At 41.8% G+C, this 519,745-nt stretch overlaps 6 protein-coding genes, 1 long non-coding RNA gene, 1 other non-coding gene and 2 pseudogenes across 33 annotated transcripts; 5 read left to right on the top strand and 5 right to left on the bottom strand.

Moving 5' to 3' along the window:
- Window positions 1-929: 929 nt before the first annotated feature.
- Window positions 930-10,867, bottom strand: KPNA2 (karyopherin subunit alpha 2). Its single transcript, XM_004275624.3, has 11 exons — window positions 10,710-10,867; window positions 9,275-9,372; window positions 8,985-9,122; window positions 7,072-7,160; window positions 5,905-6,173; window positions 5,544-5,638; window positions 5,184-5,447; window positions 4,759-4,992; window positions 4,335-4,517; window positions 2,695-2,844; window positions 930-1,281 (listed from the first exon to the last, which is right to left on the bottom strand). The coding sequence occupies exons 2-11, from the start codon at window positions 9,347-9,349 to the stop codon at window positions 1,189-1,191; spliced, it is 1,590 nt and encodes a 529-aa protein (XP_004275672.1). The 5' UTR covers window positions 9,350-9,372; window positions 10,710-10,867; the 3' UTR covers window positions 930-1,188.
- A 3,815-nt stretch (window positions 10,868-14,682) lies between these two features.
- TRNAR-CCG (transfer RNA arginine (anticodon CCG)) lies at window positions 14,683-14,755 on the top strand. The gene has a single exon. It is a non-coding gene; the product is annotated as a tRNA-Arg (tRNA).
- Window positions 14,756-18,960: 4,205 nt separating this feature from the next.
- C19H17orf58 (chromosome 19 C17orf58 homolog) lies at window positions 18,961-34,666 on the top strand. Of its 3 annotated transcripts, none has more exons than XM_049701855.1 (6): window positions 18,961-19,120; window positions 28,651-28,757; window positions 29,457-29,756; window positions 32,047-32,583; window positions 32,834-33,025; window positions 33,690-34,666. In XM_049701855.1, the coding sequence occupies exons 3-6, from the start codon at window positions 29,681-29,683 to the stop codon at window positions 33,878-33,880; spliced, it is 996 nt and encodes a 331-aa protein (XP_049557812.1). In that variant the 5' UTR covers window positions 18,961-19,120; window positions 28,651-28,757; window positions 29,457-29,680; the 3' UTR covers window positions 33,881-34,666. The 3 variants fall into 3 exon arrangements, with proteins under 3 accessions (XP_049557812.1, XP_049557814.1, XP_049557813.1); XM_049701856.1 differs by lacking the exon at window positions 18,961-19,120 and adding an exon at window positions 19,174-21,021; XM_049701857.1 differs by lacking the exon at window positions 32,834-33,025.
- A 4,189-nt stretch (window positions 34,667-38,855) lies between these two features.
- Window positions 38,856-178,040, bottom strand: BPTF (bromodomain PHD finger transcription factor). Of its 19 annotated transcripts, none has more exons than XM_049701830.1 (32): window positions 177,221-178,033; window positions 143,827-144,649; window positions 130,717-130,940; window positions 128,491-128,694; window positions 127,749-127,937; window positions 117,388-117,576; window positions 113,355-113,542; window positions 111,251-111,606; window positions 110,624-110,755; window positions 98,444-98,573; window positions 97,893-98,031; window positions 95,531-95,710; window positions 92,135-94,448; window positions 87,812-87,936; window positions 86,929-87,057; window positions 84,998-85,148; window positions 84,067-84,190; window positions 79,338-79,584; window positions 78,817-78,978; window positions 78,449-78,600; window positions 77,446-77,554; window positions 73,399-73,616; window positions 70,445-70,667; window positions 68,823-69,715; window positions 59,998-60,080; window positions 59,452-59,677; window positions 55,549-55,877; window positions 52,556-52,729; window positions 51,605-51,797; window positions 50,593-50,677; window positions 44,885-45,071; window positions 38,856-40,609 (listed from the first exon to the last, which is right to left on the bottom strand). In XM_049701830.1, the coding sequence occupies exons 1-32, from the start codon at window positions 177,831-177,833 to the stop codon at window positions 40,603-40,605; spliced, it is 9,498 nt and encodes a 3,165-aa protein (XP_049557787.1). In that variant the 5' UTR covers window positions 177,834-178,033; the 3' UTR covers window positions 38,856-40,602. The 19 variants fall into 19 exon arrangements, with proteins under 19 accessions (XP_049557787.1, XP_049557786.1, XP_049557785.1 ...); XM_049701829.1 differs by having other exon boundaries at window positions 38,856-39,756; window positions 117,388-117,573; XM_049701828.1 differs by having other exon boundaries at window positions 38,856-39,756; window positions 177,221-178,032.
- A 39,383-nt stretch (window positions 178,041-217,423) lies between these two features.
- NOL11 (nucleolar protein 11) lies at window positions 217,424-236,812 on the bottom strand. Of its 4 annotated transcripts, none has more exons than XM_033438848.2 (18): window positions 236,638-236,812; window positions 234,255-234,368; window positions 234,082-234,138; window positions 232,393-232,541; window positions 231,193-231,250; window positions 230,732-230,876; window positions 229,167-229,355; window positions 225,422-225,498; window positions 224,133-224,256; window positions 223,551-223,639; window positions 222,657-222,731; window positions 222,019-222,203; window positions 221,724-221,849; window positions 221,339-221,554; window positions 220,812-220,890; window positions 220,200-220,292; window positions 217,998-218,105; window positions 217,424-217,838 (listed from the first exon to the last, which is right to left on the bottom strand). In XM_033438848.2, the coding sequence occupies exons 1-18, from the start codon at window positions 236,776-236,778 to the stop codon at window positions 217,722-217,724; spliced, it is 2,142 nt and encodes a 713-aa protein (XP_033294739.1). In that variant the 5' UTR covers window positions 236,779-236,812; the 3' UTR covers window positions 217,424-217,721. The 4 variants fall into 4 exon arrangements, with proteins under 4 accessions (XP_033294739.1, XP_004275666.1, XP_033294740.1 ...); XM_004275618.4 differs by having other exon boundaries at window positions 221,339-221,569; window positions 236,638-236,809; XM_033438849.2 differs by lacking the exon at window positions 220,200-220,292 and having other exon boundaries at window positions 221,339-221,569; window positions 236,638-236,810.
- A 16,399-nt stretch (window positions 236,813-253,211) lies between these two features.
- Window positions 253,212-516,463, bottom strand: PITPNC1 (phosphatidylinositol transfer protein cytoplasmic 1). 3 transcript variants are annotated; one of them, XM_049701886.1, is made up of 9 exons: window positions 516,323-516,463; window positions 382,847-382,995; window positions 369,082-369,170; window positions 346,260-346,331; window positions 299,111-299,206; window positions 273,866-274,021; window positions 271,010-271,073; window positions 261,817-261,935; window positions 253,212-257,830 (listed from the first exon to the last, which is right to left on the bottom strand). In XM_049701886.1, the coding sequence occupies exons 2-9, from the start codon at window positions 382,887-382,889 to the stop codon at window positions 257,825-257,827; spliced, it is 645 nt and encodes a 214-aa protein (XP_049557843.1). In that variant the 5' UTR covers window positions 382,890-382,995; window positions 516,323-516,463; the 3' UTR covers window positions 253,212-257,824. The 3 variants fall into 3 exon arrangements, with proteins under 3 accessions (XP_049557843.1, XP_049557841.1, XP_049557842.1); XM_049701884.1 differs by lacking the exon at window positions 261,817-261,935; XM_049701885.1 differs by lacking the exons at window positions 261,817-261,935; window positions 369,082-369,170; window positions 382,847-382,995; window positions 516,323-516,463 and adding an exon at window positions 356,314-356,394.
- On the bottom strand, window positions 455,947-463,569 carry LOC125962068 (RNA-binding protein 4B-like; annotated as a pseudogene).
- On the top strand, window positions 472,539-478,039 carry LOC125962073 (uncharacterized). Its single transcript, XR_007473444.1, has 2 exons — window positions 472,539-472,604; window positions 476,956-478,039. It is a non-coding gene; the product is annotated as an uncharacterized LOC125962073 (long non-coding RNA).
- LOC117203608 (uncharacterized) lies at window positions 494,652-494,770 on the top strand (annotated as a pseudogene).
- On the top strand, window positions 506,015-516,668 carry LOC125962182 (translation initiation factor IF-2-like). Its single transcript, XM_049702515.1, has 3 exons — window positions 506,015-506,023; window positions 515,456-515,749; window positions 516,192-516,668. The coding sequence occupies exons 1-3, from the start codon at window positions 506,015-506,017 to the stop codon at window positions 516,666-516,668; spliced, it is 780 nt and encodes a 259-aa protein (XP_049558472.1).
- Window positions 516,669-519,745: the final 3,077 nt, after the last annotated feature.

Here is a 519,745-nt window from a genome sequence, read left to right as displayed (position 1 = left end):
AAGCTCAGTAGTTGTGGTGCACGGGCTTAGTTGCTCCGCGGCATGTGGGATCTTCCCCAACCAGGGATCGAAGCCATGTCCCCTGCATTGGCAGGCAGATTCTTAACCACTGTGCCACCAGGCAAGTCCCAGCTTTTATCTTCGGTGGTGGAAAAAGGCAGTGGAGGCTTTGCTCATCACTTTTCCACCAGTCAAAAAAGCAGCCAAAAATAAATTTAAAAAAAAAAAGGCAGAAACTAACAGTTGTACTTTAAAGATGCATTTTCCTGAGACTTCTCGGATACTGTAGCTAACACTCCACCCCCCAACCCCTTCCTTTTCTGCTAACAGCATAGCAACTCTTTCAAGTAGTGGCTTTCACAACCCAGGCTGCACAGATGGAGCACCTGGGGATTAAATTAAAAACTTAAGTACACTATTTCAACCCCACCCCTTACCAATTAAACTTTCCCAGTTGTTGATGCCAAGGTGCAGCCTTGAAACCACTTTCAGCCTTGAAATTTCAGAGGAATGAATTCCACTTGTAGCTCCAGGAGAAATTTATGATTAAATTTAAGATTTTTATCCCATCTCCCTGGCCAGTAAGCCTTGAGAAGACATTGGCTCAGGGCTTCTGCGAAATTTTATTTGTTCTTTGGTGAAAACTTGTGAAAAAAATTTTTCTTACTGGTGTGAAATGGATGTGAAGACTGGAAGTGCCAATGGCCATTTTCACCAACCAAGAGGGGAAGCAGCCTGGAGCAAAGCCAGAATTCAGAAGTGGGCAGGAAGTTATCAATCTTGTATCCTTGATGACATAACAAACCTTACATTAAATGATGTCTGCAACCAAAACTACACCCCTGGTTAGAGTCACATCCGTTCAATTCAGCTCCCCTTCATTTGCAGCCTTTAAGAGCTCTAAATTAGAAAGTAACACATCGGCATGGTGAAGTAAAGAAAAGGGTGGAATTTAATCTTTATTTACAGGACACTGCAAGATATGAAATTCCACAAAGAAATAAGAAACCCATTGAGAGGAGAAGCTTCATACAGTATGTACAGTTTGGAACTGTTCAAGTATAGTTTCTTTGTAAAAAGTGCTACAATGACAAACCACGTGTAAAGAGTTCTTAGTAGAGAAACAGTAAGACAAACTTCTACCAAACATAGTACACAACAAACAACTTTATGCCTCAGATGTACAATCTAAAAGTTGAAGGTCCCAGCAGTGCCATCCTGAACTTGGAATGTATACCCTTCAGAGGTAGTTTCTGGCACAACATTTTGATCTTCCTCTTCCTGGAAGTATTTAAAAACAAACAATATAATCCCATAAATATGGCACATTTCTAAGAGGTAGCTGCCTAGAAGTCTATATTTACTTTTTTCTTCTTTTATCTCAATTTATTTAGGCTAAAAACAAAAATAAAAAAAAGTTTACACATTTCTCCCACCTCTGGCAACCACCAATCTGTTCTCCATATCTATGAGCTTGTGTGTGTGTTTTTTAACATTCCACATATAAGAGAGATCTTATGGTATTTGTCTTCCTCTGTCTGACTCATTTCACTTAGCATAATGCCTATAAGGTATTCACTCTTAAAGTCTTCATTTGTGTATTTCACCTTTAATCCTGAAACACACTTCAATATCTCAAATAGCAGAGGGAGGGATACTGAACTTGCCTGAGAGGGGAAGATTCTGAATGGGTTAAGAAATGCTACTACAACATGGATACAACTAGAGATTATCATACTAAGTGAAATAAGTCAGAAAGACAAATACTGTATATTACTTACATGTGGAATCTAAACTACAACACAAATGAACCTATCTGTGAAACAGAATCACAGACATCAAGAACAGACTGGCGGTTGCCAAGAGGGAGGGGGATAGGGGAAGGATGGAGTGAGAGGCTGGCGTTAAATGTAAGCTATTATACATAGAATGGATAAACAAGTTCTTACTGTACAGCACAGAGAACTATAGTCAATATCCTATGATAAACCATAGTGGAAAATAATATATACAAAAAAGAATATATATGTATGTATAACTGAATCACTTTGCTGTACAGCAATAATTAACACAACATTGTAAATCAACAATACTTCAATAAAAAATTATAATACTAAAAGAAAAAAATTTTTAAAGAAAGTTTCTACAATTAACAGAAAAATAGAGATTTTTTTAACCTGTCACTTTGCAGTAGGCAAGAGCAAAACGGATTAGGCCAGAGAATGGCTGTGGGGTCGGCCTACTTCTCCAACTCCTACACAAACTTAGTCTCAAGATTCCAAGATTCATGGGACTTCCCTGGTAGCACAGTGGTTAAGACTCCGCGATCCCAGTGCAGGGGGCCCAGGTTCGATCCCTGCTCAGGGAACTGGAGCCCACAAGCATGCCGCAACTAAGACCCAGCACAACCAAATAAATAAATTAAACAACAACAACAAAAAAGATATTCTAAGATTCGTGAGGCTTTTCATTCGAAAGTAAATTGGTGACTTTTTAATATCTCAAGTTACAAAGATGGTATTGTCATCAAGCCAAACATTAAAGGTGCAAATATGTATGTCATCTCCTACTTACACTAATATTTTACTGTATTTATCAGGGCTCATTAAAGAAGTATGAGGAAAAAAAAATCTTACGGGCTTAATCCTAAGTGTGTATTTTCCCAGTGCTTATTAACATTACCAGCTTACTCACCTCCACAGAGAAATACTTCTCAATCAAGCTTAATGAAGCTTTGTACACAGACTCATTTTCATGGTTTTGTAGAGCTTCAATTTTGTCCAAACCTCCACATTCTTCAATCATTATACTAAGTTTCTCAGTTTCACCTAGTTTCTCAGCAGCCTAAAAAAAAATTTCCAAGTTTAGTAGCTTAAACTTTGAATGTTCTGTTTTAATGAAGAAAACAATGTCTATGTTTGACTATCAATATATATCAGACAGAAATAAACACAACAGTTCCTTCCATAATCCTATGAGATAAAACTATCTCCATTTTTATCTACATTTTACATTTTTTAAAAATTCAAGGGAATCAGACCTGTACTTGCTCTTAGCAACTACTTCTGTAGCCTTCAGCCACAACGATCATAGTATAGTTCTCAATCTTTTCTGTGCATCAAAATCACCTCGGCAACTTTAAAAATGACGGTATATCCAGGTTCAATTGGTCTGTGATGGGAATTGGAAACTACTAGTGTAAAAGCACCCCAGATAATCCCAAAATGTATGTAGTCAAGGAAGAGAACCATTGTCCAAGTGTAAAGAGGGCCTACGGTATGTAAAAACAAATTCCCTGGACTAGATTATTTGATGATATCAAGAACCTATTAGGTGTAAGAATGACATTGTGGCTAAATATGTTTTAAAGTTCTCAACTTTTAGAAGAAACATAAATTTTTAAAAATGAAATTACTTACTTGCTTCAAAATAAAATTTTAGGGCTTCCCTGGTGGCGCAGCGGTTAAGAATCCGCCTGCCAACGCAGGGGACACGGGTTTAAGCCCTGGTCTGGGAAGATCCCACATGCCGTGCAGCAGCTAAGCCCGTGCACAACTGCTGAGCCTACGCTCTAGAGCCCGTGAGCAACAACTACTGAGCCCACATGCCACAACTACTGAAGCCCATGTGCCTAGAGCCTGTGCCCCACAACGAGAAGCCACCGCAATGAGATGCCCGCGCGCACCGCAACGAAGAGTAGCCCCCACTCGCCGCAACTAGAGAAAGCCCGCACGCAGCAACGAAGACCCAATGCAGCCAAAAATAAATTAATTTAAAAAAAATAAAATTTTAGGTAAGGTGAGTAGAAAAAGAGGCCAAATGTTGACAATTATTTATGCTAGGTGATGGATACACTAGGGATCATTATTCTAAACTCAACTTTGATATGTACAAATTTCCATAATCTGAAGTTTAAAGTTGTTGAGTAAGACCTACCTACCACCAAGCACTATGACAAGTGCCCTGTGCTAGCATGCTTGGATCAATTAGGAACGGAACCAGAAGAAAAATATAATTAACTAGGTCATTCAAATTTAATTTCACCAAAATTCAGTATGAAACTGGGGAATTAAAAACTCTTGACAAAATAAATAGGTATGAATAGTGTCCACATATGTACCTGACCTCAATTCAGGTGACATCATTCACCTGTCATCTCCTTTATCTCTCTTACAATCCGTTGTCACACCTTTTATCAAGAGTGTGGCCCCCATAAATGTCTCTCTGATTCTGTGGCCCCCTGAGTAAGCTCAGCTGCCCCCACCCCAGTCACCTTCATAGCAAACCAATTATCAAGTCCAAATTCAAACACATGCCACCTTCTTAAGACTTACCTGAAAGATATTTGAGATGGCATCCAGAATAACCAGAATAATTTTAGTGTCTTTCGCAGTTAGGAGGTTCATCAACGGTTCTATTATGCCACAATGAACAAGGTATACAATCTGCTCAACTGTTCCGCCGCTTGTGTAGTTGGTCACAGCCCATACAGCTTCCTTTTGTGTCTTAAAGTCGGCCTAATTAACATAAGGAAACAGGTTTATTTCAGAATGGTCATAAAAATAAGATTCCAAAAGTACTGTTTTAGAAAAACGGTGACTAAAACTACCAACTGGTTCTATCCAAGCTTAAGTAAAAGAAATGACTATTATTTAGCAAAAGCAGTTAAGTACAACTTTACATTAGTACATTAAGAATCTACCAAGTGCCTGTCCATAAACACTAACAATCCCTTATTAAGTCCTAAGACTTCATTACCTTAGAGAGAACGCCAACAAGGAATGGAACTAATCCATGATTTACAACTTGCTGTATCTGGTCCTGGCGGCCAGCCGTGATGTTTGACATTGTCCACGTAGCTTCCTTCTGAATATTAGTTTTGGAGTTCGTAAGCAGGCTGGGAAAGATGGCAAGTGCTCCTGCATCTATTACAACCTGAGTCTGTTCATCTGTCCCAGTGACAATATTCCCTATGGCTCTTAGCGCGGGAGTCTGAAAAGGAAAAAAATGTTGACGCTGGCGGTTATCCTTTATCTTTTCCAGCACTGCTCAAAATCTCTATACCCTAAAAGTTTTGACAAGTAAGAAGCTCATTATATGGCCTAAAATAGACAATATGTCAATATTAGTACCAATTGATTATGCTCCTTAGAGTTTATATTCTCACCTGAAAGTTAACTTACCACAATTGGCAATTCAGTAGCTCCTAAAAGCTTCACAAGTTGGGGTACAACCCCAGTTTTCACAACCATTTCAATCCGTTCATTTGGACCATCGGTAAGGTAGGAAATAGCCCAGCAGGTATCAGCTAAAACTTCTGGATCATCGTGATGCAGGAGACGAACTAAAGTAGGAAGAATTTGCTCAACAGCATCTAAGGGGGGTGCAGGATTCTTGTTGCGACAAAGATTTGAAAGTGTCCAGGTAAGATTACGTAAGTAACCACACTAGGGGAAAAGAAAAATGCAATGAAGTGCTCTGTTTTTTGAGAAGGTGGGAAAATTAGAATCAATGAATAACTTGATGTATGTTAAGTAACTTACCGCTAAAGATGACAAATCAGGAACCGCCAAAAGTGCCAACAGCGGGTCAACTGCACCATACTTGATAACCAAGTCTCGGAAAACTGAGCCATCACCTTTAAAAAAAAAAAAAAGGCAAAAGTTAACCGTAACTGCTTGTTTAGCACCATCAATTTCAGTGACTGAGTGCACCAGTGTCTTGAAGCAAAGAAAACACTCTCAGAAATTCCTTAAATTAGATGCCACTTCCACCCCTTATATGCACTGGAAGCAAGTAAGTTCAAAACCCAACACAGACGTCACTATTACTTATGACAAGGCACTTCTACTAACCTCAGTATGACTGAAGACACTCAGTCAAAAGAATCTTAAATCCAAGTACCTGCAATGTTTCCTAGAGCCCATACAGCTTGTTCACTGATGTGAGTGTGGGGAGATGCCAACAGAGAAATGAATGCTGGGATAGCACCTCCATCTACCACAGCCTTTGTCTGTTCTGATGTCCCGGAAGCAATGTTAGTGAGGGCCCAAGCAGATTCAAACTGAATGGGACTACAATCAGTTCTGCCCAAGAAGGACACAAATTTTGGAATCAAACCAGCCCGGATTATGCTGTCTATAGGGGGCTGTTTTTCCCTGGAAAGCAGCTTCCTAAGGATAAGCAAAAAGAGAAACAAAAATTGAAGGTGATTATCAAAACACATTCATATAAAAAAAACAATTTAAAAAAAAAAAAAAAACAATTTAAAATGCAACTCAAGAGTTTAGAACTTTAAACAACCTTTTACAGTAAAGCACTAAATGCTGAGACATTCTGGAATTTAAGAGGAGCTGAGCAGACTGGCTGCATGGCGCTACCATAAGTTGCGTCGTAAACTACTTTTTTTCCAAAACTGAGATATTACCAATAATGTAGAACCTTCTCTCTGCATCTCTGCAGAAATCTACTTTAGATCTTATCACTTTTTAAAAACTTTGACAATCTGATAGCATTGCACTCTCATTGTTAATTTGCATTTCTCTGACCACTAATGAAGCTAAACATCTTTTCCATGATCATTTGTCAACTGGATTTGCTTTTCCCCACGCTGTCAAGCTACAGAAATTATTAATCCTTTCTATTATGGATATCACAAATATTTGTGTATGGTGGAAGATAAGAGTCTACATATATTTATTTCCTAAATGGATGGACCATTCTAAATAAATGGGATAGCACCTCCTTCCCATTAGCTATTAGGGATAGCTAATCCCACTTCCTGAATAATTCCTCCTTTCCCTGACAGACTTGAAATGCCACTCCGACAAAAACTTTGTAATTTTGTTAAAAAGTACACCAAAAGGTTAACAGTGATTATCACTAGAGGTAGATGGAATTTAGGCAATTACAGAAAAATTTACATCCTCCTAAGGGAAGATTCTAATGAAAATAGGCCTAGGCCTGGCTTAAACTTTACTTTACCCACACCACCTGCTCATCACTTTCCCACCAAAAAATGTAAAAAGGCTGATTTCTTAGGTTACCCATGCTATAGCAGACAAGGCTTACCTAGCAGCTTGAGTAGCTTGGAGCTGGCTTTCCAAATTGTTGCTATTTATGCCTTTGACAATGTCATCAACAGACCAATTTACAGTGCCCTACAAGAAAATGGAATTAATTTTGCAAATTATCATTTTCAAGATTAAATATAGGACTTCCCTGGTGGCGTAGCAGTTAAGAATCCACCTGCCAATGCAGGGGACACGGGTTCAAGCCCTGGTCCGGGAAGATCCCACATGCCGCGAAGCAACTAAGCCTGTGCACCACAACTACTGAGCCTGTGCTCTAGAGCCCGTGAGCCACAACTACTGAGCCTGTGTGCCACAACTACTGAAGTCCACGCGCCTAGAGCCCGTGCTCCACAACAAGAGAAGCCATTGCAGTGAAAAGTCCGAGCACCGCTAATGAAGGGTAGCCCCTGTTCACTGCAACCACAGAAAAGCCCATGTGTAGCAACGAAGACCCAACGCAGCCAAAAATAAAGTAAATAAAATAAAATAAATTTATTTAAAAAAAAGGATTAAATACAAACAATAAAATCCCAACCCTAAGTTTATAATCAGTTACTAAGAGTTTAGCCCTACATTAAAATTTGCCTGTTAATGAAATATTCATTTTTAATATGTAGAACAATTCTCAAACTTGGTGTCATGATTAAACAAAGTCTCAAGTAATGGAGTATCCCAGCATTTAGTCACTAGATAAAGTATCTGTGAACAACTTTAAAAAAATGAATTAGAGCACTGTGAAGGTTATTCCTACCTTAGTCTAAATCACTTGTATTTAGATATGCTGGGATTTTTCATATCTAAGTTTGTTATCTATTCATTTCCATAGTAGTGTTACAAATATAAATGTATAGGTTGTGATCATAGGTTTGAGTTAACTGTAGCATTGCTTTGAGAACCAATGCTACAGTTAGCTCAAAAAGACAGTGTCCCTTTCTCCCTATAGGCTTACAACTTAACAAGGAAAATGTGACAAGCAAACAACCATATAATAAATGGCTATATGTATAACACTATATATATATATATATATATATATATATATGGTGTTATATGTATATAGTGTTATACAGAATTTACTCTCCTTTTTTGGTGCAGAATGGGGTGCTACAGGAATTCTGAGAAGGGAGCATTTTTCCTGTTAGGCTAACCAAAGAGTGCTATAAGGAGAAGATGGGATTTGAGTATAAAACTCGAGAAATAGCGCATAGGTGGAATTCAATTAAAAAAAAAACTGATAAAATACGGAGCGCTAAACTAAAGCATAACATGAAAAAAAGTAGGAAAGTGCCCAATATCTTTGAAAGATGAAATACATAAATTTGAAAATCTAAGATGGGTCTAATTTACAAAAAACCTTCAAAAAATAAGGATTTAAAACCATAAAGTTTCTAAGATGTTTAAAGCAGAATTTTAGGAAAATTTTTAGGTAAGTAGTATGTGGCACAGAATGAAGGGAAAGATAAAATTAGGAGACTACTGAAAGTATTTCAGTACTGAGGAAAAAGACCTGAATAAAGCTGGTGACAAGTATAAAAAATAGAGAACGAAGGAAGGAAGGAAGGGAAAGAGAAAGAGAAAGAAAGAGGTAGAAATAAGATGGTTCTGGACATGATTAACTTTCAATTAACAGTTAAATGGCCAGGTCAAGGTATGAGCTGGCAACTGAAAATGCAGGGAAACTTGAAGGGAGATCAGAGCTAAAGACAACCTTAGGATCAGCTTCAGTAGATTTCGGAGGGTGGGCAGGAAAAAGACAACCCATCAGAATTACTGCCGGGGAGCACACAAAAACAGATCTTCACATTTGATAGTTAAAACCACAAAGCTAGGAATGTTAATTTAAATTTCTAAGAAAAGCCCCATATTGATTTTTCTGGGTTTACCGAAATTCATAAGCTAAAATATCCTTACCTGGTTGTTGCGGTTTTCCTGCAGTGGAGAAGCAGTATCATCTGGAAAAGAGCTGACATTTCTCCTTTTCAGCATCTGGTCATCCTTCTTAGCTTTCCTGAGCTCCACATTAACTTCTATTCGGCGCCGCCTCATTTCCTTGAGAAAAGACAACATATTATCTCACCTATTACAATCAGTTTTTGTTGCCAAGTGAGGGTACTTTTTCAAATTCGCTCAAAATTTTGACCCCCTTTCCAAATATATTCCCGTTTAAAAAACATCATAGGAAAGCAACAGAAGGTACTCACTGTACTGTCTTTCCCCTTGTTCTTGAATCTGTTAAGGCGGGCAGCTGGTGAATTAGCATTCTCATTGGTGGACATGGTTATGAGACAAAGGGAGAAAGCTGTAAGATGAGGGAGAGAAAAAAATTTCCCTTTTATCATTTTGTTGTGCAATAAGATGAGCATTAATGGAATTATCAAACACATATTGAGTCTACATTTCTATATGAGAGGAAGAACTTCCTTTTTCAGCACTATTAAACAGCTTTGGCCAAATGATCTTCGGCCCCTCCCCTCTGAAGGGCTGATAACTTCCTGGAGCAGTACTGTCCACCAGAAATATAATGCAGGCTGCATAAATTTAAGTTTCCTAGTAGCCACATTTTTAAAAAAGCAAAAAGGAACAAAATGAAATTAACTTCAATAACATATTTTATTTAACCCAACATATATTTTCTCATTTCAACACGTTACATCAAAAAATTACTGAGATATTTTACATTCTTTTTTCTTCGAGATCTTGCAGGGACTTTAAGCTTACAGCATAACTCAATTCAGACTAGCCACATGCGTTTGGGGACTACCACACCGGACAGTGTGCCTCCAAACTCTATATGGGATCTATAAATAGTTAATTGAAGACAAAGTAGGGGAAATGAGGTTACAGTTAAAATCTATGTCTTAGGGGCCATAAATTCCGATCCTCTGGAGCCTCTACTGTCTTTAAAAGGCCCAAACAGGTACATTCTCCACGTCTGAAAATTTTTTTAAAATCGGATTCATCATTACATTGTGGAGTCTTTCATAAAATTTCCTGCCCACCCACCCTGAACACCTGCGACGCAGTTCTGCATCTTCAGCATCTCGCATACATTTTCATTTCCAGAAATTCTGAGCGAATCCACTAAATTAGGCTGATTATCAGCTGTGCTTCACTCAAACTCAGCTACTTAAGAGCATTCTCCAAGAGAGCACAAAAGTAAGTCTTCCTTACAAGTGGCTATCTTTAATTCCATTCTGTTCTTTTACGAAATTGTGACACAACCAAACCTGGGCCTACGTGTTAAGAGACAGAACTTGCAACTGCCACCTCCATCTCCAGTCCCTTCCCCTGCCCCACGCCCCCAGCCCCGACCCCATTTCGGGGAAGCAGCAGCGGGAACGGGCGGAGGAGGAGCCAGAGGCGCTGGGCCCCCTACCGAGGCTTTCCTCTTCGGGCCTCACTCTGATTCTCTCTCAAAGACAATCGCGGCTGTTCGGAGGGCCTCGAGACCTACAGCCAAGCATCGTGCAACGCCCGTCTCGCCAACGAACTACGCCCCCGAGGCCTCGTTAACCAGAGAGGCCAAAGCCAGGCCCGGCACCTACCCCGGGCCTCCCCTCCCGCCGCCTGCAATCCGAGCGCGGCCTTGCGGGCCAGCCGTTGCCGCTCGGGCCGGGCTGCGGCCTCAGTTCCTACCTACACAGCCGGCTCAAGCTTCCACAGGAGGCGGTGCGGGGCGCACAGGCTGCGGATCGACTGCGCTCAAGACGTCCACCACGGTCAGCCAGAGGACGGTGTGGCTCGAGCAGCCGGCCGGCGCGATTTAAATTTCCCGGTGGCCCCGCATTCCGATTGGCTGGTTCGAGCTTACGCTATGCGCCCATTGGTGGATTTGAAAAACACGTTGGGGCGGGGGTCAGAGGGCCCCGAAGAAGAGAGGATAGCATCGCGAGATAAGGGAGAGGCCGGGCTATCCCAGAGCGCCTTGCAGTTCGGAGGAGAAAGACTCCAGATCCCGGCATGCAGCGCGAAGGGCCAGTTCCCAGTCAGCCATGGCTGGAGCGTTGGCTTTTAGCAGTGGGTTTATGCCTGTATGGTGAATGGTAGTTTCCCTAGATGTTTGCCTTAAACAAGTACCACAAATGATTCCCAAAATAATTCTCTTTCAAAATCTTGATATAGAAATATATTGCTATGCATTTTTCCCCTGATAGGACTCAGAAGGAACTTGGCCGGGGTTTCTGGCCATCAAGGAGGGGAGGGGTAAGGCAGATATGTGCTGCATTTTTTAGGTGGTGTTGATGTTGTTGTTTAACTTGCGTCATGCAAAAGACTGCATAGAAGGCATACATATGGTAACAAAAGATTTATTATGCCTGTTTCTCCAGTCTTATTTTTAATAATTTCAAATACAGTAGAGCTGCAAATCTTTATCCATATTTGCCAAATGTTAACATCTGCCACATTTACTATTTCTTTCTCTATGTAAATATATATACACACGGCTTTTACATATTACTTTTTGAACCATTTGAGAGCAAGTCTGAGACATCATGTCCCTTTACCCCTAAATATTTCGGCTTATATCTTGTAAGAATTCTATTATATAACCACACCACAATCATCAAATTCAAGACAACTGAACTTTGATGCGATTACTTATTTATAGTCTGTGTTCAAATTTTGTCAATTGTTATAGTAATGATCTATGCTATATTTTATACATTTCTGAATGAAATGTTTGTATTTTCTTGTACTTTTTAAAAAAGCATCAATGATGGTTATCAGAACCTCAGGATTATGGGCCACTTTGTTGTCTTTTTGCAACTTTTCTGTATTCTGAAAAGGGTATTTTTAAGAAAAGCTGTATTGGCTTATTTTTTACTATAGATAAATTCAAACAATTATCTTCATCCCTTCTCGCAGGCACTTTTGCCAGCCTCACTCATTGTGTAGCAGCTATGAGAGTCATAGGAGGTTGATTCTACTCCCACCTAACCAATCAGCACAATCCTATCTCCCTAAATGCAAAAATGTGGAAGGATTTCACCTCCAAACCAGTCACTACAAGGCATTCTCTTGGCTACTGTGAATGGTTCTGGGGAAGTCATGTGACCTAAATTCATCCAGTTGGGAAGCCTGTGCCTTTTGTTTAATGATTAGAGGTTGGAAAGCAGGCTCTGTTCTTCTGAACGGAGAGATGTGAGTCCTAGAAATCTGAATTAGACAGTTGTAGAGAAACCAGGATCAACAGCCTGCCTTACCTCAGAAAGCTGCTTATATGACTTTGAAATTACATCATCCAATACATTTCCTTTGTTGTTTAAGCTCGTTAAATTGGGTTTTCTTTTTTTTTTTTAATTTATTTTTTGGCTGCGTTGGGTCTTTGTTGCTGTGCGTGGGCTTTCTCTAGTTGCGGCTAGGGGGGCTACTCTGTTGCGGTGCGCAGGCTTCTCTTGTTGCAGAGCACGGGCTGTAGGCGCGCGGGCTTAGTAGTTGTGGCGCACGGGCTTAGTTGTTCTGCAGCATGTGGGATCTTCCCGGAGGAGGGTTCGAACCCATGTCCCCTGCGTTGGCACGTGGATTCTTAGCGGTTGGATTCTTAACACTGCGCCACCAGGGAATCCCCAAATTGGGTTTTCTTTTGCTTGCAAGTATTGGGTACTATGTGCCCAGAATTGTTCTAAGTGTTTTACCTTTATGAATACATTTAATCTTCACAACACTGTGAGGTAGTATTATTACTTGTTCCATTTCACAGAAGAGTGGGTGGTTAAGTAACTTGTACAGGTTCGCACAGGAGTAAATGGCAGACAGGATTCAAACCCCGGCCATCTCATTCCAGGATCCGTGCTCTCTGACCACTATTCTGTGCTTGCACCTGAAAATAACCTGAAACAGAAGTAAAATGTCAAAAGTGAAAGTTGCCTTTGAAAGATACAACCTTGTCCTGGGAAAGCATACACCCCCAACTGTTCCTATTGTAGTTTGGATGGAGATTCAGGAGAGGGTCTGTCTGGCCTAAGCCAATCAGTACATTCCATCTCCCAGACACAGGAATTTGGTGATAAAGATGTAACACAATGCAGTAAAATATTTACTGAGACTTTTGTGAGATATCCCCTCTCTTCCAGTGGACTGCGTGCTCTGATGATGTGAGCCTGAGAGTGAAGCTGCTCCAGAGAAGCAAACCCAAGTGTGCCCAAGTCTGAATAATTATAGTTTTACCTGTCAGTCATTCTTTCAAGAACTATGTTCCACTGAAAAAGCAGCCAGTTTAGCCTGCAACTCAAACACTGAACAAATGTTTTCCTCAAGAGAAAACCATTGAATTCTGTGGTAAAAGTGATTTATGCATAATTCCCATTTTGTCACACAAAATATTAAAAAGATGTGTACTCAAGGGTCGAGATTTAAATTAATAATTCTTATAGTGTCATCAAGGATGTTCTTAAGTGAAGCTGGCCCAAATTCCCTCCCCTCCCTCCACTGCACAAAGGTGAAGAATAACGATTATTGCTTAGTGTCACTGCCTTGATTCGCTGTGTCAGTTTTACCCACCATTGCTTCTGCACCATCGTTGCTATATGATTATTTATTATTCACTAATAATGTCCTAGTTTTTGTGAAAAGCATTTCCTGGATGACTCAGGATCCACAGGTAATAAAACTGACACATAACACACTGACACATAAGATTTGAAAGATGCACACCAAAATGTTAATAGTGGTTAACTCTGAATGGTAAAATTATAATCAATTTCAATTTTTGTTTGGCTTACCCCCATTTTATACAATTTTTTAAACGAACAGGTATTATGTGTCTAAGAAGAAAACGAAATCGTGTATTTTTAAAAATAACAAATGCAGCACCTTTATATGCAACAAGCATACAGATACTATGCATGGAACCAGAAAATCTCTAAATCTTTATCGAAGACCTAGCTTTAGGATAAAAACAAAACAAAATTCGTATTATTTTGTATTTAGGGACCTCGTTATATTTATTTTCCCTTCAATTCGGAGGGAAAGAAGAGATGGGGAGAAAAATGTTTGTAGGTGAGTGGGGGAGAAGGGCAGATTTGAAGAAAAGCCTGTTCACCCTGCAAACTCCCAACAGCTTCCAGCACATAATGTTATCCAATTAACGTACTTTGAATAAATGCAGGGGAAAAAAGGGAAGGAGGGAGCTGTTAGGGACGGGAAGGTTGGGGGGATGCGGTAGGACCTCACCCCAGAAGAAGGTCGCAGGAACTCTGCAAAATGCAGAGGCCCGGGACCGCCCTGGTAAATAGAATTAGAACGGGGAGAGTCCAAGCATTGGAATTTTGTTTAGAGTTCCCCCGCCCACCAAGTGCGCCTAGTATACTGCCAGGACTGAGACCCTTCCGAAAACCCAAGAGGAAACAGCTCCCCCAGAGACACCCAAAGCCGCCCGCGTGCGGGCCACGCAGTACCAGGGCAATGGGGTGGGGCAGATCCTGCGCATGCGCGCGGAGGCTCTGGCGGCGGGACGGGTCGAGGGCGCAGGAGTGCGCAGGCGCATGCTGCAGGCACTGGGGGCGGCTCCCAAATCACACACCGCCGGAAGGGAGGCCACAGAGCGCGAGGGCGGTGCGCGATGATGGCATTGCGTAAGGGGATGGTGTGAGAACGCGGATCCCGTGGTGACCCAGTGGCCTAATGGATAAGGCATCAGCCTCCGGAGCTGGGGATTGTGGGTTCGAGTCCCATCTGGGTCGCACGGAGATTAATTTTGATGGAGAGAAACGCCCTGATGAGCTCAAAAGTAGATTTTGAAATGTCGTAATTTCGCTTTCTCTACAGCGATCTCGAGGGCTATCCTATTTACAAATTAGGAAATGCATCTCCGAGTTCTAACAGCACTGGAATTGAGACCTTGCAAGTGAAAGCTAAAATCTGACCCAAAAGGGGAGCATTTACTCTTGCTTAGTTTATACTGATCTTTAAAAGAGAAAAGCCTTAGGAAACAGCAACTGCCAACTGGACAGATGGCATCATTTCTTTTTCTATCTTTTAAAAATGGGTTTCATCATGGGCAGCCACACGTGCAAAACTTCCTCCCCATTCTTATCCCAAGGGGTGTGTGAGCAGATTCAACTGTGCTGGGTCCAAACATTTATTTCCAGTACTAAGGAGAATATATAAGCAACTGTGTTTTTATCTGTGCTAAAACATACAAATACAATAAATATAATTTATGGTTTCTGCCCCTAAAGTATAATGAACAACAAATTGTAGTTGGAACATAAGGTTTGTATGTGTGTGTGTGTGTATTTAATTTGCAAATTACTGTAATAAAAGAAATACAATCAGAGTTTAAGTTTGTCAGACTGGTTCAGTTGACTAGCTTGAAAAGTTTAAACTCTTCTTCTAAAACTTGTACAAGAGGAATATCGAGGAATAAGTCCTACTTCTGAAAAACAACTTAAATACTAAGTGCGATGTGGTATCCTGGATTTGAGTCTGAAAAAGATAAAGGACGTTAGTGGAAAAACCAGTGGAATCTGAATACATTCTGGAGTTTAGTTACCAAGAGAAGAGTATGCCAATGTTGATTTCTTAGTTGTAACAAGTGTACATGGTAATATAAGATGTTAGCATCAGGGGAAACTGAGTGAAGGGTATATGGGAGCCCTCTGTTCTATCTTTGCAACTGCCATGTAAATCTGAAATTATTCCAAAATTAAAATTTATTAGAGAAAGAACCCCTAAACAATCAATGGGGAAATTTAGCTGATACCTTTACCCCCAACCCTTCTTTTTTCTTTTTTGGCCACACCGTGCAGGATCTTAGTTCCCCAGACCACCCATCAAACCCGTGCCCCCTGCATTGGGAGCGCAGAGTCTTAACTACTGGATCGCCAGGGAAGCTCCCCCCACCTTTTTTAAGATTAGGAATGTAGGGCTGAATTTAAAAACCGGAACACATTAACAAATAAATAAGCCCAGGACATAATTTCCAGCTGCATTCTTGGTACCTCAGCGCTGACGGCCACATTAGGTCCTTGCTACAGTAGGTGCTCAAAAAATCGGAGCTGCATTGTCTCCTGCCTCCTACCTGTAGGCAGCATCTGGGGACAACGGAGAGTGACAATGTCTCTGTGGTCCAAAGGCAAGATTGCTCTCGTACACAATACTCAGCCTGAGGACTGGGCAGGACAAACTCCTCACACGTCCTCCCCTCTCTGGGCTTCTGACTGGCCTGCTCAGCCTCCAGCAAGCTCACTCTCCCACCTCATTTCTCTCCTACAGCCTCTCCTCTCAGCCCAGCTCCTTCTCTCTGGCAGATGTTTTGTGACTCATTCACCATAGTTCATTTGGCTGAAGTCAATGCCTACTGAACACCCCACATTCAAGTCATTCCATGCAAATTCCACATTTTCCTCTTCCCTCACCTCCATCATCTCCTCCGTGTTTTCCCTCTTCTGTCTCACATGAAGAGATGTCTCTCCTCCAGTCCCAGGCCAGTCCCTCCCTCTGATTTTGCTTTGAACCCCTCTCTCCTCAGGAAACTTGTCTGACACTTAGTAAACACTCAGAAGGTGGAAGCCCGTTAATTCCCCCCCTTGACTATGTCTTTCGTTTGCCTCTACTGGCTGTTTCCTTTGAGCCTCAAACATTCTACAGATTCTCCAGTCCTTAAAAGCTCACCCTTGGTCCTGGGCACCTGGCATGAGTCCTGGGCACCTCCCTCCATGCATTCAGCTTGCCTCAAGGGCGGCTCCTGAGTCCCCAGGGTCTCCTTCCCTCCACCTGCCATGTTCTCTTCATTCCTCTGTCGCCGGCCACACTCCTCCTGGAGAGGGACCTCTTAATTGGCAAATTTAAGAAATACCTTTCAGTCATTTTCTTGCTTGACTTTGACCTGAAGTTTGAAATTCATTTTATTTTTTATTTATTTATTGTTTATTTTTGGCTGCGTTGGGTCTTCGTTGCTGTGCACAGGCTTCCTCTAGTTGCGGCAAGCAGGGGCTACTCTTCATCACGGTTTGCGGTCTTCTCATTGTGGTGGCTTCTACTGTGGCAGAGCACGGGCTCTAGGCACGCGGGCTTCAGTAGTTGTGGCATGTGGGCTCAGTAGTTGTGGCTTGCAGGCTCTAGAGCACAGGCTCAGCAGTTGTGGCGCACGGGCTTAGTTGCTCCACGGCACGTGGGATCTTCCTGGATCAGGGCTTGAACCCATATGCCCTGCATTGGCAGGCGGCTTCTTAACCAATGCGCCACCAGGGAAGCCTCCGGCCCTTTCTTCTTGAAACACACCCTTTTCCCAGGCTTCCAGAAGAATGTGTTTTTTCTCAGTTCTCCAGTCAATTTCTCAATCTCCTTTGCTAGTTCCGTCTTGTTTCCAACAATGGAAACAAACCAGCCCAACCCAAGCAAAGCAAATGAGAATTCATTGGAAAGACATGGGGAAGGGAAGTGCTTACTAAACAGGGGGGCAAAACCGGAGGACCAGTCGTGGGAACCAGCCAGAATAAGGACACACCAATGGACCCCCAAAAGCAAGAAGCTGGAAGCACAGTGACTCTCAGAGCCAGGGACAATTGTCAGGAGGCCACCACTGCTGCCATCATTGCCCCTTGTCACGCAGCTAGACCTGCAGTAAGTGCCTCTGATAGTTTTCTTCATCCTAGGGTCACTTGCTCCAGAGTCAAGTTTCCCAGGAAAAGCTTACAATTGGCCCAACTTTCTCCCGTTGATTCATGGGGCCACAAAGGAATCACCCTCCCACCAATTCTTCCCTAAAAGGGGAAGAGGTAATTCCGTAAAAAGAAAAAGAGGCATGAATGCTAACTAGCCATGCAAAACACCGGCACCTATCCTCAGCACAAACGTTGTACATTTTATTTTGAGTATTCCATATTAATTGTTCCACCATGACTGTTGATTTTAGGTGATGTAGACTGGTTGTTTTTTTTTTCTCATTCAACTTTGTTTTAATGAGTCTCAAAATCCTCTGACACATTTTTGGTCCAGTTGCTTCCATTAAAAAGTTCTGATTTTAAGAACTAATAACTTAAAATTGCCACAGACACACACACACACACACACACACACACACACACGGTCCACAAAACGTTCTCCCTTCCGTCTGAAAGTTTTACGATGCATTGTTATCATCAACCAGGCTCATACTATTAAACTTAAATGGCCCACTGAGACAGTTCTGAGACCGTTCTTCCACCACTGATTAAGACTGGGGTGGCAGGTATTGGGGATAACACTCGTTTAGCCTTCTGCACTTCTGGGCAGACCTGGTAACCTTGCCATCCTACAATGCACAGGTTAGCCCCATAACAAAGAATCATCTGGCCCCTTGTCTAGGAACTGCCTTAGAAGCTTGACAAACAGGGATGGTATGACTATATTATTGATGGACCTCATGAAAAACATTTTAGGGCCTTACTAATTGTCCCCTTTTTTATCATTTTTCCTTTGTCCCCAAGCAATCTCAGGGGCAACGTGAGGAGTGGGTCAAAGGGTACAATATTAGTATTGTATTAGTCCAATTTTTCAAAACTCATTTAAGAATGTCAGAAAGTACACCAGAATTAATATTAAAATACAAGCCAATGATATTAACATTCAGAGTGATCATACGTTTAAATTTTACCAGATTTCAGTATTAAAAACTACAGTAAAGTTGCCATTTTTCTCCACTCCTCTCGAAAAGTCCTACAAAAGCACAAGGGGAATGAGAAGCAGAACCACAAACAACACCATCAATGAAACTAGGAGATATCTGCAACTCCTCAAATAAAAGGAGAAGAAAGGGCTACCAAAAGCAGTGAGGAACCAACACGGATAGATACCAATTAGAAGAGGATGCTCATGGACGCAGATCTTAGGAAATGCCAGCAGAGGGCGCTTCTCCAAGGGGAGGGTCGCACCCTGACAGGCAAAACAATAATCCCTTGTTTGCAGTAAGACTGGGATGTGCGGACAGCGTCCCGTCCTCACAGGGACAGACACGTGTTCTGGGTATGGATTTGTCTTCTTTGCCTGCAAGGCTTCTGCTAGCACGACCATTCCTGGACTTAGACACTGCCAGAATGCACAGGTCCAGGAACCAAGGAGAGGAGGTAGGGGTGGCTTCTCCCACTATGACCCCTAATAATTCCCTGGAAGAATCTTTTTGCTTTCCTTGACAGTGATCTGAGACTCAGTGGGTCTAGAGGTTCTAGTGCCCGGTGGAGAGATCTTTAGGCCAGGAAATACTATCATGGCCCCATTCAATTGGATCTGAGGCTGCCCCTTGGCCATCTGGGACTCCTCAGGCTGCTGAATCAATAGGCAGAGAAGGGGGGCAGTCACTGTTATGAGCTGAATGTTTATGTTACCCCCAAATCGATGGGTAGAAGCCACAGTGTTATGGTATCAGGAGGTGAGGCTTTTAGATGAGGTCAGGAGGGTGGAGCCCCAGGATGGGATTAGTGTCCTTATAAAACGAAGAAGGGTCCAGAGCCCTTTCTATGTCTCTGTCTCTCTCTGTCTCTCTGTTGCACTCTGTCTGTCTGTCTCTCTCTCTCTGACGTGTGAGGAGACAGCAAGAAGGCAGCCATCTGGGAGCCAGGAAGAGAGCTCTCACCAGAGCCCAACCATACTGATACCCTGATCTCAGCCTTCCAGCCCCAGAACTATGAGAAATGAATGTTTGTGGTTTAAGCCATGCAGGCTGTGGTACTTTGTTATAGCAGCCCCAGGTATGACAGTCCCTGAACTAAGCCTTGGTGAACGATGTGATTACCAACGGGAAAACGGTCTGCTACTTAGTGGAGGAAAGAGGAAATGTCTGGAATCCAAGGATTCACTGGGGGGCACATCTTAGTGTGCCCTTGTCCCAAAGACCCAGTTAATGGGAGAGTACAGCAATCCAATAAAGACAGGACCACCAAGAACTCAGGTCCTACAGGAGAAAAGTTTTGAGTCTCCTTACCAGGCATAGACCCCTGCCCAGCTGAGGGTAGGAGGAACAGGGAATAAATGATGGAAGAAGGCAGTTAAGATGATCAACTTAGACCTCATGGCCATTTGCAGAGGAACCTTCTAACAGCTACATTTATGTGAATTGGATCTTTTCCCTTCTCTTTAATTTCTACCTTATATAAATAGCACTGGTAGTAGCTAATAGCTTTGGAATCCATTAATTACTAGCTGTATAACCTTGGGCAAGTTACTTAACCTTTCTCTTATCCCTAAACTGGGATAATAAAAGTATAAGCTCATATGTTTATACAAAGATTTAATACTTGGAACGTGCTCAGTAGATGGCAGCTATTATTATTTTTATTAACAATAGATTTTCCTTTACATTTCATTGTAATATTAGACAAGGCAGTTCCCAAATTAAGAAGGGAGAGATTTCCCGATTTTATTATTCATTTCAGAGATGATTTATTGAACTACAATTGCATATTTATATGGAACGTTCCAAAATTTGTAATTATAATTTTTAAACCCCTCAACATTAATTTATAAGATATCTTTTTACCATAGTTGACAAAATCATAGTAGGAAAAACATCCAGGAGAATGGTAGAGACCCCAAGTTCAGCATAATGATTACCTCTGGGAAGGAAAAGAAATTGGATGAGGGAGGAGCCTAAGGGGCCTTCAACTGTGTGTTAGTTATTTATTGCCACAAAACGAATTACCCCAAAATTTAGCAGCTTAAAACAATGAACATTATTACTCACACTTTCTCTGGGCCAGGAATCTGGGAGAGGTTTACCGGGTGGTTCAGGTGTCTCAGGGGGAGGTTTCAGTCAAGCTCTGCACTGGGGCTGCAGTCTTATCTGGAGGCTCAACTGGGAGAGGATCTGCCTTCAGGCTCACTTACTAGCTGTTGGTAGACCTCAGCTTCTCACTGACTGTTGGATGAAGACTTCAGTTGCTTCCTTGCTGTGGGCCTCTCACAGACTGCCTGAGTGTTCTCCCAACACGGCAGCTGGCTTCCCCCAGAGGAAACGATCTAAAAGAAAGAGGTGAGAGTTCAGTCTTTTTGTAACCTAGTCTTGGAAGTGTATATTATCACTTTTTCCATATGCTATTGGTCACTCTGACCAGTCCTGCTGCAACTACAGGGGACTTGTAGTAGGAAGGAACTACACGAGGTGTGAATACCAGGAAGTAGGGATCACCGGGGACCAGTCATCCTGGAGACTGGCTACCACTAACTATATCTGTAATATTTTAACATTAAAAAAACATGAAGCAAATATGGAAAAAATTATTAACAGTTGATAAAACTGGGAAACTGGGTCATGCTTATGCACGTATTCATTATATTATTTTCAATAGCTTTCTCTTTTTTCTTTATTATTTTTTGGCCACCCTTTGCGGCTTGTGGGATCTTAGTTCCTTGACCAGGGGTTGAACCCAGGCCCACAGCAGTGAAAGTGCTGAGTCCTAACCACTGGACCGCCAGGGAAGTCCCTCAATAGCTTTCTGAATGTTATTTTCCCCTTAAAAATGCTCAGAGGAAGACAAAGCTCAAATAATGATGACAAAGATTCCCGAAGACAATTTCAAGAAACAGACATTTTCACAAAAGCATAAGAAATGGTCCTTGTGAATCAGGAAATTATAAGCAGGGAGTAGACTCAGATGAAAGAACAATAGGATGAACAACAAAAAAGAACTAACTAATAATAATTTCTTAGGATTAAATTCCTTATTGGAAGGAGCCAAATGCATAGTTGATGCTACTGAAAATGAAATCAGGATGAAAAGGAAAAAGATAAATTGATAAAAATGATGAGTGAGAAGATAAAATACGTGGAAGACACAATCAAAAGATCAGTATTGGGCTTCCCTGGTGGGGCAGTGGCTGAGAGTCCGCCTACTGATGTAGGGGACATGGGTTCATTACCCCGGTCCGGTAAGATCCCACATGCTGTGGAGCGACTGGGCCCATGAGCCATGGCCGCTGGGCCTGCGCATCCAGAGCCTGTGCTCCGCAATGGGAGAGGCCACAACAGTGAAAGGCCCGCGTTCCACAAAAAAAAAAAAAAAAAAAAAAAAAAAAAATCAGTATTAAGAAAGTAACAAAAGAATAGTAATATTTGTCAGATTCCCAGGATGAAATGTGGATGTATCTGAAACAAAATGAAGTCTTATTCATTTGAAAGTGAAACATTTGAAGTGTTCCCTGTAAATGAAAAATACCTATAAAGCAAAGATGATGACTATGATTGATGATATTCAACAATTTGTAAAGTTCTCATCAATGCAATACAAAAGTTTTATAAATATTCGAGAGGAAGAGGTAAAATATCATTATTTATAAATTATACAGTTTTCTACTGGGAAAACCCAAGGGAATCTATGGACAATATTTGAAATGTTATTGTATATACACATATTGGGATATAAGCAATAAATATGGGTATACACAAATCAGTACCTATTCTATACACCTTCCAAAACCAGTTAGAAAATATAAAGGAAAAAAAGATAGGGCTTCCCTGGTGGCGCAGTGGTTGAGAGTCCGCCTGCCGATGCAGGGGACATGGGTTCGTGCCCCGGCCCGGGGAAGATCCCACATGCTGCGGAGCGGCTGGGCCCGTGAGCCATGGCCGCTGAGCCTGCGCGTCCGGAGCCTGTGCTCCGCAACAGGAGAGGCCACAACAGTGAGAGGCCCGCGTACCGCAAAAAAAAAAAAAAAAAAAAAAGATTGATGGATTTTACTATACAAAATTTAAAATTTATATGGCCAAAAAATCACTAAAAAGCTTAAAATCAAATGAAATTCTGTGAAGAAATATTTCCAATATATATAATGGACAAAGGGTTAAAATTCTGAAGCTATAAATAGCTCTTAAAATCATAAAGGAAAATCTGATCATTCATAATAAATAGACAAAGAATATGAAGAGGCTATTAACAAAAGAAATCCAAATGGCTAATAAATCTATGAAAAAATGTACAATGTCACCAGCAATCAAAGAAATGTAAATTTTTAGAAAAGAGAAATCTTAAAAAAAAAAAAACAACTCTTCAGAACAGAAAGAATATCAAATAATGATGCTTTGATATTCTAATGTGGAGAAATACTCATTATTACATACCTACACTGATTGATGGTCAGTGTAAACTGATACATATCTGGGGAACAATTCAGCAATACATAGTAAAAAGATTGAAATTATCATATCTTTTGACTCAGCAATGTAATAGTCTAGGAATTCAGCCATTAAAAATCATCATGGAAGCCTATATTTATTGAAATGAAAAGACGTTACCATATCATTAAAAAATTTAAAACCGTGTCATAAAATATGTATATACCATGTTCCCTTTTTTATATAAAGAAGTTATATAACACATTTACATGTACATATATGTATAGGAGAAAAGTCTGGAAAGTTTCTGAGCTTTATTATTTTTTTGGCTGCAACACACTGCTTGCCGGATTTTTTTTCCTGATCAGTGAACCAGGACCTCAGTAGTGAAAGTGAGGAGTCCTAACCACTGGACTGCCACGGAATTCCCAAAAGTCTGGAAATTGATCCTTAAAAATATTTATAGTAGTTTTTTTTAGACAATAGGATTATAGTTGATTTTTTTCTTTTTTCTTAACTGTAATATCTAATTATTCTGCTATGAATATGCATTACTCATATACATTTTAAAAGCTTTTATAAATGGATGGAAGACATCACAAAAAAATAACCAATAGATTCAACCATATAAACAGTAACATTTCTCTTTTTTTTTTAAGAACAATTTGTTCTTTTTTTAAATGTTTAAACATTTTAAAATTTATTTATGGCATGTGGGATCTTAATTCTCCGACCAGGGATTGAACCCTTGCCCTTTGCAGTGGAAGCGGGGAACCCTAACCAGTGGACCACCACGGAAGTCCCAACAGTAACATTTCTTATTTAAGATATCAAAAATTAATAGATCAGGGACTTCCCTGTTGGCACAGTGGTTAAAAATCCACCTGCCAATGCAGCGGACATGGGTTTGATCCCTGGTCTGGGGAGATTCCACAGGCCTCAGAGCAACTGAGCCCATGAGCCACAACTACTGAGTCTGCATGCCACAACTACTGAAGCCTGAGAGCCTAGAGCCTGTGCACTCTGCAATAAGAAGTCCGTGCACCACAAGGAAGTGTAGCCCCTGCTCGAGGCAACTAGAGAAACCCATGAGCATCAGTGAAGACCCAACGCAGCCAAAAATAAATTTTTAAAAAAATTTAGTAGATCAAACTATACAACACTTCAACACCACAGAACACCTCCCCGTCTGTATTCTTTCCAGTCACTACCCATCCCCAGGATAACCATAACCTGACTTTTAACTCCATAGATTAATTTTGTCTATTTGTGAATTTATAGAAATGAAATTACATAGTATATAGTCTTTTGTGTCGGACTTCTTTTACTTGATATCATGTTTATGAGATTCATGTTTACTTTGCTTTTGTAATTGTAGCTCATTTAATTTCATTGCTGTCTAGCAATGATTATGGTTCACGATTTTGTCCCCAGGAGACATCGCAATGTCTGGAGACAGTTTAGATCGTCACAACTGGAGGTGGGGGGCGCTACTGGTATCCAGTAGATAAAGGCAGAGATATCGGTTAACAATGCATGACAAAGAATTATCTTGCCCAAAATGTCAATAGTGCCAAGGTGGAGAAACCCTGCTCTAGAGTATTTCAGTATGTCTCAATACGTTCATTCCTTTGTTAACGGCGACATGGAATGTTTTACAACAGCAAAAATTGAAAACAGCCTAAAATGTTCACAAATGATGGTTTGTCTAAATGAGAACATATTATGGACTTATGAGATTCCGTATCTACAAAGAGTTTGTTATAATATTTTAATTTTCATTGAATACAAAATTGTATACATGACAGGTGAAATGGGGAAGTGCCCTTGTCATGGTGTCATGTGAACAACACAGGATCCAAAATAGTGTTGGTCCTCTGATGGCGTCTGTGTGAAATGGTATCTAAGAAAGAGCCTGGAAGGAAAAACATGGGAACATTGCAGTGATTGATGTTTTTTTTCTTTTCCTTTACTTAATTAATTAAGGCTGCGTTGGGTCTTGGTTGCTGCAGGAGGGCTTTCTCTAGTTGCGGTGAGCGGGGGCTACTCTTCGTTGCAGTGCACGGGCTTCTAGGCACGCGGGCTTCAGTAGTTGTGGCACGTGGGCTCAGTAGTTGAGGCCCGCGGGCTCTAGAGTGCAGGCTCAGTAGTTGTGGCGCATGGGCTTAGTTGCTCCGCACATGTGGGATCTTCCCAGACCAGGGATCGAACCCGTGTCCCCTGCATTGGCAGGCAGATTCTTAACCACTGTGCCACCATGGAAGTGATTGATGGAGGTAGTTCTTGTGTCTACTTTATTTTTATTTTCCAAATTTTTCATTACAGTAACGTAGAGTGATAGGAAAACAAAATCAAGAATTAAAAAGCAGCTACTTAGGGAATTCCCTCGAGGTCCGGTGGTTAGAACTCGGTGCTTTCACTGCCAAGGGCCTGGGTTCGACCCCTGGTCGGGGAACTAAGATCCCACAAGACGAGTGGCATGGCCAATAAATTTTTAAAAGTTAAATAAATAAAATTAAAAAATAAAAAGCAGCTACTTACCATTGTCCATCTATAGGGCATCGAGGCTCTCAGCATCTTCCCCCATTGGGGCTCCTTCCCTAGTGTGCCGTCATGCTTCCCGGGCCTGGGTAGATGCACATGCTCTCTTGTACCCTGGTGCCACTGCATGTGCTGTTGTCTCAGCCTGCAATGCCTGCCCTCCTTGGTCTATCTGGTGCGTCCCAGTCATTCTTCAAACCAGAGTTTATGTGATGTCTCCTGTAGCCTTTTAATATTGCACTTAACACTATAACGGAACGTTATTCCCCACAGCAGTCTGTCAGCCACTTGAGGGGAGGATTTATGTCCCAGTATTCCAGGACCTAGCCTGGTGCCTGTAGGAGTAAACCCAGCAGCTATCTGTGAAAGCCTGAAGAATCTGGGGAGACCTCGGCCCCAATCAGGATGGTCCTGAACTCGAACTAGAACATGACCCTAATTTACCTAATGGGAACCAGAGCAACAGTATAGTACTCTTTTTGAAGAAAGATGATGACGACAGGTATTTCCAGCTTCTAAAACGCCTGGCACATGGTGTTTCTTTGTTTTTGTTTTTCCTTGGCCGTGCTGCGCAGCTTGTGGGATCTTAGTTCCCCAGCTAGGGATTGAACCTGGGCTCTGGCGGTGAAAGCACCAAGTCCTAACCACTGGACCGCCAGGGAATTCCCGGGGCACATAGTGTTTTGATACCAAGTGGTGGGCTGCAATTCAATTCTGACAGTAACCATCCAGAGTTAGCGCAGGCCTCACTAGTTAAAGGGCAGATGACCCAGAACAAGACTGCCCTCATTTCAGACAGCTGGGTATAAATCTAGGGGGTTCTCAAGATTCCTCTCAGGCTTGATAATTCTCTACAACAACTCACAAAACTCAGGAAAGTGCTCTACTTACGATCAAAGTTTTATTATACAAATCAGACCCAGCCAAATGAAGAGACACATAGGGCAAGATCTGGGAGGGTCCCAGATGCGTCAGGGTTTTCTCTCCATGGATCACAGCGCATCACCCTTCTAGCACATCAATGTGGTCACTGACCAGGAAGCTCCACTGACCAGGAAGCTGTCAATGGGTTTCATTAAGCAGGCATGGTGGATTAAATCATTGACCATCTGATTGAACCCAATCTCCAGCCTCTCTCCGCCCCCTGGAGGTCAGACAGGCTCAAAGTCCCAACCCTCTAATTACATGGTTGGTCTTTCTGATGACCAGCTCCCAGCCCTAAGCTATCGAGGGGCCCTCCAAGAGTCACTGCATTAGCATAAACTCAGGTGTGATCCAGGAAGCTCGTGAATCATTAAGACGCTTCCATCACTTGGGAGATTCCAAGAGTTAGAAGCTCCATGCCAGGAACCTGGCACAAATCCTTTACTATACAACACACAGTAGATGCTCAACAATTATTTGTAAAGCAGAAAGATACACTCAAAATGCCAGAAATTGGCAGGGGAGAGGAAGGCAATTAGGCTCTTAGGTTCTTCCACCTAACATGTGGAAGATAGGCATGTAAAGGTGGACATATTAGGTTATGAGAAACAAATACCTTTAAACATTCCAATTGTAGGACGAACTCCCTGTGCTCTGGCTTATATTACCAAGCACTCTGACGGTAATTTGGCTTCCCAGGTGACTTGTTTTTAGAAAGAGAACGCTAGCCAGGCTGACACAAGCCTGCAGGTGTGCCTGAGTCGATTTCTTGTTGTAAATTAATAAAGTGGCATTCTGACTTACATAGTTCAGTCTCTTCGAGCTCTCTGTGCTTTCCACCATGAATATGGCTTCTGCTCCTGCAAGCCATGTGCTGCCCAAGATGCAGCCTTGGACCCTGGCAAGTTCTTCCAGGCTGGTGCCACCCTGGAAGCCTCTAGGAGCCTTCCAGTCAGCTCTCTGCCTCTACATTTCAGGGTGTGGGCTTCAGGGCATTCACAACATTCCTGCAACAGAAGAGTTTTGGGAACACCCCAAACTGGATCTGGGTGACTTGAATATTATCTCAGGCACTATGTCTGAGATCCGGTTGTAACTGAGAAAGCTTAAGCCTAGTTAATTTTATTCCACTTGACTTAAAGAGTATGTGAAAGAAGGGGATCTAAGGACATCTATAAATTATAAACCCCAAAGCACGAATTTCACAGTGTTTTTTGGTCTTGGCCAGAATCTGGAGACACTGATTCTGGTGTACCCAAGCCTTGCAGTGACTGAAGAGATATACTCTTTTGGAGGAAACAGAGAATTCGCTCCTCTAAAACTCAAATGAGGGAAAATTAGCCCACCTTCAACAGCAATTTGATTTAGTGCTCAACAGGCAATCTCCTGATTAATAATTAGACCTCTGAATCACCTTTGCTATATCCTATTACAAATTAATAAGTGACATTCTGGTTTATACATCTTCTTTTTATGAGTTTGGTTAACGTGAGTTGGTCCCACAAATCTAATCCATTGACAAAATGGAGTTTCAAGCTGAGGAAAGTTGAGAACCAGACTACAGACATAGTGACCCCCTCCAACATATTGTCAGCCTGTGACTAGACAGCCAACTCCTCCCTAGAACACATTTATCTCACCACATCCCTCAAACCAACACACACTGAATTCAGGAACCTGTTCTACGGTATCCCCAAGTCACGTTCTCTTTGGATACCCCCAATGGCCAGAACCTCATTGTCACAACACCTCAAAGCAGCCTGCTTTCTTGGAGATCTCAGTTGTTAGAATATTGTTTCTTAAACTGAAATTAAATCTGTCACTTCATAACTTCTACTTACTGGTTCTTTCCCAAAATATAACAAATGTTTTTCTGTGCCTAGGCTGCCTATTCGCAGTTCCTCCAAAAGAACTTGACCATGATGGATTCCAGCCCTCTCACCACCCAGTCGTTTTCCTTCTAGCTTTCCAGTGTCTTTCTTGAAAACATGATCCCCCCACCGCCCCAAAACTGATCGGTCCACTAGCACTATTATCTTTGAGACATAAGATATTAGTGCAGCAAAAGTTTGTTCTTTCTTTTAGCAGTTGCATCTCACTGTTGGCTCATGTGCTTCAGATAAAAATGCCTTCATCTCAATGCATTTCCCCTTCCTTCTGGATTTGAAGCTGTTGAAATGAGATACATGTCGGTAAGGCTGTGGGTTTACTATGGTGAGCTTACTTCCCCCTTTGGTGAATGCTGTTTCTGTTCAGTCTGAGGGACAGTGTCCTTAGCTCAAGACAAATATACAGAGCCATTTCAAGAATTCAGACCTAAGTAGTGAATGAGTTTTTCTTAGAAAGAAAAAAAATCCACCTTTCTTGAGGAAATGAGCCATCATTAGAGAGCTGGGAAGGATTTTTACTTTTTTATTCTCTAGCTCCTGGTGGGTAAAAGGCACTCGCCTGGGCTTAATGAATCTAGCCAACCTGCTACCAATTTCAACTGGGGACAGGGGGAGGGAAAAGAAAAGCTATTTTACTGAGGCTTTTTTCCTTTCTGATTCTAGAATATAAATATTGTATATATAGTAAAACAGTGTAACCAGACCTAGGATGTAGTGACTTGGTTCCTCTCAGAATCTCTGAGACAATCTGGGATGAATTTTCTGTCATCTGGAATCTCCTCCTTTCCACAAGCCCAAACTGTCTTAAGCTCTAATTTGCCTATTTGTTGTTGACTTAATCTAGACAAATCTCCCTATCACTCACACTCCTCCACCCTGTCCCTCAGCCCCTCAACATCCTTCTTCTCTCCACTGGCCACCCCACCCTCTCCTCCACCCAACCCCAGCCCGCAAACCCATACGGGTTTAAAGTGTAGGTTTTGATGCTTTCATTGCCCACAGATCGCAGGACAGACGTTCCCAGGGACAACTTTGAGAGGCCACGTGCTCATCCCCCTAAGGAGGTGGGAGAAATCCCTGCAGCTCGGTTTTGTTCCAATGGTCTGTTCAGTGAGTGATTCCCGTTTCCCCAAAGGCTGCCCCTCATTAGCATGAACGGGGGTGGGGGGAGAGAAAGAGCAAAAGCCCAGGCTCAGTTTTAGAGCCTGGGAACCGTGTCTACAAACATGACAGCTAGAGCTTTCTGGCTCCTCTGTTTGATCGTTGGATCATCTCCCGAAGCCCCAGTGGCGGAGAGAAAAGGTAAGATCGATGAAACGCTGAGCCCTGGGAGAGGGCTGGGATCCGGGGGCGAGCTGGGGAGAGGGCGCGATGAAGAGCGGGACGAGAAAGGGGTCAGGGCTTGCCAGAGAGGAGATTCCAGGTCCGTGTTCCTGTTCGAAAGGAGCAAAATGTGTCCCCAAGATTGTGTGTGTCTTGGCAGCCTTTATCGGAATGAAGCCAGTTGTTCAGCTACTGAAATGATCTCGAGCGAGCCGGGCAGGCTGGAGAAACTTTGCATGTTAAGTAGTTGCTCCATCACAGAGGAGGGAAAGTGTCAAAAGGGGTCGTGGCGCGCCTTTCGGGAGCCGTGCGGGCCGGGCTCGCGGGACGCGGCGGGCGGCGGGCGCCCGGAGGAGCGCGGGGTCCGCCCAGCGCCCGGGTCCCCGTCCCGCCGGCGATCCGAGGAGCTGGGTGCGCCCCGCAGGGGCTGGGAGCGGAGGGAGCCGAAATCGTACCTTTCTCCCCTCTCCCTGCAGCCGCAACCAATGGCCTTGGGACACCTGAGTCTTTAAAACACACACACACACACACACACACACACACACAATTTCATGCCTGAGATGAAAATTACTGAGGGAATGAAGAAATAAGAGGTTCTCTGCGGGGAGGTGTTTTTGTCTGGCTTTTATTTGGATGTTCTGTTTGATTCACTATCTCTGGGAAAAATAGCTTCCGCACCTTACAGGGTAATTTACTTTGGGTTATTTTTCCACATGGAAATGGAATGACTTCAGTGGCATTTAACCCAAATATCAGACAATCTTTCCCATGACAACAGATGGTGATATCAATGGGGAAGCAGTTGTGAGGTCAACAGTTGACAGTCAGGAATTGGATATCCACCAGAACTTTATTCAGCTGTGTATGGGCAACCTTGAACATAATGAGCCAGAATCAACCTCTCTGCAAAAACATGAACTATAACCAGCTATTATTGCTGGGTGAAAGCTGATTTTAAAGGAGACTGTCAATTTGGCAAGATAAATCACTTTAAATGAAGTGTTGCAAGAACTGCAAATGGGCAGACCAAGCTCTTCGATGCCAGAGAGAAATGCTGAAAACCAGCCGTTAAAATAATAGGAAAAAAAAAAAAAAAAAAGATGGGCTCTTGTGCCCGTCTGGAGGGCACTGGGACCCAGGCAAACGGGGAGGTGATATTGTGTAACTGGGCATGGAAACTGGCCCAGCTTCTAAGCTTGCTGAAGTTTGCTCACCAACCTGCCTGCAGAGCTGGGGAAAATCACTAACAATTTCAAAAATTTGTTTTCATGCCGTTTGCCATTTAGGAGCTTTTCCTCCACCATGGGAAGGGGTGGGGGTCGGGCAGGGTAAGCGATGCGGGTGCTTTTACACTTAACCAGGGGCCTCTGCGCCCAGCCACGCTTTAAACCTCCTTCTAAGCTGTGGTTTACTACTAAGTGGTGTCCAAGAAGCCAGATAAAAATCCACTCACAGATGCTCGACTCTGCACAGACCAAGATGACAGTGTAAACACGGATGGGAAAACCAAATAGTTCTGTTGTCAGGGGCGCTTAAACAATTAGGAGAACCTGTAATAGGAGACCTTTCCCCCTGGGGTTTGCTCTTGGTACTTTCTCAACAAACTGTACATAGCAAAAAGGCGGATGTTTACATATATATTAAAGAAAGGGCAAAAGAGTTTGTTATTTAACCAAAGTTGTCAGTTATCTTTAGTCCTAGAACAAATAGGTGGTTGTAATTTGAAAAGCTATTGATTTGCAAAGCTTCCTTAACAAAATGAAATGTTCCCATGTGGTGAGAAAAATATTCTTAGTTGCCCTCATTCTTAGAGGGCAAGACCCTCATCTCCGTCTTCTTGGGGCCTAGGAAACCTGTGCTCACCACAAGCCGGGGCGCCTTCCTCTTCCCCCTCCCGTTCTCTTTCCTTCACTTCCATGTCTGCTGCCCTCTCCACGTCGCCTCTCGCAGGTGTACGCTACGTTTACATTGTCCCCCATCTCCTCTCCCCTCCCAGAGCCATTTCTTCTTACCCCCTGTCGGCCTCTCCTCCCCTCCACAGCCTCATCTCTACCCGCCTTCCCTCCTCTCTCAGCCTCCCCGGCCTCCCCTCCCCTCCCCGCCTCTCGGCCTCCCTCCCCTCTCTTCTCTGCCTCTCCCATTCCCCCCACCCCCGTCCCCTTCCCTCCCCTCTCAGTCTCCCCTTTCCCCACCCCTCCCTCTCCTCTCAGCCTCCCCGGCCTCTCCTACCCTGACGGCCTCCCCGGCCTCTCCTCTTCTCTCCCTACAGCCTCGCCGCCCCACAACCGGAAGCCCGACCCCGGCGGCGGCCCGAGTGCGGAGACGCCTGGGCCCCGGCCGCAGCCGGTCCCCGAGACTCCGCGGCGGCCGCGCGCAGCCGAGGCCGCTCCCCGCGCCTGGTCCGACCTGCGGCGCCGGAAGCCCCAGCCTGCCGCCGAGAACCGGGCCGGCTTCCGGGAGGCCGCGCGCGCGCCCGCCGGCCCGCCGAGCCCGCGCCTCTCGCAGGCCGAGAACCGTGCGTCGCCGCGCCGCGTGCCCGCGCTGGAGGACTCCCCGCGGCGCGCGCGCGCCCGGGCCCTGCGCCTCCCGGCCGCGCGGCCTTCCACGCGCGCCGCCGAGGCCCCCGCCGGTCCCGCCCACCCCAACCGGCCGCGCGCCGCCGCGCCGCCCCCGGGACCCGCGCCCGCGCCGCCGCCGCGCCTCAGCCCCCAGCGGAGGGAGGATGCGGAGCTCGGCGCCGAGCCCTGCGCCCGCGCCTGCAGGGCGGACTTGGACGAGCGCGAGTCCTACTGCGCCAGCGAGTTCGGTGAGCCCCGCCCGCAGCTCCTCCCGGGCCCGGGCGGCCGAGCCCAGGCCGCGGGGCGAGCCTTTCCGAGCCGAGAGCGCCGGGCTGTGCTTCGGGACCCTTAAACCAAACCCTAGAGAAACCCACCCACTCGGTCCTGCAGGCCCCAGAGCCGTGTGGACTATTTCGTGATTTGTTAGAAACGCACTGGGGAGAGAAAGAGGATGTGAGTGCTATGCATTTCTCCAAACTCTTTGTTTTTTGAAAGCAGCAGTCAACGGAATCGTGCATGATGTGGACGTCCTCGGTACAGGGATCCGGCTGGTGACTCTGCTGGTGGACCGGGACGGGCTGTACAAGATGAACCGCCTGTACATCACTCCGGACGGGTTTTTCTTCCGAGTCCACATATTAGCCCTAGACTCCTCTAGTTGCAATAAGCCATGCCCAGAATTTAAACCTGGTATTAAAACTGATCTAAGTGATCATTTTATATATGTTCTTTATGTCACCATTGTAACTTTGACATGCCACAGCCCGGTCTCTATCGGTTACCCCAGTACCTTTTTTTTTGGGGGGGGGCTATTCTAAAATGAATAGAATTTAGAAGACAGGTATTATTTCGGCCACTCTGTGATTTAAATTCCATCAGCGCCTCCGGTTAAAGATGGCAACTGAGTGGATTGGCACAAAGCAAACACTCAATATTTGTTGACAAGTGGAGTGAATGACGAAACGCCGTTGCCAGACAGGATGCCTAAGGGGCTTTTTAAACTGAGTTTAGAGACGTCTTTTGCTGGGCGTGTGTGTTTGGGGCGGGCGGGTAATGCCCACTCCCACGTCTTTCTAGAGATGTGCTCTGTAAAATCCTGCTGGCACTGTTGTGATTAGGACCTTTGTTTCTAGTGCTGGCTGTTTACAGGCTGAGTAATCTGATTATCTTATAAAGGTCACTAGGCTATTTCCACCTGCTGTCTGAGGTTTAAATGTCTGAGATTCAACATGTGCAGCAAGATAAGAGATTCAAGCTTAGGCATTTCTTAAAAGCCTTACATTTTCTTATTGTTACGTGGTATTTGAAAGATAACTATGAATTTATATTTTGGCTTTTTTTTTTTTTTTTCCAGGCAGCAGGTATATTGTGATGGGCCACATCTACCATAAGAGAAGGCAGCTACCTACAGCTCTGCTTCAGGTCCTGAGAGGGCGCCTCCGACCAGGAGATGGACTTCTCAGGAGCAGCAGCAGCTATGTGAAAAGATTTAACCGGAAAAGGGATGGGCAAGTGCAAGGGGCAATTCACACCCAGTGCATTTGAAACATACCAGCCTGGCATTTCTGGATCCTAAGAGACTTGGAATTCAGCAGCAAGACGGGAAAGGCCTATCATTAAGCAATCGGATTTTCCTTTAGAACAGGGCACACAGCTCCTTTAGGAACTAGTTGCAAAGTGCCAACTCTCATCTTCAAGTTGTCACTTTTTTACAACATGCTTCTTAAATGGTTATGCTTCTGAGCTCTGTGGTGAAGTTATTCAACTGGTGTGCCAGTTACTCACACAAGCTCAGATAACTGACCTGTCCAGATAACAGATCACTGCTTCATGTTGATTATTTTTAATTATTTTAATTTAAATACATTCTTCAGTAGAAATAGTTCACAAAAACATTTCCTTGATTTTAAATATACAATTTTGAATAGTTTATATCATGTATCAAACCAAATTTTATACTAAAACCATCACATTTTAAATTCTGTACATAACAGTAAGTGCACTAGTCAGACGTATGAAATGTCATTTAGATCACATTTAGATCAAACACTAAAGTCAGAGCCCGAGACAAGTATTAAAGTTTTACATTTAGAGTACTGAAGGGCTTATTCAAGCAAACAAATGTTTGTTCAAACAAGTGTTCCTGATGTACCAAAATATAAGATACAGTTTATTTTCATGCCTCCCTGCTTCTAAAATCCTATGTTTTGTGCCATACTGGCAGCTATTCCAATACCAAACATATTCTGGGTGTATCTGATGTCATTTTTCTATTAAGACCAAGTATCATGTTTGTGTTTGTAAAGCAGTAAATCTTTCTGTGAAATCAGATCTTGGATGCACCTGGTTTTTTCAGCCTCACTGAGCCCCCAAAAGGTTTGGGAAAAAGCATTTCTCAAACTTACGCCAAAAACCCTGGAACCAATATTTAATGACAGTTTGCAAGCACGTGAATTTTAAACGTTTCCCAGTTGGCTTGAAAAAGATTTAATCACGAACTGAATTTATTATTGATTTTATACCTCAGCCCACAAAGACATTAACAATTTTTTTTCAGAAGACCAAGCTGTGCTTTAATTTGAAACGCTGTGAATAGAGACACTGATAATCCATGGTTGAAGATTACTGCGCAGAACTCCACTGAAGAGACAAAAACAGTCCATTTGGTCTCAGATGAGATTCACTCTGGAGCTCAGGATGTGTCATTAGTCTGTAATGGCACAGTCTTTAAAGGCCTCACAGAAGCACTGTATACACACAGGATGTCAGGACAGCACAGAGAGACTGTAAGACGTAACAACTGATTGTGACGGGAGATACTGTTACCTTATTTGTCCCAAACAGGGGGCAAAGAGGTAAAATAAAAGTTGAGAGGTTCTGACTATGCCGTGGTAAAGCACTAACTGAGGGATTTTTTAGAGTATTTGCCAAGAATGAGTTGTGCCCAAGCTTATTAAAAATTATCTTAGAATTGCTTCTTGGGAATCCACTGCATTACTACACAAACCATTGGCAGTAGATTAGAGTATGCAGTGAATGAAGAGCTTCTGTGTTAGTTTTCTTTAGGATAAAAATTAACGAAGACAGAAGTAGCACCGGTCACAAAAACCAAAGCCGAATTTTTAAAAGTCAAATGGCTAAGTGGTGATCCTGAGTAACATGGTGGGGAAAATTACAAAACGGCCAAATAGATAAATTATTAGTTGGATGGTCAGATGTTAGAGCATAAAGAGAAGTGTTATAAATAGCTCTGGTTTAAAAGATAGAAAAAAAATCACTTTGATATAAGCCTGAGGGTTAGGGTTTGATTAGATTGCTTTGATAATACTCAGTTTCTGAGATGTTTTGGAATCACACAAAAAGTGCCAAAACTGTGATCTGTGTGATACTTGGAGGTCACACGGTTAGTATGTACACTTTGGCAAACACAAGCAGGCCAGTTTCTTAGAAACGTTGTTAAACTTCAGGCCATCATTCAAGACCAGCTTTGCAATGAAAGATGAGCGAGGCTCGGGGACTTCCCTGGCGGTCCAGTGGTTAAGACTCCGTGAACTCCCACTGGAGGGGGGTTCCGGTTCAATCCTTGGTCGGGGAACTAAGATCCTGCATTCCAAGAGGCACCGCCAAAAAAAAAAAAAAAAAAAAAAGATAGTGATTGAGGCTCAAATGAGGTAGAACAGTGGTGCATATGGGGATATATGCACGGGAGGCGGTGCACAACAGACTGGGAATTCCAGGTTAGGCAAAAAAGTTTGAGGAGAATCTTCTCAATATTCAATCAGTACCTTCGGTACAATCTTTTAATTTTATGGAAAAATTTAATTCCCAAATTCACTGTAGTTCTGAATCCTTTTCTCCTGTTGATATACTTTCCTTAGCACATGGTTTGTGTTCCAAAGACTAAAGGATCACGGGCACAATAAAATACCCTGTTGCCTTCAAGAGGAGCTCAACACATCCCTCCTTCCATCAAGCTGTTGGAACTCAAGCAGAAAAAAGTGTTTTTCTTTTGGTAGGGAAAGGTCTATAAAACATACATTTTTTTTTGTACTAGCTTTTAACTGTCTTTGAGAGGTATCACTTAGCACTGTTTGTTTCTCTTAAAATCATTTTTAAGGTTGATCAAACACAGGTATATGCAAACACCTAAAAACTGACCCACTACCTACAAATGAGTAACTTCAATTTTGGGTACAGGACTTTATCATTTAAAAAATACAGCACTTATTTCCTTTAGTTGAATTTGGTCCAAACTAGATCAAGCAGGGTGTTATCTAGGAAATGTCTTTTTCGGTATCTTGTTCCAAGTATCCAGAAGTACTTCAGAATATTTCAGTTTATTAAAAATCCTTCCCCCAAGACATTACTTTGCTCATGAGAGATCACCATTCTCATTTTACGGACAAGAAATCTGACACTTGTGGGTAATGGCCTCAGTCGTGAGGCTAAGTGTGTAGATTTAAAAGGTCACCACACTGGCTCTTTAGTATCAGAAACACACAAAGATGCAGGGAGTTTGCCTAACAAATGAACAGAAATAGGGAAAGAACTTTTATTTGCAGATTCCAGGAAGGTAGATTACAAACAGCAGCAAATCTCAGAGTCTCTTAATAACACTCCAGGCCACTTGAAATATAAAAAGGTAATTGTTTTACTTTAGAAAATATCTCTGAAAGTTCACAATTTTTAAAAACTACTGCAGGACATTAACTAAAGTGCAAATCCTGCAGAATTTGGGTAGGAGAAAAAAGCCTTACCAATATTATGAAAATACGTTTTATGAAATGGTTTCAAGGATTGTGAACCTGGCAGATGAAATATAACAAGCATTGAAAATACTTTTAGCAAAGGAAATCTGTTGATGCAAATTAAACATATATACAAGCCCAAAGACTGTGTAGAAAAATCAAAACAGTATAACAAATGTGCATTCTACTACTTGGATTATTGAAAGCAAAATAGCTGTAATATGTATATTTTACTGAGTAGCAGAAGCTTGTCAAATACTCGTAGAAAAGCAGCTTTTGAAACTCAGTATAAGAATGCATGTTTTTCCAAAAATTACTTTTGAAACACTAAAGCTCTGTAGTTGATAAAACCATAAAATGTCTATGTATTTATACGGTGATAGAAACTGCAAAAGGCTTTATACTATTAAATACATATATGAAATTAACATATTCCTGGCCCACAAAATTTACCTTTTTTGTACAATCTGGCAATGCCAACATCTACAGAAAATATGTTAACCAACCAACCACTGTTTCATTAGAAACCGCACCAAATCCAATGTCAAAAACATTACTTTATTTTTCTAGGATGAAATGTCCTATTACGTACAAAAAGAACTGCTGTTTAAATTTGCCACAATCTCTTAAAAACATAGCAATCTATTGCCTACAGGTAGGAAAGTTCTTGCTGCAACAAGTTTTAAATGATTAAGCCCATCTATATCTATATATATATATATGAATAAATAGTACAGAAATACTGTGACATGATGAGATGCAGAATAATTTTATAATTCATTAAAATGTAGGATTCTTGCATCAGCACAGTGCATACAATATGTAACATTTTTTAAAAGTTAAAGGACAAAATAACCTATATTTGACTACTTCCATGTTAGTATTTTAAGCAAAAACTGTTTCCATGTTTTCAATATTGAGCAATTAGTCTCTTTAGTTTGTAAGCATAAGTTTAAGTGATATTTTTATGTACAAAAAGGAATGGGCTTCATTAGATAAAATTAACCCAGAATAACTTGTACACCTGAGCCTGTAAGAAGAAAGAACTGGGAACTGTTAGCAACGTCTTTCTTTTAAGAAACTACGGTCCGGGAAAGGTTTTGCATAGCAGGGTGATATTAAACAGAAAGAAACTTTTAAAAAACAATAATGGGATAAATTCCAGAACTTGGTAGGACAAAGCTAATACGAATTAGTGCAAAATCTAGTAACATTTTTGCAAAGCTGCATAAACCAACTATGGCAGATCTCACAGAAGCTATTATTACAATGAAGAAATACAACATGTAAGATTAGAACACTGAAAGGAAAAACATGCAAAATACGCCTTCCTCTGCTGCTTCCATTTTTTTCCCCTACCGCTTACACAACTTCTTCTTATGTGGGAAAAAAACCCAAAAAAACTCAACCAACAAACAAATACAAAAAGGATGAAGTCATTTTAAAAAATGCCCTTCATAAAATACAAGCAGTGGCCTGTAACTGATAATTTGCCTGGTATCATATAACGTACAGATGAAGGCGATGTGTATTTTGTCACATTACCTTTTTATTAGTCCGATCAATTGATGCAACAGGATTAGCACCCCTGAATATTTTTCTTCGATGTGATGACAGTGGGCTGGGAATTATAAAATGAAGGACCACTACTACCCTGGAGAAATCCAGGTACAATCAGATCCTTCTGCCTTTTATTTATTTACCTTGCAGCCCTCCCTTTCCCCTCAATGGCTTACAGAGAATCATTAGCGCACATTCAAAGACACCGTCTGTGGGAGAAAAATTATCTCCATTTATTTTGTTTCATATACATCCATAATTGAATTTTAATACAAAAAGAAAAAAAATTAGAATCTGACAAATGTTTACAAACAAGATACCTTCAAATAGATTTTACTCATTTTAACCTGGTGCAGAGTAAATGACAAATTGTACTGTTATATTCAAGGCAACAGAGTCTGTAGTCCAGGACCACTAGCCCAACCTTTATGCAAGCTTAATTTTTATCTACTATGAACAATAAACTCATTGTTGATTCCCAGTTGTGTGTGTGTGCACATGTGTACATAGCAGCTCCTTTCATAGAAAGAAAAGACATCTAGAGGTCGTCTTGTACTTTTACCTACAGGAATCATGATAAGATACAGAATGGATTACATGTAACCGGGCTGGATTTTATAAGAAAAAATAATTAGCTGACAAATGAGGGCAGCAATAAAAAAGCGTCTTTTTTGCAACAATAAATAAATACAGTTGAAAGTTTTCTGTGAGACTCTAAACCAGCTTCTTCACTGAAGAGCAGACGTGGCATTTCCATGGAGTTACACTTGACCCCATATTATCTTTTTTTCTTTCTTTCTTTCTTTTTTTTTTTCTTCAATAAACAAAGTTTTCCCGCTTCTGCCACAATAGTAAAACCAGTTGATCTTGACAAGATAATGGTGTCGTTGACTTTGCTTTTCCCTTGTCCGTTGGACAAAATTGGCCAAGAATATAATTGGACTGTTATGACCAATAAAAACGAAGTTTAGGTCAAGTCTTGTCAGGATAACCTGACTAAAAACATCTGGCTCCTTAATTTAAAACAGTTCAACCAGATTCTTGCTGTGTTTTATGTTAGGTTAACACGCTGAACTTTAAGAAGCTGTAGACTGCAGTTTGTTGTTATGAGACCTACAGAATACAGAAAAAAGGGAACAATTAAGCACCCTTCATTTTTGAAAACAGTGATGCTTTATGCGGATGCCAAGGTCAGTCTGTCTGGGGAAAGCAGCCATGTTCTTTCATTCACCCTTGGCAAGCAAATATATGAGAACAAGTAAGAAATTTTTACCCTATAAAATTAAAAATTTTCATTGTACACTAAACGTGGTAATTCATTGGAAAAAGCCAATATTAAAAAAAAGAAATATACATATATATACATATATATATATATATATCCAATACAACATTTTTAGCCAAAGGAACAAATAGAGACATTTACAGAAGCATTACCATTGTGGTAGAAGGGGTGTGTGTGTGTGTGTGTGTGTGTGTGTGTGTGTGTGTGTGTGTGTGTGTGTGTGTGTGTGTGTGTGTGTGTGTGTGTGTACGTACGCACGCATTTATTTACATTGAGTTGGGGAATATGAAGGAAAAAAATATTAAAAGGAGAAAAATAACAGTATTAAAATCACATTTTTCTATTAAATTTCAGAAAGTGTCCTTTCTAGTTTCACAGTTTTATTAACAACTTTTGTTAGTAAACCAAGTTACTGTACAGTTATCAAGTATGTTCTATTGCAATAGTGTATATAAATACAGTCTTCTCGGAGTTTACAATTCTTAAATACATTGTTCAACATGGCTGCTAGAATAAATTGTTTACTACTATACATCTTTTTTTAAACATTAAAAAATTATATTAACTCATCTGAACTCTGGGGGGCAATTTTGAATTAGGTAATCAAGTGGTACAATAAAAGAGTGACCCCAACATCCAGTTCTGATTCCAGTTAAAAATTCAGACTAAAGATATCACAATCTGTAAGAAAAGAAAGAACATGGATGATATAAATGATGAATTATAACAAAGAACAGTTATGAAAATAATGCTGGAGATCACAAATTAAAAATGGGGAAAGTACGGCAAAGGAAACCCTGGAAATCCATAAAAAATAGCATTTCAGTGACTGGCTACATATATGTTTCATTCTGCCCTAAATCTGGAAATCAACAAAAATCCCCTAATATCTCTTCACATATCATTTTATTTACATCAGCAGACTTGAGCAAACTTCTCAGTTGGCTCCCATGTTCTTTAATAAAAATTACATAAGCCAGAATATAATAAAAAGCTACATGAAACCACCAAATGGCAAGCTCTCCCGAGCGGCCCCTTCACCATGCAGACCCCGCCTCTGGGCCTCCTCTCCTTCCCCCAGTCCCTTGGTTTTGCAGCAGGCCCACCTCAGCAGCTGCCGCCACCATACCCCTCTGCGTCCTGCCTGCAAGCCTGGCAGCAGGGTGGGATTCAAATCCCCCAGCTTCCACTTCCACCAAAGGCTAAAGCCTTTTCAGCTGAAAGAAGCAGTTCTAGAAATTTAACTGGAGTAATGACTACACGAGGCACGAAGCAGGAAGCAAAAGAGCACGGAGGGCTTGTACGAAGCTGTGGTCCTCGGTCCTATCTTCACTCACCCTGAAAACCAGGCTCTCCAGGATGAGTTACCTGGAACTTTCAGTTCTTAGGTAGGTAGATTTCTTACACTGCTATTTCTTATTTTATCAACTTTATATTGTTTAAATCCTGCTATGGCAAACGAGAACTGAGCTCGTGGAACCATTTTCCCTCCTCCCTTCTTGAGTACAAGTTCTATTTCTCCGTAATTTAAAATTAAATCTTTCCATGCTTTGTCTGCAGACATTCCAAAAGTTGAAAATCAATGTACTGTTTACATGACTATGTAAATATTTTTCTCTGTAGCACCTAATCTTTTGCTAGGAGGGCATTCTTAGTAACCTATACAACTTTTTGCCTTTCATGGAGTTTCTAATTGACTTTCATTCCCCCCTTACATTCTTAAGTTATCTAATGTATGAATCAATTTTTCCCCTCCAGACGCATCCCTCTTGGGAGTGCTCCATTCTCCTGCTCCAATTTGAACTGCCTGCTGCATGGGCCTGCTGTACAAATGTCACTCTGGGTCAGAGTCGTTCTCTTTGCTTTCTTGAAATTCAAGGTCTTTTGTTTTCTTGACTTGCTTCTTTATTTTGCTAGTGCACATCTTAAAATAACTTGCTAAGAAAGTATGCAAGGAAAAGAAGCCCTTTCTGATCCTTATATGACTTGAAAATGTACTTATGCTGCCTCTACGTTTGACTGGCTAGACACAGACTTCATGTTTCCTCAAACTTTTGGATTTATTCTTCCATAATCCTCTAGCATTCCATGTTGCTACAGAAAAGTCTGATACCAGTCTAATTCCTGTTAATTTATAAGTTGTTTTATCCTCTTTACAAGCTTTCAGAAGAGCTTCTTCCATCCTTAGCCTCTCTGGAGGTTTTACAGTGATGCATATGTGCGGTGGACCTTTTCCCACTTGTCCAGACTGGCTTAGACGTTTGTTTATCCACTCCACTCCACGACCCCGGCCCCGGCCCCAGTCCATCTCCCTATCCCACAGGAACAAGAGCTCCGTGGAGAGCGGGAACTTGGTTTGATCTGCTGCTATAGTCAATTCTGACACACAGCCGGGGCTCAATAACCATTTTTTGAATGAATAGTTTTGCTTGGATTTGAAGTTGTGTGCCTCTCACTGGTTTGGAAATATTTCTTATATTAAAGTAGTCTTTTGATAATTTCCTCTCCTCTGTCTTCTCTGTTCTTTCTTTCTGGAATTTCCATGAAATGAATACTGGATACTTTATAACATTTTTTTCTTTCCTATTTTTCATCCCCTTGTCGTTCTGCTCTTTCCACTGAGAGTTCCTTGATTTTAACTTTCAATGTGTGCAATAAGTTTAAAAAATTTCCAGTTACTCTTTTTCTCAGATTGTTCTTTATTTCTAATATCCTGTTCACTATTTTGCAGATGCAGTATCTTCTAAAATTTCTCTCAGGACATGACTTAGAGGCTTGTTTTGTTTTTTCAAAGCTCTCTCTTGTTCTCTCTGGAATCTATTTTTCGGTTACACCTTGACCTTTTTCTCCTTTACACTGCAGGCTTTCCTTACCTATCCGTCCGTCCCTGTCTGTTCCCACTTATGAAAAGTAAGTTAACAGCCTAGATGGGTGCCTGGAGAACCCTGTGTGTGTGTGTGTGGCTTACTGACTGGCAGGCTTTGCTTTAGATCAGAGTTTTCAGTCTCAACACAACTGACATTTTGGAGTTGGATAATTCTTTGCTTTAAGGCTATCCTACGCACTGTGGGACGTTTAGCACCATCTCTGGCCTCTACTGATTAGATGCCAGTACCACTAACCACCTCCAAGTGTGACAAACAGCAATGTCTCTAGGCATCGCTAAATATCCCTTACGGGGTGGGGGTGAGTAAATTATCCTGTTGAGAGCCCCAGCGTTAGAATGAGGGAGCTGATCCTGCAGAGATCAGGGGATTTTCCTCTGGGTCCATTCTCTTCTGTCTACTCTAGTTCTCTGCAGACGGTTTATTCTCCTTCTTTGGAGAAGAACCCTGTGTTCTTCCAGTTCTTTGGGCATCCTACGCAGGCTGCACACTGGGGTTAAAGGAGGGTGTGACCAGCCCAGATTTAGATCTTCAGTTAACCGCTCTCTCCTCCTACTCTCTAGAGCCTTCGATTCTATTTCAGAGTCTCCGTGTTGGAGGCTGTCTGGGGTCCTACTGGTCGGCGGGAGCCCGCGAGGAGTCATCTGGCTGCGCGTGCCCGCCTTCACCGGTCAGCCGCCTTCCATCTGCTGTCCCTCACAATCTGCTGAAATCTCATCAGCTAACTAATTTCTACCATATTCCTTTCACCACTCTGAGTTTACCCCTCTTTATTCCTTTACTATTATTTTCCTGGGGACTCTGTCATATTAAGTAAGTCCTCTTCCATTTTAAGTTTTACAGCTAACGGGTTAACAGATAGGCAACGATAAAAATGGGAAAGTTTTAGAGATTCTCTGAAGTCTCTCGGTTGGTGGTCTACACAGCCTGCCTGCCCACCGGCTTTCCTTCCCTCCTTGCCTATAGTTTTTGACTCCTTCGCTGAGAAGGTGATTGGATACTTCAGTTGTGCTTGTCCTTCACTTTTAGTTTACGCAAACTGACTCTGAAGTACAGTTCTTGATCTACCTTGTTACAGGAGAGGGAGAGAAAATACCCTGAAGATTTTCCTCCGAGAAAAACGACTAGGTAGAGCACTGATTCTTATGCTTTGGTATGCAGAGTCCCGTGGGAGTTCATTAGGTAATACAGATGCCCAGACCCCAGCCCAGCCAAGATCTACCCAATCTGACTAGGGAGGATCAAGCTTGCGGGCTGGAGGATGGGGGATGGTGAACAATGTATCTCAGGGCTACAGAGCGGTGGCAGCTCTCAAAGAAAAGGGAAACAGGCTTCCGTTGAAAGGAAGAAAGTCATGGGCTTGGGGAGGAGCAGGTGCGGAAGGTCAGAAACAGAAGGCGCGAAGGTCACAGTACCTGAATAGCATGCAAAGCTGCTCAATGTTTTTATGCTACGAGAGGTTCAAAGAAAAGGTCTGTGGACTTGGATTAAAGTTTAGTTTTGTCCACAGATAAAATCCATTAGAATAAAACAATTTATGATTTCAAAGATACAGCAAACGCAAATGAAAGAGAAAGCGCTTAAATCCCCACTTGGTGGTCTTCCCCTTACTCTACCCTACAGAACAGTCTTTTTTTTTAAACATTATTTTGTTGAATTCTACCAGTCTTTGAGCATTTCACCTACTATATGCTGTGTTGAGTATTAGTCTCATAGTTTTAAAAAACTATTTTTTTGGCTGCGTGGCTTGCGGGATCTTAGTTGCCTGACCAGGGATCGAACCGCGGCCCCCTACAGTGAAAGCGTGGAGTCCTAACCGCTGGACCGCCAGGGTAGTCCCAGGACAGTCATTTTTATACTTCTGTAAACTCAGTGAGAGCAAGAACTCTTACTACTACTATCTTTGTATGTGCCCCATGGCATTTAAGACAGCATCTTACATTCTGTAAGCATCTGATAAATGCTTTTTGAATTTTAAAAAGTGACTATAATTTTAAGCAGATCATAAACAAACCCAGCAATTTCTCGTTAGGAGCTGAATTAGTTCAGAGCGCTGAACACATCTGCTTACCTGCTGGCCTTGAATCCTTTCAATTTCTGTACAAAGAATGATTCAAGAACTTCTGCACACTGGTAAAAAGGAGAATCACTTGGATTGTAGTAACGACAATTATCAAAAATTTTGGTCATATCTGCTACAAATTCTGTCAGCTTTTCATAATATCTTCTTTGTACTCTTTCTTCCATGGTGGCGAGGTCTTAAAAACAAAATGTAAAAGATTTTCAAAGCTTTAAGGTTGTTCCAGTGTGGATACTGCCTGCAGTTCTGACAAATAAGAATACATAACATCTTGCCCAAGCAGTCCTGGAACCAGGCTGGTTTACCAGTGAAGACTACGTAGCAATTCTTGAAGAAAACAGCAGCACTTTTCCAATTTTGTTTTTGATTCGGGGTCTAAAAGATAAATCTTGGCTACCGTTAAGAAGGGTCTTTTACTTTCAATAAACTACAGAGAATAGCTCTTTATTCAACTGGTTTGAAACAAAGCAAACACTACACCAACATGAATACGTACCTAAGTATAACACATTTTCACATGCAAACAATTGATTAAATACCTTACATGTACAAAGAGAAGGAGTCCAGAATTAAGAATAAAATCTCTGTGGTTTTGTGATCCTTCTATTAGACTTTAATAATATAATTTTGTTTCCTTTTAAATTTTTATTGTTACCTTTTATTGGTGACAAGTGATACTGACCGATTATGTTGGTAATGATATAAAGTGTCTACTTAAAATAAACTTAAGGGAAAAATATTAGCTGATATGAATAAAAATAGCAGTATGTAATAGTAGAGGTAGTGTGCAGAATTGGAAAAAATTACTAGGGTGGTACACAGGTAACTGCTGTGGAATACTGAGCTAAATCCACCCAAAGTAACAGTGGGTCCCAGGAGACAGTTGTGCTTGAAGGAAAATTCCATATACAACATGACATAAAAACCTGGGAGAGTAAAAGGTCAGTGATCTCAAATCAATCTAGGATTCATAGATAACACAATTCCTAACTAAATCTCAATAATTATTTTAGAATTTGAGAAAATAATTTTAAAGTACATTCAAAAAATAAAAGTGTAGGAATATCTAAGAAACATTTGAAAAATAAAAGTAAAGGGAGAAAATTTAATCTATGAGACATTAAAAAAAATTACAGGGACTTCCCTGGTGGCGTAGTGGTTAAGAATCCGCCTGCCAATGCAGGGGACATGGGTTCGAGCCCTGGTCCGGGAAGATCCCACAGCCTGCGGAGCAACGAAGCCCATGTGCCACAACTACTGAGCCTGCATGCCTAAAGCCCACAGGTCTGCAACAAGAGAAGCCACCGCAATGAGAAGCCCGCGCACCGCAATGAAGACCCAATGCAACCAAAAATAAATAAATAAAATAAATTTATATAAAAAAATTTATAAAGCTGTGATAACAAAACGTGTGGCATTGCACAACATGATACAAACATTAATGGAACTGAATTCAAAACAGGAACAGACATAACTGTATTCAGCGTAAGAATTTCACCTATGTTGAGGATGTCATTTCAAATAAGCAGAGACAGGAAGAATTTATTAATAAATTGGGTTGAGGCAACTGCCTACCTATATCTGAAGAAAAATTCTACCTCACACTATATGCCAAAGTAATCCGAGGTGAATTAAAATTTAGGGACAAAAATGAATGTAGTTAATCACTGAATTGTGCGTATAAAAGTAGTTAAAAATGGCAATTTTATGTTATACATATAATATTTTAACACACAAACACGTCTTTGATAGTTCCAGTTTACGCAGGTAGGGGAAAAACGTGTAAACAAGAACAACTGCAAAAACGTACCCAGCCTGATTAAATTCCGAACAAGACTTGGGCGCATCCATTCTGTGTAGGTCACATAAGCTGTACAGGTAGGCAGAAAGCTTAACACAGCCCGCCCGAATATCACCATATTCAGACTTAAGTTCTGGGCACTTCCTGACTAACTGTAATAAAGTATGTGAGTAGTGTTTGGACATTTAATGATTTCAACTTAATTAGTATCCCTTAAAAAAAAAAAGTACTAGGAGAACATACACGTAAGTATTTATATATCTGGGGTAGGGAAAAAGGCTAAAAATACAACTCTAAAGGTAGAAGTCATAATGATTAATAGATCTGAATTTAAAAAATGTTAAAAACTATCACATGACCAAAAAATTGCCATAAAACATTAAAATATCCTTAGTTTATAAATAACCCTTAAGTAACACTGACAACAGTATGAATATATCAAGAGCAAAATGGCAAAATACATAAATAGGGAACTCATGCAGAAGTACAAACAGTAATAAGCACATCACTAGTTACTGAAGACAGGCAAAGCCAAAGAGTCACTTCCTTTGCCCAAATTAGCAGAAATTAAAAATTAAATAACATCAGCCTATTAACAGGGGCTACCTCTAAAGGTGGATGAAAGTGGTGGTAAATTTTACATTTTACTCCCTATATCTCTGTAACATCTGCATTTATACATCAAACATATTCTTTCGAAATAAGTATTTACAAAGAAAACTTTTTCTCCTCGAAAGAATGATAATGCTCAGGGTTTTCAAGTGTGCAGAGAAAAGGGTACAGATATATGCTATCAGTGGAAACTGGTTCAATCTGCTGAAGTGCAATTTGAAAATACTTACCAAAAGCCTAAAAAGTATACACACCCTTTGGCACAGAAATTCTATTTCTAGAAATTTTTCCTAAGAAAACAAACAAGAACAGGGCAGATGCACAAGGATGTTCACAGAAGTGTCATTTATAGCAGCAAAAACTGCAGACAGCCAAAAAATCCATTATGGAGGGGTGATTAAATAAATTACCTTAACGTCATACAATTAAAAACGATGTAGGGGGGACGTCCCTGGTGGTGCAGTGGTTAAGAATCTGCCTGCCAATGCAGGGGACAGGGGTTCGAGCCCTGGTCCGGAAGACCCCACATGCCACTGAGCACCTACGCCGTGTGCCACAACTACTGAGCCTGTGCTCTAGAGCCCATGAGCCACAACTACTGACCCCCATGCCACAACTACTGAAGCCCACGCGCCTAAAGCCCGTGCTCCGCAACGAGATGCCACCGCAATGAGAAGCCTGCACACCGCAACAAAGAGTAGCCCTGCTCACCGCAACTAGAGAAAGCCCACGCACAGCAATGAAGACCCAACGCAGCCAAAAGTAAAATAAATTTATAATCAATCAATCAATCACGTTAGTAACTTTCCAGACATTTGCTATGCATCTCTAAACACATGTACATACCCTTAGAAAACATACAACTGTTTACTGCTTAAAACCCAGGGATTGCTCTGTAACTTTCCTATTTCTTTCAACAGTATGCTTGGGAGACCTGTATTATCTGTATGTACATACCCACATAAAATGCTGTTTATCTTGGTGGTATTAAAAAAAGAAAAGAAAAAGACAGGAAAACATTCTAGCTCTTCAAGAAAAGAATTTAGGCTAAATAAGTTAAGGCATATTCAATTTACAGACTATACAAAGCCATTAATATCATGTTATTGAAGATTAATGACACAGGAAAATGACTGCCAGACACAAACATTTACTATATGATCTCAATATTTAAAAAAAAAAAAAAGTTTTCAATTTCTACACACACACACACACACACACACACACACACACACGAACACACCAAAATGTGATAGCACTCAGTGAGAAAAAGATCAAAAGTGCATTTATCTTTTCTTACTTTTTTTATTTCTTAAATTTTCTATAATCAAGTTATTTTTAGAAGCAAAAGACATCTATTTATTTAAATAAACACCCCAGGTACTTTCTCAAAGGAGATTATTCAAATCTGAAATGTGTACAATGATTAATTCCTTCTATCTTAGACATGAGGAGGATAGAGGTAACGGCTACTTAACGTATTTATGGTTTTTCTTCCCGAAGATAAGCCCTCATTTATCTCTTCTTCATGTTTCTGCATCTTTGAAGTTGCTGTCAATACAACCCCTGTCTTTTTTTTTTCTTAAAAACCTGTTTGAACTTTAATTCCTTTAATTTTTTCCTTTTATTTTTAAACTGAGGTATAATTGACATTGAACACTGTGGTACCTTTATGTATACAATGCGATGATTTTTTTTTTAAATTTATATATTTTTGGCTGTGTTGGGTCTTCGTTGTTGTGCGGGCTTTCTCTAGTTGCAGTGAGTGGGGGCTACTCTTCGTTGCGGTACACGGGCTTCTCATTGCGGTGGCTCCTCTTGTTGCGGAGCACGGGCTCTAGGCACACGGGTTTCAGTAGTTGCAGCATGCAGGCTCAATAGTTGTGGCACACGGGCTTAGTTGCTCCGCGGCATGTGGGATCTTCCCGGACCAGGGATCGAACCCATGTCCCCTGCATTGGCAGGCGGATTCTTAACCACTGCACCACCAGGGAAGTCCCAATGGGATGATTTGTTGTTTGTATATATTGAGAAATGATCACCACAATACTTTTATTTAACATCCGTCACCGCATATAGTTACAAACTTTTTTTTTTTTGGTGATGAGAACTTTTAAGATCCACTCTCCTGGCAACTTTCAAATATACAATAAAACCATACCCATTTAAAAAATGCTTAGCTGGCCGTTTGGAATATTTTCATCAGCTAGAGCTAATTTGGGGGCAGTTTTGGAAGCTTTTAGCTATGTTTTAATTTCTATAACTTCTTTCGTAGATAAAGTATTTTTAATATAATCACCGGTAGCTGTTCATCTTAATACAGTAAATCCCCTACATATGAATGAGTTCTGTTCCGAGAGCATGTTCGTAAGTCTGACAAAGTTAGCCCAGGTACCCAACTAACACAATCAGCTATATAGTACTGTACTATAATAGGTTTGTAATACTTTTCAAACAAATACTACACAGAAAACATTTTTAATCTTACAGTACAGTATAGTACTGTATACTTGAAAAGTATACAGTAGTACCAGCCACATCACCGATGCTTTTACACTTGCTTCCAGACATCCTGGGCTTGAAATAAAGATACTGTACTACTGTACTCTATACAGTACTGTACAGTAAAGTACACAAAAGCACAACCACTTGTAGAGGATGCACACATGTGACAATGTACACCAGACACGTGAACTAACTTACATGACTGGACATGCGAATGCACGTTCGCATTTTCGAAAGTTCGCAACTTGAAGGTTTGTTATGTAGGGGACTTACTGTACAGTTACTTGTAGCTGTTATTTAGTACCACTTTTATTTTCTGGGCAATGAGGCTATATTCTCTTGAATTTCTACCTTTGCTCTCCTTCAGGAAAAGATGAAGAAGAGGTGACAGGAAAGAGGAGAGGCTCACAAGGACCCCAATCCGTTCACTGATTTCACTCATTATACAGTAGAGAATACTCTGCTCATCCTTTGATTTAGCTACTCCTCTACTGATGGCTATTTATTTCATTTTCAGTATTTCTGCAATTATGAACACTGCTGTGATGAACAACATACCTGTGCACATGTAAATCCTAAGAGATGCAACTGCTGGGTCCAAAGGTACACACACTTGAACTTTAATACGTGCTCCCAGTTTATCCTACAAATGACCGTATACCAGTTTGGACTCTCACCAGTCTTGCTCAGCATATGTTCATGATATATCAATTTTTTGGATGATAAATGAAGTAGCTGCTGAGACTTCTGAAAAAACTCCATGTTCAACTCAAGCACTTACCCATAGGTTCCTTAATCACACCGTAATAATCTGGCGCATCATTAGGATCCACTGGTTCAAGGAAAGGCCAGGCCATCTTATGGGCCTATAATGAAAAAAAAAAAAAAGGCATCATACTGTCAGGTTATTGTCAGGTGGAAATGACAATTTCACTTAAGTTTCCCATTTGAGTTCTTGCATCCATCGACCTTTAAACTGGAAGAGTCAGTTTTAAACTTGAGAGATGAAATTATTTATACTTAGATGATTTTTGCTGTAGTCACAGATTATCTCAGACGAGCATGCTCTGTAATAATGGTTCTCAAAGAGAGGTCTGGAACCTCGGCCTGGAGCGGGGATGGTGGAGCACTAGCTTAGGGGTCAAGGAATCTGTACTCTGGTCCCTTCACGATGACCTGCCAACTGAGCGATGTTGGCACTGCAATCACACCAATTAAACTGGAGTGGGATGGGTTCCAAGTGTGGAATGGTTACCTCTGCAGGCTAATGATGTGGCAGAGGTGTGACGGTGATGTTAAATAACATTTAACCACATATTGAGACTATTGTTCTCGTTTCAGTTCTTTCAACGCTTCTAATTATGATTACAACAGGAGGAAGTGTCAATCTAGCACTCCTATGCCTGGAATACATCTCTAATGCTTGCTAATCTTAGAAGCCACCCCCACCTTCCTTCTTGTTTTTAATAAGGGAGGGAAGGCTTTGGCTCAGAGCCTTAGATAAGCATTTGTATCTCACTAGAATTTAATCAAATTGCTTTTCAATCAATGGTGGTAAGATAGTTTTCTTTAAAAATAAAATTTAGGTTAAAAATAATGAGTCATTTTAAACATGAGCATTAGCTAAACAACAACAGTCGGCACAGGACGGACTGAAGTCTGTGGAGCACTTCAGCTGGGAGTCACTAAATAGTCAGGTGCTCTAAGATTGTAAAGGTCAAACCCCAGGCGTGTTTCCAAGGTCACGCTGATTGATTTCATCTTTAAATGCTGCACAGAGCGTGGTTTCTCACCTGTAAAGAACGCAGCACCCTCTTCAAACCCTCATAATCTTTCTCTGTTAGCGGCGTGAGCACTGTCATGGCATCCTCTGTTGACTGGCACTGTGGACAGACATACTCGTCAATGAGTTCTGCCTCACTTTGCAAGATGCCAACGCAGCGCCCATGGTACCAATTCTGACACCGATCACAGCCAATATAAAATCTGCAAGATCCGAAATGGAAATGTGAATTCAAAACAGATGGGATCACATTACTTATAATTTACTTTAAAAAGTAATAAAACATGCATTGAATATATTCTAACCCTGGGATATAAAATAGTTTTAGTATTATAATTGTTTTAATACTTTTGAAGATTGACATTCCAATGAGTTACTTTAGTATTTCTGATGTTACGAACAAGCATTAAAGGTTTAAGAACACTGTCAAAATTGGAGAACCAATATGAAGAAAAATGTAAAACATTTAATTGACTTCAAAGCTCAAAACAAAATAAAGACAAAAATCTTTCAACTAATACCATATCAAATGGGAAGCTGATATTGGCCACCCAACTGGGAGTTCAAAATCCTAAAAGCTGTTTAACAGAGTCTCGGAGCTTGTACCCAAATTAGTGTTTTTCTAACCTGCAATAAAGCACCATTTCAAAACACTGATAAAGTCCAAACAAGTCAGGCCATTTTAATCTCATTAATTTCTATGTTACATATTGAAGAATCAAGTCTACCATTAAACCACATTTTCCCCAATGCATCTCAAACATTCACTATGAAGCAACATAAATTTTGAAGGGGAGGCAAAGAGGGAAGAAGAGAAAAAAAAATTGGAAAAGAATTTGTAATGTAAGTGTATAATATATGCAGAAAAATACCTTGCTTTTTATTTTAAAACAAATAAGTAACCAGTCAGAGCAATTTGGCTTCCTAAATTATTAAATATGATGCTCTTATCAGAACTCACTGTGACTCATCATAAGGTGTTCTGCAGATACAGTACAATTCCTCACTGTTGCCCTCTTGTGCCCGTTTACAATCATTACAGATGTACACATCCATTTTCTTAGCCTCCTTTTCTGTGATGCCAACACATTCTCCATGATACCAGTTAGTACAAAGATCACAGCCAATATAGAACCTAAAAGCATTCACAATGAAAATGACAATGTAATTGTCATTTTGAGCTGCATGGTACGTAAGTCTGTCTTCCCTGTCCTGATTCACGTTCTTACAGGATAACTTTCTGCAATGAGTCAGCTAAACATCCTGAATCCAACCATTCTAACCCTGACAAACTACAGCATCTGATGCTATATCAAGTGTGGGGACATAGAGTCGCTCACATCTATTTCAACAAATACACTGTTTAGTGAAATGTGGGTCTTTAAAAACACACTGGAATTTGAAAAAATAAACAACACACTGATGGTAATGTCTCCCTCTTAATGAATGTGTGTAAAACTGTAACAGGCACAAAAACCAAAGCCAAAGAATCAAAGACTTACATCTGTCAAACCTATGCCACAGAAGCCATTTCAAAATCAGGGCTATTTCTTAGATAGGTTTGAAAATGTATCTCACGATTTAAATTTGAAAACAAAGCAAAGCGCAAACACCAAGTAGAAGTTACACTACAAGGAACATGCAGGAGGTCAGCCAGTTGTAGAAGAAAAATGGTCAAAACATGGTATGAAGAAGAAAACTAAAAAAGGTACATGTAGTAATTCAGTTTCTACCAAGTTTTCTAAGTAAATATTGGAATTTAATCTAATTTTAACAGACTATGACATGGGCCAGTTTTTCAGTTAGTAGAATGTGTGTGACAATGTGGAGTGGCCAGTTTAATTAGCTGGTGAAGAACTACTTCAATTCAAAAACAGGGACACACGGAGTGGAGAGTGATGTAAGGATAGTTAATCTAAAACCACAAGATGGGGCTGTATGAGTGTGTAACCGTGGGTTATCAGTTAATTAATCCTCAAGTCTTTTGTAATGTAAGATCCCAAACGGTAAAGTGAAAAGCATCTCTATGACAAACACACAGTGTATCAAAGTGTTGACGAATGCTCCGGAGGAACGCCTCGTCAAAGTCATGGCAAGAATAAGCGTGAATTGCAGGGAACCAGACTGGCCTTGCTGATACCATTGGTTCTACCAAGGTGTTTCTTGGCAGATTCGCCTACAGGAATCGAAATAGTCCTCAAGCTTCCACCTAACCTGCTTTTGAACGTAAAGGAATAATGGTTGTGTGGTGTATCCTATTGCCACTAACTTTTTTCTTTTGAATTATGGCTCCCGCATGATTTTCACTGCCGCACGTGGAGGCCTTCAGGGCATTTTGGTATGTTGCCTTCACCAGGTGGTGGGCTGTGTGTTCTGGAAGTGAGTTCAGGACTTGAATTTCAGGTTTTAGTCACTCTCACTACATTCCCAAAGGAGCCTACTTTGGAACAAGAGATCACTAAATACTCCTTAAAAACCACTAACTCTTCCCAACTAGAATAGGGAATGAATGAAGCCGGTATACTGAAATGTGAATAATGAAAAACTAAAAAATATGAAATATCCCCAAAATAATGAGGCAAACTCAATAGAATGAGCATACGTACACGTGTGCTGCATTTTATGCAATTTAGGTGTTAAAAAAAGTTGTGTGTGAAATGAATTTCTATGATCTGAATATTTTAAATAGGCCAAAATGTCTTGTTATTTAAGGAAATTCCATAAGCAGATCTTTCTGTAAAGAAAGAAAATCTTTTGTAAAGAAAGTAAATTTACAAAAATTGCATTGGACTTGTACTGGACTAAGGGGAAAATCAATCAATAGGGTTCTACTTTTAATATCATGTCTAATTTCTCATAAAGTAAGACAACGAAAAGTGCAGATGCCTACACTGATCTGTGTTTGATTCAACACATAGCTAAATCTACCAACAAAAAGTTTTGATTTAGCACTTGCAAACAGACTGTAATTTAAATAGCACCACTAAAGCAGCTTCAATGTTACAGCTTAAACATCATTAAACAATTTTATTTTATAAATTGATTAGGCATCCACTTACAGTAGACATTAAGCATTCCTAATTCTAAATGATCATACTTTTTTATCACAATCAAATAAACTTTTGGGTACTGTAAAATTAACACTGTGGTTAATTTTGGCTTTAAAAACTTGGCCTGCATTTGAATGTTGAAAATGGAAGCTAAATACCTAGCTAAGTGATAATAATGATAGGAAAAAAAAAAGTGTAACCATGTTTATGGATTACTGTCTCTAAAATCTTGTATATATCACCAAATACAAGTTACAACTGTCAAAAGCAGCTTCCAGCTGCCATGCTTATCAAATTTTTGAGTGTAGTACTTGAGGAATGAGTGAAAGAATCACTTTTTGTATTTTTCTGACTTTTGTCCCCAATAAGAAAGTGGGAACTTTGACAAAAATATTAGGTTACAGTATTCTAATACAAAATCCATAGAATTACTTAAAATTACATGATAAAAATCCAAAACCACTCAAACTCAAAAGCCCCTTGGCACCATTCGTATGTAGGTCGTCTTTAGGATTGGATGTAATCGTGGGGTTGGGAAGATTCCAGAACAGATGATCTCAACTTTGGGCGGTGACAGTAATACACCTTTCTCCAGACAGCATTACTAATTGATCTGGAGTTGATCCAGAGAGAAGAGGAGACAGCAAAGGAGCAACAGAAAGCTTATCTGACAGAAAATATGATGAAGGACAAACACGAATCATGAACACGTGGAAAAAGAACCAAACTTTTATTCTAGTGTCAACGTTAAAAATATCAGCTGCAAAACCACAGATGAAATATTATTACCCTTATTTTTAACTGTTTTTATTTACATTGCTACTGATATACTCATTTTCTTCAAAACTGGAAACTGAGCTAAACTTTTAAGAAAATAAACTAGAGCTCAAAAAGATCTACTCACTTAGATTCATCGTAAGGCGTTTTACAAATACAGTAAAGCTTTGTGTCCTTCTTCGTTTCCTTTGAGGTAGTAGAGATCATTTTCTTCTTCTTCGACTTGGAGCTTGAGTCTCTTTCCTCTTCTCGCTTCCTCTTCTGGGAAGCCACAGGCAGCGTGGCCGTGGCCGTGGCCGTGGCTAGGGGGCCTGAGTGCTGTGGCGGGGGTGGAGCTGGTGGGGAAGGTGGAGGGGCTGGAGGTGCCGGTGCTGCGGCGGGGGAGGTGGCAGCGACAGCTGTGGCCTGCATCATGTCTTTTTCCTTCTTAATTTTCAGGTCCCTCTTGAGCTCTTCCTGTTGTCAATCAAAGAATATAAGACCATCAACTGACTTATGTAACGTTCTGGCCAGAGGACGTTACATCACCTCCCTTGTCTGAGTAGCTCCACAGTTCACTCTAAAGTGAGGGAGTCTTGTTAACTCCAAACAAGAGGGTTCTTACTACACCTTAAACCCAATTAAAACAACTAGAAATAGAAGATGAAGATTACACAACAACTAGAAAACTGCTAGCTCTCTTCAAAGGAGGTCTGACAGAAAGATGAGCAAGTGTGTAGAAAGAACGGCCCCTCCCGCATGCCAGGGTCCTGCCCTGGTCATTGCAGTCATCACTCAGGACATGATTTCAAGTGTCCTCGCTCGCTGGCTGCTTTCTTCCGGCAAATCTCCTCGTGTCTCCTTAGAGTGAGTCTCGACATGAACTGGACGTGATACTCCAGATGTGGCCTGACCAGCCCAGAGCAAAGTAAGACAGATGTGCCTTATTTACTGTGCTCCTGTGGCTAGAATTTAAGACTGCAAGGAGAGCTATTTTCTCAATACAAATTTTGCATAAATTAAAATACTTTTTCCCATGTGAGGTATTTTACAGACACACCTCTGCTACCTAGTGCTACAACTTATTCTGAGAAATGATGATGAAAGAACTTTTATTTCCCTTGGACTTCCCTGGTGGTGCAGTGGCTAAGAATCTGCCTGCCAATGCAGGGCACATGGGTTCGAGCCCTGACCCAGGAAGATCCCACATGCCACGGAGCAACTAAGCCCGTGCGCCACAACTACTGAGCCTGCGCTCTAGAGCCCGCGAGCCACAACTACTGAAGCCCATGTGCCTAGAGCCCGAGCTCTGCAACAAGAGAAGCCACCGCAACGAGAAGCCTGCACACTGCAACGAAGAGTAGCCCCTGCTCGCTGCAACTAGAGAAAGCCCACGTGCAGCGACAATGACCCAACACAGCCAAAAGTAAATAATAAAAAAAAAAAAAAAAAAAAAAAAAAAAAGAACTTTTATTTCCTTAGAGAAAATCACTGTGATTGGCATTCATGAACAAGCTTGGTGTAATTAAACCAGAGCTATGACCAAGTTTTTAAACATCAAAAAAATTCTAACAAATAAACCAGAATGATCCTGGTTTAATGAACCTCTTTCCTCTATCTGGAGTCTAAATAGTCTTATAACTGAGAATATATGCTGTGTGACAATTCTACAGTCCTTCTCTATTTAAAAACAAAGTCTGAACTTTTTCCTAGGGAAGAAAGTAAATCTTGAGTTTCATATTCCTAATAGTATGATGTGTTTATAGCCTAAAGAGATGGATTTTAGGAAAATCAAGATCGTCAAGACAGTGTAGTAGGTACATACTTTGACATACCTCTTCAAGAACATTCCCATGGTAGTAAGATATAAAAAAGAGAAAACTGAAAAGACGGCCATGCTTGAATAAGATATAAATGTCTCTATGGAACGGAAACACAAAACCATGACCAGGGCTAAAACTGCAGGCCTCCTGGGCTCCAGATTCAGAACTGGGAAGTGCAGGCTCCCTGCTGGATGTTAAAGGCTGGCTGTGCTACACTAGGCTTCTGGAGGAAGGAAACAAAAACAAAACTCCTCTCACTTAAAATTCCAAATGCAAAATCAAATGAAAAACAATAAAAACATGTAATGTAAAAAAAAAAAAGAAAAAAAAAGAAAAAGCAACCAACAAAAATCAATAACCGAATCTGAATTCACTCCAAGTGAATTTTTATGTTTTATAGAACAATCTGACAAAAAACTTTATAATATGTATGAGACATTCAAAGAGTTAAATGAAGGCATAAGTTCTATTAAAAATGAGTAAGAAATATTGAAAAGACAAGCAGAGGGGGATGGAGGAGGGAGGAAAAGGTAGAAGACAACACATTTTTAGGACAGTGAAACTATTCTGTATGATACTGTAATATGATTCTGTATTCTGTTATGTAACATGATTATATGACATCACTCATTTGTCAAATGCACAGAACTATACAACACAAAGAGTGAAACTTAATGTAAACTATGGACTTTAGTTAATAATAATGTATCAATACTGGCTTATGAATTGTACAAATATGCCACCCTAATGCAAGATGTTAATTATAGGAGAAACTGGGGTTGGGGGTAGTATACAAGAACTCTGCTTTCTGCATAATTTTTATGTAAATTTAAAACTGCTCTTAAAAATGAAGTCTATTTTCTAAAAAGGCAAGCATAAATGATATAAGAACAGGTAGATATAAAGGACCAATCACATATGCTGAAAATAAAAAAATCTTTATAATTAAAAATAAATTTTAAAATATGCTAGTACATATACGTTTGAATGTTGTTCCTCAAACTAAATCATCTTAGCAATAAATTCTATAGTTAAAATAATGCTGAACGTTTCCTTTAAGTATAATTTTTCTTCCTCATTGGATAAGCGATACACTGTCAGAAGCAACACCACGACTGTATACTAGAATATTTGCAGTAGTTGTTAACATTTTTAAATGGCTGCATAGTATGTACAGTGCAGAAAAAGAAAAATGTTCAGTGTATGTTGTCTCCAGCGTGATTCTGATTTTGTTTAAAATGTTTTTATATGTGAATACATTTATTAAAAGTAATATATGTAAGCTATATCCTAAAATTATTTTAAAATGGTCATCTTTGGAGGGGGGATGATCAAAGATTACCGAACCTTATTTTTGTTTACTTGGACAATGGTCGCGATCTCAGTATTTATCTAGCAGTGACTACCTTACTGAACTCTCTCTTAGATCTTAATAATTTTTCTTTGGGGTTTTGATATAATAATCATATATACACAATAACAAATTTTATCTCCTTTCTTTCTTTGGCTTAACCTTAGCTAGAATTTCTAGAGATGCTAAGCAATAATGTTGATTCTGGGCACTACTATCTGGTTTCTGACTTCAGTGGGAAGATGTCTAATGTCTCACAGTTATGTACAGTGTTTGTTAGTAGGATGATCAGTGTTGTCTTAACATCTCTCACCTTCTTAAAATGTACAAGGCACTTCTAGGGATGCTTTATATAGCCCACTTCTCTTTTAAAAAACTGTTTAAATATGTATGAATAGATGTCTTCTTTCAATTTTCAACAAATTCCCTAAGTAAGCAGAGGATTAGCCATGCCTGCAGATCATTTACAAGTCAAGAAAGAAATCTGGTCTTATTTAATAAGCACACTTTATTTTCTTTCAACATTATTTTGCAGTTTCTCTGTCTACCTTTCTCCAGAAACGTAGCTCCTGATAACTTTTGGCAAAGACTGCGTCGCAGACAATAAGGGCTGTTGCCAAGAGGGTCCTCAAATGTTTTAATCAAAAGACTAACCTCCCCGAGTGGCTAGTTTAGAGATTACAATATACATGTAGATACAAAAATCTCTGTCATGCTTTAAAAGACATATGTCCCACTGCTTCTCATTCTAGGGACAAAAATGTAAAATCTAGAAAACAAGCTCAAATTTTAAGCTTAATGGAAATTTCAAGGGGAAAAGAAGAATAAAATTTGATGCTAAACACTGAACACAGGAGGATAGAAAATACCTTCTTACCTGCACTTCAATTTGTAGGTCTTTGTCTAGCAGTGCTCTCTTCTTCAGTATTTCGGCTTTGAGTTGCTCTTTGTGCTTGAAGAGCAGTGCAGAGAGCTTGCTGGCATTCTGTTTGCTACGTTTCTGTTCCACGCTCTCCTCTCGCTTCCGTTTTTTTGCTGCCTGTTTTTCTTCTTTATCTATCTTATCCAAAATATACTTCATCACCTGGTTACAGACAATCATTCTAGAGAGAAATACACAATCTATGTAATACTGGGCATTTCCTTCTGAAAGACTTAAGACAAAATTTTTCTACGTCTTTACAGTTGGTACAAACTTTCTGTGACTGGAAAGCTTCAGAGCGATTGGAACCAGTTATGAGTATCTGTTAGTACTGAGTGTTCTCATTTAATAAACTTCAATCAAGGTAAAAACCATATAAACTCAGAACAACTGTGTGTGTGTGTGTGTGTGTGTGTGTGTGTGTGTGTGTGTGTGTGTTAAAGAGAAGAGACTGATATACAGTGAGACCCAGTGTAATGGGTTATAAACATTTCTCCCTACCTTTGATTCTCTTCTCTTTCAGCTGGAGTCATGGTCTTTTTCTGTTTTAAATGTTCTATTACAGCATTATGCTTCATCACCACCTTCAGGACAGAACAAAATCCAAAAATGCATATTTTATAATGACTACAAGTTGGTACACAGGTAACAACAGTAGAAATCTGAGCACATGTATGTGTTTCCCAAAGAAACTAAGAATTTTATATCGTAATACAAATAAAATGAGAGCTACTGTCTGGCCCGGGTGCTTATCACATACCCGGCACTGTGCCCAGGGAAGCAGCTGACATTACCTTGTTTATTCACCGTAACGACGCTGAAAGGTAGGGAAACTTTTATAAATGAGATAGTGAGACATAAAGAACTTACTAACTTGTTTGAGATTAAAGAATTAATACAGCTCTAATTTTAACCCAGCTATCATCCTTCAATAACCATGTTTTTAACATCATGCTCTCCGTCCCAGGCATTCATTTTAAAGATCACCCCACCCCCGCCCCATTGCCACCTTGTGCAGAGATTAGGGTAAAGACAGACATTGTAATAATTCTCAGTTCATGGACCATACAGTGCTAAAAGCTGGATAATAATGCATTTTAACACATTATATATGACGTTAATTTTTTAAGAATATTACTATACATCTTCAAATTCCCTCTGCTGGGGCTTCCCTGGTGGCGCAGTGGTTGAGAGTCCGCCTGCCGATGCAGGGGACGCGGGTTCGTGCCCCGGTCCGGGAAGATCCCACATGCCGCGGAGCGGCTGGGCCCGTGAGCCATGGCCGCTGAGCCTGTGCGTCCGGAGCCTGTGCTCCGCAACGGGAGAGGCCACAACAGTGAGAGGCCCGCGTACCGCAAAAAAAAAAAAAAAATCCTCTGCTGCTTAAAACACTTCTAACGGGAACACCTTGGGACTTCCGGGAAGATGGCGGAAGAGTAAGACTCGGAGATCGCCTTCCTCCCCACAGATACACCAGAAATACATCTACGCGTGGAGCGGCTCCTGCGGAGCACCTACTGAACGCTGGCAGAAGACCTCGGACCTCCCAGGGGGCAAGGAACCCCCCACGTACCTGGTTAGGGCAAAAGAAAAAAATAAACAGAGACAAAAGGATAGGGACGGGTCCTGCACCAGCGGGAGGGAGCTGTGAAGGAGGAGAGGTGTCCACACGCTGGGAGGCCCCTTCGCAGGCGGAGACTGCGGGTGGCGGAGTGGGGAAGCTTCGGAGGCGGAGACTACGGGTGGCGGAGTGGGGGAGCTTCAGCGCCGCGGAGGAGAGCACGGCAACGGGGGTGCGGGGGGCAAGGCGGAGAGATTCCAGTGCAGAGGATCGGGGCCGACCGGCACTCGCCAGCCGAGGGGCTTGTCTGCTCGCCGGATGGGGCGGGCGGGGCTGGGAGCTGAGGCTCCGGCTTCTGTCGGAGCGCCGGGAGAGGACTGGGGTTGGCGGCGTGAACACAGCCTGCGGGGCGTTGGTGCACCGCGGCTAGCCGGGAGGGAGTCCGGGGAAAGGTCTGGACCTGCCGAAGAGGCAGGAGACTTTTTCTTCCCTCTTTGTTTCCTGGTGCGCGAGTAGAGGGGATTAAGAACGCTGCTTGGGAGAGCTCCGGGGACGGGCGCGGGACGGGCGCGAGCCGCGGCTGAAAGTGCGGAGCCCAGAGACGGACATGAGACGCTAAGGCCGCTGCTGCCGCCACCAGGAAGCCTGTGTGCGAACACAGGTCACTGTCCACACCCCCTTCCGGGGAGCTCCGCCACTGCCGGGGTCCCGGGATCCAGGGACAGCTCCCCCAGGAGAGTGCACGGCGCGCCTCAGGCTAGCAACGACACGCCGGCCTCTGCCGCCGCGGGCCCGCCCCACACTCCGCGACCCTCCCTACCCCCCCCGCCCCCGCCCTCGCCCCCGCCCTGAGTGAGCCAGAGCCTCCGAATCAGCGGCTTCTTTAACCCCGTCCTGTCTGAACAAAGAACAGACGCCCTCCGGCAACCTACACGCACAGGCGGGGCCAAATCCAAAGCTGAGCCCCTGGGAGCTGTGAGAACAAAGAAGAGAAAGGGAAATCTCTCCCAGCAGCCTCAGAAGCAGCAGATGAAAGCTCCACAATCAACTTGATGTACCCTGCATCTGTGGAATACATGAATAGACAACGAATCATCCCAAATTAAGGAGCGGTGTGGATGAAAGGCTCTTGGTGCTGCAGCCAGGAGTTAGTGCTGTGCCTCTGAGGTGGGAGAGCCAACTTCAGGACACTGGTCCACAAGAGGCCTCCCAGCTGCACATAATATCAAACGGCGAAAATCTCCCAGAGATCTCCATCTTAACGCCAGCACCCAGCTTCACTCAACGACCAGCAAGCTACAGTGCTGGACATCCTATGCCAAACAACTAGCAAGACAGGAACACAACCCCACCCATTAGCAGAGAGGCTGCCCAAAATCATAATAAGTCTACAGACACCCCAAAACACACCACCAGATGTGGACCTGCCCACCAGAAAGACAAGATCCAGCCTCATCCACCAGAACACAGGCACTAGTACCCTCCACCAGGAAGCCTACACAACCCACTGAACCAACCTTAGCCACTGGGGACAGACACAAAAAACAACAGGAACTACGAACCTTCAGCCTGCAAAAAGGAGACCCCAAACACAGTAAGATAAGCAAAATGAAAAGACAGAAAAACACACAGCAGATGAAGGAGCAAGATAAAAACCCACCATACCTAACAAATGAAGAGGAAATAGGCAGTCTACCTGAAAAAGAATTCAGAATAATGATAGTAAAGATGATCCAAAATCTTGGAAATAGAATAGACAAAATGAAAGAATCGGTTAACAAGGACCTAGAAGAACTAAAGATGAAACAAACAATGATGAACACCACAATAAATGAAATGAAAAATACTCTAGATGGGATCAGTAGCAGAATAACTGAGGCAGAAGAACGGATAAGTGACCTGGAAGATAAAATAGTGGAAATAACTACTGCAGAGCAGAATAAAGAAAAAAGAATGAAAAGAACTGAGGACAGTCTCAGAGACCTCTGGGACAATATTAAACGCACCAACATTCGAATTATAGGGGTTCCAGAAGAAGAAGAGAAAAAGAAAGGGACTGAGAAAATATTTGAAGAGATTATAGTTGAAAACTTCCCTAATATGGGAAAGGAAATAGTTAATCAAGTCCAGGAAGCACAGAGAGTCCCATACAGGATAAATACAAGGAGAAATACGCCAAGACACATATTAATCAAGCTGTCAAAAATTAAATACAAAGAAAACATATTAAAAGCAGCAAGGGAAAAACAACAAATAACACACAAGGGAATCCCCATAAGGTTAACAGCTGATCTTTCAGCAGAAACTCTGCAAGCCAGAAGGGAGTGGCAGGACATATTGAAAGTGTTGAAGGAGAAAAACCTGCAACCAAGATTACTCTACCCAGCAAGGATCTCATTCAGATTTGATGGAGAAATTAAAACCTTTACAGACAAGCAAAAGCTGAGAGAGTTCAGCACCACCAAACCAGCTTTATAACAACTGCTAAAGGAACTTCTCTAGGCAAGAAACACAAAAGAAGGAGAAGACCTACAATAACGAACCCAAAACAATTAAGAAAATGGGAATGGGAACACACATATCGATAATTACCTTAAATATAAATGGACTAAATGCTCCCACCAAAAGACACAGATTGACTGAATGGATACAAAAACAAGACGCATATATTTGCTGTCTACAAGAGACCCACTTCAGACCTAGAGACACATACAGACTGAAAGTAAGGGGATGGAAAAAGGTATTTCATACAAATGGAAACCAAAAGAAAGGTGGAGTAGCAATTCTCATATCAGACAAAATAGACTTTAAAACAAAGACTATTAGAAGAGACAAAGAAGGACACTACATAATGATCAAGGGATCGATCCAAGAAGAAGATATAACAATTGTAAATATTTATGCACCCAACATAGGAGCACCTCAATACATAAGGCAAATACTGACAGCCATAAAAGGGGAAATCGACAGTAACACATTCATAGTAGGGGACTTTAACACCCCACTTTCACCAATGGACAGATCATCCAAAATGAAAATAAATAAGGAAACACAAGCTTTAAATGATACATTAAACAAGATGGACTTAATTGATATTTATAGGACATTCCATCCAAAAACAACAGAATACACATTTTTCTCAAGTGCTCATGGAACATTCTCCAGGATAGATCATATCTTGGGTCACAAATCAAGCCTTAGTAAATTTAAGAAAATTGAAATTGTATCAAGTATCTTTTCCGACCACAACTCTATGAGACTCGATATCAATTACAGGAAAAGATCTGTAAAAAATACAAACACATGGAGGCTAAACAATACACTACTTAATAACGAAGTGATCACTGAAGAAATCAAAGAGGAAATCAAAAAATACCTAGAAACAAATGACAATGGAGACACGACGACTCAAAATCTATGGGATGCAGCAAAAGCAGTTCTAAGAGGGAAGTTTATAGCAATACAATCCTACCTTAAGAAGCAGGAAACATCTCGAATAAACCACCTAACCTTGCACCTAAAGCAATTAGAGAAAGAAAAACAAAAAAACCCCAAAGTTAGCAGAAGGAAAGAAATCATAAAAATCAGATCAGAAATAAATGAAAAAGAAATGAAGGAAACGATAGCAAAGATCAATAAAACTAAAAGCTGGTTCTTTGAAAGGATAAACAAAATTGATAAACCATTAGCCAGACTCATCAAGAAAAAAAGGGAGAAGACTCAAATCAAGAGAATTAGAAATGAAGAAGGAGAAGTAACAACTGACACTGAAGAAATACAAAAGATCATGAGAGATTACTACAAGCAGCTCTATGCCAATAAAATGGACAACCTGGAAGAAATGGACAAATTCTTAGAAAGGCACAACCTGCCAAGACTGAATCAGGAAGAAATAGAAAATATGAACAGACCAATCACAAGCACTGAAATTGAAACTGTGATTAAAAATCTTCCAACAAGCAAAAGCCCAGGACCAGATGGCTTCACAGGCGAATTCTATCAAACATTTAGAGAAGAGCTATCACCTATCCTTCTCAAACTCTTCCAACATATAGCAGAGGGAGGAACACTCCCCAACTCATTCGAGGCCACCATCACCCTGATACCAAAACCAGACAAGGATGTCACAAAGAAAGAAAACTACAGGCCAATATCACTGATGAACATAGATGCAAAAATCCTCAACAAAATACTAGCAAACAGAATCCAACAGCACATTAAACGGATCATACACCATGATCAAGTGGGGTTTATTCCAGGAAGGCAAGGATTCTTCAATATACGCAAATCAATCAATGTGATACACCATATTAACAAATTGAAGGAGAAAAACCATATGATCATCTCAATAGATGCAGAGAAAGCTTTTGACAAAATTCAACACCCATTTATGATAAAAACCCTGCAGAAAGTAGGCATAGAGGGAACTTTCCTCAACATAATAAAGGCCATATATGACAAACCCACAGCCAACATCGCCCTCAATGGTGAAAAACTGAAAGCATTTCCACTAAGATCAGGAACAAGACAAGGTTGCCCACTCTCACCACTCTTATTCAACATAGTTTTGGAAGTTTTAGCCACAGCAATCAGAGAAGAAAAGGAAATAAAAGGAATCCAAATCGGAAAAGAAGTAAAGCTGTCACTCTTTGCAGATGACATGATACTATACATAGAGAATCCTAGAGATGCCACCAGAAAACTACTAGAGCTAATCAATGAATTTGGTAAAGTAGCAGGATACAAAATTAATGCACAGAAATCTCTGGCATTCCTATATACTAATGATGAAAAATCTGAAAGTGAAATCAAGAAAACACTCCCATTTACCATTGCAACAAAAAGAATAAAATATCTAGGAATAAACCTACCTAAGGAGACAAAAGACCTGTATGCAGAAAATTATAAGACACTGATGAAAGAAATTAAAGATGATACAAATAGATGGAGAGATATACCATATTCTTGGATTGGAAGAATCAACATTGTGAAAATGACTCTACTACCCAAAGCAATCTACAGATTCAGTGCAATCTCTATCAAACTGCCAATGGCATTTTTCACAGAACTAGAACAAAAAATTTCACAATTTGTATGGAAACACAAAAGACCCAGAATAGCCAAAGCAATCTTGAGAACGTAAAACGGAGCTGGAGGAATCAGGCTTCCTGACTTCAGACTATACTACAAAGCTACAGTAGTCAAGACAGTATGGTACTAGCACAAAAACAGAAATATAGATCAATGGAACAGGATAGAAAGCCCAGAGATAAACCCACGCACATATGGTCACCTTATCTTTGACAAAGGAGGCAGGAATGTACAGTGGAGAAAGGACAGCCTCTTCAATAAGTGGTGCTGGGAAAACTGGACAGCTACATGTAAAAGTATGAGATTAGATCACTCCCTAACACCATACACAAAAATAAGTTCAAAATGGATTAAAGACCTAAATGTAAGGCCAGAAACTATCAAACTCTTAGAGGAAAACATAGGTAGGACACTCTATGACATAAATCACAGCAAGGTCCTTTTTGACCCACCTCCTAGAGAAATGGAAATAAAAACAAAAGTAAACAAATGGGACCTAATGAAACTTAAAAGCTTTTGCGCAGCAAAGGAAACCATAAACAAGATGAAAAGACAACCCTCAGAATGGGAGAAAATAGTTGCAAATGAAGCAACTGACAAAGGATTAATCTCCAAAATTTATAAGCGGCTCATGCAGCTTAATAACAAAAAAACAAACAACCCAATCCAAAAATGGGCAGAAGACCTAAATAGACATTTCTCCAAAGAAGATATACAGATTGCCAACAAACACATGAAAGAATGCTCAACATCATTAATCATTAGAGAAATGCAAATCAAAACGACAATGAGATATCATCTCACACCAGTCAGAATGGCCATCATCAAAAAAATCTAGAAATAATAAATGCTGGAGAGGGTGTGGAGAAAAGGGAACCCTCTTACACTGTTGGTGGGAATGTAAATTGATACAGCCACTGTGGAGAACAGTATGGAGGTTCCTTAAAAAACTACAAATAGAACTACCATATGACCCAGCAATCCCACTACTGGGCATATACCCTGAGAAAACCATAATTCAAAAAGAGTCATGTACCAAAATGTTCATTGCAGCTCTATTTACAATAGCCCGGAGATGGAAACAACCTAAGTGTCCATCATCGGATGAATGGATAAAGAAGATGTGGCACATATATACAATGAAATATTACTCAGCCATAAAAAGAAACGAAATTGAGCTATTTGTAATGAGGTGGATAGACCTAGAGTCTGTCATACAGACTGAAGTAAGTCAGAAAGAGAGAGACAAATACCGTATGCTAACACATATATATGGAATTTAAGAAAAAAAAATGTCATGAAAAACCTAGGGGTGAAACAGGAATAAAGACACAGACTTACTAGAGAATGGACTTGAGGCTCTGGGGAGGGGGAAGGGTAAACGGTGACAAAGCGAGAGAGGCATGGACATATATACACTACCAAACGTAAGGTAGATAGCTAGTGGGAAGCAGCCGCATAGCACAGGGAGATCAGCTTGGTGCTTTGTGACCGCCTGGAGGGGTGGGATAGGGAGGGTGGGAGGGAGGGAGACGCAAGCGGGAAGAGATATGGGAACATATGTATATATATAACTGATTCATTTTGTTGTGAAGCTGAAACTAACATACCATTGTAAAGCAATTATACTCCAATAAAGATGTTAAAATGAGAAAAAAAAAACACTTCTAACAACATTACAATCATCAAAGTTGCTAAGAGACTAGATCTTAATTATTCCAACCACTAAAAGGAAATGAAAATTATGTGACATGATAGGGGAGTTAATTATTGCTACAATGGCAGTCATATTACAAGATGTGAATGTATAAAATCAATAAGACATATACCTTAAATTAAATTTATACAATGTTATATGTCAAATATATTTCAATAAAAAATAAAATAAAAAGTGCTTCTACATACATGACCTCACTTAATCATTACAGTAACCCTGTGTGGCTGAAAGGGAGAGAGTTTTAATGAGGATATAGCTCAGGGGAGATCAGTGGGTTTCACAGACTGTAAACGGGAGACCCAGGAACTGGGTTCTCCTGACTTGGGAACACTTGAAACCCACACAAACTCCTGACTAGTGCGGAACGCTGCACATTCTCCCGCAATGCTATAGAGGATGTCACTATACATGTGGCTTTGTTTCAAGCAGAATAATTCTAACTCATCTAAATTGCCTTACTTCACTACAAAGCTACTGCACAATGCCACTTTTTATTTATGCTATGGAGTAATACTATTTAAATCTTTTTTTTACGAAGGTGTGGCTGGAAACACAAATGAGTTTAATCTGTCTATAAAATTTGCTTAGTCTACGTGCAAACTAAGGAATGACAACTGCAAAGAAATTGCTATGATGCCTGAAGTGGCTTCCAAACTTAGTTAAACCTTCAGGTTTCATATCAATGATACTTAAACTTCCTAAGTCCACTCTTTCCAACTTAGTTCTCCCAAAATACACGTCGTTTTTCCAGTAAGCACTGACTGTTTATATCCAACAGAGTTCCAAACCATAACAGTCATTCAGTACGTTTTGGTCAATCCAGTGCTGCTTCTAACTTGAAGCATCAATGACTTTTGTGTCTTATTTAAGGAAAGCTAACACAACCAAACACTAAGTCTAATGCACAGCACAATAATTCAAGCTACTGAACATGCTGCTTTTACTTAATAACTTTACCTGTTTCTGAATGATTTCACTTTGATTAGAAGCTTGGAGGGTGTGTTCCCGCTTAATTTCTATCTGTTGCTGCTTCTTCTTTTGCTGCTGATCCCTGAGTTGCTGAACCCTTTGCAACTGCTCTTGCACACTGGCTGCCTGCACTGTAACCACATTCTGAATCTGATGAGTCTGCACAGGGCTGCTTTGCTGCATCTGAATGGGGACCTGGAGTTTGATCTGCTGGGGCACACCACCTTGCTGAGCCTGTATCTGAGCCACAACCTGTGACTGGATCTGGGAGAGAACCTGGACTTGTTGCAGCTGCGGCACAGCAAGGACTTGGGGCTGAGGCTGCCGTACTTGGAGCAGAGGACGGGATGGGGACGAAACAGTAACTTGGCTTAACGTTTGTCCTGATGAAAGAGTTTGAGTTGAAGACTGTACCTGGGGTTGTGACTGTGGCTGGCCCTGGGAAGGTGGCTGAAGAGATGTGTGTGGCTGAATTGGAATCGGCTGTGAGGCTGTAGTCTGACCCTGGGACTGCTGTCCAGGAGACACTTGGGATGGAGTTGATGGACGCATTCGAGTCTGTGGTGGACTCTGGACACGAGCAGGAGACTGTCCTTGGACATTACTCTGAGGCTGACACTGTCCTGCACCTTGGGGTTTGGAGGACTGTGCTTGGGTGGGCTGTGCTTCAGGAGGGACGTGGGAGGCAGAAGTTGCTTGGGTCTGGGCTTCAGGCTGAGCTGGGGACGGGGGTTGGGTTGGGGGCTGGGGCTGTGCGGGCTGAGCAGTCTGAGGCTGGGCTTCTGCAGGACTCATGCTCGACGGCTGAACTGGAGGCAGGCTCTTGGCTGGCTGCACCTGTGTCAGGGGCGATAATTTACTCTGTCTTTGTTCACTTGTACCTGTGAAAAGGAAAGACCAAATATTTCTTACTCTAGAACATGAGACTGTGGTTTAAGAAGAATTTGAAGGGGATTTTCTAAAGGTGAGAATTCTGCATTTCAGTACAGAAGATTGATGCCCTAGAAATGCTCCATCTAGAAACACCTAGGTCAGGACTCTCCTAAATTGGGGAACACGGGCCCTGTTCATGGCTGCCCTCTGCACATTTTGCTAAGTCTCCAGAGGGCTGGCTTCCAAAGCAAGGCACAGTCTCTGGAAATCAGCCAGGTCTTCTGGCCCAGGCTAAGGCCAGCCCACATTCCTCTCCTATGGCGTGACGCCAGTGAGTGACGGCCGCTTGCAGCAGGAGGCTCACCAAGTGCTCTGGTCCTGAAGCTCCCAATCATAGGTTATGAGCTGGAAATACCCACCTGCCCTGAGAGCACGTCATGACTCAATCAGTTCCTACAGGCTTGGTGAGGAGTTAGGAGTGGGCACAGTCACCACGATACTTTACTATTTTGTGCCAACCCCCCGCTTTCTATAGTTTTTAACAGGGGATGGTGGTGACAGGGAGGCTGTCAGAGCAAGAGATCTGGTCAAGCTCTTGTGAGGCTGACCAGTCAGCTGTGACACTCACCAGCTTGAGGCACATCCTCCCAAAGATAAAGACCGGCCCTCTGGCCCCCTCTGTCACCTAGCAACCCATGACACTAACAAGCAGCATTTCCGACAAGCCCAGGTTCTACCTGCTGCTGTAGTGGAAACAGTGGTGGTGGTGCTGCTGGTTGCCGTGGCCGTTGTTGCCAGTGGGGTGAAGAGGAATCGCTGGACGGTACCGTTTGGCATTGCGGCTTGCATCAGCTGCTGTCCTGGACCGGGAAGTATAGTCACCCCTTGAGGTATCAACTGCAACTGTCCAGTAGTTTGGCCTTGTCCTTGAATCACTACTGTCAAACCTTGATTGCCACCCTACGGAAAAAACACACAACATGTAAACCGTGTTCAAAGGATCGATCTGCAAGTATACCATTTTTATGTTGAACAGATCCTTTAAAATAATGAACATATGTATTTGAATGTCTATGGAATGGTACCAAGAAAAATTCAGATAAGCTAAAATAAGAATATTTATTTTAAAAGATTGATGGTGTTTAGTGGAAAAAGCATGAACTAACAATCCAGAGTTCCAGTCTGAGTTCTCCAAATGGACAGCCAGGTTATCTATCTGTAAGTAACATCGCTGCTCTGGATCTAAATTTCCCAATCTATAAAATAAGGGTGTGAAGTGAATAACTAAGGTCTGCACAAAATTCTGATTTTAAATCATCTTATTTTATAACTTTCAAAGCATCTTTAGACATACTTTAGACATGCCTCATTTGATTCTCACAATAGACTTGTGACTTTGTGGATTAGGGAGAGAAAATATTACTACAATCTTTCTACCAATTAGGAAACTCAAGTTAGAAAGTTCAAGTCTCCTACCCAGAGTGAGACGGCAAGTTCAAGGTGAGATATAATGAGAAGCCCAGGTCTCCTAGTTTCAGTTTTTTCACTATGTACCAAATGACCTATGGAGTGTGTTGGTGTGTGCCAACGTATAGAAAGCTTAGGGTTCTAGATGTGGAATGCAAACACCATGTGAGGAAGGTCACTAATGTCTGAGTAATCATTCAAATGGGGACTAGGAACTAAAAACTCCATCTGCACTGCCTCTTCTGTCCAGGACTTCTTAATCCTCAACCATCAGGAACATGGTGGAGAATTAGAAAGCAAACGTAAAAACAAGCCACCCTAAGTTCCCAACAGCCAAAACGGATGCTACAAAGTTCCTACAGTGATGCTAAGCTCCATGCACTTTACTCAGGAGTCCCTTACTACAGCAGTCCCCAGCCTTTTGTGCACCAGGGACTGGTTTCGTGGAAGACAATTTTTCCACGGACGGGGTGGGTGGGTGGGTGACGGTGCAGGCGGTGACGCGCGGGACGGGGAGGGACGGGGAGCGGCAGATGAAGCTTCGCTCGCTCGCCCACCCCTCACCTCCTGCCATGTGGCCTGGTTCCTAACAGGCCACAAACCGGTTAAGAACCCCTGCCTTATTCACTATTGCTTTTCTAAAACATTTTTGTGCACAGTCAAAACTACATACAATACCAAGTATAGTTTAATGAATAATTATAAAGTGAACGTCTATAAAACCAGCATTCAGGTCATCACTGCCAGTATCCAAGAAGGCCCCCATGTGACCTGCTCTGGTCTTAATTCCCCTCCTTTGCCCTAGAGGTAAGCACTACTCTCACTGTTACAATAACTGCAGTTCTTCATAGTGCGACCACTTAGGTATAGCTCTCTAAGGGCCACAGACTCACAACTTCAGGAGCACCATTCAGGAAGAATGCAAATGGTGTCCCCTCCAGGTAGGCAATGCAGCAGGCCCATAACCCTACACATGTAGCTAGTTTTGCCTGTTTCTGAATCTTATGCAAATAGATCATACTGTAATTCTGTTTGTTACTTGCTTTTTTATTTAGCTCAGCAATGTAGTTCTATGTGGCTGTTGTTTGTTCACTTCCATTGCTGGAGGAAGGCAACTTATTTATCTAATTGACTGCAGATTGACATTTGGGTTGTTCCCAGTTTTTGACTCTTATGAACAATGCTGCTGTATATATTCATGTCCATCGCCCTGGTGCTCAGACGAACAAGAACTTCTCCAGGAAACATACCTAGAAGGAGAACTACTATGACGTGGGGCATGTGTCTTCAGCTTTGCTACATAGTGTCTACAGTTTTTCAAGGTGGCTAAAGCAATTTATAATACTACCAGGTGTGTATGAGAGTTCATTCTGCTCCATGTCTTTGCTGTCTCTTGATTTTGTCTGACATTTTAGTTTATACCAATCTCTTAGATATATGGTTTTAATATGCATTTCCCTCATTACTAACAAAATTCAGCAGTTTTTTGGATTTATGGACGTTTAGATTTCCTCTTTTCTCGACTAGTTTGTTTGCTCTTTTTTTCCTACCGAACTATCTGGATTTTTTTCCTTCTTAATTTGTAGTAGTAATTCTTCATGTATTCTGCAGAATAGTCCTTGGCTGGTTATAGTTATACCTTCCCTCGTTCTTTTCACTCTTTTATAATGTTTGATGAACTGAAGTTCTTATTTCTAAGGTTGTTGAATTTATAAATCTTTTCCTTTATGGCTAGTATTTTCTGTCTTTAAGAAAGCCTTTCCTGGGCTTCGCTGGTGGTGCAGTGGTTAAGAATCCGCCTGTCAATGCAGGGGGCATGGGTTCGAGCCCTGGTCTGGGAAGATCTCACATGCCACGGAGCAACTAAGCCTGTGTGCCACAACTACTGAGCCTGTGAGCCACAACTACTGAAGCCCGCATGCCTAGAGCCCATGCTCCACAACAAGAGAAGCCACCACAATGAGAAGCCCAGGCACCACAACAAAGAGTGGTCCCGCTCGCCACAACTAGAGAAAGCCCACGCACAGCAACGAAGACCCAACGCAGCCAAAAATAAATAAATAAATATTTTTTTAAAAAAGTATTTTTGTTTGACTCTAGGAACCAGACATTTAAAAAAGTAAGTAGATTTTTAAACGTCCAAAGATTAAGTACGTGTTTTAAAGCTTATAGCAAGAGTAAGTAAGATCACTTGTAAAGTTAAAATGGAAGTCACATTACTTACGTGGCCCTGTGTTAACTGGGTGAGTTGAGCCATGGTAAGCTTCACCTGTCCTTGCTGGGGGCGAGGGGGCTGTGAGGTTGAAGGCTGTAGACTTGCAGTGGGTGCTCCTGAAGTTAGTCCTTTCTGTGCAGGTGTTGAGGAAACTGTACTAGGGGCAGAGATCGCAGTGGAAACAGGCTGCCCTCTGATGATCTGCGTCACAACCTGTTGAGGAGTACCTATGCAAAGAGCAAAACATTAGAATGCTTCTATGCCCTAAGCAATACTCTGAGTTGAAATGTCGTTTAACGCTTCAGATGAATGTATTCTTCTCAATTTTCAAAAAGACTTACGGGATGCTGACATACTGATGCATTCAGCCATATACCCACACCCAAAGGACCCACCTGGTTGTCAGTGAGCCTGTTTCCACTCAGCTCACTAACAACCACTCTCCCATTCCTGCTCTCTGCAGTAGTCAAAAAATAAAATAAAATAAAAAATAATAATAATGCTCTTCCTATGAATCTAAAGCCAAAATGACAATAGGGAAGATAGAAGAGCCTATGTAAAATGTGCCATTAGGCTGCCTTTCCTTAGGAATATAAATGAAAAGATAATAATTAATTTATGTGATTTTTAAACAAAACATATAGAATCTGGAATATTCTGGGACAATTATATTTATAAATGAGTTTTTCTTACAGCTATCTGCTACTTAGTTGGGAGGAACCAAGAGGGCAAGAACCCCTGTATCCTCAATACTAGAGCAAGGTGCTCAAGTGCTTCCATAGTTACTGCTGAATAAACATCTATAGAATGAATGAAGTTTAACTGAAATGGCTCCATAGTCTTCTAAAAACTTCTGTTTCTCATTTAACCTGATGAAACTAGAAGAAAAAGCAGGTGGTAATTATTTGGCAGCTAATTTTACACTTATAAAATCTGAATTCATTATTAATTCGTAAATATTATATTTCTGAAATTTTGTATTCACTTCCTGTTTTTCCTCATATGTCTACATATATATTTCTGTGTATATTTTTTAAAATGACCGGTGCTTAATATTATTGCATTATGTATAAAATTAAACCTATTTTGACATTTAGAACACTTTCCCTTTTTCTTTTTTTAAATAATACCCTGGTGAAATCCTTGCTTATAAATTTTTATGTGCTTCTAATTATTTCCTTAGAATATACTCCTCCCAAAATTACTGGATTCATAGCAGGAACATAGTATTAAATTGAATTTAGAAAGGTTATACCCATTCATACTCCCATCACCACTGGGTGCCCATTTCACTGAACCCTTTCCAACCCTATCACTAAAGTATCACATTCCAGCAATCAGAAATAGTATGATAGCGTCACAGTGTCTGCATGACTTCAGTTGGTCTACTTTCCTTTGGTATCATGCTCCTAAATTCTGATGGCTTGTAAATATGCTATAGATACTGGCAGTGTAAGTTTTTCATCATTACTCTTTCTTCTCAACTTTACTTGGTTATTGTCCACTTATTCTTCAAGATGAATCAAAAAACAGTGCAGTACATATAGACAAGTGCTTGAAGTTGAGAACTTCTGGACCCCAACACTCTGTCCTTGTACTGCAGTTTGAGGAACAGTTAATGAAAAGTTACTTTCGTTTATCACCTTGTATTTTCTTTTTTCTATCTTTATTGGACTATAATTGCTTTTCAATGTGTTAGTTTCTGCTGTACAACAAAGTGAATCAGCTATATGTATACATACATCCTTATATCACCTTGTATTGATACGGTGTCATCATAAACACAGATGGATAAAAGGGCTGGTATTGACTGATTATATGATGGTCATTCAGATGATTCCCAATATGTACATGTTCAATTATGTTTAGATTATCATCAAAATTCAAAAATTAAAACACTTTTTATTACAACCTGGGAGCGTTCAACTTTGGGAAAGGCTAGCGTGGTGGTAGGAATAGGGATAAGTTGACCTGCACACACTCAGACACACACTACACACATCCATCCACCCTCGACCTCTCTGACCACAACTCCTAAGACTCTTACTGTCTTCACTGGGCCCCACCAGCCTCACTGGCCACCTTGCTTTTCATACGACACACCAGACACACTCATATGTGAAGCTATATATTCACATATGCAAGTCTAAGTATATTACCATTTATCATCCATAAACTTTTCTTCTTTACATTAGTTTTATCTTTCCTTTTAGTTGGCTGCCTAACTGACAGCTATTTTTAAACATGAATAGATACTGAATTTTACCAATTGTCTCTGTAGCATTAACTGAAATAAGGAATCATACTTTCTTCTCTGGGGTAAATTTTGCTTAGGCATTAGGATATTTCCTTTAAAAAAATACTATGCTATGTTTCATATTAGAATTATGCTAATTTGTAAAATGAATGGGAAAGAATTTATCTACCCCTTTCCCCTTATGGCCTGCAACTATTTTTTATAAGAAGGAAATTGTTTCCTAACCATTTCAAAGAATTTTATCCATAAAACCATGAGGTCTGGAATTCTTTTTTGTAGGTAACACTATGGCAACTTTCCAAATTTCTTTCCTTGATGTGAGTCATTAAGACTTGAAATTTATAAGCATAGTATATAATTATGCCTTGTTATTCAAACAGATTTAGTTCCTTCTATTTTTATTGCACTTTCTCATTCCTACTTTTTGTAAACTAGCATTTTGTTCCCCTTTCTCTAGACTTGCAAAAAGAAAATGGTTTAATATTTGCCTTTTCTGTCTTATAATCATTACTTATACTTTACTTCCTTCTTCCTGTTTTCATTTAAGACTTGTTTTATATATTTTTCTAACTTCTGGTTAAGATTTAATATGGGTTTTTTTTTTGTCTGTTTTGTTCACCAATGTGTTTCAACTGCCTAGAGTAGGTGCTCAAAAATATTTGTTGAATGAATGAATTTGCCTCTCAGTTCAGCTTTGCAGCCTGGCTTAGCTGCTACTTGATAATCTGTTTGTGATGACACATCTGATGTTTCTTTAACATAAAAGTTACTTTTGAGAACATACGTTTTTAAATTCCAAGCAAGTAAGCATTCTTAGTATACTACCTTAATGTTAATTTCTAGCTTTACTACAAAAAATGTAGCCTATACACATTCTACTTTTCGGAATTCATCAAGGTTTTACCTGTGGCTCATTATAAGACCATTTTCATACAAATAGTTCATAAATATTTAAAACTAATGTGTATTCCTAAAGGTACAGAAGTTGATACAGTCTGTTTCTGGTCTACTATGCTTCTGTTAATCCCTCCTTGATCTCAAATAGTTTTTGCTTTATACACTTCAATGACATCTCATTTAAAGATCCAAGATTGCACCTTCACTGCAATCTATATCTTTAAGCCAAATATAAAGTGACTTTCTTTGTCCTAGTTATTGTTTCTTTAAAATACTGAATTCGACTCTGTTCAGTATTAGTAGGATTATGCATGTCTTCCCTCTGCCTATCGCTTCTTTCTTTCTTTTTTTGTCCTTTATTTCATGTGTCTTTGACCATCTTTTTATGTTTTACATTCTCTGGTGATTTGCTTTTAGGAATGTTTCTCATAAATGCACAGTTCGATTTCTTTTTTCACTCAATCTTTACAGGCTTCAACTTTTAATATGGGAGCTTTAACTTATTTACATTAAAAAGGGCAGGCACTGCCTCTGTAATCTTGTTTTATGCTTTCCATTTAAATGCTTCTTAGCCATTTCCTTGATTTTATCTTTTGCCACACAGACTGTTTTCTTTGCTCATTCTCTTTACTCCAATGATCTGAATGTATCTATCTCATTTACTAGAGGTTTTAAGAACATTTTTAACAAGCATACTTGGACCTGCTTTTCTCTTATTGACAATGCCAGAAATGAAACAAAATCTTATGGGTGTATCCCATGATGAATCAGAAATTTAGTATGCTTCGAAATCTTAATTCATATTGGTATTTTCCAGTATGTAGAGTGCCAAATACAGAATATTATAGATTTCCTAGACTGACTGTTTAGATGTAAAATGATAATACTGGATGGATGAATACCTGGCTGTACCATCACAGGTGTTCGAATAATTGCCTTTCCTAGTGTTGACTGTTGGAGTGGTGTTCTAATCACCGTCATACCAGGGCGGATCTGAGGCCCTGTGATTACCTACAAATAACACAAAGGACAATGAATTAAAATGTTTTTAAAAGACTAAAGCATGATGGACTTAGAACAGATATCTTTAAACATTCCATATTGATAAACATGTCTACAGAAATTACAGAAGCTCTTGGACATTACATATTAAATTATATTAAGCATCAGAATAAAGATAGAACTTTGAGGGGAAAAAAAGTAATTTAAATGAGATCGCAAGAAATTCCTTGTCACTGATACCAAGAATAGCCTACAGACTAAAAGGAAGGATACAAGACCCAAGAAAGCTCTGCTCTATAACCACCACAGTTGCTCACAGGAAAATGATGAGTCCCATTTTCCCTGAGCTCCAATCCTTATCTGTAACCTGGAGAACACAGGGGCAAGATCAGAGACCAGAAGTTCTTTCCTAATTTAAAGGAGAGACTACACAGCATATTATTTTCAGTGTTAGGTTTAGAACATTCTCAAGTCTGCAAAACATTAAACTTTTTCCATAATACTAGTGCCAAGGAAATGATGTATCTAATATGTGTGCATATCAGCTGATAGACTAGTTAATGCTGTGCATTATGTTTTCACTCTACTTCTTAGCTGCACAGCACGTCGTTTTCCTGGGTGATCCAGTATTGCCCATTGTTTTCAATAAAGACATTTTCTTTGTAAAATCCTGGAAAGCAATTCTTATGATTCATAAACTATACTAATGTGCTATTAACTAAATGTTAAAAATTAACAGTTCACTTGAAATGTAAGTAACAGATTTTTTTTAAAATCAGTACTTTGTCACAGATTAAGTAAAAGGTAAAGAAAAATTAAAAGCTGGATTAATCCTGGAAGAGGCCATTCTAAAAACTTCAACCAATGTGGTTAACACCAAATAAACCTGTAAAGAACTCTTACTTGGGAAGTGCTTGCAGTTCCTCCAGAGCTTGAGGTATTGGGCCTAATCGTGACTGTTGCTGTCCTGGGCTGGAATGAAGTAAAGGTTTGCTGACTTGTACCTGTACTGGATGGAATGATACCCAGGACTTTCTGCTGTACTTGAACAACGCCTTGAAAAAAAGATGAAGAAGTAATTGATAACTGCCCCTTTCATAAAACATTAGGTATTGCTTGGTTCCTGAGGAGAAACCAGGTGTGGCGGGGGTTTATAGTGGGCTACATAAAATGTGAGATCCGAAGACTGAAATCAGTGAAAAGGAAATGAAAAATAATGGCAACAGTATGATCTGGCAAATGTGAATTAAAACTCTTCACATTTCCCTTACCTCCTTGCGTTGCTGGCACATTTACAGCGACAATCTTGCTGTTTGCAGGAAGTGGCAGTTTGGTAATTACTTTTCCTGCCATAGTGACTGGATTGCCTGTAATTTGGAACGTCTGACCTGTGCTGGCAATGGTTGTAGCAGATGTGGCAGCTGTGCTGGTGGCTAATGGGGTATAAGACATTTAATAAGCTTCAGATTTAAAATAACCAGCAACGTAGTGACTTCTAGGAAGGCACCAATGCATGAAATGTGGCTCATTTTGTATTTTTAAGAAAACATTCCTCTCCACTCAAAGTAAGTGAACCATGTAAATGCTGAAAGTGAAATAATGTAAGAGAGGAGTTTTGCTAATGTAATATTATGAATATTATCTGTAACAAACCTACTGTTACAGTTTGTTTGCTCAATCAGCTGCAGAAGAAAAATACTTTTCTAAAGAAACATTTCATTTCAGTAGGTAAAGGACTGAAATTTCTTTTTCTTGAATGAAAGCAATCTTTTATTTAATCACAGTTGTGTACCTGAATTTGACTGGCCTTGCTTAACCCAGGTAGCAAAGGTCTGATGAAAGTTCTTGTTCTGCTGGAATGTTACTGTAGCTGGAGATCCAACTTTAGTAGTTAGTACCATTTTAGTGCCAGTTGTAACTGAGCCACTTATGGGGGCCACCATAACTTTCTGTGCTGGAGAGATGGTACTAGTTGTACTGTTTGTTGGGGAAGTAGTGGAAGCTGCAATTACTGTAGGCTTCTGCTGTTCCAATCGTTTCTAGAAAAGTCAGGGAGAGAAATCATGAACCAAAATCGTTCCAAATAAAAACACCATTCTGCATGAAGTCCAGCCACATTTCCTCTCAATCTAAGAAAGTGCACCAAATTTCTAAAATATTTAACTTCTGAAAATATGCCCGTACAAATTTACACTTGAATTTAATTTCTCGAGGGAGGCAACATTTTTATGACTCTAAATCACATATACTTTATTAAAAGCAGTAAGTTTTTGGTAACATAAATTTGAAATGATCAAGTTTTTCCAGTCTGTGCAAAGGTCCAAGCTTTCAGACTGAAAGTGCAAGAGACGTGGGTGATCTTACTGGAGATAGGGATACCTTGCGATTCAGCTGTGGGGTTTAGAACAGACAGACAGCAAATGATGGGACCTGTCATGTTAATTTACCCAATCATAAAGAACATGTCAATATTTAAGTATCACTATTCAAGTTGGCAAACCTGCAATCAAACAAGCTGAAAATAATAAATAATTTTACTAGATTTATATTTTTCAGTTCAAGTATTTTTACAGAAAAATCCTTTAGACTATTTTATACAGAACGGTATAATCGGATCTTTCAGACTATAGTGTTATTAAAGACGATTTGCGTTTCTTTACCCAGAGATTGCTGCCTTTTCCTGACAGCTTATCGACATGACAGTTTAAGCTTACACATGTAAAAACTACAACTTGACCTTTTTGAATTATGGTTTCCTCAGTGTATATGCCCAGTAGTGGGATTGCTGGGTCGTATGGTAGTTCTATTTTTACTTTTTTAAGGAACCTCCATGCTGTTCTCCATAGTGACTGTACCAATTCACATTCCCACCAGCAGTGCAAGAGTGTTCCCTTTTCTCCACACCCTCTCCAGCATTTATTGTTTCTAGATTTTTTGATGATGGCCATTCTGACTGGTGTGAAGTGATACCTCATTGTCGTTTTGGTTTGCATTTCTCTAATGATTAGTGATGTTGAGCATCCTTTCATGTGTTTGTTGGCAATCTGTAGATCTTCTTTGGAGAAATGTCTATTTAGGTCTTCTGCCCATTTTTGGATTGGGTTGTTTATATTTTTGATATTGAGCTGCATGAGCTGCTTGTAAATTTTGGAGATTAATCCTTTGTCAGTTGCTTCGTTTGCAAATATTTTCTCCCATTCTGAGGGTTGTCTTTTCGCCTTGTTTATGGTTTCCTTTGCTGTGCAAAAGCTTTTAAGTTTCATTAGGTCCCATTTGTTTACTTTTGTTTTTATTTCCATTTCTCTAGGAGGTGGGTCAAAAAGGATCTTGCTGTGATTTATGTCACAGGGTGTTCTGCCTATGTTTTCCTCTAAGAGTTTTATAGTGTCTGGCTTTACATTTAGGTCTTTAATCCATTTTGAGTTTATTTTTGTGTATGGTGTTATGGAGTGTTCTAATTTCATTCTTTTACATGTAGCTGTCCAGTTTTCCTGGTTCTGAAGAACCTAGGGGAAGGACAGGAATTAAGATGCAGACATAGAGAATGGACTTGAGGACACGGGGAGGGGGAAGGGTAAGCTGGGACGAAGTGAGAGAGTGGCATGCACATATATATATATACACTACCAAATGTAAAATAGACAGCTAGTGGGAAGCAGCCACACAGCACAGGGAGATCAGCTCAGTGCTTTGTGACCACCTAGAGGGGTGTGATAGGGAGGGTGGGAGGGAGATGCAAGAGGGAGGAGATATGGGATATATGTACATGTATAGCTGGTTCACTTTGTTATAAAGCAGAAACTAACACACCATTGTAAAGCAATTATACTCCAATAAAGATGTTAAAACAAACAAACAAAAAAAAACCGACAGCTGGCACTGACTACAAACCTGGTGGCAAACCCTTTACCCCTTCATTATCTTATTTAATTCTTGGACCAACCCAATAAAGTTGCTGGTACTGCGATTTAAAGATGAGGAAACTGAGACTTAGAGAGGTTGTAAAACTAGCCCAAGGTCACAGAGCTAGTAAATGCTGGAGCTGAGTTGTGTACGAAGATCAAATTCCAATGCTGAACAATTTCTTGCCATCAAACACTGCTCACCAAAGACAGCATACCTAGTCTTTTTACTGTTACTTTTGTATATGTCCTCTATGCCTTAAAATAATGTGAGGTATTTTACATAATTTCTCATTCCTCAGAAGAAAATGAGGGCTTCCCTGGTGGCGCAGTGGTTGAGAATCTGCCTGCCAATGCAGGGGACACGGGTTCGAGCCCTGGTCTGGGAAGATCCCACATGCTGCGGAGCAACTAAGCCCATGTGCCACAACTACTGAGCCTGCACTCTAGAGCCCACAAGCCACAACTACTGAAGCCCGTGCGCCTAGAGCCCGTGCTCCGCAACAAGAGAAGCCACCGCAATGAGAAGCTCGCGCAGCGCAACGAAGAGTAGCCCCCACTAGCTGCAAGTAGAGAAAACCTGCACGCAGCAACAAAGACCCAACGTAGTCAAAAATAAATAAATAAATAAATAAATTTATATTTAAAAAAAAAAAGAAGAAAAGGAGCTTAGTTTTGGATTCTTGGAAATGTCATCCAATTGGATCAGTTAAAAAATAAAGGAGGTGGGCTTCCCTGGTGGCGCAGTGGTTGAGAGTCTGCCTGCCGATGCAGGGGACGCGGGTTCGTGCCCCGGTCCGGGAAGATCCCACATGCCGCGGAGCGGCTGGGCCCGTGAGCCATGGCCGCTAAGCCTACGCGTCCGGAGCCTGTGCTCCGCAACGGGAGAGGCCACAACAGTGAGAGGTCCGCGTACCGCAAAAAAAAAAAAAAAAAAGAAAAATAAATAAAAATAAAGGAGGCAAGAAAAACAAAACAGCTAAACCCATAGTTATTTTCTGGGGCTATGCCTTCAAAAATTGGAAATGTTGACTATGGGAAATATAGCCAATATTTTGTAATAACTGTAAATGGAGTACAACCTTTAAAAATTGTATAAAAATTTTTAAAAAATTACAGGGGGAAAAAATCACAGGTTTGACATGTCCACAAAATCTGCTGGGTTTGTACACATGTTCAAAACAGCAAGTTTGTCATTAAACTCTAGCTGTCATTATTTCTCAATTTTTGCATGGAAAAAAAAGTTTCGATCATCTTCATTGCTAAATTTGGAAAACATTAAAATGAAGATTGACTTGTTTTGAGAAAGATATTTTAAATAAATTTTTTTGTTTGTTTGTTTTTTGTTTTTGTACGCGGGCCTCTCACTGTTGTGGCCTCTCCCATTGCGGAGCACAGGCTCCGGACGTGCAGGCTCAGCGGCCATGGCTCACGCGCCCAGCCACTCCGCGACATGCTGGATCTTCCCGGACCGGGGCACAAACCCATGTCCCCTGCATCGGCAGGCGGACTCTCAACCACTGCACCACCAGGGAAGCCCCTAAATAAAAATTCTGAAGTAATATATAGATTAAGTATATACTGCTCTGTTCAATTAAGCTATATACAGGTGCATGTCCATCACCTCAGAAACTGACACACATAGGAAAAGCAAAGAATACAATGTTCTTGGGGGACTCAGAGAGGTAATACATCACCAAGTTCAGGTTCTGACTTTCAACTGCCAGAGAAAAGCTCATTATCAAATTAAAGAAATTGACCCCCTGGCCCCCCCAAAAAGTAATACCTTGGATTACATTGTAGAGATGACAAAACACATCCATAAAATGAAAAACAAAACAACTAGCCAGTCTTTCTATGAGTGGAGAGATAGACATGACAAAATCCAGAAGTGCTGTTATCTCAAACTTTGATCTAAGTGAAGATGACCTATAGTAACCACTGTAAAATATACAAGAACTTGAAAAAATATTTATAAAATATGAGGAAAAAGGTAAAACATGAGGAAATGAGTCTGATTTATTTATGTAATATGTAATTTTTAAGTAAGTTATGTGTAACTAAGTTAATGATACCTATTTTATCTATTTCTATTTTATCAAAATCCTGAAAGTTTATATATTCAAGTTTGGCTAAAAACTTTCATAGTATCTTCTTATTAGAAGGAAGGGGTAATTATCTTTTATTTGGGTCCCTAAATAGTCAGGCACATATGATACATCACAGTATGGAAATACTAAGAGACCACAGTAGCCTGATGACCACCAATTACAACAAACTTATACTTTTAGTAGAACTCACTTTTTCATAGACTACAGAGATTTTACGGATTGGAATTTTACAGGAAAAAATTATCTTTAGAAACTACCCTTTGAATTATAAATATAATAAATAAGAGAAATTATACTTCAAACATTGTTCTTGAAATGTGTACACTTTTTACAAAACCAAAGCTTGGTATATCCACAGAGCTATTTTCAAGTACTGAAATTAAGATATATATGAGATACATGTAAAAATAAAACCACATGAATATAAAATTACTGTGCTTTTAGTGTGCACAAATTTGGCTAAAAATGTCAATTCGCTGCCAGGTGGGACTGGTACCAACTCCCCCACCTGCTGGGCAGCCAATCGCTGCTGTTTGAGATGAGCCTCCATTTGGGCCTTGAAGTCCTCTGCCTTCTTCTGTTCACTAACCTTAGCCTGTTGCTCAACTGCTTGTGCCTTTTCTTTCTCCACTCTGCAGGGAAAGAAAGGAGGAATTTATCAGAAACTACAGGCATACCTCATAGATATTGTGGGTTTGGTTCCAGATCACTGCAATAAAGCAAATGTCGCAATAAAGTGAGTCACATGATTTTTCTGGTTTCCCAGTGCATATAAAAGTGATGCTTACACTATACTGTAGTCTACTAAGTGTGCAATAACATCATGTCTAAAAAAAAAAAGTACACACCTTAATTTAAAAAATACTTTATTGCTAAAAAATGCTAATAATCATCTGAGCTTTCAGTGAGTCGTAGTAGTAACATCAAAGATCACTGATCATAGATCATCATAACAAATATAATAATAATGAAAAGTTTTGAAATACTGTGAGAATTACCAAAATGTGACACACAGACACAAAGTAAGCAAATGCTGTTGGGGAAATGGTGCCTACAGACTTTCTCAATGCAGAGTTGCCACAAGTCTTCAGCTTGTAAAAACCGCAGTATTTGCGAAGCACGATAAAATGAGTATGCCTGTATCCTACTAGGCATCTGGCATCTAATATTAAGTGAAATCTGGTTAAGTTCCACATCATACAAAAAGTATAAAATTATTTCAATTTAAAAATAAAATATTTAAATTAAGGTAATTCAAAATTGACAAGTAGATAACTCATAAAAATTAGAAAGAGGACGTTAATAAACGATACACAGGTAGAGAATCAAAAGGTGGAGCAAAATTAGGACATATCGAATAAACTATTAAAGGGGTAATTCTTTAATTCTGAAGTGATAAAAATCTTCAGCATCTGATCACATATAAACCATTTCCTTACCTCTCAGCAAACGCCCTGATCTCCCATAATTCCAACTCTTCCTCTGCTACCCAGGTTTCAATAATAACAGGGCCAGTTTGCTTGGGTGTTTCTGGTCTCTTTGGCCGCAATGCACTCGATCGAAGGCCTTTCCTCTGAGGTGTAGGTGTTTCTTTGGAAAAGAAATCGGAGTATTTTAAGCAATATAGCTTCTAAATTATAGTACTTCTGGCATCTTCTCTTATATCATGAAAAGCAGGGACTGGCAAACATTTTCTTAAAGGGCCAGATGGTAAATACTTTAGACTATGCAGGCCAGATGGTCTCTACTACAACTCCTCAACTCTGTATCATAAAAGGAGCCAAAGACAATACATAAGTCAGAAAGTGTGGCTGTGTTCCAATCAAACTTTATTAACAAAAGCAGATGGTGGGTCAAAGCTCATGGTTTGCTGGCCCCTGATATAAAAGCCCTATTAGCCTTTCCACAGCCTGTTCCCTCTGCCTGGAACACTACTCCTAGCCTCCTTCCCCCTCATTTGACTGGTGCCTAATTCATCCTTCAGACCGCAATGTGGATACAACCTCCTTCAAGAAGCGTAGCGTGTTCCTCCCAGCTGGGCTGGGTGTCCTTGAAATGTACAACTCTGGCAATCTGTATTTCCCTATCAGGGCACCGAGAAGAGGGACTGGAGACTTACTAATGTAAAGGAGGGATCGGAAACTATTAAGAATAGATATAATCTCCAGTGATAAGATTCTAAAAATAAAAAGTAGGGACAGACAAGCATTGAACCTTCCCGTATGTTCAGGGAAGAGGGAAGCAGTAGAATCACAGGCAAGCAACAGAAGGAAACTGAAACAGCAGCAGGACCTGGATTGTATGAAGTGGTACAAGAAAAGAAAAGTGATTCAAGGAGACAGCAGTGGTTTGCATCAACGGCTGTGGAGTCAAGACTGACGACTGGTCAGGAACGCCTTCTTCCATCTGTGTGTCTTTGCCTATCAACTGAGCTGTCTATTCCTGTTCCAGGACATTGTGTTAGTTATACTAATATTTCATCATCTATTAGGGCAGCTACCCCCTTATTGTTACTCTTTTCAAAAAAGCCATTCTCATTTATTCTCCAAGATGAGCTTTTGAGTTGATTCAATCAAGATTCAAAAAATTAAATTTATCCATTTGGGGACAATTAACTTCTATAAAATAGTAAGCTTCTATTTATAGACAGCATCTTCTTTTTACACGTTTCTTCATAGTTGTTCCCCTAAGTATTTTTACTACACAGGTAAAATAAAATTATTTATTTTTGTCTAATTATTTATCTTGAATCTGGACACCTTACTGGACTCTTCTTAGTGTTAATAATTTTGATTCTCAAGTATAGAATTATTATACCTTTTCTTTGCTTCCTTTAGAATAGGGTCTGGATTCCATTGTTCTATGTATTTGCCACCTAAGGCCTATCATGTAGGTGTCTATAAATGTTTCCTGAGTAACTCTTTATGCCTCTTAGGTTACTTCTACCCTGAGCACTGAAGTATTACACAATAGCTTGAACCCTTGAGTCAACAAATCTTCACTGACCACTTATGTGTCAGATTCTACAGCAGGTTCCAGGACTACAACCAGACAGACTCAAAGGCTTGAGTCTTGGAGCTGACGGTCTGGTGTCAACCACTGCTCCATATCTTTAATTACTGATAAAAGAGGTATTTGTACCCTTCCTCTGCCTGGTACCATGACTGTAGGCATCACTGTGTGTCTAGTGGAATTTTGCTATGTTTACTGATTAAATATCATTTTAAAAACAGAATAGTTTGTGATGAAAAAGTATTGTTTTCAAAAGTTGAATAAAGAGTTAAAGAAACAATTATAATCAAACTTCAATTCATAAAAGATATGGCTAACAGGTAAATAATAAAAGAAAAGAATTCTTTCTACTCCTTACCTTTTGGTGCTTCTGGAACTCCAATGGGGCAGATGATTTTCCTGATACAATATTCAGATCGAATGCCATAAGGACCAACATCTCGCCTCTTAATTATTTCTGTTGTTGTGATTTCAGTTTCAGATGTTTCTATGGTGATTTAATTCACATAGTATTAATAACCACCCCAAATATTCAGAGAATAAAAAGGTACAACATCTGGTACTTTAAAAAAGAGACTAGGGGCTTCCCTGGTGGTGCAGTGGTTGAGAGTCCGCCTGCCGATGCAGGGGATACGGGTTTGTGCCCCGGCCCGGGAGGATCCCACATGCTGCAGAGCGGCTGGGCCCGTGAGCCATGGCCGCTGAGCCTGTGCGTCCGGAGCCTGTGCTCCGCAACAGGAGAGGCCCGCGTACCGCAAAAAAAAAAAAAAAAAAAAGACTAAACCTTTGGAAACATTTGCTTAATGAACAGTTGCAGGACCATCACTAGATTGCAACAATACTGAGTTTCTTCGTCACTGAAAATTTCTCAACTGAGCAAAATACTGTTTGGGCACAGCTTAGTTCCTGGTGGCAAAATTCGGTCAAAATAATAAAAACCCTAGGAGAGCAGCAGCAAGCACAGGGTTCCAGATGTCCCAATTTAAATGATTTATACTGTGCGGTAAGAAATATCTTTTAAAAATTCACACTGGTTCACACATTAGTGACTACCCTTATAATGTGAAACGCCCCTGCCCGGCCCCCAGGATTTTATAGCATGTGTTGCTAAACTTGACCAAAGCCTTGTTTTTAAAATACTAGCACTATATTTTAATAAATAACAGACATGCTTAAAATGAAGTGAACTGTGAAGAGATTTTTCTCTTTTAAACTTAAATTCGAAAATAAAAAACCGCTACCTGTCCGTGTAGTCCCTCCTCCTGGAGGAGCCTTGGCTGCCATGTCATCCCATCTCAGACTTGCCCACAGTAACCGCAACATAAGACTCACTCCAGCTAAGGACTTCACAGTCTGAAGTCTATACCTGAAAGAAAAACCCAAGAAAAACGATGTATGTATACACACACACACACACACACACTCACACACACACTCTCTCTCTCTCTCTCTCTACTAAACTGAAGGATTGTTTTTTGTCCTCATTGTGACTTCAATATTTATCATATGGCTTTATAAGCACTTTGGTTATTATATGTCCCTTAATAAAAGAACTTTTTTGTTCCCAGGCATGACATGCATCTAACAATTCACAAAGGGGCTGTAGTTACCTCAAATGCCATATAAATATGTAAAACAAAGCATATTTCATTGTAAGACTGATATGGCAACAATTTACAAAGATTTTATAAATTTAGCCTAATTCTAAAATATGTGTTAGAAAAATTCTGAATGAGAGCATATATGGAGAAATAAATAATTGTGTGACAATGTGATAAGTGATCTGAAGAAGAATAAAATCTTAACTGATTTTTGCTGAAACAAACTGAAAATGTTTCAATTTTCTCAAAAAGCAAAACAAAAAGACCTCACAAATCCAATAAGACCTTTCCAGATGGACAGAAATTTTGTACTGAAATGGTGGTTCTGCAAAACACAAAGTACTGGATGATGAATGCTGCTAATACTAACGTTACTTTAACAACATTGGTGTAGTTTTAGAATCCTATGATACAATGAATAATACTAGTCAGGAGACAAAGGAATCTCTGTGTTCAGGTTTTTTCTAAACACTGTATACAAAGTTATTGAACGTATTAGATATTCTTTTAAAAATAATATTAAAAACACATTTCAGAATGAATTTACAACTGCAATGAACATCATGTCTTAAAATGGAGTTAACCATAGAACATTTTAAAGCAGCCCTAGGCTGTCAATTCTCTATTAGTGGTTTTGTATAATTAAATATTTTATTGACGTTTCCACATACTTAAATGAATATACTGATTGATTGTACTATAGGGAAAGCCTATGAAACGAAATAATTTCCTCCTCTAATAGAGGTATACAACGTAAGTCTTAGACAATTTATATTTGAAAAGCAATGCTTTCTATTCTTAACGTTAAGTTAGAAAAGCAAACAACGTGAGAAAGAGAAAGCTCTAGCCAAAAAGTTGCTGCAACTTCTTAATTTCCCCTCTCCAGCTGTGACACCATTATTTTCTTTGTTGTGCTATCACCCTGTGAATCCTCTGACCTGGACAAAGGGTTCTTAAATTAGAGGGCAAATGTTAATCAGTGCAAGGATGTCCTTAGAGGGGGAAAGTGTCTGTCACTTTCAGATCACACCCTAAAGAAATGCCTAGGGAACTTTGGACTCATGGGAGAAAACAAATGAATATTTATTTGGAAAGAGAGTTGTTTCTCATTCTCTCTCTTCTTCCTCCAATCACTCTCAACAAACAACAACTTGAAAGCTTCTCCATTTTACAATGGAAACACCACCAGGTGGGGAACACATCTCATGCATTAGAGCGTGTCCATTCATTTATTCATTCAAAAAATACTTGAGTTTCTTCTATGTGTTAAACTAAGTGAAAGGAGCTGGGGACACAGAAGTGAATTATAATGTCTTCCTGCATCCTCAGGAGCTGTAACAGAGGAAAGCACAAGGGAGTGGTACCTGATTGGGCCCAGGGATGGGGATGAGAGCTTTGCTGGAGCCTCAGAGGACAAGGGTGAGGGGGCGGCTGACCAAAGGCAAGGGGGCACACATGCGCTGAGGAGGAAGGTGTACAAAAGCACACACTTCTTCCTGAAAACCACATCCGGTGTATTCTGGCTGGAGGGAAGGGGTGTGAAGGTGCAGCGAGAGATGAAGCTGGCACGAGAGAAGAAGGCAGAAGCCAAAATGTGCTGCACCGAATGGAAGGATTAGAGTGTCAGCGGCCATCTATACGGAGATCTCTGCAATGCAGCCAGTTCTGCATGGGTTATAAAGGGGAGTACTTCTCATAGACGTGGTGGACAGGTGACAAACGCTTTCCCCTTCCCAGCCCTGTGGTGGTTAACACATCCGCTTTAAATGCCTGCTCAGCTCAGTCAGAACATTCACAGGATAGATCTGCATTTTAGGAGGATCCTTCTGACAGCACCATGGAGAAAACTACTGGTTCAAAGTGATCATGAAACACAGAATCAGGGCCTGGGGAAAAGGGAGTAAGGGAATGGACAGTGTGGAGGGAAAAAGAGGCCCTAATGAGTCAATGAGACAAGTTTCACTTTTTCAATACTGCTCAGCCTTAATGTTAAATTTAATAAAGACCAAACATGCGCCTTTGGCATTCTTAGCACCTATTCTAAGCATCAGACATATTTTATTCAAGTGTGAGTAGAAAAATGCATTTCACATGCATGGTTTTTATAGCGATACCTTTTTTAAAAATGCATTCTAAAGTCAAGAATAATTTACATTTTTACCCATGCCTCCGTTAGATAGAAGGGATTATGTTTCTCTCAACCTCAGCAAATTAAGACGTTAGCATATATCTGAAGGCAGTATCTGTTTAAAACATACAGGAAGGTACTTCCTTCCATTAAAAAATGAGAAATTAACTAAACAGATAAAAACTGTGCCCCCAGTGCATATTAAAACATAACAATACAAGGTTTCTGAAACCCAGCCGTGCAGAAAAGGGCCCTGGGCAACACGTGAACAGAACTGGTTCAGAGAAAAGTGCTTCGCAGTCAAGCCTACCTTCCATTTACAGAATAGAAAAGAGCAGAAAGGTCGGCCTCCACAACTGCCAGGTCACTTTAATTAAAGTATTTGTACATAGTAACTTTTCCAGTGGGAAAGAAGTTACCTGCAGGACAGTCAAGGATACATTTTGGGACCGCTCTCAATGAAGAAAGCAGAAAAGTGCAGAGTAATCCTACAAATCCATGAACTGTAATGAAGAGTTCCTTGATTCCCTGCAGGATTCTGCAAATCCTTCATTGCAGGCCCTGCAGAGAAATTGTACTTTTCAGCTGTCTCTATTGAATGTGTAATGGAGTGATGATATTTTAATTCAAATCAAAAGATGAGTTATTAAAAACTTGGTCAAACCAACTATGACTGGTCATATTAATTAATTCCTTTATAGAGAGTACTCATTTACAGTCTTTTTTTTTTTAATACTAGCTAATTGTAATATAAAGAAAACAAGAAAAGTAAGATTTCAACTTAAAGGAACCATACTAAAGACACACAGAAATGAAGCCTGAAGTGAAATGGAGTCTGCTCAGGAACCTGCTGACATCATGAACTTGAGGATCCTAGCGAAATCTCACTGCAAACAAGACCGTTCCTAGTTTCTGAGCATGTCCCACAGAACTCTTATGTTTTCAATGTTCATGTTCCATCCTTTTCAATTTTAAGGGTGAAAAGATAAAAAGACAAGGACATGGAAAAGCACAAAGCAAGGACAAATACGTGAAATGTGATATAGAAGATAAAGTACTGGACTGGGATTTAGGAAAACCAGGCACTATTCCTAACTCAGTCCCTCTGGGACCAGAGGCAAATTATTATGCATCTAAAAAAGATATGAATTTCTAAGATCCTTTCCCAATTTAAAACTACATGATCTTACAACTGCCAACTCTACGTACTTATAATTTATCCCCAAAGCTTAATGCCCAGAAACTTTTAAATTAAGACTATTTCTGGGTTTAAAGAAACTCCCTAAGACATCTCAGACTACCTTTTCTCACATAAATAACAGAGAACTCCAAAACAAATGCCTATCATGCAAACAAATTACATGAAGAAGATTTCCTACATTACGATGAACCTTGTGTGATTTACAGGCATGTTTCCTATGTCTTATGTTTTTATGAATTACCTAATAGAAATAAAATACAAACATTCCAGAAAGTTGGTGATTATCCAATTCTGTGATTATCTCACTCCCAAAGCAAACACATGGCAATAACTTGGGAGGTTAGACCAACAACTATGTTTGACACATTTCTTTTGTCTTGTGAAAAGTGAAGCTGAATTTCATTTTAAAGGATTCCCTTACATTTTCAGTCTTTAAACATTTTTCCCTAAGTAAACTTTAGTACCCACCAGCTGGCCGAGTTAAAACCTCTCTGTATCTTATTTCCATTACTAACTTTGCCCATTAAATATATATTTCCCTGTCTTATTTCTGTTATCTCATAAATGAGATATTTTTATTAGATAATTCTTTAAAAACTTTCTCCCTCCCCCAAATGCATTTTAAAGTACATACCTCCAAGTGATACCAAAGGTTGGTCTAGGAGAAGGATATGGCCATATATCCAAGGCAGGTTTTGCATTATAATTAAAATAAGGGACTTCTCGGATTCCTCCTTTTCTGGCCAATTTTTTTAGGTCATCATTGGGCAAAACAAATATGCTCTTCTTGCTGCTCTTGGTGATGAACTTTCTGTACGATGGCAGAGCTGTACCTGAACGAGTCTTCTTGGGTCTTGAAAACTTCATGAGTTTCACTTTGTCTCTTGTGGAATATTCTTTGCTCACGGTCATAGATGTTACCAGAGTGCCTCCTGCGGTGGTCAGTGAGTCTGTCACTGTCGTGGTGACCACAGTTTTGCTCTGCTCCTTCACAGAGATTATGTCCACACTGCTGCCTGTGGAGGGCGTGGAAAGCTTTGTTACCGTTGTAGTGGTGGTTGTGACAGTGGACTTGGCACAATTTTCTGTGGAAGAGACCACAGTCTGCTTATCAACTTTTGCTACCTTAATTACGGTTTTTGATTCTGTGGCTACTGTGGACGTCATGGTGGTGACTTCTGTGATGACTGTTTTTCTTTTAGATTCTCCATTGACATTTTCATCTTTGTTGGTGGGCGGGCCATTTTCATCAATAAAATCATTACTGAAGTTAGAGTCCTCTCCAGAAGTAACAGGAGACGAAGTAACTTTCTTAACTTCGCAGGTTTCAATTTCCATGTCTTCTTCCTGATTGGCTGAACTGCTGCTTTCTGGACAAGATGGTAGAGGCGTGGTAGCTTGGGTACCCTCAGACTGTTTGGTTGATGGCAGGGTCTCTAGGCGATCTTGGTAGTCGCCTTCAGTATCCGAAGACCTCAGTAAACATGATTTTGTTTCCAAGTTGTTCTTTTCATTAAAATCTTCCATGATGACATCACCATTCATGAATGGCTTTACAGCAGATTCTTTAACAGTCAAAGACTTAATATCATTTTCAGGAATTATTTTATTTATATTATTAACCTTTGGTTCAATGTCACAACTTCCTACTTTACTCTCAGAAATGTCTTTCAAGCATTCACCTTTCAAATATACTTTAGGTTTATTATCTTTTCCATTTATTTGAAAGGTACTTGCTTTCTGTCCTTTCTTTTCAGACTCTCGGTTTTCATTATTCTTTTTGTCAGTGACACTTTTCAGATTGATTTGATCGATACATTTATTAAGTGGTCTCTCCTCTAATTTCTGATCTTGACTTGTTTTTTTACCATTTGCTTCATTTACCTTAGCCTGCAGCCTGTCGCCACAGTTTCCAGTGGTCTTATCTGAAACAAACTCATGTTTCAATGGTTCTAAGCCTTCACTACCTTGTTCTTGAGTTATTAACTGTTCAGAAATACTTTCATTGCTATTCTGAACAATCATATCTTCTTCACTGCTGTCTTGAATAGACATAGTATCAGAACTATTTTCCAAAGTGCTATTATATTCAGAATCACATCCCAATTTTCCTTCAAAGTCTATTGCTTTTGACAGAGATGGTATATCTCTATCATCAGTACTTTTAGGTACTGATGGAAGTAAAGGGCTCTGGGAAGGAGACACAATGGTGTCATTATCTTCCTGTATGAGCGGTTTTTTGTTCTTATAGATCAAAGTACCAATTTCACCTGCACTGGCTAGTTTAGCGTCATCAATGAGAAAATCACTTCCTTTTGTTTTAATCTTACTGGGCTCCTGGCCTTTACTGGCAGGGTCAGAGAGACTCTCATTTACGTCATTTCGAACAGAATTTTGTTTCTGACAGTTTGTCTCTGCGCTCTGAATGGAGGCATCATCTAGCATTTGATCTTTTGAATAAAGTTTGTTTGTTGTATGATCAGGATCACTGATTCCAAGAATTGAGGAATCATTTTGTGAACATCCCCGAATCAAGTCTTCAGATTTATCGTTACTTGCATTAGAGCTCTGTTCTTGTGTAAGCAAGTCACTTTGACACCCTTCTTTTACTTTTGTTATTACTGGTGATTCAGACAGACTTTTCGAAGAACTTGTGCAGGTCTTTCCTATACCCTTAATTCCACCCTCCAACTTCATTTTCTCGTGGCGTTGTTTTTCTTCCAGTGTAAACTGTTTAATTCTCCTTTCAAGAAGTCCATCTAGTTTGGATGATTTGATTTTCTTTTTATAACTAGTCCTTAGATGAAAACCCTCACTGACATTGACCACATCTACTTGAGAACTTTCCTGACAATTTATATGTGACTCTGTTTTCACATCATCATCTATTTCCATTGGTTCTTCCTTAAAGGATTTATCATTGTCAGAGTCTAAAACTTCTTTTACATCTGTGAAACAAAGACATTTATATAAATGTAATTTTTAGTCTGAAATGTGGAATTCATGATAATATTTTCACTTTAAAAAATACCAGTTTTTATGATTTTTACTCAAAACCTTAACTATAAATAGCTATATATTTAAAAGTTCCTGATATGATTAAAATAGGTCAATGGACAGGGCTAAACTTTATAAAAGGTTAAAAAACACATACATTTCAAATATTTAAATATTCTGATTCCTAGTATCTAAAAATGATGGAATGCCACAAGGAAAAATAACTTAGTATGTGATAGCTATTGCATATACCAGTACCTTCACATAAGACTTTGTACAGAGTATTTTATGGTTATTTTATGGTTATAAAACATGTTAAGCCTCATGCATTATCTAACTTATCTAGTTTTTAAAAAAACAACTTTTCACAAAAGTCAATGTAAGTTCCTCAAAAGGCTGAACATAGAGTTATCTCTTGATCCAGCAATTCCACCCCTACGTATTTACCCAAGAGAAATGAAAACATATGTCCATATAAAAACTTGTACATGAATGTTCACATTTCCATTATTCTTAATAGCCAAAAAGAAACAACCCAAATGTCCACCATGAATGGATAAACACAACATGACGTATCCATACAATAGAATATCATTTGTAAATAAAAAGGAATGAAGTATTGATACATGCTACAACATGGATGAAACCTGAAAACATGCTAAGTGAAAGAAGCCAGACACAAAGGACCACATACTACCTGATTCCATTTACATGGAATGTCCAAAACAGGCAAATCCATAGAGACAGAAAGTAGATTGGGATTTAGGGAGGACTGACTGCTAGTGGGTACGAGGTTTCTTTTTGGGTGATGAAAAATGTTCTAAAATTGAGTATGGTGATAGATGAACAACTCTGTGAATATAGTAAAAACTACTGAATTGTACACTATAAGTGGGTGAGTTATATGGCATATGAATCATGTTTCAATAATGCTATTATCAAAGAGACATTGCAGTACCTTTCCTGCTGTGCGAACTAGATCCAGTGCTTTCTTATCACCCCCAGGCTGCCCTCCACACTTTTCTCTCCTTACCTTGGTCCTTCTTCTCAGTAACCTTTGAAATGTCCATTTCACTTTGGTCTGCTCCTTTTGTAGCATCTGAATCTTTTACCTCGCCTTTCTCAGAATCAGACTCTGTTTTTATTTTTTTTGGACTTCGTGGACTTTTTCTTCTATCTGATTCATCCATATTTTCATCCATATTATTTTTAGCTAAAAAAACCCCCAAGTATATAGTAATTACAAGTATGTCAAATATTAGCAATTTACTTTAATACACCTAGTTTAGTGGAAATTATCATGTATATTCCAGCAATTTATACTTTTTTTAATTCAAAAAACCCAAAATACAAAAGTTGAAGCTATTACATTCTTTCTTATATGCTCAGCTGACCTAAAGCATAGAAGTAATGACTACAGTTTAGATGTACTTCAGAAGCCTTCACATATGAGACTATTTCAACCTGTTCACTGACTTCAGAAAGTCTGCATCAGTGGTTTCTAACATACTTTGTATTACAGAACCATATTAGAATTGGATAAATGCTATGATCCCCTACCCAGAAAAAAAGTACATACACAAACTTTTGTAATAAATTTCAATGGCATTTGAAATTTGAATACAGTTGAAGTTTATCTATAGATTCCAAGTTAAGAATACTTAAGTCTGTATCACAGAAAAGAGAAATAACCAAATGCAATGCGTAGCCTTGTTTGGGCCTGATTTACTACTGGTTTCTTCCCTGCTGCCAACTGGGAGGAAAAGACTCAAAAGATGCTCCAAGACCAACTTGGTACCTGCTAGATAAAGGCCCAGCATTTGGACAATAGAAAACCCCATGCTAAGGAAAGTGGACACAAAATAAATTTGCAAAAGCCTAAATATTTTGCATATTGATAATCTGGATTTTATTACATAGGTCAAACACAATTAAAGAAAAGCTCTCTATAATTCTTTCTAAGTGCTACACAGGTAACTGGAACAATGAAATAGTAATAAAAATTATAACAATCTTTTAGAATTTATTATAATGGACATTTAGCTTGAATATAATCAGATAATGTAAATGAATACTGAATATTTCTATTTAGCAAATAGAAAGTTATTGAACATCTGCTATATGCAAGACACTCCTAGTCCCTAAAATATAAATTCCAGTGAGCTCTATAAAATACATGTTTTTTTTTTTTTTTAAAATACATGTTTTTTTTTCTGTTAAAAGGTAATTCAGTGACAACTTTCCCACATTAACAGTTTCAAAAATCTACTGGTTCAGGTTTCATGAGAACCATTCACAAGGAAGCCAAATCAGTTAGCTAGGTGTGTACATAGCACTTATTTGGCACTACAGCATGGGCTTCACAGGAAAGACCATATCACACCATAAATTAGCAAATATGCTGCAAAGTGAACAGAACTGCTTTTGAAAATTGCTTAGATAACAAAGGAGAGACAACGTGGTAGAGTGCAAAAAGGGCAACGGAAGCGCCATCTGTGTGACCTTCAGTATGGCACTTAACACCTTCATGAAATAATTTGTTTATTTAACATGAGTTTCAAAATATTTACCTCCTAAAAGGGCAGTTCACCTCTAGAGTTCTGTGATTCTAAACACTAAAGTTGGGACTTCCCAGGTGGCGCAGTGGTTAAGAATCCGCCTGCCAATGCAGGGGACACAGGTTCGAGCCCTGGTCCGGGAAGATCCCACATGCCACGGAGCAACTACGCCCATGCACCACAACTACTGAGGTTGTGCTCTAGAGCCCACAAGCCACAACTACTGAGCCTGCGAGCTGCAACTACTGAAGCCTGCGCACCTAGAGCCCGTGCTCCACAACAAGAGAAGCCACCACAATGAGAAGCCCACGCACCGCAACAAAGAGTAGCCCCCACTCGCCACAACTAGAGAAAGCTCAGGCGCAGCAACGAAGACCAAATGCAGCCAAAAAATAAATAAATAAAGTCATTAGCCAGTAGCATAAACTGAGTTACTATCTCCTTTATGTGATAGTGTTATGGAAGCCTCTATCGCTTTCTTTCTGGTTTTGTTAAACGTTACAATGCTGAGGTCACCAGACTGTGTTTCCTCAAGAAGTCAGGCAGTACTGAATTTAATATTTTAGAAAAACAGTTAGGTAGCTGAGGCCTTCTTTCTTTTAACAAGTTTTATTCTATCATCTTTTTAAGCTAAAATCCTAGATACCAAAATCCCATGAATAAAGGTAATTTTAAAAACTTTAGAGTTTATAATTATTAAACTACATTAGTAATTTTTCACATTCTAGTAAGAATTGCAGAAAAACACTTTCATCCAAAATATAGTCAATATACTACAAATTTTTAAGAATACAAATCAGAAACAATTATGCAGGAAAAACAGCTTAAGTTACTTACTTTCTTCTAATGACTTTCTGTAATTCACATTAGTATTGCCTGGCAATTTAGGAACAAACCTATAAACATGAGTTTTACTAATCCAGCTCCAACCACCATATCCTGTTACTCTGTATTCCTCTCCTTTTTGTTTCCAAACCTGGTGTAAGTGAAAACATGCTGATTAAACAAGGATGAGAATGTTTTATAAAGCACATGTGGTTTTACACATTTTTACTAAATAAAATCAATGGTCAGGCAAATTAATCTACCAGTCCATTTTATTTTCACTGAGAATCAAAGATTTATGAAGAAACTTAATATTCCTTTCTAATATGAAAAATATAGAACAATTTTACATTTATAACAATTTCTACAAATTGGTCTAATGACTCACCTATAGTCTACTAACATAAACCTATGCTTATAAAATTGCCAGAAAGAATTACTTCATTCCAACTACGTTAATTAAAAGTGTGTCAAAAGTAAAAATAAATTACTAAGTATTCAAAACTGCAGAATCAAAGTCTCAGAAATGGCTAACACAATTTAAAAGATCATACCAAAATTACCTGATGTTTAACTGGAAACGTATATTTTACCCATGTAGCTTGTTGCATTGTTTCTTCCTCTTCTTGTTTTTTCTCTTTTTTTTTGACTTTCTCCTTTTCTTCTCTTTCAATTGATGTCATTCTATGTAACCTAAGAATATATGGATAGAAAGACAGAATTACACTCAACTATAAAATATAAACAAAAAAGATAAAAATATAGTACTGAAAATTAGGAAGACAAAAACAAAGAATGGTTAGCTATAATCCCACAGCCCAGAAAACCCAGACTCATAAAAATAAGTAGATGTACAATTCTCTAATAGGAAAAAAATCAAATAGTACAAAAAGGAAAAAAACAGAACATGCTATCCTTCTCATATGCCTCTCCATAAGAAATATACTCACTTATGACTTATTTATGCATACATCAACACTGTAATATAATATCCTTTTTGTGTAATTATAAATACAATTACACAGTCTTTAATCAATGAAAAACTACACTAGATCTTTCCATACCAGAAGATACATATCTTCTTTCCTTCCCCCCAAAAGACCAACAAATCCCAAAACTCTTATTTTATCAACCAATATTCCTATTTCTACTAGTACTTGGGATTTTTAAATCTTCAGAGGGTCCACTAACATAGAACTCAGGTTTCCTACAACCACAGAGAAAGGGACCCACAGGGCTCCTGCTTCTGGATGACAGGAAGGGTTGGGCAGGAAGGACCACATGGACTGGGCATTAATCATTAGGCCTAGGGCACAGCCCACACTCTTTTTCCAGGTAAGAAAATAGATATCACTGCACCTACCAGTAAGGAGATGGGCAGGTCTGTGGTGAGGTTCTACTTTAAGGTGATCAGATTTTCATGAATGGGAATATTTCCCATAATGAAGAACATTAACCAAAATCTACAAAGAAAGGAGCTCCGGTCTCTAAGAGCCCTAGTGGTAGAAGAATTGCTTTTATCATACCCTACCCAGATGTAGCCAATTTCAAATGCACAGCTATGTGAAAAGAATAAAGAGATCTTTTGTTAACCTGGGGGAGCAGAAGAAAGATGTGAGAGGGGATTTAATTCTTTTCACCTCTGTCCCTCCACCAAAAACTTCCTATTTATCTATCTCCACTTTGAATAGAGTTTTGTGTCCTTGTGATTACAGCACCCTAGAATCTAGTGTCCCCCAGGCCAAGAGCTCATGCCTGTTAACTGCACACAACTAGTATAGCAAAGATTCATCTCTCACTACTGATGGGAGAGGAAAGGGAGTGGATTCTCACTGGGGACTAATTTAGTCTCAGATACCATAGTTTGCAACCAGGGAGTGGGCAAAACTCTGGAGGCACAACATAGTGGATAACCTGCCAGCCTCAGCTCTCCAGAGTAAAGAAGTAGTGACTGAGCTACGACCAAGTAGTATTTCTCAACAGGGTTTTTGTGGGTTCAGCTTTAAACACCTATAAAGGGCCAGGTCTGGCACAGCAACTGAGCCATCTTCGCAGATGGTGGCCAGGAATGGAGCACTGTCTGGGGAGAACACCAGTACAGTGACACTCTGGGAACGCACGGTTAAGCTGGGCACTCAGCTTGTGCTCTTGGTGTTCACATGGGGAACAGGTCCATCTTCATCATCAAAGACAGGCTTCATCTTGCTGACGCCAGGCCAGTGAGGTAGTATTGTAGCTAAACTGTGATGTCCGCTCCCCCAGAATAGATTCTACAGTTCTCACTATCTCCAACACAATCCTTACGGGAAAAGGCAGCAGGAAAGGTGAGCTCTGCAGGGGTTCAATTCCATTTAGTTGGGCAGAAATCTTGGCTACTGCTGGCAGCCTGACGCTGGTACTACGAGCCTCCAGACACCACTCTGTACTGGCAGGTGCACTGGGGGCAGGGGCTCCCTCCACACATCCTCGGTTCAGAGAGCCGGGCCAGGAGTGTGGACTGAGCCTCAACTCCGTTCCCCACCTCCACAGGGTTTTGTTGCGTTTCTCTTCCTATTACAAACAAAGCTACAGGAAACCATGTTTTACGTGTTTCTTAGCAAACTTGAGGAATATCCCTTTATGTTTCCCACTGGTAGAATGGCTGAGTCCAAAGAGTATTATATTTAAAGTGCTGACAGATGGTGCCCAATTGCTCTTCAGATTTGTACGCTCCACACTGCCATCAATTATAAAGCAACCCTGCTTTCCCGCACCTTCACTCAAGTTGGTACCAAACTTCTCAATTACTAGCCCAATTGAGAGAGAAGAAATACTATCCCACTGTTTTTATTTACATTTCTTTAATTATGAGAGAAGTAACCACTTTTTTATGAGAGAAGTAACCACTTTTTTATGTCTACTGGCCTTTTATATTTATTTTTCTGCCAAATGCCTGTTCAAATCCTGTGTCTTATCTGTAATGGGCTTTTCATTTATAAAAGGTCTTTTTCATTTATAAAAGGAAAGTTTCCATTTGTGGTGCACATATTTTTCCTCAGTGTGTCATCTGTCTTTTGGATTTGATTATAATATTTTTCCACTCAGAACTTTAAATACATATATCCACTTTTTCATCTATGGCATCTGGGTTTTATAGCTGTTTGAAAAGAAAGTACCACAACAGAAACATAAATTAATCCACACGCTCTTAAGTTTTTTGTTATAGTTTTTAACAATATATTGGGTATTTTTCAATCCTCATTTGTCTGAATGTTTTTGCTGAGGCAGGAATCTGGGTGATATTTTCCCCAAACACGCCCTCTTCTCCTTCTCTGACAGGCAAAGCTATCACAGTGGATTCCCACATGTGTTTAGGTCTATTTCTGGATTCTCTGTTTGATTCCACTGCTCTACTTCTTCTGTAGTACAAATTATTCTGATTATCATAGCTTCAAGATACATTCTAAATATCTATTCTCTTTTTTTGAAATACCTACTTCCCTTTTCTTACACATTTTCTAGAGGAAATATTTGTATCATTTTGGTCATGCCTCCCTCTCCCTCCAGGAAGAAAACTCCTATTCACAATGCAAATGAATATTAAATTTGATAGATTAAAGTCAATATAATTAATATACTGCATGGCATCTTTAGAAAAATGCAACATACATATGTAAGCATATGATGTATCTTTTCATTTACTCAAAGTATCCTTTGTATCTTTTTTTTTTTTTTTTTTTTGGCCACTGCACGGCAAGTGGATCCTAGTTCCTCAACCAGGGATTGAACCCGCAGTGGAAGTGCAAAGTCCTAACTATTGGACTGCCAAGGAAGTCCCAAAGTATCCTTTATATCCTTAGTAAAGTTTTAACGATTTCTTTACATGCTCCTAAATATTTATTAAATATATTCCTGGTTTGAGGTGTTTTGTCATTGCTGGATGTTTTCTTCATTGTAATTTTTAGAAATATGTAAACTGTAACCAAGTTAAGAAACAGAACCTTATCAATAACCACTACATCCAAAACTAGTGTGTCCCACCCCCAGGCAGCCACTATCCTGACTTTCGTGTTATCATTTCCCTTGCTTTTCTTTATAGTTTTACCACCACCTATGTGTGTATCCCAAACAATATAAAGTTTGGCTTTTGAAAACTCAGCAAGAAGAAAACTAGCTGCATGAGCAAGAACAATATTGTCACTATTAAAAGAACGTTCCCAGGAAAAAATGAATTTGTCTCCAGGTCACCTTTCACAAGTTAAGAGCCTCTTGTGGTGCAATCAGAGGGCACAGTCATAAGCAACGCCTAGAAGACAGTGCGCTCACCACACTCAGGGTACCTGGCAGGACCATGTGTAAACAGGTGCACTGCAGAGACAGAATCATGCATTGCTCTGCTCTTCCTGCTTTTGTGCCTTTTGAGGATTCTATGGCGTGACGGGTGAAAATTCTCAGTTCTCCCCCACTGACTTGGGATTTGGCTTTCCTGGGTAGGGTACCACTCATCCTCTGGCAATACTGCTTGCAGTTTTACTGGTGCTGTCTTCTCCGTTGTTCCCCTTGTCCCTTGTGGGTTTATGCTTTGAAAAAATCCCTTTGCCATAGTTTTGGTGGAGTTCAGTGGGGAGCAAAATTAGATGTGCTCATTCAATTTGTTATTTTAACTCAGAACTCTCGCTTTTCTTCATGGTTACTATCTGCATATATAAAACCGACTGTTCAGTATGGGGGTCACCTTAATTAATTTTCATATTGTTTTATAGTTTTTCAGTCAATTAAGTATATAATGAGATCAACTATATATAACTGTCCCTACATTTACCTATTTATGTAATGCAGTAAATTGCATTAATACTTTAAAGAAAAGTTAAAAGATAACAGCAACAGTGGGGATCTCTGTTTTGTTCCACCTAAATGTTAACGGGAATACTTCAAGGGTTTCTTCAAAAAACATGACGGTTTGGTCTGAAATACATTTTTACAAAAAAGGGGAGGGGGCATTCATCTATTTCTACTTACCCAAGTTTTTTTATAAACCAAGAATTAATAATGAACTTATATCTTCTTAATAAACAAATACCTTCTTGACATCTAATGAGAAAATCAAAGTTTTCTTTCTTTGACTTCTTAAAATAGCAAGGTATTAATAATCTCCTAAGAACAGACAAATCTTCCATACCTAGAGGAAGTCAAATTAGTCATGATTTATTATTCTTTTAATTTACTCTTGACTATATTTGCTAATGCTCTAAGATTTCTTGCATACACTTCTATTTGCTATTAATTATTAATCAATGGTAAATATTAATAAATGAGACAGGGCCATGATTTTCTATTTATCTATTTAACAAGTTTTAGAACAGTTTTGTACTAACAGAAATAATACTGAACCGGATTTCCTTCTTTTTCTATTTTATGGAACAGTTTAAACAGAATTACCCGTTTCCTAAAATTTGAAGAACTTCCTTATGAAATCATCTGGTCCTGCCCATCTCCTTACTGATAGGTGCAGTGATATCCTTCAAACTGAACCAGAAATCCTTTTCTTGCCCAAGAGTGTGGCCTCTGCCCTACTATCCAATGATTCAGATCAGTGGGACTCTTCCTCCCCAACCCTTCCCCCACCCAAAAGGAGGAGTCCAGTCGGGCACTTTCTCTATAGATGTAGGAAGCCTGAATGCTATGTTAGTGGACTCTGTGAAGGTTTGAAATCCAAAGTATCAGTGAGAGAGATTCAGAAATATTGTTTGTTACGACCTCTTTTTCATTCTTGATATTGGTTATTTGTTCTTTATCCGCCCCCCCGCCGCCCCGTTCCTGATAATCTCATCAGAGGTTTGTAAATATAATAGTATCTAAGGTACACATCTGTTTCCTATTTCATCAAATATTGACATATTTCCCATCTTTGGTTTGACTCATTGAGGCGCATGCCTAGCTAGTTAATTTGCAGTTTTTCTTGTTTAGTGTAAGCACTGAAGGCTACCCATTTCCCCTAGGTACTCTTTAGCTGTTTCCCACAAATTTCAATTTATGTTGTATTCTCATGAACATTCAATTCATAATGTTTTCTAGTTTCCATTATGATTTTTTTACCATTTGTTATTTATTTAGAAGCATATTTCTTAAGTGTCAAGCATATAAGCCTTACACTTCTTTAAACTTTTACCACAAATATCTACATCCCTAAACAATACAGCATTATATTAGCATACATTCTTTTAATCTTTACATAAATAGAATCACACTACATACATTTTCAGGCGAAGAATTATTTCACTCTGCTGTACATTTTTTTTTTTTTTTTTTTGCCGTACACAGGCCTCTCACTGCTGTGGCCTCTCCCGTTGCGGAGCACAGGCTCTGGGCGCACAGGCTCAGTGGCCATGGTTCACAGGCCTAGCCACTCCGCGGCATGTGGGATCTTCCCAGACCGGGGCATGAACCCATGTCCCATGCATCGGCAGGCGGACTCTCAACCACTGTGCCACCAGGGAAGCCCCTATTTTTAGTTTTTTAAGGAACCTCCATACTGTTCTCCACAGTGGCTGTATCAATTTACATTCCCACCAACAGTGCAAAAGGATTCCCTTTTCTCCACACGCTCTCCAGCATTTATTGGTTGTAGATTTTTCTTTTTACATCTTTATTGGAGTATAACTGCTTTCCAATGGTGTGTTAGTTTCTGCTTTATAACAAAGTGAATCAGTTATACATATACATATATTCCCATATCTCCTCCCTCTTGCGTCTCCCTCTCTCCCAACCTCCCTATCCCACCCCTCCAGGCGGGCACAAAAGCACTGAGCTGATCTCCCTGTGCTATGCGGCTGCTTCCCACTAGCTATCTACCTTACGTTTGGTAGTGTATATATGTCCATGCCTCTCTCTTTGTCACAGCTTACCCTTCCACCTCCCCATATCCTCAAGTCCGTTCTCTAGTAGGTCTGTGTCTTTATTCCTGTCTTACCCCTAGGTTCTTCATGACATTTTTTTCCCTTAAATTCCATATATATGTGTTAGCATACGGTATTTGTCTTTCTCTTTCTGACTTACTTCACTCTGTATGACAGACTCTAGGTCTATCCACCTCATTACAAATAGCTCAATTTCGTTTCTTTTTATGGCTGAGTAATATTCCATTGTAGATATGTGCCACATCTTCTTTATCCATTCATCCGATGATGGACACTTAGGTTGTTTCCATCTCCAGGCTATTGTAAATAGAGCTGCAATGAACATTTTGGTACATGACTCTTTTTGAATTATGGTTTTCTCAGGGTATATGCCCAGTAGTGGGATTGCTGGGTCATATGGTAGTTCTATTTGTAGTTTTTTAAGGAACCTCCATTCTGTTCTCCATAGTGGCTGTACCAATTCACATTCCCACCAGCAGTGCAAGAGTGTTCCCTTTTCTCCACACCCTCTCCAGCATTTAATTGTTTCTAGATTTTTTGATGATGGCCATTCTGACTGGTGTGAGGTGATACCTCACTGTAGTTTTGATTTGCATTTCTCTAATGATTAGTGATGTTGAGCATCCTTTCATGTGTTTGTTGGCCATTTGTATATCTTCTTTGGAGAAATGTCTATTTAGGTCTTCTGCCCATTTTTGTATTGGGTTGTTTAATTTTTTGATATTGAGCTGCATGAGCTGCTTGTATATTTTGGAGATTAATCCTTTGTCAGTTGCTTCATTTGCAACTATTTTCTCCCATTCTGAGGGTTGTCTTTTCATCTTGTTTATGGTTTCCTTTGTTGTGCCAAAGCTTTTAAGTTTCATTAGGTCCCATTTGCTTACTCTTTACTTCCATTTCTCTAGGAGGTGGGTCAAAAAGGATCTTGCTGTGATTTATGTCATAGAGTGTTTTGCCCATGTTTTCCTCTAAGAGTTTTATAGTGTCTGGCCTTACATTTAGGTCTTTAATCCATTTTGAGTTTATTTTTGTGTATGGTGTTAGGGAGTGTTCTAATTTCATTCTTTTACATGTAGCTGTCCAGCTTTCCCAGCACCACTTATTGAAGAGGTTTTCTTTTCTCCACTGTACATTCTTGTCTCCTTTAGCAAAGATAAGGTGACCATATGTGCATGGGTTTATCTCTGGGCTTTCTATCCTGTTCCATTGATCTATATTTCTGTTTTTGTGCCAGTACCATACTGTCTTCATTACTGTAGCTTTGTAGTATAGTCTGAAGACAGGGAGCCTGACTCCTCCAGCTCCGTTTTTCTTTCTCAAGACTGCTTTGACTATTCGGGGTCTTTTGTGTTTCCATACAAGTTGTGAAATTTTTTGTTCTAGTTCTGTGAAAAATGCCATTGGCAGTTTGATAGAGATTGCACTGAATCTGTAGATTGCTTTGGGTAGTAGAGTCATTTTCACACTGTTGATTCTTCCAATCCAAGAATATGGTATATCTCTCCATCTGTTTGTATCATCTTTAATTTCTTTCATCAGTGTCTTATAGTTTTCTGCATACAGGTCTTTTGTCTCCTTAGGTAGGTTTATTCCTAGGTGTTTTATTCTTCTTGTTGCAATGGTAAATGGGAGTGTTTCCTTAATTTCTCTTTCAGATTTTTCATCATTAGTGTATAGGAATGCAAGAGATTTCTGTGCATTAATTTTGTATCCTGCTACTTTACCCAATTCATTGATTAGCTCTAGTAGTTTTCTGGTAATATCTTCAGGATTCTCTATGTATAGTATCATGTCATCTGCAAACAGTGACAGTTTTACTTCTTCTTTTCCAATTTGGATTACTTTTAATTCTTTTTCTTCTCTGATTGCTGTGGCTAAAGCTTCCAAAACTATGTCGAATAATAGTGGTGAGAGTGGACAACCTTATCTTGTTCCTGATCTTAGCAGAAATGGTTTCAGTTTTTCATCATTGAAAACGATGTTGGCCCAACCTCTAGTTTTAATGTGCTTTTTCCCCAACTTACTAGGGAGGTTAAGCATCTTTTCACGTTTCTTGGCTATTTGTGTCTCCTCATCCCTAAATTATGTTTGTACCTCTGGCCTTTTTTTCTACTAAATAGTTTGATTTTTTTTGTTACTGAACTGTAGAAGTTCTTGAATATACTGTGTATACTAACCCTTTTTTGATTATAGTATAATAAAACAATAAAAACACCTTCAACCAGTCTAGGATTCAGTCTTTTAGGATGACACATTACTATAAAACTCAAACCACAGAAAACCATTGTTTACTGCTATATACATATGTGATAAAACTACACAGTAAAAGGAAGGGTGTAACAAAACACAAATGTAAAAATGATGGTTATCTCTCAGGAAAGGCAAGGTAATATGAATGCAAAGTAAATGCAATAATAATGTTCTTATTTTTAAATTGGGTGGTGAATTCACAGGTGTTCATTTTATTATTACCCATTATAGCTTATGTATTTCACACAATCTTATGTACATATCACATAATAAATGTGAAGAAGGAAAGTCACTTTTAGTACGTGCACACACACAGGCATACACATGCACACTCATTCAAATCTGACAGACAGCACTCTTACAAATGAAATAAATAAAGCCTGCCTTAGCTATGTTAGGGGAGATACTGAATGAATCAAGAAGGAAATAAAACAATCAGAAGAGAAAAGGAAGGAAGTATGGCAGGAAGAAAAGCAGGAAGAAGGAACGAGTGAAAGCAAAGAGAGGCAAAGAAGGGAGGAAAAAGGGAAGGAAATGGAGAAGGAGAGAGGGAGGGAGGAAGAAGAGAACTTTTTTTGCTCCAGAGTCACAAAGATAATCTCTTATATTCTCTTCTTAGAGTTTTAACGTCTGCTTTTCTCATTTAGAATTTACTCTACCTGGAACTGACTACTATGTATAATATAAAGAATGAAGTTCAATTTACCACTGTACGGACAACTAATTTCCTCCTCATCTTCTATTAGACAGTTCATCCTTTCCAATGCTACTTCCAACACATACTGTATTTCCATATATGGGTTGGTCTCTTTCTGGACTGTTTATTCTGTACCACTGGTCTATTTGTTTATACCACAGTATTATAGCTACCAAGTAAGTTTTGTTACATGAGAGGGCAAGTCCTTCCACCTCGGCCCTCAAATTTACCTTTTCTATTGTTGCCCCTTTCCATAAAAACTTTTTAACCATCTTGTGAAATTCTACAGAAAGCCCAACTATAATTATTAATGTGTTTGAACTTAATCTGTATATTAAGGTGAGAAAAATTGACGTTGTCAAGACACTGAGTCTTCCTATATGTGAACAGGAGATATATTTTCATTTATTTAGGTGTTCTTTAATGTTTTTCAACCAAGACTTCATAAACTTTTTCAAAAAAGATCCTGCCTCCAAACCTTTACTATTGAATATCATAATAAACAAACATTTTATAATAAAATATTTGGTTGAATTTCTAGATACTGCCTTAGGATCAAGTCTTAGAAGTCTGTCACCTAAACATTTGTGACCATACTACTGCCAAAGTGTAAATCCTATTATTAATTTCTAATTTTCATGAATCATGGTCTCTAATTTTTTAAAAATTCAGAGTATGCTATTTTATACCACCTCATCAAAATTAAAAAAAAAGTTCTTTCATATATATTACCAGATGTGTCATACTAATACAATTCATGATACAATTTTATAACTCTAGTTACAGGTTTAAAAGACTAGTCATGGGAACTCCCTGGCTGTCCAAAGTTTAGGACTCCACGATCTCACTGCCGAGGGCCTGGGTTCAATCCCTGGTCAGGGAAAGAAGATCCCACATGCCACGCAGTGCACCAAAAAAAATTAAAAAAATAAAATAAAACAGGATAAAAGACTAGTCATAATGACATACCAGGAGGGGAAAAAAACCTAACTAAAAAAAAAAAATGAATTGCATTTTCATTAGAATGTTTAATATTTAGAAACGAATTTATAAAAGCTTTGACTTAGTCTTTTTTTTTTTTTCGGTACGCAGGCCTCTCACTGTTGTGGTCTCTCCCATTGCGGAGCACAGGCTCCGGACGTGCAGGCTCAGCAGCCATGGCTCACGGGCCCAGCCGCTCCACGGCAAGTGGGATCTTCCCGGACCGGGGCACGAACCCATGTCCCCTGCATCAGCAGGCGGACTCTCAACAACTGAGCCACCAGGGAAGCCCTGACTTAGTCATTTTAAGTTACATTTGAGTACTGAAGTTCTCTTTAGCAACATTTAGCTTAGCTTTAGTTCTCAAAATATTGGTCTCTGCCACCAGAGACCACCAACACAAGTTTCAGGATGAGCACTGAATAGGAGACTGTTGGGACAGAAGAGTTTGGGGAAAGCCTGGAAGTAAATGCAAGAAGGAAAAACAGAAGTATAGGCCTCACAATTGCCTCTGACTTTCCCCTTGCTCTCCCTGACCCGAGAAAAGGCGGCAGTGAGAAAAATACAGGCACACCACCCATTTAGCTCTCCTCTCCTGGGCTGCACCGTTCGTAGCACCTTAACTTAACCCTGTTGTTTTTTTCTTTTTTTAATCCTAGGAAGAATTAAGTCCATTTCATTTGTGGAAGCTTCTACCAGTAGCAGCAATTACAATCAAAATAGGAGGGAGAGAGGAAAGAGTATCCATAAGAGTTATGGGGGGGAAACACTACAGAAAACTGAAAGCAACCCTTAGCAAATGAAAAATATTTAGTAGGCATATTTATTTTTCTTAAAATTTTTCATTATACGATAAAACACAGGGAGCTTCCCTGGTGGTGCAGTGGTTAAGAATCCATCTGCCAATGCAGGGGACACGGGTTTCAGTCCTGGTCCACGAAGATTCCACATGCCACAGAGCAACTAAGCCCATGTGCCACAACTACTGAGCCTGAGCTCTAGAGCGCGCGAGCCACAACTACTGAGCCCGCATGCCACAGCTACTGGAGCCCGAACACCTAGAGCCTGGGCTCCGCAACAAGAGAAGCCACCACAATGAAAAGCCCACGCACCGCAACAAAGAGTAGCCCCCACTCGCTGCAACTAAAGAAAGCCCGCGCGCAGCAACAAAGACCCAACGCAGCCAATAAATAAATAAATAAATAAATAAATAAATAAATTTATTTTTTAAAAAAAGATAAAACACAGGTGTAGAAAGCAACACAAAATATATTTAAATTTTTTAAAAATACAGCATTATACCTTTGGAGTGGGCCCTGTAGAGGGGCAGGGAAGGTAGAAGGAGCCTTACTTTTTACATTGAATAATAATTTACATTTTTTACCATAAGCTTATATTAGGTTTATAATAAGAATTTTTTAAAAATTAAAGTTAAAAAAATAAATAAATAAATAAATCCATTAGGGCTAAAAAGTAGATTCAAGTCACAAAATTTATCTTTTTTGTTAACCGTCTGCTAAAGTCACACAACTCTGGGTCTACTTAGGAGCTACATGATCTCTGGCCAGATACTCAACTCTAAATAAATCAAGATGCCTAGCACACTCCAGAATAAATATTCAAAAAATATAAGCATTCCTTCTATTCAATAAAAACACTTTTCACTTTAGAACATATTTTTAATTTTCATATACCTGATCTCTTCTCATCTTCATTATAATCCTATATCCTAAATAAGAACTAATGTTTATTCAGGTTTACATCTTACATGTTTTCCTCCATCTTATAGGAGGAAAATGAGGTCAAGAAGAGCTAAGTCTTTATTATGGCCTTTTCAACACATTAACTTTCATTATTAATAGACTAATATTCCAAAAGGGAGACTAACACACCATTCACAAGGCTCAGAATTCACTTACCTGGTATGTCCTAAAGATTCCCGCCAGATTGGGAGCATCACAACTGGTTTAACTGCACACTCCAAAATAGCTAAAGCCAACGCAAATTCTCTGGGTTTGCTACACATCTGAACGGCCTTGATCCAATTTGCCCTAAATTTCAGAAGGGAAAAAAAAAGGAAAAAACAAAATTTCATCTTGTTGATCTTAAATTAAAAGCACGAGAGCTGTAATTTATGAAGACTTCATCTTATAGGGCATATGCTTCTAGGCTAAGCAGGTATAAAATACACTGCTACTGGAAGTTTCTACCTCACAGAATCATAGGTTTTAAACACTGGAGGAATCTCAGAGGTCAATTCGTCCTCCAAATCTTTAAACCTGGAACTCTGGTTCTGGAACTCTGTCTGGACTCCACTTGGTTCCGGGAATAAAGACTCTGCTTTCCAGAAATCTTTCCAATGTTAGTGTTGGATCAGTAACTTTAGAAGTAAAGTTACTCATATTCCTAACATCCTCAGTGTTCTGCTGACTAAAATGACTTCATTCAATTCATTAATAATGACAGTTTAAAGTATGCAACTGCAATAATCATTTTGTAAATATTTACTATATTTACAGCAATAAATAAACCTTAGTTTCCTTTACCTGTGTGAAGCCCAGTTGGGATGAAGAAAGGAGGAAGGGATATTGTTTTCCAACTGGGTGATAGTCAGTCTCAGAGTAGATATGGTAAGAACTTTGGATCCATGGACAGAACCATTCCATTTGAACTCTCCAGCTGGAGTCAGACAGAATTTATGTGCAAGATGCCTTCTCTTATCATGGTCTTCTCTGTGCTGGTGCTTATTCAAAGCAAATGAATTGGTGGAGTACTGATTGTGGTAGACGCGATACTTTCCCTCTTGACCCAACTTAAAATAATTGTTGATATTTCCCTTCATGACCACTTCCTTTTTGGTGCTCAACCGTGAAATTTCTCCTTGAGAATTAACTACCAGTACCTGACCAAGAAAATAAGAAGATTCCATTATTTATGTCAAATATGTAAATTTGATCAATTGTCTTTCAATAATTTGTAATTTATCATTCAAAATAAGTTAAGATACATCTTATGACTGAACTTTTGAAGTTTAAAGATTTTTTTGATGTGGACCATTTTTTAAAGTCTTTTATTGAATTTGTTACAATACTGCTTCTGTTTTTCTCTGCTTTGGTTTTTTGGCCGAGAGGCATGTGGGATCTTAGCTCTCCGATCAGGGATCGAACCCGCACCCCCTGCATTGGAAGGCGAAGTCTTAACCACTGGATGGCCAGGGAAGTCCCTAAACTTCTGAAGTTTAAAAGTTGAGTTAAAAGCTAAAGCTAATTGTTTATAATTAAACAACCAAGATATGCCTGCAAAAAGAAAGAAAGCTAAGCTCTATTAAAGTGCCTATTATATGTTGGACATTATTAAGTACTTTCATGTATCTCAAATATACACATGAAACTAAATGTGTGATATATAAATCATTCACCAATCATTTTCTCAAGCTTACAATATACAGGGGTTAGAGACAAAAGAGGGCATGAGGGCATTACATGTACTATTCCCGCAAATATATATTCCTAAAAATACCTTTTCTTCTGCTCCTTTTATCATTTCAGCTTTAGATAAGAGCCCATGGATACGTTAAAATAGTGTTTCAAATAGTTGATTCCAATCCTTTAGTGGACTGTGAAATCAATAGTGGGGCTTATTCAGCTTTAAAAAAAATGAAATATAATACAATAGACTAGAAAAGAAAATACCAGAATGCTTCCCACATGGTAAAATACTACTTCAGGAAACTTTTTTTTTTTTTTTTTTTGCAGTACGCAGGCCTCTCACTGTTGTGGCCTCTCCCGTTGCAGAGCATAGGCTCCGGACGTGCAGGCTCAGCGGCCATGGCTCACGGGCCCAGCCGCTCCGCGGCATGTGGGATCTTCCCGGACCGGGGCACGAACCCGCGTCCCCTGCATCAGCAGGCAGACTCTCAACCACTGTGCCACCAGGGAAGCCCTACTTCAGGAAACTTTTGAACGTACTGGGTTGCTATGAAAAATGTCTTAGTGAGGGTCAGAGTAAAAAGAAGCCTGAAAGCCACTGCCTTAAAGCCATTTCTTTGATGTTAAAAACACTGCATTAAAAAACAAAACAAAACAAAACACTGCATAATCTTGCATATCTACCCTGCAAATAATTCTCAAATCTGAGAGACACAGCTGTGGCCCTTATTCTATCATCACGGCTTGCTGGGAGACAGAAATACTGAGTCCTAGCTTCAATCTTTTTGTTCACAGTCACAGTTGAGATGCTGTGCTGTTCTATACACTGTGCTCTGCTATCAAGGGGTAAGTCTTATCTTTTAGCTGCAGGTTCATCTAAAATGACTACAGCCAGAATTGAGTATTAAATCTTTAATAAAGCCCACAAATAGCCTACCTGTTCCCACATGTGAAGAAGCAGCCTCTATCTCTTTAGAATTATATACAATAAAACTAACCATATAGTAAGAAAGAATACTACCCATTTACAGCATTTCTATGCATGGATTGAAATTTGGGTGTACAGCTATACTTATCATAATACAAACCTAACACTTTTAATCTCGTTACACTCTTGGAAGTGAGGAAAATAAAGTTCAAAAGTACCTCTACAAACTTCCTGCCCCTATTTTAAAAATTATTTTACATTCCAGAGATTTTTGTTTTAAACAGGAAAACCCACCTCTTTCCCCTCCTTAAATAATTTATTTGCTTCGTGGGCTGCGGCTGCCACCTGTTGGCTCTTCAGCTGACTCAGTTTGCTGTCTGGATTCCGTAACCTGGTGATAATCCGAGTTGAACCAGACGCTCCTCTTCCACCTCCAGGAGACTCACTTATTTCCCCATTAGACTTCTCTGATTTGAAATCACCTGTTATCAAATAAAAAGCCAAAAGTAATTGCTAACAGTAAGTAAATTACATATAGTAATAACACCTTACTTATCCAAAACTTCTATCTGGTAGACAACTAAGATCCAGAAAATAAAAAGTCCTTGAACAGCCAAAGCAAATGCATTAATTCTTAAAGTTTTACTCCAAAGAAAGTATGTCAGAACTTTACTGTGAGTCATTTATTATTTTACAGAAAATTCAAACATGCCAGGTTATGTTTTAAAGCTCAGCTACTAGAAAAGAGGAAGGGCTGCTACAGATTTAACAAACATAACTCAAAATGCACACTAATAAAATATTGCCTTATATATTCGACATGGATTTCTATATTAAAAGTAAAGGATATAATTAATTTTAGAAAGATTTCCACTGAAGTTCTGTTTAAATACCTAATAATTTAAAGCTTATAAACATAAATGTCAAGTGAATTCTTTCCTAAAGAATCTAGACAATTATCTGTGTATGCAGATAACTGTACATGTGAAAATCAACTACATTAGCTTTTTTAGATACAATAAAGGCCTCTCACATTTTCATAATATCTTAATTTTTTAAAGTGACAGATGTAACTGCCAAGGAGCAATTTCTGCTTTTCCAAAAATCTCACTTCAGCTGAAAATTTCTATACGTTCTAAAATGACTGCATCACTATCCAATTTCCACTGGCCAGACAGTTGAACAAGATCTCATGTTTCTTTCTTAATTTAAAGCTTTTAAAAACTAAGACAGTGTGGCACTGGCAAATGAAAAACCAAGCAGAAAATATGGCACTAACTAAATCAAGATGGGGTAGGGGTACTGGGTATCTTGCCATCTCAGGCTGGAAAGCTAGTAACCTTCAATGTGTGGTAGCAAAGCAGTTGGTTAGTTAGACTATCCACGATTTTCTCTCGGCTCTCAGACCATGATTCTACCCATGCTAGAGTTCTGTGCCAACATGATGAACTATAGCAGCAACTTTTTTTTTTTTTTGGCCACATCACATGGCTTGAGGGATTTTAACTTCCCAACCAGCAACTGAACCCGGGCCCTCAGCAGTGAGAGTGTGGAGTCCCAACCACTGAACTGCCAGAGAATTCCCTACAGTGGCTACTTCTTGGGACTGTCTTTGAAGTTCTACAATAAAGACTTTTTAGACATCATTTAGTCAAGGCCAGACTTCCTAAAAGCAGAAAGGGAATGGCACAGCACTTTTTAAATTAAGCGCCTCAATTTAGAGCCAATAATCCAACAGGTGAGAGTCAATCCTTTGCCACTTGCTAAGTTTAGTGCAAATAAGGGAAAGGAGGCAGAAAATTCATCCCTGGGGGTACGACTTGAAGGAGCAGAGAGAGGGAACGAGGCTAAGAGTGGAGGTCACTGTCTAGCACACCCTGCCCAAAGGCCACATTCCTGTTTAAAGGAGTGGATCACTGTGATGCAGCCTGGAGGCTGAGTACAGAGCTGCCTGGCCCTAGCCTCCCTAACTCACTGTTTAATGAGTCAAGAGGCAGGAGCCTAGACAGACTTCGCTCACCTGGGGGCTGGGGCAGACAAACTGGGCAAGTAGAAGGGGTTTACCCTCAGAGACTCTGAGCCAAGTTTCTGGGCATTAGATACTAGCTGGGTATTCAGGCAATCTATAAGGGGGTGTTACTGCCAGAAAAAACCCCAAACCTGTCACACTGGGATGTATAATTATTCAAACCTACAGCAATTTCCAGCAGGCCATCCCTGACAGAAGTCAGCTGGATCTAGCCTGTTAAAGAAGAATGGCCTCCAGAAGGGGGACCTTCCCGTATGCTTCTCACTTCTCATCCATATCCATTCTCCCAGAAAACCTCCCAGAAAAGGGCAGCCAGGTTTATCAGAGAACACCATCCACCATCAGGTTAATGAGTGTTACAGGTAGCTAAGTTCATAATTTGGCTCATGGATTGTAAGATCAAGATAAGCCACAACCACACATAATCAAAATAATACACACAATACACAGAAATCCTAGATACAGTTAAAATTACCAGATGTTCATTTTGGGAGAGAAGTTTTTGAAAAAATTTTCAGTTGTGGGTGAGATCTTTCCATTATGTTAGGCAGAGGCTTTTTTAAATTTGAATACACACGTTTGTACTGAGCTAGGGTGGAACTGTGGATATTTGCTGTTTCCTATCTTCACAGCATCTCTCCTTCTTTGGAAAACCATTCCTACCCCACTCCAATTATATACTTTTGCTGGAGCCATCAATCATAATACCTTGCCTGCCCTGGCCACAGGAGTAGGAACAATATGTCCAAGATAGGCCACTCAAATTCCTTCCTCAAGGACTTTTGATTTGGAGCAGGAGTAGGGGCCTTGCCTTTGGGTCACAGACCTTGGAAAGATATGAATACAAACCGCTGATGCCATCTTCCCTGCCACTTGGGGAAAGCCTGTCTGTATTAGGAGAGAATGAGGTTAACACACAAACATATGCAGATCCAAAAGGTGAGACAGAAAGAGGAAAATGGAAAGAGTTTTGATACCTGGAGGTCCAGTTATGCCTGGTGATGGCTTGGACTTCCCAATTATATGAGCTAATTAAATTCCCTTTTCGCTTAAGCTAGTTTAAGCTGGTTTGGTCACTTGCAATTGAAAAGGTTCTAATTAAGACAGATCTCCATCTCATATCATACACAAAATTATACACCAGAAGGATTAAAAACAAAGTTATAGAAGTATTATGTGAAATTATTGTAAAATATATGTATGTTCTTGGGATAGGGATGGTCTTCCTTAGTAAGACACAAAATCCAGAGAAATCCTAAAGAAAAAGACTGATAAATTTAACTGCATAAAAAATGTAAAAATTTCTTTATAAAACAACAGAAAGGGTTAAAAACAAGCAATGACTATATAAATATATAGGTAAAATCAAAAATTAATACCCACAATACATAAAGCATTCCTAAAACTCATTTGGGAAAAATATCAAAATTCAGTAGGAACAAATCAGCAAAAAATATGAATAAGCAATTCACAGAAAGTTCAGCAAACACATGAAAAGAAAGTCAACCACATTAGTAAGCAGGGATATGCAACTTTTAAAATGAAATACTTTTCACCATTGTCAAAAATGTAACAGATAGATGATGTCAAATTTAGTGAGAATATGAAGAAATACACATACATGTAAATGATTAGTATAAATTCCTTTTAACGTACAATTAAGCAGTAGCCATCACTATTTTTTAAATGTACCTACCATATGATCCAGCAATTCCATTTACTGTATCTATACTGCCAGAAATACAAGTACACGGAGATACATGGTGAGGATGTTAAAAAGCACCACTAGTTGTAATAATGAAAAAACTGTTAGCCTAAATGTCCATTAATAGAGAAATAGTAAATGAATTATGGTTCATCTGTACTGTGGAGTACCATGCAGCAGTTAAAAAAGAATAAATTCAATTCATTACATGAAAAGAACCCCTACATGTATTACTGAGTGAAAAAAGCAAGATGCAGAACAACACATGCAGAATGATCCCGTTTATATTAAAAAAAAAAACTTTTTGTAAACATACATACATTAATGTAACTGCACGGAGAAAGATATAAAACGTTACACACCAAATAATGGTGGTTACCTTTGGGGAGGGGGTGTGAAAAAGATGTATTTTTTCCCAAGTGCTTTTTTATTTTTTTAACACAAAAACACTGAGTGCAAGTGTCACTTGTGTTTAAAAAAAAAAAAAAGGAAAACAAAATCCAAATCTTCCCACCCCCATCAAACTTTTATTTAAAAAATTAAAAATTAAAAAAATAAAAAAGCTCCTTTCAATGTATGAAGTGTATTCTTACCTATCTCTTCTTGAATAGAGACAGGTGTATGAGATTCTCTTTCTCCATTTTCAGGATCATCAGCTGCCTTAGCAGATTCACTCTGGGAAGAATTTAGTTCACTGCTGCTGTTACTGTTTTCCAGATTAGGCTGGGTGGAGGTAGTGGTAGCACTAGTGTTACTGCTGTCACATGTCTTGTTAGGTTCTTCTAGAAAAACAGAATATCTGATTTTTAAATTGGAAATCACATCAAAAACAACTAATTGTCAGAAAAGACATTTAATTGTTTTAGGGTTGCATTACAAAGCTAGATTTTAAAAAGCTGCTCATGTATGAATAATGCAATGTATGAAAAAAATTGCAAACAACATCCTATGAATTGTTTTTTAAGTCTCCCAGTATTAACTCAGGCTCTTATCACCTTAGTGTGTAGTACAAAGCAGACAATCTTTCAGAATAATAAAGTGATATAACAATCTCACAAAATTTATGATGTGCCAGATACTGCAGAAGTGATTTTGTGAAGAAAATCCCTCAAAATCTGAAGTTTATATTCTTACTTTTCATAAAGTATTCAAACAGTATTCGAAACAGAATTAAACAGGATTATTTATCTCTAAGGTTTTCTGCCTGAATTCTATACCCCCAAATTTAACTAGAAGGTAATGCCTAAGTGATTGTTAATTTTAAGACCAATATAATAGTATCACTAAGAGTATAGTTCCTAAAAGTATATCAAAATGAATACTACCATGAACTGAAAGCCTAGGTCTTTCCTCGGCAGTTCAGAAATCTAGAGCCTCCCTGTGCATTTCATTTTGCCACTATTAAGATACCTTTTAAATCAATTCCCTAAATTAAAAGTCGTCGACAGTATATCACAAAGGCTATCTGTAATGCATCATGAGCTCCTAAATTTTTTTTTGAGTAAAAAACCAACATCCTGATAGAAAAATGGGAAAAATATATGAACAGTGACGAAAGAAATGAAAATGGCGGGAATTCCCTGGCGGTCCAATGGTTCAGACTCCGTGCTTCCACTGCCAAGGGCCCCGGTTCAATCCCTAGTCAGCGAACTGAAATCTCACAAGCCATGCGATTCAGCCACAAAAAAGAAAAAGAAAAAGAAAAATGGCCTTTAAACATGGAAATATGCTCACTTAATTCAAAGTAAGAGAAATGCAAAGTAAAATCGTATAGAGAAACTACCTCTCAGCTACCAGACTGGCCAAAAATCCAAGTCTCATGATACACTCAGGTAGAGAGGTGGTGGGTTAAAGAGGTACTGCCACACATTGTAGGACTGTAAAATGGTGCAAACTGGATAAAAGGGAACTGACAATAGCTAGAAAAATTACAGATGCATTTACTCTTAACCTAGCAATCTACCCTGAAATACACTGGCAAAAATACTAAATTACTTACTGATATTTACAGAGGTATTCACCGTAGCACTATTTATAATGGCAAAAGACCAGAAAAAACAAAATGCCCATCAATACGGCACTGGCTGAATAAAAGGTGGTACATACAATAAAATATCATGCACCATAACAAGGACTGAGGAAATCATTATATCCACATATGAAATGATCTCAAGATTAAATGTAAAAAGAAAGATGCAGAACAGTACTTAGAGTATGCTAATTTCATGTAAGAAAGGGAGAGAAATGTGAATTTATGCACATATTTTGCTTTTCTATACAAAAAAAAAATAACACTAGAAGAATAACCAAAACTTAATAAAAATAGCTACCTGTAAGGGAAAGGAAGGAAATGGTTACCTAGAGAACGAAGGGATGAAAGTGGAAATTCTCTGAATAGATAACAGTTACAAAGTTTGACTTTGGAATCATGTAAATGTTTTACATTTTTTAAAATTTCAAGTTAGAAATGCAGCCCCTAAAAACTGAAAGAAAACAGCCTAATCGTGTATCAAGTTGTTGGCATAACCACACAGAGAAAAAGATTATTTCAAGTGACTTTGGAACACAGAATTTTGACTATACATTCTTACTGGAAATATGGTATAAAGATAAAGAGCTGCAAAAAAATCTTAAATGCGGTTCAGTACTCTTACTGTGAGCAATAATATTGGTATTATGAAATTACTATGCTATTTAAATCATTTCTTATTACTGTTATTAATGCACATCAGGATATTAACAATAATTAAAAATAATCTATATTATTAATGGACATCTATAACAGGATAAAGCAAGTATATAATTAAGTTACTGTTGTTAGGAACTAAGGCATTCAGTATAAAGGAAAAGAGATACAAGTGTAAAAAAAGAAACTAAGTATGCAATCCTCAATCTGAATTTGAAATGTCAACATGAATTGGTTTTTTTCTTTTCCAAAATACCTATTTCCTAACACTACCCAATAAAAAAGCCTAGAGGCAGTGAGAGCCCAAGAGCAGTAAATATTCTTGGGCCCAGATGACAGTCTCTAAATATCATTTCCCACAAAAAGGAACCAGGGCTTCTTGCAGGAATTACTGATTCCAGGTCTGGGGTAAGAAATGTATAAGATAAGCCACATACATCTTATTCTGCCAAAAAGCAAAAAAGCAAAAGAGACTACTGGGGTTATACACAGCAAAAAGGACTCAAAATCCAACATAAAGGGCCTCCTGAAAATCAATATAACCAAATTAATGATAACTACAACTGACTGAAACAAACTGCATACATAAAGACCCATGAGTTCAAACAGATACTTAAAATGAGAAAATCATGCCCCTCCCCCCAAAGTTCATAACTCAAAAATCACCACTGAAGGTAACTAGACACCAACTCCTGACTCTGAAAATCAGATTTTAAGAGAAATAATTAAGCATTTATTTCTGCTCTAATTATATTTCAAGGTATTCAAATAGACTTAGTTAATGAGGGAAAATTCTTTACAGAAGAATTCCAGTTAAAAAAATACTGAAAAAAATTATAGAATTAGAAATCATATACTATAACTTCCAAATAGACAGCTGATTTTGAACTCACTGATCAATCTTAGAATTTGTAAAGGTAAAACATACAGACATCACAATGAGCCTTTTGATGCAATATGATGTGAAATACCCAGAACACAGCTTATGAAGTATTCTTGCCAAAAGTCGTTGAAAATGAATTTAATCGAGCCTTTAGAACAAATTAAACACTAAGAAGGAAAGAAAATCCTGGATGTGGGATATTCCATAGTAGGATATACTAAGATTCTTTAAAAAGTCAGGGAAGGGGAGAATGCTCTAGATTAAGAGACTCAGTAGATATAAAACCAAATGTCATGTCACGAGGGGATCTTATTTGGAGTTATTTAAAACACAGCCAATGTTTAAAAAAAATTTTTTAAGTGAGGAAATTTAAATTGACTGGATAGTAGATGACAGTAAGGAATTGCTGTCAATTTTATTAAAATGATAATGGCACTGTAATTATACAAGAAAATGTCCATATTCTTTAGAAATGTATGTAGGACTGATATAACATGAGGTCTGGGATTTGCTTTAGAATACTGCAGTAAGGAAACAACCCAAATTCACATCATCAGGAAAGGGGATAAACTGTGGTATAGTTACACAGAGGAGTATTGTAATACAGTTAATATGAAAGAACTCCAGCAACATAAAACATTATATTAGTAATATAAAGCGAAAAGATTAAGTTCCCCGAAGTTATACTTAACACATACACTTAATAAGACATACTTAACACAACACACTTGCTACACAGTTTAAAACAACCGAGGGCTTTCCTGGTGGCGCAGTGGTTGAGAGTCCGCCTGCCGATGCAAGGGACATGGGTTCGTGCCCTGGTCTGGAAAGATCCCACATGCCGCGGAGCAGCTGGGCCCGTGGGCCATGGCCACTGAGCCTGCGCGTCGGAGCCTGTTGCTCTGCAACAGGAGAGGCCACAGCATTGAGAGGCCCGCATACCGCAAAAATAAAATAAAATAAAATAAACAGAAATACATAGTTTTTAGCAAACCATGTAGATCAACTCAATGAAGCAACAGTTATGTGGGCTATACATCACTTTGACCTCTAGTATCAATAGTCTTAATTCTACTGGATTTCTGTTATAAAAAGGAAAGAAAATATTAGTGAACACAGGATTCAGGGTGACAATCACTTCAGGTAGGGTAGAAGGATGCAGGCGATGAGAACAGGGAGATGGCTCGATACAGGTGAGTTTCAAAGCAGGACTTAGACTTCTGTTTTGGGTGATAGGTTCCTAGGTGTTTATTTCATTAATAAAGATCATTTCAAACGTGAATGAATAAATTAAGGGGGAATATGTAATGACCAATGATGAGTGCAATTAACTGAGGATTATGATTTATCTAATAGTGTACACATGGGGTCAAAGGGGGGCGATTTTTAAAAATTTGAGTCCTCCGCACTCAAAAAAGCAGTTTAAAAAAAAAAGCATGAGTAAAACTAGTATGACAAAATATTGATGATTTTCTAATCTAAGTGTTAAAATATGGGGGAGGGGTCACTATACTATTCTCTTAACTTTCATGCATGTTCATAATAAGAAAATTCTACATGAAAGACAGAAATGGCAAACTTAAAATCTGACAGCTGCAAACCAGTAATATAATCAACTAACTCATGTTGGAAAATGCATATATTTGGAAGAGAAGTCTCACATGAATAGCATCAAATTCCTCACTAATCATTCCTTTCACATCTGTAGATCTAGTTTTGAAATGTGCTGTATTCTTAATTTATAATTGTCTAAAAATCATCTTCTCGAATAATGAAACAGTATATAGACATGCCCTCATTTATGAGCTCAGAATTCAGAGTGCATTTTCTCACAGAAGTATAATAAAAAGTGATTGGGTTCTACACTAGCCCACAAAAAACTATTTCAGCATACAATACACCCCAAGTATGGTTTTAACCAAGACAATAACTCTGGGATAGGACTTAAGAGATTCCACCTAATCGTATCTTAAAATACTTCATAGAAAGTGCTCTCTGCTATTAGGAAGATGATGGTACTTCATAAAAGAATAGGCAATCAATCCCATCCCAAGGTATTTTGATCTTAAAAAAAACCATTACCCCACTGAAAGCAAACTGAATTCAGAATCTGTCCATTTAAACTTTCAAGGTGCTAACAAGCTGAGGACTATCATAACTCATAATACATAGCTTTTTTGTTGACTTGTCCCAAGTTAATTTGCCTTAAGTTTTCGTCCATTTCAGTTGAGAGGAATTGCTCTAGAACTCTTTACATCCTTACTTCATTAGGATTAAAGAAATCTCAAGCATTTGCTTTAAAACACCACAAAGAAGATATCACCTACCAATAGTCCTCACAGTTCAAATATTCTACACTAGAAGCTAAAACCAAACACATTTAAAAGAATAAGAAGGGCTTCCCTGGTGGCGCAATGGTTGGGAGTCTGCCTGCCGATGCAGGGGACGTGGGTTCGTGCCCCGGTCCAGGAGGATCCCATGTGCCACGGAGCGGCTGGGCCCATGGGCCATGGCTGCTGGGCCTGCGCATCTGGAGCCTGTGCTCCGCGACGGGAGGGGCCCCAGCGGTGAGAGGCCCTCATACCGCAAAAAAAAAAAAAAAAAGAATAAGAAACAAAAGAGTAATATTTAGCTGCAGAACCTCTAAAAGCCATTATCAATCAACTCAATGAGGTAAAAGTAAACGGGAAGCACATCAGTTCAGCATCCAGTATCAGCAGCCTCTTAACCTCCACTTAATTTCCTTACAATAAAATCCAAACCTAAAGCAAAGTACTATCTTTTAAGATGTCGTTATCCCAAAAAGTTAAGAAAAAGGTTAAATTAATATGTTCTTATAGTTCAACTTTACAGATGTTAGACTTTCAATATGTCCATGGAAACACTTTCAAAGCAATTATAAATAGTTATGGAAATAAAGCCAGTTTTATCTACTGCTGCTATTTTCTTAGTCCCAGTCATTAAATCTAGAAGCATAACTTTAATAAAACAAATGCTGTCTTCATTATATGTTTGAATACAAATTCTCATAGTACATTTGAGGTTAAGATGCTAGAAAGACACATGCCCCTGTCTCTCCTTATATACTGAAAAACTGGCAATCTGGTACAAAAGTTTCTAATCTAAAATCCAGAACGAAAGTGTAATTCTGAAATTGAGCTATTTGTTAACTACAAAGAAGTTATACTGAATAATAAACAGTACACTTGCTATAAGGGGTCGTTTTTGGCAACATAACCATTTTCATGAACTGAAGTGAAATGTCTGGAATACAGATGCAGCGGTGGAAAATCTCAGGAACAGATATTCAGAAATTAACTTTTTTTTTTTTTTTTTTTTTTCCGATACGCGGGTCTCCCACTGCCGTGGCCTCTCCCGTTGCGGAGCACAGGCTCCGGACGCGCAGGTCCAGCGGCCATGGCCCACGGGCCCAGCCGCTCCGCGGCATGTGGGATCCTACTGCACCGGGGCACGAACCCGCGTCCCCTGCATCGGCAGGTGGACGCTCAACCACTGCGCCACCAGGGAAGCCCCAGAGATTAACTTTTTTAAGTGATGTCTACCAACATTTCCCAAAATATGGCCCAACTTTTCAGTTTAAACTTCAATCTCAGCCACATAAAATCTTTCTGAATCATACCCAATTTGAAATCATGAAATCTACCCATTTTTCTTATGTTCTCACTCCTTTAGATTTTTAGACCACAGACTTATAATTTTTCTTTTGCATAATGTCGTCTATCATAAGAAAATGATAGTGCTCTCTGACAGGACTTGACAAAATACAGCTTGAAATAAATAAATATGCATATCCATATATATGTATACATATGTGTGTATATATTTCTAAGGAAATTCTAAAGTAGATGTATTTTGAAAGAGATTTTAAATTCTCGGGTTATTTTTAAGTATCTTTCCATTCCAGAAAAGATATAAAATACAAACGCTAATCAAAAGAAAGCTTCTGTAGTTTAGTAGTATTATTAAAGATAAAGGACATTTCACAAAGATACAGTTAATTCAACAATATAAAAATTATGTGCACCTACTAACACAGGCTCAAAATATATAATGCAAAAGCTAAAAATATTTAAAAGATAAAAAGGCAACCCCACAGTAAATAGAAATAACTTAAAAGTATCTTGCATATGTTATAAAGTAGAAACTAACACACCATTATAAAGCAATTATACTCCAATAAAGATGTTAAAAAAAATTATCTTCCATAGAGAGGAAAAAAAATAGCAAACATATAGATTTCAACAACACAATTAAAACCCTGACCTAGTTGTTCTGTACTGCACCCCAAAACTAAAAATAGACATCCTCTTCAAGTGTATATGAGACAGTTCATCAACATTAACCAAATGCTGGACCACAAAACAAGCCTCAACAAATCTTAAAGGACATAAATCACGTACAGAATGTTCTCTGACTACAGTGTGTTAAACTAGAAATCAATAAAAAAGATAACTAGAAATCTCTAGGACTTCCCTGGTGGCACAGTGGTTAAGAATCCGCCTGCCAATGCACGGGACATGGGTTCGAGCCCTAGTCCGGGAAGATCCCACACACTGCAGAGCAACTAAGCCCATGTGCCACAACTACTGAGCCTGAGCTCTACAGCCTGAGAGTCACAACTACTGAGCAGCATGCCACAACTACTGAGGCCCACGTGCCTAGAGCCTGTGCTCCACAACAAGAGAAGCCACTGGCTGCAAGGAAGAGTAGCCCCCACTCACCACAACTAGAGAAAGCCTGTGCACAGCAATGAAGACCCAAAGCAGCCAAAAATTAATTAATTAAAAAAAAAAGAAAATCTCTAAATGAGTATTAAACAATATATTTCTAAATAAGCAATGGGTTAAAAAAAAACCACATCATAATAGAATTTAAAAAGTATTTTAAACTGAATGATAAAGACAAAATAACATATTAAAGTTTGTGAGATGCAGCTACATAGAGGGAAATAGAGGGAAATTTATAGCCTTGACAACAGACATAGAAAAAATAAAAAATAATCAAAGCATCCATCTTAAGAAGCTAGAAGAAAAAAATAATAAAGAGGGTATGAGATATATGTATATGTATAACTGATTCACGTTGTTATAAAGCAGAAACTAGCACACCATTGTAAAGCAATTATACTCCAATAAAGATGTTTAAAAAAAAAGTGTATGAGAGGGACTTCCCTGGCGGTCCAGTGGTTAGGACTTTGCCTTCCAGTGCAGGGGAGGAAGGTTCAATCCCTGGGCAGGGAGCTAAGATCCCACATGCCTCACGGCCAAAAAACCAAAACATAAAACAGAAGCAATACTGTGACAAATTCAATAAAGACTTTAAAAATGGTCCACAACCAAAAAAAAAAAAAAAAAAGAGGGTATGGGAAACTTCTGGAGGTGATGGATATGTTTATGTCATAGATTGTGGTGATGGTTTCACAGGTATATATTTATCTCCAAACTCATCAAGTTGTACATATTAAATATGTACAGCTTTTTGTATATTAATTATACCTCAATAGAGTGGTTTTGAAAAAAAAAAGACAGGGAAGAAAAATTCACAAAAATGAAAAAATATAAAAGGAATGAAATAAAAATAAGATAAAAACCTAGAAAAAATATAGAGAGGATAAACAAAGCCCAAAGTTATTTTTTTAAAGACTCATAAAAATTGTTAATAGTCTTATGAAATGATTAAGAGAAAACAGATAACCAATTTCTCGACTGAAAAAAGAGATCACTACAGATGCTATAGACATTTAAAAAATAGGATGTTATTATGTCAATAAAATCTTAAATTTAAATGAAATGGTAGATTCCTAGAAAAATAAAATTTACTAAAACTGACACAAGAAAACAACAGAAAATATGAATAGCCTACTATCTACCAAAGAAATGAAATCTACAATTAATAACTTTCCCACAATGAAAACTCCAGGACCAGAAGACTTTAGCAAACATTTAAGGAATAAATAACACCAACCCACAGAAACTCTTGCAGACAAAAGGAAAAGTGGGAACTTGTACCAACTCATTTTATGAGGCCAGCATAATCTAGGCATCAAATCCTGACATAGACATTATCACAGAAAGAAAATTGCAAGTCAATCTCATTCATGAAAGTTGACGCAAAAATCCTAAACAAAATATTAAAAAATGAAATTCAACAATACATAAGAGCAAGAACATATCACAACCAAGTTGTATTTATTCCAGGAATATGATGAGATTGGGTTAACATTTTTTAAAATATCAATGGAGAAACTTTTGCTTCCAGTCAGGATGGAGTAGAGGGACTGGACTTAGCCCAGCCAATGAAACATCCACACACAAAAAAAAGAGACCACTTGATAGAAAATGAACAAAAGAACTGACAGGCAATTCTCAAAAGAAGTTATCCAAATGTCTAATATATATATATATACACACACACACACACACACACACACACACACACACACACAGGCGCACGCACGCGCACACACACACACACACACACACGAAAGGTGCTCAACATCCTTAGTCACCAGGGAACTACAAGTTCAAATCACAGTAAGATATCCTTACATTCCTACCAGAATGGCTAAAATAAAGAGAGGCGGGGAAAAAAAAAGGAAAGAACTACATGACATTCTTATAATACACAGAAAAACTCTTTAAGGATTTCCAATACAGTATTAACTATAATTATTGACTTTTGATAGGATTACCAGTATTTTTTTTCTTGTTTTGCTCATCTAAATTTTCTGATTTGTTTTTCAAAAATATACACACAGCTCCTATAATAAAAAAATTTTTTTTCATTTTTAAAAAAGGCAAAAGGAAAGGCATAATAACATTCTTGGTGTGATATAACTTATTTTGAATTTAATTTTAAAAAGCTTAAAATTTATTACTGGTTAATTTACATTTTCATGTGAAAATATATTGTGACAATGGTTTTCTATTGTAACATTATGGTTTGAGATGTTGTTAAAAAAAAACTTACATGACCACATGCAAACATAAAATTAATCTGTTAGTACATACAGAATTGGAATGGTCAAATCATTCAACACTGAGCCATTAGTATGTGAGTACTTAAAACCAAAATATCTGCCACTATGGTCTGGTGATAAAATATAAAAATAAGTCTATTAGACAAAAACAGCTAAATGAACTTTAAAAAGCATGAAGATTATGATGAGTTTCAAGCACTAAATGCAAGAACATCTGTCAAACTCCAAATGTTAGGTGACAACTTAGCAATCAGGGATGGCACTTACGTAAGCAAGCAGCATGAATGAACACATACTTTAAAGTTTTAGGTGACATTCAGCTTTTACTACTAAAGGGAAGGATCTCCCCCCCATTACAGAGGCATTGATACACTGCCCTCTGTACCTGGCACATCCTGGGGGAGCTCAGATGCCACCTTCTTCTCTGCCATGTTGCTGCTATCATGGGTTTCTGAGAGACACCCCACGGGACTCCTCCCTTCAGAGGGACTAGTCTCTTCTGAAGAAGCATTTGTTGTGTTGTCGCCAAGATTTGCTGACACAGAGTTACCTTTATCCCCAACTTCTGTTGGCTCTACAGTAAAATGCACAACAAAACTTTAAAGATATTCTTTAAAATTGCTTTAGGACAAATGGCCACATTCAGTCAACTACTAAAAATGAATGATCACCAAAAAACCTGGCTTCTATTCGATGGCCATTTTGAAGCAATTAGATTCTGGGATAATTTTGCAGCAGGTAATCCAAAGGGTATTTAAGAATATTTGATATATTAAGAATGTTTAAGTAGTTAACATAAAAAGGAACGTATTATATCACATACAAAAGTGTATATTCTGGTATAAAAAGTGATTTTCACCAAAAAATCTTATAGGGAAATGGCACCTTATTAAGAAGTATAAATAGAGATATGGGTATAACATTATAGTAAATCCACCAATATATAAAACTCATTACAATGACTGTACATGTTATATATGGAGGAAGGGTATCCTAATCTCTTCAGAAATGTAAAATTAAATAGTTGTTTGCAATAAAAAAGATTCATTTTCATTTTGCAAGTAAAACTGGAGTTTTCGTAAGTAACACTGATGAAATATTTCTTTTTAACCAAATAATGTTTTTACCCTCAGATTTTCCTTGCTCAGGATCATCTGGTGTTTTGTCATCACTGTCTTTTTCAAGACTCTGGTCTTCAAACTCCTCTCTGCTTTTCTCAGCATCTTTGGAGTTATTATTCTCAGTCTCATTCTTCTCCTTTTCTATTTCTTCTGGACTTTTAACAATATCAATGTCTCCTTTTTTGGCTCTTATAGATTCCAAAATTTCTTCTATAATAAAACAAATAAAATTATGTTTCCATATATACCAAGTATAAAAGTACTACAAATGCCACTTAAGAGTTTCAATACAAGTTATTAAAGATAAATTTGCTAAAAGCATTAAGAACTATGAAATAAGGATCAAGATTACCAGTAACATTTTGATGTTTAGAGAACTCAAATCGATTTGGTTATCTTCACTTCTAGAAAATACATGATAATATAGGCTCTAATTTCTTTTTAAAAAAAGAAAGAAAAATTAGTCTATCTTTTAAAATTGAGATTGATATAGATTACTGTGATATCCTCTGCCATAGGAGAAAATCTGTTAAGCTGACACAGACCCACAGTCTGGGCACTGTGGTACAGTAACAAAAACCTAGAGACCCAGGACCTAGCACAGATCTGACCTGAATTAACTACGTGAGCCTGGGGGTAGGCTACTAAATCTTCAGGCCTCCACTGTAAAATGAGAAAACAGAGGCCCATTTGGAAACATTTCTCTCTGAAGTCCCATAACTTTCTGGAAGTCACTAAATCCCTAATGGCTCTAATTTTCTTTCAACTAGGGTGGAGTGATACTACGGCATGGGTGCAGACCACAAGTTATATCAGCATAGACTCCTGTATATTAATAATGTTCTTTGGGTTATGATCCAATACTATCATTTTTACTTTGTTGCTCAAATCGGTCAGCTTTTGGCCATTGGGAGCTTTTCCAGGTAAGTCCTGTATCCTTTAAACACATGAGTCCTGTAACCTTTAAACACACTTCCTTCCCACCTTCCTTCCTTCTGTGCTTCCTCACTTTCCAGCACTGCAAGATGTTCCAGACTCACCTTGTATTTTCTTTGCCCCAGCCCTAGAATTCTCAAGGAGTCTTGATTCTTTTTTTAATTGGAGAATGAGATTTTATTTTATTTTTTATTTTTTTGCGGTACGCGGGCCTCTCACTGCTGTGGCTTCTCCCGCTGCGGAGCATAGGCTCCGGACGCACAGGGTCAGCGGCCATGGCTCACGGGCCCAGCTGCTCCACAGCACGTGGGATCTTCCCGGAACGGGGCACGAACCCGCGTCCCCTGCATCGGCTGGCAGACTCCCAACCACTGTGCCACCAGGGAACCCCTGGAGAATGAAATTTAGAAGTCATGATCTGGGGCTTCCCTGGTGGCGTAGTGGTTGAGAATCTGCCTGCTAATGCAGGGCACACAGGTTCGAGCCCTGGTCTGGGAGGATCCCACATGCCGCGGAGCAACTAGGCCCGCGAGCCACAACTACTGAGCCTGCGCGTCTGGAGCCTGTGCTCAGCAACAAGAGAGGCTGCGATAGTGAGAGGCCCACGCACCATGATGAAGAGTGGCCCCCATGGGCTTCCCTGGTGGCGCATTGGTTGAGAGTCCGCCTGCCGATGCAGGGGACATGGGTTCGTGCCCTGGTCTGGGAAGATCCCACATGCCGCGGAGTGGTTGGGCCCGTGGGCCGTGGCCGCTGAGCCTGCGCGTCCGGAGCCTATGCTCCGCAGCAGGAGAGGCCACAGCAGTGAGAGGCCCCAGCAGTGAGAGGCCCGCGTACCGCAAAAAAAAAAAAAAAAAAAGATGTTACAATAGGGGAAGAATGCTGCAGCGTACGTGAAACCCTCTGTGTTATCTTAGCAACTTTTCTGTAACTCTAAAACTATTCTAAAATTAAAACTTTATTAGAAAAAAAGAAAGCAAAGAGTAAATTTTAAAGGAATACCATTTCTCATAATTAAAAATAGGACTCCCTAAAAGGTTTATTAATAAAATTCTTGAATTAAAGAAAGAAACAAATATAATTTGGGGAACATCAGTAATGAGCAAGGCAAGGTACAAAACACTAAAATGCACAGGATCCCCAATTTATGTTAGGATGAACAAGTTCCTCTTGAGAAAATGAAATATAGAGAATTAAAATAATCATACTTGAAAATTTTAATATATTTTCATATTTTGTAGTGATTTCATACCAGGAAATGTAACAAAAAGTAAAATAAGAAAATTTCCCTCTCACCATTAGCTGCCGCCAGAAAGGATTTATTACTGCCCCGAGCCTTATTGGTCAGGTCTTCAGTTATGTCCATGTGCCGGTGGATTTCTTCACGCATTTCTTCTAGGATTTTGCAGAGTTCTGCTTCCCAGTAATCTTTGTCTAGACAGTCAATTAATTCTGCAAGCTGGACCTTTGTGCTGTAGTACCAAATTTTCTTTTCATTTTCATTTTCCGTATCTTCTTCTCTGTTTAAAAAAAGCACAAAAACACTTTGATGTTAGACAAAATGGCACTTACCTGACAATTTTATCTATCCAGTGGAAGTTAAAACACACAAAGATTGTGCACTAAAGCTCAGTATATTTGCTCATAAGGGATCCTATCAAGTCTCATTCAAACTCAAGGTACTCATTTTATTTGAACCTCTAATTATTTTGATTTCCTAGCCCATAGCAGCTTAGGATAAAATAATTTGCTTGTAGTAGTGGGAAGAGAGGAATTAGTATAGCAGCAAAGAAAGATATCTAAAAACATGACATGCAGAAACATGATCTTAAAATTCAGAGCGTGTGAGTACTTGGTGGAGGACAGTCTTGGTTACACTTCAACTTTAAGATCATCACTGTAACAATGTGAGGAGCAGAATAACCAGAAATATTTAAACTATGTTCAGTACTTGGCAGGTACAGAGCAGGTTCACATTACAGTATAGTTTAGAAACATTTCCATCCAAATGGTGTAAATGCTCTGCTAAATTCTGGTCCCTGAAGGAGTCATCTCAATCAAGTAACAATGCCTCATCCCTCTTTCTTAACGGACAATCAAAGCTCAAACTGGAGAGAAGAGCACAGCAGCTTCTTTTCCTGCTTAAATCTCTCTAAAGATGCCAGTCACTTGTAATGGAGGTGGAGACTTCAACACTAATAACTAAAAACACAAGGCAAATTAATGTCTAGGACCAGACTTCAAGAAACATATGTGACTTAGTTCTTCTCTCATTCAGAAGAATTCAGGAGTATGTGTGAGGTACCTAACAAGAAAGAGTCTAACATTCCTGTCTGCTCAAAGGCAAACTCACAAAGCTGAAAGAAGAGCACTTTAAGAAAGATATGGCTTTAAATGAGATATGTGAACGGGGACAAGACACAACTCCTCTGAGCCTCTGAGACATTTTATTCACCTCACTGGTAAAATGAGGACAACAGTACCTGTCTTGAGGGACACTGTAAGATACTATACGGTAAATAAAGGTATTATAATAAGGCATCTATCATAGTACCTGGAAAACATCATTAGCGATCAATAAATAGAAAATATTATTGTTACTAGTAAGGTAGTAAATAAATTAAAATGTAGCAGAATTCCAGGAATGAGACATTCAATAATTCTGAACAAAGAAGGGATATATTAAATCATGGATAAATAAAAGGATATCAAAATTATCAAAAATTTTAAAGAAAAAGATTAATAAAGGGTTCCTGTTTTCCCTCTTTCAAATCAGCATCTGCTGACATATGATATTAATATATATCTGTTAGAAGCTTTTTACAAAAATTTCTGAAAATCATTTTTTTAAGCTGCTCTAGATTTCACTCTACAGTGGGTATTTCTACTGACTTTTTATGACTGAGTGAGAACAATGGTCTACTCCAATTTAAAATGTTAAAGATGTCAGAATCCTCTAAATAAAAAGATTAATAGGGGGCTTCCCTGCTGGTGCAGTGGTTAAGAATCCGCCTGCCAATGCAGGGGACACAGGTTCGAGCCCTGGTCCGGGAAGATCCCAAATGCCGTGGAGTGGCTGAGCCCGTGTGCCACAAGTACTGAGCCTTCATTCTAGAGCCCACGAGCCACAACTACTGAGCCCACGTACCACAACTACTGAAGCCCATGCGCCTAGAGCCTGAGCTCTGCAACAAGAGAAGCCACTGCAATGAGAAGCCCGCGCACCGCAACGAAGAGTAGCCTACCCTCGCCTCAACTAGAGAAAGCCCACGCAGCAACAAAGACCCAATGCCGCCAAAAATAAATAATAAATAAATAAAAAGTACATAGTGAGCTTTGACGGAGCACAAGAGTTACAGGACAGCCTAATTCTTTGTTTTCTAAGATTTCAATCTTAAGGATTTTCCCTCTGTTTAATGATATCAAATTCTTTCCTTGTTTGCTTTTTTCCTCTTGATTCGGAAATATCTACAAATTTCAATGGAACAAGAAAAACATTCTACATAAAAACTTTTTTGGGGTAGAAAACAATTTATAAGCATAAGATTTCTACATGAAAGTGAGATGCTATGGGAACAAATTTAATTAAATGGACATTCTGTCCAATTTTTCAAGCAACTCACAGGCTACTAAAAGGGTCCTTATCAGTTGACTGACTTAGCCCATGCTGGCATCTGCATAATTTCCATCTTAACGGAGAACACTTAATTTTAATCTTAATTTTCATCTTAACAGAGAATTCACAACTTTATATGGTGGCAGTCTATTCTAGATTGGAACTGCTCTGTTAGAAAGTTTTTTCCTTTTAAGAGATGACACACACCTAGTGTTTCCACCAATCCATCCTGATTCTGCCTGCTAGAATTCTCTGAAATAAACCTAACGCCTCCTCAACACACAGTCCATCAACTCTTTCACAACATCTATAATTTTACCTCGTTTTTTTTCTTTTCAGGCCAAACATACTCAAATACTTTATTCCTCATACAGCATGTTTTCCAGTCATCACTACCCTGATATTCTTCCCCTAAGTGTACAGTTTTGTCAATGTCCCTCTAAAAACAGCTCTATTGGGGGACTTCCCTGGTGGTCCAGTGGTTAAGAATCCGCCTTCCAATGCAAGGGACACGGGTTCAATCCCTGGTTGGGGAACTAAGATCCCACATGAAGCGGGGCAACTAAGCCCACACCCACAACTACTGAGCCCGCATGCCGCAGCTACAGAGCCATGCGCTCTGGAGCCAGCATGCCACAACTAGAGAGAAGCCCACAAGATGCAACGAAAGATCCCACATGCCGCAACTAAGACCCGATGCAGCCAAAAATATATATTAAAAAAAAATACAAAGTAAAAATAGCTCTATTTTTCATTCTGCTCATCAAAGATAATACTCAACAATGACCATTTATTTTCTTCTTGAAGCTACAGAAGGATAAATTCATCAAAAGCATAAAGTAGCAAAACTGAGTGAACAATAACAGCTAATGCTTTCAAAGAAGTTTTAATATTGATGTACTTGGGCACGTTTACACAGTTTATATAACCAAGATTATCTGTTCTAATTGTAAAAGTGACAACTGCTTTCCTAGATGAATATACATCAATTTGTAAGTACCTTTGTTTATGGGGTTAGAATTTGGTTTCTACAGAAGCCCTGTCTCTACAACGTTCCTTCTGCACACCCAAACTGGCCTGGCTTCCCTGAAGTCACAGGGGAGGAAAGAATGGAATGAAAATATGGGCCAAAAATACAATTAATAGCAAACTTACAGATTATATGCCTACATTTTAAAGTCTGTTTGGCTTTTACTTAGCCAAGATAAGTAAGAGGTTAATGACTAACAGTATGTTTTGAGTTTCATTTCTGAACAAACCCACAGAAACTAATAAGAGTGAGGAACGCTAGTGTGGTGGGTTGACAAAAAGGTATGTCCACCTGAAACTGTAGAATGTGACCTTACTTGGAAATATGGTCTTTGCAGATGTAATTAGCTAAGGATCTTGAGATGAAATCATTCTGGATTTAGGGTGAGCCCTAAATCAAATGACTGCTATCCTTACAAGCAGAGGAGAGGATTCAAAGAGACACGTGGAGAAGGTGATGTGAAGATGGAGGCAGAGATTCGAGTCATGTGCCCTTGCCTATGAGCCAGGAGACACCAAGGAAGGCCAGCAGCCACCAGAAGCTAGGAGACAGGCATGGAACAGAGTCTCCCTGAGCCTCCAGAAAGAAACAATCCTGCTGACGCTGGTTTCAAACTTCTAGCCGCCAGAATCGCGAGAGAATAAATTCCTGTTGCTTTAAACAACTCATTTTATGGTCAATTTGTTATGGCAGCCCTAGGAAACTAAAACAGATTTTGATTTCATGCTTTTTTTTTTATGATTTAATTTTTTAACTTATTTTTTTGGCTGCATTGGGTCTTTGTTGCTGCGCGTGGGCTTTCTCTAGTTGCAGCAAGCGGGGGCTACTCTTCATTGTGGTGCGTGGGCTTCTCACTGCAGTGGCTTCTCTTTGTTGCGGAGCATGGGCTCTAGGTGCGCGGGCTTCAGTAGTTGTGGCTCGCGGGCTCTAGAGCACAGGCTCAGTAGTTGTGGCATGAGGGCTTCAGTAGTTGTGGCACACGGGCTCAGTAGTTGTGGCTCACAGGCTCTAGAGCACAGGCTCAGTAGTTGTGGCATGCAGGCTTCGTAGTTGTGGCACGCGGGCTCAGCAGTTGTGGTCCACAGGCTCTAGAGCGCGGGCTCAGTAGTTGTGGCATGCGGGCTCAGCAGTTGTGGCTCACGGGCTCTAGAGTGCAGGCTCAGTAGTTGTGGCATGTGGGCTTCAGTAATTGTGGCACGCGGGCTCAGCAGTTGTGGCTCACAGGCTCTAGAGTGTGGGCTCAGTAGCTGTGGCATGCGGGCTTTGTAGCTGTGGCACGAGGGCTCAGTAGTTGTGGCTTGCAGGCTCTAGAGCGCAGGCTCAGCAGTTGTGGCATGCGGCCTTCAGTAGTTGTGGCACGCAGGCTCAGTAGTTGTGGCTTGTGGGCTCTAGACTGCAGGCTCAGTAGTTGTGGCACACAGGCTTAGTTGCTCCACGGCACGTGGGATCTTCCCAGACCAGGCTCGAACCCGTGTCCCCTGCATTGGCAGGCAGATTCTTAACCACTGCGCCACCAGGGAAGTCCCCTAAAACAGATTTTGATACTGGGAAAGGAAGTGCTGCTATAACAGATACTTAAAAACGTGGGAGTGGCTTAGGAACTGGAAATGGGAAAAGGCTGGAAGAATTTTGAGGCACTTGACAGAAAAGGCCTAGACTTTCTTGAAGAGACAGAGGTTGGCAGAGATTGGAATTATGCTGCCAGCAAGCCAAGGAACACTTGGGGCACTAGAAGCTGTAAAGGGCAAGAAAAGAATTCTTTCCTAGAGCCTTTGGAGGGAGTGGGCCCACTGACACCTTGATTTTTTACTTCTAGCCTCCAGAACTGTGAGAAAATTAATCTCTCACTTTGCCTTGTTACAGCAGCCACAGGAAGCTAATGCGGTTCAGGAGTCAGAGATTAAAGGCAGCCCAAGGAGGTTAAAAGCACACATTCTGGAGTCACAATGCCTGGGACTGAATTCTGATTCTGCCACTTACTAGTTGTATGATACTGGATAAATTACTTAACCTCTCTCTTGCCTCAACTTCTCCCTCTGAAAAATGGGGTGACAGTACTTACATCAAAATGCTGTTGTGAGGATAAAACACATAAAGTGCTTCGAACACTGACAGCACGTGGTGGGTGCAATCTGCAGGGTTGCTATTATGTTCTTCACCTGATGAAGTATATGATATTTACCTTAAAACAAATAATTACAAGTTTAATAGGTGTATTAAAAAAAAAAGATGTGTTTCATGGTGCAAGAGGGAGAGAAATTCAGGGGAAAAAGCCCTAGGAAATGGCATAAATAGGCTGACTTGAAGGATAAGTTAGTCGAAAGGCTTTGCGGGTTTTTAGTTTGCTTTTTATTGATTTTGTTTTGGGTGGTGGGAAGCAAAAGAAATAAATACACAAAATTAGGGATCTGTGAACTTTCTGTTAAGAGCAAATGGAAGTATGTAATTGAAAGGTTTTTCAACTTGGGGGGAAAAGACCTGATCAGAATGGCTGTTTTAAAAATAATCCAGCTATGGGGATTTCCCTGGTGGTCCAGTGGCTAAGACTCCACGCTCCCAATGCAGAGGGCCCAGGCTCAATCCCTGGTCGGGGAACTAGATCCCACATGCTGCAACTAAGAGTCCGCATGCCGCAACTCAATGATCCCGTGTGCCACAACAAAGACCTGATGCAGCCAAAATAAATAAATAAATATTAAAAAAAAAAAATCATCCAGCTACGGAACAGAGAAGAGAATTGGGGAATTACACATACACCAGTTTGGAGACTACTAAACTAGTCTAATCAAGATGATGTTGACAGTGAGAATGGAGAGAAATGGATTCAATATTTAAGAGGTAATTAAAAGATATAACAAACAACATAGGACAAAAGACTATTCCCAGGTTTCTAGCCTGAGCAGCCAGTAGGATGGTGATCCCATTTACTAAGATGGCAACACTGAATGAAGGGTAGGTAATGGGGGCAAGTGATGCATGCAGTTTTAGACATGTTGTATCTGAGGTGCCTGCTATGTGGACTTGTCCAGGAGGCTGCTGGTATGCAGAACTGGACACAGGCAGAAGGATTACAGGCGTAGGTCTGATGGCAACTGAGTCAGCAAGTAAATAGGTGGCTTATGGCTAGAACGTGGAGGTGCAGGTGGAAAGCTGTACAGGTTAAAAAGCATAAATTAGTTCATCTGGAAAATGAAAAAATGCAGAGTTTTAAAATGCTGTGTTCAAGGTAATTTTATTCAGAACAGACAGTGACAGGAAACAGTGCTAGTCTAATCTGGCAGTTCCTATTTTACTAGAAGTCCCAATTTGAGAGCAAAGGATTGATAGAATGAAAGCAATATTTAAGAAAGACTGGCCCTCTTACATAACAGATTGAAATTGATCTCTAAATTGTTTGCTCAGTAAGTATCTTGGTTCCTCAGGTAGACTATAAACTGATGTTTAAGAACTTTTCTTTTATTCCCTAACCTATTCAAATAACATATTTTTAAATGAGTATTAAACAAATAAAAGCAATAAGAGGAAAATAGTTTCTATAAACTATTGGTATCACAATTAAAGTGTTCACTGCCCCAGACTTTGTTTTAGACATAACCCCCTTGGGCAATAAGTCCACTGATTTATCATTTTAAGCTTCTGGACTTCCAGGGAAAACATATACCAGATCTCCACATAACATAAGCTGAGCAATTTACAATGGTTTCAAAACTTTCATCAGTAGTCCACATATCATCTACCACAAGGGGGCGTGTAAACGGAAATTGTTTTGATCTAAGTTTTAAAATGATGTAAAATCTCACATTTACTCAAATTATTCACAAGGAACAATTATTATTAACAATGATATTTAGGGACTTTCTGGTGGTGCTCCAAATGCAGGGGGCCTGGGTTCGATCGCAGGTCAGGGAACTAGATCCCACACACATGCTGCAACTAAGAGTTCACATACCACAAATAAGGAGCCCACGTACTGCAACTAAAGAGCTGGTGAGCCACAACTAAGACCCAGCGCAACCAAATAAATAAATAAATATTTTAAAAAATCTTTGTATCTGACTTTTTACAAAGAAAATAGTCAAAATGTCACAACACATGAAAAAAAGTATCATACTTGTTCATCTGAGATTTTCATTAAATTCTGTGTACTTTATTATGCAATAAGAAAGGCAGTTTGAGAGATTATGACTAAAGCTTTTAAAGCAAATAAATGTAAGTGAATAGTTTCCCTGACAAACATGTAATTTAAAGAATTTGTTCTATTTAGAAAAGTAGATTATTTCATTTCATTGGTAATGTACCACAAGTCCATGCATGGGTACCTTCTTAAGTCCTTTCATTGCTGTAATTTTAAAGCTTTGCACCTATTTAACCACATTCAAAGGGTCTTCTACTTGTCTGAGTGTTGTTTTATATACTGATATTGAATTATCAAGAAACAGGACTTTTTTGAAACATCACTTAATTTATGTCATATTTTCTAAAAATGCCTGTGTTTCAAATTTATAAGATCTCAGAAAAACCCAGTCCCAACAGAGCCAAAACGATTATACTATCTTTCTCCCCCCAGTTATGAGCATTGCTTTTAACAGCTAAAACAAGGCAAATTGCCGACTTCTCAAGATGATGGCTTGGAAACTAGACTACAGTATAAAATTAGCTATTGAAAATATTCTTGGGAGTTCCCTGGCGGTCCACTGGTTAGGACTCCACGCTTTCACTGCCTTGGCCCGGATTCAATCCCTGGTCGGGGAACTAAGATCCTGCAAGCTGCATAGTGTGGTCAAAAAAAAGAAAAGAAGAAACAAGAAAAGAGAATATTCTTATAAATAGGTCCTGAAAAAATAATTCTAGGTCCTACTTCCTAATAGCCATAGAGTCTTGGGCAAGTCCTAGAGCAAGTTATTTAACTTCTCTGAGTTTAGTTCTTCATCTATAAAATGTACAAAAATAGTACCCACATTACTGGGTGGTTGTAAGGGTTAATGAAAAAAAGTATATACAAAATGCTTATTAGAAAACTGTAAGGCACACATTATTCTAAGTGAAAGAACTGAGATACAAAATAATATTATATGTTTCTTTTTATATGAAATGTTTAGAAAAAGCAAATGTATACAAACAGCAGAGTGATTTTCTAAGGCTGAGAATGGGAGTAAGATTAACTGTAAACAGATATGAGATCACTTTCAGAATGACTGAAATGTGGAGTAACCAACCACTTGGATTTGTCTCAGAAGAAAATGTTTCCTGGGATGTGGGACTTTCAGTGCTAATTTACTAAAATTATAGAATTGTATATCTACAACAATAGAATTTTATAATACATAAATTAATAAACAGCTCAGGGAATTCTCTGGTGGTCCAGGGGTTAGGACCCTGTGCTTCCACTGCAGGGGGTACAGGTTTGATCCCTGGTCGGGGAACTAAGATCCCGCAAGCAGCACAGCGCGGCCAAAAACAAAAAAACAAAAACAAACCCAACTCAATAAAGCTGTTAAAGTAAGTAACAGAATAATAAAAATACTAGGTATACTTCGCAAATAGTGTCTTGATTACTAAAGTAAACATACAGGGGCTTCCCTGGTGGCGCAGGGGTTGGGAATCCACGTGCCAATGCAGGGGACACGGGCTCGAGCCCTGGCCCAGGAGGATCCCACATGCCGTGGAGCAACTGGGCCTGTGTGCCACAACTGCTGAGCCTGCGCTCTGGAGCCTACGAGCCACAGCTGCTAAGCCCACCTGCCACAGCTGCTGAGGCCCACGTGCCTAGAGCCTGTGCTCTGCAACAAGAGAAGCCACCACAATGAGAAGCCTGCGCACCGCAACAAAGAGTAGCCCCCGCTCCTCGCAACTAGAGAAAGCCCGCGTGCAGCAACAAAGACCCAATGTGGCCAAAAATAAATAAATAAATAAATTTTATAAATAAATAAACATACAAGCATTCACAATTCATGAAGCAATGACAATTCTCATTTTATAGGTGAAAAAAATCAGGCTTAGAAGGGTTGCAGGTGCTTTAATATGACACAGAACTTGTAATTAACAAGGCCAGGAATGCAAACCAGGGCTAGTTTCAGAGCTTTAATATTTAACCACTCTGTATGACAACTGTCTAGTAATAAATGGCCTGGATAAAGACAAAAAAAAAAAGTAAACATACAAATTTAAGATATATATTGTGAAACTGTAAATGTCAAAAAGAAAGTAAAAGGTTCTTATATACTGACATAACAAAAATTTATAAACATAATTTGATTTTTTATTGTCATTTTTGAAGGTTATAAAATTGTGTATAAAATTTTCAGAGAAAAGGCAAATTTACTATTTAGGTTATATAAAAATAAAAATGAACTTTTCAATCCAATGATAAATTAAACCTGTTACTGTCCGTAGGGCAAGTTGACAGTTTAATAAACTCCTTGAGGATCTCTCTAGATTTACCCATTTTCCTGGCTGGGGATATACTTTTTGTTTAAAAAAAAAAAAAGCTGTTGAAATTTTAACTTCCTTTTTTTCTACGTAAATATAATATGTAAAAAACAAACAAAAAAACTGTACAGCATATATTAAGTGCTGAATAAATGTTGATGTTGGCTATTGTTATTACTAACCCATCAGCAACTAGTTCCACCTATAGGTCCCTAACACCAAGGCCTACACCATTGATTATTGTGTGATAAGCCTTACATTACAGATGTCAAGGCCTACCTATATGTGGACAAAGCACCTTTGGGATGTCTGGGGCCCAAAACAGCAGCACAGGGAAGGAAGTGAGAGGCAGTGAGAATGAACATCCAAAAAGGGTGAAGAAAGGCAGGATAGGGAAGGGAACAAAAGAATGGGAGAACAGGAGCACAGAATAGATTTCACTTACTTCCTGATTTGTTCACAGCAATCCTGATGACTCTGAGACCTTCCGGGAAGGCACATGAGACTGAGTGGATAGGGTCTGTAAACTGCTGTGCTGAACATCTAGAGAGCACAAGCACCAGGCTCCCTGAAAGGCAGTCTCACTGACTTTTCACATAGAATGAAAGACTGCATTAAACTTCAAACCAAAGTGTGGTTACAGTTATCTTTCCCTTTGTACTGACCTCGCCAACACAAGTTTCCATGCTACATCTCCATAGCATGACATGAGAAAGGTGGCACAATACACACCACAACCAGATATTTGGGAGATACGGGGGCAAAAAACAAAAAAAATTATACAAAATTTTAAAATAACTGATCCAAACCAAATCATACAGAATATACTTTGTATATTTAAAACTTTTAAAACTTCATACACTGTTTCTCATATCAGTTTCTGGATTAAGGTAAAAGACTGAATCCACACATCTCAGTTTGCTCCCTCTTGAAACCCTCTTAAAACCACTAAAGAAATATTTTTAAAGATTTAAACTTACAAGATTAGAGAAAATAAGAGAGACAACAAAAAAATTTTTGGAAGCAGGAAAGCAAATGGACAAGTGATAACCGCCTTTAACCAGAGCCAAGAAAGCCCAATCCGAAACGTAAAGGGTGGAGCTGAGAACCAACAATCACCAAAATGAGGAGAGGAGTATCGACAGCAGAGAAGTGCTTGAAAGCTGTTTTAGGAGCAGATCCCAAGGCCACCTATCTATCCACTTCAAGCCACTAAAGGTTTAGTCTCTACAGGAGGTAAAAGTGAGGTTCTCTGGCCCAGGGGACACCAGGCGCAGGTGTGAACAAAGGTACTGTACAGAAAACCAAGGTACTGAGTGGCTATGTACACAGTAAATGCGGTGTGCATAGTAAATGCAGCCCGCCTCCACCACCCAGCCAGCCAAACCCTCATGCTCCAAGCAGAACACCAGAGAAGGCCTCTCTGGGTCACCTGACCAGCTCAGAAGGAAGGACTAAAGATAGTGAGTGACATCAGGGACCACCAAGAAAAAAGATTAAGAAAATCACCCAACGATTAAGCTCAAAATTGATATGGCCTACACACTTGCTCAGAACTTCCAATCAGCTGTATAATCCCGCAGTGCTAATCAGGAGCAGAAAATTAAGGATTAACAGACATCTGAGGATGGAAGAGACAGACCAATATACACAGCAGGAAGAAGCAGCATGGAAGAAACACAGACCATTCACTGTGGGGAAAAACATGAAAAAACTATCAATAACATCCTCGAAAGTAAGAGAAATTATTATTTCCAGAAAACAAAAAACTAAGATTTGATTTTATTTTTTAAAAAGGAGGATGATTTTAAGAACAAAAGAGCTCTTAGAAAATAAAAATGTGATAGAATATAAAAAATAAATAGTAGGGCTTGAAGACCAAGATAAGGAAATCTAGAAAAATTGAGTAACACACGCGCACACACACACATTCCAAAGAGGACGAAGACAAAGAGGAAAACTGGAGTGAAAAGATAAAATCAGAAGACCAAAATAGGAAGCCCAACATTCAATAAAGTAATAGTTCAAGATAAATACAACAGGCAAAAGGAGAGGAGGAAGTCCTCAAGGGAAGTTCTCAGAACTGACTCAACTGTCAGATTGCAAGTGCCCACCACACACACAATGGATGAAAACAGACCCACACAAGGCCCTATCACTCGAAAACTGCAGAAAACTCTGAAGGCAAAGAGAAGATTCTACAAGTTTCCAGGTAAGTCCAAAGTGGTTATATACAAAGAATCAATGAATGGATTCAGGTTTCTCAACAGCAACACTACAAGAAGACAACTGTACAAAATTCTGAAATTCGCTGTTTACTCTGTACCATCTTTAAAAACTAAGGGTAGACCTGGCTAAGATACTTCTCTGTACCTGGCTTGGCCTGACCATGTGCTGATGAAGTTCCTTCTCTCCTCTCTATGCCTGCTCTTTCATTTCATCTCACCACAAATTTTCTGATTTGACCTAATTCTGAGAGCTTGAAGAAGGCTTTGAAAACTTTAGAAGCTGAGGACTTCCCTGGTGGTCCAGTGGTCAAGACACCGCGCTTCCACTGCAGGGTGTACAGGGTGTTCGATCCCTAGTCGGGGAACTAAGATCCCACATGTCACACAGCGCAGCCAAAAGAAAATAAATAAATGAACGAATGAATGAATGAATAAACAAAATATTTTAAAAAGAAAAGCTTTAGAAGCTGAAAATACAAAGTAACCCACTCCCTCTGACCATACTTCTACAGGATGTCCAAAACCAAGTCCACACTACAACCCTGCCAAGCACCCTCACTTCCCCAGACTTCCTCCCGCCCTTCCCACTGTTGCCTGGAAGAATCTCGTGAAAACCCTCAGGTTGGGCTTCTCCTGGGAGGCTGCAACCAATCATGGCAGCACTGATCTTTCCTTAGACAGTTTCTTTGTTCTTGCTGCTCCATTTTATATACCAATATAGTAAAACTAAAAAGAGAAGCAAGAAAATCCTAACACCAAAGTTAGGATGCAGATTACCTCATGGTGGGCTGCAGGGAATCTAACGGGGGAAGGGCCCACAATGGCATGTGGCATCCCACCTAGTAAGTAACGTTCTGCTTTCCATCCTAGGCATTGAGTACAATGGTGTGTATTTTGCTTTTTTTCATACACCCTTCTTTCCTTACAATTTTAAAAACTGTTTTAATGTACATATTCTTTCAAGTTAGAAATTATTAAACTATACAACTCATTATTAAATCACCAAGGTTTATATCACATCAGCAGCACAGCTCTACATCAATCATGAAGGAAGTTGGCTTAATTTTAAATACATACAAAAATTTAAGACCAGATTTACTCACATTATGAGTCTTCGGTTTAAGAACCAGTATTTCCTCCGACTTCTGTCATATCCAATAGGTTCATGTCGAATATATGGTTTGTTTTTTTGGATTTCAGCAACGCAGTCAGTCACACCAGGAACCTTATGTGCTACACAGACTTCACACTGCCACTCATCCTCTGGCACCTCCTCAAGAGGCGGCTTCACACATTCCAAATGGTACACTGCTGAGCAGGTCTCACAGCAAAGCAAATCCCCGAGTTTGTGACAAACCCTACAGTGGTCATCGTACTGGATCACCCCTTCAGACATCAACTCCTCACGAGCAATGTTTGTGGTAAGAAACTGATCGACTAAGAACTGCAGAACTTTGATTTTGTTCTCTACTGGTCCATAAGGATAGTCCTCTGCTTCTTGGTAAGGAAGGACATGATGGTACTCCTTGTCACTCTCACAGTACACCCGCAGCACCTCTGGCCACGTCATGCCATCGATGAAATACAGCGTGGAATTCACGCTATCTTTCAGATCGGCAGGTCCAAAGGTAGTATTGGAGGTGTCTTCTTCACGCAAAACTGCTTTCAAAAGCACTACGTGCATCTCCGCCATAAGTGTGCACTGCTCTTGACTCACCAGAGCTGCACAAAAGTCCTCAAAGCGAAAAGGAGATAACCTTAAAACTGTACCAAAGTTCCGCAGTACCTCATAAATGGCAATAACATTCATTATATGCTCGTTAGGCACCATTAAATCCTCAGAGGACTTGGGAAATTCAAGGGGTGGGATGTCTTTTTCTTCCAATATTGGAGAACGAGGCCGATGTACTCTCGGTTTTCGCCTACCTGTAAATAAAGAAATGGTATAATTACAAATCAATACATCATTTCTACAAACTAAGGTTTTTCCTATTTGGACATATAGCCCCAAAAAGAGAGAAGCATACTTCTATTTTTTCAGTAACTGTCAAGTTAAAATAATACCAAGAAGCAATGATTTAGCTCTAATCTTTAAGTCTATAGAAAATCTAAATTTAAAGTGTTCCCATTATATCCCAAACTAGAAGTAAAAAAAAAATTACAATTATAATCAGTTCTCAATTACCTAGAGGGGTTAACTGGTTTACAGGTAACCATGATAAAAAATAACAGTGCATTTGTGAAAGATCTGACAAGAACATAAATGAGAAAAAGACATCTCCAAAGAAGAGAACAGGCGTAACAGATCTCACATGGTGCCAGCTGCACTAAGAAATGCCTCTCAGCAATCAGACAGGAAGTTCTCTGGTGCAGCGCACCCTTTCCTTGGCCAGTTCTTCCTGAGAGCCATGTAATGGGGAGTTCCACAGTGAAGCACAAGGTTAGGGCTGAGACAGAAAGGAAGAAGAAATAAGGAAGAGAGAAGAGAAGCAGGGTTCCAATACTGGGAGAAAAAGGGGGAGCGGGGCTCACTTAGGAAACAGACAACAGATTATAATTTTTAGCTGTAAATTAAGCAACAGGAGGCGTGCCTGTTCGCCAATTTATGAAATGTACAGTCCAGGAATATATATGTATGTAAATGTATCAATATATAGCATTTGAGACCTTAGTTCATAACAAGCAAGCAGATCTCATTTAATCCTCTGAACAAGTCTATGAGGTATTAATAAGAAACTTATGGAAAGAAACAATTTTCTCCAGAATTGCCATGCCCATGCCTGCATTATTATTATTATTACACTTTCCAATGATATTTACAGAATAGCAAATGTACTTTTAAATAGCAGACTTTTTATGAGATCAATTAACATTAAATTTATTTTTATGCTATTGTTTTATTAACTAAGTTTTATTAACTATGGTTTTGGGTTGCTGGTCACCTCTTAACTGCCTCCTCCCTTCCCCATTGCTGTGCCCTCCTCACATCTAGTGAATTCTCATCATGTACAAACTAAAAGGGTACAGGGCACCAGGAAAAGAAAGTATGCTAAAGAATATAAAAGGTCAAGATCTTTTATTTTATACAATGCACCCCCCATATTCATTCACTGGAAAGATTTTCCAAATAAGATTATATCCATTAGTTTCTGCAGAAAAAAGTCCAAGGGATCACTCTGGGCCAGACTTTGCTGGTGAGCCTACATCGTAAGAAAGAAACCTCCTCCATCTCAGCAAATATCCATCTACTACAAAGATACAGTTTTCGCAGATTCAATTAAATCACAGAATCACCATGCTAGTAATAAGCACCACGATGGTAATCCAGTCCATTTCACTGTCTTCTGGAAGTTACTTGGGCCTCATTTGCAAAAGTATAAATGAGAGAAAGCAGAAAAGAATTAAAGGGAAGACTGAACCTAGAGGAATACCCTCAAATGCAGGAGAAGAAACACAAGTCACCAAATGAGACAAACCTGCTTATAGAAACAGTCCCTGTGTTCCTCTCAGCTGTTTACGCAAAATGCTGTCAAACAGAGTCCAAGTAAAGGATTACATAAGGAAAGGCTGGAAAAGTAGTTCTAGGATCAGAACATGGATCCGTAAATGTTAGGTGTAGGCATTTTTACAGCACTTTATTCTGGCAGTAATGTAGGTTGATGGCTTTGAATGAAGTAATGAAGACTTTTTCAGCAGGGCAGGGACATGAGAAGAATGTTCCAGAAAGACTTCTCTGGCTTCAGTGTATACAATGAATAGGACAGGGGGAACAAACCAGACACAGGGCATCTTCTGCAACTACCCAGAAGATAAAGACCTGGATTCAGAGTCTGGCTGTGGGAATGAAGAAAAAGATGAATGAAAGTGACCTTATGAAGAAAGAAACCAACTGGTGTGGAACATTTAACACCACCACCCTAAGATTTAACTCTGGTACCATTTCCTCCAAAAGACTATTCTAACTCCCCCAAACTCTTCTGAATTCTCGTAGCCTTCTTTGAATCATTTGTTACCCTACAATTTACCTATTCATGGTATCCATTCCACCTCCATAGCTGAACACCCACCTCTTATGCCAAAGAAAGATCTGGCACGTTTGTTTCATTGGAAGCATTAGCTAGCATCATTCCCTTTAGAGAATTACCCTTCCCCTACACCATGTGATTCTGATGGGGCCCCCAAACACAGTATTCCACCTCTTGATCACTGGCAAAGCAGGCCAGTGAGAGTCTTGCCTGGTATTTTATATTCAGATGCTGAGTGAGAAGTGATCTGAAGCTCGTTCTTTCCATGAAGGTGGCCAGAGGCTGTATGTGGCTAACCCACCTTTACCTCCCTTGTGGAAGAAGGGAATAAGGACAAGAGACAGAAGCAGAAATGGGAGATAAGTATTGATAACTCACGAGTACTGACAGAACCTGTCATTCAAATTTCCCAGTCAGGACTTCCCTGGTGGCGCAATGGTTAAGAATCCGCCTGCCAATGCAGGGGACATGGGTTCGATCCCTGGTCCAGGAAGATCCCACATGCTGCAGAGCAACCGGGCCTGTGCGCCACAACTACTGAGCCTGCACTCAAGAGCCCGCGTGCCACAACTGCTGAAGCCCGCACACCTAGAGCCCAGGTTCTGCAACAAGAAAGCCACCACAGTGAGAAGCCCACGCACCACCACGAAGAGTAGCCCACGCTCGCCGCAACTAGAGAAAGCCCGTGCACAGCAATGAAGACCCAATGCAGACAATAAATAAATAAATAAATAAATTTTTAAAAAACAAATTTCCCAGTCACACAAACCAAAAACCACTCCCCTTTTGCTTAAGTGAACATGTTGGTTTTCTGTTGCTTGCAAATAAAAGAGTACTGATTAAAACAGTATCTAACACTGTATACAAGCCTTTTATAATGAAAAACTCAGTAAATTGCTATTTCAAGACTATCAATGAGAGCAGTTAATGTTTAAAAAAAAAACTGTTGATAGTACTCTTTTGTAGTAAATTAACTTAGAGAGTAACAGTAGTCTAATTTAATTTGATATCTAATTTTAAAATATCAGCTTTCACAGATTCTGAAAGATTTTGGATAAGCATGTATTATTCTAATATTTAACAGTTCATTTAGCTTTATATTAAGCTAAAGTCTGTTAGCTTTCTAAGGTAAAAGGAAGAAAGGCAAACAAAGGTTCATAAATTCTACATTCTATCATCTAGCTGGAAACCACAAAATAGTATCTATTCAAACTACAACTACATACATACTGAACAACGTGAGCACTTTTACAAGTTAGCATTAAATGCTGGCCAGTTCATTCTGAAGCATTATTGGGAGTTTAAATCGATTCAATTTTTTTTATTTATTTATTTAGGCTGCGCCAGGTCTTAATTGCGGCACAGGGGATCTTTTAGTTGCAGCACGCATGCGGGAATAAGGTAAAATTCATGTGCTGAAATAAGAAATCTTTAAGATGTATAATTAAGTAGATGAAAAAGCCAGCTACAGAACAATGACTAGAATGTCATTTGAGAAACAAAATTAGAAACAAAAAAAGAAAAGAGAACAATAATAAAGTATATACATCAAAGAGGTCATATATGAATCTTTTTAAAGTAGCTGTTCCTGGAGAGGAGAAATGGAGGAAAAAAAAGAAAGACTAATTTTTTTATCCTTTTATATTCTTAAATACCACATGCATATATTTTTATTATAATATTTTAAAAGAAAAATATTGGGCAGGTATCTATACAAATATATAAAAATATTAATATGCTGCCAGTAATGGCTACTGACGGTCTTGTATGAATACAAATATAAGGTCATTTTGCCAAATTCAAAGATTTGGGTTTACAGAAGTGAGCACAGATTACAGTGTATAAAGAGAAAACTCATAAAATTAAACCACTTAAGCCCCTCAACTGTCAATCATTAGTATTAGCAAGTCAAGATATTTCAACTATTCAGGGAAATGTATTTATAATATACCATTGAGGATCACACTCATTACCATTTTCAACACTGATCTACTATCTAGCAGATAAAGTATATTAATTTTCCTGTATTAAAAAAAAAGGGATTAACGTCAACCTCACTAGCCATCAGGAAAAGGCAAATTAAAACCACAATGAGATACTGTTTCATACTCAACAATGGACAAAAATTTTAAAGTCCATCCAAACAAACTTGGGAAGAACGGAGAACAACAGAGACACCGGTATACCACACTCGGGACTGTAAGTGCCGTCACCACTTTGGAGAGCAATTCAGTAACAGTCAGGTTAAGGTTGTGCACACAACCCTGAAGGGGCAGTTTGAAAATTTTTTGCCCATGATCCAAAGTAAGAAATACATTTTACATTTAAATCTACCTACACACCTACCCCAAAACTAAAGTTCTACAAAGCACTACTCTTATACTAATATCTTCTCTTCCATCCCATTCCAATACCTTCTATTCCATTCTCTTTCTGCTTTTAAATTATGCTGGTTGCAGCCCACAGTTTGAAAAACACTTCTCAGGAATTCCCTGGCAGTCCAGTGGTTAGGACTCTGAGCTTTCACTGCCGAGGGCCCAGGTTTGATCCCCTGGTCAGGGAACTAAGATCCCACAAGCCACACCCCAACCCACCCCCCCCCCGAAAAAAGAAAGAAAAACACTTCTCTAGAGAAACTCTCCTTATACATATGCAGAACACTGAACATTGCATATAAAAGCAAGCGGTCAATCAAGCTGGAAACAACCAAAATATACATCAACAGGGGAACGATTAAACTGTGGAACATTCATCTGATAGAATCCTTTTTTGGGGGCCATGCTGCTTGGCTTGCGGGATCCTAGTTCCCTGACCAGGGATCAAACCCGGGCCCCCGGCAGTGAAAGCATGGAGTCCTAACCAGTGGACCACCAGGGAATTCCCCATTTGATAAAATTCCATAGAGCAGTCAAGGGCTACATATGTCGGCATGGATCAATCATAAAAACACCATGAAACAAAAGAAACTGCTACCAAAAAAAATTGCTACAAAAGGATAAATAATTTGGAACCATGCGAAACAGTTTTATCTACTGCTTATGGATGAATGGATGTATATATATAATATATATATAAACTAGTAGTTAATATCAACACTAGAATGTAATCTCCTTAAGGGCAGGGAGTTTTGTCTGTGTATTTCTGCTGCTGTGAATACTTAATAAATATTTACTGAAAGAATCAGGAGTTTAGTAGGCACACAAAAAGATGCTCATCATCACTAATTATTAGAGTAATGCAAATCAAAACTACAATGAGGTACCACCTCATACTGGTCAGAATGGCCATCATTAAAAAGTCTACAAATAATAAGTGCCGGAGAGGGTGTGGAGAAAAGGGAACCCTCCCTACACTGTTGGTGAGAATGTAAATTGGTGCAGCCACTATGGAAAATAGTATGGAGGTTCCTCAAAAAACTAGAGTTGCCGTATGATCCAGCAATCCTACTCCTGGGCATATACCCAGACAAAACTATAATTCAAAAAGACACATGCACCCCTATGTTCACAGCAGCACTATTTACAATAGCCAAGGCATGGAAGCAACCTAAATGTCCATCCATTGACAGGTGAATGGATAGAGAAGATGTAATACATACACACACACACACACACACACACACACACACACACACGCAGGAATATTACTCAGCCATAAAAAAGAATAATGCCATTTGCAGCAACATGGATGGACCTAGAGATTATCATACTAAGTGAAGTAAATCAGAAAGAGAAAGACAGGGCTTCCCTGGTAGTGCAGTGGTTAAGAATCCGCCTGCCAATGCAGGGGACACGGGTTCGAACCCTGGTCCGGGAAGATCACACATGCCGCGGAGCAACTAAGCCCGTGCACCACAACTACTGAGCCTGCGCTCTAGAGCCCATGAGCCACAACTACTGAGCCCACGTGCCACAACTACTGAAGCTCATGCACCTAGAGGCCTTGCTCTCCAACAAGAGAAGCCCCTGCAATAAGAAGCCTGCGCACCGCAATGAAAAGTTGCCCTGTTTGCCACAACTAGAGAAAGCCCGTGCGCAGCAACGAAGACCCAACACAGCCAAAACTAAATAAATAAATAAATTTTAAGGGAAAAAAAAAAAGACAAATACCATACGATATCACTTACATGTGGAATCTAAAATATGACACAAATGAACATATCTGTGAAACAGAAACTGACTCACAGACATACAGAACAGACTTGTGGTTGCCAAGCAGGGGGTGGGGGTGGGGTGGAGGAGGGAAGGATTGGGAGTGTGGGATTAGCAGACGCAAACTATTATATATAGGATGGATAAACAACAAGGTCCTACTGCATAGCACAGGTGACTATATTCAATAGCCTATGATAAACCATAATGGAAAAGAATATGAAAAAGAATATATATATGTAAAATTGAAACACTTTGCTGAAAGAATCAGTAGTTTCAAACTCTAGCCTATGCAATTACACAAGAAAATGATGTCTTTACATTATTTGCAGATGTCAGAAATGTGTTTTCACTCCTCACTATGTAAATAAATAGAGGACTACCATGAGAAGTCCTAGAACACTGGTCTTCAAATTTTGCGCATCAGAATCACCTGGAGAGCTGATTCTAATTAAAACAGCTTCTGATTCAAAGGACTAGGAAAGAGTCTCAATTTGCATTTCTAACAATTCCCATGCGATACTAACTGCTGGTCTGAGGTCCACAGTTTGAGAACCACTGCCCTGGAATTCAAAAAGGTTATCCCTCTGAGATTGTTGAGTAAAAATTAATACACATCAGATGAAATCCACTAATTCCAGTTACCTTCAAAGCTTGCTACTCAAAATGTGATTGGCATTATCTATGAGGCTTGAAATAAAGTCAGAATCTCAGGCTTACTAAATTAGGATTTGCAGTTTCTCAAAATCTTCGGGTGATTCATGTACACATTAAAGTTTGACATGCTGCCTTGAAAACTATCCATCCTAAAACCAGAAGTGCAGCAAAATCACATGGTAAACTGTTAAAAGTAGAGTATCAAAATGCAATTCAAATTTACAGAACCCCAGGTGAAGCTCAGTAATCTGTATTTTTATCTTTCTCCCCAGATAATTCTGATGTGCAGCCAAGTGTGAAAATCACAGCTTTACCGAAATTGGATATTCCCACTACCAAGCAAAAAGTGGGGCTTTTTTGGAAACTCAAACAAGAGAATCAAGAAGCTGCCTAAGAAGGTATGATTAGAATAGGACAGGTGTGAAAGGAAGCTGAAGCCTAATCAAAGACATTAATAAGCCTACAAGAAGAAAATGCTATGGATGGAAAGTGGTCTGCATGGGGGTGGGGAGCGGGTACGGGAACCAAACAGCAAGAATTTGTCAGTGAATTTCCAACACAGTCTAGGTTAAGGGAGAGAGTTTCTTTTTTTAAATTTATTTATTTTATTTTTGGCTGCGTTGGGTCTTCGTTGCTCCATGCGGGCCTTCTCTAGTTGAGGCGAGTGGGGGCTACTCTTCATTGCGGTGAGCAGGCTTCTCATTGCGGTGGCTTCTCTTGTTGTGGAGCACGGGCTCTAGGTGTGAGGGCTTCAGTAGTTGTGGCACATGGGCTCAGTAGTTGTGGCTCGAGGGCTCTAGAGTGCATGCTCAGTAGTTGTGGCGGACGGGCTTAGTTGCTCCGCGGCACATGGGATCTTCCCAAACCAGGGCTCAAACCCATGTCCTCTGCACTGGCAGGTGGATTCTTAACCACTGTGCCACCAGGGAAGCCCAAGGGAGAGAGTTTCTTGACTAAACAAGGATTCTGGCCCATGTGACAGATTATTACCTTAATAGAAGAATATGCTACTATGTACATTATCTGAACAACCTGACAGTTGCTAAGGCAAAACTTCCCACTCCTTTTAATTCCACAATACAATTCTACTTCATAGAGTCTATAGGGATGCTCTCTTCTCTGAGCTCTTTGGAAGAACTGGCAACAATATTCACCAAGTGTTAACTGTTGCTTGGGGTCCTTTTCTACATGCTTGGGTTTTTAAAATATGCACCGTGGGGCACCATCTGTATTTGTTAATTTCTCGCTTTTTTAATTTAAAAACTTCTCTGTACATTTTAAGCAGATATTGCCTTAATTTGCTGAAGCTGCAAGAAATCCTAGACCTTTTCCAAGGCCCTGATCAAATGTCGCCTCTTCTGTCCTCTCCTGTGCCTCCAGGCACTGTGCTTCTCTGACACTTTGTACAGCTCTCCATTATAGTGTGAGTGCATTTATATTACAGGCAATTACTCATGTGCCCCCAGCTCATTTGTTAACTCCCTGAGAGCACAGACCATGTTTTATTGTAATAACCAAAAAAAAAACAAAAAAAAAAGTGTGTTCAACAAATGATACCCAGAAGCAAAACTAGAGGTCCAGGGGTGAGGTCATGCCAAGATTAAAATCCAGATGCCACAGCAGATTTTTCAGTTTGGTTCATACATTTTTATTGTATTAATTCTAAGAAGAATATTTATAGTGTTTTCATACTTCTAGACCCCATAACTCTCTATATAATGTGTGTTTCTATCGGAAACAATCAGATAAACCCAAACAGTGAGACATTCTAAAGACAATTGGCCTGGACAATGAAAAAATGTCACTGTCACAAAAGAACCCTTCCCTCTCCAAAAGTGACAGAAGAGCTCTAAATTAAAGGAACAAAAGAGATGTCAACTAAAAGCAATACAAGACCCTTGACTGAATCTTGGATAAAGAAACAAAACAGCAATAGAGGACAATTGGGGAAATTTGAAATGTAATGTTATATCCATGTTAAATTAAATGTCTTGAGTATGCTGAAGTATTTAGAGGTGAAGTGCTATTATGTCTACAACTTACTATTCAGTGGTTCAGCAAAAAGAAAATTTTAAAAGACTGAGCAACCAAATATGGCAAAAATGTTTATAAAAATTGGTGAATCCAGGACTTCCCTGATGGTGCAGTGGTTAAGAATCGCCTGCCAATGCAGGGTACACGGGTTCGAGCCCTGGTCCAGGAAGATCCCACATGCTGCGGAGCAACTAAGTCCATGCACCACAACTACTGAGCCTGCGCTCTACAGCCCGCGAGCCACAACTACTGAAGCCCCCGCACCTAGAGCCCGTGCTCTGCAAGAGAAGCCACCGCAATGAGAAGCCCGCACACACGAGGAAGAGTAGCCCCCACCTCGCCGCAACTAGAGAAAGCCCGCGCGCAGCAACAAAGACCAATGCAGCCATAAATAAATAAATACATAAATTTATAAACAACAAAAATCGGTGAATCCAAGAGAAGGGTATACTGGGTGTTCATTGTACTATTCTTTCAGCTTTTCTGCATATTTGAAATTACGTAAAGTAAAAGCAAAAAGTTCAGAAAATCTGTTCTAAAGCTCCTTACTTCTAATTGTTTCAATTATTTGTTTCGATTTTTTCAATATATATAGCTAACAGGACATATCATGTTACAGCCTAAATACAGAGTAAGATTAAATAAGATTATTAAATTAACTGCAAACATGTAAACATCAACCGATACCTGGGATAGAAAGTGCTGTAACATACCACCTGTTTTACCTAGCCTCTCTTTGAAAACATCTGACATATTTGGCCACAACATCCTTCTTGAATTTCCTGTGCCACCCAGGACTCAATTTCCCTGACCAGCTGTCCCTCTGCCAAACACCTCTCTTACACGTGCAAATTCCCCAAAGTTTAGTCCTCAGCAGATTCTCCTGCTTTCCCCCAGTTATCAGTGGACTCAATTACCACCCAAATATCAATGACTTCTAAATGCATTTCTCTACCCAGACCTCGCTTCAGAACTCCAGAGACATTATTTCCAACTGCCTACTAGCTATTTTCAACAGGGTGTCCCAGGTACACTTCTCTTTGTAGGAAATGGAAATAAAAAGGAGTTACAAAAGTTTAATTCAAAGCAAAAATTTTTAAATCCCTAAATGGAACAAAGATTTTGTAATGATAAAGGATGCAGTCTACAATGAAGATATAACAGTTATGAACAACTTAATAAAAAGTAAATATGATTGTGCCAGTCCCCAACTTTAAGCCTTTCAGTGAGTCCCCACCATACTTGGATTAAAATCCAAACTCCTTCCTGAGACCTACAGGGCCCTCTGTGAGGTACGCCCTGGCTACTGCTCCAAACTCAGCCTCCCCCTCTCCTTTCTGCTTCAGCCACACTGGCCTCCTGGATCATGCAAAGCTCGCTGCCTCCCCACAGCTGTTCTCTCTACCTAGAATACTCTCTCCCACTCTGTCAAGTGGCCAGCTCCTCATTCATTCAGCTCTTTTCCCTCATAGTATTTTATCACACTTAAAAGCCTTACAGTTTCATTCAATTAACATATGCCTCCACTAGACTGCAACTTCCACAAAGGCCAGGACAATTTTTTTTTTTTTTTTAAATTTATTGGCTGCGTTGGGTCTTCGTTGCTGCGCGTGGGCTTTCTCTAGTTGCGGTGAGCGAGGGCTAACTCTTTGTTGCGGTGCACGGGCTTATCACTGTTGTGGCTTCTCTTGCTGCGGAGCACGGGCTCTAGGGGCGTAGGCTTCAGTAGCTGTGGCACGTGGGCTCAGTAGTTCTGGCTTGCGGGCTCTAGAGCTCAGGCTCAGTAGTTGTAGCGCATGGGCTTAGTTGCTCCGCAGCATATGGGATCTTCCCAGGCCAGGGCTCGAACCTGTGTCCCTTGCATTGGCAGGCAGATTCTTAACCACTGTGCCACCAGGGAAGCCCAGGACAATTTTTGTTTGGCTTCTCAGGCCTAGTACTTATTACACTTCCTGGTACATAGCAGATTCCTGAATTAGTTGCTGCATGAATTAATAAACCAAATAAATTGGCATCAAACAATATAAAGCAAAACTATAAGAAATTCAAGAAGAACTGGACAGAAACAGAATAGTAGCAGGAGACTTTAAGACACTTCTTTTTAATCTTAACAGCTCTAGTAGACTGACTAAATAGCTAACATGAACGCAGGTCACAAATTCAAATGTCCACAAAGAGGAGGTAGAAGAGTGAGTAAAGAGGACAGACAGGTAATCTACAGGGCACAACTAGAACTAACCTAATCAAGAAAAGGTGGGACCAAGCACAATAAATAAAATTGGTGATGATAAAGGGGAACTTGCCACAGGTACAGAAGCTATTAAAAGAATGCTAATAAAGTCTAAAACCTGGGTGAAAGGATGACCGTCAGAGAATTACCAAACACCAAAACTAAATCAAAGAACAGAAAACAAACCAATAATTATGGGAGAAACTGAAGAAGATGTCAGCGAGCTCTTGCCCCTAAAACAGCACCCAGCCAGGATGGTTTTCAAAACATTCCAGAGGACAGAAAAAGAAGAAAAGATTTTAAAAGTCCTCTTAAAAAAACCAGGATAACAGTGACACCAAAACCTAATAACAAAAGACATGTACCACCCCCTCCACAAAAGAAATGATGGGTCAATCATAGTTATTAAAATAAAGTTAAAAATAGCAAATAAAATCCAGAAGCATACTATGTGTAAATATCTATGAAAAATTACAGAATAATACATACCTTTTAATCTAGCAATCCCCTTTCTAAGAATTTACCATATAACATAACTCACATGTACATTCATTTTGGCACTGTTTGCAACAGTGCCAAAGCTGTATATAACCTAAATGTCCACCCAGTAAGGAACTGGCTAAAACAAAAAACTATAATATTGTACTTCCGCACAAGGGAACACTATGCAGCTCACAAGAAGAATGTGGTCCAAAGCCAAGCCAAGATGGAATAATAAGCTCACTGGAGATAATGGCTCCACTAAACTGAAAACTCTGGACAAAATACAGAAAAAGCAACCACCAAAGGATTATGGGGGGGGAGGGGGGGAAGCAAAAGCACAAGGACCAGGTAGGGGAGTCGAAACTAGAAGAGGCAACAACAAACAACAAGCAGAGGTCTGTTTCCCTATTTTCTCTCCTGGAATAGAACAAGCTCACAGTGAATCTACGGCAAAAAGCATGAACAGAAAAAACTCAGAGAAGCCCTGTCTTTCAGGCAGAGGACTGAGGAAAAGGGTCCCCTGTGTGCTGAAGAGCATGAGGGAAATCCCCTGTTTTGTTGTTATTTTACTTTTTTTTCCCCTCTTCCCGCCCCTGCCTCAAGGGAGGCTCCAACTACAGAATCTACAAGAAACTCACATCTTTCTAGCCAGTAGATCAAGAAAAGGGGCCCCCGCAAGCCAGAGTATGGAAGGAATTCCAGAACATATAGCTAAAGAAAAATCTACAAAGCAGCAAGAGAAAAAACATTACATATGAGAGAACAATAATTCAAATAACCGCAGAGAATGGGACATCTTTAAAGTGCTTAGAGAAATATCAACCCAGCATTCTATATCCTTCAAAAATACTCTTCCACAATTCAGGCAAAATAAAAACATTTCAGATGAAGGAAAACTAACAGAGATTCCTAAAGCAAACCACTCACTCCTTGATCTTGGCTCTCCTGGTCAGAATTTTGTGTACTCTGTAACATCTTTGGTCATGGTAGTCCAGTTCTTCTAGTAATTTTGTTAATGTGCTGTAGACGATCGACAATTTTAGTATGTAGTGTATGTGATATTAAATTGTGAATTAGTGGGACTTAATGATGTAACAGCATATCAATATTTGAAGATACTGGTACTTGATATCCTGTCAAGGAAAATTTGCCTCCACATTTTAAGTTGGAAAGTCACTGGAATAACTGTTCAGAAAAGAATCACAACTACATGATTTTTTAGAGTTTTGGTATGTATGTTAAGAATTGTGTACAAATTGAAATGTCTGTGTACTGATCCTCAAAACAGCCAATAAAATCTCAATTATGAAAGAACAACAAAAAAACAAATGGTAAAAATGGTAAAAGAAACAGAAATGATACCAGAGTGAAAACCGGACTTTCAGGAATAAAGGAAGAACAATAAATTAAAAAACAAACAAAACAGGTTGTTTCAACTCTTAAGCACTTTAAAATATGTACAGTTAAAAAATATATATATATGTACAGTGGTTGAGAGCAAAAATTGTAACATCATCTAGTGGAGCTTTAATGTATGTAGAGTCTGATACAGAGGGCCAACTGTACGGTGCCACTTTATACAAGGGATCTGACATCCAGAGACTTTGGTATCCACAAGGGTCCTGGGAATCAATCCCCCACAGATACAGAGGGACAACTGTAGATATATACGACACTTATAGCATTGGGGAGAGGGCTAGGATAAGGGAACCTCTATGGTTGTGACACTTTTAAATTTTACTTAAAGGGATAAAATGCTAACTTTAAGTAGATAAGTATTTTGTAATTCCTAGAGGAACCACTAAAAAAATAGCACAGACATAAACCAAAAAGCTAATAAATTAAAATAGGGCAATGTTCAACTAATCCAAAAGCAGGCAGGAAAGGGAAACAGAGGAACCAAAAAAAAAAAAGATGGGAATTTCCTGGCAGTCCAGTGGTTAGGACTCCACGCTTTACTACCAAGGGCACGGATTCAATCACTGGTCAGGGAACTGACCCTGCAAGCCAAGCTGTGAGGCACGGCCAAAAAAGAAAAAAAAAAAAAATTATATTAAGTGTAAATAGCCTAAATTCACTGTCAGAAGACTGGCTTTTTAAAAAAACAAAACAAGGAACCCCTTTAAAATATATACTAGGGACTTCCATAGAGGTCCAGTGGTTAAGACTCTGCGCTCCCACCGCAGGAGGCACGGGTTCGATCCCTGGATGGGGTAAGATCCCGCATGCCATGCAGCACGGCAAAAAAAAAAAAAAATATATATATATATATGACATAGTACAAACTAAAAGGAAAAGGGTGGAAAAAGATACACCATGCTAACACTATTCAAAAAGAAAGACGCTGAACTGGTTATATTAATATCAAACAGTAGATTTTAAGCAAAGAATATTACCAGAGTAAAGAAGGTCATTTCATAATGATAAAGGGGTCAAATAATCAAAAGACCAACAACCATAAATGTTTATGAACCTAATAACAGAGCCACAAAATATATAAGGCATAAACATACAGTACTGCAAGGAGACAGAGAACAAATCTATAACAATAGTTGTAGATTTCAACACTCCTCTCTTAGTAATCAACAGAACAAGTAGATGGAAAATCCGCAAGGATATAGAAGACTTTAAGAACACCATCAACAACAGTTAATCACATTTATGGAACACTCTACCCAACAGCAGCAGACTCTTACTTCCTAGTACACATGGAATATTCACCTAAACAGACAATGCTTTGGGTCATAAAACAAATCTCAAATGACTTCATTTTTTAAACATTTTTAGTCATACCCAGTATGTTCTCTGACATATGAAGTTAAATTAGAAACCAATTTTTACGATAGTCAAGACGTGGAAGCAACCTAAGTGTCCATCAACAGAGGAATGGATAAAGAACATGTGGTATATATACACAACGGAATATTACTCAGCCATAAAACCACAATGAAACAATGCCATTTGCAGCAACATGGATGAACCTAGAGGAAATCATACTAAGTGAAGTTAAGTCAGACAGAGAAAGACAAATATTATATGATATCATTTATATGTGGAATCTAAAAAAATAGTAAAAATGAACTTATTTACAAAACAGAAACAGACTCACAGACATAGAAAACAAACTTATGGTTACCAAAGGGGAAGGGGGGACAGGGATAAATTGGGAGTATGGGATTAACAGATACACACTACCTTTACATAAAACAGATAAACAACAAAGATTTACTGTATAGCAGAGGGAACTATATTCAATATCTTATAATAAAATATAATGGAAAAGAATCGAAAAAAAGAATTAAATAAAACTGAATCACTCTGCTGTACACCTGACACTAACACAATATTGTAAATCAATTATACTTCAATAAGAAAAAGAAAATCCAGCTTGGAAAAGGAAAACATAAAATCATCTCTATATGCCAGGCAACATGATTACCTATGTAGAAAATCCCAAGAAATCTACAAAAAAAAAAAAAAATCTATTAGACTAACAGTTGAGTTTAACAAGGTCACAAAGATCAATACACAAAAATCAATTATATTTCTATTATAACAATAAATAACTGGAAATTCAAATTTAAAAACTAAGTACTAATTGTAACAGCACCAAAAATCATCAAATACTTAGGTACAAATGTAATAATATGAAAAAGACCAGTAGGCCAAAAACAGTAAAACACTGATGAAAGAGATCAAAGACTTGAATTAATGGAGAGACAAAATGTGCTCATTGATTAGACAGTTAAGAGAGTGAAACACAAGCCACAGACCAGGAGAAAATACATGCACATCACATAGGCAACAAAGCACTTAAATTCCAAACCAAAATGAAATATCCCTTTATGCTTATTAGGATAGCAAAAAACAAAACAAAACAAAAAAGTCAATGGTCAGCATAACAATTCACAGTGAAATATTAGCATCAGTCCCATTAAATTTAGAAAGTGCACTAAGATGCTTCTCATTTCAACTAGTATTTAACATTGTTTTAGAGGTGGTAGACAATGCAATTTGAAAAGAAACAAAAAGGAGGTATAAATATAAGAAAAGCAGATGTATGTATATGCTTCATGTTTGAAGCTGATGAAATGTTATTCCTAGAAATTCCAACCCAATCAAAAAATAAGCTATTAGAAACTATTAGAAAAGAGAAGAGGTGGCTAAATACAAAATTAATTTTTAAAATCCATGAGCTCTCCACTAGAAGCTCCATGACAGCAGACATTTTCATACACAAATTATTTAAAGATACAGTAAGATTTCATGCTATAAGGGAAAAGATTCATAAAACCAATTATGCATTATCCAGTTTTATAAAAAATATGTACGTTTCTACACATGTAAGTACTCCTCATGAATATACACACAAAGCTGGTCATCAAAGGAGAGTGACCAAAATATTAATGTTATCTTCTGAGTTTTCTAAATTTTCTATATTTCTTTCCTGATAAAGAGAAAAAGCAAAAATAAAATTTGAAGTTCTTACTAGACTTTCAAAAGTGTTATTTTAGGGGCTTCCCTGGTGGCGCAGTGCTTGGGAGTCTTCCTGCCAATGCAGGGGACACGGGTTCGTGCCCCGGTCCGGGAGGATCCCACATGCCGTGGAGCGGCTGGGCCTGTGAGCCATGGCCGCTGAGCCTGCGCTCCGCAACTGGAGAGGCCGCAACAGTGAGAGGCCCGCATATCGCAAAAAAAAAAAAAAAAAAAAGTGTTATTTTAAAAATTCAAAGCTTTTTTCCTAACCTAGTTATCCAAATCACAGATTAATGAATGTCAAGACCTCAGAAAGAGGTTGGCAAACTATGGCCAGCCACAGACTGTTTTTACAAATAAAGGTTTATTCAAACACAGCCATACACATTTGTCTACTTATTGTCTCCAACTGCTATCATGTTACAGTGGCAGAGTTGAGTAGTTGCAGCAGAAACAGTGTGGCCCACAAAGACTAAAATATTTACTATACAGCACTTTAAGAGAAAAGTCTGCCAATCCCTTGCCCATTAGATCATCTAGTCCAATCTACACTTTACAGGTGAGTAAACTAATAAGGCCCACAGAGGAATGATGCCTCTAAGGTCAAATTCAAGCTAAGAAGCAATAAAAAAAATTCCATTCCCACTTGGCCAGAAAACTCTGAAGAGAGACATCTGCCTCCCAATTTAGGAGCTAAACCTCAGGCTTTCATATTATAAATAAGTGTATTTACCAATAAATTGATGAGGAAAGGATTTTGGGCCTAGTCTATATCCAAAAATACCCGCTAAAGGTCTGAGTAAACTTCGGTAAGTTCCAGAAAAAGTCAACTTAAAAGCCACATAAACACGGATTAGGGAAGGTCTAAGAACAATAGTAATGAGAGTATAACCTGGCTCAGCCTATGAAATGTAACCCAACCACCCTACTCTTAGGAATCTACCTTATAGAAACACCAGGCTGGGTGACTAAAGATACATCTCTAGCACATTTACAACAGCACTGTCTGTAAAAGCAAAAAGGGACTAAAATTCCAATAGGGTTAGTTTTTCAAGGCAAATAAACTTTAACAGCAAATGCAGTTTTGTATTAATAAAGGAAAAAAAAGGCCACTTCACATCTTTAATTTACTTGGACCCTGTAGCATTTGAGTTTGTGTCCCCTGCCATAAACAAGCTCCCATTGTTAGGTTTCTCCTGAAATGCAGGGAGATTTTATAACTCAAGCTGTTTAGGCAATTAAGGATAATAATATATCTGGATAAAGGCAATCTTCCAAGTTTACAGAGAATCAGAAATTTGAGGCATTTCACCCAGACAATTCAAGCTAAAAAGTTCAAATATGTATCTGAAATTACAGTAAAATCACTTTTTAATTTTTTAATTATTTGCATAACACTGTGAAAGCAGATTATGGTCATAAGTTGGAGAAAAGGGTAATTTACTAAGACTGCAAAGAGTGTGTGAAATAATTTTGATGTTTAGAAAAACAGGGAAAACTGCGCTGATGGGAAGGGCTAAAATTTTATTAGCTACTTTAAATGCTGGACTATTTCCTCAGACAAGTCTCAATATAGCTATGCAAGCATTAGAAGGAAAAAGGACAAGAAGAGAAATTCCACACAGATTAATATGTGCGTTTCTGAAATGCTTTTTAAGTTCCATAAATAGAATACACTATAAACAGACCTCAAAGGAGGCAATGTTAACATCCTGAAACCAAGCAGGAAGCCATAGCAGCAAAATGTAGAAATTGCACCTACTGAACACTGTCGTTCAGTATGAATCACTTGGCCACGCAGTCTCCCAAGTGTGTGAATTCTAGAACACATCCATGAGTAGAGAAGAGTGTAAAGCATCAGCTTTCTTAGCAAATCTTCTGAGGTTCCATAATTGCAATTTAACATTGGTTAAGTAACAAAAGAATTCCACTCAAAAAGTGATGTCTTTTCCTTGAAAACTACTGAAGTAATTAAATCATTTGTCCAGAGACTCCTGAGAAAGAGGTTTTATATAGAACTCAAGACAACTGAAACAACACACCAGTATGTGACAATTCAGTTCACATACCAACTTTTACAATACAGGAATTCCCTGAGTTATCAAACTAAATTTCTCATCCAAAAGTCTCTGAATTTTAATTCTTTCCCTTTTGTCCTGCATCTACGACTTAGCTTAATTTTATCAGGACCATGGCAGATTTTCTAAAACTGAAGGTTAGCTGACTACCTCTTCCCCTACCCCAGAGAACAACAAACGATGCCATCGTCGCAAAGATGAGCCCAAGTCTCACTGCAGAAATTCAACACCATCACATCCACAAATAACACTGAGCTGACAGGCTTAACAGAGAAGAACCACAGCCAAGTGCTGGGGCTACCCAGGCCGCGCAGGATTCAGAGCAAATAAAAGGCTAGAGAAAAAGGGATGCTAGGTAAATTCTCACAGTTTAGCAGAAGCAGACTGGCGACAGTAACACGGTCAGCCCAAGAGAACTTTCTGTGATGATATGAAGTGACCCAAATGTTCTACATCACACATGGCTACTGGGCACTGGAAATGTAGCTAGTGTCAATGAAGAACTGAAGTTTGAATTTTACTCAATTTAAATTTAAATAGCCCCACGTGGCTAGTGGCTGCCATACTGGACAGGGCAGAACTAAGGGTGAAAAGAATCTAGAGAAATTTTTTTTGACTCATACACTCAGTGCAACAATTACCTGTGCTGCCTACTGCATGCTAGAGACTGAGCGGCACGAAGGAGAGGGAGATGAATGAGAGTCTCCCTGCCCTAAGACAGGTTCGGATGAAGGAGACAGACAGATAATTAGAGTCCATTTCAGTACGATGTCTTAACAAATAAAGATATAATGATGAAGGGGTCAAATAATCCTTCCTAAATGTTTAGTACTTAATAACAGAGCCTCAGAATACATGAAGACTAACAGAACTCCAAAGAGAAATAGGCAAATCCATGACAATATTTGTAGACTTCAACAATTCTCTCTTGGTGATCAATAGAACAAGCAGGTAGAAAATCAGCAAGGATACAGAAGACGTTCATAATACAACCAACTTGACCTAACTGACACTTATGGAACACTCTACCCACCCGCAGCAGAATACACCTTCTTTCCAAGTACACTTGGAACGTTCACCTAGACAGACAACATTTTGGGGCACAAAACAAACCTCTAAAAATGTTTTACAGAATTAAAGTCATACAAAGTATGCTTTCTGAACACAATGAAATTAAATTAGAAATCAGTAACAGAAAGAAAGAAACCTAGAACACCTTGAAATATTTGGAAACTAAACATATAAATGCACATGGTCCTGGGGGGTTAGGGAGAGGTAAAGGAACTTAGTCTCACCTAAGGAAAAGGGAATGGTGACCAGAGAAGACAAGCTGGAGAAGGTGATGGATGGGTGACCAGGAGTTAGTCATCACAGCAGTGAATAACTATGAGGTGTTTTTTTTTTTAAATAAATTTATTTATTTTGTTTATTTATTTTTGGCTGTGTTGGGTCTTCATTGCCGCACACAGGCTTTCTCTAGTTGCGGCGAGTGGGGGCTACTCTTCGTTGCGGTGCGTGGGCTTCTCACTGCAGTGGCTTCTCTTGTTGTGGAGCAAGGGCTCTAGGCGAGCGGGCTTCAGTAGTTGTGGTGTGCGGGCTCAGTAATTGTGGCTCGCGGGCTCTAGAGCACAGGCTCAGTAGTTGTGGCACACGGGCTTAGTTGTTCCGTGGCATGTGGGATCTTCCCAGACCAGGGATCGAACCCGTGTCCCCTGCATAGGAAGGTGGATTCTCAACCACTGCACCACCAGGGAAGCCCCACTACGAGGTGTTTGAGGGGAACTTTTACAAAGAATTCAGCATTACTTGACAATCAAATTAAAGGTGAAGAGAAATAAGTTGTGGATAAAGAGAGAAATAAAGGAGATTTAGAAGTCAATTCAAACTTGACCATATCCCAACTAACCAATCTATCACTAAGATGTGACATCCTAAATAATAAATTATTTTTTGAATATTTCTCTCCAAGGTACAAAATCTGTCACCTGGTCTACTTCAACAGCCTAATTCCCTTCATCAATTCTTATCCCACTCCAATTCATTATCTATTCTATAGCCAGAGGGACTTTTTTTTAAAAAACACCAACCTGATCACAGCACTGCTGGCTTTGAAATCCTTCATGGTTTTCCCTCCAGTCCATTGCATGTGGTGATCCTATGGCCTAGAATCCTCTTTCCCCTCCCCTCTGCCGGCTACTTCCATTTGGAGCTCACCTGTCACCTCTTCAGGGAGGCCTTTTCTGACGCTCCCCGCCCCACGCCCATGAAGTCATTCTTACTTGCCCCTTTTGGAAGCACTTCTCTCACTGTTACACTGGCTACCCTCCCTGTTGTTTCAGGGCAGGGGCCATGTCTGCTTTATTCCTGGCTGCATCCCAAAGAGTGCCTGGAACATAGTAGGTTCTCAACAGGTATTTTTAAAATAAGTGAACAAATAAATGAAGCAACAGAAGATGAGGCTGGTAGAGGAAGCAAAAGCCAAGTCAGAACTATCCACCTACACTAAAGCACATAATCATTTTCCCACAGATTTTTAAGAAAGGGCATAACATGGTCAGATTTGTCTCAGAGCAGAGCAGTATGTACGTGGAAGATGGATATGAGAGATAATGGACAAAAGGAGGCCAGGCGGGCAGGCAGGCTGTTTCCTTAAGAAGCCAAGTAAGGGATAAAGAAGGCCTGATTTAGGTAACCATTAGCACGGATGGACAAGAGAGCTGAAATATATTTAAGAGATATGTAAGATGTAAACTTCACAGGACCTGGTGATAAGCCTGCACATGGAGGGTGAGGCACAGGGAGGAGTCTGGTACTTCCTCACTTCTGACTTGGGCAATTCAGTGGGCAGTGCCATTATTCACTGAACAAGGAAATGGGAGGTTAGGAGCAGTCTCTAAAGCATGAATTCTATTTGGAACATGTTGAACTGGATGTGCCTACAGGACTTCTAAGTGGAGGGGTTCAAGAAGTATTCACTCATCCATTAGTTAAAACACAGGAAGGAAACCATGACTACAGAGATTTGGGTGTCAGAGGTCATGAAAGCATTAAATTTTATTAGTCAAAAAATGCAAATTCAAACAAGAGAAACAAGAGGGCTTTTAACCCACTGGATGCAAAGATGGTTTATAAATAACTGGTGCTGGTGAAATGGGCACTTTCATACACTGCTGGTGGAAATATATTTCTAATATTTATAATATAATGACACATATTGTATTAGTGTAATATGTATATTATACATTACCTAATATATATATGTTATATAATATTTATAATTATTAGTATTACATAGTAAAAGCCTTAAAAAAAACCAGGAATGTGAACCAAGATTTATCTAAAGGTTTAGTCACTACAGGTAATCACAGCAAACGTAAACAGTCGGCCCTCCATATCCACAGGTTTGGCATCCAAGTATTTCGAGGGCCAACTGTACAACACCATTTTATATAAGAGTCTTGAGCACCAGCAGATTTAGGTATCATGGGGTGGGGGGGGGGTCCAGCCGCCAACTGCCTGCAGATACCAAGGAATGACTGTACAGCACAGCTTAACTACTTGGTAAAGCCTTAGGATGGGATCTTATGTAGCTATGAAAAGTTATTATACCATCCTATTCCAATAAATCCTATACACCAAAGCCAGATTATTTTTCAAAAAGCTCAGCTTTTTTTTTTTTTTTTGGCGGCACCACATGACATGTGGGTCTTAGTTCCCCGACCAGGGATCGAACCCATGCCCCCTGCAGTGGAAGCGTGGAGCCCTAACCACTGGACCGGCAGGGAATTCCCAAAAAGCTCAGCTTTATCATGACATACGCCACTTTTAAAACATTCAATGACTACACACTGCCTACTAAGTTCAAATTCCTCAGACTGGCATTTATTCAAATTGGACCAAAACATAATCTCCACTTCTCTACAGTCTCGCCTCCTCCACACTCAGACATCAAGTACGCAGTCCCTGAACGTTCACCTTCCTGTCATCTGTTACCTTTCATCTCCTCCTTTCTCTTTCTGTTCAATCTCCACCTGGAGAAATCCTACCCAATCTTCAAGAAATATCTCAAATTCAACCTTGTTCTTGACACCATTTCTGATCTCCCAAATATATAGAATATGATCTCTCTCCCTAATTTGTTTTTCTTACAGCACTTACCACAGCCTGCCCTATATTATTTTATATTTATGCACTGTTTTATTATTCCCTCTTGAAAGAATAAAGACCTGAGAGTAGGGACCATTTCTTATCCATCACTGGATCTCTGTGAAGGTTTTAACACAGTACCTTGCACGCTGAATAAGTATTAGATAAGTTATTTTTTAACCGTTTTGTAAAGAAATACTTAATGAGACTTCACTTTATATATGATAAATATGTAACATGAGCTAATATCCTTTTCCTCTCAACACTTGGTAAATTGACAACAAAGAAGTACAAAAGGTAAAAACATACTAGAACAAAGAGAAAAGAACCACAATGAGGTATCACCTCACACCTGTTATTATGGCTATTATCAAAAAGACAAGAAATAACAAGTGTTGGCTAGGATGTGGAAAAAAGGAAACCCTTATGCACTGCTCGTAGGAATGTAAATTGGTGCAGCCACTATGGAAAACAGTATGAAAGTTCCTCAAAAAATGAAAAATAGAATTACCATATGATCCAGCAATTCCACTTCTGGATATATCCAAAGGAAAAGATATCACTATCTCAAAAAGACATCTAGGGGCTTCCCTGGTGGCACAGTGGTTGAGAGTCCGCCTGCCGATGCAGGGGACACGGGTTCGTGCCCCGGTCCGGGAAGATCCCACATGCCGTGGAGCGGCTGGGCCCGTGAGCCACGGCCGCTGAGCCTGCGTGTCCGGAGCCTGTGCTCCACAACAGGAGAGGCCACAACGGTGAGAGGCCCACGTACCGCAAAAAAAAATAAAGACATCTATACCCCCCATGTTCACTGCAACATTATTTACAATAACCAAGACATGAAACAACCTAAGTATCCATTGATGGATGAATGGATTAAAAAAATGTGATGTATACACACACACACACACACACACAATATACATATATGGAATATGATTCAGCCATAAAAAAGAAGAAAATCCTGCCATTTGTGACAACATGGATGGACCCTTAGGGCATTATGCTAAGTGAAAGAAGTCAGACAGAAAAAGACAAATACTGTGTGATCTCACTTATATGTGGAACCTAAAAAACAAGCCAACAAGCAAGCTCATAGATACAGAGAACAGACTGATGGCTGCCAGAAGCAGGGGATGGGGGTGGGCAAAATGGGTGAAAAGCTATAAACTTCCAGTTATAATATCAATACAAATAAGTTATGGGGATGTACTGTACAACATGGTAACTATAGTTAAGAGTGCTATATTGTATATGTGAAAGTTGCTAAGAGAGCAGATCTCAAAAGTTCTCATCACAAGAAAAAGAACATGTTTTTGTAACTATGTATGTTGACAGGTGTTAACTAGACTTACTGTGGTGATCATTCGGCAATGTATATATATATCAAACCATTATGCTGTACACCTGCAACTAAGATAATGTTGTATGTCAATTACACCACACTTAAAAAAAAAATAGTTGGCTCAGGGTTCCTAACAGAGAAATTCAGTGAAGTGTGCCTACTCCAAGGTGTGAGCCCTAGTCACCCTCCCTCATCTGGCTTCCCAGGATATTGGTCACGTGCCCTCGGACCCCTACTCCCAGCCCCAGGAAAAAAGATTTAAGAAATCTTCCCTTAAGAAACCAAATAGACTCACAGGAGAAAAAAAAAAAAGAGTGAAAGAGAAAACAAAAATTCACAAAAACAAAAACAAATATTGATACCTGGGGTTCCACTGCCCAATTACTCTGCAGTGAAACCCACCAGCTGACAACCCATGGCCACCCACAAAGTGCTACCCAGTGCTTCACTCCTAAATATGAACAGTTGAGGATCACGAGGCACTTGAAAAAAGTCTCCAATATCAAAGAGAAAAAACTAAAACCTAAGAAAGGAATCTGAGAAAACAAAAGAAACAGAAGAAATCTTCAAAAAAAAAAAACTATAATAAATATCCTTAGAGAGATAAGTCAGGATGTTGCATCCAAGAAGAGAATGCTCTGAAAAAGGAACAGAGAAAAGAGCTTTGGGAAATTATATATCATAAATAATTATTATGTTAGCTGAACTTTCCAAATTCAATAATAAGAAAACCACCCAATTAAAAACTGGGCAAAGGGAGTTCCCTGGTGGTCCAGTGGATAAGACTGCGCTCCCAATGCAGGGGGCCTGGGTTCAATCCCTGGTCGGGGAACTAGATCCTGCATGCATGCTGCAATTAATTAGTCCACATGCTGCCACTAAAGATCCCGTATGCCACAAGTAAGACCCAGCACAGCCTAAATAAATAAATATTTTTTAAACGGGCAAAATATTTCAACAGACACTTCACCAATGATTTTCTTCACAGACAGCAAATAAGCACGTGAAGAGATAACTCAGCATTACTAATCATTAGGGATGGATGACTGATAAAGATACAGTGATATGGGAAAACCTTGCCGTGTATCAGGGAAAAACAGTTTGTTTAGTGTCATCCTAGTTATAACTTTTAAAAAATGTGTAGATAAAAGCAGGTTACAGTAAGTGGAATTATATATATATATATATATATATATATACACAGAAACATGTCTGGTGAGTATCTTTGGTTGGTGGGATTACAGATCATTTTCATTTTCATCTTTATATTATATGTATTTTCCCAAAGGAGTAAATCTACACTATTTTTAAATTTTTCATTGCAATTTTTAAAAACAACTTGAGAATAAATGAGATCTCAGGGGAAGGAGGGAGACAGTGAGGGGGCCAGGGGCTGGTTTGAAAACCTGGAAACCTGGTGTTTAAGGAACAGGCAGAGGAAAATGGCATGGAGGAGAGGAACTACCAAAGAGCTGAAATTATCAAGAGCACTATTTCTACTTTAACTGACCCCTGTAAATAACTAAAGGAAATGTATTATTTATTATAGTTCTAGAATAAATCAGATGTTAGGTAAACTGAATGTTTTGAATGGGTAAATAAACATTTAGTAATTCTTTTAAAGGGGGGAAAATAAAGCTCTATTTTCAGGTACATTTTTATTTAATGTGGTGCTTAAAATATTTTTATACCTTGTGAGTCAGTTGACAGCTTTCGACAGAATAAAATACTACCTCACTACATTGTAAGGTCCCTATATCCCTACAGAATATCCACTTTCAGTTCAGGAACAAATCAACAGACAATAATAGCTACTATTTATTGAATCTTTACTATATATATGCCAGGCACTGTTCTAGGCACTTCACATGCATTAACCCATTCAGCCCTCACAACATCCTGAATTCAGTACTATGATATCTCCATTTTACAAAGGAGGAAAGTGAGGTACAAAGAGCTGAGCAAAATGCCCATCATCACAGAGCCCAGATTCAAACCTATGAGGACTGGTTCCAGATCCTTCACTCTTTAAAACTCTGTGCTACATGCTACCTCCCTAGATCCCTGACATTCATAAAAGATTTATCTAAAATCCTGAGACTCTCACGTATCATGACAGCCTAAAATTTTGCGGTGGGCTGACATATGTGGGTGCCTCCGAAGCCTGCCAGACGCCCTCACACTGACTATGTGGGAAAACGACTCCACTTACACTGCTCCTTCTCTGACAAACCCTGGTATAAATTCTCCAAGCTGACCTAAAGCAATCCAAAAATCATAGATATTTTGGAAGATTTACAAACCAGCTCTCATTCATCCTAAGAGAACTGTTTTAAAACTACTGTAATGAACAAAATAAGTCTGGTTATAAAGATTCTACTAAAATTGTATTTGTAATAATCCAGCTATTCCACTCCTAGGATATACCCAAGAGAAATAAACACATCTTGTCCAGACAAAAACCTATACACGAAGGTTAGCAGCAGTATTATTCATAACAGCCAAAAAGTAGAAACAATTCAAATATCCATGAAGTGATGAATGGATGAGCAAAATGCGGTATATCCATATAATGGAATATTATTTAAATACAGTGCTGTTACATGCTCCAAGATCCATGAACCTTGAAAACATTATGCTAAGTGAAAGGAGCCACATATTGTATGATTCCTTTCATAAGAAAGTTCCAAAAGAGACAAATCAACAGAGAATGAAGTAATGGTTGCCAGGGGATGGAGCAGGAGAGGGAGAGAACAGGGAGTGACTGCTATGGATATGGGTTTCTTGTTGGGGTGATAAAAAACGTTCTGGAATTAGATAGGGATGATGTATTCACAACTCCGTGAATATACTAAAAACCATTGAATAATACACTTTTTTTAAAGGGTAAATTTTATGGTACGTATACTGTATCTCAATAAAGCTGCTATTTTAAAAATGCAAAACTGTGTGTGTGTGTGTGTGTGCGTGTGTATAATTTAAAAAAAAATTTTTTTTTTGCCATGCCAACTTGTGGGATCTTAGTTCCCCAACCAGGTATTGAATCTGGGCCCTCGTCAGTGAGAGCTCAGAGTCCTAACCCCTGGACCACCAGGGAATTCCCAATTTTTTGGTATTTTTTAAATGTAATTTTTATTAACTACTTCTCAAAAATAATTCAGTAATTTAGATGTCCAATGTTAGCTCTTACTGTTACTATTTTTAAAAATCAACCAGCAATCAAAAAATACTTGAGGAATGTAACTTAGTATCTAGAAAAATATACAGAATAATCTGATACATACCAGTATACCAACAATTAAAACGTTATATTTAGCTATATGCATTTTAATACTATCTGCATTTTACTGTCTATCTTTTAAAGTGCATTTTGTAAGTTTTTTTTTTTAAAAAATGTTCTGTCTCCTGAACCTTATCATTTTAAAGAACTGAAAGCATGAAAAAAATTAGAATAATGAGGGTCAGTGCTAAACTAGTGCTAAATTACAAAGATGAGGCTATAACTGCTATAAGAGGCATTCAAAGAGAAGAGAGGACTTCCCTGGCGGTCCAGTGATTAAGACCCCGTGCTTCTACTACAGGGGGCGCGGGTTCGATCTCTGGTCGGGGAACTAAGATCCCACATGCCAAGCGGTGCAGCCAAAAAGAAAAAAGAGAGAGAGAGAAGAGACCAAGGTGAGCAACAGAACTCTGGGAAGACTTCTAGGAAGAGATCCCCAGAGCATGGCTAAGGACCAGGGAGGGAGCAATCTAACCAATGCAAAGAGGGCATCTACTAGGATTTGCTCCTGTCTGTGTCACCCAGACTACCAGTCTGCCACCACTACCACCACCTTCTCACCCCTGGCACCCCCCCGCCAAGGATCTGCAGTCACAGGGAGGACATGGGGTCTTGAAGAGGGAGGAAAGGCAGACCTAACGGAACAGACCAGAGCTCCTGGCCTTAATATCCTCATTCCTGCTGCACACCCACATTTCAATACCCGGCTCCACTTCCAAATATACACCAGAAGAGTACTGAGCCTGAGCTGTACACAGACCATCTATTATTGCATACCTCAGACACACCTCTCTAATACCCACAGGTCATGTTGTCCAACTTTTTAATAACTCTTTGGGGCCCGCATTTTCTTTCTTTTAATTCTCATGTTTAACCTCTTCAGGTACCAATACCTGAAAACAGATCTCATTAATTTCCCTTATAATCTTGAATTCCTGTTCCTACTGAAAGCATTGCCACTCTTACAGAGGCATATCTGATGCATTCCTCTGTCTACACTTCTGATGCTGGAGAATTCTGAAGTACCTCCTGAATTGATCTTCCCATCCAGGGCTACAAAACCCATCCAGATCCCCACCAGTTATCTGTCCTCTTCCAATCCATCCTGCAGAACAGAAGTAATGCTAAACTTCCTGATGTCCCCCTGAAATCATATCCCGCTTGTTTCCCGATCTTCTGATTGATCCCCAATACCCACAAATGAAATAGACCGGAAATAGACAGGAGGGTGGGAGGGGAGGAGACTTCAGAAATCACCTCTTCCATTAATTCTCTCAATTTGTGGGGGAAAGAACTGGCTGCATCAGTGATTTAACAGTATCCACGATTTGATTTGGTTTTGTTTCATGCTCCCACATGGTGCTGATAGGAATACAGCAAATCCCTTGGGTGTTCCAGGAGTGAAAAATGACTGAGGATCACTGATCTACCCCAATTGTTATCCTACAAATGAGGGAGAGAGGAGATGCTATAGCCTGGTTCTCTAAGTACTGACCAACAATGGTGCTTTATTTTTTTATTTCCTATTCACATACTCAGGCTCTTGCTAAAGCAGGTTACTTAAGCCTGCCTGCACCTTAGAATCAGTGCCTTGCTTCATGCTGCTCCCTCCCTTCTTCTGTCCATCCTCACTAGCCACATGTCCATCCTCACTAGCCACATGTCCATCCAGGAAGCATACACCCACACCAACTCCCCCAAATAGGGTATGATCTCGCCCTCCTTTAAATCTCCACTGCACTTCGTACCTCACTTGTAGCAATCAGGAATTCCAAGCACAATGAAAAGATACTTGGTTGACACCAGTGAGAATAAATACTGCCAGCAGGTAACAAATTCTGCTTCAGATCAATCTACAGTTCATTCATGGCACCTACGCCACCCATCTCCACTGTCATAATCCTTAGAGCACAGGTCCCCAACCTTTTTGGCACCAGGGCTTCATGGAAGACAATTTTTCCATGTACGGGGGTGGGGGTGGGGTGATGGCTCAGGCGGTAATGCGAGCGATGGGGAGCTGCGGATGAAGCTTCACTCCTCGCGCTCACCTCCTGCTGTGCAGGCCGGTTCCTAACAGGCTGCGGACCAGTACCGGAACCCTGCCTTAGAGGACATAAATCACTAACTCTCCCAGGGCAACACCAGCGCTTTTGCTTTCTGAAGTCATCAGAAGCTCCAAATTTCAAAATACCACCTAGGGGCTTCCCTGGTGGCGCAGTGGTTGAGAGTCCGCCTGCCGATGCAGGGGACACGGGTTCGTGCCCCGGTCCGGGAAGATCCCACGTGCCGCGGAGCGGCTGCGCCCGTGAGCCATGGCCGCTGAGCCTGGGCGTCCGGAGCCTGTGCTCCGCAACGGGAGAGGCCACAACAGTAAGAGGCCCGCGTACCGCAAAACAACAACAACAACAAAAATCAAAATACCACCTAGGTATTCTCAGAAGTTCCACACAAGTTAAATGCAAGAACTATTCTGTTTAAAGTCTAATTTAACTTTTTTGAATTAGAAAATGCTTGATTTCAAGGTGCTGTCAGAACTTTACCAAATGCCTATTCAAAAGATTTTCTACACAATCCTTCTCAATGTACTGGCAAACTATGTCATAAAACCTACAGGCTGAAATAACTCTAAATTTTAACAATAAAAATAAAAGCCTTATTCAACCAAATGCCTTGAATTTAAGCAAAACTAGATGATTTCAATTTTGTATTAACAAATTGTTATACCTATAATAATATCTGTCATGTGAGTACCTTACGTACCCATTTAAAATTTCTCTCCATTAAAAGGAAAACATTTCACCTCCAGTGAATAAACTTTTTTAAATATATGGTTTTAGAAAATGAAGCTAGTAACATCAACCAATGTCTTCGCATCAACAGGTATATTATCTACAAAGTACTCAACATATGAATAGATGAATGAGTAATTTCTTATACTAGGAATTGAATATTTAGTACTTAAGCCAACATTCTAGTTTACAAAGCTTAATAATCTTCTCTAAATTACCAATAAAGTATATTCCTCTCTGAGCCCTGACAATACAGCTGGATTCAGATCCACCAAACATATTTATTTATGAGCTTTGGGGATATCAAACCATCTAGAACATTTTTCCTTCCAAAGCACATACATACACATTTACCTAGAAGTACAGACAATAAAACTAATGAAACAGGTGCTTAGCCTAAACAACTCACTGTCATGCATTGTTATTCTAGGCAAGTAGACATATTCTAAAAGTTTAAAACGCAAAATGTATCATCTCTTCTACCATAATCTTGAGAAATAATGTTTCAAAAAGTAAAACATCTAACACGTTAACACCACATCCAATAAAGAAAGGAAAATGCCTGGCAAGCAATATGAAACAGCAGCTCAAAACACACTAACCCTGCTACTAAAAACATTCCCTGGTCAAAGTATCAAAATCTAATTAGACCAATATTTAGTTTCCCAAATCCAAAATATTTAGGAATTATGGCACCCACAGTAGAATTAGCACAACTTCATCTATTACAAGTTCTCACCTACTAACAATCATCTGTCCAACCAATCTCTGATGAGCACCGGCTGTGTGAGACACGCTGTACTAGGAAATGCAGGTGGTATAAGATTAATATAAGTATATATAATCCATAATTTCACATAAAGATAGGACAAGCATACACAAGGTGCACTATGAATGTCATCAGAAAAAACGAAATGTCATGGAAGTACATAAAGATATAAGCATCTTTTTAAAAAAGGAAACCTAACCACAAACTGTAATTTAACTCAGCATATACACGGCTCTCAACCCTAAATATTATTTTCTAGGCCTTCAAAGAGGAGTTAAAGTTAGCTGAACCACCCTGCCAAAACACCTTAGCTCTGTCTCATCTGAGAAAACTTCCTCCAATAGTGTAATTTACTCTCCACGGGTCTTTCCATTCTGGGCTCTTGGTAGAAAAGACCACATGTGATTTCTTAAAGTAAAAACTATTACTATAAAAGATGTACTAAAATTAAGTTGGCAAGAAATGAAGAATGGTGTGTAGTCCCTTCTACATACAGGACACAAACACTTGACATTTGATTCATTCCCTTCATTCTCCTGCCAGCTCTCCCCACACCCGACCCCAAAGACAGGCAGATATTCTGTCAGGCAAAAGAAATTACCTTTTTCATGTGCTGTTAGGACAATCTAAACAGGTTTACATCTGACTTAATACTCATACTCCTCCAATGAGTATTTAGGTATTTATAAAAAAACAGACACACTTAAATTTAACCACTTCTACTATCCTAGTCTCTTTTAAAAACAAGTGACACACCTTTATCACTTTGTTAAGATCCTATTCTCTCACGAACTTTACTTTTTAAATGCTCTGAAAACTGGATTCTAATTTAGTTAATCCAGATTAACAAAAATATAAAGGAAAAGTCTTGTAGGTTATCGCTATAAATTACGGTTTTTTTCACAATTTAGTAAGGCGCAAGTACGTATTTAATACAAAGCCGCCATTGTGTGTGTGTATGTGTGTGTTTTTTAAATAAACAAAACGTATCTCAGCACCAGCCTAGAGGAACTCTGAGAAAATAGGAGAGGAGTCACCATGGAGAAATTTATTACAGATCAGGGAGGACTATTATCCTCAGAAACAGAATGAAAATAAAAAGTCATTTTGCAATAAATCTCCCTATACTTCTGCTGTGTGACTTGGGAGTTGGTCCAAAAGTTCATCTTCAGCAATTGCGTCTGCATGATCAACTATACGTCTCTGCAACAGGTGACAGGAAACTGCATTTCTCAGGCAAAGGCATCAAATTAGTTAAGACGCATGTTCCTGAGGTCTCTTATTTTATTTTGCATTTTACCGAAATGATTTTGAATCAGATGAAATACTAAATTTGTTTTGGTTTCCTTTGGTTTTTCTGCTTTGCTTTTTAATCGGCCATTTACCCGCAACTGTTGCACGCGCCCATTAGCACTCAAGAATAAAAACAAACACACAGGACCAGATAAGGCTCCCCTACTAACCCAACTGATCTATTTCCTTAACACACTTTTAAAACCACACAGCTCGGGGTGTGAAGAGAAGCATGTTTTGTGTGTGTTTGTATGGCACAATCTATCTAAATCCTGAATTCCCTTTTTAGGAACAGATATAGAATAAAAATCTAAAAGAAACCACATTAGAAATGCAAAGAGGTCTGCAAAAACAAGAGGCTTCTTTCATTCCAAAAAACCAAACCAAAACAAGGGGAGAAAAATGAATGCAATGGATGTGTGTGTGCCAAACTTTCAACCCTGCCCGGTGGAGACACTGCACTGGCACAAATTTTTAAGAGGAAAAAGAGGGGGTTGGTGGGGGGAGAGGGAGAGAGAGCGCGAGTGTGTGGCCTGCGAACTGCAACAATGCAATCTCCATTTTGAACAATGCGCCTCTTTCCTCTAGTAAATCTAGTTTTTTGCCACTTGATGTGCCGTCGCATTTCCCCTCTGTCTGAGGGGGGAGGAGGGGGTGGGGGGAGACCAGAGAGGGAGTGAGCGAGGGGAGAAGGGGGAGGAGGTGGGGAAGGAGTCTGCAGCAACTGGGCTGGGTGGGTACCTGGAGTGCTGCTATAGGTGCTATGGCTCCTGAAGCTGCTTTCCGTGCAATAACTGGCGTCGTCGTCGTCGTCGTCTTCCATCTCCTCCGGATAATCGGAGTCATCGTCGTCCTCTTCCATCTCATCCTCCTCGTCGTCCTCGGAATCCTGGGTCTCCTCAGCCTCGCCGTCCTCCTCCTCCTCCTCCTCCTCGGAGACCATGTCCTCCTCCTCCTCTTCCTCCTCACTCTCGTGGTCATCGTACACCACTTTGTTGACGGCCCTCCGGGCCGGGGTGGTCCGGGCCAGGTGGCCGCCGCCGCCCCCGCCCCCCGTCCTGCCGCCCCCGCCTCCTCGCCCCCCCCGGCCCGGGGCGCTGGTGCTAGGGGGGGCCGGCGGCGGCGGCGGCTTCCTCCGGCTACTGCTGCCCCCCCTGGGCGAGCTCAGCCGCGTCTTGGGCGCCACCTCAGCCTGGGCGGCGGCCCACCTGCCCCGGCTGCTGCCGCGGTGCCGCGAGCGGAGCCCCCCGATGGGTCCGGACGTAGGCGGCGGCGGCGGCGGCGGGGCCGGGGCGCAGCGCTCCGCAGCGGGAGCCGCGGGCTGCTTGGGCGGCCTGCCCCGCCGGCCCCTCATGTCGGAGCCGAGGCGGGGGGAGAAGGGAAAGCGGAGGGGGGAGGGGCGGGCGGAGGGGTGGCGGTGGGGGGCGCCGGGGCCGGGTGGGGAGGCCCGCGGGGCCGGGCGGGAGGGGCCCGGCCGGCGGAAGCGGGTGGAGGGAGAAGGCTCAATCCGAATTGCTGGGGCCCCACTCCGGATCGCCTTCAGCCGCCATCTTGTTTCTTCCCTCTCGCTCGGTGACTGGGGGAACCGACAGCGGCCGCAGGCCCGGAGCGCGGTCACGTGAGCTGCGCCGCCGACGAGCCTGGGACGGAGCGAAGCCGCACGGCGGCCGCTAGGGGGAGCGCGGCAACGCCGGGTCGGGGGCGGGGAGCCCCGGACCCCCTCCGCTCGGCGTGGCTGGACTGCACCCGCTGGCGGCTCTGAGGAGAGGGTCGCTCCCTCGCGAAGTGCCCCGGGCCAAAGGCCTCAGGAGGCGGCTGCCGAGCCTGAACTCACAGAGCCTCCTGCCCGCATCTCCCCTTCCCCGGCTCCAAGACGAGGGCAGGGAAGCCCCCAAATTCGTCTCCCTCCTGGCTCCTTGGGGAAACTGATGCTGAAAGAGCCAGAGAGGGTGTCGGGCAGGGGGGGAGACTCCAGCGACCGAGGGGGCAGGGCAGCGCCAGCAACGGAGGGAAATTACCTGAGGGCGGGGAGACGAGCCCCCAGAAATGTGAAACTCCGAAGGCTGGGCTCTAGAGAGTCCTGAAATTGATCCCAGTGACAACTACTCGGGGGCTGTGCCAGAAGCCACGCCCAAAGCTGCCAGAACCCGAGCGAGGGTCGCTCTGAGACTCTTCGGATAAAATTCCCACCCAAAAAGCCTTCGATAAACTTCAGAATGCAAGTGCATTCCAGTCTCCTCCACCTTTCCCAGGGTCCCAGCTAGAAACTTGACCACCTCTGAAAGAACTTTTTTATTTGCTGTGGAAAGGGTAACTTCCCACCTCATACCTACTTTAAAATGTTGTATGTTTGTGTTATCGGGAAATAATTTTAATCTCTTTACCTGACAAGTAACCAAGTCTCGGCTAAACCCAGGGAACGAATCATAATGATGAAATTTTAGGCATCCCCAGACCAACGCAGGGAGACTCAACTCGCAGTGGTCTGGGGCTAAGAGCAAGGTTTTATAAACATATTAATATTTATTGAAGCACGTGACCACCAAAAAGTTATTTAAGGAAAAATAGTTAACAGGATTCTGTCCACCAAGTGGCTTATTATAATGGAGTTAGAAGGATAGAACGCGTATGTGAAATGAAAATGAACGTACAAGCATTAACTGCCAAATTCATTTATTCAATATAGTTCCATTGAGCAGCAAGCGTGGCAAACTTACATGCCTTCAGGGACCAGGTGACTAGTGAAAGTAAATCAAGTGAGCAAGGTGAGGACTTTGGCGGATGGAAATGCCTGTTTTGTTTAAAGAGCGCAACTTTGGGAATGTGGGCCTAAAATGGCCAGACCTTCGAATTTTTCAAAAGAAGGTGGAAATGTGCATTTCACATGAAATCTCTTGATTTTTAAATGTTGGCAACTGTCAGTTTAAAAAAAAAACAACACTTCAGATTGATCAAAATGATTGCAGTTCAGATATAGCTGAGAATCTACAAGTGTGCAACCTGTATCCTGCACTATATAAAGTACAACCCTATGTACTTAAATAGAAAGATATTAAAAATGGTGACAGCCTTCAGAGTTTACAATCTCATAACGGAAGAAACCTACTTTAAAATAGGTTCTCGGGACTTCCCTGGTGGTGCAGTGGTTAAGAATCTGCCTACCAATGCAGGGGACACCGGTTTGATCCCTGGCCCGGGAAGATCCCACATGCCGCGGAGCAACTAAGCCCGTGTGCCACAACTACTGAGCCTGCCCTCTAGGGTCCGCGAGTCACAAATCCTGAGCCCACGCGCCTAGAGCCCGTGCTCTACAACAAGAGAAGCCACCGTAATGAGAAGCCCGCACACCGCAACGAAGAGTAGACCCCGCTCGCAGCAACCAGAGAAAGCCCACACGCAGCAACGAAGACCCAGTGCAGCCAAAAAATATAAAATAAATTAAAAATAAACAAATAAAATAGGTTCTCATTAGGTATTATAAGTGATCTAGAGATGATTTAAAGTATATGGGAGAATGTGTGTAGGTTATGTGCAAATACTATGCCATTTTATATAAGGGACTTGAGCAAGCTTGGATTTTGGTATCTGGGGGTGGGAGGGTATAGGAAGAGCTGTCCTGGACCAATTCCCCGAGGATACCCAGGGACCATTGTAAATAGAATCCAAGCTCTCAAGCTCTTGTCTTCCAGCTGGCTCAGTAGGCGTGAATTCCCTGGGTCATTACACTATTCCTTAAAGCTAGCTGCTTCTGGTTGTCGGGGTCCACAATACAGGGCTAGTGAATCTGATAGGACAGCCAGTTTCTTTACTTATTTCACTGTAAAGTTAGTTCCTTGGTCAGATGCTGTTATGGACTAAATGTTTCTGTTGCTACAAAATTCGTAAGATGAAATCCTCCCCCCAATGTGATGTATTAGGAGATGGGGCCTTTGAGAGTTAATTAGGATTAGGTGAGATCATGAGGGTAGAGCCCGCATGAATGAGATCCGTGCCTTTATAAGATTATGAGAGAGCCTGCTTCCCATCTCTGCTCTCTGGGTGAGGATATAATAAGTCGGCAGTCTGCAACCCGGAAGAGGGCTCTCACTAGAACCCAACCACACTGGCATCCTGATCTCAGACTTCCAGCTTGTGAGAAATACATTTCTGTTGTTTATGAGCCCCACAGGCTATGGTAATTTGTGATAACAGCCTGAACTAAGACATATACCATGATGTATAAGATACCATGATGGTGAATAAGGTATTTGGTAAACCCATTTAGGATAAGGATGGTAAAGGCGTGGCTGGTAGGAAAGGAAATCCAAATTCAGTATAAACCTCCTCCCAATGAAGTTGACTCACTTAACCACCATGACAGAAATAATACATGATAATGATTCCTTCTAAAACGGGCATTCTGCAGTGGCAACAGATTAGCCTTGCTGAGGAGAATCCTGTGATGAGCTCATGACCCCAACGAGCAGGCACTGGGTTGACTAGGAAAAGGTCTTCACCCACCTGTCCAGTCATCCTGTTCACTAATTTTTTTTTTTTTTGCAGTACACCACGGGCCTTTCACTGTTGTGGCCTCTCCCGTTGCGGAGCACAGGCTCCGGAAGTGCAGGCTCAGTGGCCATGGCTCACGGGCCCAGCCACTCCGCAGCATGTGGGATCTTCCCGGACCGGGTCACGAACCCACGTCCCCTACATCGGCAGGCGGACTCTCTGCGCCACCAGGGAAGCCCTTGTTCACTAATTTATTAAAGCTTCTTTAGCAGTGGGGACTTTTTTTTTTTTTTTATGTTTGCCTGCGTCAGGTCTTCATTGTGGCATGCAGGGTCTTCGTTGCAGTGTGCAGGCTTCCCTCTAGTTGTGGCCTTTGTGCTCAGTAGTCGTGGTGCACGGGCTCAGTTGCCCCACAGCATGTGGGATCTTAATTCCCCGACCAGGGATTGAACCTGCGTCCCCTGCATTGGAAAGCAGATTCTTAACCACTGGGCCACCAGGGAAGTCCCAGCAGTGGGGACATTTTGATAAATATTCATATAGGATACAAGTACTCTCACTTTCTAGGTCTATTCTGAGGTTCATCTACAGTTACATCCTCTCTCCCAAACCTCCTTGTCACCAGCCTAAGTCCTTACCCAGCTGGCCCATGAATTGGTGTAGAGTCTTTCTCAAGGCAAAGAGAACCACAAAAGTACAACTCAAAGCTCTGCCCACTGGGAAGACTTCCTTTTGCCACTTCCAAGACCATTTTCAAGACCATCTCCAAGTGTAGCTAGAACACCTTAGCAGTCCACTGCCAGCTGATACCATCTGTTAAACCAAGCTCAAATGTCTTCCTTAGTCACCTAGTCACAGGAGTTTTCCATGAGACCAAGGTGTGAATTGAGAGAGGAGTGGCAGTAAAATGGGAATAAACATACAGGCATACCTCATTTTATCATGCTTCACTTTACTGCGCTTTGCAGATACTGTGTTTTTTTACAAATTGGAGGCCAACGTGGCAAGCAGCTGGCTGTCAGCTCCCATAAAGTGGAGTGTTCCTTCAATGTGAGAGGGAATGTAGGTTGGGTGAGATACGACAGAGAGGGAAGTGAACATGAGTTGACTTGGATGTGGGTAACTTGGAGAATGATGTATCACAGACCTACAGGTAAGACTCAGAAAGTCAGCACAGGAGCTGGTTTAGGAAGGAAGTGATTAGCTCTGTGACCTTAGATGAGTCACCCTGATTGGGCCCCAGTTTCCTCATAAATAAGTTAAGGTGCTGGGTTAGATCTGTACTTTCCAACCGTTTCACATTATAGCATCCAATGAAAACTAGAGGAGCTTATTGAATGTGATAAAATGTTTTCTTTATAGAATATGATTATAATAAAAATTAAATATATAGCATTAGAGAAGATATTAAATTGTGAATTTGTTAACACTTTTCAAAAAGTCATTTTTATTAAATGAGAAACTTGAACTTGAATCCTAGTACCTAATTTTATATTCTCAGCTTTGTGTTTTAAATAGCTCGTTCCTGACTGAGACTCTTGAACAGTGATCTCTTTAAATGACAAGAAACTGTATAGCAGTAGGTGACCCAAAGAAATTTAAACCATCTTTGATAACCGTTCAAACATTTACAACAGTAGAAATTATATTTAAGTTATATTTAAGGCTCTTCCTCTTCTTTCATTGACAAATGTGCTTATAAAATTTCTTGTGGATTTTTGATCCAATCAGACTTGATCATAGCTAGTATTTCAAAACAATGATTGAAGCCCTAGTTTACAGAACACAGACACTATTAGAAGTCAGTTCACAGTTTAGACATCTTTGTGGCACGTCTGCCACAAACAGACAAAATTATCCAACATCAAAGTTTGTGAAGATGGAGTTTCTGAGCTGCCTGCACAGAACCCCCGCCACACATATGCACTCATTCACAACTTCCTGCCCACTGGTTGCTCCTTGCATTCCTTGGGCACCTGGGACACAAACTCCTCCAGCATCTCTACGTAGGCAACGATGTGCCCTGCATCTGGCTGCCAGTGGTGGCCTCTTGCTCACTCTCAGACCCCGCCCCCCTCTCTGAAGGTCATCAGAGGATGAGGCTGTAGTGAACAGAGGTGACTGGTCCAGAGGCTCCAGCCACGCTGGGGGCTGGGAGGATGAACATATCCGCCCGCCCATACCTCATTCACTGTGCACTAGTGTGTGTCATAGCTCCCTGGTTCGGCAGGTCTAGATTAGATCATCTCTATGGTTCCTTCCAACGTGCTTATGATCCTGCGATGCTTCTTATCTAGGTAGGCTGGATTTGGCTTACTGATGGGAAAATGAGGTGGAAATGTCTAGGAGACAGTTTGAAATGTGGACCGAAGCTCTAGCGAGATTAAAACTAGAGGTATGATTTGGGAGCCAGCCTCATTGAGATGAAAGCGGCAGCCACGTGGATAAGTTAAACTACTATGAGCGGAAGTGCAGAGAGAGAAGAGCACCTCATATAGACCTTGGAGAATCATTTACATTTCACAGATGAAAGAACAGGAAGAGAAGTCTATTCCATGATGTAGAGAATGATCAGTCAGGGAATTCCCTGGCGGTCCAGTGGTTAGGACTCCGCGCTTCCACTGCAGGGGGCACGACTTCGATCCCTGGTGGGGGAACTAAGATCCCACATGGGGAACTAAGATCCCACAAGCCGCACTGCATGGCCAAAAAAAAAAAACCAGAGAGAGAGAGAATGATTAGTCAGTATCAACACTAGCTTTGGGGGCCTTCCCTAGTGGCACAGTGGGTAAGAGTCTGCCTGCCAATGCAGGCGACACGGGTTTGAGCCCTGGTCCGGGAAGATCCCACATGCGGCAGAGTAACTAAGCCCGAGAGCGCCACAACTACTGAAGCCTGCGCACCTAGAGCCCGTGCTCCGCAACAAGAGAAGCCACCACAATGAGAAGCCCACGCACTGCAATGAAGAGTAGCCCCGCTCGCCGCAACTAGAAAAAGCCCACACACAGCAACAAACACCCAATGCAGCCAAAAATAAATAAATAATTTAAAAAAACAAAACAATAACAAAAACACTGGCTTTGGGGTAAGGCATAACCAAATGGAAAACAAGGGCTGATTGAGGAAACTGTACCCCAGACCTGTGAACCTCTAATCCTACTTTTCCTCTGATCTCTTTGACAACTCCCCTCAGTTTCTTTTGTGGACTCATCTCCCTCCACCTACTGGCTCCAATGTCATCATAGTCACACTTCTGTCCTACTTACACATTGCCTGGACCCTCTCGCCCACACCCGTGACTTCTGTTGCCACCCAATGAGCTCATGTTTCCCAAATGAGCATCTCTTGTCCAGACCTGTGCTCTGATCACCTGTTTCTCAAGCAATCATTTGATTAGTTTTCTCACTTCCCTGGTACCAGAAGTAAAAGCCCTCTGAATTTAAACACAAATATTCTGCTCACCCATCAGTCCTTATTTAGGGAGGAACACAGCCTGGCTCCAGCTGAGAAAACAAACACCATCTGGGGACCTAAATTGTTTGCATCTTTGGAAGTATTCCGTGCAGTGAAATAGGGTCACCAACTTAACCTGATCTGCCAAGGACTTTCCCAGTTTTAGCCTGAGTCTTGCATCCCAGGAAACCTCTTGGTTCCAGGTGAACCTGGTGGTTGGTCACCTTCCACGGAGGTGTCCACTGTGAAGTACTAGCAAGGGCAAAGTTCTGGAAAGAGTGGCTGTGTCTACAGCCATTTTATGAATATTGGGGTGGCAGGGGAAAGCAGATATGCTCTAGCTATTCCCTAGGGCACTCAGAACATTTGCAAAAGTCTGCAGGAGCAGGTGGGGGCAATGAAGCAGAGAAATTTGGGTACAAGGTAAATATGCCCTAATTTAAACCCACAGGCTGGAGAGGCCCGGGGACTTTTGGAATATAATTACATAGCCAAGATGACACCACACACACAGTTTTGTCTAGGGCTTTTGTATCTGTAATTCTACAATACAGACTTACAATTTAATGGCTGCATAATACTCCAGGAGGATTTTGAGTTTGTTTCAATGTTTTTCCTATTACAAATAACACTTCATGAATATCTTTGTGCTAAAAGGTTTTTTCTGTATTAAAATGTTTTTCAGTAGTAATTTATAATTATCACTGATGGCACGTATACATTTTGAGATATTATCTCATTTAATCCTCTATATTAAAGCACCACTCTGGAGCAGGTATTATCTTCCTTAGATAGAAACTGGAGCCCCGAGGCCATGTCATTTGCCCATAAGCTGGAGCATGATGGAGCCAGGACTCGAAACCAGCACCACTATACACCTTTTAAAATATGCTGATGAATTTTGATTAGTTCAGGGCCGCATTGTCACTTGCCTGGGTTTGCTCTACTGATCCTCCCTGAGCCTTGCATATGCATCTCTTTATTTCTGGTTATATGTGTTGCCCAAGTCATCACATGTATTTATCTTTTGCATTTCTCCCACTGTGTTGTATTTGCTTGTTTACACATCTGTTCCACCTGCAGGTGGGGAGAGCCCACCGAGGGTAGAAATGCATCTTATTCATCTCCTCCCAACATACCTAGCAGAATGGAGTAGAGACAAGCGGTTTGTTGTTGAATGTGCAAAAGGAGAACCAACTGGTAACTTAAGAGTGAAGGATTATGGGACTTCCCTGGCGGTCCAGTGGTTAAGACTTCGCCTTCCAATGCAGGGGGTGTGAGTTTGATCCCTGGTCTGGGAGCTAAGATCTCACATGCTTTGCAGCCAAAAAACCAAAACATAAAACAGAAGCAATATTGTAACAAATTCAATGAAGACTTTAAAAATGGTCTGCATTAAAAAAAAAAATTCTTTTAAAAAAAAAGAGCAAAGGATTATTACAGGATTGAAGGGACTGGAACAACTTGATGGGTGAGGCCTGATGGTCTTGTATGTGCCCAGAGAAAGTGACATCATCAGGGACCAGTGGGGAGGGGAGGAAGGTCTTGATCCAGGCAGACAAGCTATTCTGGACTGCGGGAATGGAGGAAGCAAATTTAGGGCGGTGGGAATGTCCATGGATGCCTTCACTTACTCACTCACTGGACCCAGCATGTTTGGGCAACAGTAAGAAGCCTAAATGGGGATTTCCCTGGCTGTCCAGTGGTTAAGACTCTGTGCTTCCACTGCAGGGGGCATGGGTTTGATCCCTGGTCGGGTAACTAAGATCCCACATGCCACGCAGTATGGCAAAAAAAAAAAAAAAAGACTAAATGTGTTGGGGCAACTCTGTAATCCGGGGCAGGTTTCTTGACCTCTATTTTGTCATATGTAAAACGGGGATGATGACCACTGTACCCATCTCATAGGGTTGTTACGCATATTAAATAAAAGAATGCACACGAGGAGCCCAGTACAGTGCCTGAAACTCAGCAAACGCTGAATAAAGTTAGGGATAATAGGGGCTTCCCTGGTGGTGCAGTGGTTAAGAATCCGCCTGCCAATGCAGGGAACACAGGTTCGAGACCTGGTCCGGGAAGATCCCACATGCCATGGAGCAACTAAGCCCGTGCATCACAACTACTGAGCCTGCGCTCTAGAGCCCGCGAGCCATAACTACTGAGCCCGTATGCCACAACTACTGAAGCCCACGTGCCTAGAGCCCATGCTCCCAACAAGAGAAGCCACCACAATGAGAAGCCTGCGCACCACAATGAAGAGTAGCCCCGCTCACCACAACCAGAAAGAGATAAGCCCGTGTGCAGCAAAGAAGACCCAATGCAGCCAAAAATAAAATAAATAAAATAAAATAAATAAATTTATTTTTAAAAAGTTAGGGATAATAATAATTATTATGATTCTATAATTATTATTTTATTAATAGGAGAACACTGAGAAGTGTGTGTACAGTGACATGGAATTGTCCAATGTTAATACTCAGGAATCAGGTCTGGATTCAGCCCTGGGGCTACCACATAATAGCATGATTTGCATAATTCTTTAACCTCTCTAAGTCCTAGTTTTCCCAGCTGTTAAAAATAAAGAATAGTACTTATTGCTTAGGATTGTTTTAAGGACTAAATGAAAAAAATTCACATAAAGCATTTAACACAGAGCCTGGTAACATGGGAAGTTCTCAAAAATTTGTCTTTTGATTATTATCTTTTAAGTACACGGAGGTTAAATCTCTACCATCCCATCGTCTCCCTGGGAAGAACACTGCAGTTCACAACAGCCCTGAGCCCTTCTCTGACTTACCCTTAAACTCTGTTAGCTAAGTGAATAATTTATTTGCAGTGACAGCACCTTAGATATGTTTTGTCCTTTACATTTGATGCACTTCTTTTGTAAAATAATTATTTTACTAGTTATACAAGAAAAGAATTAATATATTCTCCTGATTTAAACAATTAAAATATTATAAATTCAAACCTAAGCCAAAATGAGATCCACTAGGATGGCTGTAATTTTTTTAAAAAGGAAAATAACAAGTGTTGGTGGATGTGGAGAAATTAGAACCCTTATATGTTGTTGGTGAGAATGTAAAATGGGGCAGCACTGTGGAAAATACGTTGGCAGCTCCTCAAAAGGTTAAACATGAGTTGCCATATGACCCAGCAATGCTACTCCTAGGTATACAGCCAAGAGAATTGAAAACATGTTCATGCAAAAACTTGTACACAGATGTTTATAGTAGCATCATTCATAATTGCCAAAAAGTGAAAACCCAATGTCCATCAACTGATGAATGGATATATCCATACAGTGGAACATTATTCAATCTTTTATTTATTTATTGGCCGCACCCCGCAGCATGTGGGATCTTAATTCCCCAACCAGGGATCCAATCTGGGCTCCCTGCAGTGAAAGCATGGAGTATTAACCGCTGGACGGCCAGGGAAGTCCCCTATTCAATCTTTTAAAGGAAGGAAATTCTGACATATGCTTCGACAAGGTTGAACCTTGAAGACGTGCCAAGTGAAATAAGCCAGACACAAAAGGATAAATACTATACAATTCCACTTATATGAGGTCCCTAGAATAGTTAAATTCATAGAGACAGAAAGCAGGATGCAGTGGCCAGGGGCTGTGAGAGGAGGGAAATGGGGAGTTACTGTTTAATGGGTACAGAGTTTCAGTTTGGGATGTTGATAAAGTTCTGGAGAGGGATAGGGATGATGACTGCACAACAGTGTGAATGTACTTAATGCCACTGAACTAGACAGTTTAAAATGGTTAAAATGGTAAATGGATTTTATGCTTATTTTTCCACAATTAAAAAAATATGGGTAGAGCAGAAACTAACACACCATTATGGAGCAATTATACCCCAATAAAGATGTTAAAAAATATATATATATATATTTAGATATATGGGGCTTCGCTGGTGGCGCAGTGGTTGAGAGTCCGCCTGCCAATGCAGGGGACGCGGGTTCGTTCCCCGGTCCAGGAAGATCCCACATGCCGCGGAGCGGCTGGGCCCGTGAGCCATGGCCGCTGAGCCTGCGCGTCCAGAGCCTGTGTTTCGCAACGGGAGAGGCCACGACACTGAGAGGCCCGCGTACCGCAAAAAAAAAAAAAAGATCTAACAAGCTTTATGTCGATCATAGTTAAAAAATTCTTTTTTTATTTGTGGATAATGCAATCACAAAAATGTTACTTGACCAGTAAAAGAAAACGCTTCTGAATAAAAATATATGCCAGCAGGCTTACCTGATGATAAAGATAAAGATGATTGCAGCTGAAAGCTTCATCTGCCAGACAATGGTTTTAGATTTTCTGTGCTCCCTGAAAGCTGGGAAAAATGTATCGCCCGGCATCTTGATAAAGAAATCAATTACCTACCTCGTTCTGAATGAAGAGAATGAGAGGATTAAAAAAAGTAATAACAACAAAAACGGCAAGAATAAAACAAACTGGGAAGAGACATATGTTTCAAGCTAGTATTGCATTGCCTGAAAATAGCCTTTATTCGTTCAAATATTCAGGGTGATTTTTTATTCCTTCATTCCTGAGTCCTCCAAACTCATGGGGAACATTTATCCTAGAAGCAGCCAGCCACCAGCTTTCAACCACGACCGATGTCATTTTTCTTAGCTTGTCAGGACAGTTACCCAGAGTGGCCTCTGCCCCTCCCTACCACAGGCATCTCATTCAAGAATTCGCAGCCCCTGCTGGCCTGGCTGTAGAAAATGAATTTAGTTTGCAGGAGGAAGCTACACATGATCTTTTTTCCTGAACTGGGTTTCCATCGTGATGGAGTTACTTCTTTTGCCCTTCACTTCTCTCTTAACAGCCCTGGCAAATAGGAAGTGAAGGAGGTACAGGTTTTTCAAAGCCCCAGTTAGTCTTCCTACCGGGTCATTTTCACTGAGCAACACAGGGATGGAATAGTTTTCTTTCCTGATCAATTACAAGCTACCCTCAGTAACTTCAGCCATTTCATTATCTTCTCGCCCTCACAAATGCCGTCTTCTCAGCCAGGAAGCTATAAAGCCAACGTCTTAGGAGGTTTAGAATTTTATTAAACATATATTTGCTTTACTCAAAAGTGAATGTATGTTAGCTTGATCATAAAACGAATGACCTTTTTTTTTAGGGGAAGGAACGTGGCAAATGAAACATGGGACTCATTTGCCAGCTGATGCTGAGGGGATAATATAAATAAGAGGCTGGGCGTGGGGAAGCTTCCCACACCTTGGCTGGGATAGCGTATCCATGGATTGAGGCTGGAAGGAAAGGATCTGCTGCTCTGGGAACGAACACACACACACACACACACACACACACACACACACACACACACACACACACACACACACACACACACACACACACACACACACACACACACACACACACACACACACACACACACACACACACACACACACACACACACACAGTGGATTGACCTCAAGAGCCACCATGGCCAGGCTGAACCTAATTTCAGAGGCTCTGCCCTCAGCCAGGGCTACTGTAGTCTTAAAGCTGTCACTACCCAGGACTGCACCTTGCTTTGCTGATTCTCTACCTTCTATCATGTTTAGAAAACTAGACCCAGATCACAGAGGCACGGAATGAAAGGTAGTCTTGCAGACGTGCCTCAACCTGTTTGTATAGACGGAATCCCCTGGCCAGAGCTGTGGCCCAGAAATGAATGAACAGAGTCCCAAATCTAGCAAGGGGCCTCAGACCTCCTGCAGCTCGGTCTTCTACCTGATCCCCCCACTAGGGGACCTGGGGCTCAACATCACTGAGGGGGGCTAGCCAGGAGGCAGGGCATGGGGTGACAAAAGTATTACTGGCTCCTTCATCTAGCCCCACTTGCATTACTTTCCTTAAAGATGTCAGATGTATCTTTGCCCTGTAAACTCTTGGAGTGCATTTTGATCAGAAGAATGTTTAAGTTGTGTCATGGAAGGATTCGTGGTAAGGCTAGATTCGAAACGGTTTACCAAGAAACTGGGGTATAGTACTTAAAATCTGGATCACTCTGGATTTGAGGGAATGGGAGTTAGAAACAGATTTCAATGTAAGTCTTGAGAAGCTGGAAGACACGGCAGTGCTCTTAGGCTTGGGCAATGCTCCCGCTCTCTCCAGGGGCTGATGAAAAGGTCCAGCCAAGCCTTCCGGGGCATCGTCTTCCACTGGTGACATCCTAATCCTTCTGCCAGACCTGGCTAAGCCTTGGTCCAGCAGTTCCAGATCAACGACAGGCACGCCACCTCCAGGCCAATCCCCAGAACTGTAATTTTGTGAGCTAGACTGACATTCTGGGTCTCGTTCATTCTGGGCAGTGTATCCTTGAGACGCAGGGCAAAGAATCCAGTCTTCTGGGATGGGGACACCCTCCCCTATGCAATTCTGGAATATCGGGTTTCTTGGGGCTCAAGAATCTGGGTGGTCCATCCCCTACTTTGCCAACCTGTTTCCCCTGAGTGACCTCAAAAAGAAATGGGATTCCTCTGGTACCAGCCTCGCTCTGTGTTTTGTGTCAGGGATAAACAACTCTTTCTTTTTAACTTGACCTTGGCCTCCCCCAAATCAGCCCGGCCTGACATCCTCAAAGCCAGCCCTTCCGGCCTGTCTCAAGAAGTCCCCAGCCTAAGTGACTTCCTCCCCTGCGACTCCATGTCAAGAAACCTAAGATGGCTAAAGTTGACCTTGTGGGGAAGACAGACTTGCTAGGGAACAAGGTGGCCTTCAAGAAGGGGTGTCCTTCACCTGACAGCCAGGCGTGCCCGTGACACACTCAGCTCATCTCATGCCTCATCACAGTCTTCAAAGACTGGGATTCTCACATTTGCCAGCTGAGCAAAACTGTTTAGCAGATATCCTGTCACAAAAGCTGGGGATGGCAGGGAAGTCCCACCTCCAAAGCCCCATGGCCTGAGAACTTTGCAGCCATGCTAGGTTTGTTGCTGCTGGTCTAAACAACTCTGCAAGACTATCATCCAGTTAGCTGAAATCCAAGCTTCCCCAAAGGTAAGGTAAGGAATGCACAGGATCCTCTTCCACCTGAAGCATCAATGCCTGGGCAGCTGGAACCTGCACAGCAGTGCAGGGATAAGATAAGACACTACTTGGCATGTCACTAACAATCGATCATTCAAAACCCTTAAAAGAACTTTTGGTGGCCCTGTGGCCACCGAACTGTCCCTAAAATCCATGAGTCCTTGAATCACAGGTACTCTGGCTAAGAATAGACCGCAACGGTCCTAAGGGCTCATATACCCTCTCCAGGCCCTCATGATGCCCACAGGCATCACATCATTATGGCTGGGGAAGGGATACCCTGACTAAGCGGGTGACTCTACCCTCTATACTGGACCTTTCTTCTGGGTTCCTGATGGAATACATCAAACTATAGAGAACTCTCTCTGCTCCCTGCCCACCAGGAAACATGGCTTCACCACCCACCTTAACTGTAAAATCTGCTAACAGTTCAGCACATTCCCATGTCCAAAATACACTGACACACACTTACCATGGCTTCCATTTCTTTTTTTTGTTTTTTTTGCGGTACGCGGGCCTCTCACTGTTGTGGCCTCTCCCGTTGCGGATCACAGGCTCCGGACGCGCAGGCTCAGCGGCCATGGCTCACGGGCCTAGCCACTCCGTGGTATGTAGGATCTTCCCGGACCAGGGCACAAACCCGTGTCCCCTGCATTGGCAGGCGGACTCTAAACCACTGCACCACCAGGGAAGTCCAGCTTCCATTTCTTGAACGTTCTAAATCACCAACCACCTTACCAGCAAATGGTTAGGACCTCAAGGGCTTGCACCTAGGGGTGTACATCAGAGTCACCGGAAGAGCTTTTAAAAAACAGAATTCCTGCCATAAATAGATATTTATGAGGTCATTTGATTTTCAACAAAAGTATCAAAGAAATCCTGTGGGGAAAGGAAAATGTTTCCAACAAAGGTTGCTGGAAAACTGGATACCCATACCAGGTGAAAAAACAAATGAACCCTGACCCCTTACCTGGCACCATACACAAAAATTAATTCAAGAAGAACCCTAGACTTAAATATGAAAGCTGAAACTATAAAGCTTCTAGAAGGAAACAGGAGAATATCTTCATCACTTGGGTGTAGACTAAGGTTTCTTAGGACACAGAAAGCAATAACCATAAAAGAAACATTGATATATTAGACATCAAAATTTAAAACTTTTGCTCATTAAAAGACATCATTAAGAAAAGGAATAGATGAGGCACAGACTGAGTGAAAATATTCTTTTCTTTTATAATTTTTTAAAATAAATTTTATTTTTTGGCTGCATTGGGTCTTTGTTGCAGTGCGTGGGCTTCTCACTGCGGTGGCTTCTCTTGTTGCGGAGCACGGGCCTTGTTGCAGAGCACGGGCTCTAGAGTGCAGGCTCAGTAGTTGTGGCGCACGGGCTTAGTTGCTCTGCGTCATGTGGGATCTTCCCCGGACCAGGGCTTGAACCCATATCCCCTGCATGGGCAGGCGGACTCTTACCCACTGTGCCACCAGGGAAGTCCCAAGTATTCTCAAAATATATATTTCACAAAGGAGAGATATCCTGGACATAAAAAGAACTCTTAAAACTCAATAATAGGGCTTCCCTGGTGGCGCAGTGGTTGAGAGTCCGCCTGCCGATGCAGGGGACGTGGGTTCGTGCCCCGGTCCGGGAAGATCCCACATGCCACGGAGCGGGTGGGCCCGTGATCCATGGCCGCTGAGCCTGTGTGTCCGGAGCCTGTGCTCCGCAACAAGAGAGGCCACAACAGTGAAAGGCCCGCGTACCGCAAAAAAAAAAAAAAAAAAAAAAAAAAAAAAAACTCAATAATAAAAGCAATTCAATCTTTAAAATAGGCAAAGGATTTAAAAAGGCATTCCACAAGGGAAAACATATGAATGGCCAATATATACATGAAAAAGTGCTCTCCAACATTTAGTCATCTGAGAAATGCAAGCTAAAATCACAATGAGATACTTCTATACTCCCACCGAAATGGCTAAAATTCAAGACTGAAAATAGCAAATGTTGAAGAGGGTAGTAGAGTAACCAGAGCTCCCGTATATTTTTGGTGGGAGTTAAACATAGCACAACAACATTGGGAAAATGTGTGACAGTTCCCCATAAAATTAAACATACACCCTACCTTATAACCCAGCAAACCTATTCCTATGTATTTACCCAAGAGAAATAAAAACACGTGACCACACGCAGACTCACAGTTGTACAAAAACGTTTATGGAAGCTTTAATTGTAATAGCCCCAAACTGAAAATAGTTCAAGTGTTCAGGAGAATGGCTTAAAAAAAAAAAACCTGGTATTTCATACAATGGATTACTATTTACAGTAAAAAGGGACAACTACTGATACATGTAACAACATAAACAAATCCCCAAAACATTACGTTAAGGAAGCCAGACACAAAAGAAGATATACCATTTCACTCTATTTTTGTAAAGTTCTAGAACAGGTAAATCTATGGTGAAAAAGAAATCACAATAGATTGTTACCTCTGGGGAGGTGGAGGAGGGATTGAATGGAAAAGAGTACGGGGTGATATTCTGCATCTCCAGAGGGGTTTGGGTTATACGGATGCATGCATTTGTTAAATACATCAAAGGGTATATTTAATATCTGTGCATTCCCTTGTATATAAGTCTGACCTAAACAAAAAAAAATTTTTTTAATTTTATTTTTGGCTGCGTTGTGTCTTCGTTGCTGCACACAGGGCTTTCTCTAGATGCGTTGAGCAGGGGCTATTCTTCGTTGCGGTGCACAGGCTTCTCATCGCAGTGGCTTCTCTTGTTGGGGAGCACAGGCTCTAGGCGTGCAGGCTTCAGTAGTTGCAGCACGTGGGCTCTAGGGGGCTTCAGTAGTTGTGGTGCACGGGCTTAGTTGCTCCGTGCAGCATGTGGGATCTTCCCGGACCAGGGCTCGAACCTTTGTCCCCTGAACTGGCAGGCGGATTCTTAACCACTGTGCCACAAGGGAAGTCCTCTAAACAAAATTTAAAACTCATAAACAAACACATGATATGTATGATGAAGTATACTGATGTTTGTAACTTACTTTGACATGCATAAAAATTAAGACGGGTTGGGCTTCCCTGGTGGCACAGTGGTTGAGAGTCCGCCTGCCGATGCAGGGGACGCGGGTTCATGCCCCGGTCCGGGAAGGTCCCACATGCCGCGGAGCGGCTGGGCCCATGAGCCATGGCCGCTGAGCCTGCGCGTCCGGAGTCTGTGCTCCGCGACGGGAGAGGCCACAGCAGTGAGAGGTCCATGTATCGCAAAAATAAATAAATAAATAAATAAGATGGGTTGATGGATGACTAGACAGGTGGGGAAATGGATAGATGTACGATCAAACAAATAGTAAAATATAAATTATAGAATCTTATCTTGGGTATATTGGTAATTATTGCACAATTGTTTTCAGTTTTTTGGGGGGTGGTAGGAACGCTAAACTGTATTGGTGATTTTTGTTTCTTAAGTGGTAAATATACATGGATGTTTGTTCGACTTTTGTCATATTTTTGTTCTCAAAATAGTCCATAATAAATTAATTAATTAACAAACACATAAATAAGAGTTACCAGGTGATTCTGACACCCACTCCTGGGTGGGAAAAAACCCACTGTTGGGCTCTGAGAGCTCAGAGATCTCCTTGTGCAGCATGCTGAGGAGCTACATGACGCTTATCCTGGGGAGAAAGAGATGAGTTTCCTATTGCTGCTGCAACACCACGAATTTAATGGTTTAAAACAACACAAATTGGGATTCCCTGGTGGCGCAGTGGTTAAGAATCTGCCTGCCAATGCAGGGGACACAGGTTCGAGCCCTGGTCTGGGAAGACCCCACATGCCACAGAGCAACTAAGCCCGTACGCCACAACTACTGAGCCTGTGCTCTAGAGCCCGTGAGCCACAACTACTGAAGCCCGTGTGCCTAGAGCCCGTGCTCCACAACAAGAGAAACCACCGCAATGAGAAGCCCGTGCACCGCGACGAAGAGTAGCCCCCACTTGCTGTAACTAGAGAAAGCCCATGCGCAGCAACGAAGACCCAACGCAGCCAAAAATAAATAAATAAAATAAATAATTTTTTTAAAAAACAACACAAATTTACTGGGAATTCCGTGGTGGTCCAGTGGTTAGGACTCCACGCTTTCACTGCCCTGGTCGGGAAACTAAGATCCCGGCACAAGCTGCGTGGCCAAACCAAACCAAACCACAACACAAATTATTATTATTATTATTATTATTAATTAATTAATTAATTTATTTGCAGTACGTGGGCCTCTCACTGTTGTGGCCTCTCCCGTTGCGGAGCACAGGCTCTGGACGCGCAGGCTCAGTGGCCATGGCTCACGGGCCCAGCCGCTCCGTGGCATGCGGGATCCTCCCAGACAGGGGCACGAACCCGTGTCCCCTGCATCGGCAGGCGGACTCTCAACCACTGCGCCACCAGGGAAGCCCCAACACAAATTATTATCTTATAGTCCTGGAGATCAGAGGTTGGAAATGGGTCTCAAGGTGCTGGCAGAACTGTGTTCCCTCTGGAGGCTCTAGAGGAGAATCCATTTCCTTGTCTTTTCCAGCTTTTAGAGGCCAGCTTCTGCATTCCTGGGCTCACAGCCACTTCCTCTATCTTCAAGGTCGTCAGCATAGCATCTTAAATTTCTCTCCCTGACTCTGACTTTTCTGCCCACCTTTTCCACATTTAAAGGACCCTTGTGATGCCACGGAGCCCACCCAGATAACCCAGTATAATTTCTCTTGTTTTAAGGTTACCTCTTTAGCAACCTTAATTCCATTTGCAACCTTAATACCCCCTTGCCATGTAACAAACATATTTACAGGACATGGACATCTTTGGGGAGTCATTATTCTGCCTACCACAGGGCTCTGCCCACCTGATTCCTGCCATATATGTGCCACCTGGCCTTGAAGATGGAAATGCCACTTCTTGCAGATCCATTCTGTCCTCAACTACTCTCTTCTACCCCAGACCACCCTCCATACCCACACTAGCAGTCCAGACAAGTCAAGAGGGGCAAGTGTGACATGTGGTGCAGGAAATACTGACCCCCAACTGCCTCAGGACCAGCTCCAACGTTTGGTGCTTACGAAAGGGTATGAGCTGGCAGAAGGATTATGGCCCCCATCTCCCCTTCAAGCACTCCTCTGGAAAGACTAAGACATTCTGCTGGGTGAGTGAAGGGATGCCCTGCCCTGCCCTTTCAAGGGGACTTAGAAGACTGGGCAAGCCCAGCCACCCCCAAAAGTCAGCCCTAAACACCATCTGACAGCACGGCACCCCTGATGCCCTCAGGATGCTTGCTTCCCCTCCTTCCCCAGTTTGATCCTCATCTGCTCAAACTTTTCTCTCCTCTCTCTGGTTCTGAACCTTGATCCCATGTCCCTTCTGGAGGCTCTTCCCATGAACGTGAGCCCCAGGGCTCCTGTACAATTTCTGGCTCAGCCTCCTCCTTCAGATTCAGGGAGGACTCCCTGATTTAGACCCCTGGTTCTGAGGATTCAATTCCTCCACTCAGCTGCCAGGGGAGTCTGAGCCCCAGCACCCTTGCAAGGAATAAGGAGAGAACTCAATCCTTTTGTTCTTGGCATTTGTTTAACATTATTTCCTATAACGGTTCCATGTTATCAATGGGATCCAGTATACTGACAGACCACATTTTGCTTTGTTGCTTCCAGGTTTTTAGCTCTGGGGACATGGCCAATCTGATGCTATTATAAATAGCTCCGCAGGGAATTCCCTGGTGGTCCAGTGGTTAGGACTCGGCACTTTCACTGCCAGGGTCTGGGTTCAATCCCTAGTTGGGGAACTAAGATCTCGCAAGTTGCGTGGCCAAAAAAAAAAAAAAAAAAGCTCTGCAATAAACATTTTCTTTTTCCAAAATTACTTTAGTTTCCTCTTGGATTATTTCCTTGGGATGAATCCTCAAACTTGAGATAATTGGGTTGAGGTGTTCATCTATTCCTTTTTTGTCTGACACGCATCCCTTTCCATTGGGAACACCCTCTCCTCCACTTTATGGTTCTTATGTGCTTTTAAGTAGAAGTCCCCACCTGTCCCGTCTCAGGGGTGGGCGTTTGAGCCAACTTGTTCATAGTAGATTGGTAACAAGAAGCCACAAATTTCAGTGGTTTAACACAGTCTGAGTTTATTTCTTGGTGATATCATAGCTTGATGAGGGTTTTGGAAGGCAGAGGGGGTGGAACATGGGAGGCTCTTCTATAAGCAGAAATTCAGAAATACAAGTGCCTTCCTTTTAGTGTCTTCGATGTTCTGTAGGGCTTCTTTGGAGCCCTTGGTTAGCCCTGTGCATGCATCCACCATTGATGAGCAGGGGAAGGGGGTACATTTTAGGAGTTAACTCATAAGTTGTATGTCTCTCTTCAGCCACATTTCATTGGCTAGAATTGGTACATGCTTCCTGTAGTTATGAGGGCACCTGGGAAATGTAGTCTCCTCCTGTGTCTGGGAAGAAACAAACCAGTCTGGTCACCACATAGATTGTCTTTGCCAATTAGCGTACCCCATATCTGAACATGAGGCTTCTCAGTGATGGGCATAGGACCTAGGCAGATCTATCAGAGTCCTTCTGGGGAACTGTTGTGGATTCTGAGAGTCCATCTAAGGACTAGAGTTATGCAGCTCTTGTTAGCATGGCACTGGCAGGGCTTCTTCCCCAGCAGAGAGAGGGAGGAAGGCTGCCAGAGAACAAAGCCAGAGTCAGGGATTGCTGAGGAGCTCAGACCCCTGGGGTCCTGCTTTGAGCTCCTGGATCCAGAATCAGCTCGTTTGGATAAACTCCTTTTGTTTGAGCCAGTCTGTATTGGATTTCCGTCACTTGCAACCAAAGGAGTCCTGACCAATAATGCATAGGCCAAGGCATAAAAAGATTTACTAGTGTTTGAAACATTTTTCTAGATTACTCTCTAAAATAACTTAGACATCGTGTAAGGCATTTTTGTTTTCCCAATTTTTGTTTTCATAACTTATATGTATTTCTTTCTTCCCAGTTCTTATGTATCTTACTTTTCCTTCTTAGAATATTATGGCAAGCACTTCTACTATGGCATGCACCAAATTAAATTGTTAATTAAATTAATCAAACCACACTATGTTAGGGCATCTTGGTTTTACACTTTACAAAAATTCAATATACAAAAAGAATCTAAAAAAGAGTGGATATATGTATAACAGATTCATTTTGCTGGACACCTGAAACTAACACAACATTGTAAACCAACTATATACTCCAATAAAAAAAAATTCAGTATATGTACAGGTTTTAAAATTCAAAGGTTACAGATAAAAGCTAAGTGAAAAGTGAAATCTTTCTTCCCTACCACCTATCCCTCTCCCTAAAGGCAAACAGCTTCTTGGGCTTTCTTCCAGAAAAAAACAATAATTGTATACGCAAGAATGTGATTAATGTGCGTGTTTTTTGTGTGTGTGTTTTCACAAGCTCTTAATTATACATCTTTTTATACCTGTTTTTAGGTGTAATGATTCTAATGCTTCTCCATTAAGTGAAGATTCCAGGTGTGAGAGGCACTCCTTAACCCCTTAAGCCACGAAGCAGATGGGAGAGAATGCATTCCCCTTACCTGGAGAGAGGCAGGGTGCACAGGGTGGGGCTGGGGCACCTCCCAGGAGGAGCCCTGCCTGAGAGTTGGGCAGGAGGACATTTTAACGGGTCAAACCATTGATTCATTGTTATTTTGCAAGAATTCTGCTCTTTCTTTGCAGCCGCTGTGTTGGTTTTAGGTCCTCTTTAGCATTTGCCATTTTGTCACGAAATTCTGTCAACAAATTCTGGATTGTTGCATAGCCCTTCTTATTGTCATTATTATTTCTTTTCTGATTAAAAATACTCATTGGCTAATGCTTTTTCACAAGTCTTCCTTTTTCTGTGATATTTTCATTTGGAGTTCCTTTTCAGCTTCCCCTCCCCTTTGGGGTGGGCGCCCCTGGGGTCCTGGAATGCAGGCACGCCAGGGCGTGCAGCCCTGGAGTCTAGTCGCCTGCAGAACGAGTTATTTCCTGGGAAAGAATGCATCCTAGGGGAAGATGGCTTCAGGCAGGCAAACCTGGCACCTGAATGAGCTTCAGGTGATAGAGTGTAGAGGTGGTGCTTGTCACTCTTACCTGTGTGGTCCCTGACCCAGCCACCTGGAACCCAGCGTCCTCGGTCTGAACTGTCTCAGTTTCTAGGCTATATATGAACAAAATCTGGAAGAGCTGTTTCCAGCACGAAGTCTATAAGACAGGACCAGGAGCAATCATGTTCCCTTTCACTTTGTCCATGTGACAAAGTATTTTGGTAAAGTAGGGAGAGTGGCCTCGCTCCCCACGTCTACATGGATTTATCATGGCAGACAGCACGCTTCAGCCTGCTGAGTTTGCCAGAGAACACTAATGCAACTTTGGCCTCCTGCGCACTGACGTGGGTGGTATTCACGTGTGACAGTTTCACATATCAACCTGGCTAAGCAATCGGACCCAGTTATTCAGTCTAACACTCACCTAAGTGTTGCTGGTGTTTTGTAGATGTGATTATTGACACCTACCATCAACTGAGTTTAACTAAAGGAGATTATCCTTGATAATCTGGGTGGGCCTCATTTAATCGGTTGAAAGGCCTTAATAACTGAGATTTCCCTGAGGAAGAAGAAATGTGGCTGTGGACTGTAGCATCAGCTCCTGCCCAAGAGTTTCCAGCCTGGCTTGCCCTACAGATTTCAGACTTGTCAGCCCCCACGACCACGTGAGCCAATTCCTTGCAACAGATTTCTTTATATAGACACCTTTTCTACTGGTTGTGCTTCTCTGGTAGAAACCCGAAGGATATACCATGGGAGCGACCGCATCCAAGGGAGGCCGCAGCAGAGCATCTTGTGAAGACGACAGGGCCTGTGTGACACTTTCTTGACTGTGGGTATCAGACAAAATGGCAAAAGGAGATCCCACACCTTCTTCACAGGCAGCAGGTATCACTGAAAGCAGCCAAGGTGGAGGAAACAGCAGACGCCTCGAGAAGAAGGCAGAGCTTGCTGGCGAGCATGTGTGCACACTGTCTGGGGGATGCTCGGAAAGATCCCACTGAGACTTTGAGGCAGCTGGAGGTCCTTTCCCAACAGCAGGCATAAGTGGGAACCCACACAATACAGTTAATCTTCACGTGACCCTGTCTGCAGCTTGAGAATGGTGTGGTGGTAAAAAACACGGTGCTTGAGTTCTAGCTGGAAACAGGTGGCATGCTTAAACTAGGACCAGGCAAGGAGGTTTGAAAAATGGACTATCTACCCAAGGCTGGGCATGGCGTCGGGATACCTCGAGGGGCAGCCCAGTACTCCTGGGGCTGGTAACAGTCCAACTGTTACTTCCTCCGGGCTGAAGGGACAGGAGGAGGGAAAGATTCCCAGAAGCTGGAAGCAGAGCTGTGTGCAGAAAGTTGTCTTGTAAGGCACCTTCCATGGAGGGACAGCCAAAGCAAGGTAAGCTCTTAGGGAGGAAGCCGAGGGAATAAGTGACTCTGATCTTACTCTTTTTCTTCCCCGATCTCTATTTTTAAATTATTATTATTTTTATTTTAAAAATTTTTGACTGCATTGGGTCTTCATTGCTGCATACAGGCTTTCTTTAGTTATGGCAAGTGGGGGCTACTCTTCGTTGCGGTGCACGGGCTTCTCATTGTGGTGGCTTCTCTTGTTGCGGAGCACAGGCTCTAGGCACACAGGCTTCAGTAGTTGTGGCTCACGGGGTCTAGAGCGCAGGCTCAGTAGTTGTGGTGCACGGGCTTAGTTGCTCCGCGGCATGTGGACCAGGACTCAAACCTGTGTCCCGTGTTGGCAAGCAGATTCTTAACCACTGCGTCACCAGGGAAGTCCAACAAAGTGATTTTAATGGCTGCATAGAATGTCTTTTTATGAATTATTACTGCTCTATAGCTGGCTATTTAGCTTGTTTATGCTTTTTTGCTACTGTAAAGTCACACTATGATGAACATCCTCTTCACATACATCTTTGTACCCATCTCTGATAAATTCCTAGAAATACAATTGTTGTATTAAAAGATATGCAAATTTTAAGGTTTTTGATGCATTGATAAACTGTCCTCCAGAAAGACTATACAACAACAGCGTATGAAAATGCCAACACTAAATCACATAGGGTCTCCCTGAAGAAATCTGTCCATTATATTCTGAGGGTCTTGTTAAAAATGCAGATTCTGAGCCTGTACACAGATCAGGAGTGAAGCAGTTCTCGATTTCCAGCTCCCTAGGGGATACTGCCACTGCTGATCTGCTGCCATGCTTTGAGCAGTAAGGATTTTGAGGACTTCCAAATCACACAAGAAGATTAAATGAAAAGTCGTCTCTTAATACTAGCAGATTCCAATCAACAGGCACTTGAATGGCTTATCCAGCTGAATAGAAGACAGGTAAGGCCCCAAGGAGACTATCGCCAGGTGAAGATGGTGGAGAAATCCTGGATCCATTTGTGCTTTTGATGTAATTTACCTTCTACGATTCCTTCTTTCTTGCATCTGACTCCACTTTGGTCCTGACCTCTACACCTAGGCCAGTTCCCTGGTTTTCAACCACAAGCTCCAATGAACACAAAATTGTGTCTTCCTTATGGAATCGCAATGGTCTTAACCTCATTCCTGTCCCAGCCCTTGGCCCAGCTCAGCACCCTCACATTGGGTGTCCTCTGAGCATCTATCCTGGACCTGCCCTAAGTCCTTACTTGCATCAGCAACACCTATAGGTTCTCTCTCCTGGCCCAACCTCCAGCTTTTCCAAACTCAGTGAGAATCAGAAGGAAAACTGTTGGCAATGAGGGGGAAACGTATTCCTATGAGAAGCGCAATTCCAGAAAAGATATTTACAGCCTGAAGCCTCTCAGAGATTCCTCTATATGTGTTCTATGACTCCTTCCAGACTAAGGGTCTGGGGATGAATGCCCTCTGGGAGAGTCCTCCATGCAGAACACTTTGGGACCATTTGACCCTCAGTCCCTCCAGCAGTTCACTCCTTGGTGAATTCAGAGAGGGCCTGTAGCATGAAGGTGGGCACCCCTAGGGCACCGCAGCACAGATGACCCCTTTGTGACAAAGTTGACACCATTTTTGACATTGCCAATCACCCTCTGCATCCCGCCAACGGCAGGAATGACACCCAGCATAATTCCAAGGACAATCCTATTCCAATGATGTTCCAAGGACATCCTGAGGATAGTGGTTCAAGGGACCAGTGCTCTCTCTTAACCCTGGAAACCTCTGAGATGTGGCTATCTTGTATTTTACTTCTAACCTGCCCACTAACCACATGGGGGGAGGGAGCCTGTTTTCAAGATGAAGGATTCTTCTCAAACCAAGTCCCTTCCAAATATTGGAACTCGGGATATCCATCAGTCTGCCTAATGTGGCCCTGCCCCCATGCAACTTCCTTTGCCCTGATTCTGACACCCTCTACTTGTCCCAACTCTTTCATGGAGCTCCCTGGCCATCTCACCTTCCCAGGAGCCAACAGGTAGCCCTCTGCAGTGCAGGGTGAGGTGAGATGTGCTCTCCCATCACTGAAGTAGGAATGGGGCCTGCATTTTCCCACAGAACTGTGAAGACGAAGACAAGCTGATAGTCCTATACTATCAACACTCTATTTCAGGTGCTCTTGTGGGCTAATCTCTAGTCTGTAAGCTCTGTGGGAGCCACGACCCATGTTTATTTAATTCAATCGTTGTATCCCGAACACCCAGAATTATGCCTAGCATGAGTAGGCACTCACTTAATATGTGCTAAAGGAGAAATAGCCTGGGATCAAAACCACTTGTTTGAAACACTGGCTGTAAAACAGTCTGAACCCCAAACACCTAATCACATTCAGATGCCAGCCAGCAATCAGACAGAGCCTACAGCGCCCCAGGCGCTTATTCACTGCAGAGAGCATCAAAGCAACCTGCAAGGCAAATCTTGTTATCCCATTTCCAGATGTGGAAACTGAGTCTTAAGAGTTTAAGTGACTTGCCTCAAGTTCCATAACGACTAAGAACTGGGGTTTGCAAAGAAGGGCTAAGGCATCCCATAATACCTTTCTGTTAACACATGCTGCCCTGGAAGACAACTTGGTCCAGTTCCTACAGATACATCCTTTTTTTTCCCCCTTGTGATGAGAACTCTTAGGATTTGCTCCCTTAACAGCTTTCATAGATAACACACAGCAGTGTTCATTATGTTAATCATGGTGTACATTACAGACACAGTACTTATTTATCTTATAACAGGAAGTTTGTACCTTCTGACCACCTTCATCTAACACCTCCCCACCCTAGCCCCTGCCCGCCTCTGGTAACCACAAATCTGATCTCTTTTTCTGTTTGTTTTTGAAGTATAATTGGCCTATAACACTATGTTAGTTCCTTGCACACAACATAGCGATTCAATGTTTCTACTAGCGATTATGTTTCTACTAGCTATTCAATGTTTCTACCCTGCCCGCCTCTGGTAACCACAAATCTGATCTCTTTTTCTGTTTGTTTTTGAAGTATAATTGGCCTACAACACTATGTTAGTTCCTTGGGCACAACACAGCAATTCAATGTTTCTACACATTACAAAACAATCATCGCCCTACAGATACATTCTTTTACCAATGGTTTACTCCATTCTCTCAGTCCCCTCTCACTGGGTGGGCCCCATGGAGGCAGCCAGGCCCAGTGCACCCCTGGAGTTGGGTTAGTTACCCTGCACAGGTCACTCAGCTCATCCTGTTTGCTTCTTCGTTGAATTTTTAGTGTCCACATTCCTCAAAGGGTTATGGTGAACATAAAGGGGAGGGGGGGAGAAAAGATTAAATTAAAGCACTATTTATAGTGAAGTTTTATATACTCATAAAAATTAGAAATTCAGGTGTGATTCATTCACTTAAAAATACAAAATAAATAGCTCTCAAGACTTGACCTCTAATCAGGATTTCATTAGGTCCCAACCTCTCTGCTGTGGGCAGGACCAATTGGCCATTTCAACACAGTTTTTACAAACAGACTAGAATAAGCCAGAAAAACCCTATCTTTAGAAAGTATTTTGTATTGACTGAATGTGTGTGTATATTTAATTTCTTCTTTAAATCATTATGGGAAATTAATTTCAAATGTAGAGAGACTAGTATAACGAATTCCCACGAACCCATCTGTAGCTTCAACAATCATCAAACTCATGGCCAAGTATGTTTCATCCAAAACCCCCCACTTTCCCCTCTCCCATATTATTTTGAGACAAATACTAGAAATCATATAATTTCTTACATAAATATTTTAGTATATATAGCTCTAAAAGACAGGAACTTCCCTTCTGAAAACATAAAGCACCTAAAACAAAATCAAGAATAAGTCCTTTTATCATCAAGTATCTCTAATCAGAGACCAACCTTCTCTTTGTTTTATATATGTCATACATTGTCTAGGTTTGTTTAAATTGACATATCTTTTATGTCTCTAAGTTTATAGGTTACCCTTCCCCCCTCTATTACACCCTTGCAATGTATTTTGTAGTGAAAGCCTAAATTATATTTTAAAATTCTAAATTAAAATTATCTTGAGCTCATATGTTGGTCTTAAAGCAAAACAGTATCAATTTGGAGGGGGCAATCATCCATACTTTCCACCCACTTTTGTAGTTAAACACTGATTCATTTACAAGGGAATAATCAATAAGAAGATAGCACTACATTTTAATATTAAGGTGCACAGGAGTACCTCTTTAAAACACTTTTTAAATTTTATAAACCAGTTTTTAAGCAATCAAAACGCTACAGAATTACTCCCTTCATTGGAGATTTCTAAAGGTAAAAATAAAATTGCTGAGGTCGGGCTTCCCTGGTGGCACAGTGGTTAAGAATCCGCCTGCCAATGCAGGGGATATGGATTCGAGCCCTGCTCCGGGAAGTTCCCACATGCCGCACAGCAACTAAGCCCATGCGCCACAACTACTGAGCCTGCGCTCTAGAGCCCGTGAGCCACAACTACTTAGCCTGTGTGCTACAACTACTGAAGCCCGCGCACCTAGAGCCTGTGCGGCACAAGAGAAGCCACCGCAATAAGAAGCCCGCGCACAGCAACAAAGAGTAGCCCCTGCTCGCCGCAACTAGAGAAAGCCCGCGCGCAGCAACAAAGACCCAATGCAGCCAAAAATAAATTAAAAAAAAAAACCAAAAAACTGCTGAGTTCATTTTATGTGAAACAACAGGGTATATGGTTACCGCAAAGGGCAACACCCAGGGCACAGGGCGGAGAGTGCTCTGCATGGATAAGAGCGTGAACGTGCATAAAGCTTAGCTGTTCTTTATTAAGGGGCTCAAGGCTTCGAGAAACATGGAAGTTTAAAGATACCTGGTTGCCATGGCTGCACAAAGTAGAGAACAGAGACAACCCTCATTCACCTAAAATGTGAAGGAGGGTTTGAAGAACTACTTTCATCTCCAGAATTGCTTTAATTTTCCATTATCCATTGTGGGGATGGGGTGAGCAGAGCTTCTGCCTCCTAACAGCCTTGGCTAAAGTGTTGTGGTCCCAGAGGATCGGCGTGAGGGGGGTTGTGGTGGAGGAGAGAGGGCCTTCTTTCCTTCTCTCTTCTCTGGGCCCTTTCACCCCCTGCCCTCTGAGTCTTGCTAATATACACTCTGCCCCGAGAGAGGATGGTTCTGGGAGAAGAGCCAAGCGGCTGGAGGGTTGGTCAGAGGTGACTGGGTGTGGACTCTGGTCTGGATGACACCAGGGATGCCTGGCCCTGGGAATGGAGCCAGGCTGAATTAGTTTTCTGCCTATTGCAGGTCTCAGTATACATTCCTTTCTCCTGTCCACTCTGGAAATTCCATCGCACTGAGCATGTGTGTGTGTGAGCATGTGTGTGGTATGAAGAGCACGTAAGGAGAGGCTGGAAGGACCCATGTTTGTGGCTTTCTTGGCCCTTGGATCCCAGCGCTCAGCTCCAGTGGCCAGGTCTCTGGTCTTTCAGGAAACCTGGATGTAGAGCAGACAGAAGGGGACCTCAGTCCCCTCCAGGCCACCTTGGAAGGGCAGTGTCAACCTGACATTAAATGAAGAAAAATCGTAATAATAGCAAACCTGATTAAAGGCTTATGACCATAGCCAGGCATTTTCTATGCATTAATTATTTCATTTAATTTGCACTGCAATCCCCCAGGTAGATAGGATAAGATTGGAGCAAAGCAAGGAAAGGGAGCTTAGTAAGGCTGAGTAACTCGCTCAAAGTTAAACAGAGTGTGAAGACATTTGGCTCTAGTGCTTCAGCTAAGCCACGACTCTAGGCCAAGTCATCTGGTCTCTCTGAGCCTTAGTTTCCTCATCTGCAAAGTGGAAATAATGGGAATACTCACCTGGAGAAGTTAATTAAAAGAAAAAATGAGCTAGTGCATGGAAGGTCTTAGGATGAACTAAAGCCAATCCAAAAATAAGGTAAGAAGGTTAGAAAGCTGCTTGCTCAGTGCAGACCCAATTGCTTTCCTGGTAACAGGGCACAATTTTCTTTGATGAGATTCTTCTAGTCAATAAACTAGGTTATCTCATTGTAAGAATATCTGGTCTCTTTTCATAGCATTCAGTAAAGCTCATGTCATCTTGACTGAGAGGGAAAAAAAATGAAGCCTGTAAACACGTGTATTTTTCCTGAATTAGCATTTGTGCTAAAAGAGGGCTCGCTGCTGAAGAAGTTGTGCATTCCTCAGAGGCAGGCCAAGTTTTACATTCTGTCACCAGCAGCTTTTAGCCAAGTCCTGAGCACCAATTAGTCTCCTGAGAAACACCTGCTTGACATACAAACACTTTCTCCAATTCCTGCCCATAAGACCTCATGTAGGTAGTATGTGTGTTTTTCCCTATTACAAAGTTCAAAGAAAGGGTCCTGTATTCTTAACATTCGAAGCTTCATTCATTCATTTACTCCACACTCAAAAAATAGGTTTTTTTTCCATTCATTCTGTAAATTTCTAGACTGCAGTAACCAGGTGCTGTCTAGATTCTGGAAATACAGGACAGACTTGGTCCTGCCCTCATGAACTCATGTAGTTTAATGGGGGGCAACAGAAAACCCAAGCAAACAAGTAGGCAACATGATCAGTGCAAGGAAGGAAGCAAAGAGCTGATGCAGAGGTAGAATGGGCAGGAAAGGCTTCTCAAAGGTAGAGACCCAAAGGCTAAGAAGGAGCCTGCCCTGTGGTGGGGCTGGAGACACAACAGCAGGTGGGGGACCAGCATGAACAGAGGGCTGGAGGCAGGCAGGCAGGGCTGCTCAGAGCAGGCCTGTGGGCCAGGCTCACAGTGTAAGGAATGGGCCAGGGGCCACCGTGCTGGGCTTTGCGGATTATGGTAAAGAGTCCGAGTTTAAAGGCTGCAATAGAAAGCCATTGGAGCTTTTTTTAAAAAAAAAAAAAACTGGGTAAAATTCACATAACATAGAATTCACCGTTGTAATGTGAATTCCTATTCCTCCCTCCTCCCTCCACCCGCCCACCCACAGCCTCTGGCCGCCACTAATCTGCTTTCTGTCTCCATGGATTTGACTAGTCTGGACATTTCATATAAATGGAATCATACATTAAATAACCTTTTGTGACTGGCTTCTTTCACTTAGCATAACGTTTTCTAGGTTCATCCACAGTGTAGCATTTATCAGTACATCAGTAAAAGCTTTTTAAAGGGCAGTGTGCAGCAATCTGACTTACGTTTTGGGATCACTTTCACTGCCCTGGAGAGAACGGATAGGAGAAAAGGCAGAGGGCAAGTGAGCAGATGAGTCAGGGGCTGCTGCAGTGGGGAGGGTGAGAGATGACGGAGATGCGGAAAGACGGCTGCAGTGGACACGGAGGCAAGGCGCGCTGACATATTTTATAGGGAAGGTTGAGGGCACTTGCTGACGGATGGGAAGTGTGGTTCCAAGTCCCCAGAAGTCCAGGCAGGAGGAAACAGATGGGGGGGGAAATGAAGAGTTCCATTTTGGCTATGTTAAACTTGAGATATCTAATCTGAGATGTTAATTAGGCGATGGAAATGCGAATCTGGGAATTAGTGGGAAAGTCAGAGCTGGAGATAAAAATTTGAGGGTCGTCAGCCAGAAGACTGAGGCTAAATCCAGGGGAATATGTGTTAAATTATGTGCATTATAACAGAGTGATTTCCGCCCCCAAGGGTGACCAAGAATAAGAGGTCTGTAAATCTAATACTTCTCAGCTCCTAGCTAAAAGTGGAATATCCTGCATTTGAATGAGTGCTCAGCATTTACAAAGACGGAAGCTGGCGTCCTCTGGTCTGTATTCAGAGTCACCAGCCTCACTGAGCGGACCTGTTTGCATTTCTATCACCACTGCACTCAGTCATCACCAACAACTGGTAACTCCCACTAAGGGTGTTAAGTGAAAGGATGTTTGCCTTTCAATGAGAACCCCAACCAAGTGTGATCAGGGTCTTAGCTCAGGTTAAAAATGAATGCTTTGAGCATTGAGGTCACTTAAATTGAAGAAACCAAACTTATTCTTAACCTTCTCTGGACAACCTGTACTCCTAGGTGGGTGATTCTCCTAACTGCTAACAAAAACTCTGGGAGAAGTCCTGGAACCAAACCAAGGACTGGGCCACTTTTGCTCAAATAGCAGTGACTGGGCCCCATCCCCGCCTTTGGGTGGTCAGCAGTGGGGAGGGATGGAAGATGTAAACTTCCAACAATTGCCCTTCCTTTGTTGCCCATACCTGTTTATTTTCATGACTGTAAAACACAGATGCCCTATGACTGTTGGCACAGGTTTGAGGTGAACTGAGAAAAATTAGGACAACATACGAGTACTTCTTATAAGTTAATTAGCAGAAAAACTTGGCAACCTTATGTCAGATCCCAAAATCTTCTGGACATTTTACTGATTCATGAAGCCTAAAGCTTGGGAAGCACTGCTGTAGATTTCTTGAATAGAACTCCAGAAGCACTGCTCCTTGGTGACACTCACGTGGCGTGCAAAGGGGAACTTGTATTGCTATTTGCTTTTGCTTTGAGGTCTCCTCTGCCAGATAGTAAGCACATAAAAGGCAGAAATTTTTCTCCCACTTTTTGTACTCCCCTTAGCAGGTGCTCAATAAATATTTATGGAGACAATAAAAGCAATACCTCTCCCCACTTTTCTGACTAAAAAACCCCCCAAAAAACAAAAAACCTTCTGCTTGTTATGTTTACTAATTCCCTAAAAGAGTCTTATGAGTTGCGGGTTTGCAATACAGTCCATTTGCTGATGACGCCTGTGGGGAAAGGAGATGGGCTGAGCACCTCCTTTGGATGGAAGTTCGTTTTCCCACTGGCAGGGGGGTCAGGTGAGGAATCGCCTCTCTTAGGTGAAGTTCCTTATCTTTTCCCCCCTGACTTTAGGCTTGTGTCTAATCAATACCTTGGTTCCTTACTTAGCTTCTGGTTTGTGGGAACTTTTCTTTCATCATGTAGTTATTTCCCACTCAAGCTGTCTTCTCCAATCACTCATTAATTATTTAATGAACATGTCCTCTGTGTCATCTTCCTATTCATCTGCTAACAGCTCCTAACACAGGTTGATCCCTTGCCTCTTCCTGAACATAATCCAATTTGCCCTGGCACGGGGGCTCAGCAAGAAAGGCCTAAGCCTTTTAACCAAACACCTAAGGTCCTAATTGATGTTTCCCTCAGGGTCTCAGTATATTTGCACAAAACCTAAAATATTAATATTGATTCTTTAAAAGATCTAAAAGTTCCCCGTGGCCTTCTCTGTCATACTATATAAAGGAAAACTACAGAATTAGAAGAAAAAAAAGCAGACATTTGAAGCAAAAGTGGCTATAAAATCTATAATAGAGACCAGGTAAGAAAACTGACCCTTCAGACATTTCCAGAGACATTCCACCCTATAGCAAATGCAATCAGGCATTGCCAACAGAAGTATGTCAGAGAAATACACAGCATCACGACTACAACAGGGGGCTTCCCTGGTGGCGCAGTGGTTAAGAATCTGCCAGCAAATGCAGGGGACACGGGTTCGAGCCTGGGTCCGGGAAGATCCCACATGCCGCGGAGCAACTAAGCCCGTGTGCCACAACTACTGAGCCTGTGCTCTGGAGCCCTCGAGCCACAACTACTGAAGCCCACGAGCCTAGAGCCGCGCACTGCAACGAAGAGTAGCCCCCGCTTGCTGCAACTAGAGAAAGCCCGCGTACAGCAATGAACACCCAACACAGCCAAAAATAAATAAATAAAATAAATAAATTAAAAAAAAAAAGACTACAACAGGAAACAGTACGACCTATTAAAGGTGTAGGTATAGACAAAACTTCCTTTGAAATCCTAGGGAATAAACATATAGTTTTTGAAACATGATCAATTTAAACACACACTTACCCATCATATAAGTAAACATATTAATTTATACTTACTTACGGTATCGTGAAATGGTTCAGTAGCTTATTTAAAATCGTACTCTGCAGTCCAAAGGAACCAGCATCTCATAAAATTTCTACATCCAAATATCAATTTAGAGGAAATATGAACTCAGAAGAATGTGAAAAATGATACTATGAGGAAATAACCAGCATAATCCAGACAGGAAATTCTACAGGACAAATGACCTAATTTCACAAAAAAGAAAAAAACAAGAGATGGGAAGAAAACCTATAGACTGAAAGTCATGAGACTTATCAGTCACAAATACGTGAACTTCACTTTCTTGATTCAAATAACTTGTAAAAATATATGAATGACTGAAATATTCAGGGATGAAAATATCTGATGTCTGGGAAGTAAGTGGAGGTATAGATGAAACAGGATTGGGAAAATATTGATAAATGTTGAATCTGGGTGATCTATGCATGGGATTCATTATACTCTTCTGTCTACTGTATGTTTGAAATTCTCCACAACACAAAGAAAAAAAAGAAAAAAAGAGGAGGAACCTATAAAATAAAAGTTTAAAATATATAATCAGGTAGAGGCTTTGTGAACTTAAATTAAAACTTTCTTGACTTTTGCAGTTGCCATATGTTGTAGCCACCTTTCCTGGGCCTAATTTTCCATTTCTATTATATCCTCTTAATGGTACATTTCTCTTTGAGAGGCAACGTATAAATAAATTAAAAGCTTTACACCAAAGGTTACAGAAGTCTTAAGCTTCCTAATTTTCTTAAGGGAATCATGCACCAATCAAACTGATGAAAATGGTACAAATTTCATTTTGTGGAGTGTATGCTATTGCACATTACATGCTACTGTCCAACCTAGTAATGATACAGGATGGTGCATGTGTTCTGTGCAAATCCAAGAGCCTTTCTTCAAGTATGTACCTGAAGTACTCGGTATCCAAGTTCACTGTAAAGTAAAATAAAACATCTAACTACACCTTATCTGATGTACAATGTAAAATATAAGACATTTAACAATGAGGCAATAAAATATCCAAATAAACCAGAAGAAATAAATGTTGTAAGCCCTGTGGTCTGAATATATCATAATAATGAATAACAAATTTGGCACTGACAACCCAAATCAAACAAATTCATCCAGAAATGAAAAGTAGCCAAGGATAATTAGGTTAACGTGAAATTACAGTTTTAGAGAAGAATTTCAATTTGTTAATTTATAAAGATTATAGGAAACTATAATTACCTCATCACCTCTCATACCAAGGTATTTATGTTTCTGGGAAAACAAATCCGTGTGAATTGCTCGGTGAGTACAGAATTAAAGAGGAAAAATAATTTAAAAATTTCTTTTTGGCAACAATGTGCACCTCTCACAGACTCCCATCTGTCCCTCCACAGCAGCACAGTTTTTGGTTTCCCACTTAACAAGTTGTCCATGTTCTCTAACTTTTGCTGCATAAACACCACTACATTTTTTTCTCTCTCTGATTCAAAGCATTCTTTCATCCTCAGACTAATGGAAGGTTACCATTAGTCTAAACTGAGGTCTGTGTGTCAATTTCCTCAACAGTAAATCTTACTTTACAGGATTGATAAGCAGACTTAAGAGTATTAAATCAATTAATACTTCTAAAGCATTTAGAACAATGGTTGGCACAGAGTAAGTGCTATGTAATCAACTATATAGTAGCTTATATATCATAAACATATTATGAGCTTAAATGGTAAGTATACAAATGTACACGTTTTACTAGTTAAAATACAATTAAAAAACTATTTGATATTCTAAGTCTAAAAATGAGCTAGAATATCACAGCAACTGGGATCTGACATGTACTATACATTAAACATCTAACACACAAAAAGCACAATTCTACCTAATTACTGGCTATGTTAATCTAGGTAATAGTATGTGATCTAAAACTAAAAGTGGAACCTTGAGAGACATCTATTTAAAACCCCTTTAATAACAGTACACTGCTTTCTTAGAGATGAAAAGGCTCTGGGGAGGTTATTTTAAATAATGCCAGTCTCTTCAAAAAAGTTCTCCAGAATTTTGAGTAGTTTTTTTCCTTAAGAAATTTGTCTGAAGCAAACAAAAGCACTCCAAAAATTCCACTGATGTGGGTATGTTTTCAAAAGCATCCCCAAATTATAATGATGATGATTAAAGGAAGTGGAAGAGTATAATCTAAAATCACATTTCAGCTTTGCTAAAATAAAGCTGTGGGAACAGGATAAGACACTTGACATTTATGAATAAATTATTGGTAAGCCTTCTCAGCTCTTGTTTTCTGAGTCTGAAACTTTTAAGAATCAAAACATGTTAACTATGTAAAAACATGGTTTTATGAAAATATTAAGTGAAAAAAGTAGACCACACATTGTATGCTCAGTGTGATTATAACTGTTCAAATCTGTGAAATACCTCCATCCATTTATCTGCTCATCCATCTATAGATTAGAAAGCAGACTTAAGAGATGAGAATGGCGGCTACATGGCACACAGCATTCCATTTTAAAGTGAGATTTGGGGGCTTCCCTGGTGGTGCAGTGGTTAAGAATCTGCCTGCCAATGCAGTGGACATGGGTTCGAGCCCTGGTCCGGGAAGATCCCACATGCCGCGGAGCAACTAAGCCCGTGCACCACAACTACTGAGCCTGCGCTCTAGAGCCTGTGAGCCACAAATGCTGAAGCCTGTGCACCTAGAGCCCGTGCTCCGCAACAAGAGAAGCCACCGCAATGAGAAGCTCACGCACCACAACAAAGAGTAGCCCCTGCTCGCCGCAACTAGAGAAAGCCGGCGCACAGCAACGAAGACCCAACACAGCCAAAAATAAATAAATAAAATAAATAAATTTATAAAAAAATAAAAAATAGAGATTTATACCAAAACAATTTTTACATTTGCAACCATAACTGTCACCAAAGCAATAACCGATTCATGCAAAAATTACCAATGGGTTCACTGTTAGGGAAGAATAATATTCCAGAATAGGATCTCAAAGATAGTCTCAAAGATAAATAATAAATACAGTCTCAAAGATAAATAATAAATACACAGTCTCAAAGATAAATAATAAATACATAGGTTACTTATGAAGTACAAAGGGAAAAAGGTACCTTTAGAGTGAGGCAATCTGGTAAATCCTACCTTAACTAAGTGATCCAATTTAGCATCACCAATGATAGGACAACTCACAGCAATGCCTCCTGATGCTGTGCCTTCTCTGTAGTATTCTCGTCAGAAATGTTTAATCTGAATCTAATCATGTGGAAACGAGACAAATGCAAACTGAGGGACATTCTGCAAAATAACTGGCCTAGATTCTTCAGAAATGCAATTTTCTAGGGAACTGTTCTACATTAAAGGAAATTAAAGAAACATGAAACCTAAATGCAATGATGCTTGAATGGATTTTAGGAAGGAGGGAGTCCAATTATAACAGACATTACTGGGACAACTGTGGAAATCTGAATAGGACTGTAATCATTCTAAATAGCACTGTATTAACATTAATTTCCTGAATTTGATAATTGCATTGTGGTCATGTGAAATTAATGCCCTTGTTTTACAGGATTAAATGTAAGTATTTATTGGATTAAACTGAATTATGAGATTAATCTGAATGTTTGTAAATAACTCTCTAATGATTCAGGAAAAAAGAAAAAATATATAGTGTAAAACTAACATGGCAAGATGTTAGGAACAGATAAATTTAGGCTAAGGATACAGGGGTATTCATTGTTTTTTCTTGCAATTACTTTAGGATTAAAATATTTTTAAAAGAGCTAGGGCAAAAAATCCATCTTTGTTTTAAAATTCTACATGATCCAGAATGGACTCCACTATAGTTAGAGTCACCAAATATTTACAAATAAGACTAAAGAGGCAAAAAGAAAACATCTACTCTTAAGTAGCAACGATAACCTGTTAGTCCACATTTCCCTCAAAAACCATTAAGGTCACAGCAAGAAACCATTTCCTAGATGGAGAACTTAAGAAGTTTAAAGAACAATTCTTGGGAATTCCCTGGTAGTCCAGTGGTTAGGACTCAGTGCTTTCACTGCCAGGGCAGGGGCTCAATCCCTTGTCAGAGAACTAAGATCCTACAAGCCATGAGGTGTGGCAAAGAAAAAGAAAAGAATTCTTTTATTATTATATAGATGTAGTATATATAATCAGAAACAAATCTGAGTTATAATTAAGTTATAAAAAATAAAAGTCCAGAGGCAGAAGATACACTGCCTATATGTGGTGAACAGAGGATTTACTTGCCAGAAAAAGTAACTGTTGCAAACCCTCAGAATTATTGCTCTATAATTGGGCAGATAAGATCTACTATTCAGTAATTTTATTCAATAACCATTACTGAACACTGATTATGTGCCAGTGGTCCTGTACTTAGAATGCATAAAGGGTAAGACAAAGTCCTTGCCTTGAAGAACTCAGCCTATAAAATCTCATCAATTATAACTTAATTAAAAAATAATCCTCTATATGTCCTTATAAAATCCTTATTTAATTTCTAAATTTAGTCTAACTTAGTCTGTAGGCAACCTAGAGATCATTTGCAACTAGTATTTAAAAGCAATTACACTTTTCTACTTATTTTAAAAATCAGTAATTTGCTTCCATAATATTTACAGGCCAAATTATTAAACTTTATAATAAAGACTTTATTAGGACCCTACACAGAAGTTCCTTCCAAACAGACAAAAGTTGGAGGGAACAGGGAATCTTCCTCTGGCCTCTCCTCAGTCAAAGGCCTCTGCTAGTTTGAACCCTGACCGGGCAAGTTTCACTGAAGAAGCTGTCTTCAAGTACAATTAAATCAGGAGTCGTGAAGAGCTTATTGTCAATCTATGAATTTCGTCTGCTTGTTTGCTCTGGCTGAAAGAATTCATCAATCAATCTGAGATTCGTCTCTTATTATGGGTTCTTATAAATTAAATCATAAATAACTCAGAATCTAAAAACTGTGACAATCCTGAATAATCTTAACCCCCGTAAAAGGATCTGTAAATCATAAAGGATATGCTAAAGTTCAAAGTTTTTTTTTTTGTTTGGTTTGTTGTTAATTAATTAATTTCTTTATTTTTGGCTGCGTTGGGTCTTCGCTGCTGTGCACGGGCTTTCTCTAGTTGTGGCGAGTGGGGGCTACTGTTCGTTGTGGTGCGTGGGCTTCTCATTGCAGTGGCTTCTCTTGTTGCGGAGCACGGGCTCTAGGTGCACGGGCTTCAGTAGCTGTGGCACGCGGGCTCAGTAGTCGTGGCTCGCAGGCTCTAGAGCACAGGCTCAGTAGTTGTGGCACACGGGCTTAGATGCTCCGTGGCATGTGGGATCTTCCTGGACCAGGGCTCGAACCTGTGTCCCCTGCTTTGGCAGGCGGATTCTCAACCACTGCACCACCAGGGAAGCCCCATAAAGTTCAAAGTTTTAAGAAAAGCTTAGGAACGCACAATTTTATGTCTGGGTGCCTGTAAGTAATTCTTAAATGGTGCACAAAAAAGATAAAAAGACGATAAACATCGTGGAGACTCCTATTTTTCATTTCTGCTGAGAAGTACTGTATCACTTAGTTTAAATTGTCTGAGCAAAAGGTCCCACTTAAAGTGAGCATAACTGTTAATATATGCTGCTATCTTTGGTATTTCTTTTCTCTCAGATTAAAGAGAGATTAAGAATGACTAAGGAATTAACACAACATTGTAAATCAACTATACTTCAATAAAAAAAAAAAAAATGACAAGGGAGAACCTCTTTGTTAACTGCAACAGTTGTAACTAAACTTTACAGAGTGCCTGACCTAAATGAAGCCTTTCTCTAACGCAAATTAAGTTGAGCCATCAGGATTCTGTATAACATGGGCTCTAGAACCACAGTTGAACTTATATTATGCGCTAGAATTTACTGGAATTTAAAAAATATATATATTGTGACCTTTCAGGTTAAAAGAGGTTTCAAAATGATTTATTCAACAGAGACTTTCACAGCTCATAAATGTTTCAAGTTACTCTTGGGAAACTTAGTTCATCACCTGAAAAAGTGATTTCACTTTTAACAAAAATAAATTTGAGTTTATTTTTAAGAAACAAAAGCATCCATTTCTTCTACATAAAGCCTTTCGTTTGTCCTAAACCCGAGTTAAAACAGGAAATTCTATGGTCAAAAGAGACTTTTTTTTTTTTTACTATCTAGAAATATATTTCTGTAACTGAAATTAACATCCTAATCACAGAGATAATCTGAGGGATAATGTTCAAGCCCTGGGTATGTAAGAAGGTAGTGCAAGGAGGTAAAGAACCGGAGAGGATGGCAGGAGATAAGTACAGGCGTGTACAAGGCCCCTTCCCACCCTGCCTGTGGAAACGCCCTCTTCTGTCCCCCATGAACACAGATGAGCTGGGACAGCTTCCGACTGTGATAAAACCATGTTTTTCCTAGAATCACTGTTTCTTCAATGGTGGTTTTTTATTAAAAGAAGAACTATTCAAATGGATGGTAAGAAATTCAGCTTGTATCAATACACAAATATGTTTACTTAAAAACACCTCCGTTACATATTTTTAAAAGTTTCAGAATCTCTCCCCACCAGTGTCCATAAGCTAGAATAGCTTCACGTGAAACCTGCAGTCTGACCTAGGAGAATCAATAAGTGATGGTCTAGGTATTCGCTCAGACATTTCTCTTGTCACCGAAGAGACAGTCACAAACAAAACACATCTCTTGCCTGGTTGAGTAGGAAGAATCCACATAAAAGAGCTTCATAAAACGTCTATGAAGGAGAACTGGTAATATCAGAAGAGTTCCAGCACTTCAATTGAATATAATTCTCTATTAGTCTTTTCTTGATTTAATTTCTGTAGCTCACGAAAACTTACTTCAATCTTGTTGAGCTCAGAACAAATGCTTATCTAAAGAGAAAAGTTCCAAAATAACTTTTACCATAACTTGTACATATGGATAAGTCCTCCACAATTACTTAGGGCTATTCCAAGAAAAATTTTAATAAATTATAATTTTGGTGCTTCTTGGTTACAAACAGAATTCAGTATAATCAAATAATTACATACCTGGGATTTCACAAACTTGTAAAGACTTAACAGTAGCCTTTTTGCTTCTGGTATCATTACCACAACAGTAAAATTAGCATCTAGAAGTAGACATATCCAATCCATAATCTGAAGATAAACAGGAAAAGGAGTTAAGATTTTAAATTTAATTTTAGGTTAATTCACTTTACAAAGTCCATAATAGTATCAAACAGTTATAAGAAAAAATAAGTCTTCTTTACAGAAGTCTGAACATTTTAGAGATGAAGGAATTTCTAAGCAATCTAAAAAGCCTCTTTTCTGCTTTTCTACTTGTCATTTTACAAGCATAATTGGATCTTTTCCATCAGATTAATCAGTAAAAAGAAAGCCACAGTGATATTTAATCCAAGGGAGAGCTAGCACTTTTTATTTTAAAAAATTCTTGATAACTACTCGCAGCTACAAAAAAAAGAACCCACTCATCTCCTATTCTGAAATATACACTATGACCCAAGAATAAGGTGTCGTGTATTATAGATAAGGTACCAAGAACTAAAATAAAATTATTACTATACATTTATTAAAGTATCCTATGTAGTCTACACCATCAAATGGTGTTGTTAACATGCAAATATCAGTGTCATGAAAAAGCATTAAGGAAACCAACTATCCATTTGCAGGGAGGGGGGAAAGCTGATACCTATGTAACTCTCTACACCAAAATAAACTTTATATGTATCAAAGAGTTAAACAAAGAAAAGGAAAAGAAATGTACTAGGGGAAGACAGGGTGGCTATTTTTACACTCTTAGAGTGGGAAGGGCCTTAAGCATGGCGTACCCAAAAAGCAGCAGTAAAGGAAAAGCCTAACAATTTTGACAGCATGAAAATTAAAAACCCATCTATGGCAAAAATTACACTAAAGCAAGTAAAAAAGAGTGATAGGAAAAAAGTATTTGTAATACACTTCATAGAAACAGACTAATTTCTCTTAATATATGAAGAATAATTTATAAGGCAAAATGATAAAGACAGGAAATGCAATAGAAAAATTGGACAAAGAATCTGATTAGGCAGTACACAAAAAGGAATATAAATTGGCAAGAAATGATGGTCCACCTTTCTTATTATCAAAGAAATGCAAATTAAAATAAAACACTTACTTGTTACCTACTTGACTAGCAGAGAGTAAGGTCTCAGATCTTGGTGGCCATAGTACCTCTTGTCACAACCCTTTGGAAAGGTAGCCTGGCATTTTTGAAACTAAAAATGCATGCACCCTTTATCCAGTAATTTCACTAATGGGAATTTACCCAAGAGGTGTTCTCTCATAATATGCAAGAATATTTCTATAAAGATGCTCACTGAAAGTCTGTTTACAATAGCAAAAAACTGTAAGCAATTTAAATGTCAATCAATAGGGGACTAACAAATTAAGATTTTCTATAAAATCAAATAGTATGCAGTGGTTAAAAAGAATGTGGCAGATGTATATAGCCTGATTCAGAAAATGTGTAAAGGGCTTCCCTGGTGGCGCAGCGGTTGAGAGTCCGCCTGCCAATGCAGGGGACACAGGTTCGTGCCCCGGTCCGGGAAGATCCCACATGCTGCGGAGCGGCTGGGCCCATGAGCCATGGCCGCTGAGCCTGCGCGTCCGGAGCCTGTGCTCTGTAACGGGAGAGGCCACAACAGTGAGAGGCCCGCATACCGCAAAAAAAAAAAAAGAAAATGTGTAAAATGTAGCAATGAGTGAGAAAAAGACAAGCTGCAGAATAGCATGCACGTGATCTAATTTGCATTAGGAAGACAAGAGAAAGATAAGTTAAGGTACAGAAAGCAAATTTCTAGACATAAATGCAACTCTTAGTATTGGTTATCTCTAAGAGGGACTTGGGATTATTAGGTTATTAGGAGGACACTTATTATCACTCTCTCCCAATGAAGCTGAGGAAATTCTTGAAAAGGGTCACAATAAAGAATCAGTAATTTAAGATGAATTTAAGTTCCTTAGTATAGAATTATGGCTCTAAAAAATCCATCTACCAAATTGAGTGATCCACTCCAGTGGTTTGTGTACCTGGTGAGGGAGGAGGGTCGTAGGCACCATGAGACAGGGAGAAATCAGTTCCTGGATTCCAGATTCTGATACTATATATATATATATATATATATAAAAAAACCACCTTTTTTTCATTTAACATATTTTTCCCAGCATCAGATCAAAATAAAAAGATTACCTCACCTGGTTCAGGGTTGGAGGGTGTATTCCAGGAAGAGTCATAGTAGCATTTTCACTACACTTCAGATAAAGGAAATACAAATACTGGAGAAATAGCTAGGTGGTGGGGGGGAAAAAGAACAATCACTTTGATAGGAAAATTTTCTCTATGTAAAGCTAACAAAGAGACTGGAAAGAATTTTAAGAGGCTACTGAATTTAACTGTACATCAAACAGATATGCTAGACATCAGGGGACACATGAATCAAATACACTCCCTGCCATCAAAGGAGAGTTCATTTGGTTTGGGAGGGGTGGGTGAGGAGCTTATTTTGTTTGTAAATAATAAGTAGAGAAGAGAGAATCTTTCTCTGGGCAATTCTTTTTAGTTCCTACTTGTTTCTAACTTAGATGGATGAACCCGGCCTTCGGGTTTGGCACCAGGAACACGTCAAGCTCTGCCTCCTCCAGGTCACTCTAGTCTCCCAGGCACGATTTTTCACCCTGAGGGCTGGGAAATCTCTTACTCAGATGAAAGAACTTTATAACCTTTCGAATGCCCTAGAAGCTGCGTAGAGTTAAGGAGCAACACTTAACCCAGAAATAAAATCCTGTAGGATTCGTAAGAACACTCACAGTGATGTGTTGTGCTGGGATGTCCTTCAAATGAGGCAGAAGAAACGTCTCGCTATATGCTGAATGAAGAATTGCATTTCTACTTGGGAATAAAGGAAAATCTCATTTCAACCAATAAAGACTTTTCTACTGAAATAATGAGTAATTCCCTTCCCCAGTAACATTTTTCTAAATTTATACAAAAGTTCTACTTTTCTAGAAGAGTGTTACCACTGAACATTCTCCTCGTCACTAGAGATCATCTGGAATATTTTGCTATTATAGATAATTGGTGTTTATTCAGTATACTAATTTTTAGAAGTGATAGAGCTTCTATCTTAGTATAGCTTCTTAAATAAGAAGGTTTAAGTAAGTTGTTTGAACACAGCATTGAATGTAATCCATTTTCAAGCAGAAACTGAAAAAAATTGAAAAAAAGAAAAGGAAAAAACCACCTTAAATTATCTAATTACCCCTTAGTTTTTGCTTGGCATTGGACTACATCCCTGGGAAAGAGACAATACAAGGGAAATGGTTTCAAAGGATACAGTAGCGCTGCTCTTTTCCCTGTAACAGGGCATGAAGTGCTCTCCTCTGTTGCAGCCTGAGGCTTCTCAATCAACTCCTGAGCACAATTCTCACAGTTATCTTCTTCAGGATTGAAACCATTTTGAAGAATTTCAGTTTGTTGTTCTATTTCCCCATCTTGTATAGTAGCAGTATAGTCAGAAACTGACTCCATATTGATATCTGTTTCTTGAAGACTGTCATCACCAATGCTATCATATTAATTGAAAGCAGGAAATAATTCTTATAAGTAGTTGAACTTACTGGAAAATTTTTCATTTTCTAAGACTTTAAAGTTTTAGAAATAAAATAAAACAATAGATTAAAAATGCAGTGAAAGTAAAGGACCATCAGCTTCTAACTTACCTCAAGAAAATTTTTAAGCAAGCGCAGGTGACTGACTCAGGGATGTCAGGGAACTGCTGTAGGCAGAGCTGTAGGATCTGCACATCTGTCTTTTCTAAGGCAAACTCCATTAAGCCAGGGCACAAGCTAAGACCAAAAACATGAATCATTTATATATATTAAGAAACTCCCAATTGCAAATAATTCATAAGGCTTTTACAGAGTATAAAAATCAGAACTGCAAAAAACAAGGTCAAAAGAGTTATGTGTATAAAGTCTGGTGTACAGAAACATTTACCTGTATAGAAACATTTACCTGTAAGAAAGCACACGCGTTTGGATAAGCTGCATCAGACAGTTCCGAGGATAAAATGATGGTTCTGCTTTATATCTTCCCAGAAGTCCTATTACTACATCCCCAATAATAGTATGAAAGTCAGGGGTCCGCTTAACAGCCAAAAATTTACGTAGTTCTACTTCAATATGTTTTTCTGAATCTTTCTGAAAGGGCAGAAGTAAAGAGTTCAGTGTGGTACATTAATAAATGTCGCTCTGCACTTAAAAGTTCCTAGCTTAACATTGTCTTAAATCACTAACAGCATTCATGCATTCCTGTGAAACTGGAGTTGATACTACAATTTACTGGACAAAGACAAAATACAAAGAAGAAAAAAAAAACTCAAGGATTTAGAAATCAAAATTTCTAAGAAGCTAAATTACAAACATTCAATGCAAAGGTGAATGAGATATGAGGCCACCACCATCACACTGATCTCACAAAATGCTTAGTTAGAGTCAAATAAGCCAAAGCATCACTCTGACAACTTCAATATACTATACAAATGTTAGCCATAGCTCTAAAAATGATCACAAGAGGAAGACAGAATAAAAAGTACATAGGATTTCTTTTAACCATGAGTTGATTTTTCGTATTTCTAATATTTTAAAATTTACCTGTATGGCTGCTAAGAGTTGTGTGGATGGTGGGACCTCTGGCTGTACACTCACTTCAATTTTCCTTCTCCTTAACTGGAATTCAGTAAATTGATTAGGATCTCAAAACAACACAAAAGATGCAATAGACATTTAGAAGAATATAAAATGTCCCAAAGAGACTGGCACACTTTTGCTCTAATCACAAACTTTTTTTTTTACATTTATTTATTTTTGGCTGCATTGGGTCTTCGTTGCTGCGTGTGGGCTTTCTCTAGTTGTGGCGAGTGGGGGCTACTCTTCATTGCGGTGTGCGGGCTTCTCATTGCAGTGGCTTCTCTTGTTGCGGAGCACGGGCTCTAGGAATGTGGGCTTCAGTAGTTGTGGCATGCGGGCTCAGTAGCTGTGGCTTGCGGGCTCTAGAGCACAGGCTCAGTAGTTGTGGCGCAGGGGCTTAGCTGCTCCGGGGCATGTGGGAACAGACCAGGACTCGAACCCGTGTCCCCTGCATTGGCAGGTGGGGAATCTTAACCACTGCGCCACCAGGAAAGTCCATTCACAAGCTTTTTTAGGGTTTGGTTTTCTTATAGTGAAAAGTGGGTCTATTTCAACTTTTAACTTAAATATCTTTAAGGTTTTCATTTTTTCATAAATAAAATCTCTATACTCTATTATTACTAATTGCAAACTGGTCCATTTTTACACCTGGGTCTTACACACATGCCCATAAAAACTACTAGACGACATGTGTCACTTTCGGATAAGGGCTGTCAGGTTACTGGGTTCAAGCTTCAAATCACCCCATCATTAAGAGCAAGTTGTAAGAGTTGTACAAATATGAATTATTAAAATAATTCAGCCTTTTCTGTTTTTTAACATCTGTAGTAACATTTCTATTTCAACTACCAAACTTACGATTCTCTTTGACTGCTCTGAGTTCTGAGCTCCAAGTCCATATCCCTGTGATGTTTCCCAGTTTACAAAATGAGTCATGGCATGAATGTCTAAGAAAACACAGAACACACAATTTCTGGAATTTTTTGACCTATTGGTATTTACCCAGCCAATCAATCAAACAAAGAACAATAAAACAACAACCACTCACGCACAATTCAAAAGCGGCTTTAAAGTCCATTTCATTCTACCAATAACCTCAGATCAGTAAATCATAATATCCTAAAAGGCTATGTGCCCAACAGATGAGGCCACTGGTAAACCAAGGAGGGAAAAAGCATTTCTGATTTTGTCTGCAGGACTTTCCCGTTGCCCCTAAAGTCAGAACACTGGCGTTCAAAATGCAGCGTAGCTCTTTAACCTGCAGCAGTATCTGCAATGTGGACTGTTCCCAAGGTAGCTTCCTGACCAATAAAATCTGAATGAACACTGGCAAATTTCAACACTAAGAACAGGTTATGCAAACCGATAGCTGTGAAAATCTACATATCAAACTAGAAGTTTATAAATTGGTTTTTAGTAAAAAAACATTTAAGTTCCTACCTGGATCTTGACTATGCTTGAGTTTTCCAAGAGCACCTGCTAATGATGACACCTCACACTTGTATGGGATTACAGTTAGAAATTTTCCATGTAGCATAAACAAATTTTCCCCATGATACCAGAGCTACAAAAAAGTTATCAAAAATGTAAGCAATCCTTTTTCTCTTCTAAGATCTGATTCAACAAAGCCATATAACTTATAACAATAACTTGTGGTGGAAGTAATCTTAATATAACAGAAAAGGATAAGGTGAAGTTAAGCAACTTTCCAGAATAATCTCATATGTTCAATTTATTAATTGAGGTAGGTTTACAAAGCTCTTTATTTTTGCCCATGTCTGAATAAAGCATAATTTAAAGATAATTTCTTTTGACTCATAAAAATTTGATCAACACATATATTTAAAATAAATGAATTGTTTAAAATAAATATTGTCAGTATTACACATCTATTAACGTGATACTCACAAAGGCTACTGTAACACAGGCAAACTGTTTTGATGTACGAAATGAAAAAAGCAGAATTTAACAGTTTCTGTCTCATGATCTCAATTATAAAATTGTGAAACTGAGACAGGTATATGAACAAAAAGCTCAAAGGAACACGGAAATCAAAAGTGAAGTTTGTTAGAGCAGTGGAATTGTGAACGGCTAATCTTGTGAAAATTACTTGTTTAAATATAAATTAGAATTCTATGCTAAGAATCATAGTCTCCTTATCCTCTAAGTACAATGATCAACAACATCCCATATCTTGATTTATTTATATCTTATATTCACTAAACAACCAGTACTTACTGAGTACCTTTGTTAAGCACTGAAGATATGATGGAGAACAAAAAAGTCAAGGTCCCTTGCCTCAGGAAGTTTACAGTCTGGTCACCTTAAATTTTAATTCTTTAAGTATTCTTATGTAATTCCATGATAACATTTAACATATAACCTAAAAGACTAATTTATTAGGCAAAGTAACAGCCCTTGGATATAGCTCAAAATACAAAAGTAAAAAGATAAAACCAAAGTGAGATTAAAAAGTTTTGTTAACTAGCTAACTGTTCTCTCCTGATCTATAATTAGCTTATAATTTAGTCTTTTGAAAGTGACAAACATAAGGAAACTATAAAAATAACCAAATTAAATATAACCTCGCAGGTAGAAAATATTTCTTAATTTATTTTAGTCAAAACTGATAAAATATTTAGATCCGAAGAGGTCTCTTCCCTTACAGTCTATTTGTCAGACACAAAAATAAGTACATCTGAAAAAAACCCCAAAGTGCAAAAACTTACCTGACCGCTGGTCCCTTGTGGTAACTCTTTCGAAGTCTGTAGTGTTTGAAATTTTGTATTCCATATGGAGAGGCATTCTATAAAATAAGACATACAAATTCAGAAGTTGGGACTTCCCTGGAGGTCCAGTGGTTAAGACTCCGCGCTTCCACTGCAGGGGGTGCGGGTCTGACCCCTGGTTGGGGAACTAAAGATCCCGCATGCCTCGTGGTGCAGCCAAAAAATTAAAAAAAAAAGTCCCAAGTTCAGAAGTCAGCCAAATATAAATATATGGTGCTGAGGGTGAGGAGAAGGGAGGGAGGGAGGAGGGAAGTCATAGTTAAACACATAGGTCTTGCTTTATTAAGAACAAAAATGAGTAATGAAGACAGAAATTCACAGATATGAGATATCATGACAAGAAGTGGACACATATGCAGGCAGGGGGCATATGGGAATCTGTGTACCTTCCCCTCGATTTTGCTGTGAACCTCAAACTTCTCTAAAAAAATAAAGCATTTTTTAAAAAAATTAATGAATTTTCTATTGAAGTACAGTTGCTGCACAATATTACATAAATTACAGTTGTACAGTATAGTGATTCACAATTCATAGTTATTATAAAATACTGGCTTATTCCCCATGTTGTACACATATGCTTGTAGCTTATTTTATACATAATAGTTTGTACCTCTTACTCCACTACCCCTATCTTGCCCCTCCTCCCTTCCCTCTCCCCACTGGTAACGAGTTTGTCCTCTGTATCTGTGAGTCTGCTCCTTTTGTTGTACTCACTAGTTAGTTGTATTTTTAGGTTCCACATATAAGTGATGTCACACAGCATTTGCCTTTCTCTGTCTGACTTATTTCACTTCGCATGTCCTCCAAGTTCATACATGTTGCTGCAATGGCAAAATCTCATTCTTTTTAATGGCTGAGTAGCAGTCCATTATATATATATATATATACGTACACACACACACACACACAAATATATATACACACATACATATCTACACACCCACACCACTTCTTTACCCACTCATCTGTTGATGGACACTTAGGATGCTTTCCTATCTTGGCAATTGTAAATAATGCTGCTATGAACATTGGGGTCCAGGTATCTTTCTGAATTAGTTTGTTTTTTCAGATATATACCCAGGAGTGAAACTGCTGGGTCATATGGTAGTTCTACTTTTAGTTTTTTGAGAAACCTCCATACTGTTTTCCACAGTGGCTGCACCAATTTACATTCCCACCAACAGAGTACGAGGCTTCCCTTTTCTCCACATCCTCGCCAACACCTACTATTTGTGTTCTTTGTGATGACAGCCACTCTGACAGGTGTGAGGTGATATCTCATTGTGGTTTTGGTTTGCATTCCCCTGATGATTAGCGATGTTGAGCATCTCTTCATGTGTGTGTTGGCCATCTGCATTTCCTCTTTGAAAAAATGTCTATCCAGTTCTTCTGCCCATTTTTCAATTGGGTTGTTTTTTTGACTTTGAGTTGTATGAGCTGTTTATATATGTTGGATATTAATCCCTTATCAGTCATATCATTTGCAAATATTTTCTCCCATTCAGTAGGCTGTCTGTTCGATTTGTCAATGTTTCTTTTGCTGTGCAAAAGCTTTTAAAATTTAATTAGGCCCCAATTGTTTATTTTTGTTTTTATTTCCTTTCTGTTAGCATACAGATGCAAAAAACTATTGCTGTGATTTATGTCGGAATGTTCTGCCTATATTTTCCTCTTAAAAAAATAAAGTCGGGCTTCCCTGGTGGCGCAGTGGTTGAGAATCCGCCGGCCAATGCAGTGGACACGGGTTCGATCCCTGGTCTGGGAAGATCCCACATGCCGCGGAGCAACTAAGCTTGTGTGCCACAACTACTGAGCCCACGTGCTGCAACTACTGAAGTCCGCACGCCTGGAGTCCGTGCTCCACAATGAGAGAAGCCACTGCAATGAAAAGCCCACACACCGCAACGAAGAGTAGCCCCCGCTCGCCGCAACTAGAGAAAGCCCACGTGCAGCAACGAAGACCCAACACAGCCAAAAATAAATAAATAAAATTTTAAAAAGAAAAAAGGGGCTTCCCTGGTGGCGCAGTGGTTGGGAGTCCGCCTGCCGATGCAGGGGACGCGGGTTCGTGCCCCGGTCCAGGAGGATCCCACATGCCGCGGAGCGGCTGGGCCCGTTAGCCATGGCCGCTGAGCCTGCGCGTCCGGAGCCTGTGCTCCGCAACGGGAGAGGCCACAACAGTGAGAGGCCCGTGTACCGCAAAAAGTAAAATAAATAAATAAATAAAAATTATTAAAAAGAAAAAAGAAGTCAATACAGATGCTGCTATGGAAGGCTCTCTATGATATCTCAGGTAAGTGGATAAATTAAGGTATACAACAGAGGATAAGGTATGCTACCATTTGTGTAAAAAGAGGAAGAAAAATAAGTAGTAGTATTTGCATATATTTTAAAAAACTCTGGAAAGAGACATGGGAAACTTTACTGAGGTTACTGAGTTTTTTGGGGGTTAGACCAGGAACTAGAGAAGGAGGATGGGGGTTGAGAGAGGAGAAGCACAGCTTGGTAAAGTGGCTAAAAGCCAGGACTTAAGAACGGTAAGATATATGGCATAAGAGTCAACCTGCTTGGGTTGAACCCTAGTTCCACTACTTAGTTACCTAACATCTCAGTTTCTCATTTGTAAAATAAGGGTGATAATAACTAGACTTTCTCTCATAGGGTTATTGGAGGATTAAATGACACAGATAATGAAATAATACAAGTAAAACACCTGGCACAGGACAGTATACCATAAGTGGTAGCTCCTATCTTAAAAAGAAGAAACAAAACAAAATACACAAGGATGGCCATATCAAGTTTGTAGTCAATAGGGAGCCTGGCCTGAATAAAGCAGAGAGTTCTTGCTTTGAAATTGGGAGAAGAGACTGGAAAACGTGGACAGGGTCTAGACTGTGGCGAGAGTTGAATGCTAAACCATAGATTTGGAGTTTTATAGTGTAGGCTGGGAGACCCCAACCTTGCACTAGCCAGGAACAACTGTGTCCTTCATGATAGACTACAATTGTCTGTGTGGGGGGGGTGTTTGGGGGTGAGGAGGTGAGGTGATGATGAAAATCCTGCTCTGAAGTCACAGAGACAAAAGGCACACTAGGGCTTCCCTGGTGGCGCATTGGTTGAGAGTCCCCCTGCCGATGCAGGGGACACGGGTTTGTGCCCCAGTCTGGGAAGATCCCACATACCGCGGAGTGGCTAGGCCCGTGAGCCATGGCCGCTGAGCCTGCGCAGCCGGAGCCTGTGCTCCGCAACGGGAGAGGCCACAACAGTGAGAGGCCCGCGTACCGCAAAAAAAAAAAAAAAAAAAAAGGCACACTAGTAGTCCCCAAATTTCAAGCTGTCTAAGACTAATGAATTTATATTCTGCTAAAATGTCACCAAGGTATGAATTCAATCCTCTACTGCAAGTCTTACCAATGTTTCCAATGCCTACAGGCTGGCACAGATATTTGCAGTTTTTATTTAAGACACTGGTGACAAGCAAGGTAGTGAGTGATATAGGAAATGTTTTAGAGAAACTGATCAAGGCAAGATGAAATCAAAGACCTATTCAAGAATTAGGAAGCTACAGTGAAAAAGAGAATGAATTAGGGTGGTAATAAATAAATGAAAAAGAAAGAGGAGACTTAAAAGTTCACTTTGATGGAAAAAATCCAAAGGACTTCTTAACTGATTGGATTTTAGTTACCCTTAGAAGCTGATAGTGGTGGTCCCAGGACTGCTACGTGATCTTGATCCAGGATGGTGAGTGCAACACCACTTCGAGCATTGCCAGACACCACGGACTTGAGCAACAGTGATGGAACTACCCTCTGATTTTTTTCTGGGTCACTTGGATGTACTGGTATCAAGGTTTCATATACACATCCATCAGAGCCTGTTGGAAACAAGTATTTATTGTTCCTTATTGGATAAATGATAGTTCTATATCTGTTATAATTAAATGTACTAAGTTGTTAATAAGATTTTACCAATTTGATAGAGAATCCAACCAGAAAAATAAACAAATGTAATAATCACATCACTCTATGCTTTCCCATAAAGAATATACTACAAACCTAAAGTTGATGGAGGAGAAATATTAATAAAAATCTCAGTAAGAAATGTCATGATAACCATGAAATAAAAATTGTAAATATCTGTAATAACTTAAAATATGAGGGGACTGCCAGGAATACAGACAATTCAATCAGTAAAAGGCTGTATCTCTTATTAGAAATTAATTAGCATTCTGGTCTAAATATTACATTTCTTGTTACTCCAGCACCCTCAAACCTTATTAAATTGCTGGGTTTTGTAGGTCAATTGTATTTTTGGCAATTTCATGTGGTTCTAGCTATGTTACATGAAGATTTTATGACCCTTTGGTTCAGATTCCCTTACTTCAATGTTCAAAAGCTAAAACATAACTCACAAACTTCTGTGTAACAATTAATATGTCCTATAGGTTAAACTTTAAGAAAACCAGTCCTTCTTAAGCAAAGATATTAAGCGGATTCCAATGACTCTCTAGACATGATGAACGAAGGGAGCCTTTTTCTTAACAGCCACTGCAAACGTTTGCACATTGAAAAACTTCACAAAGATTTTAAACTGTGATAACATGAAAATGTTTCCTAAATACTGCTCTGTTTCTTCCTCCCTTAACCTTCCCAAAACAACTTCAAAAGAAGCCATAAAGGGCTGGGGGGAGAGAAGACCACAAAGGCATTTTTTCCCCCAGATGCATAAGACTGGGATTAAACCTCAGAACATTAAGTAGAGGTAAACTCCCAGGAATTAAAAAATAATCTGTAAAATGGTGGCTAGTAAGAGTCCAAGACTGCTCTGTTAGTGTCCTTTTACCCACCTGTCTCTGTCACTGCTCAAAAGAATGGCACACTATAGGTTGGAAAAGAGGAATGGGGAGGCCATGCAGTACCAACCTTAGGTATTTCATGGTTCACTAATTACAATATCAAAAAAACTGGACTTATCATAATAAAGAGTGATTTTTCCTTTTTTATTGGTATTATATTATTTATTGCTTATGATAAAATTTTAAGACATAAAATTTACCTGCAGAGAATTACTGACCTATTGCGTGACTTGACATGGCAAAATGCAAAAAGTGAAGGTATAAATGCTTGTAAGGAAGCATGGAAAGGGAAATACTACAACAGAAAACTGTAAAAACTGAAGACTCGAACTTAAAACACTATCCTGTAATACCCCTTTATTTATAAACGCTGAAAGTTTAAAAAAAATACTTACTTAATGACATCAGAGAGATGAATTTCCGATGCACAGATGTACTAAAACTCTGTGTAACCGATTTTTCTTCTTGTCCAAGTAAAAGTGTGTATTTGCTTAGGATACGTGAGTTAAACTTTTGTACATAAGCAAAGTAATTTCCATGCTGGAAAATAAAAAGTTATTTTATTTAAAAAATATTCCCATTTCCACCAACTATATTTAAATGTTGAGACCAGCTGTTGCCCCACTGTAATTACTTTAATGAGTGCTTAAAAACCTCTTGTCCAATTAAATTTAAAAAGTTATAAAATATATTTAATTCAGGCATAGAAATAATTATAACTAATAGATTTTTCAGTATTTTAAAAATATATTAAAATTTTCTGAAAGAAATACCAAAGTCCAATTTTAGTTTTAAAAATCATACAGATGACTCTGAAATGTCACAAAATGGGCCAGGAATTAAAGATATCGCTTACTTTTTCAGTAATAAAAATCAGCACAGGATGCCTAAATACCATAAAAAACTTTGTCCACCTAAAAAAAGAAAAAGAAACATTATAAAATGCAAAATCACCAGTTGAAACACACCATCAATCTAAATTTAAGAGATTATCTTTTATTAAATATTTTTTAGAGCCAGAGAGGTAGCAGAGAACACTTAATTCAGTGTTTCAAAATATCTACCACAGGGACCTAGAAGGCATTCCTCCGTCAAATGCATCTCTGGATTAAATGCAAGTTGCTGAGCTTCCCAGAACTTTAAAGACAATAACGTGAACTATAAAGTACCAAGGGCATGTAAGACAAGATGCAGTGTTCCCCAAACTTAATTGACCCACCCCTCCTTTTTTCAGAGTCATTTTGGGGCCTAGTGTTCTCAGGAAAACATTAGCATCTCACCTGCCTTCTTCAAGTGACAGCGGGAACTGAGGCATAGGGAGGGTAAAGGGCCTGTAACCAAGGCTGCACAGCCATTTTCTGGCAAAGTGGGGATTAGAACCCAGATTCTCTACCTATATCTTTTTGCGTAAAGATTTCCTCCAAATACAGTTGCTCACACTTTAGAGGCATTCATTGGGTCTAAGATATAACTGGTCACTGTCCACATTGTTGAGTGACTACGTACAAGTCTTTGCTTGGACCTTTAAAGATTTAGTTTACATCAGGTGGGCCAGGAGGGGCAGCAAGTTAACCAAACAGGAAATGGGATGAAAGAATAGGGATTGGATAGATGTAAAACTGTGAGATTTCCTTCTATCATTTGTGCGAGTCATTTCCCAAGTTTTATTCCAGGATCTGGGAAAGAAGGGGTCTCAAAGCATTATCCTGATTCCACTAACAAGCTGCACATTTCTTCAGGCGAAAGGGTTCTGACCTTGGCAGTCAGGGCTATATGACAGAAGATTCCAGTCTTGTGGGATTACTCACTTAATTTTCAAATAACTGACTATCCAGTTCTGTTATTAGGACAGGACTCATTTGGCCCCAGTTTCCTCAATCACTTATCACGCCAGAGGCTTTTGAGGGATGTGATTTTGGCTACTGTCTTTTAGACGGTTTTCAATCAGCTTACTTTTATCATGTTTATAATCAAAATACTTTTGAACAAGGCAAAGAATATAAAAAACACAGAGTGCATTTTCTTTTTGGTAAAAATTACAAGTATTAGAACTTACTTAATCACTTCTTCATCAGAGATAACAGTTTCAATTTTCTGCTGGGGCTCTGCAAGCAAGGCCTCTAAACCACGAATGGCACCTTCCTTGAACAGCACCAAGGGTTCTGTCCCCTGTATTGAATGTATCCTATATACCTCAGCGGACAACTAGAAGAACATAAAAACATTTAAATTTTTATTCTAAAGGAACTGCCACCTAATAGAATCAGGACATTTATAGAAGGCTTATCTTTTTTTTTTTTTTTAAATAAACTTATTTGTTTATTTTTGGCTGTATTGGGTCTTCATTGCCGTGCGTGGGCTCTCTCTAGCTGCAGCCAGCAGGGGATACTCCTCGCTGCAGTGCGCGGGCCTCTCATTGCGGTGGCCTCTCTTGCTGCGGAGCACGGGCTCTAGAGCGCAGGCTCAGTAGTTGTGGCTCACGGGCTTAGCTGCTCCGCGGCATGTGGGATCTTCCCGGACCAGGGCTCGAACCCGTGTCCCCTGCATTGGCAGGCGGATTCCCAACCACTGCACCACCAGGGAAGTCCCGGAGAAGGCTTATCTTTAAGGGACTGATTTGCTTTCATTTTTACTCAATTTTGTTTCATAATTATGTATGGTTCCAAAGTTAAATCTAACATAAAATACATTCAGAAGTCTAACTTTTGATCCTATTCTCTATCCTCTCCCCTGCTCACCCCCATATGTAATCACTTTTATTCATTTCTGGTTTATCTTTCCACTGTAAATACTGGAGGTTAGGCTATAACCTGGGTCTCTCAAAACTGGAGGTGAGGAGAGGTACAAACAAAGGCACTAATGCAGAGTTATAAGCGGTTCTGGTATTAGAAAAAGAAAGATGCCATATATAAATACATGAGCCACACACATATATATATGTTTGTGTGTGTGTGTATGTGTGTATGTATGTATGTATGTATACATAGCCTGCAAGCCCAGGAAAAGAAGTTAACACCATATGTAGGATTAAAAAAACAACAAAAAAAACCCATTGTGTAAAATTCAGGATCGTGTTACTTCAGGGTAAACAAAATGACTGGAGCCAGGTGGCAGCACAGGTAGCTGGCTAGAGGTTTCAAGGGTCCGGGTGACAACTGTGGTTGTATGTGAATCAGCTCTGTTGTGAACCAATTCTAAAATATGCCAATTGTATTTAGAGTTAGACATTTAGAGCCATAAAGAACTTTCAAGATTAACCTAGTTAGAGATCTTCATTTTATAAGACAAAGTTAATTAACATACTTTAGGTCATTAGGAGAAAAGGAACAGTTAGTCATGGTTCTTTTTCACTGCAGTATGTGCCACTTTAAAAATGTATAATGCATAAAACTTGCAGGGTCTGTTCTACCTATTTTAAGAAAGAGAACAATGAAGTTCATTTGCTCTTGCAAGGGACACACCACAAACATTTAAACTCATGGAAATAACTATAAATGTATCATTCATGAATTATTTAAATCCTCAACCTCATATGAAAATAACATATCGTGTAACATTTTATAACATATTAACTCATAAGTTGAGACATTTTACCAAGACATACTGTAGGATAGCTAGAATGAAAAACTGGTTATAACCTTTATGTCATGTTCACAGATACTTTAAGATAAATAACTGCTACATTACAAATTATTCCGTCTCACCAATAAACTAAATAAATGTGTTGGAAAATCCGAAGACTTACTGTCGCTTTAAATACTTTATCCAGGTTTACGTCTTCATTATTCCATATTCTCAAGACCTGAAATAAAAACATACAAGTTAAAAAAGCATTCCAATTTCCATTTACATACAACATGAATAGTTAATAAAATTTGATTTGTTTTGTATATATTATATAAAAGTTTTAAAACTCACCTTATTATCATGTACAACAATATACTCTCCAGTTTGAAAGTTGCACACAGCTGGACATGTTATAATTTGACCTTGTTTCACTGACCAGCTCCCCAAGGGTTTCTGATCAGAAACCTAATGAAATGAACATACAATATTCAAAAAGTCAGTTTCAGACATTAAAGCAATTAAATTTACATTCGGAAGAAATCATTAAAACGATAGCATTTAACAAATCTCCTAAATTAAAACAATAGCTAGTCACAAAAAGACAAATACTATGTGGATTCCACTGAAGACAGAAAGTAGAATGGTGGTTGCCTGGGGTTGGGGAAATTGGGAGTTATTATTTAATGAGAACAGAGTTTCAGTTTTACCAGATGAAAAGAGTTCTGGAGATGGATGGTGGTGATGACTGCACAACAATGTGAATATATGTACTTAATACCCTGAACTGTACACTTATAGTCATTAAGATAGTAAATTTTGTTATGTGTACTTTACTACAATTTAAAAAAAAACTTTAAAAGAGTAGTTAAAATGAAAATATAAGTTCCTAAAGTGAAAATAAGTAAATTAATATCGGCACTTTGATAATGAACAATATTAGTATATTTAAAAAACTGATGCAGTTGTGCCCTCGAACAGGGGCATGAGAAACAGAATAAGGATAGCTGGCATCATGCCAATTCTAATCAGCCACTCTATTCCTATGCAGGAACTGCAAAAAGTCCACTTGACAGCCAGGTAAAAACCAATGGTGTCTTCAGAAGCATCAAAACAAGCAAACAGTATAGTGTACTGTTGGCAACCTGTTCCCCAAACTTCAAAGCAGACAGCTAGCTTTTTTTTTAATTGAAGTATAGTTGTTGCACAATATTATATAAGTTACAGGTGTACCATCTAGTGATTCAGTTTTAAAGGCTATACTCCACTTACAGTTATTATAAAATATTGGCTATATTCCCCCTGTTGTACAATATATCCTTGTAGCTTATTTTATACATAACTGTTTATACCTCTTACTCCTGTATCCCTATTTTGCCCCTCCCCCCTTCCCTGTCACCACTGGTAACCACTAGTTTGTTCTCAATATCTGTGAGTCTGCTTCTTTTTTGTTATAATCACTAGTTTGTTGTAGTTTTTAGATTCCATACATAAGTGCTATCACAGTTTTCGTCTTTCTCTGACTCTCTTCACTTAGCATAATGCCCTCCATGTTGCTGCAAACAGCAAAATTTCATTATTTTTTTAATGGCTGAGTAGTATTCCATTGTATAGATGTACACCACTTCTTTATCCATTCATCTATTGATGCACGCTTAGGTTGCTTCCATATCTTGGAATGGAAGATAATAAATAATAATAAATCATGCTTCTATGAACACTGGGTGCATGTATCTTTTCGAATTAGTGTTTTTGTTTTTTGGGGTTTTTTTTGGATATATACCCAGGAGTGAAACTGCTGGGTCACATGGTTGCTCTATTTTTAGTTTTTTGAGAAATCACCATACTGTCTTCCATAGTGACTGCACCACTTTACATTCCCACCAACAGGGTACAAGGCTTCTCTTTTCTCCATGTCCTCACCAACATTTTTTTGTGTTCTTTTTGATGACAGCCATTCTGACAGGTGTGAGGTGATATTGTGGTTTTGGTTTTCATTTCCCTGATGATTACCGATGTTGAGATACCCAACTTCTTAAAGACACAGAAAACTGTTCAGCAGCTCACATAGAAAGAATTACTTTCTATGGAACCACTAAAGTTTAGAAAATGTTTAGAAAATGTGCTAAAGCAGTCCTTAGGCTAAATGGGGGGCGGGGTGTGTAGAATTCAAGGGACGCAAATCCAGGATTCACAGGGTGAACCATAGCTGGAAACAGGTCACTCGGAATCAAGATGCCTACTAAACTGCCAAGAAAGCAAAAAGCCAAAACAAAACACCGACAAAACTTTCCCTCTTAATGAGTGAGTAAGAAGCGTACGGACACAAGGTTAAAGCACTGTTTCTGGCAGTGACACCTTCTCCCACCCAACCAATCTCCGTTCAACCCTTCTGCGGGCAGCTGGGGTTACAGAGACCCCAGAAGGGGATCTTAGCAAGGATATCTCCGGGAGATATGAAGCGAAAGCACAGGTTTCCTCTCCTTTCCTTTCCTTTCCGAATCTAGCCCACGTGCACTTAGACGCTCTGCCACCTGCAATTCGGAAATATGCCTCTCCGGGAAAACAACCGAGTCAGATTCTAGACCTCATTCAGCGTCCCCAAAAGGCCACAACGGCTCTCCGCTAAGCCCGCTGCAAGACCTCTTTCCAAAGCTGTGAGAAACCTGAGGTTCCGGCTCCGAACTCAGAAAGGGGCGAGACAGCAGCGGGGGCGCTCCGATCCTATTGCTCTCACCTTATAGAGGATGACGGTCCTGCCGCTGTCCGTCACTAGAAACTGGTCTGTTTTGTCGCCCTGCTCCACTCCAAGGGGTCCGTCAGGCCCGGAACCCAGCGGTACCGCAGTCAACGTGAAGCCTTCCTCCAAGGCTGCCATTTTGGTCCAACTTACGGAAGGCCGCGCGTCCGTCCCGGCAGGCTTCGCGCTTTCTCTCGTGAGAACTGGATTAGTTCTCGCCGACTGGATTAGTCACTCGCTAACTGAGATACCTGCTCGTTGAGCCTGCGACCTCTGGCGGGTAGAGATAGCTAGCGGCGCCGCGGACGCCGTCGGGTAGGCGGGGCCTGGAGTTTGCGTCTAGACTCCGCTTCCCAGGCCACACCGCCGAGTCCCGGTGTACTGCTCTAGACGGGAAAGAATGGGCGGGCGGGGGAGATCTTACCTGTTAGGTACTGCATCCGCTGCCCCTTATTCAGCTACGGACTTGAGAGGCTGAAGGATGAGCGTGGCAAGTGGCCCAATATAAATAAACTAGATTTTTTTATTTGAAGCGAACTCTGGGAATTACTAACACGGCTTCATAGAACAGTGTCCGAAAGGAAAAATATTTCTCTCTTCAGATTAACTCTTCATAACGTGCTGTACCTAACTGAAATGCCTAATACCCCCTGCTTCTCAGAACCCGCCACAAAGGTCTAGTCTGCAGCCTTTTGGGCCTCCCAGGTTGTCTGTCCCCCCTGGCTCTCTGAGCACCCGCGGGGAAATATCTCCAGGTTACAGGAAATTCAGACTTGTCTGATGAAGCAGGTGACGTTCAAGATCCCTCTGGGCAATTTTTGGCAAGACCATTTCTGAGAGAGATTTTTAAGATAAACATGACTGATTCAATCAATAATATAAAAACTCAAAACAGATAAATTATGCATGTTCTTAGGGCGAAACCACGTAAACAGGCAATTATTAACAGATATGTACTATGTGCTACATCACAAAGCAAAATGCCTCCACATCAGTTTAGATTAAGCATCCACACGGATCACCTTGTGTGTGTTTGCTCGTGGCCACAGCTTTATAACACAGGAGATAGGAGATTATGCAGCTATTATGAAAGAATCAAATGCCTACAGTAAATTCTTTTTTTTTTTTTGGCCTCACCATGCAGCATGTGGGATCTTAATTCCCCGAACAGGGATGGAACCTGTACCCCCTGCAGTGGAGGCATGGAGTGCTAAACACTGGACCGCCAGGGAATTCCCTACTGTAAATTCTTAATAAGGCTAATAGGTCTTTTTTTTTTTTTTTTTTTTAATTTTTTTTTGGCTGCGTTGGGTCTTTGTTGCTGTGCGCGGGTTTTTCTCTAGTTGCGGCGAGCGGGGGCTACTCTTCGTCACGGTTTGCGGTCTTCTCATTGCGGTGGCTTCTCTTGTTGCAGAGAGTGGGCTCTAGGCACACGGGCTTCAGTAGTTGTGGCTCACAGGCTCTAGAGCGCAGGCTCAGTAGTTGTGGTGCACGGGCTTAGTTGTTCCGTGGCATGTGGGATCTTCCTGGACCAGGGCTTGAACCCGTGTGCCCTGCAATGGCAGGCAGATTCTTAACCACTACGCCACCAAGGAAGCCCTAATAGGTCTTTTTTTTTCAAAGTGCCTAAGGAGGTTGACTTTGAATTTGTGGCCCCTTTGTTATTTGGAAAAGAAATACAGTGATTCAGCCTAGACATCCTGGCCTCTGTGAAACCTTTCTTCTTCTCTCAGCACAGTCTCTACTGAACCGTGTTTTGCACCTACTGCCCATGTTTGACATGCCGGGCTAGGCACCTCCTCCTCCAGGATGTCTTCCCTGACTGAGACTGAATTAAATGTCTGATTCAGGGCACCTGTGTTATTGGTACATCCAGTACTGGAATAGCCCAGTTACTCATGTATTTCCCGCATTACGTTTATTTCTTTGAAGGGACTCTGGATTTATCACTAGTATCTGGCATAGTGCCTGTCCCATTAATATTTGGGGGGCTAATGAATAAAGAGTGAAAGTTCACTCATAATTCTGTACGTGTGCTTTCCCTCTTCTTCAGCTTGAAGACTTTAAAACAGGGGTTCTCAAACTTTGTGATTTCAGGATTCCTTTACACTCTTAAAAATTATTGATGACTGCAAAAAGCTTCTGTTTTTATGAGGTATATCTATTGATATTAACTGTATTAGAAATTAAAAGTGGGGAGTTGAGAAATATGTATTTATTCATTTGAAAATAATAAATGTAAACACGTTAACATAAATAATAGGACTTCCCTGGTGGCGCAGTGGTTAAGAATCCGCCTGCCAATGTAGGGGACACAGGTTCAAGCCCTGGTCCAGGAAGATCACACATGCCGTGAAGCAACTAAGCCCATGTACCATAATTACTGAGCCTGAGTTCTAGAGCCCCTGCTCCGCAACAAGAGAAGCCACTGCAATGACAAGCCCACACACCGCAACAAAGACCGAACACAGTCAAAAAAATAAATAACTTTATATAAACATAAATAACATTTTTATAAAAAATAATTTGAGAAACAATTTAGTGAGAAGAGTGGCATTGTTTTACATTTTTGCAAATCTCTTTAATGTCTGGCTTAATAAAAGGTAACCAGATTCTCATATCTGCTTCTGCACTCAGTCCATTGTGGTATCACATGTCATACCATACCAAAAGAGCTCCGTAGTACTCCCCAAAAGGAAAATAACATCTGAAGAGTTTGTCTTCATGGACTCTCTGAAAGGGCCTCAGGACTGCCAAGGGTTGTACTCAGACTTGCACTTGAAGAACAAGTATAGGGATCAAGTTTACCTGCCTGGGAAGGGTGAGATAAAAGTTCCTGGTTCCAGAAAAGAGAGATGGAGCAACCTTTCCTGAGTTCTGGAGTCTGGACTAGGTGTAAAGACCCTGAGGGAGTCAAAAGAGGAAGAAAACGTGGGAGGGCTTTCACCTTGGAAGTGAAAACTAAGCCCCACCTTCCTGGTACCCAAGAGACCTTAGGGCAAGGAAAAGAACAGCTGCTCTAGGAAGGCTACTGAACTTCTTACAGACGCTAATTGGAACAACTCTGACTCTTATTTTTAGCCCTAGAAAAGATTATGCGACTGGAGATAGATCTTTCAATTTTCTTTGTTTCTTTCTCTTTTTGGATTAGTGTTATGAACTAAATTGTGTCCATCCTCCCACCCCACCCCCCAACTCAATTTACCTGTTTCCTTTTCATCACAGTTTTAAACTATTTTATCTATTTATTTGCTCATTAGCTAGGCTCCCCGACTGTATCATAAGCTTCTTGAGGGTAGCCGGTCCCTATCTGTCCTCCTTGCCTATGCATCCTCATTTCCAAGCACTTCGTAGGCACTCAGTAAAAAATGTGCCATTTGATTGAACAAATCACTTTACATCTTTGTATTCATGGCACCAGCAGTTGTATCTGATCCATATAAAGAGTTTAATACATGCCTGTTGAATAAATCACCCTTATATGGCAAGCCATTGTAATAAATGGGAAGCGCACTTGACCCATTAGGATAAAGTAAGACTTAACAGATTGAGAAACCCAGGACTGCACTGGCATGTTTGTCCATAAATTTGAGTCTAAGAAGATCGCAGTCCTTTTTGGAAGGACACCAGCTGTAATGAGGGCACTAGGAGTCTTCTGCAACCTAGCCTAAGATAAGAACGGGTCAAAGTGTTCCACTTCCAAGATGAATCGATGCAAGAGCAAGGCCTGGCTATCCATCACTGGTTAGAGACGTTTAAGGGCTGGTCTGCAAAGGCAGCTGTGACCCTGTACATTTTAATGTGAGCTGTGGATGTTCATTCTATCTGGATTGTTTGTCATGTTTATGCCACTTGGCTGCCTAGCTATGAAGGCTGGGGGAAGATACTGCCTCTCACATTCAATTCCTAGAATAGAATCAGGTGATAAATATACAATGAATAAGCCTAATTATATAGTAGGGATGCCTGCCCATATTCAAAAGGGAGAATGTTACCCATTATAGATTCTTCATGGAAGGTTGCCAGTTGATGACTTGTGCATTGCTTGAATGGGATATAGTAAATTCTTTGCCAAAGGAACATTTCTAGAAGCACCATTCTGAGAACAGGATGGATGGTAGATATAAATATTCTACCAAATCTGCACATTATATGGAAGTTTTCTTTCTTTTTTTTTTTTTTTTTGCAGTACACGGGCCTCTCACTGTTGTGGCCTCTCCCGTTGCGGAGCACAGGCTCCGGACGCGCAGGCTCAGCGGCCACGGCTCACGGTCCCAGCTGCTCCGCGGCATGTGGGATCTTCCCAGACCGGGGCACGAACCCGTATCCCCTGCATCGGCAGGTGGACTCTCAACCACTGCACCACCAGGGAAGCCCTGTATGGAAGTTTTAATGGTGCTTAAATAAAGGTTTAAGTTACTCTGAGTTATGTTTTCCAGTTTTAGAATCTCAAAATGCCTTTGAGGCCACAGAAATGAACTGGACAATATTACTGGCACTCAGGCAGACACCTCTGAAGATGTTTCCCACAGCAAATATCAGAGATAAAGGAAGAATCTAAGCTCTTTTTTCATAATCTGTATACATTTCAGTCTAATGCTAGTGCCCTCCCACTGAATGCCAAAACCCAATGGCTGTGTTTGGAATTTGAGGTCAAGCAAGCATTTGTAGTTTAATTGTAATAGGATGATAGGGAAATGGGAGAAAAGACCTGGGTTGAGGGGTTTTAGATGGGTGGGCAGAGTCAAATGCTCACAGAACCCAACAATCTTCAGGAAGAGTTTGGGCTGGGCAACTTGTCATCACCAGGGGTCCAAGTTGAAGTCAGAGGAGCCCTGAACAGTGACCAGAGCTCTGGAAAAGGGAGTGCTGGCAGGTGAATGAATAAACACCCTGAGAAAGGTCTGGCCACCGGAAGTAGTTTCCAGTCACTGGACTGAGGATCAGGGTGAAGCAACAGCAGGACAGGGCTTCAGATCTGGTTGGAAAACCCTGAAACTTCTCCCTTGTCTCCCAGAGCCAAACTGTACCAATGCATTTGTTCATTTCCCAAATACTGATGAGGGCCTAGGAGCTGTGAATTCCGCAGCGAAGGAGACAGGGGAAGTTCCTCATCTCAGAGAGCTCGCAATCCAGTGGTGGGAGACAATCTGCTCAAGAAAAGTCTCCCTAAAGATGAGACCTTTCCACTGAGATTTGATGGACAAGAAGGGGTCAGGTGAGGGGGAAATTAGATGATGATGAGATTGAGGCAGGCAGAGACCTTAATTTTGTAGGGCTCTCTGTAAGCTGGATGAGGAGTTGGCATATTCTAAATGCAATAAGAAGTCATTGAAGGGTTTTAAGCTAAGGTCTGACTTCTGTTTCGAAAAGATCATCCTTGCTCCCAAGTGGAGAATGGTTCAGAGGTGAATAAAAGTAGAAATAGATATACCAGTCTCGAGGCTCTGGCATTCTTCTAGATGCAACAGATGGTGGTTTGTGGTAGGTGCTAATAGTGGAGATAGAAAAAAAATGCCCCAATTCAGGGTGGGCAGGGTCAACAGGATGGCGGATGGATTGAGTGTGGCAGTGAGAGGAAGAGAGGAATTAAGGGCATGTTTTGCCTTGAGGGACCAGGTGGGTTGGGATGTTCTTTACTGACACGGGGAAGGAGATGATTTCTCAGGGAGTGGTTTGAGGAGGTAGACCCAGAGTTCTATTTTGACTGTGTTCAGTTTGAGATGCCAAATAAGTGGGTAGCTCATCGGATCCTGGCATTCCTGGCAGAGGCTCAGGTTGGAGATGTAGGTTTGGGCCTCATCGGCACATGGAAGGTGTCTAAAGCAATGGGACCCGAGTAGATCCCAAGTGCTGTTGATTTTATCTTTTAAAATTCGCTCCAGTGGCTCACCTCTCTCCTTCTCTACTGCCACCCCTCAAGTTCAAGCCCCTCTTACTTGGCCACTGTAATTGCTTCCCCGTCTCCCTGCTTCTCCACTTGCCCCCTTCCAATCTGTAGCCAGTATGATCTATTTAGAGTTCTAATCAGATTATGCCACCTCTGCTTAAAATACTTTAATACCTTGGTCTCAGGATGAACAAGATCAAATCCTTACCTGACCCACAAGTAGGGCTGACAAACAAAACACAGGATGCCCAGTTGAATCTGAATTTCAGATAACACATAATTGTTTAGTATAAATACATCCTATGCAATTATTCATTGCATATCCGAAATTAAATTCAACCTGGCATCCTGTTTATTTGGCCGTGCCATGCGGTACTCAGGATCTTAGTTCCCCGAACAGGGATCGAACACACGCCCCCTGCAGTGGAAATGCAGTCTTAACCACTGGACCACCAAGGAAGTCCCCATCCTGTATTTTTATTTGGTAAATCTGGCAACCTTTTCCACAAGGGCTTTGCATGATCTGACCCCTATTACTCTTTCCTGCCTCATCTCTCATCAAATATCCCTTGTTTCCTGACTCAAGCTATATTGTTTTGGAATAGGCTATGCCCTCTCCCACCTCAGGGCCTTTGTACATGCTATTTCCTTTGCTGGGAATGCTTTTAGCTTCTCCTAAATCAACTAACTGCCGCATACTTTTCACATCTCAGTCTCCACTGAATAGCCCTCTTTTCCTTGTGTTCTATGCTCTCCTAGTATGATGTAACTTTCCTTCACTGACCCTGTATCAAGTAGCAGTTACACATTTATTTGTGTGATTATGTAAGTATTATATATCTTTTCCATTAAACAATAAGGTGAGAGACCAGATTTATTTTTGCTCACTTCTCTGTCCCCTGTGCTCTCCTAGTGTCTGCTACATAACAGGCACCATGAAAGGAAAAAAGGAAGGAAGGAAGGAAAGGAAAAAGAAAAAAAGGATGAAAGACTGTACTAGATTATAGAATAAACTATATCAGGACCAGAATGAGGAATAAGGACCAAAGCAGATATTGGCCCTGTGACCCAGTTCACAAGGAGGGCCAGGAGGGGATGCAGGCTGAAGATAAAGCACCCAGGTCAGCCTAGGAGGAGGTTAACTTAATAGTTTTTCTCAGTGTTTTGGGGATGGGGCTAAAGAAGAGGTTTGAGGCTGATTAAACTCTTTCTACCCCTAAACTCTATTTGGTCTGGCAAATGGGGCAGCCTGAGGGTGGGGTACTGATGGGCTTATTTGTGGAATTGCTGCTAAGGGAAAGGTCAAGTGGGTCTGGGCTAGGCCCCTGTTCAGCTCTCTGGGAACTGTTTCCCACCACTCCCATGTCCCATGAGTCAGTATGAGGGTGCGTATGGATTAAAGACAAGCAATGCAACTAAGCCCCTCCTTCTCAACCAGCCCTCCAAAATAATTTCATTCTATTCTTAGCCTAAACTTTTAGTTGACTACCTTTTTTTGTATAAATACAGATTTATAAATTGCTTACGTTTTCTCTTAGTAATGAAGTCAGTAGGAAAGGAGCAAGAGGGTTGGTGCTTTTGACACAAACATTTCCACTTTTCTGCTAAACATTTTTTTGGGAGGCTGTCTTCATGGCAAATGTTAGCTATACCTAGTTTTTTTTCTCATCTAAAGTTTAATGTTTGGAAATAGAGTGGCCACTTATGCTTAGAATTTTGCAGTTTATGTAGTTTTCGTATCAATAAATTATTTTTTATGGAACTAAATTAGATTTAATTCCAGTAAAATTAAATTCATTATCTCAAAAAACAGATGACTTCTTCCCTGAATTACATTTAATTAGTATCTATAAGTGTTATTAAAAATATGCACACACACAAGGAATCCCCAAACTCTAGAAGAGCTATGTTCCCAAAGCTAGTTTGAGAGTCAGTTGTTTTGAACTCAGTCCAAATTTCCTCACGCTCTTTAGGGAAACCAGGCAAACCTCAGTGCAGCTGAAGGACCATGAGTATCACCTTTATGTTAGCGTTCAAAACCCCAGAGAGCATGGTTCAATAGCAAAATGTTTTCTAGAGTTTGGGATGTCAGAAAGACATCTTTTCTTTCTTTCTTTCTTTTTTTTGGCACGTGGGCTCAGTAGTTGTGGCTCTCAGGCTCTAGAGCACAGGCTCAGTAGTTGTGGCACATGGGCTTAGTTGCTCCACAGCATGTGGGATCCTCCCGGACCAGGGCTCGAACCCATGTCCCCTGCATTGGCAGGCAGACTCCCAACCACTGGGCCACCAGGGAAGTCCCAGAAAGACATCTTTATCTGCTAGAATCTAGACAAGGGTGGTGGCTTCCATTGTCTCAGTGGGGGTAGGCGATGGGGTGGTGGATTTGAGGGAAGGTCTTGGAGACCCAGTGGCAGGCATTACGGAGGCTGGGACTAGGGTTAGAGAGCCATTATGTGTACAGCCATTTTGAATAACCCAGATGTTTGAGCTGGAGACCACCTTTTAGAGGAAAGTAAAATAGCAAATACCTCCAAATAGGAGGGAAGAGAATACCACGTGACATCTTAGGGGTCCCCTTTATAGGTTCCAACGGCCCCTCTGAGAAGAAAGACTCTCAGATTGTCCCCTCGGAAGATTTTGAGGTATTCTACTTTTTAATCCACCTTTCCTTGGTTTTCACTTGAAGAATCAAGGAAGATGCAGTGAGGAGGGGAAGGAAAGGAACTCACCCAAAACACTGAAAATAACTGATTCATATTTGGATCCAGATTTGAAGTGGCTAATGTTCAAGCTATGGATGCTTCTTTGGGTACATTTGGTTTAATTTTATTTAAAAGGAATCAATGAAGAGTTTCAGCTCAGGTGCTGGTATTACTTAGCAAAACAAATTAACAAAGTTTTGGCCTTTCTCTTAAACTTTTCTGTGTATTAATCAGATCTGATTCAAAAGCTATTCATCAGGTTGGGGAGGGTATCTTATTATGCTAAAAAGCTTTTTCATCTAGATGTAAATTAGACCTAGCATATCAGAAAAAAGGGAACTTTTTGACATCTTTATATTCTGACAATAACATCATATTTCTCAAAAGAATCTGAATATAACACACTATTGACCCACCAGATAAACTGAATTAGTCAGTTTGTTGTTGTTGTTTTAAAAATCGAAGCACCCTCATTTAATTCTCTTTACTGGAGTAAAACATAATTATTTTACAACTTGCATGCATGGAAATGAGGCAGGTTTTGCATGTCTGGATTCATCTGTACCATTCTTTTCGAGCAGAAACGTTTTTCACCTTATTCTTGAAACACCATTCTTTTTACTTAAGGTGTTGTTAATGTTTGTTTAAGTCCTAGAAAAGGAATACAAATTTGCGCTTCTTACGTATGTTTCCTTTGGAAAACTTGTTTCTAGAAATGACATTTCAACCTACTTCCCAACTGCTTTTAGCTACCTCGTGTGGTTGAAAGGAAGAGACTCACGCAAAATAGACTCAAAATGAAAGGAGCTTCACATAATGATGGAGCTCTAGGGAACAGCCATCCTCTCTTCCTCATGAGCTACCTGCTCTTTCTTTTTTTAAGTTCTTAAATTTTATTTATTTATTTATTTTTGGCTGTGTTGGGTCTTCCTTGCAGTGCGTGGGCTTCTCATTGCGATGGCTTTTGTTGCAGAGCACGGGCTCTATGTGCGCAGGCTTCAGTAGCTGCAGCACATGGGCTCAGTGGTTGTGGTGCACGGGCTCAGTAGTTGCGGTGCACAGGCTCTAGGCACGCGGGCTTCAGTAGTTGTTGAGAGTGGGCTTAGTTGCTCCACGGCATGTGGGATCTTCCTGGACTAGGGCTTGAACCCGTGTCTCCTGCATTGGCAGGCGGATTCTTAACCACTGCGCCACCAGGGAAGTCCCTACCTGCTCTTTATCATGGAGCTTTTGTCTGAATTTGCCTGTACCCTCTCTTCTTCTCATGATTCTTCAGCAGCAGCTTCTGCTACCAAGTGGCAATCTTATTTTTACATACCTGCCATTAAGATATAAAATACTCCACTTACTGTTACACTTGAAGAAATGAACGCTCAGAAAGATGAAGTGATTTGCCAACATCACACAGCTTTAGAAAACTTCTGTTAAAAAATGCAATACACAGGAAAGTATGTTTACCGGCTTATCAGATATTTTTCCCCCACAAAACAATCCTTTAAAATGTCTGATACAGGCTATAAAATGAATGAAACTTGAAAACATTATGCAAAGTGACATAAGCTAGATACACAAGGACAAATATTATATGACTCCATTTACAGAAAATATCCATAACAGGCAAATTTATAGAGACAGAAAGTAGAACAGAGGCTATTGGGGGCTAGAGGGAGGGAAGGATAGGGCGTTATTGTTCATTGGGTAGAGTTTCTGTTTGGGATGATGAAAAATTTATGGAAATGAGTGGTGATGATTGCACAGCATTGTGAATATACTTAATGCCACTGAATTGTACACTTACAAACAGTTAAAATGGTAAATTTTATGCTTTGTATATTTTACCGCAATTTAAAAATAGCCAAAAAAAAAAAATGTTTGAGAGCTGTAGTATGTTTTAGTAGAAAGAAAAACTGATACGGCCTCAATGATATATTTTCTTTGTTTTTATTTATTTAATAAATTTATTTATTTAATTTTTTTTGGCTGTGTTGGATCTTCGTCACTGCACGCGGGCTTTCTTTAGCTGAGGCGAGCGGGGGCTACGCTTCGCTGTGGTGCTCAGGCTTCTCATTGCAGTGGCTTCTCTTGTTGTGGAGCACAGGCTCTAGGCGCGCGGGCTTCAGTAGTCGTGGCACACGGCCTCAGTAGTTGTGGCACATGGGCTTAGTTGCTCTGCAGCATGTGGGATCTTCTCAGACCAGGGCTCGAACCCGTGTCCCCTGCATTGGCAGGCGGGTTCTTAACCACTGTGCCAACAGGGAAGCCCTTTGTTTGTTTTTAAAAGTAAAGGTTCTGTGGGGCAAGGTGAGGGGGGTGGGGTGAGGGGGCTTCGCTATAAAGGGACAGTATTCGAGAGTTCTGCAGTGATAGAATAGTTCCATGTATTGAATGTGGCAGTAGTTACATGAAGCTAAACAGGTGATAAAATTGCGTAGAACCAAACACATACACACTTGCACACACACAAATGGGTGCATGTAAAACTGGTGAAATCTGAATAAGCTTTATGGATTGTACCCATGTCAGTTTCTTGGTTGTGATATTGTATGGTAGTTATACAAGCTGTTATCATTGGGGGAGGCTGGGTTAAGGGTGTATAGGACATCCATGTACATTTCTTTGTAACTTCCTTTGCAGCTATAATTATTTCAAAATAGAAAGTTGACATCAGCACACAAACTGGGACTTCCCTGGTGGTCCAGTGGTAAAGAATCTGCCTTCCAATGCAGGGGACGCAGGTTTGATCCCTGGTCGGGGAAATAAGATCCCACACACTGCGGGGCAACTAAGCCCGCTCTCCACAACTACTGAGTCCACGTGCCTCAACTACAGAGCCCACGAGCTCTGGACCCTGCGTGCCACAATTAGAGAGAGAAAATCCGCACGCCACAACTAGAGAGAAGCCCGCACCACAGTGAAAGATCTCACATGCCTCAATGAAGATCCTGCATGCTGCAACTAAGACCCGACACAGCCAAAAAAATAAATAAAATAAATAAATATTAAACACACTCACCCAACACTGACAACAAAAAAGTAAAGACTGCAGTCAGATTCTGAACTAACTTGCAGGTAAATCTGATACCTTGTCCTTATTATGAGTGAGAAACGGCCATTCTCCCTGAGAAAAATTCTCTATTCCCCAGGAATGACTCTCACGTGGCTCAGGAGGGGATGACACACAGACTGTTACCTTCCTTTTTCGGAGCATGTGTGCAATTCATCATCGCATTCTTTCCAAGAAGTTAAATGAAAAGACTTTGAAAGGACTCTGCTCTGTCCTTACCAAGGTTCTATTAGAACCAGGAAATCACTGATTCTAAACTAAAATTCTCGAGTTTTTACTTTGATTTTCTCTTGGTTAAAAAAAACAAGCAAAAAAACCAACCAAACAAAACTTGTTGGCACATATATGGTAGTTTTCAGGAAATACTCAAGTAAAAATGCATTAAATGTTTGTTATCAATGAAAGCTTGAAAACAAAATCACTTAAAATTGATATTTGTTCAGAAACAGACTCTGGAAACAAACTTATGGTTACCAAAGGGGAAAGGCTGTGGGGAGGGATAAATTAGGAGGTTGGGATTAACATATACACACTAGAATATGTAAAATAGATAATCAACAAGGACCTACTGTATAGCATAGGGAACTCTACTTAATGTTCTGTAATAACCTGTATGGGAAAAGAACCTGAAAAAGAATGGATATATGCATATGTATAACTGAACCACTTTGCTGTACACCTGAAACTAACACAACATTGTAAATCAACTATACCCCTACATAAAATAAAAATTACATTAAAAAAATTGATGTTTGTTTATTCAATAAAATGCAATTCCTTATGCTTTTCTTTCTGTAGTAGCCAGTCAACATTTCTAAGCTAGGGAAGGCATGGAACATTTAAATAAATCAGAGAAATTCTTTGTCTAGACTTGCCCTTCATCATATGAACACCCCAAAAGAGAATATTAAGACATTAAACAAAGAAAGGACTTAACGTGGGAAGTGGATGCTAGCCATTGCTTAATAACTTGAGAATAGTGAACTTTTAAAACTACAAATACTTGTTTAAAAAGACAAATGTTCTAGGGGCTTCCCTGGTGGCGCAGTGGTTGAGAGTCCGCCTGCCGATGCAGGGGACACAGGTTCGTGCCCCAGTCCGGGAAGATCCCATATGCCGCGGAGCAGCTGGGCCCGTGAGCCATGGCCACTGAGCCTGCGCGTCCGGAGCCTGTGCTCTGCAACGGGAGAGGCCACAACAGTGAGAGTCCCACATACCGCAAAAAAAAAAAAAATAGACAAATGTTCTTATTCATACACTCTCAGTGGAATTGTAAATTGGTACAATTTTCTATGGAAGAGATATTGTCAGTAAACACTCAAAGTCATAAAAATATTTATATCCTTTCCACCTTAATGAGAGGCCTGCGCACCACAACGAAGAGTAGCCCCTGCTCACTGCAACTAAAAAGGAAACCTGAGCACAGCAACTAAGACCTAATGAAGCCAAAAATAAATAAATTTATATATATAAAAAATATATATATATATATATATTTATATCCTTTGACCTAGTAATTCAATTTCTGGGAATTTATCCAAAACAAATAATTAGAAAGAAGACATAGGGACTTCCCTGGTGGTCCAGTGGTTAAGACATTGCCTTCCCATGCAGGGGGTGCGAGTTCGATCCCTGGTCGGGGAGCTAAGATCCCACATGCCATGTGGCCAGAAAACCAAAACATAAAACAGAAGCAACATTGTAACAAATTCAATAAAGACTTTAAAAAATGGTCCACATCAAAAAAATCTTAAAAAAAAAAGACATAAACTATATTACAAAGATGTTCCTAACAACCCTATATATGATAACAAAATCCAGAAAATAACCTGTATGCCAAATACTAAAGCAATGTTTAAGTAAATGATAGATTTCCAACCCAATGGAATATTACACAGCTATGAAAATGATGGCCATGTTATGTACCAAATGTAAAGGTGTTTATAAAATAATTCAAGATCCTTGAAGTGTTTTGTAGAAAGGTATGCATCTATGAGTTACCTTCCGCAGAAGAGCGAGCAAATTCCAAAGTACTTAATGAAGGTGAAAAGAAAATTCACGATCTTGGGTCCGTATAATAGATTTTAACAAGATGCAAAGAAATGCAATAACCCTAAGATAAGAGTGGGAAAATTCAAACTCGTAGACATGTTTCTAAATTTCCAAGTTGTGTTCTGGGAAGAGGTATAGCACACGTTAATACTGATGACTGTCTTTAACAGCAGACTGCACATGGAGAGCAGCAAGCTATCTTTGGACTGCTCTGAATATAATCACTTGTGTGCTGAAGATCACAGAGTGAGTCCCAAGTGTTGCTAAAGAGCAGTAAACTGTCAGCATCTTGCATGCAGAATCCCGTGGGAGCAGGAAAGTTGTTTTGGAATATGATTTTTTAAAAAAAATCACAAAGGTCCAGATTTGTCTGCCCTCAAACACCCTTGAGTAACAGATGGCCAAATCTCCTTTCTATAAGTTAAAGGAGTGGGAAATGATGATTCCCAGTCCTTAGTGTCTGCCTTTAGTGAAGACAGCTGGTAGTTCTAGTTAAACATAATTATCCCCTAAATTCCAGGTGTTTAATTCAGCTGTTTAATGTTGCTGTACCGAATGGCTGGAATCAGGACCCGAGGCCATGTCCAGTTTCTTTGGCTACTTATTAGCTCAAGTCCTCCATGCTGGGACCGGGCAAGAATATTAAGGCAAAGTTAGTTCCAGGCCGTTTCCAATTTTCCCAAGTGAAGGAGAAGTAGCTAAATGTTTGGACTTGAATGAGATATCCTACTAGATTAGATGCTGTAGAAAAGGGAGAATTTATGGAGGTGTGGAATACTAGAGGGCTAAAAATTAAGCAGAGAAAGTCAATAAACTGGTAAACAGGGCTTGTCTGGATCAGCCACACAAGTTACAGGCTCACACACACACACCACACACACACACACGCACACATGCACGCACATGCACATGAATGTACACGTACACATAGGTTGATAGTTGTTCCAAAGCCATCAAAGCTTCAGGCTTGAGACTAACATTTTCATTTAGGGATATTTCAGAGCAGGGCTAGGAGAAACGATACATGACTGATCTTAAACCTGAGAGGCCAAGGTACAGTTGGAAGCTGGAGGCAAAAAATCCCAAGTGAATATAGTGAAGGAAACAGGAAGTTTTAGAAAAGAACGTGGGTGTGCAGAAATCTAAGAGTAACACTCAAATGAGATAACATCATGATTAAAAGCTGTACAGGGAAACTGGTGATGTGATAAATATCTATACATTTAACATCAGGCAACCTATATAGTTTGGCCTCAGGAAGAAACAGCCAGCCTGGCTGTACCGAGTGCGCTTTCAGTCAGCAACTACGTGTGGGAAGTTCGTGTGTTTTGAAGAACAAATGAAAAGGTACACGTGCCACAACTGCTGAAGCCTGCGCCACAGCAACGAAGACCCAATGCAGCCATAAATGAATAAATAAATATTTTTTAAAATGGCAGGGCAGGAGTGGTAATGGTGAATTTGCAGCTCGAAACTCAAGCATGTTTTGATTAACTGAATTAGTGTACGTAATCTGGCGACCATCTTCAGTGTGTTATGGTGCACTGTCAGAGGAAGCTGTGGCCTGGCGCAATCAGAGATTGAGGCACACAATGTGGATGCTCCTCGGCATATACCTGGACAAAACTCTAATTCGAAAAGATACACGCACCCCTATGTTCACAGCAGCACTATTCACAACAGCCAAGACATGGAAGCAACCTAAATGTCCATCGACAGAGGAATGGATAAAGAAGATGTGGTACATATATACAACAGAATATTACTCGGCCATCAGAAAGAATGAAATAATGCCATTTGCAGCAACATGGATGGGCCTAGAGTTGATCATACTAAGTAAGTCGGACAGAGAAAGACAAATACCGTATGATATCACTTATATGTGGAATCTAAAAAATAATACAAATGCACGTATCTACAAATCAGAAACAGACTCACAGACATAGAGAATAGACTTGTGGTTGCCAAGGGGGATGGGGGGTGGGGGAGGGAGGATTGGGAGTTGGGGATTAGCAGATGCAAACTATTATATATAGAATGGATAAACAACAAAGTCATATTGCATAGCACAGGGAACTATGTTCAGTATCCTGTGATAAACCATAAGGGAAAAGAATATGAAAAAGAATGTACATATGTATAACTGAATCACTTTGCTGTACAGCAGAAAGTAACACAACATTGTAAACCAACTGTACTTCAATAAAAAGAATAATAATATGGATACTGACACGCGTTACAGGATTGAATAGGAGGGAGAGGTGTGTCTCTGCTTAAGCTCCGAGGAGACTATTGAAAGATGGGTGCTAAAGCATTTCTGTGCTCCTCCTCCCGTCCCCAGAGGACGCTTTTGTGAACAACAGGAGCTACTTGAGATGGAGAAACCACCGTCAGGTCAGAGCCATTTCAGCGCAGCTTACCTGGCTTGCCCTGCGGTGGAGAGGATCTGGTGTCCCCCCTAAGGTGGTGTTCCTACAGATTCCCTGGGGGATGCTTTACCTTGGTTACCACTCAAGACTCTTGCCTCACATTTGATGAGGGGTAACCAAGCACCTGATGGGTGGATGGATGAGTCTGCATGTGTATCCCACCGGGTTATATTCACTTTGGGTATTTTTTGGCTGGAGAGTTAGAGCTGGCACCCAGGCATTTCTTACCAAGGGCCCAGCCCTGAAGACACCATACGCCTATTAGCAGACCAGGCTTCTTTGCACACAAGTCCCCTAGAACTGGGTCTAAGTTCCGGCCTTTGGCTTGTTCTTTCTCCCTTGATAGCTTCTTTCCCATCAACCCCCAAGTTCCCAATAGTTAACATTCCCTTGGGAAGATCTGAGAAAGACAGAGAGGAAGCTACACTTGGAAAGAAGATTGCTTTGTACTTTATTTACAACAGAATGTAAGAAAAAGTAAGTTATTATCAATAATAAATAACTGGGAAAAAAACCACAAAACAGCCATAAAATGACACAGGAGGATGGCGTGTGTGAGGATCAATTTTGTTTGCTTTGCTTGCTGTCTATAACACTGTGCAGCCCAAAACTTGGTCCCTCAGCTGTGGCAGTGGTATATTGACTCATTTAATCAAGATCTCAGCTCGAAATGTAAACGCTAAAAATTACACTTGAAGCTACATACAAGTGGCACAGGTATAACATCAACTCAAAGAACCTCTCCTTGGTGACACACACAAACTGAAGGGAGACTTGCAATTCAACAGACAGGCTTTCGATTTTAAGCAAAAACATTGAGAGGCTAACCCAAGGCATCTGTTAACTTAACGACAAAATAACAATAACAGCATCTGGAAAGGTCTCAACATATTCACATTCTCTTATTGCACTAACTCCTAAAAAGCTTAAACGCGTACATTTCAAATGAAACAGATTGTTTTGAAGGTAGAACACAGAAGAATCTGGTATGTGTTGCCTCTGTATGCCATTGCCATGCTCTTGTGTAACACTCGGTTTCAGCAGGAAAGAATAGTTTTAAATGATTTATGATCAAGTGCAGTCACTGGTTTTTTTTTTAATTTCAAGAATTATGGCTTAGATGGCATATCGTCACCCAGCCTACTGAATCAGATGATCAGAAAGGGACTAAAACTATTTAAACAATCTTTCCCATTGGATTATCTGAGTACGTATTACACGTGGAGTAAATTATTCTCTGGCCCTTCTGAAAAGTAAAATTGTTGTTGACCTATGCCAGCCAGTGACGTGTCGTCTCTGAGCCATTGAAAAGATGCTAAGGCGAGTAGAATTTTAAAATACGCATAAATCCATTAGCCTTGAAATTTTCATGGAAAAATTATTTCTTGAGTAGTGTCAGAATCTATTCTCTTAGGTCACTGTTTCTTACAGTGTCTTGGAAGAAAACCACATAACTTTTGGGGGTCTTTTTGTGTTTTTTGAGTGTCTACATTAGACACACACAATTGTGCTATTTAGAGATTTATTTTCACAACCAAAAACATGGCTAATAAATACCTCCAAATAACTTAAAGCCACTTTCCCTCACACAAATGCAAGACCAAAACAGAAGGGTTTATAAATTCGTTCACCAGTGAACTCATACTGTTTTGGTTATCATGTAGTAACAAAAATGTCACGGACTCCTTTGTCGTTATGCTTCCTCTTTGCTTTGTCTTATTCCAGCCCAAAAGTAGGAAAATGAAATGGTCTTCAGAGCTGACTTCTGACAAAGTTTATGCAGTAAAAACACCAAGGGCTTCTTATCCTGGGAAAGCACAGCTAAAGCAACAGTGCTGTACTATGGCCAACGAAAAGCACAAGGGCATTTCGTAATTTGAAGTCCATTCAAAGTAATGAAATCTATGGTCATTTTGATGGTCTCCACTAACATGAGAGACAAAGATCGGGTGAACATACGTGTTATTCTGTGGATTATTTATTTTAATTTGGCTACCAGAGACTTAAAACTGGTGGTGTCGGATTCACTATATTTATATATATACAGGTATAGTACAATTTTGGTGAACAAGGTTGAAGGTTTCCACATTGCAGACAGAGGCACTGAGTTAAGATTCTATTCTTCCCCTATACACGCTTAATGAATTCAAGTTTCTGCTTTTCTTTTCTTCTAAATTTCCATCATGCAGCCACTTAGTTTCCAGCCTTATAGGAATTAATAATGTTCTATATACACATTCATCGCAGGCTTGTACCCCACAATAAACAAATTCATGTATGGAGACTGTGAAATGACACTTGACAATCAAGACAAATAAAATACTGAAGTCATTTATGCCCTGTGATGACTGGACTAAATATTCAAAGCAGCTAAAGGAATATCTGCACCCGTCTCCCCCCCCCCCCATTAAAATGCACACAAACCACATGTAGACAGAAAAACTGAACATACTTTAAGAGCACACATATTTGTTGGCTAAGAATTACACTATCAGTGGTAGTTTTGCAAGTAATGTCTGTGGTATTGTACTGGCTATAAGAGAAAGAAAACTCACAGTAGGAAACCAGAAATTAGCTTTCTAAAGCATATAGAATTGCTGACCTGGATAGCAGAAGCTACTTTACAAAAATGGAAAATTAGCAATGGCATCAACAGAAAAACTAGGTCTAGATGTGTGAACAGCACGCACAAAATAAATTCATTCCATGCAAAAATCACGATCCCACCCCATCCTGATTTCAGCTTGCAAATGGTAAGCAAATATACACACCATGTCACTGTCTTCTGAAAGGAGAATTTTACTTCCAAAGGGAAACATTCTTGTTAAGTGCTACTGTGTCGAAAGAGAGCCATTGAGAAGTCCAAGGGGTCTTGATAAAAGATTGAGTTTTCCCACAAGCAAAAATCATGCTACCATACCATGCAAAGGCGGTGTCTTACTATGGTGCTATCATTCTTAGGGAAGAGATGCACTGTTGATCTAAGCTATTTGCAATGGGTTCCCTTTGAGTTCTGGGTTTATTTATTTATTAAGCTAAATGTCAACCTATAGATAAAGAAATGATCTTGACAATCTGACATATGACTTAGAACACTTGGTGCTGGGCTCATGGGGCCAGCACCTGCACCTTGGGAGAGTCTGTTAACTGGAAGGACACTAGGCAGAGTGCTGTGCTCTGAGAGAGAGAAGCAGGCAGGGTCCACTGGCTGAGAGGCTGTGTAAGAGGAGGAGGATACCCTCCTTGGTCTATGTAGTGTCCTTTGGAATCTGTGTTTGGGGAAGGTCCCTTTCCTGAGGTTGGAGGTTATGGTCAGGAAGGCTAGCTGGGGCCTTGGAGTTGCCCAATTACCTTGTTCTCTTCCTCTCTTGGAGGACAAAAGGAAATGCCAGATTCTGTTTGCTCTTCTTTCTGTGTTTAAAGGCAGTGAGGTGCGAAGGTGGCAGTCTTCTCTTTAGATCAAAGGAGAGTTCTCTCTCTGCCACTTTGGTGAGTGATCTTGTCTCCCATCAACCTTGAGTCTAATCTTGCATTACCAATACTCTCAGAAAAGAAAGCTAGACAGAGGGGCATCTTTTATCACTTTTCCTTGTTACTCTACAGATAGGAGTCAGCCATTCTGCTCATTTTCTCCTCCCACTCGACTGTATTCACTCGACTTTTGTGACATTCCCAATATTTGGATTTCAAGTAAGGAGCAAGAGAATGACAATCTTTTCTAAGGTCTAGTGATGGGCAATCCGTTCAGGGAGGTCTAGATGTTATTAAGAGTAAAATGAGGAAGGGGATGGGAGACAACTCTGACAGTGTTAAAGTCCAGGTAGTTTACTCTATCCTTGAACTTCTTTGAATGGGTAAAGAGTCAATGAATTCTACTCAATTAATTGCAAATTCTGAGAATCTTAAAGGATGACGGAAGGTGATAGGTCAAGGTTCGTTGGTACCTGTAGAAAAAAAAAGACGTTTGCCTCACCTGGGCCTCTTGGTTCCTAAACCAAACCATCCCAAAATCAGACAGTTATGGTCACATTCATCCATGTAATTCTTAAAAGATTTCTGAGGCCACAAGGGCACGAAGGGGAAAGTTATTAAAAGACAGAAACAAGTGGAACCTTTATTAAATTCTGTGAAAGGTATAAATAAGTTACTGTTAATTGCACTTGGAGCCTCTACATGTTGATAATTAAAATTTCCAAAAAATTTAAAGAGTTAATTAGGCCCCAAATCCTGAGTCAGACTAACGCAAATAGGAATCTCAGTAACTACTGGTATTCAAGTATTGGTAAGGAGCAGTTCAAAATTTAACAATTAGGTATATTATGCCTGAGAATATTTTTGAGAATTTCAGGTTTGATGGGAGGAAACTGACTTCACTATTTCACTACACCTTGTAACACAGTGGTACAAAGTTTTCATTTATTTACCCTTGAAGTCCATGCCAACCTCATCAAATGCCCAATAAACAAGGCTTCCTCCCTGGCATCCAGCTGTGGCTACAGAAGATCCCTTCTGTCCTTTGCAAGTCTTACATCTTACATCTAATATGACGCTGTGTGGCATACTTAAGGAATCATATGTGAAATTACTTAACTACATGCATACTCAAAAGATCAAAGGGACATGTTTGAGTGACAAAGCAGTCTTTTTCTATACCGGATTATTAAAAAAAAAAAACAAACAAAAAAAACAAGACCCCAAACCGAAAATATAAAACCCCATGAAATATTCTTATGAAGTTACTCTGCTTTAGGCCGACATGGCTTATCTGAAGAATGTATGCCAGGTAAATTCAGGGTGGCTTTTTTCTCAGGGTCTGGAAGCGTGAGAGTTTCTGGGGCAGACTTTTTCCGGGGCCGATCTTTGGGAACCGACAGAAATTCTGGCGCATCTGTGGAGAGAGGAGTGGATGGAGCGCTGGAAGGGGCGCTGCGGACTGAGGACGGCAGCAGGGGAATGCTGGAGATAGAAACGGCAGGGGGGAAAACGCCAATTTTCTTGTTGGTGGCTTCCTGAGTGGCTCGTTCAAATTCTCGGACTTCATCCATTGTCATGTCTTAAAGGAAAAAAACAGAAAGAAGAAAAAAATGAGCAGGTATTTAGAAGAGATGCAAATGGATTCATCTCTCTGCCTGTTTTTAAAGGACCCATCAGAACTCTATGATAAGGGGATCTCCAGATTATAAACCCAAATTATCATCGAAATGCTAAGCCCTGAATTTTTTTCTTTTTACTGAGGCAGACCTCTGAAAAAAAAAAAATTCCTTTATGAGTAACCATCCAAGGTTGTCCAAAGCACTTTTCAGTGAGTACTTTAAGTATTCTGAAAAAAGAACTTATCAGGAGAGTACAGAAGCACACCGGAGCTGTGTGTGTCTGTGTGTTGTGCGTATGGTATGGTATGCAGAGCTATTATTAGACCTGGCCATCTTTTCTATAAAGGGAAGATTATTAAAGCAATCAATGGCCCCAAAATGATACATACTATTATCCACTTTAGATCGTGAAAATATAAGTTCACCTTTATAGGGTAAATAGGCAGATCATCAGAATTTTTCAACATGCTATCCTCTTATTCAATGAATATACTTTATGTATTCTAGGGGTTACTTGTTTCCTGACTGTGTATCCACCCTGAGATTTTTCAGACGCTGTGTTTTAATTATTTCTTCTTAAAAAACAAGTAAGATATGACAACAACAACAACAAACTCTAACTATCCCCAAACCAAAAAAACGAAACCATTTCTCAAGGAAACATAAAAAGAAAAAGAGCAGAGAACAAAAGGATAGTATCACATAATGGGTGAGAATTTTATTTAAAAGAAAAAAGAGCATTATTTGGCATTCAAGAAATAAATTCAGTGACGCCTCATTTAACAGGCATTGTCAGATGGTGTAGACTTTCCAAAAATACCTGAAATGTTATTACGTGAGAAAGTAAAAAAGAAAAATTCCTTTAAATGTAAATCCTTCCCTAATGTAACTACAGTGAATAACGTATTATATACACTTACTACATTTTAGACATAATACACTGAAGGAATATCACTGTGTTACAATACAGTGATGCCTTCTTTCTTAGGGCCGGTTTGCTTTATATAGTTTAGTATCTCTTCTCTCATTCTTAGAAACTCTATTATTATTACTACTACTATTATGGTTATTATTAATTACTCTCAGTCTGGCTATCCCTGGTATCTTTTGCCAATTTTATTACTGGTAACAGGGAAAACAGATAACTGGGCATATTAGAAAAAGCTCAGTGAAGGCCTAAAAGCTTGTAAAATGTGAAATCTGCTGCCCATGGATTTCTACATCTGTTTTAGCTTCCAGAGACCCATTTTTCATTTGTGACCTCTCCCATGAACTTAGTAGGTGATACCACATTAGATGATACCACATAAAATAGTATGAAACATAGAGTCCCTTTGGAAATTCTAACTATGGAGTTAATATAGTATTAATCATTAGGATATATATATATATATATATAGAGAGAGAGAGAGAGAGAGAGAGAGAGAGGGAGAGAGAGAGAGAGACAGAGAGACAGAGAGTCATATAACATATGAGCAAACCAGGAATATTGCACAAAAAACAAAATCCTTGAGAGGATTTCCTAGGAACAATTATTAAAATTTTCTGAAAGGAAAAAGTTCTTACAAAGGAAATAAAAAATTATGCCTGTGTTGACAGAATATGAAATTCAGAATATAGCAAGAACTGTACCTGTAAACTTACCACTTTAAAAAAATACTAAGACTATTAAACAAGCTCAGAAATAAGATTAAGTTCTTTAAAAGGAGGTATTTCAAAACAAAATTGAGAAGCAGTCGCATAGTACAGGGAGATCAGCTCGTGCTTTGTGACCACCAGAGGGGTGGGATAGGGAGGGTGGGAGGGAGGGAGACGCAAGAGGGAAGAGATATGGGGATATATGTATATGTATATCTGATTCACTTTGTTATAAAGCAGAAACTAACACACCATTGTAAAGCAATTGTACTCCAATAAATATGTTTAAAAAAAGTATAAGAAAAATAAAACAAATTGAGACTCAGAAAAATTTCAGTGAATGTCAGCAAAATCTCAGCAGTATGTTTCTGCTATAATAAATGATATCATCTTTGAAAAATCAGGTTTTCTATACAAGTGGCTGAATATAGTGCTCCACTCCACACATCCAGCAGGGGGCAGAAATCATCCAAAGTACAGAAGTTTGATTTTACACTCCGGTTCAGAGTCTCTTAGAAGTTCTCCTCCTTGAAAGTATTGAACCTACTCAATTGAATAGGAGACTGTTATTTTCCTTATTGCCCGTGGCCATGGATGTTCATTTTGCCTAATTTCAATCTAGTTTGTCTCTACTCAGGTCAATGATTTAAATTTACTGAGCACCCATGCAGTTTTTATTCGTGATGGACAGCAGCCCCTTGATTTCAACTTTTTCATTATGATAGAGAAGAAAAATATAGAAAAATAAAAGACCCCCAATTTGATGGAATTCAAAGAATAAGGGAAATGGTGGTAAGCATTTAAAGGTAACCACGTTGGGACTTCCCTGGTGGTCCAGTGGTTAAGACTTCGCCTTCCAATGCAGGGGGTGAGGGTTCCATCCCTGCCCGGGGAACTAAGATCCCACATGCCTCCCGGCCAAAAAACCAAAACATAAAACAGAAGCAATATTGTAACAAATTCAATAAGGTGTAAGAACTCAGAATGAGGAAAGCACTGTTTAGTATCCTTTGGCTACCTGGCATCTTCCCCTTTCCTCTGGCTTCCTTTGTCTTGTGGTGCTTATATATAGTGAGTGGCTTTCAGAGAGCAGCTGAGAGGGAACAGGTGTCTAACGTTCCTAAAGAAAAGGTAATTGAAAGTGATAGAAATTCAAGGACAGTTTCCTTAATGAGCACTTCTAACTTTAGAACAGGGAGAGAGGAAGGGGGAAGTCCTATAGGAACTGGTCGGTGCCTACAGAGGAACACCTCCTGATCCAAAGAGCTTTCTGCAAATCCAATCACTGCATCCAAAATGGGGAGGAAGTCCATTTCAACCTCAAGGGCAGTCACATGCATCCAATAGCAGCACATAGGTTTTACAGGGCACATTCCAAAGACATGCTCTCAAAAGTTCACTAGAAATTTCCAAAGTGCAACCAAAGGTCTTTGCATATCTAAAGCATTTACAACAATAGCCATCTGTCAATTTTCTGTAACTACGCTGTCAATTTCTTAAATATCTAATGTGTATTACTGTGGGGCTAACAGACATGTGGGCTCAAGCTGGCACCCAAAGAGATCACAGCTCTGGCCAAAGATACATTTATATGACTTGGCGATTACATTTTTCTTTGTTATCTGTCACTCCTCTTCATTAGCACGAATGATTGAGATAGAACTATATTTAAGATGCTGGCATACACCGTACGGTCAGCTCTCAATCACCAATGTGCCATTAAATAACCTCAGGTTCTCTGATGCTTAAGTCCCGGGCGAGATCTAGCTCACCACACCTTCACTGCTCAGCCAGTATGTATGCATAGATGGCAGCCCCATCTGGACATGAATCTAAGTAAAAAGGAAGTGATTGGGTCAGATAGCCATAAAGAGCCCTAGAAAGCATTTCAAAGCAAATGTAAAGAAACCTAAAATACTAGATGAGCCAGAATGAACGACTTAAATGAATGAGTGTTAACTATGTCTTTAAAAGTTACTGGCATTGATGGTCTAGCTTTCTTAGGACGTCTGTTTTCACCCCTCTGTTCTTTTGTGGTGCAGGCCACACAATGTTTCCACTCTACATGCTCTTGGTTTTATGACCGAAATAACCCCCGAGTCAAGCTGCGTTAAAGAATGGAAATGTCTGGAAGCAAGAGGTAACACTGTCCAATTAAGACCCAGCTCAGGTTCTTCACCAACAGCCTCTGGGCGATGACGCTTTTTTGTGGAAGTTTGAGAATTGATGCATTTGAAGTCTTTTCAAAGATCAGTTTATGTGTATGTTTGGTAAAGGGTGGGCAACATGTTTTAAAAATTCTACATACACTTGTTTGGGCCTGGCTCTCTATGTCATCCACAGTGGAGGAATGCTGATTGCAAACTTTTATGTTGGTTTGTTCATGCATGTTTTTCTCGTATTCCCGAACATCATCCATTGTCATATCTGAAAGAAGGTCAAGATGTTGGCAACTTCCGTTATTAAATCCAAACTTTCAATGGGGGAGACTTCAGGGGAAGATGGCAGCTTAGCAGAAGCCAGAGAGAGGAGTAAAAAGCAGGGAACTCACTAACTTTATGAAGAGTCAATCATAAAGTTAGGCAAACCAGCCAAAGGGGGAGTGAATACAAGGAAGTTAAGTCAAAATAGTCTTAGAACTGAAAAGAGTGGAAATTATTTAGGGGTGATTCTTGTAAAATGAGCTAGGTGGGTAGAAAGTATTAGCTCGTGGATAGGGCTGTAGCCTGAGATCTCCTAAAAGCTTGGTTAGAAGATCCCTTTAAGGGACAGGGTCAGGTCTGTGTGGTCTAATACTTACCTTCCATATACCTTTCAAAATAGATTTGGAGATTCTTTACAACAATGCATTCAACAGAAAGAACACTTTCATTGCTATTGTAAGAGACATGACGTAGAGGGCAGAGAAATGATGCTCACTGCTACCAGTGAGATTTGGTGCAATGCTCACACAGAGAGGTATTTTTGCACAGAATACATGGTGTCAGAGAGTACAGGTCTGCACTGAACTTCAAGTCTAGCATAATAGCACAAAGATGGGTGGCACTACTTCCACCCACACTGATCTAAATAAAATGGCACATGACATGATGATGTTTGGCCTGAGTCTTCACTTTTTCGGTATTTCAGAATGCTAATTTCTTAATCCAGTGGTTCTCAACAGGGGACAGTTTTGTGACATTTTTGGTTGTCACAACTGGGGTGGAGGTGCTACTGGCATGTAGTGGGTAGAGGCCAGGGATGCTGTGGCACATCCTACAGTGCACAGTCCTCCCCGCCTCCCCAGCAAAGAATGATTCGGTCCAAAATGTCAGTGGTGCCAAGGTTGAGAAGCCTTGTCTAAATCCAACTGATAAAAAACTTCAACAAAGAACCTGTTATCTTCAATAGGTGAAACATAAAAATAACAATTAGTCTCACATTAAATACTTCTGTTGCTTTATCCTCCACTCCCCACTCCACTCCTTGGTTATTTTACAACATTTTATTTGCAATTTCCCCAGTGGGCATTCTTCTGAGACTCTCACGGCAGAATTTAACTTCATGACTCTTTACAATGAATGGTACATGCACAACAATTGGTTATTCAAGCTACTGCCTTGGTCACTAGTTAGCTTGGTGGGGATGTAGAGCGGGTTATGTGCAGCTGGAATTTTTCCTTAAGTCGTTTCTGCATGATGTGGTCCGGTGTCTTTTTATATCAATCCATGTGTGTCATGTGAGAGTCTCTTCAATTCTAAAGGGTAGACTTGCCAGAAATTTATGAATTAATTCAGGGTAGTCTTGCGGCCAAGATGGAGGGCAGCTCTAAATCCACACCTGGGCTATTTTATTTAGCTGATGGTCCCCCTCCACACCCCGAAACCATTAATCAAAAATGCTGTCCATAAGCAATGTAAGTATCAAGAAAGCTAAGCAACAGCCTGGCCAAGCAAAGAGCATGCTTTTCTTTTAGAAAATCAAGGTAAATGGAAAGCAGTAAAGAGATGCTGCTTTGTGATTAGAACAAATGCGTCTTAGTTAACAATAATAACATCCTTTCAATACAATCACTTTAATTTCAATGGCTGGTGATCAAAATTCTTAAACACAAATACACCTGGAATGAATACTTAGGTCATTTTAAGTTAAAAGTTTAAAATTTCTTCATACATATGTTCATTAGACACTTTATTTCCCCCCTTGCTGGCATGCCAGTAATTTTGAAAACAAAAACAAAGGCGGTTTCATTTCTTTGTTCTAGTGAATCTCAAAGGAAATCATTCTTTATTTTTAATTAGCTCAATGTTAAGAGAGGGGCTTAAACTGTGTGACTATGGGCTTTCAAAGATATCTCAATTTTTATGGATGTAAAGAAAGATTTAATAACAAAGATACTCATTATTATCTTGTTCATAATAGTGAAAAATTGAAAACAACTCAGGGGCCTGATGGTATTATGCAGTGGTTAAAAATGATGCAGAAGGATATTTAACACTATAGAGAAATGTCCTTGGTATATTGTTAAATAAAAAATTGGAGGTAAAAGAAATCATTTTTTTTACCAGAAAAGCATTATATACACTTAAAAAAGACTTTTGAAAGGGTACACTTCAAAATGTTAAAAGAGTGATTGTTTTGAGGAGTTGGAATTATAGGTAATTTTCATTTTCTCCTTTTTGTTTATCTACATTTTCTAAGTTTTCTATATCAAATATGCATTACTTCTGTAAGAAAGAAAAAGAGAACATTATTTTAAAATCGATTATTTGAGGTCATTAGAAGATGGATACCATCAATTTGCAAATAGGTAAGATATACTTTTCTAGAATTTTTGCCTATTCTAGAAACATGATTCCTTTTTTCTTAAAATGAAGAGTTAAGAAACCAAGTTGCAGAAAATTTCATCTAAAAGAAAAAAAAAAATCTCTCAATTAGACCACATAAGAATGAACATTTCTAGGGAGTTCCCTTGTGGCCTAGTGGTTAGGATTCAGTGCTTTCACTGCCGTGGCCTGGGTTCAATCCCTGGTCAGGAAACAGATCCTGCAAGCCGAGCAGCATGGCCAAAAAACAAAAACAAAAAAATCCGAAGAACATTTCTAGTAGTTCTCTAAAAGCTGATGATAATTTGGTCCCAGCCAATGCTGAAGGAAAATATTGGGCTGGCCTAAAAGTTCATTTGGGTTTTTCCATAAGATGTTATGGAAAAACCCAAATGAACTTTTAGGCCAACCCAGTACTTCTGTCTAAATCCTGAACTATCCCCGCATACCATACACGCTTATGGAAATGATGTCAACATTTTCAATATTCCTCAATAATTTATGGAAAGCCTAATTAAGTGAAAATGTTCCTATTCAGGTTATCTGGTAGAATGCATTATGTCTTGCTTCAGCAAAGTATATTACCTCAAAATCTACACATGAATCAATTTTTTAGTAAATTCAATTACACACACACAATGACAGATTACACTTTTGGAGATGATTCATCTTCATTACTGATTGATTTTCAATGATCAGAGTGACTTCTCACAGTTTAGGTTCAGATCTCTTTGCTCCCAGCAAACAAATGCTTATGTGTATCAGGGAAACTCAAAGGAATCGTATGTCAATTATTTTGCAAATAAACTGATCAATAATCACCCCTTACTTTATAGATTTGAAAGGTCATAATTTACTTTTCTTAAGTAAAGTTTCTTAAATGAAGTGTTCTTAAATAACACTGGCCTAACTCCCTGATTTAAGAGACTATTGGAACTAGTACCAAATTTCTTCTGATAAGGAAGGCATGTCCTAGTATCTTTGACACTTGGCTATCCGAGTGTGACTGATAATCTGGGGGTATAAATGCCCTCTTCATCGCAAGATTTTCTGTCTTTGCCCTCTTGCAAGACCATTTCTGTCCTTCTCTTTCTCGTCCTCCTTCAGGTGAGGAGAGTAAGCAGACCCCAGACTTCTGTCCCAGCATGTAGAGGTCACACTGAATTGGCCTGGGTAGAAAGAACCCTTTTCTCTACCACCAGCTCAGCTTCGTCAAAGAAGCTCTGGATTCAGGGGATTCGTTAATTGAGAAGCTTCTTCAATTTCTTAAACCATGTACTAAGCAAGATATACCTCTGTATGAGTCTTGGTCTGCTTCAACTATTTTCTGCTTTGTTATAAAATGAGGATTTCACTTATTATTTACTCATTGAATCACTCAAGTAATGCATGAATTATTTTCCATAGAAATAATTCAAGTAGCACTGGATTACATAGAGAAAACAGAGTAATTCCTTTTAACTTCCCTTATCAACCCTGTTCCTTCTGGAGATAACTGCCAGATTTTTTCCTATGAATTCACGTGTATGTTACTATTACACACAGTCTCACTTAATTTCACATTTATGGAATCATACTATAGTATACCATACGATACATATTATTCTGGCTGACTTTTTCCACTAATGGGAAAAACATATTTCCATACCAGTATGTAGAGAACTACCTTATTCTTTTTAACTGTTACACACAATATTCATAGTATGAGTCTACCATAGTTTACTTGACCATATTTCTGCTAATGGACATTTACATGGAGACTAGATTTTAGCTCTTATAAACAACACTACACTGAACAGCTTCGTATTTATATTCACGAACATGTGTATTCCTCAAGAATAAATATCTAGAAGTGGAATTACTGGGTCACAGGTTATTTGTACTTATCACTATCACTTTTTATACAGAAACTGTCAGTGTGTTCTCCCACCTATCCAAAACTGGATTATTATCGCTCTTTAAAACTTTGGCTATCAGATGGGCAAATGTCATATCTTCTTGCTGTTCTCATTACGTTTCTTGTGATTAGTAGTGAGGTTATTGGTCATTTGCATTTCTTCTTCCATGGTTTACCTATTTATGTTCTTAACCTTTTTTTTTATTGAGTTGTTGGATTTTTGATTTATATACTGTAGATATTAGTCCTCTGTTGGCTACACATGTTGCAGATAGCTTCTGTTAGTCTTTCAACTTTGTTTCTGGTGGCAATTTTCTTTCAATCATTTTATTAAAGAAGGCAGGTTTATTTCACTGGAAGTGAAGGCAAGACTGTATATTTGAAAAGCCTTCAGGATAGAAGTCATTTGAACGTACAGAGAAACTGCAAATGACATGGAGCAAAATGTCTGCACGCAGGGATTTTCCTTCATTGTATTGCACAGCTGCAGTGGCGACAATTTTAATAAAGCATCATATACCCTAATTCAGTGGCCTGTCCAATGGCACATTATATTTTATTTCCTTCTACAAATGTTTTCTCTCTATTTCCAGGCTCCTCAGCCTACTGAAGTAATTTTTTTTTTTTTCTCTAAGTCAAAATGGAAGTCTTAAACAAGTGGTTGGTCAGAGGAAGCTCCAGCAATCATGAATTAGGTTTGATACACCTTTGACTCCAGCAGAATGGTGGCCATGCTTTGGGAAGTGCTTTTTTTCTTTTTTTTAAACTCTTTAAAATGGTTATAAATTCAACAGATGCTTGTTATAACTAGTTTACTTTTTTGTAGTGAAAGTAGCCAATCCTCAAGGCTTGGTGCATACCCTTTCCATGTAATTCAGACCACTAAGATCTAGAATTGTAATCTATAGTTGTGATTTTTTTCCCACAGTTCTTAATTTGGGGAGGTGGAGGAGGGCGCATCACAGATCCCTTTGAAAATGTGATGGAGAGCAATGGGTTCTCTCCCCGGAAAAATGAAGGTAAGCACACTCACATAAAATGTTGCATAAGGGCCACAGCACTCAAGTTCATGTTTCAGGAAACCTGAGGCCATTGGGAAATGCTGGCTTGGTGAACTCAGTCAGCTAGTGCCAGTCCCTAAGCTGGCTTCTTTCTCCACCTTGAGCTTGCTTCTCTCGTTGTTAGGCTGCTCTAAGGACTCCAGAATGAGTTTTATGTCACTTTCATGAGGGAGTTTCATCTATACTAGCCAGAGCTACCACCTCTACTTTTTTAGAAGGGTCAGGATTCACGAGGTTCCACTCAATCACAACCTCCCTTGGGAAACCCTCTGTGTTCCTCTCTCAAAATACTGTCAGATTTGTGAAGCAAAACCATGCTTTGGTGAAGCAGGGCTGCCTATTTTTATCCACCTCCCCTTTCACCCCACCTTCTGAAATGTGCAGTTGTTTCTTCTGATTAGTGTTGCAGTCATGCAGGAGACACCCAAGGCTCATGGATAAAGACCAATCAAGGCTTTGAAAGACAAACTCAATTCCTCCAGCAGTGGAAATGGTTATATTTTACAATGTACAAGAGCAGAATAAAATCTGTTTTAGGAAATAGTTATGTGACAGTCAAATGCTGAAATTCAGAAAAGATACAAAATTAATCCTCGGGCAAGAAATGATCACCATCATCTACAGTGTCTTTTTTTTTTTTTTTTTTACTCTTAATTAAGCACTGGAGGTGGTGACTCTAATCAGGGAGAAAGAGATCATCCTGGGCTGCCAGTGCATAAGGGTGTCCAGTTTGGGCACTGTAGGAACACACAGCCCAGGAGGTCAATGGAGCTAAAATTCAGCCCTAAGCTGACGGCAGCTGCTGAAACTGCCCAGAAGGGGCGCCTTTTTCCTAATGCTTACAAGGCATCAGAGTTTAGCAGTTGGCCCTGAAGACATCTACCACTCTCTAGTATAATTAAATTTGGATTGAATTAATTAAACTGTCCCTTCAATCTAATCTGATTTAAAGCCATTCTTAAAATTTTAGCGAGCATCGGATTCATCTGGAGGGCTTGTTAAAACACAGATTGCTGGGCTGTACCCCTTGAGTATCTGATTCAGCAGGTTGGGGTGGGGTCTGAGAATCTGAACTTGTAACAAGTACCCCAAGGACGCTGATGTGGCAGGCCCACTTGCAGAATAAGTGCCATAAGCTATAGGAAAGGAGTTCTTTACTTTGAACCTTTTCCATGTTTACTATGAGAGCCTCACTGAGCCTGTAGAGACCAAAGAGAAATAAGCAACTTCAGGTACCCAAAACTGAAGGCCTGTTCTGGTGGGCGGTGACACAGCCATTTACCTGAAAGGGCCGCAGTCTGCAGCATTACCTTGAATAAGGGGCTGTGAGCAGGGCTATTTTCATTTATTTGACTGAGTGTCTGCATCTGTGTAATGAAGGAGCTACTGTTTTCCTGGCAAGCAGCTCAGCTGGGGGCAATGATGCCAGTAATTTAAATGAAATTGATGGGGTGGGTCTCAGACCCCTTGCTGAGTGAAAACGCTGCTTGTTTTGGTTGGGGCTAGGATTGTATATATAATGGGTGGATGCCTTCTCTGGGGAGTACAAGGTGCCCTGACCATCTATATCTGCTAAACCACACGCTTTTTTCTGCACTCAGATACAGAAAGGGCTTTTTGTCAGTAGACTCTCTGAGTTAATTCCTGTCTCCACCTCACCCATCTTAAGTAGATGTTCTCATCTTAAAGGTCTTCCTTTGATGCATTATTCTAACTTTGGGCCCCTGTAATAGTCTGAGTTTTGTTTTGTTTTGTTTTGGACTAAAAGTCTTTTAAGTCTCTTCTTGCTTCAGGCTCAGGTGAGATGGAAAAGAATCGGCCCCCATCCTCTGCACTCCAGCCATTCCCTTACTAGACTCCCGCCCACATTTTCTTTTTCTATATCTTGCCTCTACTCAAATTCTCTTTTCTGATCAACAGGCTTGCAGTGTTTTGTCCTCTTAATCAGGGTACGGCTACCCTTTTTTTTTTTTTTTTTTTGCGGTACGCGGGCCTCTCACTGCTGTGGCCTCTCCCGTTGCGCAGCACAGGCTCCGGACGCGCAGGCCCAGCAGCCATGGCTCACGGGCCCAGCTGCTCCACGGCATCCTCCCGGACCGGGGCACGAACCCGTGTCCCTTGCATTGGCAGGCGGACTCTCAACCCCTGCGCCACCAGGGAAGCCCACGGCTACCCTTTTTGATGCTGCCTTTTCTGAAAAGTCCTCTAAGGCATCCTGGCACTCAAGAGAAATCTACTGAAGTGCCCTGTCTCTTGGTCTTCAGTGTGGCAGAGTTTTGGCCCTTCAGGCCTCCGTTCACTTGCCAAACTTCTCAACAGTTTTGAGCCTCTTATTTGAACAACCTTTTGAAATTCCCTTAGTGTCGGTGGCAAGGATGCCAGGAGCGTGGTGGAGTGCAAGTTGGGGGAGACCAGCAGTTCTTAACCTTTGGGGTGTCTGTACTCCCCTTAAGAATCTGAGAAAAGTTCTCCAGAAAAAAAACAACCAGAAAGATTTGTTTAATGATCTGGGGAATTAATCACAGGAGACTCTCCCTCCCTCTGTCTCTCAATAGACAACCACAGATATGTGTTCAGGAGGTGTGACAATATGGCTGCCTGTGAGCAGCGTCCTCGGGGTGTGTGATAAGAGAAAGCAAATGATGATCTTTCCAAAGAGTCTCTTCCAGAGGTCTGCATTTGAGCAAACCCAGGAAGATGCAAAGATGCATTTGCTTTTCAAAAGATGTGGATCTGGGAAAATTGTGCAAAAAAAAAAAAAAAAAGCACTCCCATAGCCTACAGAACCCTGTCTTTTGAAATGTGGTCAGAAACAGCTAACAACATTAATAACAATCACTGTCTTTGCCCATTCAGTCCAATGTAACTTTTCACTTCAAATTTGATACCTTCTGCTAAGAGGAGGGAAGGGATTGGTGGAACAATGACAGAAAGGCACCAAAATGCAATCTAGGTTACACTGAGAACAAATTCAATGTGACTTAGGAAAAGGCCAAGGAGAAGGGCATTTCATTAGGCAATCAGATATGACCCAAGTCACATTTGTTTCTTTTTATAGTTTGTTTCTTTTTATAGTCAAGGACACTAGCCTCCGATGACTGATTCTGGGAATGTCAAGGATTCATGTGGACAAAATGATAGCACTGGGGATATGGGAAGGGTCCTCCATCCATCATGGGATGAAACAAACCTTGTTTCTTTCCATTTACTGAAAATATACAGAACTTGTTTAATTCTTCCCAAAGCATTTTAAAACAAGTCAGAACAATAGTCTCAGTTAGAAATAAGGTGGTACCAATGTCTTTGTCCTTGAATTCTTACAGAGTCCTTATGTTTTTGGTGAGGGAGTGTTTCCAATAGTCTCTAAATCAAAGGACTGCTTTCACTTGATATGATGCTTCACACGGCACTGATCTTGAAGTTTGGGATAAATCAGGATGGGTTTGAAGCCCATCCAACAGAGAATTATGGAGCCCTGCATTATCAAGTATGTAAGCATCAAACATGCTGAGGTCCTACTTAGTCAATAACTAAGTGTTGTGGTTATTTTAGACCAAGCTTCTATCACTACATTCTTCTTCATTATGTCCCATGGACAGTGCTGTTTCCAATACAGGAAGCAATAGCCCTGCCTTTGTTGTTGTCTTTCTAGGTAGCAGTTGAAGCCAGATGGACTGAAAGCCCAAGCCAACATGTTATGAAGTTGTTCTATGAGTCATTTTGGGGAAGTTGACTTACCATACCACTCATCAACCCATGCAAAAGCCTGTCTATGTCCAATCAGAAGAATATCTCGGACCACCTAAAAAAGCAAAAGAAGGATGTTTGACAGAATACGAGGTTTGATGAAAACTATCTGGAAAAGGGATGGTTCCCAATTCTTGGAATCCTGGCAATTACAAATTTCTCCATCCCTCTGGCCATATGTGATGACAATTAGGGGCTGACATACTTACTCTCAGCCCTTTCCATGGTGTCCATACACTTGCTGTAAATTAATCTCTTTATCTTATTTGAAAGTTGGGCTGGAGGTTGTTCACACTAATGACAACGACTTGGCAGTCACACAGCAGTGACTGGACTGAATCTCTAGGACTGATCACCTTAAGATTTTTCTCTTCATTTATTTTTACCTAAAACAGGTTCTACTTTTCTTTTGTGGAAGGGTGCGTCTCAGTGGTGCCAGGAGGTCATAAAATGTTGGAAATCAAGAACATTTGTCCGGGTAGCAAGTCACTTCTAAGCCAAAAGCACTTAAAACTCTCTCTTTTCTAATGAAGTATCCTAAATATTGCTAAATTTTTTTAAAAAATAATTGAAGGTGTGGGATTCAAGAGAAGTAAATATCTTTCTAGGCTTGATTTTCATGTAATAAAAGCAGGGGGGGGGAGCAGTTTAGTCAACTATTCTTGAAAGAGATGAAATAAGAGACCTGAACCAGAGTAGAAAGTAATGGGAATAATGAACTTAACTGGAGACAAAAGGAATGAAATTGTTTCTTACGGTGACATATAACGGCAATAGAAGACTAAGAAAAATAATTCTAGAGGGTTTGTGTGTTATATACCATTTATGTGCTTTTATTTCACGGTATTCTTTTTCTCTCTTCTGTAAATATGCCTTTTTACATTTCTTAGATACTCAACGCTCTCCCTCCAACATTCCTTTCTTCCTGCCAAACAAATCTAGCAATTGTCAAAAACCTCTTGCAGAAGGTTCAAGCATGTTTCAATAAATGAAGGATTTTAATTCAGTGAATTTGCAGGAACAAGGGAAGCTTTCATAATGAAGTGTTTATTACTCCAGGCCTCTGGATATCTAGTGAGGCTTTTGTAATTCGGAAGGAGGAAACATGTAATGAAAATAAGAAACAACATGAAGCCATACACACTTGAGTGCTGAGTGTGTCAAATTCATGGAAATCAAAAGAACTGCATTGAGGCATCAGTAAATACACCCTATTGCATTAAGCACAACACAGCTGTCTACTGGAAACAAGAATTCAATAATGTGCTAATGGCTCCCTTTCGAACATTTTTCCCCCTTAACTGTGAATAGATTCTTCAAACACAAAGGTGTTCAGAGAAAGGCATCCCTGGCACTTAAAACCCATGCAAATGCTAGCCTCAGATACTCATTAGTGGCTCATGTGCCACAGCAGGTGTGTTTTGGGGGTGTTGATAACACTTCATTATATTTGGAAATGGGCAATGGGAATGCCTATTACTAGAGCGTAATTCTTGCAAGTATTTTAAAGAAATGGATTCTCAAAACTAGAAAAGAAACGCAGTGAGCCCTGTGGCAATCTAAATATGCTTTGTGAGAAGAGGAGATAATAAAACATACTATGGTAGTGGCCCTGATAAGAGGAGATCATTTGGGGTTTAAAAAAAAGGTGGGATGTTGTAGGAAGTCAAGAATATATAGCTGGAGCTCGACCCAGAGCTGAGGCTGGAAAATATTTACTCTGAGAGCCCGGACTGTCTTCCTGCTTAATACCTGGGACACAGCAGGTCCCAGAACTTGATTTCTCTGTGTGCCACTTGGCTCCCACCCCGGGCTGGGCAGAATGGATTCTGGAGCTCAGCAGATCAGTACACTTCTCTGCTTCAAATTTGCTCCAGGGTCTGCTATTATCAGGAGCCCAAGTTCAATCTCTTTCTTGGACCCAAATTCAAGATTTACATATTTTATTGTCAACTGCCCCCAAGATCAGTAGATAAATCCATCTAAGTAACAAAAAGCTCAGTGCATTAAGGTTAAATTCCAGTGCCCCCAAAAGAATTTCAGAAAGCTATTCTTTATCAGTTTTTAAGTGGAAAAATAAACAGATATCCAGCCTATCTGGAATGTAGAGACAACTTGGATAGTATTTATTTTTATGAAAATAGGAGTTACAAAGGGCAATGCTCAACATTGTATTTCCCATTAATTTCCATAAGGATAAGAGTTATGTTAGAAGCCCCTAACAAACTTAAATCATCACCCCAAATGGGTTCCTGCTACAACATTAACATGTTTAGTCAAAGTAGGCATACAACTGAAATCTGTGTTTTGAGGTTGTTAATAATTCTTTGGTAGCAGAATTATTAAAAGGGCAGAAATGCTGGGGTACACCATCTAATGGGACCACTGGGATTTCCTGTTCTGTCTCTTGGGGCAACTTCTACCTCAGGTGTCTACATTTGCAGGATCTTTTGAGTGAGATCTGTCCTTGGGGGGACTCTGCACATACAGATAAACCCTGTGCTTCTGTCTGAACCTGAGTACCCAAGGACCAAGTACAAGTACCTCTCTCTGGAACTAGATTAGCCTGATGCCAAAGAGAGAAGTATATTTTGAAAGCTCAACTTCCTGAACATACTCACCCAATAGACATGGAGGTCACAGAATGAGAGATAAAGTGTAAGATATCTATTAGTGGAAGAAAATTAAACAGTAGACAAAATGCATTTTCATGAAAACCGGGTTTTCTAGATGCAGGTACCTCGTGTTGGCTCAGCGCTTATACATCTGTTGGGCATTGGGCACTCCAGCTCACAACAAAGACAATTACTTTGTCCATAGCCCAGGAACTGCTGTCCATTTACTTACCTTGTGTACAAATTGTTCCACTCTGGTCTGAAGCCCCCAGACCTCGAACTTCACGGTCACCAGCTTGTAGGAACACATGATGGGCTGATGACTATCTCTCCAGCCTTCCCTTAACTGGCCCCGTCCTGTCTTCTCTGACTTGAAGTGTTTAGGATCCTGGAGAAAAAAAAAAAAAAAATCAAAGAAATGATAACTTAAAAGTTCAACCATCTTTTTACACGAAATAAGTGAATAAGGGAAGCCAAGCAAAAGAAACCAGTCACCCAAAGACACAGTGTCTAATTCCATGTATGTAAAATATCTAGAATAGGCAAATGTACGGAAAACGTAGATAAGTGGCCTAAGGCCGGGGGAGGGAGATAGTATGGGGATCACTGCTATGGGAACGAAGTTATTTTTGAGGTGATGAAAATGCCCTAAAATTAGATTTAAGGTGATGGCTCACAACTCTGTAAATATGCTAAAAACCAATGAGCTGAACGCTTTAAATGGATGAACTTTATGGTATATAAATTAGATGCCAATAAAGCTATGAAAATACATAAATGAAATATAAAAAATGCTATCTACTACCTCAGTAGGGTTTTTCAGGGTGTGCACTGGCTCTGGGTTTGCTGATATTCTTTTTTTTTTGGGCCATATCACGCTGCTTGCGGGATCCTACTTTCTCGACCAGGGATTGAACCCGTGCCCTCGGCAGTGAAATTGCAGAGTCCTAACCACTGGACCGCCAGGGAGTTTCCCTGCTGATACTCTTGCATAAAGTAATACTATAATAATCATTATCCTGGGGCTTCCCTGGTGGCGCAGTGGTTGAGAATCCGCCTGCTGATGCAGGGGACACGGGTTCGGGCCCTGGTCTGGGAAGATCCCACGTGCCACGGAGCAACTAAGCCCGTGCGCCACAACTACTGAGCCTGTGCTCTAGAGCCCGTGAGCCACAACTACTGAGCCCGCATGCCACAACTACTGAAGCCCACGTGCCTAGAGCCCATGCTCCGCAACAAGAGAAGCCACTACAATGAGAAGCCCACTCACTGCAATGAAGAGTAGCCCCACTCGCCGCAACTAGAGAAAGCCCACGCGCAGCAACAAAGATCCAATGCAGCCAAAAAAAAAAAAAAATCATTGTCCTAACTGTGTTTACTGAATGCACCCTGTGGGCAGGCACAGAACCAGGTATTACATTATGCTTCCCCTCAACCAGATTTCTTTGCCCTGGGGGTTGTGCGAGGGCACCAGGTGCATGTGTGGTCTGAAAGGTATGGCCTGTGTGTGATTGCAGGGCACTTCCCTCCACTCAGAGAATGGACTCAATTCTACTTGGATGATCTCTGTTCCCTGACTTTCCTCCAGGGTCCTTCCTTACTTGTATCAGTGGCAGGAAGATGGTGGGTCTGGGGGTAGACAGGGACCAGAGTGGGACACATATATAATTAATGGAATACAGAATTGACAAAAGGGTTTCTGGAAGGGAGTTAAGGAAAGAAGGATGCATAATAACTACCCCAAGGAAATAAGTACTTCTGGGGAGGGAGGGACTTGAGTGTGGGCAGCATTTTTGAATCTTTAGTACCAACTTTGCTATATTTTTATCACCTGGACCAACCCAGAAACTGCTACTGAAATTATGTGCATAGGCCTAGAAAGATTATGATAATAACATGATATATGAGAAAGGCATAAGCACAGAGTTTGGCCCATAGCAAGTGCCCAACTGATGTTGGCCATTATTGTACTTCCCAAGGCAGTCAGTGAAGCCTCTGACGCTCAGCCCTACAGTCCAGGGCAGAGATAGCAATGCCTTTCCAAAGCACCCTGGAATTGCTGGTAAAAGATGTGATGTTTAAGACCATGGGACTAATTCCTGCCTGACCTGTATTCCTACACCACAAAATGTGCAGTGGTTAAGAATCCACCTGCCAATGCAGGGGACACAGGTTTGAGCCCTGGTCCGGGAAGACCCCACATGCTGCGGAGCAACTAGGCCCGTGCGCCACAACTACTGAAGCCTGCGCTCTAGAGCCCTCGAGCCACAACTACTGAGCCTGTGTGCCACAACTACTGAAGCCCACGCGCCTAGAGCCCGTGCTCTGCAACAAGAGAAACCAATGCAATGAGAAGACTGCGCACCGCAACAAAGAGTAGCCCTGCTCACCGCAACTAGAGAGAGCCCGCACGCAGCAACAAAGACCCAATGCAGCCAAAAATAAATAAATAAACTTATTAAAAATAAAAAAATACTATAGCAGCTATAGAAAGAAATACAAACTAGAAAATTAAAAAATTTTTAAAAAAGTTGTAAGAAAGATTGAGTGCTGTATGAATGGGGCAATTTAGATATTTATGTTCATAAACTCAAGTGAGAGAATGAGAGTTGAAGATAATAATTTCCAGAAGAATGAGTATTTGGGGGGAAGGTGGGGAGGAGAAATAGAGGGGGAGGGGAAAAGGCAGAAAGTTTGTAGTGACCAGAATACTTCAGATAAGACCCAGTGGTTTGATTTTTTAAATTGTATTAGTTTATCTATTTATTTTGCTCATTGTCATTCAAAGGTATTCAGCTGGATGTTTGTTTCTGATCTTGAGTTTTGATTAAAGGAGTCCTTTGGTAAATCCCTCTCCCGTACTTCCCTCCAGCTCTCTGAAAGTGAATCCCTAATTATAGGCCATGGATGAGATTTACTAGATGAAATCAGCAGCTGTGGATATGACACCAGACTCGCAAAAAATCAACGCACTGTTGCCATAAAAAGCCCAATTGTTAATTGCTTCTTTGGCATCTGGCTATAACAAAAACACCCTTTCGCTGTTTAATATTCAAAGTAAATGTACTGGAAAGAACATTGGGCTAGAATTAGGGGAGGCGGGGATTCTTATCCCAGCTCTGTTACCAAGTGCCCATGGTTTGGGGACAAAACATTTCATTTTCTCAGGCCTCAGTATCCTTATCCATAAAACCGAGGGTATGAAGTCAAATTACCACTTCCAGTTTAAAAATCCCTTTCCGCATCTTGAAAATACAGCACACTTCTCATACCCATCTAGCCTTTTCCCAAAGCTCTGTTTCACGAATGCCTGATATCATTCTATAATTTTGTGGTTCGATCGGGAGCCACATGTGAATTTAAGTGTCTGCATAGTTTTCACTTTGCAGGCAGTACTTTTCAGGTCTTATTCAGAAGTGAAGTTTGCTGTGAGGCCCCACAACTCTTAATTGCTTTGGAAATGCAATCTGCCGGTGTTCCACGTTTAATATTACAGAGTCTTAACGTCATTCTTGAGATGTCTGGAATCTACACGAAGATTCTAGGATAGGTATCACGTCAAGATCCACAGTGGCTGGCTGAAGGAACAAGCCGAGGCTAGTCCATGAATCAGGGACTCACATTGGGGAGGGGAGCGTGGGGTGCAGCCAGCTGACCCAGGGGCCTCCATCTTCAGGCTTCTCTCAGGCCCAGTGCACAGGACCTGAGACAAGTGAAAGCAGCTCGGGCCACGGCCACACTTCCTTTGTTGACTGGGTCCTTTGTCTCTTAAATGTCTGGGTTGCCAGGAACTTTGCCCTCTCGCTTTCAACTGCTCGCTGGCACTGCAACTGTCCTTTATTTACCCAGTTGCTAACCAGAGTAGGATAACCTCCACTCAGGTTCACGAGGGTTTGCCTGTGTGTATTCTGGTCGGCCACAGCCTGGAGGTCGTGTCTTTTGAGCCTCAAGATAGTTGTCCATGTGCTGATAATCATACTCGTCACTTGCCTCTTGCGGGAAAGTCAAAGGGCAGGTGGGAAAAGAAACCAGCTTCCCCTGTTTAACTCCAGCTCTTGTATTTTAAGTTTCAGGAACTGCTTGGCAGCCGTACATTTCCTTGTGTATAGTTTTCAAGGCTGTAGCTAATTGTATGAACTTTCGGTGAGCTCTGGGAGAAAAGCAAGCAGCATTCCTTCTCTTCATCTTTGGAGATCCAGTTATTGCATCTGTTTTGGAATCCATTTGATGCTCCTGTTTTGTTATCTCTTGCTGAGTAACAATGCATCCAAGAATTTAGTGGCTTAAAACAACAATGTATTAGTTCTCACAATTCTGCCATCTCGATTGGGCTTAGCTGGGCAGGATCTTCTGTTCCTCGTGGTATATGCTTGGACTGAAACATCAAAGACGGCTCTTTCGCTCATGTGCTGGCTTCTCAGATGGAATGAGCGAGCATCTCTCCACATGGCCCTCCACATGGCAGGCTTGGGCTTCCTCACAGCATGGTGGTCTCAGGGTGATCAAGCTAGATTTTTTACATTGTGGCAGACTTCCCATTTTCAGCTTCTCTTAAAGACCTGAACTGACACAGTGTCTCTTCTGCCACATTCTTTTGGTCAAAGCAAGTCACAGACCAGTCTAGATTCAAGGGGAGGGGAAGTAGCCTCCACCTCTTACAGGCATAGTGAGGGAGGGAATTGATGGGGGCCATCTTTGGAGATTATCTCCCATGGTCTCCCTGGTGATATATCTCTTCATTTACTGGCCTTCTGTCTTTGTTCTTTTTTTTTAATTTTTTTGTCTCTGTTGGGTCTTCGTTGCTGCACGTGGGCTTTCTCTAGTTGTGGCGAGCAGGGGCTACTCTTTGCTGCAGTGTGTGGGCTTCTCATTGCGGTGGCTTCTCTCATTATGGAGCACAGGCTCTAGGCGTGCAGGCTTCAGTAGTTGTGCCACGTGGGCTTCAGTAGTTGTGGCTCGCAGACTCAAGAGCGCAGCCTCAGTAGTTGTGGCGCACGGGCCTAGTTGCTCCGCAGCATGTGGGGTCTTCCCGGACCAGGGCTCAAACCTGTGTCCCCTGCATTGGCAGGTGGATTCTTAACCACTGCACATTTTGTGGTGTAGGAATACAGGTCAGGCAGGAATTAGTCCCATGGTCTTAAACATCACATCTTTTACCAGCAATTCCAGGGTGCTTTGGAAAGGCATTGCTATCTCTGCCCTGGACTGTAGGGCTGAGCGTCAGAGGCTTCACTGACTGCCTTGGGAAGTACAATAATGGCCAACATCAGCTGGGCACTTGCTATGGGCCAAACTCTGTGCTTATGCCTTTCTCATATATCATGTTATTATCATAATCTTTCTAGGCCTATGCACATAATTTCAGTAGCAGTTTCTGGGTTGGTCCAGGTGATAAAAATATAGCAAAGTTGGTACTAAAGATTCAAAAATGCTGCCCACACTCAAGTCCCTCCCTCCCCAGAAGTACTTATTTCCTTGGGGTAGTTATTATGCATCCTTCTTTCCTTAACTCCCTTCCAGAAACCCTTTTGTCAATTCTGTATTCCATTAATTATATATGTGTCCCACTCTGGTCCCTGTCTACCCCCAGACCCACCATCTTCCTGCCACTGATACAAGTAAGGAAGGACCCTGGAGGAAAGTCAGGGAACAGAGATCATCCAAGTAGAATTGAGTCCATTCTCTGAGTGGAGGGAAGTGCCCTGCAATCACACACAGGCCATACCTTTCAGACCACACATGCACCTGGTGCCCTCGCACAACCCCCAGGGCAAAGAAATCTGGTTGAGGGGAAGCATAATGTAATACCTGGTTCTGTGCCTGCCCACAGGGTGCATTCAGTAAACACAGTTAGGACAATGATTTTTTTTTTTTTTTGGCTGCATTGGATCTTTGTTGCTGCGCGTGGGCTTTCTCTAGTTGCGGCGAGTGGGGCTACTCTTCATTGCAGTGAGTGGGCTTCTCATTGTAGTGGCTTCTCTTGTTGCGGAGCATGGACTCTAGGCACGTGGGCTTCAGTAGTTGTGGCATGCGGGCTCAGTAGTTGTGGCTCACGGGCTCTAGAGCACAGGCTCAGTAGTTGTGGCGCACGGGCTTAGTTGCTCCGCAGCATGTGGGATCTTCCCGGACCAGGGCTCGAACCCGTGTGCCCTGCATTGGCAGGCGGATTCTTAACCACTTGCACCACCAGGGAAGCCCTGGCCTATTTTAAAAGGACATAAAATTTGACTTTAGTGTGACTGAGAGATTATGCATCTCCAAACTCTTGCTGGATCCCAACCCGGTGCAATCAGAAAACACAGTGAAAGTTCTCTGTAGTGGGTTGGTGACCCCCCCACACCAAAAGATATGTCCAAGTCTTCATCCCTAGTACCTATGAATGAGATCTTCTTTGGGAAAAAAGGTCTTTGCAGATGTAATGAAACTAAGGCTCTAGAGATGAGCTCATCCTAGATTAAGAGGGTGGGCCCTAAATCCAATAACAAGTGTCCTGATAAGGGACAGAAAAGAAGACACAGAAAGGAGGCCATGTGAAGTTGGAGGCAGAGGTTGGAGATATGCAGCCACAAACCACAGAACTCCTGGAGCCGCCAGAAGCCAGAAGAGGCAAGAAAGGATTCTTCCCTAGAGCCTCACCGTCACTAAGAACTTCTGTCCTCCAGAACTGTGAAAGAAACCTCTGGGGGTGAGGAGTACGGTTAAATCCCCAATGCTTCTGATCAAATCAGTCTTGGGTGGGGTCCATGCATCCAGGATTTCAAAAGCTCCCCAGGTGATCCAAACATACAGCCAAGGTTTAACCACTACCATAAGGTGCAAATGTCATCTCTGTGCTCCACACGAGGAGCCTGAAGCTCAGAGGTGATTGCTGACTTACCCACAGTTCTCCAGGCCTCAAGCTCAGGTCAACCTGACTCCCAGACCTGGGCTCCCTGCTCCTAGACCATGTGGATTCTCATCTGAAATTCTGGCACAATCTGTCAGAAGGGGCTTCAGTCTCCTCATCTGCAGGATGGTGTTAATACTAATTCCCTTGTGGGACTGTTGCAAGGCTTAACTTGGATAATGTCGGTGAAGTCCCCAGCCCAACACCCAACAGGTGATGCATGACATACAGGAGATATCCCAGGGCTTTTAGAAGCACATGATACTGAAACATCCTTAAGAGATTTCAATTTCCTCAAATCTCAGCTCCTCAGAAGAAAGGCAGCAGGAATATCTTAAGTGCTGCAGGATTATCTTTACTTTATTGTTATCCTGTGGTTGAGTGTACAGAAAAATAAGTGCCAAAAAATATGGCTGCCCACCATAATGCTGGTGTTCTTGTGTCAGTGAGAGGCAGGGTGGGCATTTCCATTTTCTGGAAGCTGTCACCTGTCAGTGTCCATTAAGTATGGTGGTGGAAGAAATCCCAAGAAAAGGGTTTTTGCTTATTGGACTCTCATGACTAGGTTCTGGGCCAAGGACAAATGATAGTCTTCAATCTTAGAATCAATTCCTTTCCCTCTTTCTCTTATGTTTCAGGAACACTGTTCCAAGTTGACAAAGCAGAGAGCAAAGCAGATTGCCCTACTGTAGGCTGATCCCTTAAAGGAAGGGATTTTACTGATTTCACCAAGGTTCTGGAACCACATAGGGGCACACAAAGGAGCTGGTCCATCCAAGCTGGGAGCTTCCCTGGCAGGTGGACACACTGGGCAGCTATCTCCCCATGTCAGGATGGGCCAGCCTTGAAACCAGACAACTTCGAGCATCTCAGGCGTTATATAAAAGCCTTCCTCCTGAAGAGTTGAGAACGACACAGAGATAAATGCAATCCTTTCCTTCCAGTAATCATCCAAGCTAGGGTGGAGCTTGTTTCCCTAACGGGGAGCCTAGCTGTATAAGTCTGCTAGAGCTATCATAACAAAGTACCACCCACTTAACAGCCACTTTGTGGTAAGGCACCCACAAACTGGGTGGCTTAACAGAAATTTATTGTCTCACGGTTCTGGAGGCTAGAAGTCTCAGATCAAGGTGTCAGTAGAGCAGGCTCCTTCTGGGGCTTGTAAAGGAGAATCTGTTCCATGCCTCTTTGCTAATTCTGGTGGTTTGGTTTGCTGGGAATTCTGGTGTTCCTTGACTTGTAGGTGTACACCCTGGTCACACGGCGTCCTCCCCGTGTGTCTTCACATCGTCTTCCTTCTGTGCATGTCTGTTTCTGTCTCTAAATTTCCCCCTTTCGTAAGGACACAGTCATATTGGATTAGAGCGCACTGAACCTCATTTTCATTTGATTACCTCCGTAAAGAACATATTTCCAAGTAAGGTCACACTCTCAGGTACTGGGGGTCAGGACTTCAACATATCTTTTTGTGGGGAACCAGGCCAACCTCTAACACCAAGTCAGAGAGGTTTTCACAAGGGAAGTCTTCTAGATTACCCTGTAACTCTTCCACAGCTTGTTCACCTACTCGGTCAATGCTCTTGCCTTGAGGGCTCTGTCCAGCAGCTGGCTAGCTGGGAACGCACCAGGCTGCAAGTTCCTCCAGCTGGGGGGCTTCTAAATTCACCCCCAGTGAGAGCTCTGGCTCTGGATCCTATCGGTGCTCCCCAGGCTTGGCAGATGGCAACTTGGACCCTTGTCATTAAAGCCCATCTTTACGGAGGGAGCCGCACTGGTGCCAGGGCTTCTCCCCGGGGCCAGATGGAACCTCGCTGGTCACACTTCCTTCCGCGCGGGCGCATCTCTTTAGAAGGCTTCCTCTTTCCTCTCCCCGGGGTCAGTCACACCTTCAAATTTCATCCATCTCGCACTTGGACAAAGCAGAACAAAGGTGATGCTAAGGGCTTTGATTAGTGCAGCCCATGTGAAACTGTGTCCCTGGGTTTGTCAGGATCAGTCTCACACCTGGGAGGTGCCAGGAGAAACCCGCAGGAGATCTCAACCTGGCTGGAGCGCAGCTTGCATCTCAGAGGCAATATTATTAGCCAACGTTCACTGAGATATAAAGTCTCCGTGATTAATTACGCTTTCAATTTGAACCACAAAGGACTATAGCCAGCAGGGGCGTGCCCTGTTAACTGAAATTAGAAGTTTTTGATAAATGTTAAATGAAAAGGGGCTAAGCAGTAACTGGCTAGGAATTGCTATATTATGTAACCATAATGCTCAGCCCTCAAATAGAGATGAACTAACCAATCTGAAAAATACCAGATTTTTTCCTGCATTCAGGAACTTTTCCTGATGACTCCAAGGTGGTATTATTCTCATTCCCCTTCAATGAATGGCCGTTTCAACCAGCTAAAATTTAGCCGCAAATTTGGACAAACATTTCTTAAACCTGAATCCTAAAAGGGATACGCATAAAAATTACAGCACTTTCAAAGAAGCTAGTCCCAACAGACCACATATTAAAGGATCCCATTCATATGAAGCGTCTAGAACAGGGAAATCTACAGAGATAGGAAGATTAGTGATTGCCTAGGGCTGGGGTAGGATTGAGGATAAAAGAATAGGGGGTGTGATAGCTAAAGCATACAGGGTCTCTGGGACTTCCCTGGTGGCGCAGAGGTTAAGAATCCGCCTGCCAATGCAGGGGACACGGGTTTGAGCCCTGGTCTGGGAAGATCCCACATGCCTGTGGAGCAACTAAGCCAGTGCACCAAAACTACTGAGCCTGCGCTCTAGAGCCCGTGAGCCACAACTACTGAGCCCGCTCACTTAGTGCCCGTGATCCGTAACAAGAGAAGCCACTGCAATGAGAAGCCCACGCACCGCAACCCTGCTCTCAGCAACTAGAGAAAGCCCGCGCGCAGCAACGGAGACCCAACACAGCCAAAAATAAATAAATAAAAAAAAAATAAAATTCATACAGGGTTTCTTTACTGGGTTGATGAACATGTTTTCAATTTGACTGTGGTGATGGTTACCCACATCTGTGAAAGTACTAAAATCCACTGAATTCTACACTTTAAGTGGGTGAACTGTATGGTATGTGAGGTAGGTCTCATAAAGGTGTTAAAAAAAAAAAAAGCCAACAGCACTAAGGAGCTTTCATCACAGTGCACTTGAGAACTGGCCAAAAACTTTACTTAAAAGGTCACCTGCTATGCATCAGCTTAAAAAAAAAAAAAAAAATCCCAAATGCAAATTGTAGCCAGAAGCAGCCAATTCTTGCTTTGTTAGCAGTTAATACCTAAAGTGCTATTTTTAAAGCATTTGCTCTTGGCACTAGCGTGTACTGCAAACACGGAGTGATCTGTTAGTTCTCTGCAAAGCAACTCGTAAAGGAGCTTGACTCAGAAGGTGTGTCTGACATGTAGAAAGGCAGAGAGAAAGGTGGCTGGGCAGGGGGAGTGTTTTGGTGGGTGTTCTGAGCCCTTCTTGGTTCTAATTCAGGGCCGGGAGAACTCAAAACTCTCTACCTGAAGAAGAGGAAGATTAAAATGGAAAATTTGAGTACAAACCACAAAACCATTGAATAGTCAGCAGCCTCTAGCCCTGAGGGTGACCACTGGTGATGCCTTTTATGGGGGGCAGGGAGGAGACGAAGGCAAAAGAGAACCCTGAGAGAGGTGGTCAGGAGAAAGTGGAGGATGGAAGGAGGGGGAAGTCGCCACACTAGCTAATGTTCATCAAATGCTTGCTGGGTACCAGAGCTCGGGTCGAGCACTTCAGATATGCTCTCTCATTTAATCTTTGTGGTATAAGAAATATATGTGAGGTGACTTAGGGTGCAGCCCTTAGATAGCCTCACGATGGGGCTGGTTCCCAGAAAGATCAAGGGCTTAGACCGCTGACCTCTGGGGAAGGGAGAAGAGGGAGGCTGGCGATTGAAATATACAAATTCTTGACAGTGAGGTCTGGAGAGCTTCCAGGTTGGTGAACACATCACTGTGCTGGGGCGGGGGGGTGGTGGGGTGGTGGTGGTGCAGTGGGCATGCCTGGAGAGGACGTGCAAACTTGTACCTCCCTCCCTCATCCTTTGCCCTGTGCATCGTTTCCTTCTGGCTGTTCCTGAATTGCACTCTTTCTAAAAAACTAGTAAATGTTTGTTTGTTAAACATAAGTCAAGTGGTTTCCTGATTTCTGTGAGCCTTCCCAGCAAATTCTCGAACGTGAGGTTGACTTTATGGGAAGGAGTTAATACTAGTTAATACTGGTTAATGTGGTGGCCCTGGACTTGTGACTGGCAACTGAAGTGGGAGTGGTCTTGTGGGACTGAGTCCTTGAACTTGTGCTATGTGATGCTAAAGCCAGGTAGTGTCAGAACTGAAGTGAATTGTTGACACCGGGTTGGTATCAGAGAATTGGAGAATTTGTGGGTTTCAGGGCAAACACCCTGGAATTCTCCTGACTACAAACCTCCAAAGTATTACATTATTATCTTCATTTCATATAATGTCCAAAGGAACGTCCCCATCCTATTCCCAGACTCACTCTCCACAGCTCCATCTGAGCCCTTGCCATGGGCTCCTTCCACAAGCCTCCTCCTTCAGAAATCTCCAGATGGGCAGCAGGCATCAATCAATCTCTATGTTCCCCTACGAACTCCTGGGGCCACTTTGCAGCCTCGCCCCAGTCTCCCTGGATGGCGGAGCTGCGTGTGGACCTGCAGGTTCCCAGCTCAGCAAATAGTCAGCCTTTTTTTTTCTTTTGCAGATGCTCCAGTTTCTGTAATTAATTCTCTTGGAATTCTCCCATCACATGGCTTTGGGGTTAGGCAATAAGTATACCCCCAATGATTCTGAGAACTCCCCTCCCCCATCTTCAAATACAGACTAGGAATGGAGGGGAGATGGATGATGGGTGCCATGGCGAAAGGGCCAGCTGGGCCGTCTGGGCCAGCCCTGGGGAGTCCCTGGCCTCAGTGATGAGCGGCTGCCCGGGGAATGTGGCGTTGTAACTCCTCTTTGTCCCCAGCTTTGGGCCTGGTTCCCAATTTCAGAGCAACAAGAGGCGGCTCCCTAATATCCTGTTACATGAAGCTACTCTGTTCCTTCTGGCACAGATATGACTATATTTTCAAGATCACCTCTAATCAAAACCAATAAAGTTATTCAAAGACCCACTGGAGAGAACCCCGCCTTATGTTGTGTGACAGTGAGAGGCTAGGCACCGGCGTCCTAATAGCCAGGGAGCCAATCTCTTCCCAGAAAGGAGGGCGGTTAGGACCTGGCTCCGTTGGTAGACTCTGAGCTGGGACTTCGTGTTGTGGACTGTCCCTGCTCACTCTGATCTTAGCTGTGCTGTTTGGACACAGGCTATGAAGCATTAATAACCGTATCATATATCCATACTGAGGATATACAATTTTGCCCACAGATAGTGTAAGTTTCTGAAATCAGAAGCTGATAACAGGGGCTTCCCTGGTGGCGCAGTGGTTAATAATCCACCTGCCAATGCAGGGGATATGGATTTGAGACCTGTTCCGGGAAGGTCCCACATGCCGCGCAGCAACTAAGCCCGTGCACCACAACTACTGAGCCTGCGCTCTAGAGCCTGCGAGCCACAACTACTGAAGCCCACGTGCCACAACTACTGAAGCCTGCGCGCCTAGAGCCCGTGCTCCGCAACAAGAGAAGCCACCGCAATGAGAAGCCCTCGCATCGCAAAGAAGAGTAGCTCCCCCCCTCGCGGCAACTAGAGAAAGCCCGTGTGCAGCAACGAAGACCCAACGCAGCCAATCCATCAATCAATCAATCAATTAAAAAAATTTTTTTTAAAAAGCTGATAACAGACTAAGAAATATTCTCGATGAGTTGCAACATGGCAACAGTGATCAGCACTGGATTAACTGTCCCTGAATCTAGTTTGCTCCTCATGTATGGTATTGTTTTGGGAAACTTGGACCTCCAACTTGTTGAACAGAAACTGGGACAGAGATAGTCAATAAGCCAATCACTCTGTATTTGAAGGCAATAAAGGATTTCCATTTTTAAAGCTGGAATAGATTTCAAACTGATCTTAGCTTTAGAACTCATTTTGTTTTCCCAGATATAATTATTATTTGGAATCCCAACATATAAAGAAGGTAAAAATGATGAGTGGATTCCTTGGACTGTTTCAACCTTCATTGTTTGACACAATATATGTCACTGTTTACTGGGCTCAGAAGCACCTCTGTGGGGCCCGAGGTTCTGTGGAGCAGAACTGAGTGGGGGATCAAAAAAGCTTTGCAATGAGACACGCGTGGGTTTGAATTTCTGCTCCAGCGACTACTACCTGTGTGAACCTGGGCAAGTTATTTAACTCCAAGACTGCTGAGGGGATGATAAAAATGAGAAAAGGAATGTTTCCTAAACTGGTGTCTGTGGGTGTATTCTTTGGGGGCTATGACTTTTATTTTTTCTTTAACGGGTTCCTGTATTACTCTGCTGTGGGATGGCCACGTTTTGTTTTTTCCAGACCAGGTTTGTTTTGGCCAACCCACTATTTTCTAGAATGTTCACAAGGAGGAAAACTTTCCTAAAAGATGGGGAGTCGACTTCCATCAGATCATTAAACCTAAGGAGGGTAACCAAGGGACTGGAAAGGCCCTTCCTCTTACTTACTCTGTCTTTCCCTAAGATCCTCCATTCATATGGTCAGTGAGACTCCGGGTTAATGAATTACATTTTAGGAGGAAACAAATTTCCTAGAGTGCTTTATAAAGACAGACAACAGTGTTTGTAACTTCAGCTTTGCCTGAAGGGGCCAGATTGGTGGGGGAGGAGAAGCACAATCTTTGGGGTTTGAATCAAGGCTTCCTGAAACGTCAGCAAGCTACTTAGACTCTCTGAGCCTCAGTTTCCCTATCTATAAAATGGAAACAATATCTATTCTATTGAATGGTTAGCATTAAATGATATAACTGAATAAAATAACTTAGCAATGACCTTTCTTTTTCTCAAAAGTTAGTTCCTGTCCCTCTAAAGTCAGGTTTAGCAATTCTGTGAGAAATCTGTTGAAACGTATAAGGCCCAAGTTAATGAGCTGATAATTCTATGTCTTTCTTTGGGTCCCTTAACAATTAAAAAAAAGATGAAGACAAGCCACTAAATAGCACCTATTCTTTCCTGGATATTTTTGGAGCAGAAGCTGAACAGTTGTACTTGGAGTCTGAAACAATGGAAGTGGAGGAGAGAATCACTAGGTCAGGTCTTATTTCTCAAGAGAAAAAAATATCACTTCCATCATCCCAGAGTCACAGCCCTAGATTCTTAGAGCTAGTTGGGAAAGGGCTTGGGCAAGATCTAGCCAGAGGATCTGACGGACACTGATTACGGTCTTCAATGAAAGAAAATAAATTTGGATGAGGGTCGATCCTAAGCCAGCCCCCAACTCAGCAGCAACTTAGGAGAAAACTGCACAAATGTATATTATAAAAACACTGTTGGTTGGCAAGGAAGGCATTGAGTATGACTCTACAGATGACAGATGGTATCAGATTCTCAACAGATGGAATGAAAATCAAAGGTATTGACCCCTCCCTCGGTAGGGGATTGGGCAGTCTTCCAGGCTTACATTGCTGTTTCCTTTCACCTCTACAAAATTAAGTAACAATAAAATGGTTTTAAAATGTGAACACTGTAAATCGAGCTTGCTTAGGCAGAGCTTCCCTACCTTGAATGGATAAACAGGTGTGACAAGGTCCGGGTCCCCTTGGCCCCTGGGTGAGCAGACTGGGCCTCCTGACCCTGGGGGGTGGTCCTCTGTGACCAGGAGCTCCCTGACATGCCAATCAAAACCGATCATTTTCTATGTGCATATCATGGCATGAAAAATGTTGGGAAGCTCTCCTCTGAGGTTTTCCCCCAAACGTGATACATTCATACACAGATCCTTGGGTCCCACCTTACTGCATCTGGTTTGGTAGGTCCAGAGAGGGTCCCAGGCATCTGCACTTTTTTAAGCTCCTAAGGTGATTCTAATCTGATTTGGGAACTCTGCTCTAAGGGACAGGAAGTCCTGGTGTTTTAATAAGGCAAAAAATAGCAGGGGCTGATGTAGGTGGCAAGCTGTGGATTTAATGCCTGTTTTCTTGAACGTACAGATGGAGGTTCTCCATGAGATGGGACTGAAGAAGAGCTTGGTTATATCTGTTCACTTCTGGCTGAAAGCCTTTCCTTTGGATCCCGCTTCCTTCTTTTAAAGTATTAACTATTATTCTTCTAAAATACACCTGGTAAAAGGCTTGTGGTAGACAGTTGATAAAATGCCCAAACTGCCTTGGGTAGCATCCTGGGACTCCAGTGCTACAGACTGCCCCAGGTTGGCACAACAAACAGTAAATGCAACCTCTAAGGTTTCTTAGGGGTGAAGTATAAGAGGCACATGCCAGTCTGAATTCAGGTTAAACAATAACAGAAGTAATACGAACACATTTTTTAAAAGGTCTCAGCGTACAAATGGCTCCATTTTCTGAAGGATCTTGCTGTACCTGCAGCAAATTCTGTCATCTTGTGGACTGGAGTGATTGAAACCAACCCTGTGCTTCTCTTCTGCATTCATGCCAACAAGTAAAAAGCAATATGCAAACAAACTCCCAGAGCCCCACTCATGGCAGCCACTTTCCAAAGACACTTGGGGGACTTCCCTGGCTTTGCCTTCCAATGCAGGGGACGCAGGTTCGATCCCTGGTCGGGGAGCTAAGATCCCACATGCCTCGTGGCCAAAAAACCAAAACATAAAAAACAGAAGCAATATTGTAACAAATTCAATAAAGACTTAAAAAAAATGGTCCACATCAAAAAAAAAAAATCTTAAGAAACAAAGACACTTGGTTTCTACTGAGCAACCATCCCAGCGACACATCTGCAGATCTCAATGCCAGTGTCAAAGCAGGGAGAAGGGAACATTTATTAAATGCTAACTGTGTGCCAGTACTGTGCATTTTAATGCTTTGTCTTTCATCACATCATCTCATTGCATCTCATCTCATCTCTCCATATCCATCCACTCATTTGAACGGAGGAAGAGATTGAAGATGGTGAATCATCATTGGTGCTGATGAAGTGCAATGGCTGTGATCACCTGGGAGGCCTCCCAAAGCCTGAGCCCCTTAGTACATTAGGGTGGAGCTCCATCTACTCAAGGAAAGCATGGGCTGGGAATCCCCATCTGTGAATTCTAGAGGTTATCTTTTGCACAGATCCCTCTTCAACAAGCCCAATTGTTTCTCCCTTCAATGGATGTTTTGCTTGGTTGAATCCTCCCTTTGGGACATGGGGCCATTTCCCCAAAGGCTCTTTCTATTGACTCAATGACCCAGCACCACAATCAGCAACTCCACTCCTGGCAGAGACTTAGAATCTCTGGTTTTGATCTGATATTTAGGAATTCATTTGCCTCAGTTTTGTTTGATTCACATGGTTTGGCATTTCACTACCCAATCCAATTGGTAAGATTTGGAACTGCTATTCTGGGCACCAAGCTCTGGGGAACCTCATTCATGAAAATTATTGCAGCAGTTTAAGTTGGTTATTTTTCCCCTTGAAAAATTAAAAAACAAAAATCCTTTCTCTAGGGTGGAGTTGGGCACTAACGTTTTCCTAGTACTCCCAATAAAAATTGGCTTTGCTCACAACATTGCAGTAGCTCCACGTGATTAGGCCAAAAGAACAGTAGTGGTTTTAAACACCAGCACTAGGCGTGGTATTTCAGTAAGACTTGGGGACCCAGCTTTCTTTTACTTGGAAGAAATGAGAACTGAAAGAGAGTACCTATTTGTTATTGGTCTAAAAATGACGCAGCCAGGGTTGTTGAAGACTGGACTACTGTTTAGTGCCCTGTTATTTCCAAAAGTTTCTTTTCATTAACAAAGTTTTATTGCTGCCAATATGGCTGAAGGTGATTTGTTCATGAAAAGAGATAGCAGAAGAAGGAGACAAGTAAGTTGATGAGTTACAGGGTTCTAAACCTCTTGGTGTCCAGCGGTCTGCCCTCACCACCGCCCCCCCCCCCCCCGAGAAAGTCAGTTTCTCTGGTGTGGTCACAAATTGAGACGCCTTGCAAGGTGGCTGGTGACCCTGCTTTGAAAGTTCTCAGCTACTTGCAGAATAAAAGCCAAATTCCTTGGCTTGACATTGGAGGCTCTTCTTTTCTGCCCCGGTTACTTACTGACCCTTGAACGTGCAGCGGAATTCCCTACCTTTTCACCGCCTTTGCTCTCACTCAGTACACTGCCTTTCCAATCTCACTTCTTCAAAATTCAATGTGTTCCCACACAAGTGTGGATCAGAGAGTCATTTAATATAGCTTTGGAGTGGGGGGCAATTTGGCTATATCTAAAAAGATTTAAACCCACATGCCCACTGACACAATTTCACTTTTAGAACTTATTCTACAGAAATATTAAAACTATGCCAAAAAAATATATAGCATGAGGGTGTTGCCTGAAGTACTATAATAGCAAAAGAATGGAAACACTCTAAATGTCCACCAAATGGAGAATGGCATAATCATACACTGGCACATCATACAGTCATTACGAAGTCTGCTAGAGAGACATGTACTGCCCCAGAAAGATGGCAAGCTTATATCGTTATTGAGAAAATGCATGTTGTAAGGTTGCATCGTGTGAGCTCATTTTTATAAAATAATGTCATGTATGCGTTATGTTTAATTATAAGCCCCATAAACACCAACTTTAACAACGCCTAACTTGGGACTTCCCTGGTGGTGCAGTGGTTAAGAATCCGCCTGCTGGGCTTCCCTGGTGGCACAGTGGTTGAGAGTCCGCCTGCCGATGCAGGGGACACGGGTTCGTGCCCTGGTCCGGGAAGATCTCACATGCCGCAGAGCAACTAAACCCGTGCGCCACAACTACTGAGCCCGCGAGCCACAACTACTGAGCCCGCGAGCCACAACTACTGAAGCCCACGCGCCTAGAGCCCATGCTCCTCAACAAAGAGAAGCCACCGCAATGAGAAGCCCGTGCACCACAAAGAAAAGTAGCCCCCACTCACCGCAACTAGAGAAAGCCCGTGTGCAGCAATGAAGACCCAATGCAGCCAAGAAAAAAAAAAAGTTCTTCTTCCAATGGCTTTCCTTCTCATCTATTGCTCCGGCCACTTCCAGAGGCCACCACGTGCTTCCCTCTCTAATAGCACTGGCCTCATGGAGACCCTGTGAAGGCGCAGGGCCCTGCGATGCAGCAGCTACTGGAGACCCTTCCACTGACTATCTCCTTGCAGGCTTTCTGTGCCAGCTTTGGAGGCTATCACTGGGGAGCACTTTGGTGGTGGAGGCTTCGCCCCACACCAGTGGGCGCAGACAGTTCTTATTATCCCAGAGGTGCCCAGCGCCGCCAAATTGAAACCCATCACCAAACAGCTGCGTTATTCTCAGAAAGAAGCAGATGGACGGAGGGAAAAGGGAAAAAAAATGACAATAACAGCACAACAACAAACTGAACTCCACAGTGGACCCCAGCAGGAGGCAGCTGTGTTAAATCTGGCCATTTGGAGATAACTGAAAATTTTTTTTTTTTGATAACTGAAAAATTTGACCACCCTCAACCATCAAGATATAGACCGACATGAAAATATTCTTAATTTGAGGGAACAGAGTGGTTTGGATGAAGCACTTTGTACTGAAGGGTACAGCTGAGTATGACAATATTTACTCATTTCATCTCTCTGTTCCCTTTCTGGGGCCTGTTGTACTTAGCAAACAGCATTTAATCTCTTATCCTTGACAGTTACTGGAAAAGTTAGATGTATCTCTTTGTTCGCTTCTCTCTCCCTTAAGAGAGAATTCAGCAGATATTTAGATCGGGTGACCAATGAACTGGCTTGTAAGGATTCCTTAGTTCAGGAAAACTCTATAATCCAGGGGGCCTGGAGGCTGAGTTCCAAAAGAGTCCCCTCGTCACCCAACTCAAAGGGAAAGCTCTAAATCAAATCCTGCCTAAAAACTTGCCTGGTACTCTCCTACCTTCAAGCATACCACTTCAGGGGTACTTGCTTCTGAGACAGTCTCACATTCTCCTTCATTGCTACCCGAGTTCAAAACGTTGTAAATTTCCCTGATTTCTCCATTAGAATTATTATGCTTTATTTAACACTGGTAAAATGGAGACCTCTTTTACATCTTGCAAAATGAAGAGAAAGAGGAATTTCCTTTTTTTCTTAAAAAAAAAAGAAAGGATCCAGTTCAAAGGGTAGTGGAGACTAGACACGATTATGGCCTTTGTAGCCCTAGTGCCTAGCACAGAGCCTGGTACACAGTAAGCACTTAATAAATGCAAACGAAAGAAATTAATGAGTCTTGCTTCTAATAGGTTTTCCTGCATTTCCTGTCCTTGGATTGGCCTACAGCAGAGTTTCTCGACTTTGCCGCAGTTGGCATTTCGGGCTGGGTAATTCTCTGCTGTGGGGCTGTCCTGGGCATCGCAGGATGTTTATAGCAGCATTCCTGGTCTCTGCGTACTAGATGCCGTAGCAAACAACCCCTTGCCAGTGGTGACAATCGAAAATACCTCCAGACGTTGCCAGATGACCCCTGGGGAGCAAAACTGGCCTTAGTTGGAAACCACTGGTCTATAAACTCCCCTTTGCTTTACATAAATCAATGAAGATTTTTAAAAAACAAAGCACAACACATCCTCTACTTCTAAACTTCCTCTCCCAGAAAATGACATTTCTTTTTTCTTTTTCCCCTTTCTACTCAAGGCTGAACATTTAGAAACTGCGTATGACTCCACATTCGTGTCTCTGGGGGGGAGCTGCGGGGACAGACCCCTGGAAGGCCACTAGAGATGCCACTTTTTCTGGTCCCTCTTGATCTTGTAATGGAAGCTGAACCTTAAAAACGACTGCAGTGAATCCAGGAGGAAGAGCACTGGACTTGGGCCAACACCAAAGGCCTCTGAGTTAGAGCTCCCTAAGCCTGACTTTTGGAGACTGTCCAGGCTGGACCAGTCCTGGAGGCTGGGTGTTGAGATTTGTTCCTGCATCGCAAATGGCCAACTCAGCTTTGCAGGTGTGGGCTCACTGCCCGTGTCCTCTGAGGGCATGCTACAACTGATCGGCCTGAGTTCCTCCTTCCTGGGTTGGGATTTTCACCTTGAAATTCTGGCAGAGCATCAGAGGGATGGGCACCTTGGCAGAAGAAAGAACGCACATATCGACCACATAACAAGTACAACCTGCTCAGACACTGGCTTCTCTTCGTCTTTGCTGCTTGGGTGGTGCTGATGTGACTTGATGCAAAGAGCTTCATGATTCTAATGGGGGCAGGGCCTTGGTGGGGCCCTGTGGAGGTGCACCTGGAGGTGCTCTCTGGGCCCGAGAAATCACACTGTTTTCTTTTTTTTTAAACAATGCAGTGCTGCCCTGTGGAGTCCTGCCACAGATAGGAGAGAAAAACTTGAGATTAAGAGGTTCTTGGGAGCTGCAGCTTAGGCCCCTGATGTGGCTGGGAAACAACGGCACCACAAAATGAGAATAAAGAGAGCGCTGGGCTGAGCTACCGGCCGATGCTGAGTCTCCGGAGTCCTTCTGAAACTCTGCTTAGTGGGGGCCCTTGTGCCACCAGGCAGAGGGCACCCAGCGGAAAACTTCCAGCTCTGGTCACCTTAGTGAGAGAGGCATTCTTGCCTCATGTGGTTCGGAGGTTTCCAGGGACAAATGGAAAAAGAAAAGAAATTACTTCAATCCCCTGCTTCGGCCTGGATGGAGGGTGTGTGTGTGTGTGTGTGTGTGTGTGTGTGTGTGTGTGTGTGTGTGTGTGTGTGTGTGTGTGTGTGTGTGTGTGTGTGTGTGTGTGTGTGAGACGGGAGCTGAGTGGTGACCCAGATAACCCTGGTCTGAATGCATAAGCCTCAAAGTCTCAGAATAGACTGAGCCCACCAGCATTTCAGCTTTCTCTGCAGAAAATGCGTTCCTATTTACGACGCTGACATAGTCAACTTACAAAGATGGACTGGAAGAAAAAGCTCGTAAAGCTGTAGGCCTCAGATTAAAGGAAAAAAAAAATATATATATAAGGAACTCTGATTCACTACTGTTAGCTTAATGGCCACAAATGCATTTTCATTGATAGCGCTCACTCCGAAATTGTCACTGCTAGAAGGAAAAAATAAAGCCCGTGGCTTTCACTCATTCATTCAACAACCGTTTTGTGAGTGGCTGCTATGTGCTGGTTCTGTCCTAGCTGCTGGGGAATGGTGATGAAGACGACAACCCTTGTCTTCGTGGAGCTCAGGGTATAACTGTGAGCTAGCACGAGCCAGCATGATCTAGAAGCCACAGACCAGAATCCTTGCTGCCAGTGGGTAGGGAGTGGGGTGCCCAGGAGAGTCCAAAGAGGAGAAGTCACATTTGAGCTGAACTCTAAAGAGTAATGACTAGAAGCTTCCAAATTGAGAGGAACAGAGGTGGGGAGGGCTGGAGGGGAGAAGGCAGAGGACCATGCTAAGGGGACCAGGCTTTTAAGCAGAAAATGACAAGGTCAGATTTCATTTTAGAAGGAAATTCTTGTGGCAGGGAGGAGGATGTTAATTATTTACAGTGTGCAGAGGAGAAATGTATTTGGAAGTGGTTTGCCTTCTGAATCGGTTGTTTCCCTTATTCTCTGTCCCTGGCTACTGACACACAACCTAAACAGCCTAGGACACTCACTTCTCTCCCTTCTGGTAGGCTCATACTGCAGTGTGGATTCTGGAAGTCCAATGATGGTGGGTTTAGGTCATAAGGGAGTCCCACGGAACATACTTTTCCTATTATTTTATTGCATGCTCCCAAGTCTGCCTTTTCCTCTGTGGTCTAACTGCCAGGGCGAGTGAGAAAAAATTCTACCTGTAATGTAGGCTGGCGATCGTTTGGGAAGCAGGGCTTGACAGAGTGTGCAGGGCTGAGCCCTCTGGGGCCCCCTTCCTCCACATCCATTAAGTAAGACTCCAGGACAGGCAGGGGTGGCTCTGAGTGTGAGAGCTGAGTCCAGACCTCCATTCATCTCCAACGACCTTTACTTTCAGGGCAGGATTTCCCAGCCTTGGCATACTGACATTTGAGGGTCGATCACTCTTGTTGTGGCGGGCTGTCCTGTTCATTATAGGATGTGGTTAGTGGCTGGTAGCACTCCCAAGTTGTGACAACCAAAAATGTGTCCAGGGACTTCCCTGGTGGTCCAGTGGTAAAGAATCCACCTTACAATGCCGGGGTTGATCCCTGGTCAGGGAACTAAGATCCTACATGCCGTGGGGCAACTAAGCCCGAGCGCCACAACTACTGAGCTCTACGCCTCAACTAGAGAGCCTGCATGCCACAAACTACAGAGCCCACGTGCTCTGGAACCCGTGCACCACAAGTACAGAGCCCTCACGCCCTGGAGCCTGCGCGCCACAACTAGAGAGGAGCCCACACGCCACAACAAAAGATCCCGCGTACCTCAATGAAGATCCCGCGTGCCACAACTAAGATCTGACACAGCCAAAAATAAATAAATAAATAAATAAAAATCTTAAAAAAAAATGTCTCCAGACATTGTAAGCATCCTTGTGGGGCAAGATCGCCCCCAGTTGAAAACCACTGCTCTTAGAGACAGTTTTCCATTCTCATCTTATTTGATTTCTCACCAGCATTAAGCATAACCAATCCCTCTCCTCTCTTGAAACTTGCATTCCTTGGTGCTCTCTCCTTGTTTTCCTTCTAATTCTCTGGCCAATTCTTTGTAGATCCCTGGGGCCTCCTCATCCTCTTCCTGATCTCCAAATATTGCTGTCCTAAATTTAATGCTCGGACCCGAACCCCTTTCCCATTATACTGTACGCTTGCTCACTCTCATCCATCCTTAGGACTTTAAATTCTTCTATTTCCCAAATACTCTCCAATTTGTCTCCAGCCCAGATCTCTCATTTAAGCTCCAGACCCACTTCTATTTGTTCTAGATGTCTCACTGTCATCACAAAATCCATCCATCTTTCTCCAAAATCCACTCCTCTTCTCACCCCCATCTATCTGTTGCCCAAGCTGTAAACCTTAAGGTCATCCTGACTCTTCCTCTTCTCTCACCTTCACACCCAGTCCACGACCAATCCCTGTCAAGTCTCTCTTCAAAATATACCTCCAAGCCATCTGCTCCCAGCCCCCCACTTCAAGTTGCCATATAACTTCAATAATCAACAAGGTAGACAACTCCGATGACCTCAGTGGTTTCCTGACTTCCACTCTGCTCCCGGCCAGTCCCTTCTCCATCCAGAGCAATCTTTTAAAAGCACAAATCAGATCATATGATGCCCCAGCTTTAATTTCTTCGAAGGCATCCTACTGCATGTAAATAAAATCTAAGTGTCTTAACATGATCCCACCCTCTTTTCCAACCTCCCTTTGTGCCATTCTTCCTTCTGTTTCTGCTGCTGCAACCACACTGGCCTTCTTTTGTTTCCTTATAGGTAACACCTTGGGACTCCCATGCATGCTGTCACCTCCCCCTGGAGCACTGTCCCCCAGCTCTTTTCATCCTGCGGGTCCCAGCAGGCCATTTCTCCCTAAGCATCTCTCCTGATCCCATCCTCTTAAATTCAGTTTCCCTATCGTGGTCTCTCCCTGCAAGCTTCCTTATGGCACCTGTGACTTTTAACTCCATATGTGCTCATGTAGTTATTTCTTTGTTGTTTGGCTCCCCTGCTAGATTGGAAATGTTGTGGGGGAAGAGACCCTCAGTGTCTCTTCTGTTCATTGCCACGTCCCCATCTAAATATTGTCTGTGACACTCAGTGAGTACTCAGTACATATTTACTGGATGAATGACTATTCCCCTCTCATTTCCTTGGTCAAACTGCAACTAGAAAAGAATATTTTATGACCCAGGAAAATGAATGACTGTGAAACATGAAAAAATGGTCCTTGAATATCTGTGTCAATGAGAAAAAGCTTTCCAGTGGTGGTTCTTGGGAGCACAATGCACAGGGAGATGAGTCAGGTACACGATGACTAGAAATGAGACTTGTTGATTTTGTCATTAGTGTTCCATATCTGTCCTAAGACTTTCCTCCGAATCAGAAGGGAACTCCCCGAGTGCCAGTCAGGACCACACCAAAGCTATCTAAGAGGAAGAGCTGAAATCAGTTCAGAGTTTTCTGGCAACGCTGCCTTTCTAGAAGGCTTGAGCTACCAAAGAGGCCAGGACGTCCAGGTAAGACAGCAGCCCCCCAGGCCCAAGGAGCCACAGAAGCGACAGGGCAACAGCTTCACCCAACGCACTGCATGATGCTTTGCACATCACTGAAGCCCCATAAGTATTGGTGGCCTTGAGATGAAACCACAGAAGTACCTCCTCTAAGACAAGGGGAGGCCAAGCTTCTCCTCTTGAGCAGGTCCACAGTTATGCAGAGAGCATTTCATTTTGTTCTTCTGAAAATTCGCAAGTGTGGTTGGCTGCAGAGTGTAATGTAAATGGATGACGTTCAAAAGCTCATCCTTGAGTCCCACCAAGAGTAATTCACATCAGCCTCTCCCCGACTTTAAAGAGACAGCAGCTGCAGAGCCCATGCCTGCAATTAAGCAGCTAAGCATTTGCTAACATTGGGTTAGACTCTGATATCCAAACGAATCCCAAAAGGTGGAAGCAAAAAAAATCTGAACCACATTGGGAGCCCAGTGTGTGTCACAGTAGAATTCATTTTTACCGGGTTTATTTATTATGTCTTAAATCAGCCCTAACCAAGCTGAGGGAAGAGTTTCAAGGTCCATGTGTTACAGCTCAAGGACGAGACTGGGGCCCCAACTCCAAACATATTGTGATTGGCTGAATGTTGCTAAACAACAAAAATAGCCCAGCATCTGTTGTCATTGCAGGGCTGGGACGTTATTTCCAAGGGGGTCACCCAAGTTCCGTCAGCAGCCATTAATAAAATACTAACAGGATACAAATGGGGACTTGCACTAACAGTAAAATAGCAAGTTCGCACTGAGGCACACAATGGATTCTGGTAGGTGGGAGTCATACAGACACATATTCTCTTAAATTTATTCTTAGTCAAGATGAAAAAAAGAGAGGGCTGCATGAAGGCACTTCTGGTTTTGAGAGAAAGGTTCTGTGCAGAGATGAGCTGTCCAAGTTTCAATATGCACTCAGGGAGGATTGATGGAGCATTTTCTTTGTGTTAGACCCCAAAGGTACAAATAAAACACAGCTCCTGCAGAGGGGGGGAGACAGGCTGGGCCCAGGCCTGGCCAAACAGGAAGCCAGAGGTGGCTGCTGCATTTTATAGGCCAGTTATCGTTGGGTGGTTCAGCCTTGTGAGTATTTTGCTGCCCAGATTGATGGCAGAGCTGGGGAGATAGGAGACTACATTGAAATTGAGTGGCAGCCGGGGTTAACCACGGGCCCCAAGCAGTAGGGACTTCATTTTGAGACCCGCAGTAAAGAGTCCAGCAAGATGTGAAAGCAAATTGAATCAACACAAAGACAGATGGAAGTGTCCCAGGTCAGTGTGGACTTAATAAATGTTTGTTGAATGAATGATTGAATGACTCTCTTCCACATGTCACCCCATCTATTGCTCACCTCAGATTCTTTGTAGTAACGTTCTGGAATTTCATCGCAGGCAATATCGATAAAGCACACTTCTCTCTCCAGATCTTTGGCTTCATTGTCAAAAATCTGAAAGAGCACAGCAACAGTATCAAAGGTTAGTGATAGTGGGTGAGATCCTCAAGGTGCCTGCAAGTTGGCCCAACGGTGCCTGAGGCGGAATAACTCCCCACAGAGCATCTTCACATGGCTCAGTGCCCCCGGGGAGAGCTCTACGCTGCCCCCGAATGTGCAAGAATCACGAAAAGGTTTTATTCATCGCTTACACTTTGTCACATCAGAGGCAGGTGTAGCATCAATCACCACTTGGTTAGGGGAAGAAGAAAAACAGGCTGTTTTTAGTAGTTCAAGAGTGAAGAAATAAATCTCTTCCAAAAGTTTCTTCCAAAAAGGAAGTCTGCTGATTTTTGGCAGTTAATCTAAACAGGGGGAGGGAAGAGGCTAAAAAGGTTCTGGGTAGATAGGAGACAAAAAGCAGTAATACAGCCTGAGATTTAGAGAAGAAAAATGTGGGGTTTTTTTTTCATTACAATGTTTACATATATTTAATATCAGAAATAACACACACTCATTGAAGAAAATACAGATAAACGAAAAAGAAGAAAATAAAGATTGTCCATAATCCCATTACCCACTGTCTTATTCTTGATCATTTAAGAGCATGATTTCCTTGGTACACACAGTGGTAAGAAGATGGAGCTTGAAAAAGTACTGAGATGGCTTCCTGCCAAGCTACGCTTGATTCCACTGGCCCAGAATGTCCAACACTTGCAAAGAAATATGTAAGACAGTGTTTCCCTGGTGGCGCAGTGGTTGAGAGTCTGCCTGCTGATGCAGGGGATGCGGGTTTGTGCCCCGGTCCGGGAAGATCCCACATGCTGCGGAGCGGCTGGGCCCGTGAGCCATGGCCGCTGAGCCTGCGCGTCCGGAGCCTGTGCTCTGCAATGGGAGAGGCCACAACAGTGAGAGGCCCGCGTACCGCAAAAAAAAAAAAAAAAAAAAAAAAAGAAATATGTCAGACAGCCACATATATAGATGTACACTCTAGTGGAAAGATTAAGTTCCTCTACTTTTTCCCATTGCCACTTTTTCTGATCTAAAGGGATACACTTCTGAAGGATAGTAAACAGATTAAGTTTGCAAATCACTTGATCCTCGGAGAAAGTCTTAACTGTAGCCCTACCTCTCTGTTTAGCTAATTCCTACAAGGGAATCATCCACTAACACTAGTTAAATCTGACTCTCTAGAAGAGAATGCAATATTTTGAAAGAACAGAGTGGTTGACGCCGAAGAACATTGTCTTGACACAAATTTGGAGCCTATTAATAACACACTCTCCCGCAGGAGAGCATCTGGAGGGCTCTTTACAAGTTGAAACTCCTAGTCCTTTCCAAATGCTTTCTGAATAATATCTGTGCTGATTATTATCTGCCCAGTCTGCTGTTTGCTCTGTCACCAATTTTCTTCTATAATGATTAGATACTGGACTCTTCAGATTTATTCAAGATTAACTCCCCAGTCTGACTTGAGAAGGCCACTGCATTTTCCATAAAGGCAGAGAAAGACTGGTTCCTGGATCAGCTCTGACTCCTTCCATGGCCAGTTGAAGTCAAGAGCTTGGGGACACTCTCAATGTGTTTGGGAGGGACAGGTTGATTGCTTTGAAATGGAATGGAGAGACGGAAGGAAAGTAAGTTCAAGGTTGAGTGGAGAAATAAGTTGTGAAATGAAACACTGGGTCTCAGGGTGTTTGTGTGTTTCTCTCTCTTCCCATGAATCTCTTTTAAAGTGTGTGCAAGAGAAGACATGTGCCTCATTAAGAAAACAAAACAGAAGGGAACACCCCAGAGGCAAATGAGCTGCTAGAGAGTAAATTACAAGAGAAGTTAGAGAGCTTTGACATTTATTGGTGGTAAAATTTATGGGACTGAAAGAAGGGAAAATGAACAGGGGTTAAGGGAGTTATTGACAGATTAGGTGGCTTTTCCTAATTTAATTCAAATACTTTTGGATCACCCATTATCACATTATTACATTATTGCCCTTCTGCTCCAAGTTCACCCTTAAGTCTCTGCTCTGAGATAACAGACTGGACCCTGTAAGAAGTTCTCCTTGACAGCGAGTAGGACACTAAGTCATTTATTAGGGGGACCCTGCAGGAAGAAGGGTGCTTCTCTTCCTGGTTTGAATCTTATTCCTGCTGCAGAATCTGTTGGGGTGGGGGTGGGGGGGAGGACGGGGGACATGCGGTGCTGCTCTGTCCCAGCTGCATGCCCGGAGTACACAGTTGCCTGGTGACCTCGGAGTCCTGGCCTTCAACATGGCCCTCCTGATTTAGGCACCTCGCACTGCCAGTGGTGCCCTGACCCTATATACCTGCCCACCAGTCTCATCTCACCTGAACCCAGAGGGCTGTTTTCTGCTGCCCAGCAACTGTGGACAAGCTCTGGTCCAGGAAACCCAGCAAACTTCTCTGCCATCCAGTGGGCTACAACCACAACTCCTGCAAGGAGGTCTGAACTCCAGCCATGGAGGTGGACCCCTTTCAAGTTTGTTCTTGCTTGCGTCTACTCCCTTAGCCTTTGACTTCCCTTTACATCTTTATGGTTACTCCAATCAAAGTTTAATAATTCCTTATATTACTTACATACTCTTCCTGTTCAAATTACTGTGTGGTTTATGCCTCCCAATTGGGCCCCAACTAATACCTCCACTGCATACAAAACGGCGCCCTTGGCTTTGGGGGCTGCAAAGATAAGAAGGGCTGAGTTCTCTTACCACCAAACCCACCACTTTGCACCAGAAAATATCTCAGATGTAATATGGCAGCCATGACACCATCGCAGATAGGCAGGAATGGTGACACAGATGAAGGCCCACGGAGGTTACACAGTTTGCCCAATGTCACAGAGCAAATCAGCCATGGAAAATCAAATCAAATCCATATCTCCTTCATGTACTCTCTCCATTATATTGCTTTACCTTTCTACTCTGAGTTTTGGGCCCCAAAGCCAATAATTTATGGCATACATTGTCACTGGATACACTGAAAAATGTAGACACACCACATAGAGAGTGGAGTGTTGGAGAGAAACTCAATCTAAAGCCAAAATTAACTGAAGTGTCTCAGAATCTGACATTGCTAGAAGAAACACTGTAAAAAAAAAAAAGAAAGGCTGAGTTCCTGCCCTTAATGAGTTACCATCTAGTGGGAGAGAAAGACTGGGAAGCTACTCCCCAAAATACAAGATGGAAGAAAATATTTGCTACAAAAGAAAGAATATACTGTCAAGCTAGGGAGAGGAGTCATTTATGTTGACTCAACAACTACAAGGTCAGGATAGTATTATTATTTCCAGTTTTCAAATGAGAAAACCAAGGCTCAGAGAAGTAAAAGAGCTGCCTGCAGTCACACAGCCCGTCGGTAGAGAAGCTCTGATTCAGGGCAAGTCTCCAGGCTTCACAACCAGACTCCTCCAGGGATAAAAGGCTGCCTCTTGGCACCCAACCGAGAAGATAAATATCAATCAAGAGTACTTCCTATTTCTTTCCAGAAAGATGAAACTGGACTCTGATTCTCTTCCTGCTACCGAAAAATGTATGTCCTGAGTAGCTATTATTGGGAACTCCCCAACGACTTGGAGCTTTTCTGCTGAGGCTGCAGTAGAATCTACCTAGGTAGCTTTCAGTTCCAACTCTGGACTCCTTCTTCAATATGACACTTAATTCTTGCATCCAAGTCCATGAAATACCAAGCACCTTCACAGTCAACGTTTCAGGGTGAGGACCTGAAAAAAAAAGCTACAAAAAAATCAGTTTGAGGACCTCAACATCTTCTTCAGGCTGGAGATGACAAAGAGTCTTAATTTCCAATAAATAATAAATCTCCCAATGATTAAGAGCCTTTAGGAGATGCTCGTAGGTGCTCAACACATGACTGCTGAATTACCGGAAGACATCAGCTTCTACTTTCCAAAGAAGAACCTATGGCACGAATATTGCTTACTGATTGATCTCAGATTCCTTTCATGAACCCAAGTTCTATTTCTTTGCTGGTAAGCACCCTTTCTATAATCCCCAATATAGGGCTCAACATAGAGTGGAAACCTCGTAGTATTGGCTGATGGATCCCACAATGGGAATCAGGACAGCTGAGTTTGAATTCAGTTATCACCTCTGTGTAACCTTGGGCAGGACCCAGCACCTCTTTTGGGTCTCCATATCCTTATCTGCAGAATAAAAGGCGTCATCTAGATGGATGGGTAGCAGGGAGCTGTGAAATATCCTGGAATTGTACCCAACGTTTGAGGAGATGCTTTCTTTCCGGAGAGAGGGTTTGACCACTTTCATCTGATTATCAGGGAGATCTATGGCCCCAGTGTGGCTGAGATCAAGTGACCCACATGACCACTAGAATTCTTTCCAGTTAAAATGTCGGTGATGGTGAGTGACTTGCGGGTCATGTTAGGCTCCTACATCCTGTTCTTTGCCCCTTCACCCACATGCAGCTGACGTGGGTGGTGCACAGAGGGGCTGCAGCAGGGAAACAGGAAGTGGCAGTGGTCATGACGTAGCGTAATCAGAGGCCACAGCGGGGGTAAAACAGCCTCATCTTCATCCTTAGTTTAGGGCATGATCCAGAATTAAGCCAACACTATTACAAACAGAGGATTAGCCAGGCCCCAAAGGAAAACAGCAAGATTAACTATTCACTGGGGCTTCCCCAGTGGCAGCCGCAGCGGCAGCGGCTGCCGGAACTCTGGTCCAACCACCAGCTCTTTGAGGTGGAATGAGATCTGCTGAGATAGTTTAGGATGAGACACATCTTAATGTTGATACATTAAGCCAAAGCTCCACCAGGATCTCACCTGACACAGGTGCTGTGTACCTTCATGCTCTTGGGAGCTTCTTGGGCGGCATTTGTCCCTTTTTGAGATGGGAGTTGGGTTTGGGAGTCAAATATGGTACTTATTTAACATCTGTGGTTATTTATCAGAGACATACCCACCCACGAATCATCTGTAATGGATTTCAGTGCCAATCTGGTTGACTCTTCTGAACTCTACCCCCCAACTACACAATGAACACTCAATAAACAAACTCCTTTTAATATGAACTAAGCAATATTATAATGAGAAGGCAAATCTCCTGAGTAAAAACTATCTTAAAGATTCCAAAATGAAAAGGGAGTAATTTTCCCTTTTTTGTAAAGCACTATGAACATTAAGTATCAAGCATCTTTAAAATCTCCATATACTTTGATCTGGTAAATTTAAGCTTTGAGAATTCATCTTAAGAATATTAAATAAACGAAAAGCTTTATGTACAAAGATTTTCACTGTAACATTAATGTAACAGCAAGAAAAAACAGAGAGAGAGGGGGAAAAAAAAAGCAAACAGTCAAAATATCCCAGTATGGGAGAATGGCCAAGGAAATTATGATAAATCCATTCGATGAACTATTATGTAGCCATTAATAACTCCATTCTTAAAAAAGATTTTCCCAGGAGGGTAAACATGGGCGTGGGTAGGATGGAGAAGGGGACATGCCCCATATTTAATACAGACAGATGCTGAGTCATGTGGTTGTAACTCAGAAGGGAAAGGTACATTGATAAATATGGAATGTGTTTTAATGACGCACTAGATTTCTTCCTTGAACAGGGGTGCCTTTCTAGATTTTATTTAATCTCTCGTTTTGCTTTTAGACGTTTCTGGATTTTGTGATAGCCCAGCCAGGGAGAGCACTGTGTACAGCAGCTTTTCAGAAATCCACAATCCTGGGAATCATGGCTTCTGCAACCCCTTTCTCTATAACAGTAAGTTTGTGGTTTAAGATCCAAGTTTAGATGGGAACTGTCTGTACTTTCTGCGCGATTTTTCCATAAACTCAAAACTGCTCTAAAAAATAAACTCTATTATTAAAAAAAAAAAATGGGGGGGGGAGGAAGATCCAAGCTTAGTAGCTGTGTGGATTTTATCTTCCTGCCATCTGTCCAAACTACCAAGGATGCAAGGTAGAGGTGGCTGATTAGTAGGGATTTTGAGAAAAGTCTATTAGTCGTCTCATTTTATGCTTCACATATGATTAAGGGGACAAAGAATCCCAGCTAAGCTGCTGTTCTGCTCTAATTTTTTTTCGCTGTACTTGGGACGTTTCAGGGGGAGGCAACTGACTAACAAAGAATAGGTTCAGCAAGAAGGAACACTGGAAGCAGAATTATTGTTTTAACAATGCTTTCATTTCAGCGCTCTGGATTTGCAAAGTGGACAACTGATTTGGTGCAGGGCAGGGGATATGGGTCCCTGGTTCTATTGATTATTCTCTAACAGTACCATACCTGGTAGGAGAGCCTGAAAAGCACTTATGGCTGGGAAAAAAAATAGTCCAAGTTATTGACAAAGACAACCATCATTTAATTACCCCATCTCTACTGGTATTCCCACCGAGAACATTTTCACGCCTACACAATACAATCGTGACTGTTTCACAAATATGTAAGCTATATGATCCAATCCAAGAATATGCGACTTGTCTTCTCCATCGCCATTATGATAGAGATAAAAAAGGATGGTCTTCTTTGGTCTCTTGAAAAACATTTCTGCTTCTTTCCCACCCCCATCCGCAGAATAGAGTTGGGTAACTTATTTGTTCTGAAGGTGGACCTACTCAACGACAGTGCTCTGAAGAGAAGACACTAGGCTTACAGCAATCAATAAATCAGCAAATACTTATTAAGCATCTGCTATGTGGTCAACACTGTGCCTCTTAAAATGTGTGAGATAAGCTCCATTTTCAAGGGGCCTTAGGATTTTGTAGAAGACTTGATTCAATGCAAGATTTAATTAACAGCACCATATAAGATATAATCTGTTACTAAAGTAATAAGTACTAGGGCTTCCCTGGTGGCGCAGTGGTTGAGAGTCCGCCTGCCAATGCAGGGGATACGGGTTCGTGCCCCCGTCCGGGAAGATCCCACATGCCGCGGAGCGGCTGGGCCCGTGAGCCATGGCCGCTGAGCCTGCGCGTCCGGAGCCTGTGCTCCGCAACAGGAGAGACCATAACAGTGAGAGGCCCGCGTACCACAAAAAAAAATAATAATAATAATAAAAATAAAAAATAAAATAAAGTAATAAGTACTAAAAGGTATGTATCAGACAAGAAGTACTCCAGTCCAAATTCAGCAAGGAGGAATTACATATATATATATTCTTTTTCAGATTCTTTTCTATTATAGGTTATTATAAGATAGTGAATACAGTTCCCTGTGCTATATAGTAGGTCCTTGTTGATTATTTTATATATAGTAGTACGTATATGTTAATCCCAAACTTCTAATTTATCCCTCTCTCCCCTTCCCCTTTGGTAACCATATGTTTGTTTTCTATGAGGAGAGACAAAAGTTTAGAAGTTAACTTTAGGGGCTTCCCTGGTGGTGCAGTGGTTAAGAATCCACCTGCCAATGCAGGGGACACGGGTTCAAGCCCTGGTCTGGGAAGATCTCACATGCCATGGAGCAACTAAGCCCGTGCGCCACAACTACTGAGCCTGCACTCTGGAGCCCGCAAGCTACAACTGCTGAGCCTGCGTGCCTAGAGCCCGTGCTCCGCAACAAGAGAAGCCACCGCAATGTGAAGCCCGCGCACCGCAATGAAAAGAAGCCCCCTGCTCACTGCAACTAGAGAAAGCTGCGTGCAGCAACGAAGACCCAACGCAGACAAAAAAATAAGTTAAAAAAAAATTAACTTTACACGAAAGCTAGTGCCATCTTGTCATTCACAAAAAATAAAATAACTCAGCACCTTTAGAAAGGTGTTGATCCTTGTTTTTTATTTTGGACTCCCTGCCCCTGAAACAATCTTTTTTAAAATTGATTTTGGGGGGAGTATACAGTTCTATGAATTTTAACACATGTATAGATTCTTGCAACCACAACTACAATTAAGATTCAGAACAGTTTCACCACCCCAAGAAACTAATTTATCATCACAATTTCCCCACACCCCAACCCCTGGCAACCACTCATGCGTCCTCCATTCCTACAGTTTTCGTCTTTTCAAGAACGTCTTACAAATGGAATCATACAGATTTTAACACTTTGAGACTGGCTCTTTTCACTCAGGACCATGCCTTTGAGATTTATCCTGTGGTTGTGCAAATCGAAGCTCATTCCTTTTGCTTACTAAGTAGTATTCCATTGTATGAATGCACAGCAATTTGTTTATTCCCACATTAAAGTCTAGGGCAATTACGAAGAGAGCTGCTAAAAGCATTTGTGTGTACACAAATTTTCACTTCTTTAGGGTTCATACCCAGGAGTGGGATGGCTGAGTTATAGGGTATTATGTTGATTCTTCTTTATGAGAAGAGAAATCAATACTCCCATAGTGAATTGACTAGTGCCTCCCCCAAATTCATGCCCACCGGGAACCTCAGAATATGACCTTATTTGGAAATAGGGCCTTTGCATATATAATTAGTTAAGGATTGCTATGGACTGAATGTTTGTATCCCCTGCCCCTGGCCCCCAAATTCGTATGTTGAAAACAAATGCCCAGTGCAACAGTATTAGGAGATGGGGCCTTTGGAAGGTGATTAGGTCATGAGGGTGGAGCCCCCAAGAGTGGGATTAATACCCTATAAAAAAGACCCCCCCCAAAAAAAGACCCCATAGAGCTCCCTAGACCCTTCTACCATGTGAGGACACAGGGAGAAGTTGGCAGTCTGCAACTCAGAACCCAACCATGCCAGCACCTTGAAGTCAGCCTGTCTTCACCAAGTGTCATGAACAACTTTTTCTTTAACATCAGCCAGTGTTGGAGATTTGTCCTTTTCCTTTCTCCACCCACCTTAAAGCTTGCAGAAAATTCAAAAACAGGCAGGAACCTGATGATAACAGTAGAGAGAGAAGGACAGGAATAACGCAGGGCACTGCTCATCAGTGAAGTTTAAAATAAAAAGCTGCTGATAAACATACCTGGGGCTGAGAACACAGAGAGATATAAGAGGAAAGGATGCCTGGGGAAGGGGCAGGGAGGAGACCTAAGGGTCAAAGGGCATACATAACACAGTAGATATGAATTCACAGTGTGCTCCCTGTGAGGGAAAGAATACTTCTTTCAATTCCCGGATTTGTGTCTAGAAAGAGCGCTGGCAAAACAGTGGAGGGTTGACAACCATTTCGTGCTGTGACCTGAAGTCCCATGCAGGAAAACAAAGATGAACCCTGATTCATTTGGGTAATCAAAGTGACATGGTGACTGAGGAGAAAAAGATTCGGACTGGCAAAACAGTGTTCTTGTAAGGTGCTCTGATCATGGTAACTAATTAAGAAAGGAACAGAAAAGTACATTAAAACAACCCAGTAGGGTCACAAATGCTATGACTCAATTCATTTACTGAAAAGGCTTTAATGGCACAAAAATGCTTCTAAGTTACGGTTCCCAGGGCAGCTGTAACAAGGCTCTTTTCATAAGCTTGGTCTGATTTCAGCACAGAACAGCCTCGATTCAAATTCTTCCTGTGGCCGCAGCCCCCTTTGGACCCATGGGCTGTGTCATGAGATCAAGCCAACATGTCACATGGGTACATGTGGGTACTGGCTCCTTACACCCAAGAATGTGTATAGTTTCCCTGCAGTATGATCAATAATGCTTCCTAAAGTAAGTCTCAGAAGCCGAGCTTAAAATAGTTTCAATTTCTCCTTGTTCCTTCTGATTTCAATTCACAAGGTGGCCTCTGGGAACTAGAACTGCTGGTTTTCCTGCAAGTTGACGAATGGCTATTTCACCTGGAAATGCTCACGGGCTTGCGACGGGCCAGCCCTCAATAGCCTCAGTGTGTGAGGTTTGCTACGTCAAGGCGACGTTGATTCTGTCCTTCTCGAAAACTTCTTTGAGTCCAAACAATGAATCCTTTGCACAAGAAGTAATGTGCCTGACACCTGTCCTTTTCTTTTCCCTGAGAAGCTACTGACTCAGCCTTAAGGGAAGGGACTAAAATGCTGACGTAGGTGGCTTGCTGAGGCCTGTGCCTGGTGGGGCGGCCACACTGGGAAGTCAAAAAACAACGCGGAGAGTCCTGGAAGAAGGCTGCCAGTAGCCTTACTCTCAGAGGCCACAGAGGTTCCTCCTCTGGTTCACCAAACAAGCGGCCTGAGGTGCTTCAGGGCCTTGTGTCTCCTTCTAGCTCATTCCTGGCGTGCCTCTCTGGGCAACACAATGGAATGGACACCGGCCCAAACCCACTTAGGATTCGTGATAGATTGCATCTACTGTCAGAAAAAACAAAATCAAGGAACAAATGGTTACATTTTCCTGGTAGGTTGTGTTTTGTTTTGTTTTTCCTTTTGTGTGGACTGGTTCTAAATACCTCCCAAGGCAAAGTCGGGGAACTAGGCAAGGCTTCTGGCTGAGCTCCATAGACCTGCCCCAGGCAGCAGACCGGAAGGCTCCAGAAGGAGCTCTCCAGGCGTGGGTAAGACAGACATGGGCCAGGAGATGGGAGGGGGCTGCTTCCTGAGTGCTACCCAAGGTCATGGTGTAATTAGGCCCCCGTTTCTGTTTACTTCTTTATTATGTAAAACAGAGTCAGAAAATTGTAGAGAGAGGAAATATAGTGCAGTGGTGATGAGCCCAGACTGCAGAGTCAGCAGACCTGGGCTCTGCTGCTCGGCTGGGTGACCTGGGGTTGCTACTGAGGACAAGTAGACCTCACTTTTCCTCATCTGTAAAGAGCAGTATTAGTTCCTCCCTCATCCGGTAGCAGCGAGGACACGATGACATAAAGCAGTGATGACAAATGGAAATGAAAATGGAGTAATCACAGTTCAGGCGCACAAAAATGAGTCGGGTGGCCATTGAGAATCTGGTCTCAGACACGTCTCTGCACCCTGAAAACTTGAACTTTCTTTGAACTGTACCTGACCCAAGGACACCTCCAGCCATATTCAAAACACCACCTGCCAGCTGCAACCTTATGGTCTCAAGGTCTCCCTTTGTCCCCATGCAACCATTTCAGACCCCAACCAATCCTTACTTAACAAACACCCTTAGTCCTTGCCAGCTCCAATTATAATTCTTGAGGAACAATTCATGTAGCTGACCGTAACCTTGTGTTTTTTTGCCTTCATAAGCCTCCCCCATTTTGTAGTCCAGTGGAACACAATTCAAATGCTTCTTTGAATCTGTGCCTCCCAGGCCACAGTGTTAACAAATATCCAATAAACACCTTTTTATTTCACCTAGGTCTCTGTTTCTGGAATTTTGGTTAATGGAAGGTAAAGCCCACTTCATTTGGACCTGGTTAAAAACATATGGTTACCAAAGGGAAAACGTTGGGGGGAGGGATAAATCAGGAGCTTGGGATGAACATACACACACTACTATATATGATATTGGTAACCAACAAGGACCTACTGTATAGCACAGGGAACTCTACTCAATATTCTGGGATAACCTATATCAGAAAAGAATCTTAAAAAGAATGGATATATTTATATGTATAACTGAATCACTTTGCTGTACACCTGAAACTAACACAACATTGTAAATCAACTGTATTCCAATGAAATTAAAATTTTTAAAAATCAATGTATTCAAAATTACATTCATCGTCTTCATCGCTACCCCTTTGGGCTCTAAGGTTTGAGCCTACCCTTCCTCTTGTGGTCCAAGGTAGAAACTTGGGTGTCACCCTAGGCTCTTCTTTCTTTTGTATTCTTACATCGGGGCAGGCAGTAAGTCCTATGAATCCCTCTATGTCTACCTCCATATCTCACCAATCCATCTCCCTGACAGACCTTCTATTCTCTATCTCACCTGGACAACTGCAGAATCCTTAATACCCTTTCTCTTGAGATTCTGGTTTCCATCATGCATCCATCCGTCTATCCATCCACCCATTCATCCATCCACCTATATACACCCACCCGTGAGTTTTCTTCCCAATATGCTAGCATGGTTTCTTCACTGCCCCTGGAACATAGTTTATGGTGGAATGGGCCTAGGAGTCAGAATATCTGGGTCTAGCGCTTCCCTGGTGGCGCAGTGGTTGAGAGTCCGCCTGCCGATGCAGGGGACACGGGTTCGTGCCCCGGTCCAGGAAGATCCCACATGCCGCGGAGCAGCGGGGCCCGTAAGCCATGGCCACTGAGCCTGCGCGTCCGGATCCTGTGCTCCGCAACGGAAGAGGCCACAGTGGTGAGAGACCCGTGTACCTCAAAAAAAAAAAAAAAAAAAATAAATAAAAATCTGGGTCTAATCCTGGTTTCATGAGTTGTGTGTGCCTAGAAACTCCTCCATGCCTCCATTTCATCATCCAGAAGCAAGCAGGACCAGTCAGGGCCAGGTGAGATAACCAGGTGTGAAGGGGCTTTGCAAACTCCAAAATGCTACACAAATGCATGGAATTAGTATACCTGCTTCTACCTGTCAACTCACACTGCCTAGAATTCCTCCTTTCTCTCTTCCTTGCTCCAGGCAGGCCCCACTCACCCCTCTGAGCATCAAGCTTCCTAACAACTCACCCTTTCAACTTTCCACACCCTGGCTCTTGCTCATCCCTTTGCCTTAAAGGCTCTTCCCCACCCTATCTGCCTGGCTCACACCAACTCATCTTTCAAGGTCATGCCAAGCTGTGCCAAGCCCTTCTTGATCACCTTTTAGTAAAGCAATAATGTGTATAATTCATTATGTTGGGTAACATTTGGTTATGGTTAAATCCCTGGCCTCCCAGAAATCCCAATGCATATCTCCCTGATGGACTTGCCAGGGGAAACACTACCTATAGTAAGTGGTTTGTCTCAGCTGTTGCTACGTTGGTTAAATTAGAGGCTTATAAGTCATTAACACTCAAGGAAAGGTTGAACAATTATCTTTCAGCTCCAGGCTTTTGAAATCTCTCCAAGTAAAGCCAAATCAAGCAAGTGGCAACAGACTCATTGTGATTTTTGTTTTAAAAACTATCAAACTGGGGAATTCAGAGGAAATGTTCTGGTTTGGATAGCCGTCTGGACATGGAAGATGAAATAAACTTGACAGGTGACAGCAAAAGTCTTTTATTTCACTGAATTCTGCAAATCAGGACTGGTAGCACCCCAAGGGCTCTAGTAAGAGGATGGCCACTGCTTGGGTCCCATTAAGTGCCCCAGCACTATGAGCCCATGTGGTCCCCAAGGTAGTGGGCAAAAGGCTGTAACAAATGTATCTCATTCATCTGTGTGTTCTTCAATCTTTTAATGTCTCATATATAATCAAAGCTCAACAGTTAATTTTTTTGTTTTCTTATATTTTGCTGTTTTGGAACTGAACTGTTGCACTAAATACCACCAACTTTGAGTTTTGTTTTGTTTATTTTTTTGCGGTACGTGGGCTCTCATTGTTGTGGCCTCTCCCATTACAGAGCACAGGCTCCGGACGCGCAGGCTTAGCGGCCATGGCCCACGGGCCCAGCCGCTTCGCGGCACGTGGGATCTTCCTGGATCGGGGCACGAACCCGTGTCCCCTGCATCGGCAGGCGGACTCTCAACCACTGCGCCACCAGGGAAGCCCCCAACTTTGAGTTTTAACATTAGCATTTGTTTGCTGGTAGTTGGTTCATTTTGTTGACCGCCAGCAGATGACATCTTGTTAGCCAACAAGTAGTAACAGATGTCAAAGTTTAGAAAAAAAATTGTGCGAGGAAAAAGAAAAATTGAGAAAAATCCCATCCGTGAAATTTCCTTCTTCCTGCAAATTAGGAAAAATAACTGCAAAACTTTAGACGCTGAATCCCTAGGTCAAAGAATAGTTAGAGACTCATGCCTCAAAACCAACGACAGCAAGAGCCTGAGGGGCAACTTAAGAACTTTCCAGCATGTTCTAAATAGCACTTCCTATACTTTAATGTGCACATAAATCACCTGGGGAAACTTGCTAAAATGCAGGTCTGGTTCAGTGGGTCTAGGGTAGGGCCTGAGGTTCTAATAAACCTCCAGGTGATGCTTAAGATTCTATAAACATGTGGTATTTGGGGAATATGTTTGAGGCAGGGAGTATGAAATCAAGAAACTGTAGAGGGAAGTAGTGGTCAGATGGATTCCAGCCTGGCAACGGAAGCCGCTGTGAAATAATCACATTTGGGGTCTAAATGGATCCCCTCAGGCAGCTTTGTGGGAGATGGGTTTAGTGAGAGATGGTTCTAGAAAAGAGATAAGCAGCTGAAAAGAAGAAGATAGGATGGACGTGATGTTTAGGAGGAAAACCGTCCAAATGGAATTCTCTAGCTCAGCAACTTGGGTACAAAAGGTAAATGGATGGAGGGAATTTGGCCTCTTTTCCCTCAAATCCCATCAGACCCACTTCTGCTCTAAGTGAGTCTGTTAGGGCTCCATCAGCAGTTTGCAGAAGTTAGAGGCCACCTTAGAAGTCCTGCCACTCCTGCTTCGGGATTTTCCCTGTGCTCTCTCCCAGGGGGACTTCAGATCAGGGAGCCACTATTCCTTCTTCAGTCCTAGAACACGTCAGCCTGAACCCTCAGCCCACACAGAGCCCTCACACTGGGCCGCCAACTCCAGCTCTGTGATAAACACAGCTGGGAAAACCAAAGGAGGCCACAGTCTTCTCAAAGGCCAGAAAATAAAACACAGGGAAGACACACATGTTGGGGAAGGGCATTTTGAAAGTCCACCAAGACCCAGGGTCACTTCTATAGAATTTCTACCAAAGATGCCAGTCCGAATCTAATCATGAGAACACAGTTAGGAAATCACAAGAAAAAGGGACATCCCCCAAAATGGCCTGTGCTTTTCAAGATGTCAGTGTCATGAAAGACAGAAAAGTTGAGAAATTGCTTCAGATTAAAGAAGTCCAAAGAAAGTAACAACTAAATGTAACGTATGTGCCTGGATGAAAACACAAATCATGAAGGTTTTTATGGTTGTTCACTATAAAAGACAATTGGCAAAATGTAAATATGACTCTATATCAGATAATAGTATTGTATCAATGTTAAATTTCCAGAATTTAATCACTGCACTGTGGTTACATAAGAGAAGTCCCTGTTCTTAGGACATGCACACTGAAGTCTTTAAGGGTGAAGGGTCATGACGTCTGCAACTTACTCTCAAAGAGTTCTGGAAAAAATAATAATGTGTTAATATTTAGGGAGAGAGACAAAGCAGATGTAGAAAAATGTTAACCATGGGTGAATCTAGAATCGCTGTGTTATTCTTGCAACTTCTCTGTAGGTCTGACATTTTTTTAAGTTAAAAGTTTAAAAAAAAGTCACAACCAATCAACAGTTTCGCTGCTTTGGAGAAAGCAGCTAAAATGCCAGAAGAAACTGTTAACGGGAAAACCGGGTATGGTGTCCAGTCTCAAGAATTACCTGCAACAAAAAACCTCCACCTGTCTGCAGTGGTCCAGCTCTGAGCAGTGCTTGGTGCGTGCCCTGGAATGGGGCTGGCCGGTCCCATGGCTCTCTTAGAAAATGCTACCTCGGCTCTGCGGCATCATGAAATCCCGGGGCTGGCTCCCTCTCTCGAAATCTCAAAAGGCTGCATCCCACAGGGAGCACCTTGTGAGAAAAAAGCTGTCTTGAAAGAGGTCCTACTGGGCCCTATGACTGACGCTCACCCTTCCGGGGAGCCGCTTCCACAAGCTTCCACCCCCTGCACGTTTCTTTCCTAGAGCTCCTAGAGCTCCGTAGGGCAAGAAGGTAGCAAACCCAATTTTTGCTCAAATGGAGCTTCCTCCAACTCCAAGTGAAAAATGGACCTTGCTGACCACTATTTCCCTGATGCAGATAACATACCCCATTCTGCACAGGGGCCAACCAAGGACAGCCGAGGGGGTGCCGGTTGCAAGGGTTTCTGCCAAGACCATTTTAAGGTCAAACAACTGCCGAATTTTCAGACAGACAGCAGTTTGTTTCTATGCTTATCTGTATTCGCAGGAGAACCACCTGAAAAAGGGTTGCTAAATAAGTTCTCTTGCACCTTTCCTTTTTTTTTTTTGGTTCTTTCTTTCTTTTTATTCTTTTTTTTTAATGAAAAGAAAAGAAAAGAAAACGTCTCCTGGCTCAGAGCCTAAAATCTCTTACTTGTGATGCTAATCTCTCCTCCCTGGCTCCAAGCCACTTCTGCTGGCTCCGTGCCTGTTTAATATCGTGGCTGCTGAGAGCAGGTTGTGTCAGCGTTTCCATTATGAAGCTCAGCTTCAAAGATGTTTCTGAGATGGATGTACAGTCTTCCAGGCAAAGGGTCCTTATTCTACACCTGGTCATTCAAGCGTGGGCCAGGGGCCCCCAGCCTGCGTTTACATACCTTTCCTCTTCAGGGCCACTTGGCTGAATATAAGGGTGTTCCTTTGAGCTTTTTAGAAAAGGTGGTTGTCAATGCAATGCTTCATTCTCCAAACATCTCTTTGAAGGCATCCGAATTTGGGTTTGGGTAAAAAAAGGGTCACTTGTCTTAGTAATAAAAAAAAAAAAGAGAGAGAGAGAGAGAGAAATACCATGTTGGGTGTTTGAGGAAAGAGTGTTTTCCCCCAAGGCTTGATAAAGAAAACATTTTTATCTGTTACTCTCTTCTCTCATTTCTCTCCATCCCATTTTTCATGACTTATGTAAGACTTGTTTACACATTGAAGACTTGTTCAACCAAACTACTGAATAATTCCCTCATTTATCCCCCACCACCCACTGTTCCATTAATTCAGATAGCCAGTTTAGGCAGAAAGCTTCCATCTGATGCCTTCCCACTGAGGTCCACTCTGGCCACAGGATCTGCTTCTTGGCAGCTGAGGTGGAGTGTGGAAAGAACAAAGAACACACAATCAAAAGACTGAGGACCTCAGTTTTGTCTGTTATTAATTGTGTGGCCTTGGGCAATTTATTTAAACATCTCTCAGCAGCAGTGCCCTCATCTGCAAACTGATTATAACCATATCTACCTTGAGATGTTGTGAATGTTGACTGAGATTAATACACAGCACAATGCTCTCAAGTTGAAATGTTAGGTGTCAGGCTTGAGTGCTGGTACCTAACAGGAGCCCTGTGAATGCCAGCTGAATTCACTAGATTTCCTGGTAACTGCAGGAGCCATTTTCCTGTCTGGCGCTGGAGGGGTTTTCCGACCTGGTTTTAAGAGCTGTCGTCCTGCCCATTACTTATTATTTTATTGTCCATTATGACTCCCAGGCACAGCCCATGACAAATACAGGAGCTTACTGTACTACCTTCACTTACCACTAACATAATTGGGAAGGAATGACAGAAATACATGAGCCCACTAATGCAATTTCTCCTAACCAAAATCTTCATTAAGAAAAGTCTGGGAGGTTTTCAGGATGAATGTGCAAAACAGGGGAAAGTCACAACAAACCCAGTGAAGACTCCCCAGCCTCGAGGACAAGGTCTGTCCCCAGGCTGGAAGGCGGCTGCCAGTTGGTAGGTGGCATATATCCAAGGTCTCGCCCAGACTATGGAAAATCCATAAACAGTTCAGGACAAAGGCTTTTGCAGAGCTCTCTCTCTGCGTGGCGAGATATGCTGAGTAGTTTTGGCTGTGGGTATTTTGAGATGTCCTTTGGCACTGGATCTCAGCTGAGAAAGGCACGTGGGGACTAAAAGGTAGGGAAAATAAACTGTTCAGACATTGGGCTCTAGGAATAGAGTTCTCGGTTCAACTTTGTTCCTTCAAGGAGCCCTTTGGTTTATCATTGGCCTCAATTTATTTTTAACTTATTTCCTTTGCCTTTATCTCTGGGGCCATTCTCTCTTTCCCACCTAGATCTCCTTTTTCTCAGAATCTGATCATTTTTATCCCCTTCTGCATGTGCCACCAGCATCCTGCTACTGGCTGAACATCCTCACCTTCTAATCCCAAGGTATCTGATTGGAGCCAGACTCAAGATGACCCAGCTCTGTCCCACCACTCATACTGGCAGATATACAAAAACTGAACACATGGTTGGAAAGCAATTTCCCTGACTCTTCCAGTTGATAAACTTGCCTTATAAGGCTCTAAACCTCTGAGAAAATTCCTACTAATAGAGTTTTTTAACAAGCCAAGAGGACAAAGGATATCATTACCATGACAATTCCTTTTAGGAATATTTGCTGCCCTGCAAAACTTCGAAGGAGAAAAGAAAATTGTTTTTGGACATTGCTTCTATAACATGGGAGGGACTATTTCCCTTTCCTCACTATGAAAATTTAAACCTTCAACCAGGCTTAAAAAACCCAGGCAGCAGATTCCACATACAGTCTTATAACTCTATTTTTAGAGCCAAAGAGAGCATATTCGTTATATGAGAGTTGGTGCTTTGAGGCTAAACTAACCCAGAATCAAGTTCCAGGTCTGACACTTGCTAGTTCTGATCATGGGCAGACCACTTGCTCTCGTGAAGCCTAAGTTCTCAGCTGTAAAATGGGGATGATGATAGTTGTGAGAATTTAATACGACCATAGCTACAACAGGTTAGCAGGATGCTGGGCTCATGCTCAGTAAATATTCCTGCAAATAGCCATAGAACTATCATCACCATCGCTAGCCATTATCCACATCACTTTCATGATGATGATGATGGTGGTGGTGATGATGATTACTATTATCACTATGACCCTCCACTCTTGAAGAAGTTACTTGTGACTCTGATTCTGGACTTTGGAGCCTGGGGAAAAGGTGTGAGAGGACTACTGAATTCTGTGATTACTGCTCAGATTACTGGCTCTGGTTAAGAGGTGGCCCAGGGTCTGTCACGTAGCAAACACCACAGCCCCCGTGGGTTGGCACACATCTGGGATAAGCTGGGCATGAAGCTTATTGGCATGAAGCACAGGAGATGTCCTCCCTTAGGATACAGAGCTCAGTATTGAAGAGGCAGCATATTCAGAATCACTAATCAATCCACTCCCAGACAATGCTTGGGAGAAAAGTCAAAAGTCCATTAAAATTCCTAGAGGTTAGTGGTCACTTGTAGAATCATTGGCACTTTGGGGGACCCTCTTCCTTTCAGGCTCATGCTTTCTAGCCACATGGTCATGCTGACTGGTGTTAGTTACAGACCAGTGATCTGGACACCCCTGGCGCTTCACTTCCCGGAACACCGTGGACCGCATTCCAGGTTCTGCTTTATCCCAACTCACGTCCACGTCTCTGTGATCTCAGTGTCCATACGGACAGCCCAGGCAATGCCACAGGCTCAGCCTCCTAACTCCTTTTTTACTTCTCCTCCAATGACCTTTACCTCCATTTCATCTCCTCCCCACTTCCTCTCCCTCCCCAAACCCCACCTTGGTCTTGAATCTCCTGGAATTAGTCCACTTTTGAAATCTGAAAACTCTAGGTACTTTTTTTCCAATGTCCAACTCAATCCTCTCACTCCTGGTACCGCTTCTCCTTGACCTGGTTGAGCTCTCTGATCCCTGAGAGCCTCCACTGGACTCAAGGCTCACGATGACCTTCACTTTCTCACTCCACTTTTCCATACCCTGCTGAACCCACACTGAAAGCGAATCCTGAATCAATTCCACCGTTTCCTCTTCTGCTCCGACAGGCAGGCTGCAGAGCACAGCTGGGAAAATGACACCAACACATAGTAAGGCTGGTGGCACAACTTATTCAAAATTTCCCAAATCACCAGACTGCCAAAGCTTTCAAGTAACCCTTTTCCCCTTCTGGAGTTGGTTCCTTCATCCATTTCCCATTCAGGTTATCTTTGACCTTGATCCTCTTCTTTAAGCCCTCTTCCCTGTCTCCTTCCCTTTCAGTAGATGACCTTTCTTCTCACATTACTGGAAACTAGAGGCCATCAGGTGTGAGGCCGGTGACTTTCCCTTCCCCATAGACATATCCTTACCTGCCCTGCTCTCTGCCCTCTCTTTTTTTTTTTTTTTTTAAGGGGCTCATGAAGACCACTCACCCCCTGACTTCTGGGAACAGGCCCTTGCTCTTCTACTTCTAAACTCTCACTTGCCTGCTGGCTCCTTCCTCTCGGTACTTCAGTCAAGAGCTGATTTACAATGTTTTATCAATCAGTGGGCCCATGTTTGTTTCTTGTATCGCATGCCTTTCCCTGGGTTCACTTTTTAAATATAGCCCCTCATTAACTTCTTTTTAAAATTTTTTTTAATTTAATTTTTATTTTATACTGGGGTATAGTCACTTTATAATGTTGTGTTAGTTTCAGGTGTACAGCACAGTGATTCCGTTATAGATACACATATATATCCATTCTTTTTCAGATGCTTTTCCCATATAAGTTGTTGCAGAATATTGAGTAGAGTCCCCTGCGCTATATGGTAGGTCCTTGTTGATTACCTACATTTTTACATATAGTAGCGTGTACCTGTTCATTTCAAACTCCTAATTTATTCCCCACCCCCGTTGCGTCTTTGGTAACCATAAGTTTGTTTTCTATGTCTGTGAGTTGTTTCTGTTGTGTAAATAAGTTCATTTGTATCATTTTTAAAGATTCCACATAGAAGTGATATCATATGATAATTTATCTTTTCTGTCTGACTTACTTCATTAGTATAATAATCTCTAAATCCATCCATGTTGCTGCAAATGGAAATACTTCATTTTTCTATGGCTGAATAATATACCATTGTATATATATACCACATCTTCTTTATCCATTCATCTACTGATGGACATTTAGGCTGCTTCCATGTCTTGGCTATTGTAAATAGGGCTGCCAGGAACACTGGGGTGCGTGTATCTCTTCGAATTAGAGTTTTTGTCTTTTATGTATATATGCCCAGGAGTGGGATTGCTGGGTCATATGGTAACTCTATTTTTTGGTTTTTGGGTTTTTTTTGAATTTTATTTTATTTTTTTTATACAGCAGGTTCTTATTAGTTATCTATTTTATACATATTAGTGTATATATGTCAATCCCAATCTCCCAATTCATCCCACCACCACCCCCTTCCCCCCTTGGTGTCCATACATTTGTTCTCTACATCTGTGTCTCTATTTCTGCCTTGCAAACCGGTTCATCTGTACCATTTTTCTAGATTTCCCATATATGCGTTAATATACGATATTTGTTTTTCTCTTTCTGACTTACTTCACTCTGTATGACAGTCTCTAGATCCATCCACGTCTCTACAAATGACCCAATTTTGTTCCTTTTTATGGCTGAGTAATATTCCACTGTATATATGTACCACATCTTCTTTATCCATTCATCTGCTGATGGGCATTTAGGTTGCTTCCATGACCTGGATATTGTAAATAGTGTTGCAATGAACATTGGGGTGCATGTGTCTCTTTAAATTATGGTTTTCTATGGGTATATGCCCAGTAGCTGCGATTGCTGGGTCATATGGTAATTCTATTTTTAGTTTTTTGGGGTTTTTTTTTGTGGTACGCGGGCCTCTCACTGTTGTGGCCTCTCCCGTTGCAGAGCACAGGCTCCGGACACGCAGACTCAGCGGCCATGGCTCATGGGCCCAGCCGCTCCACGGCATGCGGGATCTTCCCGGACCAGGGCACGAACCCATGTCCCCTGCATCGGCAGGCGGACTCTCAACCACTGTGCCACCAGGGAAGCCCTATTTTTAGTTTTTTAAGGAACCTCCATACTGTTCTCCATAGTGGCTGTACTGTTAGCTATTTATTTTTTAAAATTCTTTATGCTTCTGTGCTATAAACTGGGTTGTATTCCTCAATACTGTCTTCCAATTTACTAATTATCTCTTTAGCTGCGTCTAGAGTTTGTCTTATCTATGGAGTCTTTCATTTCAGCAACTGGGTTCCCAAATTTCCAATCGCTTCTTTTTCAAATCCTCAGTCACTTCTTTTTGTTTGTTTTGTTTCTTAATTTCTCATTCTTTTATTTTTATTTTTAACTTTTTTGCCTGTGCCATGCGCAGCTTGCAGGATCTTAGTTCCCCAACCAGGATTGAACTGGGGCTCTTGGTAGTGAAAGCGTGGAGTCCTAACCAAAGGACTGCCAGGGAATTCCTTCATTCTTTTAAAATGGATATTATTTCCTTATTTCCCCCTTCAAGCAGCACAAACATACTATTTAAATCAGATACATCTATAAATTTTTAAATTTGCATTCAATTTGTGTTTTGATTGTTGATCATACTGGTTGTCTCTTAACAATTGGTTTGGGGGTATTTTTGAGTAGTAAGCTTCTCTTTCTTATTCTTTTTTTTGGTTGGTGCTCTGTTTCTCCGTCTCCAACCCATTCCCCACTCCTTGCATCAGTCTTTAGGTTTTACAGTTGCCTCCAAGAGCAAAACCAGTTCTTTTATGCCGTGGCCCAGGCAACGGTCATAGAAGATGCTTTCAGTTTCCTTTTACCAATGGAGATGCTTTCAGCCTCTTCAAACACTGAACCTGGCTCTGGTCCTTTGTTTTTTTGTGTGTGTGTGTGTGTGGTATGCGGGCCTCTCACTGTTGTGGCCTCTCCTGTTGTGGAGCACAGGCTCCGGAAGCGCAGGCTCAGCAGCCATGGCTCACGGGCCCAGCTGCTCCGCGGCATGTGGGATCTTCCCGGACCGGGGCATGAACCTGCGTCCCCTGCATCGGCAGGCGGACTCTCAACCACTGCGCCACCAGGGAAGCCCTGGTCCCTTGTTTTGCATGAAACACTTTTAGTTCCATTGCCTCATAAGACCCACAAACACCTGCCCCCAGACTCACAGACCAGCCACTCCATGCATCCCAATCCTCCTGAGTTTCTGTCCTGTTTCCACAACTCTAGCTATATCATTTTGTTTTCTCTTTTTGTATTTTATCTGTTATTGCTAACTGTTTGGAACAGAGGAGAGGCATTTGAACATGAACTTGTTTTCCACCAAGATGGGAAGTCTTCCATAGGCTTCTCACCTCAACCCTGAGTCCCATTCTGATTCAATTTCTTTTCTTCCTTTCAGAGCCAACCATCTCAAAATTCTTCTTTGGTATAATGCAAGCTGGGTTCCACCACTATCATTTCACTCGTTTTCATAAAGGTCACCAATGACCTCCTTATTGCTCAATCTCACATGACCTTTAAGTTCTATCTTCTTGAACTCTGTTGCTACTGTCACTGGTGACACTTTCTTTCTTGGCATTCTCTCTTTCCTGAGCTTTTGTAACCTCCTAGCTTCCCAATTCTCCTCCTAACCTCTGAAGGATCCCTTTTCTCATCCATCTTTATGGGATGCTCTTCCATTTCCTTCCCCTTAAATGTCAAAACTCCCACAAGCTCCATTCTTACCCCTCTTCTCTCTTTACTCCTCACATATCCTTTGGGTAATATCCTCTATTCCTATGGCTTCAAACTACCTTTGCTTTATGACTTTCAAATCTATATCTCTAGGTCTCAGCTTTGGATTTATAGGTCCAATTTCTTACTGGTTATTTTCACTAAAATTTCCATAAGCACTTCAAACTCAGTTGGACCAAAACTGAACTCATCAACCTCTCCTAAACTACTTAAAACAATTCCTTGTCTTAGTTGGTGGCACTACCACCAATCCATGACAAAACTCTGAATCATCCCAGACCCCTGAGCCAGTCGTCCCAACCCATTCCCAAATCCAATTAGGCACCGATGCTCCTCTCTCTTCCTAATTAATCCTCTCCCATTTCTTCTGTCAGTGCTTTAAATTTTGGGCTGCATTCTCTCTCATCTGATCTACCGCAAGTCTCCTGTTTTCTCAGCTAGTCCCTCCTTGCATGATCACCCTGCCTTTCTTTTCAGTCTTGTCCTCCACCCTGTGTTCTCTGGAATACCTATCACATCATGCTGCAATGACAGTACTTGCCTCCCCAAACTGACAACTCCTGGTACAAAACAGATGCTCGACAAACATTTCCTGTATAATGAATTAATGCATTATTGAGATCATCCTCTCCTTTCAATGCAAAATAAAGGACTTCTCAGATTCCCACTGGGAAGTTACGACAAAGGGATCAATGAAGAAAATTGGTATTTACTAAACCTCTATTACTGGTAGGAACTGGGATAGGTGGTTTATATCAATTATTTGGTTCAGAACATTATCATTCTAAAACTGATCCAAGGGGGTAAGGAAAATCCAGGGGGAAGAATCTTTAAAACATAAGAATTTACTGCAGCTCTAGGGAATAAGGAACACCCAAGGGAACAGTCTTTAAACCAGAAGACTTTACAGCCTTGTCGGTTTAGAATAATGATTGGGAACAACACGAGTAAATCTAGGTCTGTTGAAAATGGTTACAACTCCATCTCTCAACGCTGGTGCTCACTGCCCTTGAGACACTGTCGGACTCTTCCGACAACTTGGCAGCAGGAGAAACCTGTTAAAGTCCCTGAATCTTTTGACCAAAGAACCACTTCTAGACTTTGTCCAGTGTAACAAACACCTGTTATCTGTAGGGGCACTGGCTTGGTACAAGATAAAGCAAACAGAGTTGGAAAAGTCCTTTACATTGGACATTCCTGTTTGTACATTGAGTAACGATAAGTGTCACCCATTGTACATTCTGTTCCTCAACACCCCATGGTGTAAACTTACAAAGTGTGTGCTAGAAGGCAGTTTTCAGGGCAGCTAGACAACAAATCTGGCACAAAAACATAACTCTCAAAAATCTCTACCCAGAGGGAGTAACTAATTTTTATCCTTAATTGTATAAGAAAGAATGTTTTTCCCAATAGTAAGATTTTTTGAATAAAATCTTAGAAATCTTGGGAATTCCCTGGCAGTCCAGTGGTTAGGACTCTGCGCTTTCACTGCTGAGGGCGCGGGTTCAGGCCCTGGTCAGGGAACTAAGATCCCACAAGCCTCGCAGTGCGCCCCCCAAAATCTCTGTGTGTGTGTGTGTGTGTGTGTATATATACATATTTATATATATATGTATCTTAGAAATCTTAGAAAGAAGAAGCAATGCAATGATACGAACTCTTAGCCAAAGCAGAATATTAAGTCACCCTGGGTATCACATGAAACTACTTTTTATTTTAAAGTAATTTTTTCTATTTCAAACTGTTACAAAAAGTCTCAACAAAGGCATACCATGTGTGCAACTGGTGTAGCTGGTTTAACATCATCTATTTCAAGAGACCCAGATGGTTCTAAGCAAATTTAGCTGGGTGCTGAAAACAAGGCTTCACCCATAGATCAAAATTAAGTTACTAGGGTTTCCCTGGTGGCGCAGTGGTTGAGAGTCCGCCTGCCGATGCAGGGGACAAGGGTTCGTGACCCGGTCCGGGAAGATCCCACATGCCGCGGAGCGGCTGGGCCCGTGAACTATGGCTGCTGGGCCTGTGCCTCCGGAGCCTGTGCTCTGCAACAGGAGAGGCCACAACAGTGGGAGGCCCGCGTACCGCAAAAAAAAAAAAATTAAGTTACTAGAAAAATCATTCTTTCTAGTGTCCTTCATTGCTGAGGTTCTTCCCTAATACGCTTCATATTTTATTTCAATACTTCACTCTGGTTTTGACAAGCCAACCAAGGTGAAGTTGAGTTAATAACAAACTCAAACTCATGACAGATTTCTGATTTCCTTTGAACTTAGGTATGAGTGATAATAAAACTCTTCAGCACCAAAAAGCCAATTATTCGGTTTCACCCCTGAGTATCTACTCCATGACGGCATTTAGCTGATGCTTTTCAACATCTATTCATTAATAATCTGATTGGCATAGCCAAAGAAAATTATTACTCCACATAATGGTCTGCATATTCCAAAGGTATCTATGACTGTCTCCTTAAAGGGCTGGAAACAAGATGAAAGATTTTCAGATGCAGCTCCATGAAGTTTGTATTTACTAAGTTTATGTACCGAAAGGCTGTAAAGCCTGATGGACTAGAAACAGGTTTTCAATAGGTATTAGTGGGGAAATGTGATTTAAATTTGATTTAATAGCTTAGTATCGTTCAGACAGAATTACTATCCGTCTCAGAAGATCAAGTACAGAATTTGGTGGGCAACAGCTGACACGCTGCTTGGTTCAAATACAGAGTCTGTGTACAAGCAGAGGAGCAGATGGAAGCAATGCTTTCAGTGCATCAAAAGGAAAAAATTGCTTTGAAACCATGTCCATTGGAAATCATTAACTTCTTTTCTGTAAGGTCAGCTATCATCATCCCCTTGCCTCTCTTTTTTTTTTTTAAAGACTAAAATACTAGTGGAGACTTTTGTCCTTGGAGGTGTTAATCAGATAGATAGCACCCAGGGATTTTAGAGAGAAATTCATTTTATAAAGATGAAGGCTCTGAATCTAAGAGTGGGAAGATTCAAGTGATCCTTTTTCGGACCTCTATCAAGTCCTTTGCGTCATGAGGAAGCGGATCAGTGCCCTGGAAAAAGTTAAGCAACCTTCCAGGCCTGGATGACTGAAGAGCTTCTTTATTCAATGCCTTTTCTTCAACAGAATCCGGAACAGTGTTCACACTTCATATGCACACAATCTTCTGGGCTTAAGTTCACTATTCAGACGTCTCAACATCCTGTGCAGAAGGAGGTCTCATGCTCAATTCATTGAACCCAAGACACTACCAGTTATACCACCAAAAAAGAAAAATGTTGCCACTGATCACTGCACGATGCCATCGACTAACACACGTTTCATTTTTAGGGCTGTTAAAGATTGAAAACAATGGCCACCTTGGACTTGATGAAATATGGGAACACCAATAACAATAACACGTTGAGTACGACGGGGTGGACCACGCACTGTTCTGAGTGCTTTTCATGATTAACACATTTAATCTTCACAAGTACCTGATAAGTAGGGACTATTATTATATCCATTTACAGGGGTACAAAGAGGTGAATAACATGCTTAACTAGCTGCTAAGTGGCTGACCCAGGAATCAAACCCAATTGGTCTGACTCCAGTGCCTGCAGCCTTCACCTCTTCACCATTCAGCCTCTATGCTGTTGATGACTACTTTGGAGCAGTAGGACAGGTGGCTTGTCACCTCTTGGGGTCAAGATGTGCCAATCAGGATCCCCTCCAGGTGACTGAGAGCCAAGGAAGGATGGGTTCTGAAACCAGAACTTCCAGGCAGGAGGCCAACAGGTCGCAGGTCCAGGGCTCTGACCAGTGACCACTCCCCTCCTTCACCTTGGAAAAGTGAACTCAAAAGCTCCCAGAAACATGTGACTTCCCAACTTATGTCTGAGGATGCCCCTTCCTGGATGGTAGAAAAGGAGTAGGGACTACAGGCTTTGGAAATGTGAGAACTCAGCACCTTCACTCCAAAAGAACTAACCTGATTAATTTCCCCACTTGCAGATCTCGTACTTGCCAAGGGTCTAACTCTGAAGTGGTTTCCACAAAGCATAACTGAAGTTAGAGAGAAGAAAAGAACAACTGTTATGGAGTATATGACATGCATCCTCTCACTGAATCCTCCCAGTCATCCTCTGAGGTGGGCATTGTTTTCCCCTTTTCACTGCTGGGGAAGTTCAGGACAATGAAGTCCCATTATCACTGAGCTCCAGAGCTCTGCTTTGGATCCTGTTTGGTTCAAGGCCAGTGAGTTCTCTGAATCTAGTATATTATCTACTAAATGGGCCTGGCCAGCTGCGAGCTTTTGGCAGGTTCCTAAAGTGTCCTCATTCAAATGGCTCCAAGACCCAAAGGTTGTCGGTCACCATCTGTTTTAAGCAATCCATTCACTGAGCTACCAACAACTGGGCTCAACAAACATAAACACAAAGCTCTAGGTAAATAAACAGGAAAGCTGTGCCTTTTTTTTTTAAAGTGAAGTGCACTGTTTTCCCACAGTAATTAGGTCTCTTCTGAGGGGGAAAGAAAAAGCCAAATATTTGGGAAGCAACTGCAAAGTGACAGGAACTGAGGATGGATTTTACAGAAAATAGAAGAGGTTTGAGTCTCATGGAACAAAAGAGTTGGATGAATATCTTTTTCAAACCTCAAAAGACCGACATCCAGGGAACTATATTCAATACCCTATGATAGAGGTTGGTTCAAGATGGAGGAGTAGAAGGACGTGTGCTCACTCCCTCTTGCAAGAGCACCGGAATCACAACAAACTGTTGAATAATCATCGACAGGAAGACACTGGAACTCACCAAAAAAGATAACCCACATCCAAAGACAGAGAAAAGAGAAGCCACAATGAGATGGTAGGAGGGGTGCAATCACAATAAAGTCAAATACCATAACTGGTGGGTGGGTGACTCACAAACTGGAGAACATTTATACCACAGAAATCCACCCACTGGAGTGAAGGTTCTGAGCCCCACATCAGGCTTCCCAACCTGAGGTCCGGCAACGGGAGGAGAAATTCCTAGAGAATCAGATTTTGAAGGCTAGTGGGATTTGACTGTAGGACTTCGACAGGACTGGGGGAAACAGAGACTCCACTCTTGGAGGGCACACACAAAGTAGTGTGTGCATCGGGACCCAGGGGAAGGAGCAGTGACCCCACAGGAGACTGAACCAGACCTACCTGCTAGTGTTGGAGGGTCTTCTGCAGAGGCGGGGGGGCGGGTGGCTGTGGCTCACTGTGGGGACAAGGACACTGGCAGCAGAAGTTCTGGGAAGTACTCCTTGGCTGAGCCCTCCCAGGGTCCACCATTAGCCCCACCAAAGAGCCCGGGTAGGCTCCAGTGTTGGGTTGCCTCAGGCCAAACAACCAACAGGGAGGGAACCCAGCCCCGCCCATCAGCAGACAAGCAGATTAAAGTGTTAACTGAGCTCTGCCCACCAGAGCAACACCCAGCTCTACCCACCACCAGTCCCTCCCATCAGGAAGCTTGCACAAGCCTCTTAGATTGCTTCATCCACCAGAGGGCAGGCAGCAGAAGCATGAAGAATTACAATTCTACAGCCTGTGGAAGGAAAACCACATTCACAGAAAGACAGACAAAATGAAAACACACAGGACTTTGTACCAGATGAAGGAACAAGATAAAACCCCAGAAAAACAACTAAATGAAGTGGAGATAGGCAATCTTCCAGAAAAAGAATTCAGAATAATGATCGTGAAGATGATCCAGGAACTTGGAAAAAAAATGGAGGCAAAGATCAAGAAGATGCAAGAAATGTATAACAAAGACCTAGAAGAATTAAAGAACAAAGACCTAGAAGAATTAAAGAACAAACAAACAGAGATGAACAATACAATAACTGAAAGAAAAATACACTGGAAGGAATCAATAGCAGAATAACTGAGGCAGAAGAACAGATAAGTGACCTGGAAGACAGAATGGTGGAATTCACTGCTGCAGAACAGAATAAAGAGAAAAGAAGGAAAAGAAATGAAGACAGCCTAAGAGACTTCTGGGACATTAAACACAACAACATTTGCATTACAGGGGTCCCAGAAGGAGAAGCGAGAGAGAAAGGACCAGAGAAAATATTTGAAGAGATTATAGTCGAAAACTTCCCTAACGTGGGAAAGGAAATAGCCACCCAAGTCCAGGAAGCACAGAGAGTCCCAGGTAGGATAAAACCAAGGAGAAACATGCCAAGACACACAGTAATCAAACTGACAAAAATTAAACACAAAGAAAAATTACTGAAAGCAACAAGGGAAAAACAACAAATAACACACAAGGGAACTCCTATAAGGTTAACAGCTGATTTCTCAGCAGAAACTGTGTAAGCCAGAAGGGAGTGGCACGATATTTTTAAAGTGATGAAAGGGAATAAACTACAACCAAGATTACTCTACCTGGCAAGGATCTCATTCAGATTCGATGGAGAAACCAAAAGCTTTACAGACAAGCAAAAGCTAAAAGAAGTCAGCACCACCAAACCAGCTCTACAACAAATGCTAAAGGAACTTCTCTATGTGGGAAACACAAGAGAAGAAAAGGACCTACAAAAACAAACCCCTAACAATTAAGAAAATGGTAATAGGAACATAGATATCGATAATTACCTTAAATGTGAATGGATTAAATGCTCCAACCAAAAGACACAGGCTTGCTGAATGGATACAAAAACAAGACCCATATATATGCTGTCTACAAGAGACCCACTTCAGACCTAGGGACACATACAGACTGAAAGTGAGGGGATGGAAAAAGATATTCCACGCAAATGGAAATCAAAAGAAAGTTGGATAGCAATACTCGTATCAGATAAAATAGACTTTAAAATAAAGAATGTTACAAGAGACAAGGAAGGACACTACATAATGATCGAGGGATCAATCCAAGAAGAAGATATAACAGTTATAAATAATTATGCATCCAACATAGGAGCACCTCAATACATAAGGCGACTGTTAACAGCTATAAAAGAGGAAATTGACAGTAACACAATAATAGTGGGGGACTTTTAACACCTCACTTACACCAAAGGACAGATTATCCAAACAAAATTAATAGGGAAACACAAGCTTTAAATGACACAATAGACCAGATAGATTTAATTGATATATATAGGACATTCCATCCAAAAACAGCAGATTACACTTTCTTCTCAAGTGCACACGGAACATTCTCCAGGATAGATCACATCTTGGGTCACAAATCAAGCCTCGGTAAATTTAAGAAAATTGAAATCATATCTAGCATCTTTTCCGACCACAACCTTATGAGATTAGAAATCGATTACAGGGAAAACAAACCCGTAAAAAACACAAACACATGGAGGCTAAACAATAGGTTACTAAATAACCAAGAGATCACTGAAGAAATCAAAGAGGAAATCAAAAAATACCTAGAGACAAATTACTACAAAAACACGACGATCCAAAACCTATGGGATGCAGAAAAGCAGTTCTAAGAGGGAAGTTTATAGCACTACAAGCCTACCTCAAGAAACAAGAAACATCTCAAATAAACAACCTAACCTTACACCTAAAGGAAAAAGAGAAAGAAGAACAAACAAAACCCAAAGTTAGTAGAAGGAAAGAAATCATAAAGGTCAAGAGCAGAAATAAATGAAATAGAAACAAAGAAAAAAATAGCGAAGATCAATAAAACTAAAAGCTGGTTCTTTGAGAAGATAAACAAAATTGATAAACCTTTAGTCAGTCTCAGCAAGAAAAATAGGGAGAGGACTCAAATCAATAGAATTAGAAATGAAAAAGGAGAAGTTACAACAGACACAGCAGAAATACAAAGCATCCTAAGAGACTACTACAAGCAACTCTATGCCAATAAAATGGACAACCTGGAAGAAATGGACAAATTCTTAGAAAGGTATAACCTTCCAAGACTGAACCAAGAAGAAATAGAAAATATGAACAGACCAATCACAAGTAAGGAAATTGAAACTGTGATTAAAAATCTTCCAACAGGGCTTCCCTGGTGGCGCAGTGGTTGAGAGTCTGCCTGCCAATGCAGGGGACACGGGTCCGTGACCCGGTCTGGGAGGATCCCACATGCCGCGGAGTGGCTGGGCCCGTGAGCCGTGGCCGCTGAGCCTGCGCATCCGGAGCCTGTGCTCCGCAACGGGAGAGGCCACAGCGGTGAGAGGCCCACGTACCGCAAAAAAAAAAAAAAAATCTTCCAACAAACAAAAGTCCAGGACCAGATGGCTTCACAGGTGAATTCTATCAAACACTTAGAGAAGAGCTAACACCCATCCTTCTCAAACTCTTCCAAAAAATTGCAGAGGAAGGAACACTCCCAAACTCATTCTATGAGGCCACCATCACCCTGATACCAAAACCAGACAAAGGTACTACAAAGAAAGAAAATTACAGACCAATATCACTGATGAATATAGATGCAAAAATCCTCAACAAAATACTAGCAAACAGCATCCAACAACACATTAAAAGGATCATACACCATGATCAAGTGGGATTTATCCCAGGAATGCAAGGATTCTTCAATATCTGCAAATCAATCAATGTCATACACCATATTAACAAACTGAAGAATAAAAACCATATGATCATCTCAATAGATGCAGAAAAAGCTTCTGACAAAATTCAACACCCATTTATGATAAAAACTCTCCAGAAAGTGGGCATAGAGGGAACCTGCCTCAACATAATAAAGGCCATATACAACAAACTCACAGCCAATATCATTCTCAATGGTGAAAAACTGAGAACATTTCCTCTAAGATCAGAAACACAGCAAGGATGTCCACTCTTGCCACTATTATTCAACACAAGTTTTGGAAGTCCTAGCCACGGCAATCAGAGAAGAAAAAGAAATAAAAGGAATACAAATCAGAAAAAAAGAAGGAAAACTGTCACTGTTTGCAGACAACATGATACTATACATAGAGAATCCTAAAGATGCCACCAGAAAACTACTAGAGGTCATCAATGAATTTGGTAAGGTTGCAGGATAGAAAATTAATGCATAGAAATCTCTTGCATTCCTACACACTAACAACGAAAGATCAGAAAGAGAAATTAAGGAAACAATCCCATTCACCATTGCAACAAAAAGAATAAAATACCTAGGAATAAATCTACCTAAGGAGGTAAAAGACCTGTACTCCGAAAACTATAAGACACATGAAAGAAATCAAAGGTGACACAAACAGATGGAGAGATATACCATGTTCTTGGATTGGAAGAATAAATATTGTGAAAACAACTATACTACTCAAAGCAATCTACAGATTCAATGCAATCCCTATCAAATTACCAGTGGCATTTTTTACAGAACTAGAATAAAAATCTTAAAATTTGTATGGAGACACAAAAAACCCCAAATAGCCAAAGCAGTCTTTTTTTTTTTAATTTTTTATTTATTTTATTTATTTATTTTTGTCTGCATTAGGTCTTCGTTGCTGTGCGTGGGCTTTCTCTAGTTGCAGTGAGTGGGGGCTACTCTTCGTTGCGGTGCACGGGCTTCTCATTGCAGTGCCTTCTCTTGTTGCGGAGCACAGGCTCTAGGTGCGCGGACTTCACTAGTTGTGGTGCGTGGGCTCAGTAGTTGTGGCTCACAGGCTCTAGAGCGCAGGCTCAGTAGTTGTGGCATACAGGCTTAGCTGCTCTGCGGCATGTCGGATCTTCCCGGACCAGGGCTTGAACCCATGTCCCCTGCATTGGCAGGCGGATTCTTAACCACTGCACCACCAGGGAAGTCCCGCCAAAGCAGTCTTTGGGAAGAAAAAGACTGAGGGAAAAAAATGGAGCCGGAGGAATCAGACTCCCTGACTTCAGACTATACTACAAAGCTACAGTAATCAAGACAATATGGTACTGGCACAAAAACAGAAATATAGATCAATGGAACAGGATAGAAAGCCTAGAGATAAACCCATGCACCTATTGTCAACTAATCTATGACAAAGGAGGCAAGGATACTCAATAGAGACAAGACAGCCCCTTCAATAAGTGGTGCTGGGAAAACTGGACAGCTACATGTGAAAGAATGAAATTAGAACACTCTCTAACACAATACACAAAAATAAACTCAAAATGGATTAGAGACCTAAATGTAAGACCAGAGACTACAAAACTCTTAGAGGAAAACATAGGAAGAACACTCTTTGACATAAATCACAGTAAGATCTTTTTTGATCCACCTCCTAGAGTAATGGAAATAAAAACAAAAATAAACAACTGGGACCTGATGAAACTTGAAAGCTTTTGCAAAGCAAAGGAAACTACAAAGAAGACGAAAAGACAACCCTCAGAATGGGAGAAAATATCTGCAAACAAATCAACGGACAAAGGATTAATCTCCAAAATATATAAACAGTTCATGCAGTTCAATATTAAAAAAACAAACAACCCAATCCAAAAATGGGCATAAGACCTAAATAGACATTTCTCCAAAGAAGACATACAATGGCCAAGAAGCACATGAAAAGCTGCTCAACATCACTAATTATTAGAGAAATGCAAATCAAAACTACAGTGAGGTATCACCTCACACCAGTTAGAATGGGCATCATTGAAAATCTACAAACAACAAATGCTGGAGAGGGTGTGGAGAAAAGGGAGCCCTCTTGCACTGTTGGTGGGAATGTAAATTGATACAGCCACTATGGAGAACAGTATGGAGGGTCCTTAAAAAACTAAAAATAGAAGTACCATATGACCCAGAAATCCCACTACTGGGCATATACACAGAGAAAACCATAATTCAAAAAGACACATGCACCCCAATGTTCATTGCAGCACTATTTACAATATCCAGGTCATGGAAGCAACCTAAATGCCCATCGACAGATGAATGGATAAACATGTGGTACATATATACACTGGAATATTACTCAGCCATAAAAAGGAACAAAATTGGGTCATTTGTAGAGACGTGGATGGATCTAGAGACTGTCATACAGAGTGAGGTAAATCAGAAAGAGAAAAACAAATATCGTATATTAACGCATATATGTGGAACCTAGAAAAATGGCACAGATGAACCCGTTTGCAGGGCAGAAATAGAGACGCAGATGTAGAGAACATATGGACACCAAAGGGGGAAAGCGGCGGGTGGTGGTGGTGGTGGTGGTGTGATGAATTGGGAGATTGGGATTGACATATATACACTAATATGTATAAAATAGATAACTAATAAGAACCTACTGTATAAACAAATAAATAAAATAAAATTCAAAAAAAATTTTTAAAATCCTCTGATAAACCATAATGGAAAAGAACATGAAAAAGAATATATATGTGTATAACTGAATCAATTTGCTCTACAGCAGAAATTAACACAACATTGTAAATCAACTATATTTCAATAAAATTAAAAAAAAAAAGACCAATGGCCAGAAGAATACCAAGGATCATATAATAAAGAGTCACTACTCACCGCTCAAAATGAACCCATGTAAATGGTTTGCCATATTTGATTCTGCCCCTCCTTTTCTTTCTTTCTTTATTCAAAGAAAGTTTCACATTTATAAAGTCCTTTTCCTTCCTATTCCATGCTGACAGCTATCATAAATTTGTTGTGAATCTGGTCCATATTTTCATAAACTTTATATTTTGTACAATATGTAAATGTATCCATAAACAATATATATTTTAAAATTAATTAATTAATTAATATTCGGCTGTGTTGGGTCTTTGTTGCTGTACGCGGGCTTTCTCTAGTTGTGACGAGCGGGGATTATTCTTCATTGCAGTGTGCAGGCTTCTCACTGCGGTGGTTTCTGTTGTTGTGGACCACAGGCCCTAGGTGGGTGGGCTTCAGTAGTCGTGGCTCACAGGCTCTAAAGCACAGGCTCAGCAGTTGTGGCACACAGGCTTAACTGCACCACGGTATGTGGGATCGTCCCGGACCAGGGCTCGAACCCATGTCCCCTGCATCGGCAGGTGGATTCTTAACCACTGCGCCACCAGGGAAGTCCCAACTATATATATATATATTTAGTGTTTTATTTATTTATTAACATCTTTATTGGAGTATAATTGTTTTACAATGGTGTGTTAGTTTCTGCTTTATAACAAAGTGAATCAGCTATACATATACATAGATCCCCATATCTCTTCCCTCTTACATGTCCCTCCCACCCTCCCTATCTCACCCCTCTAGGTGGTCACAAAGCACCGAGCTGATTTCCCTGTGCTATGTGGCTGCTTCCCACTAGCTATCTATTTTACATTTGGTAGTGTATATATATGTCCATGCCACTCTCTCACTTCGTCCCAGCTTACCCTTCCCCCTCCCCGTGTCCTCAAGTCCATTCTCTATGTCCCAACAGTATATTCTTAAATGACTTCCCTCACTCAAGTTTATAAATTCCTTTAGGAGTTTTTTGTTTTTGTTTTTGTTTTAACATGGCGAGAGGTAGGGATCTAATATTTTATTTTTTCCATATGAAATGTCAATTGACCCAATGTCATTTCCTGAGAAATTTATCTTTCCAAGCTGCCTTAACTACTATGTATCAAACTCTCCTTATCAGCTTGGGTCTATTTCTATCTTTGTGCCAATACCACACTTAACTATGGTTATGCTATCTGGTATGATGAATCTCCCTCCTTGTTCTTTATTCAAAAATTATACTGGCTGTTTTTGAACTTTTATTCCTCCATATGAATTTTACATTCAATTTTATGACAATCCTGTTGGGGTTTTGATTAGAATTACATTTAATTTGGAGATTAATTTAGGAAATAATTTACTTCTTTATTGTATTTAGTCTTTCCATCCATGAACATGGAGTATTTATCATGTATTCAGGTCTCTGTTATGCCCTTCAACAAAATTTTGTCTATAAAAATTAGATTGTTCCTAGGTGCCTTAAGGCTGTGTTGGTATTAATGATGGTGTCTGCCTTCAGAGAGCTTTGAATGGGTTAGAGAGGCAGTTAAATGAGCAATTACTATATAGGTTGATAAGGGCTGTACTTGGAGGGATGCAAATAGGGTAGTATACAAATATCTATGGTGGTACATATCCTGGGCTCTAACCCTTAGGAGGGTTGTACACTTAGAAGTCTAGTCTGAATCATCTCCATCTGCCTTTTCAAAACTTCAAGACACAGCCCAGAGTGTGAAATTACAAGACAGAACCTAGGGCTTCTGCAATTCAAAAAAATCTCCTCTTTGTAAACATCTTTTGGATGAATAGAATCAGTGTTGATGCTGATAATATTTATGATTAGGCTAATTATTTTGCTGTTTCATTAATGAAATCAGGATATCACCAAAAAGAGAGAGAAAACTGAAAGCTTCTGCTTCGTGACTACAAAAAAAGAAAAACTCACTGTGTAACTTTAAGTTATTTGACATCTCATTGTAACATGTGAATAGTTCCTCTATTTTTATAAGACTTTTTTTTTTTTTTTTGCGGTATGTGGGCCTCTCACTGTTGTGGCCTCTCCCGTTGCGGAGCACAGGCTCCGGACGCGCAGGCTCAGCGGCCATGGCTCACGGGCCCAGCCGCTCCGTGGAACGTGGGATCTTCCCAGACCGGGGCATGAACCCGTGTCCCCTGCATCGGCAGGCGGACTCTCAGCCACTGCGCCACCAGGGAAGCCCCCAAGACTTTTTTAAAGAAGGAAAAACATACACATATAAATTGTTTTGGCTGAACCATATGAGAGTAAAAGTATGTTGCATGGTACTTCCTTCCTAAATATGTCAGCATGTATTTCTAAGAACAAGGACATTCTCCTATATATCTACAATATAATAATCACAGGCAAGAAATTTAATATTGACTCAATACTATACCACACTATTAGGTAATATAGGGTCCAGATTCATTTCCCAATTGTCTTATAATATCTTTTCTGTGTCCTACACAAGTCCACCCCTTTTGTTAATCCAGAATCTAATCAAGGATTAGGTGTTAAATTCACTTGTCGAATTCCTTTAGACTCCTTTAATCTAGGGCAGTCCCCCAGGCTTTTGTTTTGTTTTGGTCTTTGGTCTTTGATGACACATTGTGTTTTGAGGATTTTTGGCTAGTTGCTTTGTGGAGTGTCCCTCAGTTTGGATTTGTCTGATTGCTTCCTCCTGATTGGATTCAGGTTAAATATTTTTGGCAAGGATAATCCATATTATGATTTGTGACGTTGTGTCCTCAGTGTATCACAATGGGAGGCACAGTATGTCATTCTGTCCTATTATTGGCAATGTAAAATTTGCTTACTTGATGGCATCCACTAGATTTCTCCACTGTTCATAATTAATAAATAATCTCTGGGATGATACTTTGAGGCAATGTAAATTCCTGTTCCCAAATACTGTTTCACTCAATGGTTTTAGCATCCATTGGTGACTCGTGCTTGAATCAATTATTACTATGGTAGCTGTAAAATGGTCACCTAGACCTTGACACTTGGTATTGCTTCTCTGGCTCTGTCCACTGGTTTCCTAACCATGAATTCAGGCTCGTCCCTTTGATGTTGCTGCTTTTGACCAGTTTGGTTAACTGTCTTCTTAACCCTTAGTACTAACTGGTCAGCACAGTCAGGTCTTTTTTAGATTTACCAGAGCACCAGTGAGCCAGGCCTACACAGAAAGCGAATACTACTTTGAGCTATATCTATTAACAATAATGATTACTACCAATAAGCTAGAGATTATTATAAGCTATAATAATAAGCTAGAGCTTCCCTGAAGGCAGAGATAACCTGCATCGTGATTCTCCTCAATCAGAGAGCTAGTCCTCGTGCTGGATAGATGCACTTTTTGCCCACATGTTTGTTTGTTTTTTAACATCTAGCTCTCAGATGGCAAACTGTACCACAAAGAGCAAAGGCAACATCTTAAGGAATGAAATATAATGTTTTCCATTGTCCTCAAAATGATACTATTAGACACAGACTGAGTAAGGACACTGACTTTTCCACTTCATGTACCAAAATGGATAATAATCCTTCAAAACTGCAAATGGGGGTGTTTTGTGCAAACTTCTTTTCAGCATGTTCTGATGACTTATTCGAGAAAACTGCAGATTTTGTAGGTGGCTGGTTATAATAATCTAAGGTTAAGTTGAAGACATCATGTCTAAAAATAAAGCAAATGCTTTTTCCTTTCTATAATCCTCAATTAGAAGCCATTTAAGGAAGGCTTGTAAATATGGATTCTACGGTTCTCATGGGCTCCCCTGCTTTACAAATTAATTTTAGTACATTTTGAAATGTGTAGATAAATTATTTTACCCTACATCCATCCATACTGCCCTCTTGATTTTAACATCAATACAAATACTAATACTAATGAAATGAACTTCATGACGACTATTGCAATAACAAATCCTCAATAAATAGAGCTCTCCTTAGATGGTGAAATTCCCTCTTTGTCGGTTGGTAACTTCCAGTGGGAACTATTTGTGGTCAGGAGGAGAACTCTTTTGGCCATCTCTCCAAGGCAATGCAAATTGAGCCAAGTCAAAATATTGAAATGTTTCCTCAATTCATCCAAAGAAGACACCCATCCAGGGGAAGAAACTAGATTTCTCAGGTGGACCTATGTAGTTGACTAAATGAGATAATCTAGCTCCCTAAAAGCAAGCACAACTCAGTGACTGAAAATGACTTGGTCTTAACCAAGGAGAAAAGAAAATAGTCAGAAGCTGGATTGAAAGCCATGGGAAAGTCCTTCTCAGGGCCAGGGTGCTCTCCATCCTGGAGCAACCAGAACTTTCCTTTTTCTGTCACTCCTCTTCCTAAATAACCTCACTTATTTCTATCTCTGAATCATGACCTTACACCTCTCTCTGAACTCCAGATTCATATATCCAACTCCTTACCTACCATTTCCACTTGGAAGTCTCATTGGTATCTCAAACTGATTGTGTCCCTGCTGGGGCACTTGACTTCCTGCTTCTCCTGCACTGTTCCCTACCACCCACTCAGGGTCCAAAGACAAAGCTAGAAATCCTGAGGTCATCCTTACTTTGCCCCCATCTGATGCATCAACCCCCAAAGAAAGTCAGTCTGTTTCCAAACTATACCCATCCCTATCCACTGCTGTCTCTCCAGCCCAAGCCACCATCATCTTTGGTCTGCATTCTTGCACTTGCTGCCAACTGGAATCCCTGCTTCTATTCCTGCCGTCCTCCCACCACCCTCCTCAGAGTGGCCAGAGCAAACGTTGAAAGACATAAATCACACACTGTAATTGGGCATCCTAAACTGGATGCTGGAACAGAAAAAGGACATTAGTGGGAAAACTGGTGAAATCTGAATCAAGTCTGCAGTTTTGAAAAATGATTCATGGTTATATAAGATGTTAACATTTAGGGGAAGCTGGGTAAAGGGTATATGAGAACTCTCTGCACCATCATTGCAACATTAGTGTAAATTTAAGACAATTCCAAACTAAAAAATTTATTAAAAAAAAAAACAAACCCTAAATATCATGTCTCTCCTTTGTTTAAAATCCCCGCATAACTTCCCACTGCAGTAAAATCCAACCTCTAGCTACGGCCTCATAGGTTTTACACGATCTGGCTTCTGTTACTTCCTCCATCTCATTTCCTACGTCTGCTCTCATCCCTAGTGCTCTGGCTGCTGGTTTTCTGACAGTTCCTGGATTATGCCAGGCTGCATCAGGGGCTTGGGCCTTTGCCCTTCTTGTCCCTGTATTAGTGTGCTAGGGTTGCTATAACAAAATACCACAGATGGAGTGGCTTAAACAACGCAATTCCATTTTCTCAGGGTTCTGGAGGCTGGAAGTCCAAGATGAAGGTGTTGGCAGGTTTGGTTTCTTCTGAGACCTCTCTCCTTGGTCTAGTATGGCCAGCTTTCTGCTGTGTCCTCACATGGTCATCCTCATGTGGTCTTTCCTCTGTGCTTGCACGTCCCTGGTTTCGTGTATCCAAGTTTCCTCTTCTTTGAAGGATAACAGTCAGATTGGATTAGGGCCCACCCTAACGGCCTCCTTTTAACTTAATCACCTCTTTAAAAGCCTTATCTTCAAACACAGTTATAGTCTCAGGTACTCCAACATGAATTCTGGGGGGACACAAACTCAGCTTACAACAGTCCCCTTGCCTGGACAACCCTTCAGAGGGTCGGCTCCTTCCCAGCCTCAGGTCTCACATGGATTTGTCACCTCTTCTGAGAGGCATTTCCTGACCACATGGCTTCTAGCTGAGCTCCCCTCCATCCTATTTATCGCCTTCTTAGCACTTCCTACAACTGGAATCCTTTGTTTACTTGCTTATTATGTGCTTTCCCCCATTCCATGAGTAGTGGAGACCTTGTGTGTCTTATTGCTGTATCCTCATTGCCTCTTACAATGCCTGGCACATAGCAAGTACTCAAAATTTGTTGACAAGAAATGGTTAATTGACAATTCAGACAAAAGCAGAGTCTCATTAGAAAATCATCGGTAACATAGTTAATCCCAAGGTAGGACCATAACTGAAGCAATACCTAATATTTGTATAGCACTTTACAGTTTATGAAGTGCTTCCAGGTAAATTAACCTGGACGAATCCTCCACACTGTGATGCAAGCATTATTTATTCTATTTTCTCGATGAAGAAGCCAAGACTCCATTGCTTAAGTCATAGAGCTGGGGTTTCAATACATATCTTTTTGTGTTTTTTCATTATGACATAGCTGAACTAGAAACTAAATAAATTCCCCAAACTTGGGGACTTCCCTGGTGACGAAGTGGTTAAGAATCTGCCTGCCAATGCAGGGGACACGGGTTCGAGCCCTGGTCCGGGAGGATCCCACATGCCGCGGAGCAACTAAGCCCGTGCGCCACAACTCCTGAAGCCCGCACACCTAGAGCCCATGCTCCGCAACGAGAGAGGCCACCGCAATGAGAAGCCTGTACACCACAACGAAGAGTAGCCCCACTCGCCGCAACTAGAGAAAGCCTGCGCGCAGCAAAAAAGACCCAACACAGCCAAAAATAAATAAATAAAATAAATACATTTATATAAAAAAAAAATCCAAAAACTTTTTCTAGGCAATTTCCAAGGACAGCTCTGTGAAGGACAGAGCCTCATGCTTCCAGGAACTAAACTGGACATGCTTTCCATCTGGTCAGAGAAGTTTCACTGCTAAGGAATAATGGCTAATGAGAAGAAATATAGTGCCCCCCGGCCCCTTTATCTTGTGTGTGGGGTGGTGGTGGTTATAAATATGCTTTTTGTAAACTGTTCTGTTTGCAAGGGTATGAAGAAGTGAAGAAATTTGGAGAACCTGATTTCCTAAGTATTCACTGTTGGTTTTAAATAGCACTTAATATTTCATTTAAATCTGTAGTTCTCAGCCTTGATGGCTGTTAGGTTCCCCTGCGGGAGCTCTACAAATCCCAGTGACGGGATCCCAATCCCAGACAAATGAAATCAGAATCCTGGGGAGTGGGACGGTGGCATCAGCGAGTCTAAAGCTTCCCACGTCACTTTAATATGCAGCCATGATTGAGAAACATTGGTCTAGATCCTCAGATGGGGTGGGGATGGCATATCCTACGCCCTCCAAAAAGAACATATCAGGTTTGACTGGAGGGTAGACTCTAAAAGGCCACACACACTTCTATGTGGAATCTAGAAAAATGGTACAGATGAACTTATTGACAAAGCAGAAATAGAGTCACAGATGTAGAGAACAAACTTACGGTTACCAAGGGGGGAAGGAGGAGGTGGGACAAATTGGGAGATTGGGATTGACATACATACACTACTAAGTATAAGATAGATAACTAATGAGAACCTACTGTTTAGCACAGGGAACCCTACTCAATGATCTGTGGTGACCTAAATGGGAAGGAAATCCAAAAAAGAGCAGATATATGTATACGTATAACTGAATCACTTTGCTGTACAGCAAGAAACAAATACAACATTGTAAAGCAACTATACTCCAATAAAAATTTTAAAAAAAGAATAACCATAAGAGCTTGTTAAATATGCTCATTCCCGATTACTCTGCAGATTACTTATTAATTTCAAAGGAAAAATGTACCTTTGCAATGAAGAGTTCTAGAAGACACCACCTTAAATAAGTGATCAAATTTAGCATCACCAATAACAGGGCAATGGCATATGAACCTCCTGATGTGACGCAATGGGAAGTAAACAACATTACTTCTGTAGTATTCTTGCCAAAGATGTTTGTTATGAATCTAATCGCGAGGAAACAATCAGACAAATCCAGATTGTAAACAAGACAACTGACCTGGACTCTTCAAAAATGTCATTATCATTAAGAAAAAAAAGCCAAAGGTACTATTCTAGAATTTAGATTAAAAGAGACTAAAAAGAAGAGATAATCAAATGAAATCCATGATTCTTGATTGAATCCTGTATCAACACAAATAGCTAGGATGTTTTGGAGATAATTTGAGAAATTTTGATATGGACTCATATTGAATAAGATTATTCTATCAATATTACATTTCTTGGATGTGATATGGTATTATTATTATGTAAGAGAACGAGAGAACGCTTTTGTTCATAGGAGATAACGTGCTGAAGTATTTAGGTGCAAAGTGTTATGCTACCTGCAATTTAATTTCAAATGTTGTAGCTAAATGCATACATTTTCACTAAAAAAAAAAAAAAAAAAAGTCCACACACTTCCGATTGGAGAATTCTGTGCTCCTAGAGGGATAGTGTCAGAAGCACTGCCCTAGACCAGTCTGCACCCCAGACCAATTAAATCAGGATCCCAGGATGGGTGGAACCCAAGCAGGAGCCATTGTTAAAGCTTCTCAGATGAGTCCAACGTGCAGCCAAGGCTGAGAACCACTGCTTTTAAGTGGTACCTGCTTTGTTTGGAAGAGGAAGTGGACGCAAGGCTGCCCCCCATTAACCACAATGAACAACAGTAACCTGGCAGCAGCTGACACTCGAATGATAAGCACTGACTCTCCCAGATCTAGATTTATGGCCTTGGACAAACAACAGAGCCTTACTTTTTGGCATGGTGCCATCCTCCTCAGCACTAATTAAGGCCTAAAGAATTCTCATCAGTATGTGCATAAAACAAATGGGCCTCGATTTAAGACAACTTCCCCATTGTGTCCTGGTTAATGTAATCACAGTTTACAGGTTTGCTCAATCATAAATATACTAGTTTTATTTTAACAAGGAGAAGATATTTAAATCTAGATATCCCAATTTTTACACTAGATGTTGGGTCATGTAAAAAGATGACTTAGGTGGTAATTGATAATAGAATAACAGCATGTACTCTATTCGATCAGTAATCAATATGATTATCACTAGCGTCTTTCAATTTAATTACTGCTTCTTATCGTCATCCATTTCATTAAAGTTTTGGCAGGTAGGGAAGGAAATAGGGTGCAGATAGCAGTATGAAGGATGGTAGCTGAATGATAAGACTATATACCCAGAAAATGCAAAGAAATGGCCTGAGTTTATTAAATAATTTGGCAAAGCAGTGAGACGAGAGAAACACCCACCACTGCACTGCTTTCTTTAGCAATTCTGCCTCCCACCAGAAACTCCATACTCATCCCTGGACAGAAAAAGAGCATGCCAGCACACACCATCTGCTTAAGGCTCCAGTTTTGAACCCCTGGACAAAGCTATCTTTTAATGAAGTATTATTACATAAATATATATTTCTCAAGTTCTGATTTGGAAACATTAACAAGTGTGAATGAAAACCAATGGAGTCTTCCTTTTCTGCCTCCAGGGACCAAGCTTGAACCAGCTGGGTAACCAACAGCTGCTGCTGAATATGGAAATTAGAGGAAGACGAATTGGCAAAGAAGAAGTCTAATCACGCTGGGGCTGGCCTGTCTGGTCCAATAGCTCAGAAGCAAGACCTGGGGATTTATGGATCAGAGCCAGGCAGAGGCTGGGCAAACACATGCAGGGCCTCTTCAGTGAACTCGGACTTGGGCAAGTTGGGTGCCATGACAGAGAGATAAGGAGCTGGCTCCCCCGGGCAGCCTCAGAGCCAGCCAGTTGTGGAGGTGGAGGCAACACAGGGTACACTAGCTGGCATTTCTCCCAGAGGAAGCAAATTGTGTTGACATGGACTGCCCACAGGTGCCCTGGGGTTCAGTGCTTCTCCTGCAGGCCAGCCTAAGTCTCAGAGAGAACTGGCCTTTGGCGTGGGTAGAGGGTGCTGACTCTAAGCACGGATCCTGACTTTAGGGTGACTAACCTGGTATTTTAAATTCCTAAGAGAGTAGTGACAAAGCTAAATTCCTAGGAGAGTAGTGAAAAGACCCTAGCACTTGCCAAAAAAGGGGATACAAGACAGTAAATGATAACCATGTGATTTGTTTTTTTTTAGATTAGACCTGAGCTGAGGATAAACCAGAAGATTACGCTGGTCCTGTAAGGATCAAGGCGAGGCCGCACATCCATTCCATACCTCTACAAACGGAGCGGGTTTTAACTTCATGAAGACAGGACAGAGCGACAGAGAAAAAGAGAAAGCAAGGCGATTTGTCTAGAAAGATTAAAAGATGTTTTAAACCCCTTTGCCTCCCCCGCACCCCGTATTCTTTAAATTGTGACAGGAAAGGCAATTCAGGCATGTCTGATCTCTATCACCCTTTTCCTGATGGTCTACAGCTACATCAAAATGGTCAAGACCACTTCAAGATCCAGTGACTGTCAACTGTTCAAAGAAGTACATTTAAGTAGGGAATGCAGCGCAGCCATTAAATATTACTGGGAAGGATACTTCATGACATGGTAAAAACAGGATGTTGTATGAGTCAATTTTAGGGAAATTGGCTGAAAAGTAAATTCATTAACACTTTGCAGGATGGACCAAAATGCTAACAGCAGTTATCTCTGAAGTATGGGATTACTACTGGTTTTGCTTTCTTTGTGTGTGTTTTCCAAGTTTTAAGAACCATGTTAATTTTCCAATCAGAAAAGAAGGGTTCAAGGTACACTGTGCAACACTATTTTAGACAATGAGGCTTTGACGCAGTTGGCCAGCAAAGTACCTCTGATTTCAGGCTGTTGACAAGGACACGGGACTAAACGGCTCTGTTAGGTCACCCACCACCAGGGGACGCTAACCATTGAGGATCCTGAACTTACTGGGGGAAGAGCACCCTCGCAGGTTGCATTCTTCTCTGGAAAGTTTCAGGAACTCTGGAGAAGGCATTCAGCTGGGATGGATCTATCAAGGGGTCAAATTTGGAGATGTGGTGCATGCCATTCTGATCTGAGTCTCTCTGACCAGGGGTTAGCAAACTCTTTTTTCTGTAAAGGGCCATGTAGTAAATATTCTAGGCTTTGCAGACCACATGAGCTCTGTTGTAGGTACTCATTCTGCTGGTGTAGCATGAAAGCAGCTTAGATATCCACAGATGAGTGAATGTAGCTGTGTTCCAAAATAACTTTATTTACAAATAATGTCGTTTGTCAACCCCTGATAATCTTCAGGTTTCCTAACTTAGTTCAAGAAGCTGAAGTGACCGGGCACAAGCCACGGCAGTCCCTGTGAATAGATGGGTCATTATGGAATGTCACTCCTCAAGCGCTTTCCATTCCAAGGGTTGACTAGTGGTGACTCTTCACACCGAAGGAAGGGACGCCCATTAACGCGCTAATGTTTTTAGTCATTTAATATGTTGGTTCCCCCCCAAACTAAACCATGAGTCCCTGGAGTTTGAGAAACAGGTCTGAATTTTTAACACCATCCATGCAGCTCACACAGTGACATCTAAATAGTGCTGGATGTGCTCTTGTTGAATACTGAGTGAATGAACCAGTGTCCTCCCTTTCCATGCTGGTATGAAATGTAGTTCTTGGGTGACTCCTCTTGGGAACCACTCAAGCTCTGTCCAGGCAGACTCCACCTTGAATGGGACACCCTGAATTCTGCACAAACACACCCATACTTTCTAGAAGTATTTGTTCTTGCCAAGGGCAGGAAATTTCTAGAAGATGTCAACATGAAGAAACAGAGCCTGGCCAAAGCTGTCCCTTCTAGAGAGTTTCTTAGTTTATCTCAGTGACTGTCTTCACAAAAAAAGGTTTTCAAATTGACAACGTTTATGACCTTAGATAGTTCTTCTGGGCACTTAGGTATCTCCTTGGCCTCCTGCATCTTGTTTTGCATCTCCTTGGCTCAATGACGGCACCAAAGGGGTCACCTTGTCAGAACTCTCTTACTCATTTTGCCACAGCCTCAATTTTCATCTTTCTCAACAAATGCAAAACATGAAAATGAAGTAGAAATTAATAAGTGAAGCCCTGCAGCTTCTAGATACAGGTTCTTCCCTCAATGCGTCCTGATGGAACCCACAACCCAATGTCAGGGTGAGGTTCTTGTAGGTCAAACCATCCACTCCCAAGGGGATGGGGATTTAGAAATGTATCACCCCGACAGAAAGAGGTGGGGCAAAAGCCAGGTCAGAAGTGAATTTTAAGCAATACTAATAAAGTTCCTGGCTAAAATTTAGCGAGAGTCAGAATGCCTCACGAGGTAAACATTTGCTGGAGGGTTACGCTGATTTTTTAAGGTGGGATTCGTGTGCGTGTGTGTGTGAATATGTGAACATATGCACAGCCCAGAAAATATGTGTATCCATGTATGTGTGCACACATACACCTGATTGCATTCATTCTTCTAAGCAAATGTCATTGAGAAGATTTGTGTTCAATCCAATGATCTAGAGTTCCAAGGTCCCCATCAACCTTCTTGATCCCCAGAGACAATCACTCCAGATGATAGAGATTTCTGCACAGAGGCCATGGAAAGTACAGAATGATGAGAAGAAAAGCCAGAGCTTCACTGAGGTCCCAGGCACAGATCGTGCTGCTGGCCCTGGCCACACAGGAGCTGTGAGGGGCTCTCAGAGTCCGTGAGGGGAGAGCGCGGTATGGATTGGGGCGGGGCATGGGGTGGGGTGGCAAGGGGGCTACTCACGCTGTTGTTGCTTCCTTTGTTGTCCTCATACTTGGTTTCTATATGAATGGAGAATTTTGGCAGAAAGGAACACTACGGAAAAAAAGAAAAGTTTCATCAACACACCGTCCTTTCTCTCTTCACATCTTCAGTTTAGCCTCCGGCTGCTCTCCTGACCGTTTGGTTGCGAGCACTGTCCACAATCAGAAATGTTAAGATACTAGTTCCATGTCCGTATGCAAGGAAAGCCACCTTTTTGGCAACGTGAACACGATTTCATCCAGGAGTCAGGCCGGAGAGAATAACTAAGCAATCAGGCAAGTCGCCGAAGAGGACATTTCCCAAAAGAATATGCTTTATGAGTCCGACCACAGGCTTTAGAAGAGCAACCCCCTGGAACAGAGACAATTCCAGTTCCAGGGTGCTTCACTTCAGGGAGTAGCCGCCACTGCTGGATGCCTGGGAACCAGCCTTAACCATGATGTACATATTCATGTAAAGCTAGAGGCGGTAGCGTAGAGCTTTAAGATTATAAGTTACTTAGGCCTACCCAGGTGACCCAGGATAATCTTTCCAAGGTAAAGTCAGTTAATTAGCAACCTTCATTCCATGTGCAATCTTAATTCAGGTTCCAGCAATTTGAACATATACATCTTTAGGGAGCCATTATCCTGCCTAACACAGGGTGGAATGTGTGTGTGTTTGTGTTCTGTCTTTTTACTCTTGAATAAAATATCTAGAATTTGGTGTTAAAAAAAAAAAGATTATAAATTACTGAAGTCAGACAGACTTGTTTTAGTTTTGGATTTATCACTTGATAGCCATGTGACTTTGGACAAGTCATTGAACTTGTCCGAACCCCAGCAATATTGAAACAGGTAAAATAACGATTACTTAACAGTGACATTGTGAGGGTTAAATAAAATCATGTGCATAAAAGGTAACAGTGCTGGGCATCAAGCCAACTTTGCACAGAGGGCAGCAAATCAGTATGAGGCTGCAGCTGAACTTGACATGAAATGCGGCCTCTCTTTCTGTCGGCACAGGGGAGAAAAACCCCAAATGCACACCATCCTGGAGTCCCCGTCTCCTTGAGCTCATTCTATGTATTCAGTAGACTATAAGGGTTAGCATAGCTTGAGAAGAGGATTTTTTTGGTTTGTTTGTTTTTTGCGGTACACGGGCCTCTCACTGTTGTGGCCTCTCCCGTTGCGGAGCACAGGCTCCGGACGCACAGGCTCAGCGGCCACGGCTCACGGGCCCAGCCGCTCCGCGGCATGTGGGATCTTCCCGGACCGGGGCACGAACCCGTGTCCCCTGCATCGGCAGGCGGACTCTCAACCACTGCGCCACCAGGGAAGCCCGAGAAGAGGATTTTGATGGATGTCGATGTAGCCTTCCTCCTGCTGCCACTGAGCAGGGCATTCACCTTCTCTACCACCAGAGATGGGATTGAAGACTACCGGCTAAAATGACCTAGCAACTCCACTGGGAGCTGCTGGTGTTGGAGGAGTGAGGCTTGGGCCAATACGCTCACAGTCCAAGAGGTTGGCGCCTTTATTTATTTATCCAACATACATAGAGCACATATTCTACACCTGGCACTGGTCTAAGAGCTTCCAAGTTCTAATTCCTTTATTCCTTGTCACCACCCTATGAAGTAGAACTGTTATCATCAGCCGTGTGTTAAAGATGAGGAAACGGAGGCACAGAGAGGGTAAGTAAATGGCCCATGATCACGTAGGTAGGAACAGTAGAGTTGGGATTGAAAGTCTGGTGGCCTGGTCCCCGAGTCCATGCTCTTGATGACTACCCCACTGGTTCTCAGCATGGGATCTCTGAGCCAGTAGCAGCAGCACCCTGGAACTTCTCAGAAAGGCAAATTCTTGGGGCCAATGCCAGACCCAGTGAATCAGAAACTCTGGGGATGGAGCCCAGGCATCTGTGTTTAACAAGCCCTCCAGGGGTGCTGATGCAGGCTTAAGTTGGAAAACCACCTCACTATACCATGCATGGGAAGGAAAGAGAGAGAATGCATTATCTAAAACCCCGAGGTCCACAACATGCACCCTTGCCCCATGCGGTCACCCCACCGTGACCGTGACCCCCTTTCAGCCCAGCTGAGACCCCCCAGTGGCATCCGTGCAAGAAGGCAGAGGCCTTCGATGTGCCATTGGTAACTCTGCTGGCGTCACATGCCTGTGTGCACTCGGCGTGCATCTGTCTTAATCTGGGTGAAACAAGCAAGCTGAACGTGACTAAGGAAACGGAAACAATCAATCCCAGTACCTGCTTTTCTGGGGAATGAAGCCCTGCGATCATTCAGTAACACTTTCTTTGCTGTCTCCTCTCAAACCTCTCACTGCACAACTGCTGCCCTCACACCCAGACCCAGGGAGTTCTCCAAGGAGGGGCCCCCCATAGTGAATCGAGATGGAGCGGCTCAGAGCCCCACGGCAGAGCTCTCAATCAACACGTGAACTTGAGGACACACACCTGCAGAGACCCTTTTAAAAATAACAAGCTTCAGGTGAACCGATTTGTCCTTTTTAACCCATAATTCATGAGGCTAAATCCAACGTGTGCACAGTACAAGGTGGTGAGAGAACAGAGCTGTTCAGGGTGGGGAGGTGGGTCTGGGTGCGTCAGAGTGGAACCCCGCAAGGAGTTTTTATCGGTTGAATCTCTAAACCACTTAACTAAGGTCAAACAAATGAATTTTAGCATTTGGGTATTAAACCCAAATACAAAATGCAAAACTCTTATGCAAGGTAACAGATGTTGTTATTTTTGAGTCAAGGACTTAGGTTATTTTCATGTCAGAATGGTAACCCTGCCAGAGGCTAGAAGTGCACCTGGTTTCCGCAAGGCAGTGGGCAGACCTGGGTCAGCCAGGCCAGCTCCAGGCTGGTCAGTGCTGTGGGATCTTCCCAGACCGGGGCATGAACCCGTGTTCCCTGCATCGGCAGGCGGACTCTTAACCACTGCGCCACCAGGGAAGCCCTCCTTTATTTTTTTTTTAAATTTATTTATTTAATTTATTTTATTTTTGGCTGTGTTGGGTCTTCGTTGCTGTACGCGGGCTTTCTCTAGATGTGGCGAACGGGTGCTACTCTGTTGCGGTGCACGAGCTTCTCAGTGTGGTGGCTTCTCTTGTTGCGAAGCACAGGCTCTACGCACGCGGGCTCAGTAGTTGTGACTTGCGGGCTCTAGAGCTCAGGCTCAGTAGTTGTGGCGCACGGGCTTAGTTGCTCTGTGGCACGTGGGATCTTCCCGGACCAGGGCTCGAACCCGTGTCCCCTGCACTGGCAGGCGGATTCTTAACCACTGTGCCACCAGTGAAGTCCTGCTTATTCCTTTATGATGCTTCTTATTCTTCATGAATCAGAGAAAGATGCTGCCTTCTTTATCCCAATGGAAAAATAATATAATGATCAGAACTGAGACATAGGAGTCATCAGACCTGAGATGTATCAACTGGGGCAAATTATTTTCCCATCCCCAGCCTGTTTCCTCATTTACAGAATGGGGACTCTCCTTCTCTACTCTGTAGGCATGCTGAGAAGATCAATGAGATAATTCAGGTAAACCCAGCACAGTGCCTGGCACAGAATAGGTGCAGGGTTAAAAATATATGTAAGTCTCTTCTCCAGAAACTTGTTTCATTGATTATTTGCATCTTCTCCCTGCTTCCTTTCTACCATCTAAAAATATAATGAAAAGTATCACATTCTTTCTCTCTTCCTTTCTTCCTTCCTTCTCTCCTCCCTCCCTCCCTCCCTCCCTCTCTCTCTCTCTCTCTCTTTGGCTGTGCCGGGTCTTAGTTGCAGCGTGTGGGATCTTTTTAGTTGCGGCACACGTGACCTAGTTCCCTGACCAGGGATCAAACCCGGGCCCCCTGCATTGGGAGCGTGGAGTCTTAACCATTGGACCACCAGGGAAGTCCCCAAAGTGTCATATTCTTAAAAAAACAAACAAGCATCAAGTTCCCTCAGTTATGTTTCTTCCTCAAGCTACAACCAATCCCATTCCTCCTCGTCTTCACAATCAAACTCTATTAAAAGAACAGTCGATGCTTGCTGGCTCTACTTTTTCATCTCCTACCATTTTTTTCTCAACCAGTGCAATATGGTATGGAAATGACTGATGATCAAAGAATTTCCAAAGCAGCAATTGATTCTGCATCCACACCCTGTAGGGCTCTCTACACTCTTCTATGTGATGAAGCAATTCCTCCTATGATAGCAGCTCCTTCCCAGCCTTCTCTTCCCTCCTCCATTCCTTCAATGAAGGCGGTCCCTTAGGTTCTGCCCTCCACCCTATTTTCTTGCACCAAGTGATCTCATCTGCTCCTGACTTTTCCATGACCCTTTTTTATGAATCCTCCCAAATTGACATCTTTCACCCCAACTGCCCTTGTCACATGTCCAGTTGCCCACTGGCTGTCCCCAACAAGGGTCCTCTAGGCCCACCAAACTTGAATGGTCCATACCGAACTCAAATGTTCTTCTGCACTGCACGAGTTTCCCAGGGCTGTCAAATTACCACGAATGTGGCTTAAAACAACAGAAATGTAACCTCTCACAGTCCTGGAGGCTATAAGTCTGAAATCAAGGTGTTGGCAATGTCGTGCTCCCTCTGAAGGCTCTAGGGAAGCATCCTTCCTTGCCTCTTCCGGCTTCTGGTGGTCCCAGGCGCTCCTTGGTCTGTGGCTCAACTCCAATCTCTGCTTCTGTCTCCATTCACCTTCTCCCCTCCGTGTGTCTCTGTGTCCTCTTCTTGTAAGACATAAGTTATTGGATTTAGCTCACCTTAAATCCAGTGTGATTTCATCTCTCATCTCAAGGTCCTTAAGTAATTACACCTGCAAAGACCCTACTTCCAAATAAGGTCACACCTGAGGTTCCGGTGGACATGAATATTTAGGGGGACATTATTCCATCCACTACAGTCACCCATCACATCCAGTGAACCCCCAAGTTCTGCTGACTCAGTTTCTCTCCTTCAGGGGAAGACCTGGAGTCTTCTGTATCTGACCCGAATCTTCTTTCCGGCTTTGCCCTGTATTCATCCCATGGCCAGTCACAGAAGACCGCTTTCCATTCCCTGGAACACTTCTGGCTACCACGCTTTAATGCCTACAGTTCCCCCAGCCTGACATTTCCTTCCTAAATTTTACCCATCAGCCATCTCAAACCACTTCAGAATGATTATCCCTTGTACACACGTAGCATTCTCTTTGTTCCTTTGTCACAGCACTATCTCCTTTTCCATCATCACAATGAGTTGTCTATGTGTTTGGCTCACCAAAGAGATGATAAGCTCCAATACTATTCCAACACCAGGATCCCTCCCCTACTCCCCACTGCCATCAGGAATGGCTTAAGTCACTTTCCCTCCAGTTATTCAGGCACCAGAGCATCTACTTTAATTTCAATTTGCTTAAATCTGCTTTCTGTGACAAAGGGCTTTGCTCCAGCTGGGAAGATACCACCTAACCTAGTCATTCTCAAATATCCAGGGGGTGGAGAAGGGAGCACCCCACCTTCCAACCCTGGACTTTCTCAAAATATATGCCAGCCCCTAAAGATTCTGACACATTTCCTAGGGTGAGGGGGATTCCATATCACTGAAGGAACTGTCAGAGTGTAGGAGCAGAAAAAAAGTTGGGAATCCTGACACAACCAAACTGTTACATGATGCAAGAAGAGAGACATCAGGAGTGCCACCAACTGGCTAAAACTGTAAGATGTCCAAGGGATTCAGAGGATTCTTATGCTCTCCATGTCATTTGGGAACACTGAATGCTTAAAGTTCCATTTGGCCCATAGCAACATGGAGGAAAGACTAAAATACCTAAGGTAGGGACCTCCCTGGTGGCTCAGTGGTTAAGAATCTGCCAGCCAATGCAGGGGGTCACGGGTTTGATCCCTGGTCTGGGAAGATCCCACATGCCACGGAGCAACTAAGCCCGTGCACCACAACTACTGAGCCTGCGCTCTAGAGGCCGAGAGCCACAACCACTGAGCCCGTGTGCCACAACTACTGAAGCTCACGTGCCTAGAGCCCATGCTCTGCAACAAGAGAAGCCACCGCAATGAGAAGGCTGCGCACCGCAACAAAGAGTAGCCCCCGCTCGCTGCAACTAGAGAAAGCCCGCGCACAGCAACAAAGACCCAGTGCAGCCAAAAATAAATAAATAAATTTAAAATACCCAAGGTAGACAGACTTCTAAGATGGTCTCCAAGATTCCCAGCCCCTGGTATAATCTTGCACACTTTGTATAATCCCTCCCCTTAAGTGTAGACAAGACCTGTGAATATGATGGGATAGTTGCTCTTCTGATTAGATTACAAAGGTGATCAGATTATGTTACATTATATAAGACTTCTTTTTAGAAGAAGCAGGTTGATTTTGAGGAAGTAAGCTGCCATATCCTGAGAGGGCCACGTGGCTAGAACCTGAGGGAGGCCTCTAGGAGCAAAGAGCGACCCCTGGAGGCCAGCGAACTAGAAAACCAGACTTCAGTCCTACAACCGCAAGGAACAGAATCCTGCCAACAACCAGAGAGCTTGGAAGAGGACCCTGAGCCTCAGATGAGATTGGAACCGTGGCTGAGACCTTGATTTCAATCTGACTGAGACTCTGAACCAAGGACCCAGCTAACCTGAGCCCCAGTGGAAACTCTGAGAAAATGTATGTGTGATGTTTTAAGTAACTAAGTTTGTGGGAAATTTATTATATAGCAATAGAAAACCAATATAACACCAAACCTCAAGAATCCAACCATTGCTTCCCTGCCAAATCACCCATTTGGTTCTTATGTGAGGAAAGTATCACTGACTTTGAGGTTTGAACATATCTAGGGAAATGGGACGGGAAATCTGTACTCTTTCTTAGTTGTTCCACCTGTGATGTCATCCACTTTGTCAATGGCCACTACTTATTGCCCAGGGCGATATTTACTAGGAACTGATGCCACAACACTTGCCATTGACTGGTGTCCAGATGCAGCAGTGTGCACCTAGCCCACAGGGAGCGAGTAGGGTTGTTCAGTAGAAAGAATGCAGGTTTTGGAGTGAGACAGCCTTTAATTCAAACGCCAGCGTCTTTTCACACAAACTGAGACTTTGGGCAAATTCCTTAATCACCCTGAGCTTCAGTTTTCTCATCTGTAAAATGGATACAATACCAACCTCACAGCTGTGGGGTGAGATAACAAATGTCCAAGGCCAGGCAGTATCTGGCTGAACAGATACTAGAGAAATGTTGGCCCACCCCGTTGTACCCCTCCCCATGGAATCCCACAGACTATATGGAGAGTAAATAGAGATGGTATGCCTGTAGGGGGACCCTTCCACTGTGTATGTGCAAGGATGTCTTGGGAGGTTGTGGGTTTGCTGAAGTGGTAGCAACACAACACCTGATTGGTCCTTCCCATGACATGGATGGTGGCCAAGCCACAGAGCAGGCTTGGGTTCCTCCAGCCTTGCTGTGACCCCTGACCTGCTGTGTTTTGAGGACATGTCATCACATCTTCCAGGTCCATCCTCTTACTGTCCTCCTTTACCTAAAGGCCTAGCAGCTCCTCTTTCTGCACAGGGGTCCTCTCCCCTCACCTCTTCTCAGATTTCCTTGATCCCCTGCCAACTACATGTAGGGAAACAAGAATACTACCAGAATCTCAGTGAACTTTCTTCTTTCCTAGATCTACAGGCTTTGTGCCTGTTGGTTCACTCAGCCTTATTTTAAAAACCGAGGCTCAGAAAAGTTAAGAAATAGCATCAAAAAACAACATTTGGGAACCCCAGGGGGTCCCATGAGATGAGCCTGCTTACAGGCAGAGGGTTGGGCCAGTGACTCCCCCGGAGCCTGGGGGACATCATGAGTCATTTCGGCCCCTCCCTGCCCTCCTTCCTCCCCTGGGCCCATTCAAGATCTGGAACCTTCTCTCTCATGAAAAATCTTTTTCTCTCTCTTGTTAACTAGAAAAGCAGCTTGGCCAGGAGAAACATAACAAGTATTCACTTTATTAGACCCAGGGTTTATTTTGTCCCTAACCCTCTAAAAATAACACTGGTATCATGGAGAAATCAGATAAAAAAGGCAAAAGATCTCCTATCATCCTCTTTGATTTTCTAGCTTAGATCTTCCCAAGCCAGAAGAGTCTCACTAGTACTGCTTTCATCTGCTCCCTACCAGGACCAACTTCCTTTGTAGCCAGTATCTGAGCATCTTTAATTTGCCTTTCAAACATAATGTTATCCACTGGAATGAACCTCTTATTGCAAAGTGATCATCGGGTACCTGTGAAATCTCCAGCACCTAAAACCGATGTGCAGAAAAGCAATGTTCTCTGTTGAAGATTAAACACGTGTACTTGTATGTATTGGAAGTGATGGGAGAATCTGCAGTCGGGAAGAAGAATGCCAGGAAAGACGAGTGAAGTACCTGGGCCCCTGCAAGAATAATTTCCAGACACAGGCACACCCAGGTTCCGTGTTGGGAAAGGAAAGTAGCATATGCAAAATACATGGCAGAGCTGAATTTTCAATTCACTACAGCCATGCTTTGGAAAAGTGAAAGAGATATTTTTAGTCCAGTGATTGATTAGGGTTGCCATGGCAATAAGAAACACTTAAGAGAAGGAAACTGAATGTAAGCAAGTCTTAAAGAGAAAGGTGCAAGTGCACTGGGAATTTCACAGTCAGTTTCTGGGTGGTGCTGGCTGCAGTTTCCACACCTGCCTAGGGCGAGAGTGGATGGTGGCTGCAGAGAACGGGCCAGGGAGACAAGTCTGAGGCTCTCCGGGGGCTCTGCACTTCAAAAACACGCAGTGGCGAAACTTCTGGAAGAACTGCACCATGCACTTTGATGATCATCATTATTGTCACGCTATACCCGCCATCGCACCTAGCGCATGGTGAAAACTGTAAGCTAAAGGGTACTAATCCCTCCCCATACCAGTAAAGTAGCAATCATATTCTAACAGTGTGTTTCAAAAACTTACTTAATGATGCTTCATCTGGTGGGCTTGTTAAAAACAGATCCCAGGCTCCTCTCCTAATGACTTGCTTTCAGAAAGCTGGTGGAGTCCCAGAGCCCACACCTGAACCTAGAACTTGATTTTTCTTTTCTTTTTAAAATAACGTTATTCACATCCCATATTATTCACCCATTTCAAGTGTACAGATCAGTGTTTCTTAGTCTGTTCACAGAGTTGTGCAACCATCACCATGATCTGAGTTTAAAACATTTCATCACCCTAAACAGAAGCCCTGTGCCCGTTAGCAGTCACTCCCACCTCCCCCTTACCCCATGCCTGAAGAAACCACTAAGCTACTTTCTGTCTCTGACTTGTCTATTCTGGACATTTCATACAAATGGAATCATATAATATGTGGTCTTTTGTGTTTGGATTCTCTCACTTAGCATCCTTTTTTATGGCAGAATAATATTCCATTGTATGGATATACCATATTTAACTTACCCATTCATCAACTGATGGACATTTGCTTCCAGTTTTTGGCTATTATGAATAATGCTGCCATGGACATTCTTGTACATGTTTTTGTGTGAACATATGTTTTTATTTCTCTTGGGTATACACTTAGAGTGGAATTGCTAGTCATATGGTACCTCTACATTTAACTTTTTGAGGAACTGCCAGATGGTTTTCCAAAATGGCTGTACCATTTTGCATCCCCACCAGTAGTGTCTGAGGGTGCCAGGTTCTCCACATCCTTGCAGCACTTATAAGTGCCCAGTGTTTCTTAATCCCAGAAAGTTCTGAAATACCTTTGGGTCAAAATGATGATCCCAGGTAACCATTCCTCATGTCCAACTGAGACACACAGACATGACTCAGTACTGAGGTAAAAATGACAACAGTATGGATACTATACTAACTATCATCAGGCACTCTTCCAAGTACATGGTATATAATAATTAATCTATTAACTCCATAACCCTCATATAACTCTATGAGGGATATACTACTGTTACCCCCATTTTACAGATAAGGAAACAAAGGCAGGGAAAGGTTGCGTAGCATGCCCCAAATCATAACATTTACATGATAGAGCTGGGATGGATTCAACTCAGGCTGTCTGGCTCTGAGTTCAAGCTCATGACTCCACATCCTGCTGCCTGTTGAGTACTAGGAAAGCACACGAGTGTTTCCAGTGGAGTCGAGTGCTCAGTTGGGGGTGATGGTGGCTAAGGCCCCTCAGCATGCCCTGTGGCCACTGAGAGCAAAGAAAATATGTCCATGTGTATCCATTCAATGAGAGACGTGCCTCTTTTAAACAAGCCCAAAGAAGGAAAAACAGGAGGTACCCGAAAGATAAATTGGGGAAATATTCATTTAAGAAATTCACGGGACTTCCCTGGTGGCGCAGAGGATAAGACTCTGCACTCCCAATGCAGGGGGCCCGGGTGTTTGATCCCTGGTCAGGGAACTAGATCTCACATGCATGCCGCAACTAAGAGTTCTCATGCCACAACTGAGGAGTCTGAGTGCCACAACTGGGGAGCCCGTGTGCCACAACTAAGGAGCCCACGTGCCGCAACTACTGAAACCCGCGCGCCTAGAGCCCATGCTCCGCAACAAGAGAAGCCACCACAATGAGAAGCCCGCACACTGCAACGAAGAGTAGCTCCCATTCTCCGCAACTAGAGAAAGCCTGCGCACAGCAACAAAGACCCAACGCAGCCAAAAATAAATGAATAAATAAATTTATAAAATAAATAAATAAAATAAAATGGTAAAATGTTTTGTTTTTAAAAAAACAAAACAAAAAAAAACAAATAAAATGTTATGCAGGGTCGCGGTGGCCAGTGAGGCGTGTCCGTGGAACTTCCTGGACCAAAGAAGAAAAGTTTGAAAACCGCTGATTGAGCCCAATAATTCAATGCTTTGTTTCTGGTTAGCAGCCGGAATCCTTCCATGTCTGAGAGCAACACTTTACAAGGAGGCTTGGAGTCAAGAAAATTAAATGGAAGAGTTGAGAAGCTGGCTTGGGGTACACGAAGTATTTATAGGCTTTTAAAAGATCATTTCCTTTTAGGACTTCCCTGATGGTACAGTGATTAAGACTCCGTGCTCCCAATGCAGGGGGGCCAGGTTCCATCCCTAGTTAGGGAACTAGATCCCGCAGGCCGCAACTAAGAGCCCACATGTGGCAACGAAGATCCCGCGTGCCACAATTAAGACCCAGCATGGCCAAATAAATAAATAAACATTAAAAAAATCATTTCCTTTTAGCTTTTATCTGGAATTCAATGCATTCCTCTCTGACCATCTTGTTCTGACTGCAAGCAACATGTGTTCCCTCCTATCAATGAACATAAAACTCTATATAGACTTGACCTTCTCTCTAATGGAACCCCACTGAAGACATCGATTCCCTGGTACTATATTCTATATTATCATATTAAATGCACTCCAAAGCCATACAGGGAATTTCAGCTTGAGGTGGGATCCTTAATAAAACTGGATTTGCAAATGCTTCGTCCTGTCACTAACAGAAGACTTACATCCAGAATGTTCCAGTGAACCTGGTGAAATAGGTGTAGAGTTTAGGATTTATTACCTTCTAGGAATCTGGGGCTGGAGCCTCTGCTGTTTGTAAAACAGGAGACTGTGGGTGATGAATCTGTATGTAGAGGCAGTAGACAACCTAGATTTTAAAGTACCTTTCGACTTTCTTTATTCTTCATCAGAAAAATTTTATCCTTCCATTTGGACAGAAAATTTGCCCCATAGTTGGAAGGTAATATATATATACTCTTTTGTGCATAGAAAATCTTCAATAGACACAACAATTTCAAGAAGGTGTATGTCTGGTTGTCCCACATCTACTCAGAATCTCAGTCATCCTGCAGGGAACGATGCAAAGGAAAGAAGGGGAGATATTTGGGCTTCCTTGGCTGTTCTGGGTTCCGAGGGTCACATATGATTTTATACATCTGGGTGGGTGGTCCTAGAGACAGGATAGTTGGAAAAAAATTGCAAAGAAGATTGGTCCGGAAAAATGAGATGAGGAACCCAAGTGGAGAAAAAAAGTGGAAGAATTTTAAAGCAAAGAGAAGGCAAAAAGGAATCACATGTAAATAATAAAGATAAGGATGAATCAGAGAGTGATTTCCCAAATATAGGCTGCATCGGAAGAAAAATGGGGCCAAGAGGAGCGGTGGGGCCTGAAAGAGAAGTTGGGGAGGGTGAGAGGAAGGCAGTGTGTAGAAGGCAGAGCATGGAAATACAGCAGGAAACAGCTGTTTGTATTCCAGCCCACAGTGAGGAAATGAATGACAGCCTCTCCACTGCTTCTCACCAGCCTGCACCCTACACTGAGGCTTCTGTTCATTCATTAGTTCCTCCATTGATGAAGCCTCGTCCCTCTTCTGACATGCTGAGTAACAGCCACTCACTGGAGAAGCGAGGCCAGGAGGGAGAAGGAGCAAATGCATGAATGAAAGCATGTTTTCTCAACGGGGCAATGTTTGCTACTGGCGCTTCTATGAAAATTGAGGAGGGAAACTAAATTCAGGCTCATCCAATCTAGAGCTGGACCTGCCAAGGCAGAAATAAGCCCAGGATGCTTGTGAATACCAATAGCTACACACGACAGAGGCAGGATGAGTGAAGGAGCAGGCGGAATACATCAAATGAAAAGGAACTGTATGTAAGTAAGAGAGATTGGAACGAATCAGTGACTCCCCAAATACAGGTTGGCATATGGCCAGGGAGGAAACTTCCAGATTACAAGCCTTCTCAGTTAAAAATGGTAAGAATCACCCCTCTTAACCAACTGGGCAAATTCCTCACTTAAACACATACTATCATGTAGTTCTGAGTATCTTAGTGACTAGAAAAGTTGAAAGACATGGGGGCAACTTGCATTCACTTTATTTAATCACTGAAATGTACTATTTCAGTATATCCATATTTATATGTGTTTTATTTTATTTTTGCAGAAAGAAAGCTGTCCCACAAAATCTTCCAGGTTGTATTACTTTGATCTCACCAACTTGAACTGAACACAAATTCATAGGTATCAATAAATTGTAGAAGAGAAATCTAATTTTCAGTACAAGTAGAAAATAGAAAAGAAGGAAAGGAGTACTTCTTAGGGAAATCGTCTATTGAAAATACCTTTAAACAAATATTTTTTTCTTTGGGGATTATCCTCTGCAAAGTCATTCTTAGCGGTGTTTAAAAAGATGCAAACATGGACCTAGAGATTATCATACTAAGTGAAGTAAGTCAGAGAAAGACAAATATCATATGATATCGCTTATATGTGGAATGTAAAAAAGATACAAATGAACTTATTTACAAAACAGAAACAGACTCACAGACATAGAAAACAAACTTAAGGTTACCAAAAGGGAAAGGCGGGGCGGGGGAGGATAAATTAGGAGTTTGGAATTAACAGATACACAATAGTATATATAAAATAGATAGGGCTTCCCTGGTGGCGCAGTGGTTGAGAGTCCGCCTGCCGATGCAGGGGCCACGGGTTCGTGCCCCGATCCGGGAAGATCCCACATGCCGCGGAGCAGCTGGGCCCGTGAGCCATGGCCGCTGAGCCTGCACGTCCGGAGCCTGTGCTCCGCAACGGGAGAGGCCGTGAGAGTGAGAGGCCCGTGTATTGCAAAAAAAAAAAAAAAAAAAAGATAAACAACAAGGTCCGACTGTATAGCACAGGGACCTACATTCCATATCTTGTAATAACCTATAATGGAAAAGAATCTGAAAACAAATATACATATATGTGTATAACTGAATCATTTTGCTGTACACCTGAAACTAACACAACATTGTAAATCAACTATATTTCAATTTTTAAAAAATGCAAATAACTTTAAAAGCTACATTATGGTAGAGAAGCATAGTTTAGCTTCTGCTCTCCCCCCCACCAAAATGGCTGAATGAATTTTCTTTGATGTACAAAGAAGAGCTTGGGAACACCTAGAGCAAATGGAACTGGGATAAATCGGACAAACAACACTGTCTGTTCCAAAGTCTTCCCCAGGCAGCAATCAATTGGGTTGCTGAGATGTGGAGACAAGTCCTAGCCCTGCATAAGGACAAAGGCACTTCGGCGAATGAGCTTGTTTGTAACTGGTTCACCCATGCAACCAAGTTCATTTTCTAAAGTGAAATAAATCAGAATGCATAAGCTCACTGTCATCCCCATGTACTACTGCCTTGGCTGTTTGGTCTAACAGAATTGACTTTGCTTGAAAAGAATTTGCAGGTTCTGTGTCACCTGATTCTTAAAAAAAAAAAATCATTACAGTTGGGAGTTCTTCAAAAAAAACTCTGGTATTTGAGTCATAGTAATCTTCAGGCAACACATTAGCCCACTAAAATTTAGGGAAAAAGTAACATTTACTGAAATAGCATTGGTCCACTGGCCTATTTAGTGGGCACGTAATAGCTCTGACCCTGAGAGAACCTTCTGGAGCATCCCTAAGTTTTAGAAGACTGGCTTTGCAAAATCCGAGGTCTCACGGACAAACAGAGTGTGGGAAGTGTTGCACACTACAGCCTCCTTTTGGAGATTCACAACGATACTGTTATTCTACAATAACAAAATGTGGTAAAATCAGTATAACCCGGCGTTTCCTTTACTTAACTGGCTATGAACCATCTTAGTGATAGTTATAAACGGTTCCAGACTGTTTCTAAGTTTTCTTGAACCTGGAAGACTTCTGAACTTGGCTGCTCTGACTCTATGACACCAGCCTCATGCCATGACCCATGACTCACCTGACTTCACCACCCTCTCTGGGAGGATGGCCTGTGCCTGGCTCATCATCCAGCATCCCCAGCTGGAAGACTGTTTCTATGGCCTGGTCCCTAATAGGTCCCAGCTCATACGGCCCCATTTCTAAGAAGGGATACTTTCGTTGCCCCCTCCACCCCCAAATTACATACTGCCCCGGATACTCAGGGTTAACTGTGATGCAGAGACTTAACTCCCATCATTACCCCATCTCCATGATGCCAAAAAAGGAATATTTAGGGACCTCCATTCTATCTTAGCTCACATAGTAGCTGAGATGGCCAGATTGCCTTCTAATTTCCTTCCAGACAAGACCACTCCTAGAGTTCAGGTGTAATAATGTATTTGCCCTAGACTTGTAACTATTTCCTGGTTATGCAATTTAGGGGTTTCTACTGCCCTTGGCTGGCAGTCAGTGGAAGGTGGGGGAGGGGGAGCTTAAGAAGGACGAGAGGCCTGAGAGGAATGGAGGTCGGTCTGTACACACAGCACCCATCAGCTCTTTCTATTATCGGGGAAGCTGATGAGGTCAAGATTGAAAGTGAAATTCCTATCCAGGACAGTTAGCTGCTTTCAGAAAAATACCTCTATCTCCCTAGTGCCACTCCTGGGAAGATAACCCGAGTTCACCTTGGGTTACTGACGACTCAATTGTGAGCATCCTGACTTTCTTCCCCAGCAGGACTAACCCAACACTGAACAAACGCATCTCTCACTGTGGCTCAGTACCATTTGAGGTTCTCATGCAAGAGTCATTTCCTACCCCCTGGTTTCTTACAGTTGACTTTTTCTACCTCTTTCAACTAAATAATTAAAATGTTGGGTAGCACTGGACAGCCCACTACTATCTTTGGGGAACGGCTAGCCCTTCCAACTAACAGAAGGGTGCTCTCCATTTGTCATCACTTCTTCTGCGGATTCGAATTAAAAGATGTTTTGCTGGAGTGGGTGCTCATGGCAGCAAAATACATACAGCAACTGTATATTCTAGGTCACTGCTATCGACTTATAATAGCTTGAGTTTTCAATTTCTTACAAATGAGAAGAAAAGCCTTTTCTTCCCCCCTTCATTACTACTGAGGTTGAATTGATGCTGCTGAGCTATGTTCATACTCCAGTGAGGCCTTTTTTTAGCCCTAGAAAAACAAAATCGGCAACTTTGGAAAGCAGCCAGTCTCCTTGGGCACCTTCCTCTGTGACTTTATAAACTTCAGAAGAACCAGCAGGTTTTGAAGAACTGGTTAGATGGTCTGTCCTCTGGAAAATAGCTGTTGTGTTGTTCTTTGTTTACTGTACAATTAAGATTTTTTTTCCTATAACCGAGCTAAAGATATTTTTTTTCACTTCCTGGGCAAATGGCATTTCCACATAATCCTAAACACACACGGTCACTCACGGTGATGAAAAAGCTTTTACGTCTTAATAACTGTGATAACACCGAAGCCCTAGATGACCCTGAAGAGAAAGTTCCCTTAGCTGGATTTTCTCACAAATGAGGGCAGCGTGAGGTCTCAGTAATAAGCTGGGCAGTCAGAAATAAGACCCAGGGGATCCTAGGAATAGACATACAATGCTCTGGACTAATCATATGAGAAAAGACACCTGTCCGGAGTATTACTGAGCCCCTCTGCCTCCCTGAGGGAGGGTGGAGTATGGTGACCCCAGTTGGGAATTTGGCTTTGGGGAAGTTTTGCTTTGGGGCACAGATAGGAAATATGGGGCTTAGAATGACATCAAGAAGAGGTATTTAGGATTAAAGGATCAGTGGATAAAGAGCCCAGTGAAAAAGCATTCAAAAGAGGGGAAAAGATGAAGACAATTGAAAGCCTCTGTCCTAAATCCTGGGAGCAGACCCTGTAGTCAGAGAGAAGAGTGGGCTCTTCCTCCCGGGTAGAGAGCGTGAGAACACGGCTGAGTCCTAGTCAGGAGGAGGCAGGCAGCTTCAAAATGAACACTGCAGGCCTGAAAGTGTGCACCTGCAGCCAGAGAGAAAAAAACGCAGAGGTCCTCACTGGGGAGATGGAAAGAAAAGCTGTGCTATATTTGGGATGGAAAATAAAAGTGGACTAGCCGGGAACAATGTTGCTTCCCTATGGAGAATTAAATGCAGACCTTGCCCTGAAACTCAAAGCTACCATCACCTGGCCTCCACATGTCTGGGCAGCCAGGATCCAGCAACATCACATGCCCACTGAGCCTGGAATGACCACATGGCGGACTAAATGTTTGTTCCCCTCCATTCATATGCTGAAGCCCCAACCCCCAAATGTGATGGTATTTGGAGATGGGGCCTTTGGGAGGTCATGAGGTTTAGATGAGGTCATGAGGGTGGGGCCCTCATGATGGGATTAGTGCCCTTATAAGAAGAGACCAGAGACCTTGCTTTTGCTCTCTCTCTGCCATGTGAGGACACAGCAAGAGGACTGTCAGCAAACCAGGAAGAGAGCTTTCATCAGGAAATGAACCAGCTGATACCGTGATTGCGAACTTCCCAGACTCCAAAACTGTGAAAAATAAATTTCTATTGTTTAAGCCACCCAGTTTATGGTGTTTTGTGACGCAGCCCAAGCAGACTAAGATAGAACAGGTATCTACAGGTGGGAGTTCTACTCTCCCCAAGGTCCAGCTCAAACCCCACCTGCTCCAAGAAATCTTCCCACAATTCTCCCAGGCAGAATTTCTCTCTCCTTTGCACAATCCTCTGTTTGCACTTTGACTGTAACACATAGCACTGGTCTTCCTTGAATTACTGACAGCTATGTATTCACCTGCTCTCACTTTATTTTCCCCTACTCTGTCCCATTCATTCCATTTCACTTCCTGAGTTAATCCTAACTGAGGCAGGAAGTACTTACGTTGTTATGACATATCACGTGATTGGCCCCACCATTAATGTGGTATGTCAACTGCAGGACAGTTTCCTGAGTTATACAATTCTCTCTCCTCCGTTTCCCTTGGCCTGCCAATATGCCCCTGTTCTTATAACCTGATTTTTGTTCATTAGTCTCTGAGACCAGTTCTGCCCCACTGTCACCCCTCCCCCTAACAGGCTTGCCAGATAAAATATGAGATGAGGTGACTTCCCTGTGCCACAACTGCTGAGCCTGCATGCTACAACTACTGAAGCCTGTGTGCCTAGAGCCTGTGCTCCGCAACAAAAGAAGCCACCATAATGAGAAGCACGTGCACTGCAACAAAGAGTAGTCCCTGCTCACCGCAACTAGAGAAAGCCTGCATGCAGCAACAAGACCCAGTGCAGCCAAAAATAAATAAGTAAAAAATAAATTGAAAAAAACATGAGATAAGCCCTCTTTTAGTATAAGTATAGCCCATGTAATTTTTGAGACATACTTATACTAAAAATTACTTGCTGTTAATCTGAAAATTCAAACTTAACTGGACATTCTGTATTTTTACTTGCTAAAGCTGGCAACTTTATCAGCCCAGCATCTCATGACCAAGTAACCTATGTAAGAGGGCTGTGTCCTATTCTCACCTGTACAGCTTTTTGAGGACTCTAGTCCTGTCTCTGAAGCAGGGACAGGGGCCAGGGCCTTCCCTCTCACATTGCAATCGCTTTTCTGGCTGGATGCCCAGTGCCATTCATTCTGCCCAGATTCCCAGTGCCGTTCATTCTGCCCTCTGGTCTGAACCTCTGCTGTTAGCCCAGCTCAGAGCTCATCCAGGTCTGAGTGCCAGCCCGTCCCCTGAGCTGTGTGATGGCCTGTCCCACCTTGCCTCCAGAAAACTCCAGGACTTGCAGATGACTCCCAGGTTTTGACTGGAATGTCTAACTATCTCCCACCAGACTGTGACTTCTAAAGGGCAGGGGTTATTGCTTAATGAAGCCTAGCATCTAGCAGGATGCTTTACACATTGTTGGTGCTCAGTAATAAATTACTGTTAACCTAAAATTGAAAGATGATGTTATGGGTTGAATTGGGTCCCCACTAAATATATGTTGAATTCCTAAACCCAGTTCCTCAGAATGTGATCTTACTGGGAATTAGGGTCATCACAGATGTAATTAGTTAAGATGAGGTCAAACTGGCATAAGGCAGGTCCTTAATCCAATATGACTGATGTCCTTATAAGAAGAAGAGAGAGACACAGTGAAGAGGATGCCATGTGAAGATACAGACACACACAGAGGGAAGACAGCTATGTGAAAACGGAGGCAGAGATTGCAGTGGTGCTCCCACAAGCCAAGGAATGCCAGAGGCCACCAGAAGCTAGAAAGAGGCAAAGAGGGATTCCTTCCCTACAGGTTGCAGAGAAAGCATTACCCTGCCGACAACTTGATTTAGACTTTTAGCTTCCAGAACTGTAAGACAATAAATTTCTGTTGTTTTAAGCCACCCAATTTGTGACACTTTGTTACGGCAGCTCTGGGGAACTATCCCAAGGATTACATTAGGGAGGAATTGACCAAAAACATGAGGGCCTAGAAGAAATCAAGTAATACTTAAAGAGTCAGAAGGCGCTGAGTATGAGACTATACAACTCTAACTTCTTCATGTTTTGTCTCCAAATTTCCTCAAGCAGAAATAATTTGTGTCCCTTTAAAAGTTTGAACTGTATGATTAGAACTGCAGCAGTACTGTGGGGCAGAGACTGGGCAGAAGTAAAGGCTATGAGCCCCTCAGAAATCCTCCATGGCCTGCACAGAGGTGGGCACAAGAGACCAGGGTTCATGGTGATGGAGACTGGCGGGAAAGGCTTCCATGGGAGGTGCGTCCCTGTGGGGAAGGCTTTGTCAGGAACCATGGTTTCCATTCTGTTGCCTTCTGTTTTCAGTACTTTAATACATAGCCTTAAAAAAATGAGCACAATACCACTAAACATTTTTCAGACTTCATTTCTCTGTTAATCACCCCCATATTTCACAGCAGTCATGAATTTATGGAGAATAAGTACTATCAGTTTCGGGTCAAGTCAAGGCGACCCAATTCTAAAGCAGCAAATAACTGCCTTTGCAAAGTTATAGGGACAAGCATTCTCTTGGCCTTGCAACTACGGATTATGTTTCAAATGAAAAGTCCACATACAAGCTTAGGGAGACTGTGGGAAATGGGGTCACATCAGCTATCAATAAAATCAAATTAAATCCTAGAAAATTAGTACCATCCAGTCTAACGAGCCCAGTCTGCCTTGAGGGGCACCAAGATATAGTCCCATTTATTTGTCCATAGAACTTCCATTTTAATGATGGCAGCTTCCAGCACTGTATGATATATAATAATAACAGAGGATTTACCATGTACCAAGGACTAGGCTGAGATTTCATGTGGATTATTTGATATAATCTTCATATCACCCTCACGGGAAAGTTATCATATTTTCCCCTCTTACAGATGAGGAAATGGAGGCTTAAAAGGAATTAATCTGCATGACTGTTAATGGAGGCGGGATTCAAAAGATTCCTAGAAGTCTTCCTCTTGAAGACGGTGCAATTGATGGGGCTGGGGAGTGCTGTCCGGGAACCACTTAATTGCCTGCTATTTATAGGCAACTTGCTAACAGTTTTCCATACATTAGATCAGGGGTTGATAAACTATAGCCTGGGGGCCAAATGCAGCCTACTGCCTGGGTAAACAGGACCAAGCCCATATCTCTACATATCATCTCTGGCTGCTTTCTCAGAGACAGAGACTGGCCCACAGAGCAGAAAATATTTACTAGATGACCCTTTACAGAAAAAGTCTCCTAACCCCTGTGTTAGATCATTGAATCTTACTACTAGTAGCTCTATGAAAAAGGGATTATCCCAATTTTAGAGAGGAAGAAATTTAGGTTCACAGAAGTTAAGTTCCTTGTTCTAGAACAGTGTTTCTCTGACCTCTAAATTGTAAAGATTGTATTTTGCCACAGAACTGCCTTTTTTTCCCCAAAGATAGGGACATCGGGGAGGGTGCTATATATATTCCTTCATTTCATAAAAGAAAAGACATTTTAATACCCAAGAATGATGGTTCTAATTATCAACAGTCCTTTAAGTGGAATAAATTTAATTTTATGAAAAACTTTTTTTTTTCTTTCATTTTGCACAGGATGGGTGAGAACACAGTAATGGACCAGCATGAGTTCAAGAACTGGCAGTTGTGGGTCATTTACTTAAGAACTTCAGCTAGTAAGAGCCAGAGGATATTCAGGCCTACCGGACTCCAAAGCAGGTGACACTCTTTTATCTGTTGGGACTACCCATCTACCTTTGACCCATGCATTCCTTCTGTCATTCAATAACTATTCATTGAGAATCTACTATGTGCCATGTATGTACCATGCTCATACCAAGGACATGAGGAATCATTTTTCTCCCTGTAGTTCTCACCACTCTCTCCCCTTTGGCTGTTTTGATTAAGACTAAAAACTCAACTCCATCACAGCTCAGTTAACCATTTTCTTCTTATGACAGTTTGACCTGTTTGTCATTGGGGGAAATGATCCAAATGAAAATACCACAACACAATGACCTTACAGACATTTTTTTTTTAAGTGTAAGTAATGACTCTACAGGCTCTTAGGACAGGTAGAAATTAAACGACTTTATCAAGCCACCGAGACTGTCCAATCTGAGTAAAATAGTTTGAACGTACCTCAATAGTTTGACCTTTTGTTTCAAGGTCTTTCTATGAGGGATCAGGTCACAGACTATAAGGAAAAGCCTCACCTTCCATTGATAACTACCACCATCTCTTTAATACCACATTGCTAGAAACTGTTCTATTACAGTGAACTATCACAAGTAGAGCAGTCAAGCTATTTAAAAATACAAGCCAAAGTTAATTATGTAAAGGCATTTTAAATTAACATTCATACTCTTGAACAAATGAGAACATTCAAATTATTGCATTATATATAACTATGTAATAGCCTACATTTAAATATTTCTGATTCTGAATTATTCCTCTATTTTTTTTTTATTACATCGATAAGATGAGAAGCACAAGGGAAGTTCCAATTACTCCACTGATCTTAGGCTGAATATTTTTAAATGATTAAGTGAAACTTACTGTGTATTCTGGTCCCAGATGTTCATTTGGACAAGAGGGAAAAGAAAAAAGAGAGAAAAGGATGATTTAGACCACACTTACATGCAATATAAAACCACAGAACTAATAAATATTGCTGAATTATAATTATTAAAATTGTGGTAAAGAAACCTTCCGAGGATTAAACCTTCATAAATACTAAGTGTCTCCATGTTTGCTCTCGAAACTCTTTCACATACTTCTGTGGCTGGGTAGATAAGGAGTGTAAGATAAGATTCAATTAGCCTATAGGTTTGTGGCTAATTAAAAACCAAAGAGTTGGCCTTAGAAAAGCAGAATTAAAGACTAATAATTCCAGTAGAGCATTTCATTAACCACAAAGGAAATCTTTTAAGTGGAAAAGCAGCTTTTAAAACCAATAAGACCCTGTCAGGATGACATTCAAATAGGATCTTGAATTTTCATGTGTTCGAGGGCAGGAACCAAACCTTCTAAATTTTTGGCCACAGTGTCTAGTTCAGTACCAACACTGAGTGTTATTATCACTCCACTACAAGTGAGGAAGAAAGTGATTTTCATATTATCCTATTGCAAAGGAAGTGCTTTGGAGCAGAGAGACCCAACAGAACCTTTTATATAAATTACAGTCAGGTTTTGTTTTTGGGGGGGGGGCATTTGCAAAGCAAACAAGTCAAAATAAACAACTTGTTTATGAACAAACCCCAACTCAACATTATTTGGGGATTACTGAGAAAAGAGGGAGAAATAAGAATCATGAAATCTCTAGAAATGTCACTAAAAAGAGTTTCCCTTTTCTTCTCCATATGTTATTTACTACAATCACTTTAAGAAGGAAGATGGAATAGTTTAGCTTAAGCCCCCCAACCCCCCGCTAGGAAGAGTGCTGACCTAAAAGTATGGAGGCAAAGGGTCAGGGAGATATCACAGCGTTCCCACCAGTCCCTGCTTGGATAATCCACCCTCAGTCAGTGAAATCTGAATCCTCCTATGTCCTTGCATGGATACATGCAACATACTGGGTGTACAAGGACTTACCTGTAATCGTGTAGGGATAATAGTTCCACGCCTTCTCTGTAACATAAAATATCTTGGGAACAACAGCTCTAGCCCAACTAGGCAGTTTGCTAAGACGAAAGAAAGAAAAAAAGACAATTAGAGTCTGTCCAGGGCCTCACCCTGCTACCACATTTTTCCAGAGAAACTGACTGCTAGAGAAATCAGAGGACTTCTATTTCCGCTCTTCTCTCTGTAGCCACTCGGTCCCCACCTCCCTGGTCTTTACCATAGTTAAATCGTCCTCAGTTCATATTTAGGACACATAGGATGGCCACAGACACTAGAAGGCAGGAGAGAGGCAGAGAACGGATTGGTTCCCCAGAAAGAACCAACACTGCCAATACCCTGATTTCAGGTATTTCAATACCCTGATTTCAGGCCTCCACCCTGGGAGGAGATAAATGTGTGTTGTCTAAAGCCACCCAGTTCACAGCCATTTGTTGCTGCAGCCCCAGGAAACTAATGCAAAGACAGAGTCATTCCTCTGGAACAGGCACCCGGGCAGCCATTTGCAGAAAACATTCTCAAAACAAGGAAAACCCAAGGGCACAGGTCCCAAGACCCTTGGTAAACAAAGGACGAATTAAGTTTTGCTTTGCTTTGTTCTGTTTTCCTTCTGAGGCAAACTCTACAGCTCACTGCAGGCCCAGAGAATTCCTTTAAATATTATATTTAAATATATAGAATGATATACCACTGAAGTATGGCTGCATGATTTTATTCCCCACCCAGCACTCTACTGTGGCGTTTTCTGTCTTTCCAGATGCTACCATTTTGTTTCTTTCCTATGCTGGTGCCTACAGCTAAGTGTCTGGGACACCAACGTCTAGCAGTACCTCACACCCAGAGCGATGACGCAGACTCCCAGCTCCTGAGGGTTGCGTGTTGGCAATAAAGAACATCAAGAAGTGGTTGTGAGTTGCAAGCTGATCTAGCTAAGAGAGGGGGGACATCAAGGTAAAAGAACCCCAAACCCCCAACCCCTCTTGGACATGGGGTTTAAATGACAACCAGAGCCAGTGAAATACTGTGCACCTTGCATGTCTTCCCAAATTGTTTCTCTTATTTCTGACAGTATCCAGTCCCTGCTTTCTAAAAGGCAAATACGTATTTTCGATGGCTGGTCAGACCTAACCCAAAGAAAGCTCCAGGCCGATACTCAGCGCTAAAACAAATGGGGAAATCAGAGCTGCGTCCCCCGCTCCGCCCCGCCCCCCCCGAAGCCGGGTGAGTGTCAGATGGAGGCCACTGCTCTCAGGTGTGCTATGAGGGGCGCACGGAGCAGTTTTATGATTCACAGGACAATTCTTCTTGCTGATCTAACGCAGAATGTCTCACTCCCATAAAATCATCTCTGCAGTAACTGCTCATTTACCTTAGAAGGAAGGGGCTGCTTCCCAACAGGGGTTTTTACAGCTTTCGCCTAGGATTTATTCTTTCAGTCACTGAAGCTGGAGGGTAACTGGGGTCAACACTGAGTGGGAAAGTCGCGTTGGGCTGGCTTGTGGGAAGTGGTCACAAGCATACCGTCCCCCAGGTGCCCTCCTGTTTGCCACCACACCCCAGAGTGATATGCCAAAGTGTCATACAGGGAGGTGTGGAGCTACTCACAGGCAAGTGGTTTTCTTGTGCTTTTAACGGGACCGAAACAGGATTGTGGAATTTCCCCAAGGTAAGTTAGGCATTGTTCAGTTTAGACAAAGTACTTATGTCTCCTTACGAGCATTAGAGCCCTTTCTCCACTGTTCTCTAGTGCGGGGGGTGTTCCGTCTACACTGCACCCCTCCCCAGATTCACCAGCCTCCTCTTGATACCACTTTGGGACCCAAGTCTTCCTCCCTCCATAACTCAATCCCTCTGTCATTTAAAAAGTCTCCCAGCAGAACCACATCCCTAAGCAACAATCATTTTCTGGAAGGAAGATGACAAACACTGGCCATTTTCCACTCATGTTGAAACTTGTCCTATTTGTAAGTGGTCACGACTCCAGGCTCTAGAATCTTTATCTTAGCTGCTTCATCCACCAATGTATGCAGAACTATAATCAAATACCTTTTCCAACAAAACGCCCGAAAACACATAACATTTAGCCAAGATGGCTGATACAATTTTATGTGACTTCTAAACAGTCTGGAAAGGAGGCCCTTCTGGTATAATCCATTTACCAGGCCAGGCACAGGAGGTGTTGGAACAAATTCTGTGATATGCCATTTAAATATTTTTAAGTCCACTAGAGACCTTCTCCTAGCCCCTGACTTCCCCAGAGCACATTCAACATTCAAATCATTTTTGTCTGAGAAAGTAAAATTCGTTTTTCCATGCAGCAATAATTTATCAGGTCTGCAAAGGAAAATGGAATTAAATTAGACCCCACTGCTGCTGTCCCTTTTGTGATGTATACTGCCTACAATTCCAAGGAGAAGCCTGTCATTCAAACTCACTACCTGGCATCAAACAAGAACCTCTCTTCTGGAAAGGTGGCATGACTTGAATCACGTCCTCTTGGTCCAGTGGCCGAGACTAAACCTCCCAAGACCATCTCACCATGGCTCAGGCTTTAGGGACACTGAGGAAAAAGACAAAATTCTAAAACCTTTAAGGAATTAGGAAATGTGCTGACATGGAATGCTACCACATTTCCCCAAAACCTTTGTCCATGCCTACCAAAGATAAACTTTTCAAATTGTTTTGTTTCTTACTTTTTTACTTCACATGGAACAGAACATACATCAGTGACAGCTGGTCAACTTGTCTCAGGTTAAATGGGACTGTCCTGGTTCTGAAACAGGAGAGAAGGGGGCAGGGTACAACCTTTGAAAGAATGACACAGCCCGAGGACATGACATAAACTGATTAGAACCAAATGGGTCCAAGATGGTGGACAAGTCGACTGCACTAGACCTTGAGCCTTAGTATACGCTCACATCAGTAAGCTAAATGACACACCCACAGGCACCGTGACAGTTCCAAGACCGACCATAAGGATCAAAAAGTGGGCGGTGACCCAATTACTGGAAATCCCCGCCCCTTCCTGAAATAGCTGGAATACTCCTCCCACTCATTAGCCTATGAAATTACCCACCCCTATAAAAACTGACAACCCCATACCCTGGTGCCTTTCTCACCTTCTGAGGTGGCCCACACTCTGTCTGTGGAGTGTGTTTCTCTCTAAATAAATCCATTTCTTACCTATCACTTTGTCTCTCACTGAATTCTTTCTGCAATGAGATGTCAAGAATCTGAGCTTCATTAAGTCCTGAAACCAGGTGTGTGATCTCAGTTGGAAGACTGGGTGTTGGCCAGGTCTGAGTCCCAGCCACGAGGGTTGGAGTCCCAATCAGGGTTTTGGCTGGGTTTGAGTCCCAGTCTGGGTTTTGGCCAGGTTCGAGCCCCAGCCACATGGGTTCGAGTCCCAGTCAGGGTTTTGACCGGGTCTGAGTCCCGGCCACGTGGGTTCAAGTCTGTATTTGACGTGCACAGTTTCAGCTGGTGACCACAAAGAGACAGTGATAAGGTAAGAAAATGTTGAGAGTCAGCTCTTGGTCCTAAAGAGGCCCGTGGGATGCCACAAGCCATGCATACTGGGGAAGATGCTCTGCCAATGTCTGCTCATTTTTTTTTTTTTTTTTGCGGTACGCGGACCTCTCACTGTTGTGGCCTCTCCCGTTGCAAAGCACAGGCTCCGGACGCGCAGGCTCAGCGGCCATGGCTCACGGGCCCAGCTGCTCCACGGCATGTGGGATCTTCCCGGACCGGGGCTTGAACCCATGTTCCCTGCATCAGCAGGCGGACTCTCAACCACTGCGCCACCAGGGAAGCCCTGTCTGCTCATTTTTGACTGGCGGGTCAACCCCGTATACTTATGTACATCCAACAGCAGGTCCAGGACAGAATTATTAATCTCTATACTCTTCTCCTTGACCCTGAGGTTTTTCTCCTACATTCTTGTATTCTTGTTCATTCCTGCTCTATTTCTTTCTTTCTTCTGTTAACCCCAGAAGACCTGTGTGACCACCAAGGTGTACTTTTTATTGTTTTTACTCCCCTCCCTCTGACACTCACAAGTGCTGACCCTTTATTCCCAGCTTATAGCTAGACCAACTCCTGTTCATCATCAACACCATTGGGGACGTCTTCTGTGCCATCTCTTTGCGACTTCTGGGGAACTAACACCTGGTTGGGAGACTACCTTGGAAGGGATAGCATCTAAAACTAAGTGCAAATCTTGACTAAATTGCGTGGTGGATTTTGACTTAAGAGTGGAATTTTGGATAGCTCAGGAGTTAGAGACGTCACCTCAGGCTTGTCTGAAATGGGTCAGGGCTGCATCAATCCCAACCAATACTCCTCTGGGCCATATACTCTGGGGTCGGGAAAGATTTGGACAACAGGAATTAAAAGGAAAAAAACTTAGTGCGTTATGTAATCAAGTTTGGTCACAATATGAGTTAGGAAATTTAAAATGGAGTGAAGTACCCTATTTTCATCAAATTTTCATGGCCTTGTATCTAGGCAATGGAACCCAAAATGAATTTAAGGCATGTGTAGCTCGGGAGGGATAACTCTAGGAAGGACACAAAGGACTTAATAAATGTGATTAGGGCTTCCCTGGTGGCGCAGTGGTTGAGAGTCCGCCTGTCGATGCAGGGGACACGGGTTCGTGCCCTGTTCCGGGAAGATCCCACATGCTGCGGAGCAGCTGGGCCCGTGAGCCATGGTCGCTGAGCCTGTGCGTCCGGAGCCTGTGCTCTGCAGAGGGGGAGGCCACAGCAGTGAGAGGCCCTCGTACCGCAAGGAGGAAAAAAAAAAAAAGGACAGTTTGTGCTGTGATTCTGGGAAAAGAAGCCTGCCTCGTGTCAGTTCTTGGAAGGCTCTGCATGTGGCGAGTGTTAGGGTAATGTGGCAGGGGTGTGGGGAGCACCCAGGGGAGCCAGCCACATGTGTCAACATCATCAGGCAGGAGCGAGGCACAACCAAGGTGGAAATCACTTGACGAGATGCCCTGTAAGATCCCAACCAGGCCAAAACATTCTGTTTCTGTGATGTTCCATGGGAGTAGCTGAGGGGGCAGAAGGCAGGGGACCCGGCAGCATGAGACGCCTTGGCGTGTTCTTAAGGATTGAGATGGGGACCAAATAGAAGAGCATGGACTGAAAGGTATGTTGGGAAGAAGGCTCTACGTGCTCTATTTTCTCCAGTATATATATATATATATTTTTTTTTTAATAAATTTATTTATTTCTTTATTTATTTTTGGCTGCCTTGGGTCTTCATTGCTGTGCACAGCCTTTCTCTAGTTGCGGAGAGCGGGGGCTACTTTTCATTGTGGTGCGCGGGCTTCTCATTGCAGTGGCTTTTCGTTGCAGAGCATGGGCTCTAGGCACGCGGGCTTCAGTAGTTGTGGCTCACAGGCTCTAGAGCGCAGGCTCAGTAGTTGTGGCCCACGGGTTTAGCTGCTCCGTGGCACGTAGTATCTTCCCGGACCAGGGCTTGAACCCGTGTCCCCTGCCTTGGCAGGCAGATTCTTAACCACTGCACCACCAGGGAAGTAACATCCAGTATATATTTAAAATACTATTAATTTATTTAATATTATATTCTATACATATAGAATATATATATAGAATATATGACTGAATATTCTAAAATATATAATGTTCTTATATACATGGCTATTGTTTCACTCCTGTCACTCATAACTAGAACGCGTTCCCATCAGGGCAGGGATCTTTGTCCTGTCCACTGCTGCTCACCCAGCCAGCACCTAGAATGATGCCTGGCACACAGCAGGTGCTCAATAAATATTTTCTGAATGAATGAAGATCGTCTCTGGATATTCAGAAGTCAATAATAACCATGAAGAGTCTTTCAAAATAGTGCGGAAATAAGCTCTTAGGTCAGAGTCTCTGGCCCCAACACTTCCTCTTTGACTTGTTGCCTGGGTAGTGGGCTCTCCCTCTGCCACATGAGCTGTGGGCAGTTAGCTCATACTGTGGGGAAGATCTGGGAGAACAGGAAGAAGAAATGTGAAAGAAAGACCCAAGCCACAGCAACAAGGCTCTACCAATGAGCTGAGGTAAGGTAAAGTGACCAGCTGGTGGCTTTGCTTATCCAGTTAAACAGGATTCATGGCTTAGGGAAGCTGTACCCTCTCCTACCCAGAGCAACGAGAAGCCAGGAGAGGTTGCCCTGCAAGGCAAGAGCCATGTAGTGGGAGAAATGTTCACGTTGTGCAAATCGATTCACGCATTAGGCGGAATCACCGTTAGAAGCTGGCAACCCTCCCTGACTGGCAGCTGCCAGCACAGCCTAATTAATCCAGCAGCAGTAGTGGAGAAGAACATGACACTTCATGACTGATAAACAAGCCTAAAAATAGGCTCCATCTTTTCTCCAATGCCCCTCCCCCCAATCAGATTCCCTCTCCTCATGAGCTTCAGTGGGAGGGGATTGGAGTGATGCTAGGGATGAAGTGAAAATGAAAGGGAACAAAAGAAAAGCCCCACCCTCACATGATTCTGGACAACAGGTTTTATTTAGAATCGCTGTTCCAGAGTTTGATTAGTATCTTGCCTCCTTTCCCTGGATGCCGGTTGAAACCAGGATTTTTGAAGACAAGCCAAGAAATACCACTTATTTGGTTAACTGAACTGGATCAAAGGCCCAAGGACAACCACCAAATGTACTAATGTATTAGAACTAATGTAATGTTCTAAATGCATTAGGCAGCCACCCAAATGTACTGCACATAACTGTATCAGACGCTACAGGAAGGGCCAGAGAGTGGAGTAACCCCACAGTACTGGGAGATAAGAGGCAAGTACTAGAAGGATAAATGGCATTTGAAAAAGACATTATGCTCAATTCAAAAATGGGCAAGGGATTTCAATAGACATGTCTCCGAAGAAGACATATAAATGGCCCATGGGCACATGAAAAGATGCTCAATGTCATTAGTCATTAGGGAAATGCCAATCAAAAACCCAAGCAAGATACCACTTCACACCCACTAGGATGGCTGTAATCAAAAAGACGAACAATAACAAGTGTCGGTGATTATGTAGAGAAATTGGAACCCTCATACATTGCTGGAGGGAGTGTAAAATGGTGCAGCCGCTTTGGAAAACAGTCTGGAAGTCCCTCTCCCCACCCACTAGTAGCCTGGCTTGGCCTGGGAACTCAATGGGAAGCTTATGTTTGGAATTTTATTTTATTCTATTTACTTATTTTTTGGGCCATGCCATGCAGCTGGCGGGATCTCAGTTCCCCAGCCAGGGATTGAACCCAGGCCACAGCAGTGCAAGTCTGTAACCGTAACCACTGGGCCACCAGGGAACTCCCCATGTTTGAAATTTTAGAACAAATGATAGAAAGAAAAAATGGACAATTCAGACCCACCCACAGCAGCCACGATGGTAATGGCAGAATGAAAAGGTCAGTTTCACTTAAAGATGGTTGTCATCATTGCTGCTCTTGGCCTCTTGGAGCTACCCTGAGAGCTGTCCATTCTCAAGCCTCCAGATAATTGTGTGGACCACTAACATCCTTACACAAAATGTCCTTTCTGGTCAAGACAGACTCAGAGAGGAGGCCCTGATGACACAGGGACTGAGTACTTCCAATACCCCAAATAGCTGCTTTGGGTAATAAATCAATAAAGCAGTTTCTGAATGTGATTTGTCTTCCCATACAGATTGACATAAGGAAGAGCATGCATTCCCTTTGCCAGCTCGTGAATTCAGGTCCACAGGACATTGATATTTCTTTGCGTTGTTATTTATTTATTTGGCCACACTGTGTGGCATGTGGGATCTTAGTTCCCCGACCAGGGATTAAACCCGCGCCCCCTGCATTGGAAGCGTGGAGTCTTAACCACTGGACCACCAGGGAAGTCCCTCTGTGTAAATTATTAAGTGGGCACTGGAACATCTTGGCTACTTCCAGTCCAACTCTCAGGACCCACTTCCCTGTGGTCAGTGAAGGGGTCCACAACATGCTACAGTGACATCAGGATTATTTTGAGCTGAAGACATTTGAGAATCCAACAGTCGCAGAAAGACACTTTTTCTGAACTCCCCTTATCTGCATAAAAACAGAACCTCCCAAAAGAATTCAACTGTCATAAATCCCCTCTCCGTGAGTTTCACAACCAGAGAAGATTGACTCCGATCACCAGAGACAAGAAGTAAGCACCAGGATAAGAAATCACCTAAATAGACTTTGTCACAATGTCCATCTTGTCTCCCATCCATTCTCCTAAGGCCTCATTTATTTTTCATACATTTCTTTTCCCATAAATCTCTTTTCTCTCCCTCATTAAAAATTGTATATAAGGGCTTCCCTGGTGGCACAGAGGTGAAGAATCCGCCTGCCATTGCAGGTGACACGGGTTCGTGCCCTGGTCCGGGGAGATCCCACATGCTGCGGAGCAACTAAGCCCGTGAGTCACAACTACTGAAGCCCGCGTGCCACAACTACTGAGGCCCGCGCACCTAGAGCCCGTGCTCTGCAACAAGAGAAGCCACCGCAGTGAGAAGCCTGCACACCGCAACAGGAGTAGCTCCTGCTTGCCGCAACTAGAGAAAGCCACCGCTCAGCAACGAAGACCCAACGCAGCCATAAATAAATAAATTAAAATTTATTTTAAAAAAATGGTATATAAGCCCCAAATTCTAACCACCCCTTTGAGTCACATTTTTCTGTATGCTCTTGCCTATGTACATGAATAAAAACTTATCTTTTCTCCTGTTTATCTGTCAGTTTCAATTTAATTCTCGGGACCCGAATCACCAATAACTAAGTGGACTGAAGAAAAGTTTTTCCTCCTTGACACCACTCATAAGGTGGACAGATGAACTTACAAATAATGGAATCGGTTGACCTACGGCCCTACTTTGATCAGAATACAAGAACCATGTCTTAATTATTAAGAGATTCTCTCTTAATAATAAGATGCTCTCTTATTAAGAGCAATTTGTTACACACTGTCAATTTCAATACACACTCATTTAATGAATCACAATTACAAAGGAGCCTCACCAACATGGCAGTCCCATGACCTGTGCATGCAGGACATGGGTTAACTTGAGGTGGGTTAACTCTAGTTTGTAACTACAAAGTAGTAGGTTTGGTTTACTTTTATGATTACGAAAATACTTATTATTTTATAGCTATGTCACATACCAATTTTTTCTTTCTTTCTCTCTTACTAAACCATAATCTCCCTGGTTCTGAGATAAAATAATGGACCTACTTTAGATTTGTGCAAAAGGAGCTAAAGGTATATTTTTTTCCTGTGCCTCACTGGTTATTCATTTATGTATGCTGGAGAGGAGATGAGACAATATCTGAAACAGACTTTAAGTATAGAAAATTAGGGTTGAAAAGGATCTGAAAGGTTGTCCATTTTAACCACCTACTTGATGTTTGAATCTACTCAAGGACAGCCTGACAAGGGTGTGTTCTGCTTATGCTCAAACACCCCCAGCAGCAGCATAATTGACTATAAGTCACCTTACTTTGTTCTCTGATGGCTCAAATACTTAGATTTCTTCCTTAAACTGAGCCTAAATTTTTCTCCTGGCATTCTCACCCATTGGTCTTAGTCTAATTGGTCCTCTTGAGGTCATCTAGAATACATACGCCTAATCCTTCTCCCACCTGATCAAACCATTATACACCCAAGTCTAGCTTTTCTAGGTTAAATGTCCTTGGTTTCTTCCGGTATTCTTCATATCACTTGGGTTTCTAATCCTAAGATTCATATGAACAATTCTGGAAAAGTTCAGTAAGTAGGAGAGACTCACCCTACCAGACATCAAGACTCCTTATAAAGCTTTAGTAATTAGGAATTTTAGGATTATATTCTCAAATTCTGTTTAAAAACAACCTGGTTGGCATTTTAATTAGTTTTGCCTTAAATTTATAATTGATTTGGGAATTGATGGCAACTTTATTACATAGCTTTTCCCATCCATGAATATTCTCATTTGTCTAGGTTTTTTAAAATGTCCTCTGCTAATGTTTTATATTTTCCTCCGAAAAGATTTTGTATATCTTGTGGATTCTTTACTGGCTACCTTTAGGTTTCCTTTCTCTTATAAATGGAATTTTTAAAAATTATTTTTTCCATTTATTGCTCCTGCACTATAATAGTGTTACTGATTTTTGTATTATGAATTTTATACCCAGCAATCTTGTCAAATTCTCAAATTGATGTTAACAATCAGTCATAAATCTGATCAGGTCATGAATTACTATTATTATACTCTGAGGTATTTGATTTGCTAAAGTTTCATATAGGATTTTCCTGTCTATGTTCTTAACTGAAATCAGTCTATAAGCTTCCCTTTTATACTGTTACTATTCAGTTTTGTTATCAAGATTCATGTGGTAGGCACTATTAGTTGCCTTCCCAGCCATCACCATGTATTTCCCACCTCCTTTCTTAGAAGCAGATCATGCCTCTCTTGAACATCTTTCCTTTTTTAATCAGGGAGGAAAATCTCACATCTCATTGGCTGGAACTAGGTCACTTGCCATCCCTAGTTGCAAAGGTGGCTGGGAAAATAAGTATCTGACATTTTCAACCCGTGAAATACTTAGAAATTTTTACATTTCTAAATGATGAGGGAGTTCATTTATTGTTGCTACCAATTTCTTATTGTCATGCTCTTTAATCAGCCAACAGGATCTACACAATATTGATTTTCTGGTATTTGAGACTGGTTTCTGGCCTACTTTGTATAATCAGTTTTTTTCATGTGTGTTTGAAAGGCATGTTGGTTCCAGGGTCTATTAATGTCCACTATATCAAGCTTGTAATTCTGTCATTTACATCTTCTCTATGTTTCTTCAATTGTTTGTCTATTCGATCTATCAGTTTATTAAACAAGTAGGTTAAAATCTCCCATTATAACTTTAGGCCACTTGTGATTTTGTCAGTGTTGCCATATCTTTGTTGAGCTAGGTTCAGGTTTAGGGTGTAACACACATTATTATTGTGATCACTGACACATTTCAATTTATCATCTGACAAACAAAATTTGTTTTCTATTTACTGTGCTTTTTGTAGGCTTCTCTTTGTTCTTCCTCTGCCTTCCATTGGATTGGTCAAGTTTTCTCTTGGAAGTTACATATTATTTTACTATTCTTTTAGAGGTTACCTTTACATTTTGAATACACATATTTGCCTTAAATTTTTAAAAAATATTTATTTGGCTGAGACAGGTCTTAGTTGCAGCATGTGGGATCTTTTAGTTGTGGCATGCAGGCTCTTAGCTATGGCACGCAGTATCGAACCCAGGCCCCCTGCATTGGGAGCACAGAGTCTTAACCACTGGACCACCAGGGAAGTCCCTGCCTTAAATTTTTTTTAATTAATAAACATCTCTTTTTTCTTCCTAGATGATATTAGCAACTTAGAGTACTTTTTTTTAAACTATACTTACTACCCTTTCATCTTCTGTTATTATTGTCTGTTATTTAAATTCCACAAATATTTCCAATTACTAACTATTCATATATTTGAAACATTCTATGCTCATTCAGATTTGTCCAGATGTTTACCAATTTCTTTGTTTACTATTATTTTTAGATTCCCTCCTCCTATTTCTTGGTTTCAATTTCCTTTTACTTCAAGTACAACCTTTAGTAGTTCTTTCAATCTGTGTCTCTGAGTAGTAACCTTTCTCAGCCCTTGATTGTCAGACATGATTTTTTTTGCACCATTCTCAGTCCCAACACCCCATTTACATGCACCGAGGCTACACTTCCTGTCCCCTTATGGGAATGACATCCACAGCCCCTAGGTGTCAGGGCCCACACTCAGTTCTGACATCCCCCAGCTTACTTAGCATTAACTCATTTGCTTTCCACTCCAGTTAGTTTCCTCTTTATTTCTAGTACCTGAGGATTTCCCTTTCTTTGCTTTGAACTCAGCTTTATATTGTTATATTTCATCCTGTGTCTGTCATATGAGGTGGGGGGAGGGTCCGTATTAATCCTTTTAGTTATTATTACTGGAAGTCCAGATATTCTATTTATAACAAATTTCCCTCTTACTAATGTTTAGTATTCTCCTTTAAAATAAATGTCATATATTTTGATAGAGAAAACAGACATGACAGAGACAGCTGGACACTTCTTGTTCTGTTTCAGGAAAAGTTATAAAGTTTTCTAATTTCTTGAATTTGGTACACAGGGAACATTCCCCAGGCAATAACTTTGGAAAATGCAATCGTCTGCTGAGAAATGGAATTTTCTGTAGGTTTGTATCTATTTTCTTGCACCACCCCCCTGCCCCACTTCTCTTTGCTCTACAGAGGTGATCGATGCTCAATATTTGATTTTGAGTACACCCTTTGCACTAAGAATGCCAAAACAGCATATTGAGAAACCTCTCTCTGCAAGGAAGCCATCCTCAGGCTAGACCCAGAGCTCAGCTACTCCTGCAAATCAACAGCTGGCTGCAGGCTGCACTGGTTCCAAATCCTGGGAATTCACAGCTACTGATAGATGAACAGGATCAATCTCATTTGCATTTCATCGTGACTCAGGAATTCCCTGGTACTGCTTCCCTGGGAAGATTAAATCAGCCAGGGTCAGGATATTGGTCTGAGAGATTTCCAAACACGCTGACAGAACACAAACCCTCCCATCAAGAAGAAATAGTCCCCTTCAGCCTGTCGAAGGGTAGAGGTCATACAAGAATGAGGGAATCCAAATATGGCTCCTCTCAGAAACACCTGACCGTGGCACTGAGCATGGAGAAATATTCACAAGCGTCAGTGTTTAAACTGGGGACACAGTCCAGCTACTATGCTGGAAGTGCTTTCTGGATGAGAAAAGGCCAATAGGAGAGGCCATAGATGGTGGTAAAGAGTATTCATGGAGATGGTAGCAATGACCACAATGGTCATATGCTGGTTCACTGACATAGACAGTTACTTTTGAGAAAATATGGCACGTGACTACAAATGTTCTGACCCAGAAAACTGAAAGGAAGAAAATGACCTGGAAGCGGGGTGTAAGGTCGGGAGAAGATCAGACAAGCCCCAACAATCAATTATGTCATTAGTGATAAGAAAACAGAAGAGATTAAAGAATGTATTTTGCAAAACAGAAATGGCGGTCCTGATCAGTGCTGGCTGATCATCCTTGAATCTTTACCCTTCCAGAGGAGAGATGACAACCTCTACCTTGGGAAGGATGGGTCTACTTGAGAAACAGAAACCACCCGAGTACTCCATAGCGCTTTGGTCACAGGTGACCGGTGGTTGTGTCATCTCCCTTTGCGGACACCCGAGTGGTCACTCGGCAGGAAGTGGAAATCTTACTGAGTCAAGACCCCAACAGCACACGGCCACATTCAGCACTTACTTTTGTACAACTTACAGGCAAAGCTGCCTCTTTCCTTCTGCTAACCCGGGACCACGGGTGAAGACAAAGCCCTTTCATTCTTAAGATCAGATTTCATCTTAACATGTCGTGGAAGGGTTGGGAGAGGTAAGAGGAAAGCTCCTCCTGATGAAAACGCGCTTGAGGACTATTTTGCAGAACGTAGGGGTTTCTGTTTTTGGCAGCAACTAGACTGGCAGTTTTGGAGGGCGGATGTAAAGACTTTCCAAGTCACCTTTTTATCCCAGACAGTCACAGCCTCTACCTCAGTCTTGCAGTGGGGCTGGGTGGGAGCCCCTGGGCAGGGTGGGCGCCCGGAGGCGGAGCACCCGCTGCCAGGACTTACCTGTTGAGATACACGCGTTTCTCCGTGAACTGCCCGTTCCCATGGTGAGGGTCCTCGAAGGGCTCGTTCTGGACGACCTCCACCCCTTCTCCTCGGTCGCTCTGTTCGTGGCTGTGCTTGCTGATCATGTACAGCTGTCCAATTTTGTACTACAAAACACACAGACACAGAGGGGTCAGACCCATCGCTCGCCTCCGAAAACTGCCCCCGCGCCACCGCCGCCGCTGCGCCGCAAGCAACTCAGAGCATCAGCACTTCCTGTTGAGAAAAGAAAGCAGGCACGTGGGCCTGCTGGTACTCTTCCCCAGGAAGAAGGTGGAGAACGAGCTGTGAGTAGAATGCAGAAACGGCCTGTTCCTGTGAACACTCTGCATCACCTTGGCAGATACTTGCCGGTGTGGCCGATGGCCTTCAAGGTTTGGCAGCCGATCAACCAACCCATGGGTAGCAGCTGGGAGGTGGGCACGCTGGAGTCTCCCTTTCCACTCTGGCTCTACAGGGTTAAGTGACGCTGAAGTCCTATCCTGCTTGGCTCAAGACAGGCTCAGACAGGCTAAGGTTTGTGATTTCTGTCCCTTCTTTCTGCCTGATTAACTGCATTGCTGGGCACAAGAGAATTAGATGTCACCTGTCTCTTCCATCGCCTCTCTCAAAGTGTTCAACTCTCCTGGAGGCCTCTGTCCCATAGAATGGTGGTTCTCAAAGGTGGCTGGACGTTAGAGTCACCTGGAAGCTTTAAAAAAAAAAACCCTCCAGATGCCCAGGCCCCACTATGAGTGGAAACTGGACCCACCTTTAGGCTGGTCCACAAGGAGGAAAATCTACAGTATCTTTAAGTCCTGGGGCTTTAGTGCGGGGCCTTCCAGGCTGAGATGCCAGAAGTTACATGTGCTTACACGAAAATGATAAAATGGAATAACATGTAATGTGAACACTGTCCGTGCCACCTGTATCTTTGAGCTGTTCCATTCTCTTTCTTGCCTCTCTGAAAACCCTGGGGCCAGCAGGCATCTCTTCACCCAGTGAACTTCCAAAGTGACAAAACTAATTTGACGGAGGGGAAAAGAAGAGAGAGAGGAAGGAGGGAGTCAAATGACTTTTGCACCGAGGAAGTCTGCTCAGAATCAGCAGGCAGGGCGATGAGACACTGCTGTGGTCCTTCCACAGATTCGGTGTGAAACAACACACAGCGTCAGCATCATCAAGGCCCGAGGGATGGGGGGAAGGGGCCTGAGTCTGCAGCAGGCTAATCACGGCTCCGGGTTATTCCCAAAGAGCCCAGGCCAGCAGGTATGTAGGTCCCCTGTCTATGTGCATAAGAGAGAGAAATAGATTTTAAATTAAGGGGGCATGTATAATGTACAAGTCAACAGTGCAGTCAGTTCCAAAGCTGAGAGGACACACACGTCCAAAGGTCCCTCTTCCATTCTGAGGCAGGTGCCGGGAGGGGAGTGTGAACAGAATGGGAAAGGCTCTGGTGTGAGGCCAGCCTGAGGGACCAGGCCCAGTAACCATGACAATGGGAACTGCAGCCTTCTGGCTCTTCTCAAAGGGCAGTGCTTCCTGTCTGTGCCACGCCTCTCCCCCAGAAGGGTCTGCATTTAAAATGCGTTTAATGTAACTGTGTGTGTGTGCTGAGGATAAGAGCAGGGAGAGGAGAGAGGAAAATCAAAGATAAAATTTATTTTTAAACAAATTTTGGGATTAGAAACTTGCCTTGGCTTCCCCTCTTCCCTTTGCTTACAAAGACTGACTAATACTGTTTCAAGGAGGAAGACAGTGAGAAAAAGTTTACAGATTGGAGATATGTGAGATCAACACTCTACCTTATACGGATGGGCACACAAGCCTGGAACAGCATGTCCAGCTGCCCAGGGGGTGGAGATTTCACTGGCAGTTGCTTTGTACTTGGAGTTCAAAAAAATACGTGTTTACTTACAATGGAATATTACTGTGCCATAAAAAGGAAGGAAGTACTGATACTGATACTGCTTAATGTGTGTTACCAGTTGAATTGTGTTTTCCCAAAATTCATATGTTGAAGTCCCAGTACCTCAGAATGTGACCTTATTTGGAGATAGGGTCCTTACAGAGGTAATCAAATTAAAATGAGGTCATTAGGATGGGCACTAGTCCAATAGGACTGGTTTCCTTACACAAAGGGGCAAGTTGGACATAGAGACACTCATAGGAAGAATAGGAGATGAAGCGATGCACGAAGATGGCCATCTACCAGCCAAGGACGGACCTGGAACAGATCCTTCCCTCCCAGCCTTCAGAAGGAACCAGCCCTGCCTGCTGACACTTGATCTTTGACTTCCACCATTCACAACTGTGAGCCCTTACAACTCTGGTTGGTTAAGCCACCCATTCTGTGGTGCTTTGCTATGGCAGCCCGAGCAAACCCATACAATGGGTACGGGGCTTCCTTTTGGGGTGATGAAAGTGTTCTGGATCTGGATAGAGGTGGTGGTTGCACAGTATTGTGAGTGTACTAGATGCTGCTGAATTGACTTTAAAATGGTTAATTTTGTGTTATGTGATTTCCACCTTGTGGAAAGGGAATGCTGCCACCATTCCAGTAAACAATGAATGTTTGCCGGCCATCAAGCCATTAGCCACTGTAGCCACACAACGTCCCCCCACCCCACCCAGCCCCAATGGCGTGCCCTGAGGGGAATTCAGGATGGAGACAAAAATGTAACATTCTGTGCTTTGGATACTGGCCCTAGATAGTTAAGATGTATATCTAAGGAATCATTTCAATGAGCCCAGACTCTTGCATCTTCCCACACATAAAAAAAACTCCAGGCCTTCCCTGGTGGCACAGTGGTTAAGAATCCGCCTGCCAATGCAGGGGACACGGGTTCGAGCCCTCGTCCAGGAAGATCCCACATGCCGCGGAGCAACTAAGCCCGTGCGCCACAACTACTGAGCCCATGCGCCGCATCTACTGAAGCCCACGTGCTCTAGAGCCTGTGCTCTGCAACAAGAGAAGCCACCGCAGTGAGAAGCCCGCGCACTGCAATGAAGAGTAGCCCCCACTCACCACAACTAGAGAAAGCCCGCGCGCAGCAACAAAGACCCTACACAGCCAAAAATAATAAATAAATAAATTTATAAAGAAAGACAAAAAAAACTCCTATATATTCTGGCTCCTCCTTTACCTCTTGGAGCAGTTTCTCAGAGCTCTAGGACTCAGTAAGCTCCCCAAATACAACTTAACTTGCATCTTTTAGGTTGTGCATTTTTCTTTAGTTGAAAACCTCAATTGTTTTAAAAAAAAGTGTTGACCCCACTTCTGAAGCAGATACCCCTAAGCCAAAATGCTGTCAAGGGCTTTAGTCGGGGGTGGGGGGACTTGACAGAAGGGATGCCTATCCCTGGACCATCTCCAGGAGCTCCAACTCACTCACGCATGAAAATGTATGGGACCAAGGGCGATGCATGACACAGAAAAGCCATTAGCCAGACGCGAGTAAGCCTGGCTGCGCTCAGCTCGATTGCTTCCTGCCCTGTTGAAAGGAAAGGGCCGAGGCAGCCAGAGGCTGATTCACCGTCAGCCAGAGGAGGGCCTGGCTGCCCAGCCTCATTGATCATTCTGGTGGCTCCTGAAAGAGCCATTGCAGGGCAGACACCAGCATTAGCTCACTAAGATAGCGTCAGGCCGTGGGCGACTGACAGACGCTGGAGGCAGTAACGTGGGTGACATTGTTCGGAGGTGGCGGGACACTCAAGCCCAGACACTGAGGTGGTTAAGGGCCCTGCGGCTGTCACTTTATTCACGCTCAAGCAAATCAGGCCTGTTCTCCTGGTTGTGGCCATCTGAGCTGGGCCATCCAGAAGCAGAGGTTTTAAAACACAAACTGACTCAAAGACACATGCATCGAGAAGCTTCTCAATTAGAGCGGACAGGGCAGGACAGAGAGTCCTTCAACCGTGTCTCAGAATCACCAGAGATACTCCTAAAAATGCTGAATCCTGGGCCATTCCAGCCCTTTTACATTCACACTCTGAGGTAGATGGAAGTTGGGGATCTTACCCAAATACAACGCTAAAAGCTGAGAACCACTGCGGCAGAGAGTGGGGAAGGCCTTCATTAGTACTTGCTCAGTACCAGACGGTGCCAAGACCAAAAGGTTCCATCTTTAGGGGACCTGTTTCTTCTTTCCTCTTTTAACACTGAATTCTTGCAAAGCTCTATCACTAATTCAGTGAGAATACTACATCACAGATCACCAACTCCAAACAAACTTGTATGTGAAATGAAGGCTGCGAAATCCATAGACTCAGAAGGATTCGGAAGACATTGAAGCCAGAGAGTCGATAACAGAATTGATAATGATGATGGTGGTGGTGATAGAGTAAAGCTTAACTGATTGCCTATCAGTGAGAGGCACCAATTAAGTGCTTTATATTCATTTCTAAGACTCACAATGATTCAGGTACATATTTACAGATGAGGAAGCTGAGTCTCCGAGAGGCTAGAGACTTCCTCCTGCCACGTGGCTTCTAGGTGGCAGAGCTGGTTTCAAAACCATGGGTCTGTACTCTTTCTTCTCCACTCAGCTTCAGCCCTTATTTCTCTAACAGGTGAACTGCTTTAACAAACCTAGATCTCATTATGATGAACAAAGAGGGATGGTTCAGAGCCACTGCCTTTGAACTTTGCTATTTCAGAAGATGAAGAACAAAAGTCTGATATCATTTGAAAGATCAAAGTTGTTTAAACTGTGCGCACATATGGAATGGTGGAGCAATTATGCTCTAACTTTGTAAAATCTACTGTTATAATTCCAGAGTTTGGGGAAATCATCATTACAGGCAATCACGATTAGAGACAGCTCTGCGCTGCAGGGCTGAGCCTCCATGAGAGCCATCATCAGAACAGCTACCCCAAATAATTCTCTCTGTAGTCAAAAAAAAACCCATGGGGACGCAGATCTTTCCCATTTGCATGCAGCGCTGCATGTTTGATAAAGCTGCAGAACTTGAGGGAAGGCAGAGTTGCATAACATGCCTGGAAAAGCCAAGGGGGGTTTCATCACTTTGTACTTTTGCAAACTCTGTGACTGGGCACGACCAAGGTACTTAATACAGTTCACCTCAAACCCTGATTTTTAGAAAAGGTGACCCCAAGTCAAAACTCCTGATTATGGTAAGGGATTATTAACTGACCATCACCAACACCTAAATAGCATCCTTGCCATTAGAAGTACTAGGCCCAAAGTTTTAGGTTCAGTAGAACCCTAAGCTTTCACTTAACTGCCCCTTCCCCCAATTGCTGAGCTTCAGAGATCTCTGCAAGGCCAGGCTCCCATATTCCCCTCCATAAAGAACCAAGGGGGTGTCATCTTTCTTCCAATCCCTCCCTTCCTGCCCCCTTTCTCATCCTTCATTAGTCCCAATACCTTTTTCAAACATCACGATGTGAAAGGTGGGAACCACTGTTTTGCAATAAACATTATTCAGCCTGGATGGAGTTATTCCCTGATGTCATGACTCAGGTCTTCAAGGCCCCAGATTGGGAATCAGAATTTACAACTATTTCCACTTCTACCATCAAAGCAGACGGATACCACACAATATGACAACCACGGAGAAATACCTGTCCCTCTGACTTAACCTGATATCATGTATGTTTCCATCTTTGAAATGTGCATGATTCCTGCCTCTCTCACTCTGGCTGTGTGGAGAGAGGAAAGAGCAGAGGGTGATACAAGGTGGCATTGCTGGGAGTTTGCCACATTATTCACATCACCCTTAATGCTTTTCTTGGCTTTTTTCCCCCAGTCTTCTCTACTCTTAATAAACGGACCTCAAAGCACAGTGGAGCAATTGCCTCACGATGCCCAAGGAGCCCCCTGCAGAGAGCGCCTGAAAGATAAAACATCACCCAGGACTCCAGTGCATTGCAGTCTTCACGCCAAGTGGTGCCAAAATTGTAATTCCACTCGGGGAAGGGGATGTGATGAGGCCAGATTTTAACAACCTCATATCAGAAAACTAGAGGCTAGAGCCAGCTGTTTTCTAGAATCTCACAGCACAGCTGAGGCAGTGGGACAAATGCTCTGGTCCAGCAGTCAGCAAACTATGTGGCCTGGTGCCTGTGTTTTTAAAATAAAGTTTCATTGGAACACAGCCGTACTCATTCATTCTGTGACTGCTCTCACGATACCACAGCAGATACTGTGTGGTTCAAAGAGCTGAAAATATTTACTATCAGGCCTTTTACAGAAAAAGGTTGCTGACCCCTGTCTAGTGCAGTGCTACTGGGTCCAGCACTAACCAGCGCTGTCCGGGATGGTGGCCACTCGCCGTATGTAGCTTATGAGCATTGGAAATGGGGCCTGTGCGATGGAGGGACTGAATTTAAAATTTTCTTTCCTTTTAATTAACTTAAACTTTAAAACTGATACTCGATTCAGCTATAAGAAAACTTTTACATACGTCTGAGACACACCATTCAGTAGACATAAATCTACTGTTTAAACTGAAAACTTTTATGAAATCTCAATTCACATCAGGTACCTCTGATGAAATTTTAGCATCTGGCTTGAGACTGCTTATAAGTGTAAAACGCACACTTAGTAACAACAGCAAAAAACTTAATAACAACAACAAAAAAAGTAAAGCTCATTAATAATTTTTAAATTGACTGCATATGGAAATGATAGTATTTTAGAGATACAGGGTTAACTAAAATATATTCTTAAAAATAACTTCACCTGTTTCTTTACATATGTGGTTGGCATTTGTGGCTCACATATTTCTATTGGATGGTGCTGGTCTAAGCCCTAAACTTGACCATCAGGGATGGAGAGTCAGGCCATCAATCCATACCAAGACTTCAGAGGCTGGCTGGTCAGGTCAAGGGTTTCCATGTGTTTCCAAGCTAGCGAGGTAGGGCACTGGTAATAAGGCATACATTTGGAGAAGCTCTCCCTTTCTGAGGACTGGCATTACCTGGACCTCCAGAGAGGTGATAATTGTTCACTGTGTGCTATGGTGGAAAGCACTGCAGTTTTAAAATTGAAAACCTGCAGCCAAAGTCCTGATTCTGCCTTTGATGAGTTTTGTAACCCTAGACAATTTGCTTAACTGAGCCACAGTTTCTTATCATTAAAATGGGATTAAGGAAACACCTCATGGGACATGGTGACAATCAAGTGAGAAAAAAACTTACAAATTAATATGCTTTATAAAATGTGAAACTGTACGCTGTAGCTATGGCTCCTTCTGTTTGGCAACACATCTGACTGGGAGGTGAAGATCTGTTTCATTTGTTTCCATTTTGCTACAGTTCTTTTTTTAAAAGGTCAAATCTTTATTTATTTTTGGCTGCATTGGGTCTTCGATGCTGCGCCTGGGCTTCCTCTAGTTGCAGCGAGCGGGGGCAACTCTTTGTTGCAGCACACGCGCTTCTCATTGCGGTGGCTTCTCTTGTTGCGGAGCACGGGCTCTAGGCACGCAGGCTTCAGTAGTTGTGGCTCACGGGCTCTAGAGCGCAGGCTCAGTAGTTGTAGCGCACGGGCTTGGTTGCTCCACGGCATGTGGGATCTTCCCGGACCAGGGCTCGAACCCGTGTCCCCTGCATTGGCAGGTGGATTCTTAACTACTGCGCCACCAGAGAAGTCCCTTGCTACAGTTCTATACAGGCTAAGAGAACAAGGCATCTGCCACACACACCCCTACAATGCAAAAATCGGGGAAAACCTGAGCATCAGCCCAAGACCGTCATTTCCTTCTGCAAAAATTGTATTAGATGGTAGTCAGATCAAACACTTCCCAAAACGTTATAAAAAAACTTGGGAACATCCATGTATATGACGTCCCTAGGGCAGTCAAATTCACAGAGACAGAAAGTAGAATGGTGGTTGCCAGCAGGGGTGGGGAGTTAACGCTTAATAGGACAGAGTTTCTGTGTGGGATGATGAAAAAGTTCTGGGGATGGATGGATGGTGTTGATGTTTGCATAACAATGTGAATGCACTCAATGCCACTGAACTGTACACTTAAAAATGGTTAGAACGGTAAACTTTATGTGATGTATATTTCATCACAATTCTTTAAAAAACCTGGAACATGTCGTTTTCCCCTGTCGCTTACTTACTTCACGCCTCAAGGTGGCCATCTATCAGTGATTCTATTTTTATGATTATGAAAAAACTTTTTTTAGGACAGGGACTTCTATATTTGGATGGACCTTTGGTTTGGAAGCTTATTTGAAGGTGTTGAGCCAAGGGGACAGAACTATAAAATGACTTCCCCCAGAGACAATGTTGCATGAGACGCCCGATTCCTGCCATGCCGGGGGAGATGCCTGGCTCACTCTGCCCTAAACTTAAATGTCTTTGACATTAGCAATCTGGAGGATTCCTGTTGCTGATGTTCCCAAGCAACATGGTGCTGACTGTGACAGTGTTACGGACAAACAGCCTGACAGAAGGGAAAGAGTGATTAACCGAATACAAATGCATTCTGACCCCGCCAACCTTAACTAGGGTCACTGAGAACCCCAGCTCACAGTTCACAGCCCAGCTCCTCCATCTGCCTGGGAGCAACTCTACAACAAGCCCAATTCCATTTCCTTTATTCCATTGGGAAGGTATGGTGTGTATTTTTACCTCTAAGGGCTGGATCTGATTTGGGTTCTGCAACGACATGACTGGCTAGCCCCATCAGTCCTTCTGGCTCTGCGACTCAAATGTCCAGATTTCTCCATGTAGACAAGTGAGGTTTAAAAAAAAAAAGAAGGTGTAAAGTTCCTTGGTGTTTCGTCAGCTCTCTCCCTGCCAGGTCAATAAAGCACGAAAACCAATATCCGATCCCACAAAGAAAATACAAACCTGCAGCTCATATTTCAGGATATCAGTGCTTCATCACATATTTATCTTTTCTCCCGGATCTTTATAAGCAGCTATCAGAGGTGCCTTGTTTATTACGTAATACTGGGTCATAATGCCAGGGTGCAGGAATGAAAAAGCTGATAAAAAGATTTAAGAAGGAGCTGGGTTATTGACATTTAATTCAAAAATCCACCTTCTGTGACAAACTAATATAAACAGCATTGTAGGCTGGTGCTTAACCCATTCTAAGTTTTGGACTAAACTGAATAGAAATAGAGCAACTCAATGCCAAGGAAAGGGCTCAGGGTATGCTTCGTGCTGGTGCAAGCAGAACTCTACACGCCTGTGACTGTACAAAATCGTAAATTGTTTCTAGTACACTCAGCCGTCCAGCAGCATAATCCACTTGACCGAGTACAGGAGGGTATAGTATATGAAAAGTAAGAGTGCACATTAAAAAAAAATAAGTTTATTTATTATTTTTGGCTGCATTGGGTCTTCGTTGCTGCACAGGGGCTTTCTCTAGTTGCGGCGAGCGGGAGCTGCTCTTCGTTGCAGTGTGTGGGCTTCTCATTGCGGTGGCTTCTCTTGTTGCGGAGCACGGGCTCAGCTGCTCCGCGGCATGTGGGATCTTCCCGGACCCCGGCTCGAACCCGTGTCGCCTGCATTGGCAGGGGGATTCTTAACCACTGCACCACCAGGGAAGTCCCAAGGGAGCACATTTTAACTGCTCCTTCCAACACTGACTCATCCTTGGGGGTGGTATTCTAGCCCTGAGAACTCATTTGATACACATATTGAAAAGCCAAAATGATAACACAGAGTGAGTAGAGCCTACTTTATAAGCATCGGCTCAGGCAAGAGGTGTCATCCCCTGGTATTGATAAATAAGAATCTGAACACGTTAGCCATTAGAGAGCAGCATGAAAAACCACAAAGAGAGCAAAGGCAGGAACTGCCAGAACTCAGTTCAAAACCACAAGGGTAGTTGGCCCTTGAGGCAGAACATAGGATTTCTCCAGACTTTGGTTGGGGGACACTCTTGGTCCCTTCTCGTTCGTGCACTGAACAAACAGAGTACATCAGGCTCTGTAGATACTGGAGGCAGAGCGATGAACAAGGTCGACCTGGTCTCCGGAGAAGAGGAGGGTTTCCTGAGTTCCACCTCGAAGACACAAGGCTGTGAGCTGAAGGAACTTGAGGCTGACGTAAAAGCCATGGGACCATTTGCCAAGAAATGTGAAACCAACTGCAACTCAAGTAAATGGAGAGGTTTGGTAACAGGGCTGACTTTTAGAAAGCAATCAAGGCTCTTGTGTTTACTACAAAGCAGAAACCCACAGCCAATCACAAGACCAAAAAGGGAGAAAACTAAGATAGAACCTTCCCAGAAATATATCCTGCACCGTCTCCTTGCCACACCCTGCTGTGTCGATGCTCATCTCCTTAACCTTGGCCTCATAACCAGAGGTGTTTCTAGGAGAGAGTTCTAGCTTTATGGGGGTAACAGGCTCTTTCCAGAATTAGAAAAGCCCCTGTTTGTGAAGCCTATTGTACCTACCAATCCTTCAGGAAAATGATGGGTGACATCAAGAGATGCTGTTGGTCTGGTTAAAGCTAGAAATATACTCGTAGGAATGATAGCAATTAGTTTTAGTGTCTTTGAGAACTTCTGAGAGCAGAAGAGCACACTGAATGCAAAGAGAAGCACTTGCTGCTTCATGTACAATTGAACAATGGGAGTTCTTAATGTTTTGCAAGAATTATTCAAGACACTTCATGCCTAGAACAAGAAGATCTCAGTAATATTTGAAGGTCACTGAACCCCTTTGCTTGCTTAAGTGCTAGTTGACACGGCAAGTGGTTTCAGGGCTCTGCTAACTCTAGAGCAATGATGAGAGTTATGACCAAGTTATATCTGTGGTTCAAAGTCTGGAAAACTCCAGCATCTGTTTTCACCCCACTTTGGAGGAGTGGCCCCAGGTTTCACATGCCTGCAGTGGTACCTGTAGCCCATAGGTAGCCGTAGGGTATGTGGCTGGGAAGGCACCATTCTCCTAAGCAATAGCAGCCTATGGGTGTTTCTTCCTTGGTAAAAAGAAGCAGATAACTGATGGAGAAAAGTATACAGTTGTCAACTCCTGCTCTCCTGAGACAGTTAATGAAGACAGGCAAAATAGAGTAAACTGGGTACACTTCCAGGAATTGCTACATTTAAAAATCTATCTTTGGGGCTTCCCTGGTGGCACAGTGGTTGAGAGTCCGCCTGCCGATGCAGGGGACACGGGTTTGTGCCCCGGTCCAGGAGAATCCCACATGCCGCAGAGCGGCTGGGCCCGTGAGCCATGGCCGCTGAGCTTGCGCGTCCGGAGCCTGTGCTCCGCAACGGGAGAGGCCACAACGGTGAGAGGCCCGCGTACCGCAAAAAAAAACAAAACAAAAAACAAAAAATTCTATCTTTTTCAGATACATGCACCCCAATGTTCACAGCAACACTATTTACAATAGCCAAGACATGGAAGCAACCTAAATGTCCATCAACAGATGAATGGATAAAGAAGATGTGTTTTTTTTTTTTTTTTTTTTTTTTTTTGCGGTACGCGGGCCTCTCACTGCCGTGGCCCCTCCCGTTGCAGAGCACAGGCTCCTGACGCGCAGGCTCAGTGGCCATGGCTCACGGGCCCAGCCGCTCCGCGGCATGTGGGATCCTCCCGGACCGGGGCACGAACCCATGTCCCCTAGCATCGGCAGGCGGACTCTCAACCACTGCGCCACCAGGGAAGCCCAGAAGATGTGTTTTATATATATACACACACACGATGGACTGCTACTCAGCCATAAAAAAGAATGAAATAATGCCATCTGCAGCAACATGGATGGACCCAGAGATGATCATACTAAGTGAAGTAAGTCAGAAAGACAAGTATCATATGATATCACTTATATGTGGAATCTGAAGTATGACACAAATGAACTTATCTACAAAACAGAAACGGACTCACAGACATAGACAACAGACTTGTGGTTGCTAAAGGGGGAGTAGAGGAGGGATGGAGTGGGAGTTTGGGATTAGCAGATGCAAACTATTGTATAGGATGGATAAATGACAAGGCCCTACTGTACAGCACAGGGGACTATATTCAATATCCTATAATAAACCGTATGGAAAAGAATATGAATAATATATGTGTGTGCATGTAACTGAATCACTTTGCTATACATCAGAAACTAATACATTATAAATCAACTATACTTCAATAAAATTACAAATAAATAAATAACTTTCTGATGCATCTCAGACTTATTCTAATGACCAAGAGAGAGATTCCATCAAATGGTACTTTTAAGGCTGAGTGGTGACCCTGTTCTTGCTCTGTCAACAGTCAGTAATCCTCCATCTCTGTGCATTCTCCTAGGGGAGGCAACACCGTGATGAAATAAATACAATTCACCGTGTTTTCAAAGAGTGGGGAGAAAAAAGAACACAGAGACAAAATGATGAATCGGAATGTTGTTCCTCACAGGATTCTTTTTTTATTTTTTAATTGTGGTAAAATATAGTTAACAAAATTTACTATTTTAGCCTTTTTTTTTTTTTTTTTTTGCGCTACGCGGGCCTCTCACTGCTGTGGCCTCTCCCGTTGCAGAGCACAGGCTCCGGACGCGCAGGCTCAGCGGCCATGGCTCACGGGCCCAGCCGCTCCGCGGCACGTGGGATCTTCCCGGACCGGGGCACGAACCCGTGTCCCCTGCATCGGCAGGCGGACTCTCAACCACTGCGCCACCAGGGAAGCCCGTTTTAGCCATTTTTAAATGTAGAATTCAGTTGCATTAAGTTCATTCATAATTGTTGTGCAACCAACACCACCTTCCATTTCTGAACTTTTTCATCATTTCAGAAAGAAACTCTGTCCCCATTAGATAGCAATTCCATTCCTCCTCCCTAGTAACCTCTAATCTACTTCCTGTTTATGAATGTGTCTATTCTAGATACGTCATGTAAGTGAAATCACACAATGTGCGTCCTTTCTTGATGGGCTTTTTCACTTTAGCATAACGTTTTCAAGGCTCATCCATGTTGTAGTATGTGTCAGAATTTCATTCCTTTTTAAGGCTGGAAAACATTCCATTGTATGTGTATACCATGGATACTTATTCATGCATCTGCTGATGGGTATTTGGGTGGCTTCCACCCTCTGGCTATTATTGTGACTAATGCTGCTATGAACGTTGGTATACAAATATCTGTTTGAGTTCACACCTAGATGTGGATTTGCTGGATCATATGATAATTCTACGTTTAACTTTTTAAGGAACCACCAAACTGTTTTCCACAGCAGCTGCATCATTTTATTCCCAGCAACAATGCACAAGGATTCCAGTTTCTCCACATCCTTGCCAACACTGGTTACTTTCCATTTTTTGTTTGTTTTTCAATAATAGCCATCCATATGGGTGGGATGTGGTCACATGATGTTGTAAAGTCTACGCTAATTTCTTTCTTGGATCTCACTGTTGTAAGGCTCTCTTTAGGTGGTGCTTGGGCATGTCAAATCTGTCTTCCAAATAAGTACTTGCGACTGCCCTGGGAGAGATTTCAACTCTACCATTTATTTAAATCAGAAGACCTTTCTGATAAAGCACTGATGAACTGAGGTGGTTATTTTTCAGGGAATTGGAGGGTGTCCCTTTGAAATGCTCTGCCTGCAAACAGAAGATGAAAATGCAACAAATCCCTTTACGTAAAAAGGCCCCAACATATTCATAATAGTTAAGTCACTATGGTGTAGGGCACCACAAAGAGACAGCCATGAATTATTACCTTAGGGAGTCCAGGGGTGGTGGTGGGCATGACCTGAAAAGGCACTTCTATTTCTCTTATAGAAGCTGCTTTCAGGATTATTTTGATGGCCCAGCCAGGAATGTAGTAAATTACAGAATCACAATGTAGAAGGCAGCAAACAGTCTTGCAGAATTTACTTATGAATCAAACGTGTATGACTTATATTCAAAGATTTGAGGTAAAAAAAGCCACTCTGGGTAATTTGCCTTTTTCATGTTTTTCTTATGGTTTAAGTCACTCTTTATTCTATTTTAGGTGAAGCTACTCTTGAAAAAGTAATCTTGGAAATAACTTTAGACTCTGCAGTGGATTTAAGTAGTTTCTCATGCTTGCTAGTTGTGTTTTTTTTTTTTTAAGTATACAATTCAGTAGTTTTTAGTATATTCACAAGGCTATGCAACTGTCTCCACTATCTAATTCCAGAATATTTTCATCATCCCCAAAAGAAACTCCACACCCATTAGCGGTAACTCCCCGTTCTCCCCTCCTCCCAGCCCCTGGCAACCACTAATCTACCTTCAGTCACTATGGATATGGTCATTCTGGACATTTCATATAAATGGAATCATACAGTATGTGGCCTTTTGTGACTGACTGCTTTCACTTAGCATAGTGTGTTTTTTTTTAATTGAAATATAGTTGATTTACAATGTTGTGTTAATTTCTGGTGTACAGAAAAGTGATTCAGTTATACATATATATTCTTTATCATATTCTTCCATTATGGTTTATCACAGGATATTGAATATAGCTCCCTGTGCTATACAATAGGACCTTATTGTTTATCCATTCTGTATATAATAGTTTGCACCTGCTAATCCCAAACTCCCACTCCATCTCTCCTCCACCTCCACCCACCCCGGCAACCACAAGTCTGTTCTCTATGTCTGTCGGTCTGTTTCTGTTTTGTAGATAAGTTCATTTGTGTCATATTTTAGATTCCACATATAAGTGATATCATATGATATTTGCCTTTCTCTTTCTGACTTACTTCACTTAGCATGATCATCTCTAGGTCCATCCATGTTGCTGCAAATGGCATTATTTCATTCTTTTTTATGGCTGAATAGTATTCCATTGTATATGCATACCACCTCTTATTTACCCATTCATCTGTCAACCTAAATGGACATTTAGGTTGTTTCCATGTCTTGGCTACGGTGAATAGTGCTAGCATAAAGTTTTTAAGATTCATCCATGTTGTAGCATGTATCAGTATTTCCTTCCTTTTTTACTGCCAAATAATATTCCATTATATGGCTATGCCATGTCTGTTCATTTATCACTTGATAAATATTTGGGTTATTTCCACTTTTTGGCTATTACAAGTAATACCACAATGAACATATATGTATGAATCTTTGTGTGGACTTGTGTCCATGTCTCTTGGGTAGATATCTAGGGGTGAATTGCTGGGTCATATGATAACTATGTTTAACCTTTTGAGGAACTGCCAGACTGTTTTCCACATCTGGTACACCATTTGACATTCCCACCAATAATGTCTCATACTTACTTTTGATAATTTTAAGTGACTTGTAGAAAGTCAAACAAGTGACTTCAAAAACCAAGAATAAATTATGGGACAAGTGTGGCCTTGCTTGCTCATGTCACCATATTTGAAACTTGGGCACGTCTGATGAACAGACATCCTGGGCAACTGTCCAGGCTCATGGTGTCTTTTCATTAACCTGCGGGGACAACAAAGAGCTAAGTATGACACTACAGACAATTAGGAGCTAAGATAGCAGATCCAAAGGTACTAATTATACGACACACACGGAAAGTGTGCGAGGGTTAGAAAGGGAGCGGCACAGACTACAGTTGTCCAGGAGGGCATCACACAGAAAATGAGGCTTGACCTGTGTGTGGACAGGCACTAGCCTGTTAAGAAGGAAGCGGGAAGTCACAGTCTGCAAATAAATCCTGGACATTTACTTGCTCACAGCAAAACGTCACTACTTCCTAGGGCCTCTGAAGATGCACACAGAAATAATAATAAAAGCTGCCACACAAAAGGGTGTGGAGAAAAGGGAACACTCCTGCACTGTTGGTAGGAAAGTAAATCGGTGCTGCAACTATGGAGGACAGTACGGAGGTTCCTTAAAAAACTAAAAACAGAGTTACCATGTGATCCAGCAATCCCACTCCTGGGCATATATCTGGAAAAGACAAAAATGCTAATTCAAAAAGATACATGCACCCTATGTTCATAGCAGCACTATTTATAATAGCCAAGACATGGAAGCAACCTAAATATTCACCAACAGAGGAATGGATTAAGAAGATGTGGTGTATATATATATATATATATACACACACAATGGAATACTACTCAGACATAAAAAAGAATGAAATAATGCCATTTGCAGCAACATGAATGGACCTAGAGATTATCTTACTACTAAGTAAAGTAAGTCAGACAAAGACAAATATATGAAATCACTTATATGTGAAATCTAAAAAAACGATACAAATGAACTTATTTACAAAACTTATTTACAAAACAGAAATAAACTCACATAGAAAACACACTTGTGGTTACCAAAGGGGAAAGGTGGGGGGATAAATTAGGAGTTTGGGATTAACAAATACACAACTACTACATATAAAAAAGCTAAGCGGGCTTTCCTGGTGGCGCAGTGGTTGAGAGTCTGCCTGCCGATGCAGGGGACAAGGGTTCGTGCCCCGATCCGGGAAGATCCCACATGCCGCGGAGCGGCTGGGCCCATGAGCCATGGCCGTTGAGCCTGCGCGTCCGGAGCCTGTGCTCCGCAACAGGAGAGGCCACAACACAACAGTGAGAGGCCCATGTACCGCAAAAAAAAAAAAAAAAAAAGCTAAGCAACAAGGGTTTATTGTGTAGCAGAGGGAATTATATTCAGTATCTTGTAATAACCTAAAATGGAAAAGAATCTGAAAAAACTGAATCATTTTGCTGTACACCAGAAACAAACACAACATTGTAAATCAACTATACTTCAATAAAAAGTTGTTTGTTTTGGAAAAAAAGCAAAGAAGAATAATGCTGCTACACGGTGCTAACTTTTCTGGGGTCAGCATGGTCCTAAAGCATTCATACTTATTTAATCCTCACAGCAACTCTATGAGATAGTAGTATTTTTATCCCTGTTTTACAAATGAAGAAACTGGTGCACACAGAGGTTGAGTAACTTGCCCAACTTCACCCAGCTAGAAAGTAGCAGAGCTGGGATTTGAAACCAGGCAGTCGAGCTCCGGGATTTACCATCCCTTGTCTCTGGCATTCATCTCCTCAGCCACTTGCTTGACATGAAAAGCTATTTATTTATAAGGCTGGGTGAAAGTACCCTGGGAAGTAAAGTGACCTTCCTAACTCTTTCATGCTGCTGACAGTTTTAGGTGGATATTAGGAGTTTTTTAAAGAGGTGGGAGATGGCAGTGCCAACGAGAGCAAGCAGAGAAGGAGGTCACGGGAAGTTACCAGGGGGGACAAAATTAGAAGCTAAGAGCCCAAGGTTCTTGGCCCTGCTCCTGGAAACTCTTCCTCCTACACAAATTCTGACACACGGCAATTAAAGGAAGCATACCCACCCATACAAGTCCTTGAGATTTTAAAGTAAAAATTAAAATTAATGAGTCCATCTAATTTGGACTCACAAAACACGTGGGTAGAAGAAACTCCTGCAGCTGACAGCTGATGTGACAGTTATTTCATGAAAAGGAATAGAACTTCCCTGCCTGCCTTCAGATTTGAACGTTTCCAAATGTGATTGTAAACCTTAGCCTGAAACAATGTACAGGACAGGAGCTGAATACAGATATTCTGGGGAGAAAATTCCTTCAGCTTCCCCAGTCAAGCTGATGTGAGGGAAAGTGAGATGAAATATCCACTTCTCTTCACCCTTCTTGAGAGCCCAAGGCAGCGGGCTCAGACGCTCTTAACAATTGAAATTAGATTCCTAAAGGCATTGTGGAAAACAAGAATTGCATACTCAAAGGCTTCATTAAACTTCTGCAGTCATCTGAATCTAAATACACTGAAGTGATAGATGCTACCCTTTTGATTCCCTCCCCCCCTCACCAAGAAATGTAAAATCTGACTTACATGTATATCCCTAGTGATCAACCTTACAGGACAGTCCGTAAGGCAAACCACAAACTCTTGTCCTCACTCCTAGAGTGAGGAAAAGACTCTAACCTTGAAAAATCACATCGTTCCTGGTTTTCCTCCTCTTTGGCAAGCCTCCTCCCCATTCCCAGAGGAAGACATTTCCAGAACTTCTGACAACCCTCAGAGGAGGAAGGCCTTCCTTCCTCCTCTTGGGCAGATGGTATTTGCATACTGACATATTGTAAATCTAGTCACCCAGGTAACAGGCTCCCGTTGGCAACAGCTCAACGAAGGTCAGCTTGATTCCTTCTAAAATTAGAAGTCAGACCAATCGGATTTTTAATTGTTCAAGGTAGGAGGCCCAGTTAGATGGCAAATCCAATTCTGAAAGTGAATTTTTCAATTGGGAGATTCAGCACAAATTAATAAGGGCAAGTTGGCGGGGGGAGGGCAGGGGGTAAAAAAGGCAAGTTGGAGCATTTCAACATGATAATAATAATAGGTTTTGACATGTGGAAGATTTTGGCTCTGTGACTTTCCTGTTTCTATGAATACTCCTTCTACGACTCCAGTGTCCATTAGTAGATGTGTTCTCGACCTTGCATCTCCCTTAACCTTCACAGGCAATTGGTCATTAACGACTGGTAATTCCATGCCAGCTATCTCAGACCTTCCACAGTTGGCCATCTCCAACTCCACCGTGGTCCCCTGTCTCTCTGACCCATCTCTCCCTCCCTCACAGTCCAACTGCTTGGCACTAAGACCCATCTTTTCCATCCTCTTTTGTCTTGGCCCCCACAGATCCCTCCTACCTGGGATTTGCTCCCTTCTTTTCTTTCCCTGACCATGGACAAGGGTCTCAGATGGGCTTCAAGAAATGCATGAATTGTGCACAATTCCCCCCACTGTTAACTTCTCAAAAGATCCACCTCCCCGCAAAATGTTAAGAGCCACCAGCTATCTAATTACAGATGGTATCTACACTGGCATTTCCTAAAATGACTTTAAGGAATGTCAGTTCCATAGGATGTTAGTTAAATAGTGGGGAGAAAAGAGCATCACGCTCACATAAGCTTGGGAAACACTAGGTCAAGCAGGTCAGACGGGTGTTTTTTTGTTTTTTTTTTGCGGTACGCGGGCCTCTCACTGTTGTGGCCTCTCCCGTTGCGGAGCACAGGCTCCGGATGCGCAGGCTCAGCAGCCGTGGCTCACGGGCCCAGCCACTCCGCGGCATGTGGGATCTTCCTGGACCGGGGCACGAACCCATGTCCCCTGCATCGGCAGGCGGACTCTCAACCACTGCGCCACCAGGGAAGCCCAGGACGGGTGTTTTCAAGGTGGACCTTTGCTGCACCTTAGCTGTACGGAGGGGCACTGTGCACCACTGATTTCATGGGAGATGCTTTCTCAGCAGACACTTCTCAATGTCCCCTCGGTGGCCCCTAGGAAAGCTGGGCTTTACTTCTAATCGCAACTACCAAGTCATGCACTGCTTTGTGTTAGTTCCTCCATTACTCTTTTGAGCTATTTATTTTTTACTCCATATTTTTAACAATTGTTAGGAATCCTATCATTGCACTTATCACCTTACGTTGTGCTCATTTTATATCATTTTATATCTATCTCTCCTACTAACTGGAAGCCACTTGAGAGTAGAGTACACACCTTGATATCATATCCCCAATGCCAAACTGACCAGAGCTTAGATGCTCAGTATATGTTCAAATGAATGACTGAAGGAATGAATGATTGAGCTTATCTCCCCAACTGGATGACAAGTTCCTTCAGAACATAAACTACATTTTAAACCTCCTATGTTCCCATAGCACCTAGAAAACAGCTTTTCATATGGCAAAAGAGACAATAAAATTATGCAAATGTAAATCCATTAGAGAATATTTATCAAACACCAATTATGCCCTGGGCACCAAGGTTATTAAAATGATAAAGTACAGTCCCTGCCGTCAAGGAGCTTAGGTTCTAGTAAGGGAAACAGACATATAAACAAAAAATGATGATAAAATATAAATACTTGAAAAGGAAGCACAGGCTGCCTGCGAACACAAGATAGAGCCCTCGTGTATGCTTGTGGAAGCTGGGAGGGGTCAGTGCTCTATGATGCTGAGATTTGATGAGGGATCTGCCACTGGGGCCTGACCACCCAGGTCCTCAACCGGCCATGCTAAGCCACACTTTTGGGGGAAACTGGACAAGATGCTGCTCAAGCTGAGGCATTATTCACACTTGCTCTGTCCTCAGCCCCAACAGGGGTTCCAAGCCTAGTGAGCGGCCCTCCCCGCCTGCAACTGGCAGGCCCTGCTGCCCAGGGAGAGCTGTCCTGGGGGTGACAGCCAGGCAGGCAGCCTGGCCTCACTGTCTTCAAGTCCACAGCCAAAGCTCGACCCTCTAAGTCTCACCACTTTGAGAGTGAAGGACGGGCAGTCCAAAGAAAGGAACACACCAAGGGAAAAGAATGGAAGCACATCTCTCCTCCCTGAGAAGGAGGGCATGGCTGGTCTCATTAGCCCTCTTGGCCTTTCAGCCCACGAATGCCAGGACTCATAACCCTCAGTTTTATGGGGAAAGCTGGGGATCCTAAGAGGCAGCATGCCAAGAAAGACAGATCATGTCCCTAGACACAAATCCAGTAAACTTTCCTCCCCTTGATCCATCCAAAAAGGCTCTCCTGCTCTTTGCAGGAGGAGGGGCGGGGGGGGGGGTAGAACAACCCAACACCCAGGCCTCGGTATCTTTTCAAACTTCCAAGTTAAGATTGAGAACCACTGGGGAAAAGGAGCAGAGAGGGCCCTTAAACGCCCAGTAGAGGCAGGTTGTTAGGACTGATTCATATAGAATTCACATCTCTATTGTCTCCAGGGGCAGGTTAGGTCAATGAATGAAGCTCATGGCTAAAATGAACAAACTGGGGTTTCCCTGGTGGCACAGTGGTTAAGAATCCACCTGCCAATGCAGGGGACAGGGGCTCGAGCCCTGGTCCGGGAAGATCCCACATGCTGCAGAGCAACTAAGCCCGTGTGCCACCACTACTGAGCCTGCGCTCTAGAGCCCACAAGCCACAACTACTGAGCCCACGTGCCACAACTACTGAAGCCCGTGCGCCTAGAGTCCGTGCTCTGCAACAAAAGAGGCCACCGCAATGAGATGCCCGTGCACTGCAAGGAAGAGTAGACCCCGCTCGCCGCAACTAGAGAAAGCCTGCACGCAGCAACGAAGACTCAACTCAGCCAAAAATAAATAAATAAATTTAAAAATAAAATAAAATGAACAGATTCACTTTCTCGGCAAATTAAACACATGGGGCAATCCTTCACTTATACATAGAAATATGTTCAATATACAATTTTTGTCTTAGTTTCCCACTTTTAGTAGAGACACGGGTACCAGGATATATTCCTCTACCTTAAGGAAAACAACAAGACAAGTATGATGATGAATTATAAATGATAACCAGCTGCATGGGAGAGGGAAAGGGGAAGAACCGGCGTGGGGGCGGGGCGGGCAATAGGAACCTGGAGAACCCACGCTCCGTCTAAAGGGGGCGCAGCGACCCAGCTCTAGTGGAGGCTAGTCAGCATTTCCTATTACTCAAGAAAAGCTGGAAATGTAGATTTTTTATATGAACATCCTACTTCTAAATGTTGGCCAAAATTAAAAAACAACTCATAACACTCTATAAACATGAGAAACTGATGAGCTACATTTAGCCACATTAGTTTGTAACCTCTGATTACATGTAACTCGGTTACAATAAAGAGAGAAAACAGATGTGCACAAGCAGAATAATACTGGAAAGTGTTATATTCGGAGCCAAGCTGCCTTATTAATGTTTGAGCCTCAAGACAATTATAGGAATGCAGAAGATATAAGAACACTGTAAATGTTTTAGCATCGTTCCATTTTCAAAGGCTTTCTCCATATCCTCACCATCTCAATACTGACACTGGCCAGGAAGCATAATTTAGAAAACAAAGAGTACACTTTATTATAGCAATAATAACAATAGTTAGTGTTTCCCAAACGTTTACACTGTATGAAGCAAGGACTAAATGCTTTACATAACAATTATCCCATTTAATCCTGAAGGCAACCCTTTGTTGTAGGCAAAATTACCATCTCAGTTTTCAGATGAGGAAACTGGGGCATAGAGAAGTTAGGAAAATTATCAAAAGTCACACAGATATGTGGAGCAGCTGGGACTCACCCCAGGTCTCTCCCACCAAAAGTCCTGGGCTGGACATCACTCCTTCCAGCTCTGAGGCAGGAAGTGGTAGTCAGCACAGGGGTCTGAAGAGAGGGAACAGATTTCCCATCCTGGCAGGTAGAGCACAGAAATGAGGAATTGAAGTGCACAGCCAAGTAGAAGCCGGGGAAGGACTCAAAGAAATACAAATGGCCGATAAACAAATGAAAAATATTCAACCTCAAGTATTCAGTATCACTACAGAATTTTACAATGGGAAGACATGTAAAAAAAATCTTTTTAACACAAACTAAAACTTCTCACCTATCAGATTAGTAAAGATGAAAAAGGTTTGCCAGTGTTGGTGAGGTGGAGGGAATAGACCCTTGATCACACTGGTGGGAGAGCGAAGTGATTAAATCCTTTAGGAAGATGATTTTATCTATTAAAATTTAAGATGTTTATATCATTTGACCTAGTTACTCTACATAGGAATTTTTCCTAGAGAAACTGTTTTGCAATTGTGCAAAGATTTATATGCTTCAGATTATTCATTATATGCAATAGCACAAAGCTGGAAAAACTCCAATTGTCTATCAATGGGACCAGCTAGATAAATCAAGGTACATCCAAATAATGAAATACAATACAGCTATTAAATCATGAAATAGATCTCTACTTGCCAAAATGGAGAGAGGCCCCAGATGCATAGTTAAGTGGAAAAAAAAAAAAAAAAGTACACTGCAAACAGTAGGTATAGCAGGAGTTTCAGTAAAGTGCACACACATGTACTAGTATATGAATGGGGGAAAAAACTAAAAAAAATTATATAGTCAATTGTTAACGATAATTACCTAAGAGAGGATTGTGGGAAATGTACTTCTGTAAGGTTTGAAGCTTTTATAAAAAGCATGTGTTTTTCAATCAAAGAAATAAGTTGGGGGCTTCCCTGGTGGCGCAGTGGTTGAGAGTTCGCCTGCCGATGCAGGGGACACGGGTTTGTGCCCCAGTCCGGGAAGATCCCACATGCCGCAGAGCGGCTGGGCCCGTGGGCCATGGCCGCTGAGTCCACACGTCTGGAGCCTGTGCTCCACAACGGGAGAGGCCACAACAGTGAGAGCCCTGGGTACCGCAAAAAAAAAAAAGAAAAGAAAATAAATAAGTTGGTATGGAAAAGGTGACCCTATGCTGAAATTGCAAGGCAGGATTCCTATTCCTGGGGTGTACGGTACACAGAATAAGAAAGGGACCTGAGGGTGTTTATTGACATGGGCAGTTGCACAGGTTGTGTACTGCACAAGAGCACCCTCTTGAGTTGTACAGGGCTTGGGGCATTAGATAGGCTCTTGAAACAAGAACTCAGAAAGGTAACCAAAGCAAGAGTCTTGGCATCCATGCAGGACAAGAGGTTATCAGAAGGTGGCCCAGAGAAGAGAGGTAGAAGTTACCCAAAATAGGGAGAAACTCCTATCTTTTCAAAGTAATTTGCAAAGCTCTGCATAAAGTGAGACTGTGTACTTAGAACTGTTGAAGTAAATCTGCCTCCAATTTGAGTGGATTGTGTCCTAGAATTTCCTTTTCAGGCTAAAGTGTTTTGAAGCTCCCATAGAAATAATATCATTAGGTCAGCCTGGGGAAGGCTAACTGACCCACAATTTTCCTAAATAAAAGCCCAACCACCATTTCTAATAATGTTTCTTAAAAAGAAATGCATTGAGTTCCAGCAGTGTGTGAGGAAATGAGGAACTTAATTCCTCTTCCTTGCCCTCAAATAGTGGAATGTTCCCCAAAGTATGTTCCTCTTACATCTAAAGGATGTGACTATTATGTTCCACTTTAAAACATTTTTTTCCCCTTTTGATCAGAGAGCTCCATAATCAAATAAGTCTGAAAGAAACTGGTTCAAACCAGGTTGAACAGGTTTTATTTTATCTTATTTTAGTTTTTAACTGTGGTAAAATATACATCACAGAAAATTTACCATTTTAACCATTTTAAAGTATACCATTCAGTGGCATTAATTACTGCCACAGAATGGTGCAACCATCACCAGAACTTTTTCACCATCCCAAACAGAAACTCTTTACCCATGAAACACTAACTCGGCATCCCCCTCCCACCCCCCCACCCCTGGCAACCACCATTCTACTTCCTATCTCTATGAATTTGCCTATTCTAAGTACTTCATATAAGTGGAATCATACAATAGTTGTCCCTTTGTATGTTTTGTAAGGACACTGAAGTTTCTGTCTCAGTTAACTGGTAGGATGGGGAAAAGGGACTATGTTCCGGGGCCCGAGAGAGGAGGAGGAGAAGCAGACTTCAGAAGGAAGACAGAGGTTTCTGTGAAGTTGAGGACTCAGGAAACAACTAGGTGAAGGTGACCTGGACATAATTAAACACATACTGGTTTGGAGTCTATAAAAAAGACCTAGGCTGGACCACTGAAATGGACAGCATCCTGAAGGTGGTACAGCCAAGGCAGAATAGGGATGGGAGGCAGGACCCAGTAGCATGCAGCAATTAGCGGGAGAGGAAGGAGGAAAGCCTGGGGAACACAACTGAGAAGGCTCAGCCAGAGACACAGAAGGAACCAGGAGCATGCCTCCTAAGGGTTCCCCTGCCTCTGGTCTCCGGCCTTGCATTCAACCTATTCGTTTTGGAATCACCTGTCTAGAGCACAGATTTACTCTTGATCTGATTCTCTCACCCCAAATTTAAAACCTTCAATGTTTTCCCCCAAAAGGCAGAGCAAAATCTGGCCTCCTTACCAAAGTTTCAAGGTCCTCTCAGCCCTGCCTCTCTCACCACCCACCCCACTTCATTTGCTGTGTTCCCGCTCAATACTGCACATTTTTTCAATGGGCTCTTCTGCTTGGTGTACGCATCATTCTTTCTGCGTATTTGCCTATTAATATTTGGCCCTCATTTCAAGGCCCAGCTTCCATCTCACCTTTTCTGAGAGGTCAAAGTGGATTCCTGAAATGGGGATGATTGTGCCTATTCCCTATAATCCTACAGAGCTGCACTATATCCTTAAAAAACAACAAAATCATACTATTATCTGGTTATTAAATTGATTTGTTTTCCTTATAGAAAAATTAGAATATGGTAAAGAGTTTTCTTACTCATCCAGAAATAAACAATAGTAACATTTAGGTACGTATTCTTTTTAGTCTTTCAAAATGTTTTTAAGCTAAATTAGAAATTATACTAAATATATCACTTCGTAAAGTGCTTTTCCTAACTGAATATATTATTATCAGCATTTCCCATATCTTTAAATATTCTTCAAAAATTATTAATGGCTGCACAAGATATCCGTTGTATGGACATAATTTAATGAGCACCCAATTACCAAATAAGAATTTAAAAATTTTTTGTTTACCCCAGTGCATTACACATAGTAAGTATACTGACACATAGTAAGTATTGAGAAGATGTTTGTTGAATTGAATTTTTATCATTGATAGAAGACAACAGCAATTGCCAATTCCTGTTCTGAATTTACTCTAGTATTCAAATAGCAAATAATTTGTTTGTTTATTTATTTAATTTCGGTCTCGCCACGTGGCTTGCGGGATCTTAGCTCCCCAACCAGGGACTGAACCTGGGCCCTCGGCAGTGAAACGTGGAGTCCTAACCACTGGACTGCCAGGGACTTCCCACAAATAAATTATTAAATGGAAAAAAGTTTTTTTCAGCTTGTATGATAACATGGACTTGCAGAATTTATAAACTTTTGCCAGAAAAGCCTATTAAAACTGAAGAAACTACTACTTTCCCCAGCCCATAAGGGCCACCACATCTTCTTCCAAAGACTGAAATCCATGATTAAGGCAGTGATGTGGACAAAACAAACAAAATCGTAAATCTATAGAGAGATTGTATATTCAGAAAACTTCTATAGATCTTTAGCATCATCTAATCTGGAAGTTTGTGTAAAATCTTACTTCATCTTTTTTTGTTTCTCCTTTCTTCAGTATTTCTCTTCACATTAAAATATATTGGCACTTTTTCAGTTGGTAAAAGCCAGTTAAATAGGATTTATGCACTTGCCCACGATCAAGTGAACTTTCATTGTCACTAACTGGTCTACCTGGCACACAGTTGTGTCTCCCCAGCATGACGACTTAAGGAAGGAAGGAGAGAAAATGGAAAGGAACTGAATGGGACTGATATCAGCCCAGTGCCCATGAGGGCAGGCAAGGGGTTTCAAGGATGGGGTAACAACAGAGGGCCAACAACTGGAAAAAGCATACAGCCAAAAAGCCATGATGGAATCCCCAGTGCAAATTAGGTAAAGAGGTAGAGCTGCTGGCCAGAATAGAAAGAAACATCGGCAAACAAATTTGGGAAGAAAAGAGAGTTACTCCACAATTTTATGTATGGCCCAGCTGGCATCTGTGTGAATAGGTACACACACAAGTGGCTTCCCTGGTGGCGCAGTGGTTAAGAATCCGCCTGCCAATGCAGGAGACACAGGTTCGAGCCCTGGTCCGGGAAGATCCCACATGCCGCAGAGCAACTAAGCCCGTGTGCCACAATTACTGAGCCTGTGCTCTAGAGCCCGCGAGCCACAACTACTGAAGCCCACGCGCCTAGAGCCCATGCTCCCAACAAGAGAAGCCACCGCAATGAGAAGCCCACACACCGCAACGAAGGGTAGCCCCCGCTTGCCACAACTAGAGAAAGCCCACCTGCAGCAAGAAAGACCCAACACAGCCAAAAATAAAATAAATAAAATAAATAAATTTGTATTAAAAAAGAAGCAATATTGTAACAAATTCAATAAAGACTTAAAAAAAAAAAGGTACACATGCAGAGGTTCAAACACATCCGTTTCTTTGGAACTACTATTTGAAGATCTCCTCTAGATGTCTAAGAAGTATCAAAATTAAGAGCTCAAGACAGAAAAGGTCTAGTAGTGTACAGTGAAACCAGCAAAATAGTTATGTCTAAATAATCACTATAAATATGAAATACTGACTGAAAATTAAAATTTTAAAGTATAATATTCAATGCAAAAAAAGTATTAATAACATTCTGAGAGCTACATGTTTTATTGTAGGTGGAGGTGGCTTGAAGGAACATAAATGAAGAAGGGGAGGGAAGACAAAAAATATTGTTCCACGTATTGATTACTTTGACCTCGATAATCAGAAAAAGTAAAGGTTGAGAATGCTTTTTGCAAAGTTTAAAGGAAGGATTAAAACAGGATGTGATGCTGCGGAGCGGCTGGGCCCGTGAGCCATGGCCGCTAAGCCTGAGCGACCGGAGCCTGTGCTCCTCAATGCGAGAGGCCACAACAGTGAGAGGCCCGTATATTGCAAAAAAAAAAAAAACAAACAAAAAACAGGATGTGAATTTTCAAATCACTAGAGAAGATATAGTGCATATAGCAAATAGCAAATGTTAAAGGAAAAGTAAAAATAAAATAAGATGAAACAAGATCATACTATTAGTTATAATTTTAAAAGATATACACTTCCATATTAAAAGGAAATAACTTTCATAATGGGTGGAAAAAAATAAAACCCAGTGACATTTTTGCTTACAAGAGACAAGTCTTAAACTAAACGAGACTGAAATGTTACAATAAAAGGATGATCAAAGATTTAGTAGACAACAGAGCTTCCCTGGTGGCGCAGTGGTTGAGAGTCTGCCTGCCAATGCAGGGGACATGGGTTCGAGCCCTGGTCTGGGAGGATCCCACATGCCGCGGAGCAACTAGGCCCGTGAGCCACAGCTACTGAGCCTGCGCTCCGCAACAAGAGAGGCCATGATGGTGAGAGGCCCGCGCACGGCAATGAAGAGTGGCCCCTGCTTGCCGCAACTAGAGAAAGCCCTCGCACAGAAACAGAGACCCAACACAGCCAAAAATAAATAAATAAATAAATTTATTAAAAAAAAAAAAAAGATTTAGCAGACAACAAACAAAAAGAAGTGATCTTGATTCATGATAACAAGGGCTATAATTTCTTTTTATGTGTTCATGGAACATTTATAAAAACTAATCATATAGTAAACCACAATAAAAACCTAATAAATTCCAAATGAAACTATACAGGACTCATTGTCACACCTTCCCTCACCCCTCAAAAAAAACCTCACTTAAAATAGCATAAGTCTAGATCAAAACCCCAACAGTTGGAATTTTTTTTTTTTGCCATGCTGCGCAGCTTGTGGGATCTTAGTTCCCCAACCAGGAATTGAACCCAGCAGTGAAAGCACTGAGTCCTAACCACTGGACCACCAGGAAATTTCCCCACACTTGGAAATTTAAAAGAACTTTTTGATAAACTTTTGGTTATGGTATAAATAGAAACTACAGCTATAAACAATTAAAAAATAGAAAATAACAATAGGAACACTATATATTAAATATTAGGTGATATAGGCAAAGTGGCTATCAGAAACAAGATAAACAGATAGGAACATGACTATTATATAAGTCTTAGGCTTAAAGGAAACTAAGTCCAAATTTAGATGCCATTTAAATATTATATGTACATATAAACATATACACATTAGAGAGGGAGGAAGGAAGGGAGGGAGGGAGGAAGGAAGGGAGAAAAGACTCTCCAAAATATTAAGAGTAAGAAAAAAATATTGAGTAGTTATCTCTGGGTTGTGAATTTCTTTTTCTTTTTTTTTTTGAATTTCCTAAATATTCTCAATGAGAACGTACCACTTTTATAATCAGAACAAAATTAAACAAAAGCTCAACAAAACATAATTTACAGTCATCAGAGGGCAGGAACAACACAAAACACCATCTTGGCAAAGTAATCAAGGCAATTAAAATTCTCTCCTTTTAAGACTTTTAAGCTCTAGCCTGTTGACGGCTGTTACAAGCCTGTTTTTACTGTTTCAGCGCAGTTCCATCCTCTGGTCTTGTGCCTGGATGTCAGGTATGGTGTGCAGAGGCTGCCAACTCCTAAGCATCATCACCTCTTTTTAGGGAAAATCAAGCATTCAGAAACGTGGGGAACCATGGACAGTATGGTGACTGCTATTTTAAGGTTAACAGTGTCATATATAGCAGCATTTGCATTACAGAATTGATGGGGAAAAAACAGAATGGCTGAAGAGAATTTCCTCTTTTGTTGTATGTTATTTTGGTTTCTTGTTTTTTTAAAAACAAATAAGTGGGAGTTAATATAAATAGCATTTCAAATATCACAAGCCACCCCAGACAGCAACTTGAATCCACATGAAAAAAGAGTGCCAATAAAGGTAATTATGTAACTAAAAAAATTGTATAAACACATATTTATCCTTTCTTGTCTTAACTGATTTAAAAAGCAACAGTATAAAACAGTATGTCTAGAATTGTACTGTTGGGCCTATAATGGATAGAAATGTAGTATATTTGACGATAACTGCACAGAGGAGATGTGTGTGAAGAAAGCTATATTAGAGGAAGGGAATGGTACCAGATGGTAACTCATATCCGCCGACACCAATGAAGAGAGCCAGAAACGGTAAATAAATAGGTTAATATAACAAACTCTATAAATACATACTCTCCATTTCTTCTCTCAGCTTCTTCAAATGACTTAAAATTATATAAAGTAATAATTATAACAATGTACTGTGGGCTTTGTAACACACACAGCTGTAATACATATAATAATAATAGAACAAAAAGAGGGAGGAGGACTATAGTTTCCATGTCTCATTGGAATTAAGTCACTATAGTATAAATCTGAAATAAATTCTGATACATTCTGATGTATATGGTAAGCCTAAGAGTAAATACTAAGAAAATAACTTTTTAAACAGTTTTAAAAAACTCATTAAAATAATGTAAGTGCTACACTAAAAAATATTCACTCAATGCAAAAGAAAGCAGTGAAGGGAGATAGAGGAACATAAAAAGACGTAAGACATGAGATATAGAAAGCAAAAGGTACAACAGCAGATACAAATCCAACTATATCAATAATACTAAATGTGAGCTGATTAAGCAATCCAAAGCAGAGATAATCAGGCTTGATTAAAAAAAAACAACAACAAGAGGGACTTCCCTGGTGGTCCAGTGGGTAAGAATCCACACTCCCAATGCAGGGGGCCAGGGTTCGATCTCTGGTCAGGGAACTAGATCCCACATGCATGCTGCAACTACAAGTTTTCATGCCTCAACTAAGAGTCCACATGCCACAACTAAAACATGCTGCAATGAAGATCTCGCATGCCACAACTAAGACCCGGTGCAGCCTAAATAAAAACATTTTTTTAAAAAAAAGATCAAAAAAAAAAAAAAAGATCTATCTATAAGCTGTCTACAAGAGAATTTAGATGCAAAGTTACAAATTGGTTGAAAGTATAGATGGGAAAAAAAATCATGCAAACAGTAGCTATAAGAAAGATGGAATAGCTGCATTAATATCAGACAAAGTAGAATTTAAAACAAAAACACTACCAGAAATAAAGGGGACTTTTTTTTAATTATGCAGCAGAGAATTAAAAAAAAATTTTTACTGGAGTATAGTTGATTTACAACGTTGTGTTAGTTTCTGCTGTACAGCAAAGTGAATCAGTTATACATATACATATATCCACTCTTTTTTAGATTCTTTTCCCATATAGGTCATTACAGAGTACTGAGTAGAGTTCCCTGTGCTCTACAGTAGGTCCTTATTAGTTATGTATTTTATATATAGTAGTGTGTATATGTCAATCCCAATTTATCCCTCCTCTCCTTTCCCCCCACCCCCGGTAACCATAATTTTGTTTTCTGCATCTGTGACTCTATTTCTGTTTTGTAAATAAGTCATTTGTATCATTTTTTTAGATTGTACATATAAGCATTATCATTTGATATTTGTCTTTCTCTGTCTGACTTACTTCACTTACTATGATAATCTCTGGGTCCATCCATGTGGATGCAAATGGCATTATTTCATTTTTTTTGAATTTTATTTTATTTATTTTTTTATACAGCAGGTTCTTATTAGTTATCCATTTTATACATATTAGTGTATATATGTCAATCCCATTCTTTTTTATGGCTGAGTAATATTCCACCTTTTCTTTATCCTTTCATCTGTCAATGGACATTTAGGTTGCTTTCATGTCTTGGCTATTGTAAATAGTGCTGCTATGAACAATGGAGTGCATGTATCTTTTCGAATTAGAGTTTTCTCCAGATATATGTCCAGGAGTGGGATTGCTGGATCATACAGTAGTTCTATTTTTAGTTTTTTAAGGAACCTCCATACTATTTTCCATAATGGTTGTACCAATTTACATTCCAACCAACAGTGTAGGAGGGTTCCCTGTTCTCCACATGAAGAGGGACAATTTATAATGACAAAAAGGTCAACCCATCAGGAAGATACAATTATAAACACGTATGCCCCTAAGAGAGCCCTGAAATACATAAAGCAAAAATTAATGGGAGAAATAGATTATTAAACTATAACAGTTGGAGACTTCAAAACCCCACTCTCAATAATGGATAGAACAGTTAGGCAGAAGATCAACAAGGAGACAAAAGACACGAACACCATAAACCAACCAGACCTAACATAACAGAACACTCACCCAACACAGCAGAATACATTCTTTTCAGTGCAGAAGAACAGTCTCCAGGATAGACCAATTGCTAGACCATAAAACAAACTTCAATAAATTTAAAAGGACTGAATTCACTCAAAGCATGTTCTCTGACAACAATGGAATGAAATTAGAAATTTGAGGGCTTCCCTGGTGGCCCAGTGGTTAAGAATCTGCCTGCCAAAGCAGGGGACATGGGTTTGAGCCCTGGTCCCGGAAGATCCCATATGCCACGGAGCAACTAAGCCTGTGCACCACAACTACTGAGCCTGTGCTCTAGAGCCCGCAAGCCACAACTACCGGGCCTGCGTGCCACAACTACTGAAGCCCACATGCCTAGAGTCTGTGCTCCGCACCAAGAGAAGCCACTGCAACGAAGAGTAGCCCCTGCTCACCACAACTAGAGAAAGCCCGCGCGCAGCAACGAAGACCCAATGCAGCCAAAAATAAAAATTAAAAAAATAAATTTATTTTTTAAAAAAAGAAATTTGAGAAATTCACAAATAGGTGTAAATAAAACAACTCACTCTTAAATAACCAATGGGTCAAAGAAGAAATCACAAGAGAAATTAGTAAATACTTTTAAAGGAATAAAAATTAAGACACAACATATCAAAACTTGTGAGATGCAGCTAAAACAGAGAAAAGTAACAGAGAAAAATCAATGAATCCAAAAGCTGGTTGCTTTGAAAAGATCAACAAAATTGACAAACTTTTAGCTAGACTGACCAAGAAAAAAAGACAGATGACTCAAATTACGAATATCGTTAAACACTGTTTTGTTAAAATATGTTTTCCAGGTCCTTTTGCCCCAGCGAGGAATGGGTTCTAGAGAGATTTTAGCCATTTCCTTATAACTTTTCAGCAGAAGTTTGAAATTGTGCTCTTTAATAGTTTTGCACATGTGGCTGCCAGTTCCTGGAACAGCAAAGCAATTATTGCCTCTGTGCCTTTTTAGCTGCTTTGCTTTTTAGATAAGACCTGTTTGGCACCAACCTGAGAAAATGGGGAGATCTGAGTGGCTGTTTTGTTTATACAATGTTGGCGTGTTTTCATTTCTCTAAACTTCCAGACAGATACAAAAGAAAATGAAAACGACTTATGTTCAATAGAGTGGTCAAGTGGTCCTTTGGGGAAGGATGCTCCACAGACTCCTGGAAGGTTGGAGAAAATACCAGGGCTGCAAAGAACTTACCCAGAAAGCCTTTTCCTTTCAAATCCGAGTCCCTTCCATACACTCATTTGTGAGAGGAAGCGGTTCTATATGTGATCATTTCTCCCACCTTCTGCCCAGTTCTACAAGTGGGAAATCCAAAGTATCATCCTGGATGCCTCCCTACCCCACCCCCCAGCACATCCCGGAAATTTATTTCCCAATAACTCTCACCTCCACTGATTCTCTCCATCCCACAGCTGTTGCCCTGGTCAAAGATACAACCACTGCTGGACCCCATAATAGCTTCCAAAGAGGAGTGCTCCAATCTACTCTTGTCCCTATCCATTTCCTTCTCCTCACTATAAATCTGTTTTTGTTGCTTCCCAAGACAAAGCCCTTCGACTGCTCTTGGAATAAAGCCCCAGGCTTCACCATGGCCCATGATGGACGCCCTGACTGACTGGGTACCTCGTCTAACTGGAGCATGTACCCGCCTCTCCTTTCTAGTTTTGTGTTACAGATACACTGGCCTGCTCCCCTCCTCCTAGGATCTTTTGAACGCACAGTTCTCTCAACCTCTATCGCTTTACCTAATTAGCATCACCCGACTAAGCTCACTCAAACTTCCCCAGGCACATTCCTGAGTACCCGAGACCAGACCCAGTCTCCCTGTCAGAGCCTGCTCATAACCCCTTGTCCCTTCCTTCTTGAGAAAGGGTTACGGTGAGGCCAGGATTGACAAATGCACCGACTATCCCCTGGCAGACATCACTTAGTGTCAATAGTCTAAATGCCCCGAGAAACCTCTTGAACAGCTCCTACAGATTGATCAGCCTGACAGTTTTACGTTTTAGCGCTTTGGTGCCTGAGCCAAACTACTCCTTAAATCTTCAATATCCTAAATTTTCCAAACTCCTTAAGTAGCTTGCATTGTTACCCTCCCAAGCTGCTTTCATACATCTAAATCAAATTTGCATTACAATTTAAAGCCATTTCCTGGAATAGACTGTGCTTTACTAAAAATCCAGAGAGCTGAGAACAGCCTAGTGACCTTAAAAAAAAAAAAAAAGCACAAGTAAATCCTACAACACTGATTATGACTTCATGAAATAAGAGAAGAAAAACACTAAGGAATAATTCATAAGCCTACGGTGCAACTATGGTAATAGGATTATTTACTTAATCACACAAACTTTCATCTTATTACTTTACTGTTAGCCCATACAACGTTTTCAGAGTGCTGAATGCTATGGTACATCTAATGGGCTTCAATTACAACATTAAGGTCTAACGTTTACTGAACAAATTTACTATGTGCCAAAGATTGTCTAACAGCTTTTCGCACACTAACACATTTAATCCTCATTAACAATGCTGAGGTAGGTGCAATTTATGATCACCCCCATCGCACAGATGAGAAAACTGAGGCACAGGCAAAGTAGAACAAAATTAAGATATTTTCAGACATGCTAGGATTCAGAAAGTTTATCTCTCCTGTACTTTTTCTTATTCGGAATTTCCAAGAGAGTATACCCGTTCAAGAGGCTTCAAAATAAGGGAATAGAACATGAAAAGACGACGACAAGAAATTCAATAAAATGTTGAGCCAAGGCAGTGAAACTGAGGACAGTGGCTGGTGGGTTGGTACAAGATGATGGTGGCTCTGAGAAGTAAGGGGATGTCTTGTAACCGAGAGCATGGTAATCACACTAGATGATGAAAGAACATTATTTTTTGTCCACATGAAAAAGAAAGATAAGTAGGAACTCCAGGAAAACAAAACAGCTGTAGTTGATAGTACAAAACAGAGAATTCATTTGGACCTTGATGCATGAAATACTGTTTTTTAGGTGGTCTGTGATGTTAATCCTGTAGAGAAGATAATATAACCCTAGTGCCTGGGCCTGCAGTGAAAATGTTTACACAGCAATAATCACATAAATGTTGTTCCTTGGTGTTCAACTTTTAGAAACAACCTAAAGACATTAAGAATAGAGAATGGCAATTAAGAGTTTTTTAATTGAGATAGAATTCATAGATCATAAAACTCTTTTTTTTCCCCCACCACATGGCTTGTGGGATCTTAGTTCCCCGACCAGGGATTGAATTGCACCCTCAGCAGTGAAAGCTCGGAGTCTTAACCACTGGACCACCAGGGAATTCCCCAAACTAACTCTTTAAAATATAATATTCACTAGTTTTTAATATATACACACAACGTTCTATAACCATGCCCACTACTGTATCTAATTTCAGAACATTCTCATTACTCCCAAAAGAAGTCCCATACCCATGAGCACTTAATTCCCATTCTCCCTAGCCTATGGCAACCAGTAATCAGTTTTCTGTCTCTATGGATGTGTCTGTTCTAGACATTTCATATAAACGGAATCACACAATAGGTGGCTTTTTTTTTAATATGTGGCCTTTTGTGTCTGGATTCTTTCACTTAGCATGATATTTTCAAGGTTTATCCATCTTGTAGCATGTATCAGTACTTCACACCTTTTCTTTTTAAATTTAATTTTATTTTGGCTGCGTTGGGTCTTTGTTGCTGCACGTGGGCTTTCTCTATTTGTGGTGAGTGGGGGCTACTCTTCGTTGCGGTGCACAGGCTTCTCATTGCGGAGGCTTCTCTTGTTGCAGAGCACAGGCTCTAGGCACTCGGGCTTCAGTAGTTGTGGCACGTGGGCTCAGTATTAGTGGCTTGCAGGCTCTAGGGCACGTGGGCTTCAGGAGTTGTGGCACGTGGGCTCAGCAGGTATGGCGCACAGGCTTAGTTGCTCTGCAGCATGTGGGATCTTCCCGGACCAGTGACCGAACCCATGTCCCCTGCATTGGCAGGTGGATTCTTAACTACTGCTCCACCAGGGAAGGCCCACTCCATACCTTTTTATGCCAAACAATATTCCATTATATGGATATGCCATATTTATTTATCTAGAATGTTGACAGGTAAAAGTGGGAGAAAAGGTACTCAACATCACTAATCATCAGGGAAATGCAAATCAAAACCACAATGAGGGCTTCCCTGGTGGCGCAGTGGTTGAGAGTCCGCTTGCCGATGCAGGAGACATGGGTTCGTGCCCCGGTCCGGGAAGATCCCACATGCCGCGGAGCGGCTGGGCCCATGGGCCATGGCCGCTGAGCCTGCGCGTCCAGAGCCTGTGAGAGGCCCATGTATCGCAAAAAAAAAAAAAAAAAAAACCCACAATGAGACATCCCCTCACATACTTTAGGATAGCTACTATCAGAAAAACAGAAGGTGACAAGTGTTGACGAGGATGTGGAGAAATTGGAACACTTGTGGTGGGAATGTAAAACAGTGCAGCTGCTATGGGAAACAGTATGGAGAAGAGGTTCCTCAAAAAATTAAAACTACCATACCCAGAAGCAATCTCACTTCTGGGTATATATCCAAAAGAACTGAAAATACAATCTCAAAGAAATATTTGACACCCATGTTCACTGCAGCATTATTCACAATAGTCAAGACATGGAAGCATCTGTCCATCAATGGATGGATAAAGAAAATGTGGTGTAAACATACAATGGAATATTATTCAGCCTTAAAAAAAAGAAATCCTGCCATATGCTACAACATGGATGAACCTGAGGACATTATGCTAAGTGAAATAAGCCAATCACAAACTAGATAAACATTGCATAATTCCACTTAAATAAGGTATCTGAAGTAATCAAACCCACAGAAACGAAACTAGAATAGTGGTCACCAGGGTTACCAGAGAATGAGTACAGAGTTTTAGTCATGTGAGATGAAAAAGCTCTAGATTTGTTGTACAACAATGTGCATAAAGTTCATAACACTGTACTATATATTTAGAAACTTTTAAGAGGGTAAATTCATGTCATGTGTTTTTTACCACAAATGAAAACAAACAAACAAAAGAAGTGCTGAGAGTGGAGAGGATGTATAGGGCTGAAGAGGGCATGGCTCTTAGTGGTGGGGAAAATGAGCCTAGCGCCCAGCAGGGGGGCAGACCTCGAAGGAAAAGGCTCATCTTTATAAGGAGAGATTGTGATCTTGTCAGAAAGATCCCTCTGGCAGCAGTAAGGAAAACAGCGTTTTGCAGTAGTCTTTCTCCACCACTAGAAGGTAAGTTCCTTGAGGAGCGAATGAGGTCTTGTCTCTGGTATTGGGTAAGCTAGAGTTGCCAGGTTCAACGAAGAAAAATACAGGACACCCAATTATATCTGAATTTCAGATAAACAACAAATAATTTTTTTAGTATTAATATCTCCCATGCAATACTTGGGACATACTTATACTAAAAAAATTATTTTTTGTTTCTCTGTAACTCAAATTTAACTGGGCATCCTATATTTTATCTGACAACTCTATAGACAGCCAGTAAATATGGTGAAAGAGAAGGAAACAGAAATAACTGAGAAAAAAGAGATCATGGAACACTGCTGGTAGGATTATGAAGTGATATGGCTTTTGGGAAGGCATGATGGCAACGTCTGCCAAAATTGAAGATGTGCATATTTTTATTTTATTTTTATTTTTTTGGCCACGCCAAACAGCATGTGGGATCTTAGTCCCCTGACCAGGGATCGAACCCGTGCCCCCCCTGCATTGGAAGAGCAGAGTCTTAACCACTGGACTGCCAGAGAAGTCCTGAAGATGTGCATATTTTGGACCAGTAATTCCACCTTAAGAATCCATCCTGGGAAAATACACATCTGTGTGAAAACATAAAGAAACACACAAATGAGTTTATGGAAATAGAGATTTATCTTATTTGCAATAGCAAGAAATTGAAACTTCCTGAATGTTGATCATTAAGGGAATAGTTACATTTTTGTTCATCTACTTGATGAGCTGCTGCTAAAAAGAATGTGGTAGATATAAGTGTACCTGCAGAGAGAGACTTCCATTATATATAAAGTTTTTAAAAGGTGAGTTTATCACAACATGTCTTGTGTGGACATTTATGTTAAAAAAAAAAAAACCTAGGTAAGTCTTATTTTCATGTTTGTAAATGCACAGAATAAAGTCTGAAAGGATAAACAGCACATTTTTGATGGTGGTAAGCTCTGCAGAGAAGGACAGAATTGGGAAGGTTGAAAGAGTACTTCTTACTGTAAATATACGTGGGTTATTTGTATATCACTTTTTTAATGAATTTATTTATTTTTGGCTGTGTTGGGTCTTCGTTGCTGCGTGAGAGCTTTCTCCAGTTGGAATGAGCAGGGAGCGGGGGCTACTCTTCGTTGCGGTGCACGGACTTCTCATTGCGGTGGCTTCTCTTGTCACAGAGCAGGGGCTCTAGGCGAGCGGGCTTCAGTAGTCGCGGTGCGTGGGCTCAGTAGTTGTGGCGCTTGGGCTTAGTTGCTCTGTGGAATGTGGGATCTTCCCGGACCAGGGCTTGAACCCGTGTCCCCTGCATTGGCAGGCGGATTCTTAACCATTGCGTCACCAGGGAAGCCCCTGTGTATCACTTCTGAATTAAAAAATACCCACTTATCCACTTTTGACAGTATCACCCTCAAGCTTCTCTTCTCTGGTCTAAATAGAAATAATTCTGCTAATCTGTGATAATACTAACTCTTTCAATCACCATGTATGAGTCTGGGTTAAAATCGCTTGAGAAGTCTGACAGAAATGAAAACATTTTTTGTAGAATGAACTGCACCTAATGCTCTCAGGTGGGCTCAACCAGAGGGGAACAGTAAGTGCTTTCCATGTGTCTCAGTGGACTGGAATTCAAAGGCTGACACAGTAATTCCATAGTAAACAAGGGGAGATTAAGGCTCAAGTTTAGCGTAATACTTGTCACAAAGGAACCCAACCTAACTTGGTTTAGGAAAGACAAGCACTAACCTTTGTATGACTCAACTCAAAGAAAGCCAGGAATGAGACTTAGATGCCTCACGGAACTAGTTAAAAACCTGCATATTTGGTTATGCTCAGAAGACTGAAAATATTTTTCATATAATTTTCATGGGGAAATTACCGCATGCAAGAATCTATATAGTTCAACAGTAGGAGGAGATGGAGAAGAAAATTATGGGGAAGGGGAAATGTCTCCCTCACGAAAGTGTTTGTTAGAGGGGCGGTATTTTGAAAATGTGTTCTTTCCACTCCCCAGTTCAAGTTGTGCTCTCTCGCATTTTTTTCTCTAAGGACAAGTATTACACTTGTCACTACTCCAAAAATGCTCTCTGTAATTCCTGCAACGTTTTCTCCTCAGAATTCAATTCTCAGCAACACCAAAAATTCATTTGTGTTTCAGAATTTCCAAATTCTAAGCATAAGGAGTGGAAAATAATCAAATGAAAGATGGTCAATACACCAACAGGCATATGAAAAGATGCTCAACATCGCTGATTATTAGAGAAATACAAATCAAAACTACAGTGAGATACCACCTCACACCAGTCAGAATGAGCATCATTAAAAAGTCTAGGGACTGGGCTTCCCTGGTTGGCGCCGTGGTTAAGAATCCACCTGCCAAAAAAAAAAAAAAAAAAAAAAAAGAATCCACCTGCCAATGCAGGGGACACGGGTTCGAGCCCTGGTCCAGGAAGATCCCACAGACCACAGAACAACTAAGCCCGTGTGCCACAACTACTGAGCCTGTGCTCTAGAGCCTACAAGCCACAACTACTGAAGCCCATGCGCCTAGAGCCTGTGCTCTGCAACAAGAGAAGCCACCGCAATGAGAAGCCCGCGCACCGCAATGAAAAGTAGCCTCCACTCGCCGCAACTAGAGAAAGCCCACGCACAGCAATGAAGACCCAACGCAGCCAAAAATAAATTGAAGGAAAAAAAAAGTCTACAAATAACAAATGCTGGAGAGGATGTGGAGAAAAGGGAACCCTCCTACACTGTTGGTGGGAATGTAAATCGGTGCAGTCACTATGGAGAACAGTACGGAGGTTCCTCAAAAAACTAAAAATAGAACTGCCATATGATTCAGCAATCCCACTCCTGGGCATATATCTGGAAAAGACAAAAGCTCTAATTCGAAAAGATACATGCACCCCAATGTTCATAGCAGCACTATTTACAACAGCCAAGACATGGAATCCGCAGACAGATGAATGGATAAAGAAGATATGGTATATACACTCAATGGAATACTACCCAGCCATAAGAAAGAATAAAATAATGCCTTTTGCAGCAACACGGATGGACCTAGAGATTATCATACTAAGTGAAGTAAGTCAGAGAAAGACAAATACCATATGTATCACACATGTGGAATCTAAAATATGATGCAAATGAACTTATTGATGAAACAGAAACAGACTCACAAACACAGAAAACAAACTTATGGTTACCAAAGGTAAAAGGGGGTGGGGGAGGGATAAAGCAGGAGTTTAGGATTAGCAGATACAAACTACTATATATAAAACAGATAAACAACAAGGTACTACTGTATAGCAGGGGAACTACATTCAATATCCTGTAATAAATCATAATTGAAAAGAGTATGTATATACATGTATAACTGGATCACTTTGCTGTATAGCAGAAATTAACACAACATTGTCAATCAACTATACTTCCACACACACAAAAAAAGATGGCCAATACATATAAACTGTCCCATATCCAAAGACATTTATTTCTAGGGACTTCCCTGGTGGTCCAGTGGGTAAGACTCCATGCTCCCAATGCAGGGGGCCTGGGTTTGATTCCTGGTTGGGGAACTGGATCCCGCAAGCACGCCACAACTAAGAGTCCACATGCTGCAACTAAGAGTCTGCATGCTGCAACTAAGAAGTCTGCATGCTGCAACAAGGTTCCTGTGTGCCGCAACTAAGACCCAGTCCAGCCAAAATAAATAAATATATTTTTTTAAAAAAAACGAAGACAGGGACTTTCCTGGTGGCGCAGTGGTTAGGACTCCGCGCTGCCAATGCAGGGGGCCCGGGGTCGATCCCTGGCCAGGGAACTAGATCCCACATGTGTGTGGCAACTAAGAGTTCGCATGCCACAACTAAGGAGGCGGCCTGCTGCAATTAAGGAGCCCACGAACCACAACTAAGACACAGCGCAACCAAATAAATAAATAAATATATTTTTTAAATAAAATAAAAAACAAAGACATTTATTTCTCAATGCTGATTATATGTGTTCAGTTTTTTATAATCAACAACAAAAACTCTCTAGCAATGTCACCATGACAACATAATAGAATCAGCTAGAAGTGCTCTCCCTGTAAGCCGCTGTATGTTATGCCCATAGCTGTATCAGTCAGGGTTGGTCTGTCATGTTGTGGTAACAAAGAACTACAAGATCTCCATGGCTCAGAACAGCCAAAGTTTACTCCTTGCTCAAGCAGGTCAACAGGACTGCTCTGATCCTCCTCATCACTCAGACACCCGGGTTGACAGAGCAGTCACCACCTTGAACTTTGCTGGTCACCACACAAAAGGGGAAGGGAGAACTCTTGGAGGGCCCACACTAGCAAGAAAATGCTGAATGTGGCACTATGTCACTCGCGTTACAGGTCATTAGCCAGAACTAGTCATGTGGCCTCATCCAGCTACAGAAGACCAGGAAACAATTCTCTTGTATGTCCAGAATGAGAGATTAATAGAAATATTTGAGAAACAAGAAGAAACAATAACTGATAGCTTTTCAAAAACACTAGAAATGAGACTATAAAATAGGCTGGATTTTTTTGTTAATTTTTTAGGCTGTTTTTTTTTAATGTAATTTTGTTGTCAAAATGGATGTAATAGTCTGGAATTCTATCTGTGTGACGATACTAAGATGTCAGCCTCTAGGTTGAGAAACCTTTATCCATCAAGGTTGTCTTAACAAGTTCAAGTTTGCAGCCCAAATCCGTAAACCATTCTATCTTTGTAAGCATTTCTTGAGAACTAAGAAGTAAAAAATAAACTTTCACTATTTGATTTTTGATAGATGTTTGCTTTTCAGGAAAGGAAATGTAACTAATTATTAGGATCTGCTGCATTAGTAATAGCGCCAAACTTCTTCTATTTTATCTCATTATTTTGGCATAACAGGATGCCAAGCAAGAGGAATGTCTAGCTTTTCAGGTTCTCTAAAACAACCTGAGCTAAAATCGAGATGTACTTAGCCATTAATTTTTTTAAAATAAGAAATGTGATTTGCCAGTTCAATCAAATGACTAAAAGGAAAGTAGGCAGCTGTTAACGAAGACATCATTCCAACTTTCTTAAAGCAGAGTTTATGTTGGCTAATACATAGTTACAAACTGCTAACTCACATTTAATTACATGTCAATGTATGCAATGTACAGTTGCCCAAGTCATTGGTCAAGACAGCCACTGAAAACAGGCCACATCATTCTAGAGTTGAGTGTGTTTTCCCCTCACGTTCCCCTCATGTAATTCTGTAGACAGATGTCATTAGATTGTCTTCTCTTTTTTCATTTGTCATGATCAGCTAAATGACATGACCAGTCATCTATGTGACTAATCACTGTGAGTGGAATTCAAGGTCATAGATTTGATTCTGACATGGGCTAGCGCTTAACGTGGATTCCCCCAGCAGAAAAGAACTGAGAAAAGGGAACAGGAGAGAAATCAGGAGTGAGAAGTGACAGCATGGATACGCAGGGGGCCCTGAGTCTTCTTAAAAAAAAAAGAAAGAAAAGAACTCAAGTGCAAGCAATTTATTTGGGAGGTAAAAGGAATGAGGAAGTGATATAGAGAAGGGAAGATATGAAATAAATGGTGTGTTTCAAGCCAATTACCACCCTGCACAACTGAGCTGAACCCCACTGGTGGAACCTGCAAAAACCATGTAGACACACCCCTTAGAATTACCCACCCCGAAGGGTGAGGGAGCTGGGGTATGTCAGTCATTGGTTGGGCTGCTCCCAGGAAGCATTGCTTCATAGGCAGCAAAGTGACCTATAGGCCAGAAAAATCTTCAAGCAAAGAAATGCAGGTGCTGTAAGTCAGAAGTCAGGCCAATGTGCATTGAAGTGGTAAAGATGAAGGAATATGGGCAGGGTACCAACTGCATCTGTTATAGCTATTAACACATCTGGTAATGGCCACCAGCTCTAACTCCAGCCAAATGCCTGTCTTTGGTCACTAGGAGCATCAGTATCGTGTCATACATGACTGCATTTCCAATAGTCAACTAGTAGCATTAAAACAGCGGCAGACCAAGATGCAGATTTTTAAAATATACTTAGTAATAATAAAACTAATGGTAAACCAGAAAGAAAAGTTTAAAATGCACAAAGCTACAGTTTCACATCAAAAGCAACATTTCCCCAAGTGAAAACACTCTATCCCCACTCTATAATGTCATCTTGTTTTACTGTCTTTTCAGCTTTTATCACTATCAGAAGTTACTTATTCATTTATTTCACGTATGGATTTACGTGTTTGCGGCTGTTTCAACCACTTAGCATGTGAAAAGAGAGACCTTGGGACTTCCATGGTGGTCCAGTGGTTAAGACTGCATGCTCCCAATGCAGGGGGCCCAGGTTCCATCCCTGGTCAGGGAACTAGATCCTGCATGCTGTAACTAAGAGCCCGCATGCCACAACTAAAGATCCCGCACTCTGCAACGAAGATCCCACACGATGAAACTAAGACCCAGCACAGCCAAATAAAAATAAAATAAATTTAAAAAAAACACAAAAAATAAAGAGAGACCTTGTCTGTCCGGTTTACTAGTGTAACCCCAGCATCTGGCTCATGGATGCTCAATAAATAGTAGTTAAATGAATAAAAGATCGCCTTTCCAGAGAGACCAAAGCCAATGGGCATAGAATAGGCTCTGAAAAGTCCTTTATCATAGGACATAGTGACTTTATTTACCCTAGCATGTCTCAAGTTTATGGAACCCTTGTGTGCGTGGGGTTTTTTTGTTTGTTTGTTTTCTGGCCACGCTGCACAGCTTGGATCTTAGTTCCCCAACCAGGGATTGAACCCATGGCCTCGGCAGTGAAAGCGTGGAGTCTTAACCACTAGACCGCCAAGGAATTCCCAACCATGGAACCCTTTTATCCTGGAAATTAATTTTCCCTGGAAACAAAGTTTGAGAAATGCTAGTCCAGAGATGACAAAGCCAGCAAGATTGAGAATAACTTTAGTGAGTATGACATGGTTAATGAACTGTAGGAGAGACGGGAAATATTCACTCCTAGAAATTCAAGAGACTGAAGGAGGTGGTCACACCACTCCTTAAGAAACGGAAAGAATTCACAATATATGTAAGTCAAATCATTGTACTACTCACCTAATTTATACAGTGTTGTATGTCAATTATAACTCAATAAACCTGGAAAAATAAATAAACAAACAAGAGTCTGGTCTTCCACCAAAAAAAGAAAGAAAGAAAGAAAATATCTCATGTGGCTACCAATGGTTGGCCCATTTCTCGATGATGCCAAAGTACAAGTTCCATAATAAAAGGTGCTCAGGCAAATTTCATCCAATGGTAACTTTTGCTCTGACAAAGGCTCTTTTATTTTCCAAATTTTGATTTACTACAATTTGATTTGTTACAAAGCAAATCGTGCCCAGGGATAGGGCAGGCTGGCTGACTCCTGATAATGGCAGTCTTCTTAAGGGCAGAGGTTTAGTTCAGGTTTTGTTCACTGATAAATCTACAAAAGTTATATCAGAATATCTGTTTCCATGGAAAGACGTTAAAAGTATTGTTCAGTAGAAGAAAGCAGTTGATAATAAATGTGTGCCGTATGATCTCATTTTAGTAGTAGTATTTTATACATAATCTCCCTGGAATGTCAGCTCCATGCAGACAGGGGTTTTGTCTGTTTATTCATGCTTTATCCCTAGGGACTGGCACATGGCAGGCATTCAATAAATATTTGTAAACTGCAGAAACAGATGTCTGCATTGAAAGGAAGGTTTATACATGCAGTGTATATGCAAATATATTCAACAGTGGTTAACTCTGGGAGTCAGATTCGTGGGTATTATCTGGCAAACCTGTATTTTTCTCATTCTTAAAAGGAAGATGCATTGCTACTGAAGTAAGAAAAAAAGACATCTTTACAATGATTGCTAGGTTGCTGCCACCACACCTTCTTCCCCTTTCCAAGCCCCATTTCAGTACTTCAAGGTCAAACCCGCTCTCCCCTATTCCCACAAGGGTCCAGAGGCATCAGGCAACTGAGAAGCAGCCTCCACTTTAGACGGGTGGGGCCTTGAATTTTAATCTAGTTTACTCCACTACACCAGTACTTTTTCCACAGGCCTATCAAAGCAGGATATTTAGAAACGCTGCACATCATTTGATCGCTTTCTCAGGTATAGAGTGTAGAAGTAAACCTGAAAGCTGGAAAGGAGAGTTAAAACTGGAGCTCTTACGAGACTGCAAATTTGTTGCTGACGCTCAAGGTGGAGGATACTGCAGCTGTGCCATTCATCTTTCCAGTGATGGGTTAAGAATATTTAGAATTCACAGTCAGTAGCTCAGCAGCCTCTCTGTTAGGGCTCTAACAATTGCCCGGCCCTGTGACGGGTTCTTCTGACACATGGAGTACTCCTCACTGAGAATGCAGAGTTCCCACCTAAGGAAGAGGGTCCTTGCTCCTAGAAAACCCTGTGTCCAACACTTGGATCTTACAAAATATCCACATTAAAGAACAGCTACTGAATTCACCATTCGATTCTCCTTTTAACAAAAGGATTCCAAATATGACTGGATATTTTAAAAATTAACTAGAAAACTGTTTGGCACTATCTACTAAAGCTGAACATATTAACAATTCAACTCCTGAGAATATCGCCAACAAAATATACAATATGTTCCCTAAAAGCACGATTTGTAATAACTCCAAACAGGAAGCTACTCAAATGTCCCCAGAAGGAGAAGAATAAATAAATTGTGGCATCTTCACACCATGGAACACTACACAGCAATGGGAATGATCAAACACGCAACAATAGGACACATCTCACACACAGTGCTGAGTGGAAGAAGCATGCCACAGAAGACCACATACCATATGATTCCATTTAAATAAGTTCCAAGGGCATAAATTCTATCTATGGTGTTGGAAGTCAGGACAGTGGTTATCCTGGGGTGATGAGAAGACAGGAATGAGGCATGAGGATCCTATTTCTTGAGCTGGGTGTTGGTTATTGTTTTAGTTTTCAGAGCAAATTACTACAGACTTGGTGGCTTAACCCAACACAAATTTATTCTCTCACAGTTCTGAAAGCCGAAGTCAGAAATCAAGGTGTCGGCAGGGCCAGGCTCCCTCTGAAGGCTCTAAGGGACAATCCGTTCCTTGCCTTTTCCAGCTTCTGGTGTCTCCAACTGTTCCTTGTGGCCGTATCTCTCCAACCTGTCTCTATCTTCAGGTGGGCTTCTCTCCCATGGCCTCTCCTCTTCTGTCTCTTGTAAGGATACCTGTCATTGGATTTAGGGACCACCCAGGATGATCTTATCTCAAGAGCCCTAATTTAATCTCAAAGACCCCTTTCCAAAAAAGATCACATTCACAGGTTCTGGAGGACATCTCTTTCTGGGAGCCACCATTCAACTCACTACAGTTACCTGGATGTGAAATTTTACACAGTGGTGCATGAATGCACTTTTCTGATTGTATGTATATATCCACAAGGATTAAAAAAAAAATACAACTTCTCAGAAATACATTTGTTATTCACCATGACACATTCTGCACGCATCTAACAAAAAAGAAGAACACAATCTCTGGTATTTCACTGGCCGTAATGCCTGCAGAGTTTTTGGCTTTTCACAACCTCCCATCCCACTTCTGTTCTTAGTAGAATGTACAGAAACCTCACAGCAACTTCCATGTATGTTTTTATTAACTGATTTCCCCCCATCCTCCACTACCCAAAGTGTTGAAATCCTTTAACAAATTACAAGCCAGGGGCCATCAGAGAGTCTGGGCTCTGCACTGTGTCAGCTCAGAGAATCAGGCTGTAATTTTAGACAGATGTTCGTAAACTTGGGGATTCCTGGTATGTGGACTTGGGTGCCTCCAACCCCAGACGGCAGGGGAAGCAGCCAGTGTTCCCTGCCCAGATGACCAGAAAATGTTTCTTAATGAATTGTCCAGCGGGACTCACACTGGCTCCCACATCTGGTAGATCTGGGTTATATCACTCTCGGTCCTCAGTGTCCTGCGGGTTCCTGGGAACGCCCTGCCCAGAGTCAAGTGCACCAGCTGCAGCAGCCGGCTGCATTCACATGCCTCTCTGCGTCATCCTGACGGTCACACACTATGGGGCTGGCTCCGGCTCCCAGTTCCAGAGGCTGAGTCGGCCGCCCCCCAGGAGGCCACCGCCTCTCACTTTCCCATGGGCCTAAGAAGTCACCATGGAAGTAAAATTCCATGCCTGGAGGTATCCAGGGGAGGACTGCATTCTCTGCTTTTCTACACTAATAGCTCCTGGCACCATAATTCAACATTAGCTGTGTTAATCTAGAGAGAGGAAAAAACAAACATAAAAAACCTGAGCCATTCACATTCCTCAAATAGGATCCGAGGAGAGAAAGAAGTATAAACTTTGAAAGAATTTCCAAGAAGAAATATAGATTTAAACAGCATGTGGCACAAGGTGGATGGTGGTAAAGAGGTAACAATTTTCATGGAGATGGGGAGGCCTCTGACGCTCTGCTCTGTTGGACCAGAGTCCTGCTATGTTCTCTCCATCACATAAAAAGCCCGAACACTCTTACAGTCTACCTGGCACTACATTCCTGCTTTCTGATTAACTACAGAGCTTTGGAGATCTTTATTTTGTATCCTTTTAGTAACTGATCAGAACTGCCCCGAGGCTGCTTCTGGGACAGAACTCCCGGCAGCACCCTGTGGGAAGGTTCTTTATCTTCCTGCTCATTACCGCTAGAACATGACGTAATTCACACTCATGGAACTACAATACAGGCCTGCCTCACTCCCCATCAATTCCACCTGTTCATTCAGAGTCATGGCATGTTAAAGCCAGAGAGGACTTTTTTTTTTTAAAACAAAATCTTTAATCTCGGGCTTCTTCACAGTGGTTAAGAATCCGCCTGCCAATGTAGGGGACACGGGTTCGAGCCCTGGTCCGGGAACATCCCGCATGCCGTGCAGCAACTAAGCCCATGCACCACAACTACTGAGCCTGCGCGCCACAACTACTGAAGCCCGTGCACCTGGAGCCCATGCTCCGCAACAAGAGAAGCCACCGTAGTGAAAAGCCTGCGCACCACAACGAAGAGTAGCCCCCGCTCGCCACAACTAGAGAATACCCGCGGGCAGCAACGAAGACCCAACGCAGCCAAAAATAAATAAATAAAAATTAAGGGGCTTCCCTGGTGGCACAGTGGTTGAGAGTCCGCCTGCCAATGCAGGGGACACGGGTTCGTGCCCCGGTCCGGGAAGATCCCACATGCCACAGAGCGGCTGGGCCCATGAGCCATGGCCACTGAGCCTGCGCATCCGGAGCCTGTGCTCCACAACGGGAGAGGCCACAACAGTGAGAGGCCCGCATACCGCAAAAAAAAAAAAAAAATTAAGAAAAATAATCTTTAATCTCATTCTTCTAACTGGTTTGCCAATCCTCATTCTAATTTTAAAGCCAAGTTTTTTTTAAAGCCAAAGCATAAGAAACCTGCGATCCTGACAAGTAATTCATCATTCCCCAGTTAGATAATGATGTACACAAGCATACAACCCAGGTCTCCTCATTCTTTGTTTCAAAATTACATCATGCAGCTCATTAATTTAAAAAGAAAAGCCTATTAAAAGTCTTTAAAATGTGGGCTGAGATTTACAAATCTGCAGATGTGTTCTAAAGAAATAACCAAGAAGCAGACAGAAAGAAAGGGATGGAGAAAATATTCATTTATATTTAGTCATTTACCTGGTGTTTCAGAACGCTGGCTGCCCAGCAGACTCACTCAGCTTTCCCAAACCCCCATGCCCAGGTCAGATCTCAAACCAATTAAATCACAATCTCTGGAGGTGGGTTTTGGATGGCAGTAAGCAACCAGGTAACTCCAATGTGTAGCCAACCTGGAGTGCCATTGGTTTACTGGAGTTTAGGCCAAAACAGCTGCGTAGAGACCAAAATCATAGTTTTCGAAAGAAGAAAGAGGAAAGAAAAGAAAAAGAAAAGGAGGAGGGAGGGGTCATTTATATGACGTGTTCTTCAATTTGTCATCCTCTGTGCTTCAGTGGGCTAAATGAATGTGTGGTCAAATTGAGAAGATCTACATGGGTGATCTCAGCCTGGGACAAGGTCACCTTTCCCCACCATGCCTGTGACCACAGAGGCATGTGGACTAGAGTTGGAGAAAGGAGGAACAGAGCAAGCATTCAGGTCCTGTCCTCTTAAAGTACTCACAGGTTCTTAGGATACTTTTCCTCTTTAAAAGAGGAGCCCATTACCATATGATCCAGCAATTCCACATTTTGATATATATCCAAAAGACTAAAACGCAGGGACTCAAACAAATATCTGTATACCTGTGTTCACAGCAACATTATTCACAATAGCCAAAAAGTCGAAGCAATCCATCCATCCATCGACTGAGGAATGGATAAACAAAATGTGGTCTATACACACAGTGGAATATTATTCAGCCTGAAAAAGGAAGGGGCATTCTGACATAGGCTACAACATGGATGAACCTTGAGGATGTTGGTCCACACGAAATAAGCCAGTCACAGTACAAATACTGGATGATCCCACTTATATGAGGTCCCTGGAATAGTCAAATAACAGTGACAGAAAGTCGATTGGTGGTTGCTGGGGGCTGGGGGGAGGGAGGACACAGAGAATTATTGTTTAATGGGTACAGAGTTTCAGTTTTGCAAGAAGAAAACTTGCATGGACAGTGATGATAGTAGCACAAACAATGTGAATGTACTGAATGGGACACAAAAATGGTTAGGATGGTAAATTTTTTAACAAGTAGGGGGGTACCCAATGAGTGCCTCTCACTTACTTCTCTCTGGTGTTGGCAGAGGTTACTGAGGGCAAAATCACAAAGGTAGATGTGTCATCTGTAAAATTCTGACGTCTGAGGCCTGCGCACAACATACCCCAGGCCACTGAAATCTATTTGGCAGGACTGGCTGACTCAAGAAAGAGTTATAGAGCTTTGCAACTCCCCAGGGGGCACATGAGGGCCGGCTGGCAGGCCTTGTGTTTCACGTTATATAACCACCAAGCTGCCAGTTTCCAAACAAGATGAGGTGAATTCCAATGTGCTCCACGCCTACGAGGAGCCAACTGATGATTAATTCCCAAATAACTTTATCAAGGAGCCTTTTTCTAATTCCCAAATGCAGTAATGCCACTTATTTGTTAGTTGAGAAATCTCTGGTTTCCTTTTTGATGGGTTGACTCAAACGTATTGTGAAAGAGGGGCTTATTTTTCATCTTTTCCTTCCTTTTGGCTTAGTATTCTAGGGGCAAAGAACAACTTCAACAAGAAGAAAATTCCGTTGGCAGCAGCTCTTTTTTAGCTGCTCTGTAATCCAAAGCTTTCAAGTGAGTAAGCTTTCTTCTTGACTAACACCTCTGCGACAGACAGAGAAGGAAAAAACCTGCAGCTCTTCTCTGATCAATGGTCCTAACCCTTTCCTTCAGTCTGTGATGATCCTATTCAGGGGATGACTTGTGAAGATGTTTTCTAGGGGAAGTCACCTGGGCCCTAGAGGCTGGTCCCCAAGCCCACGTGTTTGAGCTCTGGCCAGGCATCTAAAACAACTTGTCATGCTTCCCCAGCCTCGGACCAGCAGCCCCAGGGCACCACTCACACTTGACCAAGAAAGTCTGTCCCAGTGATTCACCAGGAAGCCCAAAGTTTGGCAGCTGGAAAAATGTAAACCTTCTGCTTTAAGAGATTGCATATTAACACTTCTGCCAGAAGCCAATCACTCAACAGGAGTTGCATTAAGTACTCAAACATCCTTCTACTGAGCTCAGACACAGTGAAACAGTTCTTTCTTTGGCATAAGGTTCTGCAAGATAAAAGAAATTTCTCTAAATCTAAGAAATAACAGAAAAGGGGAGAGGTTCTTGTCCACAGAGGGAAAAGGAAACATAAACGGTATGACTCATTTGTGATAAGTTCTAACCAATGTCCATATTTTATGGGTTTTTTTCATATAGATACTTACAAATAAATTCCACAATACTCTTTAATACAGGACGTGCCACTTTTGGGACTCCAGGAGACAGCCTGAAGAGCAAGAAGGGATCTGGTTTCCTGGGTGCTTCTAATCGCTACCCCCTGCTCCAAATGCATAGATACTTTTCAACTATATTCCTCATTATGTTTCTGAATTCAGACACATAAACGTAACCTCCTTGCCTCCCCGCCCCCCTGTCTCAAGTTTGCCCCACGGATGGAAAGGAAAAGATCCCCCCCTTTGTTTGGATGGAAAGGAAAATACTCCCTGCTTATAACTGCCATGGAAGCTTCATGATTTCCACAAGGCTCTCTGGAGTCCATGGAACTCTGGAACATGAAGTGGTCCATGGAGTATGTATGTGCACAGCAGCATCCCAGCTATACATTGGTACCACCCCAGATCAAGGCCATCTTCTCAGAAGGTCTTTGTGTGCAGACATAAAGCTAGCAAAACTACATACTGCCACGGGAGGAGGAAGAAAAGGAGTATTTTCCACCATTACTCCTTAAAAGCACCCAAAGCACCATATGTAGCTTAATAGCCTATTGCTTTCTTTGCCCATAAGAGAGAATTCAGCTCACGAAATACCACCATCAATAAATATTGAGTGTTCGTTATATAAACAGCCCAACAATAAGATAACATACTGTGTTCCAAAACACCGTTAAGGCTCTGAGAACATTTTCTGGCACACTGAAATAGTGGAATGACCATAAATTATGTAAAGGGAGAAATTTCTTACATTTCAGAAAAAAATAAAATAAAAACCTCTAGCAACAGAATTTAGTGCTTAATAACTCTCACATGCTGAAGTTTCAGCTTAATCAACTGTGACTTTTGATATTTTATTTAATATATCTAGGAAGCATCACCAAAAGAGTAATTTTAATATTGCCTCTAAATTCAATTAGAGTGGTTACGTTTTTATGGCGGAGTAACATTCGCAGGGCCATTCTTTAATACATCAGTTATTAAATCCCACAGTCCCTTAATCCACATTGCAGACTAATCTAACGCGTTTAAGCCGCCCTTGAAAAGCCATCTCTCAGCGCAGGGCTCACAGAGTATGATAGCTTTTGCTTTTCTGGCCTAAGAAGTCATTTTTTTTCCTCTTGACATCTTAAGAGTCATCTTCAATAATTTTTTTTCTGTAGTTCCAATGTCTCTCAAATCCTGATATGCCAGACTGACTTGGCAAGTCTGTTCTTCTCCCACAGAAACACCCATCAGCTGCTGCTATTGCTGACTCCCAGGCACATGGTCTGGCAGATACCCTATTACAAAATAAATCCACAAATCCAGATGAAAAGCCAGACGCTTCCCAGCATGCTCCACATAATTCCCACTGTGCCTGTGACAGATGCTCCCAGTAGCCTGAGCACCAGGAAACCAGCAAACTCACACACACACAGACACACAGACACACACACACACACACACACACACACACACACACACAGAGTCTGGTCAAGTGGTTGGGAGTGAGAACCCAGTGGCTACGTTCTACCAACCTTAGGTAAGTCACTGGGTCTCTCTCTGCTTCCCTATTTGTAAGATGGTAATACTCAGCGTAACCACCTTCATTGACACAATGAGCAAGAATCAAAAGAAGTCCTAGTTCTTAGGGTGGCATCTGAAATTTTTATTAAAGCCTTCAGTCTGATTTCTTAGGGAAATGGACTCGTTTTTACAGGTCCAGACGAATAGGCAAAGCAAGCACCAGCAAGTTCTAAATTAGGGTTCCACTGCTTTAAATATTCTTTTCAGAACAAGGTCAGATGTAAATTAACAATGACAGCAGCCCCTAGAGGATTAAGCCGGCTTATGTGGTAACTGAACTAAAGATGAATTCTTTGATATAAAGTCAAGATGGTTCCAATTTAGAATGACGAGATAGTTCAACAAAGGCTTATGTTTTTAATCTGGAAAAAGTTGGCTATAAATGATCTCAAGCTTAACACAAATCTAATTAGGCGAAGCTAGACAGTGGAAACTAACACAAGCATCTATCACACAGGCACTTTCAGAGCTGGGTATCATGCCCATGTTACAAGCAAGGAAACTGAATAAAGAAATGGGTTAATAGGGGTGAAGGGAGAATGGCTATTCCATGACAGTCAACAGTCTTGGCTACATTTTACTTCTCTTCCATTATAAACAGAGCTGTATTTTGAAAATTAAGATCTACGTGCTTTTCAAGTACAAAAATCAAAGTATAAAGTACTAAGTCTGCCCAGGCTACCCACCAATCCAAGCAGTTGGTACTTCCCTGGGAACTTCCCATCCTCCCATTCTGCCCTCAGATGGGTAGGTAGGTGATGGATAGATGGGCAGATGGATTTATAGTCTTTGAAATCAATAAACCTATAGGTCATGAAACATTTTCCAAAACATTTGGACCGATTAAACCAGAATCACACCCCCAAAGAGACAATTCATCTTAATGTTGATCAAAAAAGGAGAATAAAATTATTTTTTAAAAATGGGGGACTTCCCTGGTGGTCCAGTGTCTAAGACTCCGTGCTCCCAATGCAGGGATGCAGGGGGCCTGGGTTCAATCCCTGGTCAGGGAACTAGATCCCATATGCCGCAACTAAAAAGATCCTGCATTCTGCAACTGAGACCCGGCGCAGCCAAGTAAATAAATATTTTAAAAAATGGTATGGCTTGGGCTTCCCTGGTGGCACAGTGGTTGAGAGTCCGCCTGCCGATGCAGGGGACACGGGTTCGTGCCCCAATCCGGGAAGATCCCACGTGCCGCGGAGCAGCTGGGCCCGTGGGCCATGGCCACTGAGCCTGCGCATCCGGAGCCTGTGCTCCACAATGGGAGAGGCCGCAACAGTGAGAGGCCTGCGTACCACACACACATACAAAAAATGGTATGGCTTTTCAGCTCTTTGACCACTTTTACAATAAGAAGAAAATACTATATTTTTGTTGTCACTGTGAGATTTCAACTCTCAGCGCTCTTAAATAATGGTAAAAAAAATAAAGAGAGAAACTGAAATTCTGTATCTTGAGATGTGTTGGCAATGAAACTTCCTACAAAATTGGCTGCAAGTCCAATTTCTGCCCCCTAACGTGTTTATTATTACTATGAATCAAGAACATCTCTGCAAATGTTCAGTAGACAAAGCATCAAGAAAGGGGCAGGCAAAAAAAAAAAAGAAAGAAAGGGGCAGGAAGAGCTGGGTTATAAAGTTGGTGCCCTCACTCCCACTTCATCCCGATGCCAACCCATCACTCCCACAGGTCAGGAGCTGTGAAAGTACTGCCCTCTCCTCATCGGAGTTTCTATCTGAGGTTCCTGTCACTGGTGGAAAGTAAGCTGGCAATCCCCAGAGGCCTAAGATAAAGGGAGGCATGGGGTGGTATAGTGACCTGAGGACAGAAAGTCAAAGCATGGTTCTGAATTTTGCCACGAATGAATGTGACCTCAGCAAGTGACTTGACCTGTCTGCATCTCGGTTCCTCATCTGCAAAATAAGGCAACTGGATCACCCAATTTTTAAAGTTCTTTCCAGCTGTAGAAATCTTTATTATGAGAATAAGCACAATTTACAAAACAGCAATGTTCAAATCTGGGCCTCATTTGCAATGATTCTTGCCCTATGGGGCTTCTGCAACCTGAATTTCCTGAAAATGAAACAAAACCAAAAAAACCTAAAGCACCAAACAGTTCTTACTGTCTTCCTTCAAACATTTTTGTTGCACCTCATGAACTATCAGGGAAATACCAAATCATAGGGCAATTGGATTCCAGCATGTCTTAAGGGATATTTGTGGTGGATTAAAGAAGGGACTAACAACAAGGACCTACTGTATGGCACAAGGAACTACATTCAATCTTTTAATAACCTATAATGGAAAAGAATCTGAAAAAGGTACACTTGAAACTAACACAACATTGTAAATCAACTATACTTTAAAAAAGAAAAAAAAAAAAGAGAGAAAAACCCACCATTTGACTTTACAAAGTTTTATATATAAAACCAGAACATTTTTCGGTTTTAACAGCCTAAACTCTACAGACTTGAAAAATCTGACGCTAGGCAAAAGATATGCAAAATCTGATCCTATTGTGAAGGAGGTAATATATCGTATGGTTACTAAAAATATCAAAGATAGAAAAATTTCTATCCAAAGGAGAAAAAAAAACCTTTATCTATATTATACTTCTGGTTTGCCTTCCAAACAGGTCTAGAAATACCTCTAGATAATCATATTTTAAAACTTTAGAACTGTATTCTTTTAAGTTTATTCTTTAAGTAACTGATAAATTATTGTTAAGAGCTTTATTCAAATTGTAGCCCTTCTGAAATATTTTATGATAAGATCACTATACTGGTGGTGCAGTGGTTAAGAATACGCCTGCCAATGCAGGGGACACGGATTCGAGCCCTGGTCCAGGAAGATCCCACATGTCGCGGAGCAACAAAGCCAGTGTGCCACAAGTACTGAGCCTGCACTCTAGAGCCCGCGAGCCACAACTACTGAGCCTGTGTGCTACAACTACTGAAGCCCACACGCCTAGAGCCCGTGCTCCACAACAAGAGAAGCCACTGCAAGGAGAAGCCCGCGCACCGCAACGAAGAGTAGCCCCATTCACCACAACTAGAGAAAGCCCGTGCGCAGCAACAAAGACCCAACGCAGCCAAAAATAAATAAATAAAATAAATAAATTTATTTTAAAAAATAGATCAACACAGATTTAACAAGGAATTACAATGAACAACAGCTAACTGAAGGTCAATCAGAGTCTTACTGTTAGGTCAGTAGGAAATTATGATTCGGTTCCTCGATGATGTAAAAGGAGATCATACTACTGTAAAATATCACAAAACATAAATAGTTTTTCTTCTTCCAAAGATACAAGTAATCCTCGTAGCTCAACAAAGCAGAATTGCAAACTTTTCAAATCACCTAAGCCTTATTCCACGATCCTAGCCAATTTTCTCTTCTGTATTGATCTGGCTCCTCTTTTGGCCCTTTGCATATAAGACTTTGAATTATTATTGGTCTAGTTACTATATCAAACTGTAAATCCCTTGAAGGCGGTATCCAAATTTTATACTTCCTCTGTACGCTTAATTTCTAAAGGAAGTGCCCTCGGAAGGCATCTAATCCAAAGTTCTATCCCTTTAGAAAAAATTTATATTATTTTTTCTTATACAGGTAATACATTTAGCACAGACTGAAAGCTTTCCAGCAAAATTCATTTTCTCCTTCCTCTGTAGCATAGCGTTGTCGCAGGCCACAATAGATGCCTATCAGGATTTTGTTCCCTGCCTGCCTTGTAGTTGGCAGTTGAGTTTAGTCATGTGACTGTGTCCCTGGAAAGGCATGTGAGCTGAAGTGATGTGTGCCACTTTGGGAACAGAGTCTCTTCCATGCCCCCTCTTCTTCCTTGTGACAGCACCCAGCCTTGACCATGTACAAGACGACAAGGCCCTGGGACTTCCCTGGTGGTCCAGTCACTAAGACTCCACGCTCCCAATGCAGGGGGCCCGGGTTCAATCCCTGGTCAGAGAACTAGATCCCACATGCCGCAACTAAGAGATCACATGCCGGAATTAAAGATCCCGCATGCAGCCACGAAGATCCTTGTGTGTCGCAACTAAGACCTGGCACAGCCAAATAGATAAATAAACATTAAAAAAAAAAAAAAAAAAAGATGACAAGGCCCTGGGGAAGGGGGGAGCCACAGGATGGAAGGAACCCGGGATTGTGAATATCTGAACGGAACAGAGCCCCCTGCATATCTGGAACAGCTACCTCAAATTGTTAAATGAGAGACAAATTCATTAAGCCTCAATACTGTGGATTTCTTAGCAGCTTGGCTTTTTACTCTAACTAATGCATGAATATTTATAGTGGAAAGGATGAGAAAATACAAGAAGCAGAAGAAAAGTCACCTGGACCCTACACCAGGGGTCCCCAACCCCTGGTCCGCAGACCAGTACAGCAGAAGGTGAGCAGTCCGCAAGCGAGCGGAGCTAGTGAAGCTTCATCTGCCACTCCCCATCGCTCCCCATTGGTCACATTACCGCCTGAACCATATTCCCCCCTCCCCCCTGCCCCATCTGTGGGAAAAACTGTCTCCCACAAAACCGGTCCCTGGTGCCAAAAAGGCTGAGGACCACTGCCCTACACCACCTAAATAATTATTAACATTTTGGGGTAGTTCCTTCTAGACTTTTCTCTATGTCTATAGAAAAACCACATACACATAGTTTTCTACAGAAGTATAGCCTCTCTCACTTAATATCATCATCTATCTAATATATTAATGTATTTTTTCTTTTTTTTGGCCGTGCCACACATTTTGCAGGGTCTTAGTTCCCCAACCAGAGATCGAACCCAGGGCCCTGGCAGTGAAAACACTGAGCCCTAACCACTGGATGCAAGGGAATTCTCTAATATTTTTCTGTATCAAAAATACATATAATTAATTTTAATGGCTATATAATATTCTACTGCTTGGATTTATCAAAATTTATTCAACTAATTTTTCATTGTTGGCCACTTGCATTTTTTCCTTTTTTTTTTTTTTTTTTTTTGTGGTACGTGGGCTCTCATTGTTGTGGCCTTTCCCATTGCAGAGCACAGGCTCTGGACGCGCAGGCTCAGCGGCCATGGCTCACGGGCCTAGCCGCTCCGCGGCATATGGAATCTTCCTGGACTGGGGCACGAACCCATGTCCCCTGCATCAGCAGGCGGACTCTCAACCACTGTGCCACCAAGGAAGCCCGCATTTTTTCCTTTTAAAAATTCTGTTATAAACAACCCTGCAGAGAACATTTTTATATACAAACCTTTACATATCCGTCAGGTTTTTTCCCCCCAGGTCTCTATTCTCGGCATATCTTTGCAGACAAAGATGTTCCCTCTTTCTGGGGACCTGCATTAAGTCATTATGTCTGATAGGTGTTTGCAAGGCTGCCTTCATTCATTATATTTTTGAACGAACTCCTATTTATGTTTTGTCAACCGGAAAAACCAAACAAGGTCCAGCTCCCCACTCAGCACCCGGAATAAGTAACTGACTCCCTACGCAGTGTCAGGCAAACTCCCCCTGTACAATGCAGTCCTGGCTAGTAACATGCACAAAAGGGAAAGCAGTAGTAGACCTTGTTTCCTGCTGACAAACCTTGATCTACATCTGTGTTGCCAATTACTTGTTCAACAAACCTGTTACTTTTTTGGAAATAATAAATAATTCAGAGAAAGTCATTTTGAATCCTCTGACATCTGTTGCTTGTAATGACTCTGAATTATTCATCAGTGAGCATAAACAGCATTAATTAAAGAAAAGGACTGAGGCAAACCATGGAAATAGAAACGAACACTGCAGAAGAAAATGCCTTTACTCAACCCATACTCACTTGTCATTGACAAATATCCAAAGAGCCTGCCCGTCCTTGGAATTTAAAGGAACTGGTACGCTTAGATACCAGAAGGCATGATCCAAATGAGGATCACTATTTCATGTTTCCAAACTTGCTTTGTTTTCTCCTTCAGAAAACTCCTTCAACGTTCTACCTGCTAGGTTCTCTGAGTTTCAGAGAGTGTTGTAGTATTCAAAGGGAAAGGAAATTTACTAATTGAGCTGCAAAAGAATTGCAAGAGGTATCCCAGATCAAGTCATCCTATGCTCATTTGTACACTGAATTTTAGATATATTAATGGTAGAGGTCTCCGAAATCAAGGACGGCTCAATTCATCTGGCTGCTACCGCCTGATCATTTATTTCCATGACGACACTGGCACTTCCTCCTGACAAAGCGCTTTCCTGTGGTAAAGAGCAAAAGAGAAAAAACCTTACAGCCTGGCTGACTATTCTACACCACTGGCCGTGGGCTGATTCTTCCCCCAGTCTGTCTCTCTGCACAGGGAGAGTGATACTATATTCTGTAACACCCTCCACTGTAAAAGAGCCTACGGACTCTGTCTGTGTGGAGGGAAAGTGTGAGCTGAAAAGAAACGCGTTAGAGAGTTTACGCAGCACTGTTTGTAAACAGATGCCTCCAGAGGTGGGGCCCGGGTGTCTCAGTAACTGGCTTCTCGGGGACCAGAAGAAACAAGCCTCTCTGGAAAGGCAAGGTGGGGGAGAGCTGTGGAGGGTGGTTTGAATCGGGAGATTTTCCGGAAAACCTATTCCTGTGTATGACTCTGGTGACTTGATCAGTTAAGGATTTCTTGACTCTGAGGTAACCTGGCCTCCAGCTCCCCCTACTCCAGTACCAACTGCTGGGGTTGCTGTGGGCAACAGAGGAGAAACGCTGGACAGAGAACAGAGTGGCTGGAAGAGGAAGGGGAAAAAAATGAAACCCAACAAGACTGAAGAAAGCCACAAGCCCCATTTGGGGTCTTTTCAAAACCTCTGAATTCAGAGGCATGACAAGCACCTGGCAAGGTCTTCTTGTTGGTAGCCACTAATGAGTGGCTTCCGTGCAGAAATGATCATTCCAGTCTCTCCAGATCGGGTGCACAGAGACCTCCCAACGCTTCCAGAAAAAGAGACATAGAAACCCTCCATGCACTTCTGAATCCTCTTTCAGTAACATCCTTTCAAAGGATTTCAGAAATGGGGACAAACCTCCCTTGTTTTTTCCCAGTTTCATTTGTTATTGTTTTGTTCCTGCGGGGAGGAAGGTTGGAAGAGGGAGAGGAGATGGTGGAGGGGAGCTTGGAAGTGAGGAGAAATGGTTGGCTCTGCCCAGCTCAGACTGGCCCTTCATCAAAGGGGGTTTGTTGTTAAAAACAGCAGAGGACGGGTGGAAAAGAAGCCAAGGCTCTCAGTTTCCCAAAAAGAGGCTGAACAGGGACTTCTGTGTCTCTTTCAGGCACTACCCAAAATGCAGCTACAGATTTAGAAAAGATCACTCGTAGAGCATTGGATTTGAAGAAATGAACTAAAAAAGATCTCTTTGAGAAAAGACAATGGATGCGTTTGCTGGGTAAGAGGTCCCTCCACCGAAACCCAGCTGGGGTTGGATGAAGCCTGTCTGTAACGTCAAAAAGTTTCCCAGATGCCCTCACAGGCTTCATTTCATTCAAATATTCAAAAAACAAACACTGACCCAGAGTACTTTCTCTTTAGGGAGAAAGAAAAAGGCATAGTACCTCCTTCCTTTCCAATCCAAGCGGTCTCTAAGCTAGAGGTAAAGTGAGACTCTTAGGGGCTGAACACAAGGTGACCCTTTCATCACCGACTGATCAGGGTGCCAACAGGCAGAGCCTGGAGGCACCTAGACTGGAGTCTTGGTTTGGTGACAATGCTACGATGCACCCGGAAACTGGGGCCTGTGAAAACACACTCTACCTGCGAGCACTGAACAAGACTTCTGGGGGAGGAGGGGAGCACCTGTGTTCTCAGTCTAGGAGAACTCATAGGGCAGGGGGAAGCTGGAACCCTCAGTGGAGGCCACCCAACCCTCGAATGCTGTCTGAATGGTAAAAAAAAAAAGCTGGAGTGCCCAGTGGAGATACCAATGGACAGCTCAGAAAATCTTGCCTCAGAGGCAACACCCAGTATTTCCAAACTTCACCTGGGAATCTTGTTACAGTGCCGATTCTGATTCAGAAGTTCTGGGATGGGGCCTGAGATTCTGCATTTCTAACAAGTTTCCAAATGATGCTCTGCTGCTGGCCTATAGACCATACTCTGAGTTGTAGCAGTTCAATCCAGGCAACACATTAGAATCACTATAGTTCTGAAAGGGAACCCCCTGACCCAGTCCTTCCCCTGCTCAATTAAATCAGTATATGTGGCAGTGATGCCAATCACTGGGCTTTTTCTTAAGTACCCCAGGTGAGTCTTATGTGCAACCAGGGTTGAGGATCCACTGGCTGGACTAATTCTGGCTCTCACTATCAACTAGATATGTGGACCCAGGAAACTTAATCTCTAGGAATCTCAGTTTGGTATCAGAAAAAGGGGATATGCTGGCCGAAATGGATTGGTATAGAAACAAATGTGCAGTATTTGAAAGCACTTTGAAAGAAGATAAAATACAATAGTTATTTTACTCATCGAGTCTTAGTTTCCTTGGTTAGAATGAGTTCATAGTGTCCCCGACTAATCAAATTTCACAAATACCAGCTCCGTGTTAATTCTATGGAAGAGACTGTTTTTAGCTGAGATCTCCTGGCTGCTCTGTTAACACCCCAAAGCCCAATGCACTGGGATTCTTTCTTAAATGACAACTGACTCATCAATGGATTTTAGGTCCCAATGGCAACCTAGCCAGTACCTTGAAAAATCCTCCTAAAATTACTTTAAATATGGATTCCCGGCACCCACCGATGACTGGTGCTGATCTACGAAGCAAACCCACATTACCGCCCCCCCCCCACTCTTCCCCTGTCCTGCCAATCCCAAGCTCCCTGGGTGCAAGGAAGGTTCTCTGCTGCCAATTTCCAACTTTCTGTGCAATGAACAAAGCTTCGAAGGGCATCAGTTCTGCCAACCACCAATAGATGGCATCAGCGGTCGTGCAAGGTCGTTTCAGCCTCCCCCTCGTTCCTCAATCTCTGTCATGTTTGCTATGTTTGAAATGCAGTGTCTCGTTAAAAACTAACTGAAGGTAAAAAAGGTTTAAAAAAAAAGTCAAAATGCAGAAGTGTCTCTGGATAATAAAACGAGAGTTGTAAAGGACTAGGAGTCCCCGCCATCCCCGGCTCGCTCAGGAAACAACTTTACCAGCAACCGACGTGCACCCAAGCTAGGTTAGTGTCATGTTGCAGTTAGAACAAATGGGCTTTCAGAAACTCATCGGTGAGAAGAGCTTCTTGTCCCCAGCTGACATCACATTGAAGCTGATTCTCAAACGCACACAGAAACCACAGAGAAAGCAAAACAACCCACCACCAGAAGGCAAGGCTATAACCACAGCAACACTCGCCAGAACAAAGACCCTCTGAGAACCAGAGCTCCATTTCCTCTTGTGTGCTGAGAACATCATCAGCTGTTCCCCAGAACCCCCCCACCCACTTATCAACTGCGGCCACGCTGATGTTCACGCCAGGGCAGCAGAGTTCTCTGTGCAGGAGCTCAGGTAAATGCCATCGTCTTAGTCTTTCAAAAGTAACACTCAGGAGTTCTGTGCATGGCCAGCATGGTGTATGCTATTTCAGATCACTGGTTCTCAGCCAAAAGCCATTTTATTCTCCAGGGGACATTTGGTGGCACTGCCTCCAACTTGGTGGCACAGGATACATTCTGGTGATCACACTGGGGAAGCAGGGGAGGATGCCACTGGCATCCGGTGAGTGGAGGCCAGGGATGCCACTAAACACCCTACAGTGCACAGGACAGCCCCTCACAACAAAGAATGAGCCAGTCCAGATGTCAATAGTGCTGTGGTTCAAGAAAGCCTCCTCCAGAGGCCAGGAATTTCCGCCAAGAAAATTTAAATTCCAAAAGCCAATTTCCTACTGTCGTCACCAAAAAACATCCTGACCGAGAAGACAAAAGATAATTAATGGGAACTCCTTCCTGAGAAAAAAAGCAAACTTCGCAAGCTTTCTTTGTCCCTGTTTTTGAGAACAGAGTGTCCCTCATTTTTGCCAAGGCCCCCCCTCTTTTGGACCTCATTCTCACCGGCCTTCTCAGGAACTTGTCTTCCTCCACCACGTCCTCCTCCTCAGCATCCACACCCTCCCTCACCACCTCCCTCTACCTGGTTCAGAGAGGCTGTTTTCCCCTTTTAAAAACATCTCTCACCTAGAGAATAACACAAATACCTGTTGAGTCTATACTGATATAAAAAATAAGTGGATAAATAAATAAATGGAAGAGAAGGGACAAAACAACCTCACAGAAGAATTCCAAGAAATAAACATAGAAGGAATGAAAGAAATGGAAAACCATTAACAGAACATGATGGTAATAATGGCTGCTGGTGAGATCCACTGGTAAATGTTGAAAGTTTTTAAAGGAGAAACAAGTTTCTGGCATAGCCTCAAAGCATCTCTCCAAAAGCATTTATTAATCACTGTGGTGGTTTTAGCACCCCTAAACAACCTTGTTTTCATGCTCCTCCCTCTACTAGGTAGAGCTTAATCCCCCCCACCTTGAATGTGGGCTGCATTTAGTGACTCACTTCTAATGGATGGAGTAGGTCCCAGGGACAGCTTTCTAGAATATCAGGCTGACCTATGGCAGTTCTATTCTTAGAGGTCATGGAGATATTTTAACACAATATCCAAATGCACTACACACCTGGCTGTGGCTGGCAGGTGGCTTTGATGCAGAGATAGTGTAGCGTTTACCCTGAGTGACATTAACTTGTAGAGCAAATCTGGTTGGGGTGTGGGCAAAGCAAACCTTATAACATGCCTAAAGCGACAGGTTGGTGTAGCGAAAGAACAATACCTGGTTCCCAAATTCAAAATTGTGTAACTGCCATTCAGTCACCGACTACGGCCACTTCAAAAGCCTTGGTGACAACATCCATTAAATTAATACCCCAGTCACTCTGGGTCAGAGTAAATATGAAACAGGTACACCTGAAACCTTTCTCACTCGTCCACAGCTCCCTCTCCCCATCTTGTATCTGGAAAGAAATCTGAGGTCAGGAAAAAAAATCTGGATGCCTCAAAGCCCTTTTCAGCTAAAATGGGAACAAAAGCAGGCTCAAGAAGGAATCAAGCGGACCTCAGCACAAGAACGCCAGCTTGTTATTTTGCAAACAGTAGGGTCAAAGCCCTGTATATAGGAGGAAAATAGTTTGGGGCAGAAAATTAATATTCACTGCTGAGACCTATTTGCCATGGGTTGACTCTGGAAGCAAATGGTTGAAAGATGGATCAGGATGAAAGCCTTCATCATCTCCCATCCTACCTCCCACCAACACCAGGGACCACCACTCCTCCCAGAGCCAGCGAACCCCCAGTGGGGTCCAGCTCAGCCAGAAGGCAGGGGCATCTGATTCTCCCCTCCTATGTCCAGGAGTAAGTTTTTCAAGGGAGGGGGCCGAGGACACTGAATTTGGAAGGGCAAAGGACTGCTGTGAAGAGGGACACTTGGAGGAGCGGTGAATTGTGTTAAAGGGAATGAGTAAGAAAAGGTGAATGCCTGGCCCTATTCTCTGCTGGGTAAGGCCAGAGTGCCCTGCCTGTATCCCTTTATACCACGTAAGGTTTGCTGTAAGTGTTGACTGCTAATGGGTCCCATCTGGCCCCCTAGTCTGTAAAATTGCCTTTGGCCTATGGGAGCATCTCCACCTAGAAGGTTATACCTGCCCTGAGGGAGGCCCATAACCAATCAATGGCTGACATGGGAGAGGGAAACAAAAGGCTGACCCCTGGGCAAGGGGAGACAGAGCTCCCCAGAAACCCAGCTAAAACTCCCCTTTCCCCCACTGCCCTGCCACTCTCCTCACCTCCACCTCCTAGGCCCATATATCATCTCCATGAGAATCCCTCAACTTCTGAACAATCTGACCCAAGACATTGGGAATTAAGCTTCCTTGAAGTTTTAGAGGTTTCTGGTAGATCCTGGGAAGAGAATTTCCAGTTCAAGGACTCCAGTGCTCCCTTGAGGACAACTAGGCAGAGAAGGTTCAGACCCAAGCCCACCGACGCCCCAAGCACCAGAGAGAAAGCTCATGTCCTGGTTCTCCCTTACTCAGATTGGAGAAAGGACGTCAGAAGGAGGTGCCCCCCTCATACCTGGGTGACAGAGCCATGTCCTAAAAAGATCCTACTACAAAAGGCTGATTTTGCTAGTTCCTGGACACTGTGTACTCAAGTTGGGAAAAACTCAACACTGGCAAATCCAATCTCACAGATCACTTATAAGGCAAAAAAAGAGTTACGTCAGCTATCAAGTCTTTTTCAACAAGGTATTTAAAATGGGATTTCACACTGGTGCTAGAATTGAGGCACAGATGATCTTCCTTGGTGTTTTTCAAGGCCTTTTCCTCTATACCGGATCAGTAGGAAACTCTCTCCTTTACACTCTACTGCCTTCCCTCCTTCCCCCTTCTCACTGCCCTGTGCTCCTCTTTGGGCTGCCTAGGATCACCTCCCCCATTTCTCATCTTAGGGTTGATCTCTGGGGACCACTCTAAGACAGGTATACATCCAATAATGTAAAATCTTAAAATCATAGTTCCAGAGGGCATACTCCCAGTGAATAGCCCAAGAACGCAAAGCATGTGTCTATGACCTAACTAGTTATAATTTGCTAAAGTACTTGATTCTTGGGCAAAGTAGGTTAAAAGCCAGAGAGTTGTAAAAGAGTGGTCTGAAACAGCCTAAGAACTTTATACAACTCATAACAATGTCCTTCTTTGGTGCAATTTTACGTTAGCTTTTAAAATTAGCTTTCATAGATCTTTGCCTGGCCCATTATATTTCAGATGTTGAATTTAGGACAGTGTTCAAAGATTTTTATGGGGCCAGTTCACGGTTTCAGTTCCAATTTACCATTTTTCCTTTACTGACTTCCTTTTGGAGTTCACCAGCATATGGGTCCTTAAGAACTAAAAAAACCAATGAATTAATCAAAGGGAAAATGTTCTGTTTCTCCCGTTTAGAAATTCATTGAAATATAGATGAAGTCCATCCTGAACAGCAGGACGTTCTGAGAAAGCCATCAGCCTAAATGCCTTTATGAATAACTATTATGTTATAAGCTCAAAAGATCTTACATCTCAGCCAGATGAATAATCAGGCCACTAGGGAACACAGGGAAGAAAATGAATATAATGCAGGTCTATATATTTTTTTCCTCTGCTTGTCTGGACACATAAAATATCTTTTTACTTTTACCACCAAATACACATTCAGGTAGCTTCTCCTGGTATCAGTGATGCTTCTCGACTCCAAGTTAAGGACTTCTGAGGGCTGAATTTGCTTCCTCCAGCCTCCAAAGCACTATGTGAAGTACCAAATCATTACACCATGAAGGCAACATCCTGCCTAACTTGTAAGAACTATTAGTATGGGCTCAGGGAAAGCTGATGCTGCCACAAATGCATACTGTGGAAATACACGCCACATATTCAATTAAGAAAGTGATTCATCAGTATTGTAACTAAGTATTGAAAAAAATCAAAACTGGGCTTCCCTGGTGGCGCAGTGGTTGGGAATCTGCATGCCGGTGCGGGGGACACGGGTTCGATCCCTGGTCCGGGAGGATCCCACATGCCACAGAGCAGCTGAGCCCCTGCGTCACAACTACTGAGCCTGCTCTCTGGAGCCCACAAGCCACAACTACTGAAGCCCACACGCCTAGAGCCCGTGCTCTGCAACAAGAGAAGCCACTGCGATGAGAAGCCTGAGCACCACAACGAAGAGTAGCCCCCGCTCGCCGCTACTAGAGAAAGCCCGCCTGCAGCAATGAAGACCCAATGCAGCCATAAATAAATAAATAAATAGATAGATAAATAAATAAATAAACAAAAAAGTAACCCAAATCAAGCTTTCAATTCCCCCTACCTGCCAATCAGAGATACAAAAAGAAAAATACTATCAGTGTTCATCTCTCCTTAGCTATTATAAACTGTTACTTGCTATGCAAAGGCATTTACAAGTCCAAATTACTACAGGATACTTATGGTTTTAAAAAATACAAATGCTATATACGATTAGTATATTACTATATATACGTGTGTATATATAAATACAATCTATGTATTTGCCTATAATTATTTAGTGATCCAACTAGTCTTTTTCCTTGAAATATGCCATTTAGAAAATACCATTACATCATGTAAATAATTTCCCTGGCTCCACCCCAACTGCATAAAAGCAGTCTTTTTTCCAGTACAACGTGTATTTGGAAAGTGCCTGCTTTGTGGTGTTCTTGTCCAGGTCACCATACTTAAGCACACGATAGAAAAAAAGGAAAAATCAAAATCGTAGCTAAGCTCCCTCCTCCCAACTCAGAATCAGCAGAACTCTCCTTGTCAAAGGACCAAACACATGAACTTCAATGATGCGAGCCGCTGACAACACAGTCATCTTTAAATTCAAGCAGTACATTGTGAAAGCAAATGGAACTGCTACCCAGGTGAGAAGTGGAAGAGAAGTTCCCCAGGGAACAGTGATGGACAGGAAGTCCAAGGACCAGGTTGAGTGCTGGCTGTGTGATTGATTCTGTGATGATGAGAAAGTTATAACATACTTTGAGGCTTCAGATTCCTCATCTACAGTTAAAACACTGGATTAAATGGTCTAAGGTTCATGCCAGGTCAAAATTCTCAGATTTTTAAGACCACCTCAACACCTGGTCATTGCTGAGACTCCACGACACTGATCCTGACTCCCAAGGCTGCACTGTGGTCGCTGAAAAGATTTTGCTTGTCACTCTCCAACACAATGGGATGGGTTTGGAGCAAAACGGGAAAGACATGGCCTATATGATATGCATGTGGTCCCCTTAAGTGAAAGAAAATTACCTATTTCATTAGTTCCCAAAGGATATGGAGTATCTTTATTCTAAGACGGACCAGACTGACTCAAGCACTGCCCTGACAGCTATATATTATCCTGTGCTGTTGTATTGGGACCTATTATCTATTTGACTCATGTAGGAAGATTCTAGAAGCTTTTTCAAAATGGGAATACAGAATATGTTTTACTTCTAACTTGAGTAATTTGAGAAACCAGTGGCATTTGCTCTTCTCATATACACAGTTTAAAGCAAGAGAATCAAAGAGTTCTGAGGCCTAGAACAGAAATAAAGGCTAACCCCTGCAGCACAGTGCGGAGGCTGCGAGAATACGCTGGCATCTTATCCACCTGTAATGAACAATGGCTATCCAGAGGCTGACAGAGAAAGTATGGAAAATCAATGAGCATTCACTTTGACAGACAATTCTGGGGGCAGAATACCTGTCACCAGGTAATAAATCACTTCATTTAAGTTTATCTTTTTAGCAGTGCACAGTGGATTATACCCATACATCACTTCAGCCCTTCTTTTCTGCCCTGTTGACAAAGGACAAATTGAGAAGGATGGTGGGAAAGCTGGGAGAAAGAAGGGAGGAAAACAGAAGAGCTCTGTTCCTAGGCCGTATCGTAAAAGAAATGATGATGATGATGATTCAATTTCATTGTTTTCTAAGCATCAGTTCCATCTGTAAAATCTTACAGCACTTCCTGGATTTACCAATGAAGTGACCATGGGTTGGAAAACAAAGGTAGCTTTTTTTCCAGATCCCTTAGGACATACTATATATCTACAGTCTCAATAGGATCTCAAGCACTTGGCTTTTCTAACAATGGGTGAGTTTATGGGTTTCACTAATGATACTGCTTAGAAACTGGTACCCTGAGAAGCCTTGCAGCACAGAACTGAATATGGTAAATGGGACTTCAGGTGCAGCAAGAGGGTGGCAGATTAAGACAATGTGGAAAAAACCCTCCCACTACAAATACTTAAGAATGCTGGGTAAAATATGACCTGAAAAAGAAAGGGAAAAACTGAGTGAAAGCACGTGGATTCTGAGACTGCTTTTGTAACTTACAGACTTGCATTTTAAAACCCAAGTGGACAAAGGAGGTGGAACCATGGGCTGCCATGAGGCACAGAGTTGGAACTAAAACACTTGAGGAGAGGCAGGATCCTCAAAGAGGGGCTTCCTCAGTGAAGACTGGGGGCAGGGGGGAACTCATACCCTAGAAAAGGGGTTCAAGAGGACAATTTTGTGTGCCCCTGGGCTCTGAGTGAGAAAAAGAAACCTCTCCTCTGAAATATGGATATCCAGATCTGAGCCTTGAGCAGAGTAATCCAGGAAGTTCCAACCTAAGAAATTAGCAGGACTTCCGGGAAGATGGCGGAAGAGTAAGACGCGGAGATCACCTTCCTCCCCACAGATACACCAGAAATACATCTACGCGTGGAACAACTCCTACGGAGCACCTACTGAACGCTGGCAGAAGACCTCAGACCTCCCAAAAGGCAAGGAACCCCCCACGTACCTGGTTAGGGCAAAAGAAAAAACTAAACAGAGACAAAAGGATAGGGACGGGTCCTGCACCAGCGGGAGAGAGCTGTGAAGGAGGAAAAGTGTCCACACACTAGGAAGCCCCTTCGCGGGTGGAGACTTCGGGAGGCGGAGTGGGGGAGCTTGGGAGCCGCGGAGGAGAGCACAGCAACAGGGGTGCGGAGGGCAAAGCGGACAGATTCCAGCGCAGAGGATCGGGCCGACCGGAACTCACCAGCCGAGAGGCTTTTCTGCTCGCCCGCCGGGGCGGGCGGGACTGGGAGCTGAGGCTCCGGCTTTTGTCGGAGCGCCGGGAGAGGACTGAGGTTGGCGGCGTGAACACAGCCTGCAGGGCGTTAGTGCACCGCGGCTAGCCGGGAGAGAGTCCGGGGAAAAGTTTGGACCTGCCGAAGAGGCAAGAGACTTTTACGTCCCTCTTTGTTTCCTGGTGCACGAGGAGAGGGGATTAAGAACGCTGCTTGAGAGAGCTCCAGGGACGGGCGCGAGCCGCGGCTAAAAGTGTGGAGCCCAGAGACAGACATGAGACGCTAAGGCCGCTGCTGCCGCCACCAGGAGGCCTGTGTGCGAACACAGGTCACTAGCCACACGCCCTTCCGGGGAGCCTGTGCAGCCCGCCACTGCCAGGGTCCCGGGATGCAGGGACAACTCGCCCGGGAGATCGCACGGCGCGCCTCAGGCTGCAACTTCACGCCGGCCTCTGCCGCTGCAGGCCCGCCCCACACTCCGTGACCCTCCCTACCCCCCGGCCTGAGTGAGCCAGAGCCTCCGAATCAGCGGCTCCTTTAACCCCGTCCTGTCTGAGCAAAGAACAGACGCCCTCCGGCGACCTACACGCACAGGCGGGGCCAAATCCAAAGCTGAGCCCCTGGGAGCTGTGAGAACAAAGAAGAGAAAGGGAAATCTCTCCCAGCAGCCTCAGAAGCAGCGGATTAAAGCTCCACAATCAACTTGATATACCCTGCATCTGTGGAATACCTGAATAGTCAACGAATCATCCCAAATTAAGGAGCCCTGTGGATGAAAGGCTCTTGGTGCTGCAGCCAGGAGTCAGTGCTGTGCCTCTGAGGTGGGAGAGCCAACTTCAGGACACTGGTCCACAAGAGGCCTCCCAGCTGCACATAATATCAAACAGCAAAAATCTCCGAGAGATCTCCATCTCAACGCCAGCACCCAGCTTCACTCAACGACCAGCAAGCTACAGTGCTGGACATCCTATGCCAAACAACTAGCAAGACAGGAACACAACCCCACCCATTAGCAGAGAGGCTGCCCAAAATCATAATAAGTCTACAGACACCCCAAAACACACCACCAGACGTGGACCTGCCCACCAGAAAGACAAGATCCAGCCTCATCCACCAGAACACAGGCACTAGTACCCTCCACCAGGAAGCCGACACAACCCACTGAACCAACCTTAGCCACTGGGGACAGACACAAAAAACAACAGGAACTACGAACCTTCAGCCTGCAAAAAAGGAGACCACAAACACAGTAAGATAAGCAAAATGAAAAGACAGAAAAACACACAGCAGATGAAGGAGCAAGATAAAAACCCACCAGACCTAACAAATGAAGAGGAAATAGGCAGTCTACCGGAAAAAGAATTCAGAATAATGATAGTAAGGTTGATCCGAAATCTTGGAGATAGAATGGACAATAGAATGGACAAAATGCAAGAATCAGTTAACAAGGACCTAGAAGAACTAAAGATGAAACAAGCAACGATGAACAACACAATAAATGAAATTAAAAGTACTCTAGATGGGATCAATAGCAGAATAACTGAGGCAGAAGAACGGATAAGTGACCTGGAAGATAAAATAGTGGAAATAACTACTGCAGAGCAGAATAAAGAAAAAAGAATGAAAAGAACTGAGGACAGTCTCAGAGACCTCTGGGACAACATTAAACGCACCAACATTCGAATTATAGGGGTTCCAGAAGAAGAAGAGAAAAAGAAAGGGACTGAGAAAATATTGAAGAGATTATAGTTGAAAACTTCCCTAATATGGGAAAGGAAATAGTTAATCAAGTCCAGGAAGCACAGAGAGTCCCATACAGGATAAATCCAAGGAGAAATACGCCAAGACACATATTAATCAAACTGTCAAAAATTAAATACAAAGAAAACATATTAAAAGCAGCAAGGGAAAAACAACAAATAACACACAAGGGAATCCCCATAAGGTTAACAGCTGATCTTTCAGCAGAAACTCTGCAAGCCAGAAGGGAGTGGCAGGACATATTGAAAGTGTTGAAGGAGAAAAACCTGCAACCAAGATTACTCTACCCAGCAAGGATCTCATTCAGATTTGATGGAGAAATTAAAACCTTTACAGACAAGCAAAAGCTGAGAGAGTTCAGCACCACCAAACCAGCTCTACAACAACTGCTAAAGGAACTTCTCTAGGCAAGAAACACAAAAGAAGGAAAAGACCTACAATAACAAACCCCAAACAATTAAGAAAATGGGAATGGGAACACACATATCAATAATTACCGTAAATGTAAATGGACTAAATGCTCCCACCAAAAGACACAGATTGGCTGAATGGATACAAAAACAAGACCCATATATTTGCTGTCTACAAGAGACCCACTTCAGACCTAGAGACACATACAGACTGAAAGTAAGGGGATGGAAAAAGGTATTTCATGCAAATGGAAACCAAAAGAAAGCTGGAGTAGCAATCCTCATATAAGTTTTATATATATATATATATATATATATATATGTAGTTTGCTTGAGTGCAGTGTTTTTTGTTTTCTGTACTGAATTCATTAGCATGGGTCGGTATAAAATTTAGCATAGGTCAATATGTAATTTGTAAACTAATAAGGTCTTAAAGTGAGGAATTAAGTCTTTTAAATTTAATTATTTATTGTAAAGAGCAGAATAGCATACATAAACAGGTGCCTAAGGAAAACTTGTATTCTAATATGGAACTCTCATGAACACCTTTCTTTTTTTCTTCTAACGGTATGATAGTAGGCCATTTGATTCTTTTTATGGCTTTAACTTTACAACAATGAAATATTCGTAAATTTTAAAAAGTATTTTTCTTTATTTGATGCGGGTGGGATACTGGAGAAATGAAAGGTCAAACATCTATTGAGGATTCCATACTTGTCTATATATTGTGTACTTTTATTTCAAGAACTGATTTAAAATTCCTAAAAGGATGCTATAATAAGTTATTATGCCATTTTACAGACTGAATTAAGTGAATTTCAGGGAGGTATGAAACTTGCCTAAGGCTATCCAGCTACCAAGTGGTAGAAGTGAGAATTAAATCCAGGTATACCTATAAAAAAAATAAAAATAAAATAAAAAAAAAAAAAAAAAAAAAAAGAAGGCGAGGGCAGCACCAGGGTATGGGGTTGTTAGTTTTATAGGGGTGAGTAATTTCATACGCTGATGAGTGGGAGGAGTATTCCAGCTATTTTGGGGAAGGGGTGGGGATTTCTAGGAATTGAGCCACCGCCCACTTTTTGACCTTTATGGTCATCCTTGGAACTGTCGTGGCACCTGTGGGTGTGTCGCTTAGCTTGCTGATGTGTTACAATGAGTGTATACTGAGGCTCAAGGTCTAGTGGAAGTAGACTCGTCCGCCATCTTGGACCTATATTGTTCTAATCAGTTTATGTTGTGTCCTCGGGCTATGTAATTCTTTTAAAGGTTGTGCCCTGCCCCCTTTCCTCCTGTTTCATATTGAATATATAATATTTACCAGAGTATGTTTTAATAATTAATACATGATATATTGTATAATTAATTTATATATCATATATATAATGATATCTATAGGTATTTGTTCTAATAAGTCATTAAAAATAAAAAAAAATAAAAAAAAAGAGTTGATTGTACAGGGACTTGCCTGGTGGCTCAGTGGTTAAGGATCCGCCTGCCAATGCAGGAGACACAGGTTTGAGACCTGGTCTGGGAAGATCCCACATGCCGTGGAGCAAATAAGCCCATGCACCACAACTACTGAGACTGCGCTGTAGAGCCCGCGAGCCACAACTACTGAGCCCACGTGCCACAACTACTGAAACCCATGTGCCTAGAGCCTGTGCTCTGCAACAAGAGAAGCCTCCGCAATGAGAAGCCCGCGCACTGCAACAAAGGGTAGCCCCTACTCACCGCAACTAGAGAAAGTCCACCCATAGCAACGAAGACCCAACACAACCAAAAATAAATAAAATAAATTTATATATAAAAAAGAAAAAAAAAAGAAATTAGCAGAAACACTGGCCCCAAGCCAGTGATACTCCTGAGATCTCTAGAAGAAGCAATGCAAATTGTTCTGGAGGGGGCCTGTTATCAGGTCACAGAAAAAGTAATCCCCACTCAAGATCAGCTTATAAGAAAATTTAAAATTACAATATATCATGAGAAGAAAACAACAAACACAACAAACAAGATTGTTAGAATTCCAGGAACTTGGTTACTTCCCTGGTGGTCCAGTGGTTAAGAATCCACCTGCCAATGCAGGGGATACAGGTTCAATCCTTGGTCCGGGAAGATCCCACATGCCATGGAGCAACTAAGCCTGTGTACCACAACTACTGAGCCCGTGCTCTAGAGTCCATGAGCCACAACTACTGAGCCCACATGCTGCAACTACTGAATCCTGTGTGCCTAAAGCCCATGCTCCACAAGAGAAGCCACTGCAATGAGAAGCCCATGCACCTCAACAAAGAGTAGCCCCCACTCACCACAACTAGAGAAAGCCCCCATGCAGCAATGAAGACCCAGAGCAGCAAAAAAATAAATTAATTAAAAAAAAAAGAATTCCAGGAACTTGGGATAATAAAATTAAAATTTGAAAAAGAGAATAAGAAATAAATATGCTTAAAACTATGAAAGACATAAAAGTAGGAAATAAAACCCTGAGGAAAAAAATACCAAAAACAGCCAGGTATGAAAATAAGCCAAATAGAACTTCTAGAAATAAATATTATAATCACTGAAATTAAAAAGTCAACAGATACGTTAAATAGATTAGACACAAGTAAAGAGAGAATTAAGTAAAATGGAAGACAGATTTGAAGAAATTACCAAGGGGCATCACAGAGATAAAGGGGGCATGAAAGAATAGCTCCTGGAATAGGGAGTACAATGAGACTATTCTGATGCATTTAATGCAAGATCCAGATGATGCAAATAGAGAGACTGTGTTAGTTTGGGTCCTCCAATAAGCAGATGCCAAGAAAGGATGTTGGGAAGAGAAGGAGTGGGCAAGGAGAAACCTCAGACCAGAAAGTCATGGCTCAAGGACTCCCCATTAGAAGAGTCCTATATCCTACAGGATGGGCTAGCACTAGTAGCCACATCTTACTAAGCCAGCAACCAGTAACAGCCCAGGGGAAGTGTGGCTTTTGAGTGAATCCTGAGACATGGCATCTGGGGTCAGTCAACTAGGCTTCCCACAGCAGGAGATCTGAGAGGCACATTTTCATGGCTGCTGACATGAAGGGGAGCAATATTTTTAAAGATAATAGTTAAGGATTTTCCAGAATTGTAAAAGCCATAAATCTCCCATGTAGAGAATAACAGCAAGTTCTGAGCAGAATAAACCAAAACAAATCTACACATGCTATAGTTAAATGGCAGAATATCAAAGGCTATAAAATACCAAAAACAAGGAGAAATTTAAGTTAAATGAAAAGAAAATAAACTGGTAGGGGGAATGACTGGAGTTAATTTTAGACTGCTTTCTAAGAACACACATTTAAGGATAATAAAGCCAGTAGAGGAAAAAAGGGAGGAACCAATAAAACTCAATTCAGTAAGAGACAGGAAATGAGAAAAAGAAAGCAAAGGAAAAGTATGGAAAATAGAAAACATGAAATAAGAGAAATAATTTAAAATATCAACTGTTACTATAAATGCAAACAGATTAAAATAGCTGGTTAAAAAACTCAGACTAAAAAAAAAAAAAAGACTGGATTTTTTTTTTAAATTTAGCCATATGCTATTTACAAGAGGTTCTTGTAAATAAGAACCTCTTACTTACTTTACCAGTAAGTAAAACCACTTACCTGTTCTTACCACTTACACAATTTCTTAACCTTTTGCAGATTGATTGCTCTCATCAATGATATGAGATTCCCATTCTCATCTGTAGAATGGGATGATAATGACAGACTTTTTTTTTTTTTTTGCGGTATGCGGGCCTCTCACTGACGTGGCCTCCCCCATTGCGGAGCACAGGCTCCGGATGCGCAGGCCCAGCGGCCATGGCTCACGGGCCTAGCCGCTCCACGGAATGCGGGATCCTCCCAGACTGGGGCACGAACCCGTGTCCCCTGCATCGGCAGGCAGACTCTCAACCACTGTGCCACCAGGGAAGCCCCGACAGACTTAGTTTTTAATCTGTAACATGTTTTTCTTAAAATAACACAAGCAAGTACAGCAAAATGTTAACACTTGCGTAATCTTTCTGGTGTGTACGTGGGTGCGAGTTTCATTACTGTCTGTACATTTTAATCTATTTGAATTGTTTCAAAAATAAAAATGTTTTCACCGTTTAAATCCATAAGCCCAATAACCAAGTAAAAATATAAGACCACAGTAAATGACAATGTTCTTATACACCACTTGGGAGGGTATAGAACTATACACCTTCCCTAGGGAACAATTTTGCAAGATACACCAAAACTTAAAAGATATAGATACTCTTGGGACTTCCCTGGCAGTCCAGTGGTTAAGACTTCGTCTTCCTATGCAGGGGGTGCAGGTTCGATCCCTGATCAAGGAGCTAAGATCCCACATGCCTCTGGGCCAAAAAACCGAAACATAAGACAGAAGCAATATTGTAACAAATTCAATAAAGACTTCAAAAATGGTCCACATCAAAAAATCTTTTTAAAAAACTGTAGATACTCTTTAACCCAGGGACTGAATTCTTGTAATTTATCCCAAGGAACTAATCAGAAATGTGTACAAACATTTGTGTATTAGTTTACACCTGAGTTATGTCAAATGGTGAAAAGTTCAAAACAACTTTAATGTTGTTGGGAACTGTTTTAGTAAACTGTAATGCATCTGTATAACAGAACAGTATGCAGTCATTAAAATTCAGGTTAAGGTTATAGAAGATTATTAGTGACAAGTATATATTAGTAAGTGAAAAAAGATACAAAGCAGTATGCATAGTATGAGTTTGTTTTAATTTAAAAAAATATGTGTATATATATATATACAAAGACAAGGGACCTCCAGTGAAGCACTTCTGGATGGTAAAGATTCTGAATGACTTTTTTTTATTGTGCTTTTCTCTGTTTTCCAAGTTTTCTGCAGTGAGCATATGGTGCTCTGCAATTAGGGGGGAAAAGCAATCATTACTTCTAAAGTAAGTGGCAATAATTCCAGTTTATACTCTAATGCAGGGGTCCACAAATTATATCCTGCAGGCCAAGTCCAGCCTGCCACCCTGCCTGTGAGTTAGGAATGGTTTTACATTTTTCAATCGCTGGAAAAAAAAATCAAAAGAAAAATAGTATTTATAAACTGCCATTCTAATCTAATCTTTGTATTTAATCTTTACAACAACCCTGTGAAGTAGGTACTATGACCCATTTTACAGATGAAGGAACAGAAGCTCCTAGATTGGTCAGGTAAGTAGCCAAAGATCTCCTAGTTACTGAGTCTTTGCTGAAATTCACACCCAAGGAGTCTTACCCCAGACCTTATCCTCTTAAGCTGCTTCCTCCATGTGAAAAGTTCGCCACCACTATAAGGGCAAATGCAGCCAGCACAGTCTGGTGAATTCTCAGGATGGAAGACCACAATGTTTCAGTGAAGCCTCATTGGAGAATGAGGCCCTGTTTCTACCATGATGATAGGAAACACTAACTCTGAACTCCAATTAACCAAAGTATTATCCTCCTCAAAAGAATTCCATTCTTGGGCTTCCCTGATGGCACAGTGGTTAAGAATCCACCTGCCAATGCAAGGGACATGGGTTCAATCCCTAGCCCAGGAAGATGCCACATGCCACGGAGCAACTAAGCCCATGCACCACAACTACTGACCCTGCGCTCTAGAGCCCGCGTGCCTACAGCCCGTGCTCCGCAACAAGAGAAGCCACCGCAATGAGAAGCCCGCACACCGCAACAAAGAGTAGCCCCCGCTCGCCGTGACTAGAGAAAGCCCACGCACAGCAACAAAGACCCAACGCAGCCAAAAATGAAAACAAATAAATTAATTAAAAAAAAAAAAGAATTCCATTCTTTTTATTAGTAGACCTGTATAATAGAAAATTGTACCCTTTTATTATTATTATTCTGTTTTGAATTTCATCAATAAAATTTGTGGAAATTTGTTTAGTCTCTCATTATATAAGCACCTACATAATGTCGTTGATGTTGTGTGTTGGCCCAAAAAGCCTAAAATATTTACTATGTGACCCTTTACTGAAAATGTCTGCAGACTCCTGTTTGAATTGACAGAGAAAAGCAAGTGGGGAGAAGCAGAGGTCACAGTATTAATGGAGTCCCCACACCTGGAACCATGGAGTAACCAAGAACCCAAATGGTTCTCTCTCCCAAGCTATTCCACAAGCTCTTAGTCGTTTAGAGACTGTTTCTTTTCTCCTTCTCCTGCTATGTCTATATTTTTTATCCATTACCTCCCACCAAGGGGTGAGCAAAAAAAAGAAAGTAAAACTTAGTTCAGTCAAGGTTATTGCTTCTTAGAAACTCTGGCAAAAATTTGTTCAGGGAAAGAGACTTGACTTTTATATCATTTCTGAAGTTAACTTATCAGTGTTTTCTGTTCCAAAAATAACTGAGAATTTGGCCACTCATCCTAAGTATGGGATTGTTCATTCATCCACTTACCAAAACCTAGCATAGCGCACAGATCAGAAGATATATATCAATACAACAAAACATTCTATAATAGAAAGCAGTTTTAAATGACTACAGAAAATGCAAATTAAAACCACAATGAGATACCACCACACCCAGTAAAATATCTAAAATCAAAAGGACAGATAATACCAAATATTGGCAAGGATGTGGAGAAAGCAGAACGTAAAATATAAAATGCAACAGCCACTTTGGAAAACAGCCTGGTGGTTTCTGTTAAAGTTAAACATATGACCCAGACATTCAACTCTTAAGTATCTACCTGAGAGGAATGGAAACATGCATCCATACCAAGACTTGTATACAGATGATCATAGCAGTATTTTCATAATAGCCCCAAACTGGAAACAACCCAAACGTCCATCAACTGGTAACTGGATAAACAAAATGTGGTATATCCACACAATGGAATACTACTCAGCAATAAAAAAGAACCAACTATGATACACTCAACAATATGGATGGACTCAAAAACTGCATGCTGAGGGAGGCCAGTCTCAAAAGACTGCATATTGTATGATTTTAAAGTAGCACGATTTTTTTTTTTTTTTTATTTTTTTTACGCGGGCCTCTCACTGTTGTGGCCTCTCCCGTTGCGGAGCACAGGCTCCGGACGCGCAGGCTCAGCGGCCATGGCTCACGGGCCCAGCCGCTCTGCAGCATGTGGGATCTTCCCGGACCGGGGCACGAATCTGTGTCCCCTGCATCGGCAGGCGGACTCTCAACCACTGTGCCACCAGGGAAGCCCTTGTATGATTTTATATGACATTTCTAGAAAAGACAAACTATAGATGCAGAAGCGGATCAGTGGTTGCCTGAGATTGGGGTGAGAGCAAGGACTGTCTACAAACAGGCAAGAGAGAACTTTGTGGGGTGACAGAAAGTACTAAAACTGAATTGCACAAATACATGGATTTACTAAAACTCATCAGTATACTTACGTGTGAATTTATGGTATGCAAATTAGACCTCAATAAAGCTGTTTTAAAACAAAACTACAGGAGCGAAGGGGCAGATATCTGCTCGAGGTAGAAGAAAGGGTAGGGAAGCCTTTAGAAGAGGGAAATTTTGAGATAATATCCTGATAACGGACATTTAGCTGAGGCAGGGATTTAACAGTGTGCAGAGGCAGGAAGGCATGAAAACTCAAGTAGGACTTGGGGAGGGAAAAGAAATAGGTGATACTAAAGGGCAAGCTGCACTTAGAGACGGGGTAAGTGAGAAAACAAGAAGTTGGTAAGAAGTTGGTACTTCATCTCATAGGTCGTGGGAAGTCACTACAGAATCTGAAGGGGGCTGAGTGACTATCACATTTGAGTTTTAGAAAGCTCACTCTGGAGGCAGTGTAAAAAGAAGATGGCTCTGAGATGAGGGGAAGAAGCGAGAGGCCGTGTCCAGGTAAAAGACACAGAACCAACTATTTAGTTTCTAATGAGGTGGTGGGAAAGAAGACAGTTTCTAATCTTAGCAGCTAAGATGCTGGTGTCACTAAAACAAATAAGGACGACAGGAGCAGAAGCAGTTTTGGGGGAAGGTGGTGTCATAAATACTGTTTTAGGTTGATTGTGAGGTGCTGTCAAGATATTCAGGTACAAATATCCAGCAAAGAGCTGCAAAACTGGAAAGAGTCTGGGGTTGACGCTGTGGCTTGGGGAATTCTTAGCAAAGAAATAGTCACTGAAACCACTGAACTGTTAAGATTGCTATGGACTCACATAAACAGCAAGAACTTAGGGCTCAAGATCAAAAAGGCTAATTATAGGGAACTCCCTGGCGGTCCAGTGGTTAGGACTCCTCGCTTCCGCTGCTGGGGGCCTGGGTTTGAACCCTGGTCAGGGAACTAAGATACCTGCAAGCGTGCGGCCAAAAAAAAGGCTAATTACAGAGTCTACCCTGTCATCCACGCAACGACATTAAGAAAGTGCTTTTCCTTCAGTTGCTGTTCTTTTTTTTTTTTTAAGCGTTAGAAACGTTTATTTGTCAAAATATTTTATTAAAATACAAGTGAGAGAAGTGGAGTAAAGCAAGGCTAAATTTCAGTTAATGTTGTACCACGATCAGCCATAAAAAGACAAAACAAAACAACAACAAACAAAATCCCAATGGTCCTAGCAATTTCAGAAGATTAGCTTCAGTGTCAAAGTCCAGAGCTAACAGAGAAGAGTAGAAGGTTGCCTGTCACTACATATGGTCATTTTAAAGGGAAAGGAGGGGAATTCCCTGGTGGTCCAGTGGTCATGACCCAGCAGCGCTTTGGGGGTGGGGGGGAGAAGGTTCATCCCCTGGTCAGGGAACTAAGATCCCGCATGCCACGAGGTGCAGCCAATTGAAAAAAAATTTTAAAGAAAATTAAATTTGAAAATAAATAAAAATAAAGGGAAAGGAGATGTTGCAGGTAGACAGGGAGAGGGGTCAACTCCTAAGGAAAGCAAGGTAGGAGGGATTCCACTGTACAGGAAAGAGAAGCTACTAGCATAATCCTCACCTGGGGCTGTGCTGTGGTCTTGAAGCAGATGGGACAAGTAATAGTTGTAGGTAGTTGGCCACGGAAGCTGCTGCTGCCACTGCCTCCTAAGAGCGGACTCGGTAAGGCTGGTGGTGGAGTGCGCCCTATGCATCATTGTTACACACGGATTCCCCGTAGCCAACGGTGTCAGGTGTGCACGCTCTCCATACCGTTTGTTACGGTGCTCGGTAAGGTCCGCCACACTACCCGTACAATCTACTGGGCACTCTTCTGACCAGTGCCCCTCTTTCCCACACTGACAGCTGCCACTCTGGTCTCCCATCCCAGGGGCAGTCCGAAGCTGGCTGGTGGACAACTGCACGTATGTTCGTGTGCCTTGAAACTCTGTGCTGTCAAGGCCCCTGACAGCCCTACTGCATCCTCTGCCCGCTCCACGTGTACGAAGGCATAATCTTTCATAATGTCACATTCGATGACTGAACCATGCTCCTCCAACCTGGCCCAAAGCTCCCGGTTGGTACAAGTAGGACTGATGTTGCCTATGTGCAACTTGGCTGAAGCTTTGCTCTTTTTCTTTTTTAAATAAATTTATTTATTTATGGCTGCATTGGGTCTTCATTGCTGCGCGCAGGCTTTCTCTAGTTGCGTCTCTAGTTGCATTGAGCGGGGGTTACTCTTCGTTGTGGTGCGCAGGCTTCTTATTGCGGTGGCTTCTCTTGTTGCAGAGCACGGGCTCCAGGCACACGGGCTTCAATAGTTGTGGCGCACAGGCTTATAGGCTTAGTTGCTCCGCAGCATGTGGACCAGGGCTGGAACCCGTGTCCCCTGCATGGGCAGGCGGATTCTTAACCACTACGCCAACAGGGAAGTCCCTGAAGCTCTGCTCTTATCCTTGCTGCTTCCACGGTGATGTTCACCCTGTGCGGCTTGTAGTGGATGGCATCCTCGGCCGCCACCTGGTCCTCTATGTGCACAAAGCCGTAGTTTTGTGGCTTCTGTTGTTGTTGTTTGTTTTTCGGTGCAGCTTGCGGGATCTTAGTGCCCCGACCAGGGATCAAACCAGAGCCCTCCCTGGTGAAAGCAAGGAGTCCTAACCACTGGAGCGCCAGGGAATTCCCAAAGCTGTAGTTCTTAATGATGTCACATTCCCGCACCTTCCCACACTGCTCAAGGAGTCAGCGGATCGCCTGCTCTGTGCCCTCCTGGGGCAGGTGTCCGATGAACGGCGTCACCGTCCTGACAAGAGCCGCCGGCGGCGGCGACGTCTCTAGCGTCTCAGAGAATCCTACAAAATGGCGGCGGGCGCCCGAGCCCCGGCGGCGCGACCCGGCACTGCTCGCGCGTCAGCTCACGCACGCGCCACTGCGCGCTGCCTCAGGCTCGCGGGCGCCATGTTGCTTTTCTTGTCAGTTTGTTCCTAGCAGACCGCCAATAGATTTTATAAAGAGATACAGATTACAAAACAAACATGCCAAAGATGATGATCAAACTGGGGATAAATACATAGATGGGAGAGCAGAATGCAGAACATAACAGAGGCAACTGAGACTATATAGAATCTGCTATCTAGAAAGCAAGGCGCATGCTTTCGCTGCCTTTGAAACTCTCATATTGTGAATGTGGGTACTAGTCTGCTCTTTGAAGTTAGGGGTACATGGGTCAGAGTCCATCTATTGCCCTCAGCTCATCCACAACCATCCAAATGCACATCAGTTCTAATATCTTGTCAATAATATACTGTGCAAATTGGCACCCTGGAGATCTACCTTCTTGGACCTTCCCAAAGCCCCCATATGGCTAACACATGGAGAGGACAAAAAAATTTCACAGATTGTTATATACAGGATACTAGGAAATATAGACAAAAGAACAGTAGGCTAAATACCAGAAGATCCAGATTCTATATTCTTCCACCATGGACAAGTTAATAATATTCTTTGTATGTACAAATGGGAATAGAATGCACGGATCAGATTTTGAAAATTTAAGGTGTTGCACAGTGTATGGTAATACTGCTTGAAAGTTTGTCATCCCACACAACCTCCTGTCTATATAGGGGCCAAATGAGTTAAAGTTGTGCTCTATTATTTTAGGGGAGAGAAGTGTCTTTGACGGTAAAACGTGAATATAATTTACAAGAAATCATGCCTACAGGTGGAGTACTGCAGTATATCAGATTCTCCTTCTATACATGACCTTTAATTCTGCTGACATCTATTTCTAGCCTTTGAGTAGGAGAACTTAGAACATGACCTAGAGGCCTTCATTCATCAGGCCCCCACACTCCCACCCACAATGGATGTAGCCCTTCTCCAACAGTGAGCCACCCACCTTCCCCTCTGCTTTCTGCTTGGATGGCCACCACCAAGCCTTGGACCCTATTTCCTGGTCTGTCTACCCAACCAGAAAAGAAGTTCCCTGCATGCAGGGTAGAGCTCATTCATTTCTGTGTTCTCAACACCTGTCAGCATGTAAGGCTCAAAAAATGACCCCCAAGTGAAAGAATGCCAGGAAATTAGGGGGAAAGATGCCAAATGGCACATATTAAAAGTAAAATTTTTATACTATTCTATTTTTTTAAATAAAAATTATATGTACTTAAGGCATTTGAGATGATGATTTCAGATACATATACACAATGAAATGATTACTACAGTCAAGCTAATTAACATATTTCTTCTCGTGGTTACCTTTTTGTGTATGTGTGTGATGAGAGCAAAAATTAAATTTAAAAGTCTCCTGTGCATTGACTGACAGATGAGTGGATAAACAGAATGTGGTACCTACATACAATGGAATATTATCCAGCCTTGTAAAGGAAGGAGATTCTGACAGATGCTACCACATGGATGAACCTACAAAGCATTATGCTCAGTGAAATAATCCAGACACATGATGCCTCTCATATGAGGTACCTTGAATAGTCAAATTCATAGAAACAGAAAGTACAATAGAATGGTGGCTGCCAGGGGCTGGGGAAAGGGGGCACAAGGAGTTAGTGTTTAATGGGTTTAACAAGGAGTTAGTGTTTAATGGGTTAGTGTTTAATGTATATAACAATCTGTTTAAAGGGGGCACAAGGAGTTAGTGTTTAATGAGTTTCTGTTTGGGTTGACGAAAAAGTTCTGGAGATGGTTGCACAGCATTATGAATGTACTTAATGCCACTGAACTGTACACTTAAAAAAGTTTAAAATGTAAATTTTATGACACATATAACCGCAATTTTTTTAAGTCTCCTGTGCAGTATTCCGTCTGAGGAAGGATACAGGACTGTGGCCTTTGGCGTATTTTTAGGTGGCTATTTCTTCATAAGATGCATTCTTAAATACCTAATTGATAGCAAAGGGAAGAAAACACATTCAGCATTCACACAGCTCAGCGTCCAAATGTCCAAAGTCATTAATTTGGAAAAATACCACAAGAATCATGAAACTGATTCAGAATTTACTTCGAAACCATAAAAGCAAAAAACGAAGTGTGATTTTAGTTGGGTTTTCTGGGTGTGTAAGTGTTGTCTTAGATGACTTGTTTTTTTAATTGTTGGTAATCACTGGCCACCAGTACTAACCTCACTGCCAGAAAAATAAACAGTTAAGTAATTAAAACATTCAAAACCTGAACTAGCAGAGAAAAAAAGTTTATGTTTCTAACACTTTCCTTTTAGCATCAATTGTGATTCATATATCAAAAGACTAACCTTTTAAAAGGAGATGAAATAGCTTTCATATTTGACTATTTTGGTAACCAGCTGTATAGAAAACTATTTTATCATCCCTTTTCCCCATCCCCAGACAGAGAAAGTTGTTGAGCTTGAGATTTCTAGATTATAATGTTGAAGTTCTCATGCAAGCAAAACCTCCCAGCGATGTTAGATGTCTTGTCAAGGTAAAAACAGGAAGATTTTTTTTTCTTTGATATCTGTCAAGAAAATATAGAGGTATGCTTATTACTTTCTTTAAAAAGTTCTTTTCCCTTTAAAGAAAAGTGTTGTGTTTATTCCAATGGCAGTTTAACAAATAATCTCAGGTTCTCAGCAAGCCCTCACAACGGGTGATCAGAATGCAACAAGCTGACAGAATCCAAATTAAATTGACACTCCCCAGTCTAAGGCTTCCAAAGATGTGTGTATCAGCATCGTCCAAAGCAAGTCACTGCATCACTTTTAACTTCTTCCAAATACCAAGCCTTTAAGCCAAGCTCAAACATGGCGGAGGAGAAAAGGCAAGAGAAGGGACTTTGCTGTGTCAACATGGACACCCCTTAGAAGGTCAGTGTAAATCGAAGAATTACAACCAGATGGTTTTAATCGCTTGGGTGACAACGCACAGGTGGCAGGGGGAAGAGCAAAGAGATAGAAGTGTTAGTGCTTGAAGGAGATGATGCACCCACCTTTGCAGTTCAGTAAACATGGCCTAATGGTGATTTTGTCTGTGGATGGTGAGAAAGGACTTTGCAGCAGAAGATCTTATCCCTTGGGAAGGACTAGATTCTAGTCTTAGATTCACAGAGTCACAAAAGAGGAGAGAATGGCCCGGTGGCTCTAGACAGATCCAGTGGAGGGGAGAAACGGAGGTAACATTATGAAGACGGAGTCGTGAATAAAGCAAGTGTGAAGCACCTACAAAGGGCAGCTTCCTGGGTCCCGGAGAAGCCTGGTACCCCCTCCCGCAAGTCGAGGAAGCTGCCCCGATTCTGGAAGCATCTGGTTCCAGATGAGAAAATCACTTCACTCTGGGTGGAGGAACCTCAGACAGCCATACAATTAGGGACACATGCAGACCGAGGTGATCAAAAGAAAACACCCAGATTAAACCCACAAATCATTTTCAATAAGCCTTTCCAGAAAAGCAGTGTGGTGAGAGAAGTCCTGGGGATGTGATGTATTGCTGTGGAGACCGTGGGTAACAGTACTCGATTGTACGTTTGAAAGCTGCTGAGAGAGTAGATCTTAAAATTTCTCATTGCAAGAAAAAAATTTAAAAACCAAAAAACAGCCATGTGTGTTAGCTGGGATCCCAGGTAAAAACTTCAGAAAATAAACACCTTCAAAGAAAGGAGACTTCTCTCTGCGGTTTTGAAGACGAAGTTTCACATCCGCTGCTCCAAAGGCCCAGAAAGGCTTATTGTGCTGGGGAACTGGGGTGTGCGAGCTTCGAAGACTTAAACAAATGATCAGTTCTCTCCTTCAGAGATCCTAAAGTCTCCTAAGAGATTCCAGGTGGCAATAAATTAATAGGCTCACTCTTTACTATGCTTCTATTTCCCCTAGCTTAAAAAAAAAAATCTTAATCAGAAACAAAATTATTTCTTTACCAAAGGCTCCATTTCTGTGTGATATCCTAGTTAAACTTGCACATTTTTTTCTCCATTCTGTTTTTTGGACTCAGAACAATTTCCTCCTCCTCTAAGCAGAAAAGCCTACAGAAAAAGTGTTGGTTGTGCCCTAGTTTCAGGAGGTGATGAAGAGGCAAGTCGCTAAAGCCATATGGAGAAAACTACTACTTGTGGCCCCAGGGAGAAAAAAAAAAGAATCAGCCAAACAAAGATACCTAGAGTCAGACTGGAACTTCTGGAGCAATCTAAGCCTTACCTCCGAATGCCTAAACAATAGCCTCTATTTATGCACACTTCAAAAGACCTCATTGCATCAGAAGGCACCTTGCGAATAAGATTGCAGCTAATTCTCCCAGCAGCAGAAATGCAACTCCTGTGAATAACAAAGCTTCGCTCTGTTATTCATAATAAGGATTAAACCCAGTGGGATAAAATACACAGTTGCCAGGTCATCTTAGTGTAGGGCTCAGCATGGAAAACTGAGTTCTCATTTCTCCTCCACTAAAGCCTGGTGGTTGGTAGAGGAGTCAGTTCTTTAAATGTCCAGTGACGATTGCTTTTGCTGTTAAAGGAGAAATCAGTAAACAAGGAAAATGCTCTGAGAGACAGTTGAAGGGCACTGAATCAATATTACTACTGTCCTCAGCCCCCTGTCACAATTGAGTGCAGACCTTCAAAGGAACACAAACTAAGATTCCCCCAGCCCCCCCACACACCTAAAAGGCTGCCTCTAAAGCATCAAGGGCCTGGCCCCCCATCTGTTCCACACCTAGGTTTTCCTTCCCATTCCCTCTCCCTGCCCTGACCCCTGTTCCAGCAAAAACAATCTGTTGACCCCTTGCGCACACATGACTTACAGCTTCCGACTTACAACCTTTCTTTGCCAAAATCCGTAGTCATCCTTCAAGACTTGCTTTAAAAGGGCCTCCCCATGACCCAAACCCCCTGACAGCTCTTTTTTGCACGTGGTTCATATTGAGTTTGCAATCAATTAAAAGTTTAATGTTCTTATTGAAATAATTCTATTTGGAATAATATGTTGTCTGGAATTTGCTTCAAAAACAATCCAAGGATAGGAGTGGAGGGTGGGGCATTCGGGGTGGGCCCCATGTGGGTTCATCAGAGGGGGTCTCTCTACTTTTTTTAAAAAGTCTTTATTGGGCTTCCCTGGTGGCGCAGTGGTTAAGAATCCGTCTGCCAATGCAGGGGACACGGGTTTGAGCCCTGGTCCAGGAAGATCCCACATGCCGCGGAGCAACTAAGCCTGTGCACCACAACTACTGAGCCTGCGCTCTAGAGCCCACAGGCCACAACTACTGAGCCTGCGTGCCACAACTACTGAGCCCGCATGCCACAACTACTGAGCCCATGTGCCGCAACTACTGAGCCCGCGCGCCTAGAGCCTGTACTCCGCAACAAGACAAGCCACCACAATGAGAAGCCCGTACACCGCAACGAAGAGTAGCCCCCGCTCGCTGCAACAAGAGAAAGTCCGCGTGCAGCAACAAAGACCCAACGCCTCCAAAAAACAAACAAATAAATAAATAAATCTCAAAAAAAATAAGTCTTGGGCTTCCCTGGTTGCGCAGTGGTTGAGGGTCCGCCTGCCGATGCAGGGGACACGGGTTTGTGCCCCAGTCCGGGAGGATCCCACATGCCGCGAGCGGCTGGGCCCGTGAGCCATGGCCGCTGAGCCTGCGCGTCCGGAGCCTGTGCTCCGCAACGGGAGAGGCCACAGCAGTGGGAGGCCCGCGTACCGCAAAAAAAAAAAAAGAAGTCTTTATTGAATTTGTTACGATATTGCTTGTGTTTTATGTTTTGGTTTTTTGGCATGTGGGATCTTAGCTCCCTGACCAGGTACTGAACCTGCACCCGCTGCATTAGAAAGCAAAGTCTTAAGCACTGGCCCACCAGGGAAGTCCTGGGTCTCTCTACTTTTGCTTATGTTTGAAAGTTTCCATAGTAAAAATCTGAAAACTTTAGTGTCACAAAGCTAGCTAAGGACAACCAACATTTGAACTCAGAATTGCCTGACATTAAAAGCAGAGCCCGCTAGGCTGTTCTATTGTTTTCCATGAATTATTTCATAGTTGCTGTTACTGCTTTTTTTCACTGTATCCAGCTGTATTCATTATTCATTTGACATGAAAAGCCCGGTTGCTCTCCTCAAGGAGAGCAGGCAGTGTAACTGGGGACACAGGTAAACAGATAAATCACAGTGGAATCGTGAGTGTAACAGCCAGGATAGGAATCGAGTGGAAACAAATAAATTTCTATGGGAAAACAGCAATTAAGCCTACTTGGGGAACTCAAAAAGGCAGCCCAGCCGGGAGCTGTTATCCCAGGTAGAACTCAAGAGCTAAGCAGGGACGTCCAAGGTGAAGGAGTTTGGGGACAGGAGCGAAACTCGGGCAGAAGTTGTGGTGTGGGCAAAGACGCAGTCCTGAAGAGGCGTGATGAGGAAGGAACAGGGCCAGGTGGGGCAGATGCCCTGGTGAGGTGAGTGGAGGCCCAGACTGTGAAGAGGCTTGCAGCCAGGCCAACAGGGCTGGATTTTACCTCTTAGACAATCAGGAGCAAATGCGGAAGTGACATGATCACTGTTGGTCTGTTAGGAAGGGCACTGTCAGCTGTGCACCTAACAGCCTGGAATGGGCTTTTGCAGCAGGTCATAGCCAGGATTAGGTACGGAGAGAGGGAGGTACAAAATTTACGGGGACGCCAAAGAACTCAGCGATTCGGATGAATATTATTTTAATGCAATATTTTTTTAGAAATCAAAATTAAAGCCAAGAAAGTCCACGATGGAAAAAAAAAATTATGTAAGTAAAGACAGAATGTTACCCTTTGGTTTACCACCCTGCTTTATTATGAAACTGCAAGCACCACCCCACCTGTCCACCCCCCAGCCCTCACCATGCTGGGTGGGTTTACAAGGGTGGGCAATGATATAGGAACAGATTGGACAACATGAGGCTTTCCATAGAGTTGTATTTTTTTGTTGTAGAGCTTTTATTAACTTTTCCCACTTGGTTGTCAACATGGGAGGATATTTTGATAAGTGGACATAGGGGTGCACAGTTTTCTTTGCCTCAAGGCTCCCATAGAGCTTGGTAGGGCCCTGCCCTAGCCCGGGCAGTAAGTGAGGGCCGACAGCCCTAAAACAAGAGTGTGAAAGAGGAAGAGGCCAAATTCGAGCAACATTTCCACGGCAGAAATGAGAGCATATATAAATGCAGTAGGAGTATCAGCCTAAAGGCTCAGCTCGAGCACAATTTATTCTCCCCAACTACGTCATAAACCTTCAGGGTCAAAAATCCCGTTCTCCTAATCTTTTGTATCATTTTGCACCTAGCTCGATAAATTCCTATTAACTAATTAAGTGGAAAATAAGAGCTTAAGTCCAAAGCACACACAACTGAAGCCAGAAGTATGTCGTTCCTATTTTACAAACTGTCTCTCGCTGAAGAGCAGGACGCAGTGATGAATGTTCAAAACGTACGACCCATTCATGATAACTAAGACCCCTCCCCCAAAATCTAATAAGTTGTTTGAGTGACACTCTCCTGTCATTCTCCCATCTCATTTTGCATCCTTAGAACTAAGGAGGAGAACAACTGAAGTGAGGGCTCTGCTTTGTCATCTCTGAAGCTATGATCAGATTAGAAGAAAGGCTGAAAAAACGGTTGGTCCCACCAGCCTTGGACAATAGGAGAAAATGGGTGGGGGGCTTTGCAGTTTTCTGTATCAAATAGTAACCGGATTCCCACTCGACCCTCCTGCCCATGTGATTTCCACTCGGCCCCCAGCTTCAGTCCTGTGTCATGGAATATGGCCCCATCTCTGTGGAGCAAATCAGAGGCCAGTTCAGGATTGTGGACAGTTTAAATGACAATAAGGGTGAGGCGTCATCCTCATGAACCATCAGGTGTGGAAATGCACTCAAGAGAGACTCACAATGATGGAGGAGCCCTTAATAAATAAAAGCTGCTACCAAACCTAACTTTTGGATGGCTTCTGAAGGCTGAGTTGCTCTGAGAGGGAGGTACAGAGATATCAACTTGCCATCCATGGCCCGGCCCAGGCAAGGAGCTACGACTAAACAGGAAATCGGTTACTGAGCAGTTGAACGGATATATGAGTGTTCAAAGCGCAGGCACCAGGCTATACTCTGAGACATTCTATAAAGTGAAAGCAGAGCTGTGTTAACCCTGACAGATGTGTAAGAGACTCGTGTAAGAGGCAGGACCTGCTTGGGTCTCCTGAAGAACTGAATTCTCTGTGAGTAACTATGAATTATTCAATGCTATGGTTTATTGGGCATCTACTATGTGCCCAGTATATCACAGGCATATTTTTTAAACCACCCCAGAGCCCTGCAACGGAAAGCGCTATCTTTATTTTACAAAAGGAAGCTCAGAAAGGTTGAGTCGTGAGCCTGAGTTCATAGAGCTGGTCCTAAAGGAGCTAGAATTCAAACCCAGAGCAAAGCCAGGCTTAGAGTAAGGAGAAACTTTTCCTTTTGAGAGCTCAGTGACGTTCTGGTTAGAGAGAGGTGAATGAGTTTGAGTTTGCCAGTGCAGTGTCAGATCCTGCACTCGACATTTTGATACGTTATTCAGCATGGGAATATTTTGCATTAATGATGATTTTTAAAATACAATGGATTAAAAATATTATTCATTGCGATTATTGAGTTTGGGGGATGCCCCTTCAATTGGGGTCCCCAGGGGCGTGTCTCACTAGCCTCACCCTAGTTTTGGCTGTGTTCCAGCCTGCAGGTGACCTGTGATAGCCTGAATGCAGCCTACAGACAGCTCTCATTTTAGGCAGACTTTTCACTCTCCTCCTGCCTGCCTGATAAGTTTTACATCCAAAGTTATTACCTACTGGGAAAGAGGTTTTGGGTTTTGTGGGGATTTGGGGTTTTTTTTGTCTGAGTTGGGTCTTCATTGCTGCACGCGGGTTTTCTGTAGTTGCGGTGACCGGCGGCTACTCTTCATTGCGGTGTGAGGGCTTCTCTTGTTGTGAACACGGGCTCTAGGCGCACGGGCTTCAGTAAGTAGTTGTGGCTCGCGGGCTCTAGAGTGAAGGCTCAGTAGTTGTGGCTCATGGGCTTAGTTGCTCCACGGCATGTTGACCAGGGATGGAACCCGTGTCCCCTGCATTGGCAGGTGGATTCTCAACCACTGTGCCACCAGGGAAGATCCCCCCCCTCCTTTTTTTTTGACTTGCTTGTTTGTTTCTTTTGTTTTCCTGCTCATTTTATTTTTTTCCTTTATCTTCTTTCTCTATTCATCACTGGCTGGGATACTTATAAACAAGAAATGTGTCAAAAGGTGATACATTGGATAACGGGATGCAAAAAATTCTACACAACCCATGAACATATTCAAACGCACTCAAAAAGGAAGCGTCTTAGAATAATTTCATGCCCCCTTCCCAGGGCTGCAGAATATATTTATTTCTATAAGAAATTAGCTTCCAGGGCTTCCCTGGTGGCGCAGTGGTTAAGAATCCGCCTGCCAATGCAGCGGACATGGGTTTGAGCCCCGGTCCAGGAAGATCCCACATGCCACGGAGCAACTAAACCCATGCGCCACAACTACTGAGCCTACGCTCTAGAGCCTGCAAGCAACAATTACTGAGCCCGTGTGCCACAACTACTGAAGCCTGCGCGCCTAGAACCTATGCTCCGCAACAAGAGAAGCGCACTGCAACAAAAGAGTAGCCCTAGCTCACTGCAACTAAAGAAAGCCCGCACACAGGAACAAAGACCCAATGCAGCCAAAAATAAATAAAAATAAATTAAAAAAACAAAAAAAGTTAGCTTCCATAAGGATCAGCCCTTCACACATCTGCTTCACAGAATTATCTCTGAGAAAAACAAATACCGTATGCTAACACATATATATGGAATCTAAATTAAAAAAAAAAGGTTCTGATGAACCTAGGGGCAGGACAGGAATAAAGGCACAGACGTAGAGAATGGACTTGAGGACACAGGGAGGGGGAAGGGTAAGCTGGGAAGAAGTGAAAGAGTAGCATTGACATATATACACTACTAAATGTAAGATAGCTAGTGGGAAGCAGCCGCATAGCACAGGGAGATCAGCTCGGTGCTTTGTGACCACCTAGAGGGGTGGGAAAAAGAGGGTGGAAGGGAGGCACAAGAGGGAGGGGATGTGGGGATGTGCATATGCAGAGCTGATTCACTTTGTTATACAGCAGAAACTAACACAATATTGTAAAGCAATTATACTCCAATAAAGATGTTAAAAAAGAATTGTCTCTGCGCCCTATTACCAGATACAAAATTAAGTACTGTGAGCTGAGGCTGCAGGTTGTACTGGTAGCTGGAGGATGAAAAGTCATCCTTTTTCCTTTTTTTTTTCTTGAATTTTATTTTATTTATTTATTTTTCATACAGCAGGTTCTTATTATTATCTATTTTATACATATTAGTGTATATATGTCAATCCCAATCTCCCAATTCATCCCACCCCCTCCTTCCGCCCCTCTTTCTAAACTTTTGTTTCTACAATGTGGTACTGTTGTGACAAAACACCAGCATGAGGAGGATAACAGCCATGCCAACAGCAAACACAGCTGTTCTGAATCCTAGTCTGCATTTTTTTAAATTAACTAAATACAGTTCTTGGTTCTTTTAAAAATCAACATTAGGAAGCTCATCAACTACACAGGAGAGAAACTGACATAGAAATGGACACTGTCCAGGTACACATGCCCAACCAGTTTTGCATTTCAGCCCTGATTTCAATTAAAGAAGCATTCATTCAGTACCTACTGTGTGTCCAGACGCGACCAGGAATTTGTATCACTAAGACAAAGGGCCAGGCTTCCTGGGAGAGGCCGATGCTCAGCAGGGCATCACCACCTGGACCCGTGTTTTATGGAGGAGAGTGCAGTCCATTAGTTTAATTAAAAAAAAAAAAAAAGCTTGATCTCAGCCCATGTACACTTTCTACAGGACAGGCCAAGAGAAATTTATAGTAGCAGAGGGGGTGGGCCCCTGGCAGGATTACCATAAAATAAAGTTTTTGTGGCCTGGAATTTCCTCTCACTGTTCAGCAGTTTCAACCTCTAAACAAAACAAAACAAAAAAATTAGTAGCAATAAACCATCAGCAGGACTGCTTTTTGTTGCTGAGGCAGAGGATTATATGTCTGGATTGCTTCTCCAGTTCTCCTAATTTGACCCAGCTAAATGAACATGTAAAAGGAAGGAAGAAAAAAATTACCTCTGAGCTCAGAAAATCAGTGTTAAAAGTCCAGATTCTAAAATCCACACATTCTATGCATTCGAAAGTCACTTAGGCTCTCACTCAGGAACTCCGTCCTTCTCATCCAAATTCTACCAAAGATCTTAATTAATCTGGTTTCTCAACCTGCAGGAGCTTAGAAGGCACATGGCAGAAGGGGCATCCATGCCACTGTAGATGGCAGCTTATAATTATCACAATTGGGGCTATTTAATGATGGTCAGGGCAGATCACGGCCCTATTCATTCACAGACAGGCCTATTCATTCACTCACTCACTCATTCATGCATTCATTCATTCATTCAACCAACATTCATCAGACGCCTCCTCTGGGCTACTAATGCTCCTTCAAGTTCCTGGTTAAGACCACCCTCCCTGATGTTAAGGGAGGTCTAAAGAGCTGTCAAAGCTCCTGAAAAGACTCCCACCCTCCACCCCAGTGCAATCTCCTAAGAGACCAAAGACCCTTAGGAACTGCATTAGTTTCCTGTGGCTGCAATAACAGAGTAATAATACCACCTGAGTCACTTAAAGCAACAGAAATGTTATTCTCTCACAGCTCTGGAAGCTAGAAGTCCAAAATCAAGGTGTCAGCAGGGCCACACTCCCCCTGAAGGCCCTAGGGAAGAATCCTTCCTGCCTCTTCCAGCTTCCGGTGGCCCCAGACATTCCTTGACTTACAGCTGCATGTCCCCAACCTCTGCCTCCGCCTTCACAAGGCCATCTTCTCTGTGTCTGTGTCCTCTCTTCATGTAAGGATCCCAGTCACCCTATATCCAGGATGATTTCATCTCGAGGTTCTTAACTGACTACATCTGCAAAAACCCTATTTCCAATTAAGGTCACATTCTGAGGTTCTGGGTGGACATGAATTTTGAGGGGACACTATCAGACCTACCACAGAAGGCTATCATCAAACTAACTGAGCACCCCACCTCCCCCGAAAGGCCACCAGAACAAATCCCTGAACCTCAACATCCCTGAAGTCCAAGAATCCCTGGTGCCCTTCTATCCCTGCTCTTCCCCTTGCCTCAACTTTCCATACAGCAAAGAGACAGAAATCAAATCATGTCACTCGGCCTTTCTAACCTTCTGAGGTGGCCCACACTCTGTCTGTGGAGTGTGTTTCTCTCTAAATAAGTCCACTTCTTACCTATCACTTTGTCTCTCACTGAATTCTTTCTGCGATGAGACGTCAAGAACCTGAGCTTCATTAAGTCCTGAAACCAGCTGTGATCTCAGTTGGAAGACTGTGGGGTTTGGCCGGGTTCAACTCCTGGACGCCTGGGTTCAGGTCCCAATCTGAGGTGCACGGTTTCAGACTACATGTCAAAATTCATAATCTTGCAGGTCTATCAGTGGATGTCCAGAGTGAGAACCTTCCCACCTCCAAAACAAGCGTATCAAAAACAACCACTGTGGGCTTCCCTGGTGGCGCAGTGGTTAAGAATCCACCTGCCAATGCAGGGGACACAGGTTTGAGCCCTGGTCTGGGAAGATCCCACATGCCGTGGAACAACTAAGCCCGTGAGCCACAGCTACTGAGCCCGCGTGCTGCAACTACTGAAGCCTGCGCGCCTACAGCCCATACTCCACAACAAGAGAAGCCACTGCAATGAGAAGCCCGCGCACCGCAAGGAAGAGTAGCCCCCGCTCGCTGCAACTAGAGAAAGTCTGCGTACAGCAACGAAGACCCAACGCAGCCAAAAATAAATAAATAAATAATAAATAAATTTATATATAAAAAAAAATCATGTCACTCCCCTGCTTATAACTCTCAGTGGCTCCTGCTGTAAGAAGGCCACACCCCAAACTCCTGGCCAGACCCCTGAAGCCCTTCACAGTCTGCCCTCTTCATCCCTCCGTCCCCTCTCCTCCCCCTGCCCTCGCTTCACCCTGTCTGTGCTCCTCCTGTTCACCCAGCTCTACCCTTACTCTCCTCCTCGTTCAAACACACCAAGGTCACTCCAGCACTTGCTGACCCCTCTGTCTCCCTCTACCTGGACGGCTGTCCTCCAGATTGTCACTTGGATCCTACCATTGTTCAAATGTCAAATCCTCAGAAAAGCCTTCTCCATCCATCTTATTCAAAATAGCACCCATAGGGACTTCCCTGGTGGCACAGTGTTAAGAATGCAGGGGACATGGGTTCAAGCCCTGGTCTGGGAAGATCCCACATGCCGTGCAACTAAGCCCGTGCACCACAACTACTGAGCCTGTGCTCTAGAGCACGTGAGCCACAACTACTGAGCCCATACACCACAACTACTGAAGCCTGCACGCCTAGAGCCTGTGCTCCGCAACAAGAGAAGCCACCACAATGAGAAGCCCACGCACTGCAACAAAGAGTAGCCTCCGCTCGCCACAACTGGAGAAAGCCCGCGTGCAGCAACGAAGACCAAACGCAGCAAAATAAATAAATAAACTAATTAATCAATTAATTTTAAAAATAAAATAGCACCCATATTAAATGAAGTGTAGGTTTATTCTAATATATCATTACTGGTTTGCAGGATTCCAGACAGCACTGGAAAAGACATAGAAAAGGCTTGTCAATCTATTTGTCTGCTCCATGATGTCTTTGTTAGAAAAGTAAAAAGCTGAAGAAGCCCAAGTTTGAATTGGGAAAACTCATGGAGCTACATGGTAACGGTAGTAGTTCTAGAAAAGCTACTGGGGATGAGACAGGTGCTAAAGTTGAACAAGCTGATGGATATGAGCCACCAGTCCAAGAATCTGTTTAAAATTCAGACTTTTAATGGTGACAAATTAAAGATCTTATTTATGAAAATAAAATAAAATAAAATAGCACCCATACGCACACCCACAGGTACCTTAGGTCACTTGATTATATTACCCTAATTTGATTTTTCTTTATTACACTCAATACCATCTGAAATTATATTATTTATTTCTGTGTTCGCTTACTCATGGTCTGTCTCCACCAGTAGAATGTCAGCCCCATGAGGACAGGGACGTGCCTGGAGGGCTTCCCAGTTTAGTGAGGGCACAAAGACATGTAAAAAGCAGTGACACTCATGGGTCCAGACACTGTGGGGGGATCTCATCTTCACAAAAATCCTACAAGGTAGGTGCTATTATTATTCCCATTTTACAGATGAGGTAACTGAGGTTGAGTCACTTGCCAAGGGGAGCCAGGGCTCAAAGCAGGTGGTCTGAGTCTAGATCTTGTGCTTTTGGCTTCTAGCCTACCTCCCCAAAAAAGGTGACAGCATTTTGCCAAGGGGAATGTAAAGGTTATGTTATAGGCCTGTGAGAGCCGGAAGAGGAAACTGTCTGAACAGGGTTGAGAGCATCCCTTTGCTGGTAAGCTAATGAGTTCCTGGGCAGAGGAGGCAATCAACATGTGCAAATGGACAGGCAGTATAACAGAGAGCGGCAGACAGCCGATGGCATTCAAAGGGATGCAAAGAAGTTTCTGGTCATCCTATATGAGCAGGAGGAGGGGACACAGGACCCTGGCTCCATAGCTGAAGTGTCAGTATTAAGTCAGTTGCTGCAAGACTCATTCCCAAGCTGCAGCCCTGGTTCTAAGCACTAAACGCTTGACCTCCTTAACATATGTAATCAAGGTGCTCTCTTAAACCAGAGTTTCTGCTTCTGTGCTCCAGCCTTGCTCTGCTCCATGCCCTTGGAGAGCCAGGTTCTGTTCTGAGCCCGAGTAGCAGTGCCACCTGTGGTCTCTGCTGACAACACCCCCATTCAGCCCGTACTGCACTTCTGCTGGCCTGCTGGCCGTCGGACTATTCTTTGGATGCCTCTTCTCCCCCGGCTGGGTGGTCCTCTGATGCAACTGCCTGCAAGCTTGGCTGACCATAGCAGCCACCGCACTCGCCCTATGCGGCGTCACCCACGTGTCCAGACCTGCCCCTGCAGCTGCAGCTAAGCCCTTTGCCTTCCCTAAGGCACACTTGTAGCTCTGTCTCCTCTCTAGATCTGGCTTCCGTTGGTCTGGCTCAAGCAAGGAGAAGACAGGAAAACTATAAAAAGCAGAAGAGGGAAAACCATTTAGCGCAGAAGCAATTGGCTCTTTTGCCAAATATCTGCAAGGCTTGTTCCCATGATTCATGCAGGTCTCAGCTCAAATGTCATTTCATCAAAGGCCTTCCCCATTGCTTCTCCCATCCCTACTCCCTGCTCCTTTATCCTGCCTTTTTTAAATCTCTACCTGACATTACATTATATTTTTATGTTTATACGTTATTGTCTGGGTCCTCCCATGCAGAAAGCAGGAAGTTTCTGGTGGCCCCAGGCGTTCCTTGACATGTGGCTGCACATCCCTAGTGCCCAGAGCAGTGTCTGGCACATAATAATCACTCAATAAATAGTGATAGGCTAAATGAGAACCATAGTCCCACAGAGCCGAAATCCATAGGTAGGATACACTATACTGGCTGATATTTACAAAGATCTCTCAAGAGATCAAGGCAGAGGAGTATTTATTTTTTTCTTAGAGTTAAATTTTTTTCTTTGATGTTCAGAAAGCCTGTAACAAAGTTTCTAGAACATAGCAAGCCCAGCAAAATGTTAGCTATTATGACAGAAAACATCCTAGAAAAATTTACATGATTTTGTTCAACCTTCCTTATCAGGCACACCCAGCTTGTTTCCTGAGAGTTTCAGATGGCTGGAACTTTCCTGGAGGGTTAATCCACTGGGGAAATACAGGGGTGTGGCTGGTGCCATCTGAAACTGAAAATATCGGACCGAGCCAAAGAGAGGACATTGTAAATACAGGTGTTGCTGATGAAATAGACATACAACCCGTTGTCCAAAAAAGTCACCACTTTGAAGATAAACGAAGAAAAGGTTTTCAGACTGATGCACGTGGAGCCCTTGGAGATCTAAAATGTGTGGAAATGTGTGAGTTATGCATTCCTCCGGCTTTATGCTTTTAAGTAAGGGACAAATCTACATTAGCATTCAAGGGCCACAGAAACCGGTCTGTTTTACAAATTACCGTGTAATTAAACAGAAGCACATTTTCCCCCTATCCTTAGTATTCTGCTCACCCTCTCTAGCCAAAACCACAACTTAAAAACTGCAAACTCATGGCACTGTCAAGGAATATTTTCTAACTGTCCCCTAAAACTGCCAAACAAGCTGTGTTCCCGTCATGAATAAAGGTATAAAGAGGCTGACAGGAGGTTAAAAGATGGGAGAAAATGTAAGAAGGGTAAATCTCCAGGGTGAGACAATACAGAAAGTTTTTTTAGAAGAAGCATTGTTTATGTCAATGATCCTTAAAGGGACAGCTCATCAAAAGTAGAAACACCTAATAAAGGTCTTTCAACGTTCCAAGTTTTTTATGGCACAGAGCAGCAGCAGAGAGTTAATCTTACATCAAGTGCCAAAATTGCTTTTGAAATTTTACTGACCCATGAAATACAAGACTGGCACCATTGCACAATAGTCAGTATTTTTCAATTTACGCATCAGGGGTTCATGAGGTCATTTTAGTTGGTAAATACCTTCATTCTCTTCTTCCTTTCTCTCTTTTTCTTCAATAAAATAGAACAGAAAAATAGAAAACATCAGGAGATAAGGACAGGTAGCACAAAGGTTAACTAATACTTCATGAAACGCTTGTTTTAATTGTATAAATACATAAATGCATGTTTGTACTGGGTCGGGATGTAAATTGTACAATATTTCTTACTGTGGGTCACAGACAAAAAAAAACTTCGAAAGCTTTTGTACTGTTTTTCTTAGAGTAATACATATTCATAATTGAGCATTTGTAAAACAAATTATAAGAAAGTTTAAAATCATCTATAATTCTGTCACAAATGACTATATTAATATTTTTATCTCCTAAGCATAGTATGTTTTTATATTACACAGACACTAGCTGGACACACAAACACTAAATATTCCTAAGTCCTCTAATGTAGCACCATGATTTAAATAGAAGACTGATCCTCAATGGCTGTGTGCCACAACTGGGGGGGAACCCTCTTATTTTTTTTGTTTTTCTTTTGGCCGCGTGGCTTGTGGGATCATAGTACTAACCACTGAGTCCTAACCACTGGAAGGCCCGGGAATTCCCGGGGGGTGGCGGGGGACAACTCTCTCTCTCTTTTTTTTTAAATTAATTTATTTATTTTTGGCTGCGTTGGGTCTTCATTGCTGCACGCAGGCTTTCTCTAGTTGCAGCGAGTGGAGACTACTCTTCGTTACTGTGCGCGTGCTTTTCATTGCGGTGGCTTCTCTTGCGGAGTACCGGCTCTAGGCGCGCAGGCTTCAGTAGCTGTGGCACGCGGGCTCTAGACAACAGGCTCAGTAGTTGTGGCGCATGGGCCTAGCTGCTCCGCGGCATGTGGGATCTTCCCGGACCAGGGCTTGAACCCGTGTCCCCGCATTGGCAGGCGGATTCTTAACCGCTGTGCCACCAAGGAAGCCCCTAAGGGGGAACACTCTTAAACAAGATGAAATAGTGCCATTTCAGATGCTGAGGCATCCATCAATCTCTGTGATCACATCAGTTGATAGATGGAATTGATTTCTATCTACCTGTTCACAGAAGGAATGCCATCTTCCACCTTAAAAGTAAGCATTTGATTCCACCATGAACATTTTCAACAAAGATTCAATCAATTCAGATTATATATTTGCTTGGAATTTTGCTTCCAAGTGCTAAATACGGTTTATTTTTAGCCTTGGGAGTGATGGAATTTGTGTTAACAGGTCCTGGTGAGAATAATCAGTTCGCAGCCAAGCTCCGGGTGCAGCCAATGTTCACGTGCAATGAAGGAAGACTTTGAAAATCCGACAAATCCGGATCACACGCTCCTGTGAGAGGAGTCGGAGGAGGTTTTAATAGTGAGAAACTGTAAATGGTGGGAAAGGAGTAAAGTAGCCAGCATCTCACAGTGCCACAAAGCCCTGCGTATTAATGTGAACTCATTCCAGACAACCAGGAGAACTTCTCCCGGGGGGAATTGGGACTAGGAGAGAGTGGCCTGGAATGGCACCTCCATGGTATTAAGGAGTCAAAGGGACCTCACACTTGCATTTGCTACAAAGGAGAGAAGCACGGAACACGGTGCTGAGAACGTCGTTGGCAAGTGAAAGTGAACTTCAACGTGCATAGGAATTCCAACATTATCAATTAATTTGTTTCATATCAAACATGGGTGCCCTTACCAAGCAATGCAAATGAGAAATCCAATTTTCAGGAAATAAATGTGGAACATTTATATAAAAATTAAATAAGTTGTAAGAAAACATTGTGATACTTCAATATAGAAACTCTAAACATATATTTATATTCAAATGAGTTTCTTACTCCAAAGTATAATTTTCATACTTCGAAGAGTACAGGAAGTTTATGATGATCTATGCAGGTGTCAGCAAACCAGAGGTTGAGGACCAATGGCCTATTTGGTAAATAGAGTTTTATTGAAATGCAGTCTCATACTCATCCCTCTAACCTATTGTCTATGGCTGTTTTTGAGCTTCAGTGGCAGCACTGAATGATTGTGCCAGAGACCTTGTAGCCTGCCAAGCCAAAAACAGTCACTAGCTGGCCCTTTAAGAAAAATTTTGCCTAAAGTAAACTGGATTTCTGGTGAAGCAATGCACCTTCTGAACGGGTGGCAGGTCTTGAAGAAGCTGTAGCTATTTCTGAGGGCTCCATCTTCCTGCACAATGAACTAGTGATTCTTCTTTCTCTGCAGAGGTCATTTATACAGGGGCATATGAATAGCTGTAAAATGTAACAGGAACACCAGTGGGGTTTGGATTGGTGTTAAAACCAGTTTCACAGAAGTGTGACTTTCAGATCTGCAAGGAATCTACTCAAAACCTCTTCTGTGAAACTGATCCGGATGTTTCAGCACTGAATCCAAATAAGGACCAAGACACTCAAGAAGGAACACTGCGACTCTCTTCATGTGAGACTCAGACCACATATTCCTTCCAGGCTGGAGAATACAAATCTGGAGCCTGCTTTTGAAGGAGCTACAGAAACTCTCTTCTTTTCTTTAGCAACCTTCTCCTATTTGCCCTTGACCCCAGAACACAGGATGGAAACCCACATAGATACAGTTGGGAGCACACCCATTTCTTTCAACGCAGGTAAACCACGTAACCCTGTAGGTTGAAAGTACTAGTGACCACATTTCACCAGCTCTCCCCAGCAGGCCTGCTGGTGGGGGTGAGGGTGCTCCAGGCAAATATTACCTCCCCCAGGCAAAGCCCTGCAAGATGATGGTGAGTATTTCCCCAGTCCATCAAGATTCTTCTGTCTGTTAGGGAAAAGACCTTTATTCAACTTGTATTGCTTGATTTGAAAGCCATACCCAAATCTCAATGCCATCCTGACAATATTTCTATTAAATAAAATCCTCCCGTCTTCTTGGGAGGTTTTTAAATCAATCTGCCACAAAAAGCTTCTGAACGAGTTAACGCAGACGCCTGACTCACTCTCCAGCAAGCACTCCTCCACGAAGAATCAATGGACTTTTTTCAATCTATCAAAACAATTAGCAGTTAAGCAGTAATACAATTAAAATGCAGCTCTTCCTTGTACTCTTTCCAATATTTAAAAAGAAAAAAAAAAAAGGCAAGGATGCTGAAGTCTTGGGAGTAACAGAATTAAGACCTAGCTGCTGGGTTCAAATCTGAGCTTCATCCCTTAGGGAAGAGCCACATTTGCTAAGTGCACAGGCCACAGAAGGCACTGAGGCACGACCACACGACCACTCTTTCTCAGCCCACTTTTATTTATTTTTTTATTGCAGTATAGTTGATTTACAATGTTGTGTTAGTTTCTGGTGTACAGCAAAGTGATTCAGTTATACATGTATATAGATCTCTATTCTTTTTCAGATTCTTTTCCATTATAGGTTACTACAAGATATTGAATATAGTTCCCTGTCTCGGCACACTTTAAAAGATGAGCACACTGAAGCTCAGAGGGTTGACGTGACTTGTCCAAGGTCAAGCACCTAGTAAGAAGTGGCAAAACTGGGATTCAAATTCATTCTATCCCCAAAACCCTATTTTGTTTTGTTTTCTCCCCCCAACTCTATGTAATGATAGCTGGACAATGTCAAAGGTCTACGACCTCCTCACTTCCTGGGACAGCCCTGGGGACGTGCTGTTTTGTTTTGCTCTCTGCCTCTCCTTTTATTTTTATTTTATTTTTCCTTGCCTCTCCTTTCAGTCTTTCGAAGCATATATAGGTACAGTCTTTCTTCAGATGATTAGGTTTAAGCCTTCTTCGTTACAGTCACAAGTGAGTCATACTTCCTGCAAGTTATACCAGCTCACCTTGCTGGGTTCCAAGCGTTCACAGATATTAAGCTCTCATACTGTGAATCTTAACTTCAATTTGAGGTCATTTCCTGTGGGCCTCATGTATCATCTACATGTGGAATTCGCCTCTCGTTATTATCTCTGGAAGGTCTCTAATTGCCTTGGCCCTTCTAGACTGTAGGCCCCATCAAGGAAGGATTTGCTGGCTCACTCACCACTGTATTCCCAGAACCTGATAAATACTGACTAGACCAATGGACACTGTACTTTTGCCACATTTCAAGGAGGTAGGGAAACTAAGCCACAGGAAGATTTAAGATAACTTCTCTAAGACCACAAAAAGAGTGGGACTTCACATAAAGCCATTTAAGAACAGCCATAACCTGGATAAGGTGTCATCTGATAGAGCAACCTGGTTCTTTCCCTAATGCCATGCTATACAAAGGGGTTAGGAACAACATAAATGGGTTTTGAAATTTACCATCTGCTTTTCCCAAGTCTTTGGCACCAAGATAAAAGACATTGATCCTATGCTGTACGTGTGAATGAATCCAACACAGGGTGAAAAACTAACAGTTCTTTTTCCACCTACCAAGTTCTCACAAGCACCATAAAGAAGAAAGCCTAGGCTCAGCCTACCTGGAAGGGAAGAAGCCAGGGAGAGGTGTGCAGAGGTCTCCCAAAGTACCACCTTCCCCCATGCACCCAGAAGGACCCTAAAAGAGCCCCCTCCCCACAAATGGACTGGAGCTGAGTATGTTCTAGTTAACTTCATGGACAATGCATTATTCATGGATGGTGAGATTCTTAGTAGGCTCTTTATGAATTAGGACCCACATTAGGCATTTCTGATTTTCCTTCCACTGCATACAGACTATGTAAGTAGAGGACTACTGATTTGATCAGAAGAAATACTGGAAAATAAGCCTGAGTACCAAGGCACTATAAGTGCTTCTATGAGGAGAAAATACATAAATGTCAGGAAATGCACTGGAAATAAAAACACAAGCAGAAAATTGAACGGATTCACGTCATGTGCCTCCAAGAATTTAGAGATCTTGCTACACACTGAGATTTTTGCTCCCCTGCTTCTGGCTGCATTCGGAGGCATGCCGACAGGCCATGACTTAGTAACTCCTGCGCATCTTCCTTTGAAGGTTTTCAAATCGCATTTAATACAAAGCATGTCATAAAAAAGACTCACTAATCATGGATCAATAAAATATATTCCCTTCCATGGAGTACCTTTTTATACCTCCAATCTGAAAAGCAGTGCTTTCCTGACACCCCCTTGGGAATCAAAGGCAGACTCATGTCAGGCCCACAGAGCACAAAGGAAAATGTCTCTGATAACTTTGTGCTTTATGTACAGCCAGAGGTGGATCATTCTGGAATAAAAGGATTTTTTAACATGAGTCCATTTACTCTGTAATTCAGAGAAAAAGAGGGACTTCCCTTTCTCAGAATTTTCCTGATCCCATTTTAAAGTCAAAACTAGAAAGTATCCCAAACAAGCATGAAAGCCTGGCTAGCTCTGAGATCTAAAGCATGTACCGAATCCACAAAACTTGAGACAAAGACACAGAGAAGGATGCATGAGTCTGGCACAGCAACTTGAGATAATGTTTGCTGGATATAAATCTGGCTTCGTAGGAAATACACCCTATCTATGCTCTACCCAAGAATTAGGAAACTTCTAGAATCTGTGCCAATGAAACAGAGCTGATTGAACAATTCGGAGAGAGCTTCTACTTCTCCGCCACATGTACCACAAGTACCCCTCCATCCCCTGCACCTGCTGCCAGCCTTTTCCAACCTCCTATTGCCATCTTTCTTGCTTCCACATTTTTCCTCTCCTTTTCTCCTTCTCCCTCTAAGCAAGCTTTTAGTTGTGGTTGCAAGCCACCATCTCCGCTTAAATTCACTGAATTCTCAACCCAGTGTTAATCTGGGCAAAGAAGGTGTGGTCCTCTGTCCCTTACAGATCAGCTGGCATAAAAAGAGCTAGTTACTTTGCAATGCCAAGCTAGACCCAAGTAACATGAAGTTCTCACAGGCTGAGAGATCTCTGAACACAACCCAAGGCATCAGTACTGTATGTTTTCTCTGGTTGAGGGCATTCATTTTCATCATGATTATATTAAGCAGAAAACCTAAAATGACTGTCATCCTTGGCCGCTAATGCCTTTCTTTTTCGTTTCCTCCCCCTCTAACAAGACTGTTTCACGGAACAGGTAGAAATCTGCCTACCTATCCAAAAAATGAAAAACATGATGCTCTTCTGATAGGAACTTTTTTCATGAAACACTGAAATCCCATTTCCCTGCACTGTAATTTCTAGGTCATTACTTACTAAGCAAAGTTAGAATATTCCATTTAAATGTAAAATTGTCTTCTCCTAGGACTGGCAGAGCAGCGCTGCCATAAACAAACAAATTGAGCAAGTTAGAAATTTAGTCTCTAATAAAAATAGGTATGGGGGGCTTCCCTGGTGGCGCAGTGGTTGAGAGTCCGCCTGCCGATGCAGGGGACACAGGTTCGTGCCCCGGTCCAGGAAGATCCCACGTGCCGCGGAGCGGCTAGGCCCATGAGCCATGGCCGCTAAGCCTGCACGTCCGGAGCCTGTGCTCCGCAATGGGAGAGGCCACAACAGTGAGAGGCCCGCATACCACACACACAAAAAAAAAAAGGTATTGGGGGGGTGCTTTATAATAATCTGCAAGGCTATAAGCAGATCTTAGTCTACTACACAATCGTCTCCTGATAATGAGGTTATGTGCTTAGGAGCCTTAAGACCTGAATCATCTGTCAGTGAGATTTATGACATGCACTTCCCAAGGGAAGGATACCCCTAATACATTGTCGTATTCCATTGACTAAGCAGTCAGGGCCCCCATGTCTGCGGGAAACTAGAGAGACCTTTTCCACGGTGCCAAGTACAAAAGTATGCTCTCAGGGGGACAACTGATGAGAAATTATTTTAAAAGTGTGCAAAGATATATGACCCACCTCAAAAGACACGCAGAATTTTATAGAAAATAGAAGAGATTCAACCCAGGCCTTTCAGTACTCTAGATTTGTGGAGCAACGGGCCTTTTAGAAGATCAGGAAGGCTGGCAACCAAGAGACTATACGCAGATCCTGTTAACTCTGCCTCTGCTTTCGTTGCCGACACCACTTTGAGCTTAGGAACCAGGAGGGGTCCTGGATGTTGGGACTATTTATAAATCCTTACTTCTCAAATATGGCAGGACCCTATCAAGGTACATCAGCATCCCTGTACCCTGAGAACCTCAACAAGAGGCTGGGGGCCAAAGAATCTAGGCAGAAATACACTGCATCTGTCCCAGCTCCCCATGACCGTCTCGTTTTCGCTAGGTTTATGCATCTGTAGCTGAAAATATAGGATCTTAACCTAATTTGACAGTGGGTGAAATTATGCAAAACTCCACTGTAAATAAAATAGCAATACATATGAATAATGAAAAGGGGTGCACATTTACATACAAAAAAGGACAAAGCGTTATTTGGAAAATTAAGTGAGTTTTTCAGAGTTCGTACCTGTGTTCATAAAGAGTCCAGTCGTTGCCATGCTATTTTCCATATTAAACACACATGACGCTGATGTTGGTGTACCTTCAATTTTGCAATCGTTTTTCAACATACAAATGAGGGCAAAGAATGGCAGCACATTTTTACACATAAATATAAAAAACACTCAGGTTTGTTTTTCAGGCAAGCACGATTTTTAAAAGTCAATGTTTTCCTTCCGAAAGACGTGACTATTGCATATTTATCCTATCTAAGTCGGGACTTCATCATTTTCAACCAAAGTTCCTTGCATAACATCCAGAAGAAGGAAGAGGACAACATGATCTTCAGAAAATGTTATAATTCTTCAGAGAGAAAAAAGTCAGAATGAGTTTCTGGGTTCAGAAAGATGTAACATTTTAGATTTCATTTATTAAGGGCATTGTGAAGCCATTATATAACCATGTCCATGTAACTCTAATAGCCAACAATCTCGTTAGCTCTATTTTCAAGAGAGCCAAGGCAATAAAAAGAAGAGATATTAAAAGTTAACTACAAGGCTTAAACCGCAGCCCCGCGGCTCGGGAGGGCGTTGATGCCCGCGCCAACACCAGGCAGCGCGTGGGCTCCGGAGCGCGGCATGGAGGGCCCGGCCTAGCTGGGGCCCATGGCCCTGTGTCTTCGGGCCGCAGCCGCCGGGCGGTGGGCGCCCGAGGGGCCGGGAGGCGAGCCGGGACCCACAGGAGGGTGTGGGCATCCTGTCTGCAGCCAGCGTCCCCGAGGCCGCGCTCAGGCCGTGAACACTCGGTGAAGCTGCGCCCGGACAGCGCGGCCGACTCCTTCTCGCGCTCTGAGGACCTGTGCGCGCTGCAGGACTCGGTGCCTCTGCCCTCCGTGCGGGCTTCCCTGAGGGAGGGCCTGCTGGACTTAACGCCTTCTGCCTCCGCGGGTAGACTGGGCGCCGCTCCTGAGCACCCTCTGCCCCTGATCTGTATCCAGAGCTTCTTCCAGCCACGGCTTGTCGAGACAGGAAAACTCAAAAGCCAGAGGAGAGCACAGAGGTGCTCACCACTGCATGTGAACAAAAAGGTGGAGAGAAGGGAATGGTGGTAATCTGCGCAGGCAACTGGAGGATGACCTGAGTGCATCTCGCCAGGGAACGGTCCCCGTTCCATAGAAGCCCTGAATATGCCAGGCTCTTATGTTTAGATGGGGGGCCGAAGGCATCTGTGGGGTCACCACATACATCACTCCTGGAGGTGTTGTTCACATTGTGTTCTTTGTAAAGAGTGTCCCTGGTGAGGTTCCACATCTCCCTCTGCAGGACCCAGCCTTGCCCTCCCAACCCGCCGAGGTCAGCAGGCAACATCCCCAGTTAATCACCAGGATCATGACTCGGGTACCAAGAAGAAAAGGAAGATTATAAAGGAATCAAACACAGGATGCACAAGAATATCATCTGCGATCAAGATAATCTGCTGGCCATCCGCAGCGGTGGTTCAGGAACTTGTTTCAGGAATATGAAGAGAAAAAGACAAGGATTCAAACCAAGGATACATATGGGGATTGATCCTCCGTGAAGAAAATATACTGGCTGGCCCTCACCGTCATTCAACAGCTCAAAATGAACATCTAGTCCCAAAGGGTTGAGCCTCAAATATCATCCCATACAAGCCACTCCATTGAAGTCACTGTGAGAATTCCATCCTGAAACTGATCAAGAGTAATGACTATAAAAATGTTGTCATATTATCCTTTGATTGCGATATAATCCACATTCCATCAATTCACATTTTTTTTTTAACTGTGTGATTCAGCTGCTTTTAGTGTACTCAGGTTTTGCAATCAACATCTCTAATTCCAGTACATTTTCATCATCCCCAAGAGAAACCTCATACCTAGTATCAGTCATTCTCATTCTGTCCTCCACTTTCACCCCAGCCCTGGGTCTTTCTGTCTTTATTGATTTTCCTATGCTGGACATTTCATATGAAAAGAACCACACAATGTGCGCACTTCTGTGTCTGACTTTTGCAGTAAGCAAAATGTATTCAAGGTGCATCCAGGTTGTAGCATGTATCTGTCCTTCACCCTTTTAATGGCTGAATAATATTCATTGTATGGATATAACACATTTTATTTTTCCATTCCTCAGTTGGTGAATAGTTGGGTTGTTTCCACTTTTTGACTATTATGAATAATGATACGACAATGTAACACTCATGTACAAGTTTTTGTGTGAACATATGTTTTTTATTTCTCCTGGACATATACCTGGGAGTGGAGTTCCTGGGCCGTACTGTATCTCTGTGTTGAACTTTTTGAGGAACGGCCAAACTATTTTCTTTTTCATATTTGCACCAGCGATGCTTGAAAGTGCCAATTTCCCCACATCATTGCCAACCCTTGTTTTTAAAAAAATTATATGGCACAATACTGGGTATGAAGTGGTATCTCACTGTGGTTTCAGTTTGCATGATTTTGACTAATAATTTTGGACATGTTTTCATGTGCTTATTGGCAATTTGTGTCTCTTCTTTGGAGCAGTATCTATGCAGATTCTTTTTCTCATTCTTAAAATTTGGTTATTTGACATTTAAAAAAAAAAAAAAAGTTAACTACATAATACATTGGGGGAATGCAATTAACTTCATTTGGCCAAGCATGGGATACAAGGGAGGGGCAGAAGATGAGGCTGGGGGAAGTCTGCCCTGGAGGACTTTAAATGTCACACAAGGGACTTCCCTAGTGGCACAGTGGTAAGAATCCACCTGCCAATGCAGGGGACACGGGTTCGAGCCCTGGTCCGGGCAGATCCCACATGCCGCGGAGCAACTAAGCCCATGTGCCACAACTACTGAGCTTGCACTCTAGAGTCCGCAAGCCACAACGACTGAGCCCACGTGCCACAACTACTGAAGCCCGCGCACCTACAGCCCATGCTCCACAACAAGAGAAGCCACTGCAATGAGAAGCCTGCACACCGCAACTAGAGAAAGCCCGTGCGCAGCAACGAAGACCCAACGCAGTCAAAAATAAATAAATAAATAAATTTATTATTTTTTTTAAATGTCACACTGAAAGGCTTACACTCACTGTAAAAGAGGGTGTGCTGACCCTAGGGATTCGGAGAAGAATGCGACATGGGTCTTGTTATTAAGAAACTTACAATCTATGGGCTTCCCTGGTGGCGCAGTGGTTGAGAGTCCGCCTACCGATGCAGGGGACATGGTTGCGCGCCCCGGTCCGGGAATATCCCACATACCTCGGAGTGGCTGGGCCCGTGAGCCATGGCCGCTGAGCCTGCGCGTCCGGAGCCTGTGCTCCGCAACGGGAGAGGCCACAACAGTGAGAGGCCCGTGTACCGCAAAAATAAATAAATAAATAAATAAATAAATTTAAGCACTTTATAAAGTGTTTTTCTCTGTCAATACTAAAAATATTCAGTAATTCTATAGTCGAACTAATGGGTCCAACTTGGGTGCTTTATTTTAAAAAGGTTTAAGTTTGATTCCCACATTTGGTTTATTATAGTCATGGGGAGTGTTTGCTAAAAAAACAAATTCTTGGGCTTCCCTGGTGGCGCAGTGGTTGAGAGTCCGCTTGCCCATGCAGGGGACACGGGCTCGTGCCCCAGTCCGGGAAGATCTCACATGCCGCGGAGCGGCTGAGCCCGTGAGCCATGGCCACTGAGCCTGCGCGTCCGGAGCCTGTGCTCTGCAACGGGAGAGGCCACAACAGTGAGAGGCCCGCGTATCGCAAAAAACAAACAAACAAACAAAAAATAAATTCTTTATCCTCTCCTCAGAAGTATTGAATCAGGTCACGCCACCAAGTCATTCTTATATGCAGGTAGTTTAGAAAACACTGAATTCTCTTTCTGAATGATCTAGCCTCCAGCTTTGGTTTCACATTGGACAAAAGGAACAATAAATTTCATTCCCCCACTGTCATCTCTTTCTGTACCTACACTTTCAATTTCTCCCCCATCATTCTCGACTTCTCAAATACTCTGAAATTACATCCAGGAACCAACTAACTGCAGAGGAAAACTATAATGGAGAAACAATAGATAGGAACCAAAAAGAAATCTGTAAACGGGAAACAATACAATAAAAGGGAAAAGAAATTTAAGTGAAAAGATAAATATTTGAGGAAATGGAATACCAGTACTTATTATCTTCCAATTTCTTCTCTTTCCCCAGGTCACGAGAGATCAGGAGCATAATTACAGGGATGCAAATGAGTGAGGAGTCATCAAGACTTTAGTATCTAGTTGAGTTGGAGGACTTGGTTAATTCCAGGCATCCTGGGGCTAACGTCAAGGTGAGGGGTGGGGGAGACCATAAACATTCAGTCTATATACCACTAGTCATAACATCAATTTGTTCCTGAGACTGAGTTGCCATTTCTCTTGGATTTGAGTTTCAGTTTCTTGAATACAGCAACTGATGAGCTACTCAAGTGCCCCTAGGGCTGGGGCATCTTGCCCATCTCTTCTTCCCCCAACCCTCACTCCTGCTTTGTAACTGACATCCTGTCCCTGAGTCCCACTCTGAGCTGGAGCACTTCCCCACATGCTTTTCTGATGCTGCTAGGCAGGCTTCCTTCACCCCCCAGCCACCTGCCTTCTAGAGGCCTTTCTTCACCTTCTCATGGCCATCCCTGTTGACACCCACCTACCTGGACCACACTGGTGGTCCAGCATAGAGCTGTTGTGTTTTCCAGGTGTAACTCCCTGTAATCACAAGCAGAGAGCATTTCCATCTCCTTCAATGTTCTGAGTACCATCTACCCAACTTTGTGTCAGCCAACCCTTTCACATGATGCTATAGGATGTGATAGAGTATGTTTCTCATCATCATGGACACAATTTTGTCTTAGCATAACTATAATATGCGGGTTCCAAGAAAGTGAAGCAGCTCTCCTCACCCCTTGATACCCTGATTCTGCCAACTGCTACACTATACTAGTCCCAGACCCTATGTAAGAGAGTAATAATAGGCTGGTGTGATGTTGCTTTAATGAACACACACCCTTATTCACTATTAGCAAAAGCTTCACCACCTCAAGGAGCCAAAGATCTGTTTAAGCCTCACACTGATATTTACAAATTTAAAGAGATACTAAGTGGATACTGGGTTCTCCGACTACTGGCCTTTTGCTTGCTTACAATAATTCTTGCTGGACTTCCCCGGTGGTGCAGTGGTTAAGAATCTGCCTGCTAATGCAGGGGACACGGGTTCAAGCCCTGGTCCAGGAAGATCCCACTTGTCGCAAAGCAACTAAGCCTGTGTGCCACAACTACTGAGCCTGTGCTGTAGAGCCCGCGAGCCACAATTACTGAGCCCGTGCGCCTAGAGCCTGTGCTCCACAACAAGAGAAGCCACCGCAATGAGAAGCCCGCGCACCTCAAGGAAGCGTAGCCCCCACTAGACAAACTAGAGAGAAGCCCGCGCGCAGCAACGAAGACCCAACTCAGCCATAAATAAATAAATAAAAAATTTTAAAATAATAATAATTCTTGCTAATAAAATAGTAGAAGCCTAAGAGGCAAATTTCACTTGCAAATACTACTTCTTTCCTTTGGGTAGTAACTATTCAAGGAGACACTAAACAAAGAGAACATTTAAAAGCTGAGTTTTCCTGGATATAAACTCTTATACATTGCTGATAGGAGCATAAATATTACAATCACTTTGGGAAACATGTGCATAACTCTACACCCCTAGTCATATTCCCTAGAAAGACACTCTCACATGTGGGTAATAAAAAACATGTTTAAGTATGTTCCCAGCAACAGTGTGTAGAAAAGCAAAACTCTGGAAACAACCCACTATGGGTCAAAGAATGAATTAAATACATTACAGCAGATTCATATAAAGCATACTCTACAGCCATAAAAGTGAAGGAATTATAGTTATATGCATCAATCTCAAGATCAAAATGTTCAGTAAAAAAGATCAAGCTCGGGCTTCCCTGGTGGCGCAGTGGTTGAGAGTCCGCCTGCCGATGCAGGGGACAGGGGTTCGTGCCCTGGTCCGGGAAGATCCCACATGCCGCGGAGCAGCTGGGCCCGTGAACCATGGCCGCTGAGCCTGCGCGTCCGGAGCCTGTGCTCCGCAACGGGAGAAGCCACAACAGTGAGAGGCCCGCGTACCTCAAAAAAAAAAAAAAAAAATCAAGCTCTGCAATACAATGGGGAAACACAGTCTTTTCAGAAATGATGTGGAATCTATGGCCATACCACCCTTAATGTACCTGATCTCGTCTGATCTCGGAAGCTAAGCAGGGTCAGGCCTGGCTAGTACTTGGATGGGAGACCAGATGTGAATACAAGGTGCTGTAGGCTTTAAAAAAAAAAAAGTGGTGCTGGGAATTCCCTGGCGGTCAAGTAGTTAGGACTTGGCGCTTTCACTGCCGGGGCCTGGGTTCAGTCCCTGGTCGGGGAACTAAGATCTGCAAGCTGTGCAGCACAGCTAAAAAAAAAAAATGGTGCTAGGACAAAGTGGATATCTACATGCAAAAGAATAAATTTGGACCACTACCCTATACCATACTCAAAAATCTACTCAAAATGGACCAAAGACATGAATGTAAGAGCTTAAGTGGTAAAACTCTTAGAAGAAAACATAAGTATAAATCTTTGTGGCACTGGATCATTGGCTTAGGGAACGATTTCTTAGATATTACACCAAAAGCAAAAGAAAAAGTACCTTGGACTTAATAAAAATTTAAAACTGTTGTGCTTCAAAGGACACTATCAAGAAAGTGAAACAAGAGCCCACAGAATGTGAGAAAATTTGTGCAAATCATGTTATCTGATAAGGGTCTAACATCCAGAATACAGAAAGAACTCTTAGAACCCAACAATAAAAAGACACATAACTTGAATAGAAATTTCTCCAAAGATAGAGAAATAGCTAATAAGCACATGAAAAGATGTCCAACATTATGATTGTCATTAAGGAAATGCAAATCAAAACCATGCTGAGATCCTACTGCACACCCACTAAGGATGACTAGAATCAAAAAGACAGAAAGTAACAAGTATTGGCTAGGATGCAGAGAATCTAGAACACTAATACACAGCTAGTAGGAATATAAAACAGTGCATCAACTGTGGAAAACATTCTGGCAGTTCCTCAATAAGTTAAACAGAATTTCCATACGACCCAGTAATTCCACCTTTAGGTATATATCCAACAGAAGTGAAAACTGTTGTTCAAACAAAAGCCCAGACACGAATATTCATAGCAGCATTATTCATAATAGCCCAACAGTGGAAACAATTGATAACAACTGATAACTGTATGAACACAATGTGATATATCCATACAATGAAATATTATTCAGCCATAAAAAAGAATGAAGTACTGATTCATGCTACATGGATGAATCTTGAAAACACTATGCTAAGGGAAAGAAGCTGACACAGAAAACCATATATTGTATGATTCCATCTATATGAAATATCTGGAATACGGAAACCCATAAATATAGAAAGTAGATCAATGGTTGCCAAGGGCTAGGGAAAGTGGGCAGTGAGGGGTGACTGACAATGGGGACAGGATTTCTTTCTGAGTGATAGAAATGTTCTAGAATAAGAAAGCGGTGATGGTTGCACAATCTTGTGAATATACTAAAACCAGTGATCTGTACACTTATTTAAAAGAATGAACTTTATGTTATGTGAATTATATCTCAATACAAAAAGTTAATAGAAAAGAACCCAGCAAGCTGTTGAAGACTACCTGCTCTGGGATGCCACATGTATAGAGAGCCTGGGATCACTAGGGGCATGTAGAGTGTTCAATGAACTTGTATCATTCTACTTATTAAGCTGGGCAATAGGTTCGTGGGTGAATTGCTTCATAGCTATTCAATATTCGATAAAAAAACAAAACATTTACAAGAGCAATAAATATACTTTTTTTTCTGTTTTTCAAACCACAATCAACACAAAAATTGGATTTGAATTTAAATGACCATAAGTTGGTAGTCAACCTTAACTAAGCAACCTCAGTGTGCAAAATACCATTACAGAAAATTATGGGGAGTTAAAATAGAGGCAATGACAATCACAACCCTCCACTCCAAGGAACTTATAAACTAAAGCATGAGCGGCCACCAGCTCCAGAAAGCCATAAACCAGCTTCCTCATGGAATAATTTCAGCAAAGGTTTTGACAGTCCCAGCACCAACTATTATTAAAGAATTCATTTCATACATAACAATTTCATACAATTAAAATATCAATATATTTTACTTTGAGAGCTTCAAATTTTTATTCTGAAAAGTTGTTTCCTCTCCCTTTTATAAATCTGCTTTTAAGGACTTGGGATAAGGTGGAATTAGACCATAGGAAATTGTAAGGAACTTGTTTATGAGGCTTGTTCTTCACTTGAAGTTATATATATATATATTTTATGGTACGCGGGCCTCTCGCTGTTGTGGCCTCTCCCGTTGCGGAGCACAGGCTCCAGACGCGCAGGCTCAGCGGCCATGGCTCACGGGCCCAGCCGCTCCGCGGCATGTGGGATCTTCCCGGACGGGGGCACGAACCCATATCCCCTGCATCGGCAGGCGGACTCTCAACCACTGCGCCACCAGGGAAGCCCGAAGTAATATATTTTTAAAGCCCCGACTTAAATGATATCTTTAGATTATCACACATTCTCATCTAGACTCTATTAGTTTCTGAATATTCATATAATGACATCTTGAAGTGCCTTTTTTGTAAGATACGGTCTAGATAAACAGACAAGCTTTCTAAAAACAGTTAAGGTTACCTTCAAGATTTATAATCGCTGTAGGTCATCGAAAATTGTATCTATGTTTCCAGTTATACCAAAGATCGGCAAAAGCAAATAGTTTTAACTTGAACACTCTTTTTCCACTAAGGAAATCAATATTTTTATTTTATATCACAGTTTCTGGGATATATATTCTAGAAATGCATCATTCCAGTAATTAATTCAGGAACATATATCCATTTTAGAATCAACTGTCTAAATTAATACAAGTAACTTGATGATGAATGAATGTCAACTTCTCTTTGGCTGTGGAAAGCAATGGTGTTGGAGAAAGCAAATGGAAATTTGTAGCCAAAGAGCCCTAGATTGGAATCCAAATCTGCCACTGATTCTCTGACATCTGTAAAATGAAGATATTAGGATCCACCTTGGAGGATGACTGCAAAGATGAAATGAGATAATTAACACAGTGATCCTGGCACACTAGAATGTTCCACAAACATTGGCCCTCTGTGTTTTCCCCTTTCTTGTGAAAAAGCAAAGCCTTCTTAAGTAAATGTCCACATAGAGAAATATATAATTTTAATTAAACATTTAGGCACTAAAAAAAAAAATCGGCTTCGCCATTTACTGAATTTTGTCCTCTGCATGGTAAATTATAATCTTGGTTAAGCTGTTTCAAAAAAATTTCATGAGAACCTTATTTTTAAAATTAAAACTAATGAGGAAGTGGAGAATCATCCATTCTTAAGCTTATTAATATAACTGAAGGCTTCATCTCTCTACCCAAGTGCTTACTGGTTTCTGCAACCAAGGTGAGCAGCTATGACCTATATTTTAGGATTTGGATTGGACTGAAAAGTCGCTGTGTTGTTGGATGAAGACAGAAAGGCATGCTTATCACATCTAGCACTAAATTAAGAGGAGTAGCTAATACGGTAAACAACAAAAGCAAGAACCAAAAACATTTTGTCAAACTTGAAATCAGCAGATGCCATTCATCACATTTACATTTCAAAGTCCTACGGTAATGGTTGTTATCACTCTAAGGCTGCTTGTTTTTGTAGGCCTCAGACACACCGGATGGAGACACTTAGCTTTGCCCGAAGAATCACGTGGATAAGACGAAGGTAAACTGATAACCTTGTCAGCCAGCAGTCTGATGCAGCTTCCAAAAATGACAATGCTAATACTAAAGCATCAACATAGCATAAGGTGCTGAAGTAACAGTTCCCATATTTTCAGCACCGGTCCTCCAATATCTTGAGCCCAACCTGGCCCACACCTCTTTTTGTACGGCCCACAAGCTAGCTATGCGTGGGTTGAAAAAAGGCAAAAGGATAATATTTCATGACATTTGAAAATTATATGAAATTCAAATTTCAGGGTCCATAAATAAAATTTTACCAGACACAGTCATGCCCATTCATTTACGTATTGTCTCCTCCTGATTTCATGTCGCCAGGTCAGAGTTGAGTTGTTGCAATCTTATAGCCTGCAATTCTAAAATATTTCTATCTGGCCTTTTTACAGAAAAAGCTTACTGACCCTTGCTCTAGAGCACCGCATTCAATATTTTTGAAAGGGCAATAATAGAGGAGGTCCAACAGATTGGGGAGGGAGTCTGAAACCATTTCCTAAGGCGAATTGTTGAGGGAATTGTGGATATTAAGCCAGCAAAAGAGAAAACCAAAGGACAACATTATAGTTTTCTCTAAATATTTAAAGAGCCAGCATGTGGAAGTGGCTTGTGTTTGTGTCACTATAGACAGGAAAATGAAAGTTCTAGGGAGGCAGACATCAATTAAACGTAAGAGAGCATCTTCTGGGAATCCCCTGGTGGTTCAGTGGTTAGGACTCCCCAGTTCCTCTGCTGGTGGCCTGGGTTTGATCCCTGGTCAGGGAACTAAGATCCCACAAGCCGCTCAGCCAAAAAAAAAAGCATCTTCTAACACATCAAAGTGGACAATCATAGATGTTATATCACAGAAGAGCAAGCACCCTGCCATGTTGGTATTTAAGCTAAAAGGCAAGATGATTGCCATGCGAGATTATTATAGAAGATTCTTACAGTGGGTAGGAAGCTGAACTGGTTTAACACTCAGGTTCTCTCTAAATTTTATCTCAAAAGAAAATGATCATAAATAACAGGTGACAGCTTAATGACAGGTCAATGGAAACAATTTCTATTACCACATTCACTAAGGATTATACCTTACAGGGAAATATATATACCTATATGTATGTGTATACATATATGTGTGTAGGTACATATATATGTAAATGGCATATTAAAAAGAGGTTTATTTAAATAAAGAGCACAGGAGCTACAAAAAGAAGCACAGTAAAAAAAGAAGGGTTATTTTTAGGAGGAGGGTTCCAACTACAGAAAATAAGGAAAGGACGTCCACTGCTAAATAAAATGAGCTGGAATCTTGCCTTGTGTTACTACAGGAAATCAGCTTGGTGCTGCTTGAAAAAGGGGAATAGTCTATATATATTTAAAATGGAAAGGGGAAGAATGCGTTAAGAAAAAAAAAAGAATGTGCTCAAATACAAAATACAGTAAAGGGCACAGTCGGGTGATTTACTTGCACTGGACTTCATAAAATAGTTTTACAAACAACTTCACAAAGCACAGCCACCTGTTAAGCTGTTATTTTGGCCTATATATTTCCAATGGCAACCTTGACACCCAAGCAAGAGACATACCACCATAGCAACATAAACATCACGGTGTTGGAGAATAAAATTTTAGGAAGCAATTTATAGCTTCTGCAGGGCTGGAAATAAACTAATCCTTAAGCATGTGTTACTATGACATAACGTTCCCACAGGACAAACTCAGATCCTCTGGACACCTCAGGATTCCTTCCCACGGGCCATTTGGAAAGTACAGACTCCAAAAATGAATATTGTACTAGATGGACTTCTAAAATAAAGGTATTTAAAGGTGTGAGACCGTGTGATTTCATGCACAGCTCAGGGAATGCATGATTACCAGGTATTCACACAGCATCCACACTTGGACAATTATCACTGTCCCTTACATTTGCTGAATGGGCTTGTATGTCATGTGATCAGCCCCTCATGGAGGCAAAAAGAAGGGTACTGGAATACTACTCAGCCATAAAAAAGAATGAAATTTTGACATTTGCAGCAACATGGATGGACTTGGAGGGCATTATGCTAAGTGAAATAAGTAGGACAGAGAAAGACAAATACTGTGTGACATCACTTATATGTGGAACCTAAAAATACAACAAACTAGTGAGTACAACAAAAAAGGAGCAGACTCACACATATAGAGAACAAACTAGTGGTTACCAGTGTGGAGAGGGAAGCGGGAAGGGGAAATATAGGGGTGGGGGAGTGGGAGGTACAAACCACTGGATATAAGATAGGCTCAAGGATGTATCGTACGACACGGGGAATATAGCCAATATTTTGTAATAACTATAAATAACTGTAACCTTTAAACTTGTATGAGAAATAAAAAATTAAAAAAGAGGGGTATTGAAAGTTGAGGAAACTGAGGCACAAGAAAATCCAGTCTTCCTAAATCAGTTCATGGCTATCAATCAGCAAGGCCTCACCACACTGCACCACCCTAAGCCAGAAACCCCGAGTTAGGGCAATATAGGTACTTTAGCTCCAGGAGATAAAATGCCAAGGAAAGGGTAGAGGAAAATGAAAGGAAAATCATGTTTGAAAGTGATGAGGCCTCTTTTCAGGCATGATACTCCCCGTGAGAGGTGGGGCGATTACCAGGACTTAAAAGATGAACTTTGTCAGGTACGGCTGATTTGCCATTCAAAAAGACCCAACCAACGGGAAAGAAAGCTGATCACCCAGCTTTAAGATGAGACACACCCAAAAGGTGTGTCGTGGGGTGGCATGTGGCAGGGCCAAGTGAGTCTGCATCTGGGTGAACAGGTTCTACCTCATCTGGGGATCTGAGAGACACCAAGGCAAATCCTGAGCCCAGTGGTCGCAAACATAGGCCTGGGCTCCATCCCAGAACCACAGTCCATTAGCCCTGGCCACCATTTCTAACTGCTTCTTTTTCCTTTGCTCTTGAGTATTCTCAAAGATAGAGGCCTGCAAGGCCCGTGCGCAGTTCCTTCTCCAGATCCACAGAAGAGACTGTCCAAAGGCCAGGACAACACTGAATGCAGCCGTTCTGCAGATGAAAAACAGATGAATCTATGATGAAGCTTCCTATGATGCCAGGGATTTGGCTGCTTTTGATATGAGAACCATTCCTGAACCCCTTTAAAAAATAAGATGGTTGGGCTTCCCTGGTGGCGCAGTGGTTGAGAGCCCGCCTACCGATGCAGGGGATACGGGTTCGTGCCCCGGTCCGGGAAGATGCCACATGCCGCGGAGCGGCTTGGCCCGTGAGCCATGGCCGCTGAGCCTGCGCGTCCGGAGCCTATGTTCCGCAACGGGAGAGGCCACAACAGTGAGAGGCCCGCGTACCGAAAAAAAAAAAAAAAAAAAAAAAAAGATGGTTTCTGACAGATATAACCAACATTAAAACAAACAAACAAACAAAAACCTCCTAAAAGAGCTAAGGCAGAAGGCTGAACACTATGTAAATAATGGCTAATTTTAAATATACTTGACCCTTTTGGAAGTGTGTTTCTTGAAAAGGCTTAAGGGGGTTATTCCATTTGGACAACTAATAGCCTAATTACTATTTTTTAAGAAAACAATAACCAAACTCCTTTTCAGCCAGTCTTGGCAAGAGATCTCTAAGAACACCCATCTCTGCAGCACTATATGTCATACTGCTGAAAAAAACATAATTACACTCAGCTGCATCCAAGTTTCCATCAGACACAATCCCAAAGAGGTGAACTATTGAAGCCTGAATCTAAAGGTTTTTCATTTTGAGCACGATGCCTCTTTATGAGCAACAAAAACACAACATCCAAAAAAGAAGCATTCGTCATAGCCTTCAATAGTCCAGGATTCGGGTCTCCAGTGTACACAGTACAGTCTGTACCCCAATGATTAAAGACAATTCTAGTTACCAAACTCTTTGCACTTGGGGGGGGGATTAAATAACTCTATTTCGTATCTTTAAACCTGTCTCATTGAGCAAAAGAACCATCTATTTTCACAGCATTTTTCAAGCATTGAGAAAACCACTTTTATCCACCATGTCACTTTAATGGAGGCTGAAATAGCCCAAAATGATGATAAATGTTAGGTGACATGAATGGCTTTATTTGTCTTTTCATCGGCTCCAGCATCTTCATCATCATTATTTCAGGTCAGGGTAAACTCAGCAAAATTTTCCTGATGAAGGCCCATGTCAAGAGGGTACAAACCACAGGGAACTCACACATCTCAGAAGACATGTCCAGGGATTCAAATACAAACTTTAGTGATAACCCCTGTCTTCAGAACTACCTGTCCATACAAGGAGGTGATTACAAGTCTTGTTTTCTTAAACATCTATCCAGTGTTGTTTTTCTATTTGGTTAAACTGCTAATTACTACTTTAACAAGAGTGTTGTTTTCTGTGACTTTGTTTTGCAGATGTCTACTATTTCAGGTGCATTGGAGATTAAACAGACATCTGTAAGGTGGCCCAGGCACACTGGAAAGTTCTCAGACTGGAGACCAACATTTTTCTACAACCCACTACTTTCTTGGACAGTGCAGGACACAAACTGCTCCTTGAGAGCGGCAGGACTATAATCCTAAAAAATCTAATGAAATCCAGGTTGTTGGCTAGTGAGTTGAAAACTCTACCTACAGACATCACTAAGAGAATTGACAACAATGAAAATGTTGCAAAGTTAACTTGTTAATAAGCCGTCATAATAATAAATTAGTTTTTTTCTCCTGAGTTAAATATTTATCAAATCCTAAAAAAAAAAAAAAAAAGCTAACATTTTAACTGTACTTCTTTATTTAGAAAAAGAGTCCAATTGATGTCTGTTTCCACCTGGTACAGGAATAAAGCATTATCATTAATCAAATATTCTGTCTTCTACTTTAATTGAAGAACACTTGTCAGTGACAACTTTGTTGGAAATACTTCTAAAATGCACTGGTACTTTTTCTTGTCTTAGTAAGTATTCCAAGCAAAAATGCACTTTTTGTGTTAAATGACAATGTAGTAGGACTCCTGAATTAAAACTGTCAGGCACTCCAGCTGTTGCTACAAAGGTATAGGTCACTAAATTGAGTCATTAATGCCACCCAAAATATGGATACAGGTCCATCTTGTCATTTTCCTCCTTTGAAAGAAGGCAGAATTCAGAAAATATTTCTAGTTACCTTCTGTTAACTCAAGTTTTATTAAGTTTGCTTCCGGAAATGATGTATGAGTTTAATGATAAAGTAATATAACCAATGCTTTAAAGGAAAGAAAAAAATGCTGACCAGACACCTAGAACAGTAAACTCATAGAATGTAGAATGGTGGTTGCCATGGGCTGCAGGGAGGTGGATAGGGAGTTATTGTTTATGGGTACAGAATTTCAGTTTTACAAGATGAAAAGAGTTCTGAAGATGGATGGTGGTGATGGCTGGCCAAAAATGTGAATGCCCTTCATGCCACCGAATTCTACACTTAAAAAATAGTTAAGAACTTCCTTGGTGGCTCAGTAGTTAAGAATCCACCTGCCAATTCAGGGGACACGGATTCGATCCCTGGTCTGGGAAGATCCTACATGCCGCGGGGCAACTAAGCCCGTGTGCCACAACTACTGAGCCCTCGTGCCACAACTACTGAAGACCGTGCACCTAGAGCCTGTGCTCCACAACAAGAGAAGCCACCGCAATATGAAGCCCGTGCACCGCACAAAAAGTAGCAACTAGAGAAAGCCCACGTGCAGCAAGGAAGACCCAACACAGCCAAAACTAACTAAATAAATAAATAAAATAAAATAAAAATTAAAAATAATAAGTTTAAGAAAAATAGTTACGGGGACTTCCCTGGCGGTCCAGACTCTACACTTCCCCTGCAGGGGGCGAGGGTTTGATCCCTGGTCAGGGAACTAAGATCCCGCGTGCCGCGCAGTGTGGGAAGAAAACCAAAAAGTTAAGATGGCAATTTTATGTAATATGTTTTACCATAATTTTTTTAAAATTATTTTAAAAAACTGACCTGAATGTACACATCCAATTAAGTGTGGTCCCCTTCAAATAGTTCATTTTAGGGCATTACATGTTTATTTCCATAGTGTTGACACAGAGCAAAACATCTCTGAATCTCTGCCGTAAAATTTAAGACAGGTTTGTTTGGATTTTTTTCATTGTTTTGAACATTCCTGATAACGGTAAATGTCTTTGGAGGACAATTTTTAATTTTAAAAAAGCCTTTTATAGCTCCATTTTCAGAATAATAATCTTACCAAGTTAAAAATTTTATTTTAGCCCACATGAGGTGTGACTCTACAGGAGCAATATGAATTTGTGCATGTGGTTTGTAAACTGCCTGTGAGGCAATGCTAGTAAAGGTGAGACACAAGTTTCCAAGGAGCCGCCTTCTCAGCAGGAAGGGAAAGTACACAGTGCTGACTAATACATTTTGATCGTTTTTCATACCCTCCAGTTTGCTTACCTCCATGTGAAAGAGGTTTAAGTTTTCAACGAAATGTGCCAGAAACATGGTGTCACTTGTCTGTTCCCATTGTTATTTCCAGATACTAATTTTGAGAAACCTACAGGTGCTTATCAGTGAACATCTCGGCTAAAGATGTCTATGAAAGCCAAAGGCTGTCACTGCCATTAAAAGGAATAATTTCTCAAAGTGTAGGGGTGGTTCTCTTTTTAGAGCATGAACTACAAAACTTCTTTTCAAAGAGGAGTATGATTCATTTATCAAAGTTAAACTGAGGAACATCACTTGGTTTAATACTTGAATAAAATTGATTGTTCAGTAGGAGATAAAGCTTATGGACCACTCTCTTAACTTAACTGGAACAGAAGAACTACCTTCCCCCAATTATTTCCTTTGATAATCCTGAACAAGTTATTTAATCTTTAAGGGGTGTGTGTGTGTGTGTGTGTATTGGGACAGAACTAAATAATCTCTAATGCTCCTTCCAGCTTTGGGATTCTAGGGAAGGCAGAACTGGGAAAGCAAAGAGCCTGGGCTCGGAAGTCTGACCAGCATGGGCATGAATCCAGGTCTACCATTGAATAGCCATGCAAGCACCTGTGATCCACATCTGTAAAATGGGATGCTAATATCCAACTCACAGGACCATTACAAGGATTAAATAAACAAGAAAGCGCTGGACAAATGTAATTTCTCTTTGCCTCCTTTGCATGCGGAATGTGACTGCTTGCAATCCAAGCATGCAAAACAGAAACTGAATTGTTAAAACTCTTACTTTCCAAGCAGGTTTCACAGGATGCGTCGCCAAGGCACATAGTGCTATTTTATTATGTACAGAAAAGCAAAGTGAGGACTTCCCTGGTGGCGCAGTGGTTAAGAATCCACCTGCCAATGCAGGGGACATGGGTTCGAGCCCTGATCTGGGAAGATCCCACATGCCGCGGTACAGCTAAGCCCGTGCGCCACAACTACTGAGCCTGTGCTCTAGAGCCCGTGAGCCACAACTACTGAGCCCGTGTGCCACAATTACTGAAGCCCGCGCACCTAGAGCCGGTGCTCTGCAGCAAGAGAAGCCACCGCAGTGAGAAGCCCGTGCACCACAGCCCCTGCTCGCTGCAACTAGAGAAAGCCTGCGCACAGCAAAAAAGACCCAAAGCAGCCAAAAATAAATAATAAATAAATAAATAAATTTATTGTTTAAAAGAGAGAATCAGGGCAAGCAACTTTCACAATCTGTGTAAGACACGAAGACAGAGATGGCTCAGGTAAGCATAATGAACAGTGTAACCCTGCACTTCCTAGGGACTATTCAGTCTTCCACGATACCTTTCAGGAAGCGTGGGCACAGTAATTATTAAAAGGTCCTACACCATTTCTATAAACGGTCTATGCCAGTTGGAAACACTCTTGCCAGAGAGCCAAGAGATAAGTGAAACTTGGTCGTTTTAAGAATAAATAAATAAATAAATAAATCCCACCATGACGGTTAAAACTAGAAAATATTGGAGAGTTCTGGGGAACTCCTAATCCAGCAAATAAGACCTAATGCATTTGAAGGCTTCAATCACTTAATTATATTAGCATCCAAGTTCATGGTGACTTCTCTAACCCCAGCTGACAAATTTTCTTCTGAATAAATACACAGATCAGTTAATTGGGGTATAAAAATACACAAACTAATGCTCAGAAACATCTGGATCTGACCTTAATACGGCAAATATAATCAGACCTAAATGGTGTGTGTGTGTAGCTGACATGGGACAGGGCGCAGTCTTTGGAGATTAGTTGCTTAGATTAGGTGCTTAAGCAACATTATTACAGGTTGTCATCAAATTACATTTGTTTGGCCAATCTCACTTCTCTAGGTGATTCATCCTGGGAAAGAAACAACACCCTAAAGATTGTCAGATTAATTCTAAAGAAATTAAAGGATGATGATGTTTTTTCTTTGCTTGGGAACAACAGGAATTCTAGAAGGCCGTGCTTCACCCAAACTTAAAAGAAGCAAAAAAAAAAAAGATTAAAAAAAAGTGAAGAACCACTGGATAAATCTGATCAAGAACTTACATTAGCTACTTGTTTAGGTGGATAAGTCGACTTCCACTAAAGTCTAAAAAGGAGTTTTAAGAGCTGGCCCCTTTGTCAGAGTGCTGGGAAATGAAAGAATGACTCACTTTATACTTGATGTCAAAATCTTGGTGAGCACTGGCTTTCGTGCTTCTAAATCAACAAACAGCATTGTATAATGTTGCTCAGGCCATAAGCCAGGAAGTGGCCAGTGACCCTATACTCCTTTCTCTGTCACGGGTAAAGCTAGTGGCCAAGACAGTGTGTCCTGGGCACAGGGGGGTTCCTTCTAACTCTGTGTCATCCTGGGAGACTTGCCCAGCCTAATGCGGCGTGATTTTGCCATCCTAGACAGAGACTATTGACACACAGTTTAAATAGTCATTTAGTCTATTTTATAATGAAGCCTGTGATGGAAAGTCTCAAGGACATCTGCCAGAGATGAATAAAGCAGAGGACTCAACTCCCATGTAGAATCATCTCCTCCAGAACACATATTCCAGGATTCATTCTGCCAACACATCATTTCCCACTCAATGTGCAGAGAAAGCAGAGGACTGCACCTGGAACCACAGCCAGAAAGGTCACCAGGTACTTACTGTTCCTTCCATTAATGATGGCTGGTGCCAGCCTCTGTCCCCGATTAGGGGTGGGGAGGGGGGCTGTTCCTGAAGATTGTGAAATCTGTCAATGCATGTCCGTCCCCCCCTCCACCGCCTGGTACCCTAAAGCCCTGTAGCTGTTCCAAGTTGTGATTATGTTTTTTCTGCTAAGTATCAAATTCTGACCTAAGTTGTGGTCATTCTAGTCCAAATCTGGCAGATTTTTTTTTTTCCCACACTGCTGCAGAAGAGAACAACCTCCTTTGGAAAGCTGTCTAAATTCAGGACAATCAGAGTCATCTTCTTGAGAACAGGGACCATAACTTTTCAGTGTTCGTACTCATAATTCAATTTCCGTGCTTTCTGTCAATGGCTCTCTCTCTGAACATAGATGTCTATTCTGCTGGAAAAATCCATAGATACCTCTTAAAAAAAAAAAACAAAACACAGCTTTATTGAGATGTATTTTACATACCAACTCAATGGTTTTTAATATATTTACACAGAGTTGTGCAATCATCACCATAATCTATTTTAAGATGACAAGGAAACTTCTCCAATGTTCTCTGGACTGTAAGCTCTAAGAGGGTAGGGATCATGTCTGCCTTGTTTGCTGCTCCATCCCTGGCACCAGGTCTAGCACCTGGCCTAGCATCTGGCACAGAGTAAGAGTTCAGTAAGTATTTGTGATAAACACTTTCATGCTGCCCCAGGGCCAGCCTGAACCTTCCAGATCCCTAAGTTTCCTAGATACGAGAAATAACTACTTTCCTCCAACAGAAACTTTCAATTCAGCTCATCTCCCTACGGTAGGCAGAATGATCCCTGAGGTTCCCAGTGTGCACACCCTGTATATGTACAATTCCTTCACCTTGAATGGGGGTGGGCCTAATCAGACCATTCTTTTTGAAAAAGAGTAGAGGTCAGAGACAAGTCAGAGGTTCAAAGTTGGAGCAAATGCTTTCCTGTTGGCCTTGAAGGGGCAAACGGCCACATTGTGGCGAGGGCCACATGGCAGGAAATAGCAGGTGGCCTCTAAGAGCTGGCCCCTAGCTGATGGCCAGCAAGAAAGGGGAGACTTAGTCCTACAGCCACAAGGAATTGAATTCTGCCAACAACCACGTGAACTTGGAAGAGTACTCCAAGCTCCAGAAGAACATGGAGCTGCTAAGTTTGTGAAAATTTGTTATATAACAATAGATATTGAATATACTCCTCCAGGAATCTGGAGGAAGGCAGACTGATTACATTAACTCCCAGGAGTGAATGGCCTCAAACTTCTCAGAGGTACTGCTGTGGAATTTTAAAATGAGGAGGTTTTTAATAAAAAAGAATCTCTAGTTTGCAAAATTTCAAGAGGTATAAAGCTTAAGTGAAAAACTTAAACAGTGTGAAGGAAAACATCTAGGGACAGCTTTCCTAAAAGGTTCCTATTTTTCTCAGCTCCTTCTCATCCATTCATTCAGCAAGCATTTACTGTGTGCCAGACCCAAGGTTTAAGCACTAGAGCTGCCCTATCCGATATGGCAGCCACCAGCCACATGTGACCCTTGAGCCCTGCAAAGTGGCCAATGGGAATTGAAATGTGCTAGCACAGGGAACTCTGCTCAATATTCTGTAATAACCTAAAAGAAAACAATTTGAAAAAGAAAAGATACATGTATATGTGTAACTGAATCACTTTGCTATATACCTGAAACTAACACAACATTGTTAATCAACTATGCTCCAATATAAAAAAAAATTAATAAAAAAAAAGAAATGTGCTGCAAATGGAAAATACACACTGGATTTCAAAGACTTCGTATGAAATAAAAAATAAGTTAAAAGATCTTGTTAGTATTTTCTTATGTGGATTACACGTTGAAGAGATAGTGATGGAGATGGATGACAAACAAGTAAACAAGTACAGATTAAGATAAATGCAAAAGGAGGGGAGGGATAAATTGGGAGACTGGGATTGACATATACACACTACTATGTATAAAATAGATAGCTAATAAGAACCTACTGTATAGCACAGGGAACTCTACTCAGTACTCTGTAATGACCTATATGGGGATAGAATCTTAAAAAGAGAGTATATATGTATATGTATAACTGATTCACTTTGCTGTACAGCAGAAACTAACACACCATTGGAAATCAACTATACGCCAATAAAAATTTTTTAAAAAGATAAATGCTATGAAGGAAATAAGTGCAAAGATACAGAATAATAGGGGAAAACTATTTTATATGGAGTGGTCAGGAAAGATGTCTCTGAGGAGTTAACATATCCACTTATAAACCTGCAAGACTGCTATTAACTCTCAAGTTTTAACACATGACAGCACCAGGGGCTGGGGAGCTTGAGAGGACTGACAAAGGCAGTTGGTCAGCTGCAGGGCTATCACGTTGCACCGTTCTGTTTGGGTTCCATGTAAATGGCGCCCCCTGGAGGTGTGCACCCCGAGATCCTGTTTGTATGAATTGCTTCTAAGTTTTCATAAGATACTTTTTTCAAACTTTACATTTTCCAGATACAATTTGTTTTCCAGTTTTAATAGTTATTAACACACTTCAACTTCATCTGCCATGTAGCCTACAAAAAATCTCTACTTGGGAATACAACAAAATTCCTGATTTCAAGCATGAGACACAGAGGGCAGGCAGCTGGCAGTCTGCAATCTGAAATTCTTTTTTCCGTCTCCCAGCGATTTGCTAAATTTTGTCTCCCAGCGATTTGCTAAAGATTTGTAAAACCTTCCTGACTTCTTGCTACAAATCAGCTGGTTTCTGTATTTGTCTTCTTCTCTGAACAGAGGCAGACACGTTTGCTAGTTTTCAAAAAAGTTTTCAGAGTTACTTGACCATACAGACCTCCAGCTGACAGAAAGCAGGCCAGAATCCACAGAGGCCAGCCAGGGCACCTGCGCCCTCACTCAGGCGGCCAAAGCAATGAACCTCGACGTACTTTTCCAGTAATCGCTGCCCCTGAAAAACACACTTACTGCCTGTCACTGTGCACACACTTTTATATTTAAAAAAACAAAACAAAACATCTTTGTGAACCCTCTGCCCTACACACACACACACACACACACACACACACACACACACACACTCACACACACACACACACACACTTCCCTGATTGACACTGGGGCAAGGAAGAGATCTTAAAGAGGTTAAGTGTTGAAAATAGATTTTTTTTTTTTAAAAACTACCTATAAAAAATAGTATTCTCCATTCACCAAAATGAGAGCCTTTCTGAAAGGAAGATGCCTCACTTTCCCTGAATATCAGTTATAGTCAATCAGATACAGTGTTTTGAAGTTGATTTTTAAGGGCCTTGGGAATTCACCCCCTGCCTTTGTAATGAAAAGCAAAAGTTAATTACTACCCACTTTTAACTAGGGTTTTGTTAACAATAGTGTTTTTGTTTTTTTTTTCTCCCAAGGCCTAGAATCTGTTTCATGTGACAGGCATTCACACCCAAATCACAGGGAAAATGCAGTGTCCTTTCTCCACAAAGTCACTTTCACTGACCAGCCAGGAAGACAGCATCTGCTCCTCGTTGTCTGTTCTATTAGTGGTGAAAGGTTTGCACTGATCCATTAACCCGCCCCCCACTTCCCGGGTGCCCCTCACAACCAAGAAGGGAGCTTTGGGAGACAGCTGGGCAGCAATGAGCAACACTGTTCCCTGATGACTGTGAAACAGGCCAGAGAAGCTAACGGGATCACCCAGAGATCACTCACAACCCCAGCCTTTGTCCCTCCCAACTAAGCTAACAATTGGGAAAAACAAAAGTCAAAATAGTGCTCATTCTTAAAAAAAAAAAAATTCCAAAATTATGTTTATGAGGAACCCTGGAGAAGGTCTATGAGATTAATCCAAGGAGTCTTTTCTCCTTTACATTCAAGGATATCACTTTGTACAGAAAACAAAGTGTTGATGAAAATATCAAATTTAAAACCTCTTTCCTGGCCTTCCCTGGTGGTACAGTGGTTAAGAATCCGCCTGCCAATGCAGGGGACACACAGGTTGGAGCCCTAGTCCGGGAATATCCCACATGCCTCAGAGCAACTAGCCTGTGCATCACAACTACTGAGCCTGCGCTCTAGAGCCCGTGAGCCACAACTACTGAGCCCACACGTCACAACTACTGAAGCCCACGCACCTAGAGCCCATGCTCTGCAACAAGAGAAGCCACCGCAATGAAAAGCCCGCGCACCGCAACGAAGAGTAGGCCCCGCTTGCCGCAACTAGAGAAAGCCTGCGCGCAGCAGCAAAGACCCAACGCAACCAAAAAATAAATAAATTTATATATGAAAAAAATCCTCTTTCCTTAAAGAATTTCTGTCCCAATAGGTTTGCAGATGCATTTCATGAAAATGCTTTACAACGGAGCAAAAAGGAACACTGTTGGGCATTTTGGCATCTTCATTTATGTCATTCCAGAGACGGCATCACCCCTATCCCAAATCTGTTCTCAGAAATGTGCGCAAGAAAATTCTCTGGGGACTCAGGGGAGCCTGGATAAAGTGCGCTGGCTCCCTGCCAGGACAAAGAATAAAATAATATTCTGTTAAAAAGTTGGGTTTTTTTTTTTTTTCTTTTCTCTCTCTTTCTTCTTTTCTTGGAGGGGAGTGTTTCTGTTTTCCATCGTGCGTCAAATCCCTGAAGATCGGGCTTCCCTGGTGGCACAGCAGTTGAGAGTCCACTTGCCGATGCAGGGGACATGGGTTCGTGCCCCAGTCCGGGAAGATCCCACGTGCCGCAGAGCGGCTGGGCCCGTGAGCCATGGCCGCTGAGCCTGCGTGTCCGGAGCCTGTGCTCCACAACAGAAGAGGCCACAACAGTGAGAGGCCCGCATACTGCAAAAAAAAAAATCCCTGAAGATCACAAGTAAATCCCTGACATTAATGTTGATGCAGTCAGAAAAGGAAGTATTAAACACCAAAGCAAGCAATGAAGTTGAAAAGATTCCCACCTTAGATCATACTGGGCTGTGCTCAGCTCTTGGAAGATGCTTATCTTACCGATAAGGACCTGCCAGGGAGGAGTGATCAGACTGTGCTCCACGGAGCCCTGAAGATGCAGTTTGGGACCAGGATGCGGGGACCAGTGGCAGCACCAAGGAGTGGCTTAGGAGGGAAGGGCCTTGAACTCCACCATAATCTGCATTGAGCCACACATCCAAAAGCTACCCCCCCCCCAAAAAATACAATCTAAGGAAAACCAGTGGACTTGTTATACAAAAGCAGCTTCAAAGAGAGGCCCCTGGCCACCTTTAGGGGCAGCTGACAACCCCTAAAATTCCCCTAAGAAGACAAGGTCAGAGTCTCCAACCCACCTTCCAACTAGAGACTGATTTAGTCTCCTGCTTTGCACATTCGGCTTAGGGATATTTCCTTCCAACAAGGAATCCCAGCAAAAGAGCTTTGCTCTGGGTTCTGGCCTAGACCTTGCCCTTGGCTATGAGATGGGCAACTAACTGCACCTTCTATAGCTCTAGTCTTCTCCTCCACAAAATGAAATGCTTCAACTCTAGACCATCTCTAATGGTCCTTCCAAGTCCAAAATTCTAGAATCTATATCACCAAATGTTTCAAATGAAGACAATGACAACTGTCTCTTCATAGGCAACTATTGGCCCCCAGGGACCTTTGTTGTTTAGAACTTTCCAATGGGCTTATATTTAGTTCAGAGACAACAACATTGAAAATAAATGAGGAGACTATTCCAATGAAGTGGGGTTTTTTTAAATTAAAATAAATCCATGGGGGCTTCCCTGGTGGCACAGTGGTTGAGAGTCCGCCTGCCGATGCAGGGGACATGGGTTCGTGCCCCGGTCCGGGAGGATCCCACATGCTGTGGAGCGGCTGGGCCCGTGAGCCGTGGCCGCTGAGCCTGTGCATCTGGAGCCTGTGCTCCGCAACGGGAAAGGCCACAGCAGTGAGAGGCCCGCGTACCGCAAAAAATAATAATAATAAAAAAAATAAATCCATGGGATGTTACTTATAATTCTTTACTCTGATATGAATGTCTGAAAAACAAAACACCAACACTGATCTAGACTGTAGTTCAGCTTTACTTGCTTTATCTCCCAGAGCTGTTCTTCTTTCCTGGAACTAAGGAGTATTTTATGAGTTAAAGTAAGGCGAGAGAAATAGTAGCAACTAGCACACTCTATACCAATTCAAAAGGTCTTTGATTTTTCATTTAGTTGGTAGTGCTGACTTTTTCTGTTTTCAAGAATTTTTTTTTTTTTCTAGATTAAACATGAGTAACGGGCAAGCAGAGTAAGGAGAAACAAATACTAATGGTTTTACCATGGTTCTGGCTTGGCTATTAACTAGTTGTGTGGCCTGGCGCACATTACTTAACCTTTCTGAATCTCTGTTCACTCATCTGCAAAATGTGGATAACACACCAGTCTCCCTTACACTCCCCTCCAAGAAGAGTTAAACTAGATAAGACCAGGGAAAAAGAATGGGCATACAGTGTTGGTCCTTTTGATGACTCTCCAAAACAAGGGCATTTGTCTCGTTTTTAAAAGTATGGACATTGCTACTAATTAACTGTGGTTGTCAGAACAGGGACAAATCCTAGAAGTTTCATGTAGGCTGAATCAGGCCCAAAGCAAATCAAGAGTTGTAGCGAAAGTGAGGTTTCTAAAAGTCTACTAAAGTGGATGGTAGTTGTCTTCTTTGAAGATAATGCCTTCCCAGTTTTCAGAGTTAAGGTTGGGAGGACACAGTGCTAAGGTGGATGGTGGATTGTGGGGTTCACTACCAGTCAGACCCTAGGGGTCTAACCTCTGGCAAGCTGGGCCTCGCATCCTCATCCATCATCTGACTTGGTTAATCTGAATCCTTCCGCTTTGAAACCCTGCTCAATCTAAACTGCCCCTCTGCTTCACTAACAAAGAAGAAAACTACTTCGGAATATGACCTTACAGACACTGAATCATGCTTTGGTCCAAATGAATTACACATTAATTAAGTTATAATTATACATTATATTACAGGTCGAGTCTCATTTCATTTGCCAATCAAGAAAGGAAGGGTCTCCACCGATACCACTCAAATATGATTACTTCTCCCCAAAGTTGTAGTTATTTCAGTACAAAAATAAATGTGGAGAAAGAGCAGTGTCTGAGGGTTCAAGAAAGCCTGAGAAGGGAAAAAAACAGAATAAAGAGATTTTGTAGGTAGTACAGAAGATTCTAGAGCTGGTTACTTTCTTGACTATCACCTGCAATGGGGGGCATTTCATGCAGTACCAGCATTGCCCCTAGATCCCAAACTCCTCTCAATAAATAAAGGCATTAGGAGGAGATGGAGTGGAAGCAGACACACCTCCAAGCTGAACTACTCCAGCTCATCTGCTCAGGGGTGAGAAGATCTCGATAACCTTTTCTAGAAAAACTCCGGTTAACCAGTTTCATTCATTTGCCTCTCCCATCGTCCACATAGCATTGTGTGCTGCTTTTCCACGTGATTTACACGGTCTGCCTACCCACATGGCATCCCTCCTTCAAGAACTTGCTCAAATGTTATCTCCTCCAAAGCCAACGAACTGCACCGCTCGGTTGATCATTGGGGTGGGGGCTGATCTCTTTGGCAGCCAGCGTCCCTAGAATACATTTTGTAAACTCGGAGCTATACTTTGATCTTGCCTTGGATTGTACTTGGCTCTTCCTTAACACTTGCTCCAGACAACAAATGTAGACAAGTCCCCACCTTTTTCTCTCCCAAAGCACCTCGCCCCTTCCCCAAGTAGTGGCTCAGTAACATGTCTGACAGATTAAGCGCACTGTATTTAAACATAAACACGGTTTGGGTCGCCGGTGTCATGTGTGTTGCCACACCAAACCACACTGGTAAGTTTCAAATTGCCTTGATTGGCTTCAAGCTCCCACGATGTCCCTGGACATGCGCTAAGCAATTGTGAAATCACCAAAGATAAGGAGGCAGAGCGGGAATAAAGGAAAGCCGGGGCCTGAATAATCCTCACTGAGTCATCGTTTCCTGAAAGATCGAGCTTGAGGCTTGGGGTGGGGGAAGGGGGTGGGGAGGGAGGGGTTCGGGAGAAAGGAACCTGAGCAGCGCGCGGAGGACGAGCCCAGGACAAGCACCCTCCCCTCGCCCTGAAGCTGCGGGACCCGGGAACCCGGACCGGGCCCGCACCCACGTGCTGGAGCGCCCCCCTGTGGCCGCTCCGCAGCCCCCGCCGTTCCCCGCTCGCCCGCAGAGAGCTCTCCCCGCGGCCCAAGAAACAAGACAAGCAGAAAGTTTCCGACCCAGGCGGTTAGAGAAAGGTCGAAGCCAGGTCCGGGGGCCTCGAAGCGCGGGCGTGGCGGGAGAGGCGCCCAGTTTGGCGGCGATAGCAAGGGGTCCGAGCCCAAACGGACCCCCCGACGGTTCCGAGGTGCCCCGAGGCGGGGCCCGGGCCCTCCAAATCCCGAGGGCGAAGGGCTTCTCCCTTACCCCAACCTTCCAGCGAAGGGCGGGAGGGGAACCTGGGCCCACGCCAGGTCGGATTGCCCCCCCAGCTACCAGGGCATGCTTGGGGCTCTTGGGTTTGCTTTATTCATTTTCTTAATTGGAAGGAGGGGGCGACCAAATCCCTTTGGCGCATTCTGATCCCCAGCAATCTGGATTCTGGTAGCCCCCCCCAAAACCCACCTGCAGTCCACCGCCCCACCCAACGCCGCCCTCCTTGCTGGGGTGACAAGTGGAAGCAGTAATTCCACTTCCTCCTCCCCCTCCAGCCTCCCGGTTTGGAAGGCAGTTTTCCACCAGGGTTTCCCCGCCGCCCGCAGTGGACCCGCCGGCCGGGAGGCGCGGCGCCCCGGAGCCGGGGACGGGGAGTGGGCGAGGCCGGGCCCGGCGCGGCGCTTACCTCGGCTACGGTGAGCGGCATGCAGATCCGGTACTCCTTCAGCAGCATGGTCCTGCCGGCCGCGGACCCCCGAGGCGGGAAGAGGGGGGCTCCCCCAGACCAACAAGGCTGCCGCCCAGGCTCAGGGCAAAGCGCCCGGAGCCCCGTGCTCGGACCCGGGCGGCGAATTAGCCCCGGCGGTGCGCTCAGGTCCTGGCTTCCTCCTCTCCGCCCGAGAGCATGTCAAGGCTTGGGTCCTGGTGTTCGCGGCTCCCCCGCCTCCTTCCTCGCCGAGGTCGATCCGCCTGGAACGCGGTGTTGCAAAGTCAGCCAGGGAGGGAGGGAGACCCACTGGAAACCGCTCTGATCGGCAGCCCGGGGCAGTAGTAGCGGGCGCCAGATCAGGACATGCCCGGCAGCGGGCGAGGGAGGAAAAATAAGAGAGATTTCCAAAAATTAAAACGAATGCACAAAAGTCACCCGCTCGATCCGCCTCTGAAACCAGATCTGAACCTGGCGACCCCCCTTTTCCGGCCGGTCTGCCCAAGGCTAATGTCACCAGGCACACATTGCTGACGGAGCCAGAGATGCTGACTTTCCAGACAAAGGCTCGATCGGCTGTGCTCCTTGGGCGGTAAACAAGATTTCCTGCTCTTTTTAGGGCCGGTCCCCGAGGCGCTTCAGGGCTCGCTGGGGGAGAAAAGGGAAGCCGCCTCCGCCGCTCAGCTCTGCCGGGCTGGGGCTCCGGGTTCCTCCGACCTCGGCTCGCGGCTGCGAGGGGCGGGCGGGAGGAAGCTGGCGCCTTCCGTGCGCGTCCCCTCCCCCGAGTCCGGATCCCCGAGCGCCGTGCGTGCCCGAGAGTTTGCAGCCACCTCGCCGGGGCTGGAGAGTCAGCGCCGAGCTGCAGTGTGCCTCGGGCCGGGGAGGTGGGTGCGGGAGGAGCGAGCGCGAGCGAAGCTGACATCAGCAGCCGCCTCGGCGGGGAGGGTAGCCCCATCCGGCCAATGGGGAAATGGCAAAGAATGTGGAGGATTTAAACAAAACAGCATGTCTCTCCCCGGCTGCTGCCAGACGGCAGGGCTGCCGCGGAGAGCCGAGGCCGGCCGGCGATGGGGAGGATCGGAAAAGGGGGCTCCCTTCGGCTCCTTTACCCTTTGAATCTGTTCTCAAATGTACCCCGGGTGCCACAGTGCTCTGTCCAGCCACTCTGGGTAGTTTCTGGGTCCAAGGTACAGAAGTGCCCCTTGACCTTTAGAGAAGGTTTTTACAAATGCCCACCGAGAGCGTTTTCACTTTGGTCCAGTAAGCAAGTCCAGCGCTGGAGAGGCGATGGGATTTGGGAGCAGGAGAGCAAACCCTTGCCTGGTTTCCTAACTGGTTTCAGAGCAGGAATCCAGAAACTGGAAAGTCCAACAATGTGAATGAAAATGAAATCCAAACAGAAAGACACACAAACCAGGGGGAACATGAACCAGCCATAGCCTTTTACCTCTCCTGGCCCTGCTCTGCAGTCTGACTGCAGGCTTCGCAGAGCAGCAAGAATAGGTTTTCCTGTCAGCATTCCCAAGTTCAAAAAGTCACAGTGAAATGTCAGTGAAAATGCCTGGAGTGTTGGTATTTCATCCATATTAAACAGATCCCTCATTTTAACCACAAGAGGCACATTCTTCAGTTACTCAGGAAGCTGCATGTAACTGCTGAAGTCTGTTTTTCATTTGTCTGGTGTTTTTAAGCTTGTTTTTCTGAAAAGTTGCTGGATGAAAAATGCATCAGTTGCCTCTCTGCAGAATAACCTGCAAGCATCATCTTTCCTCAGAAAAAAATATTCGTGCTCTAAGATCCTGCAGCTCCTCACAGGGCTTTGGATGGCGATACTGATGGCCTCAATCTTATAGTATTTAAAATTGTGAGTAATAAACCAATATAACTATGGTGGGCTGTGGCTAAAATCATCCAGATGGCTGGAGAGAAATTTCAACTGTGTGAATATAATACAAAGGCTGATAGAAAAATGACACCCTCTATCCAGCTTATATTCTAGGGAAAAAACTATTTTCTAGATAAATGCTTCCCAGAGTTGGCTCAGAAAGATTCACAGCAACTAATTGAAGCTAAACCAAATTCCTCGAGGTGGAAAATCTAAATCTGACACTGTACTGCTGAATAATAACACATGAAAGCCTGTGATACGCAGAGGATGCTCAAGCTGTTTTTCTTTTTCCTGCTTCTCACTAAAACACGGCGTAGTGGCTTCACTTCTGGCACTTAAAACTCTTCCCAGAGGCAGCTAGGGGATGTATTGGCTAGCCACACATGCATATGCACACACGACATCAGGGTAGGTGGACAAATTCCTGGCTTTCCTAGATGTTTCCTGACATTGATTCTGTATAATGAAGTATTTTACTGATGAATATTACGGTTGAGGAACTACTTCTCCAAATCTCGCAAACTGCAAATTACCACATATATGCTTCTGTCCTTTCCCCTCTGCTAAGCTGACTTCTTTCCTGAACTTTTCCTTTTCAGTCAGTCCGCACGCCTGGTCACATGACCCTTGTTCAGGCACAGCTCTAATCCTTCTGCCTTCAACACCTCTTAGTGATTCTCTGTGGTCTAACTGAGCAAGTTAAAATTCCCTGGCAGGAGGATCGAGGCTCTCAATCTACCTTTCCCACAGAGCCCCATCACCCTTCCCCGGCCCTGCTCCAGCCAAATGAAAAAACTCTGTTGTCCAGAGAAGGGCTCCACTTACTTCGATCCTTCTGCTCTTGCCACTGCCTTCACGGAGAATCCTCTCCCACTCCCTCCCTCAGGACACAATTAAGCAGCAGGGCACTGACAATCTGTGTTGTTGGAAAGTGATTCTGATGGTAGTGTGTTGGATGGGTTGGGACAGAAGGATACCAGAGGCCAGAGGTTTATATGACTGTAATTCTAAAGGAGACAAACGGGGAGGGTCTGAATTAGACAGCGAATGAAGAAAAGACAATGAATTTAAAAGATATGGATAGGACTTGGGAACCGATGGGTTTTCTCCACAACAGTGCTTGGGAGAGGGGAGGGCAAAGGGAGAGCGTATTCATTCATAACTCATTCACACAAGGGAGGAGGGCGCCATCTACTGGTCAGACACCTTGCTTTAAAATGTTTTAAGTCACCTCGTCAGCAAGAGTCTGGCGAGAACTGTATCTTTGTTTTCTTTTCAACCGACGGAGTTCACAATATCCGTTTCCAAAGAGCCTTGAAGGTGTTGCTATCATCACTATGGATGGTAGCGATGTTCCATTAACAACGTACACTCTACAGTTACGGATCATCACATATTAAAAAGTGTGGATGGGGAGCAGAGGGCAAAGAGAAGAACCAAGAGTAAAGTTAGCAGTGAGGAATGATGCAACCAAAAGGAAGAGAGTATTAGCCTACTCATGTCTATGACAGCAT

Source organism: Orcinus orca, chromosome 19 (genome assembly GCF_937001465.1).
Source record: "Orcinus orca chromosome 19, mOrcOrc1.1, whole genome shotgun sequence".
Taxonomy (NCBI): domain Eukaryota; kingdom Metazoa; phylum Chordata; class Mammalia; order Artiodactyla; family Delphinidae; genus Orcinus; species Orcinus orca.
This window is presented reverse-complemented; position numbering and strand designations above follow the sequence as displayed.

Bases quoted from the DNA above. Each gene is read 5' to 3' on its own strand.
- KPNA2 (XM_004275624.3), bottom strand. From the start codon at position 9,349: ATGTCCACCAATGAGAATGCTAATTCACCAGCTGCCCGCCTTAACAGA. The intron at 5,448-5,543 runs GTAAGTTACTTA...CTTTTCCCCTAG, and splicing joins CTGATTTGTCATCTTTAGCG to TGTGGTTACTTACGTAATCT. The intron at 4,518-4,758 runs GTAATGAAGTCT...TATGTTAATTAG, and splicing joins TTGTTGGCGTTCTCTCTAAG to GCCGACTTTAAGACACAAAA.
- C19H17orf58 (XM_049701855.1), top strand. From the start codon at position 29,681: ATGACAGCTAGAGCTTTCTGGCTCCTCTGTTTGATCGTTGGATCATCT. The intron at 29,757-32,046 runs GTAAGATCGATG...CTCTCCCTACAG, and splicing joins CCCAGTGGCGGAGAGAAAAG to CCTCGCCGCCCCACAACCGG. The intron at 33,026-33,689 runs GTATTAAAACTG...TTTTTTTTCCAG, and splicing joins ATGCCCAGAATTTAAACCTG to GCAGCAGGTATATTGTGATG.
- BPTF (XM_049701828.1), bottom strand. From the start codon at position 177,833: ATGAGGGGCCGGCGGGGCAGGCCGCCCAAGCAGCCCGCGGCTCCCGCT. The intron at 127,938-128,490 runs GTAAAAACATTA...ATTTTACTGTAG, and splicing joins TGAGCAAGGAAAATCTGAGG to AGCCAACAGAAGTTGGGGAT. The intron at 55,878-59,451 runs GTAAGAAGGTAT...GATTGACAACAG, and splicing joins ACCTACAAATTGAAGTGCAG to GAAGAGCTCAAGAGGGACCT.
- NOL11 (XM_004275618.4), bottom strand. From the start codon at position 236,778: ATGGCAGCCTTGGAGGAAGGCTTCACGTTGACTGCGGTACCGCTGGGT. The intron at 230,877-231,192 runs GTAAGCGATATC...TTTATTTTCCAG, and splicing joins TGATTTTTATTACTGAAAAA to CATGGAAATTACTTTGCTTA. The intron at 220,891-221,338 runs GTATCCTTTGAA...ATTCCCAAGTAG, and splicing joins GGGAAAAGAGCAGCGCTACT to AAATGCAATTCTTCATTCAG.
- PITPNC1 (XM_049701884.1), bottom strand. From the start codon at position 382,889: ATGGGAACGGGCAGTTCACGGAGAAACGCGTGTATCTCAACAG. The intron at 274,022-299,110 runs GTGAGCAATAGA...TTTTTTCTCCAG, and splicing joins GTTACTACAAAGAATCTGAG to GATCCTAAACACTTCAAGTC. The intron at 271,074-273,865 runs GTAAGTAAATGG...TTGCTTTTTTAG, and splicing joins TGGAACAATTTGTACACAAG to GTGGTCCGAGATATTCTTCT.
- LOC125962182 (XM_049702515.1), top strand. The intron at 515,750-516,191 runs GTCCGGGGGCCT...CTCCCCCTCCAG, and splicing joins TAGAGAAAGGTCGAAGCCAG to CCTCCCGGTTTGGAAGGCAG.